Raw genomic sequence first — 576,716 nt, 5'->3', positions numbered from 1 at the left:
CATCAGGCAGGTTCAGGAGAGCGACTCGGGCATATACGGCTGTCGGATAGACATACCGGGCTGGTTCAACGATCAGAAACTTGAAATTACTCTCACAGTAAATCCAGGTACTCTTCTGACTCTAGAAAGCATATTGCTGAAATAATGCATGTTGCATATATCACGTCAAAAAATCTGAAAATTGACAATTCACAGTGAATAGTAATTATTAAATTTGTTTGTTTGTGTTTTTTGGTACCTTAGTAACTGGTAAAATACTGCATTTCTATTTTAGGACGGCCTTTTCCTCTAAAGGTGGAAACAAGAGAGGTGAGGGAACGAACTATCACTGTGCGCTGGACTCCTCCATTTAATGGTGGTAGACCCATTACAGCCTACAAGGTGGATTTAAAAAACAAACATGGTAAGGACAAGAAAAGCATGTTGCTATGAAGCTGCTACCAACAGTTTGCAATGTCCTGCTAATGTCTTGAGTTAGTCTATAATATCTTTTTATTTCTGAGGAGATTTGTTTTTACGATCTTCAGATTACTTTTCAGTGGGTTTTCTTTGGGCGTTTGCACAACACTCTGAATAAAGAACATTATATAAAAGATGCAAATTTGATCTCATTTCATTTCTGTCCAACAGCGCCTTGGGATACAGCCAAAAGAACTGAAGTATCACAGGCTCACCTGACTCAGGTGACTTTGGTTGATTTACATCCTGCCAAGACTTACAACCTTCGCATGTTTGCGGTCAACAATGTGGGACTGAGTGAACCCAGCAATGTCCTGATATTTACAACAAAAGAAGCAGGTAAATTCCCGGCCTTCAAGCCTTCAATATAATCATGTCAAACTCAAAATCCATAATTTTGAAGACAATCCTCCTTATACTTTGACCTCTCTACAGCACCTGAGGGTCCCCCGGTCGATGTGCAGCTTGAGGCCCCCAGTTTTGACAGCATTCAAGTTACTTGGAAGGTAAAGTTACAAACTATATATATACATGTGTGTGGGCATATGTGTGTGTGTATAGTATGTCATAGAGCGAGTGAGTGAGTGATTGAGTGATAGAATAAGGGAAATATGTTTCAGAAAAAAGATTTCCTGCATTTTCTGCAACTTTTGTACCAGTACTCCCCTTCACCAGAACTTGTTCACCTTAAAAGTGAAATTGATCATTTTCCTAATTATCACCTGGGCAAACAGCCACAACCAAGGCTATCACAAAAACTCAAGAAGTGGCCTAAATGGTCACACAAAACAACAAATCATGCACCGCACATGAAAAACAAAGTTGGTTTTTGGCTCCAGGGGAGAAAAAAAAGGCTCCATGGGAGAGTTTAACTGCTGATCAAAATGAACCCAAGCGCCTATAAAACATTCGCCAAAAAAAAACCCCATTTCAATGAAATCTATGAGATGATCATGTAACTCAAAACTAACATTAGAATTTAGAAAAAGAAACACACCTGAGATGCTGTCATAAGACCTTTAAAACATTTCTGCACAGACATTTAATTGGAAATGTAACTTTGTGCTATTGTAAATGCTTGTTATTGCTGCCAGAGGTGAAATAACGAGGTCTAGGCAGAATTTCCTGTTTCACATTGCGTGAGGTTAGTTTAGATCAGTTTTAAGCCTTACTAATTAAGAAAAACAATAAAATGTTTGGCTCTTTATTCACTAAAGTTATCTTTGTCCATCATTAATGTTTCCTATTTTGTTTTTTCTGAAACATTTATGCGTTACAAAAATTGCAAAGGAAAACATTTTTTATAGCAATTCATGAGCAATGTGCTGCACCTCTGATGCATATTTTTCTTTATAAGGGTCACCATGCTCTCAGCAAGAAGGAGAAATTTAATGACTCACAAAGAAGCTGCACTTTGTCCAACAAGGCCCTCAGCTTAAAAATAACAAAAGCTTAAAAATAGATTGCAAGACAATGGTCTTAGGGCTGAGCTACATTCAGTCCATCATATAAAAAACTGCATTGCTAAATTCAATGTTCTCCTTTTGTTTTTGCACAACACACACTGAGATATTCACCTCATCACCTTCACTGGTAAATGTGTTTTTTTCTTCTGATTAGCCTCCGAAGGTTGAACTCAGAAATGGCGTCCTGCGCAGCTACATCGTCAACTACAGAGAATTTGACCCAGCGGCCCAACAACTTCCAAAGTGGCAGCAACTTACTGTGACAGCCATGAGTGAAGGACAGAGCATCATCCTGACCCACCGGAAGCCTTCAACCCAGTACACTGTTCAGGTCCAGGCCAAAACCAACGCAGGAAAAGGACCTTTTTCAGCTCCAGCTTTCTGCACCACTCTTGACAAAGGTATGCTGGAAAACATGAGACATTAAATTAAAGATCCACTTGATGTCAGATTAATTTTAAGTTTTATTTCTATTTCAAGTTAAAGAGACAACAGTGGCAACTACTTTGTTATCTTCTACTGCTGCTTCCACAAAGCTGAGGGAATATACAAGCTCTACTACCAATGGTAGGTATTATCCGATGGAAAAAATAGACATTTTTAAGAAAATGTTTTTAAAATTGTGAAATAAACAAAGAATCTTAATTTGAATTTTTTCTGCTTTGCTCCAAGCACACACAACTACTGCTGGAACTATTTCTACATTCACAGTTTGGGATGAAATCTCTTTGAACAGCACACCCTTCACAACAGGTTTCAGCCATTTTTTATTTTTTTACATAAATAAAAGTATTTATTTTGTATTATGATAGTATAGTTCAGACTTATACTATCATTATACAAGGTTACTTATTTTATGGAATGGTAACCTTGTATTATGTATTATTTAAATACATAAATGCACCAGGTGAGTGTAAAACACAGTCTGGTAATGAATGTCCTGACTGTGCTGCTCCTAGTGCCACCAGATCCACCAGTAATTGTGTTAAAGGAGGTGATAGACAACACAATTTCACTTTCCTGGACTCCTGGCTTTGAAGGTGACAGTCCTATTACTGCTTTCTACTTGGAGTATAAAGCAGCAAATGGTGAGAAAAGAGTCATTTAGAACAAAAATATAAGCACTTTCTCTTATACACTGTTGATCATGTCAGCTTTGAAATATATTATTTAGAATATTTGTTTTCTTTACAGCTTCATGGGACTACACAAAGGCTATTATAGATTTCAGCTCCAATGAGACAGACGCCACGATAATAGAGATCAATCCTTCAACATACAACATCCGCATGTTTGCTAAAAACAGTCTGGGCACCAGTAAAGCCAGCAACATTCTCACTGTGACCATCGAAGAAAGAGGTATTGCTTTCTTACCGTTCTCACTTGAATGTGTTTTAATGCTGAAGGAGACGTGATATAGATATTTTCCACATAGATGTTTATGGGAAAGCTGAAATAGATCCAAGTGAAGACTTGCTCTGTTTTCAAGAAAGCAGAAGGAAACCGGAGTTTGAATTTCACCCCTCAAAAACATGCAGCTTTATCAAAACATGGTTACAGTTCCTCAAGTAGCAATTTCCTTATCTATGTTTTTCTAGTAATTGTTTTACTTCTGCTTGTTTGTAAAAAGAAAGTTGTATAACGTCCCTCTGTTTAATTTCTCATTTGGGTGTGCCTGACAGATCAGCAAACGAGTAGCATAACATCCACCACATCCACTGCTACCAAAGTCTCTGTGAGTATTAAACTAAAACCAGTAACTACAAACTGTGTCTGTTAGTGCAAAAAGCAAACAATGACATGTATCCCTGCTGCTGCATCTGAGTAATATCTTTGTGCACATGCTTTGTTTTATCTGTACATTATCACATTTTAAAATATATATTTTTAAGTGGGAATAAAAAAATACATTAAAAAATAAGGGAAATTATTGTCTGCGGTAGTGAACTGAACAATTACAGTGTATATGAGACACTTGTTGATGGTCTAAAATATAGGCAGAAATGTAGCCATTTCATGGTTTTCACCATCTATTGATTGAGAAATCTATAGATGTAACCTGATCTCTGGCCTTAAAATAAAAAAAGGAAGGAGGTTTGGAAAGAGGATTGGAAGGAGTTTTGGAATTAGGGTTGGTAGGAGGATTGAAGAAGTGATGGAAGGAAGGTTGGGATTAGGGTTGAAATTAGGATTGAAAGGAGAGTTGGAACAAGGGTTGAAATTAGAGTTTGAAGGAGAGTTGATATTAGGTAAATTGTAGAATATGTTAATACCTCAAAACATGTTCATAATGTCCTGAATGAGTAAAAGGTTGAAATAGCACAAAGTATGCAGATTTAAGATGTAAAAAAGTGCACAGAAAAAAGTGGAAAAACTCACTTTTTATTATAATGATATTTATAATAATGATGTTGATGACTAATTAATAAGTTATTGTTAATTAGTCAGTTTATCTGCTGAATCTAGCCTGCATTCTGCTGCTTTACAGAGATTTCACTGGTGGCTTGCTAACATAAGTTTTCAAACAAGGGGAAAAAATAGTAGTAGTTTTCTTTGAGCAGAACTGTGATGTTATATTTTCATGTTATCATTTACCTGAAGGAAATAGTTACTTAAACACTTTCTCTTGAATCCTTTTAAATTTGTTTACACCGTATGAACTGCGTTATGGGAAAGTTTTGATATTTTTAACGCATGCCTTCTGAGAACCTCAGCCCACCAGAAACAGGCCCCAACCTTGTCTACATTGCATAAGAGCCTGATAGTTCTGTCATTTGGAAAAACTGCTATGCTTGTCTAGTAAGTGATGATTTTATGAAAGCAATGCCTGAAATTACTGCAGTGACAGATTGGGTAGCCAACTGTCTGAATCGCTGTCCATGTACTTAAGTGCGAAGCTATCAATATTTATGTAAACTACGACCAGGATAAGAACCATCTTATACTGCAACACTATTTGAAACATAAAGTTAGTTTGAACCATTAACAACGATGATCTTTGTCTCTCAGTTGCGTTTCGTCTTGTTCAAATGTACTTTATTAACACCTGAGGACATCAGATGAGCGTAACCGACGACAACAGTGATATCAGACTCTTGATTTTATTTCAGACCTTGTTGCTGAGGTATTTTGTTAATAAACTGGTGTAGTGAATTTATCTTAATTATATATCTTGTCTGACAGAAGATGGAAGCAAGAGGTGGTGTTCACACATCTGCTATTGTTGTGCTGGTTGTGCTGGTACTATTGATTGTTGCTTCTATTGCTATTTGGCAACTTCGACGTGAGTTTTTTTCTTTCCTTATTGCATTTTATAACAACCAGACACATTTCTTGCACTTCTTTGATCCTTATTCTCTATTCACAGGTATAAAACAGAGAAACGGCAGCCTGAACATGTGAGTGTTTGTGGTGGTTTATTCATCTGGACAATTAAGGTACTTAAAAGAGATTCTGTTGAATTGTCAGCCAAGTTAATCTTAGCCATCGTAACCAGCTGGGTGAATGACCTCAGTTTGGGAAAACATAGAAAAGGGTCAACAGGATAGTTGAGCAAAAGGCTAATTTACATCAGGCTTTGTCCCAAAGGCTATTTCTGTCATCTTTATTTTTTTAAATGCCGCTCTCTGAAGTTATTATCAGTAAGGATTCTTTTCCCTGTAGTGGATAAGTATCATTTTCATAGTTTATAATACCTCATATTGAAAATTCTACATCTGTGTGATTAGCAGATATTATTTTTTATTCTTTAAGAAGTTAATTTTACTGATGTTTTCTCAATGAAACAATTTTTGCAACTTTTGCTGTAACAGGAAATTGTGTTTTTATGACCTTCAATCATTGATTTAATTGTATGGGTGCTCTTGTAGGGGAGGTGTATTTTGAACTGCATAGCTGCACAAGCTCTGCTTTGTAAGAGCTCATTATTTTCAGTACATGCAGAGGGAAACATGTTTTGTTTTCTGCACCCAGCTGCGAATGGCTAATGCCAAGTCAGATAAATAAGCGCAATCTTAAGAATGGTCTGATTTATATGTTTAATTAGTTTCTAACCTCTTCGGTTTCTTCAACCAGCAGCATTGTTGCCAAGAGTTTGCTTCAATTACATATAAGCAGTTAGTGCAGACATTATTCATTATTTTATCTTATTTTTTTCACAGTACCAGTTTTCCTTCAGATAGTTACCCTGTTTCATTTTGTAGTACACCTGCTTCATGAAACAGTCTTGTGGGTGGATCATATTCCTCAGCGAAAACAACTGTAGACATTTCAGCAAAAATATATTTTCTAAAAAAACAATAAAAACAATAGAAGTGATCAGTTTTATAAAATCTGAAATAATATCTTTGAGATTGTGGTTGTTTTAAAATAGTAAAAAAAAAAAAACATTCCAACTCTGTTAACTCAGCTTCCTCTCTGAAAAGACTCTGCCATCTACTTTTTGGCGAGATACTGACTCCACTGATAACAACTCCACTGAGTCCATTGTTTCAAAACCCAAACAATCCCTTTCAGATATATTCAGTAGCTCTTCTAAGCAATTATTTTCTATTGCTTACAGGTGGCTGGCCAATGGAGCAATTCATTACAAAGGATCTGAGCCACTGCAAGAGCTGTGAAACTTACTCTGCAATCAACATTTGGAAACTCATTATGCCAACTATATTAAATATACCAAAGTGTATTTTGTTATTGGAGATCATTTGCTAATATTACCTTTGCGTGTATTTGAGTCTAATAGTAAAGGAAAGTTAAAAATACAAAGGTCCTTTAAGATTTTTATAGCGATTGGTATTCTGTAAATGGCAGTACAATTTCTCCACTATAGCTTTATTTTTTATTTTTTTAACACTATGCATTTATGTTGTTTGTCCATTAAAATGTGCACCAATATAGCATATTTGTCCAACAGTGTTTTAAATATTAACTGAAAGCTTATAACATCCAACTTCAATTCAGTTTTTGTTAAATACTGCCACCTGCTGGAAGTACTTCATATAGTACATGATGAAACAGTTTATCCCTGTTTTATAGTGCAAATTAAGCTAAAAATGCATTTATTAAATATGCATTTAATCATATTTTTCTGTAGCATTTTTTTTCTCCAAAACTAACAGTTCAAATCTGTATGGTTTAAAAAGTCAGTTTAGTAAACTGTAACTCATTTAATTTGATACCTACTACTGCAGAGATGCATTGATATATTTTTCTACAATCCTTAGAAAATAAAAAACAATCCTTCACTCTTGAACTGTATTAATGAGTCTAAGCACTTGGTTGTTCTTTGATACTTTGTTTATTTTTAAGTCATCTAAGTCTGGAGAGTCGAGCTAACGACTCTTCAGTCAGACAGAATAAAATATCTCCAGAGTTATAAATGTTGTAGTAAATCATATTGTGTTTCACAAATCTTTTCATGAAAATACTGATTCAGTTACACAAAAGCCCATGTTTGTTTGTAATGGTGTATTTTATTCTGAATTATTTTTCTGATAGACAAAACAAATCTGTGCATAGCTTCTTAGTGAGATGACAAGAGTAGCTGGATAGACGTCTTTCTAAAGTTTTCTCTAATAAAATCAGTCATCAGTCTTCCACTACATAATTATGCACTACTTTGTGTTGGGCTATACAATAAAAATAAAATAAAAAGGAATTTGTGGTTTTAATTTGGCAAAACGTAAAATAGAAGTTCAAGGTGAAGTGATACTTTTTCCAAGACCCCATGACATATATCACTTTAAAACAAAATAGAGAAATAAATGCACAATAGTGAGGTCCTTACTGTATATTTTAGAATAAGGCAGTTTGTTATTTTTGTTAAATACAGAGAAAAAATCCTAATAAGGTCTATATAATAATCTCTACGCACAGTCCTGGACTCTCCACTGTGGTAAAAAAAATCATTTTGAAAGAGGTAGAATAGAACCTGTACTAACAAAGGTGGGATGTTTCCAAAACCAATAAAAAGCTCTTTAAATTATCATGTTATGGAATTATTCTACTAATTATATTATTTATTGTTATTTTGAATCTTTTTTGGAAACCATCAGATTATCATATAGAACATCAATGAATTAAAGATCCTCTTTTTCTATTTTCCTTCCTGTTCCTATTTTATGGGATTTTTTTAATGCAAAAAATATTTTTCCCCTCCGATTCTGCATTTGTGCAAATAATAATAATAATAATAATAATAATAATAGAATTTACATGTTGTTAGTGTATGAAAAGTTATTCTTTGTATTTTGAGTGGTTTTATAGGTAAAAGTATGCAGGAAGTCTCTCCCTATAAAGATGGTTGTCGTGTAACACAGAACAATGTGCCTATGCATTGTTCTGGTGAAAAGCACAGATTAGCAATCTGATGATGTGCTGATAACCTTTTCTAGTTAAAGAAACAACATTTTCAGTAGAAGGAACCTAAGTCAAAGAAGAGGAACTGCATGTTTTTTGCTAATGCCACCAAAAGTTTGATGCTTGAGCATATTGAGGGAACTCAGACATAGTTAAAGGCTGAACGCCACTGGGGTGAGCTGACGTAGTGAGCAGATAATAAAATCACTGATCCAGGTATAAGATGGCTCATTTGGGAAGGAAATTCTTTGCTTTCTATTGCTTCCTTCTCCTTTGAATTCTCAAAGCTAAGACAGCTGATGTCAGATTGAACATTTTAATAAAGACCGATTAAAGGACTTCATCTTTAATCAGTCATCCTCTTTTCAGGTTGCACCTGTCAATACTACACAACAGCAACAGTGGAAGTAGACGTTTCTCTAACATGCACCTATAATATTTGGAAAGACGGCACGCTGCCCTTTTGCTGAATGAATTTAATGATTCTACTATGAATCCAGCCAGCTGGGATCAGCACACTATGTGTGAGCAATTATTATGCAAGCTGTTTGCAATTATTCATAAACTTTACATATTAGTAAAAATCATATACGACATTCTGTCAGACAGTCTGCTGAGGTATTTACACAATTAGGCCAAACAAATATGATCAAATGATGTATTATCAATTAAAAATATATATCTTCAAACTTTCTGTCCTGTGAACGCACACCTCCACTTCTCCCTATTACCAGTACAATAAGCCAAAAAACACAACCCATCGTCCTTGTGTGTCCACCAGAGGGTACCAGAGTCCCACCATTTAATTGATGCAATTCTGTCCAATATTCACAAACATCTCATCATCATCGGAGAAGTCCTCCGGGGCACACACTGCAGCCAGCTGGATTTCAGTCCATCTGTCCTGTAAATCTCTTAATTGTCCTAATTAAGGAGATGAGGAAAAGGGTGAGATCTGATACCTCTGTGGGGCTTTGAGGCAGCTGCCTTTGAGTGTCTCCCATCAACAAAGAATCACGGCAGGACAGCAATGATTTTTAATCACTTGGCTCAGAAACAAAATGCATTTATAAATATACATATATATATATATATATATATATATATATATATATGTGTGTGTGTGTGATTGAAGTCTTAATGACTTCTTTACTCCCTTTTTTGCGCATTTGCGTCCTCTAAATATATACTTTGTATTTTATGTTCATCTGAAGTGCCACACTTCCTGACAAAAAGGGCTAATGGTCTACATTGATGTAAATAGTGCTTGATTGTTGGTTAGCTGTGGTAGCCCATCAGCAAACTCAGGGCTGGCAAAATCCAAAGTTACAGTAAATTGTGTGACCGTCGTCTGTAAACACAGCTCTACCACATCCCTCCCAATAGTCCTGTCATTTCCGCAGTCCACTTCCGTTTTCAAAGTTTTTGCCTGCTCATTCTGGCTTTGCTTACTCAAATACCAGTCCCTGTTCCTGTCCTGGTGCTTCCCTGGATGCCAAGGACGTCTCTGTCCTCCTCTCCTTCATTCGTCTCTCACTTCCTGCTTCCGTCATGCTGATTACACTGTGTGGCACTTATATAAACGGAAGAAAAGAGGCACGGAAGGTTGTGGGATGCATTCGCTGCATGTCTTTGATGAGGTCCCTTTGATTGGCCACACAGCCAAAAACCAATTAACCCCCCTTCCACCTCCACCCGTACAGCCATTGGTCTCTTCTTACCATAAACGTAGACAGCGAAACAAATCAGGAGTCAATACACAAAGCGAGGAGAGCTGACACAGTAGAAACGGAAACAGCTGATTTTGCTGACCTGCACTCACTTAGCAATCTATGTCATTGCCCTAACAGCTTTGTCACCTCATTCACAACTTGAACATCCACCTCCTTCTAACGTCTATGACTAAACATCCATTAGGGTGACAGCACAGCACAACTTATGTAAGTTTTTCAGAACTGCGTCAGCGGTTTCTGCTGAAGGCTTCATGCTGCAGGTGAGAGACTGAGGGCCAAGGAGGGAAAGCCTGGTTACAATAACGGCAGTACCGGCAGCGGGGACGGAGAGCTGTAATTAATCATGCAATGTGGTTCTGGCCACATCAAGGCACCAAGAGTCAGGAAATGGAGACTCAGATCAACCCCACATACACCAAAGGCTGAGCTCCACAGCAGGGGTTGATCTGCAGGCCCTGTTACCCCAGAAACGGATGCAAGGGCCTGGACTTAAGAAGCAGCCAGATGTTGGCCTTTCCAACGCAGCGTATGAAGTCAGGAGAAAGAGAGCAGATGATAGAATTGAACAGGACTGAAATGAAAAGCACCAGAGGTTGAGGTGGAAGAAGAAAAAGGGGGGGGAAAGGAACTGAAGTATGGCCTATTTGTTGATGAAAGGGCCACTAATTGATTCAAGTCTCTATCTGAACCCCCTGCAAACTGCAGCAGCTCAAAGGAAACTTTTCATCTTGTTAGAGCTGGAACATTCATGTTGGCCAGAAATGAAAAGACGACAGTGTTGAAATCCCGGAAGTGAGACCAAAAGGTAAATGAAATTTTAAAAAATGACTAGCTGACAAGAAAATAATAGTCAATTACGCCAGAGGTACCAACCTTAAGATAGACGGGAAGCAACACATCTATAATCAGTTACCATTGAGTCATCAGCAGGCCAAGCATAAAAAAATAAATAAAAATAAACTTAAATGTTACAATAGTGTTCCTCTGTTGCTAAATTAAACCCAAGATCTCACCGCCATGCACTCTTTAACATTAAATATTCTACCTTTTCGGCATACGGTTCTGACACTTTTTACTAGTTACACTAGTTTGACACTAGTTACTGTGCAGGTTTTGCTAAAACTCGTATGCATGAATATAAACCAGAGTTTTACTACAGCTGATGCAGCCAGGAAGACAGATGCCTCTGCCTTAAGGCATCCTACAATCAACAAGGTGTTGAAAGGAACTATGCTATCAACATTTCATAATATACTGGGGATTTATGCAAATATTTGGCAGGTATTTATGAGGACATCATAGACTCAGGTTTTAGGACTCAAGATCAGGGTGTTAAGCCACATGTAAAACGTACATTTAAAGGAAGATGGTCCATTCATGACAAACATGTTGAACCATGAGACTGGGGCTTTGTACATATTCTTTTATTTGACAGCTAATGGGCTGCACAGTTGTCATGAAATTGCCTCAAACCACAACACAACAAAGGTAGCATATGTAACCCACTAAAGACTGATGATGCATTTTCAGCCTAAACCAAGGATGTTGCTTGAAGCACTTTTCAGCTAATGGGTTAAGCTCAGATTTGCATAGTTTTGCAGATTTCTTCATTTAAAATTAAGAATCCATTCTTAGTTCTGAAAACTGTCTTGTTAGTTGTTATGTAAGATTTTTGATATGATTATTTAAAAAAAGCTTAGACAGGAAAAGAAACCTAAAGTGATGACCACATTATGGCTGATAGATAATCTTAGTCCAGCCCGTTTTGCTGAGTCAAACCCATGACCCAACCCTGTTCTGCTAAATCAACCCCAGGGCCAGTTCATATTTCACCCAAGGATGTCAGTAAAGTAATTCAGATTGTATTGTTTTTAACCCAGGAGTTTTTAAAGTCTAAGGCATTAGATTGACTGCAATCAAAATAACTGATCAAAATATCTAACAGAATGAGCTTAAAGCAACAGAAGATAACAAAATAAAAAAACACAACCCACTAAAAATATAAATAGATAAATAACCATCACATCACATAAATATCTCCTTTGAGTCTTTTAAACCTTTTTATTCATATCCATATAAACACAAATCCATGCATAGTTAACAAAGATCTATTTAAACTATATAATTACCTGTGTTATTTCTAACTGACTGCACATATAAAGCGAATACATAGTACAGTCTTATCATAGTATGTTACTGTTGAGCAGATTTTGAGCTAAATGGCAAATCTGAACCTTTTTGGAGGTCTAAGTTTCCATAGAAACACACTAGACTTTAGGTTGATGTAGCGAGTTTATCAAAGGCTGAAAAAAAAATTGCATTTGGCAGCCAGTTATTGAGGACAGAAATAGCTATACTGACAGGCTTGTTGCTTCCCTTTGCACACCCATAATCCTTAATGCTTGCAGATATTTTCATAAATGTTCGAACATCCAAAAGCATATCTTGCACGATTCATATCACACGTCACCTCTCATTCAGACTGCATTAAGTGTCAGGGCTTTGAACAGAGGCATGGCTCTTAATCTGCTTAAATTTGCTGCCTTTTTCTGCACTAACACCACTGACTTTTTTAAAAAATTTTTTTAAAGATACCTGCCCAGAGGCTAAGTTCTGGTAAGGAGAGGCGTCAGATTGGAGGCGCTCCATCGTCCTGGCAGCTGAACACAGTGGAAGTCTTGGATGTGTTCAGGGGATTGGGCCAGCTGAGCTCTGCCATGGAAGACAAGTAGCTGGCGCTGCTGAATGGGAGAAAGAGTGGCGGGATGGAGGGAGACAGTGGAGAGAAAGGGGGGCTGAGATGAAGAGGTAATCACATCAGGGGATTAGTGGCTGTTATTAATGGGGGGATTCGTCTCTCTGCTGTCACTGTCACACTAATGCACACAGAAACCTGCTAAATCTACTTTTATGATCTATCTATCTATCTATCTATCTATCTATCTATCTATCTATCTATCTATCTATCTATCTATCTATCTATCTATCTATCTATCTATCTATCTATCTATCTATCTATCTATCTATCTAATCTATCTATCAGTAATTTGATTACTCTTCTTACTCGTCCAAACTCTGGCCGATGGCAATGCATTCTGATTTTGGTTTGTAATATTCTTGCTACCTACTTCATGAGGGAGAAAAATGAGCCGCTCCAGTGTGTCTGTGTGCGCTCGTGCTGGAATGCCACCCCCTTGAAAGATGGCCATTCAGTGGCGAACAAACAAGACATTTGTCTAAAGTCTTGCATCACCTCGGGGAAGAATCTGTGGAAATGTGCTGTGCCAGGTTATCGCTCGCTGTTATTTTCAGCCTCCCTGTGACGCACAGGAGACCAACTTTGCAGTGAAATTTGTGAAGAAGAAATGAACATAAAAATTGGCACATGCCGTTTGTGTCGCATGCCCTGAGACATAATCCGACGTGTGCCTGAGGAGTTTTCCTAACCCAAGCAACCATGCAATACGTTTGATTCCAACGTTTCACTGCAAGGACTGCGATGTTGTTCTCTCTCGCTAAATGAGTTTATGTATGCAGATTTACTGGCAAATGCTCACCAGGAATTTTTTTATAAAACCTATTTTGCTACAAATTTACCTACACCTCTGGTAAAGAAGTTTAGGGAAAAAAAACTGGAAATAAATGAATAGCTTATTATTCTAAGGTCACTTTTCTCTGAAATAAATACCCAAAAATGTAATTAATTTGATTACATTTAATCAGTGGGAGAAGAAATTATTATATTTTTATTAAAGTCCCCACCTGCATAATTGTTGATCCATTTTCTCTTAAAGTAATACTTTGTGCAACCTCGTTTTTCTAATATGGCAACACTTATTCTTCACCTACATCATTTTATAATGTGGGAACAAAGCAAAAGGGATCTTTTCACAGTATATCACGATGGAACAATCTCTGAATTGGTTTTGAATAAGTATTTAGAATTGTTTAACAGAGGTCACCCATTTTTTTTATTTCAAAAATAAAAATCGTCCTACATTGTAACACATCACCCATGATTTTATAAGAGAAGCAGGCCCACAGCATCACAAATCCACTGCTGCACTGAATAGTGTGGTTTTTCTGCACTCATTTATACCAGTAGAGTTAAGCTCAATAAATTTATGTTTGTGACAGAAGAGTAGAAAATGTTGTTTTTAGCATTCCTCCCAAACAGCTGGTATCCGCTCAGTGTCTGAGATCAAGATGACCATAGATCCTCTTCCAGGCTTGTAGGCAGTGACTGAAATAAAAGGTCTTTCTGACATCATATTTATAAGCAATGGAAACAAAAAGTTAGGAATGAGTTTGTTCTTTAAAATTCAATTCAACTTAATGCAACAATGTATAATTTTTTTTAAAATACTCAAATGATCTTTATTTTAAACAAAGTGGTAGTACAAACAATTGTGTGACCATTGATTTAAAAGAACACAATCAGTTATTTCTTATGGGGTTTTGCTGCCCCTTAATAAATTCTTCAAATCAAAGGTTGGATTTTTCTAAAAGCTTTCACGTGAGATTCTGCTACAGCCATTAAATTTATTTTTTTCATATTCTTTTACATATCTTCACAGGGTAGTCAAGGAACGCTGGAGGTGCTGGACAACAAATAAAACACTGGGGTTTAGAAAAAAGATAATATTTCCAAACTATGCCTTAAAAGTCGATGTGTAAGAAATTTTTTTTTTCCTTCCAGCAATGTACAAATATAGTTTCTAAGGTGTCGCAGTCCAGATTTTTATGTCTAGATCATAAGAGGCAAGACTCATTTCTTTGAAAACTCAAACGCAGACGCATGATGCAGCTAACAGAGGCTTTTCTCTGAAAAGATGTAGGGGCCAGGGCTAAAGAGGCACATTTGCAGACTCTTTCATCAGGGAGATTTCGCCTCAGTCTCCCAGTGAGCTGCAAAGACACCAGTGTCCCACCGTGAGCCGCCGCACAGTTTCATCATCTGAATCGAGTTTCACAGCAGTAGCAAGAGAACTGAAGTCCCCAAGCTCCATCACATCACCCGAAGACCCAGGAGGGGCAGTAGAATGTCAGAAAAGCTCAGGGGTGAGACAAATAAGTAAACAGACTGAATCCACGTGCAGAGCGAGGAGAACTGGACGGATGGATGGGGAGAGGCAGTCAGCCGTTCCTCATGGCCAAGCAGTTAAAATATACTCTGTCCTTATTGTTTCTTCTTTGCTTCCTTTTTCACAGCCTGACTTTCAGTGGAGCAGAGCAGCTCAACTTGTGTATGAACTTTGTTCACAGGTGTTGGACATACTTACCTGAATACAATGCATCAGTATTCCTCTAAATGCTTTCACGATGTCATATCACAACCCCAGGCTCCGAGGTATTTCACTGGGAATTTATCTAGTAGAATCACACAGAGAAGCCCGTAGCAACAAAGCTTGTACAAACATGAAAATGAAAAATTTGTGGTTTGGATTTGTATTAAGCAGCAATTTCAAATGATAGCCACAGGTATTTTAGTTTTTACACATGAAGATAATGAATTTTCCCCCCATTCACCATTGCAAAATAGATCAACTCTTTCTTAATTGGACAGAGTGAACATCAACCTTCAAATCTTACCACAAATTCTCAATTGGCTTTTTTATCCAGACTTGACAGGCAAAACTAATGCATGAAAATGTTTGATTGTTTTGATTATACCTCTGGTTGTATTTTTAGACTCATTGGCTTTCTGGAAGATGAACCTCTGTCCCCGTTTTTAATCTTTTTCATCGTCCTGCAGGCTCTACCAGGATTGTCCTGCATGTCCTGCATTATTATCATGTCAACTGATTCTTCCACCTGAGCTGTGGATATCTACAGCTCTTCCAGTGCTCTTGGACGTTCCTTAGTCAATCAGTCTGTAGGTGTGCCAGCTAGTTACACTTGATTTTATTTGGGGGCATCAATGTAAAGAGGGCTGAATACAAATGCACAATTTATTTTTTCATATTTCATGGCAAAAGTTACAATTTGGTTCCGTTTTCCTTCCATTTCACAAATTTTCCCTGTTTAATATTAGTTGTTGTAACGTGACGAAATGTGAAAAAGCTCAGGTTATTATATCTCTGCAAGCTTCTATAAATTGGTACTTTGTTGCTCTCATCACCAAAAGTGTGAACAATGTAAATAAAAGTGTAGCAGGCTGCTCGTTTTAACACAATTGTGACTTTTTAGGTTGGTCTCTGTGAACAGAAAGAGTTGAGGGCCCCGTGGGAATAGATCCACACACACCCTCATATGTCAATCTGTCTGTCAGCTCTGTGCTCGTAATCACATCCCAACCCCTCCTGTTCCCAGGCACACAGCACCCTTACTTTGCTTCACTGTAAGGGGAAAAATGAGAGATCCCCCTCCCAAATGCTCTCTAAGATTAAGGATTTGTGTTTTACATGTGTTATCGTTGCTTCCCTTCATTATCCCCCTGCTTTTGTCTCAGCTTCCTCGTCTAATTAGAATCTTGTCCCTTTCATTCTCCCATTTGCCTTTCTTCCACCTGTGAGAGCAAGAAGTAGAGGAGGAGAAGGAAGAAAAAGAAGGAGGAAAACGAAGGAAGGAACGGGTGGAGGAAAGATGAAAAGCGCGCAACACAGAGCGAGTGGCGGAGCGTCGTGGAACGCTGCGTCTGAGGGGAAGATGAAGGCGATTGTCACGTCTCATCACGCGAAGCTGCACACACATACACAACCTGGCTGCGCCGCAGCAGAGACACACGGTCCCGCTGAGCAGAGCTTTGAAAAGAAGAAAGCGCAAAGAGAATGAAAAAGAAGAAAGAAGAACAAGCGAGAAGAAGCCACCGTGTTGGATGTTTCATTTTGACCCATATTTGTCCTGACATATAAATCAAACAGGCGCTGAGGAGCCCAGTGCTGCTGTCACAACGGGGTGTTGGAAAACATATCTGAGCAGATCCACACGAATGCACACACTCCTGGTGGCATGAACAGCAATTAGGAAGAGCAAATAAAAAGAACAATAGAAAATATACATGTTAAAGCAAGTTAACGTAGAAATATTGGCTTCTCTAACAAGCATGAAATCCTTCCCTTTCCTGTTCCCTGCTCCGTCCCTGCCCTTCCTTTCCATTCTATTCTGCCTCCACAAAAGTTCAGCGCTCTCTGTGCCTCCTCTGGCCCACAGCGTGGCCTCCTTGGCTGTTTATGAGCAAGGTGAGGACAGGCTGGCGCTTTGCCTCAGAGTGTGGTCAGGCTGTGTTTACGTCTGTCTGGCCCTGGAGCCTGGGACCTGGAGTCGTGCACCGGCACATCCTGGACATCACACAAAGCTCTGCTGATGTAGCATGAGGAGGAACTCTCTCAGACACTGCAGGACGTACTAATAAATAACCCAGAGCTATTATTTTCAGACTTTATAGCACACCGTCAGGCAAAAGTGTTCATACCCCTTGAACTTTCTCAAATTTGATCAGAACCACAATGTGTTTTAATGCAAAGTTATATGACAGATGAACATAAAGTAATGCATAAACATGATGTTAAGGAAAAATAATACATGCTTTTAAAAGTGTTGAGTGCATTTAAATTCATTCCCCTTGAACCCATACTTAGTTGAGTGACTTCGCTGCAATTACATCTGCAGGTTCTTTGAGGGTGTGTCACTAACAGCACATCTGGAGAATAAAATAAAATGTTTTTCCCTATTCTTCTTTCCAAAAATAATTCAAATTCAGTCATTCTGGATAGATAAAGCTTCAAATTCTCAATTGGATGCAAGTTTGAAATTTGACTGGAATTATACATTTGGATAAATGTATGCCCTTTAAATGTAGCTCTGATTGTTTATTTGGTGTTATAGTTCTGATAGTTCTGCTTTTGCAGTTTCTACCAGCTGTATGTTCAAGAATTTCTCTGTTTGCCACCTCTGTGTGGGATTCACAGGGATAATGTGCTCAGGACAATCTGAAGTACAAGTGTTGCATTTTGGAGGTAGGTCAAAAGGTCACTCATAGCTGACAGGTAACTTTCTTTTAAATGTATCTTCCTCAAATAACGTGATGGCAACTTCAAATGTTTTTTTTTTATAGTTTTAAGTCAACAATAATGGGTCATCAGATTCTACAGATTTATTCATCTGAGGCTTAGATTTCTGTATCTCCTCTAGAGTTACAGTGAAGAAGTTTACTGTTGTAATAAAATTGTGAAAAAGTTCAAAACATCAATAGATGTTCCTCTACATATACTCCACATGTTAGCTAGCATGCACTAGTAGCTATATTTGACGTTGAGCTTATCAATTAGAAAATCGTGCCTGTGTTCATTCTCTGGAAGTAGGGGAAGTGCAGGATGCCGTTCTCGGATCAAAGCTCCAACATCAGACAAACGCAGCAAATGGAGCTTATTGTTTACTTTTTCATATTTTCTCCAATGCAGCTCTTGTTAGAGAAGAAAATTTGATTTTGTTCAACTTACCGCTTGTAGTTGTTTACCCTGCAAATACTACTTAACATTTCACCACTAAAATCAGCCCAAGTATCACCATTGATGCATGTAACCCCATGGCCTGCAGGAATCTGTCCCTTTGCATAACCAATTCACTCTCCTACTATGATGGCTTTGTTGCTTTATTGCCCTTTAACAATCAGCATGCTCCAAACTCTTTCTAAACTTCCCTGCATCTTCTGAGACAGAAGCATGAGGAACTTGTGTTGTTTCTCTGATTGAACGGCTGTCAGTTAGCTCTTGGCATTTGCTCGTCTGAGATATGTTTAACATGACTAATCTGCTAAAAGCAGCCGAGAAGGGAGAGAACTGAAAAGCCGCGGTTGTGGAACACGACAAACAGTGTGATCTGCCTTTTGTTTTCGGCAGCTGATGAATATGCATGTGGCCCTGGGAGTGACTGAGTCTGGGGTGGGATGGGGGGTGTGCTCAGAAGAGCATGTTCAACAATAGAATTACATCTCTGACATGCATCCACTGCAAGGCTGGGATTAAGCACAACACAGAAAGTGAAAAAAAAGAAAAAAAAAGGAAGAAGAAAAAGGATGGAGATGGAGAGTGAAGTGATAAAGGAAAGATCCGCTGCTTATCTACTGAAGAAGAAGAGGCCTCGGGGAGGAAAGGAATGGAGAGCAAGATGGGGAGGAAGGTTGTGGTGACAATGAGAGGAGCGAGACAGGAAGAGGAGCAGGAGATGGGGAGCGGGTCTTCAATCCTAAGTGTTTAATTTCTTTTGCTGTTAGTGAATCATCACGGGGATGATCCAACAGTGGATCAAAAGGAGAAGCAGAGGAACAGGGGGAAAAAAAGATTAATGCAGCAGAACAAAGGCGCAGTCCCTTCAAGAAGATCACAACTCCTGTTTTTCTGTCCTACTCTACCCCCTTCTCATTTTTCATCCTATTAAATAGTCCCGGTTTAATTTATCATAAAGAGACAAACAAAAAAACTCCAACAACTTCAATTAGGAAAAAAAAAACTTGAATATTTCTGGTCAATCTAAAGTCTCCAAAATCATCCTGAATGGAAAAATTGGGAAAATTCTACCATCTGTCATGGAATGTCAGCAGCTTCCCATGAGGCTTTCAGCAAACCGTTTGTTTAGTCTGCGCTGCCCTTGCTGCCCAAACTCAAACAGTTTTGATGAAAAGCACACAGATCAGCGCTATGGAAGTCCAGGCAGCGTGTCCGTTTTTATTTTGAATCCCTCGACCTGCTCAAACTGTGTTCATGTTTATAGTAAAGCTGTGATCTGAAACTATGCAATCGTTCCCCCTGAGCGGTGCGGGTTGGTGTTGGTGTCTGAAGGGTTTTCATGAGGTTTTGTTATTGGCCCAGGGCTGCTGCTCCTTCTGTGTTTCTGCCACTGAGAGAAAAGTGTTAGAGGCCATATTTCAGGAGTGTCATCACTGTAGTGCGAGTCTCCAACTCAGGAGGAGCTTGGATGAACAAACTGTTTGTGTGTGCAGGAAAGTTTGAGGGGTGGAATGGGCAGTTTTTCAACGTACATGGCAATAATGGAAGAAAAATCCTGAGGCTCCAAAAGACTTAAGGTTGGGGCAAAGGTTCACCTTCCAGCAGCAAAATGACCCTAAACGTACATCCAGAGCTATATGGATTGGCTCAAAGGATATTCATGTGTTAGAAAGTGATCTCTAGACCTCAGTTAAATTAAAACATTTTGAGTCCAGATGAGCTATTTGACTTGTCTGGTCTCAAGTAGCTGAGTCTATGTGAATGACAAATGCCATTCACACAGATTTTTGTTTGTAAATGTGCTTGAAAATCATAAAAATCTACTTTCCTTCCACTTTACAATTAGCCACTACTTTGACTTGCTTTATACTTTGCGATACACCAAAGTTTGTCCATGCAACATAAAAAATTCAAAGGACTTCACTGTAAATGATGAGGCATCCTCATAGTTTTTTTCAGGAAAAACAGATAAATGATGTCTCAACAACATTTAAACCCCTTTTCTACATTTCATTGCATCCCTTGCAGTTTTTTTTCTTCTCTGTTTTCCTCCCCCTCTCTGTCACCATGTTTGTCACACTGCCCAAACTGCCTCAACGCCCACTCAGTTCACAAAAAAAACCTCCTTATTCCTCATACCTGCCTGTCGACTCCAGATTGCAGACTGAGGCTGGCATGAGGGTGTTTCAATAAGAGTGTCTGAGTTGTAAGTCCCTATCTCATGACTTCTCCCCTTTCCTCACCACCAGATAAAACAAGTTGACCTGAAGACTGAAAAGTCAAGCGATGTCCAGCCAAGCTCACGGTTGGTTGACAGTCAATATTGACCCTAGGCTAAGTGTCTCTCGGTGGAAACGAGGAATGACCCCCTCCCCTTTGGTCACCTTGACTCAGACACACACACATAGAAGAGCGAGATGTCGGCAGCGGCTTGACCCATCCGCTGACCCCAGTCTGGGTATTTTCTCATCCACCTGCTGGTTAAGAACAGGCTACAGGAAGGTGTGAATCTGTTCCCACCTCTGTGAGCCAGCAGCGAGTGATGAATGGGAGTGAGATGTTGTCACTGATGCTTCAATTTGAAGGTGCATTGTTAACTGCTCCTTGCCAAGCGACAAGGAAGCAAATCATCAGACTCGGGTTTTTCAATAAATGTTCAGCTTAAGCAGTGTGTGTTGTTGCAAAGAGAAAAGGAGACGGTAGAAAAGGATTGCAAGGTGCATGCTTCCATGTACCAGTGTGACGCCGTGCACTCGCTGCTGTGTGTTTGTCAGCACAAACACCTAACATTGAAGAAGACAAGCTGCCTCCTGACAGTTATTTGCTAGTTTTGGTCTCTGGGTACTCTGTCTAACTTTCTGTCTCTCTTCCTCCCCCCAAATTACCCCTGGAGGACTGAGAGAAGGTAAACACAACCAATGAGAAAAGCATGGTGACACTCAGCTTGTTATTGTGAGAAGTCTCCATCTTTTTCCTCCTCTGTGACTTGGATTTCCTTCTCCCTCTCTAGCTTCAACTTGTACTGTAGCCATGGAAAAGTATTTGCTCCCTTAAATTATTCCTGTTTTTGCTTCACTGAGCCCCATACGGGATAAATGAGGACAACGGTATGGGTCCCAGAAGGTTTTGTAAATGATTTCCATGGTAGAGCTACATTTCTGGTTTCTCATTTTTGTGAACAACATCCATAGAAGTGATTATGTAGAATTCCCCTTTTCCTACATTTTCAATTGTTTTTGTCACGTTGATCAAGATATATATTTGGGTTGAAAAGTCTAAAACTCACAACATTTAAACATAAGTTTGTTGTATAAGCCTTAACATGTTTAAACAGGTTGTATTGTACTGTACGTACAGTTTCCTTAAGGAGATTGTCCTTGTTCTGCAGTGCTGCAGACCATTCACATGGTCTGTCAACAAATTACAATAAAATTGTAAATCATGTCCAGTCTTTTGCCATTTATCTCCCACATTAACAATTTTTAACACTTGTCATCAAACCTCAGCCATAGTTTACAACAGAACATCCTTCCAGAGTACACTGCTATATTGACAACATGACTAAGTCATTTGTCCATACTCAAAGACTGATGGCCCCGACATGTTCATTGACAGAGAAATTTACTTTTGCGATACTAAGTGTTTTAAACAAGAGACCGGCTTTTGTTTTTAGGTGTTCTGCTTTTTGTACGAATTGCTTTAAAAGAATGCACCTACTGTTTCGCAAATGTCAAGGATGAGTCGGTGAATGTACCGAAGCGACTGAGAAAAAGTGGAAAAGAAAAAGAGGCTTATAAACATATTTGTGTATGTAATTAATTTATATAGGCTAATATGTTCCTTTGTGAAAGAAAATAAAACTGAAATAGAACTTTTCAGTATTTTGGTTTATTTCATAAATAGGTTTGTAAAGATTAGATGGATGGATAGATAGATAGATAGATAGATAGATAGATAGATAGATAGATAGATAGATAGATAGATAGATAGATAGATAGATAGATAGATAGATAGATAGATAGATAGATAGATAGATAGATAGATAACCCTAAAAAGAACACCTGAGTTTGCTATAGCTACACATGTGTCACGTTTCAGTGAATACAGAAACTATAATCACAGGCATCTTTGCTTTTCATCAAGGCCCCTAATTTTCACTGTTCACTTCTTATAAATCCACCCACGTCTGAGTTTCTCTCAGCACACCTGCATTCAATATGAGCTCTCTCAACTCTCCATATTACACACTGACGCACACATTTTGCTCTACCTGCTCATGTGGTGCTAACTGCCCCCACGGCCTCGTCACCACCCTGTGTCATATGTCCACTGACAGGCATGAGCCCCCCCGCCATACAGTGACCCACACATCTTTCTTTCAACCAACCTGCAGTTTCACTGCAACAGGAAATCCTGAACATTTTACATTTCCTTCAGTTGTGCAGCAGATGTGTTTGAGCTCAAAGCAAAAAGAGAGGTTGAGCTGGAAGTGCTCTCAGTCAGCCAATGAACAAGCAGCTCACGACCAGGCCACATTCCTGTGCTTCTTCTTTTCTCTTCATGTTAACTCACGTCTGTTCACTTCCGCTCTGCTGCATCCCCAAGGTGACGGCTGGCTTCTGCTGCTGCGGCTCATGCCTAAAGGCTACAGGGCGAATGGGCCCGTTGTCCTCGGAGGTTTGTGACCAGAGGCCATCCGTCCCCATTGATTCAGACCAAACCTCTGCGGCATGTTTCTTTGATGAGCTCTGTCTGATTGGGTTAGCATGAGTTACACTCCATCTTGATCAAAACTTATTCCCAGTTCCAGGGAGAGAGCAGAGAAACACTGATGAGGAACTAAATGAACCTTACTGAAGACAGACTTTTCAGTCATACACAACCCACGTAGCTTTCTATTTGCCAAATACAGCATGTTTCAATGTCCCAAAAGACTAAAAAAACAACTTGAAAGCAACACAGTCACACTACACTTAAAATATCATTTGTTTACATCCTCCTCCAAAAAGTCCCAGTGTCCTGGAATGCGAAGGAAAAGCAATCCGAAGCCCCAGTGTGTTTGCAACCCTATAAATAAAGGTGGTGGTGGGGAGTGTGGTTGACCATAATTACACAGGCCCTGTTAAAGTTGGGCTGCGCTCTCTTTCTGTCTGACTCTGCGTCCCGTTAGCATTCATGGCTACTCCCATCCACATACAAACACGTTCACAGGCGGCGCACACATTCACACAAACACATGCAGACAGGATCTGGGTCAAAAGTTTTGTTTTCTACATCTGTCTGGACTTTTAATGCCTTCTGACGTTTACAGTCTATTACATAATTTAAGTGTTTAAACAAACATAATTGTGTTGGCTTTTTCTTTTCTCTGGGAGACTTGTTTGAACTGCCTTACTATCTATTTTTTATACATCTACGATGAATAAGATGCCTTGTTTTATACAAGACCTGTGCAGTTATCCACAGCAGAAACAGCACGACCTCTGAATGACCTCAGTGTCCAAAGATTTTGTAAAAGGATACAGGGTTACTACACATCATGTCAAACATCCACTCATTTCCACCTTCTTACAGACAGCAAAACTTTAAATCACCTATTGCAAAAAAGTTTCTAATAAAGTTATCGCTTTGCAAATATACCAAGAGAGATCAAACTTCAAATACAGAATTGGCTAAATTTGAGATCTTTATAAAGATCGATGAGTCGACGGAAGGATGGACGGACGAGTGGATGGACCTATCCAGACTACTTATGAATAACAATTTGTTTCATCTTCATAAAAGCCGCTCTCTGTCAGTCCTGATAAGAGCGACAAGTCAGTTTTTAGTCCCCTACGCGACGTGTATTTCCATCCCTGCGGTGTGCATGCTCACATGCTAAATCTCCATCTGGCTGCTGCGAAATAAAGTTCACAGCATTGGAGTCGAGATGTAAACACACATTCACACACTGTTCTCTTTCTCGCTAAGCTGCACAGACAGACATTTACCAAACTATGCTGTATGTCGCGTATCTGTACCAGCCAAAAGTGGTCTGATGGTGAGTGTGTGTGCGTGTGTGAGATCATGCACCTGCATGTGTGCGAATGTATCTAAGTTCACACAGGCAGAACCACATACATACACCAGCCAAGACTTTCCTTTGGCTGCCAGAATAACGGAGAAAATTCTATACAAATTCTCTGCAGCGCGGTACAGTTTGTTCCAAAGCACTTGTCTCAGCGTACAAATCACAGCCAGGCAGCCAACTATAGCTAGCTCGCTCTATTACTGCCAAGAGGAAACATATCCAAAAGTTTTAATACCTTGTTTTCACACAAGCAGTTTTTTTATTCCAGCTCATAAAAGCCAAACGACAAAAACAATAGTATGTACAAGAAAAACAGCTCCTTCTTGGTGTAAGCTGAAGTCTCCTCAAACTGATTATTAGAACCAGTCAGTGGTCCACATTTCCCCACCCTCGTTGTCCTCCTGTGGTTTGGCACTGGGAGCGTGCAGACTGGGCAAGCTGCACAGAATGGCCGCGGTTTGATGTCTTAATGCTGTTTGTCTGCGTTGTACGAGATGGGTTAAAATAAAAAATGCTTTAAAACTGAACCAAATGTAAAACACTTTCCTGGTCACACCTTTGGCTTTACTTTAAGATTCTTGCACACTGAATGCTTGCGATAAGAGAGGATGGAAATAGCAGAGGAGTGTTAGGTTAGTGTGATCACTCTTCCCTCCTCGTTCTGGTCCATTTTTCTCAGAGATACCGTAGAGCAGAAAGGCAGTAATGTACTTTAATGCACCTCTACATGATAAAAGTTGGCTGTCTGCTGCTACATTCCCCCTCTGCCTTTCTCTCTCTTGCACATACACACACACACATCTCTGACTCTTATGCACCGCTGTGCCTCGTAGCATTAAACATTAAGGAGAAACAAATGAAAGGCTCTTTTAAAAGCTTTAACCAATAGGCTTTTACAAGCCGACTGGCTGCATTTGAATAAAAACAAAGACTAAAGTGGTCTAGACAGCAGGAAATCCAACTTTGAAAGAATACTACTACTGAAGTTAAATGGTTTCCCCCTTTGGTGGCGGCAAATGCATTGCAATGTACCACATATATACTCATTTGGTTTATTGCTGGAAGAAATTGAATTGGTGCCACAGAGATGCAATATTCAGATCTTATGGGGGTTCAAGGAGAGCGGCTGGTTGGCCATAAAGACAAATGAGTAAGGGATGGGGATCTTGTGGAGTTTTTGATGAACAGTTATGTATCATCGCATAACATAAACTGTCTCCAGCACTCAAAATCAACTCTGGCTATCACAAACAAGGACAGGGACAGTATTCACAAAGGAAATGTGTACAGCTATAACATTTTTTTCTGAGTTTGGACTTAGAAATGACATTAGCGTTAGGGGGTAAGTCATATTTCTACACACTATCCCCAGTGTGAAACATTTTGCTAAGTTTGGGAAGTTGAAAACATGTTAAGATTACAAAAGAAAATCCCAAGTTTTCAACCACACCCTTTTTCATCCACCATTCAAAAGTAAGATGCGTGTAAACCTAGGAAAATGGTGTAGGTTTGCAGGACAGCAGTCATAAAGGCTGCGTTATATCTGTTTGAGCTGCAAAGTTCAGATGGTCGAATGCAACAGTACAACTATTAGCTGTGTACCCCTAAACTCTGGCTTGTTTGAAAGTGAAAAGACGAGTGTCATATTTATCACAAACCACGTAGACTACGCAGCAAACATCTGGAAAATTAAGTCTGATTGGGTTCTACCAAAATGAAACAGTTTAGACTACGTGGAAAAAGCTGTGTGTGACAGGAAACCAAATACATTGACGTTTGTGGTTATAACGTAACAAACCATGAAACGCTTCAATGGATATAAATGCCTTTGCAGGAGACTGTAGATCTTGATGGATTGTTTTCTATCATTGCTTAACATAAATTGTCTCTGACACCAAGTCCAGTTATTAGAAATAGGAGAGGTGACAAATTTAACAAAGAAAATGTGACCAGCTATGAAATTCCTCTGTGATTTGAGCTTGGAAATAGTATTAGTGTCAGATGCCTTTCTCTCTCTATCCATCTTTTCTTTCTCTCTCTGTGGCTGTCTGTCTGTTTCTTGCAGGTGTCCTCTAGGTGTCACTAGAGATGTTCATGGGGCAGGCCAGAGGAGGCTGACTTATTAGGAGTGTGTAGAGGAGTGTGTCCACGTGCGAGACTTTGGGAGAAAAGGAAGCTGCAGCCTCTCCGGTGCACTGACAGCCTCAATCCAGTTGCCGTGGTGATACCCTCTCCCAGGTGCATCGGTCACTCTCTCCCTCTCTCTCTCTAGCTATCGCACCCGCGCGCGCACCCCCCCCCCTCCCCTTCCCCCCCCCCCCACACACACACACACCCCTACACGCGTGCACACACGCCTACACACCCCCACTTCCTCACATACCTCGACACCAACAGCTGGCTGTTTGCGCCCTTCCCTCCAGCAGCTCAGACAGCCATCATTAGCACGTAGTGTCCCTGCGCTGCGCTGTCCCTCTCTTCTCCATTCCCTGAACCGCACACCATGCACCCTGCTTTTCCGCAGGTGTCCTACCCATTCCACCCCCTACCCACTCACCCACCCACCACGTACTCGCTAATGAGAGTGAAAATGAGAACAATAGGGAGAGGAGCGCGGGGCCCGCCAGCTCATCTGGGCTCCGTTGATCTTGTTAATTGCGTCCGTGGACGCGCTCCGCTCCCTTTGAAGTGTGTCTGAAGAGCCCGCTTCAGAGACTGGCAATTACCGCACATCATGTAATTGCTGCAAGACAGGCAGCCATATGAGAGAATTCATGTTACTGTATGGGTGCGTCAGGGGCGTGTGAGTGTACATCTTGGCAAAGTGTGGGCGTGTGTATGTGTGTGTCTAAGACGGAGAGGAAAAGAGCTGATGGAGATGCTTTCCAAGGTGTTGAAGCAGCTCAACCAACGTCCTGTCAAACCGCAACACCTTCAGAACAAAAATCCTAACAGCTTTGATGCTACAGACAGCTGCATTTTGCAAAATGACTGCTAACTACTTTGTTAAAATCAATTTACACAGATCAAAAGATATTCTTCCTGTTTGGAAATCAGTTAATCATTTTCTCTCTCTCTCATAAAGTGTCTTGGCTGTGGTTTCAGGAGGATGTCTATGTCCTGTTTACATCCCCAGATTCTGTTCATGCAGAGTGTGTTTTGAGGTCAGTAGTGTGCTGTGTTACTTTGAAGCAAAAGTCTCTTTGTCTTCAAAGACTATGTAAAGTCCCTTTTTGTGGGTTTCACTCCTCGCGTTTGCTTTAACACACTAAGCTGCTGTAGTTTTCGTTTGTTATATCAGCAGGTTTCCACAAACTATCAAGGCATCTTTTTCAGCATTGATGCGTCAGATTAACGTAGCAGAGAGACGACATTCTCAAACTTCACACTTCTGCATCAATGAGCAGAAATGTCCAGTCAACACAGATGTTAGCAAATTCTCTGGCACAAATATGAGTTAATAAAAAGGATGTATGTGACCATGTATCCCGTGAGGAGAAAAGCAGCAAAAATCCTGTTTGGAACAGTAACTTGGAGACCTAGCGAACAGGTACCCTACGGAGTTAAGAGTGCTCCACCTCAAGACTAATTGGCCTCTAACACGTTACTGTACTAAATAATTGCCTGTTATAAAGCTTTATATAAAATAGAAATGTTCTAGTAGCATTTATACAGACATAGCCATGTCTGCTTCACTTCTGACCAGCAGAGGCATTTGTCAACAATATCTACTATCCATAGTGTGAAATGGGTTGTGTCCTCTTCCATCAGGTTTAAGTTATTCCTTCACATTTAAACCCATCGGTCACAATAGTGACCAAGAAAGTAATTTCACTTTCAAGGACTCCAAAAAGCTTACTGATTAAATTTTCAGTTAATGTTCAGCAAATATTGAAAGTTTAGAGTGTTTAGATAATACTGATGCAGCATCACATGTTTAGAGTAAATTATCACATGACCAGAGCTGTTTATATCTTGGTTGCACCTTGATGAGAGGAAGACTGCCACAAACCTCCCAAAGAAGAGGCTAGCAATGTACAGTATGTTTAAATAAACATACAACAAAGATTTTTATTGCACATCATCTTTAAAGTGTCTAGTTATGATATCCACCTTTGCATTTACAAAACTTGTTTTGCTGTGTGAGCAGGATGTGCAAACATGTTGACGGTCACAATAGTGACCGGTGGGACAATACATTTGACCTAGGTACACTTATTTAAATACAGACCATATTCTTCCGATTCCAAACTTCTCCAAACTTCTTCCTTTTTAAGATTAATTTTGAGTGTGGTTCTTGATCTATTGGACTTAGTGATGGCCAGACAAAGAATACAACAATGTAGTTATGAAAAAGATGGAATTCTTACTGATTTTGGTAGTGGTGGCTAGACAGGGATAATCTATGCCCGATTTTGAATGCATATGATCAGTTCATGGGAAAAGAGGATGATCTGTCCTTTCACCAGTCATGTGGCACTTTGTTACCACCTGCAAAGGTTGTGATGAAGGGACAACTGTCTCTTTGATGTACCCTTTAAAACTAAACAGGTTCCAAATGAGGGTACAAATTATTATCATTAAATACATATTTTCATATGTTAGAAATTAAGATAAAAAATAGTGAATACAAAATAAATTGAAATAAATCATTAAAAATTTTTATTAATATAAAAATTGTAAAGTATAACATATTGTTTATGATTTTATATATCATTTTAGAACATATTGTTCACAACATATTCATTGGTTTGTCACAACGTTGGAGAGTTAAAAGAGCTGAAATCTCATAAATTAAACTGTTTAATACATATTCCCATATGTGGACATTCATTAAATGCATAATGAGTTATAAAATGTTGAAATAAATATATATCATATATAAATTTATAATATTTTCTCAACAATGTCTTAATTTCACTTTGACACATTTGGTTCAATTTAATTAAAAAAATAAATTAAGGACATATTGCCAAAATCAATGAATAAATAATTACAATTGAGAACAAATGCACCATAATATTTAATTAATTAATCACAAAATCCGACTCGCTCATTTTAAATCAACTTTAACTGTAAAGCAGCCTGATGGGTATATTGATACTAGACAGACTTCTGTATGAGCACAGACAAGAAATTAATTGGCTGTCTTCTTCTCTCTCACAATTAAATCAAGGACAAATAAAATGCTTCCCTCTCACCAAAGACTTTCTGTTTTCTTCACTCATGCTTATCTGGATTTTCCAACACTGGTCTGCTTATTACAATAGATAAGACAGCCATAGGCTGTGACAGGAAGAAATAGACAGAAATTAAATATCTGGAGTCAAGACCTAAAGCACATTTTCTTATGGTATCTTTATCAACTGGAATATTGGATAACAATCTACAGTTCACTTCAAAAAATGTTTTACTTTGCCACACAATAGACACAAACTGCATAGTTGTAAAGGAAAAGAACAGCTATGCATGGTTGTGGCATTGCCTTTGCATTTAGCCCACCTGAGTCAATACTCTGTAGAATCATATATGTATCTCTACAATCGGCTGCACGTCTCTTTTGGAGTCTGTCTCCACCAGCTTTACACTTTGAGAGATTACATTTTTCTCAAATCTTTGCAAAATAGCTCGACCTCAGTCAGACTGAATGGCAAATGTCTATGCGAGTCTGTCGTCCCTTCAGCTCTGAACAGTTACAGAAAAACATCCCCACAGAATGATGCTGCCACCACCATTTGTCTCCAAGGGTGTGTGATATTAACGTTTTAATTAGCAAAGAATCTTTAACAACCCATTCCAGCCCATTTCACAATCCATAAATCTATCCATCCCAAACATCAATAAAAAAAACACGGACTCTGTCGTTTTGAAAGAAGTGATTGATGGAAACTGCCAACCTGCTCTGAGCTGCAGAGCCTCTCACATGCCCTCTCCTTTGCCATAATTTCAGATAATGTAACAGTTTTATGCCACTGTGCTTTGAGTCAGATACAGATATAGCGAGGCAACCCTTTGCTCCCACTCCCACGTCTGAAGCTGAAAGTGGTACAGATTAAATGCACCACTCGGGGCTAACTACAACTGCAGCATAAATACTGACTGAAATGCTGATATGGTAGCAGGCATGGATTTGTCTCCCTGTGATGTGGGATAGACCCAACTGTGAGCATTTTCAAATGCGTACACACACTAAAAAAGAAAAGAGAGGCATGTTGCATGTGACCCCATGCACATTAAGCCGGTTAATAAAAGTAAGCCTACAATATCCTCATTCTCTTTCCTCTCATTTGAATGGACAAAAGCAGAACATTATTGTAGGAAAATGCTCCACCTTTTTATGAATAAAAATTGAAACAAATACATCGTTTTTTTGCAGTGGGGGTTGTTATTTATTTTTTTGTTATGCAAGAACTTTTTATTTAAAAACAAACATGCCTGTCCTATTGTGCTGTCGCAAATAAAACCAGGCGATCACCTTAATCTCTTTGCTTTATCCTCCTAACACCAGGAATGTAGACGGACTCTAATCCAGATACATCAGTATGCTCCAACACGTTTAACAGAACATTTATGGAGACAGACCACTAACAGGGCGGGGAGAAACTGTCTTTCCCTACAAATTTTCACAGCTTATGAGGAAAACCACCTCATGTCACTGTCAGAGTGACAACAGCGCTGAATAAAGACAGAAGACAGCAGACTTGGCCAATTATTGATAATATGAACACCTGGGTGTCATAACTGGTTATACAATATCCCTTACACCGGTCTTTAGCTGTAGCAAACGCTGGAGAAGACTACATAATAAAAAGGGAAGTGCTCACTATGTCCGTAGCTATGTCCTTATCAAACGGATTATTTTTAAGTGTTTTGGGGTTTTAATTCTGGTCTGAACATTTTTGCATGCTTAAAATAAATTTCACATCTATGGTTAACTCAAATTAATACCATCAGCACAGGTTTCTGACTAACACTGTTAGCAAAAATAACAGAAAAATCCTTAGCCAGCTTGTTGCTAGGTGTGCCATATTTCATGCACAAAAGTCAAGACGCCTACAACCGATGCTCCTATATATACAGACTATTGTCACAAGAGTCTGACGCACCACACCAGTGGCTTTAAATTATAACTTAAATCAAGGTTAGATTAACTTTTTCTTTATGCCTGTTTTTCCTTTTTTTTCCTTAATAAGCATAAAAACAAACCAAGAGACAGTAATTTTAACCTAAACGGAAACTGATTAGTGTTGATTTACATCACTGGCTTATGAAATTAAGAAATAGTAACAAAAAAGAATAATTGTAAAAGATGATAGTTTCTAGTTCATATATTTTAAATATATATATTAATGTGCAAACTAACTAAATTTCATTAATATATCATTCCTTTTTTCGTTAGTAGGCTTGCTGTGTTCTGACAAAAGTTTGTATTTAAAAAAGCGGTTTTGTGTACTTTGTAATAAACCTATAGATGCTCTTTGTATTCAAAGTGGCACTATGTTTTAATTTATATTTTCAAATGTTTAATTAACTAAGGAATTGTTTAACTAATTTGTTTATTACAGTTTTAACTTTTTCCTGTTTTGAGAGAATGCTCTGTAAACTCTGTGCTGCTGCCAGGATTCACTTGTAAAAGAGATTTTTAATTTTTAGAGATTTTTAACTTTTATTTGTCCTGGTGAAATAAAAGTTAATAAATAAATGTTAAATATTTGCCCCAATATGAAATTAAAAATTGCTTAATTTTTTTAACTTAAGAATTGAAATTCTTCTAAGCACAATAATTTATAGAGTAAACGTTTAGGAAGTAGAAATCAGCTTGTAGTAGAAAGTTTTAGTCATTCAGTTACAAAAAAAAGTCCATCCGTCCTTCCGTCCGTCCGTCCGTCCATCCCCAGAGTTTTGCTTGAATGTCTGCATCAGAGTGGTGTGAAGACAACTGGCCTGTAGTTCTGCTGAGGTATAATGGCAGCATGTTGCTTTGATAGCTGCCTTCAGGTGATCTGCATTGTTGGGTCTCGTGTCTCTCCTTCTACTCTTGTCAATACTCCGTAGCTTCCCTACGGGGTTGAAGGTCTGGCCAGTCTGCTGACCAGTCAAGAACAGAAACGCCATGGTCAATGAATCAGCTTTTTGCACACTTGGCTTTGTGGACAAGCACCAAGGCCTGTTGAAAAATGAAATCAGCATGTCAAAAAGAAGACGTTGGACCACTGAGCAAGAGGGCAGTTGCTTTTCTCCTTTTCCCCCAGGTAAGATGCTTCTGACATTGTTGAATGGAATCTGCTTGACAATCCTTCCAAAGCTGTTGTCATTCCTAATGCTAGCTTACCTTTTTTTTTTTACAACACTTTTTCCTTCCACTCAGCTTTCTTTGAACACAGCACTGTGTGAACAGAACTCTGGAAAAAGCTGTTGTGCTGTTGTATTCTTACATATTAAGACCAAAATATGGTATGGAACATTTAGGTTAATGTTTATGTATTTAGTACTTGAACTTTGACTATAAAACCGTTTACATTTTTAAGAAATCTTGTAAAACTTTTAGCAACTGGGATATGAATAAAACAATATAAAGGAGAGCCTCATTAAGTGACATTCCAACATGTGCTATAAACTAATACAACTGCATGTAATTAGAGTTCATTCCAATCCAGCACCACCCTTCTTACCTCCTAATGTAGGATATGTAATTGCTGCATTTGCCCCTCATTTAAATTGTTCCTCCAGCTGGCTTACCACACCACTACAAAAAAGTTAATGTGATTCTTTTAAGAAAATTACTTTTATAAGCAAAACTGTAGTTTTTATTGTTTTGCTGATGAAAGCAGCAGTCAAATTATGCTTCCTGCCTTTCCACTACAAAGTTTTTCTTCCCAGCTAATTTGTTGTTGCTGTCCAGTTGTTAGATGTGTCAAAGGGGGAGTAATGTATTTTACAGACAAGAAGTGCCATTTCACAGGACAATCAAGTAACTATGTTACAGTAGATGCTGCATATTAAACATAACTTAAAATAAATTTGACTTTGCGTCATAGCCATATCTGATGCCTTGAAATTGGATGTCTGTCTCTTTACAAATGTCATGTTGCTTCCGAGACTCCGTCTTCAGCACATCATCACAACGTTTCTCCATTATGCCGCTCACTGCCGTTAGACTGAAAAGTAAGTCATATAATAAACTAAGCAAACTTGCAGTTCCAGTAGGTATTTGCTAATTGCTGCAGCCACTAGTCTGTAGGAGCTGAGTGGGGGAGGACGGATACTCAGTGAGGTGGAAACTCGGCTGGAGACTGCAGCTCCAAGGAGGAACTTTGGGCAAATAGGAACCGCTTTGTATGAGCAGGCATTAGGCATCCCTAATGGTTGCCACGGGAGATTCAAGGATTTTGCAATATCTATGTGTTTAATAAGGTAATGAGATTCTAACTTTACATAAAGCTCAAAAACGTCAATTGTGGACACCTCTTTTAAATAAGGGGTATCCAAATCCAGTCTACTATCTACATGCAACGCTTCTTCAACACACCTGACTGAAATAGCAAAATTCCCTCAGTAGCAGTCATTCATTATGCAGAAGTCTACAACAAGCAGTTTGTTTGATTCAGGTGTGTTGAAGAAGTGATGCATCTAAAAGTCGCAGGAAGGGATCGATGATTGGACTTGAGCACGCCTGCTTGAACTTTTCATCTAAAAGCTAAAACCTTTTAGAAGATTTACTCCTTTATTTTTCAGAAACTGTTTTGCAATGCAACACTAAACTACCCTGAGGAGTGAATGTCTGCATAATTGTTGTTTCTCCATGTTGCCCAATGGCCGCTGGAGAAGGGTACCAGTAACAACCCACCGCCAACCTGGCAAGGATAAGTAGGAAGAGAAAATGGATTAATGTATGGATGTAGAATTACAAGCATGTTTTCATCTTATTCTGCATGGCAGGACCTCCAGAGAGTTTCAGCATTAACAATAAGTCAGAACTGCAGAGCAAGAAGATTCAGTGTTTATATTTTACCCATGAGGTCGCTCCCAGTTGCAAAAAGGTTGACGACACCTGATTCAAGCAAATAGTGAGTTTTTGTTTAAAGCTTTGAATGTCTCCTAGAGGAACTGGGATCTCGAACTGAACCATTTCAGTTTCATCTAATATTGCTGAAAATTGTTCAAGGTACAGGGAGTTTGCATTTAGCCTCAGCTGTGCCCTCGAGCCTTTAGTCATTTTAAAGGTTTGTGTTAAATCATAAAAGGCAGAAGGATTTTGTCAGCTGTTCTCTCAACATACACAGGACACTGTCTGAGAAAATAAAACTTTATGACTGCCATGCAACATAATGGAGACTTTAACAGTGCTGTAATAAACTATTACTTTGTAAGTGACCAGTTTAAAATATAAACACACACACCCACATTGTAACACAAGTAGTAAGAAAGAAAGGAAAAAAGGCTCGAATTGAGGCAACTTGCTGAAGGGCAGCCTGCCAAACGAGTGGGAGAGAGAGACAGCCACACAGACAAAAGGAGAGAGCAGGAAAGTCCTTACATAGCCCACAGGAAGAGCTGTGTCAGGGCAGGAAACACCTTGTTTGGGCATGGAGGTTTCCTGGCTGGCTGAGAGACTGACATTTCCTCTGCTGGTTTGCTTCTGGAGTGAGGATCACATGAAGGCTTGAGGGAGGCTGCAGGGGTGATGGTGGTGGGCCGCCAGCTGGGAAGGGCCAGACTCAGTCTCTGGTTTCACCTCTCCCTCCCTCCTTCTCTCTCTCTTTCTGTCTCTTTCTCTGCTTTTCTCTGCAAACCCTGCAGCTAGCGGCTTATTGCTGTAGCAGACACTTCACAGGTCAGCTTTCAGTCATAGCCACTAATGACAGTAAACCACAGAGCAGTGAGGAATACAGCATGGTGTACAATTATATGTGCGATACATTTAGTGGAGCACTCACAGAAGGATCTGAACGCAACACAATTACCTTGAACAACTGTGGTTGCCTGTTGTACTCTTTCATCAAAGCTATTTCATGGTTTTACCAGTTATGTCATCTTGAGTAAATCAATGTTGCATCTTGGATCTGGGCTGAGCCTGTTTCATTCTTTACCCTTAGATTGTCTGACTCTTTCAGAAGGCAGCCTTTAAATAAATGATCATTCTTATCTGCTAAAAGCTATTAAAATGTTTAATGTTTTCTAACTTGCTATGTCTGGACTCATTTATAATTTCACTTAAAAGTATCATTGAATGCACAACAAGCCAAATAACCAGTTATATAACAAGTGATTATTTTTTTTGTGAAACTTGATGGCACATCATCAACTTGAAGCATATTAATCTCATTTTAGATGCAAAACAAAATGTCAGTTTTTCTATTTGCTTTACCATTTCATTATAACTTATTTAAATCTGAATATTTGACTGGATAAAAGGAACCCTTATTATGTAAATTGCTCATTTATTGCTAATTGTTTGAAAGTATGAAAAAACTAAAACAATTTGTATCTTCGTTTTTTTAGCGTTTGTATTCTTCTTCAGAGTTTATCCAGCAAAACCACTGAGATTTATGTAATAACTAAGCGTAGATTTCTGAATAATTTGGCACAAAAATAGTGTATGGAAGACATTCATAAATTGAACCGGGAAGGCCTAGACAGAACATAACGCTTTAAATTTTCAGCACCAAGTAAAAGTCCTGTTGGGACCCACAAAATTGTGACAACTGCCAACAATTACATCAGCTGAGCCAAAGCCAGAAAGAAGTAATAAAAAAAATGTTTCTTCAAGTCTAAACATGATCTGAGAGTAATTGCAAGATAAACACTGATTTGTTTTGTAGCAACTAAACGACCAAATATCAAGAACTCGTGTTTAACGTATTTAGAGTTGTAGTTGTCTGACTGGAATATTAACTAAAAATAGCTACAGCAGTATTATTATGGCAATCAAAAATGGAGGAAAAATTAGCTTTTATGTCAAAAACAAATATATGAAACATTAATCTGGGTAGGTTTGAATCAGTTTAAGTTCCAAAATTGATTATTATCCTCATCATTTGTTTCAGCTTTAGCATCTAACATAGCTTTTGAGTCACAGTCTGACTCAAACTTGCAAGGTTGCACCCCTTGCAGCTGGCTGCTCCCTCTGTCTGAATTGTATTCCTGAAGGAATACAATTCAGAGATTTTCCTGAAGGAAAATTTTCCTTCAGGAAAATCTCTGTCTGACTGAATAAAAAGGCCTCCAAATTCATGTTAGAATCTTCTAAAAGTTGCTCATCCAGCAAATCTTTTTCTGATGCCGAAATATCACCCTGAGACTCTCTTCTCTGTGGCGATGCTCATTGGGCTCAGCCAGCCTAAGCTCAGAGAAGCATCAGGCAACTATCAGCAAGAAGGAAAATCTGTGTGAGTGGGATGGCAGGTGAGGGTGAGGTCTACCAATCCTCTTCATTAAGGTGCTCATTGTTCAACCAAATCCAGAAAGTTGTTCTTGAGCTTTTCTTAGTAAGTCCTCACCTTAGAAACATTTGAGCCTCCTTCGAAGTGTTGAAATTCAAATTCAAACCCTGATACTTGACTCTCAGTGGAAAAAAATCCTATTGCACTCTCATTGCTTCATTGCTTAATGATCCACCATCTGTGCATTTGTCTTAGCAATGAGTATCAACTGTGTCCAGACAAAGAGAAACATACACAGACATATGTTTCCTGGTAAACAGCTAGCGCTCCAATCAGACATAAATCTGGAAAGTGACAAGATAATTCCTGCACCTGCTCGGCCTCCCTCTTCTTTTCCCTCACACACACACGCCCACACACCCCCACACACGTACACAAACAAATTCACATGTGAAGGAAAAGCAACAGACAGAGGAAATAGGATGGACAGTAGACCGGCATAGTGTCAAATAAAACCACAGACACACATCAACACTCACAAGCCATGTGTGTCATACACTTATATTATTTCTGCTTTCATGTTTTTCTTGGAGATAATACAGCAGAGAGGCAATTCTGCTCTGCTGCTTCATAGCAACACTGCTCTGGAAGGAGCGGCGATGGTGATGGCTGCCAAGGAAAATGTGTGAGCACAAGCGGTCAACAAATTCAAACTAAGGCAGAGAGGTAGAGTTTAAAATGTGTGAATGCAAAGATAAATGTGTGCAGCACTTAAGGGAGGAACCTAATAGCAACTGAATGACGGTACAATTGGAAAAAAAGAGTGTGTTCGAGAAGAGTGCGTGCTTAAAGTAAACAAGTATTCATTTAAACTAAGATTTTGTCTCATTTTACTGCTTTTGAATAATAAAGAGACCCTTTTTCCCATCCTCACAGCAGATTTTAGCCCGCTGGTCTGGATAGAATAACAGAAAAGCACTAGGGTCATTACTCTCAGTGAAGGACTCTATTAAGCAGCAGTAGTGTTCAGCGCTATATTCACACACGTACGAGCACATGCTCTCACACCCCGAGGTGCAGAGCCACCGCGGCAAAGTGTGTGGATGTGTGTGTGGTGACGGGTCAAACGTGTGGCCCTTTTTGTGCAAATTACACTTAACTGCAGGGATATTTCCTTGCTTTAAAAACACATACACCCACGAGCCATGCACACTCTTTGTAATCTAGCACTATTACTGCCAGCTTTGCGTACATTAGAGGATAAAAATGATGGAAAGGAAGATGATATAGGGGGTAATTTTACTGAGGGGGCATTGGAGTTATTTATAGCCAAACAGTAGAAGCACTGAAAGCATGCTGGGTTCATGATCTGATCATTAATGCGTTCTAATGGAGACACAATTGCCAAAGAACAGCAATGCACAGCTCAAGCCGAATGTTTGAGGGCACTATAGGGGGTTAAAAAAAACTGCACTTTTCTATCACCTTGTCAAAGTATTTGAGAGCTGAGCCAAAAATTTCCCAAGCTGAAGTTGGGTTATAGCTGTGGTCAAGGCTCATGACTGCACTTTGGCAGTAATAACCTGTCAACTGTTTCACATTAGGAAATGTAAAAAGTCTACATACACACTTGACAAAGCTGACAGATGCTGACAAGCCACTGCATGCAGTCACAGGTCCTAAATGAGGACCTAATGGTGTGGATGTGACAGAGATGGGGCTGTGTTCAGCTTGCCACAGCACACTCTGCTTACTGTTAACTAGCTGCTAGGGAGACAGACGGGAGGCATGCAGACAGGGGAAGGGGAGAAAACATTATATTTAAAATTAGATTGATTTTATTAAATGAAAACTCTTCTTAAAGGTTGGGGTCGTTTTTTTTTTGTTTTTTTTTTGTTGTGTTTTTTAAAATATACCACAGACTAAAATCTCACAATTGCATTGCTTGTAAAAATAATCCATGATCAGTGCATAAAGTACAAGCATGTTTTCTGCAATGTTGCATCAGTTTGTTCTCTTTTTTATACATATATAAAAGGTAAGTATTCAAGTAATAAAATTACCACTTTCTGCTGATTTTATATGAAATCTTTGTTTATGCTTCCTCAACACAATATTTCAGGGGTTTCTGTTTTGAAGCCACTTTTATACCTGCATAATTTCACTATACATATAAGCACATTTACAGCTATCAAATATTTTAATAATGATCCTTCTATAACCAGATGGAAACACATACATTTATTTGTTTGCACATCCACTAGGATGTTCTTAACATTTTATTTGTTTAAAGCCTCCTTGAATTTACAGCAACTGTACCTCCCCAATAAATATGCACAAGAATAAACCAAAATAAATCAACTGAACTGTTTAAATAATAAATAATTAATTAATTAATAAACTGTTTATAATATATATAAACACCTGAGGTTTAAGGTACAAATACTCAAAGATATGCGGGGAATTACGTGAAGAAGATACCAAGTTAACACATTCTTTAACTTAAAAATGTATCTACCAATCTGGGTATTGTCTAAAATGGTTACTGTTTAAAATGTTCTTCAGAAAAATAACCCAAATTTTCAAGAATTAATGGTTTTTGTAAATCTCTATAAAATCTCTCGGTTTAAGTGTTCCTGTTAAAAAATAGCTTCACACATGGCTCATAAAAACTATATCAGAGCCTAAAATTCTCTCTATATTTGACAAGCATTACATGGTCTGCAACATTTTGTGATTCTGCCCAACTTATTCACTAATATTAATGTTTAGGATGCAGGTATTTTGAAATCGACCAATGTTGTGAGCTTCTGGGTGTCTCCTGGGCTTTAACACTATCACTTTATCAAGCTTTACTATTTATTTAATTGCCTTTGACTATAAAACGTCTTCAGTAAGCAAACATCTGGCACTGCGTAGGATTTTTGTCAAGGAAGGTTTTCTCTGAGTAGTTAGGCTAAAGGTAGCTTAGATGAATTGAGTCATTGATAATCTGGCTTACAGTATGTTTTTTGTGTAGTTCCATTTAATAATTATTTTCTCTGTTTCTCAAACCTAATTTAAAAGAATAAAATAAAAGTGTGTTATAGCCGTGCTCTGCTGTATTAGGTCTTTCTCACACACCTGTCGATTCAGTCTCAGCTGAAAAAATAACATAAAATGAAAAGTTGTGGACTGGATCTAGATTGACTTGATGGTCCAGATGTAGAAAGACTAGACCTTGAAAATTATTGCTGTATTATATGTTTGCTTCTGGTTTGTTTATTACTGTCCCAAACGTAAGCCATTCCACAACATTATACAACAAGTTCTCGGTTTTCTTATAGAAATCATATTAAACTAAATTGAATATTGTGCTGAACTGATACTAGGAAACTGATTATCAACTTGGTGAATCAAACCAGAGGTTCAGAATATGTGTTGTTGTGAAAAACAGGTGGAGCTGCAAAAAGAGGACCAATAACAATGAAGAGACACGAAGAAAGCTGAATATAAAAGAAGCTTAAGCTGTTCGTATATAGATAGTCATAGTAAATCATCAAGCCATCTAAAACATTTTCTTTGTTTTCTTTCTTTTTTTTTTACTACTGCTGTCTTTGTGCAACAATTCCTACTGTTTTAAATTTTTCTTTGTCTAAATGGCCATAAAAGATAAACCTTTTGACCCCTTTTAGTCCAGAAGGCAGACAGGTCATAAATGTTGGAGTTAAAACATGTCGTGGTTAATTAGTAACGTTAAACAGTCGTTTAAAAAAAGAAGGAAAAAAAACTTAGATAAGTTATCTGAGTATGAACATAGATCTACGCACACAGTAGCAGAATGCAGAATGATGCATTCTGCTCTCATGGTGAATGATGAGATCTTTTTGGAGATCATTTGTCATTTTTTTCTATTCTTTAGCTTCTACCAGGAAAATCTTTAGCATAGTAAGTCTCAGAGGGATCAGTTCTGCTAACATATCTCAAAGTTTTCTTGGAGAATGAAGTTACAAGCAGTGGGACTCGGTTAGGATCAGTAAAAAGGTTCAGAAGTTGATACAAAGTAGTTCTTCTGCTGTATTTTTCATTTTTTCAAGGCAGTGATCAGAGGTGGAGCTTTCTTTATTTTGATCAGTAATCTGTTAGCCCAACATGAGCAGATTAGGGTCACAGTATAAGTTACCATGGTGACAGAACCAGCTAGAAAGTGAACAAGCTTTGTGAAAATGTCAAAGTGAACCTAAAGTTATCTTGATAACTCACCAATCCTCCTTCAGACGATAGAACCCCAGACTTTTTATTAGATTTTCTTTTCATTGTCTCCTATCTTTTGCCATCAAATTTAATAGAATCAAAAATAATTTGTGCAAGCTTAACACAAGCTTTCCCTGTGAAGTACTGCTGACCACTGGGTAGTTTGCTGCTGCATGAGATAAATCAACTGAGAAGACTTTTCTTTGTGCCTGAAGAATTCAGTTTAGATGAAGTATTTTAAAAACAAGATCAGCATTGTCTTGCTGCAGAGATGTAAACATCTGATAGCATATGTTGCTTTAAAACTACTGCTGTCAAAGTAGGATTTTATTTCAGTCTTACTGCAAATCTGAAATAGATGTAGATTTTAAAAAATCCTTATATAAATATATTTTATTAAACACAGTAAAAATTAACTACTACAAAAAACTACTTTTACAAAATTGATACAGCATCTTAATGTGTGCAAGTGACCATGGATAAATTACAGATTTACATAATCAGCATTTTCCACTGTGTCAGAGGTGGACAAAATTAGACCAAGTTCTGAAGTGGACTTTTTGTTTCTGTGATCTGCCGACTTTATTGGTTAAGATAGCACTAGTGTCAGGTTACTTTGAGGCAGCAGTACTTCATGTGCGTTGATGCTAGTGGATAACAGACGTACCCAGCAGGTATCCCACCCCCCAGCTTCCTGCAGCACCCTGATGACATCAGCTGGTGTGGAAAGTAGCCATTAGTTCCACCTCATCACTGGGGGACAAATATAGCATCACAAGGCTCTCATCAGACAGGGAGGACAGCTGTAGTTAGGGGGCGGAAGAGGAAACCTGGCCAGATGATGGTACACATTCAGGGCAACTCTCCTTTATCACCAGTTCTCCTATCTCCCTGTCACTCGTAATCACGCTGTCGTGGCTGACAACACCTTAAGACTGCTTCCAAAGAGGATCATGGATCTTGTGCGTGTTTGAAGCATGGCCTGTTTTACACGTCTCCTTTAAGGATGCAGGATGTACAAACCTAATTCCAACCAATTTTATACCCAATGATGATACATATATGGTCATAAAGACTTTTCATTCTACTCTTCTTGGCAAGATAGTACTTTGTAACATATTAGATTATATACAGATGCAGCATTTTAAAACCCTAACAACGCTTTCCATTTTAATACACATTACCTGCTGTGAATCTAATATATTTGTTAAGCAATTCTTAACGCAGACAGAGATCACCAAGCAGTCTCCAGTCTCTAATACCTACATAATCTTTTGAAAATAGCTGGCTCATTTGAAGGCAATTATGACACTACTGCACTCTTGTTTTCGCGGTTGCTTTCCTGGCCATCTTTGCACTTGCTTTTAAGTAGTTTCCTTACTGAAGAATTTCTTTTAAGTATAAGTAGTTTCTGCTTTTGTGGTGTAGAGGAGAAACAATCAGTATTTTCATCAGATTATTGGCAGCATGAGATAATGCAGAAACACGGAGTTTCTGTACAGAGCAGAAACTATACAGAAACTCATAAATTAAGAAACGAGAAACGCGCTTTGTGCATATCTTATTAACTGAGATCAGACAGAATTATATATTGACCATTTGAAGGTGACAACTCTGGGACTGCATTTTAAAGGTAGCTGTAACCCAGAAATACATTGCCAAGTTTTCCTCCCTCTACTCCTTACAGCTCAGTACAATGATTCAGCACCTCTGCATTGTTCAACAAATACATTTTGCCTTTTAACTGCATTCTGAAAAACTCACCTCTTTTTGATAGACAAACACCTACCCAATATGCACAATTTTGAGGTGTGTGAGCATTTCCCCACTGGAATCATCTACTCAGTCTGGAGAATTGTCTGGCGAGATACTTTTGGGTGCAGCCAGTGCACTGGCAGGACACAACATGCATAGCAGCCACTGCAACAATGGTGTTACAATAAATTACTTTGAGCGCTGCCTTCCCTGTGGGAACTGCTGCCCGGCGAGTATTGCTTCAAATTCTCTGAATGCCAGTGCCTGCGGTCCACACTAAATGAGTAAGCTACCACTTCAGCTACCAGGCTCTCCCAGGACCCAGATATTTTGCAAACACAATGATGAAACATCACAATATCTCAATGGGAGGTTTGTGCATGCTCTTTAACATTTTGGAAGCTACTGTGCTTCGTCCCACATAATGAGAAATCACCCTTGAAGAACTTTTCAAGACACTAAAGAAAAACTCCATATTGCGGCTGGTTGTAATTTGTTGTTGTTGGACTAAGATCTATCTTAATCCAGTTTTTAACATTTATAAAATCAGTGGGTTTGGTTTTTACAGTTTTCCATTTTAGCTGGGATCTATTTTCATTTCATATGTGATTAGGCCTCAGCATTTAAATGAGGCTTTGCAACAAGCAGATAATGAGAGCTGCTTTTGTCATCCCTGGTACTGCATTATGAAAGCACGGCAGTCACAACACACACAGCACCACTGTCAAAACACCAAATAATGTCTCTTTCAAGTCATGGCAGTCCTGTTTCTATTATGTTTGGCCCTGAACTAATACCGCTTTATATTTCAGATAGTGTGAGTGGGATTTCTGTGACACACCACATTATTTATTATCTAACAAATAGGTTAGGGATTATTATTCGGTTGCTCGTAGACCAAATGCGCTAGGTATTATTAAGTTCCATTGAACTGTGGTGTGTGTATGCGTGTGTGTGTGCATGGTGAAACAGGTGGCCATGGAGTTGGTGCAGACACCTGGCCTCCATCTTTTTAATGACAGGTGTTGAAGTCACCGCAGGTCACATCTGGAGGGTGGAGGGAGAGACCCAGATTTTCTCTTAGTTCTCTTTTGATGTATCAGAGCGAGATGCTGGATCAGATCACAGGAGATGGCTTGTTTTTAGCTTTAAAATACACAAATGTCCCCCAAAAAATCAGGAAAATACAAGAACCCTATTTGTAGTAAATCTGGTTTGAGTAATATTGAGTCAAAGAGGCCCAAGACATGCACATACTCACACATCCAGTTGCGCTCACCTTTAATCTGTGCCGTTGTGACAGGCTGGCGGTTGTTCTGAACTCTTGAACTGCAGCTTTAAGCGAAAGTGGCTGCCCTGAAACGCATTCCTGCTGTTTCATGTGGAGAGCCAGTTATAGAAATGTGAATATTTCGGGATTGTTAAAGAAAAGGCCAACAGAAGCATTTAGAGTAAATAGATTTGCTTCAAAATAAAATCCGGGCAGCTGAAGAGAGGAAATTTTAAGGCACTGCTGGATATTTGTTACAATCTCAAATAGGTGCTGTTTTCTTGGCAATAGGCTTGTTCAGGTTCCTTTCCATGAAAAAGGTAAACGGTCGAAAAAAGCATCAATCATGATCAAATACATGGAATGGATTACAGTGTTTTGCAAAAGTATTAATACCTGTTAAGTCACATTTATAAGGTTTGGTGTAATGTAACCAAAATTTCTAATGTATAATATTTGATAGATTAACGTAAAATAAAGCATTATTGTTGGGTGAAAGTTAAAAGTAAAAGTTAAATTAAAGGTATTCTGAAAGGTTTGGTGTGTTTTACTCTGATACTCAGATAAATAAATGCATGTAACCAATTGCCATCAAACATCACCTAACTGGTTAATGGAGCTCACATGTTATCCTCATAAATAAAATGAAAGTAGAGCTATTCTGTGAAGGCATCTGTTATTAGCTAGAAAACATTAGACAAACAGCATCATGGAGAGCAAGTGACTCACCAAACAGGTCAGAAAGAAAGTTGTGGAACAATTTAGAGGGTGCTCAGGTTATAAAGCAATATCCTGAGTTTTGAACACCTCACAGAGCATTGTTCATCAAAGAAGAAAATACTATAGCACACATACAAAGGCCTTGACATACCTCTCTGTATTAGAGCCACTTCAAACTCACAGGCCTGCCTCCATCCTATTCACACTACTGTTAGCAACCTGAAGGCCTTTGCATTTAGAGATAATCATTTATGATGCGTTGGTATGTACACTCAGGAGAAGAGAAGAAGAAAAGAACTGAAAATAAAAGGTAATTTTCTCACTGCATCCTTTTTGTTGATCTGTGTTCACTGTATATCTATAAGTCACACCAGTTTTCTCTTTCCTTCCCCTCATGATCTGAGTCAGTGTTTTCTCAACTTCAATGTGTTTGGAGTTACATTCTTGCTAGGCTTGTCCTTACCAGACTGCACAGCAACAAACCAGAGATATGGAGATCCACAAAGATATTTATTAGATCCTAGTGCAAGGGCACATATCACTAAAACTGACTCAGCTTTGAAAACAAATATGTAGGAGAGGGCTGTACAAAAATTAGGTCGAAACCAACCAAGACATGGCCATCGAATTAAACTGATACAGCATGAAAAAAAATAGTAAGAGGAAGAGGGTTAGAAGGAAATGGTAACCCTAGAAAAACTCCAATTCATCAGCTTAGATGGAAAACTTAATCAACAAGACCCTCCACAAATATCTTTATGGAAGCATGCCAGGATTGTTGGAAGTAATCCTTAAGGCCAGTTTGTAGTTTGCCACAAGTCATATAAGAGAAAAAACTAAGATAAGGAAAAAGTCGCCCTGGTCAGCTTTAACCAAATTTTTCCACCATGAGTAGCAGAAAACTAATGCCTTGAACGCACCATCTCCACTATCAATAGTGATGTTGAGAAAATTGCTTTTAGTTCGAAAAAAATATATACTGACCATTTTGACCAAATGTGGTCATTAAGGTTAATTATCAGGGCTGCTTTTTGGCTGAACTCAAATCCACATTTTAATCATACTCTATTTATATTCTTTTTAATGCTATTTTTATTCATGAATTAAGATTTTACGCAGTTCCCTTAGAAGCTTCTTAAAAGCTGTTCATTACAAATCTACTGCACAACCCACATCCTTCAAATAAGAAGAGAAAATCTGAGAAGAATTTCTACATTTATTTATCCAGCTTCACAAAGTCTGTTCAGCGATTGCAGACAAAACAACAATAACTCAAACGTACTTATAAGACTTTTAAGGTTCTGTTTGCATTTCAGAGCCACCCAGGTGTCTTTTGTGGAGCTGTAGTGTACTTGATGCCGAGTTGAAGAGGTGTCATATTTGGAGGCACTTAAGCATGTGCTGTTTTTGTTGTCGGTTCAAAGCCACTTACTTCAATCAAGCAAGTCTTATTAGGTAGAGCTAGAGTTGCCAGGACACCTGTAGATCATTACGGAGCTGATACGTCAAAAGTCTGCTTTGAATCATTTTAAAGATAGCTGCTGCAAGTTGCGCCTCTCTTACATCTCGCGAGTTTTGAACAGTCTGAAAAAAACACAATCACACATTTTAAGCAAGAAATAACAAAACTATTGTGTTACAAAAAATGTGACACGATGTGAACCTATTAGATGTCTTTAGATCAGGGGTCTCAAACTCCAGTCCTCAAGGGCCGCAGTCCTACAGTTTTTAGATGTGCCACAGGTACAAAACACTGGAATGAAATATCTTAATTACCTCCTCCTTGTGTAGATCAGTTCTCCAGAGTCCTGCTAATGACCTAATTATTCTATTCAGGTGTGGTGCAGCAGAGGCACATCTAAAAGTTGCAGGACTGCAGCCCTCGAGGACTGGAGTTTGAGACCCCTGCTTTAGATACAAGGAAAGCACCTGTCAATCCATGAGATGTTGGATTATAGAAGGACTATAGCACAAACACACACAGGCACATGCAATACAATGTTTTCAGAGCCCAAACGACGCATAAATATTTAAACTGTTAAACATAAAAAAATAAAAAGCAGGTATATTGGATTAAAAGTAATTTCTAAAAACAAAAAGATATTTGAATCCACATTTTTAATAAATTCAGAAAGTGAATGCAATGTGTTGGAAATTATGTCTCAGTGGTAGAGTGGATGTCTTGTGATCGGAGGGTTGCAGGTTTGATTGTAGTTTTCTCCTATCACGTGTTGATGTGCTCTTGAACCAAGTAGATAACCCCAAGTTCACTACATTACCTAATGAGCTACACATCAGTGTGTAACTGATACATTTCTGGTGAATGTGGTGGAAATCTAACTACTTTGAGTGGTCAGAATGACTAATGATGCTTCATGAATTCAATCCATTTACTATTGCATAAATGAAGTATGAAGTGGACCCCCAGTAGGCCTTTTTCATTAAAAGCAGACTTATTTAATAGAAATACATTGAATTTCTGCATGGTCACTTCTTAGCAAAAGCACAACAATGATATATTGAGCACTTCTTATTTATTTTTAATATGACCACATATGTGGTCCATAGATGTGCTTGTAGAGCTTTGAATGGTTCAGCAGGTGGGCTCATAAAAATAACGTCTTGAATACAGTAATGTACCTTCAAGAATAAAATACAGGCTCATCATCTGGAGTAAAACTAAGAAGTAGGCTTCTATCTGAATGCTGTCAGAATTTTTATGTTTTTATTTACACATATATGTTTTTTCAGAGACAACCATTCCTCACAGTGGTGAATTACAGAGAGTTCAACACAGAGCTCTTTTAAATCCCTCTGTTACCTGCCAGTTTGTCACATCTCCAAGCTATTGGGTTTCAAAGAAAATTTATGCTGACTTCCCCCTTAACATGGGTAAAATCATTATTTATATTTTCATGAATTCAATTTCAAGCTCCTATTTTGCCCTGTTTGTTTTTTTATTGACAGCCAAATTCAGCATTGCAGACATACCAACATCAAATTTTATCAGCTTTGTCCTTGGCATATTTGCACTAATTTTCCTTTCACCCCTTTCTACATATTGATTGATTTCTATCATAGAAATAAATGTACCTATTGTGAGTCACAAGGCTGAAAACAGAACAGGTAAATTCATAAATATAAGCTGTTTCCTGTTTTAATGTTGCAATTCACCTGAAATGTACCGGTGAGGAGACTGGAAATCAATCAGTGGATCTATCAATGCCAAAAAGTGCAACAGGTGTCATAGAACAGGGAAAAGCACCTGACGACTGTTTTCGTTAGATAAAAAAGCCATCCCAGCAAGGCAGATGGGAGCTTAGAACATGAGATCAATGGAGCATATTTAAAATACATTAGAGAGCAGTCCTACTGTCACAGTTCTGTGATAAAGCACAGGAATCTAGCCTTCAAGCATACAGCGCCACTTTTCCCTATGAATGTGATCCTCCAGTGGCTATCCTCCTGTGCTTAATCTCTCCATGTCTAGATGAAAGATGGAGAAAGGCCAGCAATGTCTAAGCCAGGATTTGGTTTGTCCTACCCAATGCCGGGTCTCTCCCCAGCGACCCGAGGGACATCAACGGGTGAGGACGGAGGAGAATGGATGGCTGCTGGCTCCAGAGTCCCTCATTCACTCTCTAACTTGCTCACATTAAAGAGAGGTCTAATCACTGCAGGGACTTGGCCAATGATGTGCTTATCAAACGGCATATTTCAAAAAGGCATCTTAAAAGGCCTGAGGGCGAAGAGGCAATAAGAGCACATTTGTATGTGGATGAAAGGGAAAAGTGTAGACAGACCTTGCATCAGAATACAGCGGGGGGAGATCATTAACATCACTAGCAAAATATGCAGAGAGAAGGAGAGGGTGAGGTAGCGCTGGGATGGAGTTGTTGGGCTGTGGGAGAAAGAACAGTTCCCTTTGCTGTTCTTTTTTTTTTCTGTTATACAAAGTTCCCAAAAAGAATATGAGAACAAATACATTTTTGAACAAAGGATGGTCTCTTGAAGTGGAAGCCCACTGGGGTGCGTGAGGTGGTTCCACTGTGGGTTACAACAGAGTGAAGCCACAAACGCATCTCCTCTAACTCTCCGCTGACAGAACACACCCAGCACGTGAGCTTTGAAATGTGAGGAAGAGCCTCGAATCAAACATGAAGCTACACAATCCCACCGTTCATTCAGTGGCAGTGGCTGCATATCTCTCCAGCATTCTGGTTATGGACTCTAACAAATTCAGGCCACAGCCCCCCTCTGTCTGACAAACTAGTTAAAATATTGTCTCCTAACAGTGAAAAAAGGGCTGAGAGAAGCATTGTTTGTGGTTTCTATGTAGAGACTTTCCAACAGCGTGGCAATATGAGAAAGTTTTGATTTGAAATCTGCTGAATGGCTCTTTATTTGCTGCCAAACACCAAAATGATGCTGCAAACGATAAGAAGACGTGTCAGATTTCAGCAGTTTAAGCCACACAAGGAGTCTTGAGAATTCCCCTCCAAAAAGAAAAAAAAAAAGCGGAATAAGCTTCTGTCATGTTTTAAACATTGACATGATTTATCTGAGCGTAAAGATGATTTGTGTTTGTGTGAGACAAACAGTTTTTTTATGTGCTCATTTGCAAACATTTATAAAAGAGCATGAGAAGCATGGAGCTTACAACGAACTGAGGTAATGTGTTTTTATCTTTTGCTGCATCGTTTTGAATATGTTTTTGTTGTGTTTCTTGTTCTGTTACCAGAACCCTTTTACAAATGCATGTGGACTAGATATATTATCCTTACTCATCTACAGTATTCACAATCAAATAATTTTCAGCCAAAAGTTGCAACTTTCAAATGAGAAAGTTCTGTAAAAAATGACAAAAAAGGTGGGAACTTTTGACAAAATATTTTTCTATTCTCCTTTACATATTTTGCGTGTTTCGGTTTTTACAGATGTGGACAAATGTGTCTTAAAAAAAAGCCTAAAATTGAATTAGTAGAATAAGCTCATATTAAGAAATAAAAAAAAAATCCAACATTTAATTTGAGTGTTAGTAAATAAATGGTTTTAATTGAATCCTCAGTACTATAGTTGCTGTTATCTACGAATCATTTATAAAATGAATACTTTACTTTTTGAAGGTTGTAAGACTTTCTCGGAACCTTGAATGAATAATGCAGGACATCCTGTTTCTTTGGGGAATAAATAAAATGTGACACAGAGGTTTATTACTTTTAGCCGCAGGTCAGTAGGCTGCATGAGGACTCATATTTATGCAGGATGAAGAAATAAAGTCTCCTGAGCTCAATGTTACAGAAATGGAGTAAAAAGTGGCATTTTGGGTTCACCAAGTCTCCATAACATCTGTTACGTGCTATCCACTTGCCTTTTGTTTTGTTTTGTTTTTTTGTTTGTTTGTTTTTTCTCTGGGAGGAATGTCAGAGTCTTTTCAGTTCTGCTGCTTAACTCTACTGAGACATTAATTAAAATCTTTAACTTTTTATCAGTCAGGGCATAATTTGAGCTTTTTTGGGGTTTGGCATGAAATACAGGATGAGTGTGGAAAAGCACCACTGCTGAGTATGGTGGAGGAGCTGTAATGCTGTGGCTCTCTTAACCTTGTTGGTGTGTAAATTATTTAGCTTTTGTCAGTAAGCTAAATTTTGTGTTTTTACACTACGTTTAAGCAGGGTGATGACTAAATAAATATTGCCTAATAATGTATTTAGGTTTGAGCTATGAGGTTTATTTTTTTGGCCGTTTCAGTGTCCTAAAAATCCTGTGGGATCAGCGATGAAATCGTAAGCGAAAACCCAGCATTCTGGATAAAGAAAGTTTGTGCTCAGAATGAAAGATGATGCAGTGATTTTGTTTAAAACAATTATTTCTTAACCTGATTTTTTCCCCATTGAAAAAATGTTCTAGACGGTTTTAGTGTGGAATTATACCACACCATTCTTCGCATAAAATAAGGACAAATGCATCCCAAATAAGGTGACCAGATACTTCTATAACTGACGAACATCCAGGGTTAAGTTCATAACATTTCCAGATTTAAAACAAAGAAGGACAAAAACTGATATATCTGGAAAAAAAATTCACGTAGTTATACTTCTGTACATCGGCATCAGTGCATCCTACAGTTGTAGCTACAGCGAACTGATGTCAGGCAAACACACACAGGCACATGCACGGATTTGAACACAGCTCATCAGACTCAGTTTGGAAATTCAGGATCAAGAGACCAATTATCTTAATTATTCTCCTTTTCCCTCCATCACTCTTGTCTGCATGTTTTTCCGCTTTCTATTTTAGCTATGTTTGCATTTGTGGGTGTTTGGGTTTGTGCATTACACAACACAAAATTACTCCAAATCTCACAGAAAAGCAACTTTATGTCTACACCAGCTTTTTTTAAAAAATTAAAAATCAGCAAAAGAAACCCAGCTGTCTTAATTCCAAAGCCAAACATGAAGCAAGAATATTTTGACTTGGGAACATTGTGGTCGTTAAATAACGATGGTGCAATGAAGCTGGAAAACCAAAAGAAGCTAAGTTTAGAGCTCCAGGGCCGGCTTGCCTCTGCTGCTCCCATGAAACAGTTAACACCACAACCTGCACAGAAATTAACCAGTCAAGTTCTGCAGCTCGCCTGCTAAGAGCTGACAGCGTCTCGTCTGCCGTTTGCGGAGAAGAGGGGCAATTATTGTGTGATGGATTTCACCTGCACCCAGTGAAAATAACTTGGTGCGCGTCTCAGGACAGTGAAATACCCATCCCGGAAAATCATTCTTCTGTCACCCTATAGAGCCAAAGACATTGTCATTTTTCCTCAAATATCAAATCACTGAAGGTATGCTTGCCCAGTAGTGAGGATATGAAATACAATAAAACAGAAATATATATAAATTCAGTCTCTTCAAAAAAGTTTAATCTAGTTAAAAGTTATTGATCTTGAGAGTTTGGAGGCTTCAAAGCAATGGACTAGTGTTATCATTATAGGACTTGGTTTGTATTTATAGAGATGCAGCAGATGATTTTTTTTATGGGTTTAAATCCCAATTATAATCAGAGTTTGATGAGAAAATATGATTTTACTCACATGATGTTTTTATGATTTAGTGTGATGTGCAAAGCAGCCTGAAGTATCTTAAGAAACAGAGCAGTCAAACGATAAAGTAAGAAAACAACTCTTCATATATATTCATATTTTTATTTATTTATATTTCATTTCTGGAAGGATATCTTGTACACCAAATATCCCACTGGCAGTTAAGCGCATTCAATGTGTTTAGAAGCCAGAAACAGTCACTTGTTTTAACGAACACAAATACAAAATAAAGATAACCACAAAATAATGAACTGCATGTATATAACATACAAAAGAATCCCATGCCTACTCAGTAGGTAACTTCAACATTCCAGCTCTTGAAGATGTGGATATTTACACTTACAAAAATATACTTTATAATTTTTTATCTTTTTTTTTTTCTTTTTTGCTTACATTCTGATAAAATGAAGCGGTGCCCTCATAGCTCGTCCCTTTTTCTTCCTCCCTCTGAGTGCGTACATTCTGTAACAAAAATATTCCCTCAATCCTTAAGGCGAGATGCAGTGCATCCACTCTCGCGCTCAGCCGAGTCGCAACATCTGCAAGGCTTCACGAAAGGCACCGAATAACAGGAGCGTTTGTCTTGTTTAGGTTTTTTTCCAAAAAAAAAAATTTTTTTTTTCCATTTCTCTGTTTTTCAATATAATCAAGCGATATGTCACATGTGAGAAAGAGATAGTACCAGTGGATGATATTTACAACAGAAACTAACATCACTCTTACTCATGCTCGAATACTTAAGTGCTTCTTTTTTATTAATCTCAAACAATGTCAAAACATATCACAGCATCATCACTACATAATAGAGAAAGTATGTAGAAAATATGGCCCTGCTCACTTCAAATAATACAATGCAAATATGCAAATAATTGTTCACATCAGTGGTACCGAGGAATGATAAAAACGAAACATGGCACATGTACAATATACATATATGATAGCTTATGTATATCATTCAATGTCTTTTGTATAAATGTCTCAAGGACAAACGTGCCTGAGGAATCTTTCTGTCTCTTGGCGTGGGATTTATTTTTTGTTTTGTTTTTTCGGTCTGTGATAGAACAGACCCGCCGGAGCCGTTTTCTATCTGTCTCAGGAGTCCTATATGCATTTGAAGTGCTGCATTTGTTTTACAGAGACAGTATGAAAAAAATCCTTTTACATGTTACGCTGTCCTTGCCCAGTCCTTGACATGCGTCTCTTTTCTTTCTTTCAGGCAAATCTCAAGATTCACCTGCACTGCACCCGGTAGCAAAAAAAGTGCTTTTAGGAGGAGGGAAACTAAGTCCTTTTGATGCTGATTTCTTTCCCCTCTAAAATGGAAACCTTGCAGAAGGAGAAGTGCGTTGAGAGTACAAAAAAGTTTTTCTGTCTGCTCCTTTCTTAGCAGATCTCGATTGTCCTCGGGGAAAGAGTGGTCTGTATGTCTGAAAGAGGGGTGGGCACTGGGGAGCTGTAGATGTTAGATGCAACTGAAGAAGGGAAGGAGTTGGCGATTTGAGACTGGAAGGTGGTGGACATTGACGCTGATGGATAGGTGGTGGCAATGGAAGGAGAGGGATAGGAAGTGTGGACGGGAGAGGAGTAGCAGGAGGTGACTGGAGACGGGTAAGAAGACACTGGAGAAGGATAGGAAGTGATGGGAGAGGGGTAACTGGAAGCAGGTGAAGCAGAAGATGCTGGAGCCGACGTTACTACAGCAGCTCCAGCCTTCTCTGCCTTCTTGTCCTTCTGCCTCAGGTGGATCTTTGTGTGCCTCTTTCTCTCGTCGCTGCGGGCAAACTTGCGTCCACAGATCTCGCAGGCAAAGGGCTTCTCCCCTGTGTGGGTGCGGATGTGTGTTGTCAAGTGGTCGCTGCGGCTGAAGTTTCTCATGCAGATGCGGCACTGGAAGGGTTTCTGGCCAGTGTGGATGCGGATGTGACGTGTCAGCTCATCAGACCGCGAGAAGCGACGATCACAGGTTTCCACAGGACAAGCGTAGGGCCTTTCGTGTGGCGGTGTCTTGCTTGGTCGTGTGGGGTACTTGCGCATGCGGCTGGGCTTTATCAGCTGGGACTGGTAGATGTTTTTTAAGTCCTGGGAACCAGTCTGAGTGGCAAAGGCCTTGATGGTGGACAGAGGAGTAAGTGATGGCTGGTTTGACTGACTCTGGAAGGGCTTTTGGTCTGGGGGCACCAGGCTGATCTCTCCCTGTTGCTGGGGGAAGAGGTAGTCAGGAATCATGGGAACAGGGAAACTTGTGCTGCAGGTCTTGCCGTTGGGATATGCAGGGGGTGGATACTGCACTGATCCAGCTGAGCTGGCGTACCCCTGACTCTGGTCTGGAAAGATGTCAGAGTTGGGGCTGGAGTATGTCGGGGCAGCTGAGTAGATGGGATTGGGCTCGCTGTGGTGGATTGAGGTGTTGAGGCTGGAACTTTGTGATGAGGAGGTTGAGGAGGAAGAAGTGGAGGAGGACGGGATGGTTGATGAGGAGGATGAAGAGGTCTGTGACGAAGCTGAGGAAGAGCTGGAGGTGGGAGCAACGTTGCTCATTAAGCCGGTGAACAGGCCCAGGATGGGCTCCGCCCAGAGGCTGTTGCTGCATGTGGTGGCAGGTTCAAGGGTAAAGCGGCCAGTGTAGGATATGGGGGGCAACCTCTGGGTGGGGTACGTTTGCTCCACAACTGGCTTCTCACAGGAGAAGGGGATATCAGATAGCGTATCTGCAGAAAGCACAAGAAATAAGAGACATTAGTCAAACTATCAATATGTAAAAAAAATGAGGGTACTGCTGCCAGAAAGGTGGGCAGCAAGTCACCCCTCTCCTCTGTGATAGGTCAGTGAGAAACACTCCGCAAGCAAACTCTTCACCCTTAACTCCAAAACTGTCTTTGTATCTTAGAAAGCAGCTTTGCAGGCTTCCTGAGGTCACATTTTTCTCTATGAACAATTTCTCAATCTTTCTTTCATTTTCTGCTTTCCTGTGTTGCACAAGCACACACAGAAACACACAGATTCCTAAAGACCATCAGAGCCAAAGGCAATTGATTACCAAAAGCTACAGCTCAGCTGGTTTTAGTAATGCAATTTGGATTGAGCAGAATTAGCATCTAAAGCATGTGGTGACAGAACAACATTTTGCTATTTTGGGGCAAATCATGTGAAGATATATTTTAATTGTATTTATGTTTAGCTAAGTTTTGTAAGGCTTCATACAAGCATCTAAAATTGTCACTTAATTTTAGTTTGCAAAACCACAACTCTTAACATTTAACAGCTAGTTGAATATCAAAATGTAGCAATGAATCTAAGTTTGTATGAAATGTTTTGTTTTTTTTGTAGCTTAGCAAATATAATCTAAACTTTAATACAGCAGTGAGAAAAAGAAGCTGAAGAAGATCTTGTCTTACCTCCAGGAAGATGTTCGTACTGCTCCCCTGGCTCCCCGGAGCCAAAGCCTGCACCCTCGGGTGCGGAGGCAGTGAGGAAGGGGGTCCCCGCAGAGCTGAGCATCATCACCTCCTCCAGTTTGGGGTAGTTATCCATGGGGGAGTGAGGGAAGCTCAGAGGCTCTGAGATCTGCAGGGCAGGGAGGATCATCTCGGTCTTGGCTGCAGCCATCCTCTGCTGGTGCTGAGGCTGCGCTGGTGGCTGCTGCGGAGTCGCTGTATGTGTGTTGGCAGAGCGGTGCCTCGCAGGTGGAGGGGATCACTTAGCCCAACACTTCAATTGATGCAGTGGAAGACCTTGTGTTCAGCTTTCCTCCGTAGCTCTTCTTCTCCCGTTGCTGTTCTTCTTTTCCTCTCAGAAGTGAGAAAAATCCACTCGTCTTTTCAGCAAGAAGAATCTAATCAGTCCTCTCATTCCCTAAGATTAATCAAAAATGATCAACTGATCACTCTTGATTTTTTTGCTTTGAATTAGGTTACCTATCCAATCAGGTTCTGACCGTCTCGGACGGTTGTTGTTTTGACTTTTTTGTTTTACTTTTGCAGAGATGTTTCTCAGGCAGAGACTTCTATGTATCTCTGTTCTAACAGTTGCTCATGTGTGCTCTCAGAGCTCTCTCTATGAGCTTCGAGGTTTCCCCGCTCTTATATACACTCTTGTCGTGACGTAGATGTCCATATTTGGAAGGAGAGGAAGCCCATATTTAGGCATTGCAGTGGAGAACACACGCCGGCCTGAGGGACAGCAGAGGAGCGACTTTATATTAAGCGCTTGCAGTAAATTTGCGAAGACAACGGCGCTCACCCCTCCTCTCTGGTCCCGAATCAATGCGTCTTCATAACCGAGCGGCTCGGGCTGACAAGCGGCGTAATTCTCGCTCTCCCCCGGTCCTTCGATAGATCTGATTCGGATTTCCCATCTGTGCAGCGGGCTGCTGGCTGCTCCCGGAACCCTTTGCACCGCCGTGCCTTATAAGGTCGTGACTACATAAGGACCTATTCCGGTGGGTTTCCATTTCCCATGTCCTTATTTGGAGCTTCCTGAGGCAGCGCCGATCGCTTTTTGGCAGAGAATGAGACCGAAGTGCAAATCATGTCCAGCGTTCACAATAACTAATACTGGCAGCAGAGCTCGACTTGTCTGTGTAAAAGCATATGCTCGGTCTCAACTGAAGAGTTTATATGTGGAAACCTGAAATCTAACACAGAGTTATTTTCATTTAGAAATTTTAATCAGTTTTAAAGTAGCCTTCAAAGTCAGCCTGACATAAATATCAACGCATTTATTTCTAAAAGATTACCGTTTCAAACTAAATATAGATATGATTTATATCTATGAATATATTTTATATACACGCAATGCTTCAGATATATAATATTGTGCAAACTCTGCTGCAAACTTCCTCTAAATTAACTTTCCGTCTTCCTCGCCTGTGCCATTGATTTATGGGCGCGCAGATAGCCGGATGCTGACGAGGTGCGGGGCGATCCGTCTAATTGAGGGGTGTCCCCCCTCTGCTCAATATTCACGGGATCTCTCTGCCACTCAGCGGCCTAATGGGCCGCATTAACAACGCAGCGCGCAGCTGCGAGGACGCCTGCGGGATACCGATGTTCCCCCGGCTGCTCCAGCTTCGCCCCGGCGCGCCAGCTCCGCTCGGTGCGGTGCTGACGAGAAATCAATGTGTTTCCCTCGGCTGCTGACTGGATCTATACGAGAGCGGCCTCATTGGGAAACATCGTGGGCTGGAGGCTGTGAGGTGGCCCGAGAGAAAGAGAGAGAGGGACGCTGAGAGATGCTGCTGTTGCGTTATGAAGCTGGTCAGACCCCATGGTCTTAAAATGTAAGCGATTTGGGCTTAAGTTGTAAACTGTCATGCTTCATTTACTAGTCTTGCAGCAACAAGATAAGAAGGAAGATGAGTAAAGATGTCTGATAATACACTAATTAGCCATGTACTGCGTTATTCGGATAACGCAGGGTAGATTTGTGGTCTTTACATCCCATTCCCATTTCTTATTCAGCCTCTGGCAAATCTGCATGTTACTCCCATTAGACTGATAGCTAAATGTTGTAATATATTATAAATGACCTGGGAAACTCACTCCTTCACAAAACCAAAACATTCTGAATAGTGAGATGTCTAATGTTCTTTCTTCATGAGGATGTTTTAGGCATAAACGATCAAATTAATTTCAGACACATTACCACTAACTTCAGTTTTATTGGGATTTTATGTGACAGACCAACACAAGGTAGTGTGTGATTGGGAATGGAAAGAGTAGCAAGGCTGGATAAAAAAGGGACTGTAAACAGCTTCTCAGTGGTGTTTAGGGCTGGGCTTTGACTAGGCCGTTCACTTTGGTCTGAACCTTTAAATTTTGGCTGTATGTTGATCGTCCTGCTGTAAGGGAACCTTTGACCCAGTCTCAAGTATTTTGGAGCTTCTAATACAGTCTGTTCTTTTTCTGTTTTGCTGAAAAATTATCTGTTAACTGTGTGTGCTGCTGCCAGTCTTGGCCAGGATTCTCTTGCAAAATTCTTTAATCTCCATGGGATTTAAAGGTTATTAATAATAATAATAACCTACCCTCATCCATATTCTCATCAGCTCTATCAAATTTCCTTATCTCTGCTGAAGAAAAGCATCCCCACACTCCATGATGCAGCTGACCAACACTTTTTTTCTGCGTGGATGAGCTGATGTGTAATGTCATTTTATTCCACACAAGTTTTTTTGTGCAAGTCCAAAAGTCAAATTTTGGTCCCATTTGTGGCAAACTGCACAATTTCACTGATGCTCTATAGCAAATCTCAGAAGCTTTCGCTAAACCATTGGAGACTCAATAACACACATGTGGACTCAGATGGCTAATTTGGTGACTTCAGAGGGCAATTGGTTGCACTGGAGTCTTATTTTAGGGTGTCATATTAAAAGGGGTTGGATAAATATGGATGTCAGGAATAAAACAGATTCAAAACCATGTATTGTTTTTCTTCCAGTTTACAAGCATCCATTTCTTTGTGTTGGTTATCATATAAAATCCCAACCAAATACACTAATGTTTGTAGTTGCAGCAAAGCAAAAGAGAGCATAAATTCCTTTAGGCACTGTATAAACTGTTTAAAGTTTTTGTTCTCAGCAAAGAATGGATACCACTCATTTATCGAAGTGCTTTCTAACAAAACAAGGGGTCAGACAATGACTGTAAATTAGATAGCACTGGCTTTGTCTGCGAGGTGAGTTGGTGAATAAAATCTAAACTCCTGTCTGCATCTACCTTCTCTGTCAGCGGCAAAGCAAAGAAGAAAAAGTAGAGCATGCATAGGAGAGAACTCATCATCTGATAACAATGTAATAAAATCAGGTTAGGGAAAACTCTGAAAAGTAATAAAGTAATAAAGATGATAAACAGTTCACAGTAACTGTTTGGGCCCCCCTCCTTCCTGATGCATTGGTTGGCGAGAGGGGAGGGGGAAAGATGTAAGGGCAGGAAAGAGGAGGATGTAGGTACTCATAATCTTTGTGCGCTGTTGGATGTTAATATATGTGTTTGGGTCAGATAGTTCAGCCTCCTCGGTGTGTTTCCCACTGCTGCCCACACAAACCTGCCAGAGGAGTCCTTGCCTGATGAAACTCTGGTGCAGCGGGCGAGATAAAAAGGCTCTCCTGTTTCCTACGCTGCCACCACTCCCCTACTCCGACTTACAAACACACCCTGCATGATCTCTGGTTAATATTTGATCATCCCCTGATCTGGAGAGAAAAGATGAAAAAAGTAGCCCAGAAGATCCCAAGAGAAAAAGAGGTAAGGAGTTGGAACGAAACATGGGAGGAAATGGGAGAAATATGCGAGGAAATATAGTTTTTATGGTGTGGTAAGAAAATTAAAAAACTGGATGCGCGTTAACAGATAGAAATATGTGGGAAGGAAGGGTGAATGCCATCAACAGAAAATAGAAAGTCTGAAAGAGAATCCTCACGCCCACATGTACGTGGGAGCAGATCCCAGCTTGGGGCTGGCATTTGTCAGCAACCAAATATGCCAAGCAAGTCAGTCTGGGAGACAGGACAGACATGCTGGTGTTCCACCTCCGCACCTGCCCACTCCAAGCAGTGGTGCAATCCCTCTCCATTAGCATGCAGGTGAATTCAGCCTGATGGTGTGCTCCCGTGATGGGCGGAGCGAGACAACAGAGTGGGTGATGACAGATACCAAAAGCCTGCATGTTACGTCATGTGACAGAGAAAAACGCGAGTGTGGGACGGATGGATCGTGTAATAGCTGAGAGAAAACAGACAGGAGCAGGTTATTTTAAGGAACACATTGCAGCCTTTATTAACGAATAAGAGTTTGCGGTTTAATCGTGGCCTTTCGTGTTTTACGTGTCTGAAGATCAGAGGTTGGCATCTTTTGCCCACAGTCACAGCAGTTTTGTTGAAGATTGGCATAACAATACGTGATAGGACGATGTTTGCTAAATATCATTTTCTACCTAATTTTTAGCTTGTAGGAGTGTGTGTCCTGACCTTTATTATTATAATTTTTTTTTTTTTTTTACAGAATACCCAGTCCATGTTTTTGATATGCACCATATGGGCACTTATACAGAATGAAGTTGGAAAGGGAAGCATATAAAATAATAAAACAAATATATGGTTTATTTTTTTAGCTGTGCCTTTGAGTTTTTTATTGCTGTCATGCGTGTTCAGGCAACAGTTGCCCTGTGCTTGCTGCTGAGGATAGGATGGCTATTTTACATGCTTTCTGCATTTTATCTAGTAATGAGATGCTTTCCTTCATTTTGAATGGTTGTTGGATGGCAAAATCAGGATTTCACACAAGACTGCTGCCAAATTTCATCCAGAGGGCCAATTTCATCATATACTCTGCAAATGGAGCTCTTTTTATGTAAAATAGCTCTTCCTACTACATGAATTGTTTTTTGAAAACAGTATTTTGTTTAATTTAAGAGAAATTTTTGGGTGAAGACAAAAGCTGCAACACAAAGTGTCCTTCACCTCATCCTTCTCTCTAAAGCCCATAGCAACAACAATGTTGGCAGCTAAAAGCCTGAAAAATGTTTCTGCTTCTTTAGAATCATGGCATCACTGCACAACAAGAACTGTGCTATACAGAAATGAAAATAGTTCAAACACACACAACCTCTTTTTAGTTCCACTTAATTCGGTAATAATAAAAACACGATTCTGGTGAATATTACATTTCTGCCAACGGAGCTCAAACCCTGAAGAAAAGTCAAGTCAAAAGTCAAATTATTTCAGTAGTTTTTAGCAGCTTTTGGAAATATTCAAAACGTTGTCTTTCCGTCTGAATTAATTAGGTTTTGTTTTTTCCATATCCCACCTTTAGAATCTCTAAATACAGAACTTGTTTTTTTTTTTCCTGCACATTAAATACTGTGCCAGCAATGTGTTTCCACACACTCTATGCAAATACATTAGAGGTCCATCTATTCCTATGGAAACTTCCTCAATTGTATGTGTACATTTGCAAAGTTTCCTCTTTGTTTATTTTTTTCTGCAGCAGGATTTGAATATTCTTATATAATACTCAGTGGGAAAAAAACGGTTTCTAAAAAAAAAAAAAAATCTACCATAGTCTTACAAATGCTGACAATTTAGTGATTGCTAACTTACTGAAAAGTTGAGGACAGTTAGAAAACATATCTGGCTAATATTGGTTTTGAATTGATCTGGTGGCACGCACGTGTAATTTTTAGATGCATTTGTTTTCAGCCCCTTTTACTCTGATTTTCCCAGCCACTCTCCAACCTCTCCACTGCTCAGACTTCGCCTTCTCACACATCTATGCTGCCTCACAAGACAGTAAGCTGTTCCATGACCTTCCATTTGATTATTTACCCTGTGCAATACCACCCATCTGACGGCGCCTGCCTTGCCTTACACCGGTTCCAGGCCCCAAACCCTTTAAAATGCATTCCCTTTAAAATACATCTGTTTTCCTTTTTAGCTTGTGTCCTGTCTGTGATTCTGCATGTGGGTCAGAAAATATGACACCACCTGTATCTAATCTCAGTATAAATGCCTCCGACCTGTGAAGGCCCTAGAGGTTTGTTAGAGAACATTTGTGAACAAACAGAACCGAGGAATTCAGCAGAGAGGTCAGAAGTAAAATCACAGAGAAATGTAAAGCAAGGTTAGATTAGAAAACTATAAACCAAGTTTCGAACATCTCACAGAGCTCCGTTCAATTCACCATCTGGGAATTTAATAAAAGAAGCAGCTAAGAGGTCCATGGTAACTCGGCAGAGACCCAGAGAATCTGTGGACAGGTTAACTAGTGTACTCAACAAAGCTGTCTAGCAGAATGAGACCAAAATTAAACATTTTGGCCCCAATTCAAAATGTTATGAGGGGCAGATGACTAATACTAGACACTATCTCAAGGTGGTGGCATCATGCTGAGGGGATACTTTTCTCCATAGGAACAAATTCATTCTGTAGGGTTCATTCTAACATTGTAATGTTGTAAGTCAAAAGCTTATATACATGATATAATGGCATACTCAGTGGCTTAATTAAAATTGAGAATCTGTGGCTAGACCTGAATTTTGACGTACACAGACACTCTCTATCCTCTGACTGGTTTGTTTTCCATGGAAGAGTGAGCACGATATTTCCGTTTGGTAAAGGTTTGTAGAGACACACCTCAAAAGACCAGCGGCTGTTATTATGTAAAAGGTTGCTCTAAGGAGAGCTGAGTCATTGAGCTGAAACAACATATTCAAGATTCTTTTGTGCGGTTTTAAAAGCCTGTATCATTTTCCACCTTTTGACTTAACAAACACACAGTTTCATGTTTATGCATCACATTAAAATTCCAATAAAATACATTAAAGTTTGTGGTCATCACATAAAACGTAAAAAAGGCAGAGGGGTGTGAATAGTTTAGTAATGGATTGAATACCAAGCAAATGCTTCTGGAGTAGTTTTATCATTCCATTCCAAGCCCTGAGTTGTAAACAAATTGTTTAATTTTCTATATTCTATAGATTTGCATATTAATAGACTGCTATAGTATTTTAACCCACACTCTGTGTTAAAATACTATAGCAAAGGCTTCAATCACAACCCATTTTTATTTACTGTGGAATTCCAAAACACATCTATATGCTGCTCAGCTATCCTAAACCTCAGCTCAGCTACGTCAAACACAGCCCATGACCATAGACTGAAGAAGATTTCAGCTTGGCATGAAGTCAAACATTATTTCATCTTTTTCAGAGGAGTTGAAGAATGCCACAGAGGAATGCAGGCCGTATGTCAGTGGCATATGAATATCCTTTAACATCATAAGTTTTATTTTACTGTGAGAGCTGGAAAGCTTCGGGCCCCAGTGACTTTTGAAAAACAATCTGCTTGCACCTCACAGTCAAAACACACATTCTTCCTTGTAGAATAACCCCCAGGCTGTGCAGAAGCAATGGTGTTAGAGTTTCACATAAAAAATCTTTTAAAAAGAGCAGCGGCATTGAATAGCAGTTCTGTCTGTCGTTGCCTTGTGAAGGTGGTAGGTAACACAGGGAAATTTACTAAACATATAGCCCACCCTGCACCAGGAGGCCCCATTGTGTCCCTGAGGACATGAACTCACTGAGTCACCAGCCTGGTTGTTTGATGCTAGTGACAAAAGGCCTGACCCCTGACCTTTCAGGTCCCAATGAGTCACTGGTGCTGCACTGCACCCCCTCACCATGCAGAATTCTCTGTACATCATCTTTGGTTAACATTTAAAGGTTGTCAAAGTGTTTGAACTGTGTATGCCACAACCTGTTGCTTATTCCATCATGTTGCCAGAAGCAACATGAACAAAAACACCCAAGGTCTGAATTTATCATCTTATGCCCTCAAGCCGTTTTTGATTAATTGTTCGGGAGCTCAGAGACTAAAGGAATAGCTTAGCAGATCAAATGAAAGATCAGGGAGCACTGAGGATACTGCTCACAGTAAAAAATCGATTTCAAAACGCTTTCAAATTTTACCTGTCTGCATGAGTGAAGATACCTGCTACTGATGGATGAGAGATGAGATCTGGATCAGCTCACTTTGTAAAAAGTGTTTTCTTATAATGTTTTTACAAAGTGAGGCTCTTTCAGAATTTGTGTCTTACTAATTGACAATTTTGATTTGGCTGTATCATTCTAGAGTTGAAGAAAACACTAAGATTTAAAACTGAATTGGCTCCAAATATTATCCAGTGATAGTTTTGCCATGAGTGAAAATGTCATTATGGGGATGACCTGACATTTGAGGTTTCACTGATGCAAAAACCATATGTGCAGGTGTAGAGAGATGTGCCAGAAAGTGAAATTATCAAACGAATCATCCTGAATTCTTGACAAGTCTATATGGAGAAGAATGATTGATAAAGCATCCAGTAGTTCTGTTATAATATTGTTGGGAAATAAAACTAATATGGTTTTGATACAGAACTTTCTTGGAGAACAGAGTAGCTTCAAAATATTTATTTGATCACCCACTTAATGATTGCGTTTGGTGAGAAAAACACGATTTGTCAAATCTACTAAAGCCAACCAAACACATTCAAACTCCCACGGAAACTCCCACAAGGACAACCCCTTTTTGTTTATTTATGTAATTTTTTTTCTTAGCTAGAAATGAAAATTAAAAATGCAACACACACACTAAATATTGAACAGGTGATTACAAGATGTCTCTGTTGCAAAATAAGAAAAGTGAGAGATAATATTTGCTTTTGAGGTTTAACCACTTTCAACACATTCATATCTGCAAGTTTAAAAGGGGGAAGTTACCATAACAGGTGAAGGTTACGACACTTATTCCTGAAAGTTGCTGGATCAAAAGGCAAGACTGTTTGACTGACTGGAATTGCTACTCAACGTACTGACGTATGGCTTCATGTGGGCTGGTGGGCTGTCTTTATTCAACTTATGTCAAAGTGACTCATCAGAAGAACTTGGAGAAAACGTACAAATCTGGTTTTATTCTTGGCGGTTCTCAAATTTCAGCCCAGAATTTCAACTTTGCCCTGCACCGTTGTCATGCGCTAAACATTTTAATGTGAAAGAGGAGCTCTCACGAATGTAGGTGTAATGCAACACTGGCCATGCTTTTTTTTTCTGTTTATTCAATGGGCTTTACTCTATCAGTTCAGAAGAGAAGATTTGCAAGAGAAGAGAAGTTCTGATTATATATAATGAAAAACTTAATATCTTAATCTGGAGAAATTAACTGTCTTAGTGTCTTTATTTAGTTTAAAGGGGAGGCATAATGTATTTTCCACACACAGTGTCATTTTATAGCATAATCAAGAAAGTTCATGACATTTTGTTATAAACATATTGTATGTCTCAAACATAATTTAAATTTGAATTTGCGATTTCACACCTTGAAATTGGGTTTCTGTCTCTTTAAGAAGCTCATGCTCTTTCTGACACTCCGCCTTCAGCACGTTGTCACTACAATGCTTCTCACTATGCCGTTCACAATCATAAAAAGTTGCAATTTGGTAAAACATTTGTGGATTTTTTCAGTCCTGAATTTGTTAGCTGGTTTTAGAAATTTGTCCAAGGAGTCATTATTTTCAGTTAGCGAAAGCCTTACTGTGAGTTTCATGGTTTGGCAATGGTTTTTCTTCTGTTTTAGGTTTTTAGGTAAGCAAAATGCTTTCCCTTTTTTGTCTTCATCATGTGTTTTACCCAGGAAGGTCAGAGGTGGCAGATTACCTCCAGCTACCATGCATTTCCCATATGAATAATCATACATAGATAAATAATAGCCCACTGTAAATGTGCAAATAACTTAAATACACATAAACTAGCGCCCAGTGAGATATTTTTCGACTGGAGTTATTTTAAGACCAGTCCACAGCTATAGACCTGTCAGTCTGGTCCATAGCTTTAGCCTCTAATCTTGAATTTTCTTAACATGACGCATGCATATTTTGGTCTTGGCCATTCTCGGAATAACTCTTAGCACCAATCTCTAGGACCAACTTGAATTGATCCAAAATAAAGACATCAAAGAGTTATGATATTAACTGATTATGTGATTTTCACAGAACCTCACGTAAAAAATCCAGAACTGATGCTTCTATTTATAACAATAAAGAGCATAAATCTTCTGCTGAAACAAATTTGTGAACCAACGTTAAAACTTCCTTTTCCTTCTAAGAATGACCTATCTAAACACAATTTTACGTGAAGATGTAAGGTATTAATTTTGAGTTGATTAGACATTGTCAAATCAACTAATAACCTTGAGGTCCAATGACCAAAGCTTGCTGTGAGGTAGAAATGGCAGAAAGACAGACATATCTGTTGAAGTGAGAATTTGTTTTGTAGTGTCAGAGCAGATGCAGAGGGAAGGAGCAGAGAGAGCAAGAAGCAGGAGATAAATAGGTAAGAAGATATTCAGAAGTAGAGTACGTGATAGAAAAGAAGAGTCAGAAAGCAACAGAGAGTAAAAAAGAAAGAGACTGTTAGTGGCTTGTTGACAGGTGGGCCTGAGGGCAGGTACGACAGGTTGATTCAGGTAACCCCCTCTCTTCCGCTGCACTCTCTCCACACCCTCAAACTCCAAAGCCTCCCCTGTACCCTCAGCTGGAGACTGCAGCAGTGGGATAGCCTACAGGGTTGGGGAGACAGGTCTCCATCAGAAACCCCCTCAAACCTTTATAATCACACGATAATCATTTAACTCGGAGTGCCACGTGTCAACAGGCATGACAGCTGATGAGGCGGATAAACAAGGCAACTCACAACAGAAACTGCAAAGCAAGGATCGCACGTTTCTAAGAAAGAAGAAAAACAAATAGCTGGAATGAGTGGAGAATAAATAAATGAGTACCTGTCAGGAAGGCTTTGCTTATGGGACAATGGCTTCCAGGAGCCAATGCATGAGGGCCAAATGTCACTTTGGGTCACCTGGACTGAAAATTTGCAAACAGACTTCACTTTGCCGCACTCAGACAATAAAGTATCTCCAGTAGTATATAATTCAAGCTAATCTAATTTGCACCGATTCTTTCTATTTAGATAATCTCTTGTAAATTAACAAGGCTAAAGTTGGCTTTCTTCAAGCTAGGCATTGGAAAACGACCGTGTATGCAGGTTAATGCTGCAACTGGATTAAGGAGACAAGATTTGTACAAGAAGCAGCCATTTACCTTAATGGGAGAAACGTGACTGGAGAGATGTGTTTACATTAAAGGAGGGTGAGAGTTCAGCTGAGCAGAGGGAATATTTTTCTGCCTACGCTGGCGGCAGACAGTGTAATGAATTTCTATAAAGCGCACTGCAAATAAAAATAAAGACACACAAAGGAGATTGCATGTTGATGGTTGTCGGTTAATGCTGACAAGAAAAAAAAAGGGGGCGAGGACGCTGTTGGAACTTGCTGCCCTACACAGTTTGAAAAAGGGATCCAATCATCTTGATTCGAACTATAAAAAAAAAGAAACCTCAGCCGCTAAACTAAGATTATTGAACAATAATCTAATGTAAACAGAAGCTCTTGACAAATACACAAAGAGACGCAATCAAACATGGGTTGAAACCTTTTGTTGTCCACCTTTCAACAAGGACATCAGAACAGGTTACAACAGAGACGTACACCAACACATTCCATTATTTGTGTTAGTTTTGCTATACAAACAAACTTTGCACATGGTATACTGAACACAAACACCCAGTTACACACACAATCATATCTAAAAAGGACTGATACAAGTACATGTATCTACAAGAGAACTGGCAGCACACACCCAGCTTGGAGCTTGACAATTAAAATAAATCCTGTGGAAGGCCACACTGTGCTTTACAGCTAAACAGGGAAACGACTATGTAGTACTACTGGAGGACTGTTTACCTAAGATAATACACGGATTTGTACATAAACAGGCTCAGCATGATCATTTAGTTTGGTTTTCTCTTTGTATCGACTCAAAGAGTGATTGGAAGAAAATATATTGAAATGAAAAGTCATGAACTTCCATTTTCTTCACAGCGGGACTGTGACATTGTGTGTTCTCATTACGAACACACCGTCATCCCTCTATGGGTCTTACTCTCTGAGTTTCTGTCTCTTTCCCCATCTATCTCTGCATTCCCAGACAGCTTTAGCAGTTCAAACCCTCGCACTGCGGCATTGTCACACACCACACTGGTTGCCATGGAGAAATAGTCCTCCTGGTCTCCAAGGTACCCAAGTCTATTGTCTTTGGCTTCTTTATTTAGATGAAAACATGATTTGTTGGAAGGGATCTACTTATTTTTCTTCCGCTGCTTCTTTTTGCTGCCTTTTCTTTGGTCTTTGCAGCGCTCATGAGCATCAATGCAAAGTTGCGTGATGCGTATTGTTTCATCCTTCTTCTTTCCAGGAGTTTGACTGTGCGCATGTGTGCGTCAAGCTCGTCTGATGTTTTGTAGCAATTAATTTTAGTGTGTCTGCATGTCAGCGCCCCAGGAGGGGGGCTGTATAAAAGTTTTCCCCACTGCCACAGCTCTCGCCAGGGCTTATAATTGCCTTCTATTACCAGGGCTGGGTGTCACAGCGCCTGCCTGTCTGTCACCAGGAGACTCTCAACTAACAACAGATGATGAGGTAAAGAAGTTGGAGTTTTCATACTGCTGCTCTTTTTGGGTGAAGAAAAAGAATTGTATGTGTATATATATATTTATTTATATATATATAGTTTGTGAAACAGGTCCTAATCCTCGCATAGCCAGATCATGACAAGAAGCGATGAATTGCAGTGGTTCCCAAGTGGAGCAGCGATCAGCCAACTCTTCTATAGAGACGACAAAAAGACATGTGCCAAGAATGAACGAGACATCAGCTCACTGATCCTCCTGACTGGAATGTCATTCAAAGTGGATAAATGCAGCCTGATATCCAAGGTGATCACAGTTGAATAGTGAAACTTTCAGAAGCCAATATTCAAGATTTCAGGGCATTTCACTGTACTTAGCATTGTCCAGGCAAATGGTAACTACAAATCCTGACAGGAAGTCATAACCAAGCACCTGAAGTACAGTACAAGAGCTTTTTTCAGCAAGTAAAGAGTCAGAGACATAACCAGTGTCTAAATGTTTACCCTTTTGTTTCAAGAGCACACAATAATCCTCCACTATGATTGACAATTCTGGTAAAGACGTATTCAAAAGTCTTAAAATAAATGGTTGCTATGGAGACTTGGTGACCCTAAGATTGCTTCAGTTTTCTAACAGTGAGCTTCAGAAATTTATTTTACCCATTTACCATCGTCCTTACTGCTTGTAGTGACAAGACAGACTTGGGTCTATGCCCAGCCTTTGCTGACACGGTTCCAGTTTTACATTGCTTTATAATTAGGCTGACTGTAGATATGGGCCAAGTTCCCAGCCACCATGTGTATCTGTGCCCCATTTGGATCCTAATCAGGCTAGATGTGCTCTAAGTGGGCTTTAAATCACAATGGACCTCAAGAATGGGACTCACTTGGGTTGACCAATATATTTTTGACAATCTGCGGGGCTCACTATGTACTTCTTAGCTTTTTTTCAAGTGTACATAAAAAGTATAGTCACTGTGGCCAATTAACACAGGGCCATAAAATCTGAGCCCTATATGTACATGTTAAACTAATTTAGGATGACAGAAATATTCCTGTAACAGTTTTCTTACTTTTGAAGCTCAGCAAAAATCTCATTTTCTTGAGTGGTTTGCCGTCTTCCCAATTTTCAGAGAAATAGATGTCTAGGCCACTTCCTATTAATAACCCAGAAAAAAAAAACAGGAAATCCTGTATTGCTGTTTAAAATTTCAGAGACTCACTGACAACTTAAAAAATCAAAGCAGAAATGAAAAAATTAATTATTCATATTGTCAACACGTCTTTTTCTTTTATAGTGAATGTAAGTGATGTCATTTTTAATTTAGTTTACTTTTTGCTAATTTATTTATTGCATAAGTTCATCAGAACAAACTGAGGTCATAGCGTGGTTTTGAAAGACAGCTGTGAAAGCACAAACACCTAAATTCGGCACTGTTCCAACCTTTGACCCTGTTCATTTGCATGTTTCCAACAGCACACCACAGCTGTCAACGGGCTGCTGCTTCTTTAGGCGGCGCAGCTGAAAACCAAACAGGAAGTGACATCACTGCTCTGAGTTGGAGAGAAACAACCGAGTTAAGAGAAGAAAATAGACAGAGAGCAGCATGGCTGATGCGTGGAAAGAGGAAGTTGTCTGTTTTGTTCTCATTCAGTGGCTGTGGCTCAGACATCCCACTCTGTGGTCTTGTTTTAGACGCGCCAGACAAAAATAAAGATTCAGTTAAAGTTATTTATTTTCCCAGTCACACATGGTCTTCATTTCCTGCTTTACTTTTAAACAACCAAATGAATATAAATTCTTTATTCTTTATAATCATATGAATGTTAAGTTTCCCCTGACAGGGTTTTGTTTTGATGACATCAGCTGTTGCTGGAGAAGAACTTTATGCTTTTACTTCTAACGTGTTCATTTCTTTCTTCTTATAGAATATGTAAATGTTGCTGTTGAATCGTAAAATGAGTAAGATATAAATATAACAGACAATTCAAGACATAGGTAACTCTAATCACTACGCTACGCACATTGTTTTTCTCTCATATTAACTACTGTTTTTAACCCTACAACACCAGTTGTGTAATTTTTCTTATATTTCTAAAGTCTTTAACAAAAGTTATTTTTTTCTAAAATTACCCCTGTATCACATAAATATCCTTATAAATAAAACTTACTCTGCAAAAATTCAAAAGAAGGCGGAGTGTTTTTATTATGGTAATTACATGACTGTTACAATCAGTCATGGCATAAAATCATACAAATTTATTTTTTGCTGTGTTAAAAGCAGTAAAAGTTAAAATTCTGAATTTTTTATACACAATTTGGAAATGTTTAATATTATCATAATGAATATTAATTACATCAACAATACTTTAGTAAAATTGTGAAAAACAATTAAAGGAAATGGTTTTCCACCCCGAAATATAAATACGCACTCAAGTAGTAAAATACAAGAAGCTCATTTCTGATGCAAAGGTGCTTCAACATTTTTTTTCTCTCTCTCATTTTTTCTCTCTCTCTTTTTTTTTTTTTTTTTTTTAAACAGGCACAATGATGCAAAGGGGAAAGGAGAGGTTTCGGAAACTGTGACGCTGTGCTTTGTCAGCCCAGGGTGCAAGGAAGGGTTAGAAACTGCTGTGTGCTTTTGTGGCAGCAGCCTGCAGCGGCTTGTCCTCGTGGCACAGGGCTGTGCGTTGAAAGGAGTGGGTGCAGGTAAACATGCTAAGACAAGCCGTCTCAGCCGCCGTGCTGCATTGTTGACACCTTTCACGCTGGTACGCCTACTTTTCCCTCATTATCTTTCACTGCTACTTTTTCTTGAGTTTTTCTGTATTCGGGATCCGTGGAGTTTTGCAGATTCTGGCTTCTTCACAACACTGAAAAGCGAAGACTCACCAGAAATGACTTATATGTGCATCTTAACTGAGCAGAGTTTACCTGAATCTCATAAGTTACTGTAAATCTTTTTGATGAAGGGAACTGAAAGCATCTGCCCACATTAACAATCTCCCCTCCAGGCTATGCTGCAGAGTTTGAGAAAAGCGTGTCATCATTCATTGCCCAATATTTGTTGCTGTCGTGACGACAATTATCTTGATGATGGTATTGTGACTGGGCTAGGCCAGAGCCACAAATAGACACAAGTTGTATGGAAAGCTGTTATTTCTCATCTTCAGAAAGGGAAACGAGAAAATGAGTCACAGAAGATAAAGACGTTGCTACATCAGTCACTGAAGCTACTAGCTTTATATATACACTTTTTGAGCAGAATCAGTAGCCTATATGCTGGAGTTAATGGAAAAAAGTATTTCAAGCCGAGGAAGGGTGGGACTGAAAACAGGAAAATGTCAAAAGGAGACGACCTGCTGAGAGCATCGGACAAATAAACCAGCAGTTGGCTCTGTTTTGTGCTGTTGGGGAAAATCCGTACAGATTCACACACATATATCTCTCAGATGTGAAAGAATCAGCAGGGACAAGGGGATGCGGGTGGCTGAGGAGGGGGGCGAAGGAGGGACAGACTGTGGGATAGAGGCTGTAAGGAAGGGAGAGGAGGTCTGGAGCGAGTCCAGGGGAACTCCAGACTGCTGTTACCCAACACAATCTCCTTCAGCGGGGGCTGAGACTCACTGCTGCTGCTGCCGCTGGAGGAGGAGGGTGCCAAACACACACATACGGTCAGAATTCATGTTCGCTCTCACCTCTTCATACACACATGTATTCCCATGGCCATGTCACCATAGTAACACGCTGACCCTAGCCTTTAAGTTGCTCTCCTGAGCCCGATCGCCTGCCACGCTGTGAGTAAAGGGGTGGAGTAAATCTGCCTATTTATAGCAGGCCCTTTGGCTCATTTTTACTTAAGACAATAAGAGATAATCTCTCACATCCACAGTCTCACCACATATACTCTTCTCCAAGGAACAGACATGGTTTTGGCTAGAGGAGAGAGTTCATTTTCTGAGTGAAGCAAAACGATTCAACTGTTTGTACAAATTGGCACATGTTTCGCATGTAAAAGTTGGTGTGTGCATCTATGAGTGTGAGAAACTGCCTGGGTAATTGCACCACCACTATGGCTGTCTGTTCCCAGGCAGGAAAAGTTAACAAGGAGAATGAGTAAGTGTAGCTGGAGTAAAACCACTTTTCTCCTGGCTATGATCCAACTCCAGTGGCCTGCTTCTCACCCGTGATTCTGAGCGCTGTGGAGGGTTCAGCTCAAGCCTCACAACACCAACAACACAAAGGCAGAGACCTGCTTTAGATAAGAGAGCTGATATTGATACGGCTGCAACTTTTTAAATAGTTTCCTGAATATGATCTGAATATTGATGGTATTTTCATTCATATATATTAGTGGTAATGAATGATGCTGTAGCACAAGATCTTACAATATTAAAATTACAATATTTTCCATGAAAGCAAAGTATGTCTCACAAAGTGTTAGCCAGCTGACATCAGCATATGACTGTATAGAGAAGTTATTGAAAGTTGTTTTTAGTATTGGAAATGAAGAGGAGTGATTTATCATTATAGCCATGTATCTAGTGGCACTAAAGTCTAATTTTTAAATGAACTGCATTTGCAATCTGTATTTTAAAATCTAAAATAATTTGACTGGTCAAGCCCGAGCAATAGATTGTGGTAGAAGATCTCATAATATTATAAAGTCCACAACTGTTAATGCCATTAGTATTTCTATCACTGCCTCTCTAACTCTTAGCATTAACACGCAAACTTTATGTTTGCTTATTTATAAATTGTTGTGTAGTCTGGGATTTCAACATATTGCTAAAATCTTGCTTCTTATTGTTTTTATTCCTGATATATATATATTTTTTTGTCTTGTAAGATGTATGTACTGCTACATCCTACATTCAATACTGTTTGACGTACGAACATATCAGGAGATGTGTTCATACGTAAAACATTTTAAATTTAATAGGTTTTTTGGTTCTACTTTCCATCTCTTATTTTGCATTTTCCATTCGCTGGGTACATTTCTCTTCAACTTATTTTTAGCTAACGTCCGCCTTTTGGTTCCCCTTTTTTTCTGGTACAACGTAACAAGAGTCACATGTAATTATTATCACTGGACATATTTTATTTTTAAACTATCATACGAATCTAGATCTGAAGGTATTTTGTGGTAGCACAGATTTCAGTTCCTTGAATTTTGTTGTTTAAGAAACTGAAACTCAGACTTAGCTTACTTTTAGCTTTTAGTCTTACTTTAAAGCTGCTTTCTTTAGGGGCTTGTTGATTGTATCTGGTTTGAGAAATCTTTTAACCAAAACACAGCAAAGTAATGCGTTGGCTCTCATCTGGATGCGACTCAAACCACAGAAAATCATTGGACTCAAGCAGCTAGTTGTCCTAGCTTAACTTACTCATCTCTTACAGGTTAGCTAATTGGCTTAGACTGTTTCCTTTGCGGCATTCTACGTCACACAGTAAACTTAAACCGAACACATAAGCACATTAACATGGTGGTGTATAAATAACTCGGTGTAGTTAAATAAAGACCCCGTAAATGTGGAAGTGAATATTTTGGGTAACTGTGATCTTGTTATTGGTGTTAAATTTAGCCCTGTGGCCCTCTATGAGGAGTGGAAACAGTGACAGGGACCTGTTTTGCCACAATACACTTCCTGTGCACAGAGTATAGTGAGAAAACCACAACCCAGTGACGCAACGCTCGGAAAAAACAAAAAGAGAGCTTCAGAGAGGCAGGGAAAATGCAATGAGGAAGTTGCGGCTTTATTTGAAAAAGGAAAATTGTCGACTGAACTCTCAGTGGATACTGTAAGTGAACATGTTTCCTGTGCGTGGACTTTCCCCTTCGAGATAACAATATAGGTAGTGATAAGGTGAGCAGCACACAGAACACGAGAGCTAGTTTTACTGCTGCTGTTTTGTGTGACTATGAATGATATCCACACAGAAAATCACACGTTGCTCTTTTTTTTTTATCCTTTCATTTTTCCAAAAATCTTATCCTTTTGTGGCTGCTCTCATTTCATGATGGCTTTTGTTTGCAGTGGCCCACGCACACAAACACAGCACATTCAGCACAACATGCAACCTTTCCAGAGCCACAAAAATAGAACTTTGATCTATTGTCACAAATGTGCTGCAGCATTTACAGATAAGGGAGTAGAGCATTAAATTAAATATGTCTAGTAGTTCTTTTCCAAAAACAGGGCTTATTCAAAAGGATACATTTTTATAGACAAGAGAATCTGTTTTACACATGTTATAATTTATTGTTATGTGATTAATTTGTGACCACAAGCTGCTAGTCATTGGATTTGGAATGACTGAATGCGGCAGATATTTTTGGTTAATTTCTGTCAGTTAGCCTAAAAAGCATAAACGAACATGCACTTATTTTGTCTGTTTGTGTGGGAGTTGGAAAAAGTGTAAGCAAGAGTTTTTTTTTTTTGCATGTGCATAAGGGTGTGTGTGCGTGTTCAAGAGTGTGAAACAGAGTGTTGGAAAGACGCAAATTTTATAGTGTGAATGGTTTGTTTTTTTTCACTCACTCTCTCTTGCTCTGCAGCAACAATGAAACTCATGAATCATCTCTACTGCACAGGTTTAACCACAGGAAGTAACCATGGAACGCACACACTCATATGCATGCACACTTCATATACAAAACGTAACCAAATGCTGTGATCCAGTGGAACAAACAAGAGGCCAAAAATATCACTTAAACAGACTTTGAATATCACCAGAGGGTAAATTTATCAAGTTTGTTTCCATTGGTTTCATCTTATCGATCACAGGCGATCTCAGCGAGGAAGAACAAGATTTTTCTCCAGAACAGGCATCAAATCATGTAGATCAATACACTTTGGTCATGAGCTCGTCAGAACATCCCACCATTTGCTGTGGAAGACAAGATTGCCATGGTGACCTCTACACACTGGGGACATGTGTAAGGAAATTAGAAAGTGTGTTTGAGAGTGTACAGCAGGTGAGAAAAGCTTGAGCTGGATCTCTGCCTTGACCCCGGAGAGTCGATCTTTCTTGTAAACCTAGTTTGGTTTGCTGCAACAGAGCAGAATAGTTGCTCATTATTCCTGCTGCGCGAGCCTGGTCCAAAAGGTGACAGTCAGCCTTGGTGAAAGAGTCCCCTCACAGACTGGAAGGAATTCACACTAACAAACAGAGACAGAAAGGAAGTTAACAGCTGGTCAGACTTCGGAGAAATTCAGGTGAAAGCTTCATTTATCTGTGACCTTCTTTGGCATCTGGTTACAAACAGAGGTAGGCCTCGTCCAATCTGGTGTTGTTAAAAATGATTTGTTATGTTTTTTATCCTGTTTTTTGTTTTGTTTTTTTGTGCAGATACAATCAAAGTTGTCAGTACATACCAAAGAAAGTTACTCTCACTTACAGAGAAAGGTGTTCCTAACATGCCTGAAATGCTTCATTTATAATCTGGACTATTCTTTCTTTAAACACTAATTTCACTGTTAAAAGGAATACCAAAAATCAAGTTTAGTAGGTTGTTTTCCCCCATTATATCAAAGAAAGACCATCACTGAGTCAACTTTAGTTAGTAAATTGCTATTTGAGTTATTGCTTTATGTTGGTTGGTCTTCTAAAACAACACACTTCCAAGTTTCCTGTGCTATCAGTTAAGCATCTTCTTAATAGTAACATTATTTACCAAACTTATAATACACTTTCCAGTATGAGGAGCATCTAACTTCAGAAAGCTTAAAAGAGAAAACAATCATTTTCTTGTTCAAATGTATACTTTTAGGAACCAAAGCAATCACCTCCTGCTGGTCAAAGGACAGAATGCAGCTCTATTCAGTTCCCTTTGACTGAATTTTGAGTTGGTGTCCAATTTGATCAGCCTGTACCAGTGTGACTTGAATATGCAAAAAGAAAAAAAATGGATTCACAAAACTGTCTTTTCCAAATCCATTTTATCAATCCCTGAGTGACACAAGATTCACTGGATTGTAGAAAAAGATAGAGGCCGTCAACAATCAAACAAACTTTTATGTGAGTTGAAACACTGAAATTAATACCATAAATTGCAACAGTATACATACTTGTTGAACTTTCCCATATTTTGTCACACTACAACTACAAACTAAAATCTATTTTATTTAGTTTTTACATGATAAAGAAGGGTATAATTGTAGTAACCTTTATATTAAGGTCTAAATAGTGTGTTTTCCTTTCCTTTCCTTTCAGCCCCGTTTACTCTGATAACTTAAATAAAAGTCAATCCAAGCTGGTTTTTTTCTCAATATGTCTTTGTGAACATCGCTAAAGCTTTCCTGAGATGAGTTGAATGGAAGATGGATGGAGCTACCATAAAACATTTGAGATAAAATTAAAGTTCTGAAACAAAAGTACACTCTCTAAAGGATAAAGTTGTTTTATTTCAATGCAGAAATCCTCAACATCAAGAAAATAATGCACTGGGTAAAAGTTCAAAATTGCTTCGCATGTTATTGAGTCCAAAATGACCAAAGCTGTGAATCACATAAATCAGTTATGTACCATTATTTTGCACAAATCAATTTCTCAATACACAGAAACTCCTGACCTGAACTTTTAATGAGTATAAAGTGGTACACATAATCAGCTTCTTCAGGCTCTGAGAACAGAAGCTTGCTGGGAAGCTGCTGGTGAGTTTATTGCGAAACGAAGGAAATATAAAATAACTAAAGTAAGGATCTTGTCTCAGGGAGTGATGATGACCTTGAGAAAATTGAGGGATCAAGTCAAAGCTTCAAAAGAGGAGTTTGTCAATGATCTCCAGGTGGTTAGGCCAAAAACACACAACACTGCAAGGGAATGAAATATTGCATCCTCCTGCTGCAGATGGCACATTTACAGTCTTAGACTTTCCAGGAAACATCTAAACGATTCAGGCTCAGGAGAAAATAAAAAGTGCTACAGATAAGATTCTCTTTTTTTTTTTTTTACATTCTCTAAACCCATGTTGATAGTAGGAAGAGAAAATACATGATCTCAACTATTATGGATGGAAGTGGAAATATTAAGCTTCTTGAATGTTCTTGACTGTCTTGCATAAGTACTTATCTTTATTTAATGCATTTCCCTCTGATTTATTTGTTGACATGTGAAAATTTCTGAATATTTTTGAGGCAGTTTATTCCATAAAAGTTATTTATATACCCCCCAATTTGGTTTTTGCCAGATATATATATCATACTATTATTATGACATAAAAGCCCGATAATTACTCCATTACCAAGATTGATTATAAAAAAAGAAGGAAAATACCTTACCGATGTCCTTTTAACATCCCACCTTCATATTTATTTAAAGAAAGAGGGTCAGTATGAAGGCAAACACATGATTAATTGTTTAGAAAAGTCAGATGACAAATTATGACGCACCATTAACATCATTCTTTTCATGATCTACAGTATTCTGCCCCAAAGGACGATTAAAAGAAAGAAAAATTAAAAGAAGGAAAGATTATTTGCTTGGCCTATTAAACAGAAATCAAACTGATGCTGGTTTTAACCAATTGGAAACCTTCCTCAACAAATAAGATCATTTGGGTGGAAACCATGGGAAGAAATGGAGCTGATCACAATCCCAGTTTTGGTGCTGACTAATTGCAGAAGACTGTATTTTTTAGGTCTACTGTTTCTGACAATGCCAAACGTTGCTGCAGCCGTGTGGAGCATATAACTGGAAAAATAAAAAATTTAAATCTTCTTTATGTAAAGCCCATAAAAGGCAATAATTTTGAGGGTTTATACTGTGGCTTCTTGACGGAAAACCTTGTTGACTCATTATGTTTTAGTGTTACACCAAAATTATTTAATACAGATAACTCTCCAAGTTGTAAAAATTTCTCAGCTTTGATTCATTTCTTTAAGAACTGAAGAAATGGCAGTAAAAGTGTGAGGAGATGATATTTCTCCTGCAGGCCGTGACGTCGTGTTTCAGCGTTCTGTTCTAGGAGCGTGCTCAGAGGCAGGTGGAGATACAAAATGTTCCCATCTTTGTACTCGCTCCCAGTTGACGACGTCGCTCCGATCTCTCAGATTCAGCCACAGGGCTGGCATGCTCGCTTGTCCAGGTGACGGCCGCTGCGGAGACAGAGGCCTTGACCGGTTTTTGGCCCACTCTGCTGCGCCAACTCTGCCAACTCACCGTCAGCTGGACACTAACTGGAAACGACGCGCACACACACCACCTTGCCGGGCTTTATACCGAAGGCATAGCATCCAAACTTGAGAAGCGGTAAAGCAAAAAAAAAGAAAAACGAAGAGGAGACAGCGCAACCATTTGAAATCATGAAATCTGAGCATAGTTCTGCCACCCTCAGACACAACCACATCAATTGAAAGAATGCTGAAGTATCTGACCCAGCATCAGCGGCGAAGAGAAGAGGACTGGTGGAGGGAGGAGGGGAGGTGTTGCTGGTGGGCCCAAGCAACTCAGAGAAGAGATTTGCAGAGACAGCCCATAACAGCTCCCTTGGAACCAATGACTCAAATATGCAGATGTGTTTACTTGCCTTCTGTTTCCCACCTCAGCCGGCACACAAAAAGGAGAGGAAATGAAAGAGCCTCATAATGTCTTTAAGTGTTTCAATTATATATTTATATTCTGCTATAAAGAACTCATTTTTTACTAAAACTTAGACAAGCACTTCAAATGCCTCTTCCCCTCTATTCCCTCACTCCCTTCTGAGGGTATTCATCTTTAGTCTAATGTGCAGCTCTGCTCTCTGTTAGTTTCTTTCTGACACCATGCCAGCAGAGTCATCTGCAAAGGGACTCATGTAGGGATTAAAAACCATCAACAGCTCCCCTTTAAGAGCGAGGTAGAGAGAGAGAGAGAGAAAAGCACAATGCTAAAAAATGAAATACAGAAAACAACTCCAGACAGTTTTGAGAAAACTTGCGGGGAGAGAATGCAGATTGTCACCTGACCCTGAGGCAAGGCAGCTCTAAATATAATAAAGAGAAGACAAGAGAAGAAGGCGAGGCGACACAACATGGGTAATGTGTTTTCTCTGCTGGTGTCGTCTGGCAGATCTGGGATGATTGAGTGCTGATGCCTGCCTGGGCCGCTTTAGAGAAGATCGTCTACCCCCCCGACGCCCCCATCACCCCCTTTCTTTCTCTCCTTTCAGCTTGTACTCACAAGGCACAGCACTCTGCATGATGCATTTATGCACACATGATCTCGCAGATTCACATGTTGTCAGAATGGCAGAAACATCAAGGTGTATTACCTGTCAACGAATCTCTTCATCTCCCTGCTTGGGAAATTAACACTTATCTTTGTGTATGTGTGTGGTTTGCTCCTCGCTGGATGTGTGTCTTAAGTATAACAGGGCTTAGTGAATTAGGCCAGGATGTGTAATAGACTCACATTTGCATAATCTCTGTTGAATAAAACCTCAGCGACAAACAAGCGAGCGGAAAATCGTACCTACTTGCCCGCACGGCGCAACTTCAGCTCAAAAGACTCACAGAGGCGTGTTGGTGACAGTAATCTACAGTGTTTACTTGCTGAATTTAAGCATTAATCTCTATACATTTTGGAAACGCATTGTGAAATAAGACAGAGGCAGATACAGACAAACAGGTGCTGGTTAGAGAGGAAGTTGACTGGCCTGATTCCATGATCCATTTTCCCAAGGCTTCCACACCCCTGCAGCTGTCCTCCACAATATGAGAAACATGTGTGTGTGTACGTGCGGATGCATGCAGGAGTGTGTGTGTGTGTGTGTATTTCCAATACATACTTGCGGTTATGACAAATTCACTCCCCAGTGTGTGCCAATAGCCACGACAAGGGTCTCCATTGACAAAAGCAAAAACAAAAAGTCATCACAAGTGTGCTGTAGTTACATTTTTAGCCATTTAGCAAACATTTACCAGGTTGAATCTAATCTTTAGAGTTTATCAGAGTTTGAAGTCGCCTGCCCTGCTTGTGAATGAGATTCCATGGTGTTCAAAGAGAAGTCATATAACAAGTTTTAGGGCTTTTGGCTGTTTTGCATGCCAGAATGTTTTGAACTGAGCAGTGACAGCCTCACAACTCAAGAGTCTACTTCAACTCCCCTCATTTCTATCGGAAAACATTCCCAGTCTCTTTTCCTCTCCCACTGTGTGTGTGCGGGGAGGGTGTGCGCATGTGTGTGAGCGTCTCCCTCACCGTCCTCTCTCTGAAGTTGCATATCACTTGAAAAAGAAAAGGGGAAGGAACATGAATAAAAAGTGAAGGCACTTTTCTTGAATATGTCTCTTGATGCTCTTCAGATCTTAAGGGCTTCATTACATGTAGGGTTATTCCAAGAAACTGAAGGACTGTGACTCCTCTAATCTGCCGTACAGGACAGGAATTCGAGAACATGTGCTTTTTAATGTCATTTCTCCTCACAATTTTTTTCTTTGTTTAAGGCTGAAATTTAGAGGAGCAGCATGATTCAAGTAAGTATGTTTTTTTTTTAGATTTTTTTATAATTTTTTTATTATTTCAGGAAATAAAAACAGCAAACATAAAACTCCAATACGTGAAAGCATTAGAAAATTTTAGAAATGAATGCTGTTTCTTTAATTCAAGGTCTGTTGCTGAATTTTAACATAACTTACAAAATTTGTTTTGTGTAATTTTCATTGGTGTCTGCTTTTGCCATTTCAAGTCAGATGAAGTGATTAATGTGGGGAAAAGATAACTTGTTTTCAAAAGGACTTTGATATTCTTGCATGTTTAATAGTGATTCTTTTTTTTTTGCACTTCCAACAAAATGCTAAATGAACTGTGAATTTCATTAGGTTCATAAGGTTTCTGTGGCAGCACCAAATTTTGCTTTCGCTTCTTACGGTTGCATGAATCCATTCTGTATTTTCAAATATGTGGAAATATCCTCTCAGAGTTTGGCACTTGTTGTGGGAAAGCTGTGGCCAACATAAGTCCTACCAACAAAAAGCCCTCCATTAGTGTTTTTTGTGCGCAAGAAAGAGTGAAAAGTCACAAAATAAAAAGCATTAAATGATGGTTCTGGCCTGAGATTTAAAACCACTTGTATGGCTAAAAGGCCTGGAAAGAGGAACTCGGGACAACTCCATAGCACAAGTACCTACAATGCCTGGCCAAAGTATTCATATATCAGGCTACATCACAAAACATCCATATATTTTATTGAGAACAACACAAAGTAGGTCATGAATTTGAAGTGCTTTTCTTTTTACAAAAGAAAATCCAAAACTGATCCCCATGAATAAACACATCTTATAACTATCTTTGGCTGCTTTTATGACTGCAAAGTCTTTGAGACTCTACCAGCTTTGCTCATTTTGAAAATCAAGTTTGTGCATGTTCTTCTTCAGAAAATAGGTTTATATCTCAACCACTGTAGCTCTGTCTGTTTGGTCACTGTCCTGTTGGAAGGTGAACCTCTGACCCAGTGTCAACTCTTTTGCAGCATCTGACAATTTTTGCCCATGATTGCCCTGTATACGTCTCAGTTCGTCTTCCCATGTTGTGAATCTATAAAATAAAAAATATCAAGTGATATTCATCACCCAGTTATTTGCTACTAAGTTAGATTTTTCTCATAAAATCCCAATCCAAAGTTAAGGTCTGTGGTTGCACCTTGACAAAATGAGAAAGGGTTATGTTATATTACTTTCATAAGGCTCTGTGTGTAATAAAACCATTATCATAATTGAATATTTCTGTTTTGTTTGCTGTCATATTAGAACAAACTAAACAAGGTACACTCATAAAAGGCAAACCATACCTGTGACCTTTACCTACTCTTCCCCCCTGTTGTGTTTTAAGAGTATTAAATTTAAGACAAGTACAAATTTGGACCCGTCTCTAGTTGACCCTGAGTTTCCTTTGCTGGTGGGGATTCGCAAACATATATATGGTAAGGTCACATCGCCTACTGACTCATATTCATCACCACAGAGTAAAACAGTAACACTGTTCACCTCTGAGTCTCTAGTTACCGTGATAAGAAGATGTGGAAACAGCACCCCCTATTGGTGAGCAATACTACTGCTTTCTGGGGCAGTGAAAAATGTAGGAGATCCCGTTTTCTTTTTTCCTCTTGCTTAGAAAGTTTGTCATTTTCATATGAATACTCGTGTTTCTTCAATTAGTCTTTACTTGAGTAAAAACTCCTGACCCTGGTCATCACTTTCTGACTCTGTGAGAGAAGATCTCTTACTTTCTTTCATAACTTCACATGTGGGCTACTGCAGTGGAGCTTGGTTGAGAGTTCAAACTAAGGCTCTTAAATTACATCAAAATCTCTAAATCTCAGCTGCCAGGGTTCTTAATTGCACCAAACTTTGGTAACACATGAGTCCAACCCTATTAGATCTACTCACTGTCAGGTTTCACACTTATTACAAAGTTATTTACTGTTTACTGTTCTTTGTTCATGCATATATTTATAAACTCCCAAACCTTTACTGATTTACTAAAACATACAATCTAACCTGATCTCTTCTCCGTAGCTCCAACTCAAAGAGTTGCAAATTTATTCCGAAGAGGAAAATCTTCAAGTGAAGTAACTGGAGCTTAGCTGCAGCTGTGAAAACCCTGAAAATGTTCCCTCTTAATAAAATGTTTCATTTTGGCACAAAAACTATTGCAACATCTAGTTTAAGGTATTCCATGACATATTTTATTATAAACAAAATATGCATTATTGATACCAAAACCCACCTTGTATTTCTTAAAGAAAATAGTTTACTTCCAGCAATCTTGGTAGTTCCTAGTTTGGTACATCTTGATGTACATTTATTCACTTAGCTTTTTCTCAAATAGAAATGAAAAATAACAGATGTCAGGATCTGAAGCAGATCCTGACATCTGCTCCAGGTTAACGTTTTACATCGACTCTCTACACAGCAATATCTAGTCAATCAATTCATCCACATAACTCTGTTCAAGGTTACAAGGTTGGAGTATAAACCACCCTTTTTCTATAAGTGATAGAGTCCCTGCATTGATTTGAAGGTAGTTCAAATCAATTCATCAGTCAGAAGTAGAACTGGCACACATAGCCGAGTTGATCTTCAATGGAGCAAAAGCCAATGGAGGTAAAATATGTTGTTTAGAGATTTTTAATTATGTGCAACTAATGAAAAGCAATCTGTTTCTTAATAGACAATGAACAAAGACCTGTGCAGTTCTCTGAGCTGCAATGTCAGATTGTATTCATGCTGCCAAGCTGGATGGAAGCAGAGTATCACGACATACATAATGTCTTATTTACTGAAGATGTGGATTGTGAAATGTTTGAACATAAATGAATTCATTTTAATTTGCTGAACAAAATGTAAAACTAGTTCAGGTCAACTGGTACAGAAACAGTATATACAGTTTGTTGGGGGGGGGTTCAAATCTGGAGGGAAAAGATCCAGTGTGGTAAAGGTGAGGCCTGCATAGACTGGCAGCTGAGACCAGATTGGCTTCTTGAAGTGATATTAAACCAATTTGTGATGCTGCAATAATGTTATTACTGTTATTAAGGATGCAACCAGAAAGAGTCAAGAAAGGGTTTCTCATGTCCTGCCTGCTGGGTTTAGTTTTTATTTTCTATTTCTTTCTAACTTGTGATTTCCTGCTTTACATTAATAGAGCTTACTTGCTGTAACTTATTGGCCCAAAGGAAAGAGGAAAATGAGGCTATTTTCTGTCAAAGGGGGATGCTTTTTATTTTCCTACTGGTCCTCTGAGGAAGAAATATTACACCAGACAATTTTGTTAGGCTATACTGATAATGAAAAGAGGCAGCAAATGGGTCTTTATATCAGTCCTATATAGGTGATGTTACAGTCTATAAATAAAAGCAGAAGCTGTTTTGTGAGAACGATCAGTGGTTCATGTTCTCCATTGAATGTCCGTCAACCCTTCCTGGACAAGGGTCCTGGCTGGTTGCCCGGGAAACTAGCATATGACTATTCTGAGAGCCTCGGTGAAGAAGGAGAGAGGAAGCGAGAGTAGTAAAGGTAAGTCACTCAAGGCCTCTCCGCTCAACCTGATAAAGTGTGATGAAAATCAAAGGCCACAACTTGACGATGCTTCTAATTCAGCAGAGACGGGAGACAGAAAGAAGTTGTCTCTTTACACAGAGCTCTGAAAAGAGTTGAACACAAAGGAGCAAATACTGTACTGCTCCCAGAGCACGTCTTTATAAAGTGAGCGGATCAATAGGATAACCTGAAAACGGATTTTCTTTTTCATCAAACGTGCAAACAAACTCAATGCAGCAGATTACAACAGATGTCACCACAGTCCGCTTTTGTCATACATTTATCTTCATTATTTACATGAATACACTTTATCACTGCATTAATTAACAAAAAGCAGCCCTCCGTGCATGAGCGCAGGTTGGGCTTGCACACTTTTTATCCATGCGATTCAAGGAGGCTGTTAGAAGTAGTTGCAACAATAACATGCTGCTAACCAGTGTGTCTGAATGCATCTCAAATCTCTCTCATCTCAAAGCTGCGAAACGATGTTTTGAAATGTTGCATTGCAAAAGCACATGCATGCAGTGACGTAAGCAAGCAGGTGACTTTAGTTGAGCAAAGGCAGCAGATGGCAGAAAAACACCTCCCATCAGTGACCTGCTTTTATGGATTTACAAAAGTAGATATGTGTTTGAGAAATTGTTGCACCTATTATTGGATTCATCGTTTTAATCTATGTATGAATCAACCGGGTTTGAAATAGTAAAATCCATAATTCCTCGTAAAGGTGTTCATCCTCTGAGTACAAAAGACTTCAGTGCATTTCACTGATATTTTCTGTGTCAAATCTACACAAAGTAATGCATAATTGTGAAGTGGGGAAAAAAATTTAAATGAATAAAAAATCTGACACTACCAGCGTTGCTTATGTATGGTGACAGCAACTATTTTTAACATAAACTCACTTTGACTATCTGTGGCTGTGTGTTTAAGATTTCTTAATGGAGCATGAACATCCTCCTTAGTCCCAAGTCTTTTGCAACCTTTAAAGGGTTTTGCTAAAGGACTGTTCTGTATTTAGCTCCAACCATCAAGTCTGAACAGATTCTTCAACACCTGCTTTTGGAGGTATAAACTCTATCTATACCTTAGTTCTAAGCATAACCCATAATCCTAAATATTACTTCTTCCCTGGTCCTCACAATGTATTTTTATTTTTAGGAAAATTGTCCTTACAATGTATCAAATACAAGGCCACACACACATGCATACTTATATAGATACATCACCCTCTGGCATCTTTAATAACAGAAGTCTAACTCAGGGACCGACTGCAGATGGGACTTCCTATTATTTGTTTTGACAATGGCATTCTGCTTATACACTCCTTCAACCTTCTTTTCACCCCAGCTCCGCATCTCTGCAGCTCCTCTAAAGTAACCATAGGCCTTATCTTGTCACAGCGCCACTCAGGCTTACTCGATTGATTAACTGGGTTACCTCCTCCACTGGAATTTAGGAGGTGAATCCAAATGCACTTCAAACATGTTAAATTTTTATTAGAGAACAATTTCCTTCATCTAAGCTCTAGTGCACCACTTTGTGTTGATCAAGCACAAAATCTCCTCCTAAAACACATTGCTGTTGTGGTTTTATCATGACAAAACGTGAATAAAGTCATAAGGTAATAATAGGTTTGTAAAGCTTTGTATCCAGGCGACCTCTTCATCTTGTAGACTCACACATGACCAAACAGGCTCCCATGAGGTCAGTGTTTGTTTTCCCCCTTTTGTCCTGCTCTTCATCATTCGGTTATGATCCAGGGTGACAGGGCAGAGCTGGGGTGGATAGGCTAAGCAAGCATGAAGCGTAAGGGCAGAGATAGTGGCCTGGGCAGCATGGACGAGAGATCTGAGCCTGTTGGTGACAGCACAGCGGCCTCACAGCAGCTTGCGTAGCCACTCCTCAGGGGAATAATTCAATCATAAGACAAGCGTGATTAAGGTAGAGAGAGAGAAAGAGACTTGGGGGGATAAGCTGTGAGTTAAAGGCAAAGGATAAGAAAGAGGATAGAGGCATGAGGAAAAGAGTCAGATTACCATGCTCCTAAAGGGAAGCCGGGGATGACACTCATCCAACCTGATTTAAGCGACAGAAGCGTAAGGAATGAAGTCCTCGGCCTGTCTGTCCCCTGACCCTGCCGTGGAGGCATGGGATGGTGAGAGGGGAATAGAAGAATCGCTCATGCTTGGAGTGAGATTGTGCCTAATCGTCCAGAGATCTAGACTGAGTAACTGTGACTTCGCAGGGAGGGGTGGGCACAATCTGAAAGGCTAAAAAATCCTAATCAGGTTTTTTTTTATGCAAACAGGCAACCCCTGGTCAGTTGCACGGTTCGCTAAGAGCTCACTCTGACGAAATGTGACACAAGTCATTTTACTTCAGCTCCGCTCCGTTCATGCACATTTGCAGGATGAGCATCGTGCACTCTCCATCTACCGTCAGTGTGAATGAAACACATTTGTGGAACTGGTTGTCTGCTTTGATGCTTTTAAGTTTACCTATCTGAATTGCTTTTTTTCCCCTCTTCATCCTCATTTCCACTTACTCTGTGCATCTAGGCTGTCAATTTTCGCCCCTCTCTAACATTCGGGTGGTGAAACGCTATGCGACTTCTGAGAAAAACAGTTTTATCCCTACAGTAAGAGCATTGTGATTATAGTTGAAGGGTTCAGATATTTTTCCCCTTTAATGTGTGTGCTTGGCTGGGTTTGGGGCTTTTTCGCAGAATTTCTGCCGGCGTGCATGCCCGTTTCTGTTTGTTTCCGCACGCTTGTCTCGGAGTATCGATTTAGCAGACATTAAATGAAAAGACTGAAAGCTGAGGCCAAAAGAGAGAGATGTGAAGAGTGATGGATGTCAATAAAAAAGCTTGAGGCATGTAGAAAACGTTAGCATTTTGCAAGCAAAATAGAGATAATGGCTTTACATATTTTGCTAAGGACACAGACACTGATGAAAAACATGATCTGGTCAAACCCACAGATTAGAAGGCATTGGTACTTGACTAGAAAATCCCCAGGACAGCAACAGTGACTCACAAACTGGACAAAAACACACAGCAACCCCCTGCAACCATCAGCAACATAACACACACACATACACACAATAAATGTGCTCTTACAAATCAATTTTGCTCTAGTATACAGACACAACCGGACTGAAGGAAGTGGCTCGGAAATATCAAAACAACCTTGGGGAGCTTGAGCTCGCAGTGAGCTCTGTGTGCCTCCACTATGTGGGTTCTTTATATCTCTCCCATTCAATCAATCCGCTCCCTGCTCTTTCATCCATTAATATGGCCTCCCTCCTCACGTAATATTCAAACCATTGTACTGTTTGTCCTATTCGCCAGGTATCACAGGAGGTGGACGAGAACATACGAACATGACTGTGCGCGGCTCTCAAGGACGGCAGCGGAAATGTCACATTAGAGAAGTCTGTCTACTGGAGAAAGGTGAATTAACAGCAAACCGTCTTTAATTTATCCCCTGTTCATGTTTCACATGTTCTGCACATACAAGAAGAAACAGACACATATATAAATATACTGCTCAAAAAAATAAAGGGAACACTTAAACAACACAATATAACTCCAAGTAAATCAAACTTCTGTGAAATCAAACTGTCCACTTAGGAAGCAACACTGATTGACAATCAATGTCACCTGCTGTTGTGCAAATGGGACTTTGTACAGAACAAAGTATTCAATGAGAATATTTCTTTCATTCAGATCTGGGATGTTGTATTTGAGTGTTCCCTTTATTTTTTTGAGCAGTGTACATAAACATGAAATAATCAAAGCCTAAAACAACACATTTGGCACATTGGGTTATAATTTGGATAGTTTCTGAACAGCTTTGTTAAAAATTAATCAATGTATATGTTGATGCACAATGAACATGAAACAATGATTGCAAAAGTCTGATGACATTGCGTCAGACACACACACACTTTTAAAATTGCTTCTCACAATCATGGACACAGGAATCTCATAGTAGTAGTAATTCAGAATATCATAATAAGGATTCAAACATAAAAAATAGGGAAGCCAGTGACAATAAAAACACAGTTCTTAGGACACATTTGATGAGGGGAGGACACACTGATGTGATGACCTCCAAGATGAGTTGCCAATGTTCACAAGCATGCTTTGACCACTCTTGCTTCCTTTTTTGCTTCATGCACATGCATAATGTGTTTGGAGATAGAGTGCTCTGCAATGGTAAATGGAGCCAGGTGGTGCAATAATGTAAAAATATATAGTTCTGGATTGTTGTTTTTTGTTTGTTTGTTTTGGGTTGGATATTTTACATCTCAAGATTTAGTGGTGCTTTCAGGAAGAGGGATGACAAAACTGTACCTCTTTTATATGAGTGTTCTGGTGCAACAAAAAAAAGAAGCATAAAACATGTCGGTACCAAACCAAACACTATGAAAAAACTTAGTCTTTATGCTCATTGTTTCTCTGACATTACATTACGTTTAATTTGTAACACAATTTGTAACACAATTTATAATTTGTGTTAGAGCCCAAACACATCAGGGCTCTAATAACCTGCTCAGATTTCAATGAAAAAGTTGCTGTTATAACATATCCTGATCTAAACAAATATTACTTTTAGATATCAGTTCACTCTTTCACTTTTTGTGCTTCTATCCATTATCGTTTCTTTTGTAGAGAGAAACATTTTGGGACATCACCTTTGAATGTCCTCTCTGACTTAAAGTAAATCTACTCTACATCCAGGTTCTGTGTATTCACATAAAAACAGACACATGTGTCCGTTGTTTCAGCTTATGTACACACACACACACACACCCACACGTTGCTCTCACGGGAGGTCAAGAGCACCATCTGTTCTTGTTCAATTATTAATTAGATTCACAGTTCCTGAATAATAAATTGGTGTGACCAAAATAGACTGAAGGTGTGGAATACCTCAGGTTAGAAAATGGAAAGAAAGGGGGGCAACATTTTTTAACAAATTCCAAATACCTTGGAACTTCATCATGTTTTTATATCTTGTTTCCTGCACAACCTTCATGGTTCTGAAAAGACCATTGAAGGGGAAATATGGGGAGCGCACAAAAGACAAATTTAAAAGACAGGACTGTCCTATTTCTAAAGTATTGTATAAGAAGAGAAGAGTCACAAATAACAATTAGAACTACAGTGAAAATGACACCTTAGGCTAAATGTGTTACAAAGAAACAAAATGGTTAAAGGTTTGTACAACTTGATTTATTTATTTATGTATCTCTTGATGGTCTCCAACCAGACAGAAGAGCAAAGAGGGTTAGAAACACTTGTGTTATTAACATGAAAAATTCACTATATTTCTGACAAACATGTTAGATAAAGTATAATTATTGCTTCTTTACACTGTGTAATTCTGACACATTTCTAATTATACTAATTTCTTTGCTAAATTTGATCAATTCTTCTTTCTGGAAGATCATGACCTGTGACTAATAACACAATAATAGCTTCCTTTTTGTGTCATGAATGAGTCAAACGATCACCATCAAACTCATATTGTGCCAGGGCAAAAGTTATGTAAAGATTGGATTGTGCCAAAAACCATGTCGATTTGTGCTGAAAACACACATATTGTAGCAAACGCCTCTGAAAAAGAAGCTTTGTAACGCTGATGCATCTTCTCGCTGTCAACGCCGAAGCGCTCGTAAAGCACAAGGCCTCATTTTAAGTCAAACAGGAAATAACCCGCACAATCCTGGGAACAAACAGGGGGGGACAGCGGCGCGGTTTGATTGGGCTGCGAACAGTTGCTGTCGTTACAAAGCACCACTGTAAGCTCCATCGATTATCAAAGGCCTCCGAGCTCAGACGGGGAGTCTACTGATCTTTCCCGAGCTCAGACATGAAAAGCTGCCAGTGACAGCTCATAGCCGGGGCTAGATCACACTGTGCTGAGGAGGGGTGTGTGGAAGGGGGCTCTGCTGTGTCTGAGTTTTAAACACCTGCTCCACGGGCCAAGCTTGTGTTTTCTTGTTTTCTTCCTCTTAACGTCGCTCTCTGTCAGGTGCGACAAGGATGTGCTTTCATGTGAACTGAGGCCCCACCAATAGCATCGCAGGGCAAGAGACACTTGGTAAAAGAATGCCAGACAAGTTTTTGTTATGGCTACGCCTCATTACTTTTTAACCAGCGTAATCGTACGTGCTGCTTCTCATGAATTATTCACAGGTGAGCACTCATCACAACGTGACAGGGGAAGATGGAAAGCGCTCCAAATGAAAAATAACGCAAGCACAAAAATAGAAAAAAACAGATGTCAAAAATGAGATGGAGGGATACATGTCTCTTTTTACCCTTCATTCACTTAAAGTCTTTGAGGCACAGGTCAGCATTTGCTTACCTGGGTTTGAAACTGTTGAAGAAGACGCAAATACAAGTAGAAATTAGATTAAATTTAAGTAAATAAGTTTTATAGCTGCTTCTCGTCATGTGTCTTTTGAAAGCTGCATGTTGTTAAAGGCCAAAAACTATAAATCTCAGCGATGCTCCAGCCTGTATATTAGAGGCTTATGAGTTACAACAAATTTATGCATTTACACCAGAAGTCACTTAAAATTATACAAAAATGCATTCAGGCCAGGACTGCCGAGACCTTGAAATGTGGGTCAGAATGAACAATGCTTTTGGGAGTTATTACAACTTCCTGTTCAGCAGCAAATGGTGTACAGGGTCAGTATTTTGGCATTTACATGTTCTTAGGAGAGAAGCCTTATTGCATTAGCTAAACATAAAAATTCAATGACCTGAAAAAGTTAAAATTTACCTTGTAAACTTCTATTACATTAAAATTACACATTTCAATATACACTATGTGGACTACTGCCACCTTTATAATCCAATATTGTAAAGATTACAAGAGCTACATTTGCTGTCAGTCAGGCTAAAGAAGATTTGTTTAGAGTTGTAAACGTTACATGAACTTGTAAAAAAAGACAACTTGTCATTTTTTAGAAATATCTCCTTCAGGAAATGTGTTATTTTTAAACACCCCATTTTCTGTCTGTGCTTAGGTTTTAATTTAAAGAAAAACTAAAAGCTTTTGTGGAAAGGATGGATACATTTCTTTATGTGTGTGAGGGGGAAAAAATCACATAGTTTCTAAATTAATGACACAAACAATAAATCTAAAACATTGTCACTAGTATTTGTAGAGTCTTTCCGTTGTGTAAAATCAATTTATGACATAAAAAAAACAGGTAGAACAAAAATTTGTTATAAATTTATATTTAAAACATTAGTTGCTCATCATTTTAAGCCAGAGTTGTTAGCCAGCTCTTTGAACATTGTGGAAAGTTCAAAGAGCTGCTTGCTGTGGCTCTGGAGACACATGTTGCTAAATCAACACAACGTAGGGCATGATGACATAAACTTAAATATTTCAAATTGCTTAGTATTAAAACTTAGGACTTCAATGGCAAACTTACTTTTTAGTTCAAAAAATCATCTTCCAAGTTTGATTGTTCTGTTACCATAGCTACAGCCCGATGCAATCTTTCCAGTTTGTTCACAAATACATCTAAGCCAATAATAGCCGATTATGACTACTTGTTTTTGAGCTCTACCAATGAAACTTGGCCACCTCTCCCATATTCGATCAAATCTGTACTGAAGCAGTTAGTGGAAGTGGTGATTTTGACAGAAAGAGAGGCCCCTACATTTTATTCTGCTTAAGGCCCCATTCAACATAGGTTTTTAATAAGCGACACAGAAAATATTTGTTTTGTTTTGTTTAATCTCCTCTCTACATTGTCAAGTCCACTCGCTGAGATCTCCCTGACTGGAGAGGAGGGGAAGCAGAGGAGGCATTTGATGTGTCATAGTCTGAAGCATCTCAAAAAGAAAAAACCTGCCAAAATTCAAAGAAACTTTTCAGATCTCTAGACTGCCAGGAAAACTATTGATCAGGGTTATTATAAAATAGGTTATTACTCACAGAAAATATGCAAGTTGCCGAAACAGTAAGTAAAATCTTATTGTTCCCTGTTTTTAGCAGCTGCGTTATTAAATTTAAAACTAAAAGCTTTTGTGGAAAAGAGGTTGGATACATTTCCTTATGTGTGTGAGGAGAGAAAAAAAGCACATAGTTTCCAAATTAATGGCAAAAACAATAAATCAACTTCTGCTGACTCTGTGAGTCTTCTGAGAATCTCTTGGTACCAAAGAAACTGAAGGTTCACAGCTTTACAAAACATCCACAATCAATTAGACACCAATTAAGCAACGTGCTAATGAACTGCATGATGACTTAACAGCCATATTTCCTCTGTGAGCTTCCTCAGCACTTGTCTCCCTCACAGATAAAGATGGCTGGTAGACTTACAAACTCTCGTTTCACTCCATGCCTCTTGCTCCTTATCTTTCACCCCACATCTAAGGGGGAAGGCAACGTTTGGTTCGAGGAAGAAAGTAGAGGATGAAGGCTTGGAAATTCTAAAAAACTGAGATGCTTTTAGTTTCAAAACCAAACAGAGGCAACACAAAGGAGTACAAAGAGTTTTTCTCCATTTTCATTTTTAGCAATCATGTAAACTGGTATTACTATTGACAATAAGCATAAAATGGTTTACACAAAATTATCAATTAAAAATATGTTTGCCACATAAAAAAAACGTATAGTACTTCTTTGTTTGAAAGAGCTCACAACACACATATCTCATCTCATGTATTCTTTGGCATTGATGCAATAAGTAAAATGTCAGTATGCTTATACAAAAATACCATAATAAAGTTTGAATAGTTCCATATTCAAAGTCTTAATCCCTCTTAAATCTTTTTGTATTCTGTCACAATTCAACCTCATATATGATTCAAATTTTCCATCAATGTTGACCGTCTTTACTTTAAAGCATCCCCACAGCATGATGCTGCCAACACTAAGTTTCACTGGATGGTGTGTTCAGGGTGCAGTGTTAGTTTTCTACCACACAGCATTTTGGTTGTAGGGTCAAATGGTTGATCTGGTTTCATATGTCTACTAGTTTGGGAACATGAAACATGTTCCCAAACTAGTAACTGAATCAGGCACCAGAGGATAGAAAGTCGATATAGGAATTAAACTTTAGATCATGTTTTATCCCTCATGTTTATTGAGTAAATGACAAATGTTTGTTGTTTACTCAGCGTCGTCATCAATGTGACTTTTCTCCTTCTTTGGAGTCTTTGGGATCCAGAAACCTTCTAGCTTTGGCTCCAAGATGAACACATAGCGAGTTATTTTTCTCATCAGATCAGTCTGCTGAAGAGACAACAATCAAAGCCACCAGAATGCGTTACGTCAGAAATGAAACGGCCTTTACCATGGCAACCGCTTTGATTCGCTTCATTATCTGCATTTATTTATTTATTTATTTATATACTGTATATAATCCAATATTTGTCACAGTGGCTCCTGAAACCAGTGCTTGCCCTTGGTTACATAAGCTGTTCTACATTACTACATCTGGTGACTGTTGAAACCATACATGACAAATCAGCACATAGGTTTCTGTCTCTAACTCAGATATGTGACAAAGATACATATCTGAGTATCTTTATCTGAGATAATCTTTTAAATTAAAATATTAATTTAATCTTTAATTGTTAATCTTTAAATCAAAGATTAAAAATGTTTAAACAAAAAAAATTAAAGATGTTTTTTGTTGGTTTTATTTTTTTCCATAGCCTGACCCTTCTTGTTCCCAGGCTCCACTCCTCCACTGTCTGAGTCAACCGCCTGCTTCTTCAGCCTTTCATCCACAAAGTGCTGAGTGAATCATTGTGGTTGTATCGCTGCGTTTTTTGCCAAACTTTGTTTAAGAAGTTTAAAATGCTAATGCCACAAAGAGAGGAAAAAGAAAGGAGCTCAGATGGAGATGACCCACTTAGCATAATTATCGCTAACAAAGAGACGGGAGAGTTGCGAGCTGGGGAAAACACACAGGCCTAAATGCGTTAAATTAATCCAGATAATTCAATAGGCGATAATGAAACGCCACAATCAAGCCCCCTCTGGCTGTGGTGTTTGACTAATAGTGTCAAACACTATTGGGCTGTTTTATGCAAATAATTTTCCATAATCTTCCTCTTGTTCTCCATGTCGGGAGGTGTGGTTGTGGTCACTGTGGCTGGGCTCGTCTGTGGAGAGCGCCACATGAGCACACGAGGAATTGAATGCACACACATGGATAGACACACCACTGTATATCGTCACCCTTGGACTTTTTCAGAGCCTCATGTGAGATTCATACGATGCGCTCAACCATGGCTTAGCCCCAGGGGCGAGGATGTAAGCGCACTGTCTGAGGTTTAGTAACAAGATCATTAAAATAATCAAATTATGATAAGAGAGAGTCAGTCGTGCTGAAAGTACTTGTTTTGAGCCCATCATTGGTGCATGTGCGGAGCGACAACCGAGGAGAGGGCATCATCAGCATTAGCTGACAGCATGGGAAAGGGCCTGCGGTGTATCTGAGCAATAATAACATTACCAGCGCCGTCTCACAAAAAGCATTCAGGGAATAAACAGAAAGTTTGTCTGTGAGTTGAATGTTGTGATTTGTATGCCCAGCAGTAAAACAATCCATGAGGATCGGACCGTCTTGTCGGAGAAGTCTGAACGTCTCACCTCCAGTCACCAGGATTCTTGTATGTTTCCACGGGCAATGGAAAACAGCATCCCCTCTAGTTTCCTGAAAGAGTCCTCCTTTTGCATTGCTTTGCAATAGTATGCAGACCATACAAACTTCACCAGAGCAACAATAAGAAGCCAATGGTTTAAAATTTTGACCAACAAATATCTGAGCATTTGAAGTGAACCACCAAATCAAATCAAACCAAACCAAAAATCAAATCTAATTTGACAATAGTTGATTTTTTTTTTGTTATTTAGTCTCAGTATGAATGCAGTTGTTCTGTGAAAACCTTAAATAAACAGAAACGGAGCTGAATACAGGGATGCACTGGGGTAAAACCTGTTGAGGTTGGAAAAGATTTGCAACTGAGATGGAGGTTCAATTTCCAACAGGGCAACACTAAACATAAAATCCAACTTAAAATCTGTCCACAGTCAGGCGCAGCTTGAGATATTGTGCAAAGGATAACTGAACTTGAGTCTCTTTCAGGTGCAGATCTGGCATCTAGAGATGCCACAGGGGCATCTAAAGAGTTTCTGCAACTGCAGCAAAAGAGTGTCCACAAAGCAGTGACTAAATTCCTATATACACCCTACTTTCCAGATTATCTGCAAATGTATCATGTTCCTTCTGAATTGAAAATTATGCACCATTTTGTGTTGATCCATCATGCAAAAATACTAAATATATCTAGGTTGTAACCTGAAAAAATGTTCAAGGGAGGTGAATACTTTTGAAAGGCACTGCATCTCTGAAGCGACATTCGTCTCCGGAACAAACATTTGTTTAATGAGAAAACTATTATTCCACCTTTAATTACAAATGTGTCTCCTCTTTCTGCTTGCAAGCATCCCCTCTGAGACGCCGTCTTATTACAACTGCAGTTTAATCTAAAAGGGAATTAAAACAGCGGTAATTTGTTTATATATGAGTCTAATTTTCTTACTGTATTAAAAAAAAACATTCCTTTGTCTCCTCGGGAACTTTGAAAGTAGGATAGTGTTTCTCCTTTGCAACTCATAACCCCCAAGCAACAGAACTATTCATTTAAGCCAATAATCTCCAAGTCATTACCACTTATCAAAAGGACTCCAAATTAATTATATTAACTAAAAGAGTTTTCATTTGATCTTTAAAATGCCTTCACTTCATCAGTTCTGAGAACTCAGCAATTCGATTCCAGCTGATTTCTTTCTGTTTTACAAAACAAGCATTTCATTTTCTCCCGTCCTTTTACTTCGTCTTTCTTTTTTTGTATACTTTAATTGGATTATGATCAATGCAAGCTTTAGTGCTATGGAAAACTTAACCGTAGCTTCTATCTACCATGACATAGTTTTTGCGTTGCAAGATTAGAAAATGCCATATCTTCATTCGTCAATTATCACACTGTCCATCCCTAACAATGTTAGAATAAAACGCTGCTAATCGCTGCTGACGGAAGCACGGCGCTGTTCTACAAAGATAATGAGTCTGCCGGAGCAGAGAGTGGAAACAAACAGCTGAGGAGAGCTTAGCCGGGATGGGGGGGAGAGGAGAGAGAACTTGACAGATCAACAAAACACAGATCGTACAAGTGCAACTTCAGACTGACAACTCGTGTGGTGAAAACTGTTAGACAAAAGAAGAAAGGACAGGGGCAGCTCAGGAAATGAAAGGGAAGGGGAGATATGTAAAAGGGTGTGAGAGAAGTGGGTAGACCGTCACATTGTTTCAGGTTCGAGGGCTGACCTAAATGGAGCAGTGAGACAGAGCAGGAAGAGACGGAGTCAGAAACATCCCCGAGACACATGTCAACCACCACGGGATGCAAGGTGTGAAACAGAGAAGCAGAGTGAAGGAGGGCGAGAAAGGAGGGAAAACTGAGTGAAGATGATACGCCAAGGAAGAAGACGAACTCACCGCACTTTGACAGGAAAGAAAAGACGGCCAAGAGATCTTCCTTGCAGTTGTGAAACTTCTGAGGCTGAAAAGTTTACATTTTTCAAAATGCATTAATTAGATCTGCTGCTAAGAGATGCTAAACATGTTTACATTTACACAACACTATCTTGGGTCAGAGTTATTTATGTTATTACGTCTAGATGCAGCACTCGTTTTTTTAGTAGCTATGATTTACATGCCTTAGCAAATCTTTTTGATAAATAAATAGTATTAATTTTGATTTGATTTTTAGAAAATAACCTGGAAACCAATAATTGCTGGAAGGTCTCATTCTTAGCTTCTTTAAATCACACCAAGTTGTTGTTTTACAGCTATTGAGAAACGTTTCAGTTGTACCACCAGCTAATAACAATTTTCAAGATCAAGAACAGTTTTATTGTCATTGTAGCACATTTATTTCTGTGACAACCCCAAGCTGCATGAGAATAAGGCGAGATAAGAAATTAAAAGACTAACACATCCAAGTAACTATAGCAATGAAGCAATATAAAAACACAACAATAAGATATATAAGCTGAGCAATTCTTTTTCTCTGATACCAATCTGAGTGATTAGACCTTCAAAGTTGAAGGTCAGAGGAAATAATACTGTATTTCCTCTGAACTAGACATTTTAGGATTGTGAATGTATTCCTTGGCTCAATCAGCAATGACATTTATGGCATTAGAATATGTTTTGTCCATCTAAATCGGAGGTCGTGCAAGACTTTCTTTTATTGTCCATCACTTTGACTGAAAATGTAAAAAAAAAAAAAATTTTAAATCAATTCAACTCTGGATTCTTGTTCTGATAAAACTAGATGGCACTTTCTAAGTTTGTTCTAGATTTGTAAACTAACAGGAGTTTCTCTAGTTCTTGCTCAAATATTAAAATTTTAATGCTAAACGTTGATCTAAGGTAATGAGTAGTTTCTCTAGACAAACTGAAGAGATTTTCAGGATTGTAAGTTTGTTATAATTCCTGCTCTGGGTTGAGTGAGGTATACAAACTAGATGCTCCTGTTCTGGGTTGCTAGATAAGCATAAGTACTCCATAATTTATAAGCTACAAGGGGTTTCTCTGGATAAATTAATAGGAGTCCTAAACCTTGTGGAAAGCCTTTCCAAAAGTGTTTAGGCTGTTATAGCATTGAAGTGTATAGCATTAAACCCATATATGGATTGAGAGTGGCATATCACTCTAGTTCATGTGTGAGAAGGCAGACAATCAAGTTGTGTTTATGTGACCCAACACAAAGAGCTACAGTCTTCAATAAACTCTCTTCACGCAGAGCGGTAAGCTGACGTACATTTCTAAAATTAGCATTCTGATTATCTGCTTTGAGGTGACTTGTTGATAGTTAGCATCATTCTGTATTTTTGTTCTGTTCCACAGGTTGTCATGTGTGAACAAAAAAGTCCCATGACAGGCAGGCAGTGAGCCGTAGTAGCCAAAATAGCTTCTCTCTTCCTGTGAACACCATAGTAAAGGGTGAATTGTTGAGACTCTGAACAAAAATAATAATGTACAAAGCCCGTACAGCAAACGTGTGAGTTCCTGCTGGGGGACATTGAGAATACACCACTAGCAGGTATGCAGGAGTTAAGTTTTAGTTAGGTTTTATCATAGATTCCAATGCCAATCGACAAAGGCCTGGGATCAGGACATCCCTGATCAAAACGCAAACAAAACATTAAAACCGATGAAAAAAAAAAAATCGAAAGAAGTAGCAACAGTAATGTATATTGTACATAAATATTTTGAGCATGCGCATTATTGCAGATGCACGCACGCGAAGCAATATTTGATTTCTACCACTTTAGATGCAGAAGTGTAGCAGCAAAAACATTATTTGAAAACAGCATATTTCTCAAAAGAGTGATGAGTAGGTCAAAGTGCTACTCAGATGCAATCAGCATATGACTTTGAATAAGCATAAGCTTTGTGATCGTATTTGGAGGTGAAGGTGGTGCTTTAAGTTTGAAAGACTTCCTCCACGTTTGGGAGTTTTATTTGGACGAAAAACAGAAAGCAATTATGGAGTTGTTGCTTGGCTGAGGTGCCAGACTATGCTAATAAAAACTGCTTGTTGGTTTGGCTGACAACTCTATTATAAATCAGCACCGCCATTTTTAAATCGTTTGACAGCTTTTTTGTTACGCAATAAAAAAAAGTAAGTGACAGACTACAGCTGCTGGCTAACTGCAAGCAGCTAATCATCACATCAGCTTCAGAGCCTCATGCTGATGCTCAATTAAAGGGCTATTTCAGTGTTTTGATGAGCATGGATTGGACCCACGCTTATACAGTTCAAAAATTAAAACACTTATGTAGCTTTCACACCTGATAGCCAGTGGATTCTGTTCGATTGGTACCAAAATTGCAAAATTTGCTACATTTCAGCTGGTGCATTTCAGTTTTACACTTTCACTTACACCTGTTCCCCTCAATGCTTAAGGGGAATAGGTGAAGGAAACAACACAAAAATGTCTAAAGACGACATGAGGGTAACTTCCTTCTTCACGAAATGTAGACAAAAATGGATTGGCTTACCACGCTTATTTGTTTAGTTGCATTTTCCCAGAATGCCCTGCACTTCCTGCTTTTAGAGAAGTTTCTGGTACGCTTGGCATTCAGATGTCCATTTGAACAGTGCCAGAGTTCACTTCAAAGGAGCACAGAACCAGGTTTTTAGGGTTGACTAGACTTTGTTTTTTGGTCAGTATCAGAGTTTGATTGCCCGTTCACTCCTCCCCAAATGAACCAGACTTTCTAAGCAACGAACTAGAGTTCAATTAAAGCGGACTAAACAGAACTGGTGTGAATGTACCCTCAGACTGCTCAAACCTGAACTGAATGCCTGTTCTATGTAAAGATTGTTTTTTTATCATGCAGTTGATGGTTCATCAAATAGGTATTCTCAAAACGAGGGCATTATAACCATCTCAGAAATGCACTACCTTAAAAAAAGTACATTTGGACCAGTCAAAGTTGGACTCAATGGTTCTCCACTGCTCACACCTTCAATAACATACAGATAGTGATTCTTTTTTAAAAACATTCACTATAGTTGTGAAAACTAAAAACAGACAGATTCTAAGTGTTATGTAATTTTTGCTGATATCCCCTTTTCCTTTAATCTACTTGTATCGCCCAATTATCTATTCACAAGGCTTGTCGCTCAATGTCTACATGAGCCACACAAAGTCATTTTAAAGAATGTCTGTAAAATCCATCTGTACTTCACACACTTTGGACCTGGAATGTCACAAAGATGCATAAAACACACACACACTAACAAACACACCAAATCAAACACAGGTGCTGCTGGGTGGACCGTGGGGAAGAGGTGAGCGTGCTCTCGCTCCACTGGGTGGAAAACCGGATCTTCTTACCTCAGCAGCTTCAGATGGAGCAGCTCAGCAGAGAGACATCTGTGTGTTTGAGAAGGAGAGCGGCTGAGGAGGAAGCGAGAAACACGCAGACTAACATGGAGACAATGAACAGGTGTCTCCTTTTAACTCAATCAATCCAATCCAGCTAAATGAGCTAATCCACTTTTATGACATAATCTGCGTGAAACCCTCGAACCTCGCCCTATACCCCATCGGGTCAGCCACCTGCCCTCTTTCCCCCATCTATGGTCAAATGGATTTGCACAGTGCTGCACAATTGAATTGACTCCCAGAAGAACCGAGAGAGGCATCTCACCAGCCACCGCTGCGTGTGTGTACGACCACCCACCATCGTCATTAGCATCTGAGAGGCAGAGTGCACCGTTTGTGTGGATTACCAGCGCCACGCATGCTATTATAATAACAGTTAGGATAGCTGTGCTTTGTTGAAAGGATAATCAGCCAGGTATTATGTGCTGTGATAATAGCAGCCTGCGAAAACTGGTGATGCGCTCACCGCTAACATGAGCGCAGAACCGTCCCGGTTATTACGAGTAGGGTTCACGCTGCAACCTGCGCATCAGCAGAGATCTGATTACAATAACAACAGTGTATTTTGCAATGATGATTATTAGGGCCATTGCAGAAATGAAAGGGGTGTTCTTTAAAGGGATGAGTTTACCTTTGTGAGTTTCACCGCTTTGCATGTGTGTCTGAACATCGGTGAATGGAAGAAAAGTTATTTTCCGAGTGCAAATCGTGTGAAAACGATATGATCTGTTGTATTTCACACAATCTCTTCCCAAATAGCGCGTGTCCTTTTGGTGAGTTATTCAGTTATGGGAAGTGGCAAGACGATTATCTCACGTTTGCAAATTGCACATATCTCCATTTCTGCATGACACACCTGCACCTGTGAGCCATGTAACTAATGTTAGCAGCTGTCATTAGGAGACACTGTGCACTAATTATCTCATCACTGTCAGTCTCATTGGGTTTGAAAGCAAAAGCAAGAAATACATATTCATTTCAACTTTTTATTGGCCCTACTCTGTCAAACAGAAGTAGGCAGCCTTAATAACGGCAAAAGAAACATGACAAACAAAAGTGGTTAGCAGGCAAAATCTAGAGACTTGCGCTTTCACAATTAAATCTGCTGAAACATGAGGTCTGCTCTGCTCCATCATTTCCCCATCTCATTTAAAGAGGGCAGCATTTTTTTTGTTGCCTTATATCCCCCCGATGCTGTGGGCATGTACACATCATTAAGATGCCCGGGCCCCTCACCGACACCTCCCTTCTCCGTCCCTCTTTCGCCGCCCTCCCACCCAGCTCCCCGGAGACGATCGGGCGTTGAAAATGAAAAGTCAGAGCCATAAATCAATATCCCCACAGAATACACCTCACTATCCCTTCCTGCACTCCTTCCTGTGTCTTACATGGACAAACAGGGCCTTTGATTGTTCAGACTGAGCGAAAGAGACACAGACATGCAGAAAGACGGAAGAAGGGGAACATGGGAGACAGATCGAGAAACGCAATCGACTGAGTAATCCGGGATTTCCACCGTGTGACTTCAGCAGCCTCTGTCATCCATCAGGCTCACATCTGTGTCGCAAACATTCCTGGGCATGACTGTGTGTTTGTGTGTTGCAATACTACATGACTCAGATGCAGCTGGTCTGCTCTGGGTTGTTCAACTGGACGTGCAAGCATGGCCAACTAGTGGGGGAAATAAAAGAGGAAATAAGAAACATGATTGTTGGATGATAGAATGCACAGTAGCAGAGAAATTATGACGACACACAATGTCCAACAACAGTTTTCATACCCCATGTTTTCACATTTTGTCATATAACCACAAACCAATATTTCAAATGGATTATATGTGATAGTACAGTCATGAGGTGGAAGAATGGGTTAAAATTAAAATGTGTAACAGTGTTATTTTGTGGCATACACCAGCTTAGAATGTAGCCAAAAAGTTTAATTTTGATAACTCTTTCAGTCATCAGAAATGAACATGGAGTTTTTAAGATGCTCTTAAAAAATTTAACAAAATGACAAAATTAATCTAATTATTCTCCTAATCTTAAGATAATAATAATTACAGGTATTTAGCATTACTGTATATTGATGCTGTTTGTGTTGTCACTGTTGGCTTGGCTTTGTAGAAATGCCTGTATGGTAAACTGATAGTTGGGGTCATGAGTGTCTTTTATCACAGGGGTTAGAAGTGGAAAAGGTTGGAAACCATGGCCTTAAAAGATTTAAGGCACACTGCAAGCATCCTAGTAAAATACTGTGAAGTTTGTGGTTGTACCATCTGTAAAGAGATGAATGAATGACGCATCCTGTCTGTGTCATGATGGATTACTATTTTCAGACCCACATGCAGAACACAATACAGGAGAGGTATGTATGGTAATTGGTTTATTGTGAAACGGTAGGTAAAGGATGTGGAGGCTCTGGTCTGGTCCAGGGAGGAAACGGTTTCACGGAGCGACCGGCTCTCTAAAGAGGCAGAGCAGAATGGTGAGTTCAGGGTTGTCGGAAACGGAAGAGTCACAGAATAAACGGAGCTTACTTGTGGTTCGATGGTGTGAGATCCAGGAGGGTTTACTGGGAGGTTCGGGGTCTTTGTCTTTAGGTGGTCCAGGTGGTCCGGTGCCTGACGGCTGGTGTGCAGGAAGAAAACGGGGGAGTGCGTCGGAGGGCGGACAGGTAGGCTCGGGCTTGGCGGGGACAAAGGAGCGGTGCAACTGCCAGTCGTGGAATCCGGGGGGGGGGAACTTGTAATCAGACAGAGGAGGTGAGTCTGGGGGCTCGGGCAACCAGTGGGTAGGACCCACGGCGTCACGAGGGGAATCTCGATCAGAGAAGCAAACAGGATCCGTAACAGCTTCTCCGGAGGGAAAAACCTGAAGGCAGAAAACAACAGGAAAAAAGTCACTGGGGAATTAAGATCAACGAGGATTCAGATCAACGAGGAAAGATCAGAGGCTAGTTCTAGGAGGCTCAGAGGTACCGTTTCTGGCTAACACTCGGGCGCTGAAGGACTGGCAGGAGCCTCCTTTAGTACACGCCGCTGATGAGTTGATCAGGTTCAGGTGTGCTTGATGGCGGTCTACACACACACTCCAGTCGGGTGAGTATGGCGCCATCTGTCGTGAAAGGTGAGTGTATGCACAGAAAAACCCACAAAAGAACCAAAGGAACCCCGAACCACAACAGTACCCCCCCCTCAATGGCCGCCACCTGGCGGCCTCGAAGAACCGGACGTCAGTGAGGAACGGTAGTCGGTGATGAGGGATGGATCCAAAATAAAAGAACCCGGGACCCAAGAACGCTCCTCCGGACCGTAGCCCTCCCAGTCGACGAGGTACTGCCAGCCGCGACCTCGCCGACGGGAGTCCACGATCCGGTGGACGGAATATGCAGGGTGGCCATCAACGTCACGGGGGGGAGGAGGGGCGTCGGCTGGAGGGCAGAGCGGGCTGGTCCGGACGGGTTTAATGTGGGACACATGGAAGGTGGGATGGACGCGGAGGGAAGTAGGCAAACGGAGACGGACAGCGGATGGAGTGATTACGGCTTCTATAGTAAATGGACCAATATAACGGGGAGCTAATTTTCTAGACATAGATTTGAGGGGAATGTCTCGGGAGGACAACCAAACCTGTTGACCGGGTGTGTAGGTGGGAGCAGGAATCCTCCTGCGGTCAGCCTGGCGTTTAATCTGTTCGACAGTGCGGTTGAGATTGGCTATAGCAGCCTTCCAAACCCTCTGACAGCGACGGATGTGGTGACGGACGGAGCTGACAGAAATATTCTCTTCCTCAGCTGAGAGTAGAGGTGGTTGATAGCCGAGGGATGCTTCGAATGGGGACAGACCTGTAGCAGCGGAAACATGGCTGTTATGGGCATACTCCACCCAAGGGAGATATTGAGACCAGTCAGAGGGGTTGGAGGATGAGAAACAACGAAGGGTGGTTTCAAGATCCTGATTGAGACGTTCTGTTTGGCCATTGGACTGCGGATGAAAACCAGATGTGAGTGAAACATTGGCGTGTAATGCAGAACAAAAATTCTTCCAAACCTGGGAGATGAATTGGGGTCCTCGATCCGATAGGATGTCCTGCGGGATGCCATGAAGCCGGAAAACGTGTTTGACCAGAAGTTGTGCCGTTTGGAAGGCCGTGGGTAATTTACGGAGGGGAACGAAATGGCAAGCTTTGGAGAAGCGGTCAACAATGGAGAGGATGGTGGTCATGCCTTTGGAGGGTGGCAACCCGGTGACGAAGTCTATCGATATGTGGGACCATGGGCGCTTTGGAATAGGAAGTGGCTGAAGGAGACCAGCCGGGGGTTGATGGGATGTCTTATTACGGGAACAGACGGTGCAGGCTCAAACATAATCCCGGACATCTTTGTGAACGGACGGCCACCAGAACCTTCGGTTGACTAGGGCGATGGTGCGACTGATGCCAGGATGACCAGAAAACTTTGATGCGTGGATCCACTGAAGAAAACGGGCCCGGGCGGAGGAAGGAACGAAGGTCTTATTGGGTGGACAGGCCTCAGGAGCTGGGTCGGACAGTTGTGCTTGTTTTATAATGTCTTCTATTTCCCAGGTTATTGCTGCAACTGTGCAACTGGGAGGGAGGATGGTGGCTGGAACCTTCTCAAAGTTGTCAGGTGAGTAGAGACGGGAAAGGGCATCAGGTTTTATGTTGCGAGATCCTGGGCGATATGAAATAGAGAGGTTGAATCGGGAGAAGAATAACGACCAGCGTGATTGTCGTGGATTTAGCCGTCTCGCGGAACGTAGGTAGGACAAATTCTTGTGGTCGGTCCAAACCAAGACTGGAAGCTCTGCCCCCTCCAGCCAGTGTCTCCACTCCTCCAGGGCCAATTTTATGGCTAGTAGTTCCCGGTCCCCCACATCATAGTTCCTTTCAGGTGGTGTTAATCTGCGTGAAAAAAAGGCACAGGGGTGAGTTTTATTGTCTTGGGGTGAAATCTGAGACAATACTGCTCCAACTCCGGAATCAGACGCATCCACTTCTACGATGAACTGCCTAGAGGGGTCCGGTTGAATGAGGATGGGTGCGGTGGCAAAGAGGTTCTTGAGACGAGAGAAGGCAGCCTCAGTCTCCGGGGTCCAACTGAAAGGAATCTTGGTAGAGGTTAGAGCGGTAAGAGGTAAGGCTGTCTGACTGTAATTGCGGATGAAACGACGGTAAAAATTGGCAAATCCGAGGAAACGTTGTAGCTGTTTGCGGGTCTCTGGTCTTGGCCACTCCAGGACCGCCCGAATCTTTTCCTCCGTCGGCCTTACCTGTCCGCCCCCAAGAATGAAACCCAGAAATGACACAGACGACTTGTGGAATTCACACTTTTCTGCCTTGACATATAGCTTGTTTTCTAAAAGTCTCTGCAAAACCAGATGGACGTGATGCTTGTGTTCATCTAAGGATTTAGAGAAAATCAGAATGTCATCGAGATAAACGAATACAAAAATGTTTAGGAAGTCTCTTAAAACATCGTTTATCAGAGCTTGGAAAAAGGCAGGAGCATTCGACAATCCAAACGGCATAACAAGGTACTCAAACTGCCCAATGGGTGTTTTAAATGCCGTCTTCCATTCGTCTCCCTTACGAATGCGCAGAAGGTGATAAGCATTTCTTAAGTCCAGCTTGGAGAAAACTGTTGCTCCATGGACTGGTTCGAAAGCTGATGACAGCAGCGGAAGGGGATATTTGTTTTTAACTGTAATATTATTTAGTCCCCTGTAGTCAATGCATGGTCTCAATGAGCCATCTTTTTTCCCCACAAAGAAAAACCCTGCTCCCAGGGGTGACGAAGATGGGCGGATTATGCCAGCGGCTAACGACTCTTTAATGTATTTTTCCATGGTTTCTCTTTCAGGACGGGAGATGTTATACAATCGGCTGGAAGGTAATGGGGCACCGGGTAAGAGATCTATGGAGCAATCGTACGGACGAGAAGGAGGTAGAGAGAGAGCCTTAGACTTACTGAAAACGGGAGCGAGATCATGGTATTCTGGAGGAATGATGGACAGGTCGACTGGATCAGCCTCTTGCGGCTCAGCCGGCGGAGGACCTGGGGGAACAGCTGAGCGGAGACATGATGAGTGACATGACGTGGACCAAGATTCTACACGCCTGTCTGACCAGTGAATTTGTGGGTTGTGTTGTTGCAACCATCGAAACCCAAGGATTATAGGCGAGTTGGATGTGGGAAACACGAAAAATGAAATGAACTCACTGTGATTACCGGAGATTATGAGGTGAAGTGGTTTGGTTTGGTGGGAGATCTGTGGAAGAGTCTTCCCATCTAGGGCAGTAACTCGCAATGGAACAGACAAAGGTTCGGTTTCTATGGCCATTTGTTTAACCAAGGACTCGTCTATGAGGTTCTGTTCGCAGCCAGAGTCAACAAGGGCAGACAACGGGACGGAATGATTGTGATAAATTATTGTGGCAGGTAATAATAATCGAGGAGAGTCTTTGCTTAACAAGTGGTCCGCCAACCTCCTCGTTTCTAAAAGCGGACCTGGGGGTTTAAACGGACAGGGCACTGAGCGAGAAAATGACCAGGGGAACCACAATAAATGCATAGGCGGGCTGATATGCGTCGTTGCCGCTCCTCAGGAGTTAGCCGAGTCCGCCCCACCTGCATGGGTTCGGGCTCCTGGGGAGCTCGGGGAGGAGAGACCCCCGGAGTGAGAGTCAAACCCCCCAACTGTTTCACTGGCAGATTTCTCCGGCTCCTTTCTCTAGCGCGAGACCGGATTCTAATGTCAAGACGAATAGTTAAATCTATCAACTCGTCTAACGTTTTTGGTTCGTCTAGTGTAGCTAGTTCGTCTTTTAATGATTCGTTCAGGGCATTAAAGTATGCACTCTTTAATGCCGCTGCATTCCAGCCAGTCGCTGCAGCTTTAATGCGGAAATCCACCGCAAAGTCAGCGACGGTTCGGTGCCCCTGCTTAATGTTCCATAATTCACGGGAATTAAAGGATTTGTCAGAATCGTGGCTGAAAACTTGTCTGAACTCCTTTAAAAAATCTTCAAACGAGCACCCGTACTGAGCTGGATCCGGAAAACGGGCCTCTGCCCATAATAACGCTCGTCCAGACAACAAAGACAGAACGTACGCAATCTTTGCGCCGTCTTGGGAGAAACTTTGTGGGGCATGGTTAAAGATGATTGAGCATTGAAGCAGAAATCCATTACATTTACTTATATCACCTGAGAATCTCTCCGGAGTTGGAGGACGGATGTCGGAAAACGTAGGCTGGATTGCGGGGACCGGAGCTGGATCGGGTGCGGGAGCTGGGGTCGGAGCCCGAGGAGTGGAACCCTGGAGAAAATGTGCTAATTCGGTTAATCGTTGATTAGTCTCTGCTTGCTGTCTGCTTAGTTCTCTTAATACGGTTTCGTGTGTTTGTAGAAGTGACTGTTGGTCGGACAATGTTCTCCGTATTGCGTCTGCTGGACTGAGTGTTTGGCCCGAGTGTTCTGTCATGATGGATTACTATTTTCAGACCCACATGCAGAACACAATACAGGAGAGGTATGTATGGTAATTGGTTTATTGTGAAACGGTAGGTAAAGGATGTGGAGGCTCTGGTCTGGTCCAGGGAGGAAACGGTTTCACGGAGCGACCGGCTCTCTAAAGAGGCAGAGCAGAATGGTGAGTTCAGGGTTGTCGGAAACGGAAGAGTCACAGAATAAACGGAGCTTACTTGTGGTTCGATGGTGTGAGATCCAGGAGGGTTTACTGGGAGGTTCGGGGTCTTTGTCTTTAGGTGGTCCAGGTGGTCCGGTGCCTGACGGCTGGTGTGCAGGAAGAAAACGGGGGAGTGCGTCGGAGGGCGGACAGGTAGGCTCGGGCTTGGCGGGGACAAAGGAGCGGTGCAACTGCCAGTCGTGGAATCCGGGGGGGGGGAACTTGTAATCAGACAGAGGAGGTGAGTCTGGGGGCTCGGGCAACCAGTGGGTAGGACCCACGGCGTCACGAGGGGAATCTCGATCAGAGAAGCAAACAGGATCCGTAACAGCTTCTCCGGAGGGAAAAACCTGAAGGCAGAAAACAACAGGAAAAAAGTCACTGGGGAATTAAGATCAACGAGGATTCAGATCAACGAGGAAAGATCAGAGGCTAGTTCTAGGAGGCTCAGAGGTACCGTTTCTGGCTAACACTCGGGCGCTGAAGGACTGGCAGGAGCCTCCTTTAGTACACGCCGCTGATGAGTTGATCAGGTTCAGGTGTGCTTGATGGCGGTCTACACACACACTCCAGTCGGGTGAGTATGGCGCCATCTGTCGTGAAAGGTGAGTGTATGCACAGAAAAACCCACAAAAGAACCAAAGGAACCCCGAACCACAACAGTCTGATGAAACGCTTCCAAAAACAGAACTTTTTTTTCCTTCTCTCATTAGGTACAACACAATATATTAAATTATGGAAAATCAACTTAGATTGAGGACTGGGATCCAGCATGATCCAGATGTCTGACGGTACAGCAGCTGATAGCAAAAGGGAAGGCAAAAAGAAGACTAGAGAATGGAAGGAGGGATAGAAGGAGGGAGGGTATGTCTCCCTCCTCCCTGGCCTGTCAGTCAGTCACAGAGGGGGAGAACGACAGGCCACAATGGGGCCCTTCAACGCCTGGCTGAAAGTTGTAATTTAGCATGAAGAGCCATCGAGGGGCGAGCCTAAATATAGCTGCACATATACATTGTCTCTTGTAGAGAGAATAGCAATTAACAGCCAATTAAATGAATGACTGGGGTCAGCAGCAGCAGCAAACTAATAGAGGGTGTGTTGCTGCTGTGCTGGATAATCTGGAGAGACAAAGGAAGAGGTTCGGGAGCAGGCAGGGGCACTTTTCTTCACTTCTCTTTTCAGCAAGGCAGCATAACAAGGTTTGAAGTGTTCTGATCGAGTGTCACCTGCACCTCACAAACACCGCATGTCTGCGTAAAGCACACAGACAATTATTAACAATGCCGTGCATGTGTTCAAACATTCAGAAATACCTGCTCTCCTCACAGCATGGGGCGAGGGGAGTGTGTGTTTTTGCTAGCTGGAGAAGCTCAGCGCGCCATGTTTGCAGCACTCTCATTACGTCATGTCACTGGATGCGTTCGCGTTCAACAGTTACCACTGTCCGGCAATGATTGGCCTGCGGATGACAGCTTTACTAAGTCACCGCGGTAACCCAAGCATAATAGAACAAGTCCCCCACTAATTGCCTCGCGTTTGAAAAAGCAACTCCTCGCTTCAAAAAAAAACAAGGCGAGTCATTAACGCCGTTCTGGCTGCTTTCCCCACCACCCCTCCGCCGCCCCGCTCCCTCTCTGCTGCAGCTGATAACACCTTGTTCAGAGCCAGTGATCAAGGCAGAATCATCTCCTTCTCACCCCCATCTTTTCTACAACTCCACCTGCGTAATTGCCGCACCTAACCTTTTCAGCGCTGCCTCCGCTGGGAGTCAGCCAGCCAGCCCAATTGTGCTGCTGGTATTAATAGAATCTCATTTCATGCCTCCATCGGATAAAACAAAGGTTGGGTTTCACCAAGCAAGTTTGATCTTATTAGTGCGACTGTAGAGAAGGTAACAGTGAAGTGCGAAATTCAGACAGGGGCGTGTTTGCATGTGTACGAGCCAGCAGGGCCAGATCATAGACAGCGAAGTGTGTAATCATAACAACAACCCATCAGATGTACTTGAGATTAAATTACAAAATACATAAAGGTCTTTGCCCTTTAAGATCACACATCTTTCATCTGAAATCCATATAGAGAGGTCTTCCTGCACCATTAAAGTGAATTTCATGTACAAGACAAAACCATGTTTTTAATTTGGAAAAAAACACAAACATAAAACAAATGAAAACTTAAGTAGAATACTTTTTCATTTCACATGCTACTGAATCCCCGTTAGCTATATTAAAATCAATGTAGAAATATATTACACTACATATTACTACTGCCCCACTCACCAGTTTGTTTCAGGATGCCACAGCCTATTTTCATCCCCTTTTTGAAATTATTTGTTCAGTGTTTGTTCAACACATAATCAACAGTGTTGATTATGATTTTATTTATTAAAGGAAAAAAAGCCTTCTGAACCAACGTGGTATCGCAGCGCACCAATTCTAATAAGTGACGGCTAATAAAAGCCGTCAAGTGTTTCTGATAGGTGTCAAATAATCTTTTACATCATTGTGGAGACATTTACTCTACAGAATTGTTTAAAGGGTTTTGAAATGTTTTTGTTTATTTTTGTGTGCTTTGGATTATTGTCGCTCTGCAAAACCCAAGACCTTGGACTTAAAGTCACAACGGAATGGCCAGGCACAGAATTCATTGTTACATCAATTATGGCAAATTATCCTGGTTATGAAGGAGGAAAGCAGGCCCATACCACCACACTACCAGAACTATATCACCATGATGGCCTTTTCTGCAGCTGGAGAAAAGGCCATGGGAAGTCTGGGCCTCCCTTCTGAAGCTGCTACCCCCGCGACCCGACCTCGGATAAGCGGAAGAAGATGGATGGATGGATGGATGGCCTTTTCTGCAATCCTGTCTTAGTTTTATGCTAAATGTGAAGGAATGCACAACAAGTTCCACTTTTATCTCATCAGCCTACAAATATTTTTCCAAAAATCAAGAAGATGTTTTCTGGCAAAAGTGAGACGGGCCTTTCTGTTCTGTTTGGTCAGCAGTGCTTTTTGACTCAGAACTGCCATTTTCACCCCAGTCTCTTTCATTTTTGTTGAATCATAAAAAATAACCCTGACTGAGGCAAGTGAGGCTTGCTGCCCTTTAGATGTCGCTCAGACGTCTGTGCATGTATTTCTCCATTTGTAGATAGTGACTCTGTCTGCGGTTCGCTGGAGGTCCAAAGCTTTAGAAACGGCTTTCCAGACTCATAGATGTCAATAACTTTGTTTCTCGTCTCTTTTGAAGTGTCCTTAGATCAGTGAATGGTGCGTTTCTTTTTATGATCTTCATGCTCAGATTCTATTTAAGGTATTTCGTCATTCTAAAGGTCTGGCAATATAAAAAGAGGTGCAATTATGCTGTATATTCACATAGAGTCAGGTTGGTCTAGACAGCTTTTGTCCTTGATGATTTAATCTGCTTTCTATATTCACGCATGTTATCTTTATCTTGTATTAAAATGTATTTGTAGATCAATTGATCAATAAAATTTCATTTGTATAGTACATTTCAGCAGCAAGGCATTTCAAAGTGCTTTACGTCATAAACACAAAAACACAGAATCAACAACCTAAACATTACATTAAGTCAAGTGCCATTGTTAAATTCGTAATTGATCAAGTTTCAAAAGCAACTCTAAACAGGTGGGTTTTTAGTCGAGATTTAAAGGAAGTCAGTGTTTCAGCTGTTTTACAGTTTTCTGGAAGTTTGTTCCAGATTTGTGGTGCATAGATTCTGAAAGCTGCTTCTCCTCATTTGGTTCTGGTTCTGGGGATGCAGAGCAGAACCGGAAGACCTGAGAGGTCTGGAAGGTTGATACAACAACAACAGATCTTGAATGTATTGTGGTGCTAAACCAGTCAGTGATTTGTAAACTAACAACAGTATTTTAAAGTCTATTCTCTGAGCCACAGGGAGCCAGTGGAGGGACTTTAAAACTGGTGTTATGTGCTCTATCTTCCTGGTTTTAGTGAGAACGCGAGCAGCAGCATTCTGGATCAGCTGCAGCTGTTTGATTGATTTGTTGGACAGACCTGTGAAGACGCTGTTGCAATAATCAATACGACTGAAGATGAACGCGTGGATGAGTTTCTCTAGATCTGGCTGAGACATTAGTCCTGTAATTCTGGAAATATTCTTCAGGTGATAGAAGGCCGACTTTGTAACTGTCTTTATGTGGCTCTGGAGGTTCAGGTCAGAGTCCATCACTACTCCCAGGTTTCGGGCTGATTGTTAGGTTTTAGTTGTAATAACTGATGCTGTGCATGGACTCTAGATCGCTCCTCTTTAGGTCCAAAAATAATCTGTTTTGTTTCTGTTCAGCTGGAGAAAGCTCTTAATATTTATGTGCGACAAAAAATATGGTGTATTTGAGTATCAGAGTGGTGTATTTGACAAACACCCACGGTCTTCAATAAAGACACACATTGCTAACGGTTTGATAAAGTCCTAGGCTAAATCTCGCATGTTTACTTTCTGTTATGATATGTTTCTTTGATTATTTGCTTATGAAATATTTTTTATGCAGTTCCAGTTAATTGTGTGGGGAAATCTCACAGAAAAACTTGTTTTCCTTACTCAAAAACGTTTAGCTTTGAACCTCGTGAAAATTAACAACCAGCATTTTAGCTGTGATAGCAGCTCTTGTGGGACGCCGTGGATATTTGAGCTGTAAGATCTGGCCAAGGTGTTTACAGTATTGCCAACTTATCTGCAAGTTTCCAGAAACGGTGAAAACAACTTCTTTTCAAAGCTAAAGGCAACTAGCTTGTGCCTAAACATAGACGTGAGAGATTCTGTTTTAGCTCTTTTTTAGTTCAATTTCCTTCTCTATTGCAGCACTGCGGGGAACATTTTCTTTGCCTATCTGATTGTGAATAAAATTATGTGTTTTTATGCAAATATTGAATTAATCAGCTATGTCCTTCAACCCCCATAAAAGGGAAATAATGTACTATGAATTCAACTAGTAGTTTTACCTCATTCTTTGAAAACCAGGAAGGTTCTTAAAAGAATTGATTTGTTGACACATTTAAAATAACTTTCCATAAAATACATTTCAGTATTTAAACATTTATCTAATTATTTAATATTGTATTTATTTACTTAATGTGATCCCTTTAACCCTCAGTACTACAGAATAATGCAATAATGTTGACAGTCTCAATCTTTAAAAACCTTTACAAATCACCTTGGCAATATTTTTTTTAATTAATAATGACATATTGGACTCTGTGGTACAAGACTGAAATCCTTTTACAACTTGAAACAAACCAGGTCATCTATACAATAACCTTTACACATAAAATATAGTTATGTGTTTTTATAATGATAATAGATGTACAGCATAAAACTACGCAATTTCTTAAAGAATTTATTCTTCTACAGATCAAATCTGATGTTTCGAGTTTATACAACCAAAGCTCTTTCTGAAACGCGACTTCGTCTTTCTATTTCAAACATTGTTGAGCAGTCTTTTCCTTTAAAGGAAACATCCAGATAAAGAAAATTACTTTTCAATTTAGGTTTTGGTATATCAAAGTATGAAGGAACAATTCTGCACTCATGTTGTCATTGCTGCGTACAAAGGAGCTGGTGTGCAGAAACAGGTGGATTAATTAATCGTCAGCCCCCTTTAGATTTAGGAACACTTCCATGTAGATCCTATCTTTGTCATGTTTTCATATGGTCTAATTTGGTCTGTTGCCCTTTCTGGTTTTGTCATCAATCCTGGCTTACCTGCATTGTTAAAAATTAATCCATACAGGTATTTTATTGCACATGGACCCACACTGAGCTCCCTGACCTTTCTTTGCTGCGGTTAAATGAAACTCATTAGCAGCTAAATACCCTGTGACGCATTCGCCCGCCTAGCACATTCCTCAGCCTTTTGTCATTGGGGCCTCTCTGTGTTGCCCACCTTTAATTAAGGTTTATGAACGTGCCATAAATATCTAATTCTGCCTCAAATAATTTAGGATTTTTTTTCCCCCTTAAAGATCATGACATTAAACATTGGTTTGAAAGGCAATTATTTTTGCCAAAAGAAATTTTTTTAGGCAAAAAATGTTTGGTTGTGAGATTCTTTGTGTATGGTAAACAAAAGTATCGGCTGTCGGTAGAAACAAGCAGCACAGAACAGAATGCCATTTGACAGCTCTCAAGAGTTGAATACAATTATACTTAAACGCCCTATATTCAATGTGGAGGCATTTTAATAGTGTTGTGCTGCCATTTAGGAATCAGCGCAGGCCTCGCCACACACATCGATGTGAGCTACTGAGATGTATCTTGGGAAATCTCTTTAATGAACAAACACAGTAAAGAGGGCGTCAGAACAGGATTTCTGCTTAGCAGTCACAAAGATGCAAAGGAATGCATGGCCAAGTCCGCATTTAAAATGTTAGTTTTTTATCATCTGTATCCCTTTGGTTTTTGTTTTCTGCCTCGTCTTTCTGTCCTCTGTGCTTTGTATCTTTTAGCTGTGCAACCAAAGCTATGGCAGACACTTTGCAGCCTGTTTTTCCAACCTTAATAATGCATAGATGCTGTGGGTTGATGTGGGAAAAGGCATCTTTGTTCAGGGAATCCCTAGTGTGGCACAAATTGATGGAGATCTATGAGAATCCGGCTTGTTATGAGCGAGCCGGCGACGTTTATGAGGTGGGGTGTGGGTGGAGGTGGGGACGGCAGACAGAAAACGGAAGGGGAGGGAGGGGCGCAGCAGGTCACCGAAGACCAGCTACCAACTCTCATTTAGAAAACGATCAAGAATGACAAAGGTTTGCTTTCATCCAGGGCTGGGGGGAAAGGGACAGAGCAGGAATCATTATACAACATTTACAAACACACACACACACTCACACATCTCATTGAGTCTGCTACCCTCAGCTCAAATCTCCGTAAATGAAAAAGTCTGACCAGAAAAAGCATTTATGTGCAATATTTGCAATGAGGTGTGTGGGTGGGCGGGCTGCTGTCTTAATTAGGAATTAATGAGGGGGACAGGGTGAGCGAGGAAGAGCTGGGGAGGAGGAGGTGGTGGTGTGAGAGACGAAGAGGGATTACCTTGCAGCAATATGATGAGTAGGAGGGATTCTCCGGTCGGTCCCACCCTCTGGTGGACCGACTGGACGGGGACTCCCTAGGAACAGGTGCCACACCCTTCCTGTGCGCTGTCTTACAAAAATGTTTTAGAAAGGCGAACTGGAAGGTTTTAGCTACCAAATGTGCAGGAATCATCATTCATTTTCTGCATCACTTACAAGTTTTTCTATTGTAGCAGTTCCCAGTGGTAAATGACTGTCTGGTGCCTGAACTGGTTCTTCAAGTACAGAAAAGTGAGCCAGAGAGTCACCTAGATGCCCCGTCTTTACAACCATGAAAACAAATCTTGCAGTGAATGTTTGATCCTCCCTCTGTTGTGAAACCACATCATTAGTCTCGCCATCCCTGGAGCAAATAAGAGGGAGGAATCCTTGAACATTGCACAATTTAGATCGTCCCGATCTTATGCTCTTGTCTCTTCAGCTCACCTTAAAGTGTTTTTCTGTAGGATTCAAGATGATTGATTTCATGTCTTCCTGTGTACATTAGACCAAATGTTTTAGATCATTATTCTGCAGAAAGATCCAATCATGACCCACTTTTTCTTTCTTTGGCAGACATCACTAAAGTCTAAGATTTCTCAGCATTTCAAAGGGCTTATTATGCTCTTTTTTAAAGTGAAACAGGCCCACAGCATCACAGATCCTCCAACATACTTAACAGTTTGCACGTCACCCCATATTTATACCGCAGGGCAAGGGAAAATGATTAATTATTAAGGAGAAGTTACAAATGTTGATCAACTAAAATGGTAAAGCATACATTTTGTACAGAACTTTAGTTGGTTTCATTTCAGTCTCATTTTTTCTCTTTGATTGGGTAAAGTGAAACGGCAGTGCCCTGTTTTGGTGCTAGACTCAGTAGAAATTGAAAAGCCTGTGAGCCAAGAAAAGAACTACCACCGATCTGGAGATGGTTTGTGATCAAAATGGGTGTTTTTCAAACATACTTTTTTTCTTTCAGTAGAAATCATTTTTCCACTTTTGGTTCAGGGAATTTATTTGTGAAACTGCTGCAAGGTCTGCTGGGACTGCTCCACTTTTAACCATAATCTCTCATTTTCATTCAGAATACATTAATGAGAAATGAGACTCCTCCGTTTACAGCATGATTTCTAGGACTGCTAAATAAAGTATTTTTTCTGTCAGTCTCACAATCTTTTTCCCCCTTTCTTATTTCTCTCCACACCATCGTCTTACATTCTTTTCTCTCATCTATATTTATGTACTCCATATTGAAAAGTTCTTTCGTGTGAGGAGAAAAGCTGTGCCTGGATCTTCACTACAATTACTGATTAATTACAGGGAATTAAAGCAATTAGAACTGCTGAGATATACAATTAACGAACACAGTCTTCACGATGCCACACACCGGCTGTGCAATCACCACACAGCGATGAAAATTCTTCTGTCTTTTAATCTCTCGCTCTAGTTTTTTTTTTTCTTTCATTTTCTCATTCTGCTCTCCAGCACGTACTCCACAAATACACAAACAGGAACACACCGACAGCAGCAGGGGTAGGTTTTCCAGTTCATTAGATACTATTTAATTTAGAAATACCTCTGTGCTGAGGGAGATGTGAGACCCCCCCTGAGGGAGGGAAACTAAAGTAGGAGTGGGCAGTGAGAGAGGGATTCCTCCATCTGTCCCCCTCGTTCCCACAAGGCAAACACCAGCAGCTCCTTAGAAACCATGGGAAAGTGGTGAAATGATCTCTGTGACGCCGTATGAGCTACAAATTATAAATACATGCAAGTGACGGCATTATTTTTCTGCATAAAACAGCATTCTGAGCAGATCATCCCAACAGAGGATGACGCTTCCAGGACAAGCCTCCAGTCAGACACACACACACATATGCTGTCATGCACAAGGCCAAAAGGTGTCACACATCAACTCAGTCTATGTCTCCTCTACCACATAATAATTAAATTAATTTATTCACAATACCTTACAAGTGAGCTTTCAGTTTGATTAAGTAAATACAGAAAAGTCACCTTAGTTTCTAGAACAGTGCTGATATTTCCTCTGTTACAGGGTGATGAAGTTACTGCAATGGTTCGAATGTTAGATGTGATGCTGCAGAATTGGATGCAGCAAAAAACAGCAAGAAAACAAATAATTTCTCTTGTGGCTCCCAAACTAGGATTCCTATGTAGTCTTGAAAACTCTGAAAAAAAAGAACGATGAGAAGTTTTGGTTTCTAGACTTCAATTTTGTATAAAAAGGTAAAAACGTAAATTGCTGGAAAGCTGGGCCCTTTTTGACTGACACTGAGATGACGGCTTCAATCTTTGATTTTTCTACATCTCAACTTGTGTTTTTGTTCCACTTATTTAAACCTTTACTAAAACTGCAATGTGAGGTTATTCTTGGACAATCCTGTCCAGATCCTTTTAGATAGACACTTTAAATGATTTTCCACATGTCCAGAAAATAAAAAGTGTTCATTACCGTTCATTGCTGAAGTTGATCTAATTGCAGGATTGTGATTGTCTCCCACCACAACTCAAAATTCAACAAAAACTGACTTAAAACAAATGATTAAGGACATAAAGTGTAAACATGTCATTTCCATTTAGATCTTGCTTTAGCCACATTAAAACTATGCCTTTCTTCTCCAAAAATGTTATCTTTTTACCTAACCAGCAGTCAAGATGGAAAGTATGTTAATAAATGGCTGACAAAGAAAGTGCACACTTGTAAGGTTTTAAAATGGACAGGTTGGTCGCATGATTTACACCATTTTAAAAAATGCCCACGGGGTTTTCTCCTGAATTTCTGTTTTCCTCCCACGCAGCAGGAAACATGAGTCTAAATATGATAACTGCGGTGGCTCTGTGACTGACTGACTGAATGACTAACTGGCGATCTTTTCACAGTCACTGCTGGAGAATGGACTGAGCAGAGGTCATAAATTAACATTTCTGTTTTTCCTCATAGGTTGGACATTGTACAAGTGTTTGAGTCATGTTTTAGTGCAGATCAGCAAGATTTAAAGTTTCAAACCCAGCCGTCGCCTTTTCTGTTGAATTGCAAGAGGCCTAGACAAACTCAAGAGCTCAGATGCACCTGAAAAAGAGAGCACACACTAACACACACTGTGCTCATGCAAGGATGAATTATATGGGCGTTTCAAGACTAATGAAAACTGACAGCAATAACTTTGGTAGCCTGGAGACAAAAGAAGACGTCTTTATCTTGGGGGATGCATGTCCGTCCTCTAGAGTTTCTACCGCAATAATAACATCCTTTCACACACAGGTAAGCACAGTTTTGAAAGGCAGAGAGGTTGAAGGAGAAAAATTTGTGTAAACAGGAGAAAAAACAGTAAAACAAATAAAAGCAGAAGAGGGAAGATTGATAGGTGACAGACGCAGCTCTGTCTCCCTCTTTCTTTGGCACTCTGTGTGTGTGATGCCTTCAGGCGATGCCCACGGATACAATCCCCCCAACCCCAACCCCTTTGCCTTTATTTAAAAGCACACATCTCCACAATTCTTATCAACTTTGAGCTTCCTCTTAAAAACTTTTCTGCGCCTCCACAAATGCACCTTTTTGCCTTTACACCTCTCAAAACTGTGCATCGAGTTTAACCTATGCAACCAGCCTTGGTGCTCCACAATGAAACCTCACATCTCAAAGACATTACATACGTGCTGTAATATTTATGTCCATACATAGTTTTTCGCTTCATTTTTTTTTTTTTTGTCCAGATTCAAAGCAGAACATTTTTATGCACTTTAAGGTTTGCTATATTTATGAGGGAGGGCAGTGTGTATCCTCACCGTGACTCATCCAGAAGTCCTGCTGGAGAACAGAGGAAAGCCTAAGTAAACACACCCCCGCTCCCTACTATAGGCTATGTATTCTTAGAAGGAAACGCACTCATCGGGAACACGAAGGAGGCGATTTGGTTAGGCATGGAAAGTTAATTGATTGACCTGATTTCCATTTTAATTGTAGAACAGTGGATGAGTTGACAAAAATACAAGAGATGAAAAAGGTAGATAAAAACAACCAGCCAGTCAAAATGAGTTAAACATCTATGTGGATATAATTCAGATGCTTTCAGAGCAGTGAGTCCAAACAAACTAAAGTTAAGCAAAGGCTGACCACCTTGTGTTGGGGAATGACTTGATGGGACACTTGCACTCTGCTGTGTGAATCCAGTGCAGAAATGAAGCTGATAGAGGAAAAACAGCCACAAATAATAATGGGGACTGCAGGGTTAATTTTCTTCTCTTTTATTTGTTTATTTATTTTTCAGCTCTATGTAAAAATTAGTAAAAATGAGTGCGAGTAAACAGAATCATCTGTCCTATTGCCAAGAATGTGATAGAGCTGTAAATTGCCATTTGCTCCAGTGATCCGACGGCTCGAGTCACAGGACCTTCATCTTGAATGTTTTCAGTTTAGTGTCATCTTGAACAGAAACCACAGACAAAAAGTGTCACTGTGAGATTTTGGTGGAAACAAATGTGACGTTTGTAAAAACATTTGTGCACAAATCCCATTACAATTCTGTGGAAAAGTTCAACTGGTTATCAGACACTCACTACAAGCAAGAGAAAAGCAACATTCTTTCTGACGCAATATATTTTATTTATGCTGACAACGTGAAGACACAAAAACTATTTTTTATCCACAGTCTGTCTGAAGCTGATCAGAGGAGGAGTCTGGGAGCCTATTTATAGCCCTATGTTGCTCTTTCCTATGGCAACTTTCAGACACTTTTCAGTCATCACTTTCTGAATAATACTGTTAATCTCCTCCTTTGGTTTTTATTAAATGGTGCAGTATTCATTTGTCACCTTCTAAATATAAAAGGCTAAGCCGTTTGTGTGCCTTAGAGCACACAGGAAAGCATCAGTAGAGCTCAGTATGCTTCAAATGTGCGGTCCATCCTCCTCTGCACCATCTACTGCTATCAGATTCAGAACTAATAGTTGATTTTTATCAAATCATAACATTTTAACAAATCACCTGTTAGTAGTTGAGCACAATGTGAATTTTAAAAGAAAGCCAATGTTGCACAATGGTCTCTGTTCTCATGCAGTTAAATATTTGCAACTACAAAGGCCACAATGTCAGAGACGTGCAACTTTAAACCTTTATTCTACCTCGACGGCTTCAAAAAGGAATGGTAGCGTACAACAACGTATCAGTGAGCTTCCTTTAGTAAACACCAAAGGCTGAACATTTGTTTGAACAACAGATTTTGCCTCTTTTTTCCCCTAGTTCATCTCACCAATCCAAACCACAAGCTATTCCACAAATTCACGCAGTCGGCATCAGATGCAGCCCATGAGTTATTTACAGCACCCACCTGGGCTGGAGCTGCATCTCTGTCACAGGTGTGACTAAATAAAAAATCTCTGTCTGAAGCTCACTCTCCCCTGGCTTCCTATGCTTACATTTGCTTTGCTGCAAGCACCCCCTTGCCATCTCCGCCATGCTGGGTAAGTGCAGCACGCGAATAAACTTGCTTCACCCCAGAATGGCTTCTGGAGAGGCACCCTAGCTTGGAGGTGTTGAGCCGGATTAACACTGGCTTTTTCATATTTTTCATCACAGGATGAATAAGTTGCTGATTGTAAAGACACGGATAAGCCAATTTCCCAGTTGTTTCGGTTCATTCAAGCACACTGACACAGCAGGTCGCTGAAATCAGAGCATATTGCTTTGACCCAGGCAGCAATTTTCTGTGATTGTTGAACAGAAACACTTTAGAGTGTCCACTCTCTGTTTGACCTGTGATTCTTGCCAGCACAGTGCCTTGCAAAAGTATCCATAAATGGTTTTAATGCTAAAAAAAAAAATGTATAATTGACTTCAAGATTAAGACAAAGTAGTGCATGATTGCAAAGTGGAAGGAAGGAAATGTAAAGTTTTATTTTTTTATTTTTTATATACAAATTTGAAAACAAAATGTGCCACACATTTGTATTCAGCTAACCTGAGTCAGTACTTTGTGGAACCACCTTCTGCTCCAATTACATTTGTAGGTATTTGGTATGCCTGTACAAGCTCTGCACATCTACAAAAGGAGATTTATGCCCATTTGTTTTGGCAAAATTGTTCATATTCAGTCAGATTGATTGAGGAGCATCATATAGTCTCAATTAGATTTAGGTTTTAGCTTTGACTGGGCCACAAAAATGTGGAAATGAGAAACCAAGTCATCACAAGACTTACATACTGTAATGCTCTGTGTGATAGATGCTACAGCAAGTCTACAAACAAGCAGCCAGTTCTAAATCTGCAAATCTCTGTACAATCTGCTGATCCATCAACATGGGACGGTTTAAACTAATACGACACACATGTCCTCCTCAGTATTACGCTGCAGATTTAACGCCAATTTCCCTTTAAATCAATCAGTAACAGATGCATCGTTAAGTGACCCAACAATCTCGTTCCTGCATTGCCAAGAGTCTTAAAACTGTAAACACGCTTTTAGCCAAATAGATTTGCAGTAACTTTACTGTTCCTGCAGAGAAATCAGGAAACACTTACTTCTTCTAAATATAAATTCCTTCTGATATTGGGCATTTATCAATGAAACCACAGACTGATATGAAAAGTGATCAACGGATGTGATTTTCAAAAGAAAAGTAAAATATTATAATGTAGATACAAGGTTTTTGTCCAATGGCGACAACATGCAGATGCTCCAGAGAAGTAAGATGGCACAGAGGTTTGGTGGCAGCTGCTTTTCTGGGATTACGTTGCTCAAGGCCTGTCCTTGATACACCATGCCACTGATTCCTGCAGGTTTTATTCTGTCATCTTAGTTTATCCAGAGACAGCATTAGTCTGGGCATTGCTTAGATCTTCAGTCTTCTCAATCATTTAACTAAATCAAGTTGGGCAGCCACCCTTGGGGCACTGGGCTCCAAAGAGTTAAGTGTATGGAGGCAATGAAGATGATGGACATTGAACACATGTTACACATTTGTTGGTTTGAGGTTTTGAAAACTTGCACAAATCAGATAATCTCTTGCTACATGTACTGGGATATTTTCAAAGGTTATTTCAAAAGTCTGGATTATTCTCAGACAATAAAGATTTTTGTTTTGGACTTTGTCCTGGACAAATTTTACTTACATGACAAATATATTTTGGAGACACACAACATAAAAATCCTGAAATTGTAAAACAGAAATAAATACCTATCATAAATAGCAATCTTTCTTTCAAACAAAGAGCATTTAAAACCACACCTCCAATATGAAAATGCACCAAATCAATGATGATGATCATCAGAAGACCAAAACAACAGAGCATGACAGTTGATTGTTGATGATCGGTTTTCTTTTTTATCAACCCAAAATGGACCTTCTTAGTCGTAATGTGCTAGAGATGTTTGTCTAAAACACAGAAAAAGAGCGGGAAGAGCTCTGTTATGTTTTCCCATGCAGCAAATGTAGGCATATTTTGAAAAAGTAAGCAGAAAAAGAAGATAGGTTTCTTGATTAGTTTTTATTGCAAGCCATAAGGGGCCTTTAAACACTCTCATATGAAGCTGGTTTATTGGGGTATCTAGTTGCTGCAGCTTCTGGAACATTTTTCATACTTTTCCCTCCTCACTGGACAAATCGCCATATTAATCTTCATCTCATGAGCTCCTTCGCCATTGCTGTATGGACTGAGGAGTTTCTATTTCACAATTTAATTTTTTCACAATTTGTATTTTACAATTTTATTTCCCCCCCCTCACATTAAACACTACTACTTTATATTTAATCACATTACCTCCAGATAACTGGCATGTAGCTCTTTAACAGCTATACAAAATATTTTAGTATATATTTTAGTTCAGAATAAAGAGAATGTAGACCGAGACAGGAAGTTTTAGATAATAAAATTGGGCCAGAATTGAACCAATAATTGGTATTTGGTGTTGGTAGCTGCTTTCTTACTACAGCCAGTGATAATTAAAAACTTTAAACAGCTTTTTTGCAGTTTCATTATTTAATGGAGATCTGTTGATAAAATAAATTATTTATCTATCATTTTCTAATCATACCAACAAGCACCAGATTCACCCAATCATACTTTCATTCATGCATCTATATGCAGATCAGTGGGTAACTTGCCCAGAAGCACATCAGCATGTGGTACAAGGAAACTAGAGTCAAACCCACAACTCTCAGGTTTACAGGATGACTACGCTTCCAATGGACCCACAGTCGCCTTTAAAACCCCTCAGTTTTCAGCATGGTATGGATGTATGCAAAACTGGAGGAAAAAAAAAACTATTTTCATCTCAAATTTTCATCTCTCTGTTAATCATCTTTCATTTTCTGGACAAGTATTTAAGTCCCTAAATCCTCTCTCCTTCTCCCTCTGTGTCCCTCATCTCCTCTTGTTTCCCACAGAATAGTTTAACACGTAATGACCGCACCGTCGCGCTCTCACACAAATGACATCTAATGCATTCAGCTCTGATAATGCGAGGCTTGGCATGTTGTATTTCCATACTGCTGCCTAGTACATCACCATAACATGGAGCCATTATGGTAATACAGCACCTGAGGGAATGGAGACGGAAAGAAGGAGGAATTTGTCAAGAAGGACTTGTCAGGAGGCGGAAATATGGAAGAGAGGACGAGACGGACTGTGTGTCAGATTAGTGAAGGGTTAATGGGCACTAACTGGTGGAACTGGAGCGCCCCGACAAACCCATGTGATGTTCTGATTTGATTTGTGGCCTGATAAAGTACTTTGGCTTACAGCTAAACAATAACTGTTAAATTATACATTTGAATTTCAATATGGGAGCTACTTTCAAGGCTCCCAGAGGAAGCTGTCTGTAGAAATACAACAATGTACTTAGACTATGCTTAAAAGAATAAATTCATGAGCGCAGACAGGGCTTGGCTTTGTTCAGATGACAAATCTCTCTTTTTTTTTTTGGCTACTACTATAAGTTTGAGTAGAGACTTTGGTTCCTTCAAGGATTCATCAAGATGAACTCCATCCACCATGATTTCTGCCTCTTTTAATAGGTCTCATCAAAACATTCGACACTTCAGTCGTCAAAACACTGTTTTTTATCTCCATTTTAATTTAGTAATTTATGAATAAATGTGAGAACTTTGCGAGGTTTTATTTTTATGAGTAATCAAGTGTTGTAATGGCAGTTTGATTTATTATTACTTTTGTAAACTGACTTTAACGGCAAATTTTAAAGTTAATTAAAAGCTAAACTCCTTTATGGATTTATTACAGCGGTTTACTCCAATAGGTGACGGCCTGTTCTCTAATAAAACTTTAGTGAATTATTTTGTATTGCCTTGGACTGTTTGACTTTATTTCTAATTGTTCACTTTTGTTGTTCAAACCAAACATCCAAACTAAAACTCAGATGTGATTTTAACTAGATCGCAAAAGTGTGCACAACCTTGTTAAAATTATGTAAAAAATAAAGTGAACTAAAGCAAAGTTAAGTGACATCTCTGTACGAATTCATGGGGTTTAGTAAATTGCAAGTCCACCTGTGTGGCTATTAAAGTTTCAACTCTTCTAGGGAGGTTTCCCTCAAAGTTTAAGTGCACATTAATCAGACTTTTTGATTATTCTTCCAGGCGTTCATTATTGAAGTCAGGCACTGATGTTGCACAAGAAGGTCTGGCATAGAGTCTCTGTCCTAATTCATCCCAAAAGATACTCAAAGTTTCCAAACTACACTCTCTCATCCAAGTCTTTGCCTCATTTTATGCACTGCTGCACAATCTGTGCCCACAAAGTCAGGACCATAAGATTGTCTAAATTTACTCGGCATACTGAAGCATTATGAGTTTCATAATGCTTCAGTTTTTTATGAGTTTCATAATGCTTCAGTATACCATAGTGCTTGTGCTGCTCTTGGCATGGTGTTTTTTTGATGATGTTCTGTGTTGTTTCTGTATCAAACTTAGCTGTTGGGATTGTGGCCTACAATTCAGTGCTGGGTTTATGAGTCTATTTAACATTCTTACACAACAATTGGCAACATTTTAACCAATCCTGCAGGCTTGAAATAGAAATAAATTACTTCTGTCCAGAAGTCATTTCCAGAAACCCTGTTTCTTAGTTCAGACTCGTGATTGTGAACATGTGGAAAGATACCAGGGTATACATAATATTGTGACTTTCTTCTATAACCTTCGTATTGATACCTTCGTACAATCATTTAGATAATTTATAGTCTTATCATTTCCACCAGTTGGCAAACTGTGGCTTCCAATCTCACAAAAATTGTGCTGAACTTTTTCATAAGACATTGGATCAGTCACGTAATCACAAACTTTATCCATAAATTACTTTTAAAAAACAACTTTATCAAAACTAAAGTTTCGTTTCTACTGTGACAAATGCTTGCATGCAACAATCAATGCTTTAAGTTCTTTGTAGGAAAAGTGGCAGGCTTACTTTACCGTTTACCACTTTTAATGCAGAATCGCTCCACATAACTCGAGCATAATCCTCTCCATCTACTTTTATTCCACACACCATTATCACAGTTTCACCTTTGCTCTCTCCCTGTTTTTTCCTGTTCCTCGTCTCTGTTGCTCGCTCCATCAGTCAATAACACACCATGACAGCTTATGTAACGTGCCAAGTTCCAACCTGAAGTCAACTCTCCTTGATCTGCAGCCTTTTCCTTCTCCTAAATGACTCACTTCTGTTATAACACTTCAGCCGTTGCGAGAGACACAGCGGAGAAGGGCGGGAGGAGGGGTGGCAGACGGAGACCTGACATGAGAGGAGAGAAAACGCAGAGTTAATTATTCATACCTACTGCAGCAAAAAGAGAGCCGGAGAGAGAGACGGGGGGGATCTGAGGGACGTGGGGATACGGAGAGAGATAAAGATAAAGGGGAGGGATTGACCCACATGGGAAGGTATTCCTAGTGCAGCAATGCTCTCTGGGAGCTGGGGCTGTGCCACCCCAGGGCCATGCATGTGAGGGAACTCCTCTATGAGCGATCAGAGGGCCACAGAGGGAAACAGAGAGGGAAGGGATATTCATGAATTCTATATGAAAACTAGCCCGTCGGTTTTCTTTTGCTTCCTTAACGCACTTTTGCTGTTATCCGTGTTTAATTCACTTTTTGCTTTCCCTCGAGTCCACCACACCCTTCGACTGTGAATACAGCAAAGACAGGAAGTTTTATTTGTAGAGTTCACAGGGGACCATCTCCTTCAAGGTGTATTTATGTGCGTGTGTGTAAATGTGTACGATGTGCCTATGAAGGAGGGTAAGTGTGAACCAGAGAACCCCACCCTGGAGATGTCTCATCCCAGAGATGACTAGCGCAGAGAGCACAGGGCTTCTCCATTCAGCTCCAGCTCTCCCCAGAGACCGGCTCACTTTCATCTTCTCGTTTCCTCAGGGTGCCCAACAACAAACCTCCGATAGAGAAAGCACGGAAGAGGAGGAAGAAGAAACTTGTGCCCAGAACGGGGATGAAAGTTTATGGAGTCCCAGCTAAGCGGTCAGCATGTTGTGTTTATAGTAGTTGCGCGTTTCACAGAAACCTTTTTTTTCTTTTCTTTGAAACCTGAGGTTATGAATGTGAAACTGAAACAGTTTTTGTTTATATTTTTGCATTTAAGGTCTCATACCCCTAAAACCTTTTCACACTTTGTCACGTTACGACCACAAATTTCAACTGAATTTATTGTTTTTTTAATTTGATAGACTATCACATTAATGACAATTGGAAAGAAAATAAGTCATGCTCTTCAAAACTTCTTCTAAAGTGTTTCATGCCACTAAATAAAAACAGCAAATTAGTGCCAGGTCTCAACTAATATCAAATGTAAAGGACTCAGAGGTTTTTTTAGACATTTAGTGAACAAAAAAACAAATAGAAGACCAAGTAGCATGGAGCTAGGCTAATAGGCTACTTCACAATTGTGCACTACTTTGTGTTGGTCTGTCACATAAAATAACATTAGAATAAATTCAGCGGATGAACTGATTGTGGACAGTTTAGCAGACGAATAGTGTTGTCTAGCATTGTAGCAGCAACCATTGAGGAATATATTAAAGCTGGGCATATTATCTAAGATGAAGGAGAGCAATGGAGGCCTGAGCTGTAACCCTGACGATGATCTGATGTCTCTTTGATGGCAAGAGTGAGGAAGAGTTGGGCACAAGGAGGAAAGGGTCGGACTTTCGCTAAGATGACTTGTGCCAGGTGTTGGACAATGACGGGAACAAAAGAGAGATTTGAACAGCACTTCAAAAACTTTCCCTTTTCTATTCTGTGTGAGCCCTGCCTCATCCACCGCTGAGCCTTTCTTCCTAGCCGTCTTTCCTCTCTTAATTGCTGCCTGCTGAATCCCTTGTTCTTCCTCCTCATCCCCCCTGTGTTCTGCTTGTCTCCCTCCACGGCTCCCTCTGTCCCTGTCTATCTTCTTCTGCTTTTTTTTTAATGTCATCCTCTTGAAATCTCTTCTCCACCTTCTGTTCCCCCCATCAGTCGCCATCCTCACATTTCTAACTCTCTCCTCTCCTTCATCCTTCTCTCCTCAGCTTGCCGGTCCTCTGCGATGAGACGTTGGCACGACGTTTATCAAGGAGGCAGGCGGTTGTCACGGACGCAGTGACTAAACTTCCGATAAAATCAATGTTTAATTCAGATGACTGCAGGCCATTGACAGAAAAAGTGTGAAGCCTTTCATCTATAAAAAGACTGAGGAAAAATGGGAGGATTGGGAGAGAAATGGCAAGATTAGTGGAAAAGTCATCAGTTGTATCTATGACAAGGAATCACCATCAGCCCTCTGTTGAGACCTCTGCACTACGAGAGGTTGCACATACTGCCTTACAGAAAATATTCATACTCTCACACTTTGACTAGGCCAATTTTGACTATTCATTATAGGTTTAGTTGTATTTTGACTTTCACCCTACTCCTAATCTTCTGCTGCCTCTAACAGATTTTCTTCAAAGATTATCCTGTAATTCATCTGCTTTTTCATCAACTCTCATCATTTCTCTCATCTCTGTCACTGATGAATCTACAGTAAAAAGTAGATATTGTCACTACATTCATATTTAATAAATGAAAACATACCTCTGATGAGTCTCGCTTTATCAGACTAAAAGTACCTTTCAAAAATAACATTTAAGCAGGTCAAACAAATTTTTTTTCACTATCCCACATTTCCGCTTTTGTTTTTTAATTGGCCTGATATTAATATTTTAATTTTAAATGTCCTGATGTCATTAATTGTATATGGGAATAAAGGCTTTCAAATGTCCATCTGTGAGTAATCTCTATAATGTGTTCTTCTTACTGTAGTGAATGGTATTCAAAGCTTTCTGTTAGTAAAAAAAAACTAATTTCTTGATTTCTTTTACAATTAAAAAATTGTAAAATATAAACGTTATTATAGATTTTATTCTTTAAGATACCAGAATTTTAAATTATAATGCCATTCTTATTTGAGTATCCAAATCTGTCAATCAGCAAATTTCCCACCTGAGCTGTTGATCCCTGCAGCTCCCCCAGAATTACAATGGACCTATTCTGTGCTTGCCACATCTGCTGGTTCAGATCAGTTAATGTCAAGCCCAAGCCCTGTGGCTCAAATCTAGAACGAGAACTAATTGTATTAACTTATTATTAATGGTGCATCTGTATAATGCTCCCACCAATCTCACTTCATACGCAATAAAACACCGCAGCAGAAACGACAGCTCATCGCATTACTGCTCAAACTGCACTTGAGGGAGATATTTTGAAGCAACAAGAAAACTTATGGCACTTTCTACATCGCAAAGCTATGACAAACCAAGTAAACGCTGCTGTGCCATCGAGCACACACAGTGAGTTCGCACAACACTTCACTGACTTGAGGTGAAGAAAATTATATGGCACAGTCTTATAATCCATTTGGTTATGCTGGAGAGAGCTCACCTGCAAACATCCAGATGGAGCTTAAGGAACTGCTGTGCAACAGACAGTCAAGGCACAGTTTTTCCCTTTCATCGCTGACATAATGTCCCAACCCCACCTCGAGGAAGCTCAAGTGCTCCAAGTTTGGTAGCAAGCCTACATACCTGTGGAAGGGAAAAAAAACTGCCTTACTGATGCATACCTCCAAATTATTCAAAGAGTTTCCACAGCGCAGAACTTTATACCAAACACTGAATCCCATCAATGGCAAGAGAACCACACAGATACACTAATCACAAAATGAACAGAATATCAGTACATAGGATAGGATGGGTGAATATATTTGTAGGGAAAAACAGTTTTTTCTGGCTGTTCAACTTTGAGTTTCTGATTAACAGTTTTTTTCTCTCCTTTAATCCTGTTTGATGGTTCATGTTTCAAGTTTTGCCTTCTTGTCTTATTGAGTTCAACTCAACATGGGTAGATACTGAAACATAACATTACACACAGGATACATTTCTTTATTAATTAAAGGAAATGCAATTTCATTAGAGAAAAAAGAACTGTATACAAATGCCTTTAACTAATGTCAGATTTTTATTTATAATGCATCAATTTCCTTCCAGCTCAAAATTAAGAAAATTACTTTGTGTTCGTTGGTGTGCCTCACGAAATTCTTGCAAAGTGCACTGAAGTTGTAACTAACATGACAAAATGGAAACAATTCAAGCACAATGCACACTCTGGCAGGGATTGTTAATGATCTCTACTTTTATAGCTTTTTTGTAAGTCATCCATTTGTTTCCTCCTGACATTGCAGAATTATTACTCGCTGCACAAATGATGGACATGCAAATTGACTGCGGAGTAAAGTTGCAAAGCTCTTCAAGCTCATACGTCAAATATGAAGAAACGCAAGTAGTAAGAGCCATTTATTTAAGGTCACAAACACTTGGGCACAAATGCCCATACACATACAATACCATGCATGCAAAAATGCCAAAACAGATACATGCGTTTGTCTGGAGAACGTCACTTGCATGAGAAGATCAACCCTTCTGGCTCTGAGCTCAAATGTCAGACCTTTACCCTTTTAGATTTGACCTCTGGTGGTGTCCAGACCTGTCAGTCGCAGACAGATATGTGCTGGAGACAAGAGAAAGAGAGAGAGAGAGGTGGGGAAGGATGGAGGGGGTAAAATATAAAAATAAGATTAAAATGCCAACACTCAGATCTGCTGGAGAACAGATTGAAGTGTCATGCTGGGAGAGGAGAGAATCTGTTCCCATACAGGTGGTGAACAGAAGGTGAGGGCTGAGGGGAGAACGGGGCGAAGAGAGAGAGAGAGGAGGTGAGAACAAGAGGAGAGAGGAGGAGGAGAGGGAGGAGAACTGTTACTCCTCTTACATAATGAATGAGGCGAGAAGCCACAAATTTGCTGTAGAGGCTTTATTCGTTTTACCCGGCTGTGGCCGGAGATCATGAACCCGCCACCCTTATGCACCCAAGCATAAAATCAAACCAAATTATGAATCAAAAACCAACAGTTAACTCCTTGTGTTTTCATGCCTTGTTTCTTGCTTTGCGCCATGTGTACAGTTTCCGTGCATGTGTGTGTGTTGGACGTGTCGGCATAAATGATTAGCTAACAGGCAACTCAGAGAATGACAGGTGACCACACTACAAAGATAGAGATGTCAAGCTTCGCCAGGCGGGGGGATGACGCCCGGAGTGATGAGTACATCGCCGCAGCCCTTGTCACTTCCTATTAGCAGCCCATACACACAAACACTCAGGCTGCGAGTGTAATTAATTCATTAGTCTGCTTTAGAACGGGTGTAAACGAACGTGTGCGCATGGCTGTGCATGTAGCAGTGAATATTCACGTGTGTGTGTGAAGGAGATGAAAATGTGTGTGTAGGATGAAAGCTGACAGTGTGTGTGATGGCATGCTGGGGGTTAAAGCAGCAGGGTGCTGCTGCACACACTGAGACACACATTACCCCTCTATACATCCTGTCACCACCACTTACGCGTCGCAGATTACCGACTGGTCAGCGCCGCAGTGTGTACCGAGAGTTTATGAGAGCAGGTATTTCACCGGAGACGTGCTGACAACTGATTAACCCCACTGCCGTTCAGAGTTAGCTGCTTCCGCTCTTAGTTACACCAACCTGGTCAGCTACCATTAGGATGCACCGCGGTGACTCATTTCAGTGACGAGTGGCCTTTTTCTTAAGTATTTATCAGGCTTTTCAAGCTTTCATTTTCTTGTCCTTGGTAACATTCTCTTTATACCTATTTTCTGTAAAATCTCTGACCTTTTCATGGAACAGACAGAACAAACCAGGGGAGAGGCTTGCTTGACCCCTTGCCTTCCAGCCCATTAAGTGTTTCAATCGCATTATTTATTTATCTTTTTAAAAGTAACAATACAAAACCCTAGAAATTACAATTAAATGTCAAATTTGAGAGCTTGGACAGAAAATTGGAAGGATGTTAGCATTCAGGGAGAGACATTCTCATCTGGCAATTAGATGTAATAGATAAAAAAAAAAAACAGCTTAGTTTGAGAGACACGTGACAACAGTTCACTAGAACAAATCAAAGCCTAAACCCTACAGGTGTATTACAGGCCAATCTAAATAAATTACAGGATCATGAAATAGCTCCGTTTATTTTTCACTAATTCAGTTCAAAAAGTAAAACTCATGAAGTGCAAATAATAGGTATATACTTCCTTCCAGATTAAAATGTTTTTGCTTTAAAAAAAATTCAGATAACCACAAAAGATTCATTAGTATTTGCTTCCTAAGCCTCGTTATGCCACCCCTCATGGCAAAAGTTGCCATTAAGAATTTGTGGTAATTGACAGGAAGTGCTTAATGGCATTACACCAACAAATTTTTGGCCTACTTGTCTTTGCAGAAATGTTTTAATTAAGTCACCCTCAAACAAAATCAAACCTGGGCTTTGACTAGACCACTTCTATTAATTTTTTATATATATTTTTTTTTTAATCAGTCCGAAGCAGATTTGCTGATGCGCTCACTGTCAGTTCGGCAATTGGACTAAACGCTCTTGGTCCAGCAGCCCAAGAGTGTTTCAGCTTAAGATGACAAACTGATGGGCAGACATTTTTTTTTCAGGATTTTTTTTCTATTTAAAAGTGAATTTCATGGTTGAAGACAGTCATCCAGACGCTGAAGCAACAAAGCAGCTCCAGATCATCACACATCACCAATTTGTGTTGGTGATGGTGTGATGGCAAAGTAAGTTAATTCCTTACTCATCTTCAGGTGTGATGTGTTGCTTTTGAGATCATTTATACACTTCATCTTGTCAGACAGGTTCTGTTTAAGTGATTTTTGATTCTCCAGGCAGTAGTCATGCCTGGGTGTGTAGGTGTTCACTCCACACTCCATCTGGGTGCATAGTGAAACAGAACCAAGGTAACCTGACGTAATGTGGTTAATTACAGTCAACACGCCATTTAACAAGGGATGCAATTTAAGTTAGCATATTTGGATAGCTGTTTTCCCTTAATAAATGCAATCATTTAAAAATGTTTTGATATTTAATGGTGCTATAAATGAAACCTTGAAACAACAAAATGCAAAAACAAGCAATCTGTAATGGGGTGAAGACTTCTTAACAGCACCGTATTATCCCAACAACTCAGATTTGAGGGTGACATCCCCATTTCCTGAAAGATGACAGAAACAATGTGTTACCACGGCGTCGCTTCGTAGCAGAAACAAAACCTCTGTGTCAGATCCAGGTCTGCCCAGATACCTGTGGGCGGTGCTTCACAAGTGAGGCCGACTAATCTGAGAGCGGGCTCTGACCCAGATCTCACTGAGTGGGAACCACCCCGACCATCTGTAGGTCTCCACACCCTCCCTGGCACCTCACACACTCACACACATTCTGACACTTCACCTAAACCGACGCCGGAAAAGGAGAAATCAGAAGGAAGGAGATCAAAGCAGAGAGAAAAACTGAGGATGTGTCAGAGGAAGAGAAAAATATCTCCAGTCGTCATTTGCTGTATCATCTAGAAAAGTTTTTTTTTATTTTTTTTTTAAGTCTGGTTCTCTCTTCCCCCCCCCCTCAGCTGTTGGTCTGGAAAGCAGCGTCGCAGGGCAGGCGGGCAGCACGGTCGAGCCGACCTTCTGCAGTGGCTGGGTGGGAGGGCAGGAGGAAACCCTACGCCCCTGCCCAGGCCTGCCGAGAGGCCATCTGGACCGGGGAAACACATGCAGAGTACCTGGCCAGACCTGGAGCTCAACTCTGACTCACGATCTCACACACACTCACACTTATGCACGACACATCGGCATGCATGCATGCACAATTAGACCCACGCACGTTTTATTTTGGACGCTCGAGCAAACACTCCTGCATACAGAATCATTAACATTAAAGCTGTGCTGTCACATATTTGCTGCTGCAAAAGTGATAAATGTATGCATATCAACATTTATGGCACACAAAATGTTTGGTTTTTTTACGTTATACTGTATGTAGTAGGATCAAGGCTGTATCCAGCTTGAAACTCCCACTCAAACCCACACACTCTTCCCACAGAGGCACTCGTCAGTCTATGGTGATGTTAACGTTAAGCCCCTCTGATTCAGACCGCCAATGAGACTTTTACATTTGGTTAAAACAGTTTCTGCCTGTGTTGCTTTGGAGAGTGCTACATTTGGTTAAAAGCCATTATTATGGTAATGTGAGGGTGCTTGAGATAATAGCAAGATGAGAGCAGCTCGACTGCCTCTGACATAACAACCCTACTCTATCTATCTCTTCAGCTTCTTCTCTCTATATATTGTATAGCCCATCCTCCCTTTCTCTATACTTCTCTCTCCCTGACTCACCTCTATTACTTATTGCAAAGCGTTTTATTTATTTTTTTTACCTGCTTCTCGCAAAGCTATTTAGTCATTAAAATGAAACATTACCATGTGAGAGCTTTTGTTGTGGACACGTTTCGATTATATTTAAAATCCTTCCTTCTTATATATTTAAACTATTGTTGAAAATTGGAATATCTGGCTGCAGTCTGTTGCTACTGAGCGCTGCTTGAACTTGTCCACAAAACAAAGTAAACCCCTTTATTCTGCTGAACTCTAAACGAAATGAACAATCTAATCTACTGTCTGAAAATTAAATGATAATGGCACAAATTATGACTGTCCACCTAAAATGACAAGCAGCCAAAAAAAGGAACTACAGAGAAGCAATGTGTGGAGAAAATCTAACAGTGGGCATCATTCTGAAGACACCATTACCATTAAAAATATGATGGCAGCAGCATCCCACTGTGGGAATGGTTTTCTTCAGAAGGTGGTCAGAGAATAATTATACTCAAAATATCTTTTTTGACTCTAACGGTAGCGTAAAGACTCAAGTATAAATATGTTTAGACGAAACAAAATAAGGATGAAGGAACAATATGTACATGTGTTTGCAGCCATTTCATATAGAAAGAAAATAAAGGTTTGATGTGACCTGAAAGCAGATCTTTAAACAGTTTGTGTCCAGCATGTGTGGGGGCGAAGATCAGCCCTAATGATCATCTCTGCAGACCTTGTTTGTTGCGGTCTGGTCCTGTCCTCTTTTCAGGATGAACCAAACCACACAGTGACGGGCATGCACAGGACAGACTGAATAACTAAGATGTAGAAAATGACCAGCAGGTGCTTTGGTAGGTTGTATTTCTTGACTTGCCAGAGGAAGTAATGTATCTGCTAGGTCTTCTGAAAGCCATCTCAGATCCCAAGATAAAATGGTTTCTAGGAACTCAAAGTCATAGAAGAAAGCTTGAAAATTGTTAGTTGCTCTCTATCCATTTGCAAATAAGAGCAAAAGTCTGTATACGAGAAATACTTTTAGAGACACAGGCCTAAAAACTTGGTTTGGAATCCATATTCAGCCACTTTCTGAAACTAAAGAATTTTCCTCCCCTCCACAACTATGCACTAATTTGTTTTGGCTTACAGACTAGATTCAAATAAAAGAAATCTAAATTTATGATTTTAACATGACAAAACAGGAACAAGTGCCACAGCGTAGAAGCACCTATGTAAGGCTTTGTACATCTAAGAGAGTTTGTCCCAGTAGGATGTACACAGCGCCATTACTAGTTGCAGAGAACAGAAGATCAGCTCAGCGTAAAAGTCACTGGCAGAGGATTTTTCAGGTCACTAGCACAGAAAAGTCAGTAAGAAATGGAGTAAGAAAGTCAAAGAGGGAAGAACAGGAGGAAAAAGCAGAGATTGAGAGCAATGTAATGCCTCGCACATCGAAATTCCCTTAATATGATTTTGTGTTCTGTGTCTATTCAAGTCAGCTCTGATTTGGTTGTGTGTATAATCGCATCAGAGCAGGGATTTGCTCTGGCTTTTTCTCCACTGTTGTTGTGTTGTTGGGTTTTTTTCCCCTCTTATTGGAGTTGGCATCAGCCTTCATGACACAAATCCCCTCTGATAAATTAAAAATGATTGATTCAGAGTCAAAGATGGAAACAGCAATGGGAGCGCGTCCCCTCTCATGTCCACGTTTGAAGTGAATTGCACGCGCACGAGTGTCGCCGCGCGCTCCCCCCGTGCTCATAAGCTGCCGCCGGAGACAATGTGTGAGCACCGTAACGCGTGTAGCACATTCGTGGGTAATGCGAGGCGAAAGGATGGGCTTACAACACTGGTTTCCTGACACTTTTAAAGAATGTGAGAAGACGGCAGATATCCGACGTGTGAACCTTAAAGCCATCAGTGTGCATTTAATGCTCTGAGATTCACGTCTGTGCCAGCGTCGGCTAAAAGCGTGAAATTCTGGACCAAAAAAATGTGTGAAGATCTTACCGAGAACACGAAGTGAACTGCAAATACCTACATGAGCTCAATTACTTACATTTATACATCAACACACGATGTGTAGGCCTAATTAAGTGAGCATATATGATTCTACTTTGTCTTACATTCACTTATTCCCTCCTAAAACAGATACGCGCACTCTCTTTGACGCACAGACACCCTCGTTGTGAGCTCTGGCTCTCCCAATTAAGCAGAGGAGTGTTGCAGCGCATCGGTGTCGGGGGGATTCTGCTTTCTTCTCCTCTGTCAGGACCCATCACAAAGGCTCCTCATTAGTGTCAACCTCAGCTGTGCCACCACTTTCTCCTATCCTCTTCCATTTCTCCCTCTCCGCCATCGCTTTGACTCTTACTTTTTCCCTCCTGAACATCTCCATCTCGCTCCCCGTTTGACTTATTCAAAATCTTATTGATTGCTGAACGCCTCTCCACGGCCCTGTTGCGTACGCTCCTGTGAATTCCCAGCCTCAGCGTCGACAACAGGTGTGCGTCTGCCGGCGCTCCTAATAGCAACGGGAGTCGAGGCGTTGGGAGCAGAAAGGAGACGCCGCAAACATAGCCTCATCATTAGACTGGCAGAAATGGATGGAAGCTGATTTGTGACTCGGCACGCCGCATCACAGACACATAATGATGTTAATGATCAACGCGCCGAGCGCACGGCGGCGGCGGCAGAGTGTAAACAAGGCGGCAGGGGAGTTGGCGTGGAGTTCAGAGATCACTAGACGCTAGCGGAGGACGAGATCTGGAAGAAAAAGGCGGGGAGATAAAACAGACGATTGTTGTTTGTTTGTTGTTTCAGTTGTTTTTTTTTTTTCTCCCCTGAGCAACAGTTCTCTCTATACCCCTTCAACCCCTGCTGCTGCTGTGCACCTACATCCCCATTATCACCCCTGCAGTCCGACTCCATCTCTTATTCCGTCTCAGTGTGCCTCATTTTACTACATAATGAAGAAACGGAGCTTTGACTTCAAGGTAAAGGTTACAGGAGCCAGATTGGGATGCAGTATAAACTCCGTCCCTGTCTGATCCTCCGTGTTGCTCTGACTTGCACTCCTTTTCTGCACAATTCGGTATCAAAGACATGATAATTAGGCTGAACAGAAGTTCATCGGGCTTCTATTATTTTTCTTTAATTAATAGTGTATAATAATGACAGAGTTACTCCAATGCACTTTCTGACTTCTTGTGTGTGCGTGAGAGCAAAAAAAGAGTAGGGAATAGTGTGAACTCGCGCCTGTGCACGCATATCTTTTAGAGCATACATAACTTTAAACCCTGAGACGCCATGCAGATAAAAGGCGCCAAGTGTCAAAAGCTCGCAAACTTTTCTCTCCTTTCTCCTCGCCTCCTACCCCCCTTCTTCTTCTTCTTCTTCTTCTTCTTTCTTCTCCTCCCTTCTACTCTCCTCTCTCTTTTTCCTCTCCTCTTCTCTCCTCCCCCCTTCGTGCTTCAGCTCCCTCCTCCTCACAGCATTTGTGGAGACCTAATGAGGACATTTCTGTCACGCTCCTCAATCACACGCACAGCTGCCAAACCCCAGCCAGCTATAAGTCCCAGGTATCTGAGACTTCTGTTTTTTTTTTTATTCCTCCCCTCCTAGATGAAAAACAACAAATAAATAAATAAACAAATAAAAAAAGACACATTTAATGCAGCGTGGTGATGTGAAGAAGAGGAGCAAGGGGGAGTATGAGAGAGAAGACTTAAAAGGGAGACACAGTGGGAACAGAGCAAGGTTGAATTCGCTAATCTCTGAGGATGCATAAAGTGAACATGCCAACCACCTTCGGCTCTGAGGGAAAAAAAACTCCAATGGTTTGGTGATAAACAGGATTTAAGTTGGGGTGACAGCTCCTCTGTATGTATGCATGTGTGCTTGAATGTTGTTGTTTTTTTTGTGTGCCTAAGCACATTCAAATGATACGCAGCGGTGGGCATTCTTCCAGCGAGCCCCGGATGCTTTGCTTGTGACTTATCTCTCAGAAACAAAGATGGATGTGTCAGTGCGCTTATTAAAACACGCTTTTAGCCCCGGCCGCCGCTCTTCAGGAGGAAATCGCTTTCCCGGCAGCAGATTGACAGAAGAGAAAAGAGAAAACAACATCCTCATTTAGGCCCAACATCTTGGACATGATTGCTCGCTTTAAGCCGGGCGTCCCTACTGAAGATTTTTAATTGTTGTTTGCTTCTTTCGCTCACTGCCGAGGCAGCCATGGCTGGAATCTTTAATTACCTTCACTACTTGTCCCCCATATTTCAAACAATTGCATGATTAAATGCGGTTTGTTGTTGTTGGGTTCCCCCCCCCCCCCACACACACACACCCTCTCTCCATCTGCATCTTCAAAAACATCACATTTAAGTCAACAATTTTCCCCCCGTTGGCTGGCTTGTTTGTTAAACTGTTGAGCTTTTTATTCTTAAAGCCACAGTTGCAACAAAGCCTCCACTTGTGCAGCAGGCAGAGCAGGCAGCCCGGCTCAGATTCAATCCAGCTTCGCCTCTATCACATTATCGCGGCGACGCGATGGTGTCAGCTTACAGAGGAAATGAAAAGATTGCGGTTGACAAATCATCGCTGACAAGAGTAGCTGAAGAGATCCCTCCAGCTTCACACAGGATTAGCTGCGTGGCATGTTAAAGACAAACACAGTGGCCTATGTGTTGCTATTTCCATCAGGGATAAAAACAAAGACAGACGAGTAAAGTGGGGGGGCAGGTGGGAGTTGGAGAGGAAGGCTTGTCTTAAGTCTTAGCGAGATGATGGGCTTTCTTCATTCAGTATTAGCAGATTAGACGTGTTTCATGAGCCAATCTCTTCGGATGATGTGTTGGTGTGTCGGGGTGTGTGTGTGTTTGCGTGTGTAAAAGCGGGAACAACAAAGGAGGGCGCTTCGCTTTTTGGATTCATAATTAAAGATGGAAAACAATATGGAACGGGAAATGTCATCTGTTGAGATACAGCCTCACAGCCATGTATCTGCTTCGACTTGATCTTCTGAACAGACTGTCAGCTGAGTTTGCATTATGCTTGATCTTAAATAGATACTTTATTCATGAACTGCACAGTTTAGGTGCCATTTGCACTCATCATCGCTGCCAGTCCAGTTCCTAGCATCGTGAAGAAAAAAAATAGCAGAATATTCAATGTTTCATTGTTTAACCAAAGTATCTTCCACTCTATAAAATAACACTCGCCCTGTGGCTATGATAAAGCTACACTTTCAGTCATGCAACAGTAATTCTTTGGTTTCTTCGTCCCCGTTTTCCTTCTGATGTCTTGCCAGAGTAATCGAGGTAATCTCTAGCACGAGAAGGATGAAAAGAGAGGAGATGAGGAGCGTGGAGAATAGACAGGAAGGTTCTGCCAGCGCTTATATAAGTACACCCAAAACTCCTTAAATTCACCTCTCACACAAACTCCTGGGACAAGTCTGGCCAACGACTTCCAGTCGGTGCTTTGGCTTTTGTTTCAAGTGGCATGTAAAGTTGTCTCCCAGTTGGAAAGCATTGCAAATTTTATTTAATCATATTATGAGCATGCAAGGAGCTAAAATGTGCATCTTCATTGGTTATTCGAGCATGACAGACATCTACATTTTTAGAACCAAGTGAATTTACCCAACAAACCATGAACCCAAGACGTCCAGAAATCATCTTATTTAATTATCTAATTAATACTCTCATTCATGACAGTCATTCTCCAATACTGAAGCCTGGTCTAAACTCTCCCTCTTTTCTACAGATTCTCAAATTGTTGACTGTGAAGAAATACTCATTCTACACTGAAGGAAACAGCCATAGTGCCATCATGCTTGGCACAGAGAGTTTGTGTGCTCAGTTCATTGCTTTTTATAAGGTTAACACACTGCTGTGCTCTTAAAAATGAAGAAAGTCCAATGATTAAACTGAAGATAGTTATAGTAAATCGACTCACTCATAGAAACAATGAATCAATGAACAGAGATGAGGTCAAATGAACAAGGCCTGGTGTGGAGACAACATCCTGGCTGTTCCAGGTGGATAAAATGAAGGAGATGATGGCCAACCTCTGGAGCTCACAACCAGAGCATCACCAGCAATATGGTAGATGTTGTCACCTACTTGAATACCATAACTTTAGTCTGAAAATATGGGCCAATTTATGAGGAAACTAAAAACAAATGTCATATTTTACAGAGTTGTATCTGAGATTTTATTGTACATCAGTTTGGTACTCCAGCTGCAAACAAGAGCACATTTAGATGCCATTGAGATTGCCCCAATCTTCTGTCTAGGATCTATTTCAGAGTTATTCCAGGAACTAGGATCTGAATAATGTCATCCTTATTCCTTTCTCCATGAACTCTCTGAACTGCTGTAATGAAGCAAACAGTACTGTAACGTCAAAAGCAGAACCACCAACTTAACAAAATTCTTAACTGCTGCCAACATTAGCACTTTAAATTACTGCACATAGATTATATTTGATCTCTTTTGTGCTTTTATGCATGAGCGTTTTCTATTGAGATCTATGGTTTTCAGTCCTCAACCTGTTGCCCCAGCAACTGGATGTTGAATAAGCGGAAGGCAAAGGATTGGTGGAAATCTATTGAATGAGTTTTTGCACTGCTATCGATGTCTTGCTGCATGGTATGCTATTTAGTAGCCACAAAAATTATAATAAATTGATTTAAATCTGACCTGACAAAGAAACTACAGATGACTTGGCTAAGCAATAGTGAACACAGGGCAAAATTACTCTGGTAATTTACATTATGTTTTTTAACATGTTTTTTAGTGTCCCATAAAGTCAGATTTCTCCAAAATAACCCCAACCTGCAATTAAACCACATTTAATTCCAGTAATGCATCTTTCCTTAAACTTAAAACAAGTTCAAGGAAATTACAAATTAAACTATTGCAACAGTGCTGGCTGACACCAAAATGATGCATTAAAAAAAACTCTTTGAACCTGAAAAGACTCTGGAAGTTAGTCGCAGTTCTGATCTGCAGCTGGGCTTGATGGTAACACTTTGAGCAAGTTCAACACTACCCGACTTATTTGGTGAAGACAATTTGTTTTTTCTGTCAGTCTTGACAGGAGCACAAATGCACTTTTATACATTCTGTCACTCACTCCCTCGCTCACTTTTGTGCTTCCATTCCTATGAGGACATTTATTTTACTGTTCACTTACAGCGTAGTAACCCCACCACGATCATCATGTTCATACCTTCACTCAATCATATGTGATTAAAGCTACAGTATATGTAACTTTTATTTTTTTTAAAAGTTGCTTTTTACATATTGGTTAAACTGTCACCATTTTGTGACAGTATAGTTTGAGACAGATATTCTGAAAAAACATAAAAATAAGCTTATCCACCTCCTCCCTGTGCTACCATTGCTCTCTGCAGAAATGCACCGTTCCACCAATCAGAGCCTGAAGGTCTTAGCGCTGTCAATCACACTTGTGTAAGGGCTAAGAATTGATAAATAAATCTCTAAAACAAGAAACAAAAACAGAAAACTAAATAACTTCACCAGTAGCGACCTTTAATGCTGGAAATGTTGCAAGTGGGAAGAACGTCCTGAGAATGACTAAAGCAGTTCCAGGCTAAATGATTGTAGCTCTTGTCTTCTTTCACAGAGTTTACCTTTTCCTCAGAACCAAGGTAATCTGAAAAACTCAAAATATGTCTTCATTGTTGTTGAGGTTTCCAGAACAGAAAGAGAGAATCAACATGTCGCAGTGGGCCACTTTGTCACTCCAATGATCACTGGATCACATATACAGCACAATATTTTTTTTAATGCCTTCTTTGAAAATCTGAGGAACCATTCACAAACGATACAGAATATTTCTGTTTTTCTAAACATCCTGGTGGTGTAGCGTACACTCCAGAGAGCCAATGACTCTTCATATGTGCGACCATTTGAATGAGGAACGATTTGACTTAGTTATGACTTAGCTAGACAGCAGCTTTTTCTGGAGACCAAAAAGTTCTCACAGTTAAAATAAACTGCAAGAAAACGCACACAGCTTCACCAGACCACCACCAATATCAGCTCATAATAAAATTTGTCAGCCTTTTATATGAATCTGAGTTTATGAGATGTAAAGTGGTGAAGGATGCAGCCTGCCACCCATGGTAGAAACACCTCTGTCTGCTTCCTGCCATATCCAGAGGGGACAGTCTCCAACAGCCAGCCCTGGCTCGTCCCGTCCCGTGTCCCCATGTGCCACCCTGCCTACTCGTGTGGACATCTGCCATTCTGACTGGTGTCAGTGCACATTGCTTCTGCTTAGCTAATGGCTCCTGACACTGCGGCACCCCGGGCGCCACGCTGCGCCGAGCACTGGGCATCTCATTTGTGTGGCGCACATACAAACCAGCAGACACATTGACCTATTCCTTTGGCTTTAGCGTCAATGTCAGACTGCAGCTCTTCGCTTGCTCAGCCCAAACACCTCCAGATGGACCCAGACGCCAGATAACCCTTTCTGAGGGAAACTTCAAAGAGACAAATATGTACACCGCCGAACACAGCGATCGGGGAAGATGTGGAGTTTAACCCTTTTAGCCGAGCACCTCTGGGAAAACTTCAAACACTTAATGATGCCATGGGCAGGAACAGCTACTGATTACCACAGCAACTGCCTACAGTAGTTGCTATAGAGACAGCTTGAAGAAAGCAAAAGAAAGTCTAAACAGCAACGCAGGCCTGTTCGTGCCGCTGCAGCTTCTGACTGGAAACTTTCAGAGAACTGTGATCAGCAAAAGTTTCTCCCAAACTTTTGATGCAGTGGGAAAAAAAACTGTGGGATGCATATGCAAATCAGCACATCAAGCTCCTACAGGCCGGGATTTAAATGACTCTACTGTTGACCAACAGTAGTATGGATCCTTTGTGTGCCATCTACCCCAGACATATTGTTATATAAGTATTAGCTTAGGGGCAGCTTGCTCTCCTGTCTGTCTGCCAGTCCTCCCTTCACACTCACCTGGAGCCTGAACAACATGATGCACTTCTATTTCTGCACGCTCTGCCTTGAAGACATTTTTTTTATGCTTCTGTTCTCTGAAGAGAAGCCTCAGCACAAACACACAAAAAGATGAGGGAAATAAACTACAGTTGTGTCCTATGTTGCTCATGTCGACAAAAGAAAAAAAAGAAAGCGATCCAGTCAGGAGATTAAAAAGAGCATTGGGTCACTGAATATTCCCTCTGGTTTCAGGACTATCAAGCCCTGCCATGTAGCCTCTATATTAGATCACTGTATACACATTATTAGTGAGAGGGGAACAAAGTGTATTTGTATGACTCCCAGGTATGGCAAGTTATGATTACCTATGGTGGAATAATTCTCAGCTTCATAAAGACAGGAGGTGTGGAGTAACATCCTGTGGTGCGCGGGCACATGTGGAGGTGAAGATGCACATATGGATCAGGGATGTGTGCAGGACATAGGAGAGCTTTGCCACTTGAAAAGGATCCTTTTGAAGGCAATATGATCGGTCTTTTTTTAGGTAAAACGAGGGAGGACATAGAAGAGAAACGAGGAGAGACAAGGATAGTCTGTGTGCACTTAGAAACCTCTGGGCTTTTAACAGATTACAGCCTTATTGCTTTGAGACTATCCAATCTGACATCAGCAATGTAGCGCCAAGAACAGCTGACCACACGCACGGACACAGCAATAAAGATAGAAAGATAAATCAGGGAGAGCGGGAAGAGATGGGGGGAGAAAAAGCACATAAAACTGAGTCTTTTAGAACTAGAGAAATATCTTGTTTCGCAAGAGGTTTATAACATTTTCGAGCGAGAGATAAGAGAGCAGGACAATGATCTCAAGTTTGAAATCGGCAATTTGTCCCCATCTTGTTACAAAATCTGAGTGCGTGTTGGAGGCCTGGCCAGAGAGTAGACGTAGACAGAAACTGACTAATGACTGGAACTGGACAATGTTTATGATTGACTGAGAGAAACTGGTGACTGCACAACAGATCAGAAAATAAAATTCCATCTTTTTATCAATCAGTGAATTCAGCAAAATATAACAGAAACACTACAATCTTTAACGTGGAAGTTGTGAGTGAGGAAAGGAAACTGAAAGGGACCCAATGTCAGTATTTCCCCACTGAGGAACAATATACGTTATTATATTGTATCAGTGGTTTTCTACTAAAGCATGAAACCATAAAAGCAAAACTTAAATAAATAGCATGAAACTGAATATATTGCAGGAAAAACTTGTTTCACATTTTTGAGACCATTTCTGTCTGTCAAAAAGCAAATACTGGACTAGGAAATCTTACATTTAAAGTCGGCTTACTTTTCAGGGAATATACAGAAGAGGTGTGAACTGGTTACTATTTCACGATTCGATTTAACTACGATTGATGGAGCCATCGATTTCTGAGTCACAAAAACTATTCATAAGGATTTTTTATTATTTTTTTTATCTTTAATGCTGTGCTCATGACCTAACCCTGTCTGCTTTGCAAGGTAGAATGACAAATGAAGACTTAGTGTTACATATTTAAATTTTAAATATTAATCCATGCTCCCTCTCTTCGTTGTTTTTAGGAAGAGACAGAGACAGTGCAGCGCCTCTCTTGAAATAGCCTTCCTTGGACAACAACCTAAGCAATTTTCATCCCGTAGTTTTTAGCCACTTCACGGCATTGTAGGTATTTAGTGAAGAGTCGTTTTAAAAAATTACACAAATCCTCACTGTGTTGGAAAAACGTTCACTAGTCATGTCGCGGAATATCAACATTGGTGTCTGAGCGCATTTATTTATAAAACGCGGCCACAACCTTATGACCAATCACACAAAACAGCTGTGAGGGGCCGGGGGTCTGCATGGCGTACCTTGACTCAGCTGTAGCTTGTTCTGGATCTGCATGGCGTACCTTGACTCAGCTGTAGTTTGTTCTCGGTCTGCATGGCGTACCTTGACTCAGCTGTGGCTTGTTCTCGGTATGCATGGCGTACCTTGACTCGGCTGTGGCTTGTTCTGGATCTGCATGGCGTACCTTGACTCAGCTGTAGTTTGTTCTCGGTATGCATGGCGTACCTTGACTCAGCTGTAGTTTGTTCTCGGTCTGCATGGCGTATCTTGACTCAGCTGTAGCTTGTTCTCGGTCTGCATGGCGTACCTTGACTCAGCTGTAGCTTGTTCTGGGTATGCATGGCGTACCTTGACTCAGCTGTAGCTTGTTCTCGGTATGCATGTCGTACCTTGACTCAGCTGTAGCTTGTTCTCGGTATGCATGTCGTACCTTGACTCAGCTGTAGCTTGTTCTCGGTATGCATGGCGTACCTTGACTCAGCTGTAGCTTGTTCTCGGTATGCATGGCGTACCTTGACTCAGCTGTAGCTTGTTCTGGGTATGCATGGCATACCTTGACTCAGCTGTAGCTTGTTCTCGGTATGCATGGCGTACCTTGACTCAGCTGTAGTTTGTTCTCGGTATGCATGGCGTACCTTGACTCAGCTGTAGTTTGTTCTCGGTATGCATGGCGTATCTTGACTCAGCTGTAGTTTGTTCTCGGTATGCATGGCGTATCTTGACTCAGCTGTAGCTTGTTCTCGGCTCCATCCATATCCGGTGCTCCTGTCGTAGCTACGCAATCTTCAGTTTGCGAACCTTGCACATGGTGAAGCTCATTTCAAGCTCGGTCTTCCGGGGCATTCGGTAAAAAACTAAATTAGTCCAAATATTTTCCTTCAACGAAAACTATGGCAGAAAAACTCTCCCATTGAAAACAAGCCTGAATCCCTTACTCTTTCTTCTTCTTTTCTCTATTATTTGCGGATCGCAAGTAACTTCAAGGTGCATATTGCCACCTGCCGTACATGAGTGTGCAGCAGCATTAACTCACAACCCCCTCGCTTCTGCGTGGTGACGTCAGAACGCCACGCATAGTTACGAAGTGGAGGCCGAAAGACAGCAAATTTGTTTTATTTAAATGTTTTTGGGATATTTTAAATCAGTTCTGATGAAAATCGGGATTTTTATGATAACCGATTCTTTTGGAACACCCCTAATAGTGCTAACTTCACAGCAATCATATAATCACTTTAGTAATGAGATGTCTTGTTTTGAAATAATGAAATAATCTTGTTTAACTGCAGAGCTCTGTAGCAGGGCTATTTTCTCACACACACACACACACAATGTGACGACACAGTTTTTCTAGTTTTTATAGTGATTGGTCATTGAACGAGAGGTGGGGTATACGAAGGTTGCCAGTCCATCCTATGGCAACGCAAGCACACGCTCATAAGGGCAATGTAGAGACCAGTTAACCTAACAATGATGTTTTTGGGCTGTGGGAGGAAGCCGCAGTACCCAGAGAGAACCCAGGCACTCACAGAGAGAACATGCATACTCCCTCCAGAAAGATCCCAGATCAGGATTTGAAGGAGATCACACTACAGAAATAAAATGATAATTTATTATAAGGGTCTTTACATGTCTACTGCGGTGCTGCTGTTATTTAATATCTTAAGAATGGCTTGATAACTTAGATATCATGCCAACTAAGGCACTTATTAAAAAGGGTTTTCTTTGTTCTTCCCTGTAATTCCAGTAATTGAGATTCTTTAGACTGATTTTTAAAACTTTTCATGAGCAGAAGTTTTAAACAGAAGAAACGTCTGACCCTGAGTTTTTCCGCCACTCAGAGTAAAGTTTTTAAATATCATCTGAAAACTAGAGAGTGGGAGACAACCTAAGGAAGGGAAGAAAAACTGTGCTGAACTGAAAGGCCACATCGCACAGAGAATCAATGTAGAAAAGATTGAGAAAGATTGTATGAGCAGGAAAACATTTTAAAACGCACAAGGGAGGGATGAGAGACACCGGAAGGGGGCGTGGATCTGAGCGACATAGAGGAAGTCCCGTCCATCGCCCCCTCAGCCCAGCGACAGAGTCATGAGCAGAGAGGAGAGCCTGGATGCTGGTAGCCACCCACAGAGCAACAGTAACTAGGAGAGCCCTTCTTCTGCCAGCCTGCCTCCCACTCCACATCCAGTAACATCCAGCACCTTTCCTCCCACCACACTCTACTTACAGGCTCTACTTATTACCTCACCCACACACACATACACACACACACACACATCACACCCAGTATCACTCCACACACTGGCATACCACTGCTTACTCAAGGATGAAGAGAACGGATTGGAAAACAATCTGGGCGCATATTGTTATACGACACGAAGCCGTAGGAGCTGGAGGCTCCTCTGGCGTTTCAGGAGTCGGTCTCTGATGTTGCAGTTCCTGCTTATTGTTCTGCAAGCAGCAGTACTTCACAGTTGTATTAATTTTGTTACATATCAGAGAAAATTCACATGCTGTTGGAAATCACAACAAATAGGAGATTTTTTGGTGTCAGGAGGAGCTTACTGTATGAACTCAAAGATTTAGGATGTATGAAGTTGTTTTAGTGAATCGTATCACATCTAAGGACATCTCAGTCTTTATATATTGGCAGAGTTTATCTATCTTGAGAGTTTTGTACAAAAACTTTAACACTGACTCAGCTGATCAAACTGCACTGTAGGATAATTATTCAGGTGTTCTGCATTTATATTTGACAGCATCTGTAAACCACTGCAACTTGGTTGCACTTGTAAATATGCTATACCACAGACTCATGCAAGACTACAATGCAGATTATACTGAAAGTAAATTGAGATTAAAAGAAGTAATTGATCTGTGATCAAAATCAGCTGATTTGCAGCTTAATCAATGCTGCCTGGTGACTAGAAACTGAAAATAACTGATCTTTTTACTGTCAGTAAACATACCATTTGGACTGAAAAGACAAAAGTGGAAGTCATACATGTGATAGTCAAGCACGGTAGCAGTAGTATGATGGTGTGGGGCAGTTGTGCTGCTCCAATGACAGAACACATTAGACAGACCTGAAAATAGCAAGTACAGATTTTCCCTGGGAAACTACAAGGAATACATCAAATCATAATGACCTCTGCACACAATCACTGCACAAATGTCCGCTGTTGAAGCATGTTTAAAGATTGCAGCATAAAATTTAGACAAGCTAGTGAAATACTGAGAGAACATAATCTGGTCCAATATGACCAAAACATATTTTAACTGATCACTGTGCCTGGCAAAACCATTTAATTAGTCATTGGAATGAATCACTTTTTCTGGCTTATAGTTGAAGCTTTAACAACCTAATTGGTTCTTTACTCACCCTTTTCTTTCTGATAGTTTCTTTCTCGAGTGAATCATCCAAATGAAAGTGTGTGGTTTGGCAAGAAGCAACAAAGATCAGAGGAAAGACAAAACATTTGACACAGAGGTGAATCTTTTCCTTGTTATCCTGGAAGTAGGATCTGTGTCAATTTCTAGTACCAAACATGCACTGGAAATATGGGGGTAAAATTGCTCTATGTTGAGTAAAAGTCTCTGCAGGTGTTTGAGAGTTGCCACCAGTTCTCCTTCCCACTCACCTCCTCACATGCTTGAGCTGCACAATACATGGGCTGGTGGTGAGGCAACAGATATCGAGGCTCATCTGTGCCTTTGGGTTGTGAAACACAGAAAAGAAAACGCTGATACAGATTTTGAAAAACGTCAGAGAGAAAGGAAGAAAGAGATGTGGGGGAGAAAGATAAGAGAAAGACAGAGCGTTTTGAAATCCAACAGCTTTTGTCTTTACAAGGGATGAACATAACACACGCACACAGATATGGAGAGGCAGGCGGTGATGCACACAGGTATCCAGAAACAATGAGTGGGTGGAGGTTAGCCCTTGGGCTTTTCCCAGAAACCAGCAGCCTAATTACAAAAGTAAACACACACACACACACACACAGATGCACACAAAAGCCTTCCCAAAAACTATAACAGCCGTGAGGCTGGTGATTAAAAAAACATCTTCAGTTGATGGATCTCAGGTAAAACAAGCATCATTCACTGACCTCACTGCTCCAACACAGTGTTTTAATTCAAACGTAGCGATGCAGTACGCACACGTACTGTGAGTAAAAATATAGGATCAAACATGAGCAGCGATGTCCTCACTGAATTCCCGACTTTCTGCTGTTTGTGTTGCTGCTTTGAGCAAATAAGGACAGATTACAGGCAGGGAAAATGCATTCATGCCAGAACATTGATGCAATATTTATGATGCCAAATTAAAAAGGTTGTGTTCATTATTCAAGGCGAAGGATCTCGTAGCTTTTTTTTGTGTGGACTTCAGGCAAATGTGGGTGGAAAAGGGCTTCCCCGGTGCCACAGAACAGAGAAACACTCGCTGCTCTTATATAAACATGGACTCAAAGGATTTTACTGTACAGCAAACACCTACACACCGATACACAAACACAAGCTCAATCTAGATTCAACTCAGCTGTTCAAAGAGTGTTACATAAACACAATCGAAATGCACAACTTAAATAGCTCAAGGTAGAATCACAGACATATGCTCTTACTGAAAATCTATAGATGTAGAAAACACAGAGCAACAAAACAAAACATAACTAAAAACTTACCAAGCTGGCTTAAAGTGAAAGAAACATCAGAAACTTCAATGGACTCTTAAAAAGCACCCTTGAACTTTTGAACAACCATGAACTTTTGTGTATTTTAATGAGATTGTATGCAATGAACATACACAAAATTAGGTACTCTGAGCAGAATGTATGTGTGGTGAAAAATAAACATTGCCCAAAACCCTGAAGACATCATTACTACTGGCAATGCGGTAGCATTCCCACTGCATTATGCTGTGGGAATGTTTTCCTTAGTAGAAACAGGGAAGCTGGTCAGAGTTGATGAGAAGATGGATGGCGCTAAACAGCAGATGAACTGAAATCTCAGTACATTCATGTTCCCTGTTAAAGTAAACCTAAATCTGTGGCAAAACCTAAAAACTTGGGCCCCAAACCTGCTCAGCTAGATTTGGAACATAATATGCTCCTTCACAATTTGACTGACAGTTTCAAAATGAAAATAGATATGGTGGCGTCCAACTGTGAAACATTGTGCAGTTTGTCATGGTCTTGTTTATCAAGGGCACTTCCAGAGAAAAGCAGCTTCCATTTTCCAGGTGCACCTTTATGACACTGACATTTCTTCACCTTCTAAGTCCAATATTTACTACTTTGCACCCTGTCAGCTCCAAAGGGAAATATCTCTCCAAAGCGCCTTATGTTTATCCTCTCACTGCAAACAAAAGCTGTCTGCTGCTTAATGCAAGTCCAGTTGTATTCAAATGTGTTTTAGATTGTTTTCCAGGTTTTGAATTTCCTGAGCAACAGTCATGAATATAACATTAAAATAAAAGTTAAACAGATGTCCTCAAATGGATGTGCAGATTTATATAACTAATTCATGCACATAGAGTTAAGCCCAGAATGAGTCATACCCTTGGAAGATATAGATAGAAAATATTTCTTTTTTCAGCCAAGATTCTGAAAGATTATTTCTGAAAGAAATTAAGGAAGAAATGTCTAAGAAGATACAAATGTAAAGGAAGTTTTTTTTTTTAATCTATTTTTTATCGTTACAGTAATCATACCATCAAACCAATGAGCTCCAAATCTTTGAGTTTGGACATTCCCCTTTCCATCACCCTAATCTTCAGCTTCCTCCACAGCTTCTCTCTTAGATTCAAGTCATGATTCTTTCAGTATCAAGTTAACATTGATTCTAATCCAAAGAAACATGTTAATATCACAGGATTATGGCCAGACCTATGAATAATAATGGGCTTAACTATACACACTATTACTTAAAATGTTTTTACTTAGCTTGTCACCCCAGGGACAGCTGACAGTGTTCACCCCAACACTGAACAGCATACCTCTGAAAGGTTGAATATTCAGAAAAGTCCAAGAACAACATGAAATTCAGATTTTTTTTTTTAGGGTGTAGATACTTAATTCCATTGAATTAATATAGATTTTATAACTTCCAGTGTGTTTGATTTTGATTGAAGGGTGTAAAGTTTACACCTTGGTGTCGCTTCAGGATGGAGTAAGTAACCTTCGCTAAGATGTCACCATCATTTTTTTGTTTGTTTCCCATACATATTAATTGCATCATCTGAGGATGGGATTTCAATGCTAAATGCACAGCCTGCCACTGAGGTCATTTTAAGCATTCACTATGCCGAGGTGAGTAACTCTTCTTCATTGTGCAGAGTGAGCACCTCTTTGGTTTAATAGGAGAGTAAGTTGCATAATTATCTGGCGAGTAAGGTGAGCATCTCTGAGTTGTGATTGCTCAGTTTAGCTAATTGTGAGCAGACAGATATAAAAATGGATCCAAAGTTTTATTCATGTTTTATCTGTAACTCTAACAACGTTAAAGACTGAGTTCATCCTCTTAAGGAGTGGGTTACCTCATTAGTAGAAGTGAACAAGGTTATATTTAAAACTGATATGATCTTAACAACAAATACAACAGGCAGGTGTGAGTGCAATTCTTCTGCTCTGGGTATAATTCACTACAATTAATTTGTTGCGGTGTCCTTGGAATCTGGCCGTCATTGTTGATGAAATGTGTTGTGGTGCAGGGAAAAAAAACAACCTCTACACTCATGTTTGTGTGTGGATTCAACATGCAAATGAAATGCCCCATAGTATTACCAGCCTTATTAAAACACAGATTATGTTTATTGTTAATTATGCTCCACTCTATCTTTCATTAATATGTATTTATGCTATAACCAAGCACAGTATATCTCCCTCTGTAATCATCTGCCACTTGACCTCTCTCACCCTCATCACTTCTTAATTTCTTAACCTCGTCTTCACTTCTTTCTTCTCCACCCTCCTCTTTCTGCGTCTTTCATTCCTGAGTATTCCCCGGGGTTTCCTGACTCACTCCTCCTGCTTGTGTGTGTTCACTGGTCTGAAATGAGGAAATAAACCGGGATTTTTTTCAAACCGTTTTTTTTTCAAACCGGTTTTTTTCTTTCGAGTCACTTAAAAAATAACTTCCTAATTCAAACAGCATGAGTAAAGTTAATTCCTCATCCAGCTGTCACGATTACCTTGTCACTAGGAGTGGTAGATATGTATTAGGTGTTGGTTATTAATTAATTAAAAGCTCAGATCAAATAGATAACACATATAATAAATTATATAATTATGAAAATATATCAGGTTAGGTTGATTGGTTAGTTCAATCACTAGTTTTTTTTTTTGTTACTTGGTTGTTTGGTTAGTTGGCTGAATGCTGTAGTTTGGGTTGTTACTGGCAGATGGAGTCCCTGAAAGCTTCATTTGCTTGTTTACTGGTTGTTTTTTTCCATTGCTTGGTTAGAAATGGACAATTATAACAATTGTTTAACGATGTCGCTTTGGGGTTTATTATTTTTTAATTGGTTCGCTGGTTTTGTTAGCTGGTTGTTTTGTTGGTTGGCTGTAGACAGACTGGCAGGCTTATTGGTTTGGCGTTCTGCTTAATTTTTTAACTGGTTGGTTGCTTTATGTTTTACGTGGAGAGGTGTCTGCTGCACTCAGATAACAGAAGAGACATAAAAAAAGAAACATCAAGAAAAAAAGACCAATAAGAAGAAAATTAATTTTTTTCCCTGTAATGTAATATCACAGAATTTTATTTATGCAGAGTTTAATGGCATCTTCTCCATGAATATAAATTTTGACTCTAAAACCAGAATACTAAGTAAAGAAAAACCTCAGTTATCGTATTAGAAACAACCAGCAGAGCTTAGTTGACAAAGTACGTTTTACTAACCTTCAATAATATTAGAAAAGCATCTGTAGTCTTCATCTGTAAATAAAATTATTTTTTATTCTTTTTTTTGCATCTGATGCTTTAGCACAACGGAGACAGAATATGAATCAGTTTTATTTGTGCCAGTATGTGTGGCAAAACTCTAATGTAGCACCATCGTAACACAAATACCGTTTTGTACAAAAGATGAGCCAAGTATTTTACAAATCTGCCAAAAATACTTGACAGATGTGCCAATACAAGAAAGTCATTCATGGTATTAAATTAATTTTCTTATTAAATATCTGGGGCCATATGAGAGCTGGTGCCCATGAAATGCTGTTTCCCTCTTAGCGCAGGAAGAAACAGGAACCTCAGTGTGGCCTGTTGTCAACCTTCTTCTGTGTGCACAACTCGGCGTCAAGAGAGAGGGTATCCTCATGTCTGCACACCCATTAAATCACACACCACACCTCAGTCTCGGCCAGTGGGCCCATGTCTCCCCCCCACCACGCCACCCAAATCTGTGTCGGTTATGTAAAACGTGGGGCGAGGAGTATGAGAAAGGTCCCCGGAGAGCAACGTTCATCATACATTAAACAGCACCCCAGGTCTGACTAAACACCGGCTCATTAATAAGTAATGAAGGCAGCGGTTAAAAATAGATCCCCCACAGCTCCTTCCACCCCGGTTCTTCCCCATCTGACAGGAGACTCTCCATGCGGGGAGCAGCGGAGGAGGCCTGTCCTGATGTGCTCAGAGCCAAACTCGCTCTGGTTGGCATCAGCACCATGGAGAGTACCACTGTAATAGCTCACCAGGTGTTCTCTCAATGCAAGCTCCTGAGTGAGCAGCCGGCGAGCTGTAAACACAGACTGTGACGACTGTAGACATGCTCCACTTGTATTCTTTTCTCTAGCCCAGATTTCCCCACCGTTCATTTTATTCTACTTCTTTCTCAGAATCCAGGACTCTCTCCCCTTCTCTCTCTTTATCTCATAGTTGACCCCCATTTTTCCCAATTTTATCCATATAAGATATGAAAGCTAACTCCTTTTCTTTTCATCAAATATTTCAGTGCATTTTCACCTCGCCACTCGAGTGAACTCTTCAGTTTCCTCTGCTCACCATGTTCCTCTTTTCTAAAGACCTCTATCCGTTTTTCTGTCTGATTTAAGCTACAGGACTATTTTTTACTCTTCCCCCTAAAGGCCAGATGGATTTCTTTTCATGAGCCTGGAAGAGAAGAAATATGAGCAGAATCTGAAAACCTGCAGAGAGGATGAGGTAGAAAAAGGGGGTGATGGGTTGAAAGCAGCAGACGCGTTGGCAACCTTTAGCTCTGAGGCGGGAGGGGAGAAAACACACAGAGTCTAACTCCACAAGTTCAGTTCAGGAAGATGTTTAGGTCAGGTGGATAAAACCAAGAATTATATTGGACAGATGATGATGGAAGCATATGAAATGTGAAACTGAAGAAAAATACATAAAAGAAGAAGAGAACATTTTTCAAACACTTTGAAAAATGTTCTCATTCAGATATGCGTCGGAAAATGTTTCATTCTCCTTCATAATTATAAACTAATCTGTGTAGATCTATCACAATAAAATACCAGAAAGAGCTAGTATTCTATGAAACTCTGCAGAATTGGTTTGCAGATCGGTGCGAGTAAACCACATCTAAACTCTGTATTTTGCTCTCAAACGAAACTTGTCTAGTAATTTCGACCTTTGTCTTCTGTTTTTTAGCCACACACTACACCACATTCATAGTCAAGAACTCAAAAAACATTGGTCAAAAAGCACCAAAGTCCAAAGAGAAAATGTTAACTTTTGAAAGCTTTAGGATAATTTTTAACAAAGACAGGAAAGTCTGGCTTTTTGAGAAGAAATTACAAAAAAGAAAACAGGCATGGGTCAAGATGTCCGCACAGTATTAGATGTAATTAAAGCAGTGTAATGGGGGTAGTAAATGGAAGTAAATTGAAGAAAGAACCATTTGAAACTTGTCATTCACAAACTGATCATAAAACCGATACAGCTTGATTTCTAATGCAGCTGCTTTCCACAGTTTAGATTCCAAACATTGCCACAAATCTCTTCCATCCAAATTCTCTGTTCTGTGGACATTTCCAGGTAAGTTAGTTAGATGCTGCTGTGGACTCCTGAAGGCTCTGAAGGTCAGAGTCTCCACCTCTGGTTGGCAGCCAGTTGTCACTCTGCCCGGCCAGGTAGAGCAGGTGAGAAGGCTTTAGAGAAGGCAGCCAAAAATTATTCCAATAATATTCTCATCCAAAACGAGACAAACGACAAAAAAAATAATAATAATAAAAAAAGACAGCCAAGAAGTCGGAGTGAGAGGAATGCAACAACTCTGCTACTGTAGAGGGAGTGAGGAGGCTGAGTGAAGACAAAGGGCAACAGGGGAGGAAGGAGAGAAGCAATGGAGGTTAGGTACCGTGGTGAAGATGGAGGAGCAAAGTTGTGAGCAGAGGAGAAAAGGACCGAGGGGTGGCGGATGATGCAGGAAGGTGAGCCAATCGTCCTGCTCACTTGACCCTTCCAATTACCACGGCGGCGGTTAATTAGCACCAAGGTAAGCTCCAGTAATTACCACATTGTGTCTCGGACAAGAGGCTGCTCACACAGAACACACTCGCACACACGCCGGCACACAAATGTGTTGCTATGGATACCTGCAATCCTCTCCATCACTTTGCCCGCAAAAGGAAGAGAGAGACGAAGATGGAAATAGATGAAATACATGAGAGGAGATAACGAGAGCAGGAACAGGAAGCGGAGAGAAAAGGCAAACAGAAGCCGCACAAAGTCAAAGAAAGTCGGAGCAGAGTTTTGGTTTGAAAGGCGGCGACTGATTCTGTGCGTCGGCCCCAGTTAACAACTCCTGCTGTCGAGGAATGGCAGATGGGAAAAACAAACTGATCATCAAGTGCACAGGTAAGCTTTGAAAACCGAAGACAAGAAGAGACATGAGCACCACTTATCAGCTTAAAAGAGGAAATGCTGCCATCTTCTTGCAATTATCTCCTTAACCTTATCAGATATCTTCAGTCAGTCTCATCGGCGGTACCTCCTCTGCAGGATCTGATACGAGGCACGGCGCTGCAGCCACCTGCACGTTTTCACAGATGGCTGCCCAAACAGGCACCGAGGCGACAGATGGGTCATGGCCCTGACCCCTCACCTCTGCCAACACCTTTACCCCCTAAAAGCTCTGATACTGTATGTGGTGAAACACACTCGTGCACGGACACACACGGCCAAAACGTCGTCCCGGTTTAGCTGACATGTTGCATAAGCTGTCCAAAACAATATCTCTCAGCACTAAAGTGTAGCAGAAGCAGAACAGTAGCCACTTTTCACATCACTGTGGAAGAAGTCGCTCTGTGACCCCGGTTTAGGTAGAAAGGTTTAATCTTACTTGTTTTGCTCTAGAAGAAAATTTAAAAAACGAGAATGGAAAAAAAAATTGTGGAGAAACATTTATATGAAAAAATGCCATTTATAAAGGTTTTAATTTAAAGACGAACTGCTCTGCAGTAGTGAAATTCTTTAATTCACTTAAGTTTTTTTATACTTTCAATTAAAACAGATATCACATAAATCCAAATGATCTGCACGGAGTTGCCTCCTCTTCCATATGCTGCCATGTGCCGCAAATCAACCTCTTTACATCTTCTCTCGTTCTTTAAAGGTCAAATAGCTCCACCAAGTGTCAAACATCAGTACTGCGCCTGTTTATGCCAAATTGGCAGAAGATTGTTATGAAGCGCTTGCATTTATGCCATGCTTTTCAGTGTCAGCCGTAATTATCTGAAATGACTAAAAAATCTTACATAAAGAAGATTGTGGTAAAAGACTCAGTAAAGTCCGTCAGAATACTTAAAAAAGCTTTAGCAAATCGCCGGTAAGCTACATTGTGATCAATTGCATAATTTGTAGAATGGCAAAAATTGTAATACAGGAAAAACAGAAAATCAGGCTTGTTTTTCAAAGGAGTTTGTGGATTTTATTTAAACGTTACATTTTGTGACCCTGTGTTAAAGTGAAGTCAAAACCAACATTTATTTTCTTCTTTCTGTTCAGCCATCATACTGTCCAGGAACAAGATCGGTTCTGTGTCCCAGAGATAAACGTGTTGTGGTGTGAAATGTTTGTATACAGCTTAGGGGGAAAAAAAGCGTTGTAATTGTGTCTTTTTTTTTTAAAGATATCAATTCAAGACATAAAGCTAAATCAATAGAAATTGTTCACCAAATACAAAATCAATTTTCAGTCACAGGGCTCTAGTCACCGCAGCAGGACACTGGACAATTCAGGAGAAACAATCGAAGATCCCTCTCTATGCAAGTTTGTAAAATGTTAGACAAAAATGTGTACAATTATGCTACTGCAAAAATAATTAATCATTTCAAAACTCTTCAGGACCATTAAAGATTTTGCAACTTATATTCTATTTTGAACTTAACTGAATAGTGTGTAGGAACTCTGGAGCTTTTTTTTATTATTTATTACACGGTTTACTTAGAGACAAGAGTGGCCAAAAAGAAAAGAAAAAACAGTTTTCTAGGGCAAAATTATGAACACTGACAGAGCTCACAAGACGTTGATCATTTAAAAGAAAAGTAACAAAAGAAGAACATGAAAGTATAATGAAGATATTTTCATCAGAAAGAATTTTTTGACAAATGATAAATTACTAAAAAACAGAAAATATTTAAAGACAAGAGCGGCTGACGGTGACTAGTGTAATGTTTTAATAAAGATGATGGAAAGAGATTGCTTGACAGCAAAAAGAATTTTAAGAAGTTTATCCTCATTTTCTGAAAATAAATCAGACTAAAGGGACTGGATGATTAAATAAACACATGGCACTTCTCTCCCAGACACTGTTTGACTTTCTGTCTTCAGGTTTGTTTGTTTTTTTTTTTCACAAATGAAACTTTAAACTATATGAAAAATATTCTAATTCCTCACACATGATCCATCTTTTTAATGGCCTTTTAAAAGTATAAACATCTGTATCATTCTCCACATCAACTACTTCCTAAAAATATTTTTTTTTCCTTCACTTTACTCCATAAATGTAGTACTTCCTTTATATTCTGAGACCGATCGTTGATTTTGATCATGACCTGTAGAGGTCGCCAGTTTTCCTGAAGTCTTGCTTGCCTTTTGTTTTTACAACCAATGTATTCATTCAAAATGCATCAAATCCACCTGGACAGTTTATGTGAAAGCAAGACTTATTGCTTGTGAAAACATTTGTTCTCTTATTTTCTATCTGCTGAGCCTTTGTGCCATTTGGAGTAAGCATACAGTAAACAGTACATATTGTCTCTGAAAGCACTTTGCACTGTTTTTATATGTACATAACCAACTCTAAGGATTGGGATCAAAGGTTTTCTCAGACGTTATTTCTGCTCAAATATCATTTTGTAGTAGTACATGTATTTTTACCAAAACCCTACACATAATTTCATACTTTGTCAGTATGATTACATCATTTTCACTCATTAAAATCAGATTAAGCAGAATCACACAAGTACCCAGTACTGAGCTAGGCTCTTTACCATATTTCTTTTTTTTTTTTTTTTTACTTTTGAGTAACTTTTTGGATGACTAGTCTTTACTTCTACTTGAGGAAAAAAATACACTGAAGCTGTGCTACTATTTAACTTCAAACATTCATGTTTCTTATTAGGTGAAGTAACTACAGGAGCGTAGAGCATCCATTGTACTCAAGAGTACCGTTGTGTCAAAAATATTACTTGAGAGAAAGTAAACATTGTTACTCCTACAAATATTTTCTTCAAAACATTACTCAAATGTCACTAGTTACTACCTACTTCTGACTATATATCAGCTTTATTAAAGAATGGGATACTGTATGCTTAGTTTTGCTCATGTCCATATTTTTGTTAGGACTTGCAGTCATCTGAAGAGCATTTTTACTTTGAGAACCATTTCTTTTCTTCTTTTTTTTTAATGTGTTGGATTTCTCTGTTATCTTCCAGCAGGACTCCGGTATAATGTAGCATGTTAATAAGCATGAAAAAACAGCTTGGATGCAATAATGATAAAATAAAACTAGGAAACAATGTGATTCTGCACAGCTTAGTAAATTTATAGTTTACATTTTCTACAGATTAAAATAAAAAAATTTAAAAAAAAAAAAAATACACCCTTTCCTGGAAACACACCTTAAGCAACACTGTACTTCACATTCAACCACACTTTAACCCTGAGAGTTGGATTTAACTTCCTTTATTTTATTAATTGCCATTTCTTTACAGATGAGCAACCTTTTTGGAAAGCACTGTCCCAGCAGATACTCTGCTGACCATTTCACACAAAGCCTCTAAGATTTGGCACAAACAAAATATACAAATTAGCATCTTTGTATGCCACACTAATAAGAAACAAAGTAATCAACAATAAATATGGTACAAGATAAAATGCAGCGATAAAATGAAATGTCCTTAGATTATGTAACCCCTTCAGAGCAAAAATGTAGTTTATTTTTGACTTTGCCATAGAATACTTTGTAATCAGGCTGATCATATTCAAGCTTCAGTATTGGTATTAAAGACTCATTGGAAGAGTTGATTTCCTTAAAAAAAATTAAAAAATAGTTGCAGAGGAATCATCTTAATGAGCTAACGTCTGTTCTGATAAGGCCTGAGATTCCTCTGTTCTCAGTACGTCTGATTTGTCAAGGCCAGGAAAGGAAGTGAAGGGAACCCAGGCAACAAGCTCATGATGTATGTACAGTCAGGGTTATTTATGTGCCCCATAGTTAATGTGGAGTTTGTCTCCCCCTATTGGTTAAATCAAGTGTAAGCAAAAAAAAAAAAATGTACAGCATCCAGAAGAATCCATGCAGTTTGTTGGGCTACTTCAAGTCTGACTCTCCCTCCACATCTGCAACTACAAAACCTGGATCAGAAAATCCAGCTGATGTTTGTCCTGGTTTGACAGCAAGTTGCAGAAATGTGTCTCCTCACACATCCGGGTACGACCATAAAGAGAAAGTGCAGAGTTTCCCCTTTAGCAGTGAAAACCAGCCATCACTGTGGTGGAAGCGACTGTGTCACGTTATGGCGACTCGCTAGAGACGCATACTAGAAACACTCAAATTAGAGGGAAATACTAAGAATGGAGTCTGAATAAACAAAGTAAGCACCTGCACTGACCTGAAAGTCACTTTAAAATTAAATGAGAACCTGAACATATCACAGCCAGGTTCAAATTAAACAGTGTATTTAAGGGGACAAAGCAAAAAGCATAGAATAAAACACTCCAAACCATTTCAGGGATGAGAGTCTCAGGTTTGCAGCCAACTGTATTTTAGCTGGAACTAGAAGACGCCGACGAAAGCGTTTCCGCTGGTCTCAGTACCTCCGTTTCCACTGAAAGCTCCTCTGACATCGTGTCGTGTCTAACCGAGTACTCGTGGTGCTGTGGCTGAGTCAGGATGAAGGTGCAAACCGTGTCTGAAGAATTCACCTGCAAACGCTCCGCATCGACAGCCAGGAGACGACCCAACTTTAGGAAACTTAAAGCAAAGGATGGTTTATTTAAACAGCACTGCTATAAATAAAAGCAGCCTAAATCTAAAGGAGAACACACAGCCTAAACTGGGAACACAAATTAGACCTCGGTCTGCAGGAGTACTTCTGAGCAGATGACTAACTTTAAAACAATCTAAGAAAACAGCTTAAATTGCATCTAAACTGCCCCTAAACATTGACCCAGAATATGCAGCCGGACAGTTAAGCCGAAGCTTTCTTCGTGACTTGGAAAAAAAAAAAAGCGCCATCCGCACTTTGCTCTAGAAACCAGCAGCAGTGACAGTTTCGGTGCTTAATGTACAAAGCCAATGTGTTTGTGGAGACCCAGCAGGAGGGACGGCAGGCTGTGGGTGGAGGCGGATGAGGGATCCAGTGGGTGAGGACAGCAGGACTCAGGGAGGCGTCTCTGCGTTATTAGTGGTGGTCTTTTTCTTTGTGACCTTTTTCACTGTCTTGGTTTGAGGCTGTCAGAGGGAGGGAAGAGCGAAGGAGAGCTCAGTTAATCAACTGAAAGAGTGAAAGAGAAACAAATAAAAGAAGAACCAAATCTTTAGAGTCCCTACACATTCAATCCCTTTGCAGACTGAACTTTTCAGAGCTCTGAGTCCTTTTTATTACATTGTTAAAAAGCATAAATAGTGATGTTCACTAATGATTTTCAGCTGACATGGACCTGGCAAAAACCAAAAAAAGGGAGGATAAGGAGATGGACGGTTCAATGGACGAGCAGATGGAAAAGGTAAATTGACAGACGGACAGAGAGATGGATGGAAAGAATGGATAAATGAATGGACGGACAAAATGAATGGCTGGATGGACAGATAGATGGGCGTCTGATCAAACATGCGGTTTGATAAGTAGAGAGATAAACAAACAAAAAAAATGTTTTTAATTCAAATACTTTTTTATGTTTCACTGTTTATTCATGCTTATCCAGACGTGAAAAATACTTTCCCAGATTGTTTATGAGCCGCCCTGAACAAGCAATTTAAGTTGAAACATTTGGGTTTTCTTAGTGATCTGTGATAAACCAAAAGAATCCTGCACAAGAAAGTGATAAAAAAAAAATTCCTAGACAAGCTATCTGATGCGTGTTCTTACCTCCGTCTTCACAGCCGCTACCTTTTTGGTTGTCTTGGCGACGCTGGCGCTCCGTTTGGGACCCCTGTCTCCCAGATCATCATCCGAGTGTTCGGTCCTCGTGTCTGATTGGTCAGAGCCGTGTTGGGATGACGCATCATCGGCAACAGGTGCTGACGAGCGGGCTGGACAGAGAAAGTTAGTTAGACAGCAGCTTTGGGTTTTACACTCACATCAGCAAACTACTGTATATAAAAGAAAGACCTGTTTCTGATTTCTCCTTCTACCAGATTAATTATTACACCTTGTGTATTTTAGAATGAGGAAAAAAAAAAAAGTTGTAGCAGTTCAGAAAATTTGAGTTGTTAAGTTTACTTTAAACACAAGCTCCTGAATAAGAAAGCTTTCAGGCAAAAAAAAGAAAAGAAAGAGATTCAGAAATCCCTCAACATGGAAAATGTTTGTGTTAACTTCAACCCCACTATGGAAACCTGTTGTACAGAAAAATAAAACCTGAAATAATTTGATTTGTAGTAATTAAATTATTTCTACAGCAAACAGCGAAACAAATTGGACATTTTGCTTGTTTTGCAGTTCTAGTTTTAGAAACTTTCTGGGTGTCTGACCGATATCAGACAGTCCTGTAGCTCCAGAGTTTCAGTATTGAGGACAACATAAACAGCAGTGAGACAAAAGAGTCCTCATTCCGAGCCTCTCTTCCCTCCAGAATCACATGATCCTCCCCACCTCAACCCCGCCCCCAACTCTCCTCTCTCTGGACTGCTTTATTATCCTCCAGCGGCAGAGTCTGAAGCCATATGACTCCTCGCAGCCCAAATACGACCCGCCCTGCTTTCAATGAACAAAGTCCTTAAAGTCACTCTCTAGCACAGTTAATGCTTGCTAATATTTGTAAATGTGTGCACCACTTCCTGGCTGATGGGATGTTTGTGGGCTTACTGTGGCGGGCAGAGGAGCTGCGCGCCCGCGGCAGCGTGCTGGACCCCGAGCTTATCTCGTCCATGTGCTCTCGTCTCGTCCGAACCTCGGCTGTGTGCAGGTCCAGCTCGTCTTCCGTGTTGATCAGGGTCAGGTCCTGCATGCTGAAGCTGCGCAGCTTGTCAGAAAGCACACCCTGGCCCTGGGCATTATGGGAAAAGAAAACAGACGTTAAGAGACGAATGCATCTTTTCTGCCTTCTGTAAAGGAGACACTGAAGTTGACAAAAAAAAAAAAAAAAAAAAAAAGATATTAGATACTTTGCATAACCTTGCAACATGTTTCACAATTATAAGAATCTCTGATAAAAAATAACCTAGAAAACCTTTAAAAAAAAAAGGCAAAAGGTTGCTATGGTGACTTTAAGATGCAATCTCTTGTTTTACCGCCTTTAAAATCATCTTCACTACAGCAGGAAAGATAAACATGGTGGGAAGATAAACTTTGGTTCATTTCAACACTTCTGACTGAAAGAGTAAAAGAAAAAAAAACTGATCTCTGTGTTCTCTTGAGAAATAAATCACATTTTTAAAACACGAGCTGGGAGGCAACCTGGATTCTGCAAGCAACAATATATTTTAACAAGAATAATATAAAGACAGTTCACCACAGACTGGACGCTTCACCTTGGTGGCTGCGGTGACGGCTGCATTAGCGGCGAGGTTGAGACCCCGTTTTCCGAACTTCATCATGGTCTCATAACTCCTGTCTTTGGCCTGTGCGATGTATTCGTCAATCTCCTTCACCCAGCAGCGGGAGGAGGAGGATCGGTGAAAAACAAAAAGTGACACACAATACAGGGTGTCAGGATGAAGAAACCACGGGCGTAAAAGGCACTTGAACCAGACATGAATATTTTAACGTGGATGTGGATAACATTGTTGTTGTGCGACTCAAGACGTCTACCTTTTCTTTGTTGGAGAGGGTCGGGTGGACAAACTTGCGGTAGAGAACGCTGGAGCCCTTGGTGTAGGGCGACAAGAGCCAGATCACGAAGGCTATCTTTAGCTCGAAGTAAAATGGAAACCTGAGAAAAGGAATAAAAAGTTGAAACTTCAACAATAGGCTGGATTAAAAGCTTCTCCTGTAGGTGAGCTCACAACTGAGATTAAAAACTCTGAGATAGGAAAAGGGCTTGATTTTCTTGCAAAACCTAAACCATTTTTTCCACAAATGTTTAAGTACTCAATTTTAATTTCTTTTACATTATTATAGCTACAAGTGAAAGCAAATATAAACACAAGAGGTGCTACAGCTTGTGTCTATTTTTGTGTGCATTTACTATACCATCAAAAATTGCTCATAAAACCTGACATAATATAACCTTTACTTTGAAATATATTTTATATAATCGGGGGGGAAAAATGCTGCATTTTCAGTGAATAAAAATCTTCGCAAATGTTTGGAAACAAAATGATCTGCATGGCAGCAGAAGGCTCTCAAGGTGATGTGGTCACCGTTTGTGATTATTGTTCTCATAAAACATTTGCAACAGACCTAAACTGTCCATCACTTGTGTAAATATGACATGTTTGTACAATAACATGTCTTCTTCTAATAAATACTGCAGATTTCAGAGTTGAAATGCTTTCACAAATAACCATCTTCATAGTTATTTGAAAATAGTAACTTTTTCAGGGAAAAATAGTTATTCATGAAAGCAAAAATAAATGAATAATTAAATAAATTTAAAAGAGGCCAGTAAAAGATCTTGGTCTGAACAAAACACATCCAGTATTTTTGCTGGGATTTCCAACACTTTAACTCAGATTTCATTTGAAAATATGAATAAAAGGAAAATCTAATTCCTATGAAAATACTGCACCACATAATGTGTTTGGAGAAGCTACTCGTGAGCTATTCTGGTAGTGGCAGCTAAAATGCTATTATTAGTCCGTCTGAGCTGAATCATCAGAGTGAACACTTGTCTTTTGCACATCAGTAACTGCTTGGAGTGAGCTAATCTTCCACTCTGAGCAACTTGTCCATTTATTCTTTCTTTGCACACTAACCTTCCTCCCTGGGAGTTTTGTTTCATCTTAAAAGTTATGTTTATTGCACTGTTTCACTGACTGTGCAAGGAAAGAGAAAAAAATTTTGTCTCCAGATGGTCACAGTGGAAGATGACCTGCTTAGAGCTGCTAGAAATACATCAACCAGCTTAATTTCTCCTCTTCAACTGTAATAAATAAATGAGATAGACAGAGATAATTAATTTAATCTTATGATAGAAGTGATATCTGTCTAACCTAGGTGGTCTGTCTTTGAGGTACCTTCTTTGAGTTAGTTTTAGAAAAATGTTTACAGTTCTCCCTAATACCTTGGAGCAATTTTCTGCAGCAGACAAAACTTCAGTAGTGGTTTATATGAAAAGCAGCAGCTGGCTGCTTTAAAAAAAATAAAAACTTTAAAAAGAAGATTACCGTAAACTAAAACTAACCCGAGCACTTCAAATGTCTCGTCATGCAAAGCTCGTTACTTGTTACAAGCTTCGAAGGCATGTCAAGATCAAGATCCTCGCTCACCATGACAGGAGCAAGTCTGTGACCGTCTCTGCTGTGCTGAACAGGGCGAATACTATCCAGTACATCATCCATTTTACCTGCAGAGACAGACGAACAGACGTGAGAAACGAGAGGATATCGGAAAAGCAGCACATGTAAACACGCACGAGACGCAACACAGAGGTTACCAACATGCCAAAGCTGAGCAGCGAGATACGTTTTCATTAATTCACACCAGATAAGACTCAAAAAAAAAAAAAAACAGATTACTGAAGTAAGCTTTAAAACCAGGAAGTGAAGGTACATTAGCACTGACGAAAAACACGAGGACTCAGATTTAGTGGCAACATCAGTGCTGTGAATCTTTCTGTGAGGTGGGAGAATAAATGTGGATGTTTAAGAGCATTAATGGGAGTCATACGGACGTGCAGCCACAAGACAAAACCACATCAAGCGGCTCATTTAATTAGTCAGACAGGGAAGGGAGGGAATAGAACCAAAACATCAGCTTAAAAAAAAAAATTTAAATGGTGCCACCCTCTTTCCTCTTTCTCCTCCCATCACTCGCTACTTCTGCTTGAGCAGCAATCGAGGAGTTGCCATAGTAACCTGCCGGGAGGAGACTGCGCTCCAGTAGAAATGTAGGCTGAGGGCCAGCTCCTCCTCCTGACTCCCCCGCCTCTCATCGCCTACTGATGCAGCGATGAGGTAAGCAGGAGGAACCCCATTTAGCTGCCACACCATCCGCTAAAGGCAGAATGGGTCTCTGCAGCCCTTTATGTTGGGTTCCCCTAGTAACGCTTTTTAATTCATTAGCACCAGCGTACTGAACCCCGACTGGATTCTGTTTTGTTTTTTAACGACACCACACAAATACAGGACAGGAGGGAAACACACAACTAACAAATAAATAAATAAATATAGCTTGTTTCAACCTTTTGCAATATTTCAATCTACAAAAGATTTGGTGAGATGGAAATTAAAAACATAAATCAGGACCTACATGGGACCTCAGATTGCACGTGTCTGGGTGTTGACCATTATTAGATCATGAATCTGCCAAAGAAGTGAGGTCATCTGAAAACAATGGTGACCAAACTTTTCAGCAATAACAATGTAGGAGCCTCAGAAATCTGACTATTGGTTGACTAAACAAGCGTTATCCTCAATCAGCTAAACTGGGGCATAACAACAACACAGAACACCAACAGTTTCTCTGTTGCTTTCATTTATTTGTAAGTTTTTACAAATAAACTTTTTGTCTCTTCCAACATATGTAGCATAAATTTGCTTTACCAAGACCAATTTGTTATTATGTTACACCATTAGGCTTATTAATAAAGTGGGATGCTGTGAACCAACTAATAAACATTTTATTCGAAGTAATACTGTAAAATTTAAATAAATTGCACATACAAAAATACTTCAAATAATGTACAGAGCATTGAATAAATGTCTTCATTCTGGAAGGACTTCAAGGTAAGAGAGAATTAATATAATTTGCAATGTTTGCTAATATTTTAACATGCTAAAGAGAAAAGTAAAGTAAAATCTCAGTGTGTTTCAGTTGTCAAGGTGAAACTGGATGAGATAAGCCTTACAATGTAAATGTTACCATAGATGTACGTATATATTGCGTTACCGTGTCTGTATGTAATGCGAGCGAGTATGTATATATACATGCCTATTTAAATATAAATGTGTGCATACGTATTTATGTATATATGCATATGGACAACAGATACATTTCACTATTGTAGACTGCTGAGATTATGAATAAGGTAGGCAAGTATAAACCTTAGCTTCAGCCTATTCCTTATTCGGTAAGTTATGTGATTTGCAAAATAGCGTTTCATTTCGTTTCCTTTTTTGCAATGTTGTAACTTTACCAAAATAAAAGTTAATTTGAAGCTGAATGTGTCATTTACGAGATCCAGGTTTTGCCTGCTTGTGACCTTAATAAAAAGGTCTATAATTCCCATCAACAGTGTGATGAAAAAGTTAGTGGGTTTCTTTTAAAACCCTGTTAGCTTTTTATGACCAAACAGAACAATGTTTTAGCAATTAAAGAGAGAATAAAACCACAGTTTTGCTTATTTGGGTCCTACAGTGCATTACCATTTGAAAGATTTTCTAGCCAGAAATCTTTTTTGTAGATTACAAGGAGAAAAAAAAAAAAAAACGCAACACTGAAAGGCTTCAACAGAAAAGACTCACTCTTCAAGAGCTGACCTCATGATTAAAAAGAAAAAAAAAACAACATCTTGAAAAGCTTTGAGAATAAAATCCAATTCCTTTTCCAAACATTTTCAAACAGCCGACACCCTGTTTCTTCAATTTACCATCTTGACTGTGTCATGCATTCAGTCTTCAACACACTTTACTGGACTATAGAGAAGTCAATAAAACATTCAGGTGGCTGACATTATATCAAAAACAACACTGAAGTGTCATTTCTTACCAAGCAATATTGTCCTATTCTGACCTAAACCCTAAAATGTTACTAGTGTACAATAACTCTTTGAATTTGGAACGATGTCTGTAAAAAGAGCAGGCAGCAGCAGAGGGCAGAAACTGCCAGGAGGAAGAACTGAACAGAAGGAGGTCACGAACGGCCCGCTGCCACTCAATGACCAGAGGTGATACTCACATATTCCTTCACGTTCTTCGTTTTGACAGCCTTGTAGGAGGCGTATGCTGGGTACAGAGTCCCAAAGGCGAGGCTGGAAAAGAAGAAAGGAGCTCGGGTCAGTGTGAGGAGATTCACCAGGAGAAGATGACCTCTGGGTATGGATGCCCACAATCATGGAGATGAGTCGTGTTTGCACTGAGCTTATATAAACAAAAGACGGCTGCTCATTCTGCACCATTTGTCCTACTTTTTCTTGAACGAGCTCAGCCTTTTTTTTTTTCTTTGCTGCTGAAAACCAAAAAAAACAGGCTGCTCCAACAATCAGTAATGGAGATCACACAGTCAGGAAGAGTGCAGGGAGATAAAATGGAAAAACACACAGATAGGTCTGTCAAGGGTGGGAGGCCATGTGTTGGCTTGTGCGCAACTCTGGGACTCTGAGCTCACAGAGCTGTGTTTTTGATGTGCATCTGGTTGCACCCTTTGTTCTTTGTGCGGATTTGTGCTGATGTGACATATGCTAAACGGCGGACACAAAAAGGGCTGTCACCAGTGCTGGATTAGTCAGTTCTTGTGACCTTTTACTAAATCTAAGGGATTGAATGTGCAGCAGACTGAGTCTCGGGCTCCCAGTTTGAGCATATTTATCATTTCTCCCCCTCCTTACCATCTCAGATCTTCTGTCCTATACACAATAGAGTCTGAGCTGCTCAGTCTTGTGTGCAAAGAGACTCGAAGCAGATCCCAAGGATAGTGGGTCGCCTGAGCTAATACGAACTTCTTTGTCTCCATTTCACAAGCTCACCTCACTGTGGATATACAGCCGTTCTCGTCCAACTCAAATTCATAGAAGCTGTATTGCCAATTCAAATGGTTTGACAATTTGCAAATGTATTCATTCTGTTATAGTCATACCAGAAATGTTGGAAAATATTCACAATGGAAACTTTTTTCTATCATTTGAACAATGCAATTGAAAATTGCGCATCATTTTCCTTCCAGCTACCAATTTATGTGCAACTTGGAAGTGAGTCATCTAAAAAAATATGTTGAAATGTGCAACTGCAACATAAAAAAGCTAAAGCAGTATAATCTTTTTTTTTTTCCCTTTGCAAAGCATTCTGCACGTTCAGAGCCAAATAAAGAAGAGAAACAGTCGACTGTTTGAAGTGCTGACGCTATTATGATGCATATGTGGTCACACTGCCTAATCATTGCATGACTACCTGAGGCACAGCGGGGTAGAGGAGTTAGCTGGAAGCAAACTGTTAGCAGTGTTATTGTTATGTAATCCAGGAATATTTATAGGAAGGATAATTATTTCTGTACCAAAGGCCCCTTTAAATCCTGAAGAAACCATCAGTATTATTGACATGTAAGGAAGGAACTAAAGCAGCCAGAGCCAGACACAACCAAACTAATCTGCTGCCGAGACAGAAGTCGGCTTTCAAATGCGAATTCTATGAATCATCAAATTTGATATACTTCGAAATTTAATCTGATTAAGAAGCTAAAATTACCAACTGATAATTATAAAATGGAGGTGAATATGAAGGTTTGCATTTAAATGCTGCACTCTAACTTGACTGACAGATCAATCGAGTTAGCCCGCAAAAGATATCGTTTTGATCATTTATACAAGGCCATCTATTTAATAAATTATGTCAAGTGCATGTGATGAAAAAAAACATTTTCTTTGTGAATTGGAAGATAAAATTACATTTGTGTTTGATCTATTTATTTCAATCGTGATCTCGTTGAAAATATGGGAGACTATGACCTCAGCATAAACCGAGGTAAGTCTACCACGTTTTATAGAGTCATATAATCATATTTGCTTACAATAGATTACATCAATCGTTAGTTGTCAAAGTAGGTAGAAATATCCCCCTATCTTGTTACAAGCTGATGTGTGGTCAAGTATTAAATATGCTGTAATGTAGGGAACCCAAAAAGGTTGGGTAAAAAACAAGTAAAGCTACTAAGATACGATATAAAGAGCTAAAACTACTAGCACCCTTTCAATGACCCGTCAGAGGTGGGCGGTGTAACTGGAAGGTGGGATCCCAGGCAAATTCGGGCCCCAAAAACTCTTGGGCCTGCCCTGGAAACAAATCAGGATGACTGAAGCTGCTGGCTGTGGTTGAGTCATCCACAGTATGGGGATGTGGTGTGTCCAGGTGGAGGAATGAGGCCTCAGTTTATGATGCTACACAGATATATCTTCACAAAAAATAACTAAAGGTGGATAAATGAATTTATCCACCTTTACTCAGTCAACATTGAGTTCAAGGGCACTGAAGGCTGTTTTGTATGCGTTTACTTGTCCGCAGCGAGGTTTGCATGTTAATCAGGTTGGCTAACGAACGGCTTCTTTTCACCGCCAGCACAACAAAATCTCTCTTTTTGGTTTGTTTTTAAATGGCCAGCGTCGTTAGCTTTGAGCTGTTAGCACGCAGATTGTGCTGCATCATCGCCCTTATTAAACAACACAGCACAAGAGTTGGGAAAAGTGAGCACCCACGGCAGCTTTAATCGGGTTTTCATCGCCAGGCTGCCCACGGGGTTTTCTTATTTACAAAGTTTCAGCTGCATTTGGGCAGAAACAGACGGACCTTGCTGAGCATCAGATGGCGATGAATGGAGCAGCCGTTGACGACGATGATGATGATGGTGTAGCTAACGTTTTGACACAAACAGATGGAGCCCAGCCCATACTCACACCACTATCCTCGAAATAATCCAGGACACCATGCTGCTGGATAGCCGAGTCGTGAGCCTTCTCCGTGTCTAGGAACTCTGATTGTGGCTAGCAGACGGGCTCGGTGCCCCCCATTCCCCCTCCAGGACGCGGTGTGTGCCGCTGCGGGTCCGGCTCGGTCTGCCACGCTGCTGCGCTGTCAGGTGAGTGAACGGCCACAGAGGATGTGGATGAGCTGCTACTGCAGTCTGCTCTCCGCCACTGCTGGGAGGACTGGCTCTTAAAGCGGCAGCGCCACGCTGGTTAACGTCGCTTTCTCTCTATGAATGCCCCCCCACGTTTTCCCCTCCTCATGCTCTCACAGCTCAGTGTACGCAGGGCCGGCCCAAGCCTTTTTGGGGCCCTACGCATATTTTCCATTTGAGGCCCCCTGTAGCAACATGTCAGAAACCAGATGCTTCATCGTTCCTAAGATACTATACTAATTTGTATGTAACATATTGGCTATCTATTTTTTCCAAAATGTCTTGTTGGCTCTAGTGGCCTTTATCTCACATTTGTCAGACAGGAAGGTGGGGAAAACGTGCGGCAAAGGTCGAACCTGCGACAACCATGTCAAGGATTAAATCATCCATACGCTTAACCCCTGTGCCACCGCGGCTATCTTTAGCTTCATATGTAATTAGCCTACATCATTCCAGTGTTATCGTGGCTGTTGATTTTAACCTTGCAGAGTAGCAAACAAAAAATAGCTATTTGGATTTTGAAATGCAGAGTGGTATTTAATTGTGCCATATTATTTTAGTTACTTGAAAGTAACATCAGCAGAAAAACACTGAACTTATAATAAATGAGTTGAGAAGTTTAATGTCTTATATTTTCCCAACATGGGCAGTAGCCAACACCAGGAAGAGTTTGACATATTATTTGTGTATCAACTAAATAATAATTTTTCCATGTGTATTTGCATCTAGTTTCTATTACTCAATAATGTTAAAGAAATGATCATGTTAGCTTAGGGTCCCCTAGTCGTGTTGGGATCCCAAGCAGCCACATAACTCATATTGCCTTTCAATAATCTTAAAATAGTGGTACTTAAAATTATTATCATTCAGTAAACTAGATTATAGAAAGTTGAATTTATTTCAGGAACTCAATTTGTTAAGTGAAACATATAGGTTCATTAGATATTTTTTTTCCTGTTAATTATGATTTCCCACTTACAGCTAAGCACATCATTATTATAACTTCATGCTGCCATGGTGATGCCATACTGATATGGTGTTGCCCCCCGTGGCAATAGTTGCAATATAAAAATGTTCTACCATTTATCAAATAAATTGCCTCAAACTATCAGATTAATGCTTACAGTAGAAACATTTTAGTGTGACTTATTTTACGTGGGAAAAGGCCAGAAAAAGAGATTTTCTTCTTGGCCCTGCTTTGGTTATAGATTCATTATGCAGGCTCATTTTCAGGTTGACAGCTTAAAGTCTTGAAAGAGAGTTAGCTAGATTCTGCTAAGGATTTATGCAGTTTAAATGTTTTTGTGAATGTAACCATTTAGGAAGACTTAGCTTCTATTTATAGATCAGTCCAACTTATTTCCTCCTACACTGTACAGTCCAGTAGGCGGCAAGCTCTTTATATTTCTCATAGTAATTTCCGATGACGTGAACCAGAATCTTTCTTGGAAGGTCTTTTGCCAGATTGTCGTAGATCTTCCTCTTCTTTCTGCGTCACCAAGATGTTTCCAGTTCATAAGAGCTGCAAGATGTGTCCAGCCGTTCTCCCACGTAAGAATGAATCTGCTACCTAATTAGTTTTGCCAAAATGGAAAATTGGCAGTATTTTGTTTGTATGAATTATAAATTAGCCTCAGTAAACTTTTACTTCAACCACTGTTTTTATCAATTTCACAATAACTCCATTCAAAATAAATTTTGTAAAGATACATTTTCAGCACGATGTCAGTTTTATGAATTGCTCCTATTAAATGTCATAAGCTGTATTAAAACAGGCCACTTTATTAGGTATGCTTTGCTAGTACGAGGTGGTACCCAAATTTTAAGTTTAAACCAGCCTTTAAGAAGGCAGTTGTTGGGATTGAGATTCAGTTATTATGGAGATCATTGTTGTCCTTGCTTTCATGTTTATGCCAAATTTGAGCCCTATCTGAACATTGTAGCTGAAATCTCCCTCTCGTTGGACCAGGCATTTTTATTATCTGTTGAGTCTGTGTGAACTGTAGCATCAGTTTCCTGTCTTTAGCATCGGAGTATTAGTTGGTGTGGCAATGTGTTAAACAGGGATCCATTGATTAAAGGCAACATTTGTGAGACATTAAAAATGAGACCAGAACATGTAACCAACAGGAATCTAAGAAGCTGCTTCCAGTCTGGGTAAAGCATTGGACTTCTATTGGCCTGTGAATAGTTCACAAAATGCACTGTCATGATTGGTTAATCTCCAACTGGGGTTTCTTCAAAGACCAAGCAGATTATTTTATCCAATCAGCTTGTAAATTTACCACCGCTGCGGTTTATCTGATCTAGAGTCAGTTTCTCTGAATAAATAACACAATAAAAGAAGAACAGACAAGAGGATTGTATGTCTGGCTTTTCACCAACTTGCTACAAAACAATAAAAGACCACATACAGAAAAGGCATTAAACAAAGTTATTTTTGTAAATTTTATTGTGAAAAAAAAAATCCAACTGCTAAGATCAATATATATATTGATACAATGTTAATGGCCAGTAGTTCTGTTCAGCTGCAACTGTGATTCTTGAACAATATAGCTGGAAGTCTGTAGTTTATCAAACCTCCTGAACAAAGACGGATTAGAAAAAAAAAAAAGAAAAAGAAAAAATTGCCGCCTCTGAAGCTCATCTAATCATCAGCTTGTTGCGTAAAAAAGAAGATTTCTTACTCTAAATGAGAGAAATAAGAAAACTAAAAATACAAAACTTTGGTCAGCTTCCCTTGATCGGCTGCTTTGCAAATTCATTGCAGCCACAGACGGCAAAAAATAATCAAATGTTTAAAAAAAAGAAAGAAAAGAAAAATCTACAAAAACTGGTTAACCTTGCTTCTAATGAAAAACATAAGCATGTCATCAAAATAAGAATGTTACCCAGTACTCACATTTTGTGATTTGCTTATATTGTAGCTGAACCTCTGCTCTGAAGGCACGTCAGCTTTTTTGCCCTCCCTTACTCAAACATTTTACATTTACAACAAAAACAAGAGAACACACTGACCTTAAATACAATGTTAATCAAAAAAGAAAAAAAAAAACGTAAAAACAACTAGACAAGTTTAAGAGTACTGCGACAAAGGAGTTCCTTCATCAAAGCGCTGATTTGCCCCATCCCTGTCTAATCCCGCCCCCTTAAATGAAATGTTCTTTCCCCCAAAATTCAGACCTTCACTGCCCCAAACAACACACACGCAATCTGTACTTTGTACTCTGCAGTTTTCATTTATGTGTGGATATGTGGTGTGTGCTGTGTGTGTACGTAGTAGAGTGGCATTGAGGACTAAGGGCGAGCTAGTTTAGGTTCGTGAGCCTTCAGTGTCCCGACGGCATCCTTCACTGCGTGATAGATGATGTTCTTCACCTGAAGAAAGCAGGTCAAAGAAGGAAACATCAAATGCTAGATCATCAACATCGCAATACGTGTGCAAACATGAGTAAAACCAACCTGTAGCTTGTCTTCGTGGTTTGTGTGAGTCGTAGAAAGGTGTCTGAACTCCTGCGTCAGTCTGAAGCAGTGCCTCACGTGCTCAGGAGACACAAAGTCCTCCGCCACCTTGATACAGCTGTACAGGTTGTGTACCTGATAGGAACACAGCAGGAAGAGAGCTACGTCACTGAAGGGGATACACCTCAGACTGTTAATTCCTATAAAAAACTCTGAGACCTCATGTGTCTGACCTGGTGAGGCGCTCCAGCAGGGATAAACACAGCATCGCCTAGGAACTGTACGATGGCCCACCCCTGGACGCCGTACTCCTCGTACAATCGGCGCCGGAGCCCCTGGTCCAGGTACCAGCTCTGGTCATGAATAGGGTCATGGTCTGGAGGGTTCTCTTGACCCTGCTCTTCTCCCACCTGACATGGGGCACAGAGAGAAAAAAAACAATTAGATGTTAAGAAGCTTTAAAAAGTGTTTGACATTTATTTTATGATGATTTTGTGAATAGAGTATCTTGAGGAACCAGTGGGTGCTAACCTTGCGGAGTAATTCACGGATCTTCTCGGCATCCTTTGCTGCGTAGATGTGCCAGAGAGCTCCGGGTTTCTCTTTCCCCTCGTGTACCCGTCTCTTTGTCATGTCGTCCACATCGCCCTCCTCGATGGTGGTCATGACCTCTGAAGAACCAAAGAGAGGAAACAAGACAGAGACATATAGAATGCCAAACGTCCATCAGTAAGATCTCTACATAAACATATTCACATCTGAGTTCTTTCTGTCTGACTTTTGTAATATTAGAGTTTTAAACTTTAGTTCTTAGCGATTTCTTGAACTACGGCTCTAGTCCTACATGTCGGAATAACCATCATTAAGCTGATTAAGAGGGTAAAATCCACATTTATTTTCTGTTAAAACATTATTTAGAAAAGTATTTAGTATCCATTTGTCGTACTTTTGAACAAGAATGGTGCAGAGATGTAGTTCTCAACTGGTTCCTCCTGACCCAGTGGGATTTCTCAGGCAGTGCTAAGTGAGTTTAAGCAGATGCCTCTCAATAAATTACATTAGTGTGTTAATTTATACTTTTTTTTCATTTCAAAAAGTGACATTTTATTATTATTATTTTGTGTGGTATATAATATACATCCTTTCAAGTCATTTTACTTATTGGGGGTTTCAGAAAACGTGAGCCCTAAACTCAATTCCTCAGAAAATGTTAAGATTTTTAATATAAAAATTATATGACCATTTTAGAACAAACACAATCACTGGTTGAATGTTAACAGCGTCCGAAATGAGAATAAGACACTGATGATCAGTGTTTCAGAAACTCCCTGTTTTCAGTATCCAAGCACATTAATAGATAGTTGAGAGGAAACAAAAAAAAACTGAGCACAGAGGCAACATTATGCAACCTTGATGGGATTATTGAGCAGAAACAATTCTTAAGTTTCTTGTAGCTTACCAAGGGGTGAGCTGCAGCTGGATTCACAGCATCAACAACCACACTCAGAGATCCAGTATATCAAAAAAACATATCTTGTTCCGATTCACCAGAGACGACATCAGAGTCATCTCTACTAGCAAAAAAACTGGACTGTTACTGAATGGCCCAAATTTGTCTTTTCATATGACCAACAGTATTCGTTTGTCCAGATACTGTTTAGAGCAGCATTGTGTGGTTGTTTGCATAGAAGCAGCTCTCTTTTAGCCACAAATAAATGATACGAGTTACAATAAATGACATAATTTAAGCAGGTATAATTGCAGTGGAAGCTTAAATATATGATTTTTTAAGAAGTGTGACAGTTAAGCAAAATATGTTTGTGCTTTCATTAAAAAAGAGGAACACCTAGAGCAATCTTTAATTTAACAAATATTATCCCATTAGGAGTTTCAGGAGGTCTATGACCTAGAAAAAAAAAGTACTCAAAGTCCTTATGTGGACTTTGTGTGTGCCACTTGATCTCCAGTCAAGTGGCACACATGGCTGGAGATCATGTGTGCCACTTCAGGCATAGCTACAAAATATTGCTGATTTTATTTTTATTTTGTTGCACTTACTGCCTTGTAGTGCTATAATTTCAGTTTCAAATACAAATGTTACCTTATGTTAAAAATGTATTACAGAGCTCACAAGTCAAGGAGACACTCCTAACTGTTAATGTTTTTAATGCTATTATGTGCTCCGTCTATGAGCAGAAATGAAAACTCGTAAGGGGATTTGATGTTGACATCAACACTAACACCAGCAGAGGAGAAGCATGAGGAGGAGGAAGATGAGGAGGGAAGAAGGAGAAACACGATGGATGCCTGCACAGACTTTCTGCTTGGTCACAAAAAATACTATTTGTAAAAAACAAAAACTGTCTCAGTAACATAAAGGCATCACAGGACTGAGGACGCCTTCCACACGCAGTATACCTTGACGTGTGAAAGCCAACCTGGATGAAGGCTAACGCTCCAGTGGTTAGTTTGTGAAGTAAAATTAAAACAACTATATGTTTTGAAGATTTGTCAAATATATATGTATTCTGTGGCCAGACCAGTTGAGAACCACAAAGGCAAAAGGACAATTTACAGACTACACAATCACATTTACTGACAACTTTCACATCCACAGTCTACTCTTGATTTCTAGATGAAACTACAGCCTGTTAACATGACATTTTGACTGAACAATATTTTTGGAAAGAAGTAAAAACATTTAATTTGAAATTAGTGAGTAACAATGCCCACACTGAAGAGTGTTGTGGTTTGCACAACTTGATTTGGAAAAAAAGAAGAAGAAAAAAATCAGGTATCGGGAGTTTGCAGCTGGCGAGTAACGGGTCTGTAATTCATCAATTATCATATAATAAACTTCATACTACCCATCAGACCATTTGTAAACAGAGTGATCTACCTTTTATTTCTGCTAACATCCAAAGTCCATCTTTTGATGTATGCGAGTGTGTTTTTGTTTGTGTAAAGAAGGTTGCAAGGAAACAGGAATGCCAGCTCTAGATGCCCTTCGTTCATACTACTCTCCCAGTCCAAGGACCAGAGCACTGTACACCCAAAGTAAACAGGAAGAGAAAACAATCCCACAACAGCTACAGAACATCTGAAGCCAGACCAGTTCACTTAACTTATTTTGCTGTAAACGGGAGTTGAAACCCAACCCTGAAACCAACATTAACCTTTACACGGTTCTCCAGAAGCACATAAGAATCTTTACGTCCGCTGTTATTTACCATAGTGACGGTTGCATCACACAGAAATTTACAGACATGCAACAATACAAACTGAGGGATGAATCCCGGTGCCCTGGCCCCTACTGCACAACAATACAGGAAGATGAAGCGCAGGTGTGAAAAGGGGGAGTTAGTTGAGAAGAAGGGCATGCTACGCAAGTGATACAACTGAAAGTCTACAGACCTTGGTATCCAGAGTTTTCCGCCTCTGTGAAGGAGAAATTTTACCACAATGTAAATAAGTGAGACCCACTGGAGGGTGCCTCCAGTGTCCTTTCCAAGCACATTAAGCCTGGAACCACTAAATATTAAAATATCCTCAACAATGGATTTTCACAAAGCTTTTTCAAATACACATAAAATACTATTTTGTCCACTAGTGGGAAAAAGTACTTTGAAATACTGTAGAATCAATTCTGTTTGCAACATATTTTTAATCAACAAGCATTTTTTATTAATAGCTAATAGCTCAGCTGTGGTTATGGTGTCCAGTACTAAAGCAGTGAGTGTCTGTGTAGGGGGGAAAGGGATAAAGAAACAAAGTCCCCTTAAATCTACTGACCTTGCTCCTGGTTTTCTTCTCCATGAGGAATGCCGACATACACCATGACGTTGACAGCATCAGACACATCCAGATGGAGGTTTGTGGTTCCGACCTTCCTGTCCTCAGTTGAAATTAAGCCTAAAGACATTGGGGGAGTTGAAGGAAGAAAGAAAGAAGGTGAAAAGGAACGTAAACTGCACAGAGAAGAAATGTCACCAGGCGATCATTTTTACCATAGGCGTTGTACATCTTTGGTCCAAGGTCAGGACGCACAAAAAAGTTGGGCAACCGTGAAGCGAGATTAAGACGGCCGTCTCTTTTTGTGTACTCAGGCAAAGGAAGATTGTCCATCAAATCATCAAACCTGGAAAAAAGAAAGTGGAATATCTTACAAAGTTGTTTTACTGAAAGATGTATTAGCTGTTATCTTGTCTACTGTTTTGCAAAAATAAATATTGCATATTTATATTGTACTAATTACATATTTTCTATCAACTTGAAAGAAACCTCTCTACCTTTAAAAATGTTGCAGTGGTATCAAAATTGGTAAAGTAGTTTTCTTAGTATCAGTATAGAGTTTCAAAGTTATGCATCTTGACAACCCTAGTCAGAACTTCTCTGAACGCAATACAAATAATTAATGATCACTCATAGTAGAAATGCTAAAAACGGTCATAACTATTAAAGGGAAATCAAAATCATCATGAGCAAATCCAAACTTTACAACTACCATAAATTGGAAATAATCATTTAGTAAAAGCCAATTTGCATGGCAATTTTTAAATGATCAAAATTCTAAAACAACTACCAAAAATTTTAGGATGAAAAACTACATGTAAATATTTTTTTAAAATAAAATGTTACATATCCAAAATTTCTGGAACTAAATAGCAACACAGGTTTAGTTTCCTCACCTTGTGGGCATCATGTCTCTGAAGTCTTCACCTGGAGGCCAGTCCTTTAGTTTCAACACCATTGGTCTGCCATCATTGTCCTGCAGTCGTTCTACACTCAGAGGAGACATTAAAGACATTAAGACAACATCCACTGCATGCTTCGCCTGTTCTACAGGTCATTTTAAACTGATGTATGAGAAAAACACATTGTACTTTTGCACTCACTGGAGATCGTCTCAAAGCCGTCCCAGAAGTCTCGCACCTTTACATCAGAAATGATGGAACAGTTTCTACAGTTGACCAGGTCTACATCCTGGTTCCCAAACTCCTCGCTGAATGCCTCGGGCCGCCACAGTTCGGATTTTAGCCGTTTATGTATTCCTGACACCAACACAGGCTGGAAAAGAACCCAAACATATCAAGACGACCTATCAAGTCAGCCCATCTTTCACCAACAGGGATGATTTCCATTTCAACTATTTTATACTCTGTGATTCTTACCTGTCCCTGCTTCCAGCACTCTCTGAAGATCTTCCAGTTGTTGCTGTTGCTAGGATCCTGTAGGCAGAGGAGTCGCCCATCACAGAGCCAAGAGTGTGAGGTATGTGGTTCCAAAACACTAAGACCCATTACGCCGTCTTTACGGGCTCCCAGCACTCCAAGTTCGCCACCTTCGGAGGTCACAGAGCGCCGGCCCTCTGCTTTCTTGGTCTCCACAACAGAGGCGATGATGTGATCCAGGAAGTTTGGTAGGCTGCTCTTCATCTTGTCACTCTGTATCATCAAATAATAAAAAATTTGCTTTTTTATTAAGGCAGGACATTTGAAACATTATTCGCCAGTAGGTGGCAGTGATATTTTCCAATCTTGTAGGTGGCGTTTAAATTAAAAGCATTATTTCTGCACAAGGAAGATCAGAAAACCTGGACATACACTTGATGAGGTAAAAACAGAGGGGAACGGTACACTGCTCTCTCCAGGCCCCTGAGACAGCTTTCCCGGTCCAGAGTTGAGCAGGTCACGGAGGCTCGACCCCTCCGGTTTGGACTGGGTTATGCTTGGTCCGAGCAACAAGCTGTTGAAGAGCTTCGGACTGGAAGCAGGCGGCTTTGAAAGGGCACTAAGCGAGTCCAGCCCAAAGGGAGGCCGACTTTCTCTACTCATCATGGCGCGAAGTGAGCCGGATTCTGGAAGAAGAGGATCGTTAAAACTGAAGCCGATTAAGGATTTTTTTATCTGACTCCTGGTTCTGCGTTTCCTACGTACCCTTGGTGTCATCCTTGGCTTTCTGTGTGGCCAGGTCTGCAAGCCAGTGCAGAGCAGAACTGTTGCCCTCTCCTGATGGACGGGTGTCCTTGGCAGAGGACTGTGTGACAATACAGGGAGTGGATGTACTAATAACAGAGTTACTGGTACTACCCACAGTTCCCCCACCCCCGCTGTCTGAAGGTGTTGCCGTCTGCATGCTCTCCGTTTTGATTACTGACGTTTCTGCCTCTGGTTTTGGAGTAGCGCCAGCACCAGATAAAACTGTAAGGCCACCTCCGCTGCTGGATGTAGACTGCTAAAATAAACAAAAACAATGCATCCAAGTTGAAAAATTACAAACAAATGCAAAATAAAACAAAACAATAAAAACAGTGGGAGAAGGAAACACACCTGTGAAATCCCATTGGGGGCGGTAGGGCGGAGTAGTGACTTTGTATGTCGACTAGCACAGGGGCAGTTGGCTTTAATACCCCACTTGCCCCTTGCTGCATGCACCATGTCACCTATATTATAAAGAGCTGAAGCAGAAAGACAAAAAAATCAGTCCTTGCATCTCTTTCATACCTACAAGAAATGGTATTTACGCAATAGGTTTATAATGTGTGAGGATGCTGATCATTCAAACACCACTTTATGACTTTTGCACTTCACTGTCCTTTGGGATGTTAAAAATAACCTACTATAAAATACTCAGGTCTACTAGGATTATGTGTCTTCAATAGACATGTGGCAGGCTGTTTATTTTACCTGTTCCTGGTATAATTTGCGTTGGCATGAGGTTTTGAGGCTCATGAGGTTGGCCTTTGGCACACTTTAACCAAGAGAAAACCTCGTCTTCTGGGGTTTCATCCACATCTAAAATGAGGTTTGCAAAAAGGCAAGCAAAGCAAGAATATTGCACAAAATAACTTGAGTGAACATACGTTTGTTCCCAAAACTTTAGTTAATAAGCTACCTTCTCTTGGCCTGTTCCTGCGGAGCCGATAGCAGTCCAGACACACTCCAAAGCCACACTTGCGGCAGACCCAGTGGATGTTGAACAAGGTTGTCTCGCATACGTCGCACATTTCTCGAACACCTCGCACGGCACGTTTCCATGCCACTTTCTCTGAAAAACCATGGAAAAATAAGATTTATTTAAGATCACAGACAAATAAAACAAGAGGACAAACCTCAAGATGAGGTGTGAGACGACTTTCAGACTCACGGTGAGGTTCCACCATCATCATGGCCTCCTTCTCAGACATCACCAACTGGCAGAACTGGTCTCCCACGTTGGCCAGGATGTACTTAGATGTGTCGAGGTCGAGGCCTTCTTGGACCGCTGGGGCAGGTAACCAGAGACCCATCGCCATGGCATCGCTCTGCTGAGGACTGAGGAAGCCTTCCACACGCAGTATACCTTTACGTGTGAAAGCCAACCTGGATGAAGGCAGGAAAAAAAAAATTAAAATTTAGTCCCAAGATGGAGGAAACAACATGCCATCAAACCACTTTGGTCTCACCTCCTGAAGTGGAAGAAACGGCAGGCCACATTTGGGTCATCTTCATCCTCGCTGTCATCCTCCGTGGTTCGGTACTTCCGATAACGTTCCAGGCGACACTCACGGCACTTATGCAAGTGAGGAGCCACGCTGATGCAGGAGCCATCCTGGAGGAAGGACTCACCTGACTGCTTCAGACGACGCACTTTGCTCTGGTCTTTCAGTACAGACTGGCCCACTGGAAAATACAAGGCAGTGTTAACTCTATCACCAACTTAGCTTCTGATAAAAATTTAAGGTCTATGAAAATGAATGAGAAGCACCTTTAAAAGATTTGTTACGCGGACGGCTCTTGGGAGCCACCTGGACTTTAGATTTTTGCTGGATGGATCCATCCTTAGCGGGAAGAGATAGCCCTGGGGGGATCTGATCTTTCTCCAGGCCCTCCTCGTTCTCGCTGAGGTCCGACAGGTCGCTGTTGGTGCTGGAATCAGAGTCGCGCTTGGATGACTGGCTTCGGTCTTCGAGACTAAACTTCTGTGGCTGACTCTGGTCAAACAATAGAGCTGTTTCCTTCATTTCTCCAGAGCTGCTACTTCCCATCATCAGACAACCTGATGTAGAGGGTGGCATCTCTACGACTTCTTCGTCCTTCTTTGTCATGGCCATCTCACTCTGCAGAGTCTGAGGTGGCATTGTTGTGGTGGAAGAGCTGACTGAAGCTGTGGCTGAGGGTGTTGTGAAGCTGGACAGAATGCCTTTAGGTGGCTCGGCCATAGTGAACAGGTTAGGCTTATTGTCCACAGAAACACCCAGAGTTTGTGGCTCTGTCCCAGAGAGGCCAACAAAAGGTGATGCGGAGTTTTTGTCCCCATAAGCCAGAAAAGGATTAGTAGACTCTTTAGAGGCCTGCAGAAAAATGTTCTGGTGAATATCTGAGGAGTTAAAACTGGACTGTTTCCCTAAACTCCCTTCAGCAGTTCCATTATTATTGTTGTTGTTCTTAATAGCACTTTGGGCTCCAGAGGCCATCCCAAGACCACCAATCGTTAGGCCAGGGCCCCGTGCACCTGCAGATGCGCCCTGGAAGGCTGATGGTATGTTGAAAGCACCATTTCCCAAAGGATGGGCCTCAGGCACTTTGGGCTGCTCAGGCTTCTTCAGCCCTTCAGTAGAGGCTGCAGGCATGAAAAGAGCTGCTGGCTCTTTACTCAGACTCTCAGACACAGCAGTGAAGTAGTTAGTGTCCTTAGTTTGAGTCTGACCGGTTGTCAGATTGGAGCTGGTGCCAGAATTCTGGGTCATGCACTGAAAAAAGAGGTTCTGGTCCTGCGGCGGTCGGGTCTCGTTCTTGGCTCCACTGAAGCCGAAGCCGAAAGGCTTGGTGGTGTCGTGGGAAGCTGTGGTAGTGGTGGGAGCGCCGTTGGTTTGGGAAGCAACATCTCCAAATACTGGAGCCGTGGGGGTCGCCTGAGACAAACGGAAACTAGGTGTTGTTTTAGAACCCTGGGAATAAAAATAAACCAGTGAATTACTATATTGTAGTTGTAATTACAACGTATGCAGTTCCTTGGAGAAGCATTCATGTCCCTTGAATCTTTCCTCACATCAGGATACTATTGCTAAAAACTGCAACAATTATATTGATAGATTAGAAATGACCAATATTGTTCTGATCATTTTCTTTTTGTATCTTTACAGTCTTTGATCATTTCATGAATTAATGTTATTCATCATTTCAAAATGGAAAGAGTGAAGCATAACCACAATCCTACCCCGGTACATCATCACCAAAATGACACACGGTGGTGGCAGCATCATGACAACACACTGACTCTAATCTGAGTTTGAGCTAATTTATAAAGAATGGACAATTTTTGTCAAGCAATGTGAAGCTGGATGTCACCTTGCAAGACTTGCAGAGGTGAATAAAACTGCATGTCGCGTCTTTCAGATAATTTTAAGAAAGAATTGAAATCATGCACCTCCTTCTCCTTTCACATCACCTTTATATGTATTACGTTGTGTTAGTATTCCACATAAAAGCCAAATAAAACACCCTGAACTTCATGGTCATAATGAAAACCAGTAAAGTTTAAGGCATATGAATACTTTTCCAGGATAGTGTAACCGTACAGCCAGCATTAACCTCATGGAGCCGCTTACCTCTGTCTGGCCTCCCCAGGTGGGAGCTTTAGAACTGAACCCCATCGACGAAGACAGAGAAACGCTGGGTCTGCTGTCCTGTGACCAAGAAATGGTGACGGGCCCCGGGGAAACGAGAGCAGCTGTTTTAGAGAAAGCCGACTGGGGGGCATCCTCTCGGTCTGGCTGGGGGGATGGAGAAGCCTTTGGGGCTGGAGCACCATGGACCAGGACTGGCATTTGCCCCAGTGAGGGAAAAGATGTGGTAGAGAAAGGGGAAGGGGCTGGTTTGAGAGGGGGAGGGTTGGGAGGATGAGAAGTGTTGCTGGTTGAGTCTGCTGCTCCTTGTGGAGAGAATAGGCGCCCATTTTCTTTGACAAGGGCAGGATACAGAGGCGAAGAAGCATTAGAGTGGTCCAAGTGAATCGAGGAGTTTGTGTTGGGAGAGGACACGCTTCCTGGAGGAGAGGTTCCCTCTGAGGGGTTTCCGTTTTTGGTGGAGCTGCTGACTCTTTCAGAGTCTCCGGCCCAGATCCCAACGCCTTCCTCTGGAGTTTTGCTGGAATCCCCACAGTTTTGAGTTCCTGCTTCAGAGTTTCCTGCTCCTTTAAACCGTTTCAAGTTCAAATCGTCACCATCCTCTGAGGCAGTCCTACGTCTGCGTCCGTCTCCCTTCATTGCTTCACTGTCCTTCTTTCGTTGTCCATTGTTACCAGGCTAAGAGGGGCACAACGGGGAAATTTAGTTCTTCACCTGACAATACTGGATTCAGTAAACCAATCACAATATAGGTATATTTGGCCAAATACACAAAGTAAAAAATACCACTAAGAGAAAGAGAAGTTTTTGTTCACATATTTTGAACAGACACAAAAAGCAAATAAAAAAAATCTTCTCTAAAAAACCATGCAAAATACAAGTTTAAAACTTTATGTAAAAAATAACCAATATGACAGAGGCAGCACTCCGTACAAGAAAAAGAAGCGAAAGCAGAGCTGACTTCATGCTGTAGAAAGCTTCCCAATAACACTAATGACAAACTTACCTCCTCTTCTGCTAGCATGACATGTATTACACGAGGATCTACCATCTGCTTCTCTTTTCCCTGGAGGGGAAGAAAACAGTGTGAGATCCTTTCACAAATTAACCCCCAGCAGACAGTCTGGCTTGTTCTCAAGAGTCCTTACAAGAAATTAAAGACTTAAACTAAACATAGCATAAAACACAAGGCTCAATTATGACAATTCTTTATGTCAAAAACAAATACTTTAATAGAAAGTTTGAGTTTTAAGAATGTTGCATTTCTTTTCAGCTGCAATGCTTACCGTTTTGATTGAAAGGTAATAATTATATTCAGTTTTTCATAAATATCAGTTTGGAAAAACTATTCAATAAATGAGTTATCTCTCAACAACAAACCTATTTGTTAAAATGTTCAGTTTATGACAGGAAGAAATTACTGAAAGACAATCAAAGAACACTTCTGAATGTTTACAAAGGTGCATTTGAACAAACAACAGGACTGAGGCAACAACATACTTTGAACAGACAAGACTATGGGAGAAATGTTTGCCCATAATCTGAAGCAAACTTTTACAGAAAGCAACTATCATATCACCACAAACAAATCACACCAACGGTCAATCACGGTGGCAAAGGGTTGATGATTTGGACTCATTTTAGCACCTTAAAGACTTCTCTGTACACCAAAGGATTTGCAGAATTAAATGAGATCCACTAAGTTTAGAAAAATGTGGATCATGTAATAAACAAACAATCCTGCAGATCCAAACTATGACAGACAGAAAATGTTTTGTGTTGCATTGACTTTAAGATTGTTGAACTGTTATATGAATAGCATCAGTTTTAAACACTTAAATGAACAAATTGTATTTTTCTACTTTGTCTTGCTGAACATAACCAAAAGACATGTTCAGGACTTCCCTTGTGCTAAAATTTAAAACAAACAAACAAACAAACAAAAAGAATTACAAAGAATTTAAAACTGGTTTTACCATGAATGTGTTAAAGTGTGTCACCTTATCCAGCGTAATCTCCATAACATGTGAGATGAGGTCGTGCTGTGAGACATGTCCAAAAGCCCAGCAATCTTCAAACTCAGGCTGGTACACGCGGACTCTGCGTCCTTGGATGGGGAACGAGCCTGACAAGAACAATGAGATAAAAATGAAACATCATCAATGAATTTAGGAGAGAGGTTAATTTTACTCTACAAAACTCCTTTGCATACAACTTTGCCATTTTAGTTACTTTATATATTTCTATGAAACCAACACATGATTCTCAGTTTTGCAGTATGATTAAATGTTCAGTGATAAAAAAGAAAAAAAGAAAAGAAACAGAATGAAAATTAATTTCCAATTTCTGCTGAAGACAAAAAAAAAAAAAAACACCAGCATTTTTGTGCCCTGAAAAAGACTGAGAAAACCTCAAATGTGTTTAACAGGAATGGCAACTTTTTTACAACAAGTAGCCCGACTGGTTCTGCTTTCTGCTCTCCTTAAGAGGCGTTAGAGAGAAACCTATTTAAACACATGCAAGGCTTCAGACTAACTATTGCCACTATTACTGGTTTTAATCACAGAAAAATTATAAATGGATAAGACAACCTCAACCATTTTTAGCAAATCCCAAAAGAAAATCTTTTAACGCAAAATAACATCTGAAAAGTACTGCTTTATGAAAAAAAAAAACTTTAAATAGAGATGACAATTAAATGAACCGATTAAGTCGGAGCACCTGGCCGTACTGCTGCTTGTTGAACTTCCTCAGTGCTCATGTTTCACATACGTCATGAGTGAAGTTTGTGTGAACCTGTTGTGAACCTGTTAATCTTTACAGGTACCAGGTCTGACAATGAACATCATTTCTTTCTGTGGAATAATTTACAAGAATCTGAATTTAGTGTTGTAGGGAGTTAATCATTAGCTTCTGTCAATCCAAGATGAGAACCAACTTTATCCAATAATCAGCAGTTTCATAAATGTGCTGATGAGCAAACTGCTAGTGGACTGAGCTGCAGTAGAACATATATTTAAATTTAAAAAATGCTACTGCACCATCTCCAAAATCAATTATATAATGTCATTAAAGTGCTGCAGTCATGGAGCAAGTTTTATTTTTATTTTATTGTTGGGGAAGGGAGATGAGGGAGGTCAAAGGAGAAAGGCTTATCTTTTGTGAGGCAGATTGTGTCTATTGCTCTTCTTGTCTTGTGCACACTCTGTTTTATTTTCCTTTCCATTCTGGGCTGATTTATGCGGTATGACAGCATGTTGTTTGAGTGGGGGGGGTTTAACTTTTAGATTTCAGCGTGGCTCCAACGTCTGAGACCTGGTGTAAAGAGTCAATCATGTACAGGTTGTCCAACTTGAACAAATCCCTGCAGAAATGTTCTTAACTATATTATGCTGTTTATTAATATTTCTACATAGTCTTGAGAAGCAGAAAATTAAATTTAATCATTTGCCCAATTTAGTATATGAAAACAAATGTTTAGAAAAATAACTTCTAGACTTTTTGCAATAAAATTATCCACAAAATAAAAACATCATGAAAACTTTTTTTTACCCCAATTTATATAGAGAGGACATCTTTTATAGTTAATTTGTCACCTCATAACTTTTGTTGTTGCTCTGCTCAACAATAAATACCTACTCATCTAAAGATTAAAAAAGTAGGACACGGTTTTGACACTTTTTTAAAATTAGAAGCATTTGAATTCAACAAAAAAAAAAAATCCCTTGTTACAGATGTGCCTTGAAGAATCTGTATTTAGTTTAGGATTTTTCAGTCCTAGACTCTAAAACATAGATACACTAAATTGGTCCAGATGCCAGAAAAGTTGTGAAAGAACCCTCAACTCTCCCTGCTATCCATTAAACCAACAAAGCAGGTTGTTAAATGCTTTGTGAACCATGCATACAATATAACCTAACTATGGTTTGCACTCAAAAGTCCACAATTTTATCAAACGTATGAATTCTGAGTTTAGGAAATGTGGGATTTTGAAACAGAAAATGAGTAGAAATTGAGTTTTTATGCACATAGATTATGATAAATTGGTGCTTTCAATGTAAAATAGTGTGATCCTATTTTTTCCATTTCATTCACCCTCAATTCATAGTCAAAATATTTCCTTAATTGCCAACAATGAAACGTGTAGGACTAGACACTGATAAGCCTTTTAGACGTATCCCACATTAAGAAAGGACATTCCAAGCATTCAAAGAATTTGTGCAGCTCAGCTCAGACTAACAGCTCAATATGTAAATTACCTCTAATGTGTTTCACTGAGTCTTTCATCTAAGGACAAACATTACCTGCATTTATAGAAACCTAATAATACACTAACTAATGGAGAAAGCTAAGCACACAGAAAGAATTGTGTTCAATACTTTTCCTGCCAGCAAAGGAATTTAAAGTGATTTTGCTTATTTTGTTTTCTTGAAACAAAACCAATAAACAACGCTAGTGAAGACTTACAAATACTGAGGAAAGTGCTGAAGATTAAATTAAACAAAATGGCTCCTCCTATTACAAAAGAATTTATGAAGAGCAACATTTAGAAAATTAAGAATATTCACCAGCCCCTCCGAACAAGGTCCTGTAATGCGTCATAAAAACATTATAACCGGGCCAAATCCTTTTTACTTGTGCCCAAACATTATAGCTCCACTGTTAAGACTGAACAACCCAGAGACCACATCAAGCGTGAGTTTGATTCCTACCCTTCCTGAAGATCTCCTGCAGTTTAAAGTCAGTGTGCCAGCTGGAGAAGGCTGACAGCAGAGACGGTTGCTCCAACAACACGGGGTGTCTCATGTCCTTATCAGCCTGCACAAACACAAAAACACAGTTATGGAATACTTACATTTATTTTATCCTCCGATTATATTAGAAAGTAATATTAGGTTTGATATTAGTAAATGGTGAAAAACAACATTTTTTAATCAACCATTAATTGAAGGGGAAAAAAAGGTTTAATGTAACTCCCTTGTTTCTACCTGTTAATTCCAGATCACAGTACAAGAAATACTCACCTCAAATCTCTGGAAAGCTTTGTCATCTGGCAAAAACTCAAAATTCTTTGTTCCAAAATACTCCACAGGAACCAGTGATCCTAAACCCACTCTGTCCACCAGCGAGCGGAAAGCCTGCACAAGAGAAAAGCACTTAGAAAGTCTTCCTGCTCAAACACAACCCAAAACAGAAAATGGTCAACAAACTGAATTAAACATGCTTTCAACACCTTAATTTATTAGAAATGTCATAAGTTTGGAAAAATGGAATGAAGCCTCACCTGTCATCATGGAAAAATAATATGTAATGATAAAATAATTTATATTGGTATTTTCACCCTGTAGTTTGTACTATAAAGCAGTGGTCCAAAACCTTTTTACCATCACAGACTGGTCAAGGCTTGGCAATTTTACTGCTTAATGCAGCAAATAGAGCGGCTGCTCACACCGTCATTTATCCAACGCCTTTTCTCTTTGTTACGTCTTTTATCGCTTAAAATGAGTCCACAAACTATCACTGTTGGGGATTTTATGGGATTTTCTTCTGGAATCGGGATGTTCGTGACTGGAATCGGTTTGTGTGTGGTGTGTTGTTCCTGCCATGTGGCTGGACACAAGAACCGATCGAACCTCTTCTACAGCGATATATTTAAAGTTTTCTCCTCTTACCACAGCAACCACTTATTAATAATCGCAAAGTAAACATTAAGCCTAAAACCATACAACTGCAACAGACTGAATGTTCTGCTCTTTGTGTGGGAAATATTTGAGTGTTTTTTTGTGGAGTTGTTGTCAGTTGCTAAGGCAACGAGTCTGCACGTAGCTGCGCTGATACAGAAAGCCAGAAAGAAGTGCTATTGAGTTGTACTTTTAACAGTTTTTCCCTTTGCTGTGGAGCACAGCGCGAAATTAATAATATCTACATGTCCAAGTTTAATTGAGTTAACGGAATTATTCTACGGCGGCAGCGCGGCTATGCGTGACATGTAGAAGAATAGTCTTTTTGCCCTCCAGCTTTGTCCAAATGCGCGAAATGTCCTTATGTAAACAACAACATGCAGGGGGTCTATATTAGTAAATCTGATTATGATTAAGTCACTGCCTCGCCAGCTATGAACCTCACCGCCCGTCACTTATCATTAGCAAGTTGGCATTAGGTGATTTACAGTAGATCTCATTCTTGCTTATTGTCTCATGTTATACTTGCTTTTCCTTTATAATCTCTAACTAAGCTCAACTCTTAATTTGTAGTGTTGATTTTAACCTTTCATTATCAATCCTAAAAAAAATTGATGCAGTTCTCGTTTTAACTGAAACTACAAACTCATTGCCCTTCAAAGAAGTTTTAATAGGTTATAAGACTGCTCAGATTGAGTTTTGATGGCTATACAAGATATCCTTCTTTGCACAGACTGTAATTATTTTATTTTCAGTAATATACTGAGGGTATTCTGGAAAATCTGAAAAACTTGGAATTTATAAATGAACAGCACTGTTATCAAGTGAATGCTTCTGTTGTGTTGAAACAACGAAGGCAACCAAGAGCAACTGAGGTTATAAGACATGCAGGACAAGGTGTCTCCTGTTGTCAGAGCAGCTGATAAGACTTCAGAGAGCATTTCATCTACACGATCATGTTGAAGCCCCAAAAGGACATGATCACTACTTATGGAAGCAAATATTTATGTCTATAAAAACACTTAAAAATTTGAGTTCTAAGTTGCAAAGTTTGTGTCGTCTTCACCAGCACCAAATTCCATGGAAGCGGGTGGAAAACAATTTAAAGCATCATTCTCTTCTAACAAAAGCTATAAAAACAACAGAATTAGATGACTATTCATTTCAATTACATGGATTTTGGTAAGCTAAAGTATTAATGCAATTATCACTTTTTTTTTTACATTTGTGCATTTCTAGTACACCTGTAAATATGATGCAAAAGGCAACATCCACAAACAGAGATGTATGACAAGTGGCCCTTTAGGGGATAATTGCAGCATCTGATGCTGATGCTGGAGAGGACTGTAGTTGTGTGCAAGTTAAGCAAATAAGAGATGGCCTATCACTGAAGCTGAATGGGTATAATAACACTTTGCACTAATTCGATGGTTGAGTAACCTAAATAACAGATTGAAAACAATGAATGTGTTGTTCTGCTCATGTTTCTATTTATTTGATTATTTAGCTGCGAAGAGGGTTTTTGAAATCAAAATGTTGCTTATTTGATCAATATTGCCATGGTTTGTATTTATATTGTTTTTTAGTATTTTCTGCCATTTTATGATGGACTTATTATTTTTAACCAAACTTAATTTTATTTTTTGTTTTACCATTTATCTGTAATGTGATTTTTGTGAAAGCCTTTGGTCAGCTGAGGTTGTTATTAATGTGCTATATAAATAAACTTTGACTTTGATATATAGCTTTTGGTTAAAATTCAATTAGTTGCAAATAATTATAGACCACAAAATTAACTCGGTCTCACCACGTGTGCATATTATATACACATGACCACCTTCAGCTGACTCCAAGCTTAAACTTCAAAATGTTATACCAGTGAAGACATTTTGTCAGATGTTTTAAACTAAAAAAGCCCAAGTTTCTTCAAAATAAGCATGCTAGTTAAAGTTGGACAAACTCTTTCTTCATGACAATCTATTAACAAAAAGAAAGCATTTGGTTCTTTTGTCTCGGTTTGCAACTGGGGCAGAATATGCCCGCCCAAAGAAACAGAGAAAACTTTACTTTAGCTCAGAGCTAGAGGACACATCAACAGCATTCATTCATTGGTCAGAAAGAGTCAGGTCAAGACTAATATGGTAAATGGACTGCACTTGTTTAGTGCTTTATCAAGTCCCTGTTTGAATAACTTGTAGTGAAAGTGACTTGACACACAACACGTACTGCGATTTTCTATCTCCAACATGAAGTAGTAAAATACGTTAACTGTCACTCTCAAGTATAATTCATTATTTAATAATCCCACCTAGCAATGATTTACCACAGATAAAGCTGTGACCATGTGCAAGCACTATGCAATATGTGGCTAATACAACTTGCAAAAGGTACAACATGTAGCCCATCCAAAGACACACCAAGGGTTACTAATTGACCAAACAGCACACAACTTCTACTCCTTCAATGAGATAGGCCACATGAATTGTCTGTTTCATTGAATTTTAAAGCCCAACATTATTATTGTTCTTAAGTAGTCATATTATCTGAAATGCCAAACTGTCCACTCACCAGAGCCGGCCAAGGCGTTGTTGGTCCTGGAACTGCACTGACCCTCGTACTGTCACTGGGGCTGACCCAAACGACCGAGTCTTCGATCAATACGGCTTTCACTCCGTCGCCATACACCTGCACCCACGAACATCGCTGCGATCCATTTTCGAATTCAAGAAATACCTGCAGTTAGTGAACAAGAAGGACAAACAAATATTAGGACTGGTGCTCAGTTTCTTATTAAGAAAACCAGAACAAATTTAAGAACATTTCCACAGAGATTAAAAAAGAGGGTAAAAGAAGAGATAATTACATAAAAAAAAACATTTGAAGTTATTTAATAAGGGGCCATGCATATTAATAAACATAAGTACATTAAACAGTTATGTAATTATGCCACATTTTGTCACAAGAGCTAATTTTTAACTGTAGTCTTATAGCAGGTTGATGGTAAACAAATGACACCAATGTGGATAAACGCACCCACAAGACATTACACGAATTGGTCAATGTTGAAACAAATAGTCAATTATAGAAATATATATATTATAAATTAAGACCAGCAATACAGTATATTTCTCCTGTCAGTTAAATTCTGTTTTTGGTGCATTTCCATCAATTATCTTCCACTTATTCGAGGTCGGGTAGCGAAGGCAGCAGCCTAAGTAGGGAGACCCAGACTACCCTCTGCTCAGCCTCTTGGGCCGGCTCCTCTGGGGAAATCCCAAAGTGTTCCCTGGCCAGATAAGAAACATAGTCCCTCCAGTGAGTCCTGGGTCTTCCTCTGGGTCTCCTCTTGGTGGAGCATGTTTGAAACACCTCACCACTGCAGCATCCTAACATCAACTGGTTGCTCTACTCTGAGAACATGCTGGCTGACCAAGCTTCTCACCCCAAAAGCTCTCCCATGCCTCACCTGAAGCCCAACAGTCAACGTTTGGTCACAGGACGTTCAATTTCCCACACACCTTTCATACACAGCTCAGACCATCTGGGGAACGCCCTCCCAGCAACAAACCTTTCTGCAGCCGGCTTCCTCTGTGGCACTGACGCTGTAATTTCCAGGAGTTCTTAGCCATTTGACAAACTTTGTAGTTATTTAGTGAAGAATTGTACAAATATGAACAATTCCTCTCCACATTAAACAAAACGGATAGTGGAAGCAGACTAGTTGAAGAGTAATATCAACATTGCTGTCCTAGCGATTTCTGCATAAACTTCTGACCAATCACAAAACACTTCCCACAGAGCTCTGTCGAAATAGTTTGACCAGGGCCTGGTGTTGAGAAGGGATGGTGGGTGCAAGAAAACCAAATGACGCAATTTTTGTCATGTGACTATGTCAATGAGAGCCGATTTCAACACTTTCGAAGAAATAAGGAAGAGAACAGAGACTAGAGTTCTCTTCAGGTTCTATAAATTCAGAACCTGCTACTGGACTCTCGTTTAAAGACAATACCAAACTTTGTGTTCAATCAAGTCACACAAATATTTACTTAAAATACAAAATAGTATTCAAACTGACCACAGAGTTTTACACGGAGTTCTTTATTGCTTATTAAAAGGTGTCAAATGCAAACTGATCAGGTGAAACTGCATGCTTCGTTAGCGTTACACATAACACTGAAAAATAAATTACCAGTAAAAGGTAACAAACTGAAGAAAAAACTATCAACGTGGGAATTCTTTATGGAGCCCTCTGTCCCCATAAACAGAGCAACACACATTCATCCAATACTTGCTTTGAGGGAGGCTCTCCAGTAAAAATCCCGTTACACCGTGTAATCCCCAGAGTTCATTCCTGTTTGCCATGGCAATTTAATCCAAAATATTAAATTTTTAAAGCAAATTACTTCCTAAGGCACAATATGCATCCAGAGGCAACACAATGTCTGTTGATTATGCAAGATATGCTGATACAGACCGATCATCATCTAAAACTTGATTTTTGAGAATGACTGCATTTTAATCTGAGAATCAAGTCTATTAATGTGCTGAGATATTGACCTGGTCAGTTAAGAGAATGGCGTTGCTGATCTGCTTTTGTGTTGCACTAAAGCAGTGTTTTTCAACCCTGGTCCTCCAGGCACACTGCCCTGCAGGTTTTAGACGTTTCCCTGCGTTAACACACATGATTCAGGTAGTTGCAGTTCAGGAAAGGCCTGTTAATCAGACATCAACTGAAATCAGGTGCGCTGAAGCAGGGAAACATCTAAAACATGCGGGGCAGTGTGCCTCCAAGACCAAGGATGAATGAATATGCATCAAAGAGCCAAAATATGGGACAATTCCCAATTTTATAGTGGAGGATGTTTTTTCTGCCTTATGTTTTGTTTTTTTCAGACTTTTTTGTCACTTGTTTTAGATTTGGCTATAGTCAATGTCAATACAGTTAAAACAATATTCTGCACAATAATTAAAATTTACTAAATTTCACAGGTTTTTTATTTTCTTATACTTGTCAGCTTATGCCCATGTGTCAAAAATCAGTAATAGACAATGGACATAGTTCATAACAAAGAGTAGACTTGTTCTACAGATACTCTTCCATATTACACAAACCTAAATGATAAAAGTGAATAGTGCAGATGGAATGGAGCAGTCGTTTCTCCACAAAGTTAAATCGATTTTTTTTATATATAATCCTGTCTGTCATATTGCCTGCAGTGAGTTTTTGCTTTGCATGGAGAACTTTGCACTAATGTGGTTTAGGCTCAGCAAGCCGAAAGATGGATTCTCTAACAGTCATAATGTTTGTGGTTAGAGACATCTGTGATGGCTCAGAAGTCTCTAAACGATGAACAATTTCACTTCTTTGTTTTCTTTTTCCCTGTCCTCTGGAAGGATGAAGAGTAATAAAAATCCATGCTAAATGCAACTTCTTTTGATGAAAAGCACATTCCCTGCATAACTGCCCTCTCAGTTGTAGCCATTTTGTGCCGATTTGCCTTTGAAGATTTCTTCTTGACATTTAAGATTGTAAAATGCTTAATATCTGTCAGCTCTGCCTCAAGTCAAACTGCACTGGAACTTTTAAAGTGGTGATATTCTGATATTATTATGAAAACAAGGAGGACGCATGCATATCCACATTAACCCGAGGTGTTGGGGTTTCTGGGCCATGATGTTGATAAACTGTAGTTGAGCGCTGGCAATACAAAATATTAATATGGTCCAACAAAGATATTCTGTAAGACTTCAGTGTGCAGTTCATTTTGTTATTTTTACCCCCTCATTTCTTATATTACATCTGCATACTAACTTCAGTCACTTTGATACAAATATTTGGGTTTAGAGTTACACCAATCAATCTTGCAGAGACCAGAGCTTTCATCTTAAATTCTCAAGCTAAAAACTGAGATTTTTTTCCCCATGCATGCATCAAAACTAAGAACTCCCAGCAAGTCTGGTGAACTAAAAAGCTTCAACAAACATCTTGTATTCTATGCACCTTTCTGAGTTTATTACGAGGGCAGGTCAGACCTCGACGGCAATTTTTAAATCAGTATCCGCCAAGAAAAGCCTGACTGTTGAACCTCCTGCTGCATTGTGATCTTTTACCAAGACTAAATTTAAAGCAGTGCAGGATCCAACTAAAAATAGCGCTGAGTTATTAGGCCTCTGGGATCAACATTCAAGACAGGCCCTACAACTTACATCTGCTGTATTATGGTTTGGATATGGAATTACTAACAAATTTATGAGTCAATATAACATTTCTGGATCGATCTACATCAGTACACATGCCACAAGGACAGTGGAAAAGGGAAAAGTAAACATTAAGCAAAAATCACCTTCCCACTGAAATGACTCCTAGTAAACTATAACTCTTTGGTACTTTAAAAACACATTACTGGCTTGTGAGTTAAAAATGATTTAATGGTGAAAAGACAAGCTAATTCAATGCAATTCGGAAAAATCTCAGTCACAAATAGGTTGAGGTAAAGTAAAAGCTGACTTTTGCATTTTTGCCTTACAACTCATGAAGAAATATGGGTTAATTTTATTAATTTGTTCATCATTTAAAGAGGGAGCAGAAGGCTTTGCAGAGGAGACACAAAACTAGATCAAAATGTCATTTAACTCACAAATTAAGATGTTGAAAAATGAATTTAAATCACAGAAACAAGCAAAAAAAAAAAAAGCATATGTTTGATCAACTACTGTAGCTTGAACTTATTTCAATATTGTGGTGAATTTCCTAAATCTTAATATCACCTGGTTTGGTATTGGTTGGCTTCTTTGCCAATATTTAAACCCATTTCGTATTCCCAACCTACTTCCATACTGTAAGCTCTAAACAAAGTTTTTCATACCTACTGACTTTACCGTTGCAAATCAGTTTATTTCTCTTGGCAGGTCAACATTTTACTATATTTTGGAGATAAGTAACCATCCATTGGCTATAACAGCTTATTCTTGCAGGGTCACAGAGGGGCTAGTCCCTATCTCCAGATATCAGGCGAGAGGTGAGGTACACACCAGACATGTCACCAGTTCCTCACAGCAACATAGAGACACACAGGAGAACCAACCATGCGCACACACACTCACCCCTAAGGACAATTCAGAGAGATAAATTAATCTAACAGTCCTGTTTTTGGAATCTGGGAGAAAGCCAGAGTACCAGGAGAGAAACCAAGCATACACACAGGAGACCATGTAAACTTCTTGCAGAAAGTACCTAGGCTGGGATTCAAACCCATAACCTTCGTGCTGCACGGCAAAAGTGCTAAAAACTGCACCAGTAGGCAGATTAAAAAAAATTAAATAAAAATCTTACATATGCTTTAGTTGCTCATTATTTTTTAAAGACCTTACATTTCAAATCACTGTGATTCTGATCACCACTTGAGCACTTTTACGAAATGTGACAGATTTTTACCCCTTATCAAACAAACACAGCTGATAGGTTTATTTTCATTCCTATCTAGCAAAGATTCAGACCAAGGCCATTGTCTTTTCTGCAGAAACGAGGGAAGATCCAAGACGCGACGAATCGCTGTAAAACACTGTCTGGGATCAACTCTGCCAGATCTTTCTCTGCATTTGGCTTTATTAGAAAATACAAGGAAGGAGGTTGGGCCTTCTCACATAGTCACACAAAGAATTTGACCAATGACCTTTTTCTACAGGGTGCTCTAAACTCACAAGTAAATGAACTTAGATAATTACAACAGCTCTTAGCAAATAAATTATTAGCATTCAAAATTTGCATGCGTAATTCCATCAGGAATTTTGCACATGTTGGTAGTATAACTCCATTTACAGATACACGTGGGTCTTCATAAGATGTAAAAAATCAAAGTTGAACATTTGTCTTTTTTTGAACACGCCGTTACATTACGCTTGGTTTCCTCTGAGCGGTACGGCTCGGCGCGGCTCAGTACGCTACTTTGTTTTAATTGTAAAAGTAGTCCATACAGCCGACTGGTACCGCAGCCTTCCTGGATCCCCTTCAGTTGTATGTCCTTAGGACCTCGGTATGGTTATAGTGGAGCGACTAGCGCAACACAACTCAGTCTGATCATTGGGAGACAGAAGCACGGCTCTGCTTGCGACAGGTTTGTCCTTAATACTAGTAAGATGCCACGTTAGGTGTTTGGGGTTAGCCCCACCTGCCCAGTCAGAGTCCACAAAATAGCGTACAAACGCATGCCGCACCGCTTAGTGGAAACGAGTTGCTGTTTGTTCTCCAATCACCAGATAGGTGAATATGCTTCTTTCTTTCTACACAGCGACCTAATAAACCCCAGCTTTTTAGCTGCTATTTTGGGTTGCAGTTTTCAAAATTTCCAATAACGTATGCATATGAACAATGTTACCGTACTTCTTTCATTTCTGTTATTAACATAGTCAGGACTTATTGTTGACGTTCGTAAATCAATCAAATAATCTGTCGATGTTTGCCAGTACTGATCTGTCATACGAGCACTTGCTAAACTGGCGCACACAAGGTCCAGATTCAATCAACAGTTCAAAATAACTTGGACTTAACTTCAGAATTTAACTAGAATGTTTAATTGGGAAAAAAATGCAAGTTGAATATCATTTTTGTTGTTGCTTTTCATGGAACTATCATCATCTGTAGCAACAAACATGACCTTTGGCTGACAAGAAGGACAATTACACATCAACTAACTGATGTTAATTGTGATAACTAAAAAAGCAGACATTTTCCTTATTGGCAACAACTAAGTGAATATTTTAGAAATTAAGCAACTTATTTAGAGATAATGTTTCTTCAGTCTTGATATAGATTCCAAAATTTCAGCTTTAAAGTCTACTTATTTTAACCAACACAAATCTTCATGGTGTCATTAAAACGTAATTTTAATGCTCTTTCAAACGAATTTAACAATTTTTTAGAAAACGTGGCGACCCCATCTATTCCAACTACTAACTTTAGCAACAACTTTAGTGGAAGTTCATCACATAAGATGTACAGCAAGTTGATTGAAAACTATGTCATGATGCAGGATTCTTCCCTGTATATACTGTTGAAGAAAATAACTCACACTTTTAAAAGACCAACTTTTTGAATCCTATATTTGAGCAGTGCCATCAATTGTTTATATGATTCTGGATAAGCATTAGTTTGACTTGTCATGTTGGTCTACAACCACCACCTTACATTGGCTCTATCTGCAGTGTTGAATCAACACAGCTTCAAAATGTCAGCGTCGTTCATTCAGATTTTTATAAGCCGTGTCATACTAAATAATCTAGGTCAAAAAACAAGGTGGGAGAGATTTCAGGTTCGCCCCTTCATGAACTTCTTCTGGCCTTCAAGAGGACTAACATTAGCTGACGGGCAGAATTGATCGCCTGTAATGGTTGCACAGATATTATCTCCGATTTACTACAAAATGCTCGACGCTTCTCTTAACTCTGGATCTTAAGTGTTTTAACAGTAAATGCTGCAAGGTCACACACAACATTGCTTGAAGCTAGATATCCAGAAGCTAAGAAAATCGAACAAAGCAAAGGCCAGAAAATCCCCGGTCTCGATTTTAGCTTCGCCTCTCTGCCTGCAACACGCAGCAGGCTGAGATCTAAATTTATGCAGCAGGTAACAATAAATCTCCCGATCCTGGTGGGTAAAAACAAGCTCCACTAAGCGGAATACACATTGAACCGCTTAGCACACGTTGCATTTTAGAAAATGACTGATATTTAGCTTCGCAATACGGAAACGCCTGAATGTAAATACTGACTGTGAGTCCGGCAGCCGTGCTTGTCGTTGTCGCCTCCCCTCCTTCGCTACCCTCCGGAGCGGCCAGGCCGATGACGCTCACCGCCCGCACCGTTCCTCGGAGCCAGTCCCGGGCCCAGGCAGGTTGTTCCGTCTCTGATCCATTGGCGGGCCTGCTGTCGTCGAGCAGCAAAATAAGACGCTTCCCGATCAATTCGAGAGAGTCCCCCATGGTTTGCTTACAAAGCTAACAGCCTTCAGTGAGCCACCATGAACAGTTGAACTTCTCCGCTCGGGATGGGAACTCAAGGAAGCTACCGTAACAAAAAGGCGAGGAGAAACCAGCTGCGACTGCTTTGTAGTTCAAGCTAATGCAAAACTGAGCACGTTTTGGTCGCTGTTCCCGGGGATACGCGGCGGCGGCGGACCACAAATCTCCCAGTCGAAACGTTTTTGTCCTCGGTGTTAACGCGACTATCCTGCTCTGTCCGCCATTGAGCCCTGCAACAATCAAACGCACTCCTCCTGGTAGACTGGCAGCACTGCGGAGACAGAGAAAATATGAAGAAACACTGACCCCTAGTGGAAGACGAAGGCGTTACTTTCCCGCAGTGGTTATTATTCAGGGAGCTTCTCACCTGGAATCAAAGAAAGAAAATCCTTGATTTTCCACGTTAAGTCCCCGAACCTCACATTGTACCAAAATGGGATTTGGATGTAACGAGTAACGCGACGGTTTTGTAGAAATGTAGTGAAGTAGAAAGTACAGATACTTACTGTAAAATGTAGTGGCGTTAAAGTCGAAAGTATCCACTGCTAAATCTACTTAAGTAAAGATACATGAAAATTGTACTTAAGTACAGTGACGAAGTACTTCGTTACTTCCCACCACTGGTTATAAGCAATAATAGCGTTAATTGCAGCAGTACGAATGCAGTTGTGATTATGGAATGCTATTGATTGTGACCACTAGGGGGTGCTGTTTTGTTTCACTGATTTGTGAAAGTAAGCTGCTAACAGAATAATACAATAAAATGGCAGATGGCAAAATACAAAAACAATACACATTTCAAGTTTATTATGTAAAAAACATATATATATTGACAAATATAAGACATCTTATCCCTTTTATAAAGGGAGCTTTATTAATCCCAATTGTTGTCCTACAAGTAAGGATCAGTACAGGGGCTGAACATGGAAGAAACCTCTTAAAATCTCACCTGGAGGTGAAAAGCAGCAAAACCTTTCCTCACACAGATGTCAGAGACTTGTAGATGGTTACAATAGCCTCCTAACTCAAGCTATTTCAGGCAAATTGGGTAACGTTAGCTTTTAGGGGGTAGGGTATCCTAACTTTTCTTAGCAGGGAACTGGAGCTGATTCCAGGCTGTAGGAGCCATCACACTGAATGCTGGCTTCCCCTTTTCAGTTCGAACAAGTGGAACATGCAAAAGAAAAATGTTATTAGAGCGTAAAGAATGGGAAATAACTTACACAGAGCTGTTATTTCCCATTCTTTACGCACAAATAACATTATTCTTTTGCATGTTCCACGTTTTGGAACTAAAAGGGAGAAGCAAGCATTCAGTGTGATGGCTCCTACGACCTGGAATCAGCTCCAGTCTGAACTCTAGATGTCAGAACTGATTTCACTGGATTTATTTTGAATGGTTCTTAAAAACAGGCAAAGAGATTCTATTAAACAGTGTCACTGCTTTTAAATTGTTTTCTATTGTTTTACACTTGTGCATATATATTAATTAGTTTTATTTTGTAATCAGGATGCTGTGTATTGCAGACTTCTGCCCAGGTCCGTCTTGAAAATGAGATCTAGATCTCAATGTTGTTTACCTGGTTAAATAAAGGAAATAATAAAAAGATATATATTTCTTTTCATGTTTGTTGCTTAGTGAGTAAAACGAGGTAACTCCCCATCCTTTAAGTGCAGTTAAATCACTGTCTTTCAGTAGATAACTAGAATATACATCAATCTGTGAACTTTTCTCGCGATTATTTAATGTCAAATTTCTTTACATGACTGTGTGTCAATCTGACATTCTTTTAAATATCTGCACATTGGTCTTTGAAGAAGCTTCACAGATCAATTCAGCCTGTTGGTTAATTCTTATGGCAGGAGATATTTATAAATATGGGATTACAGTTACTTTAGAAGAGATTTACAACCCAAACATGTGTAGGTTATTCATGTAATCCAATGCTGCTATGGTCCAGTGAAGGTATGCAGTAGGTCAAAGGATCTTAGTGTGGATCTTTCTGTGCACATGTAAGAGCAGTACTCATGTAAGAATGTAGTTGATGTGAACTATATCTGTGCAGCAATAATACTTTTACATTCCATCATTTTGAATTGGATACAAGCAGCCATTTTTAAGTAAGCAGGCAGCCATGTGTCTTAATTCTCACAGAGCATAAGTGAGTAAAGGAACGTTTTATAAACATTGATTAAAAGGTGCATTGTTTTATTTGTCCGTATGATTTCCACTGCTTGGCTCCTCTTTATTATGTTTATTTGTTGTTAATATGAGAAATGTTCAGGCAAGTCACATGAAATCTCATAAAATAACATGTGGACTAGTGTGAGTTTTTCTTAAACATGTACTACTTGTTAAACATCAGTGTTTCCTTCGTGGATGTTGAGTTACTTCTGCTATAAGCATCAAACCATCACAGATCCTTAAGCTTAATGATGAGAAACAAGCATCATGTCAAAATCATCCTATCTGGATCTCGTTAATGTCAAGAAAGAAAAGGGGATTTATCTGCTGTCAGTCAGATACAGATTGTCCTGCCTCAAGCAAAGGACTTTAAGTATCTTGGTCTCTGATGGTAATAGACTAGAGAAAGGATAATCAGATAAATGCTTTGTTTGCAGTAAGGTGGGTGCTGTTCTGGTCTGGTGTAGTGAAGAAAGCTGAGACAAGCAACACTTTTCAATTTACCGTCCGTCTATGTTCCAACCCCTCACCTCGGATGCTGCAATATGGGTTATTATTGATTGAACAAGATCCCAGATACAAGCAGCTGAAAAAAAGTTTTTTCTGTAGGATGACTGGATTTGGCTCTAGAGATAGATATACTTTTAGGTATTTTTGTTCACGTGTTTTAATTGGATTTTAGTTCACTGGAAAATCTTCACCCATGTTTGTCCCAACGTTTTTAACACAGTATTGGCATGAACGCTGCAACAAAATGCGCATTTATTTGAAAAAATGAAAAATGGTACACAAATTCTTTGTTTCAACCCAAATTAATTCATATTTCTGTTATATTGAATAAAACATATTTTTGGAGATAATTTACAAATGGTTGTATTTCACTTTTATTTACATTTTACAAAACAGCTCAACCTTTGTGCAAACACAGGTTATATAAAGTCAGACTAAATAACATTTTAGCTCTTTGATCTTCATCCACCAGCCAGTTTTTCCAAGAGACGTCTGTTTTTTCTTAGTTCTGCTGATTTGCAGACGTCTCTTTTTGTGACAATACACATTGAGTTCTTATTGCTTCACTTCAAAAATCTGATAAATTCTCAACATGATAAAATGTTTTTTTTCAGTCCAGCACTGATAGCATGAGAGTCCAATGTTCATCACTGGTTGTTTTTATGCTCCTGCTTTGACAATTACTGGCGTTTCTTTATGCAGTTGTGTGGCACACATTCATCCTGTTCCTCCAGCTCAGGGCAGGGGCTGCCAGCGTTTGCTGGCCGCAGAAGTATGTAACGTGTGCGGTGACGAACTCCACCTCTGGAGCAGGGACCAAGACACAGACCCCAAGATGACCAGAGGGAGACTTCGCAATCCAAAGGTGTTGCTGGGTTTAAAGAGAGAAGAAGAAAATGAAGAAACACTGCCCAAAGAAATGCCTGTTCTGCAGCAGTCATATACATGCAGACAGACAAACAGATGGATTATATTGTTCTGGAAGAGTAAACCTATGGTCTAGTCTTTCCCAGGGAGGGTGAGAAGTGTGATCTTTCAAGGGTTGGAATTCACTCTTTGTTCCCTGTCTTAAAAAGTGTGACCACTAAACTATCATGCTACTCTGGTGTTGCCCCTGTGCCTTTTCAATATGCAGCACTGAAGAGGTCTATTAACTATGATGGACCTACGCAAAATCTCATCCTTGTAGGTTGACATCCTGCCAATGGAGAGCTATTTAACTATCTCAGTGGCCTCTGCTACTGTGATGAAATGCCTTCTTCCGAGTCTTCAGTTTCCGACTCCCTCACAGTAAAGAGACAAGATTGAGGAGATTCTCAAAGTGCTCTTTCCACCGGTCTACAATAACATCAGTCTGGGTCTGCAGTTCCCTAATTCAAAACCAGACAAAACACAGATGCTGCAGTCTGTCTTGTTTTTTCTATACCGGTGCTATTTGACAGTATTTAGAGACAACCAACCCTTCAAGGCCTTCTTCAACCCAGCAGGTTCCATCACCTCTGGGGTCCATCAGCAGATCCTCTGGTCACCAACACAACAAATGGCAATATATTTTAGGCCATAGCTCTCGAAAGCCATGTCTGCAGTGAAGGTCCTGCCCTATTCTGATTTCATCAGAGGGAAGTTGTGAAACTTCCCAACTGTCCCCAATGCCTGCTGGGGACTCCAGCAGGCATAAGTTGAACAGGTTCCTCCACCAGATGTTCGCAGCTCACTCTCAACATATGTTTGGTTTTACCAGATCTGTCTAACAAGTCGCTGCCAGAGGATTCAGCTCGCTACCAGGTGGCAATGAGTTAATATCTCTAGCCCTCTCTTCAGCCGCAGCAGGTCAAATGATAAGATTACAACACTGATCATCGACCTTTAGCCCAAGATGACCTGGTATCAAGCACACTTATGATCAACTCATGCTCAGTTAAATTGCAAAACATTTTTTGGACTCCAAGAAGGCCGGGTAATCTGAACTGCTGTTCAGTGCAAAAGGTCAGAACCTTCCCTCTTGCAACTTAATGCCACAAAGAGGTGACCCCTCATGCTAGTAAACTCTAAAACTGAGGCAATCAGCTGAGAGCTTGTGGGTAATCCCCACACCCTGGGAAGCCCCTCTACCCGGAGTTGGGTTCCACACTGTTGTGGTTCAACCTCAAACAGCAGCTCCAGCTTCTTTCCTACCAGTAGCTGGTAGGAAAAAGTCTAAATATTTTCAGGGGTATAAATATTTTTGTGAGGAAAAGCTTTGTGTTATTACCTGAGAAACGCTGAGGATTGATGGAGTTTGGCAGAATGTGATTAGAAATGGAAGTTTGGCGGTCTGGTGTTCGACGCTGTCGGGTAATCTTTATGCTGGCAATAGGTGGAAGCTCCTTTAGTCGAGGGTAGTAGAAGGAATTGGCTGGATGGTTCGGCATTTGTGACGTGATCTGAAAAGCAGTCAGCGAGCAGTTCATCAGAAAAAGCAACAGATTCTCAGTAGAACCCCCAGTGCACATTAGCCAGCTTTAAAGCACATGCTGCAAAAGGATGGATAGTCTGTTATATAAGGGGCCCCTTTTTATTTAAATCACTTCAGGTCAGACGTGAGGGCTGCCAAGCAATCATTCAGCCACAGACAGCTAAGAATGATGCCCTGTTCCCATTCTGCTTACGTACTCCAAAAACAAGACAGAGACACCAGAATTTGAGGCAGCAACAGCTTAGTGAAGGACATAAACAGATGATGGTTTCTTCATACCTTTGTAATGTTTTCAGGGGGGCTGGTGGGAAAGTTGGGAGAAGAAAAAGTGAATCCACTGTCCGTTCCTGCATCATAAGGCTGGAGGTCGACGGTCACTTCCTGTTTCCACCGGTTACCCTCACAAAGATTGAGACTGTCCACACCGACAAACCAGTCAGGGCTGGGGATCATCTTCACCATCAAAGATAGCTGTCAGACACAAAACACTGATGTTAGACTTCAATGTCCAAAATAGAGAGTTTAATTGAAAAACTATGAAACACTAATTATCATAATTTTGTAAAAAGGGATGGCCAGATTACCAGGAAGTTAAAAATACTTACAGTTCCTTGCAAAGGTACTCATAAAATTTGTGCTTCACATTAAAGCCACAACCTTATTGCACTTTGTTGGAATTTTATGTCACAGACCAACATGAAGTAGTGCACTTTAAAGTGGGAGACAAATTATACATGTATTTTCACTATAAACAAAAATCCAAAAGCATGCATCCTACTGTGATACCCCTAAATACAATACAGTACCACCAACGGTTTGTGAAGGCCTCAGAGGTTTGTTATTAGAGAACAAACAGCAACCAAGTGCGAAACAGGTGAGGTTGACGAGAAATTTAAAGCAGAGTTCAGTCATAAAACAAAACCCCAAGCTTTGAACATCTCAGAGAGCTCTGCTCAATCCATCATCTGAAAATGGAAAGATTATGACACAACTCCAAACCTAAGCAAGACATGATAGTCCACCTAAACTGGCAGGCTGGGAAGGAGAACATTAATCAGAGAAGCAGCCAAGAAGAGGATTGTTGTCACTATGGAGAATCTGTAGTGTTATCAGCTGGGAGAGTCTGCATACTATTAGCTGCACTAATATAATAACAATATTAGCTTGTTAGAAAAGAGGCAAGAAGAAAGCCATCGTTAAAAGAAATAGATCTAATTTATAGTATTATAAAACCATGTCAGGAAAGTGGAGGCAGAAGAAGGACCTCTGGTCAGATGAAACCAAACTTTCTGGCCAATACAGAAAGAATGGATAGAGCTAAAGTGCAGAGCACTCCTAGATTAAAAACATGTTTGAGGCTGAAAATTGACAGTGGTGGAGGTTCACCTTCCAACAGAACAATAATCCTAAACAACACATCACATACATTAACCTGAGATTAACACGACCCGGTCTGACTCAGCTTGAGTGATTCTGTAAGGTAAAATTAGTAAAAATGTCAGTCTCTAGACTGAAGTGTGAGGTGGCTTTACCCAGAAATCATAAAAAGAGAGCTGAGTGCTGAATGGACAACACATTTTATAGATTTTCTTTGACAAAAAAAATTTACCTTTTAATTTAACTTCTAAATTATGCACTGCTTTTTGTTGGTTTATCACATAATATTTATATAAAAAATACACTCTGGTTTGTGGTTGTAATATGACAAAATCTGAAAATGTCCAAGGTGTAAAACTATTTTTATTTTCCACCAACGACTCAAATGCTTGCTACCATAATAATAAACCACCCATGCATCCTCAATACCATCCAAGACCCAAACTGTCTTGTTCCATCACATGTAAGGTGATATAATGTCTAGTCAGTCTTCCAACATAACCCCATAAAAAACCTTGAACTCTATTTGAAGCTGAATAAAATAACTCTTATCTCTAATAAAAAATATTTTATACTTTGACATGTAGATTGAAATGTAATGAAAACACTTGCTATTTTAATATAATAACCATTAGTCCACTCTGGACTGTGCAACTTTAAATCCTGTGGAAAGTGAGATGAGTGCAGAATGAATGAAATTACAGAGATCACAGTAACATCAGCCAGGACAATAAATGCAATAGGCCTGACATCACACACACGAGCGCCGATGTAGGGATTTTGCGACTATAAAACAGTCGGCATGTGTACACGTGCACCCCGTCTGTCTCCTGTATGATGTATGTTTCCTGAGAAACGGTGATCTCATCTCGGAGAGTGGATTTAGGGTCAAAACACACTGAAGTGATGGCAGAAGACCAGACAGCAGCACTTTTGAAAACTTCTCCATTTTTGGAAAAAACACATTTGACAATTGCTGCTTATCTTGTCAGTCTGAGAGTCGGTTTTTGTGTGGGCTTTGAATGAATCGCTAGTGTTGAACCAAACAGAGAGCAGGGCCCAGCAGATCTGAGACAAAGGAATGAGATGAGTCAGGAAGACATACGAGTGTTCGTTTTTCTTCCAGTGATAAATGTTAAAAAGTAAAGACTAAACCAGAAGAAGTCTTGTGGCCTTTTAGAAACATCAACGTCCTTCCTTTTTGTTCTTTGAACTTCCTGCCTCTTACGCTTTTCATCTTTTTCTGAAACTCTCCTGAGCTAATCTGAAAGGTGCCGCCTCTCGGCTAATTTCTTTATTATTAGCTGAACGGAAGTTTGCATTACATAGGACCTGGTCAGGACCAATCTTGAAACCCTGTGTCCATCTCAGAAAACCGTTTTCAAAGACCAGAAGGCATGCAGCAGAAAGCCTCTCGAGCGGCTTAAAATGGATCACATTCTGCGTCTCCATCTGGTTGAGCTCCACATTAAACAATAGCTGGATATATGATGACAGAAGTCATGTGTTTGGGATTCCTGGCGGATGTCGTATAAACCATCGGCTGTCTTCAAAGGAATGATACAGTATTTATAAATGAGAGCGCAACAGACAGTGCAACATACTCACAGATTAAGTTATCAGCTGGATCACGTCATTAAATCATGTCCAAAACAACACACTCAATAGCTGGGCTTTGCTTTGCTTATCTGATCTAAAAACAGACCAGCACACACGTCACATACCTAGAAGACAACACGGCGGGGTGCTGTACATTACCTATGCTTACAGAAACAATGCTCAACTAAAGAGTGTTCAACTCTTTCTTTTTGCCCTCTGGTTCAAGGACTCAGAGAATTAGTCTCCTAATGTAGTTGACAATGCAAGCAGGAGACTCTCTAGACATGATAATCTTGAAGAAATGCCACTTTTTACGGGTAATTACAATAAAAATTGAAATGAAAAAACAGGATCTAATTCTTTTTATTTGAAACAGTAAGGCACATATCATTGCACAGATTGGCGGACGGATAAAAACCCAGATTTTATTGCATATGGGTGTGAAGTATAGTAGACGCAAGAGGAATGGACCTTCTCTCTCAGCTGAACATGCAGGTAAGAAGCAAAAAAGCCCAGATAGGAACAATTTTATCAGCTGGCGCGCTTAAGCTGAATCTGAACTTTATTAAAGATAAGCAGCAACCTTATATCGCCTCAAAAGAGACCACAGATTTAATTAGACAACTTTTTACTTTACATACACTTTTCGTACTCTGGAGACATTGGTATGATTGCCTTCTGAATGGCTAGGAGTTGTTTTTTTATTGTACTTTTTATTCTTTTATTGTCTTTGCTTTCCTTTGTATGTAATCTGGACTCTGAGTCTGTAATAAAATCTATCTATCTATCTATCTACATTTCAGATTAATTTGTTTTCTTGCTGGTATCAAAACTGTGAAATGCTTGTGGATCCCAGTGTGGGGAATTGAGCCACAAAAAATCTAGCTTATGAGATGAAAGACAACTGGGCGGAGAAAAGAGGCAAAGACTGGGTTCTAAATACTAGACGATGACATCGTCTATGTTCTAATTGATGAATAGTATTGTTACAAGCAGTTAAAACCAAAATTACACATAATCTCTGGTAGATTTAGATTAAAAATAATTTGTATTCAAAGAAGAAGTTAATTTTTGAGAGGAAATGTAACAGGAAATAATAAAAAGGTGTGAAAGAGTTTACGTTTTACAACAATTCATCTGTTTTTATTTACCTTTTCTTCTTAAAAATGATTTATACCTTTATCAATAAGAAGTGTAAAAATCTTTAACAGCATGAGGATGAGCTGAATTTAGAGCAGTTCTTGTTAAGGGAAAACTGGCTCAAATATGCACACAAACTCCTATAAAAACTCCTGTAAATTTCCAACTTTTGTACTCAAAAACCAGTCGAGCATATGAGTTGTATTGTTCTAATGAGCTGGTGGTCTTGTTGCATTTTCCCCCTTATATTGACAAATATTTCGCACAGAAAGTGGAAAGCGTCCATGTTACTGTTTTACATGTGTTTGGCTAACTATGAATAGTTTACTAAGCTGATAAAATCAAACTGGGTTACATACAATTAAATTTGAATTTGACCTGCTTGTCTTGTAATGTACCTTGTGATAACATCTGATGTGAATAATCACTGAATAAATACAAAGTGAGCTGAGCTAAAAACAGACAATTAATTCAACATGCCAGATGTTTGAATTGCTTCACAGAAGAGCATTAGTAGCATTGAGGTTTTTACTAAGAAAAGTACCAGACCAGTCAAAAGTCAGAAAAATCTTACATGATGTTGAGCATAATGGGAGGTAATTCTTTGTTTAATTTTTCTCAACTTAAAGCCACTCTGACTAACAGACATCTTCATAAATAATATTTCAGAGGAAGGGAATGTGTACATAGCCTACAATCCAACCAGCTCCTTTTGTTAAATGACATTCTTGGATTAAAAGTTAAATGTGTTTTTTTTTTCTATTTATTAAAATTAATGAACTATGAAAGATTTCATTGGCTCCCCCAGCGGGTCAGTACACGACATATCATACTCACCAAATTGCATCAGATTATATCTGCTGTATCTATTCATACCAGCATCCAACATATGAAATGTTTTAAAATCTAATTGAAAACAAAGGAAAAGTAAGATGTTTTTTTGATTAAGCATTGCAGAGTGAGGATGACCGAAAATGGATTTAGACATTTATGTTGAAACCACGATCTGGTTTGAAGCAACCTCTAATCAACTAAAGGCCCCTCTCTTGCGTTGGCTTGCGTTAACGTTCGTGAGTCGACCATCAGAGGAACTCTGAGCAAGGACGATGTCCACTGCAGGGAAAAGGCGATTACCGTCTGAGAAGAACCCCACTGCCCCATCTGCGGTTTGTTCCCAGCCCAGATTGACGATGAATAAACTCATCTGCAGTTTATTAAAGATCACATGCAGAAGAACAGGGACTGTTGGAATTGTGTTTTGTAGACAGAGAAGACCAAACATTGAAGTTTTTGGTTCAAAGCAAAAAATGATCTGTTTGGACAAAAGAAGCATTGCGTCCAAGCAGGAGAAACTCATCCCAGATGTTCAACCCTAAACGACAATAATGGTTTTGACATGTTTTGTTACTCGTGAAATAATTTCAATCAATCATTACAACAAATTTTGTCCAACAGTGTCAGGACATTCATTCACTGATTTAATCTCTAAAGGCAAGTGAGGCCTGTGGAGCATTAAATGATGTTCTAGGTACTTTATGACCTTCTGGATGTATCATCTATGGACTCTTGGAGTAATTTTGCAAGACTGGACAGTTTTCAGATGATTCACCACAAATCCATGTTTTCTCCATCAGTGAATGATGACTCCAAGTGTGGTTCACTGGAATCAAAACCCACTAAAATGCTTTTGTTTCTTTTCTTCTTTTTTTTCAGGCTGAGAGATATTAATGACTTTGTTCCCTAACTATTCTTGGATATCTTTTATCCCTTGTCACATTGTCAAATAGATTCTATTTAAGGGATTACTGATTTCTGCAGTAATTAGGTCTGGGTGTGGCTGGTGAAACTGATCTATTGTGGTTAAGCACAGCTAATGCATGACTTATCTTTGTGCTTGGTGATAATAACAGGATACGTTTTATTTTAGGTTGTGTATAGACAAAGCTCGCTAGCTCAAAGTTTAACAAGCTAATTAACAAAAAGCAAAAATCACTGGTGGGCCAATTTTCTCTTCCCTCAGACAGGAAAACTGTAGCTGTTTCTACGCGTCTGCAGTCTTTATGTTGAGGTAACTGGCATTTACTGGTATTTACCTTACACAGATGGGCCCCTCCCTCGGCTCCAGTTCAGCCTGAGAGCAAAGTGTGCAGGATGGATGTAGGCGTTTGCGGCTACTGAACTCAGGCACTTGGTCTAAACAAAGTCTGACAGGGTGTAGTGGAAATAAGTAGGACATTACTTGGTGGGTGCATATGCACGCTGTAATAGACCCAGCTCAAAGTGACTGCGTGAGTGTAGATGTGATTTTTGAAGCGTCATCGTCTCCTACCAGTGGGTTGCGGGGCACCATGAGCATCTCCGTGGAGCTGTGTCCGATCCCATTGGGAATGCCGGCTGTCCGGTACATAACTCCGATCGTGCGCTTCTTCCGGGCCTCCTTGGCTGCTTTCATCAGCTCCACCGTCACCCCGACTTCAGCAAAGCTCTGCACCCCGGGACTGGCTGAAGAGCCCTCCTCCCAGAACCTAAAGTGGTGGTTGTGGCTCGCCGCTATTGAGAAAGAAAAAGCAATTGAAGAAATGTGAGATGAGAGAAGTGAGATGCATGCTCACTTGACTCCTTTTGAGTGTCGATGAAGCTCCGCAGAGTCCTGAGCCAGACGATGAGATCATTTCCACCACGGAGCCTGAGTGTACTTCTACGGCTGCCTCCTACTTCCTGCATTTAAACTGATAATTCTGAGGGAATTGCTCATATGCATGTGTTATTGCAAGGTTATATTCTCCGTTTTTTCCTGCAGAAACCGCAACACAGGCCGGAGCTGCCAGGATGTAGGTCAGGATCCTGGACTTGGCAGGCAGAAGTTGGACAACAATTTATTTTAACAATTCTGAAAACCCTTAATGATGCTTTTTGTGCAGCCTGGGCCAGCAGGCTTTCTCTTCACATTCTTTGAAAAAGTTCTGGCTATCTCAGAAATCTGTTAAAAATCAAGAGCCCAGTTTTAGATTTGAACCACAGGTTCTGGAGACCCACAAAGCCACTGACCTGGACCCGTGGTTTTAAGGGCAGAGTAAGGTTAGCCAGAAACACGCTGACAAATGCTCTGATGGTTCTGCCTTACCTCACTTTTCAGAGCTGCATAAAGACGCTCACACACACACACAGACTCAGGATTTTAACCTTAAATAGTCTTGACACATGTATGAGCGCACACTTAGTTGCACAACTTGCCTAGCACACTTCACACACTATCTTGTTTCTCCCCATACCGCCGTTACTTGTGGACCTTAATTGCATTTCCATCCTAACTAGCATCAAACCCCCGAAATTTGATAATGCATCACACTTATGCCCCACCAAGACTTCAAAGTCAACCCTTCCTAAATTGCTTGAGTATTTTTTTATTCATGACAAAGTCCAGTCCTTCAGAGTCCTCGGCCCTATTCCCTACTGACGTTTGCTGCAGCTTTTTTTTTTTGTCCCCTATAGTTTGCCGTCTGCTCACTGAGGCCCTTGTGTTTTTGTTCCCTGGTGACAAAGACCATCTCTTTCCATGCCCATGGAAATAATTATGTCAGAACCGCTGGTGCCTGTCTCTGTTAGGAATAAGTAGGGCACTCTCCTCTTCCATGGCATCACTGGGCCACCTGGAAACCAGACATCGCTGCTACTATGTCCCCGATATTTTGTGATATTACTCGCTTTAACCATCTCCTATTTTGTCACATCACCATATCAAGCAAGAAGGGACCACTGCTTTGGCATGTTCTTCAAAAAAAATCTTTATTATTTATTTATTTGATTTTTAAACTCTCAGCAACAAGACGTAAAAAGGTTTTATTTGTTTTCTTGTGCTTGAAAGCACTGATCAAAGCGTGAGATGAGTAATTTTTCTTTGAAAGCTACTCATTGTGTGGCCTATCTGTAGATTTGTGAATCATACTTGTGTAAACGTGCAGTTCAAATTTCAGCTAAGGCAGTTGTCAAAAATCTTAAGTCTCCTAAATTGGTGCAAGCACAAAAAAGCATAGTGATTTTAAACTGAAAAGGGATTTAACTGTGTGAAAGCTACATTTGTCCACGTCATTTTTCCATCATCAAAGTCTAATTTTACTGTGTTTAGGATTCAATTATGTTTTTCATTGGGGTTTTTTTCACAACATTTGCTCAATGTAGCTGGATGTAGTATAATGTACCTAAGAGTTGGTGTAGGGTTTGTAGTCGTTCTATGTTAAAAAAAAGTATTTTAAGTATCACGTATTGTTGGTCATGCTGGTTTTCAGGTTTGTATATTTCACTGAATTCTTGTGTTTTCTGATCACCTCATTGTTTAGTCACGTTCTTTTCTGCAGCTTTTCCTCAGATTTTGGTTCAAACTTTTGTTTTTGTGATCCACTTTGAATTCTCTGATCTCTGTTCATGGTGTTTCCTCCTCCTTACATCTGCAACACATTCAGTTAATCAGACTCACCTGTTTAGGTAATCATGTTTATACTCCCAACTCTTTTCAGACCCATTTTGGAACCATGTGATTTGTCTGACAGCCGATAGAAAAACAAAGAGAAACACCATCTGGTAGTTTCTTTGACCATTTTTTTAAAAAATTCACTGGTAAATAAAATCTTCTACCAGTGTTACGTATGACGCTTTTATTTCATTCCAAAAACACTCTAAAGAGAAGCCATATCTTTCTCACCTATGAGTTTGGACCACTGCGCTGGGGGTCGGAAGAGGGGATACTGCTTTGGAAACGCCTGCGGGCTCCAGTGACCTGTAAAGACCAGAATGTAGGAAGCGGGACCCTTGGCTGTGCAGCCCGTTCCGTTGAGGGGTTGCAGAGGCTCGGCAAACGCGAAGTGAAGCTTCACCAGCAAAACAAGTAGCTTGTGCAGCCAACCGCAGGCCGGGTGCTCTGAAGACATCATCTGCAAGGAATGAAAAATGAAAAACCGGGTTATTCGTCCAGCTGCATGTTGGAGCTGGAGATGATTCCTGAACAAAGTCTGATAAGGAGGTTGGAACTGTAAACTGGGAGGCACCTTTTAAGATCAAATGTGTTTGGGCACATAATCTTGGTTTGGGAGGAAACAAAAAGGAAGACTAGCCAGAACATTTAGGAAGCCAAGCCCTGGACAAACCTCGAAAATAAAAGGAGACAGGGAAAATTCCACATCCCTGCCCTCGTATCACAATACAGACGTTTCATCTGAGAACAAAGCTTGTTGAACCTTCTGACCCTTGAGTTTTCAACTTCTGGGCTGGGCACAGTGTGTGTGTTGATCTCCAGCCAATCTCTAGCTATGCGACAACAGCTAATATTCAGCAGGAATGTGTGTTGCGGGAGCTGCCCTGAAATAAAACGGCACATATGACATGTCTGAGGCTGGATGTAAAATCTATCTGACCTCACCGACTGACCATCCACTGACCCTCAGCTGAGTCAGACAGACTCGCACTCTATTTAGAGGGAGAGAGGGGAGGAGGGCACGTGCGCAGCCATCACTGCAAACACTTTTCACCTTTTATATATTTTAACAGGGCTAAGGAGAGTAACGGAGGGAAAATGTGTCTTTTCACTTCTCTCAAATTTTCACCAAAGTTGTCTGCCTTATTTAGATGGTGGCCAAACGTTAGACTGCAGTGTTAAGTTCACAATGTCAGTGCTAAGTGGTCAAATCACCATTAGTGAAAATTGCAAATATCTTAAATCATCAACTTGAATTCCATTATATGTATATTTGAGGTTAAAACCTTTTTTAAGAGCATGCAGGGGTTTCTAAGAGTATCGATTCTTTGCTAAATTTTGTCACAAAATGCCTATATGTTATCAAAAATCTTAAGTCTCCTAAATTGGTGCAAGCACAAAAAAGTATAGTGATTTTAAACTGAAAAGGGATACATACATGAAAGCTACATTTGTCCAGGTCTTTTTTCCATCATCAAAGTCTAATTTTACTGTGTTTAGGATTAAATTATGTTTTTCATTGTTTTTTTTCCCACAACATTTGCTCAATGTAGCTGGATGTAGTATAATGTACCTAAGAGTTGGTGTAGGGTTTGCAGTCTTTCTATGTTTAAAAAAAAAAAAAAAGTATTTTAAGTATCACGTATTGTTGGTCATGCTGGTTTTCAGGTTTGTATATTTCACTGAATTCTTGTGTTTTCTGATCACCTCATTGTTTAGTCACGTTCTTTTCTGCAGCTTTTCCTCAGATTTTGCTTGCAGTGTTGGCTGCTTTATGTTTGATTTCTTCCTTTGCATTATTTCAACATATTTCTCCACTTCTGATGCAGGAGTAAATATTTTCCTGCAGTTTCTCTCCGTTTTCAGCTTCATTTCCGAATTGCATCACAAATAAACACAAATGTTTGATTTCTCGTTTTACTGAAAGCCGACTTAAACGTGAAATAAAACTTGAAAGCTGAGAGCAGAAGATTTTTCTTTCTACTGACATTCTACAAAGGGCCAACCCGGTGTGTTTCTATAGTATTGCTAAACCTCCAAGCAGCTGCAGAATGCAGACAGTTAAATTTGGGTTAGTCAACACACACACACACACACGCATGTCCACCCCCACACACCATCAACACACCTAACACCCATGTCTTGCTGCATATTGTCCCTGAGGTCTATTTCCAGAGGTCAGATTGAATTACTCAGCCAACATAGCTCTAAATGTCCAACTCTGACACTTTTTTTCTCACCGCAGCCTCGCATGTCGCTGATCTTTTGATCAGTTCCCCATCTGTACTGACTGCAGATTAACCATTGCAGAGTTTAACAGCCACCCATAAAAATACCTGCAGTATGGAGACACATAACCCAGCCTTTATCACTGCAGGGAGAAATATCAAGGTTTGGATGTCCAACTAATTCCTAAGGTCATTTCTCTGACTTCTGCAAAGGCTTACAAGTTTCCTAAAACTGGTTCTCCTTTTCTCTTACCTCTTCAACACTATTTTGGTTTAGTAAACCCTCTGACCTTCCTCCTGAACAATTTTTTGAAAAAAAAAAAAAGTATTTCCTTTATTTAACCAGGTAAACCCCGTTGAGATCTAGATCTCATTTTCAAGAGGAACCTGGGCAGAAGTCACACCAAAGCTGCAACACACTTCTGATAACCTGATATTTCTTGAATTTGCACATAAATATTAATACAAATAAACCGCAGATGGATTAATGAGAGCTCACGGTGATTCTGACGTGCAAAAATACACACTTGCACCGGCAGCCCAGGCCCACTGTGACCTCATCAGCCAGCATAGACTCACACGGAGGAGAATTTTTTTATTTTTTTCTGTAAGGCATAAGAAGCAATAAAATCTTTCAGGCACCTTTCCTGTGCTGTTAGAGCAGCTTCATGCAGCGATAATGCAAACATTCAACCTCGTCCCATTAATTTGGTCATTCAGATCTGCACACATACACAGATTTTTAACAAGGAGCTGACAGGGAAGGTAATTTTCTGTTTGTTTTTTTCCTTGAAAATCTTTTATTGGGCAACAATAGCAGAATCAGGAGTTTGTTCAGGACGAGAAAAAAACAAAAAACCAAAGATGCAACCATCTGTGTTGAATTATCCTTTTCATGCATGCCTGATCCGTGTGCAGATTTCTGGTTGAGCTACAAGGAGAAAGATGGACACTTAGACAGGTGGGGACATAACAGGAGGTGAGAAATTTAATTAAGGCAGCCAAATGTTGCGTGCAAAACCTGATTATTCTAAAGTATTTTTAGATACGCTACTGACGGAAAGCGTAGAAAGGATGGACATTTGGACAATTTGTGGGTAGAGTTCAGTGAAATGCCATGTAACTCTAAGGAGGAATATGTTATCAAGGTTTCCTAAAATAATGGCCTAAGTCACTTTTTTGCCAAAGATGATTTTTGCAAAATAAATAAATGAATAAATAAAAATATTCTCTTTATTGTTTGCCAAAAGATGATTAAGACAAAAAAATTCCTTTTGGCAAAAAACAACTTTTACAAACATTATTTTTATCAAGGTCGCCATATGCAAAACGTCTAAAGGAAAACTGCAAAAATGTGTAGATTTTTTGTTTTAAAAGACATTTGATTCATTCAGGTGAAAGGATAAGAAAAAAAATTTGATATTTGTCAGTTTTTCGGCTGCTTCTCGTCAAAGCGCAAGACAATATAAATGCATACAGAAACTTACTTTAAAGCAGAAAAACACAAACATATCTCAAGAAGAAGTCATGTTCACTTGAATTGTTGTGAAAACTATTCATCTTCTGCATTTGGTTTCCAAATTCGACCACAGGCATGCTCAGTTGTATTTACCTTCAATTACTCATAAATTGCATGTTGACATTGATTATTCAAAGTATTTACATAAATACATGCTTCATTTAGCTTACATTTACAATCAGTTTGTTTGTTTTTTTTGTTGAAAGAAAAGACAGAAACTTTCTGGATGCTTCCAGACAACCAGAACATAAGGGCCAGACTCCTGCAGGCTCGGTGTGTGTTGAATGGATGACGGGTGCTCTGTGTGTGTTCCCTACCTGCGTTGGGTCAGTCGGAGAAGCAGCAGCACAACCACAGGGAGGATTCAGCTCTGCTCACTTTCCTCTCCACTGAAACTGGCACAACCTCATCACTCTTTTTCGCTCGGTGGGCTCCCTTTATCTCTTTCCAGATTTCTCTCCTCCTACCTTCTCTCTCTCTCATTGTATCTCCTCATATTACCCTTCTCTCAGTCTCTTTCTCCTCCCCCACTCGCCCCTCACCTCTCCTTGTATGGAAAGGCAGTTAACAGTCTTTGCTCCTCTCTCGTTTTCTCTCCCTCTGTCGTTCAATGTGCCTCAATTCCCAGAAGGCAGTTAACATCCCTCCAGGCAAACACCCCAAAGCATTGTCTATTTTTTTGGTGCTCAGTTGCTAAAAAAAAAAAAGCAGTAAAATTGAAAGAGTAACGAGGACTTCGGCTCCGCAGACAGACATGCAACCTGCCTGACAAATGAGGGGAGTCTGGACAGAAGCACTGGCTCTGATTTCAGCAGCTAATTTCAGTTTGATTGGAAATCACAGGGAATCAAAGGGGTTTATAATGGTTTCCGTATCTTTTTTTTTTTACACTTCTTCTCTGTTTTAAACCACTCCATCTCCAGATCCAGCTGTGATTCGAGCATGAGGAACCCCGTTTCTTCAGGTTAGAGTGTGTAAAACCTCGTGTTTATGTGCAGCAGCAAAGAAAAGAAGAAAAAAAAAGCGATTCCCCACAGCTGGGACGCACATGGACAACCAGGGAGGTTTCTGTTATCAGGAGCTACTTGTGAATATGTTGAAACCGAGTATAATAGAGACACTGTTTGTACATGTTAGAGTCTTAAAACAGCCACTTTAACCAAAGGCTTCAAAAGGAACAAAGCAGCTACCTGTATGCCCTCACATACACAACCTGGCAAGGAAACGTCAGTGTGTAAAAACTCAAAAACCTTTCCCAATTTCTCATGTGTGGCTAGATAATGTGATACAATCCCCTTCATATGTTCATATGAGAAGAGACATTTACACAGTAAATGCTGACAAAGACCATGTTGGAGCATCAACTTTTACAGCAGGTAAAAGAAAACAGGAGCACACATTTTACCTTTCCAAGCCTGGAGGGATGAAATGAAGACCCAGACTCTGACTACATGCGCTACAGACAAGAGAAGACAGAAAATCTGATCAAATGTGTGTGGTTTCTATGTATTTCAATTACTGAGAGTTCAGTAGTTGTGTAGTGCGTTATCTTCTCATGTGACTTGCGGATGCGACTATGGATTGCCATGATCTAATGAATTATTTCAGATCATGAAAGGACTTGGGTTGCACAGTGGTGTGTTTGTTAGGACTGTTGTATCACAGCAAGAAAGTCCTGGCTTTAAATCCAGCCTTTGGTCTTCAAGCGTGGAGTTTGCACGTTCTCCTCTGGGTTGAAACAACGTTTCTGTGCAAAACCTGCCATTATGGGAAACATTTCTGGAGAGAGACTTACACAGTTTGAGCGGTTTGATGGATGTCTTCAAAGCGTTGTTTTTACAGCTATGTTGTTGTAGCGCACATAAAACCTCACAAGTGAGACATGAAATGATCACATGGAGAAAGTGGAGACTTTTTGCCACTTCTGTTCACTGCCTCTACATTTACACAAGCAGTCTATCGCAAAAACAAAACATCCTGACGGTGATTTGGGCATGTGGTCAGGACGCCTCCTGGACTCCTACAGACACGTTGATGCCTGTGCTGAGAGGAGCAAAGATATTCTCAACCGGTGCAGAAATTACAGACCTTCCAGGAATAAGCAGCTGATGATGACAAGCAGAAAAGGGAAGAAGGAAAAGCAGACGTATGGGTATCCAGTAACAATTTAGTTTTTATGTCCTGCAGTCTAAAGGAGTTGGTTAAGTAGATATATGTCCCTCCATCTGTTTTCCCTTCATTACGGGCTTGATTCATCTTTTTGATTTGCATGCAGTCCTGGATCCTTCACCCAGTCTGTTCTGCTGCGATGCAGGAAAACTCCCCTGCTTCCGCTTGCTGATTGATAACAATGAACTCAGCGAGTAGGCAAACTGATATTTAGTTTCAAACAGTTTTAGATTGGTCAGGTGTGCATGCGACACGTAAAATCACCTAAGCTCACAATGGCAGATAGAGCGTAAGTGTTTCTGAAAACTGGAACTAATGATAGCTGTGATTATTGTAACACACACACACGCACACATGGGAGATTAGCATTAGGACACCAGATACAGCAGCAGATCTTCCAGGCTGACGCAAAACTCCAAGATAGATGGAAGTTTTCCTCTCGTCCTCATCAGTCAATCATGAGCAAGCGTCAGCGTTACTCCAGTCAGTGGAGTCAGAAGGGGAAAAGCCATGAGCTAATCACAGAACGCCTCCACCAGACAGACGCAGAGAAGAGAAGGAAAAAAGCAACATTAGAAAGAGATCAGGCATTCAGCTGAAGCTCACATTTATGCCATTTTTGGTATCAATTTTTAACGGCATGTTCTGATCTATCTAGTAAGAGAGATGGTACGGTGCCTCACCAAAGTTCTCACACCTCTTGATGTTATTTTATATTTTTTGACATTTTGTCACAAAATGCCAGCTATATCCATCCTCCCTTCAACTCTGACCAGGTTCTCTGACCAAAGCCATCCCCTTCGCGTGATGCTGCCTCACAAAGTAGTGGCAGCGCTACACGGGTAAGACTTTTATTCAGCTGTCTTTCTTCTTAACAGATTTGTGAATTTATACCTGTCATATGCAGCAGTTCTTCCACCTGAGCCGTGGATCTCTGCGTGTCCACACAGTCGGTTTAGGTGGATAGGAATATTGTTCTATCCACCTGTGTCTCTGACCCGCTGCTGAGGTGTCTGAGGCCAGGCGTATAATTTAATTCAACTAAATTATACAGCTGTTGACTCACTTTACTTCTTACAAGACTTTTGAGGGCAACTGGTAGCATTAGATTTTCTACAGGTGGATCAGAGGAAAAGTGGGCAATCTGAACTGATCATGCAACTGCATTCCACACACGTTAATTTTCTTTTTGCACAATTTGAAAACTATTTATGCATTTCCTTTCACAACCAAAACTATGCGCCGCTTTGTGATAGCCTGTGAAATAAAACCCCAGTTGAAACATACTGACGTTTCTGGTTGCAACGTGACAAAAACGAAAAGCTCGACAGGTATGAATGCTTTTACAAGGTGCAGTTTGTGTCTTTTGGAAAGTACAAGTTAAACCTTATGAACCTGAGGATTTTGAGGAGCTATTCTCAGCTCAAGACTGTCAACAATTACAGTGCACATTTATGGAGTGTGTGCTGCAGAAGTGGGTCAAACAGAACAAACACGGCTGAGATAATTGTAACGAACACAACCCGGTGAAATCATTTCTGTAAACTCGGACAAGCTTCTCAGGCAATTTAGAGATGATCTTAAGTGGCTAAGAGTCCATAAAAATCAGACACAGATGTCTACAGATGGTCAGAGAGCTGAATACAGATCCAATCATTTAAACAAGGATGTGAATCACCCGCTTCCTGGTGCTCCGTGTAAACACAGTGATGAAAACCAGGTTAAACCCCAAACCCAGGATGCTAATGTACTCACAAGTATACTCCAGAGACAAAAAGAGACTTCTTACACTAGACCACACATGCAATATCAATCATTTTTGCACTGATTACCAACTGCGATCAGAATTAAAGCAGAGAAAAAAAAACAATCAATACAGATTAAATGAGCAGTTTAAGTGTATAATAAGATTGAAAACCAAGCTCTGAACGGGACGCAGCATTCGAGTCCTTTATAGGCTGAAATAATATTCGATCATTCCAGAGACAACCCAAGACAAATATTTATCCCGCTGCCTTCGGGTTGGTAGTACAATCCCTCCAAATGGGATACTTTGTCTGCCTGGAGACTAATCCATCACATGGGCAAGTATGCAAAAGCATGCCATACACTACCACACACACTGATCTGTCAAGCTGCCCCCATTAAGGTTCAACGCTGTTATTTTTTGTTGACTTTCTCATGCCAGAGTGAGGTTATTTCAGTTTTAAGGAGAAAATCTGGAAACTAATACTTGCGGTTGAAAACACTTTTCTTCAGACAAATGGAAGAAATATTAGGCTGAAAGAAAAAAAGAGACTGTTGGCAATTAAAAGATATGTATTTCAAATTGGAAAGGTCTCAAGTGTTTGAATTTGATTTTTTTTTTTTTTTTTAAAGAAAGACATCATGTTGTATTAGTTTTCTAACACAGAATCAAACACTAAACACATTTAAACAATAAAAAAAAACATTCTGAAAAAAGAAAAAAGGCAGACATCTGGAAACTAGCAGAAGCAAAAAAACACCTTGTTTTTTATCCAAAATCTAATGCACATTGACCCATTTTACAGAGCACTTATCTGAATTTACGGACTCAGAAGCAGTGTGGGAACCGAGGGTTCACGTTTTACTGGTTTAACTGTGTTCTCCCAGAAGGGATGAGGCCTCAGTATCTACTCCAGCGCTAAATGAACAAGCAAAAAAAAAAAAAAAAGAATAAGCTAAAATCCCTGGCGGTGCAGCGTGGCAGCTGACGACGTCAGATTGAAGAAGGAGTTGGACGAAGTGTGTTTGAAGTGTTAGTCGCGTCCTGTAAAACCCAGCTATCATCCTGGGCCTCTTGTAACTTCTGAGAAGTGGACAAACAGGTGATTGTGCAATACGGCTGTTCCCCCCAACTTCAACAAAAACGGAGATAAAGGCTCCAGTATGTCATGGTGTAAAGATCAAGGTACTTATGGACAGAAGTGCTTCAACTACTGGACTCATTATGTTAACCAGCTGGCTTTTCTTCAGGTGCTGTAGTGTAACTCTCTCACATCCATACACAAACAGTCCGTTGCACTTATACAACATAACCATCAACTTAAACGTATTTTATTTGGATTTCTTTTGTATTCAGTCCCCTTTGCTGCGATTACTCTAAATAAAATTCAGCTTCACCAGTTGCTGTCAACAGCCTCTCAATTAGTAAACAATCATTTATTCTCTGCATAAGGTGGAGCGATGCCAACTCTGGAGGAGCAACACATCTGCTGACAAAAACAACGTTGTGCAATCAATACATCTTGCCTTTCTGAATGCGTGCCAACAGACTTTTGCTTCTGCTGAAAAAATGATTTGCAGTTTGCCACAATCGGCGTAGGAGACACAGCAAACATGCGGAAGAAGGTGCTCTGGTCAGAGACAAAGATTGAACTTTCTGGCCTACATGTGAAAAGCCATGTGTGACGTTATGACCCACAACACCCGTTACCCACATGCGGTGGTGGCAGCATCATGCCATGGGGAGTCTTTTCTTTATCAGGATAGGGTATCAGAACTGACATCATAAATCATAAGCTTAAATCTAAATCGAACAGCATGGAGGGCAGAGCAAAACTCAGGGCAAAACTGGAAGAAAACATGTTTGAGGAAGCAAAAGACTTCAGATTGGGGTCAAGGTTCACCTTCCATCAAAGTACAAACTAAAGAACCCTAAAAGTTAGAGGTATGTGATACCGCATTTCATGGTACACAGTACAGCTCCAGTATCGCCGATAACGATTCAGATGTTTGATATATTATTAAACTTCTGACCTTTAGGTGTTTTATGACAAGCAGAAACAGTAGAAAAGCAAAAACGCGTGCATGCATCTGCTCCTGCAATAAAAGGGCAAAAACATATAATTTGAGAACACATCGAAACAAAACTTTTTTGAGGTAGAGTTCAGTGAGAATCTGAAACTAAAGTATCGATCTTAGCATGCCAGTAAGATCGGAATGATCCCAGTGTCAATTTTATTCAAATACTGACTTAATATCAATATTATTAATATTTTAGGTCGATCTGCAAATTCACCCACAGGGCTAAAATGAAATGGTTTAAGATTAGAGATCCTGATGTGGTCTTATTGACATATCTGCTTCAACACACTTGAATCGTATAACTCATGAATTAACTGGTCCCTGTAGAACTTGATTACATGCTGTGGAGGTAAATCAGCCATTTGTCTCAGGTGTGTTGAACCAGGGACTCGTTTTCAAAGTTGTTAGACACAGAGATCCAGGAAACATTCAGACTTAAATCTAAATCGGATTTAGATGCTTCTCTCTCAACAGGGACCAACTTCCCTCGGAGAAAAACTGAACAACTTGAGAACACCACCATAGAGATGGTCGGTAGTGTAATTATTCCCCTAAACATTTTAAAAGCAAGTTAAAAATTTCACTTTTTGTCCCATCAGACCGGTGTGTCCCCTACACGACCTTTACAATCTGCAAACCAGACGTCTCTCAACATGGTTTTCTTTTTGCCTCTCTTTCACAAATGCCAGTGTTATGACCAAGTCGTCCTTTCAATAGTTTTTCCCACCTCGGCTGCTGATCTGTGCAGCTCCTCTGAGGATATTATGGGGCTTCTGATTACTCTCTTCTTGCTTAACAGCCATGTCTTGGTAAGTACAGTCGTGCCAATCCACTGACTGCATTAGATTTTGTGAAAGGATGATTTAAAAGGGGCAGAATTCAGATGAGCCATATCACAGAATTTTTTTTTTTTTTACATTGAATGCAACATATCTTTTTACTTCTACTTTGCAATTATGTAGCACTTTATTGTTAGTACGTCATAGAAAATACCAATAAATACCTTTATGTTTGTGGTTGTAATGTAAGAAAAGCAACTGCCTTGCAATTTTAGTTTTGCAAGGCACTAAAATTGCCTCGGTGTCAATAACTGGGATAAAACAATCCTTGGAAGTCACTAAATAAATACCAACAATGCATCGCTGACTGTTTAAGAGAAGTCTCTTGGTCATATGCATGTGGAAGCAATTTTAAAGCCCATAATCCCCCCACCGTCCCGTCTTTTAGCCCTATGGGCCTACACAGCCGTCCTGGCACTGCATTGCTCCATATAAAGAGCTGCCAAACTGCGGTAAACAATTTTGTTTGTGGCAAAACTTTGCTAAACACAGCTTCACGTCCTCAGACCACAAAAGCAGTCTGCAACACACTAACCACTAATAATCAGGCAAGAAGCTGCTTTAAAAAAACTAAATAAAACTCAAGAGTTTAAAGGTTCAGCAAGAAAAACACTAGGATTTAGATAGCAGATAAAAACGTAGGCGCCAGATGTTTAATTTTTTAGGCTTTTATTAAAATACGGTGTTGAGTTTACCATTGGAGGTTACCATCACAAACATGATTGTTTCTAATAAAAAAGTAAACAAAAACAAAAAAAATAAAGCTTAAAAGCCTAGATACAGATTTTTTTCTGGTGTTTTTGTTTTTGCAGTCTGGTGAAAAAAAAAGAAATAAAATAATTCACAATGAGAGTGATTGGAGGAGGGGAAAATTTTTTTCACATGTTGTAAAAATACATTTCCCAAATTCAACATTACACACAGTCACTTTCAAGCATTCATTCATTCCTGGTTAGATGGTTAGATGTCAGTGCCAAAAAGACAAATAAAAAGACAAAAAAACGGTTCGGATCTGTGCACAGAACGAGGATCGAGAGTCTGTGAGGACGCAGGCAATCGGGGTCAACAGTCTGAGGGAGGAAAACCTCGGGGGGCGAGGGACAGGACACGCGGGGCGACTGCTGGAGGATATGTGTGCATTTGAACCCTGAGAGAGAGAGGAGAGACAAATGACCAACTCTCGCTGAAACTATGTCAGTGTCCACCGCACCGTCCTTATCGAGCGCAGTGGGCGAAGGTAGTGATTCGGTCTTACATCCGAGAGTTAATTATCAGCTGCTGCCACTGACAAGAGCTGGCTAGATCTGATTAAACCAAAACCAGCAGAATAAATGTGATCCATCTAAATGCAAAGTCAGTGCTCACACCGGGTGTGTGTGTGACTGCGGAACGAGCGGTGCGTGCTTAAACAAGGCTAAATGTGGTTCTTGACTGGAACAGGAAATGCACGGTGCAGTAATTTCAGGCCTGTATGGGGGTGGAGGGGAGTGAGGAGTTTTAATTCAGAGACCCCGGGGCCCTGCTGTCGTCTCCTGGCTTCACCTGCTGTGGTCGACTGTATTAAGGCAGTGAGTGGCTCCAATGGCAACTTTCTATATCAGCTACTGTAACAGGGAGAGAACGAGTAAGGCCCGCAGGATATAAGCCAGAAACGACAAATTTAAGAGAAAGAAAGGAGGACGAGGACAAGGACGAAGGAGGGGGGGGGGGACAGGCAGGGATCTCGTTTTCTCTGAAATGTTTCAGTACAACATGTCAAACACGGAGAGCTAATCCTTTAAAAATAAAAACGGTTTTAACAACAGTGCACCGCTGGACTGGAAAATATATATCATCACCAACAGGAGATTTTAAGATTATAATCCAAACTATGGGGTTACTTTTTGTTTTTCGTTTTTTTTATTTAAAAATATATACTTATCACATGACAGAGGAGCCACCTGTTGCTCATAGACTCTGAGGGGGACAAACTGTACATCACTGGAAACGGACTACGACTGAAGAAAAGAAGGAGAAACACTTCGATGGAGAGGGACAGAGAGTTAGGGGGAAGTCTGATTCCCCTGTAAAAATGACTTCACATGCACTATAGACAGCAGCTTGATGAGAAAGGTGGTCAAACGCAACGCAAGTATGTACTACCACCGTCCTAGTCCAAGTTATTTCACTTCATCGACTAATTTTTACATCACTTTTTAAAAGCCTGAAGTCTGACAATTGTGCTAAGCTGAGTGAGAAAGGCAAACAGATGCACGTTATTAGTGACGCCTGAGTAGTTTTCAAATTTATTTCAACTGGGATCTTTTGTTTTTTTGTCTCCGCTTAATTTCGTCATGACTGCTACAATTTCATCTAGAAAATCTGTACAAAAACAGAAAACAAACAAAAAAAAAAATAAAAATAGAAGGGTATGCACGGTACATTCAATATCTGTTAATGAGGTACTAGATAGGTGTTCCCTTCACACCAGGGCAACAGCATTTTAAGAGTTAACTGTAAGGGACGACTCCTTTGGAACAACAACAACAGAGTGTGAGAGCAAACACTCACTCACACACACACAAACACACACACACACACACACCACTGTCTTGAAGATGCAAGCGTGCAGGAACGCTAGCCGCTGTTTGCTCCTGCAGGAAATCTGACCCATACTGTCCTGTCACACCTGAAGGGACTGGTGGATGCGAACTGGTGTGTGCGAGTGTGCTGGGAGAGCCATGATACGAGAGGAGGATGAGGATGTGCAGGGTGGTGAAAAATTTTAAGTCAGTTTCTCCGTGTTTGTTACGTTGCATCACTTAAAGTAGCATCAATGATCTGTTACCGGGAGGCCAGATAGAGAGCGCCCTCTGCTGGCTTGATTTAGATTTCCTTTTGGGGGACCAAAACCAAATGGATCGGTCTCTAGCTGCTTGCTAGAAACCTTTGAGCAAATAAGGGGAGAAAAGTCTCAAAAGGGGGATTTCATTCTTTAAATGGTTTAACGCTATAGTTTCACAGTTAAAAGAGCTCCACACAGACTACATTATAAACCCTCTGCTGATCAAGCTAATAATGCCAAGGAGGTTTAAGGGATGGAGGGTGGCTAGATTCTGACCGCCTTACTGTAATAAGCAGTTTCCCCCAGTCATAATACAAGCAGATAGGGGCCAGGAAAACAAAAATGAAAACAACAACAACAACAGAAAAAGAAGAGAGTAGTAACACGAGCCATTAATGTACAAAGTGGAGCTTCAACTGTTCTGTTCCTGCTGGAGGCAGCAGACTAAAGCCTCATGTCGGAAAAAGCAAAACAGCAATACCTAGAACCACAAAAGATCAACTTTCCATTAAAACAACAGCCAGCTAAGGAAGTAAAACCAATCCAATAATTGAATCCTTGAGAACACAGTTATTGCTGACATTGTGGGGGTGGGGAGGTGTGAGGGTTGGTGCGTGAGATGAGGATGGAGGGATGTGGGGGTGATGGATTGGTGTAGATGGGTCACTCCTGGGCTGGTTGTCTGATCAGACGAAGGATCGGAGATCCAGGAAGGGTCAGACTGGTGCTTCCCGTGCACCGGAGCGTCGCTTTGTGTCTGACCCTGAAGGGGCGAGGTGAGGCAGTGGGTGGGGTCGACGGGGGTTTGGTTTCCAGAGATGACGGAATGTGCCAGAGCTGGCAGAGGGGGCTATTGGTCGGAGGGGAGGTCTCTGTCGCCTTCAGCCTTAGTGGGCTGCCCCGGGGAAGGGGCGTGAGGGGGGTGGGTGACGGGGGCGATGCCATGCGCCAGGGTTCCTGAAACCAGGCTCTCCACGCCTGTGCCTGATCCTGGCAGGCCCCCCGTTGCTGCGACGTTGATCAGACCTGGGGGGAATCTGGAACAGAAGGAGGAGGAGAGCTTGTTTCCTGTCTGCCAACAGGGCCCCGTGTTGTCCTGGTCAGCATTCACTGCTCTCACCTGTAGGCAGCTCCATTAAGCTCTGGGTGAACAGTAGCTGCCTCCATGGTGGGCCACTGGGAGGCGGCCATCAGATACTCCTTATTCACACAGTTCTTCAGGCTGTCAGGGATACGACCTGGAGCAACATCACATACAGGGTTCCTAAATATTTAATATTTAAATATTTTCCCATTATTTAATTTACTTTTCTCATTAGTAATGTGGAATTTTAGAAAATGGAAAAAGCAAACATTTTTTTACGATCAGTTATCTGTTTTTCTTAGGTTAAACTTTTATAGGCTTTTCAAGGCTGTAGGAACCCTTCAGAAATGAATGACACTGGTCAGTGAGAACTGGTTTCTCAGATTGTAAAAGAGAATATATTTTCATACTATATTAAATCACAATCACCAAAATACAAAATATGAAATATTGCAATTGGAAAAAATCCTTTTGTATAAAATATCTGCCAATTGCACTGAACCAAAATCGCAATATCAAATATTGATGGCAGAGGACTTGGTGAGGACAGAGTGATGAAAAATGTGAAGGGAGTTAAGAGCAATCAATAGTCATCGCAATTAAATTTCTTCTGACATCATGTAGCCTTAATTGTTCAGTGAGATCCCACAATTTATAAAGTTTAATGATTGTGCTCCATAGAAAGCGGTGGAAACTAACATCATCAATGCGACATTCAACAACACCAGACCCCCTCCTAATCATCACTGAATACTCATCTTTCTATTTTTCTGTGGAGAATATCTAAAACATCTGAAAGAAAATGCAGCAACTCAATACGCTACTGGCTACTATTGTCGAAGACCACCATTTATTTTCCTAGCTGCCGATTGGCTGAACTCCGAAAAGGGAGAATAAGGAAGACTGTGGATGTTAGCTTCTATGGTAGTACTAAGAAGGTTTTCATTGTGCATATTAGGTGTTTGGACTATTAAAATAGTCAGTTCTAAGTGTGTCTAGAAGGAATCTCAAGTATTGAAGGATTTTAGCTTTTCGCTGGCGGCTCTATTCCATAACCTCCATGAATATCAGGGGTCCACTGTATACTTTTTTACATTTAAATGTTTTGTAATATTTAAATGTTTTGTATGCTACCTATTCAGCATGTACACTCACCAGTGATGGCCCGGCGCACTTCTCTGGCTGCTTCTTCACGAGCCTCAACTGAAGCCTGCTCGCTGTACCAGGATGTGTGAGGGGTACAGATCAGGTTGGGGGCATCCTTCAGGGGGCCCGTTGAAAAACTTGATGAAGAGTAAGAACTTGTTAACATCCATTGATACTGTGTGTATAAGTAAGGCAGTAACTCAGACTCTGGTCTTCATGCAGCGCTCTTACCTGAACGGTTCTGTCTCATGCACGTCCAGGGCGGCCCCACGTATCCGGCCCTCCTTCAGGGCCTGAGCCAGAGCTTTCTCATCCACCAGCCCGCCTCTTGATGTGTTCACCAGGAACGCTCCTTGACGCATCTGTCAGAAGAGCAACAGATTTAAACTATCTACAGCAAAACTCGCCATAAAGGCAGGGGAAAAGTCAAAACCTCAAACCCCTGAAAAAGGTTTTGTCTAAATAGGAGGAGGCAGGTGAAACTGTGGTAGTCTCACTGTAACGCTATTATGCAGTTTTGCTGCTTGAAGCAGCAGATACTTTAATACCTGCAGCTGCAGTTTGAGAGGCTGCCAAGCAGGGATGAGTTAATTAGTTTTCTGCTCATGAACACGACTGGCAGTGTTTGTATGATACACCCTCTGATTTACCTGTAGGGCCTTGGAGACTAAGCAGTTTTCATTTATCTGCTTTATATAACAGAAACACGTACATAAACATCTAGTGTAAGATTAATTTCTATAATCTACAATGACAACATGTCTAAAGGACCAAAAGCAATATTTAAATCATTATCAAACAACTGAAGTGGGTCTAGTCAAATTCTTACAAATGAAATACATTGGTAGACAATGTTATTCTGATTTCTTATTAATAGAATATTATTTAACATTAAAAACACATTGCAGTAGCTTAAATTATATGTAAATCCTACCATGATATCCCTGAGGGATCAGTTCTTGGACCTAATTATGCTCTGTATGCTCCTTCAAGGTTTGAAAAGCCTGACTTCCGGTTGTATTTTATGTAAATAACATACAAGCTTAAATCTAATAAAATATGATGCCAGAACTCATTTTTATGCTAAGACGTTAATATGTGGATGGCGAAAACAAATGGAAATCTTGTGTTTTGGACTTTCTAGACTCCAAAAATGTGACCCTTTTTTGAGCTATTCTAGACAAAATTATAACAAATTCCTGCCTAAAACCCAGAGGAGCATATTAAGCTATCAAAACAGCATATATACAGTACAGACCAAAAGTTTGGACACACCTTTTAATTCAATGAGTTTCCTTTATTTTCATGACTATTGACATTGTAGATTCACACTGAAGGCATCAAAACTATGAATAACACATGTGGAAATATGCACTAAACAAAAAAGTGTAAAACAACTGAAAATACCCCTTATATTCTAGTTTCTTCAAAGTAGCAACCTTTTGCTGTGATTACTGCTTTGCACACACTCTGCATTTTCTTGATGAGCTTCAAGAGGTAGTCACCTGAAATGGTTTTCACTTCATAGGTGAGCCCTGTCAGGTTAATAAGTGGGATTTCTTGCCTTATAAATAGTCATGAAAATAAAGAAAACCCATTGAATTAGAAGGTGTGTCCAAACTTTTGGTCTGTACTGTATATATTAATCGAAAGGCACAAAGCGCTCATAGTGAACATTCCCACTTGAAAAAACATGCACCCTCCACCCATCTGTACACGCTTGCCGGAACGTTGCACTCGCTCTCTGTTTAGTGGGTGTATGCGACAGTTAGGAGCGGTGACTTTTAAGATTGATCTGATAGGCCGAATTTTCAGTTAAAAGCAGGCGAAAGCCAGCAGGGATTTGGTCTAATTAGAGAAGAAGAAGTTTAGGGGACATGAAGTGGATTCAAACTGTAGAAGAAAATAAGCCTACAGCGGTGGAAAAGGACCAAGAAGAAGAAAAATGACTTCATCAGTAATTTTGATTTGATCTGTTGATATTGATTCTTTTAAATGTTGAAATAAGGATGTTCCCCTCTACTGTTTCATTATTATCAGAGCTCATTAATGTGACACTCAAAACTAATGGAGTATTAAAAAGCCCATCCCAGTTTGATGAGGAAGCGGTTTTGTATCTGCTGACCTGTTTGATGGTGAAGTCGTTGATGAGGTGGTGGTTGTGCTCGTTGAGGCTGCAGTGCAGGGACACGCAGTCAGAGTGTATGAGCAGGTCCTGCAACGTGGCCATTCGCTGGAGGCCCAGCGAGCGCTCGACGCCGTCAGGCAGGTATGGGTCATAAAAGATTACGCTAAATCCAAACGCCTTGGCTCTCAGGGCCACAGCCTGGCCAACACGTCCTAAAAACAGCAGGACCGGGTTAAGGTTGGGAACAAATGATCCAACTCATTATGCTTAATTTGGTTTTATATTAAATTTGGGAACCATGTTCACTCACCTAAGCCTATGATGCCCAACGTTTCTCCGCGGATTCGAGCAGCGCCTCCAGCCACCTCCCTGATTTGCTCCACGCTGGAGGCCCGGGTCCCCTCCCTCAGGGCTTGGTGCATCCAGGTGACCCGCCTGTACAGGTTGAGAATCAGACATAGCGACGTGTCGGCCGTCTCTTCCACCGAGGCTGCCGGCACGTTACAGACAGCGATGCCTGCATGATGGGGGAAGGAGGAGATGTTAGGCTCGCCTTGTTGTGCCATAAAGCTGCTTGTTTCTGACATTATTCTGCAAACCTGATCATCTCACCGAGCTCAGCAGCTGCTTTGACGTCAACGTTGTCAAAGCCGGAGCCGATCCTGACAATAACCCGTAGGCCTTTGAACTTTTCCAAGTCATCTCTGGATAAAGTTATAGTGTGATACAGCAGAGCAGCCACAGCTTCATTTAACACCTGCAGAGGACAGATTTTTATTGAATTATCTGAATGATCAGCATGTTAAATTGTTCACCATAAGTGAAGTCACTGTTTTAAGACAGTCATTATGTTTTCAGGTCATAAACCAATGATGTTGGTAGCTGATCTTGTTCTACCTTCTCATGTATCTCCTGTGTGGACTGAGCGTCGCAGAAAGCCACGGTCGCCACGTCTTTGAGGATGGGCATTTCCACAGTGCAGTCGCGCCCATCCAGCAGGGCCACCAGGGGCCGAGGGTGCATTGGCCCATTCAGGATGGGGGGTCGGATACCTGAGTTAATCAGAACCAGAAAGATGTTTATGGAGGATCAAAACTGCCAGGATCCACAAAACATTAAAGTTAACATTTTGTGATAAATTAACTTAGAAGTAGGATATTAATATATTTACATCTGCATTGTAAAATTCCTATTTTACATAATATAAGTTATTTAGCTACTTAAGTAATCATTTCTCGGCACAGCTGGACTTTTTTATGTGGTCCATTGCATCAAGTCCAAAGCTACACTGCTAAAGCAAAGACGATTTGTTCCTCTGTTAACTTCAGATCCTTCAAGATCTGATTGGTCAGCTGATTAAAGTTAAAATAATTTCAACAACTATGAAATAATTATGCAAATACTGAATCATATATGCCTTTAACACAAACATTTAATTATTTCAATATTTATGTCAATAAATGTCCAACTATTACTGATACATTTAATTTATTTCTAAGTTATATGACAATGTATAAAGTTTTTTTGTATTTTGCTTATTTTTTTGGATTGTAACATTTATAACCCTCTAAAGATGTGGAAGTTCCTACTAAAAGTTTATTAATACTACATAGATAATGATTTGAGTTCCGTACTCTGGGCTTAAAAGGCCAAACACACAAAAGAATGAATGAATGAAAACAAGACTAAATCTTTCCAGGCTTCCATACAATCTACATCTTTTTAACAATACTAGCACCTTATTAATCTGGATGGCATGCAACCACTTGTTTTTCAAAATGACTAAATAGACTTTAGGTTAATGAGTCAGTCTGCATTTTCCACGTCTGGCTTGCTCAATGTGATGTACAAAAAGAAAATCCCCCTGCACAAATAGCTGAATGCTTCACTCCTTAGAAAAACAGCGTATGACTCTCTTTTTCCAACACCAACACAGAGGAAAATGTATGACTGCATGTATGTGTTGATGTGATTTAAGGTTACGAAGTTACGTGTAACCAAATCTTTAATGGTGCATCCAGGAATCTGCTCGTCTTTGCAGTGAACATCTGGGTTGAAGAGTCTTTGCATAGAGGAAAGATGAGACTCGGGTCAATGAAGTGGTCCAGTATCGTTTCTGGGAACAGGATCGGGGTACCGTGTGACAGTAGACACACACGAAAGAGCCTAGAAGGTAGCAGCAGAGGTGATGGTGTGCTACAACTGGGGGAGGGGTGAAAAACTGATTGATGTCTGGAAGGAGGTAGTGAGGGGTTCATGGGTTTATAGTGGTGGGATGTGGGGGCTGGCAGGGGGGTCAGTTGTGACCTACATCTCATGTCTAGAAGAGCCACATCTTCCAGTTATTTTACCCTCTCTTCCCAGTATAAACACAGAACTTGGTGGCAAATCTCATCCATAGTCACTCTCCATTCTGCCAACCAAAGCAGAACTGCCAAAACAAATTAATGCTGCAATTCTGCCAACACACTGCAGAAACACTCATCACAAACTGTCTTTTTTTTTTTTTTCTTTTACACCTCTTCCCTATTCTGCTTCATATGGGATTATTTTCTGTGGCCGTTATCTTGTCACTGCCGTGTGAGAGGTGTGCACTTCATTGGAGCTGGAGTGCGGTTTGCTGGAACGGTTTTACTTGGACAGAAGGCAGGACAAGGTGGCGAGACTGCTGGGGAGGAACGGGAGCTGGTAGCTGAAGCTGGAAATCAAGTATTCAGGGTTTCTGCACATTTTCCATTTCAGGGACTCCAGACTTTCCCAGACTCGGATTTTTAAACACCTCAGCCAGCTTCCAGGCTGCGTTGGAATCCAGGAACAAGCAAAGTGGCATTTAGGATGAGCGCACACCTAACACGAAATTCTCTAAAATTGTTCACAAGTCGCATTTTATCACTGAACGGTCAACCATGACACACGTGAAGCTTCTTTAGATTACGTGAACGAACGCCTGATGTGATCCATAACTATTTATTTTTATGTTATTTTGAGCCAAATTTTTCTTCTCATTTTAATAACCATTACAGCTTGAGCTTGTTTTATTGTGACTTGTTCTCTCAAATTGAAAAACCAGAATTTATCACATTGTCATATGAAGACAGGCCTCGGGCTTGTGTTCTAACGCTTTCATGATGTAATTATTAACTGAATCAAGATTATGTGATTTCAAGATATATTATGACTCTAAAGATCTTGAGCTAAATTTAAATTTTAAAGATCTCAAACTTGTGTTGCCGTGATGACTTCATTATAAACTAAAAACTGAATTTAATATTTTATTATATTTATTAAAATACAAAGATCTTAAACTCATTTTGTGCCATGTATAATTTATTGTTTTTAGTCTTGAAATTCATTATATTGCTATATCAATATATTAGGGACTCCAGCTCAATTTGTTATAGCAGCTTCATTTTTTTATATAATGTTAATATCAAATTAAATTACAATTGCAAATCTCAAGTACTATGTCGGTAAACAGATTTAATAAACTCCTTTTAGTCATAACAGTTTCAGGATCTTAAAAAAGATTGGGCTATTAAGATTTGCTATGACATATTGTGTTAAAAGATCTTAAGCTTGTTTTAATGAGATCACAGTTTGAAATAGAAATCTTAAGCTAGTTAGTCCTGAAACTGCATTTTCTTGAAATAACTGAAAATAATTCATTAGAAAATTGCTCATTTTGAGGAAGAATTAATCAAAATCTGGTTTTGATAATAATGGAGCAGGGGAGAGTCTGGAAAGACAAATGTTTCTCCATACAGTAAGCCTTTCTAGTAAATTAAGCTCACGTAAGAATAAAAACAAAGGAGAAAAATACAGGCCTGCATGTCCGATACAGTCACTGGATGTGCATACTAGTGGACTGTATTAGGCAGTGTGATTCACATTAACTGCAGATGGCTCAAAAACGCTACCATGCCAACTGCATAACACACAACACACAAAGAGACAATTGCCACGCAGAAAAACTTAAAGTGCTCCATCACAAAGAGCTCTTCAGAAAAAATATACAACCAAGTTGAGACTGCAGGGAAAGTAATTTGAGTAAAGGACACTGGCATACCCAAGGCCTACGAAGAACAAGCATGGCCAGACACACAATACAATTCATTCAGTGATTCATTCATTCTCCCTCTCTTTGCCTTTCTTCCCTCCACTCCCTCCTCCTGGTCGTATTTAGAGTAAGAGGAGGGGGGGAGGGGCAGCAGACGATGATAATGCAGCAAGCAGCAGTACTCCACCCAGACGCTGCTAGACACACGCTTATTCAGTTCCTTCAACGGCTGCGACAGCACCAACCCACACTGAGCGTGAAAGAGAAACAGAACACGCACACGTTTCAGCGCCACACCCAAACCATACATATCTCCCCCCACCGACACACAGCACTCACAAATCTTTTTTTTTTTTTTTTTTAAATCGAAAACGCACGTAAAAAAACAGAAAACACATGGGCAGTGGGCCTAACCTTGCATTGTGAAGTCTGTCAGCCTGTCTTCCTCTCTACGGTTCTTATTTTTCCTCCCTCTCTCCTGCCAGCCTGCTCTAGGCTGACTGGATCCCAGCTGTCATCCACGCCCAGCCCCTCCCCCACGGCCAGCTTCCAATCACAGGCGGCCCCATACAGACTCGGCCAACCAGCACTAACCTCATTAGCATAGCTGAAGCCGAGGCCTGGGGCGGTTTGGGCTGTTGTCATTTTTTAAAGAGACAGCTGGCCCGTTTCCCAGTAGCCTCCGCCGCAACCCTTCACCTTGTCCTCTCCCTCTCACAGGTCTCTAGAGACTCTCCCAAAGGGCTTCCTTCATTTTTGTGCACAGTTATGTCTGATTATCATCACCATTATACAACAGCTTAAAACAATAACAATCACAGAAGGATGCACATTACCATCCCTGAGTGCACACTCTGGAAACGGAAAGTTTAATTATTGTCTGTCACCTTCACAATGAAACAGCAACTTAAGACAAACACTTCATTACAAACACACAAAAGAAAACTAGTCAAGGTTACGACATTAGCACCGCACCCATCAATCAATTTTATCGCATAAACCTAAAGCAAACGAACCATTCGGAACAGTCAACATTCAAAACATAAAAGGTAACTTTATTAAAAAAATGTAAGGAATGTAAAAAAAAAATACCTTAAAAATTATTTTTAAAGTTAAAACTAAAATCTTCACTTAGTTTGGGCCAGCTAATTTACAAGTGATGCAGCACGAGGCTAGCATGGTTAAGTCAAGATTATTTGTAAAGCCCATTTCAGCAACACAGCAACTCAAAGTGCTTGACATGATAAACAAGTGTAACCACAAACAAGTGTTGTGGTTTAAGAACAATTACAGCTACAATTAATTCTAAGATCTAAGCTACTTCATAAACCCTCCTGCTTTATATGCCAATCTACATTCTTACCTTCACAGATGCGGTCAAGTCTCTGCCGCTTGACGTGTTTGGTTTTGTCCATCAGAGCCATAGACCAAGGAGTCTTAACCTGGGACAGCGAAGAACAAGTCTGGGAGCTGGAGGAGGCTCTTTAATGATGTCCACCTAGTATCACCTACAGGTACAAACAGATAATCCAGTTGGTAAAGACACAAGGAGAGTTCACTTGCTAGGAAACTTTAGAGCATTAAACACGTGACAAACAAGCTGACAGAAATGTAATTTATGCCTATGAGTTTGATGGGAGTTTTTCAGACATAGGATGAGTGTTCACCTCCTGGAGTAGTGGTCGTTTGTTGGATTTCAAGCCATTTTTTCCCAGCAGTTTTTAAGACATCTATAATTTTTATGACAAAATATTTACCTCCAATTGACCAGCTCAAGAACTAACTCTGACATTCACTTCCAATTTGGCAGAGAGGTAAAGGGTACTTTTACTGCTTTGTTGACATATTTTGCTTGGCATCTTAACAAAACCCAGTTTAACAACGACAGGTCCAATATAAAACTTTGATCCTGAAGGGTCTAAGGCTATGTTTACATGAGAAAGCTGTCTAGAAACTGCTGGTATAGTTGATTGCGGAAATGTTCCACATTTAAACTGTGTCACTGTTTAGACTACGCCACCTAGAAACCTCGAATCCGCTGTAGTTGTCATGCAAAGGCACTAAAAAGCGCTGTAATTTTAGCATAATGTCGAAACGCGCATGCGCTTTGACCCTTAACCTCCACTTCATCCTGCAGCCCTGCTTTCTGTGAATGTGCTTTCACACCAGCAGAGTACTTCACACCTCCGCAGGGGGTATTCCCAAAAGTTACACTCTCAGACCTGGCTTCAAAAAGTTCCGTTGTTAAAGACTCCCATCACTAGAGACGTGTAAACGAGTGGCGCCACTCGTTTTAAAATGTTCCGGTTTCTCTCAAAAGCAGCTCTATGTAAATGGGGCCAAAAGAAGCCAAACAAAATCTACTAGGTTTTGTTTGGTGATGAGAGTATTTGTAGATTAATTTTGTCAGAAACCAAAATGATAAAAGAGCAGGATGAAATCAAAGCTGGATTATGGCAAATCAGAGGTGAAGGATCTAATTTAAATATAAACTTGATTAAAGTAATAAACAAATCAACTAATCCTAAAAAGAAAAAGTAGGAAAAGGGACAGGGAATAAAGTCAAAGTCAGTAGACCCTGTGCAAAAGCTTGATAAATGATTAAATCAATGTTTTTTTCCAAACTTCACAAGACTGCTTAGGAATCCTATAAAGCTAATTGTTTAACATAGCTATTTTCAGATCCTCAACAGTACAAAAGAGTGACAGTATAAACTGACTTTCTGAGATATAATATCTGCATTATATCTCACTAGTGCACAGTTTTCTGTATACTTATACATACAAATCGGCTACAGTTTGGTAGAAATGTATTTAAATAAAAAACACTGCTGAATTGTGGGAAGCAGTCCCGTAGTAGGTGGGAATCAGTTGGCAGAATCTTCTTTTTTTGTTGCATGTTTGAGCTTGTTAAGAAGGTGGAGTAATAATGGTCTCTAACCTGCCAAAGTTAAATTGTGCTCTCAGTAACAAGTTTGGTCTTCAAACGGAGGAAAAAAAGTAGAAATTTTCCTCTTACATGGGTGTAAAGTTTTTGCTGCTGACTTATTGTTGTGCGACAAAAAGAAGAAAACATTTAAAAAAAAGAACATAAAGCATAAAGTGCTCCTTTTCTGTGAAAAGGTTGGTGCTGAAATAGGCTTTGGAAGTGCACCGAAAAGTAGCACAAAAAAGCAGCATGAAGAAAGAGTGTTTGATATCACTGCTGATTATTTAAATGATAAGTTGTTGTATCCCTCTGGAAAGCAGATCGGATTGGGATCATTTGGACTGATATGAATCAAATTTGGAGTAGATTCGATTTTGACGCAATTGTAATTGTACGCTAGAGCAGTTTGTCTTCCAAAGAGCTTTTGGATGACATTTGTTGTTAATAGGCATTCTATAAACAAGCTGAATTCAGCAGATGTTTATTTTTTACTGAATCAATCACACCTCCCGCGTGCATCCTTTTAGTCAACAATACTCCACCCCGCTTAGACTTATGTGACATAAAAAAAATAAAACAAAAACAAGATAACAACCATTTAAGGTTCAGCCATTAACTGAAGATCCAAGTAAACGAACAGATATAAAAATGTGTAAAAGAGTCAAAGAAAACATCCCCCCCAAAAAAAGAAGACACCAACTCACCTGGAAAACGTCTTGTGTGCCAGGAAGGTTGGCAACTTAGTTTAAACTGTAAACGAGGCAAAGACAAACAAACATTAAATCTAACAAATGCCATGCAGTTCGAGTCTCTGCAGGCAACTTATTAAGGCAAGAAATTCTGATAAAGCTTTAGCATTTGAATTATAATCATCTAATGTTGTATTTATTTTCGTTTTACCGAGTAGGTTTTCACACTTCATATTAGCATGCTACAATTTAGCTTAGGAGTTTATTATTCTAAGCGAGGGTTTTTTGGTCATGTTTCACATTGTACGTTATGCAACTGAACTTACTGCAAAAACGTTTTTCCCCCAAATGCAAAGTGCAGCAATACATGATTTAAACATTGTCAAAATAAAGCAATAATACAACAAAACAATTTTTTAAATCTCCATCAAATTTATTATAAACGAGCAAGTTAAAGATTGTATTTCTGAGTAACATTAAAATGGCTTCACACATTTGAACAGCATTACTATATAGTGTGCTTTTTTTTTTTTTACCAAAATAATAAAATGAACCGCTCAGGTGAGTCATTAATTCTTAGCCAAGTAATGAGTTGTGCTGTAGATACAGAATTGAGCATGCTTTAATTTGTATGCAAAATGGTCAATCAAGCTTTCCCCCGCAGATAACAATTTCCTGTTCTCTTTCTGGTCTTATCTACAGATTCAGATTAAGTTCTCCTAAGAAGGAGAACATAAAAAAAGAGAGAGAAAACTGCCCTGTATTTTCTTTGATATGATGGCGGTACTAATGGCAACAGAAAATTAAAAATATAAGATTTTCTCAATTTGTGCATTAACGCATATGTCCATCACCTTTGTTTGATTTTAAGTAAAATAAAAGAGAGCATTAGAATATATGGTCATTTCGCAATGAAATTAACTTTTTATATGAACAATTGGATCACACACACAGCGCTGTCTCTTTACTTCTTACCTCAGTGAAGTAAACTTCTTTGTAATCTCCTGATCAAGATGGTGTGATTAAGTAGCAATTTTTCGCCAATATTCGCTTAAGTGTTTTTGGCCTCCTGTTCTTTACTGTTAAAACCTCAATAAACTTTATACTAACTCAGTGCAACTTTATTTAAAGTGGAAGCAGATGTGTACTCTGGCTTTAACCGAAATTTAGATTAAATAGGAGATAGTGATAATGAGCGGATCAGTTTGTGTATGACTTCTGCTAAAATTTCTACTGATAAGGTACCGTTAACCAAGTAGTTAGCTGACGAAGCTAGTTAGCTTGTTTCTCCTCTTTCAATCAGCGGGGTAATTCTAATGAATGGTAGAGATAAATATTTAGTTATAGTTCAAGTTATTTTACAATTTCTAAAAGTTATGTGTAAATATTATTTTACCCCAGCGTGCCCACTGTAGCTTGTTCGCCAAATACAAACTTCTGAATCGCTATCCAAGTTAACTCAATACATAGCACCGGAGCTAGCTGCCCGCTAACCCAAACACAAACACTCCAGTACTACAAGTGGCTAACATTCTCAAAGAGCCAAAAAACTTTCTAAAGTACTGAACAAATGACGTATTCCATGTCATATTGCTGCCATTAAGTTAATAAATGTAAGTATTTATTTTTTTTGTGACGACATATGTGGGGCGTTTAAGTGCTGCTAGCGTTAGCTAGCCATCGCCGTTAAGTGTGGTGTGGCTGGGTCTGTGGGAGAGATGCAGGCGGAGGGGGAGCCCATTTCGTCCGATTTGTTATCAGCGAGTGGCGCTACAATGTGAAATGTGTGACCCAGAAGCTGAGCAAAATCCTTCCATTTGCAAGGCGATTCAAACCACCGCGAAAGCGAACGCAACTCGTCGTACTTTGCCGCTAAACACGCGAGTTGTGAGGGGGGAAAATGGCAGTTATTTACCCCAGATAAACTCTTTCAGGAGTGCCGAGGCAGTGCGCGTCCGTCGGTGGTGTTCCCTCTCTCCCGATCGCCATGAAATTAGACAAAAGAGGAAGTGGCTTGTTGATGAGGGGGTCAGACTGTCTGTTTTTTTTTAAAAAAGCGGCCGTCTGCTAGAAGGAGCGCCCTCACCTTCCACGGCGGAGCGACAAAAAAAAAAAAAAAAAAAAAGTAAGACAAGTTAGCAAAGACTGCTTTGGTGTACTTAATAGGCCTTTTAACATGTTTCTGTGAATTTTACAACCATGAACGGAAACATGTATACACTTTTTACACAAAAGAGGCCGAGTTCTACAGTATCTAAAATATGCTAAATAAAAAGTAAATAAATAATAATAAAAAAGAAAGGCAGAAAAAAGTATACATTTTTTGAATCATTCTCATAATAAATTACTGACTGCATTTTTTTAATATATTCATTTTGTCCCCATTTTTAATTTTTGCATATCATGGCATTAATTTTTGTCGTAGTATTTTTTTAGTTTATGTCCGGTTTTAGAGTAAATTTTATGTAAATCTAGAGGTAGGTAGTTATAATTTTCAATATCTATTTGAAACAACTGTGTGTGAATTTTCTTTTTGAAAGTAAAAAAAAAAAGCTAATCTTCTAAGTTATATGTAAAGTGTATAAAGGTTGAACATCAGTCTTCATTGAAATGTGAAAGCAGCTTTTTATCTTCAGTTCCAAAACTAAAATCCACAAACTTTCAAAATTTATCAGGGATGTTTGACCTGAACAAGAGATTGATACATGAAATATATATTATTCTACATTTAGCATGGTGCTGCTGCATAGCAAAGATGAAATGATTAAGCATATTTAACAAGGTGCTTAATGATATTAGGGATCTAAACTGAACAAATGAGTTTTGACACTTAGCTTTTTATTTAATCATAAACTTGCTTGTGTGGCATTTGGAGAGGCTGAAGCAGCCTGTTGAAATGCTGTCACTGCATTGTGTTTAATAGAAACGATCTGAGCTCTTCTGTTACTGACATAATGGAGAGCTGGACCATTTTGCCGTCTACTGTATTTCGTAAAAATGTCTAAATTTTAAATTAGGCTATTGAAGGTGACATGTAATATATCACAAGGCTCACTGGGCAATTTACCAACTAAACTGGAATGTAATTGCATTTCATCTCTTAGAGCTGATCAGTGAAAAAGTTTTGGCACAGTTGTGCTCTACTGCATTGCAGAGAGAAAGCTTTTGGTCTAAGAGCTTTCTACATAGAGTTTGAGTACTCTCCCTGTACTCCATCTTCCTCCCACAGTCCAAAAACATGACTGTCAGGTTTATTGGTCTCTAAACTGACTTTAGATATGAATATGTACATGAATAGTTGTTTATCCTTTTGGTCTTTGTGTGCTTGTCCAGGGTACTCCACCTCTTGTTTACTGCAATAAGCTACTGTAGTATAAACAATAGATTTAATTTCTCTAACATTATCCATTTTGACATATTTGTCATTCAAATTAACTTATTAATTTAGATTTAGGAAACCAATGTTTTTCTGCCATAGCAAAATATTGGATTAATAATTTATATACAGTACAGACCAAAAGTTTGGACACATTTCTCATTGAATTCAATGAGAAGGTGTGTCCAAACTTTTGGTCTGTACTGTATATCTTATATATACAGTGTATCCATCTGTGAAGTTTTTTTTCATGCTTTTCTGGCATCAAGACAACTGTGGCTTGAGACAAATGTGAGTCATTAAATCTCCTATTCTTGAGCGCAGAAATAAAAGGCTTGCCCATTGCTACATTCCTTAAAAAACTGCCTCTGTAATTTCACGTTGCTCTGATTTTAAAAGAAGTCTTTTTTAAATTTCATCTCTACAAAGTGAACCTGCTTGATGCTCCTCTGTATTTATGCTTGGCATAGCTTGTTAGCTGCATCAAAGTGTACCAAGGACTTTATAAACTATGGTTTCCAAACCGTTCAAGTCTTTCTGCCATGCCATCCTTGTGCTTAAAAGTCCTTTATGGAGAATGCAATAGAAATTCCTGGAGTGACCAAAGTTTTCTTTGCCTTTGTGGAGTGCAGAATGACGCTGCTTTGGTCGTCCACTCCATACATTTCCCCTTTTACAATGAGCTGAAGTTCAGCTGTTTTGGAAGCTAATATTTAGCTGTTCTATTTTAGTAGAAGTGGGAATAACAAATTTAATCTAAATTAAAGTAACAGGTACTTTTTGTCAAGTAAGAATCTTATCAATACATAAGGGTCTCAGTCAATAACAGTCTTTTTATCTACTGAGGTAAAACACCTGTTTCAAATATTAACTTAAACAAGCAACACAACTTCAAAGACACTCGTGGATCTGTAAACTACCAATGGTGGTGTCAAACTGCACTTGTCAAGAGCCAGTCTCCTGCAACTTTTAGAAGTCTCTCTGCTTCAGCACACCTGGATCCAATATTAGCTCACCAGCAGAGCTCTGTAGGGCCATACTGCACACTAGTAGTGAGGCAGTTTTTCCATTTAATTCAAGCACGTAGGACAAGGAAGGGACACATCTGAAGGTTACAGGACTGACCCTGGACTAGACTTAATTTAGCCACTAGATGGCACAAATGATCATATCGTACCTTGCTCTAATGGCTGACTGGAAGACAAAACTAAAGTTTTTCAAAAAAAAACTTTGAAAAAAAATATTAAATTTTATTCATACATACATTGTGCAAGAGGAGTTTTTTTTCCCACCTGAAAACATGAAAGATAATTTCTCAAAGGCCACCAAATCATCTGCATTACTCCAAGCCTTGGTCACATACACTCAGGAATGGTGGGGAAACGTGCACTCACTTTCACCGCAGTACAGTACATTATGGAGTGCCACAGGGAGTCCACCTGCAGCACTGATTCAGTTATTCAGTTAGCTATTGTAGTTTATGTGCCAGGCATTCAAAAATATCCAAATCAGTGCAAACAGAGACCATAAATGTGTCTGGCTGTGAAAAAAGGGGTCCAGAGCACCAAGGACTCTGTATTTTAGGTTTAAGGCATGGTTAACAGTATAATCATTATTACTCTTGATGAGGGGGGCTTGCTTATTCATCAGTTAAGCAATTACAATAGAAAGTTCCCTTTGTAGCAAACATATTTTAAGAGCACAAGCTGAAAACCGATGCATTTTAGCAGGGAATTAAAAAAGGTACAGTGGATTCTGGAATGTTTCCTGTTAAATATACAGGAGAGCACTAAGATATGGATTTTTTTTTTATGCACATAGTAACATCAAAACGGCTTGTGCGCATCATTCAGATCCAAGCAGAACATTTTTGTTCACTTCCAGGTGCAGCGTCAATCAGGCTGTGAAAGACAACTGAGATGTGGTGAATAACATTAAGACTAATGTTGATTCAAAATGGTTAAAAGTGTGCTGCTCACATGAAAAACTGCTTATTTGCTCATGCGCTTTTCCCATAAGGAGGGCTGAACAGGCAGGCACTAATTTTTTTTTTTTGTGAAAGTCTGAGAAGCGAGTTGACACACAATCACTGCAATGTAACTGGAAATTGGCTCCAACTTCCCTAGCTCTTAATCATTAACTCAGGACAGTAAGAGTAGGTTGTTCCCAAAAGGCTCTGCCAGAAGCCAACATGTGTGCTTTACATGGTTATGAACACAGTAGTTACTGTAAGCACCAATTAATGGTCAGTTTTCTTCTATGAGGCTCAAGTCCAAATCTGTACAGTCTCTTTCAAAAATAAATTTTTTTCCAACAGCTAAAACAGTTCTTTCACACTCTTCTTCCTCCTCCTCTTCTTCTTCTTCACTTTCACTCAGCGGACCGATGCTGGTTCTTCCCAGGAATTCAGCAGGGGAGAAGGCCAAGCGCTGCTCGGATTGAGAAGACACTGGAAATATGCCACCACCTGTTCCACCCACCAGGCTCTCGCAATTACCCATCTGCACAGGAGAAAGAAGGTTCACAAAATCACCAGACAAATTCTCACAAACAGAGGTGAACAACAGAAAACTAAAAAGCCTGTGTATTTAAATGTTGTTCTATGAGGACCAAAGAACACCACAGATAAGTCCGGCATATAGTTAGAGAGACGGTTGGGTTATAAAATATTTTCACGAGCTTTGCTGAAGCACTATTTGATCAAGTAGAGTTTGGTGCAACTGCAAACCTATCAACTATTGTCCATCAGGTGAGAGAGGAAATAATGCACCTGAATGTAGCGTCCCTGTGAGAAACAAGATGGTGGCATGCTGGGTGTGCAGATTACTGGATGTCAGTCATAAATAGTTTTAAAAGCATCAACGCTTCTGACTATAACAGGCCCAGACAGATCGCTGGGTGCTGCATTGTCAGCGTTCTTTTTTTATTTTCTTTTATCTGAAATAGTTTGCTTAGAGACTATAGGATTTTTATTGGAGTCCAGCTTTTCCAATCTGAAAATTTTCAGTCAGCACTTTGACAAAGGCCTAATATGAGCTTAATTTACACACTCCATGTCTGAGCCTAATGCCTAAAACATGTACACTCACTCATCTTTTTGACTGCTGTTGTACAAGCAGCAATACAATCTTTACAAAATAACCCAAATATTTTTTTCCTCTTGAATGTTATTAAATTGCACATCGCTTTGTTTTATTTCACTCAACAAATCAGCCATTGATCTGGGTATTATGGAGTCCCAAAAGTTCTAAATTCCCAGAAAAATAAAATTTAAAAATTCTCTTTTATAAACAGTTCAAAAATTATATTTATCGCAATTTATGGGTTGTGAATGAGAAACTATGGGTCGATTAACAGTTACTGTGTGCAGTTTAGTGATACAAATCACACATCTTTATATGACTCATGTCCTAGAGAAGCATTTGAGAAAAACAAATGGATGTTTGTCAGACTATGATTCCTGTGACCTGCAGTCGCAGCTGTGAACTTTCCTAAAAATGGAGTAATAAATAGTTCTTTATTGCTTTCACAATAGTACCACAAAGCAGCGCAAGTACACACATCACACCTTTTGGATTAGCTAAAATAAATAAATCTACTTCACAATTAAGCACTACTTTGTGTTGATGTCAAGTGAAATCCCCAAATACATTAAAGTGTGTAAAAATGACCTCAAACATGCAAAACGCACTGTGCTCCCAATTGGTTTGAGCAAGAGAAAGAAGCTGACAGAACAATCTTTCAGTAGCGTCCCTGCTTTCCTCACCTGTGTCATTTTGCTGAAGTCCAGCCCTGGCCGGGAGCAAGGAAGGACATCTGGGTCATGGCGCCTCTTCAGCCGGGGTTTGCGCATGTCGCAGGGCTGCGAGTGGCATCGTGGCAGTGCGGGGTGCAGGTCCCGCCGGGAGCAGGATGGGGTACTGCAAGCTGAAGTGGGAGATGGACACAGGGAAGGATGCTCTGGGCCAGAAAAGCTGTGTGCCAGAACATGAGCTGGGGAAGGCGGAGGGTGCAAGGACGCCACAGAGGCTATCTGAATGTGCACGGGGGAAAGGGAGAAGCGACGGTGCAGGATAGAGTGAGAAACCAGAGGGGCTGGTGAAGAGGAGCAAGAGGAAGGTGTAGCAAGAGAGGCAGAGCAAGCACCTTTCAACGTGTCACAGGGATCCCATGGGAATCCACAGGACAAAGAAGAGTCAGAAGACAGTGCTAAACTAAAGAAGTTAGGGCTAGATGATGAGTGTAAAGAGGACGAGGTGAAGGAAGAACTGGGACCACAAAGAAGCAAAGAACTGGCTCCAGAGCCTGAACTAGATGCTCCTCGACTGTGGCAGCCCCGTTTTACTGGAGTCCAGACCTTTGATGCGCTTGGGTGCCAAGTGGAGCGGCACTGGGACAGGTCCTCTGGAACAGAGAGGGAGCGGCAGTGGCGTTTTGGAGGTGGTGGGGGGGAACTTTGGAAGGATTTGTTTGTGAGGGAAACCTCTAGTCCCTGGAGTGGCTCTCCAGAGCGCGAGCGGGGCCAAGGATCACACGAGTCAGCCAAAACATGTGCTTTGCATGACTGGTGTGTGTCTGAGCTGGCTTCTAATAGTGAGAAAACAAAGATATAAGACTAGTGACCATAACAGTCAAAGCGTATCTTCTATGTTGTTCTGACTTACCTTGCGTTGTTTTGCCAGAATTCCATGAAATGGTTGGACTTGAGCCCACTGCAGGCAGAGACTGTAACAAATGCAACAACTTAACTTTCAAAACCAATACCCAACTAAATTGCATCAAAGCCATTTGAGTTCATTATTTCTCAACTTACCACACTGGCATTGAATGTGAAAGCCTTGTGATAAGGTTCCTCTAAACTCTGCTTACAGAGCTGCTCTGTGATAAGTGTAACCATAATTGCAGTCCAAGGAGACGCATGGAGATGGCAGATCCACCGAGGGTAGAGATTTTTTAAAAAAAATTTTCAGTCAGAACTCTGGCGTGGTCTGTGGTGTCCCCTCCACACCTCAACCAGCCAGACTGACCAGCCTTCTAACTATACCATTCTCATGTCTATGCCACCTGAAGGGACAGAGAATCATAGATTGGAACAATCATTAACCAGAACAGTTACAACAGAGAACGTGCAATTAAACAATATCTTAATAAACCCACACAGAGGGGAAAAGAATGCATGAATGTCAAATGCATATTTCTGCACAAAATCTAAGCTGGGATCTGTGAGCTGCGTCATTCACTTCACACATAAAAGGGAGAAGTTCATGTTCACAAAGGCAGAGAGCACACGGGGACACAAGGAGGCCCTGAACAAAGGAGTACTTCACATTCCATCAAAGAGAGCGTGCACGCCCATTAAAACAAAAGAAAAAAAAAACAAGGAACTCAAAATAGTGATATCTAAGAATGAGTTGTGGTGCTGCAGAGTTTGGAAGGGGGAGGGAGAATCCAAAAAAGGAAAGGATGGGGGGGAGGGGGGGGGGGAGACTGTAGAAAATGAATGGGACAGAGATTCGAAATATGTCATAGTGTGCCACTGAGTGTCAATGAAACAACTTATTTTCCTAAAGATTAACTTATGTTGGCACAAGAACAGAAATTCGACAAATCTTCAAGCAACTTCTCAAACTAAAAGTAAATTTAAAAAAAAAACAATATGGCAGTTGAATTGAAATAAAGCATGGCCTTGTAGCATTTACCCTGGTGTTTTAAGAGTGCAAAGGCTAAAGTACATTTAGTGCCTAAACTAGTGCCAACAGAGACAGAATAAACCGTTTCTGTGTAAATACTTTAAACTTCCATAGTCATAATTAAATCATTTAGTGACATTCACGGCTAATGAAACTTTACAACACTGCTGACTTTGTAATTTGGCCTCCACCGCCTGCCATCTCATGACAAACCTAGGTGCTACATTGCTAGCCTGGTTCCACATGCCACAAGTCAAAAGGTTTCACCAGACCTAATCATGTGGCAACAGCTCTGGGGAAAAAAACGACAAAAAAGACATTGCTGCAAGCAATCATCAGCTAATTTAAAGTTAGCACATAATTCATTAGATCAGCAAGTTTGAACATACACTTAACAACAACAGCGTGTGTTTAAAATCGTGATAGATGTGTAGAAGAATTAAAAAGATACTTCATACGTAAATGTAATTTGGGGTGTTTAATAATATCCAGGGATATCAGCTTTTTAACGTGGTGGCGCAGGTCGCTCATTTCTTAAGAAAAACGGATCCGATTGCTAAAATCGATCTCTGATACGAACTGCAGTATAGACTTTATGCAGTTGATAGATTTTTTTTTTCTGGGTAAATCTACTACACATTGTAGCTGGGCAGCAAGCTAGCTTAACACGATGCAGACCGTGAGACATCAAGTTATTAGCCGGTTACGTTAGCAAGCTTATAGGATAACAAGTGTGCCAACTTCAATGACTGGTGTCATTTCTTCCACCTCCACCATTTACTACCAACAGAGAACCGTTCATTCGCTGACATAGTTTACAAAGACTGTGAAAACACGCTGTTCCTGAATTTACCGGCTCATAACTCGGTCACGCAGCCGCTCTAAGAGCTAGCAAGCTACAGCTGACCTGATGCATTACCTGCTTTCTGTGGTTCCTTAGCAACCGAAACCCGCACCGCCAAGCGAGCGACTGAGTCGCAGAGTATTTATAGCCTTTGGGCGATACCAATGCAAAAAAACGTATCAGGACAATGTTTCACCAAAATGACTTTTAGCAAACTAATGAAGCAAAATGTAGCACACGATTATTCTGATTACACATTACGTTTGGTATTTTTAGAGTAACAAACATAACAAAAGTAGTGTTTGCATGCTACAGCGTTTTTACACGTCGGCCCCTAACAACTCAAAAGTTATACCGTTCGAATTAAAGGTACAGAACAATTTTTAAACTTACTCGAAATCTCTCTGTTTTCTTGTATGCCATTAAAAAACTAACAACACGAACATTCTTTTTAATTAGCGTACAAGAATTTGTTCGTAAAAACATGCATTTGTCAAAACTGGGTTAACTTAAAACACCAACTGGGCATCTGCGCATGTGCGGTGGCTGTTTTGACTTTGCACACCACTGGCGATGGCAGAATGTTTTGTTAAATAGTTTAATGAAATGAATCAATACATTCGATAGCTGTGGGTATGTAGCAAACCGTTCATTGCTTCAATAGTTGCTTTGTGTGTGTATAGCTGACGAAACAAGAGAAGACATGGCTGAGGAAAGATTCAAGAAAGAAGAAACCCTCGAAATGAGGCAGCGGTTAATTGGGTATGTAACATCAAAGCTCTTAATGTTTTAATTTATTGTTGGTAATGGGTAATATTCTACGTAGTTCACCGCTGACTTGTGCTTTTTTTTAATCATAGTCAGTCGTGCAGACTCTTCTATTCAGAAGACCCTGTGAAGATAGTAAAAGCAAGAGGACAGTATCTGTTTGATGAAAATGGCAAACGCTATCTGGATTGCATCAGTAACGTCCAACATGGTAAAGTTTTACATTTCTGTATGTTGATCTTTTCTATACACGTTGTACTACTGTCACCTGGTGGCAGGAATCCCTCTAATGTAATTTTTAAAAGTTCTGCCAAAAGTATTTCCTCATTCACAGACTTGTGGAGTAAAGGGTACTAAATATAAATGTATGGTACAATTTTCATATTTTATTTTTTGTAAAAAATAAAACAAAACACAAACAGCCCTGTCCCCTGAAAACTACTTCTTCTCTTCCTTCTACTTCTTAATTATGCACACATACAATCACAGTAGATAAATTATTATTGAAGCTTGTAAAGAATAAAGTAAACCAGTGCAAGTCAGTGTTAACTGTTAATTGTGTTTCCTGCAGTGGGACATTGTCACCCCGCTATAACAAAGACTGCTACGGCTCAAATGGACCTCCTGAATGCAAATACACGCTTTCTCCATGACAACATAGTCCTGTATGCAGATCGCCTGGCAGCAACCTTGCCCAAGAAACTGTCTGTCTTCTATTTTGTGAACTCTGGGTAAAATATCTATCTGAAGCTTCACTGAATCACATCCCAGAAGTAACATGTCAGTGATCAAATTCGCTTCTCTGACAGGTCAGAGGCCAACGATCTAGCCCTCCGCCTGGCAGAGCAGTACACCCAACATGAGGACGTCGTAGTGCTAGATCAGTAAGAATCTTAACACCTGAGCAACACATTACAGAAAAACAACACACCTTTTGAATATAATAAACATTCCTTCCACACCAGTGCATACCATGGGCATCTAAAGTCACTCATCGACATTAGTCCTTACAAGTTCCGGAAACTGGCAGGGCAGAAAGAATGGGTTCATGTGGTGTGTAAATATATACAACTCTTAGTATGCAAACTTTAAAAGAAAAACATTGTATTTCTGCTTGTCTGAGATATTGCAATTTGTCCTCCCAGGCTCCCTTACCTGACACCTACAGAGGCATATATAGAGAGGAGCATCCCAATCCAGGCCAAGCTTATGCTGATACAGTAAAACACTTGGTAGAGGAAATCAATAAAAAAGGTCGAAAGGTACATTTTAGTCCCTCTTCATGTTTCAGTGGTAAAACAGGCAATATTTTAAAGATTTACTAATCTAAACATTGCCTGACTACAGTGAACAACACAAATATATGCCCTTTATGTTATGTTTATTACTCTTTCTACCTTAGATTGCGGCCTTCTTTGCCGAGTCCTTACCCAGTGTTGGGGGACAAATCATCTTGCCCCAAGGATACTTCTCTAAAGTCGCAGAGTCAGTACGGATCTACTTGCTGACGTTTCTTTGCCCCGGTCCAGATAGGATGGTGACTCTTTACTTTTACCCTCCACAGATACGTGCGCTCCGCTGGTGGAGTATTTGTTGTAGACGAAGTTCAGACAGGTTTTGGACGAACTGGGACTCATTTTTGGGCTTTCCAGCTTGAGGGAGAGGATTTCTGCCCGGATATCGTGACCATGGGGAAGCCGATGGGTAACGGCCATCCTCTGGCATGTGTGGCAACTACTGTGGAGATAGCCAGAGCTTTCACTGCTAATGGAGTGGAGTACTTCAATACGGTGATCATTCAGAAATGTTATAGTGACAACCATCTTACTAACTTACATTTTTAGAAAGACGCAAAGATGCCATTAAGACTGCTTTCCTAACAGATGTCAGATGAATATGTCCATTTAGGTAGTGTTTATTCCTATTTGAAAGAGCTTTGTATTGATTTTATGAAATGTCTCTATTATATTGCAGTTTGGAGGCAATCCAGTGTCATGTGCCATTGGCTTGGCAGTTCTTGATGTGATTGAGAAGGAAGATCTAAGAGGAAATGCTATAAGGGTGGGAGCACATCTCAAAGATTTGCTAAAGAAACTACAACAAAGACATGAAATAATTGGAGATGTCCGGTAAGGGTACATATTCTTCCATTTTCTCACTGTTTGGACGTACAACAATAAAATGTCTTCTACGACTAATAACACACATTTAGTTGCACAATGCCTGCTTGACATTTCATACCATAAAACTGTTGCAAAGTACCAACTGTACAATTATAACTTCAAATTGAAGTTACATAAGCTATTTTTTTAAAACATCTGTGCTTCATCTGTCTTCTGCTAAGCAGAGAATCTAAAGACAAGTCAGATTTCATTTACACCAACCAGAAGTTCAACAATTACTTTTCAAAAGTATTTATAACACTTAACTTTCTCACAATTTGTCACGCAGTATCCATAAACTTCAGTATATCGTACTGGGAACTTTTTGTGAAATAGAAGGAAATTGACATGTTTTTTTGGGGGGGGTTTTAAGTTCCCAGCTTTAACACTTTGTAGAATCATCTTTACTGATCATGAGAAAATGTTGTGCGTTCTTTCAGAATATCTAACTGCTAAATTGGATAGCTACTGGGTCATGTGTGGGTTCTCTCTGGGTACTCCAGCTTCCTCCCACAGATCAAACACAGATTAGGATGAGGATCACTAAATTCCCTTTAGGAGTGTCGCTGTGTTTACCCCCGCCTCTTGTCTAAAATGACCGTTTCTGCTTTTTTACTTTTAGCGGGGTCGGCTTGTTTGTTGGACTAGAGCTGGTTACAGACAGACAAACTAAAACTCCTGCCACTAAAACTGCAGCGTGGGTGGTAAAGAGGTATGGAATGATGCTGTCTTCCATGTACCTGATAATTGGCTCTCTACTTAAAACATGTTTCAGATGAAAGTTGGAGAGCTAAATGGAGTTTGCCTATTATTGTGCTTAATGACTAAGCAAATTATTAATAATTTACATCAGTAATGGATTTACAGTTTTGTTTTTTTTTTAAACAGTGGCAACAAGGTTAGTATCAGAAATTGAACTGTGCGAAACTGATTTAACAAATCAAAAAGTAGGAATTGCAAATAGATTTTTCTGGATCCTCCTGAGTATAAAAGGAATACCAACAAAGAGCTGACTGTGCTGTCGTATTTTAACCTTCATCTGAGTCATTTGATGTCCTCTTTATACCAGGTTAAAGGAAGAGGATCAAATCTGTGTTAGCACAGATGGCCCCTGGGAAAATGTCTTGAAGTTTAAGCCTCCCATGTGCTTCAGTTTGGAAGACGCAGAGCTGGTTGTTCAGTGCATTGACCGCATCCTCACTGGTTTGTAGCACAAGCTCCACTTCTACATTAGCAGTAAACATGTTATGTAAACCAACAGCTCATTTACTGAAGGTCGGCAAACAGGCTAACTGCATACATTACAGCATTTCCCTAGAATAGGGGCAGTTCCGACATCGGCCACGTTATTTTGCACAACATAAAAGATGCATTGCACTAAGAATAAAATCAGTCTGACACTGATCTTTATACAGGTTCATCAAGCCATTGCAGGGATTCATTTTAAAAGTTCTGCAGATTACACAATGACCAATTTCAAATGTCAGTTTTGACGATTGTGGCTTGCAGCTAATAAAATTCTGATCCAGTTAATCAGAAAATCAGTTTATATTAAGTTGGTATGTAGAATAAATCTTTTTGCATGAATTACTGAATCAATGCAGTGCAACATGAAGGGCATCCGCCTGTGTCCTATCATTTAAATTAACTGAAGTTTAACTGTATTGCGGGATTCACTGAGGTTTCACCATTTTAATGAACTTTAACTGTTATCTAGTTGAGATACACCTGTTTACCAGTAATGTTAACACAGAGGAAAAGAAAGCCTTCAGAATAAATTGATCTGCTATAATAAGTGATTTATATGGGTTTTCCTCTTCACAGATATGGAGGCCAAGAATCTCAAACTGGAAAATGAAGACATCTAAAGTTTGCCAAACCTGTAGAAAACCTTTAATTGCATTCAACATTGTCAAGATGTCACATTCATGAAGTTGTTCAGAGGTAGAGATATCCACACTTCAGGCTGCTGCAGATCTGACAGGCTAGCAGGTCATTTCAGAGGTGGCATTTCCCCCCAAACACTGACTGCTGTGGGACTTCAAGACTTTTCTGGTACATCAAGTATAAACTGTGGGTCAAAGCCCAATGGAAATGCATTGTAAAGGATTTGGGCGTCGAGTTCTATTGAAGCTACATTTTCATGGTAAAATATTGTTTTGGGTGTTCAGCATCAAATTCATGGTATAGATTTTTGCAGAACATGTGATCAATCTTTCCTCTGACATCATTACCGATCATATAATCTTTTTGTAAATTAAAAGAAAAATGTCAATTCTAAATCATGGAAATAAAAGTTTAAATTCTTAATCGCATTGCCTGTTCTTTTGCCCACAGCAGCCATAATTTAAATAATGCAGCTTCATCATACGTATCCAAAACATGTCATCAATACACAGTAGGCCCAGTTAAGCACTTACCAGACCATCTTTAACTGATGGATACATTGTTACAAAAGCTCAAGTGTTCCAGGTTCACATTAAGTGCGGTTGGGTATTAACAGGTAGAGAAGCCCTCTGCCACATCTCCCCAAACAGGAATCCGAGGAGATGTCGAAGCAAAACATGCAAGCCAATTTACCATTAACAGTACATTAAACAGGACATTTAACATTAACTTTACAAAAAAATAACCAAAAGATCCATGTGTAATATAAACCAAATTTTTATTTCTATCAATTTGCCCAAGACACTAGAGGAATGAGTTTCCAGTGACAGAGGGGTTACCCTCTTACATTATAACAGGCTTGCGTTCAAGTTGAATAACACTAATAAAGCCACTTAAAAATTGCAGACATGGTGGGGAGAAACTTCCTTAAAAGCAAAAAAAACAAAGAAATAAAACAAAATTGAAATAAATGCTGGTTGTTGTTTTCTACAAGTCCCCATAGCACTCACTTGACATTTTTTAAAGAACCCTTTGATTAGTGTAAATCCCTTTTTAAATCACCTCATCCCCACATCTGAAGCCATGCAATTCATTTCCAACACTCAGCATGGGAGAACATAACTAAAAATCTAGAAACACACAGAACAAAAAAGCAATATTGTTTTATTTGAGAGCTTTTCAAAGCCCTTTGCTCCTGCTCGTCTGTAATTCCAGTCGACATGTAAAAATACAACCATACAATACATTAGATTCAAAAAGGGTACCAAAAAGTACAGTAAAAATAACACTTCCATCACTGGAAATGTAAATGGACACAAAACAATATAAAATAAAAGAAAAAAAAAAAAAAGTGGAAAAGTGACATTTGCTTCCCCAGTTCCTCACTTGATCTGTACAAATGGAGCATGAGTCCAAATTTCTGCCAACTCCAAAGGAAAAGCCAGAGCCCATGTTCGCTGTGGTCAGACCATGGATCTCTTTTTCTTATTTACTTTAGACCTTAGGAGGAAAAACACGGTGCTTTACGTTACTGAGAATTAACCGAGCGTGGCATGCAGTAACACAGAGACAGACAGGTGCATGAATGAGTTCGACAAATAAAGTGAATGACAAACATTTTGGGACGGGAAAGGGGCGGGCAGGGGACACGGCTGCTAGCTGATCAGATCAGTCCTCATTTCTTTTCTGGACCACCACAAATCCTTACTGATCAAGTAGGCTTTGTAGAGATGCATCTCAAGATGGCAGACAGGTGGAATGAATCCATCTTTAATGATCCCAGACCCCTCATCACGCCCTACTATAACCCCACCACAATGGTTGAATGGATTTAGTGTAGATGGAGCTCTTTGTGGGGCCAAAAGGCACTAATGGTTATAGCTACGATCTCATACTACCACGGATGATGCAAGAATGCATACCTGCACTACGTGTGATCAGTATGGCTTGTAGCTACTCTGGTGGCCTCCACGTCTTGGAGTTTTCCCATAGCTTGTATTGCCCTGGTCTGGAGGACAAGAGAAAAAGGGACTGAGTTCTTCTGTACAACAAGGAGGACCAAGAAAATAAAGTTTCTCTCATTCAGTGTCTTTCCCTGGGGGCACTTATCGCTTACTGTAATCGTAGCCACCCCCATAGCCGTAATAACCAGCAGAGTAGTCATAGTTGCCATAGCCACCGTATCCATAGCCCTGCTGTCCATAACCATAGCCCTGGTTGTATCCCTGGTTCCAGTAGTTGTTGTATCCTTGATTCCAGTTCTGGCCCTGGCCTAGAAACAATAGGTGAGGCCTTTGTCACAACTCAAGTTTCAGAGCAGATGTAGCTATAAAGAGAACGAGGTTTCATCAAATGTGATGAAATGCCTCACCTCCACGTCCCCTGCCACGGCCTCCGTATCCCCGGGCACCGTACTGCTGCTGCATGTAGACCTCTTTGGGCTGGGCAATTTTTATTTCACACTGTAAAAACAATAGCACATGTTTTTGAGAGGAGGGACATTTTTTAAAACGTAGCCACCTGACACCAATAACCAGTAATCTGTCATCGGGTTTACCTTGCTTCCACCGACGGTATGGTACTTCTTCTCCATAACCTTCTTGACAGAAGGCTCCTCTTTATACGTAATAAATACAAATCCTCTCCTCTTCTCAGTCTTTGGATCTTGTGGGAGTTCAATGGTCTCAATCTACAAAAAATAAAAAAATACTTTGTGAAGCAGCCAGCAATTTCATGCTTGCTTACATTCTCAACCATCTGAAGTCAACAGAATACTTGTTGTACCTCTCCAAAGGTCCCGAAGTATTCTTCGATGACTTCCTTGGCGGTATCCGGGTTAAGGCCTCCAACAAAGATTTTCTTTACTGGCTCCTTCTTCATGGCCATGGCTCTCTTGGGGTCAATCTGTCTGCCATCTAACCTGTGCTCCTTCTGCTCAAGAACCTACAAAAGACGAACATTTGACGTTAATTGCAACCTGGCAAACACACAAGCACTTCCACAAAGAACATTGCTTGTATTTTAGATTTATGATATTCCCCCTTCCCCATAGCAAATAATCTGTTTCTGGAATTGGTTCATTTGAGTATTTTTTGAGGCAATATAAATCAACAGGTGTTTGTTATACTGTCTGCCACCAACAGCTTTATTTACTTAGTACATTTCAACAGCTGGTTATCAAAATTCATTGTGTAGTTGCCCCATTTGTCGTTTAAATGTGTTCAAGTTAGATAACACTGATGTAGAAGCAATGGACTCATGCCAGGTTAAAAACACAAATGTAAGTTAAAGTGTTTTTATAATTGAAGCAGGCGTTAAATTTAAATTAGTGATTCTAAAATGTCTTGCATTAATTCTAATAGAACGCATCTTGTGTCCTTCCTTACCTTGTCTACACTCGCTGAGTCCTTAAAGAGAATGAAGCCAAATCCCCTTGACCGGCCCGTCTGCTGGTCCATCTTAATAGTGCAGTCTGTCACCTCTCCAAACTTTGAGAAGTAATCCTTCAGATCCTTTTTGCTTGTGTCCCAGCTTAGCCCGCCAACAAACATTTTGCTGAAAACAAAATAAAACAAACACAGTTAGCCAAATACACAGTGTGAATTACAGTGAATAGAGGATTTGGCTTAAACTTGGACCACATTTCCACAAAAATAAATAAGAGGTCAGATTTGTCAAACATTTAAGCACTCCATATTACAGATATGCTTTCGGTCACTTTACCTTTCCACTAAAGACCATCAAATTTGCCAGGAAATGAACATTTCTTCCCCATTCATTCTACTCTGCTTGGCTGACATTACACCGATACCAATGTAAATAGAAGTATAAATATTTATAAAAATATAAATAAGAAAATTATTTATAATCAAACCAATGGCTGGTTTTCTAACCAAGTGTTTTAGTAAAAGACAAAATTCATTAATTCATAAATCATGGAAATTTCTGATTGCTATGATTTATGAATCATGACAATCAGCACCAAAGTAGCTCCAGGCCATCACACAACCACCACCATGTTTGGCAGCAAGATCCATTCCTGAAATGCTATGTGCTAATATCTACAACAGATGTGACACGCACCTTTCAGTTTCTCTTTAGTTTAGTCAGTCCACAAAACATCACTCCAGCAATCTTGGGGGGATCGTAAATATGTCTTTTGGTTAATAAGAACTTGTGGATGCCATTTATCGCTTGTGTTGGGAGGCAAGTGAAGCTTTCAGTGCTTTGGACATTGCTTTGGGGTTTTTTGCCCCCCTGTGTTTAAGTTAGTGATACTCAGATTTAGTATGCTAATTTAAGTAATTTCCTAATTCCACCATCTTGGCATTAATAAGGCAAGGGTGTGGCTAATGGAATTAAACTTGGTTAGTAACAGTTAACAGAAGATTTAATAAGGGGAAGCAAAACTTCTCAAATTGTTTCACACAAAAATAGATTCCGTTTTATTTACTTATCTTTCTCTGATATTAGAACTTCCTTGAGAAACAGTTCTCACGTTTTGACCCTTTTTGTTTAATAATTTACACAGTGCTCGCTCACGTAGATAGCAGGAATTGTCCTAGGAAGAGGGGGCGGGGAAAAATATACATTATGTACACTATGTTCCAGCACATCTGTTGATCCAGCAACACATGGGGGAGGGGCCACACTTAGATGAAGCTTTAGAGTACGTTTACGATTACGTTTCAAGAAATTAAAAGTTTGGATTTGGGCAGAATATCAGACATGTAGCTGTAATCTTTCATCTGCTAGTATTGAATGGTTTAATGTCTGCTGTAACGCCCATCCCCCTCCCTCCACTCGGCACATGGCGCCAACAAAAGGCCGGCTGAACAAAGAGGCACAGTAGGAAAGCAACAGTGCTTATTACGGCTACCTTTTAAGCTAGAAAATCCCTAAAATATCTATCTAAACTCACCCAGCATCTTCTTCGCCCTTGCTGGCGTCGATCTGGCCGCCGTCCTGCGAGTTCCCGTCCGGATCGGTCTCCGCACCTTGTCCGCAGTCATTTTCGGCGCTGCCGTCGTTTCCTCCTCCGTTAAAATCGTCCTCCGCTTCGTGGCCGTTTTCCGACGTCTCCATGTACTGCTGCTCCGCCTCAGACATTTTGAACTACTATACCTAGAAAGCACAGAGACGGTACGCAATGAGTTGCTTCATAAAGCGACTCTTTCACAAACAGTCAGCCCTTGCGCGCTTCGCCATTTACGAGATGCCAATTTACGCTTTTCCCACCATTTTGACCGGCGACACTGCGCTTCATGCACTCACACAGGAAGGCCGTCTGACTGACATTTTAATGGCTCGTTTCGTGACATTAAAGAGCTGCCACCTACCATCTGTAGTGCTGCCCGTCTGGTAGCAAAGATTAGAAAACCTACGGAATCATACTGATAAAAGTCTGAACCGAAATTCGCAATTACGTAAGTCTGAGGCCGTGCTGCGCGAAATGTAGGCCATTATTGCGATGCAGCATTTATTTCATTGCGCTCGAAAACATTGAACAGTTAGAAAAAAATACACAACAAACTATGCGATATCTGTCAATATCAAATACAAGCATGTTAGGAGAGAAACGAAGGTGTACTTACTGGTCGTACGGCCGAGGAGCTCTCTTCAAGATGGATTCTCCCACACGACGACAACTCGTGGTTGGTTTTTTAGAAGCGGCAAAGGGGGGAAAAATGCATTTATGCAAAGGAACCATCTGATTGGTTACATTTGACTGTCACTCCCAGCGCTGACCAATCACAAACGTCGCTTTTTTTTCTTCTTTGCCAGAGTCGTTAACGCCCTCTTACAACACAGGAAGGAACTCGATGAACCTTTTTGAACTGCTGGAAATGAGTTCCCCGGAGAAGAAGTGAAATAGCCATCCCTATTGTTTGTTTTTTTTTTAACATGAAAACTTACAAAATACATCAACATAATCAATTTCATTTGACAAAAGGCACAAACCAATAAGGTGTTGACATTATATCAACCGCACTGTAAGAGTAAAGAGAAAACAAATCAAGACGGGGCAAATAAACTGTAATTAAAATAATCTATGGATATATTTGTGTCTTTAATAAAGCCGATGATGATGATATGCATATATGGATTGAAAATGACTGCCACTTCTCCTTAAAAAAAACTTTCTAATTTAAATTGATTTGATTATGAGAGGATACAATTTATTGTTATAGTATTCATACCCCTTGGACGTTATTTTATTTTATTTTTTAAATTTTCTCACATGGCATGACAGACAGAAACTTCACTTAATTTTATTGAGATTTTATGTGACAGACCAAGACAAAGCAGTGCAAACTTGTGGAGCAGTAGAAAAATTATAATTCATTTTCAAAGCATTGTGAAGTGAACATTGAGACTGAAGATTTTGACCATTTTTTGCATAATAGACAAAGTTCTGTCAGATTGGATGGAGAGCATATATCAACCAATTTTTAAGTCTTTCTTCTGATTTTCAGTGAGATTTAAATAAGGGATTTGACTAGACCATACTAACATTAAGCAGCATAATTGTGAAACCATCATGTTTCAGGGTGGTTAGTTTTCCTTCTAATACAACATAGTTTATTTATACAACATCAATTCATCTAAAGACATTTCAGCAAAATAAAAAGAGAGAAAAAAAGAGTCTGTTTGGATTGGCTGTCCTTTCTCTGATACTAACAGCCATGACTGGATCAGTGCTGATTTTGACAGAACATATTAATTAGTTTTAATCATAGAGTTTTGATTCAAATCTTTTTTTAGTTTTAGTGAGATTAGTCAGCTAAATTTATTGTAATTTTAAGGCTCTGTAAAGGATTATAAAAAGAGTTATTGCAAAACCATGTCAGTTGAAAATATGTGACAGTGTTTTATCTATTTAATTTTACAATATTGTTTTAGATATGGAGTTTAAACACACTGCTTAATCACTAATATCAACATGCTTGAAGAATTCTTTGATCTATAAGAGAAAATCAACAAAGCTCTCTACTGCTACCAAGTATCCTTATATTTACATATATGATATTGAACACATGAATTTGCCAAAAACAAACAAAGGGAAAAATAGCAATCATGCTCCCTGGCTGTCACTTTTTATCTTCCAGAATGTCTCCATCATTTATTTGAGGTAGGCTTGGATCATTATTCAGTAGCCAGTCAGCAAGCCAAATCTAATGAGATGAGAAAAGATGCACAAGCTCACAACATTGTACTTATAATATACAAGGTTTTCCACACACTGAGCATCAGTACTTACGCAGGGGTGGAGAGGCTTTTCTTTACAGAGCTCAGTAAGTCCATGTAAGAGAACGGGGATTACATTCGTGCTCAAGTACTCTTCAGTTTGTTCTTTAGAATGAAAGGGTTCAATTACAGCTGCAGAGAGAAATCACATGGACATCAGCACTTCATATGTTTATGAGCAGCAGTAATTTGGACAGAGCAAATTACGTACTGTTGGGAAACATAAATCTAATCTCCCTCACTGCTGTTAAGAACGTGTCGCTGCCATGAAGAGCGTTCTTTAGGTCAGAAGTTCCGTATTTTGCTCGAAGGCTGGAGAGAAAGAGACAGTAAGACTTTAAAACACCGGCAGCACATGGAGTCGAAAGTAAAAAGCATTAGGCTAAAGGAAAGTCAACAGATCTTCGCAGCATTCAGACAACAATTCTGAGTACCACACTGCTGGACAAAAAAAGTATTTTCATTGACTATGTGATATCTAAATTATTCAGGAAAACTAAAGTATAATAAATTTACCTCAAACAACACTGTTCTTCTAAAGAATTTACATAATTTATTTATTTATTTACACTAGAATTATTTGAGACTGACCTCTCTGGATGTGATTCTTTGGCTACGGAGAAGCTGTCAGGGCCTATCATGGACCTCCAGTGAGTGATGCCGTTATGCCGAGCCAGCGTCATGACAACAATGGGGCCAGAGCTCATGAAGGCCGTCAGGCTGGGAAAGAAGAGCTTTCCGTACTGGTGTGCGTAAAACTCACTGCATTGCTCAGGACTCAGCAGCAGCCTGCGCTTCTATCACAGGGAAAATTCATTTCCAGGCAGTTCAGCAAGACAGTTATGGCAGCAAGGCAGTTCAGTTATGGTTTGTTCTCAACTTTATGACACTGATGCAGATCGATTAAATGTCCATTTAGACAGATGAGACGTTTCTTTTACTATTTCTTTAATTTATTAGATATATTGAATTAAATTAGGGTTAGGGTAAGTATTTTTTTTCCCTACACAATTCTGATTGATTTCATTTTTTTTCTGTTTGGCTTTCAGCTCTCCCCTTAAGTGTTTCTTCTTTTATTATATTGAAGGGAAAAAAAACATTCAAATAGAACAGCTTACAGTCACTTGCAAAGTGTAAGTGGGGTTCTTTATCTGAAAAGAATTTCATCTGTGAACATGTACAATTTCTTTAAAATGTAATTAACCACATATGTCAAAGCTCCACATTTCTCTACATTGGTTTTATATAAATATTAAGCTTGGACAGAGACTAAAGAGAGTAATAAACATGTTGGAGGTTACATTTTAGGTCACAACTAATAAAAATAAATACCTGATTTTTTAAACATAATTAATTGAAAACAACTAGGAACAATCTTAAGTTCAACCAAGTATATATTGCAGTTTGAAATATTTTTTTTCAATGCTCCTGTATTTATCATGATGGATTTATTTACTGTCATTTTGACTGGACGTGCCTCCCAGGCACCTGCCTTTGGAGGTTTTTCAAACCTGTCCCACTGAGGGAAGACTATGTTGTGGACCAAGAAACGGCCTGAAAAACAACACATTATGGCACATCCTTTCCTTAGACATTTATATTTAACATAACTGATCACCTCTGAATCATTTCTAGGAAAAATTAAGCACCCTGTGTCTCTTTTACAACCCCAATGCCCGTCCGCTGAACTAGCTTAAAAATATTGGTCACCATTGCCCTCTAGTGGACAAACGGTATAAGGATTAAATCTAAAGAAACACTAAAATAGATGATTCTCTTTTAATATGTGATTTAGACTCCTACCCACAAACGTCCTAAATCTTTGATATTTCTACTTACCTGAAGGATCAAAAAACCTGCCTTCAGGATGATTTTCTCGATCTCCTCGGATTTATGAACTACATCAGGTTTGATGATTGCCAGGGTTCTTTCAACATAAAGACGTTGTGAAATCTCGTCCATTTTCCTTCACGAGCTGACGCGAACTTACAACCTCTGCCGCTTTCAAACAGAAAATACACGTTTAACACAAAGTCTGTGAATAATTCCGCACGAACTACGATTTGTAGCTAAATAATTGGAGATGCAGACACAGCAAAAACAGCAGCCGAATTTATTCGGTTGTTTGATTACTTTCTGGGTAATGTGGGTTGCTATGATACCAGACAACTACGGTATACCATGTAGGACAATCCATGCCTTTTTCGAAAGACGTTTTTTCTTATCTTGTAAGTAAAAATGTACAAGTTGAAATATTCAATAATAAAGCGTCATACAGTTTTAAACCTCCCTGCACCCAGTGTTCAAGAATTCTGGAAAATGTATAATCTTTTGTGGGCAGGTGATTTAAATTTGTCTCGAAAAAGGAGAAACAAAATGTAATTGGCACTCTGAAGCTGCTGTTCAATAATTTTTGTTAAACACCACAGTCCTTGAAATCTGAATAAAAATTTGGAAAGTTGGCAGGTTTCTTACACATTGCTAGCTTTTTAGTATCATAGGAAGTTTATATTACATTTCAATACACATATAAGCTCCAATAAGGTCTGAAAATATAAAAATTAAGGATACTGTATTTTTTCTTACTGATAACATCCTAATTTAGAACATAAATTATAGATCCACTTGGCTTGGTTCTTTATTCTACACATTGCAGCTAATTTGCTTCTCATTTACCTCAATGTCAGGGTTTGAGAACAAATACGACAAACGGGGGCAAAGGGCCACCACTGGTGGGAGGAGGTCTTGCATGTGTCGTACATTCAGATATCACTAGCCAATCTTCATTGACAAACTAGATGGATTGTTTTTAATGTTCCTTTAATGCTAACCAGTTCCGATGGTCAGGCCAAGTGGTACAATAATGTTGTATTTTCCAATTTGTGCAGCTCTATTTCCGTACTGAAATGTACATTTACAAACAAAACGTTGAGACCAGCACATATTTTCTTAAACAGTCTTTTTATTCAAAGTTGCTTCTGCAAAGGGTTCTTATCGTGTTCCAATAGTGACCTGCCACACTCTGATCAGGTTGTCAGTGTAACCAGCAAACAGGGTCTGTGGGGAAATAAAAGGGTGAGAAGTTAACACTAGATATAAGAACAGCCTGTTAGACAACAGTGTTTTCTTTTCCCTAGCTCCCCTCATATTTGCAGGACTGTCAGCAGTGAATATCAGAATGAAAAGTGAATGGGTATAATCACCGGGGCCACAAGGCTACAACAAACTTGCAGTTAATCTGCCTGTAAAGTGCCTGAAGAGCTGAGAATCAAATACCTGTCCATCAGCAGACCAAGCCAAGGAAGTACACTGTGGGGGTTCGGCCTTGCTGTTTGTGCTGATCACTTCCTGTCTCAGCTCATCCACAATGATCTTGCCTTCCAGATCCTGCAAGAAAACAAGAACCACGAGAGAGAAGATTTGGATCAGTGGGAACGCACCACATCCTCCTATAGAATAAAACTCTTTTAGATCAAAGCTCAGAAACAGCCTCTGATTTCATCATTAAATGCAGCTAGCATGTAGAAGTTTCATCACCGCCTATTCTAATCGGGAGATGCTTATGACGAGGACTCACCCAGATCTTAATGCTGGGGCCAGTGGCGGCACAGAGCCAGTAACGGTTGGGGCTGAAGCACAGGGCGTTGATGATGTCACCGCTATCCAGAGTGTAGAGGTGTTTGCCCTCATTCAGGTCCCACAGCATGGCCTGACCGTCCTGAGCACAGAAACAACACTTCAATGAAAGATTCCCACCAACTCCACATGACCTTCATCACTCTTAACATCCACAGGTTTCACCGTCGCTCAGAAACAGCCTCTGGTATCATCACTATTTAACAGATGCATGTATAGTTTTCCATCACAGCAAACCTGAAAGCTTAGTTGGATTTTCCGATCAGAATGAACACAGTAAACCATCTGATGACCTACAAGTAAAGGCAGGTTACCTTTCCACCAGATGCACACAGGGAGCCATCGGGAGAGACGGTCACTGTGTTCAGGTAGCCGGTGTGGCCGATGTGGTTGGTCTTCAGCTTGCAGTTGGCCAGGTTCCACACCTAACGGGGTTGGGACATCGATCAGCTTGTTCACAATGACAAAAACACCTGAAGTAGTTGAATTTTCTGCTCTCATTAACTTAATGATCTCCTCAGAGAGTATGTAGGATAATACATGCAAACTGTTTTAAATCATTGAGCTAATGTGACATAGGCAGAAGAGAATCTTCAAATAAATCCACCCACCTTGACCATCTTGTCCCAGCCGCAGGAGACGATAATGGGGTTGCTGCTATTGGGGGAGAAGCGAACACAAGACACCCACTCAGTGTGGCCTTCATCCTGCAAAATAAAAAGAAATCCTCAGCACACATCTAACATTCAAAATAAAATAAATTTTAAAAATCTACTTGAGTTTCTTGTTGAACAGCACAACTAAAATTCCACCTGAGGTTTCTGCTGACTGTTCCAAGTTGAGAATATGTTTGGTAAAATGTCAATTCATGCAAATTCTACTAAGGCTTCTCGCTACCCGTAACACCAGCTGGTCGCTCACCTGAATGGTGTACTTGCAGACTCCAAGCGTGTTCCACAGCTTGATGGTCTTGTCCCGAGAGCCAGACACAATCTGGCGGTTATCAGCAGAGAACGCCACGCTCAAAACATCCTTGTTGTGTCCAACAAACTGGCGGGTGGTGGCGCCACTGAAGAGAGGAGCAGAGCAGATCACGATATATGGTTTCACAATTCAAGACATCCAACGAATTGTAACCAAAAAAAGATCACTTGTCTCTAAAATCCCAAAATATTGTTTTATTTTAAAAGGCTACACTAGAAAGTCAAGCATTTTTCTTGTGAACAATTCCTTCTTTTTTTCCACCACCTATAAACTAATTCAAATGATAAACAATAAGCATTCATTACATATAGTCAATCTAAGATCTTAGAAAACAAAAGAAAAAAGATTAGAAAGTTGAATGCCAGACATTCTTTTCAGATCACTGCAACTTGATTTGACAACAAATGCAGATGCACTGAAACATTTTCTGTAATTCACCATATTTTTAAGTTTCAACTGCTTCATAAACGCTGTACTTCAAACTTGTGCTAGGCTAGGATAAGGACAAAGGCCTTTAACTGTTCTCAATTCCAGTTTCCTAAGCTTAGTGAGTTCTAATAGAGGAATACAAAACCTCTCTTATCAGTGATTCACATGTTTCTGTTGTGCTAGAAAATACAAGGACAATATTCATTAATCAAATAGTATTTGTCCCGTTATATTGAGTTAAAGTAATGCATTTGTGGACTTAAGTTACAGGAAATCCATGGTCTCCCACATTTAAAAAGAAATAGTCAAAGATCTAGGTCGAACGTGTCAAACTAAAGTCCTCATAAGCCAGGGTCCTTGTGTTAACTTCTGCAGAGACCTGCTAGTAAACCAGTCACTTGATTCAGGCGTGTTAAACTGGAGGAACGTGTGAAATCATGCAGGACACCTACTACTGCGGACTGGATTTGGACCCCTTGGGGGTAGGTGGATGAGAACTTACGTGGTAAGGTCCCACAGGCGCAGGGTCCCGTCCCAGGCTCCTGAGAGAGCAAACTGGCCATCTGAGGAGATGACAACATCACTCACGAAGTGAGAGTGACCCCTCAGGGAGCGCTGGGGGATGCCATAGTTGGTCTCATCACGGGTCAGTTTCCACATGATGATAGACTTGTCTGGGAAACAAAATAAACACACGGGATTCTTCACTCATGGGAGATCTCTCAGTACCTGAACACATTTGCTGAGCTAGCATGGTTTATTAGCTCGTACGGGGCCGGCAACAAGAAATGCTGTACGATACAAACATCTATTCAACAGATGTGGTGAGTTTATATGCATGTATTAATCTTCAGTCTGTTGAAGTCATATTAAAGTAATGAAAGGGTAATTTAAGTTGTTCAATATATGACGCCACATAGCATATGCTAACCAACATGGAACCTTATCGCCCCTTCATTTGAAAAGTACTGAGTGTTAACAGAGATTAAATCTTTACAGTGCTGTTTTTACTGTTCACTTGTCACATGTAATTCACTCCGTCTTTATACTGTTTTATCAAACATTAGTTAAATGTGTTGCTAACTGCACAATGCTAGCTGTAGCCATGTTGGCGGAGCCGGCGGGGGAAGCCTCACCTCGGGACGCCGACAGAATCATGTCGGGGTACTGGGGCGTAGTGGCGATCTGGGTGACCCATCCACTGTGGCCCTTCAGGGTCCCCCTCACTGTCATCTGCTCGGTCATTTTGGCGAGGTTTGATGGTGCCTATCACAAGGATGGATTCGGATTCTTGGCAGGTTCGGGCAAACCTAAGTCCTCATCGCATCTAGGCACGGAGGAAAAGGAAGAACGCACCCGGATGCAAACGCTATCAGGGGGCGAGGACTCCGCAAAGGCCTCTGGGATATGTTGTCTTTGCTCGTTTTGAAGTTGAATAAAAGGGATAGTTTAGAACTTTTTAAGGCGTGGTTCTGAACACAGTTTTTTTTCAAACACGGAGAAGCAGTATTCAGTTTCTATACACCAAAAATCTGTGTAAAACTTTCATAAAACTGTAAAGATGCTGAAACACTGAGTTCCTTTAAATCAAGGCTAAACCCCCACTTGTTTAGAGTTGCCTTTTATTCATAATAACTGGAACATTAATCGATATATTTTATGTATATTTGCTTGATGACTTTGATGACAGCCTTTGATGAAATGTAATGTTTATTGATTGTTTCGTCATTGGTTAGTACAATTTTATGATGTAAATCACTTTGAAATGCCTTTGTTAGCTTAAAAGAGTTCAGTTAGGGGCATTATTATTAAGTTTTTTTAAATTTTATTTTTAGAAAATGCAAGAATCTGAAACATTCTGCAGTATTACAGGTTACTAATAACTGAACAAAAACAGCAGAGAAAAATATTATGTGTTTACTTGACTCCTCTTGCTCTCACAACTTTTATAGTATCGTAGCAAGTTCATTCTCCTCAATCGTCACATTACCTTTCATGTTCGTTCACAGTCCGTCGCAGTCTTCTGTTATCTTATTTAATTTACTATTTCTGTTCTTTCAAACTTACAGAAACATATTGGGTGCTGTTTGTATAAATAAACAACAGTATTATATTAACTTTAGTTCTTGTCATGCAGCCTTGAGCATTTACAGTATATCTCAGAATCTCTGGGATTACCTAGGGGATTAAAAGATGATTTAGTTCAATCAAGTGTCATCTGAAGGCATTTTAAATTGGAGTAAATGTTGAGAGGTCCTTATATATTCCTTGTTTAAAGCAGGAAGGAATCCATTGTTAAAAAGAAGTCCAATTTGATATTTGTCCCAAGCGACAGGGGACACTGAAATTAAAACCTATGTGGTGGAAAACTAACACTACAACTCACCCTAAACACCATTGGGAGACTTATTGATGGCAGCATCACTCTGGGGAGGCTTTTATTCAAAATGGTAATGATAATCCAGTGTAATTTTGGAAGAAAACCTGTTCAAAGTGTACACTGGATTTATTTACGTGGAGTAAATGGGTGCTGAATGCAAATACACACCAAATCGTTCAGATTTGTATCTGTAAAAAAGAGAACCATGTAGGTGTAATTTTCCCTCAATTTCACAAATAAGTGCTAAATGTGTAGGTCTATCACATAAAATCTCAATAAGCTACCCAGTAGCTACCCAGTATTTTGTGGTTCTAATGTGCCTAATTCTTTTGCTTGGTTTTGATTTGGTTTTGATGCCTTCTTCATCAGATATACTGACCTTACAGGTACTTTGATGCATGCATTTAAAAAAGAAAATCCAGTTTCATAATGGTTTCCTTGATTTTGCATCATTTATTTTATTATTAAATATGAAAAGTGTTTCTTCTTGCTATGTTTCTGAATAAATGACAAAACAATCGTAAAACTTGATTTTATTTTTGTCTACATGTTGGACTGACCATAGGTTGTTCTTTTTTTCATATAATTGGACAAGTAATTACAAAAACAGCTGAAATCCTTTACAACCAAATGCACAACCAAGCAACAATGCTCACAAAGACAAGCTAACACTGTAGGGTAAGATTGGATAAAATATAAAACTTTAATCACAAATCAACTTCATTATACCAAGAAAATAGTGCTGGAAGAATCTGTGAAAGCAATAAACGTAAAGCAGATAACCACCAGCTTATTTTGGCATAACATAAAATAATGTTTTTTTTAATTGACTGAAGGTTGAGTACTTGAATAAAGAAGAATGGGAGGACTTCTCTTTCTTGAATAGTTTTTCAGTTGTTCAAATTAAGATGTATAAACCTGATGCTTCCAGTCAAAACTCTGAACAGACTGAAATGATGAACACATTCAAGAAACTCTTGAATGAGTAATTATTGCATACTCAAGCACTACAGATCCTATTACCTATGTGCATTAACACTTTTAAAGTTCCACTCAACACACATTTCAAATACCTCAGATTAATACAACTGCACAAATGCTCATGTTTAATACTGTGTGCCCTCTCATTTTTTGCAAATCTGTTAGGGGCAAAAATGTAACAAAACACTGCAACAACCTGGCTGTATAAATGTGAATGTCCTTAATCAAATAATCCGATTAATCTGAAATACAGTTCAGATGTTCTAGAATTGGTTCTATAAATGAAACTTAATCATTTGCACCCTTGACAATTTGTCACGGCCCAATTTTTTCCATCACACACACACAAAAGACATTTTAATAAGAGTGAGAGCAACTTTTAAATCCACTCAAACATTTCCACTTCCAAATAAACCTGAACCAATTCAGGGAACTCTCCTTAAAGCTGTAGTAACACTGAGACAGAAATATTTGTAAGTGTTAGAATACTGCATGTAGTATAATGTAAAATGAAGGCAAAACATCAAATAACACATATCAATATACACAAAACTCCACTAATGTATATTTGTGTGTTCTGTCCACATTCTGATTATATTTCCAATATGTTTCCAAACATATCAGCATATTTCATGATCTATAAGTACAAGGCAGAACAAGCTCCACTTAAACAGGTTGTTGAAAAGTCTGCAGATGTGTGTTTTAAAAGACAGTGGATGAGTGGCGTTTTTTTAAAAATCGGTCATATTGGTAGTTACCCAGGGAGACATTAGAAAGGGGTGGCATAAGCACCTGTTTTCTGTAGGTTGAGAATTACATAAGTTTATTGTTTTTATATATTTACTGTCAATGAAGAGTTCTCCCCACTGCTTGTTGCTGAAAGTAGGAGTATTCTACATGCTTTGTGCAGGACTGTATTTTATCCAGAAAAGTAAGTTTAATGTTCTTGATTTTGATTTTGATTGGTCTGAGGTGGGAAAGGGGGGGCCTTGCCCTGGGCGCCATGCATTCAAAAACCGCCACTGTTCATGATAAAGATTTGCAAAAAAAATGTACTGAAGCACCAAGAAATGAGTCCGTCTGAGAAAGATTTGCTGACAATATCACACAAAATGAATGTCACCTGATAACAAAGATAGTTTTTGTTGCAAATAAAAAAATCCATACAGCAAAAGAAACAACAATATCGCTGAGATACAGTCAAAGTTGAGACCAGTGAAGAATTATTGCATATATAATTGTTTCAAATGACGTTATTAAGTACTGGTTCTTCTTAAATTCAAAGCTAAAGATGATTCACAAATATATAGAAAAAAACAAACAAACACACATTTAAGTCAGCAGCAAAAAACTTCTACTGTTGTCCAAAATACTGTAAGTAGCAATCTTCGATGATTCGAAGGCCATCAACTGAGGACGCTTATTTCCCACGGCAACACTGATTGATCCAAAATACTGCAAATGGTTCCTTCAAATTTTACTCGGCAATCAAACCAATACACAGGAATGCAAACTGTAACTGGAGAAACATAAAAACAATATGCAAAACTAATACAACACACAAAATGTAAGCTTTACATTAGTTGACTTAATGCTATTTTGAAGGGATTTTATATGTAAATAATGCTTACTGCAAATAAAAATGAATATTCTGCCGCGTCAGGGTTTGACTGGAAGTCCCACATGCTGTCGGGGTGCTAAACAACACTGCCATGCACTAATATTTTACAACAATCTCATACGACACATTATTATTATAACAAATTATCTGCACAGTAATTCCCTTCCTTATGTGCCAGGGACGTCAGTGACTCCCAGAAAACTTCAACTGGTTATCAAGCTACCGCGCAACATCATCAGCAACAGGTTTCTTTCCCATCAGAGGTGAATGTGGAAATGCAGAGTTCTGTCGCCCCCTCCTGGAGAGTCTCTGTAATGCAAGATCTGAGTGTGACGTAGAGGCATCAGAAATGAAGCTCTTCTTCAGTAAAAGCCCTTTTGTTTCACTCTCTCTGCCCATTTGTGTGTCCTCTCCCCGCCGGGGCTCCATTTGTCTCAGGGCTGAGAGAGACGCTTACGTTTGAGCTTCTGCCTCACCATTTCCTCCTTGTAGAAAACACACAGAGAGAGAGAGGACAAGAGAGCACTGACTCCAAACTCCTCCGCAAAAACAAAATCCCATCCTTTCGAACATCCATCCATCGGTGAGATTTGCACACACCATCACACAGCCACTATGCCACTTGTGGTTACCACACGTCAGTCACACTTTGTTAGCGAGGCACTCTTCTACTCCAACAGTGACATTTGGACTGTCCGTCAAGCTAAAAGTCCCACTGCCAGTTCATGGCTGCTTTCACACTGCATTGTGAGTTTACAAAAAGGCTAAAAATGTCCTTGCTCTTTATCTTTCAATATATTATATAATAGGATTTTATTTTTTAAAAAAGGGATGAAAAAGAGGTTGTTGGGGTAGTACACAGCTGCAAAATATACCATATCAATATGTACAGGTCCCATGCTGCTGGTTAGTCATCACTGCAAAAACAAAAACAAAAAACAAACACAAAAAATAGCAAAGAGTGATTAGCTTTTAAGTTGCACAAAAATTAAGCAAGGTATACATGCTTTATCATTATTATAAACTCAAAAGCACAGATTAATATACTTACAAATTGTCTCTGTGTTAAATTAGAGTCAGTATGTGTAAAATCAGTTGAAAAGTCATTTGTATATTCTTTGACTGTGCTTCCTACTCCCTAACTGCACCTTTAACGAGCTCAAAGGTGACGACACAGAACTGCATAAATTATTAAAAATGAAAATTCAAACACTCACCTTATGCAAACAGCCTGGTATTGGAAGCCCATCATGTCCCTGCAGGTGAGACCAGAGGTGGAAAGTTAATGTTTGCAACACAGTGGTTTTGTCAAATCAAACCACTGTAATAGCCCTGCAAATTGTATTAACCTTAAATGGACTGAGCTCAAAATAACACTTTATTTTGGTAAATATCAGAGTCTAAAGCACCTTCCACAGTTCCTGGTAAAAATGTGTAGAAAGCCCTAAAATAAACACATTTTTTAGTGTAGAAACATAATATTGCATTTAAAATGTCAAAAAAAAAATAAATTCAAAGGTATTAATTTAATACATTTAATTTTGATCATTTCTTTTTCTATTTGAAAACAATTCCATGTTCAAAAATAATTTCTTGCTTAAAAAAATCCATATGCCACAATCATTAAATCAATAATATATATTTATTAATATTTGTGTAATGTCTACTATCTTTTTAAGTTCAGACAAGGAATGTTTAATAAATAATTAATCTTCGTGTTACCCGCAGTTATAGATATGACATCAGAAAGTCCTATCTCTTTTTGCTGCTGTCAGGTTTTATAGTTCAGTACTTAACCTCAACATAAATGCAACCATAACTTTTTACTACCTGAGAATAGATAAGGTTATGATGGTATAGGACTATGCAGGTTATAGTTTGACTAAAGAAAAAAAAAAGTAAAAATAAATAAATAAAACAAGACATGATAGATGAAGTAAGTGAACAGAAGGAGGTAGAGTAAAGAGAGAAAGATACTGTACCACAGGACAGGGGGCCGCAGGGCCAGAAGGAGGAAGAGGAGCAGTTTCAGGAGAAGAAAGCCCTGCCTTCACAGAGTGACCTTTACTCTCATCACAGCCCTGTGAGAGGATGCCAGTTACACATTAACAGCCATAAGGAGGAAACTCAGAGAAAATGATAGGAAAAACACTGAGAGCGACGCACGGAATACAGAAAACACAAAAGGTCTTTAAAGAAGAATAGAGGAGATTGAGAGAATATCAGGTATCACAGAGCATGTGTCTGGGTGTGTGTGTGGGGTGTGTGTGTGCGTGTGTGTGTGTATCCATGATGAGGACATACCACAGGACAGGGTTGGTCCAGTCCTGGAGGACCTTGTTCTCCCTTGTTACCCTTCAGACCTCTCTTCCCGACAGTCCCTCTGTCACCCTGAGGCATGAAGAAGCCAGAAGTCAGACCCACATAACGAGAAACAAACTAAGTTGCATAAGCTGGAATTATAGCACTAATGTAACAAAATATTACATTAGTACCTAAAAAAACCCAGAAAAAGTTCTATTTCAGTAAATTTATTTAGTGGGGAGAATGTTTGGGATAGCTTTTCAACAGGAACAACCAATGACAACTTCTGGTTTCTGAACCAGCAGTTCAGACCAGGATAAATAGACCCTGGTCTATTATCCAGGGTCTTTGAAAGAAAAAAAAAAAACAGGCCCACAGCATCACAGATCCTCCACCAAACTTTAAAGGTGCAACAAGGTGCTTTTCCACATATTCATCTTTTGTTTGAGGCCAAACCCACCTAGAGATTTGTTAAAGAACCTCAGCATCATCTGACCAAAGGAAACGCTTCCAGTTAAAATCTCAGTAGCATTTAGAAAACTTCATGGTTTTATTCACGTGTGGTAATAGAACAGGAAATATTTTTCCCAATGTCACCAAATACTTCAGTTGCATTTAATGTAAAGGCATTATGAGGACAAGAAATAATTATGGCAGCTGTAATTTAGCTAGAAAGAGCCATTTCTTTTTGAGGGATTTCTCCTCTTCTTAGTAAATGTTCCAAATTTAAAGGTAAGCTACGTCTATGTTTTTCTAAACGAATCAAAAATATGTCTGCGTCTGTACAATCTAAACTAACCTTGTCTCCTTTTTCTCCTCGTTCACCTTTGTCTCCTCTCAGACCCGGAAAACCCTGAATGAAGAAAAGATGAGAAGGTTCAACAGATGTTTGAGTCGAGGTAAAAAGAACTATCGACTAAATTCACTTCGACAAACTCACATCTAGTCCCGGCTCCCCTGGTCGGCCCTGAGGACACCACATTTGAAAATCGCACTTGTTATTTTTAACAGAAATCAAATGAGGTTTATAAAACATATATTGCAGCTTATTATTGATTTACCTTTTCCCCCTTTGCACCTGGAAGGCCCACTAACCCAGGAGCCCCCGGTGGGCCCTGGTGGCCGTCCAGCCCCTGCAGATGAAAGTAAACAATCGGTGCTGCGTGATACAAGCAACTTAATTGTATGAATATTGGCAAATATGTCATTTACTTTGTATCCAGGAGACCCGTGCTCCCCTTTCTCTCCCTTGACCCCAGCTCCTGGTTCGCCCTGCGTTGTGACAGCACAGCGGTTAAGATCCCAGCATGTTTTCTCAGCCTCCGTTCCACCACAAAACACACAGGCATCTCAGGCTTACCTTAGGACCGGGCATACCATGCAGACCCTGAAAAAACATCACACAACGTCAGCGTCCGTGCCTACAGGAATCCAAGTGCTGGATTGGGGTGCGGCTGTAGACACTCACCATGGATCCTGGGGACCCGGGTATTCCTGGAGGGCCAGGAGGGCCCGGCTGAGAGATCATCTGAATCTGATGAGTAAAAAAGTGAAGAGAGGGCGGAGGGATTGTTAACGTTCATGTCAAGAGCAGATGTGATTTGAATTTTTGAATTGTAGCTCTGATGTAACACAGCACGGAGCAGCATTTTTGTTTCCATGGCAAAAACAAAAAGCTGACGAGGAGATGAGGTGGCGCTAAAAACAGGACAAGCCTTTTGAAAAAAAAAAAAAAACAACAAAATTGTTAGAGGCTGCCAATGATTGATCTTAGAACATTCAAGTGTTTGAATGGCCCAGTACAGACTGAATACAATAAATGAGAATCCATGAAAAGACTTAAAATTTGCTGCTTGCAGACGCTCTCCATCCAGTCTGACTGTGTTTGAGCTTTTTTTGGAAAGAAGGATGGAAAAAGTATTGAGATTATTTGTTTGGGCTGCACACTAATTTATGTCAGTTTTCTTTTTTTTTTGACTGCAACATACCTTTAAAACTATTTCCCCTCCCACTTTCAAAAATGTTCACTACTTTGTGTAGTTATCAAATAACATAAAAAATACTGAGGGTTGGGGGACACAAAGTGACAAAATGTGGGGAAAAAATCAGAAGGTGTTAATATTTTTGAGACTATTTAAGGTATTTAAACTGAACGTTATTTTTAAACCTACTAGAATATATAAAGCAATAAAAATAATAGCTTAAAACTATTAGTTGAATTCATGTCTGTGTTAATTCGACTCAAACATCAGTGTGTTTATATGTGTGTTAAAAACTAACCAGGTTGTCATCCAGTCGGCAGTCTCCTTTTTCCCCCTTATATCCGTCCATCCCCTGAGCCGCACAGAGGCAACAGTTATTTTCACTTTTCACCATTTGAAACCTTTTTTGAGAAAAAAAAAAGTTTGTTTCTGTCACGACTTACAGAAGGTCCAGACAGACCCATCTCTCCTTTCTCTCCTCTCTCACCAGGAGGTCCCATTTCACCCGAATCACCTCTGGATCCCTGAAGGTCGTGACACCAAACATAATTCCACTTTAAATATTTTAACATTAGTGCATACGCTGACTCTAAAACGTAGATCATTCTTGAAAACATCCAGTCCGCATGTGTGTAGTTTGTACCTTTTCTCCATCTACTCCTGCAGGCCCAGGCAATCCAAGCTCTCCCTAATTTAGGAAAAAGAGACACAAATGTTGGTTATTTAGTGAATTTAAGGGGCCTCATAAATGCACAAATATTTAAAGTGGATCTTAGTAAGTGCCCAGATCCCTGTTAAAATACTCTTTAGGTTTGGTGCAATTCCACTGAAAAAACAAACATGAAGTGCAGAATTATCCGCACTCTCAAAATGATATTTTGACAAAGCTCTTTTGACGTTAATTTCATCATTCATAAAGCTTTGCTAGGACTCTTTCAGCATCCCACATCTTGACTTGGGGATATTTATCAATTCAGAATCTCTCAGATATCCTCCAGGTGACGCATTTTAACACAAATGCATCCACTCCTCAGAGCAGAATACTGATATATTTCCATTATAACATATGAGGACTTCATCTTCACTTACCTTTTCCCCTGGAGGGCCAGGAGGTCCTGGTGGTCCAGGTGGGCCCTGGAGACAGACAGACAGACAGATGGGGTGCGTTTAATTTTTACTTCACATGAATCAAGTTTAAAGTTGCAACAACCTTTTTTGCTGCATTCAAACAAGTGGAGAGAATGCAGCTCAGCTTCTGTAGAGACAATACTAACATCCTGTGACCCTCTTAGTAAATAGCAGTCTTTAACTTCTTTCTTTGACTCAGTTGGTAGGATAATGATATTTTGTGTTGACAACAGTGACAACAGCAGTCTCTTAATCTCTTAAGGTCAAAACATCCTGGACAAGACGGAGGTCAATGAAGTGTTGTAAATGTGGCAATAAAACAGCTCTTTCTCGATATATCGAGAAAGAGCTAACTCCCCTATTTACAAGGAAAGCAATGAGGAGCAGCATATATATATAGATAAATGAAAATTGTTGTTAAAAATTTCTTATATTTACATATACTACTTTTTTCTTACTGCTTTTTAAATCAAATTTTCATAAATCAATATATAAATCTATATATATATATATATATATATATATATATATGCTGCTCCTCATTGCTTTCCTTGTAAATAGGGGAGTGAACAAATCCTCTGCTGAACACGAACAACTTGAAGCCATTTCATCCAGCAGAGATTGTAAAACACAACAATCTGGCATCATTTTTCATGCTGTTGATTGTTTTGATGCAAACTGAGGCAAAGGCAGGGGAAGCCAAGCATTCATTGGACTTTATGTAACACCGGATGAGAATTAGCACGAACATGATTTCCACATTCTCTCAGTGTTGTCTGCTGTGTGTAGCAGGCCTCTTCAATCATGTTCCTTAATCTCTGCGTCTTACACTCTTGAAGTAATAAGAGGAATAAAAAAAATAAAACAAAAAAACATGCTGCCTTCCTGATCTGTGTTACTCCTTTTCCATTTTCGACTCTGTGAGAGCTACAAAATCCTTGGAAACCAGAGATGTTTACACTATTGTGCGACACTATTTGATCTGCAGTATTTCATCAGAGGTTTGTGAGCTCTACTCATGCAACCAATCATATAAAGAGCTGCAGAATGAAGACCAGAGACTAACCAATAACATTATGGCATTACTTTACACCAAATTCATCAGCACAAATGAAACACGAGAACCCGCTCCTCACACAAACAAATGCAACATGGGTGGCCAATGAGTGAATTATGAGCATTCGGAGGTCTGCCAGAGGCCCAGTGAGCAGACTTTGTGCAGACTGAACCTCTTTGACGAGAGGTTTCCGATAAGATCTTTATTTTGTGTTTCTACCATCTGCTTTGAAGCTATTTGAGGCTATTGGGCTGTGACTTGGTTTGAGATCAGAATCCAAAGGGAATTGGCTCATACAAGTTTTTAATCAAATGCAAACACCACAGTGCAGATAGCCATCTTTCAGTAGCATATATTCCCCATTACGAGGCAGGATGGAGATCAAGTGGATATAGGGAGAGCTGTGACTGTAATGAATGTAGAGTTGCCCTTCCTATCGTCAAAATTTCCTGCTCTTTTCAGCAAGGGTTTACACAGAGCACTTTTTTATGACCTATGTATTTCATTCAAATTTCTAATGTGATAAACCAACACAAAGTAGTGCATAATTATGACTTGGAAGGGAAAATAGAACTTGCTTTAAAATGTTGTTTTTTTCCAAATGAAAATCTGAAAAGTGTGTGCGTTTGGATTTATATTTAGTCTTCTTAACTTTCATAGCCCTAAATACGATTTAATACAAGCAACTAAAGTTTCCTACTTGGTAGGTACAATTCACTTGTGTACACTTTACTATCAACATGCATCCAGCTGGTCTGTGAAGGTTTGGGAGATTCACATTAGTGAACACAAAGCACCATGAAGACCAAGCACTAGGGAGAAAGTAAAAAAATAACACTGCAGATCACTGAAACATGGTGGCGGTGGCTTCATGCTGTGGGGAGGCTGTCTATAACTGCTTACTTTGTGTCATTAGCACAAAATAAATAGAAGAAGAAGAATGTGTAAATGGTCAGATGAGACCAAAATTACAGATGTTTTTGCCTAGAGACAAAAAAGAAGCACAGATTTCAGCTTCTCGATGCACAAAGCTGACAGATTCAGGCTGTAATTGCAACCGAAGGTGTTTCCACTTATACATCATACTGACTCAGTGGCGCCAAACAGATTTTTACATGTAAAAATAAAAAAGAAAAAACTAATCTTGTATTATCTCTCCTTTTACTTCACAGCTGCAGACAACACTGTTGATCTGCAACATAATGAAATACATAAAGCTTGCGGTTGTAACAAGACAGAAAGTTCAGGGAATATGAAGACACTTGAAAAGCACTGTATGGGAAAATGCCAATACCAGAGCAAGCACACCATGCTGCCCTCTAGTAACATTCACACAACTCCAAAACTTGCAACGAGCCCTTTAGATTGTTCTGCATGGTTAAACGAATGTCTTCAGGCTACATGTTATCTGATAAAACAACACAGCTGCGATGCATTAACTGTGGCTGCGTGTTGCATCCCAAACGAGAACGCAAAGCACCAGAACGCAACAGACCCCGGCATTCAGAGAGTCCCTTCAGATGTGGCCCGTGCAGTGACATCTAATACATCTGATGTCGCAAATCTGGACACGATATACACACAGAAACGACTGTTGAGGCAGGTGTGATGTGAGAGGTGGTGGGGGAGGAAACGCACAGCGTCTGTGCTGATGCAAGCACGTAGAGCGGTGTTAGTGACTCGTCACGCCACCAAAAACCATGCAGCGACAGCAGCGGATTACCGAAACACTGATGGTTTTGATGGCCTGTCAAGAAGAGACAGTAAGGCAGTTCACTTCAGAGGTCTCTGGCTGAAATACTCAAGATTTATTTCCTACTACAAAGGCTTTCACATAAGCTTAGGTTTCCCTGAACTCTATTGTGGGATTCAGTGCTAAGTCTAGAAGATTAAACTCACCTGGAAAGCATCTAGGAGCTTCCCGTTGAAATCGACAATATCTGAGGAGCCGGCAGCGCCCTTTTCACCGGGATAACCCTGTAGCAGGAGTTTGAAATGAGAAATGCATATCATTTACATACCTGGCAATAAAAACAGAGTAAATATGGAGGATTTATGTTGTAAATGAAAACACACCATAGGTCCCTGTGGTCCTTGTTCTCCTGCTTCTCCTTTATCACCCTGTGTGAGGAGCAAATGTCACGTCAAATGACATATTATGCATCACAACTGTGAATGTTACATGAATTGTACTTAAGTAATAAGCTTTGCCATAAAACCACTTCAGATTAATTTTACCTTTAATCCCGGGACTCCATCCATCCCTCTCTCTCCTTTCTCTCCCATACCTGGCTCCCCCTGGGGAATTACAAAAAGAACCATAACTAATGTGTTAAGAACATGTTAAAAATTGTGATACTAACTATGTGAATAGCTAATTATACCCTCTGCCCTGGAGGGCCGTGCACTCCTGGATAGCCAGGCTCTCCATCTTCTCCCTACCAGTCAGTAGATTTTAATGAATGTAAAGAGTGAAAAGCTTAGCAGCGAGAATAAGTCAGATGAGTCCAGGTGGATAATTGATTCTTAAACTTTACCGGTTTCCCAGGCGGTCCCTGCGGTCCCTGAAGTAAAAAAATAAACAAATAAATAAATCAGATAAAGAAAAAATAGATGTCTGTTCTGAATTATGAACTCTCACCTCAACACCATCCCGACCTGGCAAACCCTGAGGAGGAAACAGAGGAAAAACTCCGTGAGGAAAGCAATGACAGTTACTTCAAGAGTTTGGCCACTAGATGTCCGTGTTGACCAAGGCCTTAAAGGAAGACCTACGCAGCTGTGTCAGAGGCTTATTTGCACTCAAAAATGACTTGAATGTCAGAGAAGATTTAAGCTTTTATTGATCTATTCGAACTGCTCTTGATTGGAGCAGGATTTGATGTATAATTTATGTCTCTAATCCACACAAAATCCTACACACAGGCTCTAATAGATACACAGGCTCTAAAATCTGTGAATAAGTGTTGCTGAATGAGTGATCATGAATGACTGCAACAGATAGATGCTCTTTATATTAAAAATAATTTTTTTGACAGCACTCACTAAATTGACCAATGAATCAGGATGATGGAAAAGACAAAAGGACCAAGCAAAGATCTACAGAGGAGAATTCTAGATTTGATTTCACAGTTACAAACCAATTTGTAACTGTAAAACAAAACTAATTTGGTTTACAGTCAGAGGAGACAGAGGTTCAGCTATATGGGAAGAGGCATGCTTGGAGTTGCCAAGCTCTGGCTTTCTGAACCTAAAAAGCACCGACTACCAAGCACGGTGAGGGCGGCATCATACTGCGAATCTGTTTCACTGCCTGATATTGTACGAAGTGCTTGGAAAGCAAGCCTCCCATTTCACCTCAAATCAGGAGCAAGACAATAAAAACTTGGATATAACTTGAAGTCAATAGAAGTAAAAAAAATAAATAAATACATTTAGAAACCCATCAAAGTTTGTTTTAAAGCAGATAAAGCTGGCTAGCATAAAGTGTCTGGAACAGTGTTACCACTATTCTCACTTCGAACCAATTAAACTAATCTCCACTGACTCCAATAAGAAAAGTGGCTAAGCTTCCTGCCTCAGTCCTGGCTAAAATTACTTCTTATTGGAACATTCAACCAAGTGTCAGTCAGGGTGTGTGTATATTTGAACTTGTGTGAACGATTTTTGCTGCACTGCTGACTAGTATTCTTAGATTTGAAATTCCTCACAGTTGTTTGCTGTATATTCATTGAACTCTTAAAAGAAGCTAAAGCAAATCATTAAAAGTCCTAATTACTATAACATGCATGCCATGATAAGTACATGTAAATGTCTCACAGAAACGGTCAAATATGTAAATATGTCAAAAGGAGTAAATCAGTGAGCGCTTTGATACTCAGAATAAGGACGTTCCGTCCTTCCCATAATGAAGTGATTGTTTTTTTTCCTAGCTTTTCATTCAAACAGTGGTTACTTCATTTGCTCAACCACTCTGCTTTTTAATCCAGGAAAAAAAAAAAATCCTTTTTATCTCCTCTTTAGCAAATACAACGATTGAATTTGAAGCCCTGGAGTCTGTATGTGGTGCAATGAGCTGCGGCTCCAAACAACATCAAACACACACATTTCATGTCAGCTTCCATGTCTTTCTCCATCTGTCTATCAGTGATTTGGCTCATTTAGGTAAACAGACTTATCGGCTGTTTGCTGGGACCAGGTGGACGGCTAAATGTCTGCTATGAAGTCATCCGTTACAAAGGAAACTTAGAGGAAATCTGCACTAAAACCCGTTCTTGCACGAGCCACACACACACATGGCAATCAAGGAGTGGTGTTTACTTGATCTCTCAGTGCACTCACATAAATGCATATACATGGGAGGGTATTAACTTTCCATTTAGCGCTCATATTTTACAATATTTTGTAGGGGCTACTATGATGTTTCCCAGGTGTTTTTCCTCTTCTTGCGCTCTGTCTGCACATACAAGCTGTCATCCTGATGCACCGAGCTGCTCCGTGGTCCGGTTTTGTTCCCATCCTCCTGCCGTCTTTTAACCTCTCTTCCCACCCCTCTTACCTGGGCCCCATCGTTTGATCTGTCCTGCACAGCAGCGGGAAACAAATCGCCGTTGCAAATAATTTTTAGCAGCGCTTTTTATCTCGAGTACAGAACAGAGCCCGGTTCAGATGTCAGATGCATTCGTGATTACGGAGACCAGAATTTATGTAAGCTTTGAATTAAGCCGCTAAAGCAAATCTCACATTTTTCAAATTTGAAAGCTGTGAAATTGATTCCCATATTAAACCGAAACTCCCTTCTTGTTTTTCCACATTTTTCCAGACAGCTCAGGGATGAGGCTGTGGGGAAGTTTGATGTTGGAATATTCGATTCCAATTATGTAACCTGGAGGTAGTCAAATCATGCTGTGGGGTTTACATTTTTTCAGAACCATAAACAAGTTGTTGTGATTGGATAGGAAGATGTGTTGTGGTAATTTCAGAGCAACCCTGGAAAAAAAAACATCTTAAGAGGCCATGAAAGACCTGAGACTGAGATGAAGGTTCCTCTTTCAGCAGGACATACGGTGGAGTGGTTCAGGCCCACGTCTAATGGAGAATCAGAAGCTGGGTCAAAAGTATTGGGTGATTACAAATGACCTATTTGTTACTAATCTAAATTAATATAATATTTTCTCTTTACAAATTTGTAACAGTCTGTGTTGGCACCAAATTACAGGGAGCAAAATAAATGGGTTTCTATGGATATGAATACTTTTGTAAGCATCAGGTGTTAGAGGACACCCATGTTGGCGGGCTTCCTCACTTTCTCCTGCTCAGTCCGCTGAAACATCTGCCCACAACATGGAGCAGCTCTCAGTACCACTTTGTTTTGCTGTTTTGGGTTTCGCAACGCCTTTAATCAACTTGAAAAGACCATTTGCCGTCAACTAGGTTACACGATGGCCCCCTTTTCGTTCGGCCCGTCTGTTTTTTGTCACTTTTTGAGCTGATCCGACTGCTCTCTGCGGTCGCTTCAGCGTGTGTTCTCAACTCACCCACGTCAAAACCAACATCTTTCACGTAAAATCCGTCGCAGTCCAGTGCCAGATGAGAGTAATGCGACTATTATTCCTTCAAGTAGATAAACAGAAAAAAACTGAAACTTTCTCCCCTCAAATTCAGGAACCACAGCTTGATGTTGCCACAGTGGATCAGTGGAACGCTGTGGGGTACAAACTTAATTCTGAACAACAGAAAATGCCTGAGACGAGGAGTGCACTATTGTTTCCCGCGGCCAGCGAACTGCCCATGAACCCACCGCAGCGCCATATCTGTTTCAGTGTGCGCGGCAACACAGTGGTGGGAGAAAGCGGCGTGCTTTGGAGAACTTTGCGGCTGCTGACTTATGCAAAACAGATGAGGCTTGAAGGAGAGTTGCTATTTTGGGAGTTTTTTCTTCTTCTAGGTAAACCACAACTCACTGGCTAACGCTGAAGAATGAGGTTTAGGGTTCAGTGCTTTTTACAGAGAAGACCCTTACCCAAGTGACAGACTCACACAAAGCTCAGTGTTTGTGGTGCAAACTTAGTGAGATGTGAGCAGAGTGATGGAGGAGCAGTGCAACATGGAGTAAAAAGGAGCTTCCTGCACACTTGAGATGCCCTTACCGGCTCTCCACCAGGCCCATCCTTCCCGGTGTTTCCTGGGGGCCCACGGGCACCAGGAGGCCCAGGAGGACCAGGAGGCCCCGCGGGTCCAGCTTGGCCTTGATCACCCTGATGAAAATAACAATAATATAAAAGGAGAGTGGATATTAGAGAAACTATGTTTTTGATTCACAGAAAAATAAAACACAACTTTCAGTCACACTGAGTCATTTTTAGATGCAAGCAAAACAAAATGTGGAGAATGGTGATGAAAACAAATTAGAAATGCTCTTCATCTCAAACAATAATTTAAAATACTCAGAGGTGCATAAAACATGTTTGGCCAGGTGGTGGCAGCAGACACAGATCATCACCTGACATGTCTTTAGGTAGGTCAGGTTTTATTCTATAAAATGGCATCCATAGCAAAGATGCATAATATGCTCTAAAATAAATTCAACGTATGTCACGGTAGAATAATCTCACATTGAATAATTTGATTTATTTCCCTAAAATTGAGATTTTAGTACTTTTAATATGCTGATTGTTGTCATTTTGTCAGTTTTCAGTGAAGGTTTCAGGAACATAAACAGAAGGTGGGTTCTCACTCCAGCTAACCTTACAATTTTCTTTACAATATTAATCTTTCACTTAATTGAATTTATGTAGAGTCTCTGCTGCACACAGAGAAAAAACATAAAGAGTATAAAACATTCTTTTTTTGCAAACTAACTAGTGAGCATTGCAGAAGTGGGAAGAACTGCAAAGTCTGCCATCTACTTTGTTGCTTTGGATAAAAATCCAGATTAGAAAAAAATATCTAATTGTTAAATCAAATCAACAAAGGAACAATCTTTGTCGACTTCTTTTGAGAGAATCAAACTTTGATTGTGATCTTACAGGAAGAATGACTCAGGTTCTTCTTTGAGTCAAACGGATATTTTGTCACACAGCAAAAAATCCAATCTGGTCTGATTTATATTTTAGGGTTTATTTTCATATTAAGCTTAAAAGAAACAGTCTTGTTTGTCCAAAAAACTAATTTGTTTACTGTGTTATTCCAAATAAAAAACATTTTGACAACCTCATCTGATGCATATTTTCCATTTGTGTTGAGAACAGAAAACCATTAATGTTCCTAAAATTTCTGAAAATTATAGTGGAGACACTTTCTCTACACCCATCTGGAGCATTATGGTTTGCTTTGTTGAGGCGAGTCAAGTGGTGATTCAAGTCATGCAAATTGGAATAATGTATTTTGTCAGCGATTATTTTGTTCATTTTGAAGCTGTCCAGCAAAACAAAAAGGAAATTAGCCTTTTAGATAAATGTGGATTCTGATAGTTTTTAAAGAACTGACAAAGTTTCCATCAAATTTAGACAATTAAAACTTATTTATTCTTTTAAAAATAAACAAGTATTTTCTTGAGAACCTTTAAAGTGTGTTCCTAATCATCCCAGTTGCTCTAAAAATAAAAACCCCCTTTGCTTCACTAACATGGTTAAAATAAAATAAGAAAAAAACAGCACAATCAAATAGTCACAAAAATCAAACCAACATGAACTTATTACACGTAACAGAACCAAAAATAGTGAAAAGAACAGAAATAATTGAATTAGAGCATGCAAACGAGAGGCAGGTTAAAGAGTTAAAAGAGGAAGCACATGCCTTTTAGTAGAGGTCTACCTTCAGAAAGCGTCTCTGAAAGCTGCTGGACTGCTCTCCAGCGAGAAAGCTGTGATCATATCGGGGGAAAACCATCTGAGGTGCAACAGATGTGCAGTTGAGAATAAGGGAAAAGAGAAAGAGAGAGAAGAGAGAAAACGAGATAAATGAGCAGAGAAAATTGGAAATTTGTGTTAAACTGGGAGTCCAGGCGCAAAGGACAGGGCCGCTGTAGGAGAAAACCGAGGAGTCGAACTCTAGCAGACTGCAGAAGAAAAAGCTGAGAAGAGGAGCGATGTGATCTTCTCTCTGCAGAGATAGTGACAGATTTGCAGCAAGCGGGGAGAGGTGGCTGCTGGGAGGATTATGGAACATTATAGTGGGAGTAACAAACCTTGACAGCGATCTGATTACTGTGCAGACCTGCGTATGTGCTGTAGGTGGGAGGACCCTGAGGAGAGGAGTCGCACAGTGAACAAAAACTCACAAACCAGCGCTGGCATAACATAACATAACATAACATAACATAACATAACATAACATAACATAACATAACATAACAAATAAAAAGGAAATAAAACAAATACACCCAACTGAAACCATAAATAAAATGGATTATGTTTCTGCAAACAAAAAAATCCCTGCCCTTCAAAAAATATTATTATCATCAGAATGAAAATAATTGATTTCATTTAAATTTATCATGAAATTAATTGATTATAAGTTCTTTAATCTTTCCTTCTTTCAGAAAGAAAAATTAAAGAAGAGCCCCATGCTTGGTTCTTCCTACCATCTCATGAACTCTGACCTGTTAAAAAAGACAAAAAAGCGCCTCATAGCATGATGCTGCCACTACACAGTTTTACCTTGAGGTTGTTGAGTTCAGAACGACGTTCAGTGTGGGTTTTCCACACCATATCATTTATTTTTGGTATCACCGGACCAGAGCACCTTCTTCTGTGTGTTTTTCTGTGTCCCACTCCTTCATAAAGGCCCTCCAGCTAATCCAGGGTCATCATGTTTAGCAGCTTTTCTGATTCTTGTTCTTCTTGCCAGTCTTTTCAGATTAAGTGGACGACCTGGGCTTTGTGAGACATTCAAAGCTTGGGATATTTTTTTATAATCTCACCCTACTTTAAACTTCTTCACAACTTTCTCCTGTGTCCCGTGGTCTTTGTGATGCTGTTTCACTAATGTTCTGTGACAGACCTCTCTTTGGCTCTAGGCTTTAATATAACAGCTGCATTTATACTGAGACTAAATTACACACTGATGGACTTTAATTACTATCTTCATGACTTCTGAAGCTATTTGGTTACACTGGATATTATTTAGGGGTATCAAAGTGAATAGGATTAAAATAAAGCAGAAAAAAAATGCAAGTCTTTCCTTCCTCTTCCCATTTATGCACTACTTTGTCTTCATTTATTGCACAAACTCCCTATAAGACTCACTAAACTTTGTGGTTGGAATGTGACAGAATGTGAAAAAGCTCCTTTAAAATGCGCTGCATGTGCATTTTATTACGACAAAACAGTAAAAATCTGCAAACTGCAACCTTTGCCCTTTTGAAATTTATGCCTCAGTCATCCATCCAAGGATATATTTCTCGGTGAATGTGTACATGTGCTCTGTGGAAAGGCTTCCCATCTTTCCCAACCCAAACAGAGGTGGCTTGGCTCTTTCCAGTCAACAGACAGTACTTGTGTTGATTGTCTGTCAAGCTGAAAGGAGCAGAGTTTGTCTGCCGCCACAGAGCTTTGAGCCTCCCTGGTTGAGCTCCCGCAAAAACACAAGCAGGGTGCAGGGAAGGATGGAGAGATGTGATGAGGAGGTCTTAGAGAGGGAGAGCGAGGAACAGCGGGGAGTAAGGAGAGGTAGAAGGAAGGGAAATCTGCTGGAGAAGTTTCTGCTAACGACGAGCGCCGGACTGCTGAGGTTTTTTCCGAGACCACAAAATGCTCCCTCCTCCTCTTCATGCCTATATACTCCTCTTCTCCCCTTTGTCACATTCACTCATTCACACCGCTCCCACCATGAAGACCACATATGCTTCTTTAAACATCTCATAACAGTAGAGGCTGTTTCACAGTGGGGATCGCCTTTAGCTCATTCCCATCAGAAAAACCAAGAAAAACAGACATCCCCCCTCAGAGTCCGGCTTCAAGTTGAATTTTTACTGCTGTTTCAAGAGAAGCAAGGAGAGAATTTGGCTGCGGATCCTTGCAACTTGTCTTTAACAACAGAGGTGCCAGATAAACCCAAAGTGCAATGACAGAGTCTTCTATGAATAAACTGTGTCAAGAAAATCCGAGCTCATCCCACTTCCCCATGCTGGAGATTTTAGTTTAACAGTAATAATAAATAAAGTTATCTTTAAAATGAATCACTCAAGTGACATCAAGGCCCAACAGTAGACTTAAGTGTCAATAAAGTTAGTTTAACAGTAATAATAAATAAAGTTATCTTTAAAATGAATTACTCAAGTGACAACAAGGCCCAACAGTAGACTTAAGTGTCAATAAAATAAATCTAGTTGTGTGTGTTGTTTTTGTCTCATGCAAACTTTGCTTTAATTCTACTTTTTTCTATCTAATCATAAGAAATCATAGTCAGTCAGAGAGAGTCATTAAACAGGAAAAGCAGGTTTCCTGGAAAAAGAGGAAGTTTCCAGCCTGCAGATTTATAAAAATAGCTGAGACTATTCCTTAGTTTAAAGGTAAAGTTTTAAAGAATGAAATCTAAACATTATTAGTAATTGGATAAGATTCAAAGTAAAATATTATATTAATATTGGTTTACTTGTAATAATACTTACACTTATATTTGTGGGAACACTTACAAGAAAAACAAGTAACTGTAACTTTAGTAGTAAATAATTAGAATCATGTATTATTCTTGGTTTCTTTTCAGAAAAACATCTGTAATAACTCACATTAAGATCATAATAAGAGTAACTAATAAGTTATGGTTATAAAATTATAAATGAATGCTAAATCAGAGAAGCTAAAGAAAATAAATGTGATATAAATGTGATTTTGACATTAAACTTGAAATGGTGTAAAAAGGTGTAACTGCAATTAAACATCACTGATATGTTGGAGGTAGAGAGTAGGTGAAAGGTTATGCAGGCAATGGACACAGGAGGTTGAGCAACCCTGAGACATTAGCACAGACATCAGGACATAATGTCTGTAAGACAGTGATGGATATGAGATCATCTGTCTAAGCCGGTGCAGGCGCACCAGGGGGGTGGATAAACCCTATAAAAGGTGGGTGCAAAAGAGGAACCTTTCGTTGGATCCTCCGGGCAGCTTCGAGCCAAGATCGAGATGGACAAAGAACTCTGCAGCTGAAGAAGAGCCGGGGCCACAGAGCCGGAGACTGTCCTGTGCATGCATGGGGACCAACCCGTCTGGCCCACAATCTGTGGCTTCGAATCGCACTTCTCTCATCGGCTGGGTTCTGACCCCAAAGACAAAGATGAAGACAAAGACAAGGAAGAAGAACTGGTGCCTTTTTTCCTGCCAGCACCAAGTCCTGTGTGACCTCAGCATCCATGCGGAGAAGAAGTTCATCGGACCTACAGAGATCCCTGCCTTCGCCGATCAACATCTTCCTCCTGCTGCAGCACCTTCTTCGTCGTCGTGCCAGGTCTGGGGTTCGAAACGCCAAACTCCGTCCGTCTCTCTCTAAGGTTCCTTTTTTAGTTCTCAGTGTCAGCAGTAGGGAAAGATAGACTAGATGATTGATTTTACTTATTTGATTATTTCTGCTACTGAATTAAGCTGTACTGACCCTTGCAAAAATGCCTTACTAATAAAATATTTAGCATAAAGAAAATCTAAAAGATGTTGTGGACATTCAGTTAATGAGTCACCTTAAAGTTCTTTGATGGTTGTAAAATAGCTGTGATGTTTGATTCTGGAGAGGAAGAGGTGGAAAATGTTTTTAGGTTGCTGGTAGCCCAAATGTAAAACATCATCCTTGGGACTCGCCCGAGTCACTAAAACCTACCTGGTTCAATAACAAATGCACGTTGTAAAATAGAGAACGAGCGACCGTTAACAGGTGTGCTCTGTGAAACTAGTTGGCTGTAGGCTGCTCAGTCTGGCTAATTCACAGGGGGAAGAAGGGTGGGACACCTGGATGTAGGCCGTCAGATAACCAGGCGAATCGTTTCTTGAAACCAGCTTAAACAGAGTTTACTTCAGTTCTGGACAGGGTAAATCCCAGCAGATTTAGGAAACTCAACGTACCCGTTAGACGGAGAGCTGGTAGCACATCTCCCCTCTCAGAAGAGGAAGTACGAGAGTGAGAGAGTAGAGACAGAAAGGAGGGGGGGGGGTGTTGCGCAACAACAACTGGAAGATATGGATATCTTCAGGCTTCCTTTTGATGAAGGTTTTCTTAGAGAAAGATGCAAAACCTGCACATCCTTTTGTATTTTGATGGTTCTATGACACCCGATTTGGGTTTAATACACCTCGTTTCCTGCGTTTGTGACCAGAGTCTGCCTGACGTTAGCTCTGAACATGATGGATCGACAGGAAGTCACAGGTTGACAGAGATTCATGGCCGCTTCCTGTTTTCACATGTATTCTTTCATCCTGAATAGTTCAGAGGTGAAGCAGAGCTCGCTGTCAAAAAAAGGGCAAAGTGATAACTGAGCTTATGCTGGAATAATACAAAAAAAAAAAAACTCCCTCTGCAGCACAAATCAAGAGGCTCTTACTTGCTTTCCTATTAGAGTATATCCATGAAACTCCACATGGATGAATCACTCACAGCGTTTGTTTTGAGTTGAGAAAGTGTTTCCAAGCAATGTCCTGAGGTTTTGGGGAACTGCAGACTTATCCAAAGGCATCAAAGCAAGAGAAGCCTCAGCCAAGAGCAATATTCACCATTTGGAAAAACTACCAACAGCGGATGCCAAAAATATTTTTGAACTATTGCCTCAGAATCAAAAATGCATAGGTAGGAAAATGTAATGGCCTACGTCTTGATTGAAATCGGGAATTCCTGCAATGTTTCAGAATTGCATCAGAAATATCTTTCCACTGGGCAAGCTTTGCAAATGTACGCTCCGTTTCAGCTCTGCTTTACTACAGGAACCACTTTGTGCTTCCAGTACACTCACTCTGTGTTTTGCTAAATGTTCAAACCTCTTGACCTTCTTCACAATTTGTCACTTTATACAAACTGCTGCATATTTTGTTGGAATTTCATGAGCTCAACCAACATAAAGTAATGAATAGCTATAAAGAGGAAGGAAAATTGTGCATAAGAATGAGAAAATTGCGGTGTGCATTTGTACTCACCAACCTTTTCTGCATTTTGAACAAGTTAATTGGGGTAAATCTCATATTTTCTGTAGCAGCAAAGAATTATGCTGCTACAAATTCTCAATTAGATTTAGGCTAGGCTATTCACAGTACCATATGGAGATAAAGTAAAAAGAATGTTATTATCATTAATCATAGCATAAACATGTCGATATGAAGAACTCTATATTTGAAGTTTGAGTTTTAAAGCAAAAGAAAAACAGCTTCATTGGTTAAGAAGACACATACTGTGTGTGTTCCCCACACACAGACAAGAAACGTTTCTTGCACAAAAACAGCGATCTGACCTATTTTTCCTAAGGATGAACATACACAGGATTACGGGGTTTGTGACCGTCCAAATAGAATCTAATATTTACCGCTTTGCGTTGTATAGAAAGAGTTTTATTTTCAAACCACACTGGATGAAATTAGAGATAATTACATATTTCCCGTAGATACCGAGCTAATATCACACAAAAACAAAACACAGACCAAATGCATAAGGAAGTTATTTGATTATGTAAAAAAAAAAAAAAAAAAGTTGAGACTGGATAGCAACTTTCGCACTCTTTTCCAACCATTGAGTTTTGATGGGGATGTTCAAATGTTTCCATCATTCTCTCATTGCATCATTTCCTCATTTCTGGCTAAAGAGATATAGGCAGCTCATCCAAGGAGTGAGCCACACAAGAAAAACACACTTTTCTTTCTTAACTACCAGATGACTTTAAGTCACTGTTAAAAGCAATGTGGACAGACACAGACATGAAAAGATTTTATTTTATTTTTTTATGTTATTTCTTCATCCAGGCCCAGATTGCTCAAACTGTTTGTTATGTTTTATTCAGTCCTTAACCTCCAAAGATGGCAAATTTCTGCTCCCTTAAATGTGATTTCCTCTTTTTGATGGTCTGTTACTTTGTCTGGTTTCAGTTTAACTCATTACTCAGACTTTCCCTTTATAAACCTTTTCAAGTAGGTGGACAAATTCTGCTATTGCGAAATAACTCTTTTACACAGGTGTAGGATTGTAATAAACTTCTAAAATGTTTAAGCCTTAAACCTTCTATGATTCTAGTGAATGCAAGTGGTTCTTGGAAAAAAAGGGAAATGTTTGAAGAAAGTTTTCATTGATTAATTAGTAGACTTTTAATTGTATATAAAAAGTGCCTATATAAACTTTGAATGAAACAAAGAACGTAACCTTCCCAGATATCTGTAAAACAAATCTAACTGCAGTAGATGTAATGCTTTTCTATGGTAGTGATGAATCCACAGGCAATTATCTTCTCTTATAAATATTTTATATCACCACCAAGGCTGGGCTTTCAATGACTAATGATTATTATTATTATTTTTTTTCTCTTGGTTTTGAGGTGGAACTACTGTTGTGTTGTGAGTTATTTTAGGTGAAAAGGTTAATCTCCTGTTAGACTTTAGTTTTGGGACAGATTTTCTCATATGATCTTTATAAAATTATCTCTAGATGAAGAGAGAAACATAATAAAGTTTTCCATCTTGGGTCAATGAAGTTGAATTTCCACAAAAAGAAGAAACATAATAACCACACAAGGTTTAGCTGCTGCTTATTTCTAAGTTGAGCTGAATGAGTCATCTACTTGATGTCTAATATCAGGACATAAAAATAAACTTTTAAGCCAGATTTAGATTAATTTTAGCCTTGACAGCCCATTCACCAATAAATGTTTATTTGTAAATTAAGCAGCTTTAAACCACCATACTCCCAGCACAATGCTTAGGTAGCCATGGCTTTGTTCTCTATTTTTACCACTTAGTTCAACATTTTTCAGTGTAGCTTTGATTAAATGCTTCTATGGTACAAAGACTTTCCCACTGCAAACATTTAATGAAGGTCACCATAAATGATCTACATCTGCTGTGGAGGTTAGGCAGCGCTATTTTGAGGCTTCTTCAGGACTATTTTTAAATTGCTACAAATGAAAAGGGTCTAGTTTTCTCTTATCGACTTTCTTCCTTTCTGTCTTGTATTTAAAGATCCCCTTTGCCTATATAGAATGCCTTAGTTTTATGTCTATATTTATATCGTATCTATGTGAATGTGAAGTATCCCCTTTCATCCTTGTTTAGAGCTCAAAACAATGAGGATATTCCAAATATTTTTCTATTCACATGTTTGATTGCAGGAAATAACCCATAAAAGTTATTTTTAGACAGTGTGTAGCCTGGGTTTCACGTTTGTATTTGCTGATTAATGGACAGGGACGAACTTCCAAGCTGTTTGCAAAGGTAAATCATCCTCTCCACCCCATGTTGCCTTCTATTCAGTGCCTTAGATTTCCATGTCCCGGAAACATGGGAATGTACACCATCATACATCCTGTCCCACCCTACAAAATTAGATTTCCCTTAATGACAAGATGAAAACTTTTTAGCTTATTTTAAAACAGCCGTATAGTATAAAACTCTATATTGAACTTAATATGATAATGACTTTAAGTTTATATTATATAGAGAGAGCAAAATACACACAGTCCTTTGCAAACGTATAAAACCCAATTGAACCTTTACATATTTTGTCAAATCATAGCTACAAGCTTTGGTGTACTTTATTTGGATGTCATGTGACAGAACAAAATAAAGTAGAGCGTAACAAAAATCTCAAGGGTGCTGTGTGTATTTAAATTGTCTTTACTCTGATACATCTGAACAAAAATATCTGTAACCAGCTACTTTGATAAGTCACTATTTGCATGAATACATTTCTCTTCTGCATGATTGAACTTTAGTTAACGTACAGCTGCTCTATAAAGTCTTCAAAAGTTCACATTAGTGGACAATAAAGACCAAGGAACACAGTTCAGCACAGGGACAAAACTTTGCAGAAGTTTAGAGCAGTGTAAGGTTATAAAATCATCTTCTAAACATCTCACTGAGCTCTATTTAATCCAGAATATGGCACAGAGGAAAATAAACCAAGGCATGACTATTCCACCTTACAGGCCAGGCAAGGACAGGGTTATTTCCAAGAACCAGCCAAGAATTTCATGCAAACTCTGGAGGAGCTGCAGAGATGTACTAGTGACTAAGAGTTGATGGAAAAACAGACAGAGTTTAATACAGGGCCACTTTGGAAGAAAAGCTCTAAAGATGATACAAAACCCTTGAGGCCAGGGCAGAGCTTAGTCTTCTAGTAGGATAGTGACCCTAAACATACAGCCGGAGCTACAACAGAGTGGTTTAAATCAAAGGATATTCATGTGTTAAAATGTCCCAGTCAAAGTACAGATCTAAATGCAACTGATAGTCTGTGGTAAGAATTGAAGAAATATTTCACAAAAAAAGAACTGTGCAACAACTGCACTGAAGAAACACCATCTAAACTGTGCAAACGTTTTCCCAAAAATGTCATTTAATCTCTCAAGGATGATAAGAAAACGTGACTTACCCTTGGCCCAATGTCTCCTTGGTCGCCCTGATAGAAAAACAGGAAAGTAACAATTGTCAGTAGTTCGCAGAATTGTAAATGTACAAATGGCTAATAATTCAAGAGCTACTGTGGTGCCGCAATGACAGACAAGCTTACTAAAATAGTGTTTATAGGAAGGAAGCAACTCAAGGGTCATCTGTCCAAACCACAATGGGATGTAAACATTTACTGGATAAGTCACTTGATAAGCAGATACACTCATTGGACAGGATGAGATCGGGGTAGTAACAGTGGGTGTGCGCAGGGTGAGGATTGTTTTTTGATGAGGGCCAAAAGGTCACGCTCTCATTATTGAGCTACTATTATGACGACACAAAGGAAAGCGGTTTTCTTTTTTTAAACATTCACATCATGTATCTTTTGGAGAGAACGCACATGGATGAGTCCAGCCTTGATGAATCCTGTTCTGAGTTGCGGTGCGTTTCTGCTTATCTGCAGCTCTGCTATTTGAGGGCAAAAGAAAACACTTCAGCTCGAGTGCGGGCATCGATAAGCACATGCCAACCTCAAACTGCTAGAAAGTTTATTTTGTTTTCCCGCTCAGTGAGCGGGAAAACATCTGGCTATCACCGAGCATCACGGAACGTCTGAAAACCTTCTCAGAGCAGTACATGTTATCTTTTTCCTCATTTAGTTAGTGAATGGCAAAAACTTGAAAGACTAGAGCAGGGGTGGGCAATCCTGGTCCTCGACGGCCAGTGTCTTGCAACTCTTAGTTCCCTGGTCCAACACACTTGAATCCAACAGCTGAATCACCTCCTAAGTGCAGTCAAGTTCTCCAGAGTCCTGCTAATGACCTCATTATTTGACTCAAGTGTGTAGAAGAAGAGATACGTCTAAAAGTTGCAGGAGACATGCCCTCGAGGCCTGGAGTTGCCCACCTCTAGTCTAGAGCAATCAAGAGGCTACATGCATCTCTGTGGCTTTACAAACAAAATAATGTTAGTGCCAGCTAAGCACAGCTGGAACTCAAGTTGAAGCATACCTTCTCTCCCTTGGTTCCGGGCAGGCCCTGGAGGAGAGATAAGAGAGATAATCAGAGACAGTTGGTGACAATAAATCAGTGACACACCGTAGCGCATTGCATCTTCTACGTGGCCTAGGCAGAGAGTATTAAATCAAGCAATAAGGCAACATGGCAACACCACTTAATTAATGCGTGTCACGGAGATCGCTTAATCCCGACCCGCTTTCTGCTGAATGTAATTCCTTGTTTGAAGTAAAAAAACATGTTTCAAGGGTTTATGTAGGAGTTAAAAAATGTGGTGAGAGATGAAGCTGAAAAGCAAAGATGTTCCTTTTGTTCCTACATCAGTCTTTTTGACAGATGGGAACTTTGAAGATGTTGTAGCGCAAGGAGTCCATGGGTTTTTGTGTTCGGTTCTGTGGGTTTTGTTGTGTCTTTGGGGTTGAATGTCCCAAACACTAACAGAAAACATGAAACTTTAGTGTTCCTAGGCTGTATATCAGATAAAGATACACAGTCCTGCTTTTTGTTGGACATTTTGACATAACATTTATAAACGGGGGGCAAACAGATGAGATTAGTTTGCTGGCCGCCTTTCTGTCCCTGTCTGTCCACTGTGCACAAGTGGCACAAGGATGCCACATGTGGTGGCACCACAAACGGAAAAGCTCCACAGTGATAGAAGAACAAGAAGATGGAAATCAGCCAATATCTACAAACGTAGTCATACTCCTTGAACTTTTTCATATTTTGTCATGTTACAACTCCAAACTTCAGTGTATTTTATTGGGATTTTATGTGATAGGCGAAGACAAAGTGGAGCATAAGCATCTAGTGGAACCAATTGTCTTCAGAAGACACTGCATTACTAAATAGAAGTAAGAGTAATAGAGTCCAGCTGTGGGTCCCCATAAATCTAGCTGTTTTGTGACGGACTTGGATGGTAAATGGGTCACATTTTTATAGTGCTATATAAAGTCAGAGGACTCCAAAACTCTACACTACAATCAGTCATTCATCCATTCAACCACATGCTGATTGTGGTGCAATACATTGTAGCCCCAGGTCAGCTGCCCTGGGGCAAACTAACAGAAGTAAGGCGGCCATTCAATCAGCGCCATTGGGCACGCTGACCACCAGCAGCACACAATGCAGGTGAAGTCCAAGGACACAACGACTGAAACAGATGTAGCAGGGGATTGAACTGGCTACCATCCCGTTACAGGACAAACCTTGAGCCACCATTGCTCCACAAGATCAGAGGTTTATAGAGTAGATTACTAAACCAAACGCAACAAAAAGACCCAGGAACACAGCGGACAGATCAGGAATAGAGGGATGGCTCTGTGGCGAGACCTGAAAACTGATGTCCACAGACACACTGTATCCATTCTGACAGAGCAAGAGCAATTTTTCAGTGAATAATGGGCAGAAATTTCAGCCTCCAGATGTACAAAGCTGGTAGAAACATACTACAAAGGAGCTGACACTATCATCGCAGTAACAGGTAGTTCCACAAAGTACTGATTCAGAAGACCTGAACACAAATGCAAGCCAAATGCCTTTGGCTGAGTTTTGTTAGTAAAGACTTCTGAAACCCTTTCTTCATTATGCATGACTTTTAGTTTATTCCAATAATACCTGAAAAATATGAAAGCAATAGAAAAAATATAATTGATTTCTTATTTAGAGAATAAGAAATCAATGTTATGTCTGAAATGTTTTAGGATATTTTGCTCCACTTTGTTTTGTCTCATCACATAAAATCTCAACATTAAAGTGTGTGGGGCAAAATGTGAAAAGGTTCAAAGAACATGAGGGTATTAAAGCGGTTTGTTTTGACCCCAGGGACCTAAAAGTGACACCACAGTTCAGATCATAGTTTTTCTTTCTAATCTTCTTCCATTCATTGTTTAACTAACCTTGTGTTGTACTTAACACTATGTCCCCTCTGGCTGCTTTGTTGAGTCTTTTGACTGTAATTTTTTTCCCCCACCTTCAGACGGAGCTTTAAATTTTACCTCTGTTTTCGTTTTTCTTTGAGCCAAATATCTTGTTTGTACAGGAGCTCCTATTGTTTTAGGGAGCACAACTTTGACGAAGTGGGCAAAGTGGAGAAAGGCAGCTAACTGCCTCAGTACTTTAGGTCAAGGTGAAAGCTGAAGGAAAGTTGTGGGATTTTGCAAAAATTAACTTGACAGATAATGATCTCCATTTAAGAGTTATCGTACTGGAACGTTCTGCTAACAAATCAATCATATTATACTTTTTTAACTTTTCTTCCTGCCTTCTCTTGTTTTAACCTTGTGCTCTGTGAATTCAGAAGTGACCCTGGTCAGGAGGTCTACACCTCTCCCGCTGTGGTTTTACGACAAACCATTGGTGATGGAGGAGAGTCCTATTAAATGACAGACTGAACTTTAAGTCTATTTTAACAGGAAACAGGAGTTTAATAATGTTTGGAAACTATTTAAAGGTCTCCAATTAGGCTTTCAGATGTCAGGGAAAGACCCGTTCTAGTTGCATGTAAAGGAAAGATATTTCCTATGCAAATCAGGTGCGGTAAATATCATTTAAATGTTATTTAAAAAAATGTCAATAAATAAATAAATAAATACATAAATAAATAAATAAGATAAAAGGACTGGCAACGCGATCACGGAGGTCAGCCAGTGGAGGAGCAGAGGACATCGTAATGACTTTTTAAAGAGCTTGTGTTTGGGGTTGTAAACACCATTCTGGCTCCTTCTTTCCCACTGGTGTGTAACCCATTTGCTATGCTTTGCCCGTTTACACGCCACACCTGGGTGTGCCTCGGAGTGCGCAGCATTTCATGGAAAGGTTGATGAATGGGAGGGCAGAGGGGATTTTTGAATTAGCTTCACTTGATCCATGACTCCCCCATGACTGCGAGCTCTGGGACGACTTAAGATGCGGAACAGCGATGAAAATAGCTACCATGTTTTCATTTTCAATAGGAACAGTAAAAATGATTGATGTGCTACACAAAACCCACCTGTCTTCCAGGCAAAGTACCCATCTCGAATCCCCGTTAACAAAGTCTGTATGTAGGAACGTCTTTATGTTAACTGATGGGTGTAATTAAAGAGCTAAACAGATGTGTAAGGAGGTACCTGACTTCCTTTGAGACCTGGTAAACCCTAAAATAATAATAATAAAAAAAACAAGAATTTTAGTATAAAAATGAATCCTTAAAAAAAGACATTGCAAAAATCTGTTTACCAGAGTACTTACTGGTTTGCCATCCAAGCCAAGAGGCCCCTGGTGGAGGGAATAACGATAATTGTGAATAAAAGAAAAATAAATCACTGCATATAGAAGTGTTGGGATCATCACTGTGATACTTTTTGCAAAGAACATTTATGTCTAATGAACCTTTTCTGGCTGAGTTACAAAATTGTTTCTTTAGAAAAATCTGAGGCTGTTCTTTTAGCTACAATCTTTTTTTACACCAGATTGTTGCTTAAATATAACAGATTAGAGAGGAAACAAAGTTTTGGATTTTGTGAGACCAATAAAGCATTAAAATGCAAATAATTTCCAAAAATACAGCTTTCCTAACAACGTCCTTGAATCTCTGTTTTGTTCTTTGTTTTTAATATAACTTTACATGAAAAGTAAAGTTATAATGTAAACTTTTCAACCACATTTACACTCTGTTTAATCTAAAGGCCAAGTTATTTCCATGTTTTATCTAAAGGCATAGAAGAATTTATGTCATACTGGTCCCATCAACCGTAGAGCAGATATTTCCGTGTTTGCCATTTTGGAAATGAACCTTAAGGACCATACAAGTGGAAAATGGGTTTCCAAAATAAAAGAAGCCAAAAAATGCATGTTCGACCACTGTAACATACAATATTAATATGTTCATTTCAGTCACAATGACAGTCATTTAACAAAAGGATCTGCAAATAAGATTCAATATAAAAATATATGAATGAAGTAGAATAAATAAATGTGGAACAAATTCCAAAATTAGCAAGGAGTTAGAAGAAGATACCTTTAGCCTTTAGTTACCTTAAGGCTAACATTTTGTTATTTGTAGATAGCACTGCTAGCAGTAGTCTGCTAAGCCAAGATTTTCATGCCTTTATCTTTCATAGGCAGACATGAGATTGAAATCTTTTCATCCAACTCTCAGCAAGAGAGTAAGGGATAAATGTTTTCTTCTAATGACCAGCTTCAAAAACATCAAATGAGTCCTCTGTGGATAAAGAATGTAATTATTACACTGAAAAGACACTATTTGCTTTAAATCCTCAGACCAGACAGACCATCTTAAAAATACCCTGCAGCCAGCTGTTACCGATTAGTTTCTCATAATGTTTGAGTCTTCTGTTCTTATCTCCCACAAGACAACGTAAATTATTTTTGTCCTCTAAGAAACAATGAACATCATTTGCAAATAAAATAAAGAGAACAGTAAAAAGAGGATTTATAAGTAGCAGAAAGAGTTTGGAAGAAAGCATTAAGAAAAGAAAAAAATGAAACAATATTTATGCATATCCTGCCCCACTTTGTGTGCGTGCATCACTTTTGGAAATTTCGAAATCGAAGCTGATAGCTTGTTGGATGTATGCAGTAATCCCCCATCTGCTGTGTGGTTTTGTGGCGATGAGATAGCCTAAAAAGCAGTTTACTGTAGTGAGACCTTCCTGAAGCTAAAGTACTGAAGCAGCAGTTGACTCTGTAGACTTTGTTTACATCAATAAAACACAGCCAAGCAGTCATTGAACCTCCTCCTCAGAACAGCCCTCACTTCAAATATGGAGACCTTCAGCTCCTTACTTAAACATAAAGGAACACTTGGCTCTGGAATAAAACTTTCCAAAAACACTTAAATGTGATGTATGTGGTAAAGGCTAATGTTGACTTCCTCCTTAACGACCGTACTCCATGTTAAGCTAACAGTTTTTACAGGGTCCCCTGAGTAGTGGGTTGGTGGACCCCTTCACAGCCCTGGTGGCTTTGCAGACTAAAAGCTGTCATTAACACTTCGCCTGTCTGGCCTTTCGCTGTTTTACCTCTTATGTGGGCCATCTGGCCTCAACTCCTGCTGTGGAAAACTCAGCATTGTCATTACTTGATGAATGAGCATTTGATGCAAAAAGATGGAGGCTAGATATGAAGTGTTTACACATAATGTTTAATGTTGTGGCTGTAAAAAAGATTACATTTTCAAACATTTAAGGACATTTATTAAGAAGATAGTGAAAACCTTTTGAGGCAATAATGTTCCATTGAATGTTATGGCTGAAACCAGCCAAAACAGTAAGGAAGTGATGATTTTTTATTTGTACAACTCCTCACTACTTTCAGCCCATGACAAGTTGTAGTTTTGTCACTCTATTAAAAGCAACATGCTGAGTTTACCATGTCATGAATCTGAGAAATTAGATGAGGCTACAGACGTCCCGCTGAATTTTCCCTGCTATCAGGGTCCAGATCTCTGGACGTGTGCCCTGTGGTGCACATCCGTCCGTGTGTATGCGGCGCTATCCCTGCATCTGGGAGCATTTACTGTGGTGCAGCTCCTTCAATAATCGTCAGGATGAGTAGATGAGATGAATGCTGTGAGGTCATCTGCTGCTGCAGAGTCTGAACCCGTTCAAAAAGAGACTGATTTATGGATGCTTACAAGCGACCATAAATTGCTTGTAAGTCTTGGTAGTCTATGTCTTTGCTTTTGAAGGTGCGTGTGAAAGTTTTACTCGCCATTATAAAACCCAATATGAATGCCTGGTTCCTATGGCCTCCATAGTAAAGATACAGACTGAAATGTAGAGTTTCTTCTGTACTCACAGTTTCAGGGGACACTATCTAAAATAACAGTGCAACAGTTGATAAATCTCTTTTATGGAAAAATGGCAATCAATTTGGACAGTTCAAGGCAATTTGGGAGACGAAAAACAGTATAAAATGCCTAACAAATGTATTAATAACCCTGGAACTTTTTCACCATTTGCCTTACAATTTACAAAAACCAACTTGAATCCACTTTGAAGTTATTTTGTGATGGACTAACACAAATTGGTGAATAGCTATGAAGTGGATGACTGATGGTTTTCATTATTTTTACAGGTGAAAACCTGAAGAGTGTGCGGTTCCTTTGTCTTTAGCTCACGTGAGTCAGCACTTTGTAGAAACACCTCCCACTGACATTACAGCTGCACGTCTTTTGGTAAATGGCTCCACCAACTTTACAAATCCAGAACCTGAGAATCTTGCTCATTATGTTGAAGACAGATCAATTCCAATTAAACTGGACTGGGAACATCTGCAAACATCACTTTCAAATCTTGCCAAATATTCTCAACTTTGACTAGGCCTTAGCTATTCTAAACATGAATTTAGTTGAATCTAAACCACTCTATTGTATATATGGCAGTTTCTATTTTCCTGTAAACTCTGATCATCTTCCCTGTCGCTGTTGAAGAAAAGCACAACACGATGCTACCAACACCTTGTTTCACAGTGAGAATGATATGTTCAGGGTGTTAGCTTTTTTCACACATAGCACTTTGGGTGAAACCATTAAAGATAATTTTTGGACACTTTTGGTACACCATCTGAATCTATTTATTATTATAAATAATAATAATAAAGAAACACACATACATGTATACATTTTCTTTCACTTTCACTTCACGTCGATCTTATACTGTACATTAAATACATCAAAGTCTGTCCTATACCATGACAGAATGTGAAAGAAGCAGTATAAAATTCTTTACAAGGCATTGTGAATATCACAGAAGCCAAGGAAAGACTTTCCCTCTGTGATGGAAAAATAATATATTATCTGTGTTAAATGTTTGTGAAGCTGCAACATACCTACAACGCAGACAAAGAGTCTATGCATAGAAAAGCTGGAATTCAAATAAGATCAGGCTGAACTAACAGGAAAAAAGCAAACAAAAAAATATGGGGGGGTGCGGTGAGGTTTTGTGGGTCGGAATTAGGAGCTGCTAGTAAAAACCTCTTCATCTCGCACCACAAAAGGATCTGAGAGCCAAATACAGATTGGAGAGAGGCACAATGAAAGGAAAAAACTGGGAGAAAAAAAAGAAACGTGAGTAAATATTCCTGATAATAACCACTGAAACCCCAACTAGCTGTGGAGAAAAATAAAACAATGATTTCTTTTAGTGCATCTCTGATTGTATTGCCTGCCGGCATCTTGTTCTACAGCAACCCTAGCCAGAATAAAATCACATATTTACATAAAAATTCCTGGTACAAGTTGGCCTGCAGGAGCTCACGTGTGTATTTCTTTCTGTGTGAATGCAAACGTTGATTAATGCAGGTATGTGTGTGATCTGTTAATCACAGAGAATAAGGGCGTGGGGTATCTCTGCTGGTTTTATTGTGTTCTTTGTGGTGCAGACTGGTGATTATCCAGTGGGGTGCAATTGTTGAGGATGCAGCTCAAAAAGCATGCTGTCTGCACATCAGCGCAGACGTCTCGGCTGGAAACACACATGGTAACATGTTGGGAACATTAGCTGTTAGCTTGATTTCGGTCATAAAAGTGAAGCTGATAAGGCTGATGAGTGGATCCCTCTTTTCCTCCTTTCTCTCTCAAGGTGTTTTTTTCCACTCTTATTTTCCAACATCCACTGATCGTTTTATTTACCTCCATGCTGCTGCTATGGTGGGAAACACTGCAGTGCTTCTACGTTTGTACAGTTTGCAAAACATGACTTTAAAAAAAAGAACACAGTGGCTGGAGCAGAACCAAAGAGAAGAAGAAAGCATACCAGAGGGCTGTGTGTTTGGGACAGAAAATTACTGACATGTTGTTGGGTGACCGTCTGGCTTTAATCTGCGGAATAATGGAGGCCTTAGCCGGTTTCGGCAGAGAAATGTCGGCTGTCTGTCTCAGACTGGCACTCTCACATAAACACACTTATAGCTGGGTATGCTGATCTCTGTCAATATGAACGAAAGTCAGAAGCTGTGTGGGGGTGTGTGTTTATTGTGTGGGGCTGTGCTGCTGTGGGGCTGTGCTGCTCTGTCAGTGTGCCTTACTTTGATTATTTGACAGCGGGAAGTCTCTTTTCAGAAAGTCTCCTTGGCTGTGATTTATGAGAGGAAGGAGAGACACGGGTTGCATGAGGAGAGAAAACATACCTCAGCACACCCCCACACACTCCCGCACATCCACACACTTGTTGAGAAGTTATGCTTGAAATACTCACAAACCACACTTCATTAACACTGTTTATCAAATCACTGATGATTCAGCCGTCTGCTGCCTGCACTAGGCTGATGAACTCAATATGTGTATTTCACCTGAATGAAGTATTTGACCTCCTGTGTGCACGCAAATATGGACACACAACCTTATTGTTAGCTGTGAAGTACACAACCAGCTTGTGTAAAAACATTTTTGGACATAAAAACATTACTGCACATCCATTGTAAAGAGGTAGCTGGAGCAGCTTAAAGTTACTGTAAAACCAGAATAGCCTATGTAGTTGAAACCAGATGTCTTAGATCGGAAAAGTTCAGTCTGATTTGATGTCAGACTGGAAGAAAATGTGTTTTTTTTATATTGCTGGCAGAATTGAACTGAAGAAAAATAAACCTTTATTGTACAGAAATTCAGGTAAACCTTACAATGGGGCCGTAGCCTATGTCTTTTTTTACTCAATATATGTGCATTATGTCTCAAGGTGAGACATTGCTCATCTTTAAACATGGTGTCAAACATAAATCAAATTTATTTAGTCAGGATTAAACAGTAATTTTCAGCATTACTTTAGGGCATTTTTAAAATATGAAACCAGGAGCTCGATCTCCTGGATTTCCAGAGGCCCAAATGAAACCATAACTAATGTCTCCACTTTATGACTTATGCAGAGTCACTCCAAACCTCATAGAGTTTTGTAACTTCAACAAACCTAAAGTTAATTTTTTCAACTTAAACTTTAATCAGGGGATGTAGGTTGTTTGTATACTGGGTTGCTGTTTGAATCTCCGCTTTGTTCGCCTCAGTCAGTGTTGGTCAGAGAGCCAAGTGGTGCCAATTGTATGGCCGTCTTGCTTAAGTCAGTCTGTCCCAGGTTACAGTAGCCACCATTAGTGTATGAATGGGTAAATGACTGATTGTAGAGTGAAGCGCCTTGGACTTGATAAAGCACTATAGAAGAACCAGCCATTTACTCAGAGCTGAGCAGATGAGAAGATGGTAAAGGAGAACTGGCTCCGGTTGAGAGAAATAACTTGTAATTATTTTACAGTGGTCACATTTGATGTCATTTAGTCAAATTTATTCCTATGAATCTTTAATAATTAAAGCCTGCACAACATGTCCAATAGGAAGTCTAACCACACAAACTTGCAGCAGCTGCAGCCACTTCAGTGTGTCCGCTCCTTTCTAACATGAAATTGGTTAATGAGAAACACCTTTGGGGAGTGGTAATTGGCTTAATTTGTATCGTGGAACAAAAATTCTCCAAGATATGGTAACATTAGCAGTTTGTACAGATACCTGTCCAGATCTTTAAATGAAGAGTAGACTGGATGAGGAAATACTGATCTCAATGTTTACAGTTTTCACCAAAAACATAACTACTGTGGAGATTTTTTTCCTGATATTACACTAACAACTTCTTTATGCATTTGCTTTGGAAAAGGCATGAAGTTCAAGTTTCTTAAAAAAAATAATTTAGCTGATACGTGATCTTAGATGTTTTTTTATTAAGAAAAACATTGTATTTTAACATTTTTATTCTACAGAATGCCAGAAAAAGTCTAATTCCGCATTGTATCTAGTAGCATATAATGTATTTACATTTACTCACCCTGGCTACATGGTAACAGGCTTTATTTACAAATTATTCGCATGTGATTTAATTTAATAACTCAGAAAGTCACAAGTCACATGATGGAAGAATGCAATCTCTCCATCTGATTAAACAATCAAAAAGTTAAATATTTCACTGGCACAGTAGAGTTTACTGAATCACTTGAGTCGTTTGTAGTGATTTGTGCGCAATGGAAATGTGAGCCATGAACATGAATAAAATGGTCTAATAATGTATAAAACCCCTCTGGCCTGTGATGCACTGTATCTACAGTAACTATTGGTGGTTGGAGGAAGTTAATCCACATCTGCAGACATGGATAGATGCACAAACAGCCTCTACAGTAGGGAGAATGGTCGCTTTTAAGCTGCATGGACGGAAATTCAAACATCTCTACTACTAAAAAAAATTATATTCTGTCTATGGAAACTGTCAGAAAGATTAATCTACTTTGATTTCTCATTCACTCAACAGGAAGATGCCCTATAAAGGCATCAAACAAACCTCTTCCAGTTGCAACATGATTTCCTCTATCCGCAGATACACCACAAACAGATTGATTGCATTCTGTGTCCTAAATTGGGACAGCTTATCCAGAATAACCACCTTCTAGTACACAATTCCCATCCAAACATCGTTACACAGTAAGCATTCCCAAAGAAGACAGTGGCACAAAGGATCAGAGTCACAGGGAAAACAAATGTGCACACATTTATTTGTACACTCTGTCCACCTGTGTGCAATTAGCAGCAAGCATTTCCCGTCAGCAGAGCTGCGCAGTGCCAGACGGACTGCATGGGAATCTGCCCCCAGGGCCAGGCCCCAAAAACTCCCGGTGGGAGACAGACAGAGAGCAGCGCCCCACCAGAACCAACTGGGCCCCGCGGAGCACAGCAACAGGTGACTGCTCACGGTCACCATGACGACCTAAACACTCACAGGAGGCAAGCAGCACACACGGATCTGCACCCCAGGAGGAGGACTAAGATGAGAATTTGATGATGGGCAAACCACAAACCATCAACAGACGATGGATGAGTTGCCACACTTTATCAGAACTCACCACTAGAGGCCGCTATTTCACTGGATAACAACAGAACTGGATATTTATTTTACAGGGCAAATCAGAAGGGTTACCGCATTTGAGGACCACGTTATCACCTGTTTGGTTTATGTTTATAGATATCTCATTCATATCAAAATCGTATATTCTATAGATATATCATTTTGTCCTAAGATGTCTGAATTTGCCTATGTGTGAATGTAAATGTCTAGATTTTACACACTTCTTAGAAATGGGGCAGGATACACACAATACATGGTTAACAACTTTTAAAATTTACAAAAAGAAAGAACATCCAATTTATAGATGTAAAAGCTCAAAAGAAAAAAAAGGAAGGAAAATAAAGAATCCCAAGATATCAGAGCAGAGACTGGATTGAAGAGTGACAGGATGAAAGAAATAAAATCCAAATTACCGGGTATCCATCCCGTCCAACCTTGCCCTGGAGAGGTTAGACATCAAAGCACGAAGCAGTGAGACAAATTTGAACAAAAATCAGCAGCTGAACACAACACATTGCATTTACACCATGTCAGCATGGGAGGTTTTACACTGAAATTTTACTTTTGTGGGGGTCTTCATGACAGAAAAGCACAAAGCAGCACTTAATTGTAACGTTGAAGGAAAAAGGTACAGGATTTTCAAACCACAGTTATAATAAAAAAAAGATGTTTTGCATTTCTAGAGTCAGTTATGTTGCTTATTTGGTCAAAATCAAAAGATCATGGCACATCTGCAAACTCATACTTGTATTTGTAACAAGAAATGACATGCATTTGCTTTCATTTTCAAACATGTGATACACTGTGTTGGTCAATCACATTAAATTCCAGTAAAATACAGCAAAGTTTATGGCTGCAATGTGATTAAATATGGAAAACGTAAAGAAGTATGAGGATTTTTTTATCCTTTCTTATCTTTTTCTTAAACCTTTACATTTAACTGAATGTTTGTGGCTGTTTCATTGTGCCTGCAATAAAACTTTACTCTGCGCTGACAGGCTATTCATTTTTACACCTTCAGGCAAATTTATAGAATCAATACTTTTGTACATGTTCAGTAGAAATCTGCATTATTTCATGGACATTTAGTGCAAAACCAATTGCACAGACAGTTTTCTTCCAATCAAACTACTCCCAGGATTCGAGTAACTACTACCAGGCCAGTTTGTTCTGTTTCCATGTTTCCAGAAAATGTCATGGTGGTTTTCAAAGCCAATAATCGCTTCTGCACATCTGATCAGTGCCACATGTGAGCATAAAAATAAAGGATAAAACTTTAAAAACTGTTCCTGGTCAGATCACGACATGTCCAGTGCAGAGGCGAAGACTGTGCTGGCATCAGTTACGATACCTTTGTTGGTTATAACCATCATCAACACACAACACCTGGAGATCTCACACACTTCTGTAGGTGGTCTTTACATTCAAGTTTTATTGCTGTGGGAGAAGAGCTCATATTTGGTTTGACTTGCAGTTTGTCCAGCAGTGCAGCCGGGAATGACACGTGTGATGTGTGTGCATGGCAAAGGTCAAAACCTCTAAAATGAATTCAATACTACCTGGATGAGATGAAAGCATACTTACAGGAGGCCCTGCAACAGAGAAGAGAAATGAGGGAGAGGGATTAGAAAGCCTGCGCGTTACATGTTTTCTGACAGATGAAGCACAGCATGTATGACTGAGAGCAACCTCCGCTTTGTACACCAATCACTTCCTCCGTGGAGCACCCACAACAAAAATCCTGTCCATGCCATGTGGTTGGTTAGATAATGACCATAATTAACCCCCTAAACATGGCAGAGAAGAAGCTCATTAGAGCTGCTGCCAGCGCAGTTTGTGGCGAAGTCGTTATGATAAACAGACTTCGACATGAGCTGTGTTTTAGATTAGGAATATGAAGTCATGTCAAGGCTTTGTTTCTCAGGAAGATGTGGGAGCAGGAGGATGGAGGACAAGCGTTGAGTGAAAAGGTCAGGAAAACCATGCTTGTCTTTTAGGAGAGCAAACTGGATGTCTCTGACATTCCTACAGGGTAGCCTTTCACTTGTGATTGAAACTCTCTGATGTTGAGCATCGGCAGCAAAAAACATGCCTTCTGTTTTTCATAATTTGTTTAACCAAAAGGAACAGTAACGATCAAAGAATTCCCCCTTTTTCTCAGCGATCATAATTAAATCTAAGAAAAGGCAGGGGCTGAAGGCCCTGTTGAACCACATAAACCTCCACAATGTGAGCGTATTATTATGCCAATTAAGGCATTCTTTTTGAAATGTATTTTCTTAAGTATCTGGCTTGACTTTCTACCCATGAGGATGCTGATTTATCTGATTGGTGAAACAGTCACAGTGTATGAACCAATGCAGAGCTCATAAGCATCAGGCCAACAATAAAAATCAACATAACATTGAGAGCAGGAAGACAAGTGTAATATCTGAGGTTTTTCATTACAAATTAAAGATACCAGAATGGGTCAATTTTGGAAGATATGGAAAATTAAAAATAAGAAAGGGTAAATAAAGATGTGTTAGAGACAACAGCCATCAAGTCTACAGTGTAATGCAAAAGTTTCAACCCCTTTTAAACTCCTTCAAATGTAGTCATTTTTTTAATGTACTTTATTTCAATAGTATTACATAACTTAAAGTAGCACATAATCAAGCTATGAGAAGAAATCTTTAATTAATGAGAACCTGAAAGTTGAGGCACCCTCAGTGCCTCAATCTTTTGGGGTTGATATTTTTCTGGGGTATATCTTTTGGGATATCGGGTTTTCCTATAGTACTGCCCTGTAGGAAACTAGATCCACCTTAACATCAACTCTAACCAGGATCCATGTCCCCACTGAAGAAAATTCTCCCCACAGTATGGTGCTGCCACCACATTGTTTCATCGTAATGCTTGTGTGTTTAGTGTAAGGATAGTTTTCTTCTACAAACAGCATTACGCAGGCAGGACAAAAAGTTCAGTTTTGTTCTTGTCTAACCAGAACACCTTAATCTACTTAATCTACCTTGATTTCACTCGCAATTCTTATGGCAAACTGCAAACTTTTCTTCTTGTTTCTCTGCGTAGAGACTAGATGTGAAGTGCACAATAAATAACTGTGCTGTCAGTGTTGCAGCCCCTCCATTGTTACCATGGACCTCTTGGATGCCTCTCTTGTTCTCTCATGAGGCTGTTTGATGACTAATGTTCACTAAACTTTGCACTAGAGGTATGAAATTAAAGGGGACTTAAAATGGAGATGAAATTCAGATTTATATTTGTAAAACAAAACAAACAAAAAAATATGATTTTTATTCCACTTTATATTTAAGGAAAAGTTGTGTTAATCGATCACATAAAGGGCCCATAAGGTAAACTGAAGTTTGGGATTAACCCTGTGACAGATTGTTGAAAATTTCAAGAGGCGTAAAAACTTTTGCAAGGCACTGTAGCTGCATCCTGACTGTTTGATGAAGACCTTCTGAGTCAGACAGCAAGGTAAACACTCACTCTGGTTAAAGAGCCACACAGTTAGAGCAGCTTTGTGCTCTAGACGTGAGGCAGGTGTGTTTGTGTGTGCAGAATAAAGAGAAAGGAAGAGAACAATAGAAAGAGAGGACAGTTTGTAAAACAAGAGTGAAAGGGATCAGGGAGAGCAGGAGCAGGACACCAGATGACAAGCTCAGATTTAAGATGCTTAACGAATCCGTCTGAACTCTTTCCTGTTTTTCACGATTGAATTTTCTCTCTCTTTTCTGCACTCTCATTTATTTTCCTTTTTAGTTTCTGATAGAAAAACATTCTGGTCTTGTAAAACAGAGGTTTGGCTGTCATTGAGACAGAGCATGGTGCAACAATCTCTTCGTAGGAGCAACCCACACGCTTAAGCTGCAAACAAAATGCAGCGGCAAAAAACTCCGAAATACAAAGACAGAACAAAGACAGAACCTAAACAGAACCACAGAGAGCTTCTGCAGAAACAGACCGCTTTTCGACTAAATGTACTAAATCCCCCTGCAAAACACCAAGCAGATGGCAAACATCTGATTTAGTAACAAACTAAGATGATTAAGATATAATCTGAACAATAAACAGTAAATTAAAGTTTTGGAAAGGTCTGATGATGTTCTGCAGTTTTCATGCCAGCAGTTTCAACAAACAGAACGCTGGCCCGGATCATTTTCAGAGAAACGTTAATCCTGCTGTAAAAGCTCACTGCTACTCCAAAACCTGCAACTGAAAAAAACAAGCCATGACAAATTGAAATCTTGTTTTAGAAGCCATTTCCAAAAATAACCATGTCCAGCTGTTTTGGGAACACTACCAAGGTTTTGTGTTTACATTTAAGGAGGGAAACAAGACGAATGCATTATGTGATTGAAAACAACTTGTACATATTTGATGCAGTGCAAAACTCTTGGGTCATCCTTCATTTCTTTTAAATTTCTTGGACTCGGTTAAAGTCCCCCTGGCTTTTGAGTTTTTTTTTTTTTAATTAAAGGTTTTCTTTGGAGCTTGGCTGCTTCTTGCTCATTGTGATTCAATAATTTTTTGTTTGCTATGCTGTGCAACTTCTAGACTTAAACAATTGTTGCTTTCTACTTTAAGTGAATGCAATGAGATTAGATTAAATGTCTTTGCTAAAAAATGTTGCCATGGTAACATAACATAGAGAAGGTGGTAAGAGTTTAATTGGTGAGTTGCTGGTTCTCAGTCACTGTGTTCTTTAGTAAGACCCTTCACCCGCCTGGTTCATGGCTGTGGCTGTAATTCAGTATCTTGCCACCATGTGAATGTGTGCATGAATGACTGAATGCTTAGTGAAGCGATTTGGTAGCGCTTTGGCTTTGACAAAGTACTATACAAGTACAGGACATCTATCAAAATACTCTGCTTATTATATCATGAGCATCTTCTGCCTAGATGCATGGACTGAAGTGCTGAAGATTTGGACTTTGGTTATCTACCTAAACTTATCCTCCAGGGCCTGACTGTTTTCGGTTTGCTTGGGTTGTCATATGTTTAATTTAACTTGGAAGATTTGCATTCAACTTGTTTCCTCATACACATCGGGTTGATTTTACGCACATAACATTTTTATTACTTAACTTTGTTCTTATTTTCCTTATGGTGGATTTTTTAAACCATTTTTCAGAACCTAGTGGCCAGGTTGAAGTGTAAAACAAGAAAAATCCAAACATAAAAAAATCACAAACGTCAGCATAAAGGGAGTGCAAAAATGAGTAGATAATGGGGAAGTCTTAACTTGAACCAGAGCATAAATAGATTCTAAGCTAGTCCATTTCAATATGTATTATGATATAAAATAATGTATTAGCTGTAGTTTATATATAAAGCTTATCAGAATATCAAAGCAAAAGCAAAAGAGACACAAAAATAAAGTAATGATAAACCATAAGTTGAGTATAAGTGACAAATGTTTTTTAAACATGAAAGTGTGAACACAATTTGAAACATTTATAAGCAGGATAAAACTGAATATGTACATTAGAGCCTCTTTTGCTCCTTTAAATGCACAGTGGTCACTCCATCTATGTGAAAGTTTGTGAGTAGCTATTCTGATTTTTTTTTCTGTTTTATACTTCTTCTGTTCACGTGCACATTGAAGTTGTATAATGAACCTAATGTAGGACACACTGGCCTTTAAATCAAGTTGTCCCTTTAAAAAGTCTGGAGAACCTGACTTCTCTGAGCGATCACAAGAAAAACTTTCAGCTCTTCTCCCTCTAATTGGAGGTAGAATATGAAGAAATTAGTACTGGTTGAAAACATTTGCACAATACTGCAGCATTGCCTCGATGTGTGTTGACAGAAGGATCTGTATTACTTAACCATCGTATTCACAAGTATAGCTCTCGTCTATTACTCATCCACAACAATGACTTATCGGTAAACTGGAATCCTTCCCACTGACTTCTGCAGCATGAGATACCATGACCTAATTCTGTTTTTGGCGTCTCCACTTTCTGAGAAACATCTAAAATCAAGATGAGTCAAACTTGTAGAACATCTGTCACGGTGACCTTTCTTCTGGCAAGAGTCACTGCGTTGGTTCCATAATGAGCATTCAGTGGTTTGGACAGAAACGAAATGATAACGTCGAGTAGCGATGCTGGCGATGGAGACTCATTAGGGTCGATCGGCTGCAGCTGCTACCGCTCAGCGACATCGACCAACATCTGGGCAAAGTTACCGCAGCCACATGGTGGAAATTAACACGACGCTGGCTCATGATAGGTCGCAACGAGGAGAACAAGCAGCCCACCACCCTGTGACCTGAGTCATGGATCACTGCCTTTACCAGCCCTCAGCTAGAGCCTGTCTGCTCACCCGGAAAAAGGAAAGAAGTTTACTGGGAAAAGAAGAAGTGAGTGGTGAAAGAGAAGGAGAGGAAGAGAACGAAATGAAATGGGTGATGGATTTTGCTTACCGGGTTCCCCTCTTCTTCCGATGCGTCCGCGTTTTCCTGGAGGCCCTGCAGATACACAGAGAGGAACAAGTCTCCTAAATCAGCATGTCAGAGACAAGGAGAAAGCAAATTGGGGATTTTATGACTTTTTATTCCCAAAATAATGAAAAGGCCTTTAAAAAAAGTGCTGAATTTACAACATACAGTAGGTTTTATTTCACAAGTTTCACACACTGACTCCGAGCCCCCATCGCTCCCGTCTAACACTATCGTGGCTGCAACTCGAAAGTTTGCCTTCCTGGTAAAAAGATTTCTGCAGCTGATAGAGGAGGAGTGCTGCTAAGGGACGAGGAAATAAATTATTTGCCCCCGAGCCAACGTCCATCTGCTGCAAGATCCCATGCTGAAGCAGGAACATGAATCACTGCTGTACAGATGCTGATGTGCATCAATTTATATGCTGTTACTTTACAGAGATGTTTTTTTTTCACTAAGAGACAGTTTTGTGAGAACTGAGGCCAATTCAAGTGACCAGTAAGGAGATGAGCAGCTAAAAACATGCAGAAAACAGAGCAAACAGGTGAGGAATAGACTGAACATTGTGTTTTTTCTAATTAGCAAAGCAAACATGAGGACAATGAGGTACAGCAGTGAAGCTAACAGCATTACCCTGTCTGGCAGAACAGAATTAGCTGAGCAAATCTGTGTGTCAAGATACTTTAAGAAATCTGCTTTCAAAGATTAAAACACAGTCGGTTCCTGAAAGCTAAAGATAATATTGATGAGTTGCTTTAAAAGCATCTTAGTGTATTTTTGTAACAATTGTAAGTTATAGTTGGATTCAAAACACTTTACAAATAAATTAAAAATCAACACTGTCATTTAGGGAAAAAGAGAGAATATTCAATTAATAAATTGGTAATACTTTTAAACATTTATTTGACAAATAGCACGTCTAGACAAGCTCACGCACAGATAGCATGTGGCTACATTAACATTGACCCCTGTGCTTACACAGGAGGGTGCAAAAGCTCAGGAAATGTATTAATCTTGATCTGGAAGCATAATCAGCTTGAATCAACATTGGAAGATAAATTTTTAAATCTGGATTTTTAAAAACTTTAATGTAATGCTAGCTGCACGAAGTCACATTTACTTCTACTGTATAGCATTGGAGTTATTAAGGGTCCTTTAAAGCAGTCTTTAATATAAAGCATTTATGTCAACAATGAGCCCAAGTAGTTAGAGGAATAAATGTTCAGTTTGCTTCTCTATGGACTGAAACGACTCTGAAACATTTAAAAACTTCCATATTCCCCTGCATTCATAATGAAATAGGAACCATACAGAGTTCCGGACACTAAGTGCTTGTGGCTGCAGACATGTTTTCTCTATTGTCATTATTGGCGTTATTGTAGCAGCCTAATCATTTCCTGACTCTGTCAGCTATATCAAAGAGCTCGCTTATTCTCCTCCACGTCTCCCACTTAATCCTTCTTTCCTTCCTTTACGCAACATCAACATCCTATAAATGGTTTTGGAGCCAAAGGATTACAGAAGTGGCAGAGGAACAGCTAAAGTAAACTCAAGTTGATGATTGGCTCAGGCTGAATCCATTTCAAAATCCATACTTTCCAAATTAGGGTCTTTGTTAAAATAATCAAGTATGTTTGAATGTTTAAGTTTCAAGAAAACTTTTTTGGCGATTAAAAAAGTGGCAATAAGTGGATAGACGTGTGTAACACGACATTAACTCGTTGGAAACAGATTCAGTCCTTCGTTAGCAGATTCAATCTTATTAACTCACACAGGTGATGTTTATATTAATGACATCCACAATTAATAATTTGGTTTACTTCCACAAAAATACATTTTGATTTTTTGTTGTACAAGACATCTCTGGGTTTTAGTTGGGAGGAGATGTGAAGTACAAATAAAGAGGAATAAAACGCAGTGACTTAAAAACCCATTTCAAAAGCATAATAAAAAAAGGGAAGTATGTTTAAAGATGCAGGATTTTGAATAAGGTGTATATTTGTTCATTATCCTTGTATGTGCTTGGCATTTAAAGTGCAGGTATGGGTGTTACAATATGTAGATCAGCAGGCACCACCCTCGCTCCACCGTATTTTTTGAGACTTTGACAGCGGCAGACCGCATGCCAACAAGTTTTTTGGCAGCTTCTGAAGGAGCAGGCGTCAGATTGACTGAAATGTGGGCGTGTGATTGGTCCTGAGTGGCAGATTTGAGGCCGAACGAAGGTGGGTGATGACAAACTGATGGAGAACTGGATCAGTTCGAGGGATTAATGGGAAAAACAGTCTAGCTGGAATACAGTAATTGCAGACATAGTTCAGATTCCTGTTCCAGAGCAGAACGTTAAATGCTGAAATACAGACTTATCGTCCTTGCTGTTAGTTTTGCTGTTCATTTGTCTTTAATTGGGCAATGCGTGAGCCAGAGAAGGATTTATAACTATAAGAAGCAAGGAAAAGTCCTTATTTCTGCTTTCTCTCTCTTCCTAGCTCCTGATTATTTTAAGTATGTATAGAGTTTACAACTCAATAGTAAAACTTTGCCTGATTTTAAGCAGATGTGAGGATGTAATAGAAGGAGACATTAGGAAGACATTTTTCAGAATCACTGCTTTTTGCTTTGACAAGCAAAAGTTGAACATATAACAAACTACTTTTTAATCAGCATAATCATTCATTCAAGATTTCACTTCTCTAAGTACAGCAGTTTTCAAGCAGGACCCCGTTTAAGGTGGTCCTAATGCCAGAAACAGCAGGGTAATGATCCTTTTATGTGCTCAAATTGAATAAATGTTTAAGTTATGGGTTTTAATAAATCTCTTCCCAGCATAAAATAGTCCCAGTTCAAGTTTATGTATTTTACAGTTTGCACTAGAGGTGATCAGATGAAGTCCAAATTAAAGAAGGAACTTTAAAACAGTTCTGCAATTTCAGAGCAGAATACGATTTTATGTTTTAACAAGTAGAACTGCAGCTGCACAACGTCAAGACGATATGCACAGTAACTGATGGCATTGCTCAAAAGTGCATTCAAAATACTAAGATTAACAAACTTTCCTACGACTCTACACAATGTGTTCACTACTGTGTGTGAGGTTTATTATTTCAATCACTCAAAATACACCTCAGGCATGTGCACTGAGGCCAGTTTGAGCTCATTCATCTGGCCAAATATACGATAGACATGCAGGGTGTGAATGCAAGACATCTGAAACATAATATCCTACTGAGTACTGCATCCAGGCCGCACATATCGCACAGACTTATATTGCAATGTGACTGCAAAAACATCTATTTTGGAGCAAAGGTTTACCAAAGTGTAGTTTATATTTGAATGTTTTCTGAGTGTAAAGTTTTCAGTTTAGTTTTTATCAATAAAAATATTTTACATATTGAACTATTAACGAGAAGCTTCAAGTAGGATGCCAGTGTCACTGTAAATAAATGAAACACTAAGTTCCCTCCAAATGGAACCAAAGAATAGCAGATATGGAGAGAAAAAAAGGGTTCCTAGTATAGAGCCGTGAGGCACCCCACAGTCAAAATACACTGTAGACAACACAAACCTACAAAAACCTCTGTCATGTAAAACTAAGAACACTCTCTCTTCTTTCTCCTCTTAAGAAAGGAGCAAGAGTTTGGAGATTGGTCCAAATTAAAAATAAATGTATAGATCAAGACCCTTTTTTAATAAAAATGTGGTATTGTTTGAAGCCACAGGGACCAAACTTATAATACTGCCAATTAACAACAGTCACTTGTTGGGGACCAGAAGGTCAACCCCAGCGTATCACTACTGTCACATGTGGTAAAAAACAATTAGAGATAAACCAAGAAATCAGCTGATGACCAGAACTGGGTGATTTTGAGCCTGATCGCCCTTGATCCAAGATTGGCCATTTGACAAATCAAAAATGTGATTTTTTTTCCCCAATCAGTGAACCATCACATCTAAGCAATACCTAAACTAATCAAAATGATCTACTTTTAGTATCAGTACATCAGCATAGTTAGAGATACAAGAAGTTGTTCAAAGGAAACAATATTCGGTAATATTTCAAGACAAGTTAGCGGTTCATTTAGGCAGAGACAGAACAAGATATTTCAGGGTACACACCGACCACACTAGGTAATATTAGATCCTGAAGAAAGTTAAAAATTCCAACTTTGTACAGTCTATCATTGTTCTTAAAATACTAACAACTATCTCTTATACTTACTTACTCCTTATATATCTAATTAATGTCAGGAAAGTTAGAAAGCAATATTTTAAGTGTGGCTTTTAAATGTTGTTTTATGGTTTTTAATAACAAAACAGAACTGGTGACGAAAACTCAAACCTTAAAAATGAGTAAGTTACGATGGAAAACTGCATCTGGAATGTAACTTTCTCAAGCGCTCTCTGGTAAGCACACGAACGGCTCCTTGGGAACAGGATGGCAACATAGAGCACACAATGAACTCCATCTGAACTGTACCGTAGATGTGCATGTGTGTACGTGTGTTTATTAGTTGGCCTGAGGCGCTGTATCTCAGACTCCACATATAGCTCCTCCTTACATATAAGGGGTACAAAATCACGCAGTTCAAGGTCTGACAAAGGGTAGGGTTAGGCAGACCCACCCTCTTTGGCTTTGTATGCGTGTGAGAAAATCCAAGAAAACCAGAGGAAAAAATAAATGTTTTGGGTAAACAGATCCAAACTGAACAACACAATTTCTAGACACCACTTCAATAAAAATAATCTGCTAAAACCAGACTGTCCTACATCAATCTTTGGTCTCAAAACCGCTTCATGCTCCTTGTGCGCTAGCAGTTGATTTAGCTACTGTGACGTTTCTGGCAAATGAAGAGTTTCCAGGGAACAAAGTGTCGGGAGTTCAGGAAGCAACACCCCGACCTTTCCTTTTTCTAGGCCCCACTTTATTTAGTGCAACAACTGGGAGCAATAAGGAGTCAGCTGAAACTAGAAGAATGCGATACTTTGAATGCCCAACCGCAGGACTTACATCCATCTGTCCATCAACCCCCAGCTCCTTCTAAAAGACACACACATATATGTCCACCCCCCACCACTCTTACATGTTCCTGAATCCTCCTGTGACAGAAAAAAATCTAATTTGAGTGGAGGAAGAGGAGAATGGCAAGAGGAATGGGAAAAATCATGAAGGCTGGCTTGTTGCTAGCCGGAGGCGATGGGTCTCTACAACGCATTCTCTATTCCTGTTATTTCTTTGGATTTCTTCCAATTCCCAGGAGCGGATTTTTGTTAATTCCTCTTTAATTACAGACACTAAAACTTGAGTTTCCCTTCATCAAAGCTGTACTGTTCTCCATATCTGCAGATTCTGACAGAGAAAAATGCCCCTCTTGAGTCCAGATTATCTATTCTAAACATGCAAACTTTTGTTTAAAATCGCTAAGAGACTTGTTTCCCGTATTTGTCCAAGAAATAATTTATTCGCTCATAAAGATTTGTGTTGCTGGTAACTGATGTAAGACTGTATTAGCGTGAGGATTCCCCCTCCGTCTGTTTGTCTCGTCGCTGACAGCTGCTAAGCCTCTTTTCCTCAAACAAAACAACTTCTGCCTGGCTGTCTCCTGGATCTGTCGTCGTTCACCAGCTCAGCCTTTTCTGGCCGAGTAAGATGGGGGACACATGCTGTGGAAGTAAACAGCGACAGAACGAGAAAGAGACAGCGGATGTGGTTCACGTGGCGATGATTGGTTCTCCAGCTGCCCTGCATCTCCCACCGGGTCAGACGAGGTTCAGTCGCTCGGATGGTTTCTGTTCAGCCTTATTGTGGGTAGAATCAGATCAAGAGACGAGGATACTGAACTCACAGATCAAATAAGTACCTTGGTCATCACTGTAAAGTTGAAACTGCGTCAGTGTCAGTGATTGTGACTTTTTGAAGGCGCTTTAACACACATTCCTCACATTCTTGATTTCAGTTTTGAAATATTGTTCTACAGATATTTCCCCATTATTGAATGTTTAGGATTCTTTAATAATCTAGTATAAGATACTAAAGTTTTGAGGTCTTTCTACTGTGAATAATGCTCTCCATCACTCTGCTGAAATGTGGTCATGGACACACAGGAAACATCGTTCTCCTGCAAAGATAATCTGACTGAGAATAAGACACCAACACCTGTAAGAGTTGCAGGACAGCAGGGTGGCACTTTGAAGATGTACAATGGCTGAGCACCAAAGAATTTGAATTCTTTTTTACACTTTTTTGATTGGTATAAACATGTAGTTTTTCAGTTGAAGCTGGGTGGCAATGCCTTAAACTTTTTCATATGAGATTTGCTGGTGCTGACTATAAAAATCTCAGGAAGTCAACTTTTGGATAGAAACTCATTGAGAGCACAGGGAGAAGGCTGTGAGTTCTCTGTTCTGACATCTTGCAGGTAGTTTGTCTGACAATCTGTTGCAGAAACACTGAGCAGGTATCCAATGATGTTAAACACATTGTCCAGTCTGGTAAAGTACAGCCATATTCAATAAATTACAATATGCATTCCAGTGAGGCTTGTTTGTTAGATATAATGTATCTTCTAAAAATAACGACCTTAAAGCAGGTAAATAATCATGCTTTGTATTAAACCCTTTATTAAAATGTTTTCATTGGTCTGTTGTGAAACGTGTTTTCATAACCCTTTTCTATTTTTCTTCAGCTCCACAGTTACACGCAGGACAGGAAAACAGATCACTGAAGAAGAAATAATAAATATTCTTTAAAATGTAACTGAAGTCTGCAGCATCAGCATTTTGTAACATCCTGTAAATAAAGTTAATATATGTTGATTAAATAATCTAAAGCTTGAACATTGGAAAAAAAATAACAAGAGCTCATGCAGCTTAATCCCAGTAAGGCTTTATCTAAAGACAAAAAAAAGACACTTTTTTTTCTCTTAACTGAAGAAACAGATGGTACAAAACCAAAGCCACCTACAGCTTTGTCCTCAAAAAACCTTTGAAATGAAAGACTCCACATTTTGACTCAAGCTTTACAAATTTATCTCACAGTGTAGGGATCTCAATACAACTGAATCAAATGACTGAATTTCATCTTCAGCATGCCATTAAATTTGGCATAAGCCTGGTAAGGAGCTATTTATTTGATTCAGCTCTGTTGGATCAGGGTTACATTTAAAAATATTAGAAAATAAGTTCCCAAACCAGACATGCGCCTATCGAGAGCTTCACCTTGATATCGGTGACAAACCACAAACCAGATCAATGACATTTGGAATAAGCTTGGCTTTTTGCCTGATGTGGTACCTAAACTCAGGTACCCTGAATTACAGCAGCACCCCCAATAAAATACCATGAAGGACAAAACATATGATGACTTGACAACAAAACTCCCACGACCCCATCTATCTAGTCCAGTTTAACGACCGGGATGAAAGTCACACTGATCCTCTTGAGTCCAAGGCTCAGCAATCAGTCAGAGCCGCTTTTCCAACACTCTAGAACAAGCTTCTCCAGGGAGGCTGAGTAGTATGATCCCTCAATGGTAAGAAATCACTCCCAACTCCTGCTTTTCTCTTTATATTTTATTTTTTCCTGTGAAAACTGTCCTGATGTGCCCCTCCACATTCTACACTGAGCACATGTGACAACCCTACAGGCTCCATATCGCTAGGTGCAGGCAACTTATTTGGATGCCTCTTGGTTACATCTCTTTGGAGGTTTTCCAAGGTGATCCCACCGGGAAAAGACCAATAATTAAACACAAAAGTAGCTGGAAAGACTATATATACTTCTGTCCTGGTAATTCTCTTCTGGCTTCTCCTGCTGGTCCTAAAATTGGTTAATTGAAAGTTAGCCAAACATACTTAACTGATGCATTCATGAGAACTGCCTCCATGACTTAGTCTTTGAATGAAAATAAATAGCATGAATATCAAATAAAACACTTGACTGAAAATGTTGGCCAATTACTATCATTGAAATGTTCATGTATTTCACCAACTCAATTAACAGAGTGAAACACGTTGCATAGATTAATTTTTAAGAGTCTGGTGTTTTCAAACTCTTATTTCTGGAAATTATGATGATTTTCTGCTACAGCTAATGAAAATATAAAGCTTAGAGATTGGAATATTACATCAGATGAATGAAAAACATGTTTTTAACACGAAACTGGGTTTATATTTACTACCTGCTGAAAGGTTATTTTCAAAAGGCCCCTTTTGACCAATGAGCCTCATCAGAGCGCATTTTCTACCTCATTAAAAATGACTGAAGAACAATCTATATGTAGATGACAAAGGTTTTTAGGTAGAAACCAGTAGTGTTTTTTATTTTGATGTGCCATGCTCAAAAACAAAAAAGAACAGCTGGAAATATTTGTCTGCAACACACTGAAATAAAATGATCTCTTACTACAAGTAGAATGACTACATTTATTGCTATGTTACCTAATTTTCTTAATTCCTGTCACTGTATATTTATGCATTTGCATATTGGCCATATTGCCCTGCCCAGGACTGCCTGCAGTAATTGAAATGGGTGGCCAAGATGTTGGACAAAAAAGCTTTTCAGTGCTGCAAAGTCAACATTACATTCTCTCTGCAGTCGGAGAAAGTCTTAGTTTTACACAGTCAAAATGTTGTTTAGCAGCAGGGAAACCTCTGTCAACACTGAAATGTTTAACAAGAAGATCTACAGGTTAATTACTGTTGAAGTAATTTGTCATATTAAATTAATTACCATCCTTTCACTGGTGTTGTTTATCGGTTTAAGTTTAGATTTTACTTGGATCTTTCCAAGGTTATTTATGCATAATTTCCTTTTGTGACAAGTAAATTAATCAAGTCATGGATGTTTTACAGAAATCAGAGAACTGCTCTGAAATTTTCACCTTCTGGCTCAAATTAGCTTTTGATTTTTGAGAGTTATTCTATAATTTAACATGTTTGGAACACATTTAATAGAAGAGTAATCAAAATTAATTATAATAGAAAATCCTTTCATTTTGTTTGATGAAGACTGTAAATTAAACTTTTTTCTTTTTCTCTGGGACTTTCTGTTTGACAAAATTATAATTGCTGTGTGAATACAAAGACAAAGTCTGTGACATCTCTGTTATTCAAATAAGATGTTTCCTTTGGCTTTGGCGCTCTGCATTGATGGGAATAGTTAAAAATAAATACAAACAGAATCAAATAAATTTATAAATTATGAAGAGAAAATCAAACTTTGTCAGAGATTTTCTAGCCAAAAATAGAACAAAGCTGCAGATGTTTAGCAGCACACAATTTCCTGTTCATTGACGGTTATGTTTTGTTGATGATTTTTCTTCAGTTCATAATTAATTCACTTTGCTAGTTTTATTGCACAAATCTACCAACGGCTAAGCAAAGCTGTGTCACAGCTGTAAGCTAAAGGCTTAAAAAGAAAAAAGGAAATATTTTTATTCTACGTTTACAGAAGACCAGTGTCCAGAGTCTGCTGATATTTTTGGATGTAGATAAAAGTTTCACGCTTAGAAGAGATCGCCATTTAGTGGTCAAGTCATGCCTGACCACTAAATGGCGCTGTGATTTTAGCATGTCGTCTAAACACGAATGTGATTTTGACTCCTAGCAACCCGTCTCAGATGAACTAAGTGCTGATCTAACACATACATATTCCGTATCAGAAATTGTGTTAAACTTACCAGGTTGAGTAAAACACCATTTGTTATTGTTTTTGTTGTAATCTGTCCATGCGTGAGTCTGAGAGACTACAATCATTGAAGAACAAGTGGCTAGATCCCAACAAAAATATTACAGTGTCACTGAAAACCGACTCTGTGTAAGTGGGGGCTTATAAGACCGAGTTCAAGACTTCTCAGGAGAATGTCTGCTTTATTTTCTCCAACATCACTTTATGAATGTGAACTGTGTGATTAATTTCCAGGTGTTTAAGTCAAAGATCTGGACAAGCACCTGGAGACTGAAAGAGTCTGTGCAACCCTGTCTGAAAACTGAAGAGACTTTTTAATATAGAGCGATGAGTGACTGTTAAGTCCACTTTACCTTCCAAATCATATTATTATGGACTTATGCCAAAATGAATAACTGCATTTTGATGTATTTGTGCAGTGGGGATTTTGGAAGCTGGAGCCTATGAGGGAAACATGTGTTCAGATTGTACAGTGGCACTTCGGATCTATTGAAGCAGAAATAAGTACATCTTGTATCCGCTGGAAGAACTCTGTAATCTACGCCCATGAAAATGTGGAAGTGTATTTAAATATTAACCATTTCCAGTCACCGGATTTACCAAGATCTGACTAGAGTAGGCTAAGTTTGATAAGTCATATGTGGAGTTTATCCCTTCATTTCTGTAGCCAAATCTACAGTAATGATAAAAGATGTCTGATGAAAAAAATAAGATGTTATTGGTATGGAGTTATGGCTAAATTTATCTCATCCCTTACAAAATTAATGTATTTGAGTTCCGATCTCAACAAATAAACAAACCAAACCAAACTGTGTTGTTCTTTGTTATTTTTTCACTTGCAGGATCTGCAACCACAAATGCTTGGATTTTGGTACCCAAGAGGCCTTTGAGCAAACAGACTCACACGGACAAGAAAAATCCTGGTTTCTTTACACACTAATCTACAGTCTAGGTTTGGGCTCAGAGGGAGGTTCAACATGTGTGTTTTCAGTAGCTCTTAGTTCGAGATCTCCTCAGGAAACTTTGAGCTAATCACCACTTTTAGACGTGGGAACCAATGGCTCCCGTGATGAATGGAGGCTGTTGCCTTCAGTGGGGGTCGGTAACCATTGGTGGCATATAAAGTGAAGAATGAAGGTTATGTTTGTGGATCAGATCAGATTGGAGGCCATTTGTTGACCTCCCAAGATGTCGAGATGTGTGAAACCCACACACGCATGACCTACAGCGGCCTCCACCCAAACATTAAGACAAAGCACCTTTAACATTCAGAGTTTCATGCATCAATTTGGGGCCTTTTAATGTGATAAACTTCATGTAGAAGAGTGGTAATTTGACAGGGGTATTCCAGCGTTTTTGTTTCATTCAGGACCAGACTATGTTGGGTGAATGGTGGTCTGAAAGGGGGTAAGAAATACTCTTTTATCTCTTTGTGCTTTATTCATTCATAAAATGTGGTTTTAGTTTGATGTTCTGGAACATGTTAGAGCGAAACGCAGAGACTTGGGGATGGAGAGGGCCTTCAACTATAAAGGCACACAGAGAGAAGCACAGTAATCACCATGACTTTAAACTGCATTATATATATGTGTGTGTAAGTGTGTGTGGCTGTTAAATAAGACAATGTGTGGACCATGCTTGGGAAAACATGGTGCGAATATTCAAAAGGAATCTTTAACCCAGATAAACTGCCCTGGAAAGGGTCCCACACTTTTCTCCTGAGTCTTATTTAAACTAAAATCCATTCTTGCTTCTCTATGCTGCTTCGGCCAAGCTGAATCCAATATAATTTTTTTACTACTGCTACTTTGAACCTATTTGCAGGTATCTCAGTTTTGGTAATATGATTGCAATCACAAAGACGGGAACAAATTTACCTTATGCAACAGTAAAAATTGATTTCTGTGACATATTTTCTTATTATAATTGTTCGCAGAAACAGCTTAGAAACAACCCCTTCAGTGACAGATTAGAAAAGTCAGTTGATAAAATTATGAAATTCTTCTGGTTTACAAAACAAGTTGCAGACTACAATTCTGCTTTCTCTAAGACCGACCATTAAGTCTTTTATTTGTTTTTATCTTGTAACCAGGTTGCTATGTATTGCAATATTTTTTGCCCAGGTCCCTCTTGAAAATGAGATCTAGATCTCAATGGGGTTTACCTGGTTAAATAAAGGAATATAATAATAATAAAAAAGTCATGAATATCAAAAAATAGTCTGAAATCTGCTTCTTTTAAGGATGATTGTCTGCTTAGATCCAACTCTGGGTACCAGGAGTATTTTAACCTGTCATATTAGAGTATTTTGAAACATTGATGCCAACATTGTTGAGATTTTGAACGCTGTGACGTTACCAGTTTTAAAAATAAACATTTTCATCAATGAGCTAAGACAGCGTGCTGTATTAAATCTACTTGTGTGGGTTTTTTTTATGCTGTCCCTGTAGCAGGTGCAGGCTTGTCCCAATGTGAACTCTAGAGGAGCGGGTCATGTGTCACTTTATCTGATTGTTGGCCTCCTTGTTTGGTAAAATTGGCTGCTCGGGTTCCTGGAGCGGGCGCATGGCTGGGATGGCTGTCGAGCCTTTCACTCAGTCGGCGAAGAACTGGGATGAGTCTGACGTTTCAGTTCACATTCAGTCATTTAAGGGACTATCTTATAACACATCAACATTACTAAATTACATGACAAGATATAGAGCTCTTAAAATTAACCAAATAGATACAAAATGTAATTTTCAAATCATTTCATTCATTATGGGCAAAGTTATGTGAAAAATAATCCACCGTTTGTTAAATTGTGACTTGGCCACATTAGCCAAATCTCTTGGTTCAGTTTCTGTCCCTTAGAATCAAGAAATCCCTTAAATAGAACCGGTCTGACAACATGAAGTAGGCAGAAAGATCTTAAAATGCAACATCATGTCTTGATCTAAAGTAATTCAACAACAGATGATAAACAAATTCAACTATGAGTCTGTTGTTTCTAAGGGTTTGGGACGACAAAGAAGTACAAGAACAACCATTAACCACAAATGGAGGAAACAAAGAAAAATTGTGAAGCTTTTCAGACTCGTGATCAACACACCAACATTACCCCAAGAGCTCATCAGCAACTCATACAGGAAAACTAAGAAATCTAAAACACTACAGGTCCCAGTTAAGGTTACAATTGCATCTTGGCAGAGTTCACAGGCAAAAACTAGAACACAGACAATATCTTGATGATCCCAAAAGATTTGGGAAAATGCTTCTTAGAGTGATGAAACAAAGGAAGAACTTTTTTGGATAGTTTGTGCGGTTCCTATCACTGATGGAACCATAAATTCTGATCTATACCAGAAAATCCTGATGGAGAATGTCCCGTCACCACTCTGGTTATCAAGTGTATGTGTCTTATGCAGAAGGGCAATGACTTGTATCACTGGTGCAATGCAAATCCAGTACAAAGAAGCATTTGGAATGTCCTAGTCAAAGTCCAACCTAATCATGATTGAAGTAACGTACTGTAAGTATCACTTGTATAGGAAGTCCATTCTTGAAAGCCCTTCATTGTCATTAAATTCAAACAATTCAGCAAAAGAAACAACGACATAAGAAACTGAAAGCAAAAATGATGGCGAAATCATTTAAGTGCTCATCTATGTTTGTGTAAGAATCAGTCGAGTAAATTTCATTTCCTCACACATATGATTAATATTTGATGTAATAGTATTTATTCTTCCAACCTAATGTGAAGCAGGCTTTTGCTCTCCTGCTCTTCCAGGTTCCTGGCAAGCCACCTGAGCAGCTGCGGGCCTTAAATCCAAACTCCCTCTCCATGAGAGGATAAAAGGGAGAATAAAAATTCAAGTGCATGACATGTCTGTTTGGTTGTTTAATAACAAAATCTCTAATTCGGGTATTTGGATTAACACAAATGCTTACTGGACATTTAAAATCAATTTGAGGTACTTTGGAAGAAAAGCTCCAAGATGTGAATCAGGTTTCAGCCTCTTTCTGAAGTACTTGTGGGTGTAAACCCTTCTCTAACCATCAGACAGGTTCTTGGATTTCATCAAAATCCCAGATCAACCGGTGTTGCGGATAAAGTTATACGTCACTACAATAAATTCACTTTGTGGTCACTTTGAATGTGATTTACAGCCCACGTCGTCCACTCTAAGCGGTGGCTCTTTTCAAAAATATTTTATGTTTTTATTTCCGGAACCGTTCCAGCCTCATAAATCAGTTGCTGCAGGTTTAAAGTAAAATTATGTGGGTCTTCCAACAAAGGAAACTTTGTGTGCAAGCACCTTTCTCATGCAAAGCCAATAAGACATTAAACTAAACCAAACATGGTGAATCCAAATAGATTTCCTCCTGCGGGAGTTTCTGAAAGCATCCATTATGGTCGAATATCCAGGTGCAGTAAGAGATCAAATGTGTCAAGTTTATTCTGCTTAGTGGGATGAAGAACAAGACTGCTGGCAGGATATGTTATAGTTACAATTACAGTGGTATGCAAAGTTTGATTCAGGACCACTTCTAATATCTAAATTTATGAGAAGGAATAATGAATTTATCTCCAAGTAGCAGAACAGATATTTCTCAATATCAGAGAATCCATATAGGGTATTAATAAAAGCGTAACAAGTATAATAGAATTGTAACAAGCTCATGAAATGACAATACATAAGAGTATAGACAAGACGAAAGTTTTAGCAATATTTATGGAGAAAAGTATGAAAACACTTCTGTGTTTATGAACAGAAAAAAAAAATCCACAAATTACAAACTGTGCTTTAAAGAATCTGCAAAAAGAGAATCCAACTGAGTAGTCCATATATTTTCTGAAAATATTTATGTTAAATAAATATTATTACTATCACACTTTAAACATTAGTGCAAAAAAAATGCACCAGGTTTGATTTGATTAAGTATTTTGAATACAGAGATTGTAATTTCGGGCCAGGCTTGTTAGAAAAAAGGTGAAAGAGACTTTTAGTTTAGCGCTAAGTTTAGATGCAAACTTTAACATCATTATTGACTAAAACCAGGACATCATTTGCAAGAAAAGATAAGTTTCTTCTTCCAGACAAAATGACACCAGTCTGTTCTTGCAGCTTGTTCTTGACATATAATCTGGACAAAGGTTTTATTGTTCGACTGTTCAGAAATTTGAACTAGCTGCAGTTAATAAGCTCAAAGGGCCGTATGAGGACTTCCCAGGAGGTACCCAAAATGCCAAAGTGCTTTTTCTTACTTTAACTACTACTTTTCTTTCTTTTCTCTTATATTTTCATAAAAAGCAAGATCATTATAAGGAAGAAAAGTGTCTGTTGCAAATTTGGCTTCACTTTTATCTGTAAACTTTCCTCTTTTATGACAAGGTCTGCTCCAGCTCACACACCACAGCTCTGCTTTTTAGAAATGATTGCAAAAGTAGGAAAGGTCAAACTGTAAGGCCTAAATCTTTTTTCTTCTTATGCAATAGCTTTCACAGCAATACTATTTCCCCTCTTTTAGAGATTGATAAAGAAGTTTATCTCCTAAGTAAGCCCTGTGTCAGCCATGGAAAACAAACAGGCAAATCAGGGCAATGGAGTAGTGGACACTCCATTGCCCTGGAGTGGCAATGGAGTGTCCACTCCATTTAGTTAGTGAATAAACTAAATAGTTGAGCTCTAAATTAATGTAAACTCACTTGATTAGGCTTGAATAAGCGCTCTTTAGGTCATGACAGCGGAAGTGAGAGAGATAATGAATGTATATGAGGTAAATGAGGGCAACAGGATCACCTGGAGAAAAACCTTTTTTCTTTATTTTTCTCTGCTCTCATCCTTTCATCCATCCAAGTCTGACTGTTTTCAAACCCTGCATTTATCCTGATGGGGTATTAATGACACGGGACAACAAGGCCCAACTTTGCCCTTTGCAATCTGCGATCCGCAGCTTACATCTCTGCTGATCAACGTCTCTTGTCCTCTGTCTTAAATGTGTTGGCTGTGCATCGTCCCAAAGCCAGCTGGAGAGCTCACAGATGAGTCTTGTTGCCTACTATATCTGACCCTTCAAACCGAAGACACACATGCATGGCATCATCTCGTATTTGTGTCATTAATTTCTTTGTGTGTGCGTTGGTTAGAGCGTGAAATAAAATCAGCATGTGACCTCCAGTCTCCAGAATGGCGAAGCCCATAAATCTACTGGTGTAGTTCAACAAAGATCACCTTTGACCCTCGCAAAACCTGCTTGCATTTCTGCGCAGGGAGGCGTGACTGCTAAACACGCAATTGTTTATTAATAAATAAACAAGGCATGGATTGTAGTAGTAAAATTAAACAATCATGTCATGCAGATAGTTGTAGTGCTTCACAACATCTCTGCCTGAGCGACGGATTAGGAGCTGGTGTCAGTCTGCAGAGGATTTCTGTGTCCGAGTCACGTCTTCACGCCTGATTCTCCACTTCCGTCTCTCGCTCCTGTTTTTGCTCTAAGGAACATCTCGGTCTCAGATGCCTTGCTTCTGTCTCAGATTTAAAGCAGCCGACAGTTGTTCTCTGGTGCTCTCTTTCCTGGTAAACACCACTTGCTGGAGTTTCACCTTTCCCCCCCGCCATCACTCCATCCATCGGACACCCTCCTCCTTCCCCTGTCAACATATGGTACACAACCGCTTCAGCTGCAGATACACATGCAAACACTTTTCTGAATCCTTAAGGTAGTTTTCATGTTCATCAAGCAAATATCATAAAGGGGGGAGCTGGTGGTTAACTGGGTCACACTGACTTTAAAAGATGTTCCTGAATTTGTCGCTCCGGAAAACATTTTGCACGTAAAGAATGATTTATTGACTGCTATAAATAGTTTAGTATTTTACAATCAATGTGGAGAGAAAGGCTGTTCACTACACTTATTTTAAAAGTAAAACAAAAATGATCAAGACAACAAAATTGAAATCTGACTTAGGAAGAATACTAACTATCTATGTGGCTTTATCTCCCAAATAAGCATTTTTGGGCTGAATAAATTAAAATGTTTAAAAAAATGTACAAAGAGGCTGAAATTGGCCTAAAGTTGCTCCAGTGAATATTTAGTGAGTATTTGTTTAAAACCAAAATAAAGAGTAAATTAAATGTCTACCAGATGTGCATTAGACATACAAATGCCTGAAGGAACCTCTGTGCTTTTAGGTGCTACGTTCTTTTTTATTGTTGAACTAATTGGAGACACAGTGACAATTATAAAACAGTAATAAACTCATAATTCAAGCTGGATGAGTGCCTTTTTCTTGGGTGCAAAATGTGGTTAAATTTGATCAATTTTCTTGATGCTAGTCTTTGATAAAGACACTTACTTCACGGAGGAAGTGGGGACCACCCCTAGCACTATTGGATTGAGTGTTGCATGGTCGTTTGAAAAAATAAATAAACACAATAAAAAGATAACTATAATCAGTCAGTAGGTTTTCTATGTACATTCAGTCTGGAATGGCTGCTCTTCCCCTTATCCAGATTTTTTTGAACAAAACTGTTTGTTTCCCTCTCCTCAGCTTTGATGATGTCCTACATTTTGATTGGTTTTCAAAATATTTCACTGTCACTAATATATGCCGCACATCTAAAGTCTGTGAGGCTCTCAGGTATGTTTGCAGTCAATAAAAGGAAGCTTACATGAGGTGAAGCACACATTAATCTATCTTCATCTTTATAGCTTTGTGTACTCAAGACGGAAAGTTGGAGAAACTTTTACAAACCAGAAACTCTTCTGGGGATGTTTAGATCACAGAAGCAAACAGGAAAAGGGAAGAAGACTGCAGCAACAGGGAAACGCTACTTGGTCCAACAACATTTGTTTTGTGGAGTTAGAGTGAATTTCAGGCTAAGCAAAACGTTGTGTCCAGTAGTAAAAACAAAAAATAAAACTCTCATCAGATTAGGCTTTACTGGAAGATACACACTTCTGAAGAAGTTGGAACTTTCCATGTATGCAGCCACAATGGTTATAACCAAAGTTTTTAGCCCACAAATAAACCCCTTTTAAATCTTAGTAAAATCACAGCTGGTCTTCTTTAACACACTTGTGCTGTGAGTAGAAGAGTAATTTATGTGTATTAAAAAATCTTAGAAAAGGCTGAAAAAACATCTGTTGTTTATTGGAAGGTTAAAGTTGGTCAGTTAACTCAAGTGATTGGAAAGACATTTTACAAGGAGACAAGGGGTATGTTAAGTTATCATTTATCCTAGGGGGAGGATAAAATCCTTGACTAGGCTTTTATTAGAAACCACTCGATTATTTTCAAATCAGTAAAAATAAAACCTGCAGAGATCTTTAAAAATATGTATTTTTGTTACTGCATTCACCCTGTCTGCATGTCTGTCTGGATTTTACTTCAACCCGACTAATTAATGAGCTGTGACTGTTTATTCAAAGCAAATTTTGCACAGACTTTGTCTAGCTCTCCGAAAGTGACGGATGTCTCAAATGGTTTTTGCTGAAAAAGACCACAGCTTGTGTCATGAGATAAAGCTTCTCAGATTCCTTTAAAATGTACAAACCTCTGTACATCTGCGCAGAGAAAACAAGCATATATCCAAAAAATACCAAAACGCTCTCCTTGAGTCCTGTCCACCTAGACAAAACAAACCCACCAGAGCACTGGGTTTCATGCAGACTGCCTGTTTTTCTTGGTGCCACATGTCATCACAACAAAGACACCCATGGGAAATTGGGGATTATGTGTTATGATGGGAATGAATACCACAAACAAAAGCAGTTTCCTCTCCCTTTAGCTACTTTCTAACAGCAGAGAGTGAAATGACAGATATGAAAATATTATGGAGGGGTTTTATGGGGCTCTAACAGTGTTTGGACATGGAGCAGCATATATAAAAAGAGGCGCTTTTAGGCATAGAAGGGCTGACTTTACCATAACGAGGGAAACGGTTGGCCTAAATTTGCCTTCGCGCTGTCAACAAGAGTAAAATTCCCACACTAATTCTGCAGCCGTGTTTTAAAAGACCCTCTATAGCCGGAGTTGGCCGTGCAGTTGTTCTGCCAATGCAGCCAGACATCAGTACAGAAATAAACACTCGGAACACGCTCAGAATAATTCACCATCGCATAAATATTCCTAGGAGGTAAACACAATTGCTTCCAGGTGCTCATGCAGATTCCACCAGCACTCAAATGTGCTGCTGCTAACTGTCTCCGACCTCAAGCTTCATGCGGCGCTTCAATCATTGTGACGAGTTTCCATCAGTCTCTCCAGCAGGAGTTGAAAGTGACAAGCAGAGTGTGGGTTTCTTATTTAAACTGCTTTCTGGACTTCCTCTGAAAACAGCAACTGTGTATTTTCTTCACTCGGCGGCTTCAGTGAGGCCCCCCGAACAGAGAGACAGAGCTTTTGAAGATTCAGGAAGCCTTTGGCAAAGGGAGAAAACAAGTTGAAGTCATATTTTAAAATGAAAACCTGATGACAATAGGGCATCGACAGACGATGTCGTACTGTAAATTGTGCAGATTAGAGGATGGAGAATATCCAGTCTTTGTATGTTATAATGCTTTCTCCTGAATTTAAATACAGTAACAAAGACATCCTCAAAAATACACAGACATAAACACATTGCATATAATTAGAAATGCACCAATATGAATGTAGTCAATTTCCAATTTTGTTTTCTTTTTAAGAACTAAAATATTAAACAAGAACAGCAGGTGACGTCACTGTGCGAGAGCAGAGACTGTAAAACAGGATTTTATTAAGAAGTAGTAACACGGCAACTTTGCTTTGAAATGTAGAAAATACAATTTAAGAGCTTCTTATATCTCTGTGCTTCTTCTAGCTCAATTTTAAGAAAAGTTCACAGATACTGAAAGTGATTAACTTTGAGTCTCTTTCCTCAATAGCTGTGTATGTTGTTGTTAGTGTGACCTTGTAGCACTTAACATTGGTTCATTCACAGCAAGGTAAAATATTAAAGTTTCCAGTTTGCAATCTGCTGGATACTGGATGGAAATCAACTGATCTTAATCTGGAGCTGAATTATTGGTGTATCTTTTGTGATTAATTAATATCTGCTTAAACAAATCCTAACTGACTGATATAAATTAGTTTCTAGAATTAACTACACTGCATAAAGAGATGGACATTGCCAGAACAAGCAGAACCTTTTATAATTAGCTTATTACAGTATTGCTATAAAATTTTCTTGGACAGAAAAACAAGAGCTGAGCTGTGGTTTGTAGTGGACCAGTTATTTACAGGAAACTGTTGGATGTGCCCAGTACCTCTGTGGAAAAGTGGACGCACTTTTGTGACTGCAGTGTTGACTGTAAGCACCATGAAGGGCCCACACAAGCAACACATAAAGACCCTCAGTCAAACCACAGGGAAAAGGAAAAAAACAACAGGGCATTTTTTCCATTGAAGTACTGCATGGCAAGATTTATGTTTTACATTTGGACAATTTCTTCCTTAGGGAGCACAACGAGTCAAAACACGCTTCAAATTTCTGCTTAGGTCCAGCACATTCCCAATTTTTGGACAAATACAGCTGTCACACTATCACACAATGATTTAAGTACATTTACAATAACACTCCAGGATTGCATTAGTGCATATTTAACACTGCAGCATTCATAATTGGATCACCACACAAGTCAAAAGGTTATCCCAAGCCTAAAAGGCTTAACTGTCTGAAGCATTCGCAGCAGCGGAAGAAAAAGGAAGAAGAATTTGGATACTTGATGCCAATGTTTTATTGTTTTTGACAGCAACTAAACACAGAACAGTTTCTCTCATTCAAGCTGTTTGAATGGAAGAAACATCCATCCAATCATCCATTTTCAATATCTGTTAAAGTCATTATACGAGAGGTGAAGTACACCCTGAAAAAACTTCCAGGACACAGTCGTACCAAAGTGAAATTTAATAACCATGTGACATAACAGACATGTTTTTGGGCTGTGGGAGAAAGCTGGGAGAAAACTTGCCCATACAGGTGGAGGCCAAATAAACTACATGCAGAAAAACTCCAAAATGGGTTTGGATTCTAGGACCTTCATGTTACAGGGCACTAGTACTATGTCAGTGTAGGGCAGAATAGCTTTTGGTTGTGCTTTTTGGGGTAAAATAATGCTAACAGTTCAGGTCTGGATAGTTATTTCACAACAAGAAGAAGAATATCAAAAAGGTAACATGTGTAGACTATTGCAGGCCAGCCTTTACCTTGCCACGCGACTCTCACGCCTGTGCTGAACAACGATGCTTTTAAGAAATCTGGTCAGATGAGGGTAATTTTTTTTCCACCCCTTTCCTAATTTTTGGTCATTTTTCTAGTTCCCTGTGGTCGGAAATGTCTTGTTTCCTTAATGGCTTCCAGTAAGGTTCCCAGAGTGCTTAGCGTTGATTGTACCATCCCTCGAGGGAGCTTCTCCGTGTGTCCAATTAGGCCTCGAATTCAGCGGATTTTAATCGACACGTGGCGTGATAATCCTGAAACACAGACTGAATCTGGAAGAAACACTTATTGGAATGCAATTCAGACAAATTTTACTAAAAATAAACAATATTCTAAGCCATAAAACATTAGTTTTATGGTTTGTGAGCCCTCTCAGCATGGATCTTCAATGGATTCAGTACGATGGAGGAGTGGCGTACAAAGCAAGAGTTCTTCAAGACCGTATCTGGGTGCTTTATGTGCTTCCAGGGCAGGTTTTAGCCTGGACCAACATTTCCTGTTTTTCCAATTTGAGGCTCCACCAGCACACTCTGACACTCATTAACCAGATGTCCTGCTGAGGGGCCTCTGTGCTGGGCTTCACCTCCATGAGCTCCAGAGTAATCACAAAACATTACCACCTGAGGGAACAAACTGCTCTGCTGCACCACTGCAGAGCCAAGCAGACATAGTTTAGCATTAGCCTCCGCCCCCGGGGAATATGGTCACAATAGCATTAAGTGTTAGCATTCCAATAAATGGGTATTTAATGACACTGAATGCAGAAAGACATTAGGTAATGTAGGGATTATTAAGTTGGGTTATTAGCAGCCATCCTTAGTGCTTTGGTTCAGTGGGACCTGTCCAGCTGTTAGGAAACACACACACACACACCCCCACACACGCCCCGTTTGGGGCACGTTACATGAAGCTTGACTGGCTGACTGTGGAGAGGAAAAGGCGTCAATTTGTGGAATCCAAGTTGGAAAAAAAGAAGAAGACATAATTTTCTTCATTCATCTTTGGGTATTTACATGGATACACTTGAACGTTTAGAGCTCAAACGTAAGGAAGCAATTTAGTTTTGCCTAAGGTAATTCTATTCATCATCTGGGCTTTTCGTTTGCTAACAAGTCAGCTCCTTTAAGAGGCATAGATTTTAACGAAAAAAAATTCAAGAAAATAATTTTAAATGGCCTAAGTGGCCCTGTTTGCATTTTCGGGCGGTTTCCAGATCTACAGTTTTTTTTTCTTCAGGAAATGTATACCATTGCACCTGCTTCTTGCTGACCGCAGAGTCCTCGTCTCTTGTTGATGGATTTCCTGATTATAGCTCTGCAGGCTTCACAGTCATGCAGATGTACTCCTGGCGAGTGTCACCAAGTACAGCTGCACAGTCAACCATTTGCTCTGTATAACATTCAGAAACATTTGTGTCTTATCCTTTATTTAAAGTAAGCAACATTTGGCATAAGCTAAAGAAAATCTGTATATACTTCCCTTTCTTCATAAACATATGATGACTAATTTGCCTGAACCATTCCCCAATAAACAAACAAGCAATAAAAAAAACCACTACATCCTGTTTCTTTAATCTATGTTAAACATAACAGATGTTGCTTTTGATTGTTGAATCAGTTGAATAAATTAAAAAAATAATAACAATAAAAAAAACTGCCTTAATTTTATGTCAGCACCTTCTGAGAGAATCAACAGGCAGTTTGGTCCAAACTGAGAACAAACTGAGGAAACAAAAATTGTATAACTAATAATTTAACAATGTCTTGTTGGCTTTCTTTGAAACAACCAGATTGTAGATTATGCAATAAGATAAGATAAGCCTGATGAAGGCGCTCCTTCAGTTTTCACATCTTCAAGGTCTGTGGTTTTTGTGACTGGGAAATTTTCAAAACAGCCAAATTGGTCAATTGATAAGTATGGAGAAAAATAGAGTAACCTTCCTTCTGCCACCTGAACAGCAGTGTGCGATATGTTGGGGTGTAGCGAAGAAATTTTTTTAATACCATATGATAAGAAAAACTAAAACCTCTATATACTTCAGTATCTACTACATGTCTAGTGTCCACACTGCAGTATTTAGATATTTCTATAAATCTTCAATTGGATTAGGATCTGGGTATTGTAATCCCATGGGATTGTAAACATGGGATTGGCTGAAAAGCTTAGATTTTGGTTCATCAGAACAACAGGTAATCTTCCAGAAACTCCTTAACAAGCAGGACTTCAGACAGACAGGTCAAACAGGTGCCTAACATTTTGAATGCGCTTTTTCTACCCCTACTGCATGCATCATCCTCAAAAAAGCAAAGACAGAACCCTGAGGTTCCAGGGACCAGAATCCCTCCTTTCATAAGCTACACCTTCAGATTTGGTCTATGAACACCACAAACATTACTGGTGATAAGCTTGACTGTGTGCCAAGAATGCATGCAAGTTTTTGCTTTGGTTATACAAGGACTGGATGTCCCTTGGGGGACACGGTCGTAAGCCTTCTGAAAAGCAACAAAGCACATGTGGACTGGATGACCAAACTCCCATGAGCAACTCTGAAGCATTGCAAAAATGTTTCTTTTACAAATTTAATTGTTTCGTCTATCATATGCAAACCATTTGCAGGTAAACCACAGAAAATTGCTTTTAATGCATTGACTTTTCAGGTTGCTGCTTTTCTGCTCTCCATGCTGAAATATTTCTCACTGCAAAAACATTTTCAAGTAGTGTCGACAAAATAAGTGTTAATATATGTCTGTTTTTAATTTAGCTGCATGTTGACATATTAGACATGTTTCTAAATGTTGGAAGTAAATGAAGCATAAAACAATCTGAAGCTTTTCACATCAAAGGCACACAATCTTATGCTCCACACTCGATTTTGCTTTTGTTAACACGATTGTGGTAACAAATTATTTCAGTTTTTTTCCTGGAAGTTTGCAAACCACATACGAGTCAGGAATTCATCTGCAGACACATGTCATCAACCCTTTGAAATGATAATAATGTATGAACTGCTCCTAAAATAACTAACAGTGTTACTTATTGCCTTCCAGATCTCCTGGACTCTGCACCCTGCTGTCCCACCATGCACTCCACGTCTTTCATCCTCTTATTCCAGACCCTCTCGGCTCATTTCATAGCGGCAGCAGAAATTTCACTTTGAAGAAATTCCAGCATCTCCCAGGTCTTCACCACATGACTCGCAGACAATGACACAAGTACCTGCTAGTCTTTTGGTTGCACACATGCAAACGTTCATATGCAACACACTCGGACAACCATTTTCTCATGTACCGTACAGGTTCAGCCACATAAAAAAAGCCAGATTCATGCCGCAGGCATGTTTCATAATGAAGCCGACTCGCAGCCTCTTGGCATGGCCTGTAATCCCACTGAGGTGTGTCGGTTTTCCAGTGTACTGGATCAGTGGGAACAGGAAAGAGGTAGGTGTGCGTGTCGAATCAAATTGGAGAAGCTCAGAAGTGAATGACTCAGGTTAACAGAATCAAACAGTTCCTTCTCTGAGATACACAGACTATCAAATTGTTTAAACTTCCAATTACTTTGAAGTTTGTTTGACCGAAGCTGAAGACTGAGCCACTGTGCAACCGCCCTTGAAGGGGGTTCAGGAACCATATGTGTGTTTTGATTTGTTTTTTATATACTTCGGTAATCCATCTGACACTAAAACACAGAGAGGAAGGAGGAAGTCTTACATTTCTTTATTCTCTGATGATGTTCTTAAGTTACTCTTGTCATAAATACAGGGCAGAAGAGAGGCCGCTGTTAATTCGATAACGAGTGGGTTTGGCTTTCAGAGACATCTGTGAGGGCCTTTGATTTCCAAGCTGGTGAAAACAACAGTTATGTCACACATGAAACAATCTTTTTCCACTTATGGCCTAGTTCAAAAGGCTATCTACCTTCTCACTAACTTCTCCGTTTACATATAAATGAACACTGTATGCATATATTTTTCTGACTTCTTCATTTAATATTGAAAATATATTTCTTTCTCGACACATAACATAAGGAAAGTAGGGTCTCGTTCAAAATAAGTTAAATTTAACCTAATACATGTACATGCTCAATATCTGTAAAAAATTTTTAAAAGGAAAACAATTGGTTAAAAAACAGTCATAATAAATTCTGTTTAGTTTCCCACAAATACTCTCACTTACAGTTGTTTTGCAAATATACATAAATAACATCGAAATGGTCCATAGAAATCTAAAGTAAAATTGGCATACACTTAGCATAAAAGTATTTTTTATGTGGTTTTGGATTTGTATAAGAAGTCCAACTATTAATATGATTTATGTGACTTTGGCGGCAAAAAAATAGGACAGTAAACCTATTCTGACCTTATCTGAACTTCAGACCTCTCGATAACAAACCTGTCTCGCTACCAGGTGATCAATATAATCAAACTGTTCCTAGGAATTGATATGACTCATGAAAAGTGGAAGTAAAACAATCATTATTTTATTCTTGCTTGTTTTCAGGAGAATTTGTTTGAAGAGATCCTGCCTCTGTGTGAATGTTTTGTTCTGGTTGGAAACTATGATTCATGCTGAACAATAGATGATTTCACTTTTATAAAATCAAACTAAAGTTTGTCTGTAATAATATCAAAGTGCCAATGCTTGAAATGCTGAAAAACACTTAAAATCTGCATTGACTCCATCCATCAAAACAGTGCAAATATTAAAATACGTCATCATACCACAACTTCTCACTTAATCTGTGGCTCTAACCTTTTTTTTTCCCATGTTGATTTTTTAAAGGAAAAAAGTAAAAACATTTTTTTTTTCCCCAACACAATTTGGTCTCCTTTTCCATAAAAAATTGTGATAATATACATGTATCATAAGAAAAATGTGAATGAGGTCATGAGATGATCCCTGATGTAAACCTGGGGAGACCCGGCAGCAGCAAAACGTACATTGCTGAAAAAAGGCAATGTTCTCATGCGTCCGTGTGAGTGAGAAGGAGGGCAGTGAGAGATAACAAGCTTGCAGAATGGTTTCTGTCACGAAGCACAGAAGCCCTTAAAGATAAAGTCTCTTTAGTTATAGCAGTTACAACCCTCCTCCACAGTGCTCATCCTCATCTCTCGCTCTTCCCCTTTTCTCTCTGCAAAGGAGGTCAGTCTGGAGGTGGAATGTTGACAGAGGAAGATATATTTGGGACGAAAATTCACAGACACAAGCAATGAGTTCAAAAGGCGAGTACAGGGCTCAACATAAATAACGTCAAGCCCACGACTGTTATCCCATAGCGGGTCAAGGACAGCCGAGGAGGGTCACAGATAATCACGCACCTTTCTAAAAGCAACATCTTTTCTACTCTCTGAAGGACAAAGAGCTAAAAAAGGTCATCTCGAGTCAAGGTGTGCATGCTGGAAAACATTGACTGGTGCTAATTTGTAGTCTGAGATTTATTTGTTTGTGGTCTTGAAGGAGAGTGGAGGAGGAAGAGGAGAAGGGAGAGTGTGTGTTTACAAAAGTTTCTGGATCAGTTTAAATCTGCACCTGATGTTACAAACACACACGTACAAGACTTAGCAAGCCCATCTGGAAAGAAGCTCTTAAACCGACCAGGAGAGATGAAAGTGCTTTCACTAAAAAACATACACACTTGATTATATGATGTAACTCTGGTAAATCCTTTGTCACGTTTGGACTGCACGTTGCCAAGTGTACACAACAAGCAAATCCTTTCTAGGAGTACATGGACAGAAGAAAACTCTTTCAGGATATAATCCACTCATTTATAAGGAACATCTTCACAACGGTGCCACAGAAAACCTGTTGGCATTTATTGCTGCCTGCCACAGAAATACGTTGACCGCCACTGAGTCACATATTTGGCTCACACTGTCATCATATGAGAGAAAGTGACCAGCTGCATTCTTTGAATCACCATGGCAACCAGGCAGTTTGTACCGAGTGCTCCTGTAACAGCAGATGCTCTTCAAAATAAGAGACTTTACCTTTACCTTGTGTATGTTGCCCTTTTACTAGAGGATGCCTCAGACACCAACCAACTAATTGTGACTTTCAAAATAAAGATACCAACCGGATTAGTTTTATTTTTTTTAAAATTACGCTTACAGGCACGCATCACGTTTTAACTGAAATATTAAACAAATGAGCTTTGTTTTATGATATTGTGATTTATTGAGTTGTACCACTATTTGCAAACTTACTTACCTTTGCAGCTGCCATCACTACTAAAATATGCTCCCAGTCGACTCTACAGGAAGCAAATTGCTGACCCAGCATCTAAGTTCAAATTTATTGTTTAGAGGCATGGTTGACTAAACAAAATCAAATGCCGTAGGCAAACATGTTTACCGTTGTTTCATCGCTGTGAATGGACTGTAACCCTCCACTTTAACACCACCACATAAACGCTTCTAGGATGTTCTTAAAAAGGAATAACTATGTCCACCTGTATGGGAATCATCACATGTGATTAAAACCTTCAGAACAGCTAATAAATGAGGCCCGGGGTGCATGTCAACGGCTTCAGTTGCTGCATTTCTGAAGTAAAAGTTGTGAAAACTGTAAGGAGGGATAAAAAGAGCTGTTAATGAAGATGTGGCTAGTGAAGCATTAAAGTTTAGAGGCATTTAGGGGACTAGTGGGGGCACATCTGCATGCTCCCCGTCTTTCCATGATCTAATAGACACAAGCACTCACCACTTTTTCACAGCAGCTCTAACACTTCTGCAAAAGGATGGACCTCTCCACTGTCTGAATGAGTGTATGATGGGATGGAGGTGAAATGGGGCCACAGTGTTGACTCTGATTAGCTTGTTTGCTTTTTGTTAGCAGGGGAGAAGGAAGCTTCCCTGCTGTCGCTCCGTGTCACTAGTCCACCCCCTAAACGCCACGGCCAGAAAGTCTCCAGATGCATCAGAGATACACGTGTGTGTACAGGGAGGAAAGTAGACCTCAGACACAAATGGAGACAAAACATCAGACCTTCACTCCCTTTGCATCTTTCACCCGCCAACGTTAAAACCCAGGCTAATGCTGGAATCTGGTGAAACACGCCGCAGCACAACCACAAATAACTCCTAATAGTGCTTCCCATTATCTGTACCGCTGGAATGTGCAGCTAATGTACAGAGACCAAAGCCAGCCACAGTTAACATACCTGTGGTTGCTGCATGGTTAAAAACTGAGGGGAGCATCTGTCCACATTTTCTGTTGCAATTAGCACAAACGACAGGAACAAAGGCTGAAGGTATAGTGGGATTATGTGGTCAGAGTTTGTGAGGATAACGCAGATTGATTTAATACTCAAGCAAAAATGTAAATTGGTGTTACAAATGTTGGTCCTTGTTTTCTCATGATGCCCACAAACTTAAAGTTTGTAATATTCCAGAGCGTTATGGAATACTACAGTAAATGCCAAAGATATTTCAAAATAAGTGAACAAATATTGCATGAAGATATGAAAGAATTATGATTTCATGATGGACATCTGCTCATCAAATGTGTGTATTGTGTTCCAGTCTTTCATATACGTAACTAGCAAAAATACTTCACGTTTTTATTCATGTGTCAAAGTGAGTTGGATGACTTTTCTTTCTGGATAAACAAATGAATATATCACAAACACAAATGATACATTATTAATGTTACCTCATTTAACTCTTGGAACTGAATGAGTTAACATTATTAAAGCAGGATGTAACTGTGAAGTAAAACAGCCTGAAGAAACAAAGCTAATCAAAGAGTTACCTCAATGTGCAACCAGCTGACCAGGAAACTGTCCTTGAGGTGCTCTCTCAACTATTTTACTCAGTGCACTCCAACTATTTGTCATTGCAGCTGCAGTATAAATAACCATCCCACATGTGACTGCAGGACGATATCATCAGCCTCATTCTGGCTCTGGGCTTTCAGCACTTTTAAGATAAATTAAGATAAATATTCCCTTCCACTTCCAGGGACTTTCAGACTTTTCTCCCGTTGTAACATCCATACATCCCTGGATTTCTCTTTCTTTGCCCTGGGGTTTGCTCTGCTGGAGCACTTCATTAACATCTCAGCGAAGCGGACCACGCCAAGTCAGCCATATTGTGTCTTGTTTAGCAGAAGGAGGTGGAGTGTAGAATTACAGTCGATTTGTCACAGGCCAATGCTTTGTTTCAGGTTAATTATGAATCTGCAGTACAGTCTAAGCAACAGAGGCAGATCAAGCCCCTGGAGCGGCAGTGCGGTCTGAACATGGTTAAATACAGTCCCAAGCCGAAGATCACATGAACGGCCGACATTCAACTGAGATAATATTATTGTAGCTGACACCAGAGCCAGGAATGTGAACAGGAGGGTAATGCAGAGTTGACAACTGAGCAAAACACTTAAAGTAAACTAAAGATGGAGGGAGCATGTTCAGCCTGCACAAATGAGGGAGGCCTAATAATAACATTAAGCTTGTAGGACTAAATATAAAGCTCTATTCTGCTGAAGGCCCCAAAACCTGAGAAGATCCTGCTAAAGCTGATGCGACTGCTGCACTTCTCTGATCCACAGATATTCATAAGCTGAAAGGCGTGCAATAAATTAGGCTTGAGATTACTTGGTTTCTTAAAATCTTGAATGACAACTTTCTCAAGATGGAGACCGACGTGTTGAAATGAGGTTAAACCCAATGCTGAAGAAAACACAGGAGGAACACGCAGATCCTTGAATACCTATTGCTCTGAGTAAAAAGTGCTCCTCCAGCACATTTTTGGAAAATTACATCTGTAATAATGTGGCCAAGTGGTAAGATGAGAAAATGGTTTGCTACTTTATTGGCTATTGTAAAATAAAAGGAGAAACCATAATTTTCTTGTCTAGGCAAAAGAACACTTTTTTTTTGTTCTGACCTATTTCTTTTCTAGAACTAGTTTTCTTATTCTTCATTTTGTCACATTTTATTTTATATTTGATTTCTTACTGGCTTCTCCTCTCACATACATTTTATGTGAGAGAATACATGTTTGTCTTCTGATTTCTGAGAGGACAAGAAAGAGCTTTCGGTTGTTTGAGAGAGGAGCCACTTATCCTGTAAGTTTTGGATTAATCTCTTCTCTATCACACCTGATTCAAGTGGCTGCACACCTGCATCAGAATGTGATTCAGCTCGAGGTCTGGACATGAGCCTTGCTTTTGATTCAGGTGTGTTGGAGATGGGATGTCTACAAAATAGCAGCTCTCCAGGTTTGGACTTGTACCTAATATCTGAACCATTAAATTGAAGCTCTGCCTATATGTTTGGGTGCCTTTTGCAATCTTTAAAAAGTTTTCTATCAGAATTTAGCTTCATAAATCTTTCCATAAGCTCTGACTGGCTTCACTGTAACTGTTGGAAAAACGTATCGCCACAGCCTGATTCCAACACCAACATGTCTTACTGTGGTCATGCTTTGTTCATGCTGATGTTTAGCAAGTAAAACGTAAAATCTCGTCACCAGACAACCTTCATTTCCCATGGGTGGTGTGTCTCCTGCAAGAAATCTTTTTATCAATAAGGCAACTTGTGAGGTCAATTGGCCTCACTGGATTCTATATAAAGGTATAATAGAAAAGGATGAAAACTATAAACTTTTTAGATTTATTTTTCTTTAAAAATGGAAGTCACGTATAGGTTTTTTTTCCATTCCTCCCTCGTGTGAGTGGTTTTAGCATCAAATACGAAAAAGTTCAAGGTGTACGAACACTTTTTTAAGACATTGTAATAACTGCTGAAGTAAGCGATGGTAGCAAAATGCTGCCCTTTTCACTTCCATTACTTTTATTTTTCCACCACCTGGCAAACTATTTTCTGTGCCCTGTTCAATCAAAATGTTAAAGTCCACCTATTATATTAGAAACATCCTGCTAATAGCAGCTGGACTGTCCATCTTTGTTAGGATGAAGGGCAACATATGGATAATATTACAAAGATAAGTGTAGCTAGTAATCATTACAATAAGTAAAGACGTTGCAAAGCATCATAATCTGTCAAAATGACAGAAAGAAACAAATTATATCCATCAGCAAATCTTCTCAAATGACCATAATGGCTTGAGAATACATGCCCTTTGTAATGGCTTTTAGTGACTCTGCATGGCTGAGCCTTGGAGGAAATTGACTCTTTGGGATTGCATGAGTGGCAGAGAGGCTACAGGTAAAGTTTCTGTCATCGTGGCAGAGGACAGAGGTCAGGAAACCTGAGATTATGTGAAGGTTTAAAGGAAATTGACAGCTTGGAGAAATGAAAGCATCATCAGATGTTTGAAGAAGACAGACTTGGAAAAGTGAATGATCAAAAAGCAGGAAGTAGTTTGCAGTCTGGGATGGTAAGAAAATCGAAATCATAAAGTTTGGTAATAATTAGGATTCTCTAAGGACTTATTCCCGTCTTCTACAATGAAGGTTATTAATTACTAAACAGTCAACCCATGCTTCCTAAAACACATTTTCATTTTCATCTTAGCTCAATTTTGTTCCTTTGGTTCTCTTTATACTGAACCACATCTATGCCCTCTGTTCAGGGTACCAATGCTGATCGTTTCAGCTTAAAGTTATATTTATGTTTTATTGCTGTAAAAAGTAAGATAACAAACTTGTTGGAGATGAACTGTGCTCTGGCTTGGAGCCAGCAGGCGGTCACAAAAAGCTGCAGCCAAGCCAGACAATTTCCAGTCGTCTTCAGTCTGGACAGGAAGTACCAACAACACTCACATCCTGTTAGTCCTGATACTAACTTAAGACAATGCTGCCAGAACATCAATGTGGCCCTGCCTCCAGTTGCTTTAACTGTGACAAGAGAAGCCTATTAAAGCTATGCAGTTGATGGTTCCACCTTTATTTTGCAGGTATTTTTAGTGGCATTCAGCCTAATATGTAGTGAGAAGTTACATCCACTCAACATAAACATGAATTTTATGTTAATGTATGGAGCTAGTAGGATGCTTGTGATCTATAAATATCCAATTTCTCACTGGATTGTGTAAAAATCCCTATTCAACACAGTGAATATCCACACTTATTTAAAGAGTTTCTTGGAAATGGAAAACAAATTTTAGTTTACATGACCACTAATGAGCTGCAGCAATTGCACTGGGATTATTTTTGTTAATAAATTAGATGGTTCAATGTTTTGCATGCAGTCAGAAGCTATTAGCAGGAATTTATTCTTAATAATCTCCTGCAAGCTCAGTTTTCTATTTTGGGAGAGAGCAAAACCACCAAATGCTAAGTAACCCTAAGAAAAGACAGAAAAGATTATAAAGCGTAGATCGGGGTGAATCTAAACCTTCAAAACTTATGTCTGTTGTAAAAACTCAGAGTATTATCGCTGATGAAAACTATGTCTACCAGGAGCGAGGAGCTGAACAGATGCCTCCAGGAAACTTTGAAAAGGAAATTCAAACCTCTGTTTTAACAATTATCCTAAAGACCAACTCTTGTTTTCCTCTCCTTTCCCCTTACTTACTCCAAACGAATAAAAATACCTTCAGCACAGGTCATGTACCTTGTCCCGGTCAGCACAGCACCACAGAACCAGATGAAGCTGTTCACTGCCTAAAGGAAGACAGGTTACTTTGAAGAGGAATATCAGTCGGACTTTTCTCCAGGGAATCGGACCCTACAGGTCTGGAGCTGGGAAAAATCACGAAGCCTTTCCAGACATCTTGGTGGCGTTAGATTATCTCCGTAGCAGGCTGGCTGCCAAAGTCACCAGCACAATGTTATCGTTGGTGCCTTTCGAGGCTCTGCTTTTTGTGAGTGCCAGCTCTTACCATCAACAGAACTGGGTCAAACTACTCTAGAGCTCTTTGCTGTTTGATAAGAGTTAAACGAAAAGAAGGAATAGGATGGAGAGTTTAGAGGATATCCTGATAAAGCTTCTGAAAAATTACGTTTTTTTTATTATGTACAGAAGCATTGGCACATATATTTCAACTGATTTGTATTTTATAAATTAGCACAAACAATGTATGGATTACATTATCTTTAAAAAGTAACAAAACAAACAAAAGAGCAAATAAAGTCGTTTCTTTCTCAGCTAAAACGAGTCAAACTATTTCTTGTTCTGAAAGTCTTGGTCGTTTCTGGACTCTGGAAAAGTGAGTTGCAGTTTTTTCCCCCATCAAACAAACAAACAGGAAGAAAAACCACTCAGAGATAACTGCATTGACATAAATAAAAAAAAAAGAAACTTGACTAGGAGCAGAGATGACGCATATACTGCAGTTCCTAACCTTTTAAATATTTGCTATGTCTGTGGCTTATCACTCCTGATATTTAAACTAACATCAAACATTAATTAGAAAAGAACATTTAGAAATAGGGAAAAAAGATAAAAATGTGTGCAGATGTGGAAAGATTATTGTTTTCACACATGAACACAAAGTAAGAATCCCCTTGTCTCATTTCTGTCTTAAAACCTGATTTTAAAAGTCAAGGGCATCATTTTCAGGGCTCTTAATTAATCTTTTTTTATTTTATTTTATCATCTATCATCTTCTATTAATACTCTGGTAAATGCTTCCATAAACATATAACAGAGGATTGTTTCACATTGTGCACAAAAGCATGATATCATATCATCATGCTTTTGTTAGTAAGTGATATCATATCACATTAGTGATATGATATCTCTTATGGTGAATATTGGGTGACAATATTCACCCATTGTCTGAGAGCAGACAATGGGTGAATTGACAGCCATTGCCAATTCTCCCACATTTCACAGTATACACTGTGAAATATTCCCTTGAATATTTTAGATATACGAGTCTCATAAAACGCAATTTACAACACTGAAACTCATTCAGTGTCAGTAGAGAACAGAGCAAAACAGGAAGCAAACTGTTTTGTGTTATAAGGATAGAGCCTGGCTGTGATCTCAGCATGTTTAACAATTAAATAACTCTTTTGTTGGCTGGTTTTACCATCCTGTGGTAGCTGAGGGCTCTTATGGTCAGCATTTAAACACAACAAACAACAGCTGAAGGGATCAGATCTGAGTTTATTATAAAAAGAAAGATGGATATCAGTCAAAAGGTGAGCTAGCTGTACATTTGGAGCTTATTTTGAAAATAAGACTAAACAGAGCTGTTGTTTTCAGGGTTATGATAAAGCTTTTAGTCACATCCTGCTCCAACAGATTGGTCTGTATCATCAGCTACATCATCAGACAGCTTGCGTCAATAAGAAACACTTGCTGCCCTTTAAGCCTCGCTGAATGAATCTGTCATCATCTCACAACCGGCTCTTCTTTCCCCCCCTGAGGTGAAAGCGTAATTCAGTTAGTGGGAATGTAGCCAAAAGAGAGGTGCTCTAAATGGAGGAGTGGGGAGGGACGGCCAACAGAGAAGCTTCTGGCGGGGTCAGGGGTGTGGGAATGGGCCGAGAATGTCCGGTCAGATTCACAGATGCACAGAGCCAAAAAACCCAACTCTGGAGGGCATATGCTGCTTCCTCTTAGCAGCTAAAGGACACATAGGCAGTGCCAGAGGTTAACACAGCAAGGGTTATGAGGTTGGGAGGTCAGGTGACCTCACCTGCCCTTCTCTTCAGTTCCAGCCAGTGGAACAAACTTATTGCAACGCTTCATCAGGGACACCTATAAAACAGCAAAGCTCAGCTAAGCGAAACTCGCTGTGACTGAGCAGATGTGTGCTGAAGCAGGAGATACCACACTTTTACAAGTATCTGTTGGTATGAAAGCTTGGGAAAGTGCAACCAGAGAAATACTCTGTGTGTGCTCTTGGCTCAAAATGTCTTTACAAGCCTCAACATTTAATTGCCTGGCTGCCAGGATTGTTCACAGGCGGCTGGAGACTTTAGGGATCTGATAGTTTTCTTCTAACCTGGTTGCTGTCAATAAAACTGGAACATTAACTATGATTTTTGTTTCTCATCAAAGTACAGATCATTTTGAATGTCGGAGATGGATATTTGAATTTACAAGAAATGTATGATGTGTATGAATGAATGACTTTAACTACAGCTAAATCATACTCTGAGATTAACTAACAAACTTAATTCACCTAAGCATTTTTGGAAAGCCATCATTTAATAGCATTTAAATTTAAAATGTAAATTTCAAAATTTATCTCGCCCCTCCAGAAGGTGAGGCTGTATTTAAAAATGAATAAATTAGTTTTCTTTTTATTAGTTGAATAGAAAATGGAATAAAGAACAAGGTGTCAATGAAGTTATTTCAGCCAAATGGGAGAAGGGGAAGGTTAGTGAGATAAGTTGGATTTCTGTCATTTAAATGCAATTAAATCAAATTTTTTCCAAAAGGTAGATTCAACATTAACAGCTGAACATTTCTTAATAAAGAACTAATGTTCAATGGGGCATCCTATTTGTTATTTACAGGTGTTTCCCTCACAAAAATCACAATTTGTTGAGTTTGTCAGTGTGCTATAGTTTACCTAAACTTCACTGTATATGTGTGTTTTATATGTGTATGTGTATATGTGATGAATCCACCAGGTGTGTCAAACCTAACAACTGCATTTGCCCAGCTATCCATCTCACTAATCCAAGGCCTGCTGATGTCGTGGGGCAAACGTCAGATCAGGACGACGGTAATAAATAATAGGAAAATAAACATCTTAGCCAGCTGTCAAGCAGACAATCAGACTGCAGCCAGCAGCAGAAATCTTTCATCGCAACTGCTAAGGACACGCTCTCACGGGAGAACAAGAGCGATAGAGTGGGGAAAAAGAAAACAGAGGGATATAACTGAAGAGAGGAGAAGCCGTATTCTTCATTTCAGGGAAAGCAGATGAAAGCTTTAGGTTAACATGAACTGATGGATTAATTTACCGAGGTGTAAAAATACCTCCCACCTTTTCTGCTGGGGTGCTTGAGATGTCAACAGCTTTTAATCTCCACATCTGCGTAGTTAAAACTGACAAACTAATGAAAACTTCTGTGGCCCACAGATGCTCTATTATGGACAGTAATGGCTTCTCTTCTCCCTGCGCTTCTTGAAAGGAGCCCATTGCCTCTGACAGGCCATGTAGCGACCATAAGGCCGACACTATGCGATGTGTTAAAACCCGCGTTAACACGCTGAGAGGTGCTGCAGACAATCACCACAGGGATCAGCGAATGTTTTACTGTGCAGTCGTTCATGAAAACTGAACTGCATGTTTGTTTACTAACTGTCTTCAAATTACCTGATTTTAATAGGTATGAGCATCTAGAGCCCTTAAAAAGTTTTCACTTTTTTTTTTTTTTTTTACATTTTGTCTTGTTACAGCCTCAAACGTTTGGATGCTATGTGATAGACTGATACAAAGTGGTGTGTGATAGTAAAGGGAAAGAAAATCGATAGCTTCCAAACCTTTTCCATTTCATTCATCTCACTTTACTCATAGACCTTCAATAAAATAGTGTGAAGCCATTTGGCTTCAGAAGTCTACCTGTATGTACTTTAATCTCATCTTAAATGCAGCAGGCTTTTTTTTTGAAGCCCTCAGAGGTTTGTATGAAACCCTTTAATGAGCATAAAGCGTCATGAACATCATGGAGAGGAGCACACAGGTCAAAAATAAAGATTTGGAGGAGTTTGAAGTTGAGCAAAGTTATAAAACAACATCCTAAGATTTAGACATCTCATACTACACAAAGCCTTTCTAGAAAGTGGCAAAAGAAAAAAAAAGTTTTAGGGATGCCTTGTGAGTGTGAACAAGGAAGCTGGTAAGAGTTAATGGGAAGATGGATGGAGCTGAATACAGGGCAACCCTGAATGAAAACCTGCTCAAAGCTGCAAAAGGCTTGAGATTTGAGGGTCATGTTCCAGAAGGACAACGCTAATGCAGCCAGAGCTACGGAGGGCTTAACCCCTTCACGCCTCACGTCCACTGGAATGGACATGATATTTTCTGGGATTAAAAAAAAAGAATTGGAAATTTGTTATTTACATGACGCGTGTTACAGATTGGTTTCTTGTTAAACGAAAACAATGAAATTCAGACTCTTAACTTGATACTAGTGAGTTTCACGCAAGTTTTCATGACATTGTATGCTTACTTAGTCGTTTATTTCGACTTTTCCGCCTTTATTTCTAATCTTAAGAAGAGTAAAAATTAGCTGAGTAAAAAGATTTTGGCTCACTAGAAAAAAATCTGGTCTGAAGGGGTTAAAGAGAGATTGGGTCTCGTCCAACTCTAAATCTGTTTGAGCAGTCACTGAAAGAATTGAAAAATGTGGCTGAATTTAAGCTATTTTGCAAAACACGTTAGGTTGAATACAAGTACAGCATCTATCAAATTTTTGTCTGTCCTGTTTCAGAATTGTTTTTTTATTGTAAAAAACTAGAAAACCATGCATAAGGTTCCTTCTGTTAACAATTATGCATCACGTTCTCATGGTCAATTATATAAATTCCCAATAAAAGTAAATAAGGTTTGTGGTGGCAATGAGAAAAATGTTTCAAGGTATTTTACTTTTGGAAGAATTTGAAAAGCAGGTGCTTGTACAAAACCCCCAATCATTAGCAATTAGGAAATGAATCGGATATTTTGTGCAACTTAACAGCCAATTTTAATTTGTTTTCCACAATAAAAAAACCCCAAAACAAAACAGTCTTCCCTTTTTGCCCACAAAGCTTTTAGTGTGGTTTTCACAGCAACAAATGACAAAGATGAATAATTGAGGTAATTGAATTCCTATGTAGGAAAAACTGAGCTGGAATAAAAAATGCAGAGAAAGAATGGTTAGTTAGGGCAGAAATGTCACATTATGAAAATAGATTATCTTGAGCGTAAACTAAAAACCACAAATTTTCCCGGCCTCCTCCTTTAACCAAAGCGGTATTTTAAAGACCAAGACAGCTCCTGCTGTGTAAGGAGCTCCAGCAGCACAACACAGACATATTAGCCTCGTCTTAACAATTTAATCATTATTTAATGTGGATCTTCATCCTGGAAACAAAGCCAAGTCCTGTATAAAACAATGAATAAGTCACAGTTACAGATGGTTTTCATTGTAAAGCTGAAGTTATTTAGTGGCATCCACATCTTACCATTATTACCATCATTATCCAAATGATCAAAACTGAGAGCAGTGGAAACAATGGCGTTTAAAGAAGAGATGGTTTTCACCTCTGAGATTCGGACACACTTCTACAGTTTTATTATCTGCATGTCTGCATGTGTTTGGAAGAAACCAGACTCAGGTCACTTTCCTTGTAAAATGAGTCAAAAAAAGGCGGATGAAAGAAAACATATTAACCAGACTCAGTTAAAAGTCTGCTGTGTTTGATAACAGAAAAATGCAAAGCAAGAATAGTTGTCAAGTTGTCTTTTTTTCTCCTTTCTCTTTAAAGTCTACATATGGTCAGTCACAATGCAATGCAGGGCAGAGAAAACAAATCAACAACCAAACCTTCCCACAAAAAAAGGAAACAAACAAAAAAAAGAAACATAGACGAAGTGCTAAATGATGTGACTCATTCAGGTAATATCCCCATTTACAGTGAAAACGCATGGCTGATAATTATGGGATTCCTTATAGTGTGACATGTGGCTGCAGCAAGTCCCAGTGGATGTGCAACAGTTTATTTCAACCACAACTTTATGTCTTTCTTTAAAGATCAAATTAGGAAAGAGACTAAAACCTCCCACCCGTACCGTCCCCGAACCCTCTGGAGCCTCTGATTGTGGTGCTGGTTAACCATGCTCAGATCAGACGTCCCAGGGAAGAGGCAGGGCTGGGAGCAAAATGTGGCACTTGATCCAACTTCACCCTACAAATCTATCTGAGCCACCTGGCGCTGAAGGCTTCCCAACTGTTTTGCAGGTTGCGTATCTTTTAAATTCAACACCAACACTACATAACGTCACAATTTATAGCAAGAAAATCCACCTGCGTAACCTGAAACCTACTTTAGATAGATAAGACTGTAGATGTTGCACGTTGGCTCCCAGCGGGCCCTTTTAGTAGATCCAGATCCGAGATGAATTTCCCTCACTGTCCCTCTTCTCTGTTCACTGTCTGCATCACCTGCTTCGTTGCTTCAGAAACACATCCTTCAGGATGAACGATTTGCCTTACTGGAAATGATTTAGCGACTCCCGTGAATGTTTTTTTGGCATAACTGATACAGAGTTTGATCCAATTTATTACTGTTGTTTTATTTTCTGCATATTTGTTTGAAAGCTAATTACACACTGCTGAGTGATGTAAAGAAAATGCTGAGCTCGGTTCCCCATTATGTGGAGAAACATCTGGAAAAGAGAAGTGATTACCTCATCTCAGTTCCTGTTCCGCAGCATCATTAAAAAATAAAACAGTCCTTTAGTAAAACGTGCCCTTTCAAAGTATCTGATTCCTTCCTGTATAATAATGTGGAAAATAGCTATTATTTATACTGACTGCCTTGCAGATGCATTCATGCACCTTGAACAATTCACATAACTAAACACAAGCCTTAGTGTTTTTTATGTGATTTTGTGAGTCTCGTCAACACAGGGTAGGGCATACTTGTGAAGTGGAGACAAGTTTTTAAAATCCTTCACAAATTAAAATTTGACATGGGAAATGCAAATATACTTAGACCCCTAAACATTTTGTTGGTATAATTTTTACAAATATTCTTGCAAAATAGCTCGACTGGATGGAGAGCATCTGTGACTAGAGATTCTTTTTTAGTCTTGCCAAAGGACTGGGATTTGACTGAGCCATGCTAACACACAAAATTCATTTCATCTATACCATACCACTGTGGTCCTGGCCTCTTTTACGGTTTCTTCCAGGATTATGAAGGTTTGTTTGCATGAAGTACCATTTTGGAGGCAAATCAACTTCTACCATGTGTTTAATGTGTCTGCTACATTTATTTTTGGCAACAAAGAACAATCTCTGATCGTTTTCTTGTTGCCACTCTTCCATAGATGTGTGTAGTGCACGGTTTAAAGTTCTCCTGTTCATAGATTCTGAGTCGACACCTGAGCTGTGGTTCTCTGTTGTTCTTTCAGAGTCACAACGAGATCTATTGGCTGCTTCTATGATTAATGCTCTCCTTGCCTGTCACTTTAAGATGCTGTAACAAACTTCAGAGCCCTTCATAAAAACATATCTACACTCAGATTAAATTACACTTAGGTGTACATTTGTATGTAGCCCAAAGGTCATTGTAATATTCAAGTGACTTCTCAAAGCGATTGGTCCCATATGATTTTATTTAGGGGTATCAAAGTACAATTATATATATTTTTTTGTAAAATATTTGAGAAATTTCTCTCTTCCACTTCACAGTTACGAATTGCTTTGTATTGTTCTATCATAAAGCACAATAAAGTTTGCTGCTGCAAAGAACAAAATGTGGAAGAGTTGGAGGTATACATCCAACTCCATCCAACTCTTCTTTCAGAAGACACAATTGCACAACTCCACACAAAGATCTAATTCTTCATAGAAACTACAATTCCTTATTTTTGAAGTTTAAGTGAAACACCATACAGAGCGGGGTGAAGGGAGCAACTTGTGGCATCAGCACCTCTGGCTGAGCTGTTTTTACCAACATCAAATGACTTACATTTGCGAAGAGCTTTGGGTTACACACTGACCAAGAACTCTCTGCTGTGGTCTTCTTTTTGCTCTCTGGTGCTATTTTTCTCCTCCACATTTTACCTCTTGCCTTTAATAAACACCATCCTTCCCATCCTCGCTCCGCCTGTCCCCGTACGACTCTCCTTCTTTCTCAGACATCATCCTTTTTTTTCCCACCACTTCGTTTCATCTGGACTGGGCTAAGCAGCAGCAGGTCTGCAGCTGCTCTGCACATTTACCGTACATCACGTTACTACATGAAAAAAATAATAATAATAAAAAAAATGCCTGTGTGCAACCGACTTTAAACCTGATACATCAGTGAGGACGGTTGCTTTATCGGATAGCTGACTTATTTTTGCCTTCCTGATGCAACAAGAGCAAAAAAAAAAAAAGAGTCTGTCTTGAAAGCGTGGAAGCCGCTGCTTCAGTGTTTAAGGAAAAGTTACATTACAAATAACTGGAAACAAATGACTGTGTAAGTAGAGGGAACTCAGTGTGACAAACAGTAATGGGCCATCTGGATGAAGGTGATACATCACTATCTGAGCACTTTCCCAACTAGCCCTCAGCTTTCTTTGTAGTTGCTGGGAGCAATATGTCGTCAAGTCTAGCTTCGGTGTGAGACGAACAAGGCTTGAGGATTCCTAATCAGGGATGAAAGAGCAATCCCTCATGAGCCTGACTGTAGGGACATGCAGAGAAGAAGAGTGGCGCTGCAGCTGGCTTCAATTTACAGGCAATGCAATCAATTCAGACCATAGAAATATTGGCACACACATGCACGCAGACACACACTCGGGGCAATCCAGCATATTGCGAAACAGAAATGAATTCTGCACTCGTTGCGGATGTCATGCAGCTTTTTGGGGATTCACAGACATAGATGATTTTTTTCTACATATAATTTATTGTTCTAACATCCTTAACCAGCTGGATGGGTGGGTTTTATTATATTAAATGTTGCTAAAGAAACATAAATCTACTGCTTTCTGTTATCACATTTCTATACAGTAAAAACACTCGACATACACCTCTTGTACTGTTCATATTTGACAGCTTCCAGTGATATTTTTGCTTAATATTCAGCTAAAATGTCAGAAGAAATCAGGATAGGATGCTTTACGGGTGAATAAGACTGAAAACTGACTTTAATAAGCTCATTTCCTCCAGTAAGAACAAGAGCTTCTCATTTACATAAAGGATTTAGAAGCAGGAATTACTGCAGTATCAGGAGAGTTTTAGGCTGTTTAACAAGTCCATCAGTGAGCAGTCAGAGGCGCTACACCCTTCACACACCGACTGTATTAGCCATTTTTCCACCACATCCATCAGTGCAGACATCTGTCTCTGAGCCAAGACACAGCTCAATTTCTTCACGCACATCTCTCAACAAGTTTGATTTAGATGCTGCCCTGACTCTCACTTCACTGATTTCTTTATCTGCGGTATTTTGAGATTTTGTAGCTCTTGGTTTTTTTTTCATTGCAAATGGGCATGCCATTTGTAATAAAACATATTTTCTTTCAGTAATAATACTATTCTTACATTATTTTAGTATCTTATGGTACATTTCCAATCAGATGCAAACTTTGTGGTTAAATTTTGAGCCTATATGTAACGTAGTGTGCATTATGCATCTTTTTTTTATTCCTTTTTCTCCGCAGGGATAAGCTTGCTGCCCGGAGAGTGAGATCATGTTGACCTTCTTCACATATCAAGTGGAAGCTGATTGCAACTGACATGAATCCATAGGGGCTTTTTAGAAAACCCTATTACTTTATATTCTGGTTCTATTCCACAGAACTGACCAGAACCGCCACGTTTTAGCTGCAGCACCGCTTCCCCACTGCAGTAAGGTGGGTCAGCAGGTTCCACAGGTCACATGACATCGTGACATAATGCAGTGGCAGGAACCAGAGAAGTAAAACTGAAAAACAAGGCAGGAAAAAAACCCCAAAACAAAACAACTCAGGAATCAATGTGTCCACGGATAGAATGAACACATGGTAACGAACGGGTGCTGAGCCAAAAGAATCGGCCGTGGAGTGAGTCAGTGAGGTTAATTTGTCCCTGCTGATGTTTTTCCTCTGTCTGTGCCTAGGGTAAACACACACATAATTACAGTATCGGTTCAGTGTTGTGTTTCAAGGTCACCTGTGTATGTCTCCACACTTTATTAATCACAGCCATTTTTTCTGCTTAGCACACTTGAAAACAGGAAAAAGAAAGAGCAAGAGCAACCAGATGTATACAAACGGGGGACCACGCATACATTATATCGCTACAGTTTAAATCTTCAGAGTTTGAATTTTATTTCCAAATGATCATTTAGAGTTCATAGTAAAAACAGATGAGTTTTGATTTGTAAATGAGAACAGCGAAGATAATACTGAGGCCAAACTGATGGCACGTTCAATGCAGATGAGACCAGATGTGGAAAACACCTTTTCCAGATGATTTCACGATTGTTCACACAAACCGAGCTTTAGCTGTATCAATTACCTATCAGTGTTTGTTTATAAAAGTGTGCATTTAGCACATGTGTTCTGGAACCACTTTGCTGGACAGCTCTGGTTAAATATTTTCTAGAAGTTTTCTCCTTTCTTTATCTGTGCAATAAAGTGGATTTGAATGCTGGGTTGCAGGAAGGATTCCAGTCGATCTTTACAACAACAACAACAACAACAAAGTTCAACTCAGCTAGCACCAATTCTAGCTGAGAATAGCCCTTTTCTCTTTCCATCACGTTTTTTCCATGAATGTGTAGCCAGAAGTGCTGGAAGGTGGGTTCAGTAAATTTCTTCCATGACTGAAGCCAGCTTCTTAGAGGAAAGCAGCTTTGTAGAGGAAATCAGAGAAACTACAAGCAGAATGTGCTTCTAACCGCTCTTAAAAGATTAGCCAGGTCGGCTAATCCTTTGCTTTCTCTGGCCAATGTTTTGATAGAAGGGCAATATTTTCCTGGATAGTGCCTACATTCAGAGGATGTCCTGAGTCCAGCTGCTGAAATAAGTCGCATTAAAATAAGTCAAAGGGGATAGTTCAGATGTTTGAATGGGAAGCTTCTTGCTTGCTTGGATTTGGGGAACCAGAACTTGATGGAGGGACTGTATGACTGCTCTGAACATCATGGTAAATGCCACTGGAACGGAGGTTGCCCTGGTTTCCTGATACTTTTACAAGTTGAGATGAGCAGAAAATGAAGCTAACCGATAAAAGTGGGGCATAGCGGTGGAGTGTTAGGAAATTGATTGTTTTCATAATTATTTAAAACTAAAATGGATCTGCTGTGTACTATTAGATACACTAAGAATAAGCGGCAGGACTGATGTTTCTTAGGAGCGCTCCATCCAGTCTGACAGAGCTCGATTTATCTAGCCCAGAGACAGCCCAAAAGATTTGCAGCTCTAACTGCGGCAGAAGCGTGGACTCAACGGAGATAAATCTAAACGTTTGGCACCGTTTTCAGATTTTTTTTTTTATTTGTAAAACATGTTTGAAACCATCTATCATTCCCAATCCAGTTCACAGTGCTTTGTAGCGTCTGATGTATAACATCCAAATACAACACACTGAGGTTTGTTGTTGAATTGTGACAAAATGTGAAGAAGTTCAACTGGTGTGAAAAATTTTAAAAGGGAGTGAAAGTATACCATAACTATGGTGGTTTGATTTATTAAAATAATGTTTTGCCTGAATGTTATATGATCAGCTGTGGTCTTGTCAAAGCTCAACTGTGGCTTCATAAATAAATGTGCTATTTGTCTGATCTGACAAACCGCATAAACTCTTTTGAGTAAAACCCTCCAGCTTGTGCTTAATTTGCTCATAATAAGTTCAGCTTATATTGGTATTATTAATGTTATTTGGTTTCTGTAGAACTGTGACTGATGGGTGCAATCCTGAAGGGACCAAACCAAACAACGCGTTGGTCTTTCTGCTTTGATTTCTCCCTCCTCACTTTTGGGTCCTGCCAAAAACCATTTCTTTTCAACTAGAAATTGAGACTTTTGTTTCTACTCAAGTGCCGTAAATATACATATTAAAACCCGTTCATTGCTATTAATTGATTTGGCATGTTTTATTGGTATCACAGCAGAAACATGCCCATAGGATCTCATTGAAAATCGACAACTAAGTTAATCTTTACGATCATGTCAGGTATTCGTGTGGTTAGGGGCTAAGGTCTGTGGTCCAGAAGCTGAAGCTGCAAACCGTTTTAGCTGGAGACAATCCCCATTAAAATTTCGTAGAATGTGTTTTCCCCTTTATGTAATTTGATTACATTGATGAAACCAGGTTGTAAGTGTGTAGCAGTGTAGAAAATCCATTTCTCCAGCATATCATTTAATTCTAGCAAATACTTTTATTGAAAAAAAAATGAGCCACTGCAGCCAATCCAAGGTTTGGTCATGGAAACACACATCAGGAATGAAAAACATAAGATGGTAACGTTTATTCCGGTTCCCTGCATTGGCAGTGTTCACATCCCCATTATTAGTTCATTAAATCATGAGGCGGCATAATTTATTCTTTACAAGCTAAATTAAGGCATTAGGAAAGGGCAGGGCTCTAACTAGGAACGCATCCCATCCCTCTCATTTCTCCTTGTCTCATAGATGTTCCTCCCTTAGACTCTGCGGGATCCTTTGAGTGCTTGGCAAGCGTCTCAAACCCAAAACCCATCAACATGGTTGCCATCAGGCATGAAAGACCAGATGTCCAGCCATTTCAAACAACATTAAAAGACCAAATCCTTCACACACAGCTCCTCTAATTTATTAAAAGAAATGTTACCCTGCTCTGCTTTATTTTTATTTTTAAAGATGTACACACAGCAAGGTAAACAAAGCAGACAGAGCTGCTGGTGCTTGAAGCTATTTGATGAAGGAAAAGTAAAACAACAACAAATGGCAGTGATCTCAGCATGACAAAACCAGCAAGGCAAAACACATAAACAACTCCAGAAAGCTGGTTTCAGAGCGGGGATCAGGTTTCCCTGCTTACATGCAGACTGAAATAGGAAATATAACCTAATTTTCTACAGATAGAAGATTATATTTACTCATATATAAGGTGTGAGAAAACAAAACAGATGCTTGCCTTTCTTAGTAAACTTCTGTTTTGCTATTCAGCTTCAGTCAAACTTAATATTTCTTGTGGCGTTTTGTTCTTCATAGCTCCAGCCTGCAATAAGTTCAGGACTGTTTTGTAGACTAAACAGAAAATGCTCTAATCCAAGTTTGTGTGTGATTGTGTCCTCAGGGAGACTAAACCAGGAAGTTACTTAGAGCTGCATCTTACCCCCATGAACAAGTCATTTATGTCTCTAAAAAACAAGGTTTGAGTTGTAGACTTTGACTAGACCATTCACTTGCTTATATTCCATTTTAATTCTGGCTGTATATTTAGGGGAGTTGTTCTCTTTAAAGCTGAACCTCAAACCTAGTCTCAAATCTTCTTCAGCCTCCAGCAGGTGTTTTTGAGCTGTATTTATCCCCCTTCACCTTCCCATCAACTCTCACCAGCTTCTTCGTCCCTGCTGATGACAAGCATCCCCACAGAATGATGCTTCCACCCCTTTGCAAGGAACTGTACCAGCCATAGATATTTAATCTTAGTTTACCGTCTCAAAACACTTTTTTCTTTTCACCGTGCTTGCTCCCATCTCCATGGACACATGCAAAAGTTCAGCTTTCATTCAAGAATCCAAACAATCTTATTCAGATCTTCCTGTGATAAGCAATCTGATCACTTCACTTAGTCTTTGTATTGTAGGCCTTTAACGGTATGTGTGTTTGCAATGGAAACCTTAGGTATGGCCTTTTCAGTTAAGCAGGTATGCGTACTAAATTAATGCAACACCTGAACACGTGCAGAACGTTAACATGTGGAACTAATGTGTGGAATTCAGCATTCCAACATGCACCTGTAATGATGCCAAAAAAAAAGAAAAAAAGAGGATTCCCAGCGATTATCAAAGTCTGCTATTTAGGAACATTATGGTTTCTCATTTATCTACATTGACGATTATTTTTTTTAAAAAAAAGGTGTATCTCAGTTTTTTTAACTGAAACGTATGTCACATATAAACATCACTGGTATAGAAAAAAACCCTCTGAAGTCAAAATCAAGCCGTCTGTAGATTCAACCAGTCCTGAATGCCGTGGGAATCTTTACAGCAGGAATGCTAGAACATATTCTAAATAATTAAATAAATCTATAAAATATATTTACTGTCACAAAATGTTGGCAATATTTACTCACTTTTGAATAGACTGCAAGCAAAAAGGTTTCTTTTGATTGAAAAGCATCAAAAACCTACTGAACTAAGGGTTTACCTATTGGTACATCAATTTAAGATTTTTACTAAACTGTTACATCCGTACTGATACATTTAAAAAAGTTTATGTACTAAAAATCTTTAAAAACATAGCGTATGTTCATTTAGCACACACCATTTGCTGGGAAAATGTAGAGTGCTGACTCAAAAAATAAACCGAACGCCTGAACCACCTGTGAAGCAGCATGATGCAAACTGGCCTGGGACGGGACAGCTGCAAAATTACACCAATAGAACAGGGTGATAATTATGCATTATGATAAAAAAAATTATAATCTGCTATTTAGGACAATTATGCCTCATGGCATTATTTAAACAGAATGGGAAGTGAGTTAGTTATCCTTTTCTTTTTTTTTACTTGTGGGAGTTTAATATAGCTAAAACAAATACATAAACGTGAACTATTTTTTAATAAACTGTCAGTGTGGTACTCATTAATTTAGCTAAAATAGAAAAAAAAGTTTTATCTTATCTTTCACTTTTTGTGAAATATACGATTATGCCAAAATGAAAAAAAAAATGACTGTCTTCTCCTGCTTCTTCTTCAATGTTTGCTTTTGTGAGAAGAACATCATGTAGGAAAAAAGAGTGTATGCAGTAACGTTGGTGTCATTAAAGAGGCTACAGTGTAAAGATGAATCACCAACTGAGCCTGCGATTTCCAAAAATTGAACCCCAAACCAAGTGCTCACTGTTTGGAGCGGCTACATGCCCGTTTCTCTGACGACCACAGTGTGGGTTTGTGGTCAGCACAGGGTCCATTTGAAACCTAGGCTATGTTTGGCACCGAAATCCCAGATACACACATCAAGATTCAGACTTTTGAACCTATGTTTATCCTCCCACTCCTTACCGCGCACACATGCGTGCGGGCCATCAACACATGTGCACGGAGGCTTGTTTGTGCAAAGCATTTGAGTGTGACGCTTTCCCGGCACATTAAAGAGCTCACCCCCCAGCAGGCTGAGCTGCGTGCCCTCCCCCGGCACACATCCAGGAGAGCCAGGAGAGGGGGTCCAGTTGCTTTATCAGCTTTGTTTTGATTTTGAAGAGTCTATATCCAAAAATAGCTGCTGATGCAGAGCTCTGAATTTGTAATTAAGATGATTTTAGGCAGTAGCACCACACTTAATGCTGCAGTGACTCAGCTGAAATCTCCCAAATGACTTTGTGTTATTTGGAAGTTTAAGATTAGAATCCAACAGGATGCTTTTTTTCACATTTTTCAGGAAAGGAGGAGAAATGAAAATGACACAAAGCATCATTTCCCTCCATACCCTTTACAATCCAAACAGCAACAACAAAGCTGATATTTGTCAGCCTTGCTTTCTTAGTAGATCCCAGACATCAATCTAATTCAGCAGATGATACAAAGGTAACTGGTGTTTTGTTGAGGAAGTATTTAAAAGATTAACATCTGCTTAGATAAACTATTACAGAAGCTGCTGTCTGGATATTTTGCCCATGAGCCAAACTGAAGGCAGTTCTTTATGGCTGGGTGTAACTTTTTAGCTAAAACTATATGATGATTAAGATCAAATCACATTCATGTGAAAGAATGTCCCAGTTGAACTCCGTACACAAATACGATTTTAAAAACTTTGTGTTGACAGACACTCCCTATCCAATCTGATAGAGTTATTTTGCAAAGCAGAAAGGTCAACAATTTCTCTGTAGATGTGTAAAGCTGGTAAAGACATGACCAAGATGACTTGCAGCTGAAATTCCAATAAAAGTTGATTCTTCAAACTATTTGCTTAAGGGTATGATGTTAAATGCATGCCACACTTTCCAGATTTATATTCATATAATACATTTGTAATAAAGTGTTTTCTAAACCATGAACCATTGTCCTTCAATTTCACAATAATGAACAACTTTGTGTTACTCTTTCACATAAAATCCTAATAAAATGCATTAAAGCATGTGATTGTAGGTAGTCACTACAATGTATAGACCGGTTATTTTGCTCCCATTTGATGCACATACTTTGAATCACTGAGACTCTGGTGCAGACTGAGTGAAAACACAGACGAATACGATTACATTTATCGTCGACATCATTAAAGTGCCGCTGAGTCTTACAATGACATAGTCGACCCAATTATTGCCATTCGATGTGTCACGGGTGAGTCACTTCAGGCTAGACATGTGGTAGTCTGGGAACTGTGATGCGGTTCCCTCTCTATGTCGCTACTTTCACAATATCAACTGAAGCCAACCAGCAGAGACCCCCCAAACAGAGGCCTGCAAAAGTCTCATCCACAGATGGTTCACAAATATGTTATTTCCACAAGTGCATCACACAGCAACAGAAGCTTTAAAATATGCATAATACTTATGTTTTGATGAATTTATCGTCAAAGTCTGCCACCTCCTGAGAAAACGAGGGGCTGGAGCGGGGCGGGGAATATATTTCTGAGTAACTGCCGAGTCATTCAGTGAGCAACTCTGACTAAAGCAGAAAGTGAGGAAAAACATACACAGATACGATAAAAAAAAAAAAGCACAACACAGTGCAGAAACCATGATCCTCAGAGATCGTAGGCCCCAGAAATCACTTCCACATGGCGGACTCTGAGAAGCCTAAACAAGATGGTGATTAATGGTATTTACAAGCACATTGTCAGAGCGGGCGGAAAACGCAGCTTTAAAAGCCCCAGTCAATAGAAATTATTCAGCCGCGTGTGCTGAGTGTCTTGAAGGTGAAGTGGTTTACTACTTCAATGAAAGGAGGACTAGTTGTGAAGTGGAAATGGAGACAGAAAAAAAAAAAAACTTCTGCCACATACCTGATTTTAGGAAGAAATGGAAGTGGAGCCCAGCAAGACGTCAACATGGAGGAAGAGAAAAAGAAAAAAAGCACGTTAGAGGTAAAGCATTGCGGCACATTGAATTCAGCAGTGAGCATGTGTCTGTGAGCTTGCATGCATCTACGGTCAAACACGATGCATGTGGCTCAGTTGTGTTGATCTGCATGCGTGACGGCGGGCCTGGAGCGAGTCAACAGTTACAAACCGAAGCCGTCCGCCAGTATGTCAACACTTCAGGCAAAACAAAAGTCCAACAAACCACAAATCACACACTCAGATGTTGGTGTACCTCCACACCTCATTGACATCAGAATAGTAAACTGATCTTAACCATCACACCCACGCAGGCTAACCCCCGAACTTCTAAACCGACTGGGATATCACTTACTGGTTGGTTAGCTGCTATGCTGAATCCCACAGTTGGGAACCATGACAATGACTAGGACCAGCTTAGTTTTTGAAATTTTAACATTGGAATAAGATATTTGTATTGAAATTCCTAGAGACAAGGACGCTTGCAAATGAAGACTTTAACAGAGGACAACATTTCTTTAATCAGAGGTTTCAACGTTCTAACAAACATTTGAAGATTTCAGGCATTGAAATTACTCTAGGTCAAAACAAATACGGTACAGATTACAAAGTGTGGAAGACACATAAGAAACAATCAAACCAAAGTCAAAATCCCATACGCCAAAAACTTGTGACAGAATATTTTCATTTTGACATATTTCATCTACCTGATGACACACTCTATGAGTGGAAACACATCTGAGAATACAGCAGCTGGTCCCCACAGTATGATCTGTATTTTGTATTTATATTTTTTATTTAGATCAATTGTCCAGCATTTAATTCTGTGGGATACTCATTTTATGTCTAGCTATGCCAGGTTGCCACAGATTTGGGGGATATATTAAAATATTCTATAGCATGAGTCACAACTATACTGTATACTTTATGGCATACAGTATACTGTATATACAGTATATAACATTACCTAAGCTCGTGATACTACCATGCAGACACTCTATCTGCACTGATGAAGATTCACTCACCTCAGCATGTAGAATGCTTGATCCAACTGACCTATTTTCTGATATTCAGCTGCTAATAAATATTTGACCATGTGCGGATCCTCTTGAACTGGGTATAGAGCGTTTCTACTATGGGAACGTTCAGTCCAAGAAGGTCAGATCAGTAGGTACAAGGTAAAAAACAGACACATTGACATTAGTGTGAAACATAACTTGCTGTGATACACACAGTTGAAAGCTAAACATGATCTTTATAGTCATAATAAGACTCATTTCACAAATTAGGCCTGATTTCTTCACATTTGTACCCTCAAAAACATATTTTTAGGTACTACTATATGTGAGGCAATACAAAAACAAGTGACCTGGTAATTATTGCTTTACTCTTAGCAGCAGTGGCGCTTATAACTAGATATTTCTGCTCAATCAGACATCAACAAACAAATGTATTGTCTTCTAAAAGAGGCAGAAGTATCATTTGTTCTCTAAAATTTTTGCTTGGATTATATCAGAAACCAGACACCACTGAAAGAGACCTCTCAGCCATTGCTGATTCCTGAAACCTGTAAATCTAAAACTGAGCCCTAATGAACAATCACATCTTTGAGACATCCGAGTTGAGTCTCCACAACTTAAACCAAGCAGTCCTGAATACAAATACCGAAATGCCCACAAGCCAAAACTAAAAAGGACCAGAAAAAGCTGCCAAAACAATTATATTTGAAACCATTTGGGTAATAAAAACAAAAACAAAAAAACCCTCAAATAAAATTAAAGCTTTAAAAATACCACTTTATCGACAATTTTTTGTAAATGAGAATGAGCAAAAAAATGGTAGAACACATTTCAGGGCCAAACCACAGTGTGCAAATACTTCCAGGATCATAAATTTACCCAAATGATAAATTTAACTCCATTTTCAATTTTATGAGACGATTGAGTCCTGATTCATCCAGAAGTGAAAGCTCAGTTAATTCCCCAAAATTAGCAGCGTGGTTTTAGTTGGTGGTCTGAGAGAAAGTCCTGACTGTAAATGATACCCAGGAATGTTCAAACATGTTACAAGACACACAAACTGTGCAGGGATTTGTTAGAACAGCCAAGTCATCTACTGGAAGTACCCGGCATCCTGAATATTTCTGGACACAAGGGGGAGCCTTTTGGCAGCCGAGCAGGTGAGAACCTGCATTATCCATCAGTCGCTCTCCCTCTAGGCACATTGACATCTAGGAGCGGATCTGACAGGGCCATGTGGAAAGCATATCTGAAGTCCTTTTTTCTGTTGTTTTGGTGAAACTTCCATCACCTCATAAACACTGCCCCAGAACACTTTACATGAGAGATCATTCATTAATCAGGACCACTGGCACTTTAATGGCTAGTCAAACCCAAACTCAGGGTTGTGACTGATTTATTGGCAATTGAAGAAGAAAGTTATTCTTTGGTGAAGTGGTGCTTTTTCACAGTTAAAGGAACTTAAAGAGACAGCAAAGAGAATACTGTGATCTCAACATCGCCACCTGCAAATAATAACAGCCGGACCGTAAACATTTCTTTACATCATTTAACAGCCTCAGAAGACTGGCACTGACTTTGCTTGGACTATTTTTCAAGTTTTGTCTTTCCTTCAGTTCTTTTTTTTCCCCAGCCATCTCTGCCTCTGTGTTTTTCTCTACATCAAATCATTTTTCTCCAACATTGCAGACCCACTTTCCATGGCAGATTGGTGTTTTCACACATGGTGCTGTGATGGGAAGCTCGGCTTGCACCAGAAAGAAGTTAGCTTATATTCTACAAAGTACAAGAGGAGATCAGTAATATTGTGGGTTTGTCAGGAAGCGGTGTGGTGAAGGGTGGTGAGGCAGACGCAGCGGACCCAGGTATGATGAATAAGGTGATTTTAATGGTGATACTCAGTCCAAACAACGAGCAGCAGGAACATGGACACACTGACGACAAAGAAGCTAACATTGACGACGACAAGGACCCGACGAGGAACAAGGAACACAGGTGGAGTTAAATACATGGGCGGGTAATCACAGAAACAAGACACACCTGGGAACAATCAAGGGGAGGACAGGACAACGAAGAGACTCAAGGACACAGAAAACTCTAAATAAACACAGAAAAACACAGATCCTGACAGGGTTAATGTTTCAGCTACTGCTACAGGCAACATTTGGTTGAGAGGAATGAATTTAATTACATACAAACACCCAGTATATTAAAAATGCAGTCGATGAAAAAATTTAAACACCTCAATATGAGCAAATCAGGGGTTTATTTTGGCAGTCAAAGTTCCTGAACTACACATTGGAGACTAGACATGAAAAGAGAACCCAGATGTAATCGTATAGCACTTTTCCAAGAGAAGAAATTACTTGTTCTCACGAAAACATCCAAGTATAATCTAAGATTACTTGGATTATTTCAGATAATTGTTTGTCTAAAAAAATAAGAAATATCTTTTTTTTTTACCATTTCTCATCAGGTAAACATTTTGTAAACACTTTTCTACATCACACTGGTTTCCCTAAATCTTAAAGGTAAGAGAGAAACCTGGATATTATGCATAACACCTTATTGAATAGAAATGGCAAGAAATACAGACAATTATAAAATCAAGTGTCCATCCATACATTTTTCCGTCTACAAATACAGAAACTTTCCAGGATAAAGGGAAGAAATTAAAAAGAGATGTGAAATCTTTAGGCGAACATGCAGAATGGATGCATCCTGCAGGTAAGATAAGAATAAATCACAACTAGGTCACAAAAATGATATCATCAAGCAACATTGACAATCACACACAATCCAGAATGTTAAACACAAATAAAAAATGTTTCTTTAATACCCTTTCTCTCAAATATAAACTTCACAGGGGATATTAGACTAAATAAGAAATAAATACAAAGTTTTTTTTATATAGAAATGCTGGATGGATTGCTTTGTGGAGGACATGAAGATGGATTTAGTCTCAGAGGAAACAGTTGGAATAAACAGCAATAACGAGAGGGTAGCACCAAAAACAAGTTTTGATCATTACTGAATAATAAAACCATATTGTCATTCAATGCTGCTTAATATTTTGATATCAGATGAGATAAGTAAATCAATTTTTGTCATACAGTTTAACTTTGTGAACTGTCTGTAGGAAGGACATATTTTGCATTACCAATTCAGGATGTAGAACTCGTGGTTTCATAAGAAACAAGACAAGATAAGATTTTATCAATATTCTGGGGAAAATTAAGAATTTCCGTTGGTTTAGATTTTTACCAATAAAGTAAAGGTTGAGGTCTCCTGCTTGCCTTGTTTCTGGAGCCATGCTGTTCTCATTACTGTAACTTTATTACTACTCGTCTCACATACACAAACACACGCCTACACAAGCAGCACAAAAGCACACTGAGCAACTGTAACTTTAAAGTTCACGTCAGATGGGCCAATTATGTTGCTTAGTAGGGTTTAGATGTCCAAATTGTTATTTTCTGTGATTTATGAATGACCGTTCTGGAGTGCCTAGGTGAGACGTGTAGCTGAGAGCTCAGGTGATTTTCAGGAATGATGGGTGCCTTTTATGAGGGAACAGATTAAAGTGTTGTTGGGTACAGGAGCCGCTGAGCTGCGGTGGTCCTGCTGTGACTGCAAATCTACATGGACCCTCGGCTGTAACTTAAGTAAGTCAACGCAACGATTATTAAATCCTGTAAAGCATGTGAAAACCTTCTCCTGGGCTCTTTCACTGTCATACCTGATACTTACAGCTCATGCATGTTATTCATGGTAACATAACTCAAACGAATCAATGCTGCACCTGAACTGCACTCTGATTATGATTTAAGACCTTGAGTTATATCCATGTTTTCTTTACAATAAATCATTTAGAAGCTGGATTTCTTCTTTCTGCGCTTGCCTTTTCGCCTTTTCTCACTCTTTCCCTTTTGATTTTTTTTCTGCGTTGTCTTTCCAGCATACTGACATAATTTCACTGACCTGATGAAGGGAAGCACACACACACACACACACGCCCCCGCACGCCCACACACAAATATGCTTGTACTTCTATTTGTCTTAGAATTTTGCATTAACTTACATCCATTTTAGTTACAGCATTTATTCCTAACAGAGACATTTCTTTAACATAAAAACAGGACTTCTTGTTACCACTGTGTCACATGGGGCCTGGGTTTTGGGTCCCATAAGGAGCTGTGGGTCCTCACAATGTAGTAAAAGGGCCTTATAAGGTAAAAAGTGCTAAAATACACACATGCACACACAGGGACTGTCTAAATGATGGTGACTGACCAAAGTCCACAAAGATCATTATCTGTTCCCTCTCCCCAGAAGGCTAAAGCAGCAGATCAACATGTGGTCAGTTTCTTCTCCTCTGCATTGTCCAGGCAGCAAGGAGGGAATCTGATCGCTGAGATAGGGAGCCATTAGCTAATAGCTTGTCTTCAGGCTGAAGGTTAATCCTTTCAAGATAAATATTCCCCTACTCAATACGGGTTGTCAAGCAGTTTTTTGCAGAGCTCTTTTTTTCCCCCTTACAACTACAAACCTCAACACATTTGATATGACAGACCAATGGAAAGTGGTTCGTGATTGTGATATGGAAGGTTAATAATAATATTTGGGTTTCACTTCACATACAAAAATGTGAATTTGTGCCAAGCATTTCTATTCAGTCTCTAAATAAACCCAGTGCAAGAAATACTCAGCCCTTTTGTAAACACCTCAGAAAACATGAGTGAATAAACAACATTTAAATGCTAATCACAGCAGTAATTTCAATCAATCATGTAAAACCGGAAGAGATGTAGGCGTCCAAGTCAGCAGATTAATGTTCAAGCCTATAAAAGCAATGTATGATGGAGGGAAGCTTGAACATTTCATTTGAATGACCGAAAAACTTAAGAACAGCTGCCACCTACCACAGCATGCCCATCATAAAGGACCACTAGAAGCTGTAAAAACTGTAAACTGGGCCAGACTTGTTCCTCCCAGCAGGACGAGGATAATAATCATGTAGTCAAATGTACAATGAATGGGTCAAATCAAGGATCCCAGCATTAGTGTCTTTAGAGAGTCTCCTGGTAGAAGACATCTAAAACAAATGAATGGTTCATTATCAGTAGAAGTTGATGACAAACTGTGCTGAGCAAAGGAGATGAGTAAAACATGCCAGACTTACAAAATACTAATAAAAAGAGAGGAAAGCATGTATCATTTTCCTTCCATGACTAAATTGTCCACTACTTTGTGTTTACTTTCACTTGAATCCTCAATAAAATGCAATGAAGTTTGTGGGTGTATCAAATCAAAATCTAAAAAAAGCAAGGGGTATGAATACTTTTGTAAGACTGTAGTTTATTCAAATCAGAACGTAGATATTAAAAGAATTGCAATATTTGGAAAACTTGGAGACCACGCAGACCCAACAGAGAGGATCACAGGACAGACAACACAAAGTGGAGAGAGGGGAGTGGCTGTGACACAGGCTGCTTTCATTACACAGTTTGTTAGTGATGGAAGGAAGGATGAAACTTGTATTGATTGAGTGGCTGGTTATGGTTGCCTCAAGGAGATGATCTGATGGCTATTTATGTGAAAAAAGGATGACACGTGAGCTACAGATGAATACCAGAAGTCTCTCTCTGATCCCGGTTCCCATGCCATAGTCTTTGAATCCACTATTTGTCATTTGCCCATCTCCTCTTCATCCTCTGTGTCATCATAACCATATCTTCTCCTCTGCACATTTACATTCCCCCCGCCCCCTTTTCTTCCCATGTCCTTAAAGCTTACGGAGGCAGCTGTCACTCTTATCCCATAGCGAAGGGCCAGGTCACACATCTGGCATCTCCTGGCAGGGAAGTGCCCTCTCCTCCCCACTCCCCTGTCCCGCCTCCACCATCGCTCCCCCACCCCACCCACCTTTATACAGCAGACTGGCTCGAGATCTTTCGCTGGCTCTTCGTGCCTCCTGAAAAAACAAAACCGATACAGAACCAAAACACCAAGGGGAGGTCTGTCTTTCATCTCGGAGCTGTGCAGAGGTTACACATGCTCTTGCTCAAGAGTTTTTCAGCGCGCACTGGAACCCAGCATTTATCAATTATCAATTAACCAAAGCTTAATGTGGTTATCAAACTCTAATCTCTGGTTGGTGATTTGAAAGCTGATGCTCTTTTTAAAAAAAAAAAAACAAATTAGACACAAGGATAGTCAGGTAAAGGTCATTTCTACTTTGTTATACATTACCTGTTTTCTCTCCCACGCAGCACTGCCCCAATTTGTGGGTCATGCGGTGCTAAATATTTGAGCTGCTGCAAAACAGTTTGTCAGCCAGTTGTGACAATGCTAAGACCAAAACTAACACAGCCCATTGAGTGAGCGGAAGGCCGCTAATCTCCCTGCACCGACACCCTGCAGACTCATTCACTAAGTGCTGCGTACTGCAGCTTTAACATGGACCAACAGAAGGCTGAGCCGCGATTATACGTACATAGTCAAGCTGCATTTTAATACTTGTGCTGAGCTCAGACTTCAACAGGCGACTCTAATGGTCTTGGAAGCCAGTTTATTGATTTAACTTGTAACTGAAAGCAGCTGTTTCCACAGCTTTTAGTCTAAAACCACTTGTAACTTTTAATATGAAAAGCTGGACCGCAATGCAGTCACTTCAATTTAATTTATTGCAGAGGAAATGTGCTGCACAAGTGCTCAAATGATTGAAATGTGTTATCTCAAATGAGAGAATAAACCCCATTAATTGATTATACAGAGACGGGGTGTGAAATTGACCAATGTGGAATCAATCAAATTGTTTAAGACTCTCATGTATAGGAGGACAAATATATAACATGCACTACTTGTAAAATATTTATGCAGTGTTTCTGAATGAAGCAGATGGGGATGATAATTGGGCGTTTAAAAAAGACCACTTTCTATGGCACAGTTTAGAAAAGGCTGAAAACAATCTAAATAGGTAAAAAATAGATGGCTGGTTTATTTAAAGCACCATGTAGAAAGGTTTTCAGGCTTGATGGGACCTAAATTGAACTTTATAGCCTAAATGACAAAAATCTGAGATGGAAAACAAATTGAACAATACCACAAAATATCTACATGGCGATGGCAGCGTCAGGCTGTGGGGATTCATTGTTTCAGGAGGGACAGGAAGGCTGGTCAAAATTGTTGCGATATTAATGGAGTTAAAACAGAGCAATCTGCAATTGCTGTTGCAATAAAGCCGTGCATTTACACATCTCCAGTGATTAGACTACTGTATTCAGCTACGTGAACTTGAAGCTAAGGGTCAAAAGCCAAAAACTTTTTGATGCCATGCTAAAAACCAGTGTTATATTGTGTCCTGGGATGATAACTAGAGCGGCTTCAAGGCGTCTTGGCTATGCCGTCTAAACACTGACCTTTTCCCCAATCAACATCCAAAAATACCTTCAGTTTCCAGGCGACAGTCTCATGCAAACACAGCTTGAGAGAAAAACCTATTAGCGGCTGTAAAAAAAAAGCTTTGCAAAGAAGGGGCATAAATTTCAGTCTGTAGATGAGCAAAGCAATTTGAGACATACAACAAAAGACTTGCATCCGTAATTAAAGCAAAAGACGGTTTATGTTCAGAATAATATCTAATGAAGGCTACTGGGTGGACGGTGAAACATTTTAAGTAGCTTTTAAAGAGATAAAATAAGTTAAACTAGAGGCAGGGGGAATGAATTGTAGCTGCGTGTTTATGGGAATGGGTAGGGGGAGTGCATCATCACTGCTCCGACAGCTGAACCCATTAAAGCAAAAGGAAATATTTGTACCTTTATGTTCGGCAGTTAACATCAGGATGCAACTCTTCCCTGACAGCACAAGATGTCGTCACCCACTCATCCTCACCTAATGATCCATTACAACATCGATTTATCTTTGGTGAGCATTTGAGAATGACTTCTGGCTTCAGTTGTCTAAACATGAACATAAAATGATTCAAACAAATTGTCTTATGGAGAAAAAGTCATTCTGACAGTAAGTTCCTACAAGCTTCCTGAGATAACGCAGCTGTTAAGCTACTAAAGCTGAAGTATAAGACAGGATCTCAGGCATATCACTGCACAAGTAGTGGGAATAAATTTAAAGGGAACGTAAGTATGCGTCTGTTATTGGGTGTCCATGATTGGCTCAGAATGCATCTGTTCGTCCCACAAAAACGCTCCTCGATGGAGGAAAAACAGAAACTGTTGAGCAACTGTTGAGTAACTGGTCTGCAACGACCTCGTCTTCACCTTTGCTTCTTTCATATTTCGATTTATAGTTCTATTCTTGAACTTTTAAGAGCTTAGTAAAAAAAAGGTTTTGTCTGATTTAAAGCCAGACAAGCCCATTAGGCCAACACAGATGTATTGTACATGCTGAATGGGATCTCAGTTGGTGCTGCTGCAAATTGCTGCTGTCTGTTGCAATTTCTTCAGATTCAGTTGCCACTTTTGCACATTTGGGGGGGGCAAGCAAGAGCAGACATTTTAAATCTTTCCACATTGCATCACGTTATAGCTATAAACTTCTATGCATGTTATTGGGATTTAATGTAAAAGAAAAGCATAAAGTAGTGCATAGAAATTATGAATAAAATTTAGAAAGCTTGCCTTGCATTTCAACACCCCTATGCTATGCAACCTCTAGATAACTTAGAGAAATCTAATTAGCAAGTAGCCTACTATTTAAATCTACCAGCATTGTGAAAGATGTTAACTAAGAAACATAATTGAATGAACAGCATCACAAAGTCCAAGGCACACTCTAGACAGATCCGTGATTAAGTAGTGAAGAAGGTTAAAGGAGGACAAATATTACTCTTGCGCTCCACAAATTCCTTCCTGGAACAGCAGCAAGAAGAAAACATGTTTTAAAAGAAAGCAACAAGAAGTCATGTGTACAGTTTGTGAAAAGTCATGTTGGGGACACACAGGAAACATGAGGAGAGAAATGTTGTGGCCAGGTAAGACAAAAGAAAATGTATAGGAAACCTAAAATTGACTTGGTTGATGGAAGATGAATAAGTACAGACAAACCAATTTGGGGTGTTTCCAGTTTAATTATTTTGGATCAATAATGCCTCTGGTTTATGTAAAATGTTAGAGTTTTGAGGTTTTAAGGCAAATATCATCCCTGGAGATCTGTGAGAAATGCCTTATAGGAAGATGTTTCCATGACTCTTCCCTCTCTGACTTCCAGCCAGAAAGTTCAAACTCTGGCCTTGGACGATGTTTTCTAACATACTGATTGTTGACATCCTTCCTGCTGTATTTTCTCCTTTTGCTGTTGGTTGAACCTTGCCAACATTTTCTTTTACTTGAGGCTGCAGCCTAGCATAAAATGGGACTTGATTTTTGTTTGCCAGAATACACTGGAGAGTAAATCTTCAACAATAACCAACAGCAAACTTCTTGTTTGTGCCATGAATGTGTTTGGGAAAGCTGTAATCCAAGTACACATTAAAATAAATTAAAATTAACTTAAAATAAATTTTAAGTTTATGCATTTACTATAAGTATTTGGAGACATCTGGTCCTGCAGAAAACAGGCGACCACACTGAGCAGGTCATCTTGCCACCAGCTTTTTAGATTGATCTTCTGATGACTTCAACACAGAAGCTGATTTAGATGCACAGTAAGCTCTTCCTGCCTTATAACAACAAACCTCTGGCTATTGTGTCTGCGTGGTGGACAATCAAATGTGAGGTCAGTGTGAGCCCATGTGTAAAAAAAGCCAGATGAGTCTATTCTGACCAAGTGAAATCAGCTGTGTGAAATCAGCACAGAGACTGAAACCCTGCCTCTATGCCTTTGGGCTCAGCCGGGTTCCCAGGGGCCCAATCAAAACCCAGAGCCACCCAGCGACCTTCTAACCCCGGCTGTAAGCGCCCTGATTAAGAGCTCATCAACACTCTTGTTGCTGCACACAAGACCAGCTTTGTCAACCGTCAGCACATATTCACAGCTTTCAGGTCTGCAGTGTCCAAACTCTGGGAGGTAGAGTCTTTGTCACCTTTAACATTTGTCACTTATTTAATCTCTTTGATTCATGCCGCTGAATAAGTTTGCGGGCGTGTGCGCATGTGTGTGTGTGCACGACAGTGAAACGGTGAGGTGAGAAAGGAAGGAAATGAGCATCCAGATAACAATAAGCCTGGACTGATATCCATTCACCTTCACAGCGTGAGTTGATATTGTGCGTCTGCTGAGTTCACAATGTTGGATCAGTTTGGAGTTAACAAAGTGGCAGGAGGCAGGAAGACCGTAAGACCCAGGTTTCCAAATGAGGGGATGCACCTTGTAAGTTCAGCTTAACCCTGAGGAAGCCTTGTAACCTTGAGAGACCTGCGGGGTGGCCCTGCCTTTGTCTTTCTGCAGAAAAATTGCCACCGCATGCAGCATGCTGAGTTGGGCATCGGGGCTTAAAAAGCTTCTGAAACCAACTGGACATACTATTGGAGTGAAATATTTCTGTACAAGCAGTAAAAACCAATATCCTGAAGCTGGACTGCATTTCTAAACTAAAACCAAGAATAGTAATGTGGTTGAAATTGTGAGCCTTTGAGTCATTATTTAGTACAGCCACTTTTCTCTGCAATTACAGCTGCAAGTTTTTTGTGGTATGTCTCTTTCCACAGAGAGACAATAAAATTGTATTCCCAATTGTCCTCTTTTTAAAATAGCTTGACTTGATTTATTGGATTTTCAAGCAGATTCTGAATTGGATTTAGATCTGGACTTTGACTGGGCCATTCTATTACATGAATATGCTTTAATCAAACTGTTCTGATGTAGCTTTGGTTGTAAGTTTAGAGTTGATGTCCTCCTGAAAAGTAAACATTTGTCTTGGTCCCTGGACTTTTCCAACCTTTAACACGTTTTCTTCATGTTTGCCCTGTATTTCAAACCATCCTCCATCTACTCTCACAGGTTTTCTTGTCTAGGGATGGTGATGTGCATTGTGTTGTGTAGTGATATTTTTTTTTCCACATGTATAATTTTGGATGTCAGCCAAAAGGTTTCAGTTTGGCATCATCTGACAGGAGCTCCTTTTTCCATGTTTGCTACATATACCAACACTGGCAGACTGAAAATATGCCTTGCAGTCTGGCATATTGTTGACCTTTTTTCAACAAACACTTTCTTCCTACTCGTTTTCCATAAAGCCCAGAATAGTCAACTCTATAACTAAAAGTGCTGTTGTCAAAAACTTCTAACAAACATCTGAGGCCTTGTTCATATGATCTGTTTTGAGTACAGATGACATATGAAGACAACTTGTGGTTTTTACTCTGAGGTATTTGAGTAAATAAGGCCTGAGTAATAATACATGTCAGATTTCTGATTTCTGGGAAAAAAAACAGGTATCATTATCGACCACTTCACAGTTATGTTTTACTTTTTGCTGATCTCTTTAAATCAGAATAAAATACACTAAGGTTTGTTGTAATGTGTGAAAATTCAAACAATTTCACTAGCTGTGAATTATTTTGCCAGATACAAGATGAAATTATAAATAAATTACTTGCTGCTTTGTCAGCTGTTAGCCATTTCCAAAACTCAAAAAAGAAACATTTAGAAAGAGAAAAAGGGACATTTTTGATAACATGACCTTCTTGAAATGTTATCTTCAGCTCTTATTGATAACATCCACCAACAAACTTAAATCATGGGTGAAAGACATGGGATCAAGCTGTGAGAATAGGACAAGAATCAGCAACAGGCTCCAAGTAAAACACAGAGCTTCTCCTCCGAGTGTCCTGCCAGCTATTTAACACAAAGTATTCATAAATTTACATCTCATTGCAGCTTGTGACTGAAACTCTTAAAAGCCTTTAAAGAGGCTTCATGCAGATGAATGTTGTGCAAGTCCTCACACTGGCATGCAAACGGCAAACAAATTCAACTTAATGAGACTGGAAGATCCAAAGAGAGAGAAGACAATGGGATATTTGGAAGTTATTAGAGCCCGTTGTTAAGGCTCAAAGAGGGAACTCATGCAATAGTTTTATTTACAGAAATCCAGAAAGAAACTTCACCACAAAGACCATCAAACATACTTCTGAGGAATTCAGCTTGGATTGTCAGATCAGTTCATCTCTTCAAGGAGTTTCACTGTGACAACTGAAGAACATTATTACATGTCATTTTTGAAAAGTCACATAATATATAAGGATAACAGGGTTTAAAAACGTAAATATGCTGTTTGTGTAAATGTCAAAGCTTTCACTGAGCTGGACTAATGAGGTGAGTCAAGACTCCAGGCTATACTTCAGGCAAAACATTGCTGCTCAGTAGACATAATCTTTCCCTCTACCTGTTTTTCCTCTAAGTAGCATGACATTACATTCCCCACAAACTTTATCTCATCTCTTCTCATGTAACTTGAACATGCATGCAGTCTCCCAAAGCCATAGAATAATTCAAAGTTAACCCCACGCAGGAGGACGTTTACTGTACATATCCACCCTCTTTTTAATTTTTGGAGAAACAAACCAGAGTACAAAAACCAGTCAGAGATGCTTTTGGCAAACAAAAAGCATGTGCTGTTTATTAGAACAATTTAACATTCAAGGACCTTTATGGAAGTGCCTGTTGGGAGGGGCAAGATTGTATTTGTACTCTTCACCACCACTAACTACGTCCAGACGGCGAACATTCATATCAGCGCAGAGCGATTGATAATCTACAGGCCGTTTTGTTCTATTCCAAGCAATAAATACGATTGATTAGCCATTAATTACAGAAGATGGTAATCACTTTAAAAGTTGGAAGGACGGTTGGGAAACACTTGGACCAGTAAACTGAGTAAACGGCAATCTTCCAGAAAATTAAAGCTCCCTTTATGTCAGGGGCTGAAAGTAGGAGATTTTCAGTTCCATCTGATGAACCATCCAGTGTTTCATGACACCAGTGTGTTTACAAAGGTAGAATTGACATGTGCTTTATAATCAGGAAGCCACCAAACTATGTAGTTTCATGGAATGCTTCAAAGTCATTTAAAACATAGCTTTGGTTTTTTGATAACTTTTTTGTCCATTAAGCAACTCCTGGTTTTCACAGATAATGTTGGTTTTACAAACAACATATCATTGTTTAAAGAATCCATAATTACAGCTGAGTATTTCAGTCCAGTATGGACTAGGCTTCATGTTTTTTATGCTCAAGTTGCCATAAAAGCATTGGAGAAGATTTTTTCTTTGGCTTGCTTCAGAAATATAATTGAGAAAATAATTAAGCTTGGGCGTGGGACTGGTTCAAGTGTGACCAGTCTAAATAATTAAAATGTTGAACTAGAGGTGGAGCTGCAGCCCAGATATATTACCAACAATGAAACTATTTAGCACTAATAGAAGGCTTCGTGTGTAACTTGAATATTGTTAGCACCTTTAAGACCTAATGACTAGTTAATGTACAAGTCTGATCAAACCTTGTACTTATTAAATAAAATAAACATATCTTTTCTAAAAAGCAACTATTTCAACAGCACTTGCAATCATCACAAATCACTGACAAAGAGAATGAATAAAAAAAATCATTCCTATGTTTTGGGCTGTGAACAAAAACAAAAGATCAATTTCAAAAGGTTTTGGCCAGTTTAATCCAATATTTCATGCAATTTTCCTGATTACAGGATGTTGAGTAACTTGGAAACTGAGAATCAGGAATGTATTAATTGCAGAAATAGCAGTTTGATAAAAATCTCACATTCAAAAGCACTAAAATTTGATCATATGGAACTGTGGTTGTTATGCTGTGGATGCCAGAGAAAGTGTCAAACTTCCCACAGTTTCCCTAAGGATTGCAGATAGCAGCAACCCACCCTGCCTCCTGTTGCTGCTTGCTGTTAGCGAGCTCGCTAATATAGAAAAGAGAGATTTACCTGGTTGCAAAAAATTTAATTTCCATTTTTAAAACAATAGCACCCACACAGCTGGGTTGCTATCAGCTTGAGAGAGCCAGCATGTCTGTCAGTAAAATAAACAGCCTGCCACAGGCTGGCTACTAGCACTAAATTTACGTTGGCTTTATTATATATTTTTGAGTGTGTTTTGAAAAAAAAAGCAAAAAAAAGCTCCTTGTGGCAATCTATTGTATTATTCTAGCTACAAAAGTCTTTTTTCTTTAAATAAAGGCAACTATAGGAATTTTTATTTCATTTTTTTCAGTTATTTAGAGAGCATCTTACAACAATGTTTGTAGCTTTATTTTACCATTGAAACCAAGCTACTTCTGAACACTTGAACAGAGCTATCCTCACAGAGATCAGGTTCCTTCATCTCCTCACCTTCTCTGTATTTCCATAAACTCTGAGAGGCACGTCAACAGAGGAATAACAGATGACTCATGGAACATACTCACCGGAGCACTTTGAAAGTTTGTATACGTGTGAACGTAATACTCCTTGAAGAAAATCAAATGTATTTGTTAGCTAGGTTGTATAATGTGAATCTGCCACTAAAAACAGATCAAGAGTAAACATTTATAATATCCGATGTGTTTGAATTAGGATGAAGAGGATCTGTAAATAGTTTACAGGCTTTATTCTAGTCTCAACATCTTTCATACAACAACAGTATGAGCAGAGAAGACCACAGAGGAGGCTTAAGTGTTGCCAGAAGTCTTTATGGTTACTTCTGATCCGGCGTGTCTGCAGGGTCTTCTGTTTGTTTGTCAATGGTGGCTCTGTGGTAGAGTTAATCAAGTTCAAGACTTTATTGAAATCAATAATATAAATGGGTTTCACAAGGAAATAGGTACAATTGTTACAGCAGCAATCCATTATCTCTGTTATTAAAGAGATCACTTAGTGGGCACTTTGTGTCATCAATAACACAAAAGCTTTAATAATATATTTTTTCCACTTTTAGAGAGAATGCCACGTTTTGTCCCTCCGCTAACTGAGCATAATGCCATATTTTTGTCAAAGTGATCAGTGAAAAAGCCAAAGGTATGAGTTGCTGAATATTTTTTATCATTATTTCTTCATCTATGTTGCACCAAAAGCTGAGACATGAAGCTTTATGAGAACACTGACAAGTCTATCTAGTATTTTCAAAAGACATATTTCATGGGAGACGTTCCAAAAAGGTGCTTTGGCATTGGATTGCTAAAAGAATCTTTAGGTTTTAGTTTTTCCTTTGGTAAAAAGAAAAAAACAACAAAAACAGAAAAAATCATTTTCAGTCAGTAGCAGTCTCAAAGCATCAAGTCAAACTGACAAAATATAATGTTGTTACTGAGTGAAGAAAATCTGAGTTATGTAGTTTCCATTTCAGCTACGCATTTCTCAAAATAAGATTTAAGATGCAATGCTTGACTTTTTAACCCTCCTATTATGTTCGCTTCTAGGGTACAGCACTACTGTTCGTGGGTCAATTTGACACGGGGGGGTGTTTAATCATGCAATAGTCTCAGAAACCAAAGAAATTCCTCCAAAACATTTTTGTATCTGATTATTAACTCCAATACTAACCATTTCAATCAATATTTGTGCAATGATGTTTTATTATTTCTCAGAAATTAAGGATCAATGATGACAACCTACTCATTTACTCATTTGGACACAAAAATGGAATTTACATTTTTAATGTCCACTGAAAAAACCTAGACACAAAAAAACAAATTGATCTTTGGTAAATTTTTTTATATTACACTTAATTTTTTTTTCCAATGGGTGATCTTTATAATTAAACTTGAGACAAGTACACTGTTCAGGGTCAAATTGACCCGCTGATTAAAATCAAGATAAATGAGTCATGCTGAGAGTATTTATGTTTCCCTCCACTTTCTACTGAGTGTCCACTCAGTGTGGGTGGAGTTTGTCCACAGGAACAGAAAAGGTTCCCGTCAAAAGTTGTACGAACACCTGCTTTCTCGCAGTTTCCTAGTGAAGTAAAGAGAATAGTGAGAAAGTGGGCTTGTGGGCGGGGTTGCACGTGCGCATGTTATTTGTGTGTGTGGTAAAATATGGTTCATAGCTGCAAGGAAACATATAGAATTAGAAATTTTTAAATCTTTTTTTGCACTTTAACCCGACTGCCGGGTCAAATTGACCCCAACAGTATCTATGTAAAACGTTGACCTAGGGGTTGGTACAAATGTGTAAAATGAATAAATTTTCAATTTATTTGTAGAGTGTACCTATTAAGACAAATAGAAAATGTTTCATGCAAAAAAATACTTAAAATTATTATTTTTTAATTTTTAAACTTTAAAATGGGTCAATTTGACCCACAACATAACAGGAGGGTTAACTAAATCACTTTTGTATGTTTTAAAATATTAAAACTCTTAGTGGTAAAAGTGCCGTCTCACACATGTGGTATGATGTCACCTCTGCTTTTAATTTAACTGATTAATGACTGCTAACGGCAGGAAGAATTGGAAAATGACTAACATAAAAACCAATAGGTTATCTGAAATATGTATTTGGTTCTGTTCCAATCTATACACAAACTTGAATTTCTGATTCAGGTTTCAGATGATGTTGCCTCATGAGGCATGTTAAGGAGAGCCAGATTCAATAGATGACCTGAGCTCTGAGTTAGCGCTCAATGTGTTTCCACTTCAGTCATGCTGCTGCAAATTGATGTCCATCGGAGGGGGAAAAAAAATAAAAAAATAAAAAATAACCAATATACTAGGGGAACTCTTTGCATCTGGAAATTTGCAGATGGAGATAAAATATGAAAAAAGCGGAAAAAAAGAAAGAATGCTGAAAATGTAACCGAAACATGAGGTTTGAATAACAGCATAAAAAGTGTTTGAAGTGACACACATGAGCCTCCTTCCACCACCACAGGCTCCCTCCTCACTACCGCCCTCTCCAATGCATTACCTGACCCAGAAATAAAAAACAGAGTGTTCCTACCAAACCATATCAGACACAGACATCTCCACAGAGCCACAAAACATGTCTCATCTGACACAACAACCACAGGCTCTCTTGATCATATGCAAGCAAAGTCAGGCGTCTTTGAAGCCTGCCAATCTCTGGAAGGTGAGCCTGCATTAATGTGTGGATGTCCTGCGAGATGAAGCATGAATACTGCTGTGGCTGGCAATGTCTGACCAAAGCGGAGGAATTCTTGGAGGGGAAGGCGATTAGGGTTGGAGGAATATTTAAAAGCTAGTTAAATCAAAATGGTGGATTATCTTTTTGGGGAAATGAGAGGAGAAAGAAACAGAGTCTGAATCCAAGGCTAACAAAATCCATCAGGTGAAATCTGATCATTAAGTGAGACAGATGGTTATATTACATAGTTTCTAAATAAACACATCTTTCTTATTTTCAATTTTTTTGGGTTTGGAATAGTGTCATTTAAGAAAATCTGTTTGCAAACAAGTTATAGCATGCAAAAAGTAAATGATCATAATGCAAGTCTAGAAGGGTCTATTTTTTTTTTCTTAAAATTGACTATTGAACAGGGATTCTGTAATGCAATAAAAAAAAAATCTTTGGCTACACACTTGATTGCATGTCTAAAAAAATCTGTGTAATGGTTCTCCTTCTATTCCAAGTCCATACAAGCCATCCAATGGCCAAAATGTGTAACAAGCTAATGTCAGATACAAAAAAATTATTCTTAGATACATAAACATAAGAAAATCTAAAAAATACATATAATGTGGAGCTTTTTTTCAGCCCACTTACAAGCTGATGTTTTTTCCATTTGTGCACAAGTTATCTCAAATGTCAATATCCTGTCAAACAGAAATGCTTGTCTCCAAAGTTACTGGATTTTTACAATGCAATGGAGCCAGTGAGGACAGAAAGTCATTAGCCAGTAATTTGCTGATAAACAAACTTGAGTATATTGATGTGATTGCAAAAGCATTTATAGGCACTTGTTCTATGCCTCTGTCTGAGCTCAGATCAACTCAACTAAGATTGCATCTCTCTAAAATAACAATGCTTCAATCCCCCTTAACAATCTCCTTATATTGAACTAAACATATTTAAATTACCATAACAGAACTGCTAGTACTAACCTTGTGTTTATAGGACTATAAAAAATAAAATAGATGCACTTACAAAAGTGGGAGGATGATTCTAGATATACAACTATCAAATTGCCAGACTGTAAAAAACTCAAAAATCCTTTCTTTATTCATCCAGTGAAAACATCTCGCTCACCGATCTTCAGTGTGGATGCAGTGACATCACGCAGTTAGCTATTTTCAGTATTGGTATGGTTTCAGAGGACATGAGGAGACATACCAGTGGTTCAATTGAGCTGTGGAGAGCAGAAGAGACCAAAACTTTCAGCAGATAACAGATTTATTTGACCAATTAGAGATATCGATCAAAAACCTGATTGGTGCGTCTCTGTAAGGCTTCCTGCAGAGACACACCAAGGCCAGTTGCTAGCCTCTGAAATTACAAACCTGCTAAAAGTCCTCCAGAATCAGTCACGAGTGTCAGTGAGTAGACATACACACACTCCTCTCTCTCTCAGACTTATTATTTCATGTTCCCCTATTTCTCACTCTCATACAAAGAGTAATAACTTAATTAGTCACACGTGTTGCCAGAAACTGAGAAAACATTACGGCAAGCTCAGGGCAAAATGAAAAAGCACGTATGACACACAGTATATCCACGCCACAGTTTGAAATTCAGATTGAATAAACAGACGGTCCAAATATGCGCACCTTTTGGTAATTTGTTGAGGACTTTCTGCCTGAAGCTCTGTGAAAGATTAATAGCAGAATGTCAGCAAAACAAACCTCCCAACCATCTCAGTTAGAGAGAGTTTTGATTTGATTATTATGTTTTGAGTGGGGCATTTGAGCTTTTCAAGGGTGCTTCATTTGTGTGGGAGGGCAGAAGTTTAATGAAGTCTCAGATATAACGCTTTCAGAATATCAAAGATTTAAGAAGTAGCACCCTTACTTTGGCCTGAACCATGTTCTATCGTTACCCCTCTTTTGCCATCTGTTTGTTGTACCTTGGGAAGCTCAGGCCAGTCTCTCTTCATCTTCCTCACACATGACCCCTGACATGCCCTTTGACCCATCTGGGGCTTTTCCCCATGGACCCTGAACACTTAGGCTCTGCTCTGTCACTTATCACCCACCAGGAAGCCCAGCTTGTCTGACATGGAACAGCTTGGCCCAGTCCGCTTGTTCCTCTTTCAGGGGAAAACTAAAAACTGAGTAGTGGTTGGAAAAGAAGACATTAAAGGCTTCAATTTGTGTGAGATTTATCTGTCAGCACATTGGGATATATCGCCTTGCTTCTTTTATATTTCTCTAATCATTAAAAGAATAGATCAATAAAAGATCACATGTAATTTGGATTGTGATCATTGCTTTGTACTTTGCAGTCATTTTTTATGCAAAACGAGACAAAATTAGATGTAAAAACTAGAGTAAAAAATGTGTGACCTTCTAGTTAACAGGTTGAATTGGACAGAAAATACATTTTTTAATTAGTTTCAGCAGGTTCAGCAGTAAAACATACTCCAGTATGCAGTATTAAGAAAATGTCATCTCAAAAGCCAGATTTGTGTGTATTTAATAATTATTTAGTTCAATTTTTTGCCATTTTTCTTCAGGCTTTTTGAATGCACACCCCATGGGATTTAAGAGGGAAGGTAGCAGCCAGGTGCTGCTAATCAAATACACAGGATTAGTGGAACACTGGCAGAGTGACCACCTCTATAAAATGATTTATTACGGCTTGCTGGTCTGGAGCATGCAGGTGTGCGTTAACAGAGTGTCAAGGAGCAGAAACACAAGAACCAATCAAGGAAGGGTTTTCTTTTCAAGCAGATTTCATGTCAATAATTCTTTAGTGAAAAACATTGTGCAAAAGTTGAAGACATTTGAGATGCAAATCTTCCATGGAGAAGGCTTGTATTTGAAAATTTACCAGCATTAAGACCATAAAATTCAGAGAGAAAAGGCAATAAACCCAAAAGCCCCATTCCAGATGTTACAACCTCAGCTACAATCCTAAATATTGAAATACATAAGAAAAAGATGGAACAAGTATGGCTGCAATGGTAGAGTTGTCAGAAAGAAAACCTCTTTTAAGTAGACTATGGCGGTACAGGTTTTTGAAAAATGTGTATCTGTGCGAACTGCGAGACTTCTAGAATAAAGAACAGGGGACAAAATAAGAGATGTTTGGCAATAAAAGAAAAGTTCAATAAAAAAACAAGCTCAGCATATCAGCAAAAAGATATCATGCCTATTATCAAACATAGGCATGTTATCAAACATGGTGGAAATTTGGGGGTGCTTTGCAGTCACAAGACGGTGGCACTTTGTATACCAAAGCATTTTTGAGTTTATCCAACAGCTACAGAAAAATGGTTATGCAACAAAGCAATGATCCCAAAGACACAGCAGAAAACCTTAATTATAAATGTTAAGGCAGTGCCTTAAGAGTCCTCTACAGAAGTGAACATCTGCAGGAGTCACTGAACAGAGCCAATGAAGAGTAGGTCAAAATTCCTTCACAATGATGCAAGAAACTAATAAAGTCGGAGAGCGTATGCTTTTAAATGTGTGCTGCTTAAGGTGATTCTGTAAGTAGTTGCAGGCTTTACTTAGTTAGGTCATTACTATCTGTGGCATTTATCAATGAGTTCCTTTAGACTTGGCATCTCATGCTCATATAATCAGAGGTATTTTGTTATCAATTATAAGAAACAACAAAAAGCAATTGTCTTTCACAGCAAGCTGTCAGAGTTTCAACCCTTTGGTGTAAAAGCCCCTCAAAGTGGGTTCAACCTTTCTGTGAGAGTCACAGCATGAACTTTTATCTCTGTCATACTAGACTGATTTGACTCGTGTCTAGGTTTACTATCACATTCCCTCTCTTTCTGCCTAGATGAAGGGGAATGTCTCCTTATGTCAAACAATCCTGAGTGAAATCTCCAGTTGCCTTCAATAATATCTCAAGAAAATAATGTGTTCCAATGTTCTGCCTCAAATTCTTGCTCCAATTGCTTAAACAAGTGGATCACATTGTTTTTAGTACATGTGGGGTACCAACACCAGAAGCCTGATATTGAACTTTATTAGAGGGGTTACCAAGTTCAAAGGTCAACAGAGCTCCACATCAGAAAGCAGTTGAACTGAGTACATGGTCAAGAGGACAAGCATACAGATGAAGACAGAGGAGCACCACTTTAAAAAATTTGGTTGATTATGAGGAATGATCTGCCCCACGAAGAAGACGTGTCTGTCAAGTGGATTGTTGCGGTGATTCATCTTTTTCAAGAAAACCAGTGCATGAAGAAACGTTTCCATTAGTTTCACTTACAACCAGAACAAAATTCCTGCCAAAATGGCAAAATGTGAAACCAGTTGGTCCGGTTGTTTATGCTTATTTCAAATATGGTTTCCTTAAAATTTGAAGTTATGACCATAGTTTAATTATTTACAATATGTGATATTCATACTAAGTAGGGCCGGGATTTTAACACATTAAAAATTTCCAGCCAAAACCTTTATATTCATGCATTTCCAGTAAGCTTGTAAATCTGACACATAAGCCACAACATCGCAAACAACAGCGGTGGATGAAAAAGACGCTTCTCTTGGATCACTAGGGATTAATTTTTGCTTAAAAAAAACAATCCAATGGGCCACTGACAGATTATTGTTGTTTGTGCGTTGAGCAAAAAAGAGTTGGTCTATCACCAAAGCTATTGAAGCTTTCAATAGCATCTCAATGAAAACCGTGTTGCAGCAAACACAGATGTCTGCAAAGCTAATGTTGGCCTCCACATTTTTCAAAGAAGTTACATGAAAGAATATAATACCACTTTGCACAAATCTAATAGCTGAATAATCTAAATAACATTAAGAACAATAAATATCTTTGTTGTTGAGTTCGTATCTTTACTTATTCAATAATTTAGCAGCAAAAATATTTTTTGAATTATGCTTGTTTTGTTTATATGTAGTTTTCAATTAAATTGCAAAAACAAAAGAGCTAAAAAGAACATACACATTGCCTGTGCTGCTGTTACCTTGAGCCAGATGTGGGGTCAATGTACTGAGAAGACATCTGTCTTCACGGTGTAATAATACTGTTTCCTTCTTTCATGAAGCATAAGTGGCATATTTTTGTTTGACAGTTCATCACAGGATTCACTTTCAGACTTGAAGCCTTTCCTATCCAGGTGGAGGACTGTCTCCAGTGGAAGACAAAGCGTCGATAATTCTTTAGGGCAATAGATAATGTCAAAGCAGCAACACAAATGGAGACAAAGAGAGAGAACAGCGGGTAACGAGGGACGATGGGGGCAAAAATGTTTTCTTGCCAGAAAAGATAATATGTGAGACGAGCAGAACCTCCATCCCCTGCCAAGGTAATGCTGGAGCTGTATTCAGTACAAGCAGAGTATTTCATGCACCTTTAAAGGACAGATTGCAAATAGAAATCATGTGGGCCGTGACAAGAGAGCCATGTGACAAGTGTAAAAGCCTTTAATATGACTGTATGACTTCTATTATAATCATATTACAAAATGAGGTAAACACAAGTCATCAGGTCTTATATTTCCGGACAGGTGCACGATTGGGAGGGGTCGGGGTTACGGTAAGAAAGTTTTCCATTAAACTAAAACTGTAAAGACTGCAAGCTCTGAGATATGAGGAGTAAAGGGCACGAGGGTGGCCTGGTGCGGAGAGAGGAGTGGCACAAAAGAGGCAAGGACAGGGCACGAGAGGCATCAAGAGGGAGGCATGGAGGCAGAGGGCAGCCTACTCCCAAAACTACTTCAAACACATTTCAACATCCACAAGGAGACGGCACAAAACTCACCCCAAACATTCTGGACTGAAATGCAACGACGCAAACGAGATAAAAGGGGCAGTTGTTTGAGTGGGTCGGAATCAACTGGTGAGCTCAACACAGATGGAAAGCAATAAAAGACGTGGTGCTTTATAAAAGATACAGTGATCCAAGCTAATTCGAAGTGTTTAAAGAGTCAAATAAGACATCACGCAGAGCCTGTATCCATAATTCATCTAATAAAAGCCCCCAAAGACAGGTTTCTCTTTTTCGTCCCATCCGCAGCAGGGTGTTTACACACAAACATCTGCTTATGCAGCAAAAAGTACACATATCTAACCTTCTAGCAATGCCAGCTGCTATACAGCACTTATGTTCATTAACACAGTGAAACTGTAAACTGTTTGCCATGGAGTCTTTAAATTAATAGGTTTTAAATCCCCTCAGTCCCCTCATAAATTATAAACACATGGCAAAGACAAAAAGACACAGACACAGCGTTAAACACATCAACACAATAGAGAAAACAGACACAGGGAGACATGAAAGGTTTGATGTCCTGTTTTTTTTTTTTCCTGGCATGCAGATAACTTAATGAAAACTCCACACAGATATGCTTCTGGGACTCAAGCACAGCGTTGAGAAAAAAATATACCCCCTAAACCCAATAAGTGCAGTAATTCAGCCACATTTGAGCCAATCAAAAGTGGAGTTGCTGACATGCTTTGAATCAATGTTCTGCACCATAGTTCGTGTTCTGACATTAAATTACCGCCTTTACGTTTGACTGAGTTTTCTCTGATGTTTTTATAACCAGTCACTCGTTAGCAGTGGTCTTACCCATGTAAGTTTCTCACATTTTTACAGTGTGTCTGTCTCACTGGACACTGAACATAACTGAAGCAAGTAAATAATGCAGTGTTTTAAATGTTGCCCAGAGTTCTTTAGAGATCTGGTAAATGAATGCAGCCTTGGAGTAATTTTGGTGGACTAGTCACTCCCGTGATGATTCAGGTTTGTTCCATGTTTTCTCCATTTTGGGATAATGGCTTTCACTGTGATTCACTTGAGTCCCAAAGCTATAAAAAATACCTTTTTAAGACTTTCCAGACTGATATCTGCAGGTTAAATGTATGAGTCTATATGGAGGCAAAAAACATATTGAGGTAACAAAAAAAAAGGGACTTGAAGAGGTGTAGGTTTTTTGTGTTTTTGCAGATTTTTTTTAGAAAAATAATCCACATGTTATCTCCACATTATGGACACCTGATTTGTCTTTGGCCCATAATATGTCAATGAGATCTAGCTTAAAACAAATGTGAGGGTTAATCAGAAATAAATGCTCACTGCAGCCAGGGTAACAAGCTTGTGTGTGTATATACCATTATGTGTCTTTAAATAAACATGTTTTTTCATGCTCTACTGGAGCTGGCAGAGCTGGAACTAATGACATTTCTAATCACAGTGATAGGCATCAGAGAGCGACTGCATGCCAAACACACTCTGTACACTTTACTGCAGCATGCCAGGCCACACTGAGGTAACAATTTGGGATTTCCTCAGAAAAGTACAGTGCAGAGCAATCTATAAATCAGCATCCTGTCCAGGTCAACAAGGCCATGAATTACTCAGCAAGAGAATATGCTGAACAGATACGAATAGTTTTGTTTTACTTTTGCCATATTCTGCAAAAAGACAAAAAATAAAAAAATAAGGCGCCTCCGCTCACTCTTTTAACCTCAGCATAATTGGAGGTTCATATATTTCTTCTGCACACATAAATCTCATCAAAGCCAAATATGTAGCTGAGATTTAGATATGTCAGAAAAATGTGGGCACTGTGGTCTGTGGAAGCAAGACTTAACCTGGAGATTATTTTGTAGATATTTCCAGATACTTTTTTACAGACACAGAAGGCTTTTACCAGAATTTGTTTTAAATTCTCTGTTTCCATATTTGTGGAGGATATAAGGTTATGGTAAATCATAAAATACTAGCCAACTTCTCTTTTCTATTTTCACATAGAAACAATCTATAAAATTCAATTACATCATATTGCATAAAATGTTTGATACCCTTTAACTTTCTTATTTTTTCACCATTTAGCTTTACGACCACATTTTCCAACTCATTTAGCTTTTATAACTTAACAGCCAACAAAGACTTAATTTTGCATGAAATATAAACTTGGAGGCAAGCTAACCCAAGTTTTCATAATTTAGGACTCCAGAGGTATTTAAACTACCAATATTTCCCCTCAATTTTGATGCCAGAAATAATCTAGATCCTAACATTCATTTAGTTGGATATACAAGAAATCACAAGGTTTTTTTGCTGTAGAATCCAGTCATTTGCTTAAATAAATGACTCCACTAAGCTGCTTTATTCTGTTTGTTTAGCAACACTATATGTAAATTTACAAAAACAGTGATAAATGCATGGCTGGCAGAGATGACTGAATACGTCCCCTGCTGGCTGAGTTAGCATTGTTGTTCCTGACACCACTTGTTGCTGAGACCAAGATTAGCAGACATAAATTAGGCACTGGAGGGCATTTTTTGTTGCTAGACAAAAAGTTTGGTCAAACCACAAACTTCTGTTTTAAAGAATTTGTATTAATAATAGAGTAATTCAGTACTGTAGTTTTAGAAATAAAGTAAATCTATAGTGTAAAAAGAGGTGCTTTATTAAATTATATTGTCTTAGGTGCAATGCAGTTCAGATTTCTAATATAGCTCTTCATCATTGCATGCTAAAAACAGCGTTTAAATTGTTTCTTGTGCGTTTTCAAAAACAGGACAAAGATCTAATACAAAGCAACTTCAGCATCATCACCCTTGGTGTTCCACAGCATTTTCTCACAGTGAGTCCAAGTTGTTTGTGCCTTCGCTGTCTGTGATGGTTCAATTTTTCCACTAAGACTTAAAAAACAAACATTGTCGTAAAGGGACGGGGTCTTCTTCAACACTAGTTAACACACAGCTAACCACAGCTGTACCGTGTTAACAAGACACTTGCTAAAGGTCTTTACACTGCTCCAAGCAACAACTTTCAAAGTTATTAAAGTTTCTCCAAAATATTCAAAGCAAGAATATTTGCTTGAGGGTGGCTTGAGGGTTATTACATGTAAGGGGAAAACGACGCTTTGTGAGGCATCTCTCCCCACAGAGAAACCAAGCATTTAGATTCACATCACACGCAGGCGATGGTTGGCCACACACAGACTGAGTCCACATTCCACCTAACCAGAACAATTATTCCCATTATGGGGACATTTAGGTTTACTTTTGACAAGTTGTGCAATCACAAACACAGAGCAGAGCCAGCAACAATGGCAGTGACATTTAGCTAACTGAAAGGTTATCATTTGCTCTCCAAATCCTCCGTTGCCCTTCTCGGTGTAACATAAGCGGCTCTGCACTTGCTCAGATTAGTAGTTCAGACAAGAATAGCTTGTGTGAGTAAGTGTTTGTATGATCACACAAATAATCACACATCTCTGAAGCAAGAGCAACATTTAAATCGTTTGCAGAAAATGACAATTATAATAAAATTATCTGTGTCTAGACTATCTTATTTAATGGTGCATCTGAACCTAAAGTGCAGGTTATCTGGTCTGCTGAATAAATAACCAAAAAAGGAGAGAAACATAAAAATAAATTAGATCATTTCCATCCTACTTCTTGCAACACAGATAGTTCTTCTAACAAGGAAGAGGCTTGAGAATAAATAACTGCTTCTGAGTCAGAGTTGGGTTGTTTGGTGTTGTACTTTAAAGGAGGGGATTATGGGAATGCAAGTAACTCCAGCACAGTTAACCTGACACCATGATATTTGGTCCAGCGGGACAACAACGGGCCAAAGCATTCCATGCTCGTCCAAACATGGTCTTCACTCCTTCAGCACAAGGCTCTCCACAACTTCACAGTTCCCAAAACTGACCTATGTCCCACAGCCAGAGTTTACTCCTCTGTGGTCTTTTCTGCAGTTCAGGTTTTTTTCTCGTGGTTTGTCTTCTTAACAGATTGGGGGCATTGCCTTTCCAGGAGCAGCCAATCAGTCAGGAAGCAAAACCCCCAATAGCTCTGATAAGAGCATGACAGATGCAAAACACCAGGGCCAGGATCCGCTTCACAAGAGGCATAAATAACGGACAGATCCGAGACAAATTACTCCAACACTGCTCTGAGAAGATGGAGCTGTCAACGTCCAGTTCTGGGTTGCTTTAACCTGTGTTTTATTGACTGTTAAACTTAAAAGGTTAACAAAATTGAACTAACACGCCAAAAGAAAAAAAATTCAAAAATACTTTAGGAAAATTGCTCCTGAGAGACGCAAGGAAATTGTCTAACCAGTGAATGGCTTCAAAGTCAAAAAAACAGATAATTATTTTGATCAGTGAACGCACCGTGCATATGTACTAAACCTCTGGGTAACTTTGTTCTTTTACAAGGTTGTATCCTTATTTTTACCAGTAAACCAACTTTTCCAACACATCCACTTGATCTATGATGTTCGACTTCCTTTGTGGTTGCAGTTGAGTATTTTGGAGATCATAAAAATGCTTAAATCTCTCAAAAACATATTTCAGTTATAAGTATTTAGGTGGAAGTTGACTAAGATATGAAAGATTACGATCCCTTATCAAACAAGTTAACTCTATGTAAAGTTCTTCAATCAACCTGTTTTGTCGATGTTCTGGTCCTAATGTTTTCCAAGCACCAGTTCAAAAACTGTGACTGTGACAACAATGAACATCTTTTTGCTTAGTCACTACTTAGGAACTACTTTCATCAGGAGCTTCAGGAAGGTTTATAGAGGCCTTTGACCAATTAAAATGTTATGAGTGTCATCTCACTGTCTAATTATGTTGTAAGATATTAATTCCTTGTTTTACAGCTAACCAAAGTATGTAAATCAGAATCAGCTAAAATATAAACCACCAGCTCAAAGCTTTACAAAAAATGAAAAATTGGCTCCAAAACTCTGATTTCTGCACCTCTGTTCTGCTCTCAACTTCAGGGGTGTCCAAAGTCAGTCCTCAAGGGTCAGTGTCCTGCAGGTTTCACTTCTCTCCCTGGTTCAACACCCTGGTGTTTGATGACCTTAGCATGTCAAAGTTCTGTGAAGACCTGCTAAAGAAGCCATCATTTCATTCAAGTTCATGCAGACGGAGAACTAAGACATGCAGGATATCAATCCTTGAAGAGTGACTTCATACCACATGTTCAGTGTCCAAAGCCAATCCTCCTCCTTTTTCAATTAGACGGTTTACAGACCAGAGAGACAAATATAGCTTCAATAAGTAAGAACTTTAATTAAAACTTAAATTAGCTTCTTTTTAAAGCCCACTTATGAAAGGTTGCATGCCTTAGAAATGAAACAGGTTCTGTATGACAAGTCTCTTTGCAACATTAGTCATGGAAAATGGCTTTACTCATTTAGCTGAGCTCTTAGGAGGTACACTTTAAACTTAGAGAGGAACAAAACACACCTATTTAGTTTGGACACATATCTCTCTAACATAAATATTGTATTGCAGTCAGCATTAAAGGGTGTCTAGGATTCACAATATTCCTAGAGGTTCCTGCAATTTTGGTTAGGAAGGATTCACCAGATTATCTGCAACAAAACTACATTTCATAAGAGTCTTCAGCATCCAACATATTTTACATTTATGAAAGAATTATCTAATAAAATGTGAAAATTAATCTGGCTTTTATAAATTAGTGGTGCCCAAACTTTTCAGCTTTCGATCCACAGAATCTCAGTGACAATAGGAGACTCTATTATTGGTTTAATATTACTAAAAAGGCCTTAGCAAGGAGAATAATAAAAAAAATACATCTGCTACTATCTTGTTTTTTCTTTTTTCTATTATAAAACTTAGTTCATAAATATCCTTTATCATTATAATTTGTGGTGTACTGTTAAAGAAAATCTCAAGATCCCACACTTGTTCATTTGCAACCCCAGCTTTGACAACCTGATTTAAATTAATGCAGTGTTCAGTATTTCTGCCATTCTCTCTTAGTTTTTTTGTATCATAAAAATCAGCAACAAGGAGTGAAAAAAAGTCAAAGAAGTGGTGAAGGATGGTTTTTCCTAATTTTGGCATCAGATAACAATAAGCAGCATGACTCCTAAGAGTCAGGACAGATCTCAGCTTACACTCAGCTGCGAAGTATATTTGTCTTCTTCGGTTTGGCTAGTGAGCCTCTCATTAATATCAGTCACATAATACCACATATATATGTGAGTAAACATTGGATAAATCAGATTTGTGGAGTGACGTGCTGGCGTGCTGAAGCAAAAAATGTTTCAGGACAAGAAAACAGCTAAAACCCAAAGTGGAAAAAAGAGATTTTGGAGCGCATGTGTTTCCTTCTCACTGTAACAGACTCACAGCAGGAGGCAGGACTGCTTTAGTGCTGATGTGTGATATACTCCTCCATCTCCTTCTTTTTACCCTGTCTTTATCTGTGACTACCCCATCCACCGTGTGCAGCTGCCAGGATCACAACCTCACCAGGTGCTTTCATTTCACACCTCTAACTGCCTATCAACACTTCTATCTATAAGGCCATGTGCTTCAGATATTCATCTACCTATTACATGCTCTGTCACTCAGTCAAGGTGATGATACCCCCGCTCATCTCCAGACCTCTGGAACTAATGGTCGACTCTGACTTTACACCACCTGTACATCATACATGAGCTCAGTGTGTGACAATGGCACAACAGGCTAAGAACCAACCCCGAAGCCTAAATTTATCACTGCTGTGATCCCCATAAAGCAAGTGGCTTCATTGAAAACTATCAGAGGAATTTGAAGACGGCTATTTAGCGTGCTCGAAGGCTAACATGCATGCCTGTGATGACTGTGTGCTATATGGGGGAGTAAGAGAGATCATGAGTAGATTTCTGGACACACAATCCTATAAGGAGGGAGGATCACAATGAGAGTCATGGATGAAATAAGTGGTTTAAGGCTTATGTGGTTCATTGAAGGAGTAAGTGAACATAAAGCAAGTCATTCAAAACTTAAACACTATGCTAGACTCAACAGCACATCTGCTCCTAAAATACAATTGTCGAGCAAATAGCATCTCTCTGCGCTGGTCCGAAGTAAAAGTATGAAACTTCAATGATTGTCCGCCCATATTTATACACATTTATCTAAGTTACATCCAGGATGTCACATTCTCAAAGGCCAAAGCTTTATGCACTTTGCAGATTGTATGAAACAAAACATAGTTGGCTAAACTGTAAAAATACACATTGTTGATCTTTAAAAAAAAACAAACTTTATGATTGTGGGACGTTCCAACAGTCTTTATACAAAGATTAATAAAGAAAATCGAAATAGATTAACTATCCAGTGAAAATCTGACAAAAAGAAGAGAATAAGAGTATCCTAGTCATTAAAGTAAAGTGTGAGTAGGCCTGTCACAATAACAAATTTTGCTGGATGATAAATTGTTGCAGAAGTTATTGCAATAAATGATAATATTGTTGTTTTGAGACCATGTTTAAGTGATGTAATGGTAATATGGCAAAAATAATAATGCAAGAGGACAATCTAAAAGACCAATAAACTTTAAATACTAATGAACTGGAACTGGAAGGCATTTTAAATATCCAAAATAAATAAATAAAACAACATATGAAATGAATTCTGAAGTCTTTGTAAACAAAACTGTCCTTCGTTAGTGTGAGACCAAAGCACCAAACTGCTAAAACTGAACTTTTATCATCCAGTTTTTGGTAGAAAGAGAGAAACAAAGAGAGACACAATAAATCATACCAATGGAAATTATTGAGTTTGTTTTAACTTATTATGCGATTAACTGATTTATTGATTATTGTGACAGGCCTAAATGTGAGGACAGATCAGCTGATGGTTGATGGTTTGTACATTTCCCTGAGACATTTATTTTCTCCATTTAATCCATCCATCCATCCATCCATCCATCCATCCATCCATCCATCCATCCATCCATCCATCCAGTTTCTGATGCAGAAATTGTTTTAAGTATATGTTGCAACTTTGTCAGAATAAAAAAACAAGTAACTGATGGAAAATGAAAAGCATGAAGCAGCAAAGTTAACAGACTTAAGATAACATAAAAGATACTTGATTAATCTAAAAACAGCCACAGCTTTCTGGGCTCAATCACACCTCCACACTGGTACAGGTCTCTAAACGAAAAATCTTGACTTCATCAACATACCAGAGCAGCAATCAAATAACAACCGAGGTCAAGTTGATTGAAAAGGACAGAAGAAATTTAGGCTTAAGCCTGCTCTGCCTAAATCAAACACATTTTGAAAAAAACTTTTTGACTAATCTAAAGGGATTCAGTCTGAGATCAATTCAACCACCAATGTGGAGACTCACATAAATGAAAAGGGATTGGGGCTTTGTGGAGCAGTTAAAGCATGAAGAATCTATTAAGGGATTAAGTCATTATAGCGGATGATTAAAGTGTGAAACTTTTTGTGTGTTTGTGTTGTTGCAGAAATGTCAGCCCATCAATCAAACCATAATTCAAAACCAGAGATCTATGCACATGGCGACTTTATTCATCTTCTTTGGAGTTTTACACAAGTTGAACATGACATAATGGCATAACTGCAACTTCATTTTCACTGAGGCTGGAGAACGATCAGTCAACAACAGCTAGCTGCAATTTTATGTAAGCTATGACGTCTTCATTATGTTCTGTCACTTGATCTCTGGGAAATCTATTACATGAACACTGCAATGAAACTGCGATTTATGTGATGAAGAGCAAACATGGTGGCCAAACGCTATGCAGTAGTTATTGTATCTTACAAAACTATTCTTCTTAGCTATTTTTACAATTTGTTGCATTGCAACCACAAAGGTTTATGTGTTTTGATGGCATTTCATGTCACAAAATGATACAAATAAATGCATAACTGATAAGATGAGTAAGAATATAAGCAGTAATCATGCATGTATTTCACCCTCATAAGCCCAGAACCATCTTTGTGGCAACATTAGCCGCTAATTTGGAGGTATGTCTGTAGTAGCTCGGTAAATGTCACTTTTTGGCCTCTCTTTATGTTTTTTTTTATTTTTCAAATTAGTTTGATTCCAGTCTGATTGGATGGAGAGCATCTATGAAAATTAATGTTCAAGTCTAGCCATAGATTTGCATTGTTTTCAGGTTTGGGTTTTAACCTGAATAAAAAATGAACATGCTTCAATGTACACTATCCTGTTGTAGCTCTGGCTGTATGTTTAAGGTCATTATCCTGCAGGAAGGGGAACCTCTGCACGTGTCTCAAGTTTTTTGCAGCCTGTAACTGTTTCCTTCCAGGACTGGCCTGTTTTTATTCTTAGAAAAAATAACATTTTTTTTTTCTATGTGGCTCCTGATGGAAAATGGCAGCATTTGAGATTATTTAGGAGTATCATACAAAAAAGGGTTTCAACATATATGTCATATCGAAAAAGCCATAAAATGTTCTTTTATGATTATGCTCTACTTTGGGATTGTCTATTGAGTAAAATCCCTCCAAATGTCATGAATTACTGGTTTGTATTTGTAACCAAATGTGAAAAAGTTCTGGCCTATAAAAACTTTGGCAGAACATTGTATTTTCAAAAATCTTAATGGGTCGCAGCGCTAACACAGGCTCCATTTGAAACTGTAGGCTACATGTAAAAAGTGATGGTCTTTCATTCAGACATTCAAATATCTTTCATTCTTCAGTAGAGTAGGCACTGCTGTTCATTATGACAGCCAGATGCAGCTTCTTTTGCTGAAGGCGTAAGTTACTGATGCTTTCCTGGAGTGCTGTGCAGCGAGTGAGCAGCGCACCACCAATGGCAAAGGTAGCGTCATACCATGCACACATGGGCTGCATGTGCAGAATGCATCTAATTGGACACAGCGGCATCCCAGAGTACCTTAACTTTGCTCCTATGCGTCTGTTTCTGTACGTGTGAATGCAAAGCAAGATTTTATTCACACTGAAATCTTTTTGTCACTTTGAAGAAGAGCGCTGTTTAGCCTGTCAGTCATACGCTCCTAAAGGTTGACCACAAACTCCATACCACATCGAACAAGTGTGACAGAACGGTATACAAGACAAAAGAGCCAAATACCACAGACAATAACAAACAGCAGGAGAGAGGGCCTGGTGAAGCTCTCCAATGTATGAGGCCAGATTGTTTTATCCACACATCAATCATGTATGATGGCTCAACCATGTGAAGAGCTGAGGGATGAAAAACAAGACAAATAGATGAGGAAGAGAAGACAGACAATAGTTGCATTCTGTGGACGATGTTGTTCACTGCACATGTTTAAACCCAAAGATCATCCTCAGGGGGTTTTAGATTGGACTGCAAATTTCACCACATGACTACACCATCATTTGCATATTCTTTTGTGCACATATTGTTTGCCTATAGTGCTGCGATAAAATGTTTACAGGTTTCATCCATTTACTTTTCAACTCATCTACATTCAGATTTTTGTAGCTTCTATGAATAAGTATGAGATGCTTTTGTTGTCATTTTAAAACCAGTTCAGTGAATTTACAAAAGTCCACCAAATAATTGCCAGTATTTCTTTTCTTCTTCTACTTCAATATTTTGCAGGCAGTTCCTGTTTTATTCTGGCCTTGCTGTCACTTATGCAGATATGCCAAAGTGAAGAGAAAACTCTGCGCCATCATTTACTTTTTTTGTGCAAATGATCAGTTTGGTTTAGTTTGCTGTTTTCCTTAATAAATAAAATCATTATTTAAACATTACTTTTTATTTGCTGTGGTTACTTTTGTCCCAGGTTACATATTTTTATTTTTTATGACATTTAAGTGTCATACAAAATGAACACAGAAAAAATCCAAAAGGGGGGAAATTATGTTTCACAGCACTTTAGACCCATCCCTTTTTAAAACATGTTTCTTCCTCAATAAATTGGTTAGATTTGTTTTTTATCACGCGAGTATGATAGTCTCTTTACTATCAGTGTCAGAGGACATCAGCATCTGTGCTTTAAGCTGTTTTAGTAGGCATACGTGTGTGTGTTTGTTCTCACATGTGGGATACAAAGGAATGAAAACTGACAGTTGGTAGACCTGTAAACGGTCCAACATACTGAAAGACTGACAGGTAGACATACAGACAATGCCAGATGCATTACAGCCATGTCATCTGATCTGTTTTTTGTGAAAAGGGCCAGGAGAGCTGCTGGGAACCCACAACACTAACTACCAGCCCCCAAGAACCTCCCCTGGTTCTTAACGTCTATTCTCTATTCCTGAAGCTTGTATACCTGATAATGCTCATTGCTCGGCCGGTAATTGGAATCAGCTTCACATAATTGCCGCCAGATCCAGCACATGAAGATCTAATTTACCTTCTAACATATGAGCAAATCGTAGCAAAGTTGGTGAATTTGAGCCACGGAAAAGCACATAATCGGTTTCAAAATTTTCCTGGGTGAAGATTACTCATCTTTGCTGTTTGCTATTTGTGTATACATCCATCCTTTGTTTATACCTGTTTCTCTTTGCAGGGAGCTGGTGCCTGTCTCCAGCGGTTAGTGGGGAAGTACACAATGGACAGTCCATCATAGGGCAACACAGAGACAAACGGGTCAAACAATCATGTATGCACATACTAACTACCAAAACAACAATAACCTCCATACCAAAGTCAGCTTGTTATCTCTGCAAGGGGTTGCTCTTTTTAGTTTTTTAACATGGGTGTTCATTAAGATGTTTGCAACAGACAACAGACTATTTGGATTATTTTTAGACTGAGTAATTTAGTTTTACAAGAGAAATGTTTTCTGTTAAGTGTTCAAGAATAAGAGCAACATCTTGAAAAACAAGGTATTAAACACAAGAAATCAACCAAATGTCGCCAAAAGAAATCAAATGGCAAAAGGTTTGGGAAGCAAATGGCACATTGTAGTCAAATCCAGATGTGCCTGTTGACAAATGTGTGTGTCACAGATGTGTAGTTATTCTTTTAGCGTGTCTTTCCAGAGGGACACGATTTTCACAGAGGCAGTAAATTAGATCACAATCAGGTAAATGTGGTCACAGCAAATGGGTGCTTAGCATAAGCACTCTGATAAGATTAATTTGCCTTCATTAGAGAATATTTTAATCGCTCAACTCGTGCTCTCATTATTGTCATTAAGCGACATTACAGTACCTGTGTGAATTATGGCTAAGTAAGATGAAGTTACATTCTCCTTTTCTACTTAACGTGGAATAATAAGTGACTAATAGCTAAAGAAAGGTTCCTCTAAAAACTAGCTACTATCTCAATATTCAGTAAAATACTGCAGTGCCGTTCACATGTATGAATAAATGTAGAAACCTTTGGCCATTTTCATGCCAAATACTTGAAACTAAGTCAGACTGGAACAAGAGCATCTGAAATTGAATTTTCAAGGCTTCCTGCAAATTTTCACTTGGATTTAGGTCTGGACTTTCACTACACCATTCTAACACATGAGTATGAATTGACCTAAACCATTGTAACTGTGACTGCATGTTGGAAGCTGAACTTCCACCCCAGTCTTACGTCTTAGGAGAGATTTTTAGTTGTAAAACATGTTAAAATCATCTAGAAAATTCTTCTTCTGAATTACAATCACGCACTACCTTGTCATGTTGATCAACCCCACAGAAAGATGACAGAAGGTTAACTGTAAATTGACAAAATTTGAAACATTTTGTCAATTTAGGAGTGCGTCAGCTTCGCTACAGCTTTCCAGGCTTGTGCACAGTGCTGTTGAGAAACAAGTTGTGGGATGAGAGATTCCACACAGAAAGATTTATTTCAGCATTTGTCACACATTTATTTGTCAGAACGTTTAAATATTTAAAGCCATGTCACATATTTTTGGCTCCTGCTCCCCTGACCCCTCCTTTTCTCATCTCTTGTGGCGTGCTGCTGCTGATGACCTTTTGATACCTGAGGGACTGGAAAAGTGTGAGCGGATGGGCGGCTGGACAGCTGGTTAAGTTTGGGGCTGGGAAAGACGGGGAGTTACACACACTGCTGAACGCAAACAAAAAGTTTTTTAGAGCTTGAAGCTTACAGAAGGAGAAATTAGGGGGCTCCGGTGTTTCTAAAAGGTCAGGAGGTGGTGAACTTATATGATAACCGGACCCCGCTGCCACTGGAGGGGGCCGACAGCAAACATCTCAAACTGAACGCGAGGGTGAGTTCAGTTAATTTGGGTTATTAGATCCCTGATGTCTGGCTAGTATTATTAACAGAAGATTAGATCTCAGATGTGCAGCGTGTGATCTGCCTCACAGCCTGTCAGCAGCACAGACTATTTACAGGAATGGGTCTGGTTATGGGTCTGAAATAGAAGTGTGCTGGCAACAACAGCTGTCTTTGTGTCATCAACCAAAATGCTGCTAAATTTATGCAACAATTACAGCAAGGGGAAAAATGTCCCCCATTTTCCCTCATCTTTCCTTCACATTTTGATCATGATGTGGAAATAATGTTGTTTTCCAGCAGAAACAGAGATTCATGCACAACCAAACTCCTTACGGCTTCCCTCCGTGGTTTTAAATTATGTCAAAAAGAATAATAAACACAGCTGCTCTGCACTGTTTTTCCTTTGCCATAATCTCATTAAACACCCAGACACACACATGTAAATTCAATGAAAAATCCTACATGTCCCAGAGGAGAGCTCCTCCTTTGAAATGTCACGTCTGGGACACGACCTGGGGGAAAACATTAAAGGTGATCGGCCAGTTTATGGAGCCCTGTATTAATAAACGGAGTCAAAGAGCAGCGGAGAGACAAAGGAAAGATGTAGCGTTACAAGCTGAATGCTGACCCCGCTTTAATGAAGTCCTGCTGAGAGGGGAACAAGAAGGACAGGGAAGATGGAGAAGAGGCAGCAAAGTGAGGTATGGGAGGGGAGAAAGGCCACACAGAGGGGGGAGAAACCGATCTGAGGAAGCTCCAAACATATGGATAATGTTTAGAAAATAGGGATAATGGATGGAGTGAGAGGTTGAGACACTGGGAGGGAGCTGGGGATTGACACTACGCAGGGAAGAGATACTGGCAGCTAAGACAAGGGCATGAGATGAGACCTGGGACACAGAGGGGAGAATGAAGTCTGAAGGAATGTCAGAGAGGGAGAAGAAGGGGTCACAACAGGAAGGCTTCCAGCTGAGCTCCCTTAGATCACATCTTATCTGGCTTGTTTGCTTGAGGTACACACAGGACTTCCACACCCTCCTCACCCATTGATCTCCTGTAGGCTGCCCTCTGCTCCTGCAAATGAATGCCCAAAAATATACAAGTACAGTAATGTGCAAATGTTTAAAATCAACTCAAATGTGTTTGTTATTGCCTCAGAACAGCCACACTTTCTTGTATATGTTTGTGGTCCCCATCAATAACCTCCATACCCATATCCATTTAAAGTTATATAACATTAAACTCAGCATAAATATAATCCCCCAACTTTCCATGGGTTGCATGTCAAGTTTTCAGATAACAGCTCTTTGGGAATCAGTATATTATATCATCCCCTTTCTAAAACAACGGCCTAAGTTTTTTTGATGTTGTTGCCAAATGTGATCCCCCCAACCCCCAAATTATCTTTTGGCAACAAATGAAAGCCCTGCTGAAAAATCTTTGAAAAAGTTACAGTTCAATTGTGCAGCTTGAGGCCTGTTTTATAGGCAAAGCTCCTTTAGTAGCTAACTATTTAGACATGGGAACTACATTTCTTTGTTGGAGCAAATTATTCCAACACAGTTGTTTAGGAACTTTAATAAGTAAAGTCCTAATAAGGTTCAGGGAGAGATTTTGGTTAGAAAACAAGCAGGACCATCTGATTGAAGAAAGAAAATCCAATAAATTCTGTGTTTCTGTGATGTTTAATGATGAATATTATGTTTTGCAAAGTCAAACTTTTGTACATAAGTAGTAGTAAATCAGACACATAATGTATGTAATGATGTATTGGACACTTCAAATACAATAACTATTTTATTGAGTGAAACTCCAGTAGGTTTCTAGTCACTAGTTACTGATATTTTGTTGCACCTGACCAGTCTTCTTTATAGCAGCATGAGATCAACTAGGTTCAGCTAGCACAAATGTACACATAAATAGACTTAAGTCTGTATGTATGTACTTGAATGATGTGCAAAAGTTAGTTTAAATGGTAGGCAAACATCACCAATGTTCTGGTTTGAAACATTTCACTCCATTCTAGATAATCATGCATAGACAAGATGTTCAGAAAAAACTTGTTTTCATACCTGATTAGCAGCTTTTCGCTTTGAATATCCTAATTTTTAATAACCAGTGTTTGAGATTTTCTCTGTGTCGCATGGAGGAATCTTTAAATTGAGTGCAGAGAGAAGCAAGGAGCCAAAGGCTTTCATTGCACTCATCATTGTACAAAATGAAAAACACTTAGATTATTAGAGAAAACCTAAATTTTAGTAGTTTTGCAAACTATTCCCATGAAAATAAGCAGTATTTTTCTTATTTGTGACTGCAAAACCCTGGATAAAATCATATTGGTAACAAACATGCCGTTTCCAGATTATTTTTGATGACTGTCAGATTGTGTTAACATCACTATTTGATCATTTCAACTAAAAAAATAAAAACTGAATCTTTGTGACTTTGCAAAGAACAAAGAGAGACTGGCTGCTTAGAAGCAAAATAAAAAGAAACTTGAAATGACTGAAAACTGCTGTACAGCATTTGTTGGTAAATGGCCTGTATTTGTTTGGCACTCCAAAGCGCTTCACGCTAGATCCAGTCATTCACCCATTCACGAACACATTCGCACAATAATGGTGCCGACTACTGCGTTGTAGCCACAGCTGGCCTGGGGATTTTGTGTCGGGTGTGATGCAAAATACATAAATATAAAACAAACCCAGACACTCAGATGTGCACACAATAAAAGTCCGAGACAGGAAAGATAAGTATCCAGACTCTTGTGTTTCATTTCCTATTGTCTGTCTCTGGGATTCAGGAGGAAACAGAGATGAGAAGGTATCACATTGGGAAGCTGAGTTAAAGAGATTTATAGGATAACAAAGAAATATTACAATTTCTGCAAAACGTTTCCAGGAAAAATAATCCTAAATTTTCTAATTTGACTAGCAAAGAAAAAAAAAAGGCACACCGATTAATAATATTGCTATGAAATGCATCAAGATGAATGCCAAAAGACAAAGAAGACATGACAAAGCAATGGAAGGAGTGAAAGATCAATAATATCACCATTCCAGGATTTGTAGATTAAAAACATACAGGATGTGGCCTTTGTAAGTATTGTGTAAGTGCCGCAGTTAATCCATTTGCCTTGTGAAGCCTGGTGTGGATCCCAGAGGGAGTCAGTCTCTTTACTAGTTCACACAGAACAAATTTAAAAATGCAACCACATGCCAGAATTTCCACCTCGGACCTGATTGACGATCTTATTTCAGTCATACTTTCAAATTTGATTAGATGCAGGCCTCTCTAGTCATTGGCCGCTTTTACTACCATGACATACGTATGATAAAATCAAACATTCAGCAAATTTATAAATCAAAATAACAGAGGTTTTTTTTCAACAACTTCTTTTGCTTTAAAACATTTCCAAACAAATTACTCATTCTTGTAACGAGGAAAAAGCAATATAGACTTTTTTTCAGGCAGCTGACCAGCAGTCGCAGCAGGTGGGGGACTGGGTGAGTCTGGGTTACTCTGGGCAGGATTTAGCTGTAGAAAAATGGTCACTCTCAAACTGCCCATGACTAGCAGATGTGTGTTTTAGGTGCACTTCAGTTACTTATAACTGTGTGTACATATTTCTGTGGTGTAATCAGCTTTTATTTAGAATGTAAAAGGAATCGTATGGGGCTTGTGGTTGAAACAAGCTTGCAGTAATACCATATTTGCTTATTGTTGCAAGATGTGAAAGACAGACAAAAAAATGAATGAGGAAAAAAATTTAGATTCCAGCTGTATATCTCACATTTATCTCCAATTTCATTCACTGGAATTGTGTTGCACGCATTAGCCTCTTTGACGCTCCCCTCCCACCGCTCTCAACTCTCTCAACTCATCCGTGTCTTTGTCTTTGTTCCAAATCACACAATCAGAACCACATGGAAGTGAGACAACAATCCGAGTAAATAAACAAAGCAAGAAAAGAGCCGAGCTTTGTTCCAAGGGTGTATTAAGGAGCATTAACGGCAAGGACGAAGAGTGACAGCATAATTAAAATGTGTGCATGCCTCTGGCTGTGTGCTTGAATCACTTGCACATGTCAGCTGACTGATGTATGTCAATACACAGTGATACAGTTGACAGTCTTTTGGATCAGAAATATGCAAACTGACGCCTGAAAAAACATGCCTAACCATTAAATGACTAATGCTCCAACATGTTCCGATTTCATTCAAGCTGCAGCTATCAAACATGCGCATTGTATGTTGACTGTCCAGAAGACCAGATGTGTACAAAAGATAGGGAAAGCAAAGAAGGGGAACAAAATTTGGATGCAAGCAAGAGAATGAATGAGAGGAAAAAGATGGTGGACTTGATAGGTTGTCCACATGTTCGGGAAAGATATTTCACGTGAAACCCGAGCTGACAGGACATCTGTGGTATAATCTCCTGGCTCTCAAGATGCACTCAGGACTCATTTTATTATGATCCCTGAGTGAAACGGCGAACATGCAGATAAGAAAGCCCAGAAGAGGACGCAGGGCTCTCAAACGGTCCGCAGAGATGGAGGAACACACAGAAACACACGCCATCGCTCTCTCGCACATGAAAGCTATGGCACATGTGCAAGGTGAGTCAACACGCGAGCCACAAAAATGCAGACGCACACAAATGTTTGCCGAGAATGTACAAAACAGATGGGACGCTGATAAAAAAAAAAAAAAAAAGTTTCAACATGTGCATTGTTCTGTGTTTCAGTAGAAGCTGCTGCCCCCATCTGTGCCTCCGTCTGGCCTGTTGCACAACGAGCAGCAGCATGCGACAGCGGCAGCACTTTCACAAGTGCTTTGCTTTAATCGTGGCAAGAAAGGAGCATGTGTCCAACAGTGTGCAGTCGTTAGTACTAATTCAGCTGAAATGATCACAGAGGAAACGCATCAGAGCGCTGCAAACAAGTTGGTTAATAATACGAGCCATTTGGAGCTAGACTGACAGACACTCCAACCAAACAACAGCAAATGCAGTGTGACAGTAATTCTGGTGCCACATTATTAGGAGTTATTAGCTAGTCAAATTGCTGGTAAATGGCTGTCTTCTAATCACTGGAGAGAAACTTCAGAGATGTTGTCTCACACACGCGGATGTTGATAGTTTAACTGCAGCTACTGTGGTTCAATGTTGAGCCAAAGATGTGTTACATATGGTTGGAGACATGCGAGCGGAACAGCAGCATGTCTCGGTTAAGCTGTCCTATTTAAGGTTTCCTTCTTGTACAGACTTGTGCATTTCCTTTTGACTGGAAAAGCAACCAATTGAAATTTGGTTATTCTATTACATATTTTATTACATCCCAAACTTTTAATTGCTCAGTGGGTGACAATTACGAGCTGATCTTCTGCTTGGCAAAATCCGAACCTCAAAACTCCGGTCTTTCCTCCCACACTTGAATTCACAGCAAACACTTAATTTTATTACTCAGTAACATTTAAAAGCCTAGCAATCTGTGTACAAATGTTTGTGAGTTTGTGGTGTAAACCACTCTGAGTGGTCAGTATGACTAGATAACTTCAGCCTATTTACAAAATGTGTCATGTGCATTTTACACCTATCCAATAATATTTGGCTGAGCTCTGTGTAGAAATACAGCCAGTGTTTCAAATACAAGCAAATCTGTTGTATATCAATCGCAAAATGTCACTTTCCAAGGTGAATCAGAGATGTACTATTTTAGGTTCAACGTTCCCCCTCATTGTGTGTCAACCTCCGTTTACAGTGTGCGTGTGAGAAATAATCATCTTCACCCTCCTCCAACCTCATTCCCAGCTGAACTCTGGGTTAATGTATACAACCTGGGAACAAACTGAGCCTCTCTGGAAGCAGCAGCCACAAGGAAACCCAGATTCCAGATCCAGTGCAAAACATACACACTTCTGAAATCATAAATAAGTCAGTTATGATGAGAAATAGTGAGCTGAAAAAGCAAGAAACAGAATTAAGACTCAGGGGGGGAAAGAAAATTAAGGACAGATGGAAATATATGAGCTACGGTAGAAAGTAAAGAGAAAGGAGACCCAATTTGTGATACCTAAAATGCTCATGGAAATTAAATTGGTGATTTTAATTATTTTTATTACCAATGTCTTAGGTTTTTATTTATAGCTTTAATAAGGATATTATATATTAATAATAACAAATGTAACTTTGTTTTCTTTTAAGTTTTCTTCTTGTATTAATTGTATTCATGATGTTCTTATGATGTTCAATCATGTATGTGTGCATAACTCAAGAAGAAATGAGAGAGATGCTGCCATCCATCTTTTGAAGAACAATGTTTTCGACATCTGAAATAATGATTTCACATAGATGTCATTCTTGTGCTTTTGATATATTTTACTCTCCTTTGCTTTCAGAAGATATTTAAAATGCTACAACAGTTTCCCTGAGAAATGGTTGTTAAAATATATTTAAAATGTCAGACTGATGACTTCCATGCAAATGTCAAATGTTTTGTTGAGGTTACGGCAATATGCCCTTTCGTGTTTATCTTGAAAAATAATGTTTTAACCAGTTTTATTGCTGATGCAAAGGGCTACATTTTAGAAAGCAGTCTTAGAGGAATAAAATAATTAATATCTGCAATGAAGATCCTGTCTATTATGTAACAAATTAACTAGCTACAGGTGTTACGTTGTTGAAAGCTGTCTAGCACTGCCTCTGCCATGGCTTTGCTGAACTGCCCTAAAACATACATACTGTAGCGTAATATGCACCATTATTGCTGCGGGCATATTCAAAGGTCTCAGGCCCAGTTTTATGATTCCAGTTCTCATTAAAATAGTGCTGGGAGAGTGATGAGTTCATCCAGGAGCTTTTACCCCACACAGAAACACAATCTGCACAATGAGACCATTTGGATTGCCTACACCTCTAACAACATTCCCTCGCTATGAAACAGAGAGATAAGTCTGCTTCATTAATTCCTTCCTGCAAAAGATATAAGATAAACGACCTTTGACCTAATGTTACCTCCTTGCTATCTCTTGAGTTTATATCCAAAGATGCTATCTGCCCAAATAAATCCAGGTGTGCTCACAAAAGTCCCGTCCTGCAGCTGGTTTTAACATTCCTGATTGAATAACGGCGTTTTGGAGGCCAAAGAATATACTGGGAACTTATTTCTGATGATCCACATCCATAGTGGAAATCTTATCACATTTAGTTAGAGCCTGCTAGCAAACTTCATATGTTAAATATATTCAAGGAACAAGATTATTTTTACTTTTTAAAACAGAAGCTGATAAGACTTTTTAAATTTCTGACTGAATGCAGACAGGAGAGAACCAGTTTGACCTCAGCGTGCTGTTAGCCACCTGCTGGTGTTAAAGAGTTTGTCTGCTCCTCTATTAAAAAGCTGTTCACCTTGTCACCTGCCACTTGGGCTAATTAAAGAAAACATCATAATAGTTTCCACATTTAGGTCTACATCTGCTCAGCACTACCATATAAGCCCTTTTACCTCCTGCTTCCAATGCCACTCTACCTCACCCAGAAAATATGTCAACCCTCAAATAATTTGAGGCGCCTATTGATAATTAAAGATCTGAAGTACATTGTGCTGAGAAACATATTAAGGACAAAAAAAACAAACAAATAATACAAATATCTCTTATAAGTCCATGACAAGAGAAATAAGAATAGAAAAATTGCCTTTTCAATGTTTCAAAGGGTCTTTGCCAAGTTAAAAGCTCCAGAAACAGCAGGAATAATTTTGCAGCAGTTCTCTTAAATCAATCCAAGGCTGAGATGTTGAGTTATAACCCTGTGGTTTTCACGCACCATGTGACGCTTTTGATGCTCCCTCTGGTCAATTGGAAACAATCGGTGCTCGGAAAATTAAGAGCATCAGACAAATCGTTGTTGTTTGAAAGGCAGCAGATCAGATGTTCGCATAAATCACATTTTTACTTTGATGCAAAGAGTATATACAGTGACTGAGGCCTCATTTTGGATAGTGAGTGTAAATATTTGTTTAGCTGCGGTTCATTAAACTCAATCCCATGGCACTGATTAAACTAACTCTCTTTACTTACATTGCACATTTTAAAGTTGCATTCGTTTCCCCATCAAATTATGATCAGTTCTTCTTTCAGAATCGTTTGCCTGTAGCAGTATGTTTGCATTCTTTAATACAATATGCTCTTTTTCAATGAATCTGTCAATGTAACTTCTGATGCTTGAATTTCCATAGATTATGTTGATCTGATGTTCCTGTGTATCCAGGTCTTAATACACTTAGAATATTTTGCATCCTTAAGAAATGTCTTTATGTGTGATATAAAGTTGTCTTCATGTGCTCAGCAAATTTTGGGCTATTGATATATTTTTCTAGGTGACATGATAACATGAGAAAGATCTTCATTGTTCGTCAAAAAACACTTAAGATTCAATGACAATATTATTTAATCCACACATGGCTATGATTACAAAGACAAGTTCAAACATAAACTGTACACCTCTGCTCAAAGGGGATGACATGTTCTGAAGTTGTCCAATTGACACACCCAACTGTGTCCAAGCTGTTGATCTGAGGGGAAGTTGAAGTTCTGGAAGTAGACCTCCTTCATTATTTTATCCAACCATAGGCAACATACCAATCAAACTGTCTGAAAAAAGCCCCCATAGCATAATTCTACCACCCCCATGCTTGATAGTTGGTAAAGTATTCTAATTGGGTCCTCCAGACCTGTTATTATTCTGGCTAAGAGTTTCCTCTGTCTGTAAGACTTCAGTTTAGCTTGAAGGTGTTGATTTTGGAGCAGGTCATTCTTTGTTGACCCAGACCCTTTCAGACCATGGGAACCTGAAACTGACTTCACTGTGAACAGAGAGACTGGTGTTTCTAAACATCCTACCCTTTCATTTCCTCTGGTAAAATTGTTAAAACTGGGAGAATGAGATGACCCATCAGAACAATGATCAAAGACACATTAAAGCTGGTTCTGGAATGGATAAAGCAGGTTAACACCAAGTTTCTAGAATGTCCTGACCTCAATCCCATAGTCCATGGGTCTGCTAGTGCAGTCTTCAAGGGCCGATGTCCTACTACAACTTTTAGTAAACTCCCTGGTCCAACACACCTTAATGAAATGGATGAATTACATCATCTGAGTTCTTCAGAGTCCTGCTGATGACCTAATTATTTGATTCAGGTGTGTTGAAGCAGAGTTCAACAGGAGAAATATAACCAAATATTAGAGGAGGTGAATGTATACATAGTACATGTGAACTTTCTAACTCTTGTGGATGCAACAACATTCATCTTTCCATGTTTATGTTGGCGTTGTGCATAAAAACAATTCTGGTTTCCATGTCCTGGCATCACAATAAGGAGTTGGGAAAACTAATTCCTTGCTACTTCCTGAGATCTCTGACTTTCCTGGGAAAGACAATGACATAAACATAAACATGTCCCTCGAATAGCTGTTGCTCAATAGCTGGCTGTATTTGAAGAGACTATTTACACTCGCAGCCAAAAAGAAGCTGCCAGCAGTTTGATTTTTAAATATGAACATATGGATACAAAATCATTTAAGAGAAAAAAAAAACACCACAATATGTGTTTTTACCAACTCAACATAATATCCGGCTTATTATGACTTGAATTCATTCTGACAGCTTGTATGATGTTTTGCAACTAATAATTGTAACCAGCAATGTTTACTTTGAGTCAGAACTACAAATACAGGATGATTTTTCTTTTTCATACAGTTCCTTGTTGCTGTTCTTTCAAGTTCTGCATCATTTGCACGTTGGTGCGTGGCACACAATCTTTTTCTCATCTAAGATTTCCTGAAGTCCTTCTGGGCCTCCATGGGCTGCTGACTGGCCGGCCTGTGTCCAGCTGTTTATTTTTTGAAAGGAAGAATGTCGGCCCTGCTGTTAAACACTGCGGTTTCACAAAGCTAACTTTAATAAGGACGCTGATGAAAGACAGAGAGGGGGGAGGGTCTAAGTGGGATTTCTGGGCGAGTGGGTGATGTGCATCATTTAGATAAAACTGGTTTTCAAGAGAGGACTCACACACACACAGGTGCAAATAAGCTCACCTGAAGGAGGTTCCACTGAAGTATTTGAGTAAAAACCTCTGAGTTTTAATGTGATTTTTTTTGGAAATTAACTTGTACAACATGAAACAATGCATCACATGAAATCTGTTCTTTATTATGGGGAGATTTGCTGTTTGATTTGACAGAAAATAAGCAAAGGTTTGACCATTTCTTCAAAATGTATTGTCATTCTTTACACCAAGAGATTTATGATAGTGTCAGAAATTCATATCAGCCAGGCAATGCTGCCCAACACTGAATCCCAATCATCATCACAATATCAATATTTGCAATATCACAACCATAAACAACTGCTTCGATTGGATATTATATTTCAGCAACCCTGTGTGCCACTTAAGCATGAAAATAATATATCTGGCCTATCAGATGAACTTTCCCTGACCTAATTTATACTTGTCCACTATGTCATAAAGCCAGTGTGATGTAAAAATAGATTTCTTAAAACTGTTTGATGCCACAATCTGACTGAGAGTATTATTTTTCATCTTTGGTGCCTGGTGTCAGCATGGGAAAAAAATCTGGACTTCACACAGATGTCCAAGTGGACAGGCACAGATAATGAAATTTACGTCTCACAGGCTTTGAGGTCAAGTGGACAGAAGAGCAATGCTGAGAGGAATGAATTAGCCTAAAAATATATAAAAATTTGCATCTTCTCATCAGCCTGAAGAGTTTTTAAGGGCTTTTCATGGATTTTCAGGAAGAGTGAGTGTTCAAACCACCGTTGAAAATCTTTGTTGTCACGTCTTAATAGCAACCTCATGTTTTACATTACAGAACATAAAACACAAGTTGTTTTTTCTGAGAGTTGCTCTCTTCCGAGTCATTTGAACACAGACAACAGCACCGTGTGTCAGAAGATTTAAAGTCATTGTTGTTGCTCAAGTTACCCGAGGACAGTAATCAGCTACTAATTACCATTTACTTCTTCAAGAAACAAATCCAGTTACTTCACTAAATATTTTTTTTTTCTAAATTAATTAGTTATTTTAATAATTACTTTGCTTAGCTACATTTTAAAAACATAATGCATAGAGATAGTGCACATCTAATACAGTCCAAATTTGCTGAGAATAATAAATATGCTATGTTGAGGGTTTATTATTATCATTACATTGTGTTATATATAATTTTGACTGAGAATAAGCAATTGATGGATTTACAGTAAACTTGTTAAACTTTATACAGAAGAATGAAGTTATTTATCCAGAAATGCCTCTTTAATCCAAATTTAAAGCCCAAACTGAGACTTCAGAAAAATGGCCTCATGCAAAAAACTTCCAGCTATCACCTTTCCTGTGACAAATGAACTGAGCACACTTAAGCCTCTCACAATCCTCACAATAAGAAGAAGATATCATGAGGAGTCAGTCACTTCTATATTCCCTTCTTAGTGTAAGGAAAGAAGATGTGCAGACATATAAATTGAGGGCTGGGTGTAACCTGAGAAGACGAGGTTCAAACAGCTGTGAATCTCAGCTAAGATTCAACGCAGAGCCAACAGATGACTGTCTGTCAATCAATTCGCAACAAATTAATCAGTGAAACTGAAAATAATTCTTAAATAAATAGAAACTAAATGTTTGAACCCTATTCTCTAAGCAGGGCTTATACATTTTCATACACAGAAACTTGGCTTTTTGCAGCAGCAGGGTAGAGAGCAGCTTGCCTTTTAAAGATTGTATATTTAACTCCCCAGTTTGAAATCCCCATCCCCCCTGCAGCATAAAGCAATAAAGCCACCTGGATTTTGCGCCACAGGGTACCCTCTTCATAACCGACCTCATACATCGTGAATGTGCAGCCGGTCGCTTTCGAAGCCTTCACTAAACATGCGCCTGCGGACATCAAAACAAACGCACAGGTAAAATTCTCACACAGAGCTGGGTGTGTGCTCTGGTCTGGCGCTCTGAACTTGCCGCGGGCCTTCGTGAAACTAATCCAAAACGAGGCCACTTAGGGAAACAAATTTCCTGCTGCTATTGTTTTAGAGTGGCCATTAATGGTTCTTATATGTGCTGTGTATTCTTCCTGTGGCCATAGGTTCCTGTAGGTAGCAGCAAGCTTCCTGTCTGATTTACAACGGCATTATAAACAAAACGTTGCCGTGGGGGATGTTGGTCAAATTGTACAGCTTAATCTCTCCCCCAAAAAAGAGACTCTTTCCTTTCTTTTCAGGTGGGAATGCAGGACACAGAGAACTTGAGGCTCCCTCTGTGCTTCCAAGGTGAAAGATGGGTCTCCAGACAGGTCCGTCAACACCACCAACAACATCACATAAATAAAGCTGTACTTTCTATATTTTCTGTTGTTATGAATAGATTTTTGCAAGAGTATTCAAACTCCTACAGCTTTCAAAAATTTCTCATATTAGAACCGCAAATTTTAATGTATTTTACAAAGATTTTATGTGACAGACTGACATACAGTTGTACCCAATTTTGAAATGAATGGAACCTATACATCGTTCTTAAAATATTTATAAGAAACACATTCCATCACATTTACAGCTGCTAGGTTTTTGATGTACCATCCTTGTATGTTTAGAGACTAACATTGTTCTTTTTTGACAACCCTCCAAAACTCGGTCAGATTAGATACAACTAGGATTCCAGTAAAATATTGCAGTAGCTCGTAGAAGAATGGCTGCCTTTATATTTTCCAAACTTTGTCTCTACCAGAATAGCACAGCGAGATACTAAAAACCTGTTTAATGTTCTTCCAAAATGTTCTTTTTGTGAATATCAAACTTGAAGTCTTGTAACAGAATCTAAATTGAACTCCGGTCTGCACCGTTCACATGAGTTCAACACTTTCACCTAAAACTCAAAACGTTTGCAGCCTCTTCACAAGTTTTCTTAAAGTATTCTCCTGTATTAACCTCCATTCATCTTCCCATTAACTCTGACTAGCTTCACTGTCCCTTCAAGAGAAACACATCCCCACATGTATGGTGTCTTGAGGGTGATGGGCAGTGTTAGTTTTCCACCACACACAACTCCAGCCGTGTTCTGGAGTGCAAAACTAATATTTTATAAGGTAACTGAACTGCCTGCCACTTCTAATCTTTTTACTTGTAAAAAATTAAACTGCCATCTTTTGTCTATCTGATTTATAATTATGCACTAGTTTGTATTGGTCTACACTTCTGAAATTGGAAGCATGTCCCCTTCAGTGTCCAAATGACCCCATATCTAATTGAAAGTGAACTGATTGCACAACAGCAGGCCTGACCTCATAACCTTATTTATACCACCAAAGACTGATGCACAGCACACACTTAAGCTCAGCCCTAACCATTTAAAGATGGGCTCTAAAGATCATGTAATTGCTTGTTTTGTGTGACCAACTGTCCAAACAGACACAAAAGGCAACCAAGGTGAAGGTCCTCACTATGAGGAGGCTGTAAAAGGAGGATCCTTTACTTTGTAGCTTCCTCCCAGTCTGGTATCAGACTTGTTAAACAGCTTCTAAATGCAAGCTGGAGAAACATGACAATACACCCTGTTCTACACAGGACACAAACAGCCTCCACATGGCTCTAACTACTGCAGGCACCAGAGAGGTGTTCAAGTGCAAGTAATGAGGGTTTGTATGGCAGGCAAGCTGTGTGTAGTGTGTGCGAGCCAGTCAAGAGACCGGCTGGGTGCTAACTGCAAACACCTGAAGCTTGTAAGCAGAGTTGTTCTCAGTGACAGTTTGCCTGAAAATTAACAGCTGCTGGCCATCTTGTATCTCAGAGCATAAAAGTGTCACAAAGTGAAGATGCGAGGGGTGAAAAGGTTCCTCAGATGAAAGTGGTGGATCTAATGATGCCGTCTCCACATTTTTCTTAGCCAAGAAGTTTAAAATTATAAGTGAATTTTTCTTAACAAGAGCAAAAGTGCCTCTCAGAGTCATCCTTGAAAAGCTTAATACCTCATCATCCCAGAATCAGCTGCAGAAATGCTGCCCCCTGTTGGTGTGCAGCTTTTCATGCACATTGAAAGCTGAGCACCCTGATGTGTCGGGCATAACTCCAATGGCAGAAATGCCTCTCATGATGTGTGGCAGCGTGGTCTCGCTCACACAGACAGGCAGAAATACCTCAGCCTGTGATACCGGGGGTGGAAAAGCTTGAGTTTCAGATGCTGGGAGCTGGTCCTAAAGGGAGAGGAGGGTCTCTTCTTACAGAGGCGTATTGGGAGGCTTCTGTCGGTCCCCTCAAAGGCCGAGGGTCCAGAGCTCTGATGTGTGCCACTCAGGCACCCACATGCCTCCGTGATATGAACTGTAAACTTTCTCACAAGCATGCAGATGGGATGCAGACATGTAAGCCAAAGCACATTCAAATACCTGCATATTATTGAGTAACTGATGTATCGTGCACACACACAAACACACACACGAGTGTGTAGAGTGTCACTTTGTTTTCTTTGGTAACAAATCCTTTTTGTGTAGAGATTGTAACAAGAATGTATTGGGCAATCTAACTGCAAAGGCAAAAACAAAAACGTTCACAAGCAGACCCTCGCATCAAAGCCGAAACAAACAACATGGTCCTTTGTTTTACTAAAGACAAAAAGAAACCACATCGCCAGACCAGCAACTGAGAGGAAAGGACTTTAAATAGACTCATGAATAGTTGAAATAGGAGATTGGATTTCAATGTAAAAATCGTTCGATTCATCAACAGTTCATGAAAACATTAAAATACAGTCAAGCAAACAAAGTGACATTATGTAGTAACTGGCTCTGAATTAAAGGGGCAACATAAGGTCAACCTAATCAGAAAACATTATATCACAACTCAGAATATATTTAAGTAAAATGTAAAGTAACAAAGTACTAGGTAAAAAGTACAGCACTGTAAACATTTTTACATTTTGTGACCTTGCAACCACAAACTTTACATTCTTTTTATTAGGATTCTATGTGACAGACCTGCACAAAGGGATGCATTTAACAACTAAAAATATCTAAAAAGTGTGATGTGAAAAAAAAAAACATTGTGGAAATTAAGCCGAGAAAAGTATTGTTTGAACTTAATCTCAACCATATAGTGGACATGTGGTGTTTGGGGGATACAGTACATAACACTAAGGCATGTGAGTGGAAGAATCATGCTATGCATCACTTTGATGGTCCCCCCCACATGAAATCACAATTAAATATGAATTAGTTTTTGTTTGTAAAAGAAAAAAAGTAAAAATGTTGACAACAACAAGATGCAAACGCAGCTTTCGGAGTTTATTTGTTTTAGCACTAAAACAAATAAACAAATAGCACTAAAACCTTTCGACTGTAAACACTGCTGCAGAATTGAATATAATTAATCCAGCTAAGTTTGCTAAACCTGCAGAGAAAATGTCTTAAAAATCTATATTAAAAAGCCGGACTGTCTGAATGACAGCTTCAATAAAACATACACTTATTCTCTCACACTACCATGCACACCCCGACACACATCCTGTTGCAAGAAGGCAAAGGATTAGGCCTATACGGCTTCCCCTTCCATAGGTCAAGTAAAATATGTAAACTATCAAATACACAGCTGGTCAGTAGGTCACTCAAACAGGAGCTCAGACCTCACCCGTATGTGTGGGCACCTCTCAGCACGTACATCACACCAAACCAGCAACTTAACCCCAAATAAGAGAGATAGCATCTTTCTTAAAACCACAGGCATTACAGGGAACTGTGTGTGTGACATGATGTGGAACACATGCCGTTCCCCACTGGGGGAACTATCACAAACCCCCTGTAATAAACACCACAAGTCCAGCAGAGCCTGTTCTGAGGCGAACGTCAGCCCCCCCCCCCAACGGACACAAGCCTGGAGGGATCAGGCTGGACGTCACAAATGTCCAAAAGTGATGTTATGAGACAACTCATTCAGACTTCCCAAATCCTCCAGTTTAGGAGCAGATAAACTGTTTGCACAGGCTAACTTTCAGCATGTTTTGTGTGTTTTCAGCATGCTTTGTGTGTTTTGGTAATGGCAGATATTAAAGAAAAAAAACCAGATACAGGTACCTGGAGGACAGGAGCACTCTTGGCCAACATCCCTAGCGGTCCGCAATTTTGGCATCAGAGCTGCCACTTTCTGAAAATACACAAAACAGAGTAAGAAATAGAATATTTCTAACAATGAAACTTCTATTTGCATGGCCATAGGATGGGTTATAATGTTGCAAGCTCCCCTTCTCTCACATACAGTCCTTATCTATCTTAAATGAAGACATTGGTTGATGTCTACTACAACTGGTTGTACAGATGCACTGATCAGGCTTTTCCTAGTGGGCATCAATTTCTGGTTTTCTTTGAGGTCTGACTTGAAGATTCAAATTTTGTTTGTTTTTTTAAGAGGAAAAAGTATGTGCTACGTGAGTTTTGATAGAAATAGCAATTTTAAATCAATCACAAAACAAGGAATTACAGGATCACAAATATCTATGCAGAAAAGTCTCATGTCTCCATGTCCTTTATTCAACTCATAAAAAGTATGTGTTGTTGGTTGTGCTTATAAAACAAAAAAAGGTGGAAGTTATTAAGTTTGATGATTTGATAGACTCATAGACTATTTTTCTGTATTGATGATCATCAGAGCCGATCAAGATAAAATTTATGTATTCCCACATATGGCTGATTGATTGGTCCATCTATAATTTATTGGAGAGCTTAGCAGTAGACTATGTCCTCCTTCAATCCCTAATGGCGCAGACCAAGAGATATTCCCAACCACCACATATTTCTTTATAAAAAATGATAAATTTTGATCATGTACCTCCTCCACAAGCTTTCCCACTGGGGCGCTGAGCTCTGAAACGAGAGTCCCATCCTCGTTTTTGAAAGACCTCTGCGGAGCCTGGAGGATGGACGCCTTGTCCATCTCCGTGTACAGCCGGTGGGTCCTGAAGCTCATCAGAAGACACACGGTGACTGAGCTCAGAGACATGAGCAGACAGAGAGCGATGGGAAAGCCAGGCAGCCACCGCTGGACTCCGGACTTGATGGCACACTGACACACCGGTTTGCTTTCCCCGTTAGACCCGCTGCTGGCTGTCTCCATGCTTGAAAAAACTCCCAAACGGTGACCAGAACCAAACCGAAATTCCTTCTTTTTGTTGATGCAGTCCTGTCAACAAGTCGCAATAAAGTTCGGTGAAGTAAGTAAGCAGCGCTCCTTACTCAGTAACACCGGACAGCAGCACAGTGGGCTCAGGCTTCAAAGCGCAATCCTAAATTTGTCCTGGAGTAAGAGGCAGCAGCAGTGCGCGCAGGGTATGAAGAACCACGGACAGATGGGAGCAATGCGGAGACCAACCAGAAAAGACTCGCATCAGAGCTTTCTGCTGGGATAAGATTGGATCAGATGTGTTCCTTTCTAAAAGATGCACGTTAAACTGGTGTGGCTACGCCGCCCTGCCTGACCACGTGGGAGGCTGCAGATTGACAACTGGGTGTGAGAATGACCCGGGGAACAAACGAAGCCCACTTAAGACGCACAGCTCATTATGCGCCGATTCTCCCGAGACTGATTTACTAATGAATCTCTCCATTTACGGAAGACTTAAACCTTCTGAATTAACTGAAGAATTAACACTTTTATTTACGGTTGTTGATGCAGGTCAGTACCAAGCTTACAATATTCAGTTAAGGTCGAACCTGCCCACAGAAAAATAAAATGTTTTGGTAGAAAACTTTACATAATTTTCCAAAATCTGCAGCTTTGATAAACTCACCACCGCCATACTTGAACAAAACCCGTCCTTGATGGGAATTAGGATCTGATTTAATTTAAGTGATCGTCTTTCAATAGAAAGACTCCATGCCGCCATCATGTGGATTACTAAAGGTACTGCTAACAATGAAAAACGCTTACGCATTCTTTAGTTCTTTCTGGTCACGTTTATTGAGACGTAAATGCAAAAAATACATAACCAGTCAATGAAAAATGGAAACAAAGACTATGTACAAGTTTTCACCCTGTAATGCAGTTTATACATCCACAATCCAAATAAAGCACTGTTAAGCAAGAATTAGTCTTTTACCCATGTCAATTAAATATACAAACTAAAAATCCCATAATTTAAAGTGGTTCCACTGGTATAAATGTAATCATTACAATTTAAATAAACAGAAAGCAAATGGCTGAAATTGACATCTAAATGGCGAAAGTAATAAGAACTTAATGAGTAAGACCAAACAGCAGTTTAATGGACAAGACAGCAAAGCAGGGCAGTGACTGATGCAGTCAAGAGTAAATCTCTCCTGGAGAGTCAGGATATAGAGGCTGATTGAAACACCATACATGTCTACATATTGAGAGGTTCAGCCTCATTTGCTACCGCCACTGCTGCTGCTGGAGCTCCTGGTGCTGCTGCCTCGGCTGCCACTCTTCCGGCTACTGCTGCTCTTGTTGTAGCAGTCGAAGAAGGGATGTCGAAGTGCCTGCTCCAGGCTGAGGCGCTTCGATGGGTCATATTCCATCATCTTCTCTATCAGGTCAAAGAGCAGCCGGTGGTCTTCACTTCTAGATACGATGTAATGCTGTGGAGCAGAAGGAGTTTGAAAGTGATTACTTCTACTACAATAGCAAAATGAGGAAGTAAAACTGAATTTCGGCATGAAGAAAAGCCTGTACTTGCTTTTGTTTTAGATTTATTTAAATAATTCTATTTCTACAATTAACCATGTACCTTGAGGGGTTTGCAGTGTTTCTTGACGTATCTCCCGGCAGAGCTGTGAATGTCCCAGTCCAACTTGTTTCGGTGAACATATCGTCGTTTCCTATATAACATGCAAATGTTTAGACTAAAATAAACATCCCATGCTTAATCTATGCCATTTCTACTCCTGGTGAAAAATTCAATGAAAGAATAAAAGTTGAACATAAAAATTTAAGAGTTCACTTAATCCTCTGAAATTAAACGCAGCTTTAAGCTATGGTGAAAATGTAAAACTGAAGATAGATACATTTTACAGATGAGGCAAAATGTTGCCATTTTGATCAAGAGTGTGTGCTCAATAAAACCCAATTGTAATACTTTCCTTTTGACTAAGAATAATATTTTAGGTGCTTTTTTGCCAGAATAATCATGTAGTACTGTACTGAACAATTTTAGAAGTAAAAATTATCGGTAATATCTTTGATTATTACAAAATGTAATATTACCCTTGTAAAATGAGTTGCGGAAACAGAAAGTATTTTTGATCAAAATTAGAATGGCACAATCCAAATATTTATTGTTAGAACAATAAATGAATGCTTACTTGGTTTTCTCCAGGAGGTTTGTAGGGATCGGACCCAGGACTCTCTCCATCATAGCAAGATGCTCTTTACTGTCATGTGTCTAAATGGGAAGACAAAGTAAACACCATCAGGTACTGTAACATTCAAGAATGCATATTTCTGCTCTCTACCACCACCTACCTGGAAGAGGGTTGTTCCAAGATAATACTCGATGAGAATACAGCCAATACTCCAGACATCACAGGAATGGTCCCAGCCCAGGTCTGAAAGACATCACAAACCAAGTAAGAAACCAGACAGATTTGTCTAAACCTTTTGTGCTGCTACAATACTAAAACACTCACCTAAAATAACTTCCGGAGCACGATAGTGACGAGTTGAAACTACAGACGTGTGGTGCTCATGATCATAGGTGGCATTCCCAAAGTCTACAATTTTCACATCAGGGTTCTTGAGTGTTCGTTCATCTCGTCTCTGAGAACAGACATTGAAGAAACTTGATTTCTATCTCAACATTTAAGTTGTCCATCATTACCAGGCATAACTATAATCAATTTACCTTTTCACGGTTGTATTCCATATCATAGTCTGAATCTATCAGTAGAATGTTTTCAGGCTTCAGATCTGTGTGAGTCAGTTTGTTCTTATGCAAAACTGCAAGATAAAAAAAGTGAAGAAATTATAGTCAATGTAACCATTTCACAACAAATGCATGTTGTGTGCACAAACAGTGAATGCTACTTACATTTCACAGCTCGAATGATCTGGTAAGCCATATGCCTGATTTGTTTAACAGGAAAAGGCTGGAAGTTGTTCTCCTTCAAGAAATCATATGTGCTGAGGCCAAGCAGCTCAAAAGCGATACAAACGTGACCGTGGTAGTCAAACCAGTCCAGCATATGGACACAGGAACTTAGGAGAAAGAAAGACAAGAATAAAGTTAGGAGAAGCTGCATTGCCAACTATAGTTTATTTTTTATTTTGCTGACACAGTTAGGCAGAGATGGAATTTGAAAAGATTTTGAGATAGAAATATTTAATTATTTAATTTTATAGGAAAAAAAACAAACATCAAAAAGTGTCATTGGTGCATCTCTGCTATAATGAGAGAACTTACTATCTTCGGTCAGCATCGAGGGTTTTCAGGCGTTTAAGAACCTCTACTTCAGACATAGCTGCCTCTCTGTAGCGGTCTATATTTTTAATGATCTTCAGAGCCACTCGAGCCCCATGACTGAAATTCATTCAAATTTTTATATTAGAATAGCAAAACATTTTTAAGGTTTTATTAAAACCATATTATTAAGCTTGAGAACTTACTTGTCATGATCAATGCACTCAACAACTTTTCCAAAGGCACCCTCTCCTAGAGTACACAGAATCTCATCTATGGGAAATACAGAGGAGAAATTAGACAAACAGCATTGAAAAAGGGAAAAACAATCACCGCCTTTCATCATATTACATTTCTTTCTAGCTAGACAATTACAAACAGGATTCTGATATCTGGCAAACAACTTGTTGCTTAAAATTTTAACTGGCAAATTCACCATTAAATAAATTAAAATGACAAGAAATGTAGTTTAACTGTACTGGGCCAAATATCTGTCTCTAAACTAATGTTTGAAAATATCCAGAAAACCAGAGTGAGAGAGACAAAGTGTGATCAACAGTAGAAAAAAAAAAAGTGTATATTCTATACATCTCGCTTTCAGCATGTCTCCATTGTGATAGATGAGGTGACCCTCGTCATCATCCTCAACACTCCTGGATCTTTTCCTGCTCCTGCGCTGGTGGCTCCTCCTCTGCACCGGAACCGCCGCAATCCGCCATCACACCAATAACCCATCAGCCAGCACCCGGCCACCACAACGCGACATCGTCATTCATTCAACCAGGCCAAGGGGGGAGGTGAAGGGGTGGACAGATTCAGGCCGTTCAGTAACACCACCAGGCGAATGGGCGGAGCAGCAAATTCAAATTCAGCCCCGTCAGAGAAAATGGGCGGCGGCCACCACATGGTGTGTGTTACAGAAGAAAAACAACATGGCAACAAGATTTTCAGATGAGAGATTTTCTCAGAAGTACAGAAACACTTCAACTTGATTGATTAAACTTAATGTACATGAAGTTCTTTGCAATATATCAAACAGTTTAAATTGTCTACAATCATGACCAGTGATTGACCACTAGGCTCAACTCAAAGATACTGGGTCCACTTTCTCTTGTCTATTTCTAAACACTCACAAAACCCTTACTTTCTGAACCCAAAAATATTTTACTTGACATTTATGTAAATCATACTAAACTGTGAAGTATGACAACTATAAAGAAACAAAGAGACGGGTATTTAAGCACTGGCTAAACACCCATGATAATGAGCCATTCAATCTGGAGAAATAGAAGAAGGAGGGAGAAGGAGTTTCCCGTACCGAGGAGGACCCATGTCGAGAATGGCTGCGTCTGTGCCTTCTGTCTCTGTGCCTGCGACTGCTTCGCCTGCTGCGACCACTACGCCCAGAAGACTTGCTGTAGTGGTGCCAGTCAAGATCTCTGTCCTTGTAGGTGTCATCATAACTGTCATCGTTGCAGGCCACATCCAGACTGTGTTCACAGGTATATTTCTCCTGAGAATCCAGCCTCTGGTTTAGACTGCGGGCCTCCAAGTAATGCCTAAAATAAAATAAATGATTAGTATCAATACAAAACAAGCACTTGAAAAGGCAAGTCGAGTCAGGTACAGGTCAGGTTCTTGACAGATCAAGCACTAAAATCAAGACTGGATGTGATGGTGCTAATGGTCAGCCTCCTGCCTGACACCTTATCCCTGAACCTTTTATGTAACATTTACTAATAGCAACGTGCTGATTTACAGCAACCAACTACCCTGAATCTAATTCAATGAGTAGCTCAGTTCCAACATCCAGTTTATAAAGAGATTAACACGGCAGAAATAGTCGCGCGATGGGTCCTGAAGCCAATATGTAACTCCACACGTTTAGGCAAATACTCATACTTAGCCTGCCCAGTGTTAGGCATTGAAGGTTGATGGTGCGTAATATAATCTGTGATTTATCTTGGTACTTAGAGAGGTAAACACTTTAGTGAGCCCATATCTGCAAATACAAAACTGCTGATCAACCATATGCATAGCAGCAAATTTAAATCCGTTTAGCCTTCTTCTTACATACAATTTTGATCTTTAACTTCACCTTATTCTAGGACATAAAATGCATTTCTAAAAACTTGGAACAAACTAAACCCTGCCTGCCATGTTCACACCCTAAAAAGACCAAGAAAGTCATGGTGACTTGGCACCCACTTGGTATCAGTTGTCTGCCAAGAAGAAGAAGTCTGCCTCTCTACAGAATTAAAATTAGAGTGGATCAGGAAACATCTGATGCAACTATATGAACCTACGTCTACAAAAAGATCTGCATTACTACACAGAAACCGCAAGAAGGATTACTAAATGAATAAATACTACCGCGTTACTCTGCTAATCTAAGAATTAAATGCACACACAAAATTACCTAAATCAAGTGTGTACGGATCCTTATTTTTAAAATGAAACATATTTCCATTGGAGGAACCATATGAGAAACGTTTTACATTTAATTACACTGAAAGAAAGGCAGAATATAATAGTTTCAAACATTATTTGGCTGTACATATCAATATATACTTTAAGCCCAATAATAGATATCCTCCAAAATTATCGCAGGCTATAATTTCAGGACTTTAAAACTCTACTAAAATTTTATCTGTCTCCGTCTATATTTTTAATATAGACAAATATATATATAACAAACCATATTATTCAAACCATATAAAGTTTAATCAACTTAATGGCATAGTATTTTAACATGAGTAAGTGGTTTCATCTGCATCATCTACTTTAAAATTAGAATTAGTCTGAAAGACTTGCTAATAAACAGCAACATTTGGCCAGTAAAAAAAAAAAGGTGATTTAATAGGTTTTCTGTTCCGTTTCATAAAGCCAATACTGCCCTCACGCGTTCATACAAAGAACAACTGCTTATCCGTCTCTGTTGACAGTAAATTGAAATGTGGATTAGCAACTCTGGCCAATGTGACTTTGTAAGAGCAGACAAACAAATAAAAGACAGTTCTTGGAAGAGGAAACAAGTATTTCAAGTTTGTTAGACATGTGAATATGCATTTGGAATCTCCTGTCTATTTTATAAGCACTTATGAACACAAATTCGTTTCAGCTGAAATTGCTTCATCAGTAGCTTGTTTATTGCAATACTGAGATGCAACATACCATTAGTAAAATGAACCACAATGCCAGTTTGTGGGATTTTTATTTTATTAAATTCAAGATCTCTGTTGAGACTATACCCGTCAACTGATCCTAAGATGACGCTAATCACAGAGATATTTACCCGTCATATGTCTTGTTGTAACGAGGAGATCTCCTGGATCTATTCTCTCTGTCACTGCTAGGTGAATCTCGTTTTCTGCGTTTGCGACAATCCATTCTTTCTTCCCAGCCACACTCGTCTAGCCAGACGCCTGGTGAGCGCAATCGCTTTGAGTGACGCATCTGGGGAATGTGGAAACAAAATTTACAAAGTTAGATAATCTGAAATTCATTTATCCTTTGTGTGTTACAATTTTATAGCTATTTAATATCAGGAGGTTGAACTGTACAGTTAAAGCAGAAAAAAAGAGAAAAAACAATAGTCCCACAAATTATTAAAAGACCAAATAACAAGCATAACTTGGGTGTCCAAAAATAGAAGGAATCAATGCAAATTGCAACAGAGAAATCTTTAAACTCAACCTTTTCGGTATTTTCATAAAGGAAGTCCTACTGTGGCTTCAACAGGAAGGAGGATTTGCAGTTTTGCTTTTAAATGGGGGTATTGCACTGCACACCAGCCTAATGTGGATGCAAAGACTACCATGCTTATACCCGCGAAAATATGCAAAAAAAGGAAACGCATATACATATATATGGGTGTGTGTGTTGTAATGGTGAAGTAGCCAAAAGTAATCTGAAAAAAAAAAAACACAAAAACTTCCTAAACAGCAATTTCAATTTCATAAAACAGCATTGTCACTGATACCATCTTCGTATACTACTATAAAGAGTGAAAAGTTTAACTGTGCAATTGCTTACGAAAACAAAATGTTTAGGCCTTGGATGCAAGGCCGGTGTCAACTGACGTAATCTCAAAATGACATTTATAATGCCCAGAAGTGTTCGTTCGTATTTAAAAATAAATATTTCCTTGCAAGGTTTCAACAAAAGCAACTATGCAATTTAGTAATAACCCGATTAAACATATATTTTCATAAAATAACTAAAGCAACGATGGCCTACTACAGCCTTTTGTTGGAGCAGTACCTTTTCGTCAGTAGATTGTACAACAGAAAATATCAAAATAAATAACATATTCACCCTCCAAAGTCTTAACTATACTCCCCTGAATCTGCACAATAATTTTGCTAATTAAAACGATTAGTTTTAAAAGACATTAAAAAATCGTAACAAAGAACGGTTACGTAACCGCAGAGAATCAGCCATGTTGGCGAGGCGTCGAATTTCTCAAAAACCAAACGGTCGAATTTTGACTTTAAATGTGTGGTAAACTGCGTCTAATCACCATGAGTAGGGAATATATTACCTTTTTTTTATAGCTGTGAGGTTAGAATGAAAGTAAATATCAGTTGGATAAGGATTACGAGCGAAGAATCTGGAAAAACGTCTGCGACTTCCAATCCTCAAAGATGGCGACTTTCTGTAGAAGCTGATGGAACTTTCTTCTTCACCAACTATCCTGACGTAAGACACATAACACCCGCCCACCGCAGTGCCTTATGGGAAGTAGAGTTCTGAACAAATAAGCGGATATAAGTTATTGTATTTACACATTTTACCCATGAACATCCAGTTTTGAGCGCAGTCACATTCACATCTGAGTAAAGTTTTGTGCTTCAATTATATTCTCGGTTTTGGTTGAACAGATAGCGGATTTTCTGCCCGGATTTCATCCTAAAATTATTAATATTATGATAAAACTCTTAAATAGCCTTTTCTTACACATTGACTACAAAACACATGAAGAAAGAATAAGAGATTTGTGAAAAGACTCAAGAACACATTATGTTTTAAAATGTTCATTCATTTATGCTTTAAAATGGGACCTTACACTTTATGGAGCAATTTTAAACAGCTCATTTATCTTTATGACTTTATGAAAGAGACAAGGACAAAGAGAGGGTAGAGACAATGAAAACAAGGAGAGAACATTGAAAGTCCATGCAATATATTGTGAAACCTTCCTCCTATTCTTCCTAAAGTTAATAGTAGGTCACGTCATTGGGGTTATACCTAAACTTTTGGTAATGTTCGCTTTGCTAAAGTTAAAGTGTACTTTATCACAGGGTTATCACTGGCTGTCTTTGTCTCCTGTTAGTATTTATCTGATGATCTGAAACATTTAAAAATAACAGAAAAGAAAACAGATTAAATCTGTAAGATTGCTAATACAAATCTGGTTTTGGAATGGATAAAGCGAATAGAGATTATGCTTCTGAAGTAACCCTGACTTGAACTCTATAAAATATTTATGGGCTACCCTTAAAAACAAAGTCGCAGAAAAGCAACCCATTTAAACTCATTTACTATTTCTCATAAAAGGAATGCCCAAATACACATACAGAATTATAACAGCTTTTTAAAGCCTACAAAAAAAGGATCTGTTTCAAATTCAACCTTTTAAAATGCATTTAGCCTTGTATTAATGGGGTATATATATTTCAGAATGCATAACCTACTTGGGCCATAGGTGGATCTGCAATGAATTCAATTTGTTCATCCACTTGTTTCGTTTTTAATCACAGAAGTTGCTTATTATGCTATCACCCTTCTATACTTGCTGTGTTTTTATAAGTCCTCATGAGCATTTTTTGAGTGTAATTCAAAATATTTTCTTATGCAAAATATGCTTGTGTAACAACTTTCAAAACTATGTAAATATACGGCACAGTTTTATCTGAAATCGAATAATCTTTCATTGTCTTTTCCACAGTCATGTTCCACACACTTTTTAATCATAAAAATAATCATAACATAGTAGGAAGTTCGTCGTCATCGTAAAATTACTGTAAACAAGCCTACCAGGCTGTGCGCAGGGCCGAAAAACCCACGTTGCATGAACAGGGAATTGTGGGTACAATATGTCTGCGCCCTATCTTTAACCTGATAACATTTTTATAGTGTAGTTTGTCAAAGACTCCTGTTATTAGAACAGGTTTGTTGTGGCTTTCATTGAGAGAATCATGTCTGATCACGCCGAGCAGAAGAGCGGACCGGGATTGTCCAGGGCCGTGATTGCCGAGATGCTGTTGAAGAACTTTGAGAAGCTGTCTGACTCTGATCAGAAGTTATTCATGTACGGACCTCTGTACCTGGGGGGAAACGCCGGGTTTGCGGGGCTGATCGCCAACAGCTTGTACCGGAGGGCTCTGAACGTCCACGCGGCGCGCATCGCCTCCAACCTGCCTATGGCGGTGCTGCCCTTCCTCACCACCACCGCCCTATACAACGCGGTGGTGTCGCAGCCGCTGATGTCCGGGGATCTGAACTGCCCCACCTGCTCCCTGATCAGAGGCGCGCTGGTCGGGGCGGTCGGTGGTGGAGTCTACCCGATGCTGCTGGCTTTGCCGTTGAATGTCGGCCTTGCATCCAGATACAGCACGGCTCCGATGCCAGAGAAGGGCACAATGCTGCGGTACTGTGTGGAAGTCTCCAGACCCGTCTTTAACAAGATGAGAGCAGTTTTCCTGCTTCAGGCTTTCTTTGGCACCTACCTGGGCTCCAGGCATTTCGAAAGTTACGCCAAGCTGGCCCAGATAACCTTCAGCAAGGAGGAAGGACTGCAAGAGTGAAAGGACTGGACTGAGAATAACCACCTCGTTTTATACTGATGAAAATCGGATTTACCTCTGGGTGTTTCCCAGAAAATAAAATGACATACGAACTAATATTTATCACAGCATTGTCTGAAATTATTTTGTCACATCACAAAACTGAAATGAACCTCCCTATGACAAACAAACTCCAGGAAATTCTGATAATGCTTATAACAGATGACCAGTCATAAGTTTTGTTTTTTAAGACTGTGACAGTGAAGAAAAATATAGTTTAGTGTATATAAATGGCGTTTTACTCTCCATATGTTGCTGTTCTCCGTTTCAATATGGATAATCTATTGTGTCCAAAATAAAGTAAATGATTAATGATTTTGTGTATCATGTTAATATTTGTTATACTTGAGCAATTGAGTGGAAATGGACATGTAAGGGTAGGCACATATAAGCTGAATTGCTTCAGTATACACCTTTGCAATCTATACAACACATGAATTATTGCTATTTGACTTCATTTTGAATTTCATTGTAGTTGGAGTGTTGATTGACTGTAACAACTATTATAATTTTGAGTGTGTGTTTTAGCTCGAATAAACAAAATCTTAATCAGACCACATGACACAGGGAAGAGTAGGCATTTGTTTACTTTTATTAAAGGCTTTGTAGGAACCGGTCACAGATTCTGAACTGATGTCAAAGCCAAAGGTGTCCCTGTACCAAGAAGGACAACTCCTGACCGCTCACATACAGTATTTATGCGACAAATAAAACCTGATGGAGTTGGCAGTCTGATAACACTTATAAAGATTAAAACTGATGGCAGGTACTGTAGGTGATTGTCATTTAATACATGTTTTAATAGCACAGGCAAATGATTTATTTAAATTACCGTGGATGGTAGGTTTGACATCACACCCTTGTCTTTCTACAAGCTTATTGGGGCAAAGATTACAGGAAAAGGTTATTAGATGAGAAATAAGTTAGGAGGAGCTAAACCAGTTTGTTATAGACATGGCAAAGGTGCTTTTCAGGGAAAACACTGACATCAATCAATAACAAACTAAATCAAGCCAATAATTACAGTGCACCCACTTCTTTCCTTACAGCAAAATTCCCAAATTCACAATTTCACAAACAATAATAATAATAATAATAATAATAAAAAACACTTCAAGTCAAATAAACTGTCATGATAAGCAGTGACTCATATGGAACAGGTACATTATCCTTCTCTTTAATGCAACAGTGCATTTTCACTGTAAAGTACTTTTTTTATTTTTTAAACACTAATGCCCCTGTGAAACCACCTGACTTAGCATGCCATCAGACTTCATGTTCTGTAAAGGAAAAGTCACAATAAAAACTTTACATCTGTCAGCACAGAGGCCTCCAATAAATATATGAGACAACTGAACATCAGTCAGAGAGAACTTCCTGAGGAGCAGAAAGATGAGGGCCGAACTATCATCTGTACACAGTCTCTACAGCTGACCTATAACTTCTGCAGTTACACTATTACAGTAGGTTTCTGAGGATATTAATGGCACGATACATTTAAAAAGAGTAAACACTTTAAAAGGCTCATCCTCTCGGCCCAGTTTGTTCCCTAAAACAAAATAAATAAAAATAACAGGATGAAACATGGCCTCCAGTCATTCCAGTGCATCAGACGTGAACACATGAAACACAGCTTTCCACAGGCACAGCCGTGATGTCTTTTCATTTTCACCTCAGTTGGGATCTTTAAGTGTAAGAAAGGGCTAGCCAGCGCCCATAACATCACTTTCTGTTTTGTTACAGTACTTTACAGATAAAAGTTAAATACTTAAACAAGCTTCGAATAAAAGGAGGAAATGGAGAAAGAAAGTGAGAGCAGAGAAAAGTACACGAGACGGCATCAGTAGGAATTACTATAAAGTGATTTTCCCTGTAATTGTAATCTCTAAAGTAGTAAACTTCTCCACAGAGTAAACACACATAAAGGGAAGGAGGAAGGAGACGCGATGTCCCTCTCCGACGTACCAGTGCTTCTAGTTAGTATCCAAAAGGAGAAAGTTTATTCCAGTTTTCATAGCTTAATATTTCATTTTTCCTTTCTGAACATTTTCATTTTTCTTCTTCTCGATGAATCCTGTTCATCATGGTTGTTTCCTTTTTTTTTTTTTTTTTGCTCTTAATGCAGTTTCTTTGTAGTAAAACACCAAAGTACCAGCTTCAGGTTCCTTCACAGTCCAGTTTAGTGCAAAGAAAACACACACATCTCCTCGTCTGGTGGTGGGAGGGTTAGATCCCACCCCGCCTCATGTCTTTGCCAGAACATTCGACCTGAGGAGACAATAGAAGATTATGAAACCTTATAAGAATTTTTCTTTGTTGCCATGCTGGTAAATTTAAAGGATTACTTTAAACCTAAAGTTTCCTTTCTGCTTGGGGTAAGAATAATCTGTGCTGTTCAGTATGTCGTTTGTAGGTCATTAAGCCACTGTTGTAATGCTAACTTCCATCTGAGGGAAATTACTCTTTATTTTACCCTATTTTGTTCACCAACATTGCTCCTTTTTTCGGCAAAATTACTAAAATATTTTGGCGGTTATTCTAGTTGCCATATATATTAAGGCAAGATTAATTGTATTCTAGTATCAGAATTTTACACCATTTCAAAAATCCCACATGCAATATTTCTGCACCTGTTTCTGCCAATACGTAATAAACTTTGGCCTAATGTGTTTATACACATCAAGGAAAATCACGTTCTACAGTCTAGACCAGTGGTTCCCAACCCAGGTCATGAGGCACCCTGTCCTAAATGTTTTACGACAAGGTGCTAAAACATTTAGGACAATGTTTTAGCACTGTCCTAAAACAGTGCTAAAACACTGTTTTTGCACTGTTTTAGCCACACTTAATTCAAATCACTGCATGATCTCTTCTGCATGCCATCTATTGCTTCTGAAGCCTGTTAATTACCCAGTTATCTATTATGGGACAACATACCTGAATCAATTAATTAAGTTATTAGCATGAATCTGGAGAAGTTGACTGCATGCTGAGGAGGAAATTTAGCCATTTGAACAATTTGTTGAACAAGGGACACATTAAAGATTTCCTGACCCTTCTTGGCTGTAGCTCAGTGAGAAAAGTAGCTGTTCCAGAATGATATATTTGTAGGTTTGACTCCAGCTGCCTCTGTTGTCATATGTCCATGTGCTCCTGTGCAAGGCTCTAACACCAAGTTACCTACAGTTGTGTGAATTGTTTGTGACTCAGGCTGGGTCAGTGTGGATCATAAGTAACAGTGCATTGAGCTGAGTTGTCAGAAAGACAACTCAGCTCAATGCTGAGCTGAGTTGTCCTACTGCTTAAACAAGCTGTTTAAACTGCTTGTTTAAGCAGTTTCCCACCTGAGTGCTTTCCACCTGTCCTTCTCCACCTGGTTCTCAGGACTTTCACTTTCATATGATGCAAGGTAGAGTCCTGGGGAAGGGCAAGAAGATAAAGAAATGTATTTAGAGCATTATTTAGTTCAATAAAAAAAACTGTATGCAGCCAAGTAACTCAGTTTGCAAGCAGCAGCCTTAAAGAACATTTTAATGTTCAGAGAGCTGGCGTGTTAATCTTTGCTTTTAGCTCTGCAATACAAATTACACCATGTTTAGTATTTGCTGACATTAAATGTAGAATGTAAGGAGATCAATTACACTTTCTGCTTCTTGGATTTTTTTAGCACTAGATTTTGTTATTTTGTTTATGCTTTATTTCAAGAAGAAAAAAACAAAATACATTTTTATTATTTTAACTCGATAAAAGTGTTAGCAACCATTTAACAGTACAGTAATTTTTATTTGAAGGGGTGTGTATAAGACTGACATGACACTGCCATAAACATGACATAACACCTGTTATGTCATGTTAACGTTTACAACTGGTGTCATGAAGTGTCTTTCAGTAAATAAAGACACTTTTAATGCAAAGTTTCACTAAAAGTTGCATTAAAAGTCCAATAAAATTGTAAACTTTGCATTATTCTGTAAATAATTGCATTTTTAATGCAACGTTGACAATTTTAATGTTTTTTTTTAATGCATGTTTCAATGACACTTTGCATTAAAAGTGTCATTATTCACAAAATGACACTTCGTGACAATAGTTGTAAACTATTGTCACGAAGCCTCCTTCATCTTTATAACATGTCATGTTTATGAAAGTGTCATATCAGTTTTATGCGCTCCCCTTCAAATAAAGTATTACCAACAGAACAATAGGTCTGGGATGTTACAATAGTAACAAATAAATGTCAGTCAAGAAATTATCTCAGAGTTTTAATTGCTGACTCACGAACATCAAATTTCTCTTTTATTCTCACGCTTAAAAGAGAGCGTGAGAAAATAGGGCTGTCCGCTATTTGCGTAACTGAAATGTTTCTCACCGTCCTCGCTGAAGATGGGAGCGGTGTGGAGGTAGTGCAGGATGGCGCGATCCTCCTCAAACGGACACTCCACCTGTTTCCACGTCATAAACTCTCCAACTTGTCGAGCCAACTCCACAAATTTCTAAACAGCAAACCAATCAAACAGAAATATTGAGTCACATGGAAGAAATTGAATGAAAAAGGTCGGGTGGGGAAAAAGCTCACCTCGAAGTTGACGTGGCCATTGGGCAGTCGGTTGGCGCAGCCTTCATTCAGGAAGTAGATGTCTTTAATCAGCAGGCTGAAGAAGGGAATCACAATCTGAGGAGGACGAAGACAGGAACACAGTTTACATTACGATTAATTCATGACCAAAGCAAGTAAACCTTCTGAATATGAGCAGTCATGCTGATGCCTCACCCTTTCTCTGTTACTGTTGGCAGTCTGAGAGCGATGGGCAGCTCCTCTCAGGGCGGTCCTGTAGTTATAAAAGTTTCCTGTGGGATCCATCTGATGCTGCAAAAACGAACGGCAACAACACAGTCAGCTTGAAGGTAGTACCTGCTTATTTTAAGAAGTCTGTGAAAGGATCTGGGTTTACCTCGAGAATAAAAAATTTGGCAGTTTTGGTTTTGCTCCAAGTCTTCTTCAGTCGTGACACAGGAGTCATGTTCATACCAGCTGCAGAGAAAATAAATTTTACTATCTAAAAATCAAGGATAGTACGCAACATAACTGTCCATTTGAACAATTCACAAAATCCAAAGTGAGCAAACAAAAGTAAAATAGAAATCTAATAAATTCTTGCTGTTACCACCTTTCTAGCATAAATACTTATAAGAACAAGATTATAGTCAAATATGTGGTAGACCAATTATAACAAACGGATGAATGGTCATGAATTTCACACCTAGGTGAGAATTCATCCTGAAACAAATAGCTGTGTAGTTGGCTTTGCCAATCTCTGCTGCCAAACTGAAGTTGTGGAAGACAGATTTTGAGGGACAAGCATTTTTTTGTTTGTTTACAGTCCAAGCTAAAACTTTTGCATAGCACTGAATGCACTGTCAAACCGGGAACTCACAGATGATCGCCATCAGGGAGTTAAAGTTGCCAATGTTGAAACACTCTCTGGCCACATCGATGAAGAACTCAATCACTGTGGCTCTCTGCTTCTTCTTGGCTGGCTGAAAGAAGTTCACAAAATACATTTGTTTTCCTTTAAATTTCTCAATTTTGCTTAAAGTGTATATTAACGTTTTCTGACACAAGACATTGTAGTTATGTAAAGTATCCACAAGGGGGTAGTAATGCTCCGCAAGACACCGATTGGTTTTGTGATTTAAATATTCAAGAAAATTGAGAAAAATTGAGCAAATTACAATTTTTAGGATAAACATATGAGTATTCTGACATTATCTTCATATAATACAACTATTTAAATTTATGGAAAAAATGCTCCTCATCAGAACAGTATAACATTAAGTGGTATTTCCTCTAAACTCTAGTGACAGAATAGGCAATTGCCATCATTCTCCCTCACCATGCAGATTTCTGTTGCTACCAGGTAACACAGTCTGTTGAACCATCTGACGTAGGCCTCAAGGTTGGAGGTTTTCTTCTTCTGCTCGCTGAAAGATGGCTGCCGTTGACATGCACACAAACACACGCACACACACAAGATGTGAGCCACCACAGTGATTTATACCAACACTAATTAGCTTCCTACGTGCAGGCTGACCCCCTCTGAGAGAGTAAATGGCAAAGACTGCGAGCGGCAAGTACACACGACAGGACTGGTGGAGAGAAATGGAAAATAACCAGCACAGGATCAGCAAGGGGAACAGGAGTTCAAGAGATGAGAAGAAATCTCAGTGGCTACATCAAAAAGTCCAACGTTAGATAGAAGAACAGCTTCATGTTTGTTTGCTGTTTCATACAACATTCACTGAAGGTTGACATACATATATAAATTTGAATGTACTGCACTACCAACACAGTTTTTGTGTTGTCTTATTTGTTCAAGGAGTTAATTTTCTGACTAATTTAAGATCAAAATAACCTTTCAGTGTTGATGATGTTACTCATCCTTGGACTAATGAGATTAGATTTACTATTCAAGTATGCATATTTGGCATTACTGATAATGAAGGTTCAGTTACATATATTCCTCACTCAAACTCAGAAAAATCATTCATCCAGTTCAAGATACATTTAACTGTTATAAATCTAAAATGGCCTCTTTTCAATGTCTTGGAAAACAAAATCATATTGTTCTAAGTCAGTGTAGCATTGTGGGTGTCTAAAATTATGATTAATCACTAATCTGTAAATAATCTACTTTTAATCAGTGAATACTCTGGTTTGCACAGACATTTTTAGCAATCATGGCTTACTTTTATGTGCATGGTTAGGGAATCCAAATAATAGCTCTGCATGTATTTTTCATCTAACAAATCCAAGTTTTCCAAAATATATAAGTGTAAATATTTTTTTGGAATGACATTCCTGGTAAAAGAAATGTACTATACTGTAAAAAAAATGTTTGTCTTTATTCACACACATATGAATTTAGCTGACATTCCATTTTTAACCTATAAGGCTATATGGACAGAACACACAACTTGTAGCTATAACAGCTTCAAATCCAGAAATTCACAAGGTTTAGGTGTGTGTTTATGGCATTTTATAAACATTGTTCTGGAAGTGCGTTTGTGAGGTCAGACATTGATGTTGGGCAAGAATGTTTGGCTCGCACTTGTCACTTGAATTCATCCCAAAGGTTTCAGACCAAACGATATACCTGTTTACCGAGTACGACATGTTGAAATGATCTGGATATTTTATTTAGCAAATTTGTGGATTCAAAGTAAAGTGTAAAAGTAATAGACCATCTTGGGGTGGTACAGAGCACATCTAGTGATTATTACTAATCGTGTAGCAAATGTCTTTAACTCTATTTCATTAATTATTAAGTCTTATTTCTTACTAATATAGCTGTTTATTTTTTTTCTTTTACTTTGGTAAAAGTAAAAGATGTGCTGCAATTGTGAAAATATAAACATATTTATAAATACAATAGCTTACCTGTGTTCCATCCAGAGGATCTTTCTGAACAAAGGCCTGGACAAACTCCTCCGGTCCAATACGGCTTAAATGTTCCTGGAAGACAGACAGTCATGTTTTATGGATTTTCATCAGTTTTTCTAATTGTATTTATTTATTTATTACAAAAAAATCCACACAAAATGCTTAAATACATTAAAGCCACTACAACATGGAGTGTACAACTAGGCACAGACACATGGGCTGGAGCCATCTGATTAATAAGTCTTTCATTTCAGTAATGGAGGCAAATCAATAGAAGGAAGTAATGACTCACTGATGTGACTCACTGCTATCATATTTCCAACAAGTGACACTAGGGACGTCTATTATCCACTTCTATTAAAAGATAGTGGCAAACATGCAGTCATGTGCAACTCGAAATGACTCAATAGACCCATCATGCCTCGAGATCAAACTCAGATCTGTTAAGGAACCAGACGACCAGTTGTTAGCCAGTACCAGCATAATGTTTAAATCCTCATAAGACATCATAAAATAAAGAACGAACACGCCTACTTGTCTGTCTCTGCCTCTCTTCTTTATTTGTGTGTGGGGGTGTGAGTCAGAGTGTGAAGCTGTCAGGTCATATATATCTGCAGTGGTTTTATCCCCTTTGTTCGCAGCCCCGGGCATTTTGCTGACTTCTGGGGTGATGTCACCGCTCAGACAAGGGTGCAGGTTAACTCAGGCATGCTGACAAAAAAAAAAATCCACTACGGAAATGCAGCCAAACGTGTTAATGGACGCTTATTTCTATGATATATTGTTATATATACTTACTGTATATATATATAGAAAATGGTTCCTATAAACCATTTTTTTTCGCCATACCTTCTAGTCCCTTTCTTTTTTTAATGATTCTTGTCCAAAGCTCAGGACCCTGAAATGGGCTAATGCTTCATCACCCTTAGAGCCCTCACGCTTCCGAGCATCCACTCTCCTCGTTACCGTCTCTTCCCCTGACCTCTGTCTGACCCCTCCGTACTACTCGGCCTCCCTCAGGACTCACCAGCTCCACGTGGGTGAGCTGCTGTGCCAGCGTGTAGGGGTCATTGCAGATGGAGAGCATGTCCTTCTGGATGGGTGGGGGCTTGGTCTTGAAAGCCACGAGCTTGTCGGAGATGGAGGAGGCGTTGAGGGAGACTTTGACGATGCTCTCTTCCCCCTGGCTCATCAGGGCCAACCTCTGGCTCAGCTTCTGCAGCATCTGGTTCAGGGTTTTCCAGTACGCCTGGAGAGGAGAGGAACAGGGAGGGCAGACGAGCAGATGAGTGAGGAAGCTATCAATGACATCTTTGATGAATAATTTATTAATGGTCTTGTAGGACAGTGATAGGCGTGAATCAGAATGACTAGAGTGCCACGTAGTGAGGATTCTGAAACAGCATGGCGTGTTTAAATAAAAATCATAGCTCTTAAACATTTCCTCACTTCATAATCAAAAACTTTAATGTATTTCATTGAGATCTGCTGTGACAGACCAGCAGCTCTGCATAGCGCTGAAGCAGAAGGGACATGGTGATCTGTAAACTCATGAAAAGTGTGAGAAAAGCATCTGTCTCACAATTTTCTTCTTTTTTCTTTTGCAAAAAATGTAAATGTTGCAACCCATTCTCACTCCCTACTCGTCATATATTTATGCATGGGATGGTCCGTCCTCGTCATATATTGACGAGTTGGGACGATTTCTGACCATGCGTCACATATTGACGCGCAGGGTACCCCTTTTGCGTCAATATGTGACGCGAGGTGTTTTACCCTATGCCTTACCGTAATTTTTGCCCTAAACCTAACCAAATCGTCGGGTTTTGAAGTGTCGGCAGCGGTTGCGAGAACCCTTCGCTTCAATAATCCACGTAAAACATGTGACCTTCCCATGTCGTCAACATGTGACGCTGAAGGACTCTGCCCAAGTCGTCACATATTGACGCATGGTCAGAAATCGTCCCAACTCGTCAATGTATGACGAGTTGGGAGTGAGAATGTGTTGAATTATTTGGTATTCAGCCGCACTGAGATAATAATGAGAAAAAACATCTTTTGCTGCAATCACAACTGCATTGTGTTTCCCAGCTTTGCCATTATTCTCTGCAAATTAACTGAAGCTCAGTCAGATTTCATACCAGGTACCTGTGAACATCATTTTTCAAGTCTTTCCACTGATTCTCAATTGGATTTGTGTCTGGACTTTGACTGGTCCATTATGTTTGACCTGAATTATTCCTGCTGGAAGGTGAACTTCTGCGCCAGTCTCAAGTCTTTTCCAGCTTCTAACAGATTATTGGATTGTCCTGCATTTACAGTAGCTCTTCCCATCTACTCACCAGCTTCCCTATTTCTGCTGAATAAAAGTATCTGCACAGCATGATGCTGCCTCCACCATGTTTCATCATACAGGTGGTGTGGTTCAGTTTGATCGGTCAACAGATTTTCCACCTTATGTTATCATGGATCTGATTAATGCTCTCTATGCCGAGCTTGTCGTGAAAGTCTTACATTATGTCTCTGCCACTTTAGTATTAAGCTCAACGTTGTGTTGATCTCTCACATAAAATCCGTAGAAGTTTGAGATTTTATTGTAACAAACTGTGAGATAGTTAAAGTAGCATAAATACTTTTTCAAGACACCGTAGTTTCGAGGAATTAAGATATAAAATGCATGCTAATTTAGCAAAGAAATAAAATACACAGAAAACATGAAATAAACTGAAAGAGAAGCTCAAGAACAATAAAGCTAAAATGTTACTCGTTGTTTCACTGTTTCAGTGATTTGCTCGGTGTGTTGTGTTCAAGAATGCCTGAATCTCGGAGCCCCTCCTTGCAGATGGCTCCACACAGAGGCCATTAGGTCAGTCTGTCTCACAAATGACCCAGAGCCACAGCTCCCACATGCATGCACACGCCCATGCCGAGGACAGCCAGCTGTAAATAGCAGAGCATTCATCAAAACCTGCTGAGCCTCCCTCCTCCTCCTTCTTCTCCTCTTCTGCTCGGACTTCATCTCTCTCCTCCTTCACCTTTTTTCGTCTCTCTTTCCTCTCTGTGGCTCTGCATCCATTTTCTCCACCCATATCCCTCTCTCTGTTCTCCCTCACAGTTACTCCTTTAATAGCCTTCCTTCCTCCCTCAGCTCCACTCTCCTGCAGTAACATTGTACAACAGCTGGGCTCCTCAGCTGACACTGACTCTCTCACTTTTTTTTAATCAGATAGGATAAGAAATCTTCCTCTTCATTAATTCTACTACGACAACTCTTCCTCACTCCGAATTTGTCAAATATGGATGATGGGTGTTCCTCTTGAAGCCAAAGGGTCCCTCTAAATGGTGACATTTCTTGACATGCAGGGAAGCAAAAAAATCCCAGTGTGTCAGCGACGGTTCCCTGAGGACATCTACCCTCAGGGTGAAGTCTTCTGGAGAGCGTGATTCAATATTCAACTTTTAGACTTTTTTCAAGCTCCAAACATTAAACACTGATTCTGTCAGTCTTCAATGTGCCAAACTCAACTGCAGATCAGTCCCCTGCTCACCGAAAACAGAAATTCAGTTAAACTGTGACAACAGGAGATTCTGGTCCAGGTGTAAGATGAGTGGGGATTATGAGAAAAAAACAGACATAATGGAATCAAGGCTGTCTGTCCTCGATATATAGAGCCTTGCAGTATTCAGAGCCAATAAACGTTTTCATATTTGGTCTCATTTCAGCTCCAAGGTTCAGAATATTTTACAAGGATTTTATGTGATAGACCAACACAGGGTAGAGTATAATTATGTAGAAAATTAATTCATGATGTTCACAAATTTCAAGAAGTGTTGTGTGCATTTGCATCCAGCTCCTTTCCCCCCCAATACTGCTAAATAAAATCCCATAATAAGGAAAAATCCATCGATCCGTCCATCATCTACAGCTGCTTATCCATGTGAGGTTGTAGGGGGGGAGGTACGGTGGCCGACAGGTGCAAATGCGCAGCAAAAGAGAAAACATGCAAACAAACAAAAAACACGCGCACAAATTAAATGCGGCAAGCAAAAAGCGAATGAAATGCAGCAAACAAAAAGAGAGACGCAAACAAAAAAGAAGACACCCCCGAATGAAATGCAGCAAACAAAAAGTGTTGAAAACGGAAGTGCTCCAGACCACTAGGGGGAGTCAAAGAGTCGAGACCGAGCCCAGAACGGTATGACTGACACAAAGTCTATCACGCTACCCATAAATTATTCTGTTATTCTATAATATTATAAAAGACGGCGTATCTGAAAAGAAATATAGTAATACGTACCTTTACTTTCTTTCAAATTTCTTTCTCTGAATCTTGCATCTGGTCCCATAGAAATGAATACTATTTTCTTTGACTCCCCCTAGTGGTCTGGAGCACTTCCGTTTTCAACACTTTTTGTTTGCTGCATTTCATTCGGGGGTGTTTTCTTTTTTGTTTGCGTCTCTCTTTTTGTTTGCTGCATTTCATTCGGGGGTGTCTTCTTTTTTGTTTGCGTCTCTCTTTTTGTTTGCTGCATTTCATTCGGGGGTGTCTTCTTTTTTGTTTGCGTCTCTTTTTGTTTGCTGCATTTCATTCGGGGGTGTCTTCTTTTTTGTTTGCGTCTCTTTTTTTGTTTGCTGCATTTCATTCGCTTTTTGCTTGCCGCATTTAATTTGTGCGCGTGTTTTTTGTTTGTTTGCATGTTTTCTCTTTTGCTGCGCATTTGCACCTGTCGGCCACCGTAGGGAGGTGTCCAGCTCCAGGAGAAACGCTGGACAGACCACCAGTCCATCAAGGCGCAACACAATCATGCACACACTCATATTTAAGAGCAATTTAGAGAGACCAATCACCGGAACAGTCTTGATTTTGGACTGGGAGGAAGCCAGAGTACCCAGAGAGAACCCGTGTATGCACAAGGAGAGCATGCAATCTACATGCAAAAAGACCCCAGGGTCAGATTCAAACCCAGGACCTTCTTGCTGAAAGAAAACAGTATTCTTCCATGCAGCCATAAGTAAAAATGTCCATTTTAAATTGCAAGATTTTGCTACATCTCCGAAGAAAGATAACATTAGCGTACCTCATCACATGGAGCTATCCTGTGGATGATGTCTTTAAGGTGACCAACCATCTTCTCGTCCCTGAAGTCTGATGGGAACGTTTCCGTCCATTCTGTCAGCAGCTGCAGGATCTTAGGACCAAACTTGCGTACCTTAACCTGTTGGTCGGCAAATAAAAATGTTTTTAAAGAAACGACTGCCCTTGAGATTCCCTGCTCTTTAACTGCGTCGGGCACAAACAAAAGTGCAAAAATGTCTGGCGCGGCGCTGACCGTGTCGAGCGGGCTCTGATCCAGCTGCTGCTGTTTGATACACAGCTCACACACCCTGGAGAGCAGCTCCGAGGGAGGAATGAACAGACGGGCGCTCAGCAAGAAGGTAAACACATAGGCTTTCTGTGAAAAGAGACAGGAAGACATTAAGTGAGACGCTCCCACAACAGCATCTATAAAAGCAGCCCTGCTAGCTGTAATTAAACTAAGCAGGGACTTGGGGCTAATAATCAAATTAGCACGCCTGTCACTGAGACTGTAAACTGAAACAACTCTCTCAGGCCGCACTTCAGTCTTTTAGTGTTTCGGGAGATGTTTATCTGAAAGCTGATCACAGAGAGGGTTTTAATCAAGCTGACACGGAGACACGCGGATGCAGGTCATCAACAAACTGAGAAAAAAGACAAAAACGTTTCCTGTCTTCGGGGGTTGTGTGAACTCTGCCAAACAAAGTTAAAAGACATATTAGGAATTTAGAGTACAGAGTTTTGTGTTGCTGAATCACTGATTCAGGACAACATTTTCACATTTTATCAAATAAAACCCTAAATTTCAATGAATCTGCTTGACTTTTATGAGAATTAAAATCTTAAAGTAGGACAATTGCAAATACAAAATACAACAGCAAAAGTTTGATTTTGTCCCCACTGAGTAAATACTTTAGAAACCACTGATGCAATGTAACCGTTCTACTGTAACACCGAAATATATTAATCTAAACTGCAATATTGCAGCTCTTATTTTATGTTTAATGTCTTTGGATTAGAAGGAAAGTCTGTGCTCCACTATCAAGACTTTTGAAACCTTTAATAGGCTTTTCCTCCAGGACTGTCTTGTATTTAGCTCCATCTTTTTCTCCATCAACTCTGGGGGAGCCTTGCTGCCCAAACTGAAGAAAAGCATTCCCATAGCATGGTACTGCCAGCACCATGCTTCACCACACCGAGTCTTGACTTTAGGACAAAAAGTTCAGTTTTAACATTGATCTTGTTCTGCATATTTGCCCTGACCCTCTACGCAACATTTGGCAAACTCCAGGCAAAAACTTTTTTTCAACAATGTTTTTGATACTAAGACCAGAAAAAAAGAGTTTGAATACAAATGGTCATCCCAGTTTTTGCTTTTCTTTTCAATGAAAAAAAAGAAGTAAAAACTGAAGTCTGTGGTTGTAATAAAAATGGGAAAAATATGAAGTTTGATTCCAGACTCAGACATCAGTCCTATATAGTAGCTTTAGGAATATAAAAAGAGCTATCATCAGGGAAATGACGACTTCAGCTCTTGGATGGAGTCTGAAGTAATGCTGGTCCATGTCATCAACCAAAAGAGTTCAAACAGAGTTCATTTCACAATGCAGTATTATGTAATTACTTTTGGTCTCTGTGTTTCTCACTTTTCCTAAACCTTAGTCATCTTACTTTCTCAATATTTAGTCTTTCAACCATTTAACGTTCTTCTGGGGATTAGTAAGACATCATTTAATTCAATAAGATAATTCTTGTAATTTAGTTTACCTCAGGGTAATAGTCCGCAGTGGGCACCAGGTTCTGGATCAGCGTCTCCAGGGAAGCAGAGGTGATAGGAGGCCCGTCAGCCAGACAGGCTGCTGGCCCCGGGCCCTCCTGAGGGGCCCCATCCTCTTCCTCCTCCCCAGGCTCAGCGCAGGCCAGGTGGGGGCTGAAACCACTGGAAGTGGTAAACATGGTGCCTGAGCACACAGTCTGGGGCATTCCTGACTACAACACAAACACAGAAAACACACTGTGAGTGAAGCAGAATGAGGAAGAGGAATAAAGGAAATACATTTCATGTAAATGTAGGCCCGTCTCCACATGTATTTTCCTAGCAATAACAACAAATACTAACTAAAACATTGCGCTGTTAGATTTGTGGACATTCCCATTATCTACAGTAAATCTGGTGTCGAAAAAGGGAAGTGAGTTAGACTGAAGATAAACTCCGATTCACGGAATAGTGAAGAATAAATGATGACCCATTCAGCTCAGCATCCTGATTAGTTCTCCTCTGCTTTTTGTAGCCCTGTGAGATTTTATTCATAGGAGCAAACAGCTGCCAAAATTGCTAGAATAATTTTTGTTCACCTGAATAAAATACTGACAGCTATGTTGCACTGAAATCCCATAACTATTTGCACAATGTTATTCCGTGGTGTTTTTTGAAGGTGGCTGGCTGCTTCTTCTTTCTGTACTATAGTGGAGAAAGAAGAAGCATGGATTTGACAGAATCCATGCTAAAAAGGCTAAAGAATTCAATTCAAATTTTACAAAACACAGCACAGCATACTTTGGTGTTAATAAAGTTCAACAGTAACTAATACTACTATGTACATCTTCTGTTAAAAATAATATGAATAAATCTTTTTTAATTAATTAAATCTTTTTAATTTAACAATTTTTTTTAATTTAAAAAATAAGAAGAAATGTATTTAGAAACAGGTTTCGAAGCTGAATATAACACAAAAGAACAACACTTGAATTAAAAAATAAAATGATTTAAAAAAGCATCAAAGATAAAAAAAAAAAAACCCCAAATAAGAATAAATAAATTAAAAAAATGCAGCAGCACACTAAATAGGTTTGTGGTTGTCATAACAACAACAATAGGAGGAATAACACCTCTAGTTAGATGTAATATTTGGTAAACTTTTTTTTAATGACAGGTATTCAATCTCTGCATGTAAATGTCAGATTTAGCTCAGTGGAGAGACGTTCACTGCCCTTAATGCATAAACCTGATACAGAGTAAAATGGATGAAATGCTTAAACTGGTCAAATAATCTACTGATTTCCCATATATAAAATAAATGCATCAAAACTAAGAACTCTGTTTTCTTTCTACAACCACATCAACTGAGATCGTGCACTTTGATGCACTTTTTTGAGTAGATAAATTATAGTTAAAGGATGGGACATAAGCTTTGACGGCTTTATGGGGATCTTGTAATTCATTTATTTTCTACTGGATTGAAAACTACCACCTCTTTTAAAGGAGCTGCGACACATGCATCAATCAGAAGACTGGTCGATGCATCATTAATTAATGAGAGGATTTATTTGAACTTTATTTATATTTGTATGTACATAAAATGTTCATAAATCATATCTGATGAGGTTAAGTCATCATTTTACTTTCCTCACTCTCCTCTCTAGTTCATCTGCTTGGGTCTGTATTGACCTTTATTTTTACTGATTAAATTTGAGCTATTTCCTATTCAATGTTAATCTTCGCAGCAGATATTCTCAAACCAAAACCCCAAAGAGACGGGGAAGAATGAAAATGGGTCACTGAGTTGCTTTGGAGACCGTTTTACCCTGCGAGCACTTACACGGCCCCAACGCTGCCCTGTACTTCTTTGTCTTCACGAAAAGAAAAAGCTTGGCTCAGTGCACACAAGCTACCAAACCAGAGATCACCGTTATCCTCAGAGTGGAGGTTTTATCACTTTCATCTCACAAACAGGAGAAACCTCCTTTACTACAAGAGCTTTGAACAAGAAAGTTTCCAAAAAAAAGACATGCAAAAGAATCTGTGTCCCTCGTCTGTCAGATGAAAACTGATAACGTCCACCTGCATCTTTAGAGTTGGTTTCATTCTCTAAGTAACCAGAGAGCCTGAAAGCAAAACAGTTCTACATCAATGCGACAGAAGACAGCAAGTAAACTACCAGTGTTGATGGTGCAATCTTTGGTAATACTGATTTCAAAAGTAATCACGATATCTCCTTCCTGCTGTTTGTAGTCAAGACAACAGCCAGAGCTGATTCAAAATACATGCAGAACTTTCAGCTCCAACTGCACCATTTGTGTCTCTACAAGTGTTTGACAACAGCAGCATTTATCATTTTTTCATCCATGTTCCAGTTTTGTTCTACTTTGAGGCTTTCTGTTGCAAAAAAGAAAAAAAAAAACTAGAGAAAATAAATTTAAGTTTCTGGTTGCAAATGGTTTTGCGAGGTGGAGCTTTACTAAACTACAACAAACCAAAAAAACATTAAATTTTTGAAAAAATGCACAACCATTTTGTTATTGTTCTAGATTTGCTACATTGATTTTACGCTCCTATCCTTTGACCCCAGGCGCTGTGGGCTCCAGGGGTGAGAGGTCAAACACATTCCCATGCTGAAAGGAAACAAAACTCATGTCTCAATTTTTCATCAGGGATTCATCTCTCCACTGGCCCTCTACCTTTTAGCGCTTATTCATGCACTTTTGCACACCTAGACACAAATACACACAGACAGGCAGACAAAGGGCTGGGGGATGGGAAGCCAGTCTTCATGTTCGCTGTTATTGTGGTGTTCCTTTCTACTTATAGCTACTGTTGACATTATATCTATATGTCTCATAACGTCTGCAGTCAAAGAGGGCCAACACTGCATCTGTCTGCTCCATTTTCTGGCGAAGAAAAATACAGAACTAGACCAGAAAACTTCCCTGGTAACCCGAATGAACTAAATCAGTTTAGTTGAGGCATTATTTATTACTTCAGTGGGGAAATCCCAGTGATGTAGGTTTAATCTGTCCATTTGTGAAGAGTCAGTAGAAACCCCCAAAGCAGCTCTTAAATTTGCTTATTAGAGCTGCAGAAAAGCTGCTCTCCTCTCATAACAGTACAACACTTTTTCTCAATTAAATTTTCCCAAACTGCCAAGCCTGGGGTGTCCTTGCAGCAACCTCCCCTGGATTGGATTACAACATGCATCTGTAGCAAAACATCACCATCAAAAATGCCCAGACATGATCAAATCCAGCCTTCCTCTTTGACAACAGCAGCATAAAAGGAATAATTTATGGGAACTAAAAGAACCTTCCTCATGAGGATTGACGGCAGAAACGTCTGCTCGCCTCTGATTGTCTCTGTGATATTATTTTAGGTATTTCACGCAAACGTCCACACTACTTTGCGTCTAATTGTTTCAACGCATGTTTTTGAGCTTGATTCTACGTGAGCACAACGTCAATCATTTCCTCTCTTTCTTGTAATAATCTGCAGACGATTTTGTATTCCTCAGCTTTCCACACCTCCCCCAGTAGGTGGGGGAATTACGAGCCTGAATCGTAATTCAGGCTCTGATTTACGATTTCATCACAGTTCTGCCAGCCAGCCTGCAGGATGTGAGCATAACTCAGCTCAGTTTATTTATCACTGAGCATGTAAATAAACCAGTCATCATATTGTGACCTTGTCTGCCTGTTTCGTTAGGATTGAGCCTTAATGATTTCATGGTTCACATAACAGAGAACAGGATAAACATATATGTACTATTTAAGTTTTAAACAGGGAGGCCTGAAACACCTTGACTGTGGTCTCATTTATTCATTCAGGTGCAGATTTGCTGCCATAATTGTGATATTTTACCTGGAACATGTCAGAATTTTGAATTTTACAGTCACTAATGAGTCCAAGGAGTCCAGATTGAGTAAAGATAAGCCGAATCCATAACCATGCATAAAAGCTGGGATGAGACATTTGTGCTGCTGTCTTTTGCATTATAGGTAAACATTTCCATGCCACTGCATTCTCATTTTAATCAGCAGAAGGTTTTGCATATAAAAAATATGTCTACATTCAACAAGTGGTGGCAGAGAAAGAAGGTGGAGGAAGTTTGTTCCTCAAATTACTACTCTGACCTCGCAGTTTCACCTTCAGTGTTGGCTTGGGACATAAATATTCTTTTAAGATTATTTCGAACAGTCCATGTGCTTTCAAATGAATTCCTTTCAGACGCTACCATGCCGTTTTTTCTGTTTGACAAACAGTACTCGCGCCATGAATGGAAAGTTACAAAAATGTCGACATGGACGACCGGCGTTTGTGCTGTTGTGTCATTTGCCATATGACATGACAAAGATGGTGAAAAAAAATTCCTCATACAACTAAGTTGCTGAAACACTTAGACGCATTTTAAAGATTTTTATTTAAAAAATACCTTGTCATGTTTGCAATACATTTCTTGTTGCGTGCCACATAATTTGTTATACTGAAAAATTCCTGTTACTTCTAAGTGACTGCAAAATGAGCCAAATTCATCATTTCTTCACCACCGTGACTGACATTTGGTCTGAGGTGTTTGTACCGCTACATTTTTCTCACCCAGCGTGACATCATACATTATAACAACACATCGCCACCTTATGTGTTCAAAAGAAACCATGTAAAAGTCTTGCAAAAATTTTCCTTCCTTGGGGAAGTATTTGCAAATTGTTTCTTCGGATCTGAGTCATCCCAGCTTGCAAAATAAATAATGCAGGAAATAAAAATGCATATGTAAAAACTCAGTAGAGACTAAGTGTTAGAAAAGTGTAGATCAGGCTTTTTCCTGGCTGATAAAAGGTTCGTGAAGGACTGAACAGCCAGCTAAAAATCAGACTAATTCTAATTTTCTTTCTAAGAACTGAAGTACATTCAAGAAGAAAATCATAATCTGACAATATAAGTAATTTTGAATGCAACAAAAAAGAAAAAGAAATGAAAAGATTATTCTGATTTTTTTGAGAATATGATTTCTACTAAACTCAGGAAAATGTATTAAACTATGTGTTCTTGGTTGATGCTTTCATAGTTGAAAATTACATTTAATGAAAAGGAGAAGGAAATTCAGCTTTTTGAGGTCATGCTTAATCAGGACTGATTAAGCATAAATTCTTTGATTCTACTTTCTGGTTCACTGATTGCTAAAACTACCTTCTTTATTAATTTTTTTCCATGCACATAAACCTGAACACTGCCGAAACAAATCTCCCAGTAAAGTTATGGTTTTACCCCAGAGTAATTTCCAACTTCCCCATGGCCGACTCTCAGCTCAGTGCTCGGAGTGACAGCCACGATACTCCCACCACTTTTCTTGCATTGTCAAGAATCCATCCAAACACAAAGCTGCACTTTGTATATAACTTGTTTCCATACCACTCTATGCTCTGAGCTCCCACTATGCCCGTCACACTGCATCAACAATGCACTGAGAAACAAGCAGCTAAGAACAGGTGAGCATGGCTGAAAGTGCGCCAATTCCCTCATGACATCTCCAGCTGCCAGCCAATGGAAAGCGTCTCTGGATTTAGTCTAGACAGCTGAGTAAGCGTCATTGTTCAAGCTGTTATCACTGCCATCGGAGGGGGAGAGATCCACCCGCTTTGTTCTGTCAGCACCCTTGACTTCGGAGGTCTGTGTGTGTGTGTGGCATGTCTTGACGAAACAATGGCATTCCTGCTTGAGCTGTCAAGCAGTGCCCTGACTAAGTTAATCTCTGCATTGTAGTAGCTTCAAATTTAGTATCTGTAAAACCTGCCTCACCTTATAAATAGCATGGCTACAAATGACATCGTAGGCGTAGATGTCAGGATGCAAGACTTGATGACTAACTGGCTCTTTCATTGAGGCGTTAATTGTTGAGAACAATCAGCATTAGCTCTTCATGCCAGCAACCTTTTGACCTTTTCCATTAGAGAGTCAAAGGCCGAACAAGGGCAGATGTACAGTAGCAGCTCTCTAAAGCCTCAGGAGATTTGTTTTTATGGTAGAGCCGCCTTCACACACAATGAAGAAAGCAGCATGCGTCGTAAAATCACTTGAGATATGTTCTAATTTCGCTCCTAATTGACTGATGCTGAAGGGCAAATCACCCAAAATCTAAAACTAGGAGATGTAGAGTCACTGTAGGTTTGTTCTCTTTTTATAGTTACTAAAATCCTTTGCACTTAAAAAAAAGACTAAATGACTTCTTTAGAGTAATTAAGTAAATAAGAAAATAAGAAAGAAAATTTCCTTAAGAGTTTAGATTACAACTTATTCCTGACCAGGTGATAAGAGGATACAAATTTCAGTTAGATGGAATGAAAACTCTCTGATTGATTCACAACATCAGCTGATTATTATTCAAGGGGACCAAAGTTTTCAAACATCTTAACATCTTCTGGGGGTGGAGAGGACTGGTACCAGTGCTGGAGTGACTGGCAATTTCACTGGTAATACAGAGCACAGACCAACGCAGTGCAGCTCAAGCTGAAAGTTAAACACAAACCATCACTAATTAATTCAGCTAATAATTACCTAACATTGCAAACCTGGTCAAACTACAGTGGGATTCTATGAATTTCCCCACATTTATCTGCACTTTATATTAATTGGTGGAAATTACACTTGATGCTCCACAAAAATCCTTCATTTCTTCACATTTAGATCAAAATGTAAGAAATCTTCTTCAAATCAAAGTGTAAGAGCAGTTTAATAAAACAGCTCCTAAACTCTCTTCTTGTATTCCTGTTTGGAAAGATCTCTAATCTAAAAAAAACTGAGGCAGAAGTTGTGTGGAAACTAAAACAGCGCCATTCATCACCTTTTTAAAGTACTACTATTTGACTTTACTACTTTAAAGCTCTAGCTGCAGACCTTCTAATTGAGTAGACTAATTATCCCTCTATCATAAATCTGACATATTTGTGCAATGCTCTAAAAAGCAAAACTGCAAAAGGTGTCAATTTCATTATATTAAAACTACTAATTTATTTAGTCTTAATTCTGTTTTTGCTCATCAGAATCAATGAGAATGGAGATAAGGTTATTCTAGCTGCAGTTTTTGCAGCACAAGTCATTAGTGTTGTTTAACCCTGTTAAATAAAGGCATCCAAGTCATGTTATTCAATGGAAATACCATTACACTGCAGTATTACTCAAGGTTATCATGCCCCAATTATTGCATACCAGTCCATTACTTATGTTTTAAGAAATTGATCTCCTTATGTAACTACACATTTGTATGCATTGCAAGTGTTTGTGTATATTCACTTTCAATTTTATCTAGCTGTTTGACTTCTATGTGTTTGGAATAAAGTATTTCAGAGAAAAAGACGACTGATGCAACACGGTTCTTTGAAGAGCAGCACGTCATCTGAGGAAAGCGACTATCCGGCATTGGGTATTGCAGCAACATTGTTTTGTTTTTGTCGCTGTTTCCTGGTTTCAGCAGCAGTCACAGCTGAAGCGAGGGAAAAAACAAAACTCAAACAAGAATGTGGTGAAAGCTGCTACCTCTAACTCGCTCAAGAGAAGAAGGCACACCTCTGGGTGTACTGTAGTGCAGATACAGTAGTCTAGACTCTCTACTGTTACACGTGTGCCTTGTCAGACTAAATAAAGTCGTCTTTTCCACTGCAGTCGGCATACGACTCCCCCCCGGCTCCCTCCACTACCGTCTGATTTACATGCGCTAACACTTCCTTTCTAATTTAGGATCCACATGTTTCACCCACTTAACACGTCACAACTTCTCCACTTTAGCTATTTTGGAAGAGTGCTCCACAAAAGCAGATCCTTGCGTATTTTTGGGGCCTGACACTATTTTGTGTACCACAGGGAAATGCAACTTTGGCCTAAATTTTCCTCTCAGTTCTTTGAAAGCTGAAGTGTAAAAAAAAAAAAAGAAAAGAGAGAGAAACACATGGCAGTGTCAATTAAGGTAAAGGTAAAGGAAAATCCCTCTTTGTCATCCTTCCTCCTCGATTCTTCTTCCTCCTCCTCCTCCTTTTCCTCCTGAATCTTTCTCTTCACACCCTACTTTCTAACGTGTCCAGTACAGATGGCCCTGCAGGAGTCTGCTCCCCCAGCAGGAGCTACTGGCATGAGAAGCTTTCTGGCTGTCCAACAGTCTCCACGGGAGGCCAAATGTGTTTTGGCATCCAGACTGAATGTCGTGGCATCCGAGTTGAGCCAACCTGGCTGCTAAACCACACAGTGACTCTACAGAGCGACCGCAAAATACCACGCATGCATCTGCTCTGCGCACTACCACCCCAGTACACTGCTGTTGGGTAACAGACAAAAAATGAGCTCTTTGTGTATTGGGAAAAAAAACAAAAAAACACAAACACATGCATGCACAGTTGCGCCCACCCAGGAGCTACACACAGGACTGAATTACATGCAAAGTATTCCACTCATTCCTCTGATTCTCCATGAGGTCCACGCCTGACAGAAGCAACAATCACAATCGACCTCAATCCTCCTTACTGGAGTTCCCCTGTAATTCCCCTTTACTAACTGAACAGAGACACACTCATAATGTGGCACCTGTTTCACACACACGACAGCTCCATCAGTGAAATCCTCCCTGGATAATTGCGCCCATGGAGATGATCTTTGCAAGTGTGTGTTTGTCCTCATTCCCTTCATGGCCAGCTGTGCGCATCCAAGCGTTTGTGTTGGTGTATGGGCTCACTGAAAGGCAGGCCCAGTCCAAGTGCATCTTAGTCCATGTTGTGTCATCTATTACCTGTTTTTTTTCTTCATGTGGTGCCCTATGACTCCATTTCTTTTTTAAAAAGTGTCTGAAACACAATTAAGTGCAAATGTGACAAATGTAATAAAGTATAAAATCACAGAGCCTTGCAAAAACTTTCATACCCCAACATTTTATCATCTTACAACCGCAAAATTCAATTTCTTTTGCTGGATTTTATGTTTGAGTGAAAGGCAGATATAATACATATCTCTATATAAGCACTACTGAGAAAATAAATTCTGCATGATTTTCATATTTAGGTAAAAATAAAAATTTAAAAAGCGCAGAGTGGATCTTTATTTGTCCTCCTTTCACTCTGATACTCGCAGCTTAATTCATTTAGAAAAAAAAATTATTTAGCACACGTGCAATTAAAAGCCTTTTAGTTGTACAAGTGCATATTTTTAATCTCAGTATAAATCCTCAGTTTTTCTAAAGCATCATGAAGATCAAGGAGCAAACCAAACGGGTCATATGTAAAGGGTTTAAAGTATTGGTCGTTTAAGAAACAAAATTGCCATCTTAGAAGGAACTGTTCATCCAAAAATATAAATAGTATAGCCAACATACAACCCTACAAATAACTGTCCACCTTAAGTGAGAGAGATGCAGAGAACCATAGCTCAGGTGGAAGTACTATTAATTGAGAACTCAGGAAATCTGGTCTCAATGAATGAATGGCAAGAAGAAATCCACTGTTGAAAGTAAGCCAGATGAAATCCTGCTTAGGAGTTTACCATAAGCAGGAGGATAAAGCAAACATGCAGTAAAAGCAAATGGGTGCAAACCTACGAATAGTGAAAATCTGAACATCATCTCCACAACACACCATCTCCACTGTGAAACACGGTGGTGGCAATATCATGCTGTGAGGATGCTTTCCTTCAGGAAGAACAGGGAAGTTTGTCAGGTTTAGTAGGTAAATGGATGCAGCCATGTTTGTCCCAGGTGTTAAACACAGACAAACGTTTTTCTATATCTTTTTATACTGTGTTGTGAGTCCCATGCAATCCCAATGAGACACACTTGAATTTGTGGCTGTAATGAGACAAAATGTGAAACATCTAAAGGGCTTTGGATACTTTTACAATGCAGACCCAAAACAGCAACTAAAAAATGATCAAATTTAACATTTAGAAAAAAAAATACCACTAAATCCTGAACTAAACTTTTATTTAGTTTTCTGACAGTTTTTTGTAATTTCGCACTATTAACCCCTGAACCAGCTTCTGAAACCCCTTCACATGTGGAGAAAAAACACTCAGTTTGAAAATGGTGCAATTAAATGAACTAAACACAATGGGTTTAGTCAGTCCATCATGTTACTTACAGATAATTACAGCTGAGCACAAATTTGCGCCATGTGTTATTTATATTTAAATTTGCAGTCAAATGTGACTAACCTGTTTTGTGATTTTGTCTTGCTCTTTACAAGACAACATAAGTCAGCTGTCCCTCCAAACAGAGTCGTCAGCATCTCATTCCTGTTCCTTGACTCAAACCTGCACAGCGAACCGCCACGAGCTAATGAGCGAGACTGAAGCAGATGCACATCTAATAACCACACGGTACTAATTTCATCGCGGCTGTCTCCTTCCCTGTTAAGCTACATCTATCAGCTCATTACAAGCAGAGAGGCCAGAGGCTATGCACTGTGTTGACGCTGATGTATGGCGTAGACGCATGCTAATTAGCGGCATGGCCTGCTTCCTTCTCCATGCAGGCACCATGTGTGTTAACATGATTATGCAAACAGTGGTCAGGGTTCACAAAAACATAACTACTTCCAGGTTGGTATGTGGACAACACAATATGCCATGATAATCCCATTTTTTAAAACCATGAAACAGATTAGAGGTGAGGCAAATCAGAAAATCACTGTGCACTTCAGATCCTGTTGATCTAGGGTGGTTCAGAACAGACTTTGGAGCTCCTGAACAATTTGTTGCAGACCTGCAGCATGATTCATCTTACTCATGGAAGCTGCTGTCATAAATTAGGCTGGACACATGGATGGGTGGGACAACAGCTGCGTGAACAAGGCCTAAGTTACAGCAAAAATGTCAGCTGCCAACACTCCCTTACAAATAATGTATTGTAGCAAGGTGATATACGGCACTTACAACAAAACACTTGAAGATTTCCAAACAAGTTTGCCATATAAGCAGAAGCCTGTCAGCATTTACAGGTTTACTTCCAGAAACCTGGTTGTGAGATAAGTTCTTACTCGGCCTTTATGCGTTGCTAAGCAATACATATGATTTCAAAGTTGAGTCTCTTTTAGTTTTGATCATTTCTGGCAAAGATGTCATCACAGTATATCTCAGTCAATTTTGCTCAAGTGGGATAATTTTAAATACATGCACAACCGAAAACAATCATGGCCAACAAATAACACAAGATCAGAGTAACACTCGTATTTCACTATTTAATTAAATTAAGCCTGAATTTAGCCTTGAGATAAAGAACCTATTTAATAATTTTTTAATAAAAAGTTATTTTTTATTAAAAGATAAAAAGAGTCAAAGTATTTCAAAATTACTGCCACATCTCAGTGCACAATTTATTGTCAGCCTGACATTTAAGATGCAATACAAAGAGAAATGTAAAAAAAATATATATATATATATATATATCTTTGCTATATTGACAGCTATTATAAACTGATAAAACAGACGTGGCAGTACTTGCATACTAAGTTGTTATTAGGTTCAGTAGGTTTTGATTTGGAACATTTATCATTAACAGGTGGAACACCTGAGCAAAGAAAATGGTACAACTCTATAGATAATTTTATTACTATGAGCTTCTACTGATTGGAGTAAGCTAAATGCTTATTGCAATGGTTTACTGAGCACAACAGGGATTTAATAAGCTTCAATTGCTTTGGTGACCCCTCTAAATCCATAGGGATTGACCGCCAATAGCTGCACATAAGACAGCATACAGGGAGGTGAGTGCAGCTCTGGAGAGCACAGGCAGTTTCCATGGAGTCAAAGCTCATATTGGGAGGTAATTAGATGCCTGTTGTGTCTCTACTGTGACGCCCACTCCTTTCTCTTTGTGTTTCCCCAGAATCCCTTGTTTGCCCTCCGTCTTTCGGTCTCCTTCTCTTTGCGTCTCTCATGACAGAACGATTCCAGACTTGAAGTCCATCTGACGCGACCCTTCGGCGAAATCAGCCCCATCATCCCTGTGTCAGAGGCAAAGCTGTCATGGAGCCAAAGCCCATTTGAAGGCCTGTCAGAGGCACAAGCCATCACAGTGTTGGGTCTCTTACTCTGTCAACCTTTGTACAAGTTCACAAGCATTGTAGTGAGAGAACAAAAAAATACACGAGGAAAGGATAAATGATGCAAAATGTCAGATTTTTCCACAGGTTTGAACTGCGACAAGTTATTTTTTAGCACGTGCAGTGGTGTTTTTAAGCATGTTAATGATAACCAGCACTATAAATATATTAATATATTATATATATATGATATGTTAAATTATGACACAGCACTAAACATTAATGGCTGTTGTGATTGTGGAATGTATTTACTTGAAGGTTGAAAGCAAAAAAGCTGCTGCTTGGTAAAGTCACCCCATTTCCCTAAACTTGCATCACAAAACACACTGGGACGTCCTTTGATTAGAGCATCAAAATATCAGAGGTATTGCCAAATGTTACTGAGATAATGATAAAATTAGAGATCAGCTAGCAGAGAAGACCTAAAAACACACTTTTGATGCGCAAGCTGCTCCTGAGAGGAAAGGACTCATTCAGTGTCAGGTATTTTTAATGTCAATAAGGTGTTTAAAAATACATTTAGAGGAAGCACAAAAAACTGCTAGATGGCTTTTTAGATTCACAGACATCTCAGTTCATCTCATTCCAGCTGTGAGAGAATAAGACTTTCAGAAGATAACAGGAAGGCTGAATGTATTCCAACAAAGTTGCTCTGTGTTATGCTTTCCAGCTCTCAGGCTCTTTCTGTCATCAAACATACTGGATTTAGGAACATCGGCGTTAAGGTAAGGAGCTTCACTCTAGAAAATACCCATACACACTACTGTTTTAGTAATGCTAGCTCGCTAATCACTAAGATAAGATGTAAAAGCCGATTTAAAATGTCAATACTGTAAAAAATTTTATGTTATAAAACTTTAGTAGGACTATGTCAGGGTTTCCCCCAGAAAACTTGCTAAGCCCGGTGCTCGGGGCACTAGGGCAGTCATCCAGCCAGCCACCATTTTTTGAGTAAAAAAATGTTTAAAGTTGACAGGAAATTTGAAAATATTATTTGATAGTTATGCATTTTTGGGAGATTAATACCTAAACACCAACTATAAATTCTTAAAAAAGGCAGTAATTTAAAAATACCTAAGATAAATTAACAATGCAAAGCCTGGTGGGGCAAGTAAAGCCTGGTGGCCCACCAGGCTTGTAATACACTGAGGGAATCCCTGTATGTAGTGACTGCTCTCTCTCACAAGGTATGACATCATCTCTACTCCTAAGAAACACATTTAATAATTACTAAGGCAAGCTGGAAAAAAATATTTAATACTGTTATTATATTTTCTTATATGTAGTTCTTAAAGAAACCGTTTAAAAAAATATCTAAGATCTGAATTAAAACACAAAATTCAAAAGTATTTAGCAATAGTACTGTGATGTCTTTAACAATAGCATAAGTTAACCTCACCTCTGCACAATAAGTCCCATCCAAGTGAACCAAATGAATCACATTTCCAGAGAGACAGTTCAGCCACAGGACAACAGAAAAATCCCATCATGTTTTCAGAGCAGAATACAGTAGTCAGATATTTTTTTTTGGCAAACACAAAACTCTTTCCCTACACAGACACAGCTATAAACCCCCTGATGACAATAAAACTGTCATATCTACCAGACAAACAGCTTCTGGGTTTACCTCCACATTAATCTGCCCTAAAATTATCTTCAAAGATTGGCCTCACTCTCCAAAAACATTTCTCTTTCACATCCTCATCCACCAGGCTGCGCTTATTCCCTGCAGACCCAACTGCTGCCTGTACCTGCTGCGTTCTTGTTACCGCTGACTTCTGACCGACCCCTGCTTTCAGTGGCTCGTATCTGCATGACTCCCTGTCTTCAGCACCGCCGGAGCAAGCTGTCTCTTTTAATTCATGTCTGTTCTTGCTGCTTAGGGAAGCAGGCTTTCATGGTCAGAGCACAGACAAGGTCAACTGAAGCGGTGAACCCAGAAGAGCCCGAACAAAGAGCTGCTTGATCACTGGAGAGCAGAAGACGATGATGCGACAAGAGCATGATTTAATTTTAATCATCGCAGACAAGCATCACATGCAATTCTGTTTAGTGTTATTTATATACTACCAAAACACTCTAAATGGGCCTTCAAACAGCAAGAAGACATGCTGCAGAGACTTTGACAGTGGGTGTGTATTGCAAGTTCCAACAGCAGAAGTAAGATTAGGAGCAATCTGGATAAAAACATGTTTCCACCTGACTCTTCTTTGGACACAGCTGCTTTTATTTTCATTCACTTTGCAGTAAGCTGTGAAAGGCAGATGATAAATGCTCTATAAGCTACTGCTGCATCATCGGATGGTAAAAAGGCTGAGCTCCTCCAGTAGAGCATGCAGAGGAGGAATGCATACGACTCCTAGTACAGAGACACATGCAGCACCGGCTTAGTGCATCATATCCCCTGTTAGCAAGTGTGTCCTTTGCAGTTTTCCCACTAAATAAACACAGAGTTGAAACGTTACTCTCATGTGAATCAAGCAACCGTGCATCTCTTGCATCAGAAGGAGACATTCACGTTCAACAGTGATGCTCAACTGGTGGTCCCTGGGTCACACTGAGGCACAGCTCAGTCCATCTGCCCAGGAAGTTCTAAATTATTAACACCTCCCACAATCTGAAACCAGAATAAGTTGCAGCCCGCCTCAGATGGGGTCAATGACAGCAACGCCTCAGTCAATCAGAGTGAGTGCAAGTGAAGCAGCTTAACCCAGATGCTGCCATATACTGGCATAAGAAACATGCAGCTCAACAAAAAAGTCTTGTTTATCAGATCAGTATCATACAATAAGCCACAGACCAGAAGCTTAAGACCAAAGCTTTACTATATTGGCAGATCTCTGCTCTATATGATCGGAAGGTTTTGGTACAGTTGTTTTGCAATTTAAGTGCAGAAAGTGTGTTACTTGGTGAAACATTTGCTTTAAGTTTGTGCCTCATGTAGTAAGATAAAATACACTATTTCTATTACCAAAACTGCTTTCTGTTTTGGTAAGGCAAGCAATTAAGCTATGCTTTTTTTGCTAATTATATTTAATCGAGTATTTCCTCTGTTTTTTATTTTTTATTTTTTACCTTAGCGCAAATGATAAATTCCGAAGACTCGTGGGGTTGACATTAATGACAAGATAAAAATAATAATAGTGATATTAGTGTGTATTTTTACACATAATAATTTGGCAGCAGGGCGCACAAACAGCCCCATACCGTCTACATACACTTTAACTTACAAATAAGAATAAATAAAGAGAGAATTATGCTTTGTACAATGTGAACCCAGACCTGAATCCCCAGCAGAATAGCATGTGACATCTGTTGAACTTGTGTATTTCTGCTATGTTGTTGTTTTTTTCTGGTCAGTCATGCTGTTTGCTCTTATATAAATGTATTGAAGGTAGAAGACACGACGACTCGCTCCGCTTTAAACAGGCTTTGCACGCAGCTGACTCACGGTTCACCCTGTGTTTTTTTTTTTTTTTTCCACGGTAGTAAAGTGATGCAAGGCGCGACACATTATTTACAGCAGAATGACTGATGAGCTCATGCATAGTGTGTCCAGTAAAGTTTCGGTCGCGAAAACACGGCGATTCATCCACAATGTTACCACCTCATAAACACATGCACTAACTAATACACTACACAGGCTGAGGGCGTGAGCGCAATCTTAATATGCTAATATGGTTAGTTGTTGCTCTCCCAGTATACTCACCACAGTACTAAACTGGGATCCTCATCCCCGATCCGACTTGTATCCAAAGTAAGAATCAGTAGATCTGCCGTGACTGATATTCCCAAATTAATCGGTGATCAATGAGTTTATTCAGCCGGCATGAGTGGGAGAAGTAGAGTCCAGAAGCGCCGCAGCCGGCTTGATAAAAGTGCAGCAAATGACAGCTGGTAAGAGATCCTGGTTCTGGACGGATTTGATCAGCGGACAGGGACAGATGCTCTGAACCCGGGCACAGCGCGTCCCTGACGGAGCGCTGACCCTCCCGTTCTGCGCCACGGAGACACCGAGGACTGTAAGGTGCACCGGTACGTCCTCTAAAGCCAAGTGGGTAAAGCAAAGCGGAGGAGAGAGAGGACTACACACACAGGCGTCAAGCTGCAAATGATACTGCTTCCTTTTTAGATTTTCAAAATAAGATACCGAAATTCTTATAAGAGTAGACGATTTTGTTGAGAAATTATGTAGCCTGTGGTTTATATATGTATTTATAAACTTTTAAATGAAAGTGGGGAGCTTGTATACAAAGAGCTGATTATTGCATGAGAAGCAGGTGGCTGCAGCTGAGAATGGAGCTCAGGAAGGCAGGCTGAGGGAGAGGCGTTAATGGCACAGGAGGAGCTGAGGAGGAGTAAACACTAACTGGAAAATTAATCAATAAACAAGGAAAAACACAAGTCTAATAGGAAGAGCAAGCATGCCTAAGCTAAAAAATAGGAATAAATAAACAAGAATAAACTAAGAAGAGAACAAAAGTGTGAACTAATGAGATCTAGGCTAAGCATAAATACAAATACAAACACAGAAAAAAGTTCAAACACCTCCAGGATGTGATAATGCTAACCTTTTGAAAGCTTTTATAAGGTTTCAGTTTCAAAAACACAGACATTATCCATAACACTGCCTCCACAGTGCTTGAGTGACAGGACTGTAAAGCTTGGAGTGACAGCGCTGCCCCTTCACCACATGCTGCTGGACATCGATCATCGGCTGACTGAAAGAAGGATGTTGCAGTTTTCACAAAATACATTCTGTCATGTGGAAACATTTCCAGTCGTTTCCCTGACATTGATAAATGTATTAAGATGGGGTGTGTTAAAACTACTGTCACCTACTTTGTTGTGCTACAAAGAACAGAACGGCAAAAGCTGAATATATTCTGAGCAGCACCCATTGAAAAAGTACTGGTAAATTTAATAGGTGTTTGTATTATGAGTTTTCTTAAGTCAATGTGTCAACACGAAAATCACATTGGATAAATAAGTAAATGTAAACATCATTAATCACAACTATAATTATCAATATTTGATTTAGTTTCAAAAGTAGAGGAGATAATTGTTGCGATCACATCTTGCTAAACATTTTTGTATAGAATTTTGTGTAAACAGTGTGAAACAGTGACGCTGGTTTATTTTTGCTCATTGTTATAGCAAGAATTTTATACAGGCAATGCCTAAAAGAGTAGATGAAAATAGCAGATATTTGTAGCTGAAGTAAGGCTTGCAGAGGCTGTTTGCTCTGACATTACGGCCTTAGAGCCTGAATGAAGTTGTTTCCATCATATCTCTGTCTGACCAAAAAAAAAGAGAAAGCATGCATAAAATAGAGTAGATTGGCAACAAGTTAGGTTTATTAATAACTTTTTAAAAAGTGGTGAATAAATAGGAGAGATTTTTGTTCTCACAGTAGTCAAACAGTAAATGAACACCCTGTCCATGTTTACTTTGGGACGTCTGGCATTTAAGGTGCATGAATTTGGAATATTTCCCCACATTTCCCAAACAGGTTGTCCAGATTGGCAAACAGAAGCAGAAATTTTATTATGTTTATTGGTCTGTAGCTGGTTTGGAATCAGTCCAAGCCTGTGTGCTTTTATTTTGAAGGCAACCAATATTTCTGGAAGCATAGTGTACCGTAGTTTCTTTGGTTAATAACATTATTCCACTGTGATAGAACATTGTATTATATGTTGTTGTAAAGAAAAAAAAAATACTGCATGATTTAATGATAACATATTACGGAGCCCTCTAGGGGACATGGGGAATTTTTTTTCTTTTGCGTTCCCTCGCAATACTTTTGCGTTACCTCGCAAAACTTTTGCGTTCCCTCGCAATACTTTTGCGTTACCTCGCAAAACTGTACTGGTCAGTTATGCAGCATAATTGAATACTGCAAGCCTTTCTTACGGTGGGCGCCGTACTTTCTGCTTTAATATAAGGTTATGTGAGGTTTTTCCATGAATGTTAGTATCTTTTTGTGAAATATCTGAAGTTTTATATCTTTCTTTAGGATAGAAAGGCACCACAAACCTACGATATAAACAGAAACCTTCCGTAAGTAGGAAAGAAATAAAAATACATTATAATTTGGACTATTTCTGAGTTATTATCGCGGGTAATAAATCATCTGACAGTTTTGATTGTGTCTCTGTTGTGTTCGTAACCTGAATGGTTTAAAGAGCTGCTTTCAGTGCCGCTCCATCTCAGCCTTAACAGACATAAACATGCAGGAAAAAATAAATCGATTTTCAATCAGTGTTTTGCACCAAACAGTTTTTACTGTTAACAAGTTTTTATTATTAAAAACACGACAAACTAATGATGGTAAAGGGCCGCACTGGGTTAACTCTGGGAATCTCATCTGTCCGTTTATCAATCAACTCCAAACCTTTTCTTTGTTCTGTCACAATTATCGATTTATTCCATTTTGATGATCAGGTTCCAAACTTTGCAAGGACTGACCGCCCCGCTCATCTGCTTCCTAATACACACAAAGCCAGTATCCTTCCCATTCATACCTGGTGACGTCACGCCCACATCGACACACCCACCACACAAGTGTCAAAGTCGCTGCTCCTGTCATATCAATAATTACTTATTTCATTCATATGGCTCTTACAGAGCCTCAGTGAAAACTTGTTTATTATTATTAACTGTTTGGTGCAAAACACTGATTGAAAATCGATTTATTTTTTCCTGCATGTTTATGTCTGTTAAGGCGAAGATGGAGCGGCACTGAAAGCAGCTCTTTAAACCATTCAGACTAGAACACAACAGAGACACAATCAAAACTGTCAGATGACTTATTACCCGCGATAATAACTCAGAAATAGTCCAAATTATAATGTATTTTTATTTCTTTCCTACTTACGGAAGGTTTCTGTTTATATCGTAGGTTTGTGGTGCCTTTCTATCCTAAAGAAAGATATAAAACTTCAGATATTTCACAAAAAGATACTAACATTCATGGAAAAACCTCACATAACCTTATATTAAAGCAAAAAGTACGGCGCCCACCGTAAGAAACGCTTGCAGTGTTCAATTATGCTGCATAACTGACCAGTACAGTATTGCGAGGGAACGCAAAAGTATTGCGAGGTAACGCAAAAGTTTTGCGAGGTAACGCAAAAGTATTGCGAGGTAACGCAAAGGTTTTGCGAGGTAACGCAAAAGTATTGCGAGGTAACGCAAAAGTTTTGCGAGGTAACGCAAAAGTATTGCGAGGTAACGCAAAAGAAAAAAAATTCCCCATGTCCCCTAGAGGGCTCCGTAACATACAACCCCTATCAAAGAGAGAAAAAAATAAATTTATCTTGTAATCATAAAAGTTTTTCGGTTTGCTGATGAGTCATCTCTTTATTTAATGAGGGTTTAAAGCAAATTACAGGACTAAATTGGCTTTATTGTAACATTTGGTCTCAATCTGGCTGTATGACTCCAGCCTGATTGACACCCTCTAACCACGACCCCTGAAAGATCAGGCCATAGCTGAATATGGAAATGAGTCTCTGACATTCATACTGTTTTCCATTTAAACCTGAATAAATTAACTCTATCAATACAAGCTAAAAACAACAATTGGGATTGTGCAAACATCCTGGAGCTTGTCTACAGATAAAATATCTCAATTTGTGTTATCTTTGCTTCCATTGTCTTAGACACAGTTTTTCCCAGGTTGCGTGCTGTAATTAATTAGAGATGGGGGAAAAAAATGTAAGGAGTATGTTGGGAAAAGTGAGACAGAGGGGAAAGGATGGATTTACACACATAAAAAGGGTATAAAATGCAGAGCTACTGTTTCTACAGCTTTTGCACTTGCTGCTGAGTCTTATAGATGAGGGGAGGGATAGGTCTGACATTGCCCTAAAGGACAAAGATAAATCTTAGCTTCTGTCACAGACTACACTCACACCTACATATAGAGGCAGATGCTCTGCAGTGAGAGGTGAAAATGAATGAATATGCACATATGGTGTTTGAAACGCGGTATCTTTTCAGTGTTACATGAGCCAATTATACTTAAACAACTAAAAATAAATGACTTTATGTAGAGGCTTTATTTTGTGATCCTGGGTATAATTTTTCAGTTATGGTTTAATTTAGAATTTAAAATTAGTTCCTTCTACTACATGATTGATTTATTGCCTAAAAAGCAAAGGTACACACTACATGCTGACCCTCAGGTCTCCGAAGGCGACAGTAGATCTGCAGCCAGCTTGTTACTACTTCTTTCCAGTAACAAGCTGAGAAGATAAACCAGCAATTATACACTGAATTATGAGTGCCCAGCAGTCAGTCAGCACAAATGGGCCAAAAGTAAATAATCTGACGACTTGAAGTCAGGTAAAATTAATTAATTTAGAAGTTGCCGGTCTTCAGAGGCTTCATGTCAGGTGAACGCGTGAACGAATGCGAGGAAGTTTATTGGAGATACAGAAAAACAGAAGAACGGTGTGAGCGCTCGTATCCAAAGACCCTCTGCAGGAAATGTGGGTGAAATGGTGGAGGATAGGAAATATGGACTTCACCTTGCCCACAAAGAACAGTTGCTGTGGAAACAGTTTTTGCCCCATGGTGATGAAACAGTTGTATTGTTGAATTTAAAGTTATTTTATTCAACTCAAAGCAGAAGTAGGAGCACAAATCACAGTTCATGCCACAGCTAAGATACAAGGTTTGAGCAGAGAGTCAGAAGTCAGACCATTATGTTCATGTTTACCAGACAAAAACAGTTTAATTTAGCTACATTGCTGTTTTTCTTTTACCTGAATTATATTAGACAAATGAAGAAATTAACGTTCGATTGTTGCTTGCAACAACGCTTATCTGAACTGGTTCAGGATTGAAAATATCTCCCAGAATTTTCTGAGTTTTGAAATGCAGTTTTTGTCAGAAGCATTAAACTAACACCGTGATAATTTAGACTAAGCTTGCAACAGAATGCCTTTAAAATCCAGGGTTGGGTGCCAGTCAGTGAAAACTTCAAACTTGTGCAGTGTGTGTGGAAGTACTCTGCCTGTCACTGCTACTAATGTGCAAACACATGTGCTACCATGACAGATTTGAGAAGAATGCTTCTCCTCACGTTAAACCAGTTTAATTCCGTGAAAGAGGTGTACGGAGCCTCGTGACGAAAGAAAAACGGCGAGTGACTGAGGGTCATTGCGCGTAACACAAACCCTGTAAATTCTAGACACTAACAGGTACCATAGAATTGCACAAAAATCCTTGAGGGACGGCGGAGTCCCAGCTCAAAATTCTGTGAAACAGGTGTACGGAGCCTCGTGCCCGAAGCCCATTGAAAGGCTGTTTACATCGTTTTAAACTGCGTGACTGTGAGTGTGAGTGGGAATAAAAATACCAATACGTATTTCGTTCCATACTGTATAACACAGTAACCTGTAAACCTTATATGGATGCAAAAGCAAGAACCCCCCACTTGATGACTTTGTGTTTCTGTGTTTGACATGCAAAGCACTTTGAAATGCCTTGCTGCTGAAATGTGCTATGCAAATACAATTTGATTTGATTTGATAGATTTAACCATCTCTAACAATCTCTCAATTTACAAAAACAAAAATGTGTCCACTCAATTTTAGCATAACCAGCAAACATCATTTGTTACCATATTCTGTCAGATTTTTTATTCTTCCAAATCAGCAAAAATGAATCTAACTTTGTTTGATTACTATGTGATTATATGTGACAATGCAGAATGTTTTTTCAGATCTCACAAGAACACTTACTCTGTGAAGCTAAATATATTCTCAAAAAAAAAGCATAAGAAAAAGCACAAACACCCATCTACCCCCACTAGACCTCCCCAAAAAACTAAGACTCACATTTTTTCATGTCTGCACATTTTGAACTTGTCTGCTGCATTACAACATTGAATAAATCACATTATTCAGGATTGGTTGGAACTTGGCCTCCCTTGTTCTGTAGCATAATGCACAACAAGCACATGAAAAAGCATGACTGGTCATGTTATTTGTGAAGCCCCTATACCTGTATGCTGTGAAATTGATGGTGTTTTCCCAAATGGAAGGATTCCTGCAGTGTGACTGTACAAGCAGGCATTAACACATTCAGCAATGAAAACGAAGATGGAAACAACAGCTTCATCTTTGTAGCTCATCATAGTTACTCTGTCTCTTATAATCATCTGTTTTGTTGTCTTGTCATGTTACTCTTGTTGTTGTTCTTCCTCTTGTGTGTTTTTTGTTTCTTGAACCTAAACCGCAGTTGATGATTTCACAAAACAGGGTGTGGTGTCACTAAAAAATGTGAGAAAATGTCTTATTATGGTTCCCAAAAGTCCTGACAAAAGCAAGCATAGGCATAAACGAGAACAGTTAAATATTTCACATTGCCTCTGCTGATAGATCTCGCCTTGCAGCTTCACATCACCAGTGAAGGCGTTAATCCATCCTCACTGACGGATGCTTAAGCTGTAGCAGCTTGCACACTAAGAAAGTCTTAAAGTTTGTTTGCCCTGCCCCCTCCTCAGAATCTGCATGCTGTTTATAACATCTGCATTGCACCTTTAAGGGTAGCTGTTGCTTGGTACTGCCTTGAGAGCTCGACATCACACAGAGGTGCTGTTAATAAACCTAAAAGTCGCAGATCGAATCTTTCGCTAGCAGTCAGTGTTAGTGAGATGTTATCTTCGCACAAGCTGCAGCATTCAGATGTTTTAGAGGTGAGAAGAGGTTAATATTAAGACTTAGCATTTGCAAACACTGTTTCATGCCAAGGCCATTAATAGTTTGACCAAAAACATCGAAGGTCGGGTAAATATGGTTTGAAAATAAATGCAAGATGGAACAAAGACTTTATTTCTGGGACATGGCCTCTTTTTTTCCTCTTTCTCTTCGCTGACATGTAGTAGCTCTTAAGATTTGCTGCTACCCTTGTTTCAATGTCTCCTTACTCCTCCCAGCTCGTTGTCTTTTTTGTTTCTCTAACAACCCAGTTTCCTCAGCTCTCCTGCAGGGCCCAACGTGCCTTGCCAGCAGCACATTCATTACTCCTGTCTGTTCAGACGTACCAAAACAATGTAAAATCACTGTGGCACCTGTTACAAATATAAATCACCTGTAAATGGGGCTATAACTTCCACTAAACAAATTAGGGCTTTGGTACAAGTCCACAAAGACATCAAGCTGTGCTGCGAGACTTTTTTTTTTTTCATTTTCCAGCAGTTTAACAATGATAAATTTTAACCTGGTAAAGATGCTTAAGAAGAAATTGCCATGCAGCTTGTGTATGCATGACTACAAAGAGAGAGAGAAAAACGAAGAACAAAGGTTTCATCGGTTCTGGTTGGGTTCTGAGAAATCTTAGCGACTGAGTCTGGCTGTCCTAATGTGGTCCACTGCTTCTTGTGTAAAGTATATGCAAAAAATGTTGTTAGCCAGGGAGGACACATTTCCCCAGGCACCTCAGTGTCTCTGAAAGGCTCTTTCTGTATGCTGCCCATCCCGTGACCTCTTCTTACAGAAGAAGAGCAGGAACGAAGTGAGATGACACACCAGGACAACATTTTTGTTTTGTTTCAGGAGGAAGGGAGGGGGGGGGTGGGGGGGGTGGGGGGTCTGATGCTCTCAGCAGTAGGCTTTTCTGAAAGGTAAAACGGGAAACTAGTAAAAACTGAAGACAATGGCACAGCCTGAGAGTAGAAATACTCACAGTTTGGGAAAGTTGTGTGGGGGGGATATTATAAATTAATGTGAAATGAACACATTTTTGATGCCATTACCATGATGCTGGTAATATCATGGTTTGGAGGAGGTTTCCTGCATGCTTGGCCCTCTGGTTATTAGCTTGAGACTTTCAAGTGAGTACAATAAATTGCATTTTTGGACAGAAGAAGGCATTTGAAACTAGCTGAGGTGGCCGTGTACCTGGAGGTTGTGAAAAGCAAACACACAAAACTCTACGCTGCAGTAAAAAGTGCCTTATAAAAGTATTGATCTACCTTTGGTCACGTTCACACATTAAAACTTTTATTTTACTGCAAATTTTATGACAATAAAAATGAGTGGATAATGCCTAGTCTGTAACATGTTCTGATTTTACAGAACTGATTTCACAGCAGAAGCATTCCCATAGCATCATGCTTCCACCACCTTATTGTGTAGTGATGTGCAGTGTCAGTTTTCTGGCACATATGTATTCTACATGTAGATAAATTTTTTTGTTTGTTATATTATCATCTGTTAAGAGCACCTTCTTCTGTCCTAATGCTGTGCCCCCTACATACCTGGTGGTATGTAAGGGGCACTGACCTGTCCAGTGTGTTCTTTTGTCTTCTTGTTGATGTTTATTCACAGTTAAATTAATATTACTAATAAGTTACACATTGGTGAACTCTGATTGCACTGGATTTTATTTAGGGATGCCAAAAGAAAAGCGACTGGATACCACTGCTCTCCTATCTTTTTAGATTTTGGTAAAAAGTTTTTGAAAATTTCCATTATTTTTTTAATTAAGAGATACTTAATGTTAGTCTATCACATCCTTAGATTCTTAGAAGCATCCTTGCAGATGGCCACAGACAAATTGTGGCCAAACACATTGGTCAATCTATAAAACAGATTAGCTACACAAAGGTAATATTAGGAAACCAATTTAAGAAAATCTCTGGTTTAATTTAAAAGACTTTGAGTCTCCCAAGGGATGATTAGACAGAGAATCATTGTCTTACTCAGTTGATTAAAGTAACTCGTCAACTTGTGAAGTGCTGTATCATCAGATGACTAATAGAAAATAAAGTAACCACAGACCACAAAACAGGCAGAACCAGTAGCACCAGGGCACAGCCTGCTTTTAACATCTTAGCAGTAATTAAGTTGTATTGGTTTGCTTGGTGTGGTCCAAAATTACTTTAAGGTAATTTTTACTGCCTGTGTGAACTAAAAAAGCACATAAACACAACCTGAACTGAAAACCGTTAGCGTTTAACCTAATTACAGGATAACATATTTCAGTTCCTAAATTTAAAACCAGGCCCTTGCTTTAGTGAAGAAAGGGACACAATTTTCTAGATTCTTTGGGTCGATGATAGAAGTGAAGTTGTATTAAGTTTTATTGCCTTAGTCATTCTTTGTTTTGATTAGATCGGCGTTGTTTCTATTTCTCTTTAAATAAGTCTATTCTTAGTTACTTTATTTAGATTGTGTTATTTATTTCTTGTGTTCAGTTATTCTTGTGTTCTTTTATTCTTTATGTTTTCCAGCTCCCCCATTAGTGTTTCCTTCTCCTTCCTCCCGGGTGCCGTCTCTGTCTCTCCTTCTCCTTCATCCTCTCAGCTGCTCTCAGTTAGTAATCAGTCCTGGTCCATTGTTCCAGCAATCACACTTCAATTATGTAACCACTTTTTGTTCTCTCAGTCCTCACTGGTTCCTTCTGTTTGCTTCAACTTAGCCAGAGTAAACAGCTAACTTGGAGCCAACTTACCTCACTCTAAGTTTTTTTTTTTTTTTTTATATATATATATATTTTTTTTACTAAAACTATTTTTGTCATTTACCTCCTGGATTCCAGTTTGCATTTTGTTCCACTTCATTCGTGCATCGGGACACTCTGCTGCTGAACCAAACCTGCAGCACTTCAAAAGGCCCATGGGTCACACTTTGGTCCCCTCTGTGACAAACAGACGTAAAATGGTACATTGTTTGGTTTTACTTAACACTTGCAAAGTTGGAGCTTCATGGACATTGCAATTTTAAATGTTTTCAATTCAAAAGTTTATTTTCACAGTGACTGTTTTCTTTCTGATATTTTTCTTTCTCTTCCCTGTCATCCTGTGCATCAGATTAATAAACCAACTGTAATTAAATAGACATTAGGTGCGGTGGACAAAACTGTCACATGTAGGCACGAAACACGCAATGAGGTATGTACAGGTGTTAGATAACAGGGAGACAAGAAGAAAGCAAGAGACGAGAAAAAAGAAAGGAGAAAGAATTGATTGCAGCTGCATTATAAAAGGACTCCGTTAGAAATTGTCTTGATGATTCATATTGACATCTTTAACTGTCCGCAGAGTGAGCGCGAGCTTCTGTGGGGGCGTTTGAGATGGCTGCAGCCTTCTTGATTTCTCTCTCCTCACCTGCATATCCTGGCTGTCACAGGAACCAACAGTGACTGTGATAACAAGCATCTATTCACAGACTGATCCTGCTACTTGGTGCTTACTCCTTCTATTCTGTCAGGAGTCGACAGGATAATTAATGATGCTGTTGTCAGGTACGCCTGGACGTCAGTCACATGCTGAGTTTTCAAGCAGGATCCATAATCCCTCTCATGTTTGCTGGGGATTGCCAGGTTGGGAGGGTCTGTGTGTGATCATCACATACAGAGAGGATTCAGGCCTCAGCTGGTCTCAGTGGGATCAGCTGGGACCAGGGAATTACATGGCATCATGCAAGGAAATGTGCTGTCCACTCAAAGATAGAACTTCATCTAGTTTTTTCCCCCATCATTGTAAAGGAAAGCATGTATTGACACAATAAAATTGTATTTTATGTATTTTAGGTAGCACTTTTGCAGCGCAAAGATGTTAACAGGTCTCTCTCATAAATGAGACAATGAGTCTCAAGAGTTTTTTCTGCATAAACCAAGAATTGATAACAATAATAATAGCCACTTTAATTTTATAGCATATAGTCACATTACAACCAGAATCAGAATGTATCTTGTGATATTTTGCAGTAAAACAATAATATAGTGCATAATTGTGACCTGTAAAGCAAAGGACACACGATATCCTTCAGAAGTCACCTAATTTGTATAATAAACCTGTTGGTACTTTAATCTGAGAATAAATAAAGATGTTTTATAAAGGCCTCAGGGAACATTTAGCAAATAAACACTATCAAGCAGACAAGTAAGAGATTCAGCAGCAAAAGGGGAAGGAGCGTATTAATTATAAAATGTTCTGGTAGCACCCATGATGGGGACTCGGGGAACATGTGGAAGAAAGTGCTCTGGTCAGATAATTACAAAATGTAACTTTTTGACTTTAATTAAAAATTCTGTATTGAGGAAAACTATTCATCTCACTGTTTTTATCAGTAGGGGAAGCTGTTAGAAAATACAACTGTCAGTAAGTACACAAGTAAAATTTCATTTATACAGCATGTTTCAAGAAAAAAAATTATTAAAGAAGAAAAATGAAACGCATTAAACATTGTGTATCACTTAGTATAGTAGGTTTGCTAAAGCAGTTTTAAAAGGATGGGATTTTAGTTGCTCAAACTGACAGAGGCCATTACAATGTCCTCTTGATGCTGCTGTTTCCAGTCTGTCCAATATCCCAATATAGTGGGATACCTTTCTAATGAAATCAAGCTGAGTTACAGATGCACCTTTTACCAGTCCGCTCTGTCATCATCTTTGCTGCTTCTTTTCTGTTGCTTGCTTGGAGAGTAAAGAAACTCTCTGGGTGTATTTTGCTGCTCTGACATGGCCGTGCCTGACACTTTCAGACATGTGTCAGGTCTTGTGTTGACATTGGAAAGGGAAGGGATATGGGCCTGACTGGCTCACCCAAGGTCACTGTGACGATTTAGGAATCCATGTTGACAGCTTTGGTTCGGGCATCATGTGTCTCCCAAGGCTGTAGAGCACAATGTGCGTATGTACTGCACGCCTCCGGGGAAAATACTCACTCCAAAGATTTCTTTGTTTAACATCAAATACGAGGAGCATCCGGAGTTTGTTTGAAACAAACGTCTGTCTGTGCGTTTTGCAGCAGAGTGAGTGACAGAGTAAACAAAAAGCTTTGCAATAAAACAGAACCCTCCTTTTCTCATAATCTCACCAAAACAGCAGGGTGGCTTTGTCAAAAAGCTGCAGCAGGCCTTTGAACTATACGCAAAGGTATTTTGTGAACGATTAGTGGCTTATGAAATTATAGTTGTCATCAGGTGGTTTCAAAAAGCATTCAGTCTCTCTTCCTCTTACCAAACTTATAGAAATATTAGTGGGGTGTGCAATGAACCCCTGGTACTCTAAAGTATTCATGGATTTTAACTATTTGTGGATGGATGTGGTCTCTACACTCCAATCACAAATATTTGACACCTCCCTAAAAATACTTATAGCTGCTTATTTTAAAAGCTCAAACATCAAATGTATCTTGATGACCACGGAGCATTGCATCCCAGCTACCCAAGCTGCATTTCTTTCAACATTTTATATATCATCTATAAGAAAATAAGCAAAGAGGCACAATTTCCACAGATAAATTGAAGCTATACGTTCCACAGAAAAATATGTGAATACTAAAGTGGAAATAGGCAGCGGTCTTCTGTATATATTTGTGCAAATATGCATCAATTTTTGCTCTATAGAAATTGAACAAAAATCCACATCAAATTCAAACTTTGTGTTTTCCAAAAAATGTTGAAATTGCTTGTGTGCTCAGTCCATTTGGGGTCTTCATATTTGTGCAGTTGGTAGCACTGTTGCTTTGCAAAAAGAAGGTTGTTGGTTTGAATCCTCAGCTGCATCTTTCTGCATGAAGTTTGCATGTTGTCAGTGTGCATGCGTGGGTTCTCTCCAGGCGCTATAGTTTCCTCCCACAATCCAAAAACACGTAGTATAACCTTTTTGTTTCATAAGAAATAACAGAGCTGACCATAAAAACTCCTGCTGCTTACAAATTCTGTTTTTCCTTTTTACTTCTTCTGGCCAGTTTTATGGATAGGCACCAAGGTGTATTTTAAGTCCTCCTGAGCAGTTGTGACAGATTGCCCTTCACTTTTTCCTCCCTTTAATACACCAATCAACTTTTTACCCATTCATTTTCATTTCATATTTATTTATGTGTCTCAGCTCGAGACCTTCAAATCAATTTTTCTGACTAAGCTACCAAGAAAATGTATTTATTATCAGAATGTTCTTCATATACTTAGTCCATCTCAGAAAAAAATATACACTTCTTCCTGACTTTGGGGAAAATTATTTAACTTTTTCTTTTTTTTTCTTTTTTAAAATTTGGACAAATATCTGTTTTGCAGTACCAGACAAGCATGTCACAGTTTTTTCTTTCGGATGGTGATGACTTTGTTTAATCTGTTTTCAGTTTCACCCTGTCTTCTTCTTCTTGTTCTTCTCACTTAGATGCTGCTGGGAGGGATGTAGGAGTGATTGACTCTGCTGGATGTTAGTCTTCCCACCTCTCCCGTTGCCAGGGTGACAGATGGACCTTTCTCTGCTGAAACACTCGGTTTCCATCTTTGTCACCTCAGATTGGTGAGCGTGTGTGAGATAGAGCAGGGCTGGCGCCTGAGACTTCCCATGACAGATGACGGAGGTACAGACAAACAAAGAGGCGTTTGTGTTTGAAGCGGCGACAGCGTCGTGTAGTCAATCACACTCTGCACAACACCAATCTTACACTCCACTCTTTGACTGGGATTGAGGCTCACAAAAAAACAGGACATTGCCTGTGAGGGCCTGTCTGTGATTCACAATGGAGATAGTACCTTTTTATCACCCTCGTTCAGCGTTTTTGTCCGTCTGCTTTGTCAAACACGTTTGAAAGGTCTTTGATATAAAACCAAGAGGAGCAAGCTAAAATCTGCCTGGAGGCTACTTTCCCTGCTAAAAATGGATCTCATTTTACTTCAGCCTCCCCTTGCTTCATTTCCTCCGAAAGACTCTCTTTGTCACTGAGTATCAGCTCTGATAATGTTGCCATTAGTGCAGATCATCACTCACGCTGGCTCTGCCCATGGCACAACTGGGCCACCGCCAAGTGAAATAAATGACATCATTCATCGTGCTTGTTGCCCATCCAGTCCCGCTTTGAGGCTGGGACATTATTAGAGCTGAAGCCATGCCATCATCATCCTGCAGCCAGTTCCTCTGAGGAGGCCCTGACATCATCCATCTGAGTCAATTATTACAATTGCTGCTGTCTCATAATCTGCTTTACAGTCTTGAGTACAAGTCCAAATCACTTCAGAGCTAACGTATTCATCTATCACACTGAACCAGGTGTGATAGATAGGTGTGAAAGGTGTGACGCACTCCTTTTTTTTTCAGTTTCACAGGTGCATTCAGACTGTCTCACCTGCGTGTGGGAACCTGTCATTCCTGCTTTCCTTTCTGCATACTTAAAGTGCTCAAACTTCAAAATCCATCCTTGGTTTTGAAGCAACTTTAAGCTAATTAACGAGACTAATAAAATGGCCGACTCCCAATTACCAGCATTTTGACAGCATTTGACAGGATCTTCCAAGTGTATTGAAAATCTGCCAAATAAAATGGAAATGTATGCGTCTTCCTTTCCAGTACGTCTATGTGATAATTAAGAGTTGGTTCATGAAGACGAGCAACATGGTCCCAATTCTATAGCCAGGACAAAAAAAGGAGAAGAAGATGCCAGTGAGCCTCAGTAGGAATTTTAAACAAAACCACAATCAAGGAAATCAGCTCTATGCTAAACAGAAATTATGGGGCAGATCTTACTGAATTGAACTAGTCACAACTCTTTTATTTCCAGTGGCATATTCTTATTATCGTATACATCCATATGTTATGTCTTAAAATAACACAGTGGTACCTGGTGATTGGACACTGAAATAGCCTCTAAGATAATAAGAGTAATGCATTAAGTTGATATGGATTGACTTTTGTTTTGCACAGCATACTTTAATGGAAAATCAGTTCAACATTAAACCTAAGCTATATTATGGACCACCTGGTAGAAAAATTCATTATTGCATTTTTGTTAAAGAAATGGTCAGGGTCTAGTCATGACAATACTAATATTTTTACCATGAATCAAACTTTTGATGTATTTAATATTTATTTCTATTACATTTTTTATTTTCTATTGTACAAGTAGCAATCTGTTAAACATTAATTCAGATTAATATAGAGAAATTATTTCTTTTTCTGGCTTACTATGCTCCTGTTGGTCTGAGAAATCTGGATCTTGAAGACCTGATTTATTTATTTTTCCTCTGGTAAACTTATGTTAAAATTTGTCTCCAGTTCTTTCCTTCATCAACCCCACTTTGCAATACACTTTGCTGTATTTCAAAGTGTAAAAAACAACTAAACTGAGAAGAGAATGTAATGGAAGTGTATTCACAAGGATACAGGCAAATGCATTTTAAAATAATGCATTTTATATTCCTATAAAGAATATAGGAGTGTGTGTTTCTTTATTAGCTGACCATTCACCTCTTGCTTATGGAAATATTTTAATAATTATATTAGAAATTATCTATATATATATTCAGTTTCAATTCTATATTTTCAAACCCACCATTTTTGTTTCATCTTTCTCTTCCATCCGTCTCAGCACAATATTAGTTTTAAAAACTATCTTTCTAAAGATTTGATAGTTGCAGAGCCAGATAAGCTGATCTCAGTGTTAGGAAATTTAAGACAATGCCTCTGCCTACTTATTATTTTCTGCTGCATGTCTGCAGCAGCTACCCAAACCCTGAAACAAAGTCTCCAAAATGCCACAGTTTGATGTTTTCCTTTTCACCTAACTTGAAAAGCACAATGGGACACTGAAAGCTCAAAAAAAGATTTTAAAAGAAATCAAAAGAAGGATTCAGAAGAGAGAAAGAGGTCATTTTTCCCAGGGAGCTGAAATGCACCACTGAAACTCTTACAAAAATATGGGGATGCGAAAGAAAATCAATATACCCACTGGAGTTATTCATGTTTGTCACATTTCAATCATAAACATGAATGTATTGCATTTATTGGGACTTTTAATTTTAATCACAAGTATGTATCTAATACATATCTGAGAAGTGTAGTATCCTTTTAGTATTCAGTCTCCCTAAGTCAATACTTTGAAGGACCATCTTTCCCTGTAGTTACATCTACTAATCTTCTGGGATAATCTCTGAATTTATATTGATCCAAATCACTCTAGTTTTGGGTTGTATGTTAAGGGTTTTGTCCTGCTGGAACATAAACCTTTTTCCCAGTCTGAAGTCTTTAACAACCTGTCTGCAGAGATAATTAGGAAAGAAGTTGGACAAGTGTGACCGAGCAGTCAGTCACGTTTCACACACACAGAGTCAGAAACACCTGAATCCCAGCCCACCTGAAAGCAGCGAACACGTTCTGTTCCTCAGGTATGTAGCATGTCAAATTATGAGTGGATAACAAACATTATGTTAGTTTCTCAGATGTAGTCTGTTGCAGCATGAGGACGACACTCAGTGACTCACAGAGCCTGCAGAAGCTGGCACAAACAAAGACAACAGAATCCAGTCTGAGATGTGGAAAAACTAAGAGACATTGCTGCCAAGTAAATCAGAATTATTTGTTAACTTTTATGTTTTATAGATTTAAGTTGCAATGAGATATTAGTGCAGCTAAAATGATCATTGGTCAAAAAACTTTGACATCCCAAAACAAACAAAAAAACCCAGCATATGCTGAATTCAGTGCATTTTAAACACCAAAATAACTTTGACGATAGTTCATTCAGTTTATTATAGTTTGATTCGTTTACAGCCACAATCCAGATGAGATTAAAATATGCTTTGTGCATTAGATATTGTGGTAAAAAGAAATAACACCTTTTTATTGTTTTACATATTTTATAGCTTATTTAATATTGAAATGTGGCTTCATTTTTTTCATCACAGGGCAACACAGGGAGACATACAATTTTAAGTATCCAAAAGCCTAATATGCATTTTTGGACTATGGCAGGAAGCAAGACTATCTGGACAGAATCCAAACATGCACAGAGAAAATATACAAATGCAGAAATATTCCAGGTTTGGACTCAAGGTACGTGCCTATAATTGTGCCTTGCTCAAGTTCAGTGCAGTTGAAACTTGAAGTTTATTCAAACTGAATAAATATAATATATATACATATACACTGTTTTACACACGGTCTCAAGTGAAATCAGACCAAACATCTGCTGTTTTAGGTCAGTTAGAATTACCAAAATTATTTCTACTTGCTAAATGCCCAGAGTAACAGAACACAACCCATCTCATTCCTGACTGCTGGGATGGTTGAACGTTCCCATCATGTCTAAACTCGTGTCTAATTGTTTGAACAGATGAATGCAGCACCTCCAGTCATCTGGAATTTGTGTGGACTTGTGCAGCTCCACCATGGTCTTCCTGATACCTTGGCTGACTTCTTCTGACTTCCTGATTGTGTCTAACAAGAAAGCAGTGTGCTCCTGGACTGGCCTTAAAAATACATCCACAAGTGTGTCTCCAATTAAATCCAATGTGACGGTTAACCTATCAGATGTTTCCAAACCAGTGACATCATCATATGGGCTTTCATTCATTGTTTAAAAAGACTGTAAGCTTTCTATATTTAAACTTTTGATTTTGAAGACATTAATAATTAAATCTGACACATTCTTTCTCACATTATTGTGATATTTAGAAAATAAAAATAATGCTATAATTCTAACTGACCTAAAACAAAAGATGTTTGGTCTGATTTAACTTCAGTAAGAAGAAACAAAATCTGTTTTTTTAACTTCTGGTTTCACAAAAGTCCAGCATTCATTAAGAAAATCCCTTTGATGTAGGGAAAATCCTTGTTACACCAAGGATTTTTGAGTATTTCATTACCCCGGCAAAGAAATAAAGACAGCAATGTATTGTGGTTCACATTCACAAAGAATCTATTTTAAATAACACGAGCCAAAGGAGGCATAAAGTGTAAGCACTGCATTGTAAAACGAGCTTTAAGGACGACTGAGTGGATGGATGATATGATCCTTTAAATAAAATTTCTCTGACGATGAGAGCACTGGTATGACTCATTGGCTGTGAGTTAATCTTTAGTGGGAGTTGTGTCTACAGCACATGCTGCAGTTCCTCATCATAACACAAACATTACATTCACACGCATAACGAGCCACAGTCGATAGCGTCTGACGCTGCTGTAAGGGAATCGTAGTCAAACAGGAAAGATTTGCCATTTTTGAGACCCACTATTCTGCTCTGTGGTTGGGTGAAAAGTTAGAGACACCCTGTACTCATTTGGACTGCAGGACATAATTAGTCATTGAAGAAGAGCTGCAGAAGCACTCAAAAAGGATGGAAAGGCTGTCATTATATTTCTTTTTTTTTTTTTTTTCAGGATGCAATTTTAAATTTTCCATGCAAATCCTTCCTGCTTTTGTCAGGAGGTCCTGCTGCATTTCTTTTACCGTTCCGTCGAGCTGGAGAACACCCAACTAATCTTATTAGAACAAACGTATTATTGTGTGTCAGAGAGCTTGAAGGTGGGGAAGATGGAAAACAAAGGAAAACCGATGAGCGAGAGCAGCACAGATACTGATAAGATGTGTGAGGAAGAGGAATCTCACCTCATTATGTTTGGTAATTAACCCGTGTTCCTCTTCTCTCCCTAATTATTAACACTCTGCTCCATTGTTAATGGGACTAATGCACATTGTAGAGAATATATGATAACCTTGACATCACTCTTTAGAAAACACAAAGAAAACACAACATGAGCTATTTCCTTCCTTCCTCTGTAATTTTTTAGTCTTGTTTGTTACATCTGCTCCCAAGACTTTCCTGGAAAACCAATTAAAGCTACAATTTTGCGCAGAAGAATGTATCATGGCCAATTTTAAATTTGTTTTCTTATTTTGTTACATAAATGGTGAACAAAGTTATTTTCAGTATTTTCATTTTAGACTTATCCTGTTTTTATCTCTTTGAATTGTGTTAAAATTTCTTATTTGAAGATGTTTACTTGCAGTTTTAAAAGGCACCACAAAGTGTTTGGCCAGAATGTGAGAATACTGCATGCATTTCAGGATGAAAATTTACTCATTTGACCAAATTTTTTAGGGTCACAAATGTGATGTAGCTACACTTTGGGCACCTTGACCTGATTGCTGTTCTGATACTTGGTTTGAACTTCAGCAAGTCGCCTTCATCCTTTCCAGATGTCTTAATGCCTTGAGTAGCTGCCACGAGACAAGCAATTGAATAGATGGACCAAAGAAGGTGGCTGGTGTGTATACTACTGGACAGTATCGTTAAGATGACTTAAATTAAATTAGCCCGTGCCTATGATGAATGCCCTGCCTTTTCTTAGTCAATACTGGCCGCCGGGATGACTCATTTCATAATAACACGTGTCGCCGGTTTATTTCTAGAGTTTATTGAAAATAGGTCTGCAGGTGGGTGAATGAAGTCGGGTCAGCTGTAGCTTCATCCTGATTGATTTTTAATCACGCAAATCGAAAATCTGTCTGGAAATGAACCCCCATCTGCTCACAGATCCCTTCCCAGAAAGGCTGCATATTTCCTTCTACTGGGACCATATTAGCACAATTTGCTCAAACCTTTCTGGACACCAATCTTTCACACAGCATATTATTGTATGCATGTTAGCATACTGAGATAAGCACTCAGCGAAAAGCACCTGTGTATGTTGGACTTTTAGAGCTAACAGCGTGACTACCACAGAAATATTTGTAACACTGTACACCTGCCAGGGACTCACAGGACATTGAGTTTACTTGAGTCATTTTTAGAGGAGATCTGGTTGCTGTGAGTCTAGAAAGTAATAGACATTTATGGGAACGGAGAGAAGAAATGCTGAACAGATAAGATGGAGGAAAATTGCAGAGGCAGAGGTAGGAGGAGGAACAGTGAGGAGCAGAAGAAAAAATTATATTTTGCTCTGCACAAAGAGGTCCATGTGGAGAAACAGAAAATGCATTCCTAAATTTGTAATGTGGGCATGGATGCGTGTCTTTCTCCGCATTTTGCATTCACATTCATCCCACCTGTCATTGTGTGGGTGGATGTGTTGAGTTCCCTGGAACAAGTTGTACACTAATAAAAGATGTTCCTTCAGGCTAAATACTCACCTCAGTGCCTGTCCTGCTCTTTATCAGCAAGACTGAACTCATTTCATATTAAAGGCTTTGACACACTAACGCTGCCAAATCCCTAAACATCAGCTTCAGTGTGACAACGCTCAATGAGTAGCTTAAAAGCACATGCGACATGAGCCAAAGACTGAGCATTTATTCTCCCAAACCTTATTTGGAAATTAATATTAGTTGCCCTGCACTAAAGATTTCTGACAGATTTGCTTATATAACAGACATACTTACAATTCCCACTTCCCAAAGGCATAGTTTGAAATGCAAATAAACACTGGACAAGAAAACAAAATTCTGCTAAATGCCCACTGATCTGTTCCAGCTCTGCCATTTGTTTGTGTCATTTCCTCTCAGCCTCCAGCAAAGGCCACCTTCCTCCTAAGACAAAAGTGGTTACTATGGTGAAAGGCTGCAAAACAACATTCACTGATTTTGCATTCTGTTTCTTTTTCTCTCTCAGTGTAACAGGACTTCCTAAAAGCAACTCACCTACCATCGTTTTATAGTGACGTTTTAGAGAGTCTTAAAATAGAATATGAAGCAGCCCATGGTGCCACACATTTCACTGCAAAAGTGTTCAACACAAAATAGTGAAAGACTATTAAGGAAAATGGTACCCATCCCACTGATAACCCTAAATAAAATCCAGTCTATCCAGTTGCCTTTACTGTAGAATAATAAATCCAGCTGTTCTGTGAAGGCCTCAGTGGTTTGCTAAAACATAAGTGAACATAAAACATCTTGAAGGAACAGAGCAGACAAGTCGAAGCTAAGGGGGAGAAGTTTATGGAGCAGATGGATTATAAACTAATTACCAAAGCTATGAACATCACAGCTCTGTTCAGTCAGCCATTTAAACACTGAAAGAGTATGGCACAACTCCAAATGGCTGCCCACCTAAATAGTTCAACGAATCAAGAGAAGCAGCACAAGGCTTTTGGTATCGTTGGAGAAGCTGCAGAGGTCCAAAGGTGGGTAATACGCTCATAGCACAATTAGTTTTTCTCTCCATAAATCTAAACGAGTGGCAAGAAGAAAACTGTTGCGTAATTTCTCCAGCAGTTTCCCACAAGACAAGATGTGACAAAAGTTGCTCTTGTCATTTTTTGTCACAGTTGTTGGCTTACTGTGACAAATAGTGGAGGCAGCATCCTGCTGTGGGGAGACTTTTCTGGTCAGAGTTGATTGCAAGATGGATGGAGCCAAAACCTCTAGTAGGTTTGAAAGAAAACCAGTCAAAGACCAGACTTAGATCCAATTAAGAAAGCTGTAAGAATTTTTATAGAAGCTTGTAGTCAAATCTGACAGACCAAGATCTACTTTATCAAGAATAGACAAACATTGTTGTGGAAAGCTGGTGGTGACATTGTGGTGAAATTCTACACATTATTGACTGAAAACAAATGTGCATGTCACTTTTCACAGTCTTGTTGTAAAGAAAGATAGAAACCATCCAAAATTTCCTGATACTTTGCGCTGGTTTGTCACCAACAAAATGTACAGAAGTTTTGTGGATATTTGCAAAACTTGGTATCTGCTTTACGTTGATAATGTCTACGCTTAAATGTTGTAGGAGAATCAGTGTGGTGCTGCTGATGAGTCAGAGCGTGTAGGCCTGCTGTGGCAAGAAAAAATGTCTATGTATAGAGAGTGTGTTAACAGCTAGCTACAGACTCTGACAACCTCAGAACACGTCTGATTACATAACAGCATAGCTGTCAAAGCTCTACAGAAAGATGTAAATGTGTGGGGGAATGAAACACAAACCGTTTTGGGGGATTTGCTCTCCCATCACCGAACAATGAGTCTTTGAAGACGCTCTGCCTGCTGTACCCACTCAGCCGCAACAATCAGTACGGCCGGCTTAAACAAAGCACTGAGCTAACCTACTCACGCTGCCATGTTGGTTGTGTCACTGAGGGATAGAAAAAGATGTATGAGTTTATTTCCTATTCCTTGTATCCTCTTTAAACGACTTCCCTTCTTTGCATGCAGGTGTGCTTGTCTAGGGTCATGCTTTAGGTCGTCAGAGAGTACAATGTGCATTTAGGATGTTGTGACTGAATTTGCATAGATCTCTGCATGTGCATGATCATTTGTATTTCCTGATATTTGCATAGCCTACTCTTTTCCAGGCTCTTGCCCTTGCTTTGTTCTAGCTGGGTACATTTCTAGGTGTGTCTTCCTGGGAGTCCATAACACAGCAGTGAGGAGTCAGATTCCCTGCAAAGGTTCAGGCCACAGTTATCTGAGGATCGCTCTCCACTTCCTCAGTTAACTGGGAGCCAATTTGTCTCGGTGGTGTTCACAGCAGTGGCTGCACAATTTGATTTGAGTACAACAGAGCTGGGGATTACCAGCACAAATGTGAGTGAGCGAGTGTATTCCTGAGCAATGGGTACACCCGGTGCTTACATGTAATACAATAGTGGTGTGTAGTATTGTCCTGCGTGTTAATGAGCAGGCTCAGACCTCAGGCTCAGAGAGGAAAGGTGGCACATCTTCCCATAAATATTTAACCTCCTGTTCTTTATGTTATTCTGCAGTCTCACAAAGGACGGCAACTGATGCACAATCCTTGTCGAGGTGTTATGCTGGAAAATGCTAGCACAGCCTGAAAATGTTGGGACAGTAATAATTTAGTTTTTAGTGTAATGTTGTACAGTTTGTTGCAAAAATCATTTATACCCTTGTGTTGTCTTGAGGGTCAAAAGTGACCCATTACCATGTTTACCTGTAGAAAAAATACCCTAAACTATCTTTTTCTGGCTTGAAATTGTATGACTTTTCCTAAATTGACCCCATCATTAGAAAAAAGTGATACTTTGTTTTTGTTTATATTTCCATGTGGGCTGTACACCACTAGGGTACAAGGACTGTCTTATGGGTAATTTTTGACCCCTGCATTATAAAAGCATTTAAGCACCAGAAAAAAAAAGTTCAAAGGCCACCCAAACTCTCTCTAATACACCCCCACACACACATATCAAAGAAACTGGATTGATGTACGAATTGAACTTCCATTTGACCTGCACTTGCCCTCTCAATCTAAAGCTAACCCCTCACATCACACAAGTTCCCAAACACAACATAAAACTATATCAGACATAATAAAAACAAATTAGTTATAGAGCAGGGGCCTCAAACTCCAGTCTTCGAGGGCCGCTGTCCTGCAGTTTTTAGATATGCCACAGGTACAAAACGCTGGAATGAAATGGCTTAATTATCTCCTTGTGTAGATCAGCTCTCCAGAGCCTTACTAATGACCTAATTATTCTGTTCAGGTGTGGTGCAGCAGAGGCACATCTAAAAGATGCAGGACAGCGGCCCTCAAGGACTGGAGTTTGAGAACCCTGGTATAGAGGATATGAAAGTACGCTGAATCTGAGTACCGATAGTTCAGTGCTTCTCAATTCCAGTCCTCAGGCCCCCCTGCTCTACAGGTCCTTCTCAAAATATTAGCATATTGTGATAAAGTTCATTGTTTTCCATAATGTAATGATCAAAATTGAACATTCATATATTTTAGATTCATTGCACACTAACTGAAATATTTCAGGCCTTTTATTGTCTTAATACGGATGATTTTGGCATACAGCTTATGAAAACCCAAAATTCCTATCTCACAAAATTAGCATATTTCATCCGACCAATAAAAGAAAAGTGTTTTTAATACAAAAAAAGTCAACCTTCAAATAATTATGTACAGTTATGCACTCAATACTTGGTCGGGAATCCTTTTGCAGAAATTACTGCTTCAATGCGGCGTGGCATGGAGGCAATCAGCCTGTGGCACTGCTGAGGTGGTGGCCCAGGATGCTTCGATAGCAGCCTTTAGCTCATCCAGAGTGTTGGGTCTTGCGTCTCTCAACTTTCTCTTCACAATATCCCACAGATTCTCTATGGGGTTCAGGTCAGGAGAGTTGGCACTCACTGGTCATAGTCACAACTATTATCCCTTCTCACTGCCGGGGCTTCGGCGACAACTGGTAGAGCAATATCGAGTGAAGGATTAGTCACCACCACATTCTGCTTCCTACACCAAGTCCCACATCAATAAGTGGATAACCAGCCACTGTTTCTTTACTCGCCCTCACTCTCAGATCAATCTCTGAATCATTCCCATGAGTCTGCATTAATTCACATTACACCTTCGTTCACTGAGACTTCTTCCAGACGAGCCTTTCTGTTAAACAAACTTTATTGAAGAGGGATGACAGACAAGTCAGCTTTAAAAACGGGTGACGCTAACAAGAAGACGCCACACAAGGAAGGACATTTTCTTCCCTATCTGGAGGCTGTTTGGAGATTTATTTTTGAGGAGTGAAGGAAGTCTCAAATTGCTCTATCTGGATGATTGTGTCTGTGTCTGAGTAATTACATGATCCAGCATCAAAGGTTTTCTCTTCCATTAGACTGGGCAAGAGGTCAGAGAGTGACCACAGTCACACTGGATTAGAAAATCACATGTCTGCCCGCAATGTGAGGAAAAGAGAAGTGAAAGCTGAGACTAATTATACTTTTAATAGTTCTGTAACCTGAAAGAAGCCCATTTAAAAAAATCTTAAATACATTTACTTTATTTAAGATCTTAATGAAAGTTTCTGTATGTTTAACACTAGTTTTTACCGTAGTTGTTCATAATGGCATGTACATTTTCTTTCTGCTTGATTTTCTTTAGTAATGAAAAGTTGCTGCCAAATTATGTAAACTGACTTATCTTTGTACAGTATTTATACTCGTTTTAACAATAAAATAAAATTTTGATGTAGAGTTTTATGTTGTACACAGAGTACTACACACTGTCTTTTTCTTCCTATGAGAAATCAAAGAGAGCTGATGATTTAAAATTTCTTGCAAAGAAAAATTTCAAAATTGTGGTAAGTGTTGTAATCACAGGTGGAGAGATAGCTCGTGGGGAATTTTGGCTGCAAGTTATTTGATGTATATTTACCAGCTTTCCAGATCTAGGAACCATAATATATAACAATTTCTTCTTTGCAAAATAGTTCATCATCTGTCACTAGATTGGAAGGACGTTGTGACTGGAATTCAGGCCCATATCTTCATAAAGTTGGGCATGATTTTTTTTCTTGCAGCACCAAAAGCTCACAGATAAAAATTTCAAACACCAAAACAATTGTCAAAAAATGGCACCGGTTCTTGCTCAGTTCTGTGTGAATGTTGACATGTCCCAAACTCAAAGTGTCTCCTTCCTCATCAACTGAATCATACTCAAACTCAGAGCGCAGTACTTACTCCTCCTGATATTAATGACATCGTTGCATGTCACTCCACTTGACATGTTATGCCTTCCAGTGCCCTTTGAAGCAATGTGATCTTTATTGAAAGTGAAGCATTTATACCACCACTGCTGGTTATACAAGTTGTATTCAAATTGGGTCAATCATTTTTTGGTGCTCATGCATTTGTATCAGTGATTGTATTCATGCATCAATGGAAACCTTGGACGAGCCTCATTTCAGTGCCTCATACAAAACCAAAGAAAAAATATTTTCCAGTGCAGCTCATTGTTTCCACTGTAGACAAATTGAAAGATGTTCCAAGAAAATGTTTGATTGCATTGTCAATCTTTTCTTTATTTCATGTAGAGTTGTTGAAAAATCTAAGTATTTCTTTACAACATCTGCCTCCACGTTTGACTTGTCTGCTTAATGTGCTTTACATGCTTGTCTAAACGTAACGTGGTCCTGATGCCGGGAAAACATTAAACATGAGCATATTTTTGTTTTTCCAATTAGAGTAAAGGTTGTACAGTATAAACAGGAAAATAGTTTGACCAGTCTAAAAACGTAAGACTTTGAGTTAGATATCATCAAATCTAATCAAAACTTCCTTGCCCTTCATGTTTCAAACACACCTGAATGACTTAAGCTGGTCATTTTTCAGGTTCCTGTGGAATCTGTCACAACCTGAGGAGATAAGTTAGATATTTCACCCAGGTGTGTTCAAATCATGCAGGCCATCATTGTTGACACCCAGATTGTTCACCTCTGTTCCAGGCAATACATCCCTTGGCAGAAAGCCACATAGCCCATATTAAAAGCTAACATTGATGCTGCTAATATGAAGATGGCTGCATAACAACCAGAGTATGGACACCATTTTAGTCCTTAGCAGGTTGGAGGAGGGATAGTGAGGCTGCTTTAGGCTATAATCATTAAGGTTGACCTTTTCAGACACGCTATGGCCTATAAATCCAATTTAAAGTTTCCACTCTGTTCTGGAAGAGACTGTATGTGTCTCAGGCATTGCAGCAGGCAGAAGGCCAAATCATTTTATTAGGTCATGCTTTTAATATTGTTGTATGCATCCAGCTATATATCCACCCATGTAAGACCACAAATCTCACTAATGCTTGATTTGGGGATTTAAATAGTGCCTAAGGGTATTTTCTGAACATCGTACTAAAAACAAGGGTGAAAACAGTGAATAATAATCTGTGTCTGCAGGCAATTGTTTAAGTTTGGAAATTAACAAATGAAGAAATGGGTTAAATGTATTTTAAGACAACAAGCTGTGTTAAGCAACAAGCAGTCATTTATTCTAGTGTTTAATGACTAAACTTACACTTTAATGTTGCAAATGTCAATAACAGACAAACAAACTTTTAAACCTAATAAGTGATCATTTGAAAACTGCATTTTGCTTTTACTTATTTTTATTAATCATATGAAACATTTAGTGACATAAAATTTAACTGTAGTATCTATAGCATAATAATTAGATTATTTTTCATGACAATCCAACATGGCCAATAAAAATAGGGCTTAAAATATTTTTCAAAATCTTAAGACTGCTAATATTTGCAGCTTTTTCTGAAACAAGATGGACTGGATATTATAACAAGATTTTTACTTCTAGGACCAGAGCTGAAGCTGTCTATAATAAAAGATGCAGATAAAACAACACAACCCACATGCCTATTATCAACAGATAATATCACTGACAATTAAATGGATCCTAATCAATTACTCTGGTCCAGTGAAAGACGCTTAAATTGCTTTTTCCACGGGGAACTACATCTTTAATCTCACCATCTAACTGAGAGACAGCTGGGATGTACCTCATTTCTCCTCTGTCAGTGGAGTATTGTGTCTTAAGTGGAGCTGCTGCAGAGATGCAATGACTCTGTCTGGTAGAGCCAAACGTTACAGCTGCTTGGAATAAGCAAAATAAAACAGCAATCTAATCTCAGTCCAATGCATTGTATTGCCCAAGCAGAAGGAGAGGAAGGGAGTGGAGGGGGGTGCAAATTATAAATGTGCCAGTGTGACTGTTGACAAATTGGCTTACATGCTGAAGATGACATATACGTTTAAATAGCTTGAATCCATTTAGCATTCTGTCATGAACATTTTACCAACACTCTGTCTCTATTATTGAGACCTGCTGTGAGACATTCGACTGCAATGAGGTAGAGACACGGAAGACATCGGCTTCATGTGTGACTTTGTGTGAGGATGAGAGAGGGAATAAAAAAAGAGGTGAAAAAATCTTCTGAGAAGTGAAACATTGAGGTGAGAAATAGGAATGAGTTCAACTTCAATAAAAACAAATAGCATAAAAATCTGACAGAAGCTGTCAGCTACAAAATTTAACATTTGTGCTTCTTTCTTTTTAGTTCCTTCAGTTATTCATATTTTATGTGAAGGACCAACACAAAGCAGTGCACAGATGTGAAGTGGTAGTATAATTATGCTATTTTTTTCTAAATTCTTTACAAATAAAATTCTGAAAATGTTGACATGTTTTTGTAATTAGGTTCAACTTTCTTCCTCTACAATCACAGCTGCAAAGATTTTGGGGTATATCTCTAACAACTTTGCACATCTAGAGATTTTCACTTAATCATCTATACAAAATAGCTCAAGTTCAGTCAAATTGACTTTTTGTCTTAGTTTTGATGCACAGATAAATGTGATTTTCTCATTTTTAATAACATCTCAAAAACTAGAAACCAGCTGTGGATCTCTGCAGCTCCTCCAGAGTTGCCTCTTGGCTTCTTCCAAGGTGGGTGGTAGTTGTGCTGTAGTCTGAATTCAACTCTGGATTGAGCAGTGCTCAATGAGATGTTCAAATATACTACAGTTTGTATTATGTGGAAAAGTTTGAGAGGTATAAATATTTTTGCAAGGCATTGTATGCATATTAATTTTTGGTGCTACTAAATAAGTAAAAGTTATAGAACTTATTTTTAGAAATTGAACTAAATAAACTTCAACAATAAGGAATGCTCAGTTCACAGCAGGTTAATGAGATTCAGCACAGTGGACAGGGTGAAGGTTGATGCTCGAAATATGTTCTTATCTGGCAGGGCATAGTCATTGCTCTGACAGAGAGGAGTTGTGAGAGTTAAGGCCACAGGGGAGGAAGAAGAAGTGATGTTCGAATGTGGGCGTATGGAGGAGAAAAGCAGAGATGCGTGCAGACAAAGGAGAGACTGAATGTGTAAGAGTACAGAAGTCAAAAGGGAAAAAGAGAGGAATCATATGAGGTGGTTGGGAAATATTTCTCTATCCATGCAAAACCCAAGAGAGCCTCTTACAGGGCCAGTCAATATCCTTCAGCTTAGTCTCCATATGTATTAGACTTTCTTTATGTGTGTGGGCAACACATGATGCACACAAAGGCAGGACGGACATCTTAAACACACTCAGAATGATTCTTAATGTCACAATCTTTAGTTTTGAGTTTAGTTTGATCCCTTTAGTCTTTTGTAGCTTCTAATGTTGCAGTAGTTTATACTAGTCTACTAGCCTCAGGTACAGCTGTTCCACATCTGTTCATTAAATCACCTTTGTAGCATTCAGTAATCAAACTCCCATGTGAAAATACTCTATAGTTCAGTTACTCCAATGTCAGAACCTCTGTTGTCTTCAGTCTGCTGGCGGCGGACTGTTAATGTCTCTTGGGCTGTTGTTGAAAATCCTTTATTCCTCCAAGCTCCTGCTGAGCTCATCTGTGCAAAACCAAAAGAACCACATGTAAGTTTTTATACCCTGTTTTTTTTTGGACATTTTATTCCCCTTTTATGATAATTTACATCGAGTTTCTTTTAAGTTTGCATCTTTTCAGCATTGTGTGTATTGGCTATTCTGTGATTTTCACTCATGCTCCACCCCATGACTCTGTATTTCAGCAGGAACCTGGTGCCATGTTTCAGTATTTTTTATTTTATTTTATTTTTTTTGCATGCAGCACTGCTTTTTTTTTTCAAGCTGTTTTTCTTAAACAGGTCGTCAGCAATGCAAATGCCACGTTGTCATAGCAACTTGTCAGAGCAAGAATGAGCCTGAACCCATCATCGTTCTGGGTTAATATACCCTGTTGTACTTCATTACACATTCACAAGCACACGGGTACTCCGAAGGGTTTTAATTTCTCCATTATCAGAGTGTCAGAGGGAAAAAAACGAGAAGTAAGACTAGCTTGACCAGGAGAATTTATTTTGTACATTTATGAAATGAAAATTGCAGTCATTAGAAATCCTGAAAAGACCTTCTGAGCATTCAGTTTGGCATTTTATCTTTTTATATTAGAGGAGGCTAAAAGCATCGGGGCCAAAGAGGCACACAGCGTGTGACTGGAATCTGAACCCAGATTTACATCTACAGTAGATCCAGGTCATTCTGCTGTGTGAGAGTCTCCATTCACTTTTTGCAGACAGTTACCTAGCCAATCTGTCCATTTACATTATTTAATATCTATTGCTGCATAAGTAATTATTCGACATGCTGTGAAGTGATATTACATGTAACTAAATTTGAATAGGATATGAACACCCGGAGATTAATAGTTTCCATGTCAGTGTCTTAGTCTTCCATTAGATATGAATGCTGTTCTCTGCAACCTTTAGTTCAATATAATGAATTTAAATGAAGAACGAGATTTTTTTTTATTTAATAGAAGCTGTATTATTTGCTCATGCAAACTTTTACATTTGACATCATTGTTTTGGATTTTAAAAATAGCTATAAAAAAAGAAAACATGACAGAATATTGGGATCAAACAGATTTTAATCCACAAGTAGTTTTTGCCAATTTCCTTCAAGAGCACTTATAATAATTCACCCTGTACCCAAACTTGTTTTCCTAACCCAAACAAATAATTTATTTAAAGGAAAATTACAACATTAAGTGCTCTCTTTGCATGATGAGAACAGTATGCAAATTTGTCACACATATAACTTCAGCACAGATGTTATACTTACTAACTCATACAGGACTTCTGCATGAATAGGTTGCTTGTTATCAGGAATAGAGACCTAGATGTCCGGCACTGCCAGTCCGTCCTTCCATCCTTCCGTCCATTTTCTAACACCCTTATCCCTAATGGGGTTGGGAGGGGTACTGGTGCCTGCACTACCACTCATAAAACATAATTTTAATGCTTGTTCTGTCTTAAACCTAAAAAAAATACTTGATCTGCTCATTGTATTGCTGATAATTATTTTCAGATTGTGTGTATTTTTTATGATTTATCCACTCAACAACAAGAAAACATTTTAAAATTGCAGTACAATGAAAAAATAATCTTTTGTGGAATATTAAGTAAATAATTATAGATCTGAAACATAAAAAGGCCAAATCATGTTGTGCTTATTAATGGAAAGTAATAGAATGCCCTTAATGTCATCATGTAGGAGGTGAGGTAAACCCAGTGGACCCAGGCAGTAGAGAAAATGATAGTTTTAAGGATAAAATGACAAGAATGCAAAGTCCAGGCAGCACAGACGAGCAGAAGGCAAGGCGCACAGAAACTGGTTGCAACTGGAACAAATGTAGAGACATGTGACACAAACAAACGACTGGGTAGAAGTGGACCCGACAAGGAACAGCTGGGATCAATCAAGGAGTAGACGGACAACACGGAGACTCAACTGAGACAGAAACCAAAATAAACACACAGAAAACATAAATTTTCACACTTAATTCATGGATTCAGATGCTTTCTATATAATTATTTGCACTCATCCTTGAAAAACTTCTTGTATTTGTCAAAGTTAAGTAGTAGATTTACTGCTAAATCAAAATGACCGCAAAAAAGTCAGGTTAATAAAATGGAAAATGTTTGTGCTGTAATTAACTTTCCTTTTTTTATCTTTGTCAGTAAAAATTCTTTCTCTAAAAAAATAAAAAAATAAATAAACAATATGTCCCACATAAAACACCAGTCCAGGCATGCAAAATTTGCACCATTCCTCAGTGTTTTCATTTTTCTTGGATAAGAGTATCTTTGTTTGCTCCTAAACTGTAGCTGTTAAACCCTTTCTAAAACAGACTCCTTTCATTGTCACACATTTCTTTTTCAAGTTGTTGATGGAATAAAAGCCTAAACCAAACATCAAGGGATATAAAACTGATATAATTTATTAAATTAACTCACATTAGCTGCATTAATTGTCCTGTTAACAAGGTATTTCCATTAATAAAAAGTAAAGAGCTGCTCTCTGAAGAACAAAGTATAACCAGAAGGCAAGGATTTGCTGGAAATCATGGGGGGAAAAATACACAGAGGGAGCTGCAGACTAGCAAGGAATAAGTCTGAGGACCAATTATTAAAGTCTGAAGGATGTGGAAGGCCACTACCAACTTGGAAAGTCGTGCATATGCAAAGCTCAGAAAGTTCAAGACAAAAAAATCAACAAGAAATTCAACTAGCAAAGGCTTTTTTTATTGCTCTGTTGTAGGAAATTTAGACTAAACAGACAACTAGTTGGTGACCAGTAGGAGGGACGTTTTCCCAAAGAGATTTAATAACCAACGTGGAAAAAGTGGGTCACAAGATATTATTTTTGCCATTGGTGCAATCTGTCCATCCGTCCGTCCGTCCATCCATCTTTCTTGGCCTTTCATTGTTACCTCGTTCTCACTGCCTGCCTCCCTCCATTTTCTTCCGTCTCAAAGAAAATCTCTTTAGCAGAGTGAAGACCTTTGCTTCTCCTCCTCCAGGCCTCTATTTGGTGAAGTTAATGGATAGTTGAGAAATGACTGCCAGCAATGGGGGGAGGAAGAAGGACCGAGAAGCGAAGTTAAGGGAGGCAGGGAGTGAGAGAGAGAGAGACAGAAAGGAAGGTTGGCGTGGGTTTCTCGTTCGTCTGATAAATAGCACTGATATCTGTCAGGAATTATCACAAATCACAGCACTTCAGAAACACTCTGGACACATTATCGTAGTGCACACACTGAGATATGCTCTGCTGAATTTAAATTTTTCCACTACAAAGGTTCCAAATATTAAACTGAGAAGTGTCTAAAATTTTAATTAAAAAATATTTTTCTCACTGTTTCACCTGATCCCCTCTCCTGGAGCCAACTCTCTTTGGTGAATATGAAGTTTTACGTCACTCTCCAGCTTTTATTTTCTCTTTTCCATCCTTCTTCCTTCTCCTAATCTCCCCATCATTACACTCACTGTGTCTGCAGTACTGAACCAGGCTTCTTTGTTGGCTCCTCTCTGCATGTCTCCATGTGGTTCTAATGGTTAAATAATGACTACACATCTCATCTTTAACTGCAGGATGATCAGAATAAGAATCCTCCATAATCTTTCTCTCAGTCCTCATTGATTTTCTAAATACGAGGCCTAATAAGATCCAGGGGAATAGTCATTATGAGAGGAAGACTGGGTGTTGCCTGTCTTTTAATGAATACCCCTCATGAACACAGAAAGTAATTATGGAGCAAAAACTGATGTAAGAGGCTATCTCTCAACACGAGGAATAAAATATCCTGTGAGGATTTGGAGAGAAAAATTAAGATGTTCAAATATATAAATTTGAACCAGTTCATCTTTAAAACGTGACATTTTTAACAAAGAAAGCTTCCACTGCTAGTTGATTAAATTCCTCAGATATCCAAAACACCTTATGTTATACCAAAGATGAAACAAATGTTTAATTTAACTTGGGAATAGACAAAAAAAAGGTTCTGTTGATTGTGCCAAACAACATGAGCTCAACCTGCAATCAACACTACATTCAATAAGCTTCATATTTTTATTGTATTTATTTTTACCCAGCTTCCCGTCACTGACAAGAGTACTGCCATTTCTGAAGAAACTCCTCCCAATAGATGAAATTGCATTTCCATTTCAAATTTTACATTTCTCCAGTAGATGTTCAAAACTCAGGAAATTGTGTTGAACCTTAACCTTGCCCTGACTGCTACGCTGCTTGGTTTTAATGATCGTGTTTGTTCACTAATGTTCACTAATGAAGTATAATTCACCATATTCGCTGTAATTTCTAGCTGTGCAGCCTTACTGGATACAGAACCTAGGGTTTATTTGCAAGTGACCACTTTCCCAGTAAAAATTCAAAATTCAAACGTTATTCTGGTTCTTCAAAATGGGAATTTGGAAAATCTGACTTCCAAGTAGACAGAGAACGCAGCCTTATTCTCCTACAACAAAACACTGATGGATGCTTTGTTCATGAAAACGGATACATTTTCATGATACGCATAAGTCCAAATGTTGTCATTTTAACAGGGTTTTTATGCATGTGAATGAAAGGAAATGTTAGCATGACTTGCTAATTCTGCACATGACTTAAAAACAGATGATGCAGCTGAGATCATTAAAGTCTGCATATCCCTCTGCTGTTGTGGGATTTTCTGAGGTTGTGTTTATTCTTTAATATTTTTTCTTAGTTCTTGTTACCAGCTAAAGAAAATAAAATACTTTACACTGAAAATATAGAATAATCCTCCTTTATGCAAGGTAGCCAGTTATTATTCTGTAATTTTCCCTTCCAAATTGAAAAATGTGCACACAGATGGAAAATCACAAATCTTCCCAAAGGCATTTCATGGATATCAGGAAATAATGTTTGGGAGGAGAGAAGAGTAAGAAAAAAACTCTTTAATGTGGGGAAGAAAAAAGGATTGAAACACAGCAGGGAGGGAAGAAACGTATTATACTCAAAAATGTGATTTTCTCTGGATTCTCTATAAGCTTGAATGAGCCTATTTCCCATCTTTGTGTGAGGTAATTTGAAAAGTATTTGAGTGTGAGTCCCTGCAGCTGCAGGTATGTTTAAAGAACAGGCTCTGCCTATTAAAGATACGTTTTATGGTCTCTTTTCTCACTCTTAACCACATCGAGTAGAGGACAAGGCGGTCTATACCTGGATTTCTTATTGCAGATAAGCGTTGGAATGTGACAGATGGAGTATTGGGCTTCCCTTTGAGCTTCATAAAACCCTCTCATGTCCTCTGTGGCAGAAGTGGATGAGTATTCAGAGAGGGAAACAAACGATTGTTCTGCAAATCATTCATTATTGGCATTTGTAGCACAAGTCTCCGCTGAGCGTGAACTAAAGAGTAACTGATCTTTCTATAGATAGCATATGTCTGCGCCTGCAGGGCTGCGATTGATAGGTGAGCAGAATCACACACAGGGGCAGAACGTGGAGTGTGCAATCATCAGCTCCCCCACCGAGGGAGCAGATAGTGAGAAGCAGGGAGAGTCAGCTCACTCCTCTGGCTCTTCTCAGTGGTATTTTCACCCAGCTTCATCTGTACTTATCAATCACGCGCCTCAGTTTACCAACTTTCCTTCTCGACACAACAGGCAGAGGAGAAACAGGAAGCAGTACCTGAAGAAGAGATGCTGTGAGGGTGAAATAAAATAGCTAAATGTTTATAGCAAAAAGGAAAACATAATAAAAGAAATTAGACCAAGCTTTTTTAATAAAACCATTGAAAGAAAAGTCAGGGAAAGTTTATTGGTAATACAATGTTTGGTTTGGTTTAACTTTTTTGGATGTAGTTGAGTAAAAGATGGTTGAAACGAAATCCAAAATATCTGCAGCGGGAATGAAAGTGAAAAGTGAGGTTGAATACCAATGCATCCTTTACTTCCTACTTTATTTATCTTGTGTCCAGTTAAAATACATTGAAAAAAACAGCTGTATTTATACAAAATGTAAGGACAAATATCAAATATGAATACTTTTAGAAGGTATTGTGTTCTTGTAAAAAACTGCATTCTACCATTGACTTTTTTTCCCCATATTTTTCCCCCAAAATAAATGAAGTCACTGACTCAGAAAAGCAGTTTAATGGCACCGTTTTTCTTTTGCTGCTCTTAAAAGGAAATAAAAAATAAAGAAATGATGGATGACTCAAGATTTTTCAGCAGTGCTGCATGCCGCTGTTATCACTTGATTTTAGCAACAGTACTGTGTGTTCACTACAATAACGCCAGCCAGACGCAGCTTCTGTCCTTTTATGGTATAAGCAGCACATAAAGGCCTTCGTTGTCTGAGCACCCGCCCAGGTATGAGTACAATCATGAGGTCTGAAATTAAAATAAAGACAACAGTGACATCTGAAAGAAAGTGATCAATTCCAGAAAGCAGCTCATATTGATAATTATTGAAGTAAAAGTGAGCAACAAAATGTTGCTGAGAGATGCCTATTAATTTGTTTTATGTAAAGGACATTCAGGATGAATACGGAGTGCAGTTTTATATACACCTGTTGTAGAAAATGTACAGCCTGTGTTTGTATATTTCACTCTGATGACATTTCCCCCCCACATACTGTTGCTCACCCTGCCAGAACCAATCCAATGTCTCCCAGAGCAACGACTGCCCTGGCCAATGAGCAGAGTTCTCTTGGAGTTTGGTGCAAGCTGGACGAGTTTCAAATGTGCCCCCCCTGTTTGTCTGTTTCATAATTTTGATATCTGCCTCTGTATTAAGCTACATAACCTTTACCCTCTTTTCAATGCAAACTTTATAATTTTATGCTTATTCTTGGTCATCTTTTGTTTTCAGCAAATTTGGCCATTTGCTGAAAATGGCCAAATTTTCAGCAAATGAAAATTTGCTGAAAATTTTCATTTGCTGAAAATTTTCATTTGCCGAATTCATTTGCAATTCAGCAAATGAAGGAAGGATAACACAATTTGTTATCCTTCCTCCACCTCCTATGGACAGGCAAACTCTCACATCTACAAACACTTCTAACATGTTAGTTTTTAAAGATTTCACAGGAAGAGAGTGCAATAGGAATTGTGTATGAGATATTTTCTTTAATATCTCCTGCCCTGAGTGCTCGACTCACGCAAACATTTCTCCCGGCTTGGACCACCTCTCCATTTTCCTCCATTTATTTCCATCATTCTGCTTCTCATTATTTCCTTCATCCATTATTTCTTGTACTAGCCTAAATTATTTGTATTAGGCTAGCCTATGTATTTGTACTACTTTTTAATGCAGTGTTTTGCACAGACTCACCATTCTTCTCCTGATGCAAAGTCTGGTTAATTTGCTGTTTGACAAATTAACCAAACGGCAAGACAATGGAAGGTGTTTTGCACTTAGATTAAAATTTAGTCCGTTCATAATATTGTGGTGTTGTAAACTCAGAAAACTTTGTGGAAAAGATCACACCTTGATCTATCCCCGTCCAATTTCCCGTCTCAGTTCAGGTAGCAGATATAAACATTTATTTTACCAAATTATTTGTTGCAGCTACTAGCTTGTTTTAAAGAGAGATCTGTTAAAAAGTAATTTTAACAAGCATACCAATGATCAATATTTAGTCTTATTTTTCACAGGGATATTGGATAACTAAAGTCTTTACACAGAAACAAGACTGTTTACTGAATCTGTAGTTTCTTTTCTACCCATGTGTAATATGCTGAATATGTCCAACAGTCTGTAAAACTCTGATAATCCATGAAGTCTGTTTTTAGCAAGGAGAGATATACAAACTAAAGAAATTAGAAATTGGTTCCTTTGCTAGTTTATAAATGGAGATGCGGTTACATTTTAGATTTTTGTGCAATGCAGTAAAATCTCATAGAACTTGCATATTTTTATCTGAATTCCCCATTACTTAATTCATAAAGGCTAAAAACACTGATACATTTGAAGATAGCTGGTTAAATCTAAAGTATTGGGAGCGTCTTGTCTTTTGATTTTTCATATTTTGGAGAAATTACAATTTATAAAATTTCTAAACCATTCAACAGATACTAGCTGAAATCATTTTACTTGCAAAGTAGACCCCACTGACTTGGTTTTGTGAACACTCTGATGTCTTTTAAGATCTTTTTATGCATAATACACGGAAAACTCACCTAGCATGGTACAACATTTGGGTTAATCAGAGCCATTAAGGTGACACAATGACTGCCTGCAGAAAGCATTAGTGATCAGAAAAAAAAGCTGCATACAGCAAGTTAAAACAGATTTAGATTTGCACCCTTAAACAGAGAACAGCAAAAAGTAAAGGCAGGTGGCTTCATTCACATTGCCTATTCACTTTTCCATGTCACTCAAGAACGCCTTCTATAAGCCTGACCTTTGTCTGTTGCTTGCCATTTTCATGGTCACCCTTTTCATTTTCTTTTTAATTCCCACACAGTCATGATTCTGTAGAATCGTCTGATGCACTAATTCAAAGAAAAGAGCGCTGTTGCCTTTGGTTTTGTTGCCTGTTATGCACGCCCTGACTCCTGTTCACAAAGGCCCCACTCAATTACTCTCCATCAAGATACTTTCTTAAATAGTCACAGAGACCCCCTCTGTACTGCCAGCACATCCACCTTTATTATTTAGCACCATGGGGACCTTGTTACCATGGATTCTGTCGTCATGACTACAAACAACTACGCAGACGAACAGGAAGCAGAGAAGGATGGAGCGAAGAGATGATGAGAGGTCCTCAAGGGAGACTCGGTCTGTGTGAGGTTGGAGATCAAGTGGGGCTGAGTTTCAGTGTCTGAGGGTTTTTTGGAAGAAGGGTGTGATGTTAGCTTCCTTTTGTTGAATGACAAATAAGAGGTCAGATCATTTCAATGGGGATATGGCAGAGTATGTTAGGTCTTACTTTTAAGAGCAGAACGAGTCTGTCTGGATCTGCTTTTATCAGAATGACATAGAGATGGTTTGTGGTATGCATAAAAGCGCTTTAGGAAGCGGCATTTCCTGCATCGCAGATAAAAAATATGTTTTCTCATCTGTGCAGCCTTAAAGGATGCAGGGGTAATGCAGGCAGAAAAAAGGACAGTTTTTATTAGTGTTGACATATAGAGAGTCAATGCTTAGAGAGTAGTAGCAGCGCTGAAGTACGCAGAGCGTCTTGGATTTGAGAGACACTGCAGTGACACCGCAGAAATTTTGAAGAAACACTTTCAGCAGGTGTGATCTGTGAAGTCCTGATGTAAAGAGAACCACCATCTGCAGGTGGTTTGAAGAAAAGGTGCAACCCAGCCCACGTCCTCCAAAAAAAAAACATTCTCCTCATTGCTGATAGAATTTTTTTCGGATTATTTAAACTAAAAAGAAAAAGCCTGGTTAATGGAGTTCTAAAAATATACATTTAGAAAGCTAAAACGAGCACCGTGTCATGAAACAGGAGTGGAAGAGCTACTTCAGTTTAATTTTAATAAGTCCTGCTCATCACAAACTGTTCATTAAAAGCTGTAACAAAACTTGCTCATTATGTTGTCTAAAGCGCCCCCTTGTGGTTTCAAACACACTGAACGTGAAAACTGAACCTGCGTTAAACTGTTCACTGCCTCCTCACTTCATGACAATAACAAAATTAGAAATTTGTCACATTTTTGCAAAATATTAACTTGTCATGGTGCCTGGAATATGACAAAGTGAGGAGGCAGTGAATCAGTGAATGCAATCACCAGAAGATTTTTTTTTCAAGTATTAGATTAATAATGACAAAGCAGTGCATGTTCAGGAAAGAAATTAAAAAACAAATCAAAATAAATCAAAATATCTATATCATGCAGTGATAAACCATTCAACAGATACTAGTTGAATCTTTTGAATGTACAAACATTATCAAATAATGTTGGTACTTTTTGCTAAAGAAAAAAAACGCACCAACATAAAGCAAGCCATAACACTGAGTTTTTACGCTTCTAATATTTAAAGATAAGTAGGTGACATTTTGTGTACGTTTATAATCAGCTGTTTCAGACAACACAAACTGTTGAAACGAATGGTTAACTAAGTGAAACAACATGAGAAATCAATATATTAATATCCCCTGTTACATTAAGGTTTAATGACTCTCTTGATCATGCACCCGAATCAAGAAAACTGGCAACCGAATCCTGCAAAACAGTCACAACACAACTGTTTCCACATCTCAAAACAACCACAAACTTTAATTTATGTTATCATGATTTTATGCAATGTACTAACATAAAGTAGAATGTAAATGCCCCTTGTACTGATATACTTCCAAACAATCCAAGACGTTTGCTTTAGACATCACCCAGTCAGTCCATCTGTGAATGATTTAATCCAATTGATCTGTGAAGGCCTCAGAGGTTCGTTAGTGAAGAAGCAGCTTCATGAAGACTGAGGAGCAGAGCAGATGGGTCAGGGATAAAGTTGTCAAGACATCTGAAGCAAGGTTGTATTATAAAAACAGTATTTCATACTTCCGAAAATGGAAAGGAGAAACAACATGGACATTCACACCAACTGATAATAGGAGAAAAGTATTAGTAAGACAAGCAGGCAAGAGGTCGAGGAGCTGCAAAGATCCTTGAGTCAGGTTAGTGAATCTGCTGACAGAAAAACTGCTCATTGTGCGCTCCACAGCTCTAGAGCATTATACAGATCTAGAGCATTATACAGATCTAGAGCATTTTAAAAGGGCAAGAAGAAATTAATAGGCTGCGTCATCGGTTTGTGGTTGCAATGTGAGAAGAACAGAACATTTTAAGGGGTTTACATACTTTTACAAGTAGGAGTACTCCAGTGGGTTTTATTGTATCTGTAAACCAATTTACAGAGAAATTACCAAGGTACAATTTAAGTGTTCAACTAACAGTAGCTGTAGTCCATATACTTCATACACTGGAGGAAAAACGAAGAAAAATTTCTGAGCAACAGAAATGTAAAATTATGATCCTGCAGGTTTTTGTCACATCTTACTTGTCCAAAATCTTATCAGATTTATTGTCTGTGTTTCACACTTTGTGCCCACAACCAACATCTATTTCTGTGGTCTCAGTTATGTGTGACTGTCTTCAGGAATGAGCCGGACTATATTACACCCTGGTACCTCCCCCAGGAGCTGTGCTAAAGTAACGGCTGATGTCACGCCTGCTTAAAGACACAGTCCCTGGTGGCTACACCCACACTATAACCTGTCCAACAATATCTTCAAAGACAGAGCAGAGAGGGAAGCAGGGCCGCTGCACCTTCCTCTCCCCACCCCTCACCCCTCCCGGAGCATCAGGAACCTGGCACAGGGAAGCTCCATGCTGCGCACACAAACCCACAATTGCAGCCTTTAATCCCAGTTTTACAGCAGGCAGAAAAGGGGAGGGTTGACCACTGCTCTTTGCAACCCCATGTGCCTGCTTGGATCATGGAGTTACCCTGTCTTCCAACTGAGACCCCCACCTCAGCCAGCTCCTGCTCCACGGATCCCATGTACGACAACTGCCCACCTTTTGGCCAGCGGGACAGGGCCAGGGAAAAGGAAATGGAGAGCAGGGCTGTGTTTCCTTTAGTAACCAGACTCCTTGGGTCCAGCAGCCCTTTGGTCCCAGCTCTGGCTGAGGTTCATACAGTGGTTGTTGGAGGAAGAGAGCCTGGCTCCTGGCCAGATCGCAGCTACTGCAGCTGTAGAGGGACCCTGGGAGGACAGGCCTGGGAATCAGAGCTTAGTTCTAGCAAAAACAAAGGAGGAGGACAACAGGGAGTGGACTGGCAAGCAGAGGATGGGGCTTATCGGAGCCAAAGCCCCTGTCAGTCGCACAGCAAGGAGCATCGCAGTGCTTTGTCTCTGTATGATAACCTCACCGACACAGGAATAGCTGACAGCTTGGAGGAGGTCTTTGACATAGAGATGAACTTGCAAGAGCATTTTGACGAGCACGCATACACCTCATGGGCCCCTGAGCATATCCAAGGACTGATGCAGGGCGATCCTCTGGGCAAAGAGAAGAACCTCTGGTTGCCTTGTGACATCCTCCTTACCGAAGGTTGTGGTAAGCAGCACCAGAGTCCAGACCAAGACAAGAAGCAGGAGCCAGAGCTGGACTCAGGATCCTGTGCTCAAGAGGACCTGATGCTGTCATTTCCACAGCAACGCCTCACAGAAGGTCCTCCGCAGCCAAGCCACAGCCAGGATCTGTGGCCCCTTGCTGAAACCAAGCACTTAAAGGAGACACCGTTGTCTGTGAGGGTGCCCCCTCCGGTTCCCTTGGCTGATCCTTCTGCTAGTGCTCTGCGAAGCATCCTGACGGGCCTCCAGCAGCAGATAATCAAGCAGAGGGAAGAATACGAGGAACGAATAATCAGGTGATTTAAAATTAGGTTTTTGGCTCAAAAACAGACCTAGTCAGATACTTGTAGTGCTTTACAAAAGCTTTAATACTCCTTTAGCTTCCACAAGTTGGATCACCTTACAATGGTGTTTTATTGGGGCAAACACAAAGCAGTGAGTAGAAATAATTTGAAAAGATGGTGATATAGTTTCGTATATCATATTCCTTTATGATGTTATTTGAATTCAACCTGTGTCAGGCTGTTTACATCATCAGATTACCCATTCATAATCTGGTTTTTCACCCAGATTATGAATGGGTGAAAAGCTAGAATAGCAATTAATTACAAACATGCAATAATTTATTGTTCATTTATTGTTGATCTCACCAAAACGCAGCAAACCAGTATAACTACAATTTATAAAACCATTTCTTCATCAACAGTGAGTGTAAATCTGCTTATTGAGTCGATTCCTTGTCCATATCTTCTGCTATAATTCAATCTGCAAGGCTTTTAGGGTGTATGTCCACCAGCCCTGCGTATGTTCAGAATGAATTTGTTTTTTGGCAACTCTTCAGTGTCTGTGAACATCATCTTTCAAGTCTCTCTTTACAAATTCTCAATTGGATTGAGGTCTGGAATCTAAAGTTCTTGTTAGCAGAACTACCCTGTATTTAGCTCCCATCCATCTTCCCATCAACGTTAACCAGCTTTACTGTCCCTGCTGAAGAACACCTTCCCTACAGCATGATGCTGCCACCACCGTACTTTACAGTGGAGATTATGTTAGTTTTCTATCACTATGTACCTTCTGCCAGAATCTATGATGTAGATCTCAACAGTATTTCCAGAATAACCACCATCCTCTTGACCGTTTGTCTGATTAATGCTCTACTTGCCAGGCCTGTCACTTTGGGCGGGCGGCCATGTCTTAGTAGGTTTGCAGCTGTTCCATACTCTTTTTCAGATGATGGATTAAACAGAGCTCTCAGAGATGTTCAAAGCTTGAGATATTGTTTCATAAACTTTAAATGTCTCCGTAACTTTATCTCTGATCCATCCGGTGTGTTCTTCACAAACACCTGATACCTTCACAGAACATCTGGGTTCATACTGAGATGAAATTACACAGAAATGGACTAACACGTGACTTCTGAAGCCAATTGGGTTATTGGATTGTATTTAAAAGGAACTAATTGTGAATGCTCATATCAGCTTTTAAGACTTTTATTTTAGTTCCCTTCTCAATTCTTTTCTATTTTGAGTTTGTCTATCCGTCACTGTAAATCACATCTGCCTAAATACTACATTTACTACTGATTTACGGCGCATTTCAGTGAAGGGTAACACAATGTTCCAATATCCATAAAGGGTGTGTCTACAAAAAGCTGCACTGTTTTGGTTTCCCAGTCCTCTCCAACTTTCACCCTACATCCTGTTCAGCTCACAGAGCTAAATTTTCCCACAGGTCTCTGATAACACGCCATGATCCCAACACTTCCTGCATTAATGCTAATGCAACATCAAGTTTCCTAATTTCTGTGAATTCGGCGCTGCAGTTTGTGCTTCCATGACTTAACAGCTGGTGGGTGTAAAGTGGAAAAAAAACATATATAGCCTGACTTGCTGACATATAGAAAACAGCTCATGACACTGGAAAGAAAGCTAATTTAAGGGGCCATGCTGCTGACCTAGACACAACACATACCTCATTTATTACCGATATAGATAGAGCATCTCTCGGTGTAAGGTCACGCATTGGAACTATCCGGTGAAGACAAGAGGCTATTGCAATTCTTTTAGCTTGACAGGGAGAGTAAGAGGACAGCACCAAGGGTCAAACGTTTTTGAACACCTGCAGCCGAAGTTTTTAATCTTTTCCAGAGGTCAGTCGTCAATGAAATAAGGTAGGAGTGTCAGAAATTAAGCTGATTAAGCCGAACTGTCTGCATGAACCTTTGCTGGGAGAAGCTCTTAGGTTCTGATTCAACAAAAAATTAAGGAAACTATATCAGATACCCATGATAGATGTGTGGCACTAATTAAATTTCATGGTGCTGTTTTGTGGCAATCAATAAATCTTATCTAATCTTAAAATATGAAAAGACTTAAGGAACAGAAAATCAGGCCTTGTTATCAACAGGGCACACAAAACCAGGACTAAAAGAATGAAACAATGCTTTAATAAGGATAGTGAGGTCTGTAGCTTTGAGACAAATAAGCCATAGATTTTTTTTGTTTTGCTATTTTCTTTATATATTTTATATTCTGACCTGAAGCTGAGTCTAGTGAGATGTCAAGTCCTTGGAAGATTGGCAAATGTCCTAAAATGTTTTCACTTGTAAATATTCTCTTTCACTGTTGAACAATGTTTTTAAATTGTTTTGTATTGGTTTTACGTTCCTCCAAGCGATGGTTGCTTTTTTAAGGTCATCGCTGATGTTGTTTTCTTCTCAGTATTGTGCTAACACCCACCAAGCTCACAAAACTCCTGCTGTTTTAGAGGTGTGCACAGTTCTTGACTATAAGTTAATCAAGTGCATGTAATTAGCAGGATTTTTTCATGATGTACCTTTTACAGATTGTGGTTGGTCACTATTGTTTTAAACCTCTTCAATTTCAAAGAATAATCAATATATAAGATGGTTGAACGCAATTCTATGCTGTATTTTAGATAGATAAAAGTGTTAACCCCTTTTCTTTCCAAACTACAAGAGGCAGAATTGAAACACTGAAAATAATTCTCTCACTCACTTTTAAAAGCCACTGACCTCTAACTTTTTTTTTTTTACTGGTCATTACCATTGCACTTTTCTTCTTCTCTTCTTACTCCCATCAGCCTGGAGCAGAGAAACGAAGAGCTGGAGGTGGAGGTTGTTCGCCTGAAGACAAATCTGTCGCAGCAGCGCCACTGGTACCAGGTGGTCCAGGCTAAGATCGTGGAGTCTGAGAGGGCCAAAGTTGCTGCAGAGCTCCGTAACGCAACGCTGCAGCGGGAGATGGATCAGTTCTTTGACACCTTCGGTGAGCTCAACAACGAGGCTAAGAAGACAGAATACATCGTCAAGAGTTTTTGAACCAAGTTAAATGGAGTGGGTTTGATGGCATGACCAGTCGACAGAGACTGATTCCTTTAAAGCTTTTCTGATAATGTAGCAAAGCAAAACATGTTCTTCCCTGTAACAGGAGCATCTCAATAAATTAAATGATCAAAAGGTTTATTTCAGTAAAATCTCTCAAAAAGTGGTACTTGTGTAGTCATTTCATACAGAAGTTGATGTGAATTAAAGTAAAGAAATGTGCATTTAAGCAACTGAAAAATGACTTCTAATGGAGATATGATCATGACAACTTGACAATTATTCAACAAGCTATCATTTTGCACTCCACTGGGAAGGTGAGCCATAAAAGATTGTTGTTAAACAATTTGGCTGTTCAGAGAGCTGGATCCAAGTACATTAATGGAAAGTTGAGTGGAGGAAAAAAGTGGAAAAACCTTTTTTCCCTTGAACCTAAAGGCTCAAAGGGAATGTGAAACAATCTACTCAAAAGAAAAAACTAGAGAGTGAACTGAGGAGCATTTTTACTTTAGCATAAGAGAAAAATAAACACTTGCAAAATGATGCATTTCACTTGGGAATCAAGACCGAAAGAGAGAAACTGTTGAGATAAAGATTATTGAGACGCTGTGAAGCACATTGGACTTAGATTTCTAAATTTAAAATGATTTCCTGTCTTATTACAATTAAATATTTTGTTTTAAGTTGGTTTTCTATTAGTTGTGAGAAAAAATTATTAAAACGATCATAAACACTAGAAATTCAACTCTAGTGTAAAGAATCTAACATAGATTCACATTTTGATATTTGTATTTGCTGTGATAAGAAAGAACGCGCCAACCAACAAGAAGAATCACTGATGTCCACTTTATTAGATTTTAGTTTGGGTAAAGATGTTGGCCAAGTGATATTGTGGTCATTGCAGTCACACATCTCAGATAGCTCAGAGAAGAGCTAAGGAATTACAGAATGAGTTGGCCACTCGTCAGGTTGTTTAAGGCATGACAGAAAGAATAAAAACCATGTTGGTGTACAATGTGGTGCTTAAGTCCTCAGTGGCTCTGTAGTGTCATAATTCTGATTATTCAACACACTGTGCAATCATCTAGGCAAAAAGCAGCTCTGCAGTCCATATAAAAGGCTCTTCTTCGAGTTGCAGGTCTCCACAGTCTCTTAAAGAGGCCCTTGTTGCTGGGCAAACTTCTCCCACAAACTCGTCCTCTACAAATGGGGCAACTGCTGTCTTAAGTGATGATTCATAAGAAATAAGGACAGCACTGTACAACTTGTACATCACACATACAGGCTTAAAATAATGATTAAAAAACAACAAAACAAAGCAAACAATACTCCGTCGGAACAATATGCATTGTGATACTGCAAGTGAAAAACACAGATCTGGATGGATTTCTCTCAGACCCACAGTATCCTGAAGGTGTGATGCCTTCATGCAAGGTAAACATCTTCGTTTTGTGCTGCCTTTAGGTGAATCCTACATGTTTTCTGGCTTTATGACTAATTTGGTGACTCTCCCAGTACTAAAGGAATGCTTTAGAAAAAGAGCAGCCCATGCCTTTATTTGCCTTTTAAATGTTTTTAACGGGCTATAATGTGGCTTGTGTGCAAAATTTTGCAAGAACAAAGAAAATATACATAAATACATGTATCACTATGCCTCTTTCAGATTTACAGGATTATGATCCGCTTATACACATTTGTCATCAGTACCTTAAATTGAATTTTGTGATTCTTGCTCTACATACAGTACAACAAATGAGGAAACAAAACTGAACACTGAAACTACAGCGGCCTGGAGTAAAAAGCTCAAAATCCACATCACACGTGCCGGTTCATGAAAAACAAACAAACAAAAACAAAAACGTTTCAGCGCAGATAGCACCACCGTGGACATCTGCAATACTTTCAGCGTGCTAAGGGTTCTAATTCATAAGATCAGCATTGGACCATCAGATGAACTTCAGATGGTTGAGAAGCTTTTGTTCTTTTTGGCGTAACATGCAACAGAGCGGCGAACGGCTGTTTAGTCCTTGTTTGCCCTTATTAGATGACAATAATGACGTTTTCTAAAAAAAAAATAAAAACTATTAAAACACAGGCATACAATGCAAACCTCTAATTCCCCACCTACACCACAAACTTTATAGATGATCAAGTTAAACATTCACCAGAAAAAGAAGAGTGAATGTTTTTCGTTTTTTTTTTTTTTACACAAACATAACTCTGACCTCCAGGCAACAGTCGCAAACAAGATCCACCTGATCACAAATGGGAAACCAACAAAAAAAAACTGCTTCACTGAGAGAAAAGAACAGAAATGCAAGTTAGACGGGATAACACCTAAACAGAGGCAGATGAGGAGCTGTGGACACTGAGGCGTTCACTGACTCTCGTCGAGCGGCCCTGTCAGCGTGTCGATGCTGCTGCTGTCTGTGTCCGACGCCAGCGTGTGCTCTGTGGACATGGACGAAATGTCGTTGGCCGAGGACGACTGGGAAGCGGAACCGGACGCCACATCTGAGACGCGACACGTGAGACAGAACCAGGACGGTGATTAAAACCCTCCAGGTGAAACCCTTCTGACAGCAGCTCATTCCAGCACACTTCCATCCACTTTAAGACAGAAACGGTGGCACATGATCTGAACCAACCTGAGCAGTCTTCTTTCATTAGACCGTTCTTGTTCCTCTCCTCCCAGTCTATCACTTCTTCATAAATAAGTTCTGTGCAGAAGTAGAAGAAGTATGGTCAAATGTTATTTCGGGTCTTTCTGTTAAGATTTGTGAAGCTGTAGGTAAATAAATGTTATGTCTGCATTTCCAATAATAGTAAACTACACAAAAACATAAAAGCTTTTTTAAAGCTTTTGCATTTCCAATGGTGCCACACAAAATTAAGAGCTTGTTTGATATTTTCATCCCGTCTCTTTTACTAGCGGGATATCCATGCAAATGACTACAATCAGAATATTTCATGAGAAAATGGGCATATAATTTCTGTGTGTTCCTTCAAAAAGAATGATCAAAATATTATAAGACATAATCCAGATTTCAAATTTATAGATTTCAGAGATTATTTTTCTACTTCAGGGTTCAAATGTAATGCCTGAAAAAAACACGAAATGTAAGAAAGAAGGAACAGATGGATGTGTTGGCAGATTAAGGGATGGATATATGGAGGTACACACTAATGGATGGAAGTGTGAATGAAGGAAGAGAGGGAGAGACTGATGGCGATAAAGACAGATGGAAGGCTAGATGACAAATGGATGGATGGAAAGGCAGATAAACTGATGCAAAAATGGATAGATGAAAAAACTAATTAATACAGGGATGAAGGAATAGATCAATGGATCAACAGATAAGTGGGGAGATTGAAGGAGGTATGTATGGACTGATGAATGGATAATTCTAATAGTTCATTTGCAACATATATTGAAAAAAACTGCATAAGAGGCAGGTTGTCAGAAGCAGCTTAGTTTTTTTAAGCTTTAGATATTCATCATGCAAACAATGAATCTGGAATTACAAATAATGTTATACTCCATTGTCTCTGTAATTTCTGCAAAACACAAAATTTCCAAATTCCAGACTTGGAAACTGCAGAAACCCTGGAAATAATCTAATGCTGTTTTGCATCCCTAGAGGGCGGTGTACCACCTTTCCACTGCTCGATGGTGTGCTCTCTCTCTTCCAGCTGCTTATCTGAAATCTGAGGAGGAGGCTGAAACACAAAAGGGAACAGATCCTTCAGAGTAATCGCTAGCACTGTTCCTGTGCTGAGAAAGTCTACCACCAGTTTCCTCACCGCGTCCGCCTCTGCAGGGTCGTACCACACGTGGATGTAGGGGTGATGAAGGGCTTCCTCTACCGAGATACGGCATTCCGGATCAATGACCAGCATTTTGGAGAGCAGATCCCGAGCTTGAACGGCTGGTTAGGCAAAACAGGACAAGCATTACCGTGTCTGTAACATCTCTGGGGACAAGCTGGTGACTTTCGATTCCCAGGCCAGCATTTATGCAAAGTATTGGTTTTGTTTAAGTTCCCGAAGCTCTTACTTTTCACTTTGTCTTGTTCAGATTCAGAAGGGAAAGCAAAATCCGGGAACAGCTCTGTGAAGCTGATGCCTGGATACTGCGGCTTGTTCATCACATAGTTCCTTACGGTCTCCATCAGTCGGTTCATAAACTCGAGACTGGGCGTACCCAGAATCTCAATCACTTTATTCCACTGGTCGATGTCTGGACAAAGTCGTTTGTTATGGAAAATTGTAGGCATGTACACTACAATTATAAATGAAAGTGAAAAAGACAAGCCTGAAAATTTAAACAAAGAATATAAAACAAGAAATCAGTGCTAAGATTTTAGTGGGCCATAAAGTGGTTAAAAGTGTCAATAAATTTAATATGAACATAAAACCTAATTAGGAACCATAACCTTTACAGTGTTTTGCAAAAGTACTCACACCAACTGAACCTTTTTACGTGTCATCACTTAGACACAATGTTCAATATTAACATTTTATGTGATAGATCAACACAAATCTGTTGATTGATTGTGTCATTATTGAAAACAGAGATACACACGTATCCATTTGCATGGATGTAATGTAATAATTTAAATACCTTTGTATATAGCCCGATTTATTATGGTACCCTTAAACAACTCCAGTGCAACCAATTGCTTTATAAGCCACCTGATTAGTAAATACTCAATGTGTCTCTACAAACACTGTGAAACCAACCCCTATAATAACGCACAGTAGAGGCAGCATCATTCTGTGGGACAAGGAGCTGGTCAGTGTTGATGGAAAGATGGATGTAAACACAGGACAACACTGGAAAAACAAACAAACAAACAAAAAAAAAAACGTTTAAGGCAAGTAAAAGCTTAGAGACTCCAGCAGGACGACAACACTAAACATACAGATAGAGCTACAGCAGAACGGTGTGGAGCAAAAGCAAATTATATGCTGGAATGACCTAGTAAAAGTCCAGATCTTAAAAATCTGTAAAAAGTTTTCATTCCCAGATTTTGCCAATTTGCCACTACTACCACTAGTAGTGGCAAATTTACAGTAGAATATGTAAAAAAAAAAAAACAACTCTATTATATGGTTATGCAAAACTAATAAAGAACATACTCTAAGACCCGCAGCTGTGATTGCAGCAAAAAGTGGTTTTATAAAGCATCCGGTCCAATACTTCAATATTCTTTTCATGTTAAAATATTTTTTAGTATGGTGCCATCTGACTGAATCAGTGGTAGAGCAGATGCTTCACGTGAAGAGGCTAAAGTCCCTGGTTCGATTCTCAGGCTAATTTCTTTCACTCTGCCCTTTTCCTGTCATCTTTTGTTCCTTTTCTGTTCATTAAACAAATGAAAAGGCCAGAATAGTTCTTAAAATAAGCCAAGAAAAAAATGGATTCATCATCTGATCATTTTAGTTTGCTGCTGGCTATATGGTGCAGTGCTACATCAAATAGGCATCGGACAGTCTGTACTTAAATGTAGGCATTTGTACTTAAATAACTGATAAATATCAAGGAGTGGAGAATCCATCTAGCTCTCCATGTTTATCTGTCAGAGAAATGGGCTGGGCGGGAGGCTCAAATTCATCAAGTGGATCTTGACATTTTTCGGTTTGGTCCCCAACAGAACATAAATACAAGCGAAGGCAATTATCTTGCAGGACGAAAAGCGATATAACCTGGTATCACACTTGTTGCCTTGAATCCATTCAAAGCTACTCGCCTACAACGCAGTCCCTGGTAAGTGAGAGGTGATAATTAGAAACAGAGAGACAAACACTATAAATGCTAATGATGTGAATTATTTCCGTCTGATTCCATCTGTCAATTAGGGAGACTGCAGTCATCTGAACCAGAAATTGTCTGATTAATAAACATTGGCGGGAACACATAAAATCTTAGCTTAAACCCAGATCTGCTCTAAATAGTAGGGTTAAATCTACAAATATGAAGATCTATGACGTCAGACTTCCATAGCGCTTTTCAGGACTCAAGGTTGCTTTAAAATGAAATGAATTTCTATGACAATAACAGAAAACATCTTGATGTGTTTGAAGGACTACAAGACAGAACGCTCTGAATGTTAGACACCAACTGGCACAGAGACAATGAGAAGAGTGAAGGATACGATCGGTGCCCTGGAAGATGACGCTGCCTTTTACCATCTCTCCCATGATGCACCCCACTGACCAGATGTCCACTGGGAACAGAAAACACACACAAATGTGACACACAAAATCCCACAGACAAAAATTATTGCACTGAAATGATAAAAAAACAAAAAAAAACAAATACACAGTAACACGTCACAGTAAGGCTGTACAGATGAACTACAGACGTATGGTTTGCTTTGCTCGTACTGACAAACACTGAGATGTAAAAACGCCACGCCTCATTGTTTTCAGAGAAATGTTCTGCTGATTTCTTCATGCGGTGCACATCTTCAGTCTGGCTTCAAACCGGCTGCAGCCTTCCAGGCCTTTTTCTCGCCTACGCTTATCAGTTTACACAGCTGTTGCTCTCTCCCTTACTTTCTCTTTGTGTGTGCATGCGTGTGTGTGAGTGTGTGTGTTTTTAATAGAGGAGGACGGAGTTTGTCTTTTACCCTCACTCTCTTGAGTTGCCTGTTTGCTTGCGAGCGTTATTAAGTGGCAAATGGCCATTTACTGTTTCCTCCGGTCCACTTTCCCTCAAGCTGAAAGCTCCCTCTGCCTCTGATAAAATCTCCAGAGCCCTGCACATAATTCCAAGTCGATTCTTCACAAATATCACATGAATCATAAATATAAACTTTGCACAGAGTACACCAGGCATTTTTTTAAGGCTGTATGCATCTCAACAGAATGTGGGGGGGACACACACCCTCTCACTCTGAGTGTTTTCATCAGTGCCTCTGAGAGCATGACTGGGTTACATAACACAGCAACAATTAGGCAGTGATATTTGACATAAGTTATGGCTGTGTAACAAATAAACAGATCTATCTAAAACGCGTTTACTTTGTGTGGATTGCTCTTAAAGCATAATCGCAATGTTTACATCTCCTTTTGCTCGACTGACTGACTTTAATTTTTCTATCACCTGTTCCAGTCCACAAGACTGCTTTCATCAACTGCTCATGTACACATCCCCAAAGGTGCATATGGGTACACACCACATGATAAGAAGTGGAACCATACAGACACACAGCATTTCTAAAATCTTTACAATGTTTCACTGAAAAAAAATGTCTACATAAATGATTTTCTTGCAGTCAGTTAAAAAAATTCCCCAGTGTGAAAAAAGAAAAGAGCCAAAAAAAATGTCCAAGTGACATTCTGGATTAGGCAGGAAAATAATTAAGATGGCATTGTTTACGTGGCTATTTAAAATAATGATAAGAAGAAATTCAATGCACTACAAGTGGAATTTTTTTTAGAAATGGTCAAACATGAGGGGACCCTCGTCCATGTTAAAGTGACATATTGTGTTCAGTTACATGTTTTTAAGCAATGTCACAGAGACTGCTGGCGTTTTCTGACGCACCGATGTCTGTGCTCTAATTCTGGCCGGTCAGGAGCAACTTGGCTCCACCGGTGTAATGCGCAGCAATGACGCATGTAGTGTAAATCTGAGATGATATAGATAGGTGTTTGTATTGCATGAAATGGTAACACCAAGAAGCCCTGCAAAGTCACTTTTATTCATCTCCTTGGCAACTACCAGGGCATGGAGACATAACATAGTTTTAGTGTTTAAAAATTATGTGACTGACTAAACTACTAGCTACAAAATATATATCTAAAGTATTTCTGAAAGAATCCTAAAAGAGTCTTTCTGGGATGCGTTTCAAAGATAAAGAAAAATAAAACAGAAGAAAAACATCAGAAACATTTAAATGAAGGTTTTCTTGAAGTAACAAGGAAGGATACAGTCCTTTCCAGGAAAGAGGACTTTATGACAGATCATTTCAGCCATTATGCAGCCAACTGACCACAGGTCCACTGAAGCAGAGTAGTTGCAGATTGAAAGCATTCAATGACATTGAATGGCTAAAATTACCACACAGAAAACTAACAGCATAATTGGATCAACAAGAACAGACAGTTGAAATTGTTTTCAATTGTAAAGCAGAAATTTGAAAACTATAAAGATATGAAATATATTTATGTTCCTGTTTGAAAATTATTAATTTCTGTGAAAATCTGGTGGGTATTTTTTCTCACCATTCTCCTTATACTTCATGCCCAGAATGACCTCTGGGGCGCGGTAGTATCGGGTTACTACATAGGGGGTCATCATGAAGTTTGTGCAAGCTGTCCGTGCAAGACCGAAGTCAAGGATTTTCAGAGTGCAATCAGACTTCACAACAATGTTGCTGGGCTTCAGATCCTGAAGAGGAAGACAACAAAAGCATTTTACAGGGAAAAAAACCCACATTCACTGGAAAAAGACTGTCAAGAGATGCTAGGTAATGTTCCTCAGAGTTTACATCTCAGTGACATTACCCAAAGAAAGTGTAGGCAGTGAAATGCTCAGAAAAAAATGTATAGGGAACTTGGGAGCTCCATCTCAGGCTCTACAGACTCCAGTCAGTGGGTTAAATGTGAAAAATCATGAAAACACAGAATAAGTGCGGCTTGTTTGGAAGACAGCAGCAGAGCATTTATCTTTAATAATTCAAAATATGGCAGTGGAACATACAAAGCTGCCTCTGAATGAGCCATAAAACATCAAAAAGAATGTCAGAAGAGTTGTCTCCACCAACTATCAAGCAAGGTGGCAGAGGGCGCATGATTTGGCCCTTGTTTCCCATAGGATATGGGCATCTTGAAATAACGGAGTTGACCATGAACTCCTTTGCATACTGAAGCATCCAGGAGTCAAACTACAGAATGAACAAGAATTACTAAATTATGGAGTTTACATATCTTTCCTCTTTTCCTTCACATTTAATGACTAGGGAGGAGAGTTAAGGATTTTTTGTATTCAGGCATCTCCGCATTTTTTCTTAATACTTTTAACAAAAGAGAGGGAAGTAAAATGCACCATGTTCTGTGTCGATTCAGCTCAAAGCACAAACACCTGGACTTACTCTGTGGATGATCCCAGCTGAGTGCAGGTGCCTGATGCCACAAAGGATCTGATAGAGCAGGTAGGACATCCTCTCGTGGTCCAGGTCCATGTGAATCACCTGACATAAGCTGGCATCCATCAGCTCCATCACCAGGTAACTAAAGGAGACGAGGCGTGAATGATGCAAGCAAAGATTTATTAGAAAATCAAACCAAGAAACAATAAAAAAGAAACTGGAAAAAAATGGACAGAAAAAGAAATTTGGATAAAATATTTGGACTAAGCTCTAAAGAAGCCTCCGCTGTCACTCACAGATCCTGGAACTCCTCCAGAGACTTCTGAGGCGTGAAAACATTGATCAGACGGATGATCTGCGAGCACAAAAACAGGCCATTAGTTCACTCTGTTACTCTCCCATCCACTTCACTGCACAGAGTTCACTCTTTTCTCCTCTCAGGTCTGTTCATTTTTTAAAGTATTTTATGCAGCGACTTCCAGAGTTTCTTCCCAAAGAATGATTTGATCTTACACCAGCTTTATCCTGCTGCATAACTAATTAAATCACATATTTATTGAAGCTTATTTGCATCTTTACATCAAAAATAACATTCTGTTGCCTTGCATTAAATCTTACATTTTTGTGGTTGACACATTTCAGCAGCACCAGTTCCCTGTAGGCCCGCTTTGCATGGGTCTGGTTCTGAAAGGGCCGACAGAGCTTCTTCACAGCCACTGGTATACCGAGGACTGTATCCAGAGCAGAGCTAGTCACACATTTCATGAAAAATTAAAGAGAAAAAAAGGTTAGAAGCACATATGTGACTCTTACTGAGAGAGGCACTTCCTCGCCTCAAGGCAGAAAGAAAAAAACAGCCAAGTTACATTTTTACTGAGTTTCTCTCATTTTAAACAAGAGAGATCAGTGTGCAGCCCTTCAAACAATGGTAAGGTTACTGGTAACAATCCAAAATAGGATTACACAGAAGACGTGTTCAAGCTGAGTACTGAACCAGCTAAAATTATTTTCGACTGTATTAATAATGTAATATTATACATCCATTAAGATGTAGAGAACAGCTTAAGTTTATAAATAATAGCACTTCTATCTAGGCTGGCTTTGAGAATCATTAGAAACACATCCAAAGTTTTCTAAAGCTAGTCATTTGAAACTTTTTAATAATTACTATTGTTAAGAAAACAAATCTGAAATGTCAGAAATTTAAATAAAAAATCTGGGGAGTTTTCTAAGCGGAAACATGTTGCGCTAACAACAACCCTTTTATGTGAAAAATTGACAGTAAAGTGTTCCTAGAGGAATCACAAAAGCTGTAAGAAACTTTCAGAAAAAAAGATTTTCTATGGAGGCACACCAGTTGCTGTTTTAGGCTGCATGTTTCAATAGGGAGTAAAACCACAACAAATAAAAGAAGAGCTGAAAATATTACAGAAAAGTTGCTCTGCAACCTGTGGAACTTGACTTTGGACAAATTGCTGCTGCTTTTAGCACATTTGCAGTGTATTTCTATAGCATATCTGCAAAGAATTTCCACAACACAATAACTCGCATAGTACAAAGAAATACCGTACTTATTGTTTTATAAATACAGAAAGTTCCAGTGCAAACATTTTTAAGTTAAAGTTAGGTTTAGGTTTCTTTTTGAAAACAAAACATAGAAAAAAAACTTTTTTAAAGTGCAAATGTAGCAATTAAATGATGGCTTACTTGTGTTACTTATGGTAGCAGCCGCTAATAAAGGTTTTTAAACACCACTCTAGGTGACAACTCTGTAAAAATATCATTTGTTTTAAAATGAAACTAAAAGGTATTTTAGGGTGACTTTTCTCTCAAACACATTGCATTATATCTTCTGTGCTGTGACTAGTAATGATTGTTCACAGCAGAAATGCAGATCAGCTATAGTTGATCAATTCATCTCTACTAATAGCATCATCTTGGTCTGACGCTGTTCTACATTTTAACATTAACTGTCTGGTATCCCTGCAAGATGCATTTGATAACCAAAAAATGTTTCATTTTCCAAAGATATCAACTCAAATATTTTATAAAATGAGGTACAATAACTATTCATAATATAAGAGGAAAGTCTTGGCTGTAAACACCAACTTGATATTTTGAAGAGTGCTAAACCTTTTTTTTTTTTATCAGGAATAGATTGCTTATGCCTAATGACTTTGTAATAACTGCACAGTAGATAAAAGATGCAAAATGACCTAAAAACAACCTGATTATGAAAGAATTAGGAACGAGGTCTGGAAATTCACAGCACTGAGATACTTTCACAGCCAGCAAACAAACTCTAATAGAATCTCACCAGACAATGCCTTGGGCCCCTGAGCCAATGGCACGAAGCTGCTGGTAACGCTTGAGCACAGTGAAGGTGGAGTCCCCCACCTGGACACTGTAGAACTGGCCCTCCGCCTCACTCATCGTGCTGAGAAGTCAGGACCAGCAGCACAGTCTGTCCACACACACACACACAAAAACATGTTATTAACACTCAAACAAGAGGATGAAGAACACGCAAAGGCCGGTTAGCCTGAGATCGGGTTACTTGTTCCTTTTCCAGAGCAGTCTAAAACCCAACAATCATGTCTTGCTGCTCTCTTTCATCATTTTACAACAACAGAAGCAGAGTAGATATGCTGATGCTGAAGCTGCTAATGTTTTGGTCTGTGACTGTACGTGAACATCAAGGTCAACAGAGAAGGCTGAAAGCTTGATGAAGAGATCCTGAGGCTCTTGATGCCATCTTCAAACTCGGACTGACACGCTCATGCTAAATAAACATAGACAGAACACACTGACTAGCAGAGGCAGCCGTCGGCTTGAACATGTTTGTGATCTGACGGCAGATTAACTGCACAGCAGGAGTACATACATGTTAGGAAAACACACAACATGCTTGTGGGTTTCTAACAGTCGTGATAGCGCTGATTCCTGGGGCAGGAAGTGGAGGGGTGTTATTCTTGGCAGCCATTTCTGTGTGTGTGTTTGCATGTGGGCGAAGACACACTATCGTGTAGCTATGCAACAGCAACGAGTCACGGCTGTTTGCCATTCCCTAAAAAAACAGCCACAAGTTAAATGGAGATGGATTTTTTTTTTTAGCTCTTTGACATCAACTGGCTGGTCTGGATGCTCCAGATAAAATCCACACACAGAATCAGCAGCGCAGACCTTATGGAGACGTGTTGTAATGCCACACATTTTTTAAAATTGTAAAAATACTGGGCCTTTCCAGGCAGTCTTTGTTGACTTCTTTACTTTCGTTTCACAATATTTTCACAATGTTTCTACAGTGGAAATGTTTTAAATGTCCTGAAGATCCCAGAAACTAAAAGCAAGGAGGAAAAGATACTACAAAGAAAGAAGGAAGGAAAGACAGGATGACAAAAACAAGCAAAACAAAGAGAAGAATGAGATTTAAACATATATGATTGGAAATAAAGGCTGGAAATACACAAATATTTTCTATGCCGTTTTCTTTTCCCCCTCTTATCGAGACCTAGAAAATATTTTTTTAAAATTCAGACTGTGTTAAAACCCTATTATAATGTTTGTTTTCACACAGAAATAGACTGCTTTTTTAAATATATTGCCCTTACTAACATTACAACTTTGATAACATAACTTGCATATATTATTTGCAGAAAGACAGTACTGTGTTTAACAAAAAAGCACAGTTTGTTTGGGAATAGAGATGAAAAATAATAAGCTCCTGTTATATAAAACAACACAGTGATGTCTGGTTGGCCTCTGTGGCTTTGAGGCAGCAATCTTTCTCAATTGTTCATCTTTGACAATTCTTAATTGTTTTTCTGGACATGTTGGCATTTTCAACAAACCTGAACAATAATCCGGTTTGAATTTCCTGTCTCTTTTAGTAAAACTTTGATTTCTCATTGTCTTCTTCACATCAGCTGAAACGGGTCATTGGATTGGCCACACACTTTTCTCGTAAAAATATACTGCAGCGTTCATGAGTAATAACGTAGCCCTGCAACATTATTGCTCTTTAATTCAAACCATGCTGTGAAGCTGGTCTGGTTCCTAACAAGGCTGGCCAGTCATTTTCCCATTTGGGTCACGAGATGTGGGAAATTGAGGGCCGGATTAATGACTGAACTCAATCACTCCAAAAATATGTTGATAGAGATAAACTCTAAATATTATCAATAATGAAATTTAACATGTCATCATGACAACTAAAGCTTTATTATAAAAAAACCCATAATTTTCCTATACATGTACTTTAGGAATATGCTGATTCTCATGATAATATAATTAAGTAAAAAATCAAGTCAACAGTGCACTTCTTAATCGCTTAAAGTTATTTCTAAACAACTTTTACCAAAAGCAAGATTTTCTAATATCAAGTGAAGTGGAGCCCAAAGCAATATTTAGGGTGAATCCTGAATCCTGTTTATGCTTGTTGCATTTGAAGATGGTTGCAGAGGCAAATGATGTTTCCTAAAAGCCATTCCTCATTTGGTAACCTTTATTTGACTAAATTAACTACACTCTGACCCTATAGACTTTCTACCTTTATACTTTTGCATAAATCTTTCTTTCTCTGTTTCATTTGCTGTATGAATTCTTTCTCACATCCATTTAGCTCCCTTCCTACACCTGAAAGGAGAGCTGTAAATAACTTAGCCGCCTGTGTTCCTCTGTCAGGAATTTGTCATGATGGTTTTTGGCACTGGGATCTCTTCACTCGTTTGGTCTTTTCTGGATTTCCCCAGGTTTCCTCCCAGAGAAAGGCTGGCTGATTTATTTTTCTCAGCACTCTCATTATAGCATGCCTTCTGAGGTAGGAAAAGCCAAATGCTAATGGATTGACAGTACTCAATTACAACATTGCGTTTGCTTTTTAAGTATAGAAGAACCACCTCTAAAATACAGATATTTTTATTTTTATCCTAACAATTTAGATTCAGTATTGTCTAAAATCTGAATTTAATCTTAGACATGTGTGCATATTTAAATAAGATTTGATTAGTATGTGGTAAAGCTGATGTTCCCATGATAAAACCTGGACTACTAAAGCCACCCTGCAAGGTGGATGAGTCACAGCATCAATTATGATCACATTTCAGGCTCTCAGTGGTGACTACATCATGACAAAGCTGCTGCTGCAAATGTAGTCAAAATCTGAAGCACACCACAAACCTCATTCCTTTGTCAAAAAGAACAGCTAAAGAATTAAATTACTAAATGAAGTCAATATTTTAACCATCAAAAACCAACCTCACATAAAATGCCATGCAAAGACGTTTACAGAGGTTTGTTCCTAAGCAGCAAGAAAGCAGAGACCACCACCAACCATTCACTGTCTTGAAGCATTTTATGACATTAAAGAAACGCTTTAGTTAATGTTTAGCAACTTAAACATTGCTAAACATTGATTTAAAGGATAAAAAATATCTGCTCTGAGTAAAGTAATAAATTATAAATATTCAGACCTATTACAAGATGATGATTATTTTCTAGACTAATGACTGACTTAAAAAACCTGGTTGTAGAAATAAAAAACATTTAAAATACTTTTTTTCTAGTTCACAAAAAAACCCATCTGTTAGTCAGTGAAGAGTGAAATGAAAGAAAAATACAGTGATTTGTGCAAGAAGCATTTGTGAATTAACATTAGATTAACTGGGATTTTACTGATGTAACCGTTTAGATCTTGCTGTCATATTTTATTTTTGTTTAAAAAAACCCCAGATACAATATTACCTCACACTAAAAATGTTTCAAACTAAGTATTATAGCAACTAAAGAAAAAAATCGCCTTAAGTCGACCATTCCTCTCTCAGCCGTAGACAGAATAGATCAGCGTTACTTCATCCTGGTCCTGAGGGCATCCTGTTCTACGTTTCTTCACACACCTGATTTAAATGAATGCGTGATTAGCAGACATATGAGCAGATGCTGAGGAGGGTAATGCCCTCCTCAGACATCTAATAGATGAAGAACTGTGAGCCCTGAGGACCATGAGTACATGACTGCAATGTTCAGCTTTTTTGTCTTAGTAAAAATATTGTATCATAACTGCAAGTCAGCTGCAAGAATCCTGACAGAGAGTTCACATCTCTGCAATTTCTACGTTTCTACATTGGCTAACAGTAAGTAAGGTGCTTTTCATTAAGTTTTTCATCATAAATAGTCGTACCCCACTATACATGACTGATTTTATTATACCAGTTTTTCAGATTTCTCAGATCTTGTGAAAAAGAGTGAGAAAAAAATGCAGGATGAGGTTTAATTTTTTTTAAATCGACATCAAACGTAAATGTCCAGTGTAAACTTTGTAATTCTTAAATTTTAACGTCATCTAAGATTCCTTGTATCTTCAGTTTTCTCATCCTTCATTTTACCTTAGATTGGTTGTATTTTATTATTATCTTTTTTTTTCTTTTTACATATTTGTGGTTCTAGTGGGTATTATTTTAGGATTCTGAAATTGTTGAAGTCTTTCTCTAACGTTTCTCCTCTTAATAATTATTATTATTATTCAATCAGTCCTTGTAGCCACCATAATCTCTATTTACCTCATTTATTCTGTACTTTATTTTTAGAAATTGCATCCAAGTGTCAACATCTAGTTTTTGCTTTGAGGTTGAAGGACTTGGAGCCTATCCACTTTGTGCAATGAACCATTACCACTGGCAGGAAAAATGGTCCTTAGCATGACCCTACTGCCACTATGCTTGACACTTGGTGTATTATTCTTTGGTGTGAAAAATCCATCTTGATTCCAAATATTGTTACTGTGGCCAAACAGCTGAATCTCACCTGACCATGAAAATATTCTAACATGACTTGTTATCAATCCATTTAAATATTTTTGCTTAAGTCTATCCATTGAATAATTAATATCATTATTATTAACGTAAGAACAACCACTCAGTTATTTTAGCCGCAGTACGTAAGGAATCACTGCTTTCCTGCACATAAACTGTGATCATGTGAAACCAGAGTATTCTGCCTCAAGGTAACCATGAACCTCATACTGGTGTGCCTAATGGTCAGCACTTTGTGGATATATGTACTTTTTTCATCTTACCAGTTAAAGAGCAGAAGAGAGCTGTGACCTTCACATAATCATCAGCATCCTCCACAGTAACTCATCATGGCTATTGTCCAGCTCATCATGAGCCTAGCCCAGCTTTGGGGTCTGACGTGGCTCTCAGTAGGGAGGTGGATAAGGAGTCATATCAGATTAACATGACCTGAAAAGTATGTCTCACTGTCATGTAGCAGCGTTATAAAACAGCACACATCTACATCCAAGACTCTGCTGCTGCTGCTGCTGCTTCTGATGTCAATTAAGGATGAAGGGAAAGTGGCGATAAAGGATGAAGGGAGTGCTTCTGTGATTCCTCTACACATGACAGGTAAATTCACTGTATACAAGCTCAGTATCAGTCGCTGACAAGTATCTGGCATACCAAATAAACTAGATGGGGGTGAAAAATAGTACATGCGTTCATCACATCTGCAGCTGTGTTTGTGTTTCACAGCTGTGGGCATGTTTGTTGGTCTGATCACGTTAGGCCCAATGAAATGCAACTCATATGGGTCATTTGTGAACGGAGTGAATTGATGACATGATGTTAAAGCAGAGGTACAACACGGAGGTATGCGAGCAATAAAGCGGTGTGACACCGGGTACCGCTGGTATTCACAGCTTTGATACAAGAAAGCGCCAAAATAACCACTACCTGAATTAATCAAATGTTTAACCGGACACACAGTCGGTGGGGCCTAAACCACCAGCCTGCCTCCAATCTATGGGCAGCAATGCGGCAGTCGGGCCGCCGGGGCTGAGCTGGAAGCCCCGACAGTCCGAGAGGGACGACGACAGGAGGCGGTAGCTGCAGCAGTCAGACCTACCTTCTCCTTTCGCCGCTCCCAGGAAGCTCCCATGCATCCAAAACGCGAGTCAAACTCTTTCCCACTCCTTTAGGAACGACGGAGAAGTGGAGGGGGGTGGGGGGGAAGTTTAAAACAACCAGAGTCGTGACTCTCACCACTGACAAACAGACAGACCCTGGTCCGAGCTAACTCCAGCGGCAGCGCGGCGCGGAGAAGCCGAAACAAGCAGAGACAGAGGAGCGAGGAAAGAGGGTGACGTCATTCCGCACAGTTTACGTTCACACACACAAAAAAAGAAAACACATTAACTTCCTTGAGAAAGTTTGTTTAGCATTTTTATCAGAAATATCTAAAGGTACAGATTAAAACCTAGTTTTTAATCTCTACATGTTTTGGATCTGTTCTAACACAGTAGACGTGTACTTTGGTTTTCTCACTTAGCCGTCAGCTTCTGGCACTGGATTCAAAGTAAAGAAAGATACAATATCTACTGAATTATGCACTCGTAATAACATCTGACAGAACTTCCCATTAAGAATTCTGTGTAAACCTTTTAAGTAGGCCTATACATTTTGACTGTAATATGTCATTATGGTACAATTCTCTTTAATCTTAATTTCATAGTTGGGGTGTATTTTTCGATCAATTTGTGTGTAAAAAAATATTTTGTAATGTAGCTTTAAGGCAATTTATCATACTAATATTTCATACACTAGCACAGGCTACTTCCCAGACAATTTTAATATGGATTAATAAGGAAATCCTTCAGCCATTTAAATGAACCGAAAACTGGTTGGATAAGAAAAAGCATAAAATAAGAATATCTTAGTAGTACACAGGATGCAATGTCCTCTTCATTATTCTACCTTTGTCTTTTCACTCTGTTTAACCATAAAACCAAATTAATACAATACATTTTTTATACGATTTGATCAACACTAAAAATGTGAATAAATTGAAATCTATACTTAAATTTAAAAAAATCCAGAAACAATGTAGACAGCCTACATGCTTCTTGATGATATAAAAAGTTGGTAATATTAATTTAAATTGGTTTCCATCTTACAAGTTACATTTTCAAAAGGTTTCCTGAAGAATAATGTTAGTCTGCTTTATCCTCCCAAAACCAGTCATGATATGTGTTTGGGAACGTTGTCTTTTTGCGACACCAACCTAATAATTTTCAAGTTATAAACATTCTGCTACTGATTTCAGAAGGTTTTGAATTTAGACACCCTCCTCCATTTTTATTATTCCATCAACTGCAATGCAATAGTATCACTGGCAGCAAAACAGACCCTCAGCATGATGCTACCAACGTCATGCTCGACAGGTGGTGCAGACACTGTTCTTGCCATTTAGGTCAAATAGCAAAGCTTTTTATCTCGCTTGATGTGACACTTGACTTCTCCACGTGGGAAGCCTGCAAATTCAGTGGCTCTTAAATATGTGGAGTTTTCCAATTTCTTATTTTGTTGGTTAACACTCAGTCATTATTAGTATAAAACTTCAGTGTAGATGGTGAGACTGGAGTTCCAGCAACTTTCTATATATAAAATTTATTTTTTGTGAATCAACAAATCAGGCTAACATTTAGCCTCTTAAAAGCCTCAAAAATACCAAAAACATTTCAAACTAAATCAATTAAAAACACACACAATGAATTGTCCAATGAAGAAATACAAGAAAGAAAAAGAAAAGAAAAAACAACTGAACAGCCTGAAAGTAATAATTCATTAATTTATTGATTGGTAGTGCTTATTTAACATTATAAAACATACAATATCAAATACAATCATAAAGATGTCAATCACGTTATCTGCTTAGCCCCTATAAAAACAAAATAAAAAAATTCTGTTATATACAGAATATCATTGCCATAGGACCCATAAAAATAGTTGTCAAATGTAATACAAATGATTTGTAATAATTCGTTTTTTACTGCAGCATTGTAGTGCTTTTTGTGCTTTTACATATTTCCCATGGCAAAAAGAAGTAAAGAAACCTTAAAAAAAGACCTGGATGAACACCTTAGAACTGGCCTCAAAACAAAATATTTAAATTAAAATATAATTATAATATAAAAAAATAAGATTATAGTTCACTGGTTCTTCAGGCCCAGTAATTTGATGATTTTACAATGAAATTTAGAAAATGACACTATAATAACAAAATTTTTGAATTTTACAATGATGTACAACATAGGGGGAGAATTAATGACCTTTTCATAATGTACATTCAAAATCTGAGTTTGCGGTCCATATTGCACAATAGTAAACACTTCAGTGTACCTTACGGTTATTCATATGACAGGTTTTGGCTCAACTAACGATAAAGAGGCACAGAAGGTTTCTTTGGCTGTCAGCATTGTTGAGAAGGCTTTATGGATTGTTCCATAAAGCTGTGGTCAGATTTCACATTTCTGATTTTCTGTTTCTTTTTTCTTTATAGTGCCTTTTTAAACCCTTCTTTGCTCTGCAGCTTTCGCTTTAACTCACAGTATAATCCAAACACACTATGGTCCCCATTCTTCACCCCAACCCTTCCACACACACCCGATGTTTGATTGCACAATTGCTCCGTAAATCACCCAAGGCCACCTGTCTCCTCTGCTGAGCTTTGTAGACTGTAATTATTCCACAGTCACAGACTTGGCCAAGTTTCTGGGACAGTCAACCTGGAAAAAGAGAGTGTGAGAGAGCAGTTGAGAAAATTACATAAGATCAATCACTGCGGGTGTACAGTAAAATGACCAAATTTGGACACTGTATTACAAAAGGTGAGTTGTACAAGAAAGTCAAGTTCCCATGAATTCAGACATAAATCGTAACCTAGAGAAATGTACGCAACAACTAAGAAAAAGTTCCTTCTCTTTTACATTGGAAGGAAACACTGCCATTATATAACGAGTTGCAAAGCCAGTTTGTTGCCACACACCAAAAAATAAAGTATCTGGGAAAAGAAGCTTCCTGAGGCACACCTCACAGACAATGAATAAATTCACAGCCAGATTTAGGTCTGAACTTTGACATCCCTACGCATAATGCTGCTACCATTCTGATGTCCTGTGTGTTTTATTTTTGCACCTCTATGTTTTGCTATATTAAATTGCACTGACCTACAGGAGTCGGAATATTTGAATCTGGTACAAAATGTCTGATGCATGTCAAAAGTTCTTGTGCGTAAGAAAATCTGCTACTTACATCATATCCTCGCAGGACAGCTAGGTGGAAGGACATCAGCTGTAGGGGGATGACACTGAGGATGCCCTGCAGACAATCCACGATCTGTGGCAGCTCAATGGTCTTGTATGCATTTTTCATCAGCTCTGAATCATCCTGAGAGCACAGAAGAATGGGTCGGCCCTGTTGGAGAGAGAAATCAAGACGTTGCACAGCGTAAGGATTACGTTTTACCACCTTGTGGGCTTCCTCTAGCAAAATGTGTGTGTATCTATTTATTTTTTTATATATTCTATTCAGGGCTTACCGATCTGGCAGTGACCTGTTGCAAAGCATTCTGACACTTGGTGTAGCAGCCGTCACGCATGATAACCATGATGACTGGCATGTCTTTGTCGATGAGTGCCAAAGGACCGTGCTTCAGTTCTCCGGCCAGGATGCCCTCTGAGTGCATGTATGTGATTTCCTTGATTTTCTACAATAAAATAAGGAAAATAAAATTTATTGAGATTATGTTAAATATGTGATTATAAATTAATTAATGTAACTTCTCTACTCTAACATTTCTTAATATAAGGTGCATAAAAAGTGCACATATATATAGCATGTATAATATTTATGTAATAGCAGGGAGAAATTAGTTATTCAGAGTCTACAGTACTATGAAATCCTTAACTCACCAGCGCCCCCTCAAGGCAAGTGGCGTAGTTGTACCCTCGTCCCATAACCAAAAGTGACCTTTGCTGATACAGCTCGTTGGCTATGGTCTTAATCTTCTCATCCAGTGACAACACCTTTTTTATCAGCTCTGTGAGAATGTATAAAAGTTAGTCATGGTCACATTGATATCTTATGGATTAACGATCTACCTTTTCACACAGCTATTGCATCACACTATTTTTCTAACATGATCTAGAATCCTTATACATATTTGAAGAGTTATTTCTGTTTTAGTTTTAAGATCCTGCAATTGGTAATACTAACCTGGTAGCATCTTGAGGCCGTGAATGATCTCCAGTCTTCTCTTCTGCAGTGAGAGTCTGTCTTCACTCATCATCAGGCCAAACATGATGAGGGACACAAACTGACTGGTGTAGGCCTGAAAGGGAAGCACACACTCAACACCTGAGTAAAAACTATCTGGTTCAGTAAAAGCAAAAACAGTATCAAATTGCACAACTCTGTGTTCATATTCCTTGACCTACTCTTTTCTTACTTAGCAATTAATCAAAACAGTTGGTTTGTCTATAAATGAAAATCATTTGATTTGTTGAAGGCTATTCATGTTAAAAAAAATCTATACATATGTGGAAATAAAGCTTTTTCTCTGAAAGGAAAATGTTTATTTTAGTGCTGAGCTGTGCTTCCTAAGTATGACTTTTGCTGAAAGGAGGATTCCAAATTGATATTCTTTCAGTCTCATAATCTGTAGCGCTGGAGATAAGTTTACACACGCTCCTCTTAAGCTTAAATGCCAGTTTATGACTGATAACTTCATTTCTTCTGAACTTGGATGCAATATTGGAAACTTGGAAAAAGGTGGAGGGCAAAAACACAGAGAAACTAGTTTGGAATGGACAAAGGACACTAATGTTATTTTCCAGAATAGTCCTGACCTTTGGTCTGTTAAATATTTATGCAGTATGCTTAAAATCCAGGAAAGTAATCAGTTTAAATGAACTCCACCAATTCTGATAAGAAAGCTTGCCAAATATTTGGTGAGAAATATGCCACGACCTCGTCAGTGGCTAGAAAAGCCATGTAGTTTCTCTGCAACTTCTTAAAGTGACATGTGGGCAAATATTGATGAATATGTGTGAATGTAATGTAAATATTTTGGACAGTGTGCATAATGACTGTGATTAGATACAATCACAATAAATTAAATGTGCTCCTACTTAGTTTTCAGAAAAACTTCTGGAGTTTGTTTGTATGTTACTTCATCCAGGAATAAGATTAGTTCAAATATGTAATGAAAAGTCCATGATGAGCGTATGTATGCTCTGATTCAAATAGAAGAAAACCTTCAAAATAATGTAGTGATTTGAAATGTGGTTAATTACAGACTGATTATGCTGAGGGGAGTGTACCTTAGTACTGGCCACTCCTATTTCCGGTCCTGCATTGATGTGGACCCCACAGTCAGTCTCTCTGCAGATGGAGCTCCCCACAGTGTTGGTGATACCCATAGTAAGAGCCCCTCGATCCTTGCAATATCGCAGGGCCATCAGGGTGTCCGCTGTCTCCCCTGAAGGGGCGGAGAGAGTGAAACATTATAATGTATAATTATAGAACATTAAGGTCAAGCTTAAAGCAGAACTTGGCATGAAGTTGTTTCACATGAGAGGTGAGAAGTTATTTTAAGATATTTTTAGGATCCAGGCTTTAGTGACAGAAAGAAAAACGAAAAAAAAAAAACACAAGCTCTGATGGAGGTTATTTTACCTGACTGACTGATGAAGAAGCAAACGTCGTCTCTGAAGACTGGGGTGTTGCGGTCCAAGAAGTCGCTGGCCAGCTCCACCATGACGGGCAGTTCTGTCAGTTCCTCCAGGATCTGTCTGGTCTGAGCAGAAAAAAAAGAAAAACAGGCGCTTTATTAGCACTGTCATGGGTATTTTTGAATTTTGACCATGAAATGTCATGAGATCTTCTAAAGGTATATATGACAATTGACTAGCTGTACTTACAGCAACTGCAGCGTGGAAACTAGTGCCACAGCCTATCACGATAAGCCGCCTGCAGCGTTTGATCTCCTTCAGGTGGTCCTTCAAGCCTCCAAGAATCACTTGGGAAATAAAGGAAAAGACAGTTTATCTCGACAGCTGTTTCATATTTGAAACACTGGAAGTTTTAAAGAAATAATCTACCAAATTCCTAATGATTCTAAATAGGATTTCTGCTAAGAAAGTATGAAATGATTAAAAACAGGACTTTTAAAAAAAAACATGTGATCACCTGTATTAGTGTCAAAACAAATCCGGCCTCTCATGGTGTTAACTACTGATTCCGGCTGCTCAAAGATCTCCTTCTGCATAAAAGCTTCAAAGTTTCCTGCAGAGATTAAAAAGACATAAGAACGATACACAATGACAATGAAATTTTTCTCCTTAAAAAAAAAAGAAAAGATAGACACTTTATTGCTAAAGGTATTGAGACACTACTCCAATCTTTAAATTGAAGCAACTCGTCATGCTTCTGCAAACATTTGTGATAGAGTGCATCCCTCTCAAGAGCTCATTAAACTCCAGCATGGTGCCGTGCATTCATGTAATTTCCTCCGCAATTAACATTTCTTGGTCACCGGTTAGTCTTGTCATAACAAAGTAGATTAGGAACAGCAGCAACTCAACTGCCAGTGGTAAGCCCTGTAAGATCAGAGTGAATATGGGGCAAGTTGAGGCATCATCTGTCTACAGCTGGCTGCAAACATTACGACGGCTTCAGACTAGCTCAAGAATAATGAGCGCAGAATAAGTTAGCATAGCTGAGCTGCTGCATCCAAACCTGACATAACCAGGTGTAATGCAAAGTGTTGGCACACTAGTGTTGGAGGTTGGTTCTTTGGATTGGAGAATCATGCAACTGTGGGAAATAGTTTTGGGAGGGTATTTTCTGTCCACAAAGCAATATCCTTTTTGGGATATTCTCAAAGGTTATGAGTGTAAAGCCTACTATTTCAAAACATTTGGCAATAATGTGCAGACAACATTAACTGGAAAATTACTATAGGCATAGTGTTTCCCCCTATTCAGCCAGCAGAGGGCGAGCAAGTATCAGTCTATTACATTGATCTGACCCAATATCATAGTGCAGGCAGCCCCATATAAGCATTTATCTAAGTGTTACTCTCTTCTAGTGGAGTTCCTGTCAATTAAATTAAAACAAAGGCAATTTGACATGGTAGAAACAGTTTTCCAACCTTTCATGATCTGCTGCAGCTCCATCTGCAGCGTCTGAATTGCTCTCACTGGATCGTCACCGGCCTGCCGGTTAATCCTGTGGATGGAGAGTTCACCTCCTTTCACAACTGCAATGTCATCATCCTCCATGTACAACACCTTGTTAGTGTGCTCGATGATGGCACTGTGGACGCAGAAACACAGGAAGGAAGCAAATGAATGCTGCAGCAAGCAACAGAAATGTGCACTAGGCAGACGTGGGGACAGATGAGAAGGCATAATGGCTGTGAAAAGCTGAATAACATAGCTCCATGCTTGATTCACAAGACAAATTCTTCCCCACCTAGCGTCAGAGGCAAAGTAGTACTCCACAGCCCTGCCATCTTCGTTTGAGTTGATGGCGTTGGGCGAGTCCGTGCGATTATGGCTGTTCTTCTCATGAATGTCTTCCTTTATGTGACCTACAGAGGTTTAATTCAAGAGTTAGTGGCTTAAATCAGATCTTTAGGAAGTAAGAAATCTTTGACTAAGTTTCCAGTTTCACTGTAATTGTACATTTACACAAAAGAAAATATCCTAGGATGTCCTTTTAGATGAAACAGCACAGAATCACGAGACTGTAGATAAAACATGTAGCAGCTTTCCAAGACAAGAGACTGCTTCATCTGCTCAAAAACTGACACTGATACATTTAAGTACAACAAACTATTACTTTCTATGATATATTCAGAACTACTTTGTATATTACTGTATATTTTTAAATTAAAAGCAACCTTTAGAAAACTGGTGAATCTCAAGAGAGTGAACCAGGAGTTTCATACTTAGAAAAATAGTTGAAGAGCAGAGATGGTTTGGTTAGCTCTATAGATCTTCAGTCTAAGATTTAAACTCATCTGCCCTTTCAGCTTAAGGAAGCAGGTGACAGAAACGAAAATTATACTGAGTTTAACTATGTCACCATAACAGATTCCTTACTAATGATCCCATTAACTAAAGTCTCACTGTGTCCCACAGAAAAATGTCTGTCTCTCACGAAAAGCTCTTTCTTCTATTGTGCAGTCTTTACTCATACTGTCCTTCTTCAATTAATCAATTTATTAATTAATCAATTTTAAAACAATTCAACAACTGTTATCTTCCATTACACTTACAAAACACCTGGCCAGAATTCTCTGCGTCATTTAAACAAAATAATTGTGCTGCTTTGGACTTTAAACTTCTCTTATATAGATCATTAATAACCGCATGTTCTGCTGATAAGATAGTGAAGAATAATTTATAAGCACAAGAGCAATAAAGCAAACAGATGAAGTATGCAGTTGTTTACACTGCTCACATTTACAGAGCATAACTGAGTTTGAAGTAGGCATGTGCCAATTATAAAATTTTCAAAGTGTAATAAAGATTTTAAAGTTACAGTTGCTAAAGGAAACATCTGATTAGGTGGAGTTTTTCTCTGGTTGCATAGCGTAAAGAATAGAGGTGTAACGTTCTGCAAAATAATCATGTTTGCTTAAAATTATTCAATAGTTTCTGCAGTGTTTGTTCTATATTTTTTACTTAGGTTAGTTAATCAAAATAACCAAAATAGAAGTACTACATTTAATATTTCAATATGTTACATTTAATAACACCTAAAGCAATTTTGTTACTTTTCAGTTTTGAATAAAAAACATTTAGATCAAGGAAGACATGTTTGTTAAAGAGTTTGTTTAAATGTGGCACTTAGGGTTATCATACAGAGAGGGATCACAGTGTCCCATTCTTAAGCAAAGTAATGAATGAAGTACAGAAAAGAAAAACTCTCTTTACGGTTTACTCTAGCAAAACCTGCAGAGGTGTTCAACAGTAACTCTTTAAATAAAAACATCTTTCAAGGAAAGTCCTCCGAAAAAAGTGATTGCGTAATAATTATCATTGACCAAAAACATCTCATGTTACTCCAACACAATGTCTTTTGGCAGACATTGTGGGCTTGTTTCTGTTGGCAGCAGCAGACAAAGTTCAGAAAAGCAAGTTGAAACTTTAACCCACAGGAAAAGAGACCTTTATCCAGAAACATAAGGACATATTTTTTGTGTGTGAAGTCCACTGGTGCTGGTTTCATATTTGGTGTTTTAGTTCCAATCAAAACTCTGCGTAAAGATTGTTTTACTTAATTTCTATACAGTATGCATTTAATGAGAAATTGTGTTAATTTAGTTTCTTATGGACTGGGATGTATTGATCTTTCTTGAGAGAACTATCTCTCCAACCTGAAAGAATTAGCAAGAAAGCTTCAGGCCCAAACACATAAAATATATTAATGACTGACTATTATATTCCCAGATTCTTCATATGAGCAGCTAAAAGACAAATGACACATATTTGCTGTTTATTTCTGCTTGAATTTGCTAAATCTATTGTTAGTCTGTATATTATGCTTAGCATTGAGAGAACAGTACCCCAGAAACCTGAGTACAATATTTGTTTATTCTTTGCATTCCTTACATTTAACTAATGTATGTTCTTGTATTCAGCCTTTTTTTTTTTTTTTGCAGAACTATAAAAACACAATGCAAACAAAACTGCAATCACTGAATAACATTACTTTGTATAATCAATGATAATATAGACGCTGGTTTAAGAACTTGCTCCCTTTCATTTGTTTCTTATTCAAATTACTTTTGTGTAGCTTTCATTTTTATGATCTATCTAAGGAAAGGATTAATTTTAAAAATGTACCTCTTTCTTATTTAATCTAATAAAGAAAATGAATTTATTTTAATTTCATTATAAAAACTAATTTTAAAATGGTGTATAACTTTAAATCTATTAATATTTTGTATTAGTTAAGAAGGTTTTGTAGCTATAGACATTTTATTTTGTTGCTCAACCACAAAAAGGCTCTTTGTGGTTATAACTTATAAAATGTTTTCGAAAGAAGGGTTACATCATATACAAAATCTAAATAACAAAATATAAGACAAAAAAATGAAGACTGATCCTATATAAAATACAGTTAAAAATAAGAGAGTCTGTTCTCCACTCTTAGATTTTTTTTTTAAATCAGCAACTTTTCATAAGTTGTGCAACTGATGAAAAAAAAACAGCTGGAGGATATTTCTAAATACAACCCATTTGATCAACTGTGATCAGGTGATGTGCTGCTGCTGAGGCAGTGAATTTAAGATGTGGTAAAAGTGGATGACAGCAGGACAAAAGGAACAGAGCTTACCACTGTTGTACTGCACAGGGATTTGCTCGGTTGGCAGCTCGTGCTCACTTCGCACACCGATGAGCAGCGGACTTCCTCTCCTGCCGAGATGAGAACAAAGCAGGCAAGGCGGAAGAGATGGAGTCGGAAAGAAGGAAAGGGAGAGGGACAATGGTTAGGTTTTTTAAACACAAAGCCATGTCAGATACAATAACATGCTCTCCTTTATAGCCTGATACCTTGTACCTTGTCATTGTAAGTTAAAATAAAGTTTTTCCCCCCATCTTCAATTCTGTTTGTTTACTTCCTTATCATATCAATTGTACCAAATCTAATACATTCATTAACTAAAGTTTTGCAGATATTCAAGGTGTGTCTGCATCATTTTAGGAGGTAAAGGTTTACTCAACTATTAGTTTGAATATATTTTATTGCTAGCACTTTACTTTCATAACAGTTACTTAAACAAAGGATACTTTTGTTTAAGTAACCCCTATAAAAACAGAAATAAAGAGAGTTATCTTCTGCAAGTATGATATTAATGGATCATAACCTTTAAACAGAGCCTCACCTCAAAAATCCTCAACTATCCCTTTAATGCAAGTTTGACACCACCTGTCAAAAAACAGCAGCCTCTCCTTACTTTTTGTTTTTCTATTGTACAGATCAGTCTTTTCTTTCTGCATCAGTTTTCTCCTGGGCCTCACTAATGCATGCTCTTTAATTGTTCTAGAGGGTGTGGGATTTGACAAAGGAGACATGCAAACAGACACGTGGTCAGTTTCCAAATATGTTCTAGGTTGAAAACTATACACTAAGTTGTCATCGTCTCCACACATCATTTCCTTATTAATTAGAAATGTCTCAGTGGGTTAGAAAAATAAATATGTGCAAACACTTTAAATGGATGACTAACAGTGAAAATAGGTCAAAGAAGGAAAAGTAGAAATTAAGACAGCAGTTTTCCTGCTGGGTGGCTGATCTTTGATACCACAAGAAGGGTGGAGGCCGTTACATCAGATAATAGGGCCTTCACTCCACCTTCATCAACTATGATGAACATTTAAAACATGAAGATCATGTGTGTAGCCATAGGCTTTGCAAGCTAAAATAATTGGTTTGAATGTTTCCTTCAAGCTCATGTTGATAAACAGGAAAACCAAGCCTTTGGTTTAACCAGCAAGTGAGCCAGCAAGTTTTGCTAGGTGAACTGTTTGCATAAAGCACAAGTTACACCCAAGCCATCTCAATTTACCAGCCCTGCTCCCGTAACTCTTTCCTCCTGATCTGTGACCGCTCATTGACCTGGGAATGGTATAACGCAAAAAAAAAAAGTTGATAAGAAGTAATTAACCTGGTGATTTTTGCCCCTTCAGAGTTTCCCAGAGCTGAAACAGGAAACTCTGTAGTCTTTCTGTAAATGAGTCAGAAAGGGGGGCGTTGCCCTCAAAGCTTCGGAAGAGGCCCAGGAGGGAACAGCAGTCTGAATTGAACCTCAGATCTTAATATGCAGAACATACCAACTCACTCCACTGGATGAGGAGCTACTCACATGACCACAGCTGCCCAGTACTGGAAGCAAAAAGGATTCCAGAGTAATGCCATAATTAATAAGCGCGGGCTTTGTCTCCTAATCAGTCCAGATATTGCTTCATTGTGTTAATAACAGCAACGACTCATCTGGCTGGATGGATGATATGTGAAGCCTAATCTCAGCGTTGCCTGTGAACAAGTCAGTGAGTTCTGACTAACCTGGTGGACACAGCCTCTCCAGGGTAATGACGGCTTTTGAAAATGAGAGAGAAGGCTCCTTCCTATAACACACAGAGACAGAGACGTTGTGTTAACTGAACGAACATCCTAAAATAAACACATCTTGCAGCTGCATGTTAAAAGAAGGGAAGAGAAGCAGGTGTCACTGTCAGATAAATCAGAAAAAAGTGAAACCTTTTTATTTTAAGATATTTGCTAAATATGAACTGGAGTGCAAAAGAAGTAGGAATCCTCAAGGTTCTGTTTTTGGACAACATGTAGTTATTATCTAAGTTGTAATCCTCGCTCTGTGAGTACTGCTACATGCTTAAACATCTTTAAGCTAATTATAAACAATAATGCATTTCTGTGACATGGAGAAATTGTCAATTTGTATGTGTTCCATTAAGGACAAGCCAAGTGCTTTTGTGAAGCTTTTGACTAAATGACTAAAATTTCCTTGTGCATGAATGGACAAACAAATTTGTCTTGCCTCAAACCCCTTTAAAATATACAAAATCTTATTTTTTTCTCACTCTGTGGGGTTTAAAAGATGCGGGGGGTGACTTGGGGAGGCCTGGGAGTATTTAGGTACTGGAGGGAAAGTCTAAAAGCAATAGGAGCTGTATTGTATAACATCAGCTATGTTTCGAAAGTGCTGGCCACACAGCTGCTCGCGGTGCTTACTGGAAACAGAGCTGCTGAGTGTGGGACTGTGGTGGGGAGGGAAAGGGGTATGAGTGAATGCAACAGGAAGCAAAAGGAGGGTGTCACTAGTGTAAGGTTGGACTATCTGGTTTCCATTACTTCCAGTCCAAAAATGCACGTTTTAGTTAAGCCTCACTGCAGACTGAATGAAGCTTTAGAACATTACTCACACAATGGAAAACGTAAAACAGTATGCTTCATCTAAAAAAAAAACATCTGATTCTATGACTAATGATGTCACATGTGACTCTGTTGGGACTGCTTCCATGGAGACATTTTTTCACAACGTTTTGTTTCACTCAGTATTAAAAGTGTTTTTGCTCATATAAATATGGGTCACTTAAGAAAAAACTTTACGAAACAGAGCAAGTTTCCTTCACTTCAGCTGAGGAGTGGAAGGTTCTTGCATTAATAACTAAAAAGAGTTGAGTTTCACCAGAAGAGCAGGACATAACCTATTGTACATGGTGGTGTGAAGTTAGATTGTGGTTTTACTGTGTGAGAAGCTCACCAGTTGCTGGATGACTCTCTCCACCAGTGTGGAGAACGTGATGCTGTTGTTTTCTCGATTGTCATACAGGTATTTGATCAGTTTTGGGATCACCTCTGTATCTGTCTCTGACTCAAATTCGTATCCTTTGGTGATCTGAGGGAAGGAAAGAAAATGGTTTAACACATGAAAATGGCCTCAGAGAATGTAAGGATTTAACTGATTTTCGTTCTTGATAATTAAACAACACTGTATTAATCAGTATTACAGTGAGTCTTCTATGAAATATGTTTTTGACAAAATATGCTACCAACATGTAAGATTTTGCTGCCATTTTTAACCTCATGAACTTTTTTCACCATGTGTTAATCTTTTTTTAGTGTACGTAAATGTACATGTGGTGGATGTTTTCGACCACATGTTGTGTTTTGCAGGTAGGACAGAAAGTTACATTTCGGTCTCATCTGACCAGAACACTTTCTTCCATGTGTTTGCTGTGGCCTCAAACTGAAAATGGGATTTCCTGTTGCCTTTGGTTTTGACTAATTTGTCTGAACAACAGATTCTGCCAAATGATTCTGCCAATTGTGGTACTCTGTAAGTTCTCCAGAGTACCACAATGTTCCATTAGATGTTTAAAGCTTTAAATTTCATTTTATAACCTAACTCTGCTTTAAACTTCTCTACAACTTTGTTAACTAATGTTCTCTGACAAGCTTTTCAGACCTTTACAGAACAGCTGTAAAGCTACAAAGGTCAAATTAGATATAGGTGGGTTTTACTTAGGTGATCTTCAAAGCCCATTTTCTTGCATTGGGTTATTTTTTAGAAAGAAAATGGGAGAATATTTATACACATCACACTTAAATATTTAGAAGAATGTGAAATTTCTTTTCCACTTCACAATTATGCGCAAAACTTTGTGCTATATAACTCAAAAAACAAGATTAAGCAGTTTGTATAGTTAATAGTTCTACTTTTTTCTCCAATTTGTAGTTTTTTTATTCATCATAGTTACAACTTTGTTACTTCTTCAACGCTAAAAGCTCTGTCCTTAAAACAATATGATACAAATTGTATAATTTTGGTCTTCGGATTTCATTCAAGAAATCATCATGAAAGTTTTCCTTTGTAACAATAAGGCCTCCAGTAATAATATAAACTTTGTAGTGGAGGGCAGGTTTAATTATCGCACTAACCTGTTTCTTCAGAAAGAAATTTATGGCAACTCACCAGGTACTTCTTCAGCTCTTTGTAGTTGGTTATAATGCCGTTGTGGATGACAACAAACTCTAAAAAACGAAACCACACATAAGTTCTTTTTCAAGGCTTTTCATGTTTTTTTGTTCAAGGAATTCAAAACACAAAAACTAGAGTTCAATGGAAAGCTGCCACACCTTCTCGGAAATACAAGCTTGGTGTGTGGTAAAGCAAGTCTGGCTGGCTATTTAAAGAATAATTTGGCTTTAGCACTTGCACAAAGCAACGCAAAGATCTAGAAGGATAACTTACAGGATTACAATCTGTTTGCAAAATTAATGTGATTTTAGAGTGGAATCATTTTGTTTCATTTCAGACTTATGAGGAAAAGCTAAGGGAGATAACCAACACACCTTAAAAAACCAATAAGACAGATGGGTGTGTCTTTTACTGCACTGTGTTCTTTCAAATAGGATAATTTTAAAAGCAGTTTTATAAGATTCATATTGACACAATTTAAACAAGACAAGCGAGAAGTCACTACTAAGGAAGGTGGAAGAGAAATTCAGTCCTTTCATATGATTGATGATCAGGTCAGGAAAGGACTTATTACCATTGTTTTTGTCGGATCGCTGGGGGTGACTGTTGACAGCACTCGGCTCTCCGTGCGTAGCCCAGCGAGTGTGAGCCAGGCCAAAGTGTGTGTGCAGAGTCTCATTGATGTCCCGGTCTTTTTCTGAACAGCAAAGAATAACATGAGAGAATAATGTCGGCTGTCTATCAAATTCAGCAAGTTGGTTTGTGTTATTTATTACTAAAAATGACATATCATTAAAGGGTTTTATGGAACTTCAAGAAATGAAATCAATCATATGAGAACTCACGGTAGATCTCCTCCTCCAGAGCCTTGACCTTGCCCTTTTTCTTGATTAAGCAGATACTGTTGTTGTTGTTGAGGTCAGTGGTTGTCTTGGTGGGGCCGTCTACGGCAACACCTGCGGACGGAAAACCAGAAAATGTCAAACTCAGGTCACTGGAATGTGAGTTATGAATGCTTCCGTGCAATTATTGCTCCTGTGATGAATGACAACTCCAACTGGTTTTTACAAAACCACATTCCCCAGACATGTCTTACTCATGGCGGGCAGAAAATATGTAAACAGTGTGATAAGGCTCGAGACGCAGTCAGATTTGGCTTGTGGATGTGAAGTAAATACAGTTAAAGTATCTTTTGCTAGTTAATGTCCAAATGAGGAGTCTGTCTATCTGCAAGTGTGTCTAAGCTAAAGCAGCTCATCCTGTTCAAATAGGATGGACAAACACAAGGTGCAGTAAATATGGGTGTGTCTTTTTGGAGCTTATTAAGCATTCAGGTAAAAAAAAAAAAAAAAACATCTGTCAGTTACACTTTTTATTCAATTGTAATTTTAACCATATAACCTAACTCCAGAATGATTGTACCTTTAAAAATTCTCTCTCAAACTATAAAAGATCTGAAACATTTAATCTTCCAAACAAAACTAAATGAGTAACAACTGAAGTACAAATGTTTTAACCCTTAAAACCTAGATGAAAAGATTTGCCGATTTTTGGGCAATGTTGAAATCAGTTATTTTAATAGACTCAACCTGATAAACCAGTTTTTACACAATATCAGTTGCGAGGTCTGTTTTCCTATAACATTTTTAAACTGATGGGGGTGTTTATGATCAAATCCTTGCAGCAACAGTCTGCTTCCTGTAGAGTCCTATGTTGGAAGACCGTGACTTTTTTCCAATTTTATGAACCTGTAGTTAGCTTCTATGAAGTTATTATCATTAATAGTTTCCCTCAATGATGTCTTAAGTTTAGAGAAAAGCGGAAGGCCAAGAGCTATTCAGAAGGTTTCAGGTGATTTAAACTATTTTAAGCAATTTAATCTGAGAATGCCCATATCAATGTGATACAATGCAGAATTTCTCTGCTAAAGGATTTGTGTTTTATTCATCAAAGTGACATTGGCTGAGGCTGGCTCCTGTGACAATCAACCTTATAAGCTGCAACTTGTCAGTGATCCAAGAATGGAGAACATTTTTGAAGTGTGCAACATTCTGTCACTTGTGCAACGTCATCAAAGATCAAACATTCCTCTGCTTTTCCAGGTATTGGAAAATTAGCCTGGTGGATTGATCAAGCTGATAATCTCTTTAGGAAAGTAGCTGTTCATCTCCCCAAACTTATTATGTTTATAATGTGAGGTTTAGATGTTCAAGGTCTGCTAATACGGAGTTGCATCCGGTAGATATGAACATTTTCTGTTTGTGAGTTGTTTTAAATAGCTAAAATCAGCTGGAACACTCATGCCTTGGGGTCTATTAGCCTTCCACCACTATAGGGATTTATTTATATTTTTACAATCCTAGTTTAATGGGGCATCTTCCCATAACATCTTCACAGAACCATGCTTCAAAGAATCCAAACCATCTCTTTAATGATTGAATTTGAGTAAGTATTTCCAAAGCTGTTTTCCTTAAAGCTTTACGTATTATTTATTCTGTGTGCGTGTTTCTGTGTGAGTGCAAGTACTGTGCAACTGTCTCACCTGCTGAATCGTACCCTCTGTACTCCAGCCTCAGCAGACCCTTCACCAGCGTCTCAAATATCTCCTTTCGGGTGCGTGGCACTTGGTAGTTCAGGTAAGCAAAAATCCCTTTCAATAAAAAAGAGAACCAGAAATATAACTCAAGTCTTGGTTGCAGAGCACAGTGCTCCTCTTTTATTCAAACTCAGGCATGGCACTATAATTTTGCTTAATGACATTTTGGACACAGTGACTATAAATAATGCAATAAAGTCATACAAGCAGGCCTTTTTTCTAGATTTCTACCTTCTATCATCAAGTATATGACCACTTGTCCCGTTCAATCTTTACACACATTTTTCTTGCTGGTGTTGGAGGTAAGGCACTACACAAACTGTGAATAGGCGTGTGTATTTTCCTCCAAAATTGTGTGAGTGGGGGGTCTGTTAAAAACGTTTTGTGAGTACACAGCTAACCCATTGACAGGACGCACACTGCGCGCAGTGTTGGAGCAGACAGGCAGAGGCAGGGTGAGGTTAAACATCGCTGATCCTGCCTTCTTCTTCACATAAACGAGGCGAGGCTGGGGAACGGTTAAAGATTTACTTTCAGTTGTAAAAATGGTTTTGTTGTAACAGCAGACAGAGGCGCAGCGCGCACTATGTAGCCTATAGGTATTTGCCAATCAATGGAGAAAAGTTAACATCGGGCTTCTAAGTCATCTCTATACAGGATCAGTCATCTGCAGCTTCCTTGCTCTTGAGTATACAGTCAAACGATGACACTGACACGTAGCAGCTGTGCGTAAAAGGATCCACAGCGAAAATGTCGGAAATCACAGACATTTAAACTCAAGTTTTAATCCTTAGAATTACATCCAAATCTGAACAACAGTAGAAGTTTATCAGCATATCGTGTGTTGCTTTCTTCACAAAATGCGCGCAATAGCTTCTTTTTTTTTCAGAAACAAGAATGATAATTCACGGGTATTAAGAAGAAGACTTACCACACATGATTCAAGTTTCCTCTTCACCGGTCGACTCTTTCTGAAACCGATTTTTAGTTTTCCAGCTAAAATGATGCTTCTGTTTCTCCGCGGTGAAGTCTCGGATGTAGTGCACACTCCCCCTGGGCTTTTCTATTTAAATGCAGTTTCCTGCACAGGGCAGCTGCCCCGCCTCCTCTGACGTCTCTTATCCCATGTCCTTTCAGGACATCCTGCGTCTATCTGTCAGGTGTTCACTTCACCTGTACGTGATGATTAACCGCTGTTAACTTTCCTGTTTCCCTCCCTGCAGTTAACCTCAATCTCGTGTTCTCAATACAATTGTAAGGTATTTATTAGATATGGGTATGACCGGTTTTTGATTCCTGTTTTTGTCGCCCAAGCTTGATTGGAGGGTGTGGAGAATTCCTCAACTTCCATTTCGTCTTTTCTTTTACTTACTTTCTGGATCTTGCTGTTCTGTAAGTAGGCTATTACTATTTGTTAAAGTTTAACAATGTGTATATTTTTTAACTTAGGTTTTTCCAATACACATCAGCTTTTGCTGAGTAGGTGTGGAGAAAATCAGTAGTTTCACTTTTTTGAAAAAACTTCTCCTTAGGTTTCATGAACTTGAGGCAGGACGTGTTGCTAGGCCATCACAGGACAAACAACCATGCATGCACACACTGGCACCTCAGTGCAACTAAGAGTAATCAATTAACATAAAATAAAAACTTTTGTACTGTAGGAGAAATCCTTTTGAATGAGGAAAAATGCAAATTTCATGCAGAAAGACCTCAGGCAGGACTTTGTCAACCACTGCGCCACCGTCCAGCCCCAAAAACAAGCATAAATATTTGCTGTATAAATCTGAAATTGTGTTGCTAATCGCTTTTCAGTGATACAGCTTGAACTGGTAAAGATCTAAACCAGGCTGTCATTTAAAAAAACAAAAATGAAAACAAACAAAAACCGTCAAATGGCTCTCTAAATTTGTGTGCCCGTCTCATAGCTGCTCTGACAATTAACAATTTCAAGCAGTCTTCTGTTTCCTATTCATAGTCTACTGTTCAGAGAATACTCATACATGTCTAGTTAATAAAAAATATATCTACAAGAAGCCACTCAGAGTTTGTTTTAAACTGAAATTTTACTGTCATATTCAATGACAGCAGTAACCGATGGTAAACAGACGTGAAATCATTAAAAATAACTAGTAATTTGCAGAAAATAATATTAAAAATTTCAGAATGAGATTTAACCATTTTTATGACTAGATTCATTCATTAAAGTTTTCCATCCCAAAGAAAATTACACAGAAATGCAATGTTTTATTTAAATTGACACAAAATTATTTACTTATTGGAGCAAAATGGAAGTAGGAGGACATATTTTGGTAGCATATGTTACTGTTTTATGTTTTTTAAGACCCACCTTTACTCTCATCTCACTCTTTGCTTTGTATAAAGTTAACAACTCTGGTTATTGTTTTCATTTGTTCATAATGAATCAAGTGCAACAGAGATAAAAAAAAAACAACAAAAAAAACACCACAATCTTATAGAGAAAATTATTGGAAATAAATAAGGAGACAACTAAGGACAAATCTATTTGTTTCCATGAATCATGGTAGTGTTTCTTATTTATTTTCTGCAGAATTAACAGATAAATTGACTATGTGCTAATTTGTTTGTAAATGACTCACTTTATAGTGACTGACCAACCTTTCTTTACCTGCCTGCAAAAATAAAATCACAGAGAAATATTAGTCTTTGGCAAACTATTAGACAATATAATTAGTTTGATTCCTGAGCTAAGTGTTCACAGTTAGAGAGAACAGGCAGAAAGGGTGGGTAACTTCTTAAGAAACCTCAGCTTATTTTGTGTTCCTATGAGTCAACCGTTGTTCATCTTCATTTTCTTTTCTACGTTTTTACTCCTCTGAAGAACTGTATGAGTACTTTTTTAGAACAACAAGGAAGTTGTGGTGGATCATTTAGATGGCATATTTCTTTCAGGGAGCTATCAGCTGTTATCCGGGAACTGCATATTTTTTATTTTTCATGCTGTCATTCCCACAACATCTTTAACAAGATAATTAGTTCACATAATTGGTCCCTTTAATTAAGCAAACATAAAACCAACCATTCTACTCCCACTCATGTTTTACTCATTTTGCATTAACACATAATTATTGGTTGGACTTGAAGAATTTTGTATTTCTTTTAAATTCTACAGCAATGAATGGAATAAGACCCACCAAATAACAACAACAACAAAACGAAACCACTAGGTTTTTTCTTAGACCAAAATAGTTGGTTTTGCTGTTAGAATAGAAATTTGGAAGATTTGATTATAATTATATTAGACAAGAGACTATAAGGAGCCAAATCATTGGATCAGAAAATGCTATTTTGACATAAACAAGTTGATCAGATTTCACTCTCTCACTTCCAAAAGATTAAGAAATGGTAAAATTACTATAATGTTAATGATAGTAGTTCACCATAGATAATTAATTTCTGATCATTTCAGATAATATTATCTTTTGTATATTATGGCCTCTATGGCTTTTGGTATACAGAAGGTATGCATCGTCTGGTATACCTCTATTGCCAGACATAATGCAATTTACCTTTTGTACAGTTAAATAAGAGTAATGTGTTATTTTGTTTTTGTTTCTTTGGGACGGTCATCAATCTGGCTAAGGGATAGCCAATAGAAATTAGCCAAAGCCTGAAGTTTGAGACGCTTATACGTACTTTTTAACTAATATATGCTGTCTCTATTGTAATTGAATTAAAGTTATTACGTGGTTGAAGGGTCTTGCTATGTTCACCATTCAAACTTTAATAAAAATAATTGGTCATTTTATTCTACTTCTTTCCTTTTATCTTTGGTTAATAACGGTCTCATTAGACCTTATGAGATTGTTGTCTTTAATTTTTTCAATAAAGATTTTTTTTTATTATTATTTTGATGCAGAATCAAATTAAGAATAAAAACCATTCGGTGTTGCATTGTGATCCAGTTATAAATTTGTTCTGGGTTCAAATTCTGATCAGTGTCTTTCATTTTTTTTACCCTCTGGGTACTTTAGCTCTTCCAATCATCTTAAAAACAGAAACCTTTAGTTAGCTGCCCACTCACTGGGGTTTTTGGACTTGTGATAATGAAGGGATCACTGCATAAAGTTCAAAGGGCACTAACCCTACAAGGTTAGAAGGTTACAAGGAAAGAAGGGAAATAATTCTCTATAGGCAAAGAATATGGAGAATCCATATCCCGTTCTTTGTTGAGGAGATTCAACAAAGAACTGAGCCAGGATGATGGGGAACCACTGACCTTTTTGTGAAAACAGACAAAACAAGAGGGAAAAAAGTGCTGGGGCTTGAGTGTGTGTGACCCACATACAGATACAAGAGAAAGAACGGCATGAGGAAATGCACACACTCTGAGATGGGTGGTAGTGTGCAGCAATAGGTTTTGTTTGGCTAAGAGCAACAATAACTGCAACCAGTAGCTTATTAACAAAATGCTGTATTTCTCATTAATAATACTGAGCTGGGGAACCACCTGATTATCAGGAAGTAGGAGAAAAAATGTTTAGTGAATGCCACCTGCCTGATGCAGTCAAGTATTAAATAACAATAGTTAAAGGATCGTGTTTGCACACTGATGTTCTCAAACAGCAAGCCCTTCTCACATATATAGAATAAACACAAACATCATTTATCCAAAAATCATTTACCAACAAAATACTTCAACCTTCAGGTAAAAACTGGAAGAAGTCCCACAGCTTGGGAGAAGTGCATGCTCCTTCTGGACCAGCAAACGAGTTGCTCCAAAGTCCAGAACTTTTAAACGTGCTGTCAGCTCCCAGAGAGCGAGATGTATTGAGCACAGGGTCCAGATCTGAGATGATACTCATTATTAATTATTAATTATTAATAATATTAATTATTATTATTAATTTTTGATTGATAGTAAAGCTAATTTGTAAACTTCAGATTGTATTGTTTAAAAAAGAACGATGAAGTAAAATATTCTGTTAACCCTGTCTCCCATATACATGAGGCATTTTCCTGTATTTTTATGTTTATCTGATGAAAACTGACACAAGATCTCACGTATATTGCAGTAGTACTACTGACAATCCAGTAAGAGGATAAAAGCTTTAAAAAGGCAGGAGTTACTGTAAATGACCCTTTGACTGCATCACTCGTTTACTGAAGCTTATATCACTCTGATTACCGCTGAAGGCTCTGTCTCCTGTGGTGCAAAGGTCCAGCCTGCTCTTTAATCTGATGCCAAGGAAACGTTCAACTTCATAATGAAAGAACCCAGGTGAGCTTGACATGTTTAAGTGCATTTAGATCAGCTAAATGAGAAACTATTATTGACTGAATTGTGAATATATTTTTGTTTTTGAGAAATTCAGAAATTCATTTTGTTATTAAGAAATAGTGAATGCATGTGTAATTACCACTGACACATATAAATGTTCAAGACAGTCTCAGAACAGTGAAAAACTGTAGTTCGTGTGCTTTCCCCAACCACATCACGTCCGTTTGCAGTTCATGTCGATGGAGCAGGAATGCAAACTGTCTGGCCAAGTCACACGTCTTCTCCTTAACTTTTTTCCAAACTGCGTCACCCCATATGTAGCCATGAAGCGGGACAAGAGGAGTCCACAGTTTCGGTTTGTTGTGTTTAAACACAAAAATTTGTTAGTATTTGTCCTGAATTACCCCCTTTGCCCCACCCATGCAGAAAAGGCAACTCAAATCTCGAAGGCAACTAAAATATTAAGACATTCATGGGAATATTTTTATCTTTTTATCCTAAAAAGATAAAAATGTAGAACATTTTAAATATTTTTTAAATTCTTTGAAAATATTCTAAAGCTGCGTGACTATTCTTGAAAAAATAAAATTCAGTATTTGATAAAGTGTAGGGGTAGAATCATGACAATGTGAGAACCTGGGCTAAACATTCGTTTAATTTGTCCTTTCTAAAAATGTGGTCATCACAAAAAGCCTTATTTTATTTTATTTTTAGAAAATTAACCAAAACATCAGGTCTGTATGTGGTGATGTGGCACACTCACTGAAATACAACCAAAACAAAGAAGGAAACATGGAAAATTCACTTACATTTTTTTCTCTGAGGTATTTAAGGTGGAACCTTAGGCTAGATAATAAGCACTATTACTTCTTTCAAATTGTTGCTAAACATGTGAAAATCCACCAAATAAAAGGTAAAAATAAGCAATATTCTTATTATGGGAATTTTATATGTTCACCGTTTTGCTCCTAATTACTACTTTTTACAGTTCCTATGTTAATTTGTCAGTGTGTGCTAAGCTCTTTTTACTTCCTGTTCATTTTGAGTCTTTTGTCATTTTTGGTCTTGCATCTCTAATCACTTTTATTTTTAGTCATACCGTTTTTAGTTGATTTCCTGTGTCACCTTATTGTATCCAGCAGTTCTTCATCTCAAAGCTTCACCCCCAGGCTGCAGCCTGTTGTTTTTTAGACTCCAAAGGATTTAGCTTCACATTTCAGTCACTCATTTGTCTGATCTTTTTGTCCAGGACACGTTATTACTCTTTGCATCAGTTTCAGTTTTTGGCTTGATCTTTGGCTTTTATATATTTGTAGTTTACTACTATGTATGAACTATGGTGTGGTAGTTAATAATCCTGCCTGCACATTGTCCTCATTCGGGTCCTACTCAGCAGCAGTTATGATGTCTTTGGAAATGTATCCAGTGCCACTACGTATTTGCAATACGTGGTGTTAAATAAATTTTAAATAAATATTTCAAAACCCAGGGGCTCGGGTCAGGCCCTGGTAAGCCCTTGCTAAAGTCCAGGCAAGCTGACAAGTGTCCAGTTGTGATGTAGATGTGCGTGAGCAAGGACTAGCAACAAGAGCCAAAAAATGAATTATCTTCTGGCTTAAGGGAATTTTAATTAGAACGCTGTTATCCAATAAGATCCACCCCAGAGATCAAAGGTTCTCATAAAACAAGGGTCGATAATGTTTAAAGTGAAAGAAATGACTTTACTTAGTCTTCAAATTCAGAAAAATGTGCTGGATATTATCTATTTTGTTTTAAACAGCCCTCTATTTATTTCCAAGGTATTATTGAATTGACTCAATTACAGTGTTTTTTATTGTTTTCAATTCATAAAAAGAATGTTTCATTTCATCAATCTCGTTGTCTCTAGAGACACCTCAAACAAGGAAGCTTGTAATTTTCTTGGGAAAATGAAGCACAATAAAATGAAAATAAAATAAACATCTTATCAGGAAATTACAGGCAGTTTCAACAACTCAAGCTGATCTTTTCACCTGTTGACCTTTGATTGCTATGATTTAGTTAAGCAGTTTATGATTACACACCCACTCCAGTTGCCATCCAAACTGAAAGTCAGAATTACATCAGAGCAGTAACAGCGTTAGTAAAGGAGGAAACAGGAAGATTCAACCAGGCTTTAATAAATGTCTGGGTCCACCTTACATAAAAGCAATAAAGATTTTGCAACAATCCACATCAAAGTTCTGGATCAAAATTTATGATTGTGAACAATAGATAAAACTGGTCAGTAGCCAGAGAGGATTATACATTAATCTTTTACTGCATGAGGAAACATATCAGCTTCATACACGTCATCTTCATCAGAAGATTGTCAAACACCACAGTCAACCTCACACAACATCTTACGTTTTGTAAGACATGTTTTTTTTTTTTTTGCAAAGTGTAAAATCCAACACCTGAGTCATCCAGTACACGCATGTCTTTTTAAAAAAGTACGTACACACAATATTTTAATGTTTTCCTCTTTCAGCGTCACACACCCAGCTCACTGGGTGTGTTTTCAGACGAATGCCCACAGCCTGAGCACATCGATTGGACGTGGAACTGGTGAGCTGAGCACCTCGACCATTTGTTTTTAGGGATTCTCTTCTTTCACATCTGCTTTATGTTAGAGCCTTGAGGCCACCACAGCAGTCTTTCACAGTGGGGGATGGCAGGAGGAGGCCTGTCAAATACTACAGAGACCATCAGCACTGTTGGCTAGAAGTCACAAACAATGGCGGATGTAAACTGTCAAAACCCAGAAAAAAGAAACACGAACCCTTTTTCCCAGGACACACAGGTGAATGTGTTTTAGATGAGAAATAGGGATTTTATTTCCAAAATATCTGATTCATAGCAATTATTTATGTCAAAACCTTCCAATTAGATCAATGAAGGCAATTTATCCCCTCAGTTTAAGATGTTTTGATTTATCTTCTTGTTTTTTGTTTTTAGTACACTTTTAGAAAGCTGACCATCCACAGGGAAAAATTTGCCTTAATGACTTTTACGGGTTCTACAATGGATACATTGATATTGTACAAATTATTGCTGCCATTTTTAAAATACCTCTCCTATAAAAAAAAAAAGATCTACATTGTTAAAAATAGTTTGTTCAATATCTATAGTCTGGAATTGGAAGCTATTTTACGTTTTGCAACCACATAAAGACTCTCATCCTTCTGTGGTTTAGGATTTTTACTGTTGGTGGAGATTCCTGCCAGTGACTTATTTCATTAGAGAAAGTCCGACCGCTCTTAAGTTGTGCAATTTTCTATGACACGTTGTGAAGGGAAGTCTTACTCATGAATAAAATATGGTTAAAAGTTAAATGTAAAAAAAACAAAAAACACTTATGAATGATTTGAGAAATCAGACATGGATACACATATTGAGAACATAAAATACTGAATCCATCCATAAACTGTCATTCACAAGAACAAGCTCCCAGCAGTAATGAATTGACACAGTGTTGATGTAGTTAGGTACAACAATCAAAACTGCAAAATACACAAAAGTGAAGGGATGAATTGACTATCACATGCTTGAACATTTTTTACATATCTTCTTTTACCACAGGTTATATTAAAGTAGAGATGAGTGTAATACACAGACAGCACTAATCCACTACTAGAGGAACTATTGGGGGAATCTTTTCTTCTTGAAGTTTGTCCAAAAATATTTCTTTACAACCATTTTAATCAATAAGCCATAAGTTCAAATTCCATTAGCCAAAAAAAAAAAAAAAAGCCACACCCAATGCTGGCACACTTAATTCTTCATAAATGAAAAGGCACATTGATATAATTGTCAGAGACATTACAAATTTGAAAAGTATGATGAAAAAATATATATGATAAGTGAATAAACATATAAATGCCAGTACAATGTTACTACATTTTTTGTTTTAGATATTTTAACATTTTTAGAGTTTGTTTCAGATTTTGACTGTTCGGATCTTCTAACTACAATGATCAGCTTGGTGGTTGAAAGCACCCAGCCCAGCCCAGCCCATACCTACAGGGCTCATGAAATCAGATGAGGATACTTTCTTTAAGTAGGACAGTTCCAACATCTGATCTGCAGTCACATCTCTATCCTGCTCACACACACACACACACACACACACTGAGAAAAAAGTTTTCTCTCTCTCTCCGTCATCATCTCAGTTCATCTGAGGGCCAGTTCCCTGTGAATCACTCCCATATGTGTTTGAGGGGTTCTGGACTCGGATATTGCAACACAAAAAGACGTCAAAAGAGACCCCTGTACGAGTATTTCTTTCCACTTTTCCGTCACTTGTGTGAATAACCACATTTACTCAGAAGTAAAAGTCTGTCTTGGTTAATTTTTAGTGATCATTAATGACCTTGGTTGCATAGATAAAAGGAACTGGATATGTAAACAGAAAGCAATAAACAGATATCAGTATTAGTAATAAAATCTCTAATTTAGAGTGCAAGTATCTTATCACATCTTAAGTGTACCTTTACCTGAGTGGACTATTCAATTTCATTGGTTCTTAAAGGAATTTATATTATAAAATGTAGATTGAGACACTAAAGGAACTACAGTAAAAAAAATAAAAATTTAATTATTTAGTGCAGATCAAGTTTTAGTCATAAATATGGACTTTATTTTCTATACCAGCCTAAGAGATAATCCCTGTTAACTCTTAAGTGTACACAGGAGCAAATAACTTTTTTGCAAAGTATTTACACACATTCAGTTTGATGTGCCTTTGTATTCAGCCCAGTTACTTTGTTCCCCCTTGATAAAATCCAAAGTAACAGCCTCTGAAGTCACCTAGTCAGTAGCTAGAGTTAGCTTTAATGTACAGTAATTTCAGTATAAATGTTTCATACTAACTAAACTTCTCCAGAGCTTTCTCCCTGACCTGCTCTGTTCTTTGGTCTTCATGGTGCTGTTTCTTCACTAATATTCTCCAGGACCCCACAGAAAAGTTGCATTTCTACTAAGATTAATTTACAAATAGTTGAACTCCATTTATTAATTATGAAACTTCTGGGGTTAATGGATCGTCCCCAGAAGTTTTCATTTAATATATGAGATTTCATTTAAAGGTGACAGAAAAGATGGTACCATATGCAAAACAACAACTCACATTTTTCAGCTTTTAGTTGTGAAAAAAGAAATTTCCTTCTACTGCACAATTTTACATTGCTTCATGTTGGTTTAGTCCCAATAAAACCCCGAGATACATACATATATACTGGATAAAAGCTCATTCATGTCATGCTCCTAGCTGACCTCTATTCCCATTTACACTTTAACAACCTTTTCCCAGACGTTTTACTACTGACACACGTGCTTCCGGATACGTGTAGGCAGCTGATACTGGATGCCGTGGTTTCCAGTAAACTGGTACACAGACTGGTAACGGTAATTTGTTTCATGGTCAGGGTGTCACCAATTTGAAGTCACTGTTTGGAGGTTGTCAAGGAAAGATTTTAGCCAAACAATATTTTTCTTTTTCTAAACCCATGGAGGTGAGTAAGTGAAGTGTCTCAGACTGCGGAGGCAGCAGAGCTGTTTTGTTCAGAGCTGTGGTCACTCTTGCTGGGTGGTGCTCTGATTTGTGTGGTGTGAGGGGTATGCTGCAATGTTATGTCGGATCCAGTGAGAAAGAGAAAAAATTGTATTACATCATGACGGCTTGGGCACTCCACCCATCCCTCTCAGTTTCCCCATCTCCATGTTTCTGTTCCTCCCAGTCCCCCACCCACTTAGCTTTGCGGTGCTGCTGTGTGTATGTTTTTGTTTTAGTGTTACCGACACAGACATTGTGTCCCAGCAGTATGTGCTGTCTTTCATGTCTCAAAACAATGTATCTCAAGATGGAATACCTTCATCTGTCATTGTAGTTTTACACAAACGCTTTCTTTCTCTTGCCACAACTTCACCACGTTTCTGCCGTTTGCTTTGTGTCCGTCTACATCACTTCTAGCCTAAGCCACAACAAAACATACAGACTTTTTTTTCTAGCGTTTTCTTTTTTTTTTTTCCTTTTAGCTGAGTTGCTTTAAATGAGTTAGGTTTTCATTCCAGTGTTTGCAAAAACAACTAAAACAGAGACTGCAGGCACACCCTTAATTACAGACGAAGACAAATTTATTGGCACCCCTAGTAAATATGGCTAAAAGCACAGATTAATCTCAAACTTAGAAGTGACAAAAGAAAAAAATCCAACCTTTATTAACAAAGGTTTTATTTACTTACTTCGCAAAACAAAACCACAAAGAGCTTTCTAAAAAAAATCTTAAAAATCAAAAACACAAAAGCTGAAGAAGGACATGAAGATAACATTGAAACAGCATAAAAAGAGAACAAAAAATCATACTGCCCAAATCTACTTAAAACAATATCTCATTAAATTAGTCTACAGTATGAGCAACTTTTAACCAAAGCAACACTCACACCATTAATGGTACCCAAAAAAAAAAAAAAATTCAAATAAACATAATTCAAACCCATTTTAATTCATATAGGTGAGAACTTGTAGTTGATCTAGAACACTAATTGGTAATCCATAAGGCGCAATATTGATGGAGATAAAACATCTTCAGAGCCCCATGTTAGAGGGCTACAGCAAAGAGTGCTATCTTGGGTCAGCAAGTCTCCATTGTAAACCAGTAAATGCTATATACAAGCAAACAATTCCTTGGGAGAGATGGCTGAAAAAAACACTTTTCTGCCCCAACATCACATGTGTAAACACTTGGAGTTTGCTAAACTGGACGAGTTTAACTGAAAATGGAACCTTAGGCCAGATTAGTCCAGGATGGGCTTTTCCGTATTCTCCGGTGAATGTAGAATTAAGCAAATAATTAATATGTTGAAGGGTCTGTGGTGATGCAAGCCTGTTTCTCCTTCAAAGGGCTCATTTGGCTCCTTAAAGGGAATCTTATTTGAGTGCACAGTTCCACAAACGCTTTGAAATACCACTGGATTTTAAACAAAAATCTGATGGAAGTTGCCAAAAAATGGAAAAGGAGTCAACCCTCAAATGATTCACTGGACACAAAATGAATCTTTTGCCATTACCAGAGTTTAATCTTTTGGACTGAGCTGAAGAGACAGGAGCATGAAAAAGAACCCAGGAATGAGGATGATTTAATGAGATGGTGGAAAGAGAGATGCCTCTTTATTCCCAAGTCTGGGAAATTTTCCAAAGAAAGACTAAGTGATTGCATATTTGCAAAAATTGACATACAAAGTAGTTGATAATTGTACTGCCAAAGATTTAAAGCAATTGTTTCCATATTTTATTTTAGTTTTTTTGTTTTCACCATTGAAAAAAAGGCACGGAAAGTGAAAAATGTGTTTTCTAAAATTTCAATTGTGAGACTAAGCTACTGCAATAAATGGTTAATATATTTTCAGGCTTTTCATTAATCTTAACTAAGAGTACCAACAATTTCTTCTCACATCTGTAAATAAGCTGCATGTACACATATATGCAGGATGTGATCATTGACTGCAAATTTAAAAAGCTGTAACTCAAGCTGAGCTTAGAAAGGTAAAACTGATTTATGCTGACGTTTCCTTCTGGCTCGTTTCTCTGCTCATATTTGCTTCGATGGGAAGAGATCAAAATAAATGATACTCGCTCTAAAACTGTCAACAGTGTTATTAATGCAATAAAATTTCTGATGACAGAACAAAACTAATTAAATGTTTGAGACTGGTTCATGAAATGAAAGCAAATATTTACATGAGCTACTATTTATTATTACGCAGGAATAAAAAAAATAGGACAGATATTAATTAAACTGAGTAACTGGGTGTAACGGGTCTTCTAAAGAAAATGTAATCAGAACATACGCGCATAATAAAAGAGATATGTGTAATTAGGTAATTGTCGTGGTCTGATTCTAAAGTGGGTTTCCTGATTCTTGAACTCATAGCTCATAATTACAATAAAAATGGGAGAGTCTAGTTTTCTATTTAGCAGGTAGTAATATAAAACATTTTCCAGGTAGTTGTGACTAAAAGCAATTTGAAATTCTTCCCTATACATGAAGAAGTATATTAGATTTTCTGTGTGTCATTGTTTCAGCATTAATGAAAGAAGAGAAATCAAAAGATGATTTTGATTTCCCTGTCACCTTATTTTAACAATTTGAACTCATCATCAATGAACGCCATAAGGAAACATGAAGTCGTGATCTCTTAGAGCGCTCACTTTGGACAAATTGTGCCATCTTCTGGTCAAAAACTGCAAGTAAATTTAGTCAGAAATTTACTTGCAGTAATTTCTGCAAGTAAATTACTTTCTGTATAGAAAGTGTCAAAATCCTGACACTTTTGTCAGGATTTTGTCAACTTCAATGCAATTCAAAGGTTCTCATCAGTTGACAAAGTTAGAAAAACATTTTGTTGCACAGCTTACTAAAATGCAAAAAGAACAGTAATGTATAAGGAATACTTCCAAGGTTACTAGTCTATATTTATAATAGTTTGTAAAAAATATTTTAACAATCAAGTTTATTTGCATAGGGCATTTCAGCAACACAGCAGTTCAAAGTGCTTTACATCTCTATTGGTATTGGTACTAAGACAAATACTACTGATTTTGCTTTCATTTAATTTATACTGAGACAAAATGTCCTTTAGAATAAGTCATCACTGAAAGATATTTCCCAATAATTCAAATCAAAATATCACAAACTGCACTAAATGATCATTCCAGTCATTTATTTCTACTAAATTTGATAACTGACTTACAGCTACTGTAAACTTTAAATTTTGTTTCTATGGTTTACATTTCAATTTAAACCATAGAAATCAATAAAAAAATCCATCCATCCATTATCCAACATTATAATGTTGGATTATTCAACATTATAAAGTAAGCGGATGAGATTGTGAAAGGTCCTGGAGGGTATCTCCAGCGGTCAGTGGGGGAGAGGCAGGGTACACCCTGGACACGTCGCTAGTCCAACCCAGATCAATAATATATTTTTAATTTAAGAAAGGCCGTGTCATGACCAATACAATTTTGGAGAAGACTAGTTTGACAGTTGTTCAACACACAATCACTGAAACTCTCCACAAAGTTGGCAAGTCTCGTGGCTTCCTTTACCTCCATGCTGCACAGCATTGGCTGGTAATGGTCACATATTTGGTCTTGAAAAATATCAGTTTACCAAGTCAGAGTTTCACCTTTTGCACTAAATTATTGATAAAGCTTTTAAATGATGTTCTAATTGACTAAGATTTACCAATGGATAGCATGCAGTCTCATAACTGCTATAAGTTAATCTGGGCATGTGATGATGTAAAAGAACAAGCCTTAAGTCCATCTTTATTTGTTTTGAATGATTTATTATTCAGACGCCAGTAGGGGATTTGCTCCCTTGTGCAATTACTTGGTAAAATTCAACTTCTTCCCATCAATCCAGCTCAGTTCTTAAACACACAATGAAAAAAATATATATATGGAAATGAACCACTTCAATGCAAATGTGCGGGGTAGCTTGTTTTGCATTGCAGTAGTTTGTTGCTGTGCCATAAATCCAAAGTATTAATACTACCAGCTACCTTAAAATAAAATTGATTTAAAGCAGGACAATATGAAAATTAAGGAATTAAAACAATATAAAAACAATTCACAACAGTCATATTTCAGAGCACAATAACACACTCTTTCAAATAATAAAAAACAAAGACCCAACTCTTCTGCCCAAAGCAAGCACACTGCATGTTTAAGCACATTATCAGTCATACACCATGCTATACTCTGCATGCTGACAGAGAGAAGCACTACAACATCAGTAAATCTATCAGCTTATTTAACAATACAACAACAACAAAATTATAAAACAGGCATCTGAGTATTTTAAACTAAAAAAGGAGTTCCATTTTAGTAAAGGAAGCAATGTAAAGTGACTAATTTTTGCAAAGAACCAGAGATTACATTTAACTTCCAATCTCACACCATTGCAAACAATGGAACCAGGTCAGTTCATTCCGATGCACCCACAAAGTGACACATCAATTAATCAAAGCATCGTAAAGGTCACCAATTAAATCGCTTATTCCATTTTTTTTTATTATTTAAATTGCACATTAAGTTGGTAGGCCAAGGAAGAAAACTACCTAAAAGATGGACATATGAAAATGTCTGATGGGAAGTGTAACATTGCGGTGGCGTCTCATGGGGGTGATGAACCAGCACTCTCAGGTGGTCCTCATTCCTCTTAGCCTCTCAAGGAATTTGCAGGGAAGTAGAGGAGGCAGAAGAGGACATGAAAGTAAATTAGCAACCATGTAGGAGGGGGGGAAGAGAGAGAAGGGATGTAGACATCTGGGCTGGCCTCAAAAGCCTGACGGTGTCAAAACATTCATATCCCGAGGTTTCAGTTTGTGGGGCCGTGGAGAAACCCGCTTAGACTCAGTGTCTGAGATTTCAATCTTGGGGGGCATGAATTTGGCAGGCTCCTCCACTTTTTGGCTCATCTGTGTGTTGGTGCCATCCATCGTAGAAGACTTCTGCAGACCGAAGTAGGACTGCAGGGAGAAACCTGGAAGGATGTGGAAGATTTTGATTAATAAACAGACCATTCAAGTTTAAAAGAAAGAGCCAAAGAGTTATTTTTAAATATTTGTTGTTGCTGGAAACAAGCAATTTCTTGTTAGTTTTTTTTAAATTAAATGTTTACAACATATAACAAAGGTTGTTTTAATTTAGCTTGCCAATTCACAATTTCTTTATTTCTTGTAACTCGTTAACATCTAGGGCCTTCCTGCTTCCACAAGCAACAGTAAACAAGCCATTTTATGCCTATGTACTTAAATCTTTCGCACCCAGGTGCAAATTGGGTAGACAGTTAGCACTTGTACTTTAGATTTTACTGTCATCAACAACAGACATTATGAGAAGGTATAATTAAGAACAATGATTATATAAACCGTTAGATTTAAATAAATAAAAACACCGAAAAGCAATTAAAATATTTCTTACATGAATATGTGATAAAATATATAAATCGTGGTGTCTTATTTCCAACTCTCCCGTGGTCTTAAGAGACGGGTCCATTACACCCTGCGAGCTTTTTACCCCGTGCATGCGCTTTTACAAGGTTTTTATTTTTGCATGGTTTTGGGAACTGCTGGTCTGACTGGTTTATGTTGTTTCAGGTGCTAAAACTAAAACATCACTCACTGTGTACAAATGAAGTATTTGTCATTCAATATGTCTGATGAGGGATACATGAGGAAAAATCTGGCTTCACAGCTGGAGGTAGTGTCATTATCATAGTTAAATCATGATGTCTCAAGAGCTAGCATCACAGTTAGAGCAACATTGTTCCCATCCACGATGTAGGACAGTACATTTAAAGCTCCCACCTGTGCTGGTTTCAGAGCCTGGGTCCGTGGGGGACTTGTGGACCACAGACCGGGTTCCAAAGAAGTTCCACTTATCCAGGCCTCCTCCTCCTTCGTTTCCTCCCATGTCTATGTTAGGGTCGGGTCTATTAGGCTCAGGTGCAGTAATGTAATGGGTCGGACTCAGCTGGAACCAGTTCCTGGATCCCCACAAACCAGAAGTGTAATTTGAAAAAAAAAAACAACAAACAAACAAAAAAAAAAAAAAAAACAGCCAAACAACAATATTCAAAGTTTTTTTTCTACTGTTTTAATATTCAGGTTCAATCAGTAATGTCTAATTGTGAAAATAAGAAAATGTTTCACAGACAAACCTCACCTGCGATTAACAGCTGGTGATGAGAGAGGGGTAACAGAGGGGGTGACTGAAGGCGTGCCACTTGGGGTCGATTGTGCAGATGTTGAAAGCCTGTCCTCCTTGAAGTCCCCCGGCATTCTCAACTTCTACTCAGGAGAGCAAAAAAACCCAAACAAAATTAAAAAAAAGACAGAAAAAAACAACACTCATTAAACCTGCTGGTCTCTCAACAAGCTTATAAATGTGAAAGCTATACATCTTTTAACAAGTTCAAATCAAGGATGTCAACAAGTTAGATGGAGGCACAGCACTGATCCTATTTAGAAAGCAAACATTACTGAGTACACAATGCAAAAGGGCGGAGGTCGTTTAACTGGGCACTCAGGTCAAAACTAATGATAATGTGCGTCATAGTTCACTTGTTGTGGTGTCAGGCGTGAGGTTAAAGGGGATATGACTGACATGAAAAAAGAAACAATAAACCACTTGAAAAAAATTCAAACACATAAAGATAAAGCAGGTTCTTTATCAAGGTGATTCTTTTGAATCCAACAGAAAATATTGGAAAAAGATTGTGCTCAAAGTTCCTTGGAATAATCATTAATTATTCAAAGGAACTGTACATTGCATTTATCTGATTTTTAATCAACTCATATTTAGGCCTGTCGCAATAATAAATGAGTCAATTCATGCATGATAAATTAAACAAGCTTAATAATTTCCAACAATTTGATATATATATATATATATATATATTTATATATCAACTTACATCATAATGCATCCATAGTTAATACCACACTAAACTTCAAAACAACTGGAATCCTCTCAATATTTGATTCATTAATGTCTGGCAGCCATAAATATCAATATTTATGGTTGCATATACTGAATGGCCAGGTAGATTTGATTTTTTTTTTTTCACTGAATACACGGCTTATCCAAGATGCCAAATGTCAGGATCCATCGGGGTAAAATTGTGAAAAAGTGGGGATCATGACAGTCATTCTCACCCAGAGATTGACCACCACAGAGTCAGGATCTTATCCCCATTGAGATTTTTAGGGATGTACTGGAGGCTTTATGCAGGGTTAAGACTTTCCTCATCATCAAAATAGGATCTTGAGGTCAATGTAATGGAAAATTGTATAATGTGCTCTTTTGTGCTTTAGATTGTGTCTGATGATGAGATCATGTGTCTGCATGATCTTATCATGAGATTGATCAAGCTGCTCTCCTATAGACTTCTACAGTGCCATAAAAAAAGCAGGGGACGTCCTTGATCCTGGAGACTATCTTGTGTTAATTCTCCAACCCAGAACTTATCTGCCCCTTTAGCATTAAAGAACAACCCCCTTTCCTTATAACTACCCCTTTCCTTACAATAGACAAATGGCAAGACCCTCTGTGTTGGGCTCCACAGAATTCTTGGTACATAACAATCAGGGATTCACACCTATTGTCCAATAAAGTTTCTCTTCTCTGACCAGAACCTATAAAAGGAAGCCAGATCAGAGCACACTGTTGACAGACTCATTTGACTCTGTATTTCTGTTCTCACCTCGCAAGGTTTTAATACATTTCTTATTTCTTCTCATCCAGACTCTTGTTAACGTAATTTCTTCCATGACAGTCAAATGAAAGAAACTGGATGGAAATAAATCTTATGTGACATTGCAGCAGCTTATCAAAACAACCAGAGTGTGTGACATTTATATGGTGGAGACTGTTCTGGCCAGGTAGTGTATAAATGCTTATATTATTAAATTTATGACATCTAATTTTAGTTACGTATATTAATAAACGTGCTTTGTGTTAGGAAGGTTGCATTTTCAATTTCCATATGACTTACACTGCTGAAAGTCAGAGACAAGAAATGCAAAGCACAGTTACATCCCCTTATTTTAACCCAATAAAATAACACGATTTCGACCTTTATACGTTTTCTCCTATAACAAATGCATTTAGTTTACATAAACAATGAAAGCATAAATGATCTCCAGAAAACAACAACATTTGAGGGGCAAATGTGAAGCAGAAGCTAAACTAACCTTATACGTCTTAATTTTTAACATTGTCAATTGATGAATAGTTTGAATAGTTGTTTTAGGGTTTTGATAACGGTAATTGATTCAAAAGCGTTTCTAAATATTTGGCCCAGTCAGGTCGTAGTGACCGCTTGTAGGCGACCACATGAGCAATCGACGGACGGTTATCTATTGTTACAAAACTATGATTACTTAACCAACAAATATTCGTCTTTAATTAATCAATCTCGTCCATGTGATTTATTGTGGCATAACAAAATTAATCAGAGAAACGTCTGGATAGTCTATTTTATCGCGTTAGCTCTAGCACTAGCACTGCTACGTAGCACAGCAGTTTGCTATGGCCTCCTTTTGTAAGAATGTAGAATTCTAGAAATAAAAGTAAAGCTAAATCAGGACCGACCTTTTTATGATGAGTTTTCTTTGACGCCGCAGTTCGATGGCTCTCTTCATTTTGTCCATAATTGCTCGTTTCGGTGTAGGATTATTTCTTAAAAACACGACGATGTCAGCGTTATACACCGAAAACGGCCTTGTTTTGGGAGGAGCGCGATGATTGGCTCGTTTCGCTGGAAGAGGAGGCCTCGCCTCATATGAAGGGTGTTACCTAGCAACAGCACTGATAAGGCATAGAACCCGTTGCGTAATTTGTTTATCAAGATGTCGTACACCGTTTCGTCCACTTTAACAACATCGTAGTGTTTTTGCTGAACATTTAATATATAATTTTGCAATAAAAGTATGTTTTTGAAGAATCTACACATCCTTGCAGGGAGAATCCGTCTGTGTCAGGTGATCTAGCAACAACATTAAGGAACCATGTGGATCTGGAACAAGTCATTTGACAGCTGGTAAGAAGGAATCTATCAGTTAAAATTAGACCTGTAAACAGAACAATTCTGTCCAGAAAACCAACCACACAGTAGCAGGCACTCTGTGAATGTCAACTGTTATCACTCAATTTTTATGGATCCCCAAATAATCCAAAAATCAAAGATCAAAGCTTAGTAAAGCATTTTATTTCCCATTGTTCTCAGCTACAACCTACTCGACTATCAACACTTTTTGAATGTTGAATAAATAACATGTTTCCAAATGAAATGTCTTATATAAGACAATTTATACTCACCATGCTGCATTCAACTATAAAAGGTCCATTATTTTTCATGCTACATCAATAAATATAATTGTATTTCATTTGATGATGCTGACACCTCCATGTCCTACCATGGTGGTTGTGTACATGTAGGTGTACCAGACTTTGTAAATTGTATTTTTCAAAGAAACTGAAAACTTTATAGCCTCATCTTTTAACGTCCAAAGTCCAATCCTCAAGAGCTACAATCGTTCATCCTTTGGATGCTTCCCCACCCCAGCACACCTAAATCAGATGACTGGGTTCTTTCTGGGAAAAGAAGCCAGTCATCTATTGAGCTGCATCATTAGCAGCTCAATAGATGCCTGCTAATGAGTCCTTCATTTGATTCAGGGGTTTTAGCCAAGGCACACATCCTTTCCAAGATAATAGCCCTTGTGGACTGGACTTGACCACTCTGACCTATTCTAATTTGTGTTGTTCTATTAGGTAAAATCTGAATGACAAACATTAAAGTGTGTTGTAATTTGAAAAAATATCAAAAACTCAAGAGTTATGCATATGTTAGAAGAATTAATGATTCAGGCTTGGACTTGCAGTAAAGTAAGGAAATGCAATTCCTTATTTTACAGAAGTTTTGACACTCTTTCCATACAACTATCTGCAACAATGCTACTGTATTGAATTATTTTTGCTTTTTCAGATTGTTGAGGTGCTTAGGGACAAATACTGCTGCCCACATTTGTTCAAACTTACTGGCAGTTTGCCATCAGCTACTCTGTGGAACTGGGTCTCCTCTGCAGTGAGGCCCTTGTGGGGGGAATAAACAGCCTCAGTCAGTCCTGCCTGGTGCTCAAACTTCTGAAGGTTTTCTTGGGACTTTCCTGATTGCAAATGGAAATACGGAGAAAGAGTCAGATAGTTACATATTCTCTTCTATTGCTTCACAGACACTCTTAAGATGGCTTAGAAATTTCTGTGATATTCAAAGGACAGTATGTATTTGGAAACAGAAACACAAATAATTTTTAAATGCCTTCAGTTGACTTACTTGACATAAGGGAACTCATCAGTGTGGTGGCTTTGGCCTTTACAACAGGCCCTGGGGACTTGGGTGGTAATGATGCTTCACACGTTGTTATCTTGTCACCATTCTCACTTACCTAATATCACAGGTTTAAGGAAGAAATTAGAAACTAATTTCTTTCTAGAACACAAAGTGAGCAAGAGCCTTCAAATATGCATGACCAGTTTGGCATGAGTTCAAGCAAAGAACATTAAAAACTAAAAACTATCTGGGCTTAAAAGTGTAAACAAACAAGGAGCACCTCTTTGTTCCAGAACCTGTGCCGAGGAATGACAGGGTCTTTCCAGAGGTTTACTGTCATGCCTGCAGGAGGGTGATGCATGGGGATATCCATGTGCTCATCGTAGCTGATGTTGTGGCGAGGTATTCCAGAGGGAGATGATAAGGCAACACAGAGGCCAGACATGCCAGACTCAAGTGCTGAAAAATGGCAACAAACAAGCCAACGCTCAGCATAAATAGATACAGATTCAAGTCTTTATTAAAGTTAATGTGTTGTTTCTAAATACCTGGGATGTCTCCTTGGCCTGTGGCCATTTTGACACCAGAACAAGGGGTATTACCACAAAAGACAGAAGTCTGGCTCTCTCTGCTCAGCGTGACACACCTGCAAACACACAACGTCACACTGTGTTGAATGGTTGTGCAGCAATCAGTTCTGGGTGATTTTGTTGTGGCGTACTGATGTGGGTGCAATAATCTCAAGTGGCATATGTATTACAAAATAAGTCAAAAGCTATTTCTCTTCTTTAAGCAAACTGAGTAACATTTGATCCGCTCCAGTTCAAACTCTAAATCTGGGACCACACCTGAGGACTTTCACAATCTTGACAAATTTTGAATAGACTGGGCGTTGACACTAACAGACTTGTTTTTGTTTTACGATTGAAAGACTGGGGATTTACACACTTAACAATTTCGTCTGCTGCTGAATCACAGACTATTGGATTTTCCAAACCAACTAAAGCTCATAAAACATGTGGAAACTCTCAGGACGGCAAGGCTTTAAAACAAACTGTGGCAGTTATAGGAGCTATTGTCAGGAATTTGACAAAATTTACCTGCATGGCATGTCACCTAAAAATGACAGAGAAACTATTTAGAATATGTTAAGTGAATATAATTTGGATGCTGTTGATTGCGTTCTTTGTGAAAGTTTGGAACATTTATTTGAGTTTTTTGTGGGTTTTAATGTTGGCTGCAAAAACATTATTATCTCTAACATAACAACATAATGTTTGAGCTGGAATGTGTAAATAAAAATTAAGAATGTATAATAATATGGGTTTATTCTATATAGAAATTTTGCCATTGTGAAATGTGATTTTTTAAAAATAATTCCTATTATCTTTATGTGCACTTATTTGGTTTACTGCAATAAGACATTTCATTATTTACTGTATTTTATTCATACATATCTGACAAACCTTTTGTTGTCTCTTATCATTACGTGACTCTAAACAACAGTAACAATATTTACATCATGAGAGTAGAAGTGGAGGTGGTTGAGGAATTTAAATACCTCTGTGTTCATTCAGACAACAGGCTGAGCTGCAGTTGCAACAGTAACACTGTTTTCAAAAAATGTAATTAGTTGTATTGTTGCAAATGAAGTCTTTAAAAAAGTTGATTCCGCGCTCTCATTGTGTTGCAGCCTCTCTTTTAGAGAGAGAGTTAGAAAAGGACAAATAATTATTGATAGTCAGGAATAAGTAATTCTCTCTTGAATGAACACAGAGCAAAGCTTGTCTTGTTGGACATGCTTTAAATAGAACTGCAGAGTCTGATTACCGTACAGCACTGTCATTAATATGAATTTCAGTCAGAGACACTCTCTTGTATCAGCCTCCCTCAGTTTTCTGCCAAGAAAAAGTGGATGTTTTACTCAAGCAGACTGTTGTCTATATGGACACATTCTTTTTACCCATTTAACAGTAAAAGCACACTTTAATCTTCAGGAAAATCCCAGTCTGTCATGTAAGATCTCCAGTTTTAACTATGCAAGCTAATTTTAGTTAGTTAAATAATAAACACTCAGAACTGCAATGTATAATGGCACATTTAATGACTTATTCCATGAGCAGAGTAGCAGCCATTGCATGCATTAAAAAAAGTATAAATTATGAATATGAACTATGAATAAAATATCTTTGGCATGAATTCTGATCTACTCTATGATGAACTGACTACAAAACCCTTGGATTTAGACTAAAATCCATTTCTTTTTCAGATAAGACAAAACATCCTACGCAACCTGCAGAGTTCTTTAGAGTTAATCTGATTTGCTATCAGTGGTAGCCTGTTTTATTATTCTGCTGCTGCCCAGACCGCTGACTTGTTCACGTCATAAATAAAGGAAGCCACTTACAGTGACTTGCAAAAATACATGTAAGCTATCGTAAACGTGCTACAGTAACAGCTTGTTATTCTGCAAAAGCCGGAGTTCAAATGACCAGGATCACTTTTAACTTTTGCATTCAAAATCTTCTCAACAGATTCAATCCTCATTTTTATGTGTGTGTCTGTGCTAGGTCCTGTACTTTTCATAGGTTTACATGTGCACGATGCATGTTATAACACTCACCCTTCTGTCAGTTTGTTAAAATAACTCAAAGGCGCTGATTTCTGTGCCAATGTCCCCACGATCCCGCAGCAGCAGCAGATGGCAGGAATGAACGCTGCATGTTTGTTCACCGGTTAGTTCGTCCATGACTTTTGGTCGAACAGCAAACAGAGACTAAACACGCGGGAGCAGTGGATGGAGCCTACCTTCTCTCTCTCTCTCTCTTCCTCTGTATCGTTTTCGGTGGCAGAAATGACCGTCTGAAACTTGAAGCCCCGCACGGGAGAATCGGCGCGGGATAAAGGGCAGAGGAGAGTGAAACGACGCTGCCGTGGTTTACAGTTCTTATTGTTTGATGCAACTGGAGGACAAGTGTCATTAACCCGAGATAAATAACTAGGCCATCCTGTTATCAGGGTTTAGCTCACATAAGTAAGGAGTAAATAAAGTAGAACTAGTGAGTTTAAGAAGTACTCATTGCCCTTGAATCTTTTCATTATTTGTCATATTAGATATGTATTTTATTTGGATCTATTGAGACACAACAACAAAACACATTGATCTGAAAAGAAAAGAAAGCCATTGTTTTCTTTTTTTTTTGCTGGAAAAATTCGAAAAGATTATAGTGGGTGGAGCCAATTTTAATACTCCATAAATAAAATCCAAAGTTCCCTTCAGAAGTAATCTGATTTTTTATTGTGAATTACTTTAATCTCGGTGTTAATGCAGCCATACTGTGAAAATCTGAGATTTGTGAGAGAATATCAAAGAACAGCACAATGAAGACCAATTCCCAGCTTAACTCCAATTTTGGAGGCAAATTTCTAAGACAAATTGAACACAGTATTACAAAAGAAGCAGCCAAGAGCCTCATGGTGACTCTGGAGGAGCTGCAGGAATCAGTAGGCTATGACTAATAATCTTACCCAGCAAAGACTCAGCAGATTTATTCTACACTTTTCAGATTTGTATTGATAAGAGTTGTGAATCCATGGCTATTCACAAACATTGAGCTTGTTTATTTGTAACCCTCAAAAGACATTTGAAGGTTAAAACTTAGTTTCAAACTAAGTAATAGTGAGTATCATGTTGCAATTAATATGAAATGTAATGGTTAGTATTTAATCCTGATGCCAGTGTTAAGATTAATTATATGTTTGTGTGTGGGTGTGAAGGTCAGCAGCCAATGGAAGTGAATGAAGCAGTGCCACCCCTCGCAGGAACATGTTGCATTGGTTGGTCATTGACCCCCTAAATGTCCACATGCAGCTCTGGTGTCAGCCGTTCATTGAGGTTATCCTGGAAAGCAACTCCTAACACTCAATGAAAGATATTCTGAGCATGCCTGAAAGCACCTGACATGGAAAGTGACGTAACACAGTTCAACTATCTTGTATTTGCAGCCTTATACCACATGGGGGAGCTGTTGTTGCAGGACCCAACGGTTTCAGGTTTCAGAAAAATTCAAGAATCAGTAACTTATTTGGTTTGTTTTCTTTTTTATTAGAAAAATAGCCATGAAAGACAATAATAAAAATAAAATAATTATAATAAAAATGTCTTACTTCAGAACAGTGGCGCATGAAAACATGACATTCAGCATTGCTGCGCTACATACACACACATTTGCATAAATAAAAACAAATCTATATAGTTTAATATGCTTAGGCTTCAGCAGTCTTTGTCGAAGGTGCATTTGTTGCTGGAGGTGAGGGGAAGTTCTTGCTCATCGTGAAGAATCAGATCTGAGCTGTGGTTCTGCTGCTGACTGAGCTGTTGCTGAGACTGGTGGGCTTGGAAGTGGAGGCGGCCTTTCTCCTTCTAGAGATGACAACAAAGCAAACAGGATTTTGTTTAACACAGGGTGCAATTCACTCTGAAACTGAAGTAAGAGAATGGTGGGTGTATGGAAAAAGAGAAAAACCCAGATTTATGTAATACTCACAAGACTCTGGTAAGCATCTTTTTCACAATTTGAAGTTCAGGGTTCAGACAGTAGCGGCCGTTTGCACTGGTCACACTGTGGGAATAGAAATAGAGAGATTAGCATAAAATTGAACAGATGAACAAACATTCAACATTTAATTAACATACGTGCATAGATTGTGAATCAAAAATAGTGATCTACGTTAAAGAATTGTTTAAGTGACACTTTCTCATTATTGTAAGGTGTTTATGTGATGTTATTATATATTTATATATATATAAATTAAATTGCAAATTGTACATTTTTGCAAATTGTCTATTTGCAAAGACAATTTTAACTTAAAAGATGTAACTTACACAATCTCTACTTTGTCACAGAAGATAGAAGCAGGGTAAATCTGGATGTCCCTTATGTCAGCCTTTGAGAAGACGCCGTTTCTGACACGCTGACAAAGACAGCTCTGTCCTGGTTCATTCACTAAAAACAGACAAAAAATAAAGTTATTACTCCAATTTGACAAATTCTTACAGTTTTTGAATTTCAAAAGGCTAATCACAAGTAGAAACTTACGCTGAGCTTTAGAGATGCAGACTGCAACGGCCAGGAGCAGAAACACCTTCATGATGCCAGACATCTTTGGTTTCTTAGTTGAGATAGAGCCGGTGGTCAAGATGAGAAAGCAGCAGGTTTGTTGACTTAAGAGCTGTGAAGGATAGAGGCAGTGGAAGCCCTCTTTAATACAGTTTTGAGATGCTTACCTCATCTCTCCTGTGACAAAAGGGAATTTTTTCAGACTGGAAAGTGAAACCCTAAAACCCACAGGAAAAAAAAACAAACTTCCGCTCATCTTATTGCCCCCTGCTTTCAATTTTGCGTTTGAAATTGGACAGTATTGGGCGAATAAAAACTAAATTAACCAAATGCATGATTATAGAACTGAGAAAAACATAAGTTGGTAAAGACTGAATTAACAGCTAAATAGCAAATATATTAGATATTACATTTAATTATGTATAATATAAAGACACAGGATTGAATTACATTCAATTAGAAAACCTATAACTAGAAATTAACATTTATCTCTTCTTGATTAGTTTTTGTTTATTAACTAAGAACTTTATTAATCAGTCAAACAAGATATATTTTCAAGTCCTTACATTTCTTGCTGTACAATCACAAAAATAATGTCAAATTCATCATTCTTAAAAGGTGAGATGATGACTCCATTCCTTGTGAAAAAACTGTAGTTCAGACATGTGTGGATAATTGGCAGACTAAAGTGTAGGCTGTGATCTTTGCAAAGTTTTTTCATGTCTATACAGCAAGCAGCAGTGGTTAACACCTCTAGCAAATGCAACGCTGAATAAAATGCCAGTGGCCCCGGAAAAAAAAAAAGAAAAACCAAAGCAGGCTTTTTATTTCTTTCCACTGCAAATGTGTGGGATTTTATCTTGACATTTACTTTTATATGTGAGAATGTGGTCTCTTATCTGATAGAGTATTATTTCAATTTCCTCCACAGTTGTTTGATATTTTCCCTCTTATCAGACACAGATTTTTGATTTATTTTCACACCGCATGCATTATCAGAAAAATGGTTGATTTTAGAACATAGCTTTACCCTTGTGTTTCAGTTTAAGGTCCTCTTTCACTTTATCCAAGTCTCAAAAGTCAAATAGGATCCCAGACTCTGTTTCCTTCTCTATTTCTAACTGCACCGTCATATACTGTAGCACAGGCTTTATAACCACAAAGTTTCAGTGTAACGAAAAAAAGAGGTAACCAAACCAAGTTTAGCAACTTTTTACTAAAAGTTGAAATTAAAAAAATGACACAAAAACAAAAGAACAATATGGAAATGAATAGGACTCTTTTAATTCCAAGCAATTAATGGTGTTCTGTGTTGACAAAGGCGGCCGTGTTACAGTAGGTGTTAGGCCTTTATGTTTTTGATTTTTTTTTCCATTAAAAACATAGCTGGATAATGATGAATTTCTGATGTAGGATTTTACAAACAAAAAAATACGTACTTGTATAAACCCTATTAATTTTATTTTGGGTGCATTCTGGCTAATGACATCACACAAGGTATATGAATTAAGATAATCAATAAAAAAAAACAATAAGGATATACACAAAACAAATCTGACTAGTTGCTCATGCCTTACATGATGTCATAAGAGGCTGTCTGAGGGTAGACTTTTTTGGATGATTCAATAATGTTTCATGATTGAAAAAGTCAATACAAATGCATTTGATCATCGCATCTTGATCTTTACTTGGCAAACGTTAAAGTGGGTCTTTGATGAAATGTCTGGCTGATATCTTTAACTGTGCTACCAAAAATGATAGGTACTTTTGTTTACCTAAATACCAAGAAAGGACCACAGACAACATTTATGAGTTTTCAACCATGCTTCTGCAGAAGGAGAAAACATAGCAAACCACTTCTCCAAGGTGTTTACCATGCGTTCTGACTCCCTGTAGCAGAGCCTGTCTTTTTGTTAAGAAAGGAGAAAGAAGGGGGTCAGGAATGGAATGTGGAGGTAATAAATCAAGTGGTGGTTATTCGGAAACAAGGAAGAACTACATTCTACACACAAGCAGTTTAAGGAGTATCCCAAGATAAGAAGCAGCTGTACCTTCAAGGTTTAGGGAAAAGCAAGTTTTGTCTTTCACACGGTTTAACAAATTCCTCCTCTCTGGGGTGTGAATACTAACCCTTTAAATGAAAAACAAACTGGTAACTACTTATGTAAGAATGATAACAAAACATAATTATTCTAACAAAAAAATATGCCACTCTGCCCATAGATAAGAGTAGATAAGAGAGGCTTAATTCTTGCACAATAGTCAAATATCAATTGGTTAAGGTCTAATGGTGGAGTTCAAGCAAAAAACCCATCATAATTATGAAAACTATTCTTGGTTTGCCCTCTGAAACAAGAATTTCTAAGCTTCCCGCAGGAAACCCCAACAATGTCACAATTATTACTTGGACAGTCACAGATTTCTCACCAACCCCAACCTCAGAATCCAATATGGCTGGAGGCACGCACACACGCACACACACAGATTCATGACCTACACTTTGTACACCAGAAAGTCTTTTGGTGAACATTCCTCAGCAGATTTTGAGTCTTTTGTAAACTCCAAATGATTTTTTGCTGTTCTTTTCCCTGTATTTTGCTCCATCCTTTTTCATGTCAACTCTGACCAACTACAACTGTTCCTGCGTAATAAAAGCAACCCATGACATGAAGCTGCAACCAACATGTTACACAGGGAGTTTCAGCAGCTCCTCCAGAGTTACCATCTGCTGTTTGACCGTTTCTTGTAAACATTCTTCTTGGCTGATCTCTCAGATCTAGCCATGTCTTGGTAGGTTTGCATTTGCACCACATTCACACAGACATGATCTCTATTTATTTATTTAACATCATCTAAATTCAGTTGGTGACTGTGAATGTTGTCTGACTGTGAATTTTTGAAATTTTGAAAATTCTTTGCTCTTTTTTTCAGACCTGAAATATCCCAAAACTTGGTCAACTCTAAACCACACATGTGACTAAAGGTTTCATCTGTAAATAAGTTAAAAATGTCTTACATGCCACTTTAAAATGACAATTAAGTATGATTGCAGCATCATATTAAAAAAAAGAACTCTTTATGTACAACGACAAACCTTAAAAATATTTATTTGCATATTTAGAGGGGTATATATTATAATATTAAGTGTAAATTTGAGCAAAACAAATATTTAAATCTGGCATTTCTGCAGCAATGGTCTTGCCTGACATTTAAAAGAAGTGAAAGGGAGTTTTGTGTATTGCAGCATAGAGCTCACGCTCTACAACTCTGATGATCCTGTGGCCAGAAAGTGTGATCTGAAACCATCCTCAGTTTAAAAAAAATGCAGGTGCTGACTGAGTAATTTTAATACTTTCTCATAATGACTATATATTATTTAATGGTAATGTCTATTTTTTGCCACTCCTATTTAGATTTTTGTTCTGACGGATGGACAGCACCCGGAAAGTTTAAATGTTTTTTTGTTTTTTTTTTAATCTTTTGGTAATACATTATAGTTTTTGCATTTGTGGGTTTGGACTGTACATATCAGTAAAAAAACGCTTATTGAATATTTAGACATGATGTGTGGAGGATGTTATATCTTCCATTTAGAGTGAAAGGGCCTGAGTGGCTAATGCAAACTTTTCCTTTCCATTTTCTTTTTCCCTTTTGGTGACAAGCTAAATCTAGTGGATGTACCGGGGATTGCCCACCTCACGCGTCTTTATTGGTTTGTGTCCTTGTGAGTCAGACCACATTTCCACCAGAAGCCCCATGTAGCAATGAGCCGAGAGGAAAAACATACGTCGGCAGTGCTTCTTCCTCTGCAGACTTTTCGTGAGCCGTCCAGTTCAGTTACACTTCTCATTTTTCTATAAACAACCTTTTTGAGGGAAAAGCCTGAAAAATAAACAGAAACTAGACAACTGAAATGCAACTAAATTGAAACATGGACAATGAAGTTATACCTCTTGTTGCATTTTATACATAAACTGAAGAATATAATGCCTACAGTCTCAAAAACTTAGCCTTTAGGTTGTGTGTACACTTATTTAACAAGTTAAAAAAGGGATATAATTACTTTAGAAACAATAATCAGTGAGACTCATCTAAGATTACTGTTCTCAACACTTTGCACAATCCCCTTTAAATGAGTGCTTGGTCTTCTCCTATGGGATTTCACATGATGGGAACATTGAGAGAGAGAGAGGCCTTTACTCCCCCCCCCCCCCCCCCCTTCAGCTCACCTCATAGGTTTTCTACATGATTTAAAGGAGAGCTATTAGGCAAAATTCACTTTCTGCACATTTTGGTACTTCCATTCTGGTCTGTAGGGCTTCTACAAACAGTCCACTAACAAGTACACTGCAGCTTTTTTGTCGATAATTAAATGCTCAGAATGACTTTTTGCACAAAAATGTAATGGACATGTTTTGTATAATCCAAAGACCTATCCTAACTTGTTCAAGGAAGCATAGGTCGCCTGTAACTCAGGGAATTGATATGAAAGAAAAATAGGCTCACACGCTCATACATGTTCAACTGTTCGTAACAGTCGGTGTGGGTTGCTTTTCAGTATATTTCTCCTTTGTCTCAAACCAGATCAAATTGAAATACCTAGCCACAATGCTACTTTCCATTACTATTGGTGGGGATTTGCAAAGCAAGCAATCCAGAAGTGGCAATAATTTTTCTTGGCGCTGATTAGCTTTACCCCCAATAGGGGAGATAGGAAAGACCTTAAATGTTAGTGTTTATGGTGGTGTCTAGTCCATGTCAATTGTGTGTATTTATGTACATTAAGGTATATTTTGATAGATTGAATAATTAAAATTGTAATTTTTTAGAGGGTGCTTCAGGTATCAAGGATTTCAGCTATTGACAGGCAGCTGTGGTCTCTCACCCCTGTGGATACCAGGGGTTCACTGTCGTAAGTGAAATGCTCATCTTTGTCATACATGTTCACCAGGAACATAGAAAATAAAAGTTTCTAGAAACTATGATCAACATAAACATGCAATTTATGTTTTAACAACTCTTTGCTTACATTTATTTGATAAAAATCATATGAAGCACCACTAATAAGTGTAGCCTTGGTGATGTTTTATTTCTTAGGCTTTACATTTTTTTGCTTGAATTAAGCAACTGCAATGCAAATTAAATTGCTCTTGAAAGATTTACTGTACTTATTTTAGTCCATTTTTTAATGACTCAGAGTTTTAAGATTTTAAATCTTTATGATACAGATAAATAGTGACAGACAGATTCAAGTAGCATATTTTGTTCCAGTTACACAGTAATAACTTGTTACTCTAAGCTATTGTGCAAAGACAGAAGTTCAAAAGGCTAAAACCAGTTTCACTTGATATTTGAAGAAATGCTCCTTCGTGTGGCTCTTGACGGTGGCTCAGAGCTACCACAAAATTATTCAAAACTTCCTGTGTCGTCTTTGCCTCCGTTCATCCATTTTACATTTTTGACTTTGTAAGCCACACTTTGTGCTCGCTCTGTTGTGGTCAAAATGATGTGTCTTATGCTTATTTGTTTTCATTTATATTTGATGTACTGGTGTTCCTAACACAGAAATAAGTTTTTTAAGGGAAGTTGTGTTTCTGACATTCTTATAACTAAACATTGCTGCATCAGTTAGAATGAAGGAAGGGACTGAAGTTAGAGTCATTGCAAAATGTGCTTTTCACCTAAAAATCCCCTTCAAAAAAATTATAGCAGAGGAGACCAACATTATTCTCAAAAGCATCCTTCACATGCGATTCAGGTTTGACGGGCTTTGCGGTTTTTAGGAAAAAAAAACCTCCTGAAGTAAGTGTGAAAAACAACACTGCACAAGACCCCATGATCTCCTTCCTGTTTGACAGAAAAGAGCTTCACTAGAACATACACATTTCCAACAAAGCTTCACACCTTTCTGCTCATACATGTTCTCTGAAAATAATGAATTTCGTAGAATGAATGTAAAGATTCCAAACCCTTTTTAAAAAAAAATCAGATACGTGTCAAAGAAAATGAATATTAATCCATTCCAATTGTGATTTGTAATAAGGAGACCATAGAAGTTAAAAAATATTAAAAGACAGACAACTGTAAAAATGTTAATCTATGTAAGAGTTTTATTATTCCTCAGGCTGTTACATACTTTTGTCTTTTTAAGTGCTGCCCATATTATTTAGATCAGCTCATTGTTCCTTGCTTATCATGTTCCCACCTGCTTATTGATTCACATTAGCCCAACTGTATCAACTGAGTCATGGTATATATGTATATATACTTCCAGGTTGCATTATTTGTAAAGCGATCTGTCAGTAAAAGCACCAACTTTCTTCACACCGTGACTTTCACAGACATGTGGCTCACAGCTTCAACCAGACAAACCCATCGCCAAGGTGCTGGCAAGGCACTTTGTGTGATAAATGAGATTTCACAGCATGTCAAGTGACATCAAGAGCAGTATTGGTTAAGAAATCTCAATGTATCATCTATTATTTTCCTGCCTATTATCTGAATGAGATTATTCCCTTTGTTTGAGCTGTAAATGACCACTAATCATATGAAAATTCTGTTTCTATGATTATGTTAGCTGAATATCACAAAGTGGTTTAATGTTGTAATTGGGAATTTTTAAAGCCAGTACGGCAGCAGTGGACTGGCTTGAAATACCATTTTTTCAACATAATTTAATTTTTTAATTAACTGTTTTATTTTTACAGCTAACTTAAAGTAAGTCTAATCAGACCATCTGGTATTTTTTCTAGAGCAGAATAATAGTTTCATCACTCTTTGGTTTTGCAATATTTGAATTAAACTGCTAGAATAGGTGACCAAATTGGCAAAGTAACATTCATTTGATTTTTGGGATACAATGGAGGTAATGTAGTGAATAAATCCCATAAACAATAATCAATACGTTACCATACATCCGTATATTATCTACACCCTCCTTTCCTTGCAGGGTGACGGCAGGAAGTGGTGGCTATTTCCAGCATTTATTCGGTGAGAAATGACACACACAGTGGACAGGTTGCCAGTCCATTACGGAGGTTACTATATGATAAAGTACACATAAATGTAAATGCAGTTGAAATATGTCAATATGTCGTGAATTGTGAAACATTAACAAGAGGTCCTCACTTCCTCAGTATTCTGTTAAGCACCTTGATGGATGATAAAACAGAAAATACTTATATACTATGTATTTATATAGTATGCTACACAGGTATTTTCTGTTTTATCCACCATCAACAAATAGTACATTTCCGCCCTCTTGTGGCTCAAAATAAAATTACTTTCTGTTTGCTGATAAAATGTGAAACCTATCATAGATTCAGATATTGCAGGTCACTCTACAGTCATTGTCAGACCTGTCTCATAAGGCCAACAGTAATATTAATGTGCTGTTGCATTAACATTAATATGACATTAATATGCTAGTGATAGCCTTAACTAAGCTAATTAGCTTTAGCTAATTTTAGCATGTAAGCCACTCTGCACTAGATCAGCTAAAACCATTTTCTTACTCTTTATATTCTTCAACATATGATAAGCAGAAAGTTTTGCTTTGAAAGGATATTGCAGACTGTTTTACTTTTTTAATGTTTCTGATTTATACATTCCTGTTTTTTTCCACATTGTTGACCTAACAGGAGTAGGTCAACATAGTGCTAGCTTCAATGTTATCATTATTATTTTATCTAGTTTTAGTTTTAACTGCAGCTTTTAGAGTTTTTTTTTCACTCTGCATAGAGGATGTTACTGGTTCTAGTCCTAACCTAGAGGGTATCATTCATATTTCAGCAAGCTTTAGCTTTTTACCTTATAAACTTGTTATGACTTTACATCTGACTTTACACTATTTGTAAATAGTGTTCTGCACGAATGTCTAATAGTCTTTGGGTGAAATTTTTGCATAGCTGAATGTTTTCACTCCTCTTCTACAGTTTTTCTATTTGCATTTTGCGGGCTTTTGGTTTTGGCTGCTTCTGTCTATTTCTTACATTTCTCCAAGTCTTCTGACTTCAAGTGCTTCTGCAATTTCACTAAAAATATTCAGCTTACGGCATTCACAATGCATTTCGCAGGAAATACAAATCTTTCTAGTTATGTGTAGGTTAACTACGACTCGTTGACAAGAGGAACCATAATGAGTAGGCTCAATATGGTTGCCCTCGTTTTACATGTTTGTCTTCTCTTGCCATGCAGGAGCAGCAGAGCAACAGCCTGCATCTTGCATGTGTGGGTTCACTGGTGTCATTTGTGTTCAGCCTGTCTTCCTCCACACTGATGTTTACCAGTACAGGATCCCACGTCAGTTACCATAGAAACTCTACCGCTTGGCACCAGGCTCAGCCGAAAGGCTTGTTATTGAGGGGTTTCCACCGACAAGACCATGCAAAGATGTAACAGAGAGGAAAATCACAGACTGCATATTAAAAGACAGGTTTATTTGTTTTGCTTTACAAGTCACTACACACAATATATTAAACAAGATTGGTTCATGTTCGTGTATTTACAAGATCAACAGCAAACACTAAGAGTATGAAACATTGACAACATTTCTTTTCCTCTGTATGTTTTCAAACATGTATTTCTACATATGTCAGAGTCAGAGCCTGTCTGAGGCATAAGCTGCTTTGGGTCTCTTGATCACGTGTGGGCTTCAGTTTCAAAAAAGAATAGCTAAAAAATCTATAAATTGCTAAATAAATGGTAGAACCATTTATTTAAACAAATCCATGATTAACTACTCATGATTTATTCATGTCCACTGTTTGTCTCAAAGCTGGGAATATGCTTCATCATGTCAGTGTAGGTTTTATCCTGTAGCTTGTGAATGTGAAAACATCACTGAGAGTACTGTTAACTGGGTTTGTTGGTTTCCACGTTATGGTTGAAAACTGGTTTTGCATTTTACCTCGGCTCCTGTACGACCTGGGACCAGCTCTGCCCTGAATGTCTCATGCTCTGGCTTGAAAAATATTCAGTGTTTATTTTTCAGGAATTTTCCAGTCACTGTCCCTGCACTCGCTACACTTCAGCAATAGCAGGCAGCATGCAGGCCCGAAGACGTGCCTCTCTCCATGCTGACCGACAGTCTGAGATCCACTGGGAGATTAAGGATTGTTGGGTGGCTGGATTGAATCTTGCTCCTTTTTCTCCTTTGTCCACTGGTCCGACTCCCCTGACCTCTGACCTGGGTAAGCTGTGTGTTGGGCAACTACTTGCAGTTGAGGTGTTGATGTCAGAGAGAATTTCAGGGCAGCTGCTCTTGCGCTGGAATGGTAAATCTGGGCTTGAAGTGTGGGGGATGCTGTTTGCTCTGCTTCGAGCTGGGCCCTCCAGTATTTCTCCATGTTGACCTGCCAACCTTCCCTTAACAAACGCTTTCCTCACCCTTCCTGGAAGGACTATAAGGTTATTCTGATTTCCATAGAGATACTCCAATGGGTCAGAGTTGCAGCACATAAGCTCGGCGTTCAGTTTTTTCTCTTCTATCTGCAGTGAACCACTGCCATTTTCCTCCTCGTTGAGACTAAACTCCAGCGGAGACAAAGCAGTCGCGATGAGTCTCTGCTGCACCGTCTCCTGACTTTGGGGGAAAACATCTCTGGCAGGAAAGGTGGGGCGGGCCAGGTGACAGATGGAGAGAAAATAGTCCTCTGATGAGACACCTTGGGTGTTGTCAGCAAAATGAAATGTGTTAGCTTCATTTAGGTCTTTTACCATCTCCTCCATGCCCTCTCTGATTGTGGGCAGCATAACTCTCCTCTTCCTCAGCAGTCTTGACCTTGGCCGCATATCTAGAAGCAGGAAGGAGAAAATGTTTTTACATTTAAAACAACCTTAGGGATGCATGCAGGGAGTGTGTTTGACAATCAATACAGCTATTTGGTTCACAAGACTGAAATGAGGCAAACAGTTATTTTCACTATTATTTTCTTATTTTGAGAAAATGAATTTCAATTTGAAGCCCAAACTGTGTCTTAAAGACTATAGTCAGGGTAAATTTATGAAACCCAGTTTAACTGGCCTTTATGTTCATGCTTATCTCTATTACAGGTTGTATCAATGACAACTCTGAAAATACTGAAAAAGCAGCTTTTTAAATATAATTCCCAACCTGTCTGTAGAAGAACCTATGCAGAATAAAATAAGCCAGTACAGGTTTAGGCAGTCTAGTTTAGACTTTGCACAATTTTAATGTTGTCCAATTTTCTTGGTCAACACATATACACATGTCAGATTTTGGAGTTTAGAAGTCAGATGTTATGCCACAAGCAAGCATTGTATAACCCTGATTAGGGTTAAGACCAAGTCAAAAATTGTAATCTAGCCTTGTAACCTGCATAATGCTTTAATGGACCATTTCCAAAATGCCATAATCTTTGGACATGACCACGGGGTATGCGTTAGATTACTGCCACATCTTTGGTGGTGTTTCCTTCATACCTGGTCTGACTAACCAACTTGGACACCAATAAAAAGGATAGAGAATTTTGAATTGAATCTCATCTATGAGTTTTTACGAAAGAACAAATATTCAGTTCCCTTTCACATAAAATATGTGAAATGGAGCGCTGCAAATTAGCAGAATAAATCTGAATTAACATACATGTTTTGGAGAAGTCTCTTTTTGTTTGATTTTTAACTCTCCTCCTTTCCCCTCATTAGACTAATGTGTTTTTCCAGTGACATAATCTGAAAGTTGCTCACATGATCCATAGCAGTCCAGAGACTGCGTTTCAAAACAGCTATCCACTGACTGCATCAATCAAGCCAAACAAACAAGTCTCTCTCTCCCTCTCTTTCTGTCTCTCTCTCCTGTTTTGGGCATCATCCCCTTGCTTATTCTGGAGCTGCATCCCCAAAACACAACCGATCTTGCTGGATAAACAGACGACTATTTCAAATCCCCATCTCAGTCATGTCAAGTCACAGATCATGTCAGGCTGCGTTTTGCTTTCAACCTCAAATGAGGCTCGCAACATATTTTTGTCTTAACCTTCATGACCAAAAATAGAGTAACGCCTCAAACCACAAAACGCCAGCCTCTCCCAGTTTCTTCCAAGGTGTAACCAGGGCTAAATTTAAGTCCCTCCTTTGATACACAATGGCTAAAAATGGCTCCACGCTCGGAGTTCAAGGCTGAAACAGAACATATTGCCTTTACAACTCGTGCATGTCACACTCACCTGGTAACAGACGGCAGCTGTTGGTGTCCCTTTAATCCTTTCTTTTCGCTGCAGTTGAAATCTGAATCAGTCAGTTTTGCCTTGTTTCAGCTCCTGTGCTTGAATCCAGTAGTGCTGCTCTGAAGCATCAGCTGTCTCTGAGCAGAGGCAGAGGCTGAATGGAGATTTATCTCCTCCACACATCCCTCCTCCTCTCTCTTTACTCCCCCTCTCTCCATAGCTTACTTTTGGTTTGCCCTCCTTCCCTGCTTCTAAAAATAGGCACACCGTCCATTTCCTCAGCTCCAGCACTGACTGACTGTAATGATGGAGGGAAGGAAACAGAGGCAGGGAAAAAAGAGGGAAAGTTAAGGAACAGACAGAAAAGAAGAGGATAGAAAAAAAAAATATATATATATATTGTTGTTTTTTGGCAAACTTGATAACCTTTGTCTAAATAAAAGCGGACAAGCTTCAAAAACACCTGATGTGCATGTGTACAGCTTGGAATGCTCGAAATGTTGATTTGCTGACGTGCATGTGAGAGCTCTGCACATGGCTGCTCTGCCTGGGAGACCAATGTGTGCATGTACATCACGACTGCATAGCAGAGATCTATAAGAAGAATTTCATGTGACTCATGTGACTCAATACTTGGCACATGAGTCACCCATTCCTCTTCAAACACACATTGTTAGCCCTTTAATACTCCTGTAAGCCTCATTTCTTTTTTCACTGAGATCTAAAGTGTCATGCAAAAGTTAGCAAACCGCATTGTACACACAAGGTTTGTGTGATGGACCAACACAAAGTAGTACAAAACTGAAACAATGTTCACAAACTAACAGATGAAAAGAGTGGGGTGCATGTGCATTCAACCAATCTTACTATGATGAAACTAAATAAAATCCAGGGCAATAATGTCTGAAGAGGACACCTAATTAGTAAATTGTCACTTGTGTGAAATCTATTCAATGGGTAATAATTGAAGAAAACCTTTTAGAGGATGCAAAAGATTGTAAAAATACAACGCTCCAAGACATATTTATGTATTAGAATGGCTCTGTCAAAGTCCATACCTAAACCTAATGGCAAATTCATTGCAAGAGTTTAAAATAGCTGTTTACAGAAACTTTCTATCCAATCTGACTGAGTTTAAGCCATTTTGTAGACAAGAATGTCCAGCCATTCATTTTTTTACACCCTAGTGGGGACAGGAGGGCTGCTGGTGCCTATTTCGAGAGAGAAATTTCGGGCGAGAGTTTTAGATTTGTCTTAGTTTTAGATTTTTGTTTTGACAGGTCACCAGTCCATCGCAGGGAAACACAGAGAGAAACAGGACAAACAACCATGCACACAAGGAGAATTTAGAGTTACCAATTAACTTAACAGTCATGTTTTGGGTCTGTGGGAGAGAACACCTGTGTAGGGAGAACATTAAAACTCAGTGCAGAAAGCCCCTGGGCCCGGAATTGAACCCAGGACCTTCTTGCTGCAAGGCAACAATGCTAACTGCACAGCGAACAGTGAAGAATGTGACTTAATGAAGTCTCTGGATGTGTAAAACTGTTGTTTTTAAAGAGACTTAGCATATCATAAGACTACATACAGGCATCTTGGAAGACATGAAAACGGGTGTTAGCAGCTCTAGTTGCTATCCAGTCTGACTGAACCAGATTTTTTTGCAATGAAGAATGAGGAAAATAGAAGTATAAAGCTTATAGAGATATAGCTCAATAGATTTGCAGATGTAATTACAGAGAAATGTTGCTCTACAAAAAATTTATTCTAGATAACTGACAACAAACATGCTGCCACACTTTATTACACATGAAATCCTAATAAAATATTGTTGTGTATTATAGAAAAAAAAAATTAAGAGTATGATCATAAAATACTGGAGAAAAAAGGTTTTCATTTGTGGACTCAGAACTAAAAGAACATTGTGGTTACAAACGGGGAGAGAAAAAAAAATCCCATTTTCAGGAATTGGTGCTGTTATAAAAAGATTTATCACATTGTATTTATAGAAATGCAAAGTAATTTATATAACTTTGTACCAAAAGTACAAAGTTATTCCTATAACTTTGTGTTTTTTGTGGCTTTTTATGTGGCATAGAGACATGATCATGATGATGATCATGCAAATGGTACAATTGTTTTATTTTTATTTTCTGTGCACCATTATAATTATTATTTTCGTTTTCTGTGCCTGGTTTTTGATTGAAATTTAATTTACAGGACAGTCTCTCCAAATTTTGTGGTGTAAGTTATTTTGAATTCATGTAACAAGCTGCTGGTTAACTTGTTTTTCCATGTAACAAATTACAAGGATTTCTGTGGAGCCTCTGCTCACATCAAAGGTCAGTCATGGGTTTTCAAACATGATCAAATATGACTCCTAAATGCTTGAGAGGGAACCAAAATTTTCCCATTCGCAGATTTAACAACCAGCTTTTGTTGGGATGTTAACACAGTTAGTGGTAATCAAATTTCAAAGTAACCTAAATCCCACATATAGAATAAATGTTTCTTTCAAGTTTATGGAGAATGATGAACTGTTTTTGTGACTCTGTCTTTAGGTAAAATTTGAAGTTCTTGCTGACCTAACAGCACACTGTGGTGGCAATTATAGATGAGTAAATAGACAAAGAAGTAAACAATGTCTAATATTTGTTATTCTCACAATCGCCGGCATGAGAAAAACCAGACCTTGGCTGATTCACTATATCACCAAAGTCTAATTAAAGATCTTTTTCCACTTCAAATGCTCGTCTAGCAGGTTAACCTTCACCCAATATTCTTTTTTCATTTATTAGCTTTGATACAGTTGCCAATTACTACCAGAGAGGACAAAAGCATCATCAGGCAGTATAAACACAAGCATGCAGATTTATGTGGCTTACTGGCCTTTACAATGTTTGCAGAGACACTCTCTACACTAACATCACACAAACACCAAACCTGTTTAGTGCAGACTACATTCCCACTCCCGTGTGCCAAGCTAACAAATGCTCTCAGAAAAGCTAACTTTTATGAATACACATTTAAAAGAGGGTAGAATAGTATACTGTCCCCTTTAGTTTGACACCCCCAAATGAAATCCAGTGGAAAGAATTGTTTTCGAAGTCACCTAATCAGCAAATATAGCTTAAAATGTTTTACATTTATTTTCATTTTCTTCAAATAATCTTTTATTGCAGTAGCATAACCTCACCTGGAAACTTGAGAAAAATGCCTTTTAAACTTGAAGTAGGTAACTTTTATAAAAATTTGTTTTTTTCCACATTTGTTAAAACTGTCACCATGTCCTCCTGACAGTATGAGACAGATAATCTGCTTAAAGAAAATCAAGCTCTTCTACCTCCTCCACCAGATCTGTTGTGGAAGAAAACACTCAAAAAAAAATTTAGACATTTTTAAATAATTGTTATGGATATTCTCTGCAGACACCCCTTCTCCTGTAAAATCAACTGCTTTTTTTCCCTATATATGGGCTGAAGGATTCAACTATGAAAAAATGGTGCTTAGTGCATAGGTGTGGGTGTGGGCTGTACAGGATAAAGTGACCTGGGTTGATGCAGATGAGTCTGCGGTTTCTGCATCCATTCCATCAACAGGCTCCTGTCTTTATATGGCTCTCTAATGGAGAGCTCACAACAGCAATCTCCTCAAACAAACAGACACAGAGATTTACACACGCAGGCGCATTGCTTGTTTTGGATAGCAGACAGACTCTCAGGCACCACACTGAAGGCTCCCATCGATGTGGATGCCGCTGATGACAAACAGCAACTTCAACATTAGTCTGGCTTCACTACTCCCTAACTCTTCAGCAGAAAAAAAAATATATGGAAAAAGCAACAAACGTGGGATTGTTTCAAACTGGCATTATTTTTGTATCCATGAGATTGTGCTTAAAGGGAAATGTCTGTCTTATCAGTGAGCTTAATCATCGCTAATGATTGATTGTGGTGTTTTGCTGTGGATCAAACTTGAGGGGGTGTTGATGTGGTATTTGTCCTAAGGAGACTAACAAATTCCATTTAAAAAATGATGATTAATGCATAATGTGATTAAGTAATACACCCTGCACAATATAACAGAAACTTAAACCAGTTCCTATGGGGAAATTGCATATGTATTAAATGAAACAAGTTCAGTGACCTGGCGACAAAACTGTACACAGCCTTAAACTAATCTCAACCAAAACGTTGCAATGTTCTGTTCGCAACTGTTAATGCAAATTCACTCATCACTGACAAAATGTACCTACAATTTTCACATGTAATCAAAACTTTTACAGTTATCTGTTCTGCTTACACTTTTCAATTGCATGGCTGGCTGAATATTCATCATCACTACATCGACTCCTATAGTCCGCTGATGTAGGCCTTTGGGAACCTTACTTAACGAGTCGGGTATGACTGAGGTGAGCTGACTTCTACCTCCCTTAGTGTATTGTGGTATATTGGTTCTTTAAATAATAATAAAAAAACAAAACTAGGGAAGATGGCAAAAAAAAAGTCTCTAAATGCCACTTAAAAGTGTTTTGTGAAAGAAGCTAATGATAGATACGAATTTGTCAGGAACTAAGAAGTATCTAACTGATGTGATTTATTGTGATCTCTATTTTTACGTTATAAAAACCTGACATATTGTCAATGGTGTGCACACTTTTAAGATACACAGTAGGTTTTTCCATCTCCCCACACTTTGTTTGAAATCTTGTCCTCTTCCACTTAGGACTGTTCAGCCATACGGCATTTGTGGTTGATAAAAGCTTCAGCGTACACTCCAGGTCAAAACAACTGGACATCTTAAAGCAAACCATTTTATTGATTTTTATCACTCAGTTCCCAGCTGCCAGAGAGATTCTGAGAAATGATCATCTGTCCTCCAGAGGGCAGACATGGATGTTTCCTTGAAAAGAGGGGCACTTCCAGGAGACATTTGTTTTGAAACGTTTGGAGGAAATTGAATTATAGCGGGGGGAACAGACAACTAGACCTTTTGTGATTGGGTTGAATAATTTTTACATACATAA

General features: G+C 39.1%; 21 protein-coding genes and 2 long non-coding RNA genes across 45 annotated transcripts in view; 5 read left to right on the top strand and 18 right to left on the bottom strand.

The window, feature by feature from the left end:
• Positions 1-7,372, top strand: part of LOC114139712 (Down syndrome cell adhesion molecule-like protein 1 homolog) — a 7,914-nt gene extending 542 nt beyond the window's left edge. The window contains exons 2-14 of one of the 2 annotated variants that reach the window (XM_028009785.1): positions 1-107; positions 275-403; positions 631-798; positions 895-965; positions 2,080-2,326; positions 2,406-2,492; positions 2,598-2,678; positions 2,885-3,013; positions 3,120-3,284; positions 3,608-3,660; positions 5,112-5,208; positions 5,293-5,323; positions 6,487-7,372. The exon at positions 1-107 is cut by the window's left edge and continues 232 nt beyond it. In XM_028009785.1, coding sequence (XP_027865586.1) covers positions 1-107; positions 275-403; positions 631-798; positions 895-965; positions 2,080-2,326; positions 2,406-2,492; positions 2,598-2,678; positions 2,885-3,013; positions 3,120-3,284; positions 3,608-3,660; positions 5,112-5,208; positions 5,293-5,323; positions 6,487-6,544 — 1,423 coding nt within the window. In that variant the 3' untranslated portion in view covers positions 6,545-7,372. Of the gene's footprint in view, positions 108-274; positions 404-630; positions 799-894; positions 966-2,079; positions 2,327-2,405; positions 2,493-2,597; positions 2,679-2,884; positions 3,014-3,119; positions 3,285-3,607; positions 3,661-5,108; positions 5,209-5,292; positions 5,324-6,486 lie in introns of both variants that reach the window. The other variant, XM_028009784.1, reaches the window with a different exon arrangement.
• A 44,705-nt stretch (positions 7,373-52,077) lies between these two features.
• On the bottom strand, positions 52,078-56,065 carry egr1 (early growth response 1). The gene is made up of 2 exons (XM_028008996.1): positions 55,385-56,065; positions 52,078-54,697 (listed from the first exon to the last, which is right to left on the bottom strand). Exons 1-2 carry the CDS (start codon positions 55,593-55,595, stop codon positions 53,373-53,375), a joined length of 1,536 nt encoding a protein of 511 aa, XP_027864797.1. The 5' UTR covers positions 55,596-56,065; the 3' UTR covers positions 52,078-53,372.
• An 18,702-nt stretch (positions 56,066-74,767) lies between these two features.
• On the bottom strand, positions 74,768-96,720 carry LOC114138853 (uncharacterized). The gene is made up of 2 exons (XR_003594328.1): positions 96,623-96,720; positions 74,768-75,208 (listed from the first exon to the last, which is right to left on the bottom strand). It is a non-coding gene; the product is annotated as an uncharacterized LOC114138853 (long non-coding RNA).
• Positions 96,721-158,540: 61,820 nt separating this feature from the next.
• reep2 (receptor accessory protein 2) lies at positions 158,541-170,239 on the bottom strand. Its single transcript, XM_028008723.1, has 8 exons — positions 169,946-170,239; positions 167,242-167,314; positions 164,613-164,689; positions 162,994-163,114; positions 162,714-162,827; positions 162,049-162,229; positions 161,110-161,273; positions 158,541-160,472 (listed from the first exon to the last, which is right to left on the bottom strand). The coding sequence occupies exons 1-8, from the start codon at positions 169,975-169,977 to the stop codon at positions 160,401-160,403; spliced, it is 834 nt and encodes a 277-aa protein (XP_027864524.1). The 5' UTR covers positions 169,978-170,239; the 3' UTR covers positions 158,541-160,400.
• LOC114139073 (uncharacterized) lies at positions 169,989-176,504 on the top strand. The gene is made up of 3 exons (XR_003594376.1): positions 169,989-170,127; positions 174,134-174,360; positions 175,828-176,504. It is a non-coding gene; the product is annotated as an uncharacterized LOC114139073 (long non-coding RNA).
• On the bottom strand, positions 172,604-199,198 carry kdm3b (lysine (K)-specific demethylase 3B). Of its 5 annotated transcripts, none has more exons than XM_028008712.1 (25): positions 198,687-199,198; positions 191,488-191,652; positions 188,263-188,376; positions 187,951-188,056; positions 185,239-185,363; positions 184,245-184,304; positions 183,221-183,916; positions 181,378-182,560; positions 181,076-181,292; positions 180,778-180,992; positions 180,526-180,678; positions 180,318-180,425; positions 179,961-180,088; positions 179,568-179,865; positions 179,235-179,488; positions 178,803-179,075; positions 178,515-178,698; positions 178,320-178,410; positions 177,639-177,769; positions 177,424-177,543; positions 177,046-177,069; positions 174,163-174,302; positions 173,865-174,041; positions 173,632-173,766; positions 172,604-173,547 (listed from the first exon to the last, which is right to left on the bottom strand). In XM_028008712.1, exons 1-25 carry the CDS (start codon positions 198,894-198,896, stop codon positions 173,467-173,469), a joined length of 5,388 nt encoding a protein of 1,795 aa, XP_027864513.1. In that variant the 5' UTR covers positions 198,897-199,198; the 3' UTR covers positions 172,604-173,466. The 5 variants fall into 5 exon arrangements, with proteins under 5 accessions (XP_027864513.1, XP_027864515.1, XP_027864514.1 ...); XM_028008714.1 differs by having other exon boundaries at positions 178,527-178,698; XM_028008713.1 differs by having other exon boundaries at positions 179,568-179,862.
• A 2,662-nt stretch (positions 199,199-201,860) lies between these two features.
• spon2a (spondin 2a, extracellular matrix protein) lies at positions 201,861-223,785 on the bottom strand. 2 transcript variants are annotated; one of them, XM_028008722.1, is made up of 6 exons: positions 217,822-223,785; positions 212,901-213,129; positions 210,531-210,751; positions 204,365-204,556; positions 203,882-204,053; positions 201,861-202,501 (listed from the first exon to the last, which is right to left on the bottom strand). In XM_028008722.1, the coding sequence occupies exons 2-6, from the start codon at positions 213,127-213,129 to the stop codon at positions 202,311-202,313; spliced, it is 1,005 nt and encodes a 334-aa protein (XP_027864523.1). In that variant the 5' UTR covers positions 217,822-223,785; the 3' UTR covers positions 201,861-202,310. The 2 variants fall into 2 exon arrangements, with proteins under 2 accessions (XP_027864523.1, XP_027864522.1); XM_028008721.1 differs by lacking the exon at positions 217,822-223,785 and adding an exon at positions 216,734-217,805.
• A 119-nt stretch (positions 223,786-223,904) lies between these two features.
• Positions 223,905-240,185, bottom strand: ctbp1l (C-terminal binding protein 1-like). Of its 4 annotated transcripts, none has more exons than XM_028008717.1 (11): positions 240,025-240,185; positions 238,125-238,170; positions 235,855-235,999; positions 231,332-231,486; positions 231,047-231,191; positions 230,745-230,951; positions 230,432-230,646; positions 228,538-228,668; positions 228,316-228,443; positions 227,197-227,314; positions 223,905-227,113 (listed from the first exon to the last, which is right to left on the bottom strand). In XM_028008717.1, the coding sequence occupies exons 3-11, from the start codon at positions 235,913-235,915 to the stop codon at positions 226,927-226,929; spliced, it is 1,347 nt and encodes a 448-aa protein (XP_027864518.1). In that variant the 5' UTR covers positions 235,916-235,999; positions 238,125-238,170; positions 240,025-240,185; the 3' UTR covers positions 223,905-226,926. The 4 variants fall into 4 exon arrangements, with proteins under 4 accessions (XP_027864518.1, XP_027864519.1, XP_027864520.1 ...); XM_028008718.1 differs by lacking the exon at positions 240,025-240,185 and adding an exon at positions 239,085-239,992; XM_028008719.1 differs by lacking the exon at positions 238,125-238,170.
• Positions 240,186-242,714: 2,529 nt separating this feature from the next.
• On the bottom strand, positions 242,715-248,245 carry LOC114138653 (protein FAM53C-like). Its single transcript, XM_028008036.1, has 5 exons — positions 248,095-248,245; positions 246,299-246,549; positions 246,150-246,210; positions 245,252-246,072; positions 242,715-243,986 (listed from the first exon to the last, which is right to left on the bottom strand). Exons 2-5 carry the CDS (start codon positions 246,380-246,382, stop codon positions 243,732-243,734), a joined length of 1,221 nt encoding a protein of 406 aa, XP_027863837.1. The 5' UTR covers positions 246,383-246,549; positions 248,095-248,245; the 3' UTR covers positions 242,715-243,731.
• A 291-nt stretch (positions 248,246-248,536) lies between these two features.
• On the top strand, positions 248,537-253,779 carry phykpl (5-phosphohydroxy-L-lysine phospho-lyase). Its single transcript, XM_028008034.1, has 12 exons — positions 248,537-248,781; positions 248,880-248,998; positions 249,359-249,518; positions 249,597-249,671; positions 249,753-249,840; positions 249,933-250,049; positions 250,190-250,272; positions 250,352-250,577; positions 250,762-250,916; positions 251,572-251,661; positions 252,019-252,152; positions 252,774-253,779. The coding sequence occupies exons 1-12, from the start codon at positions 248,723-248,725 to the stop codon at positions 252,815-252,817; spliced, it is 1,350 nt and encodes a 449-aa protein (XP_027863835.1). The 5' UTR covers positions 248,537-248,722; the 3' UTR covers positions 252,818-253,779.
• Positions 253,598-258,564, bottom strand: LOC114138654 (heterogeneous nuclear ribonucleoprotein A/B-like). The gene is made up of 9 exons (XM_028008037.1): positions 258,431-258,564; positions 257,758-257,960; positions 256,223-256,391; positions 255,621-255,779; positions 255,394-255,525; positions 255,208-255,298; positions 254,953-255,108; positions 254,759-254,844; positions 253,598-254,336 (listed from the first exon to the last, which is right to left on the bottom strand). The coding sequence occupies exons 2-8, from the start codon at positions 257,943-257,945 to the stop codon at positions 254,774-254,776; spliced, it is 966 nt and encodes a 321-aa protein (XP_027863838.1). The 5' UTR covers positions 257,946-257,960; positions 258,431-258,564; the 3' UTR covers positions 253,598-254,336; positions 254,759-254,773.
• Positions 258,565-259,092: 528 nt separating this feature from the next.
• Positions 259,093-262,064, bottom strand: nme5 (NME/NM23 family member 5). Its single transcript, XM_028008039.1, has 5 exons — positions 261,924-262,064; positions 260,676-260,881; positions 260,296-260,396; positions 260,098-260,216; positions 259,093-260,011 (listed from the first exon to the last, which is right to left on the bottom strand). Exons 1-5 carry the CDS (start codon positions 262,044-262,046, stop codon positions 259,928-259,930), a joined length of 633 nt encoding a protein of 210 aa, XP_027863840.1. The 5' UTR covers positions 262,047-262,064; the 3' UTR covers positions 259,093-259,927.
• Positions 262,065-263,026: 962 nt separating this feature from the next.
• Positions 263,027-266,500, bottom strand: rack1 (receptor for activated C kinase 1). The gene is made up of 8 exons (XM_028008038.1): positions 266,270-266,500; positions 265,636-265,807; positions 264,642-264,789; positions 264,332-264,427; positions 264,035-264,145; positions 263,662-263,802; positions 263,361-263,471; positions 263,027-263,141 (listed from the first exon to the last, which is right to left on the bottom strand). The coding sequence occupies exons 1-8, from the start codon at positions 266,376-266,378 to the stop codon at positions 263,076-263,078; spliced, it is 954 nt and encodes a 317-aa protein (XP_027863839.1). The 5' UTR covers positions 266,379-266,500; the 3' UTR covers positions 263,027-263,075.
• Positions 266,501-268,031: 1,531 nt separating this feature from the next.
• Positions 268,032-415,758, bottom strand: col23a1b (collagen type XXIII alpha 1 chain b). Of its 11 annotated transcripts, none has more exons than XM_028009196.1 (33): positions 415,094-415,757; positions 414,343-414,412; positions 311,481-311,525; positions 306,629-306,636; positions 305,458-305,484; positions 297,399-297,425; positions 297,278-297,304; positions 294,162-294,188; positions 293,135-293,161; positions 284,402-284,476; positions 282,736-282,843; positions 279,228-279,254; positions 279,124-279,150; positions 278,971-279,024; positions 278,825-278,884; positions 278,663-278,707; positions 278,486-278,563; positions 278,310-278,333; positions 275,491-275,535; positions 275,045-275,089; positions 274,845-274,925; positions 274,700-274,753; positions 273,888-273,953; positions 273,780-273,806; positions 273,632-273,691; positions 273,481-273,552; positions 273,360-273,386; positions 273,219-273,272; positions 272,420-272,506; positions 272,098-272,196; positions 271,333-271,371; positions 271,167-271,175; positions 268,032-270,600 (listed from the first exon to the last, which is right to left on the bottom strand). In XM_028009196.1, the coding sequence occupies exons 1-33, from the start codon at positions 415,376-415,378 to the stop codon at positions 270,550-270,552; spliced, it is 1,857 nt and encodes a 618-aa protein (XP_027864997.1). In that variant the 5' UTR covers positions 415,379-415,757; the 3' UTR covers positions 268,032-270,549. The 11 variants fall into 11 exon arrangements, with proteins under 11 accessions (XP_027864997.1, XP_027864999.1, XP_027865001.1 ...); XM_028009198.1 differs by lacking the exon at positions 284,402-284,476 and adding an exon at positions 284,775-284,831 and having other exon boundaries at positions 415,094-415,755; XM_028009200.1 differs by lacking the exon at positions 305,458-305,484 and having other exon boundaries at positions 415,094-415,758.
• A 439-nt stretch (positions 415,759-416,197) lies between these two features.
• clk4b (CDC-like kinase 4b) lies at positions 416,198-423,365 on the bottom strand. Of its 2 annotated transcripts, XM_028009208.1 has the most exons (13): positions 423,224-423,365; positions 421,972-422,134; positions 419,995-420,235; positions 419,265-419,367; positions 418,883-418,949; positions 418,680-418,796; positions 418,308-418,474; positions 418,122-418,216; positions 417,907-418,036; positions 417,743-417,825; positions 417,583-417,662; positions 417,009-417,099; positions 416,198-416,859 (listed from the first exon to the last, which is right to left on the bottom strand). In XM_028009208.1, exons 2-13 carry the CDS (start codon positions 422,130-422,132, stop codon positions 416,647-416,649), a joined length of 1,548 nt encoding a protein of 515 aa, XP_027865009.1. In that variant the 5' UTR covers positions 422,133-422,134; positions 423,224-423,365; the 3' UTR covers positions 416,198-416,646. The 2 variants fall into 2 exon arrangements, with proteins under 2 accessions (XP_027865009.1, XP_027865010.1); XM_028009209.1 differs by lacking the exons at positions 419,265-419,367; positions 421,972-422,134; positions 423,224-423,365 and having other exon boundaries at positions 419,995-420,164.
• A 381-nt stretch (positions 423,366-423,746) lies between these two features.
• On the top strand, positions 423,747-425,840 carry tmem126a (transmembrane protein 126A). The gene has a single exon (XM_028009211.1). The coding sequence runs from the start codon at positions 424,877-424,879 to the stop codon at positions 425,483-425,485; it is 609 nt and encodes a 202-aa protein (XP_027865012.1). The 5' UTR covers positions 423,747-424,876; the 3' UTR covers positions 425,486-425,840.
• A 253-nt stretch (positions 425,841-426,093) lies between these two features.
• LOC114139326 (ras-GEF domain-containing family member 1C) lies at positions 426,094-455,954 on the bottom strand. The gene is made up of 14 exons (XM_028009210.1): positions 455,595-455,954; positions 439,811-440,032; positions 438,297-438,419; positions 438,045-438,182; positions 433,993-434,214; positions 432,963-433,037; positions 431,419-431,517; positions 430,960-431,062; positions 430,477-430,556; positions 430,296-430,391; positions 430,101-430,196; positions 429,894-430,017; positions 428,869-428,941; positions 426,094-427,792 (listed from the first exon to the last, which is right to left on the bottom strand). Exons 2-14 carry the CDS (start codon positions 440,024-440,026, stop codon positions 427,768-427,770), a joined length of 1,470 nt encoding a protein of 489 aa, XP_027865011.1. The 5' UTR covers positions 440,027-440,032; positions 455,595-455,954; the 3' UTR covers positions 426,094-427,767.
• A 39,972-nt stretch (positions 455,955-495,926) lies between these two features.
• Positions 495,927-500,317, top strand: LOC114139132 (uncharacterized). The gene is made up of 2 exons (XM_028008821.1): positions 495,927-497,104; positions 499,911-500,317. The coding sequence occupies exons 1-2, from the start codon at positions 496,167-496,169 to the stop codon at positions 500,146-500,148; spliced, it is 1,176 nt and encodes a 391-aa protein (XP_027864622.1). The 5' UTR covers positions 495,927-496,166; the 3' UTR covers positions 500,149-500,317.
• A 665-nt stretch (positions 500,318-500,982) lies between these two features.
• mapk9 (mitogen-activated protein kinase 9) lies at positions 500,983-517,395 on the bottom strand. Of its 3 annotated transcripts, none has more exons than XM_028008820.1 (12): positions 517,155-517,395; positions 511,570-511,716; positions 509,871-510,000; positions 509,549-509,607; positions 509,256-509,394; positions 508,387-508,552; positions 508,093-508,164; positions 504,209-504,391; positions 503,956-504,080; positions 503,808-503,871; positions 502,800-502,871; positions 502,529-502,665 (listed from the first exon to the last, which is right to left on the bottom strand). In XM_028008820.1, exons 2-12 carry the CDS (start codon positions 511,683-511,685, stop codon positions 502,529-502,531), a joined length of 1,263 nt encoding a protein of 420 aa, XP_027864621.1. In that variant the 5' UTR covers positions 511,686-511,716; positions 517,155-517,395. The 3 variants fall into 3 exon arrangements, with proteins under 3 accessions (XP_027864620.1, XP_027864621.1, XP_027864619.1); XM_028008818.1 differs by lacking the exon at positions 508,093-508,164 and adding an exon at positions 506,310-506,381 and having other exon boundaries at positions 517,155-517,393; XM_028008819.1 differs by lacking the exons at positions 508,093-508,164; positions 517,155-517,395 and adding an exon at positions 506,310-506,381 and having other exon boundaries at positions 500,983-502,665; positions 511,570-511,685.
• Positions 517,396-518,856: 1,461 nt separating this feature from the next.
• gfpt2 (glutamine-fructose-6-phosphate transaminase 2) lies at positions 518,857-535,281 on the bottom strand. Its single transcript, XM_028009373.1, has 19 exons — positions 535,133-535,281; positions 534,148-534,255; positions 532,451-532,561; positions 532,180-532,302; positions 531,600-531,658; positions 530,388-530,522; positions 529,169-529,230; positions 527,438-527,517; positions 524,564-524,681; positions 524,241-524,404; positions 523,277-523,372; positions 523,009-523,106; positions 522,764-522,884; positions 522,409-522,566; positions 521,303-521,417; positions 520,999-521,126; positions 520,626-520,793; positions 520,340-520,501; positions 518,857-519,813 (listed from the first exon to the last, which is right to left on the bottom strand). Exons 1-19 carry the CDS (start codon positions 535,137-535,139, stop codon positions 519,769-519,771), a joined length of 2,058 nt encoding a protein of 685 aa, XP_027865174.1. The 5' UTR covers positions 535,140-535,281; the 3' UTR covers positions 518,857-519,768.
• A 13,517-nt stretch (positions 535,282-548,798) lies between these two features.
• Positions 548,799-558,277, bottom strand: kiaa1191 (KIAA1191 ortholog). Its single transcript, XM_028009158.1, has 8 exons — positions 558,008-558,277; positions 555,933-556,030; positions 555,665-555,843; positions 555,388-555,499; positions 555,093-555,220; positions 551,214-551,338; positions 550,856-551,034; positions 548,799-550,029 (listed from the first exon to the last, which is right to left on the bottom strand). Exons 2-8 carry the CDS (start codon positions 555,958-555,960, stop codon positions 549,824-549,826), a joined length of 957 nt encoding a protein of 318 aa, XP_027864959.1. The 5' UTR covers positions 555,961-556,030; positions 558,008-558,277; the 3' UTR covers positions 548,799-549,823.
• Positions 558,278-559,712: 1,435 nt separating this feature from the next.
• LOC114139301 (C-X-C motif chemokine 10-like) lies at positions 559,713-560,644 on the bottom strand. The gene is made up of 4 exons (XM_028009157.1): positions 560,484-560,644; positions 560,270-560,390; positions 559,932-560,006; positions 559,713-559,807 (listed from the first exon to the last, which is right to left on the bottom strand). Exons 1-4 carry the CDS (start codon positions 560,545-560,547, stop codon positions 559,726-559,728), a joined length of 342 nt encoding a protein of 113 aa, XP_027864958.1. The 5' UTR covers positions 560,548-560,644; the 3' UTR covers positions 559,713-559,725.
• An 8,277-nt stretch (positions 560,645-568,921) lies between these two features.
• LOC114138659 (uncharacterized) lies at positions 568,922-571,933 on the bottom strand. Its single transcript, XM_028008042.1, has 2 exons — positions 571,691-571,933; positions 568,922-570,298 (listed from the first exon to the last, which is right to left on the bottom strand). The coding sequence occupies exon 2, from the start codon at positions 570,294-570,296 to the stop codon at positions 569,526-569,528; it is 771 nt and encodes a 256-aa protein (XP_027863843.1). The 5' UTR covers positions 570,297-570,298; positions 571,691-571,933; the 3' UTR covers positions 568,922-569,525.
• Between the last annotated feature and the right edge of the window lie 4,783 nt (positions 571,934-576,716).

The sequence above is a fragment of the Xiphophorus couchianus genome, chromosome 23 (assembly GCF_001444195.1).
Source record: "Xiphophorus couchianus chromosome 23, X_couchianus-1.0, whole genome shotgun sequence".
Taxonomy (NCBI): Eukaryota; Metazoa; Chordata; class Actinopteri; order Cyprinodontiformes; family Poeciliidae; genus Xiphophorus; species Xiphophorus couchianus.
Note: the sequence above shows the minus strand (reverse complement) of the source record. Positions and strands in the feature narration are given on the sequence as shown.

Excerpts from the sequence above, each read along its gene's own strand:
- ctbp1l (XM_028008717.1), bottom strand. The coding sequence starts at position 235,915 with ATGGCTCTGATGGACAAAACCAAACACGTCAAGCGGCAGAGACTTGAC. Across the intron at positions 231,192-231,331 it reads CACAGGAGATACATGAGAAG|GTGTTAAATGAAGCTGTGGC; the intron begins GTAGAACAAGAT and ends TGTCCTCTGCAG. Across the intron at positions 228,444-228,537 it reads CATGAGACAGAACCGTTCAG|TTTTTCAACGGGCCCCCTGA; the intron begins GTAAGAGCGCTG and ends CTCTTCATCAAG.
- LOC114139132 (XM_028008821.1), top strand. The coding sequence starts at position 496,167 with ATGGAGTTACCCTGTCTTCCAACTGAGACCCCCACCTCAGCCAGCTCC. Across the intron at positions 497,105-499,910 it reads TACGAGGAACGAATAATCAG|CCTGGAGCAGAGAAACGAAG; the intron begins GTGATTTAAAAT and ends TACTCCCATCAG.
- LOC114138653 (XM_028008036.1), bottom strand. The coding sequence starts at position 246,382 with ATGGTTACACTTATCACAGAGCAGCTCTGTAAGCAGAGTTTAGAGGAA. Across the intron at positions 246,211-246,298 it reads TCACATTCAATGCCAGTGTG|TCTCTGCCTGCAGTGGGCTC; the intron begins GTAAGTTGAGAA and ends CATTTGTTACAG. Across the intron at positions 246,073-246,149 it reads TTCTGGCAAAACAACGCAAG|AAGCCAGCTCAGACACACAC; the intron begins GTAAGTCAGAAC and ends TCTCACTATTAG.
- nme5 (XM_028008039.1), bottom strand. The coding sequence starts at position 262,046 with ATGGACGAGATTTCACAACGTCTTTATGTTGAAAGAACCCTGGCAATC. Across the intron at positions 260,397-260,675 it reads AAAGAATCACATCCAGAGAG|CCTTCGAGCAAAATACGGAA; the intron begins GTCAGTCTCAAA and ends CTTTCTCTCCAG. Across the intron at positions 260,217-260,295 it reads TAGATTTATGTTTCCCAACA|CTGTAATTGAACCCTTTCAT; the intron begins GTACGTAATTTG and ends TTCTCTCTGCAG.
- gfpt2 (XM_028009373.1), bottom strand. Across the intron at positions 524,405-524,563 it reads TACTTTGCCTCTGACGCTAG|TGCCATCATCGAGCACACTA; the intron begins GTGGGGAAGAAT and ends CTGCGTCCACAG. Across the intron at positions 520,794-520,998 it reads CTTGCCTTGAGGGGGCGCTG|AAAATCAAGGAAATCACATA; the intron begins GTGAGTTAAGGA and ends ATTTTATTGTAG.
- LOC114139301 (XM_028009157.1), bottom strand. The coding sequence starts at position 560,547 with ATGTCTGGCATCATGAAGGTGTTTCTGCTCCTGGCCGTTGCAGTCTGC. Across the intron at positions 560,007-560,269 it reads TGTGACAAAGTAGAGATTGT|TGTGACCAGTGCAAACGGCC; the intron begins GTAAGTTACATC and ends CTATTCCCACAG. Across the intron at positions 559,808-559,931 it reads AAGATGCTTACCAGAGTCTT|AAGGAGAAAGGCCGCCTCCA; the intron begins GTGAGTATTACA and ends TGTCATCTCTAG.
- col23a1b (XM_028009196.1), bottom strand. The coding sequence starts at position 415,378 with ATGGAGACAGCCAGCAGCGGGTCTAACGGGGAAAGCAAACCGGTGTGT. Across the intron at positions 279,025-279,123 it reads AGGGACCGCCTGGGAAACCG|GGAGAAGATGGAGAGCCTGG; the intron begins GTAAAGTTTAAG and ends ACTGACTGGTAG. Across the intron at positions 278,334-278,485 it reads AGCTCCTAGATGCTTTCCAG|GCCATCAAAACCATCAGTGT; the intron begins GTGAGTTTAATC and ends TCTTCTTGACAG.
- egr1 (XM_028008996.1), bottom strand. The coding sequence starts at position 55,595 with ATGGCTGCAGCCAAGACCGAGATGATCCTCCCTGCCCTGCAGATCTCA. Across the intron at positions 54,698-55,384 it reads GTACGAACATCTTCCTGGAG|ATACGCTATCTGATATCCCC; the intron begins GTAAGACAAGAT and ends TGCTTTCTGCAG.
- LOC114139326 (XM_028009210.1), bottom strand. The coding sequence starts at position 440,026 with ATGCCCCAGACTGTGTGCTCAGGCACCATGTTTACCACTTCCAGTGGT. Across the intron at positions 431,518-432,962 it reads ATCCTCTGGATGGAACACAG|CCATCTTTCAGCGAGCAGAA; the intron begins GTAAGCTATTGT and ends TGTCAACGGCAG. Across the intron at positions 428,942-429,893 it reads TCCCATCTTCAGCGAGGACG|GACTCTACCTTGCATCATAT; the intron begins GTGAGAAACATT and ends GCCCTTCCCCAG.
- mapk9 (XM_028008820.1), bottom strand. The coding sequence starts at position 511,685 with ATGAGTGAGGCGGAGGGCCAGTTCTACAGTGTCCAGGTGGGGGACTCC. Across the intron at positions 504,081-504,208 it reads TGAACAAGACAAAGTGAAAA|CCGTTCAAGCTCGGGATCTG; the intron begins GTAAGAGCTTCG and ends TTGCCTAACCAG. Across the intron at positions 502,666-502,799 it reads AATGAAAGAAGACTGCTCAG|ATGTGGCGTCCGGTTCCGCT; the intron begins GTTGGTTCAGAT and ends GTCGCGTCTCAG.
- kdm3b (XM_028008712.1), bottom strand. The coding sequence starts at position 198,896 with ATGGGGGACTCTCTCGAATTGATCGGGAAGCGTCTTATTTTGCTGCTC. Across the intron at positions 180,089-180,317 it reads GCAAATTATACCAGGAACAG|CTCTTTATAATATAGGTGAC; the intron begins GTAAAATAAACA and ends TTTCTGCTTCAG. Across the intron at positions 173,767-173,864 it reads CTGCTGGAGCGCCTCACCAG|GTACACAACCTGTACAGCTG; the intron begins GTCAGACACATG and ends TGTTCCTATCAG.
- kiaa1191 (XM_028009158.1), bottom strand. The coding sequence starts at position 555,960 with ATGGCCACAGGCCAAGGAGACATCCCAG. Across the intron at positions 555,221-555,387 it reads GATGAGTTCCCTTATGTCAA|GAAAGTCCCAAGAAAACCTT; the intron begins GTAAGTCAACTG and ends ATTTGCAATCAG. Across the intron at positions 551,035-551,213 it reads TCACCAGCTGTTAATCGCAG|GAACTGGTTCCAGCTGAGTC; the intron begins GTGAGGTTTGTC and ends GTGGGGATCCAG.
- tmem126a (XM_028009211.1), top strand. The coding sequence starts at position 424,877 with ATGTCTGATCACGCCGAGCAGAAGAGCGGACCGGGATTGTCCAGGGCC.
- LOC114138659 (XM_028008042.1), bottom strand. The coding sequence starts at position 570,296 with ATGCGGCCAAGGTCAAGACTGCTGAGGAAGAGGAGAGTTATGCTGCCC.
- clk4b (XM_028009208.1), bottom strand. The coding sequence starts at position 422,132 with ATGCGTCACTCAAAGCGATTGCGCTCACCAGGCGTCTGGCTAGACGAG. Across the intron at positions 420,236-421,971 it reads TACAACAAGACATATGACGG|GCATTACTTGGAGGCCCGCA; the intron begins GTAAATATCTCT and ends ATTTTATTTTAG. Across the intron at positions 418,037-418,121 it reads TGGAATACAACCGTGAAAAG|AGACGAGATGAACGAACACT; the intron begins GTAAATTGATTA and ends GTCTGTTCTCAG.
- LOC114138654 (XM_028008037.1), bottom strand. The coding sequence starts at position 257,945 with ATGTCTGAGGCGGAGCAGCAGTACATGGAGACGTCGGAAAACGGCCAC. Across the intron at positions 256,392-257,757 it reads AAGGGCGAAGAAGATGCTGG|CAAAATGTTTGTTGGCGGGC; the intron begins GTGAGTTTAGAT and ends TTTTGTTTTCAG. Across the intron at positions 254,845-254,952 it reads TGGGGGTGGCTACGATTACA|ACCAGGGCAATACAAGCTAT; the intron begins GTAAGCGATAAG and ends CTTGTCCTCCAG.
- reep2 (XM_028008723.1), bottom strand. The coding sequence starts at position 169,977 with ATGGTGTCCTGGATTATTTCGAGGATAGTGGT. Across the intron at positions 167,315-169,945 it reads ATTATTTCGAGGATAGTGGT|CCTCGCCTTTGGGACTCTGT; the intron begins GTGAGTATGGGC and ends CTTCTTTTCCAG. Across the intron at positions 162,828-162,993 it reads CCCTCTCCAACAAAGAAAAG|GAGATTGACGAATACATCGC; the intron begins GTAGACGTCTTG and ends TGCTGGGTGAAG.
- spon2a (XM_028008722.1), bottom strand. The coding sequence starts at position 213,129 with ATGATGTCTTCAGAGCACCCGGCCTGCGGTTGGCTGCACAAGCTACTT. Across the intron at positions 204,557-210,530 it reads TGGTGCCCCGCAACCCACTG|CTATCTTTGATGGTGAAGAT; the intron begins GTAGGAGACGAT and ends TGTGTCTGACAG. Across the intron at positions 204,054-204,364 it reads CCCCTGAAAACATTACAAAG|ATCACGTCACAAATGCCGAA; the intron begins GTATGAAGAAAC and ends ACTGCTTTTCAG.
- rack1 (XM_028008038.1), bottom strand. The coding sequence starts at position 266,378 with ATGACCGAGCAGATGACAGTGAGGGGGACCCTGAAGGGCCACAGTGGA. Across the intron at positions 263,803-264,034 it reads TGTGTGCATCTGGTGGAAAG|GACGGTCAGGCCATGCTGTG; the intron begins GTAACCTGCCTT and ends TTCTGTGCTCAG. Across the intron at positions 263,472-263,661 it reads GCCCCAGCATTAAGATCTGG|GATCTGGAAGGCAAGATCAT; the intron begins GTGAGTCCTCGT and ends GTTTTCTTGCAG.
- phykpl (XM_028008034.1), top strand. The coding sequence starts at position 248,723 with ATGGCTGAGGAAAGATTCAAGAAAGAAGAAACCCTCGAAATGAGGCAG. Across the intron at positions 250,917-251,571 it reads GAAATAATTGGAGATGTCCG|CGGGGTCGGCTTGTTTGTTG; the intron begins GTAAGGGTACAT and ends TTTTACTTTTAG. Across the intron at positions 252,153-252,773 it reads CATTGACCGCATCCTCACTG|ATATGGAGGCCAAGAATCTC; the intron begins GTTTGTAGCACA and ends TCCTCTTCACAG.